Source organism: Coturnix japonica, chromosome 15 (genome assembly GCF_054131305.1).
Source record: "Coturnix japonica strain WE chromosome 15, WE-NBRP24, whole genome shotgun sequence".
NCBI classification, from domain to species: domain Eukaryota; kingdom Metazoa; phylum Chordata; class Aves; order Galliformes; family Phasianidae; genus Coturnix; species Coturnix japonica.
In genome coordinates, this window is record NC_140677.1 from 318,228 (window position 1) to 811,392 (window position 493,165).

Below are 493,165 nucleotides of genomic sequence, written 5' to 3' on the forward strand. Positions count from 1 at the left end.
GGCCACGGCTGCCAGCGTGCAGCTGGGCTTCCCAGGGCAAACAGCAACACACGGTGCATCCATCAGAAGCTGAAAGAGCCCTCAGGGAAGAGAGGCCAACTCAAGGGGCTGAGCACGGGACACCCTTCTTCCTGCCGGGCTGCTTCCCCTCCTCTGGTTTCTTTCTGTCAGTCCTCAGAGAGCAAGGAGATGCTCACAGCCTGTCACCAGCACTTACGGGTTGGCTGAAAGGCCACAGGTTGGGAAGACCAACAAGGAAACGGCGGAAAACCTGCACTGCACCATGTCAAGGGAGAGACGTGAAGCCGACCGCTTCATCGCCCTGCGATTGCCAGCCCGAGCGAGGGACGTTCTGACCAGCTACTGAAAGAGGCAGCACCAGGTTTAGAAAGTTCGCTTCAATTTTATTGCGTACAAGAAGATTTGGCTTCTATTTATTGCCCCGCCCACACCCCAAAATGAAACCCCAGTGCCCAGGATTGCCGCTTAGCAATCAGTCACTCAGCCTCCAGTCAGACCCAAGGAGAAGCCAAACCCCGGGGCTACGTCACCTCCTCCCTCTCCAGTCCCAGCCAGCCCTATTTCAACCTAACCCTACACCAGGCCTGGACCTCAAGAGACACACCCTGAAGGAACGCAGCGTCTCCAGCTCTTGCCATACACCAAGTCCTGCCTATGTGAAGCCCTCATTGCTTCTAACGCAGCACAAGTCCTTCCTGTCCAGTTCACTTCCATCATCTCCACCGTCCATGACAGGGAAAGCACGGCTGTGCCAGTAAACTGGGCTGTTGAGTCAGCAGCTCTTGGTGCCACCTCCGAGGAAGCGTTGCAGGTGGTTCTGCTGTCCTTTGTAGCTTCTTGCTCAAGCCCTCATCGTTGCTTTCTGCTTTCCTTCTCGGCTTTCTTCCTCAGCTGAGTAGCGCTTGCCTTGCCTCGGCAAGCTTGCTGCAAGAGGGAAAAAAGAGGCACTATTTCACTCACGCACGCTGCCAGCACAGTCTGACTTAGAGAGCTGCTCGCAAGATATCCCTGGGCTACAAACCCAAGAACAAGGAAGGACACAAAAGTCACATCTGCATTGTCTGTTACCGCATGCCAAGGAAGAGTCCTCACACTCGAGCACTGCCCCACTTGCAGCTGAGGGGAGGAGGAGCTGGAAAGGACAGGTGGACAGAAAAGAAGGGAAAAGCTGAAGAGGCGAGAATCAACTTCTCCCCGAGGCAGATCACACCTTTGTGGCCACTCTTTTAGGAATGCTCACCATTCCTAATCCTAGCGTTAGCAAGATGAAAATTCACCACCTACCTTTCCACGCTCCTCGCGTACGCACTGAGGGCCGTGCCGTGGCTGTGCTGCACAACACCAGCGACTGAAAGAAAGCACGCAGAGAGCGGATCTGTTGCAGACAGTGCCAGGAGCTGTGCTTGAACAACGCTTTCGGTAAGGCACTCCTACCTTGCAATGGCCACACTTTGGGAGCTCTGGGACACAGCCACGTGTTGCTCTCCTGAGTCCCAGCTCCATTTCTCAGCCCACTCACGCTCTGCTCCTCCATGTTCTGCAAAGGAAAAGTCCCAAGAGGGAAATTCAGTTCATCGCAGATGTCATCAAACTGTCAGGGCAGTCGCACTCATTGCTCGGGGTGAGCAACCAGCTGCATGCTTACCCAAGGAGCAGCGGTTACTTTTACTTGAGTGTAACAGCCAATGCCTGACTGCAAGTACGAACACTAACCTATGCCTAACTCTAAAATAACAACAGAAACCTATACCTAACTCTAAAATAACAACAAAAACCTATACCTAACTCTAAAATAACAACAAAAACCTATACCTAACCCTAAAGAACAAACAGGAACCTATGCCTAACTCTAAAAAACGAACAGGAACCTATCCCTAACACTAAAACTAAACTGAACACTAACACTAACTTAACACTACCATCAACAAAAAAGAACATAACAAACACCTAACCTAACAGGGGGAAGATGGAACTGGGGGCCCACAGAACCAGAGGAGCAACAAGGTGGAGGAGCAGAAGATGTTAAATAATGCCACCCAGCTAATGCTGGGGGCAGGGGCCGCGCAGCAGGAAAGGAGCCGAGTGCCTGGACCAGCGATGGTGAAGCTGTGACCATGCCAACGCGGGGCCTGGCACGGTGGTGTGGTGCCAGGCCAGCTATGCCGCGGGCGGATCCACGTCCATGGGCTCCTCTGGAGGGGGATCCACCTCCATCGGTTCCTCCGGAGGGGGATCCACCTCCATCGGCTCCACATGGGTGGTGGTCACAGGGCTGGTCCAGGCATGATGGATAATGGCTCTCTTACCCCTCCTCTGCCTGATGGTCATGGCGGGCCCCCTCCTCCTTCTGACTCCTAGGGCCCCCAGCTCCATCCTCCCACCAGAAACTTCAACCCTCGCCCTCTTTGCAGCAGGCATGGCTGTTAACTGCCACAACTGTCAGAGGCATGCGGCAACGGTGACCATGGTGACATGGAGAGGGTTCTAAAATGGCGGCCGCACTGCTGGCACTGGAGTTCCACATAGGATGAGGAGGGGGCTGGAGGGCAGGGCATGGTACGGGAGCTACAAGGTGCTCCCTGTGCCCAGCGGGCAGCCCTTCTCTCTGGCCAGCAAGAGGGCACAGACGAGCCGGCCCCAAGTAAAGGGCCCTCGGCCTCCTTCACCCTCCTTCACCTTCCTTCACCCTCCCCCTTCTTCCACAAGGGAATCTTTTTGGGCTGCCATACTGTTGTGGTTTTGTATTTTTTTCTATTGGTATTTCACATCATAACATCATCTGGAGATCATAGATTGATCAGTCAATCATATTGATCTAGATAAGTCCGTGACACAGACGCAGCACGCAGCAGCTCCTGATGGGGCTCCTGAGCTGAGCACCAACAACGGCAGGCTCCAAAGGGGACCTGACTACGCCTGCCTCCTGGGACACACAAGCTCTGCTTTCCATAGTCGCACCCAGCGCCTCTCCTTGTGCGGCACCTCGGCGGATTCAACCCTTACCTACAATTAAGACCTCTGACTGAATTGGAATTCCAGTCACTCTGATTACACCCCACATCCCTGCTGCAGGCCCTCCCACATGCCCACGTGCTGCACCCAGCCACACCGGCTGCCACAGCCCCGCAGCCAGGCGGGGGTTGGTGCTTCATGATCCTTGAGGTCCCTTCCAACCCGGGTCATTCTGTGATTCTGTGATCGGGTTGAAGGGGCTGGCACTGCCCTGAAGGTGAGCGAGAGAAGTTGGCAAAGGAAGGGTGAGTGGCGGGATCCGAGGAGGGCGTTTTGTGTTTGTGTGCGTGTCTGTTGTTTGCCTGATGTGTTTGTGTGCGTTGTTGTTTCAGGTGTCTGAGTGAGGACTCCCTGTGGGAACTGGCAGCAAGCAAAGGAATGGATCGACGGGCCTGGGCGCCGTGTTGGACTGCGGCTGTGGAGCCAACGAAGGTGTGTCCAGTGTCCTTCCTTACATCATTGACTATGTATGAGGTGTACCTATATCTGTGTAACCATTTTACAAGTCAGGGTGCAGGTTTTTGGTGGGGTCCTGACAGTTCCTCAGCTAGAACCCTCTTACCCCTTTGAGACAGGCCGCTTCCGTCTGTAGCTGTCATGCCAGGAGCCAAATAAATTGCCCCATGGTGAAAAACACCAAGACTCCTATGTCTGCACCGACTCTTTAACCATTTGTTTAAGAGGTGGGTTTTTAGGTCCAACTCAGTATCCCTCCCTGCCACTGAAAGTACAGATGCAATAACCACCCGCACACCTGTTCCTTCGATTACCCGCCCCAGTCCCCTGAAATCATCTTTGATAGCCTTCAGGCTTTTTTTACTAACTTCTTCACTGCCAGCCTGAACTATCAGCAGGGGATAGTAGACAGAAGGGCAGATCAGACTGGGAAGTCTCCCAGCAATGTCCCTGACCCGTGCCCAGGGGAGGGAGCACACCTCCCTGCGGGTAGGGTCGGGCCAGCATATAGGGCCTTCCATTCCTCGCCAGTAGGGTGTTGCGCCCATGATGGCAGTAATGAACAAACTGCTGCATCACAAAGATCTTGGCCTGATTAGAAATCTTTGAGTAATGCTGTTACAGCAGACAGAATGTGCTAAGCGCAAGTAGTCTCCTGCACTTCGCATCCTTGCTACTTTGTTCTGGGTGTTGTCACTGAGCAGCGTCTAACACAAATTCTGCCCCGGTCAGCTGGCTGCCTGAGCTTGAGCCCTGATGGCAACACTGTGTGCTTACCCAGGAGCAGCGGTTACTTTTACTTGAGTGTAGCAGCCAATGCCTGACTGTAAGTACGAACACTAACCTACGCCTAACTCTAAAATAACAACAGAAACCTATGCCTAACCCTAAAGAACAAACAGGAACCTATGCCTAACTCTAAAGAACAAACAGGAACCTATCCCTAACGCTAAAACTAAACTGAACACTAACACTAACCTAACACAACCATCAAAACAAAGAACAGAGCAAACACCTAACTACAACAGGGGGAAGAAGGAACTGGGGGCCCACAGAACCGGAGGAGCAACGAGGTGGAGGAGAAGAAGATGTTAAATAATGCCACCCAGCTCATGCTGGGGGCAGGGGCCGCGCAGCAGGAAAGGAGCCGAGTGCCTGGACCAGCGATGGTGAAGCTGTGACCATGCCAACGCGGGGCCTGGCACGGTGGTGTGGTGCCAGGCCAGCTATGCTGCGGGCGGATCCACGTCCATGGGCTCCTCTGGAGGGGGATCCACCTCCATCGGTTCCTCCGGAGGGGGATCCACCTCCATCGGTTCCTCCGGAGGGGGATCCACCTCCATCGGTTCCTCCGGAGGGGGATCCACCTCCATCGGTTCCTCCGGAGGGGGATCCACCTCCATCGGCTCCACATGGGTGGTGGTCACAGGGCTGGTCCAGGCATGATGGAAACGGGCTCCTTTCCCCCTCCTCCATTTGATGGTTATGGCGGGCACCCTCCTCCTCTTCGGTTCTGGGGCCCCCAGCTCCTTCTCCCCACTTAAATCCTCACTACATTCCTCTCGCCCTCGCTTCGTGCTGGACATGGCTGCTACCTGCCCAGCACTCTCAGAGGTGAGTGAGTCGGGTGGAGCCGCAGCAACCAAGGTGACAGCTGTGACATGGGGAAGATTCCAAAATGGCACCTGTGCTGCTGGGAGTGGTGTTCCGCATAGGATGAGGAGGGGGCTGGAGGGCAGGGCACGGCACGGGAGCTACAAGGCACTCCCTGTGTCCAGCGGGCAGCCCTTCTCTCCGGCCAGCAAGAGGGCACAGAGAGCTGGCCCCGAGAAAAGGGCCCTCGGCCTCCTTCACCCTCCCCCTCCTTTCATAAGGGAATCCCCACGTTGGGCTGGGCACCCACATGGAATCATTGAAACTACAACCTACTACTTTGCTTCTACAGCAAGACTATTGTACTGAAATACTACTGTACTTAAAAGCACCTGCAATCACACTACACTCGTTTTTAATATTAAACTCTCAAACTTTCATAGCAAATAATAACATCCGCTCACAAAGAAAATGTGGAGAGGCCACAAAAGAGAAATACCACTCATGAAAACATTTGTATTTAGACATTCAAACTAACAACGTACTTTGTCTTTACCTAACCGTACCATTCTGTGCTAGAAATACGATGTTTTGCTGTAGAGTATAACTTGGAGAACCCAAAAGCAGCTAAAACCTGCTCCACTCAGTAATTTGACCATCCGCTGATATTTGGTTCTTTGCTCCCTTGCTTTCTAGTTGCTCACTCTTTAGACACACGCAAATCACATTGTCAAGGACTACAAAAACACTGTTAGCCAAAAAATTTATGCTGGCAGAATCTTAACGTTAGAAACGTGTAAATTGGTTGCAAAGAAGAAAGTGAAGACCAACACAGTAACCAAATACTAACTGATACATAAGGCTTCTCTCACACATCCTGAAAACAGAACCGCCAGCCTTAATGAACTTTGCTCTTCAGACACTGACTGAAATGCAAGTATTACCTTGTCATGGTTTAATAATTTTGTAATTTTGCTATCAGTATTCCACATCATAACATCATATAAAGCATGAATAGTTTTACTGAATCTGCAACTTACAGAAGAAGACTACATCTCCCAGAGAACAACACGAGGTCACGGGACCTGGACACTATATTAACTCTGTCGCAGGCTAGACTGACGTCTTTCGAGTTCTGGCGTTCAGGGGAGTGTGTGGGAGCCTTCACCGTTTCGCCTAGATTTACAGTAGGCCTCTCGGTTTCGGGACTCATTCTCTCTCCTATTTTGCTTGATTCGTTAGCTCAATTTTCAATTATATTGTATTATACTGTGTTATCCTGTATTTCGATATAGTAATTTAGTAAATAAGTGTGCCTCCTTAGATTGTTGCTGCTGTTTTCTTTTCCTAATTAACTTTTTTTCCTTTCGGCCTAGGGCCCCTGCTGGGCCCACAGTCCCTGTCACGGACGCAGGTGGATTTTTAGTTTAAACCGTGACATACCTGTAGCAGCCTGGATCTGGCAATAGTCAAAGAATCCTTTACGTCCAGCTCCTTAGCATCAAAAGACCACAGATACTGCTGGGGCAGAATTTCATTGAAGCCTTCAAAAGAAGCTTGTGTCTGTTCCTCAGTGCCTCGGGAAAGTCTCCATTCTGCTACCAGCCTGGAAAAGACACAGAAGGATCATTTAAAACAGGCTACGCTAACCCAAGTTCATCTTTGTTAGTTTGTTTTGAAATGAACCGTAAGCTGTGTTAAGAAAAATGATGGAAAGTGCTGGGGATAGAGCACTGTGTAACTGTATTCTAATTGTATTCCCAACCTTCACCCTGCGCAAACAATTTTAAGTTAAAACCCTATGTTTCCAACCACTCAACTGCAGAAAGCATTTTAGGCTCCAGCAGAAGGCAGCATCTACTCACTGATGATATTAATGAGAGCACAGGAGTCCCTTGCTGTTCGGAGGAAGAAAAAAATGCAGAGCTGTGTTCATCTAATATGTTCCATATTTGTTTCTGTCAATCACGAAACTTTGCTCTGTGGTAGAAACTCCACTCTCCATTAAGAAAAGGGAGAAAAGCAGGCAGGAGACCCAAAGAACCTGAACCCAGGGAGAAGCAGATATTATGCTGAATTCAAGCCTAACCTGTCAGGAGAACTGGAATCGAAAGGAGAGAACGCAACACAGGACACAGAGTGTGACAAAAGAACATTGCTTAAGCTGCAATCTGAGCTCTGCCCGGCTTCCTCAAAACCAGAAGAGAACGGTCTTCTGCAGGTACTCCCTCCTCTCCATCCCAGTGAGTATTTGGCACAACTGCCAATGCCAATACGTTCCTTCTGCAAATGTCACCGTTTCTGTGAAACCTTTCCAGATGACTCGTGACTAAAGCAATTTCTACTCCCTCATTCCTCAAAACCTTCCCACACAAAAGCCTTCACAGATCAGATGGTAAGAAAGAGGGAATTCTACGGCCACAGCAATAAAGCGCGCAGAAAGCCCATCTGTTGCAGACAGAGGAGTGAGCCGTGCTTAACCAACACTGCTTCAGCGCACGCTTACAGTAAGGCACACCTACCTTGCGCTGGCCACGCACGAAGCTCGTGACGCAGCTCCAGGCGGCTCTCCTGGGGCCCAGCTTCATTTCACGGCCACTCACGCTCTGCTGCTGGACATTCTGCAACGGAAAAGCCACCGGATGCAAATCCCATCCCTCGCAGATGGCATCAGACCTCCGCTCTCATGGCAGTCACCACCGCCCTGCCCTGGGCAGCGCTTCCACTGCCCTTGCTCCTGCCACAAGACACCAACGTCTGCTTCTGACGCGGCTCCACCATGGGATCCTGTATGCAATAGAGAAACACACGGAGGCTGCCAGCCACTGCAACACGCGCGCTGTGAAACCCCTGGCACTGCTGAGTCCCAAGAGCAGAGGAGAGAAGCGTTTGCCTGCCATGGACGGGCTGCGGCGGGATTGAATCCTGCCTTCGAATCGGGACACCCCCAGGGAGAGCCTCCCTGGGGACCCAAAGACTGAAATGGAGGCAAGGTAACACTCTGCTATAGAAAGGGAAAGGGGAACTTCACAGAATCCGAGACAAAGGGTAACTGCAGATAGTTTACATTTAAAAGTGCAGGGATAGGGGGAATTACAGACACTTAGTCAAAATAAAACCAGAGAAGAGGGCAATAAAGATAAGAAGAAATTGTCCGGAGACCTCTGACAAGAAGAAGGATTAGATACCCCCGGGCAAGATGATGCTGACATGGGAGAACGATACCAGCAGATAACACCAAGAAGAAAACAGAAGAAGAATTTCACCCCAAAACAACGGCAAGGGTCGCGGGGAACGGGGTCCTAGGGAATGTAATGAATATGTAATCAAACTGAGGAGGAGACTATTGATTACGTATTAGCTTAACCTATATCTGTAACACACTTTTCTCCTTACGGTGTGCAAGTTTGGTGGAGCTCTCCCGCTTGCACCCGGCGCTGCGCAACGCTGGAATAAACATACCTGCTTTAGAACCCATCTTTGGGTTATAGAGTTTGATTCCGCAAGTCATCTTCCTGCCGCACAGCCCAGCACGGCCGGAGCCGCACCACACGATCCGGGCCGGGGCCGGCTCAGGCTCTGCCTCCAGGCTTTTGGGGCCGGCCGGGTGACTCCGCAGCACAGCGAGACCGTGGAGCCGCCCGGGAGCCGCCTCTGGGTGCCGGCAGCGCCGCGAGCTCCTCCCCCGACAGCCCCTCCGTGCCCCCGCCCCGAGGCCCGACCCCGTTCGCAGCACAGAGCCCGCTCCTCCCGGCCCCGCTCATGGCCGCCATGCCGCCATGGCCCGGAAGTGCTCTCCGCCGCCTGCAGGAAGCACTTCCTGTCACTGGCACTGGCACTGTCACGTGGCTCAGGCCGGGCTGGGGCCTGTTGGGGGGGGGCGGCTGCCGGAAAAGGACCCAAAATTCACGTCTCATTTCGTGTCTTTCCTCTCGCTTTCCTTCCTTTACCTTCCCCTTCCCTTCCTTCCTTCCTCGCCCTCGTCCCCTTCCCTTCACCACCTCCCTGTGTCCATTCCAGTGCCTGGCCACCCTTTCTGAGCAGTAATACCTCGTAGTGTCCAGCCTGAATCTCCCCTGTCGCAGCTTGAAGCCATTCCCTCTGGTCCTCTCATTAATGACACGAGAGAAGAGGCCGAGCCCCAGCTCACTACAGCCTCCCTTCAGGAAGTTAGAGAGAGCAATGAGGTCTCCCCTGAGCCTCCTCTTCTCCAGGCTGAACAATCCCAGCTCCCTCAGCCGCTCCTCATACGGCCTGTGCTCCAGACCCCTCACCAGCTTTGTTGCCCTCCTCTGAACGCGTTCCAGGGCCTCGATGTCTTTCTTGCACTGAGGGGCCCAAAACTGAACACAGCACTCGAGCTGCGGCCTCATCAGTGCTGAGAACAGGGGGACAATCACCTCTCTGCTCCTGCTGGCAACACTGTTTCCCATGCAGGCCAGGATGCCCTCGGCCTTCTTATTATACAGCAAAGGAATCCCCTGAAAAGGAAACCACAATATCTGGCAACATGAAACAAAGTTCTGATTCGTAAAAGACTGGCAGCAAGGCCTGAATCTCTTGTGTCATCTGCTCTTGATGTATCACATTAGCACTAGGTGGAATGCAGAAGCTTCCTGAGACGTGATAATCAAAACCTAGTCCAATGCCTTTAAAAAAGCCTTTAAGAGATTACTCCTCCTTGTCTGTTTAAAATAAACTTAGGTAATACAAAAGGTTGGAAAATTTTTGGACAACTCCCCAGGGCCGGGCTTTGGAAGGCCGTATTGACGAGAGTCAATCAAGCTCCGGCTGCAGGCGTATATGTGTGTGCCAGTTCTTTAACACAGTAGAAATCACAACTTGCTGCATGATCAAAATTCTACATGTGCTACTCCTGAACCCCAATGACTTCCAACGGTGTTAAATTACCCCTTGATCTCAAAGCAGAACAAAACAACAAAATGCCACACCAATAGTGAATACATAAAAACAAACAACTCCTTGGGCCTCAAGGGGAGGCTGATGCACAGGCCACGGCTGCCAGCGTGCAGCTGGGCTTCCCAGGGCAAACAGCAACACACGGTGCATCCATCAGAAGCTGAAAGAGCCCTCAGGGAAGAGAGGCCAACTCAAGGGGCTGAGCACGGGACACCCTTCTTCCTGCCGGGCTGCTTCCCCTCCTCTGGTTTCTTTCTGTCAGTCCTCAGAGAGCAAGGAAATGCTCACAGCCTGTCACCAGCACTTACGGGTTGGCTGAAAGGCCACAGGTTGGGAAGACCAACAAGGAAACGGCGGAAAACCTGCACTGCACCATGTCAAGGGAGAGACGTGAAGCCGACCGCTTCATCGCCCTGCGATTGCCAGCCCGAGCGAGGGACGTTCTGACCAGCTACTGAAAGAGGCAGCACCAGGTTTACAAAGTTTGCTTCAATTTTATTGCGTACAAGAAGATTTGGCTTCTATTTATTGCCCCGCCCACACCCCAAAATGAAACCCCAGTGCCCAGGATTGCCGCTTAGCAATCAGTCACTCAGCCTCCAGTCAGACCCAAGGAGAAGCCAAACCCCGGGGCTACGTCACCTCCTCCCTCTCCAGTCCCAGCCAGCCCTATTTCAACCTAACCCTACACCAGGCCTGGACCTCAAGAGACACACCCTGAAGGAACGCAGCGTCTCCAGCTCTTGCCATACACCAAGTCCTGCCTATGTGAAGCCCTCATTGCTTCTAACGCAGCACAAGTCCTTCCTGTCCAGTTCACTTCCATCATCTCCACCGTCCATGACAGGGAAAGCACGGCTGTGCCAGTAAACTGGGCTGTTGAGTCAGCAGCTCTTGGTGCCACCTCCGAGGAAGCGTTGCAGGTGGTTCTGCTGTCCTTTGTAGCTTCTTGCTCAAGCCCTCATCGTTGCTTTCTGCTTTCCTTCTCGGCTTTCTTCCTCAGCTGAGTAGCGCTTGCCTTGCCTCGGCAAGCTTGCTGCAAGAGGGAAAAAAGAGGCACTATTTCACTCACGCACGCTGCCAGCACAGTCTGACTTAGAGAGCTGCTCGCAAGATATCCCTGGGCTACGGACCCAAGAACAAGGAAGGACACAAAAGTCACATCTGCATTGTCTGTTACCGCATGCCAAGGAAGAGTCCTCACACTCGAGCACTGCCCCACTTGCAGCTGAGGGGAGGAGGAGCTGGAAAGGACAGGTGGACAGAAAAGAAGGGAAAAGCTGAAGAGGCGAGAATCAACTTCTCCCCGAGGCAGATCACACCTTTGTGGCCACTCTTTTAGGAATGCTCACCATTCCTAATCCTAGCGTTAGCAAGATGAAAATTCACCACCTACCTTTTCACGCTCCTCGCGTACGCACTGAGGGCCGTGCCGTGGCTGTGCTGCACAACACCAGCGTCTGAAAGAAAGCACGCAGAGAGCGGATCTGTTGCAGACAGTGCCAGGAGCTGTGCTTGAACAACGCTTACGGTAAGGCACGCCTACCTTGCAATGGCCACACTTTGGGAGCTCTAGGACACAGACACGTGTTGCTCTCCTGAGTCCCAGCTCCATTTCTCAGCCACTCATGCTCTACTCCTCCATGTTCTGCAAAGGAAAAGTCCCAAGAGGGAAATTCAGTTCATCGCAGATGTCATCAAACTGTCAGGGCAGTCGCACTCGTTGCTCGGGGTGAGCAACCAGCTGCATGCTTACCCAAGGAGCAGCGGTTACTTTTACTTGAGTGTAACAGCCAATGCCTGACTGTAAGTACGAACACTAACCTATGCCTAACTCTAAAATAACAACAGAAACCTATACCTAACTCTAAAATAACAACAAAAACCTATACCTAAGCCTAAACAACAAACAGGAACCTATACCTAACTCTAAAGAACGAACAGGAACCTATACCTAACACTAAAACTAAACTGAACACTAACACTAACCTAACACTACCATCAAAACAAAGAACAAACACCTAACCTAACAGGGGGAAGATGGAACTGGGGGCCCACAGAACCAGAGGAGCAACAAGGTGGAGGAGTAGAAGATGTTAAATAATGCCACCCAGCTAACGCTGGGGGCAGGGGCTGCGCAGCAGGAAAGGAGCCGAGTGCCTGGACCAGTGATGGTGAAGCTGTGACCATGCCAACGCGGGGCCTGGCACGGTGGTGTGGTGCCAGGCCAGCTATGCCGCGGGCGGATCCACGTCCATGGGCTCCTCTGGAGGGGGATCCACCTCCATCGGTTCCTCCGGAGGGGGATCCACCTCCATCGGTTCCTCTGGAGGGGGATCCACCTCCATCGGTTCCTCCGGAGGGGGATCCACCTCCATCGGCTCCACATGGGTGGTGGTCACAGGGCTGGTCCAGGCATGATGGAAAATGGCTCTCTTACCCCTCCTCTGCCTGATGGTCATGGCGGGCCCCCTCCTCCTTCTGACTCCTAGGGCCCCCAGCTCCATCCTCCCACCAGAAACTTCTACCCTGGCCCTCTTCGCAGCTGGCATGGCTGTTAACTGCCACAACTGTCAGAGGCATGCGGCAACGGTGACCATGGTGACATGGAGAGGGTTCTAAAATGGCGGCCGCACTGCTGGCACTGGAGTTCCACATAGGATGAGGAGGGGGCTGGAGGGCAGTGCATGGTACGGGAGCTACAAGGTGCTCCCTGTGCCCAGCGGGCAGCCCTTCTCTCTGGCCAGCAAGAGGGCACAGACGAGCCGGCCCCAAGTAAAGGGCCCTCGGCCTCCTTCACCCTCCTTCACCTTCCTTCACCCTCCCCCTTCTTCCACAAGGGAATCTTTTTGGGCTGCCATACTGTTGTGGTTTTGTATTTTTTTCTATTGGTATTTCACATCATAACATCATCTGGAGATCATAGATTGATCAGTCAATCATATTGATCTAGATAAGTCCGTGACACAGACGCAGCACGCAGCAGCTCCTGATGGGGCTCCTGAGCTGAGCACCAACAACGGCAGGCTCCAAAGGGGACCTGACTACGCCTGCCTCCTGGGACACACAAGCTCTGCTTTCCATAGTCGCACCCAGCGCCTCTCCTTGTGCGGCACCTTGGCGGATTCAACCCTTACCTACAATTAAGACCTCTGACTGAATTGGAATTCCAGTCACTCTGATTACACCCCACATCCCTGCTGCAGGCCCTCCCACATGCCCACGTGCTGCACCCAGCCACACCGGCTGCCACAGCCCCACAGCCAGGCGGGGGGTTGGTGCTTCATGATCCTTGAGGTCCCTTCCAACCCGGGTCATTCTGTGATTCTGTGATCGGGTTGAAGGGGCTGGCACTGCCCTGAAGGTGAGCGAGAGAAGTTGGCAAAGGAAGGGTGAGTGGCGGGATCCGAGGAGGGCGTTTTGTGTTTGTGTGCGTGTCTGTTGTTTGCCTGATGTGTTTGTGTGCGTTGTTGTTTCAGGTGTCTGAATGAGGACTCCCTGTGGGAACTGGCAGCAAGCAAAGGAATGGATCGACGGGCCTGGGCGCCGTGTTGGACTGCGGCTGTGGAGCCAACGAAGGTGTGTCCAGTGTCCTTCCTTACATCATTGACTATGTATGAGGTGTACCTATATCTGTGTAACCATTTTACAAGTCAGGGTGCAGGTTTTTGGTGGGGTCCTGACAGTTCCTCAGCTAGAACCCTCTTACCCCTTTGAGACAGGCCGCTTCCGTCTGTAGCTGTCATGCCAGGAGCCAAATAAATTGCCCCATGGTGAAAAACACCAAGACTCCTATGTCTGCACCGACTCTTTAACCATTTGTTTAAGAGGTGGGTTTTTAGGTCCAACTCAGTATCCCTCCCTGCCACTGAAGGTACAGATGCAATAACCACCCGCACACCTGTTCCTTCGATTACCCGCCCCAGTCCCCTGAAATCATCTTTGATAGCCTTCAGGCTTTTTTTACTAACTTCTTCACTGCCAGCCTGAACTATCAGCAGGGGATAGTAGACAGAAGGGCAGATCAGACTGGGAAGTCTCCCAGCAATGTCCCTGACCTGTGCCCAGGGGAGGGAGCACACCTCCCTGCAGGTAGGGTCGGGCCAGCATATAGGGCCTTCCATTCCTCGCCAGTAGGGTTGTGCGCCCATGATGGCAGTAATGAACAAACTGCTGCATCACAAAGATCTTGGCCTGATTAGAAATCTTTGAGTAATGCTGTTACAGCAGACAGAATGTGATAAGCGCAAGTAGTCTCCTGCGCTTCACATCCTTGCTACTTTGTTCTGGGTGTTGTCACTGAGCAGCGTCTAACACAAATTCTGCCCCGGTCAGCTGGCTGCCTGAGCTTGAGCCCTGATGGCAACACTGTGTGCTTACCCAGGAGCAGCGGTTACTTTTACTTGAGTGTAGCAGCCAATGCCTGACTGTAAGTACGAACACTAACCTACGCCTAACTCTAAAATAACAACAGAAACCTATACCTAACCCTAAAGAACAAACAGGAACCTATGCCTAACTCTAAAGAACAAACAGGAACCTATCCCTAACGCTAAAACTAAACTGAACACTAACACTAACCTAACACTACCATCAAAACAAAGAACAGAGCAAACACCTAACTACAACAGGGGGAAGAAGAAACTGGGGGCCCACAGAACCGGAGGAGCAACGAGGTGGAGGAGAAGAAGATGTTAAATAATGCCACCCAGCTCATGCTGGGGGCAGGGGCCGCGCAGCAGGAAAGGAGCCGAGTGCCTGGACCAGCGATGGTGAAGCTGTGACCATGCCAACGCGGGGCCTGGCACGGTGGTGTGGTGCCAGGCCAGCTATGCCGCGGGCGGATCCACGTCCATGGGCTCCTCTGGAGGGGGATCCACCTCCATCGGTTCCTCCGGAGGGGGATCCACCTCCATCGGCTCCACATGGGTGGTGGTCACAGGGCTGGTCCAGGCATGATGGAAACGGGCTCCTTTCCCCCTCCTCCATTTGATGGTTATGGCGGGCACCCTCCTCCTCTTCGGTTCTGGGGCCCCCAGCTCCTTCTCCCCACTTAAATCCTCACTACATTCCTCTCGCCCTCGCTTCGTGCTGGACATGGCTGCTACCTGCCCAGCACTCTCAGAGGTGAGTGAGTCGGGTGGAGCCGCAGCAACCAAGGTGACAGCTGTGACATGGGGAAGATTCCAAAATGGCACCTGTGCTGCTGGGAGTGGTGTTCCGCATAGGATGAGGAGGGGGCTGGAGGGCAGGGCACGGCACGGGAGCTACAAGGCACTCCCTGTGTCCAGCGGGCAGCCCTTCTCTCCGGCCAGCAAGAGGGCACAAAGAGCTGGCCCCGAGAAAAGGGCCCTCGGCCTCCTTCACCCTCCCCCTCCTTTCATAAGGGAATCCCCACGTTGGGCTGGGCACCCACATGGAATCATTGAAACTACAACCTACTACTTTGCTTCTACAGCAAGACTATTGTACTGAAATACTACTGTACTTAAAAGCACCTGCAATCACACTACACTCGTTTTTAATATTAAACTCTCAAACTTTCATAGCAAATAATAACATCCGCTCACAAAGAAAATGTGGAGAGGCCACAAAAGAGAAATACCACTCATGAAAACATTTGTATTTAGACATTCAAACTAACAGCGTACTTTGTCTTTACCTAACCATACCATTCTGTGCTAGAAATACGATGTTCTGCTGTAGAGTATAACTTGGAGAACCCAAAAGCAGCTAAAACCTGCTCCACTCAGTAATTTGACCATCCGCTGATATTTGGTTCTTTGCTCCCTTGCTTTCTAGTTGCTCACTCTTTAGACACACGCAAATCACATTGTCAAGGACTACAAAAACACTGTTAGCCAAAAAATTTATGCTGGCAGAATCTTAACGTTAGAAACGTGTAAATTGGTTGCAAAGAAGAAAGTGAAGACCAACACAGTAACCAAATACTAACTGATACATAAGGCTTCTCTCACACATCCTGAAAACAGAACCGCCAGCCTTAATGAACTTTGCTCTTCAGACACTGACTGAAATGCAAGTATTACCTTGTCATGGTTTAATAATTTTGTAATTTTGCTATCAGTATTCCACATCATAACATCATATAAAGCATGAATAATTTTACTGAATCTGCAACTTACAGAAGAAGACTACATCTCCCAGAGAACAACACGAGGTCACGGGACCTGGACACTATATTAACTCTGTCGCAGGCTAGACTGACGTCTTTCGAGTTCTGGCGTTCAGGGGAGTGTGTGGGAGCCTTCACCGTTTCGCCTAGATTTACAGTAGGCCTCTCGGTTTCGGGACTCATTCTCTCTCCTATTTTGCTTGATTCGTTAGCTCAATTTTCAATTATATTGTATTATACTGTGTTATCCTGTATTTTGATATGGTAATTTAGTAAATAAGTGTGCCTCCTTAGATTGTTGCTGCTGTTTTCTTTTCCTAATTAACTTTTTTTCCTTTCGGCCTAGGGTCCCTGCTGGGCCCACAGTCCCTGTCACGGACGCAGGTGGATTTTTAGTTTAAACCGTGACATACCTGTAGCAGCCTGGATCTGGCAATAGTCAAAGAATCCTTTACGTCCAGCTCCTTAGCATCAAAAGACCACAGATACTGCTGGGGCAGAATTTCATTGAAGCCTTCAAAAGAAGCTTGTGTCTGTTCCTCAGTGCCTCGGGAAAGTCTCCATTCTGCTACCAGCCTGGAAAAGACACAGAAGGATCATTTAAAAGAGGCTACGTTAACCCAAGTTCATCTTTGTTAGTTTGTTTTGAAATGAACCGTAAGCTGTGTTAAGAAAAATGATGGAAAGTTCTGGGGATAGAGCACTGTGTAACTGTATTCTAATTGTATTCCCAACCTTCACCCTGCGCAAACAATTTTAAGTTAAAACCCTATGTTTCCAACCACTCAACTGCAGAAAGCATTTTAGGCTCCAGCAGAAGGCAGCATCTACTCACTGATGATATTAATGAGAGCACAGGAGTCCCTTGCTGTTCGGAGGAAGAAAAAAATGCAGAGCTGTGTTCATCTAATATGTTCCATATTTGTTTCTGTCAATCACGAAACTTTGCTCTGTGGTAGAAACTCCACTCTCCATTAAGAAAAGGGAGAAAAGCAGGCAGGAGACCCAAAGAACCTGAACCCAGGGAGAAGCAGATATTATGCTGAATTCAAGCCTAACCTGTCAGGAGAACTGGAATCGAAAGGAGAGAACGCAACACAGGACACAGAGTGTGACAAAAGAACATTGCTTAAGCTGCAATCTGAGCTCTGCCCGGCTTCCTCAAAACCAGAAGAGAACGGTCTTCTGCAGGTACTCCCTCCTCTCCATCCCAGTGAGTATTTGGCACAACTGCCAATGCCAATACGTTCCTTCTGCAAATGTCACCGTTTCTGTGAAACCTTTCCAGATGACTCGTGACTAAAGCAATTTCTACTCCCTCATTCCTCAAAACCTTCCCACACAAAAGCCTTCACAGATCAGATGGTAAGAAAGAGGGAATTCTACGGCCACAGCAATAAAGCGCGCAGAAAGCCCATCTGTTGCAGACAGAGGAGTGAGCCGTGCTTAACCAACACTGCTTCAGCGCACGCTTACAGTAAGGCACACCTACCTTGCGCTGGCCACGCACGAAGCTCGTGATGCAGCTCCAGGCGGCTCTCCTGGGGCCCAGCTTCATTTCACGGCCACTCACGCTCTGCTGCTGGACATTCTGCAACGGAAAAGCCACCGGATGCAAATCCCATCCCTCGCAGATGGCATCAGACCTCCGCTCTCATGGCAGTCACCACCGCCCTGCCCTGGGCAGCGCTTCCACTGCCCTTGCTCCTGCCACAAGACACCAACGTCTGCTTCTGACGCGGCTCCACCATGGGATCCTGTATGCAATAGAAAAACACACGGAGGCTGCCAGCCACTGCAACACCCGCACTGTGAAACACTGGCACTGCTGAGTCCCAAGAGCAGAGGAGAGAAGCATTTGCCTGCCATGGACGGGCTGCGGCGGGACTGAATCCTGCCTTCGAATCGGGACACCCCCAGGGAGAGCCTCCCTGGGGACCCAAAGACTGAAATGGAGGCAAGGTAACACTTTGCTATAGAAAGGGAAAGGGGAACTTCACAGAAACCGAGACAAAGGGTAACTGCAGATAGTTTACATTTAAAAGTGCAGGGATAGGGGGAATTACAGACACTTAGTCAAAATAAAGCCAGAGAAGAGGGCAATAAAGATAAGAAGAAATTGTCCGGAGACCTCTGACAAGAAGAAGGATTAGATACCCCCGGGCAAGATGATGCTGACATGGGAGAACGATACCAGCAGATAACACCAAGAAGAAAACAGAAGAAGAATTTCACCCCAAAACAACGGCAAGGGTCGCGGGGAATGGGGTCCTAGGGAATGTAATGAATATGTAATCAAACTGAGGAGGAGACTATTGATTATGTATTAGCTTAACCTATATCTGTAACACACTTTTCTCCTTACGGTGTGCAAGTTTGGTGGAGCTCTCCCGCTTGCACCCGGTGCTGCGCAACGCTGGAATAAACATACCTGCTTTAGAACCCATCTTTGGATTATAGAGTTTGATTCCGCAAGTCATCTTCCTGCCGCACAGCCCAGCACGGCCGGAGCCGCACCACACGATCCGGGCCGGGGCCGGCTCAGGCTCTGCCTCCAGGCTTTTGGGGCCGGCCGGGTGACTCCGCAGCACAGCGAGACCGTGGAGCTGCCCGGGAGCCGCCTCTGGATTGAAAAGGGCTGCCAGCTTTTGTAGGAGAATAGCATGGGAGACAGTTGTGAAGGCTTTGCTGAAGTCCAAGTAGAGCACATCAACAGCCTTTCTTTCCTTCATCCATCAGATGGGTCACAGGATCGTAGAAGGAGATCAGATTGGTCAAGCAGGAGCTGCCCTTCACGAACCCATGCTGGCTAGGTCTGATCTCCTGCTCATCCCACACCTGCCGCATCTGTCATCTCCCTCAAGACAATTCGTTCCATTCCCTTCCCTGGCACCGAGGTCAGGCTAACAGGCCTGGAGTTGCCCGGATCCTCCTGACAACCTTGCTTGGAAATGGGAGTCACGTTGGCAAGCCTCCAGTCTTCTGGGACCTCACCCGGTAACAGGGAGCTCGGAAAGATAATGGAAAGCGGCTCGAGTGAGGGTCAGCCCTTAAATGAGGTCTCAGAGGAGGTGGAGTCGAGCTCCAGCCCTCCCGGGAGCACAGCTCCATTACTCTCACCTGTTCTCCCGCAGCTGACCCCACACTTGCCTCAGCTGATTAATCAGAGGTTCAGGCTGTGATTACCAATCTCCCGCACAGCCCCTATGGGTCCCAATGTTTCCCTATGGGTCTCTAGCTGTCCCTATAGGTCTCTATGGGGTTATTATGCCTCCCAGTTGGTCCCTATGTGACTCTATGTCTCTCTATGGGGTCCCAATGTGTCCCAATGTCCTCCTATAGATCTCTATGTCCCCATATGGGTCCTATTGTCTCCCTATAGGTCACTATGTGTCCCTATGTCTCCCAGTGTCCCCCGTATGGGTTGCTATGTGCCTCTGTGGGGTCTCTTCTGTGTATCTCTGTGCCCAAATGACTTCCTATGGTTATCTATGGGTTTCAGTGTGGTCCCTATGTGCCTCTTATGGTTATGTGCCTATGGTCCCTATGTGCCCTATGTGCCTCTATGGGGTCTCTTATGGTTATATCTGGGCCCAAATGTCTTCCTATGGGTATCTATGGGTTTCAATGAGGTCCCTATGTGCCTCTATGGGGTCTCTTAAGGGTATCAGTGGAGCCCATACGTGTCTCTATGGGTCTCACTGTCCCCCACTGTAGTCCATGGGGTCCCTATGTGTCCCAATGTCCCCCTATGGGTCACTATGTGTCCCTCTGTGTCCCAATGTCCCCAGTATGGGTTGCTATGTGCCTCTATGGGGTCTCGTATTTGTATCTCTGGACCCAAATGTCTTCCTATGTGTATCTATGGGTTTCAATGAGGTCCCCATGTGCCTCTATGGGGTCTCTTATGGGTATCAGTGGAGCCCCTATGTGTCTCTACGGGTTTCCCTGTCCCCCACTGTAATCCATGGGGTCCCTATGTGTACCAATGTCCTCCTATGGGTCCCAATGTATCCGTATGGGTCACTATGTGTCCCTATGTGTCCCAATTTTCCCCATATGGGTTGCTATGTGCCTCTATGGGATCTCTTATGGGTATCTCTGGGCCCGAATGTCTTCCTATGGGTATCTATGGGTTTCAATGTGGTCCTTATGTGCCTCTATGGGGTCTCGTATGGGTCTCTATAGGTCTCTATGTGTATCTATGGGTTTCACTGTCCCTTACTGCAATCCATGGGGTCCCTATGTGTCGCATTGTCCCCCTATGGGTCCCAGTGTCTCCCTATGGGTCACGATGTGTCCCTATGTGTCACAATGTCCCCCCTATGGGTTGTTATGTGCCTCTATGGGGTCTCTTATGGGTATCTATGGGCTTAAATGTCTTCCTATGGGTATCTATGGGTTACAATGTGGTACCTATGTGCCTCTATGTGGTCTCTAATGAATCTCAGCGGGGTCCCTATTTGTCTCCATGGGTCTCACTATCCCCCACTGTAATACATGGGGTCCCTATGTGTCCCAATGTCCCCCTTTGTGTCCCAGTGTCTCCCTATGGGTCACTATGTGTCCCTATGTGACCCAATGTCCCCCCTTAGGGGTCTCTATGGGGTCTCTTATGGGTATCTCTAGGACCAAATGTCTTCCTTTGGGTATCTATGGGTTTCAATGTGGTCCCTATGTGCCTCTATAGGGTCTCTTATGGGTCTCAGCGGGGTCTCTATGTGTCTCTATGGGCCTCACTGTCCCTCACTCCGTGTCTATACATAAACAGATACAAACGCTGCACGCATTAACTAACCGTTTGCAGGTGCAATCTGGTTTTGGTCTTGATGACTGCCTTAGAAGTTTAGGTTTAGGCCCCTGGCTTACTTCTCTGCTACAGCATTTGATCACAATTGGTCTGGTACTGATAGCTATCATATTAATAGTTCCTTGCCTCTTTAAATGCTTGCAAAATGCGCTTATGAGAATGGTCGACTCAAAATACAATGTTTCCTTAGTTGTCCAAAAAGAAAACGGGGGAAATGTGGAGAATGTTTATGCAGAATGGCTTCATGAGAAAGGACATGAAGAGATTCCACTAGTTAAATTGTAAAAGAATGAACGTGATTAAAGACAAAGACGGTCTATCCTAGGGCCGATCACAGGCTAGGCAGCTGAGAAGAAATCAGGATGTGAAAAGACAGGGTATGTAGCTAAAGACAGAATATGTATCTAGAGGCAAGGACGGCCTGAGGGAAAAGCAAGATGTGTAGCAAGGTGTAGACAGAGCTGCAAAGAAAAAGTATCTATAAGACTAACTACAAAGGTCAGATGAAGTAATGTCTAATTCACCAATCCTGAGCTTTACTTTTGCAATATGCATGAACTTATTACTGATTGTATAAATAAGATGCTGTAACACCTAATAAACGAGGCTTGTTGACCATGATAGCATGAGACTTGTCTCCCGCGGTTACTTCCAACAGCACAATTTAATGGAATAGCATGTCAAATAGAACCAATTTTAGAGGACAAATGTACTAGAGTATCACTAGGGGCATTAATACTTATTGACCCTTGAGAAACAGCAAGCCATGTTGGTGGTGGATGTGACAGGTAGTGCCAGCAGGGCGTCCCCTGCTTCAAGGTGCACATTTCCTCTCTCATCCATCACAGATTCTCTCCTGCATTCAGGGTCTGAAGGATTTCTTCCAGTTGTGCACCACATCCGCATGGCCAGTGCGTGATATAGAGCCCAAGCGGAACACCTGCTTTGAAAACAAAATAAACTATCAAATTTAGTTCTATTAGCGTGCACTTTTGTCTAAAATGATGCATGTGCATATTTCAAAAATCCCAATTAGTTGGATGTAAGAGAGGTATCTATTCTATGATACAGGGTCAAGAGCTCGTAGAATTTGTAGACGATGTCGACCTCGCTGTATTAGCATAGCAAACATTTCCACTTGTGATGTAATAGTTTTTGAAAATGTATGAAGTAAAAATACCCATTTGAGGATAACGAGAGGATCCTTTCTTGAGGTATCCCATTGACATAACAAGCTATATGGCTGATATAAGTTGGATATCATTATGAGATGTACTGGAAGTGATAAACAAACACGATGGCTATATCGATTTTGTACTGATGTTATTACACAGTCTAAGCATTGTTGTGCTTGTGGTGTTAATTGTCTTTTAGAAGTTAGATCTGGGTCTCCTTTCAGTAGTTTGAATAAAGGATGCAGCTCTTGAGTAGTAATTCCCAAAAGTGGCCGCAACCAATTGATGGTTCCTAATAACTTTTGCAGATCGTTTAATGTCCGTACGTGAGGTACTATTTTGAGGATTTGTGCCTGGATAGTGTGAGATGCAATTTTCCATATTGCTTCTTTTCTGCACTGCTCTAAGACATCACAGTACGCTGTTGTATTGGCAGTGTATTGGCAGTAACTATACCAGTACTAACAAGAATGGCAATTACAAGGAAAATGATGGAAATACAGAAGGTATAAGGAAAAGGGAACTCATCAGAGCTGAGGCGATCCTCCCTGGCAAGCGATCTCCAAGAGATGCTGCCTCAGTGAGGGTCAGCCCTTAAATGAGGTCTCAGAGGAGGTGGAGTTGAACTCCACCCCTCCAGGGAGCACAGATACATAACTTTCACCTGTGCTCCCACAGCTGACCCCACACTTGCCTCAGCTGATTGGGCTGACCATCAATTTTTGAAAACTGAACGCCTGCCCGGAGCAGATCATTAAACATTTGTTTCCGGGATACTCTAATAGGTCCTGCCCGAGAGGTTCGCGGGGCCGATCTTCTGGCTCGCACTATTGGAAAAGCCTCGGCATCCTTAATCACCCTGATATTGCGCTTAGTTCGTAAACGCTCAGTTTCTCCGAGGTCTGCCACCAATTGGGCAGCTTGTTGGACTACTGCCTCTGCGGATACTGCTGGATTAAGTATGGAAACCAAGGTTCCATACATATGAGAGGGAGCTTGCTGTAAAATTAGGTCCCTCATTCCCGCAGAAAATTTAACCATATCAGGGCTATCGAATGTGTCTTCGTAGATAGCCTCTCTCATACCTAATTCACGTATATAATTTTGAAGGTCTTCCATAGAAGACCACATCCCTGTGTTTACTGGCATGTCAGTTTTATTTGTCCACACCATGCGGCAAGCAGCCATTATCCATTCTACAATTGAATGATTTTCTTCAGGGAACTGAGTCCCAGCATACAGTCTCTGCCGAAGAGCAGGATGTATTGTTATTGTGGCCAACTTAGATACTTCGGGGCCACTAACCAGTACACTATCTGCCCCTGAATCCCATAACCGTAATAACCAAGCCGGAACACTTTCCCTTGGCCTTTGCCTAAATTGTTGCACTAGGTCCATGAGTTGTTCAGTAGGCGTATATGGACGGGCTGTTACATGTAAATAAGATTCAGCGGGGGGGCATTGATCAGGAGGCACCCCTGCTGGTCAATCTTGAATTTTCTTTGTTTTTTGAGTTATTACTGGACGGACTTCTAGTGAGTCCGTCTCAGATGGCTCCTCTAGATCAGATTTAGTGATCTTATTTCGATTCATTTCTTCAGGATCCTGATCGTCATTAAATGAAATGTATCTAATTTGAGGGTTGGAAAAAGAAAATGACGGTTTTTTTCCCATCAATAGATTGATCTCACCCTCCAATTTTTCAATACGGGCCTTTAACAATTCATTTTCATGTGCAATGTTGTTTGATTTTATCTCTGCCCGATTTAAGGCATTTAGTAATGGCCAGGCTGCCATAGATGCAGCCATTCGCTTTTCTTTTGTAATTAAGATATCTTTTTGTAATCCTAGAAAGTAATCAGTTAGACAATAGGCGTCCATGTTATTTGGTACTCTTAAAGGGCCCCATTGTTCAATAATTGTCGCTAATTGGTAATATGGGGACGCCTCAAAACCTGGAATTTGTCCAGGGAGGCATGTCCCTAAGGGGGTGGCCTTCTCCCCCTTGTACCAATTAAAGATTTTCCACACAAAGGACATTTTTTTCCCTTATATTTCTAGATGCCAAGTCAGTGGCTCCTGGCTGGCTCACCAAATGTATTGGCAGTAACTATACCAGTACTAACAAGAATGGCAATTACAAGGAAAATGATGGAAATACAGAAGGTATAAGGAAAAGGGAACTCACCAGAGCTGAGGTGATCCTCCCTGGCAAGCGATCTCCAAGAGATGCTGCCTCAGTGAGGGTCAGCCCTTAAATGAGGTCTCAGAGGAGGTGGAGTCGAACTCCACCCCTCCAGGGAGCACAGATACATAACTTTCACCTGTGCTCCCACAGCTGACCCCACACTTGCCTCAGCTGATTAATCAGTGGTTCACACTGTGATCTCCCATACAGCTGTAGAGAAATTTGTCGTTCCTGCTCCCTTCAAATAATCATCAGGAGGAAATGCACCCAATTCGCCTTCCGGATCTACTGGACCAGGGTCACAACGATCCCCTGGTTTCGATCCGTCCGTGTCTTTAACCACGTTACACGCCGGCTGCACAGACGCAGCAGCGCACGACGTGGGCGGAGCGGGGGGCGGAAGCGGCGCGACGAGCGTCGTAGGCGGAGCGAAGGGCGAGGGCGCGGCGAACGTCGGGGGAGGAGCGAACGGCGGGAGCGCGAAGGGGGGCGGCCGCGGCCCCTCGTCTCCCCGAATCGGGGAGGGGTCGGAGCCGCCAGTGAGATGCGGGCACGGGCCGCTTCCCGCAGCGAGAGGCAGCGGCGGGGGTGCTTTCTTTCCCGTCGTGATTGCTGAATCCCTTCCATTATCCGGCTCCAAACGGGCAACAGCTTAGCAGCCGTTCTGTCTTTAGCGAGAGAAGCCTTTTATAGCTTTGAGCCGATTTTGTCCCAAAGTTCTCTATCGAAAGAGAACTCAGTTTTCGGAAATTCAGGGATATTTTTGCTTATCCATTTAAGAAGAGTAGCTAATGCTGAAGTAGACACAGTCTTATCCTGATACGGTAACACTGACCGCAATACTTCGAGATTTACTTTCTGCTCCTTCGTTAGTGAGCTCCCCATAGTTCCCGACTGCTCACCTTCTGTCCTGCAGAACGGGGCGGGTGCGCGCGAAACAGTCTCTCCGAAGTTCAGTCGGGCGACGCTGCCGGACCGGGCTCGCTCAGCCGCGGGTTGATTTGCTCCACGTTGTGGGCGCCATTTGCAGCGACTCGGCACGGACTCAGATGTGAACGATCCAAGTCGTTTATTACAAGTTCTCACATCCCTTATATACCTTCACAGGTTGTTATTTTCTAGCTTTCCCATCCGCCCTTACAACTTTCCCAAACACCTTACATGTCAACAAAGCATTCTACAAAACACTTTTCAACTGTCCATGCAGGCACATAACCAATCAGAGCTGTGAGACTCTTCTTCTCCTTGCAGAGGTGTTCTTGGTTCTCATGCTGTTTATCTTGCTCCACAGCTGCTGCTCTGAACAGCTTTTCTTGTATTCCCACCGCTGACATTGCTATTTAGTAGTTAATAAGTTAAAATGTATAGTTTAACCATAAGACAGATGGAATGGACTGGTCTAGCTCGGATGGCTCGGACGAAAGAAGAAAATGAATTTTTGGACAAGTTCAAAAGAGCAGTAACACGTGAAGCATGAAGCCTGGGCCTAGGATGAAACTCAGCGGGAAAGAAGGACTGAAGATATATTGATTAATCATGAGAATGAATAACATAAATGATGTAATGTTTACCTAATCATATAAATATTGGTCCTCTGTAAAGCTTGACTGTCATTCACTAGGAGTGACCCAAGCTCTGTCTGCATGTTGCACTGAGCACTGAACTTGTTAATAAAATCAACCCTGGAGTACCCACAAGTTCGAGTCTTGACCTGGTTCCTTTCTGCAACATAAAGGGACAGCCAGCGTGGCATATGGCATTCTTGAGAAAGCACTACACATGCACCAGGCTTGACACATCATTAATGCATGAGCTAGGCCAGGCACAGCAATATGCATGTGCCATTCTTGTCGCAGAAATACATACACCAGTCTTGACAAAGAGCTAGGCATGCGTGGGTCTCTAGAAAGTACTGTGCACGTGCCAGTTTCAATAAAGATATGCACGCACCACTCGAAAAATGATTACGCATGCTCCATGATGCTCCACCCCTTCCCCCCACGCAGCGCTATGCGTACGCAATCTCGAGGAAGATTTGCCAGCCGTGACGGAATAGTACGCATGCGCCAGACTCGGGAGAGCGCTTGGCATGCTCAAGTTTCGATATCTTATCGCACTTGCGCCTTGTACCGCGCAACACTGTGCGCGCAGTCTGAGTCAGCTGCACGCCTGCGCCTCTCTCGATTCATTATTACGCATGCACCAGACCCTGCACTGCATCTCGCATGCGTCCGCCTTTATGTAGGGTTACGCATGTGCAGTGGAGCAAAACGCGCCTGCGCAATGCTACGGACTGCGCTCCGCCCGTACTACCAACATACAGCTTTACTAAGCTGTTGTATTTACATTCGTATGGGCGCATGCGCACTACTGCGCGGAGCAATAAGAACACGCATAAGCCCTTTCTGCGTGCCTGGTCCTTCTGTCTCGGCACCAAACCGAGCTGGATGCAGTTTTGCAGGTTGGCCGCGCGGTGGCAGCAGAGACAGCGGAAAGGGCTTCGCTGATGGGGCCGAGGGGGGCAGCGCTGCTTCGGACGTTCGGTTCTTCTTTCGATTTCAGATTAACACAAAGGCGGAAGAGTGAAGGGAAGAAAAAAAAAAAAAAAAAAAGAGGTGGAAAAGAAACGTTAAAGTTTCTGAAGGCAGGTGTATGGGAACTGCTGAGTCACAGCTTGAACCACTGATTAATCACCTAGGGAAAGTGCCCAGTCAGCCCTGAGGGAACAGGTAAAGGCATTTCACCTGCATGACACGATGGGGTGGAGCCTGGCTGCACCTCTCTTAGATCTTATTTAAGGACTGATTGCCACTATAGAGGGATCTCTGTCTGGAGATCTCTCTTTGGTGAAGCTTTCCACTGTGAATCTGGAATCTTCTGATACTAGTGAGCAATCTTCTTTCTTTATAGCACCTTTCTATTGTAGTCCTCCTGTTTCAATACCTTTGTTGTAATGCTTTTCCCATTGTATTGACCTGCCCAGTTGTTACACCAGGAAAATTTGTTAGTTGCTTATGAATATCTGCTTATGAATACTTAATAACTGAAGTGTTTTTCTTTATAAGTGTCTGCGACATTTACTTAAATATTCATGTAATAAGGTCAAATTACTAGACAAATTTGATTATAATGAAAATATATTAGCAGAAAGCACAGGACAGTTCTGGTACTTTATCAACCTTTGGATTGCTTATATTTTCATTTATTTATTTATTTATTTTTACAAGTACCCTTATTGCATTTTTTTAAAATGCCAAAAATGACTGGGATTGCTGAAAATGTATTTGGTAGTTCTATTGATATATTTATTTATAGGCTGCATTGGCCTGGGCCCAAAGAAGCCTCTTAGTTACCCTGGAGCATGTAGTCAAGCTCAGGTGCCCTAGAACATTCCCCTAGGACTCAGTGCCCTCTAATATGCCCCAGAGGTCTTGCAGGGCCCCACAGTCAGCTCTATACAAACCTAAACATATCCCCAAGATACTGAGCAGGCTTTAGGGATGCATCCTAGACACATCCTAGCACACGTTAGAGCCCTCACAGCTCCTTGGTGTGCTGTAGGGTTCTTTACTGGTTTCCCAATGTGTCCTACTGAACTCTAAGGACTTCCCAGTGTATTTGGCACCATTGTAATGTGCTTACTGAGCCCCCAGGATTGTGCTAGAGGATTCATTATTTACACCAGAGACCTCCCTGAGCCATCCAATGTACTTTAGGGAACACTAATGGTCTCCCAGAGTTCCCACTGTGTCCTAGACACTTCCAAGGATGTCAGAGTGGCATATGGAGCTCCCCCAATATTCTCTGGATCCACGGTGTGCTCTAGAGTGCACTATGCGTTTTCCAGTGTACCTTACTGTAGTCCAAGCACACCCCAGTGTGCCACATTAGGCTGCTCCTTGGGAGACTGTAGGGCATCCTAGGGTGCATTGATAACTCCTGGGTGCCCTCTGTGGTGTCATCACACAAAGTGGGTGTACAAGCAGATATGCATGCTGCCCTTACCTCTCTGGGCACCCAGCAGCTGGTCAGCAAACTTCCAGGGCACAGAGGAAAATGTGGTTTTTTTTCGTTGCTGAGCAGCATGTGGGTAAGTATAGGCATGCAATGAAGTAGGGTTCCTTCCCCCTTGACAGTTGCACAGGCTACGCTTTATACTTTCCGGCCTGTTTCACGTCTTTTCTGCATGTAGAGAGGCACATGCAGTAACGGATCACTCACAAGTGCAGGCAGCACGGCGGGTTGCAATGCTACAGCACATGCATAGATCCGGGGCAGACACCAGTCTGTCCGTTTTGGTCGTGATCCACTGGGGTGCCATACCACGCACAGGGTCAGCAGGAGCCAAAATGGGGTGTTGTTTTGTGGGTGTGCCATAATTGAGAGACAGAAGTCAGTGGGCAGTAGAAGAGGGAATAGCGGTGGGAGTTGTCGGTACGATACAAGAGTCCTCGCTTTGAGCTGAACGGTTGGAGCAGACATTGTTTTTTCCATATTCAGACGCATTCTGCCTGGAGGCCACAGATGCAGCGCAGCACGGTTAGAGAAACAAGGCGCTGCTTCCATGGGACTATTCCCATTCGCACCGCTCTCGTGTCTTTTCCAGACAAAGTTGTTCTTTTCCAAGCAGAGTTGTTCTGCTGCTTCTGTGAAGGAGGTCTGAGGATGTCAAATTATCGCTGCATTTCCTGTACCACGTGTTTCTGGCAGTGAGGCACGAGAGCGAGAGAGTGCATTAGCTTTTGTGTTTTTAATAACCAGGTGGTAGCAGTGAGTCCCTCTGCACTATGCAGTGCCTCTAGTGCTGGTTTAGAGGGTTTTTCCTCTAGCGGGGGCAAAAGCGTTCAGTGAGCTATCACGCCTGCCCCCCTTCCCCCTCCAGAGGAGTTCGGTTCTGTTCAGTGAGAACTCACAGCTGGATTAACAAGTAGTGATGTTTATTGAAGGACCAGATTGCAGATCTTTTGGATTGCTGGTGGTGAACGCACTGTCTGCAGAGCATGTGCAAGTTCCAAAACTGGATAATACAGCTGATTGCAGGCATATTGAGTTAAGGAATAACTGGTGATTCCTGGGGAATAATTTGTTTAATCAAGTGTGCAAATCTGGCCCAGTAGGCATTCTTATGGGGGGAAAGAGAGGATCAGCCCATTTACTGATCTCAGAAGTTAACAGTGTTCTTCCTGACTTGTCTGCAATGGTAGCTTCCCTAAAATTCCTACATTTTTAAGTCATTTTTATACTATTTCCTTACTTTCAGGTGGAGCTTCAGTGACTGCAGTCGCTGTGCTTGTGCTTGTGTTGTGATTGGTGTAAAATTGCCTCACTTTGCTCGTAAAGGTATAGGCTAACATATTCAGAACTTTTGTTTAGTTGGGCAGGGGGCTCCAGTCCTGGAAGCAGTACTCCAGATAGGGCCTTATGAGGCCCACATAAAGAAGGACAATCACCTTCCTTGCCCTGCTGGCCACCCCTCTTTTGATGCAGCCCAGGATGCTGTTGGCTTCCCAGGCTCCAGGAGCACACTGCTGGCTCATTTTAAGTTTTTCATCTACCACGACCCTTAGCTCCTTGCAGGGCTGCTCTCAAGGAGCCCTTCTCCCAGACTGTATACATATCTGGAATTGCTCTGACCCAAGTGCAACACCATGCACTTGACTTCATTGAATCTCACTAGGTTTACATGGGCCCACCTTATATTTTTGTGTATGTCACTTTGGATGGTATTTCTTCCTTCTGCTGCACCAATTGCACCACTCGACATGGTGTCATTTGCAAACTTGCTGAGGATGCATTCAATTCCATCATCTGTGTAGTTTATCAAGGTGTTAAAGAGTACTGGTCCCAAGACAGACCCCTGGGGAACACAATTCACCACTGACCTTGGCCTCCACCCGGACACGGAGCCATTTATCACAACCCTCTGGCTGCAATGTTCCAGCCAATTCCTTATCCATTGAAGCCCACCTGTTGAATCCATCTCTCTTCAATTTATAGATAAGGATGTGAAAAGCTTTGCAGAAGTCCAGGCAGATGACATCAGCTGCCCTCCCTTTGTCCACCAGTGCTGTTACTCCATCACAGAAGGTGGCCAGATGGGTCAGGCATGATCTGCTTTTGGTGAAGCCCTGCTGGCTGTCTCATGCCACCCACTTATACCCCATGTGCCTTAACATTGATTCCAGGAGGGTCCGTTCTATTATCTTCCCAGGCACAGAAGTGGTGCTCACTGGCCTGTAGTTCCTGAGCTCTTCCTTTCTTCCTTTCTTCCTTTCTTAAAAATGAATGATGTTTCCCTTTTTCCAGTCACCAGTGACTTTGCTTGACTGCTGTGACTTTTCAAATGTGACAGAGTGAAATGGTGCTGGGCAGAAATGCTTGGGAATGCATGGGAGTTTCCTGGTTATGCACTGAGTGGAGGGGATAGAGAAAATGATGACACTGTCTCCATAATAGGAAACGATTTAATGAATATATGAGAAGAGGGAGTAGGGAGATCCCAACTGCTTCATAGGAGTTATCAGTAATGAGGTCATGCCTCTCCTTATAAATCAAAACACTGACTGAAAAATTAAATAGCTTCTAATAATGTCACTTGAATAAACAGTGGCCTTTTTCTCTAATTGGATCAAAAGTGGTCTGTGAGATTTCTGACCCAACATTAGAGTTGTCATAAGTACTATTGTTCACTATATACAATTATTGTATCTTATCACTTCAGTCCTATTAATTATTGAGTCATATTAAAATTCCTTCAGCTGGACTTTCCTTTTCTTTATCACTAAAGATGTGAGGCTGGAATTGGCTTGTAGATAAGACAGACTGTAACTTCTGCCATACTATTTCCTTCTATGTCTACTCTGTCACTCAATAATGAATTCAGAATGTTTTTTATTTAACAACCCAGCTGCAAGAAAAAGCTCTAAATCAAGCCTTGCATTATTTCTGACTTAAAAAGCAACCATGATGCAAATTTATGAGAAGCCAAGTTTCGTTAGTTCCTGGGCTCAGATTACCAATAGAATATGAGCAGAACATATTCTTGCTTTACTTTGACAAAAAGTGTTGTACATTTCCTTCTTTATTTTGTGTACAGTTCTTTTCCCCCCAGAAGTGCTAAATATTTTTAAAAGATATTACTGAATTTAAAAGGATTGCATTCATTCAGAAATATTGCTTAGTTGGTAGTTATCTATAGAACAATGAACAAGTGCTCCAAATAAGTGAACTACTCACATTTTCTACAGAAATCCTTGTGAAGTCTGGACCTGGTGCTAAAATTAAGAATTGCAAGAATGAATATGAGTTTGTCTGTTGTGTTTGTTCTTCCCATCTGCCGTTATTGATAAAACCCTTGGGTCTCAACTAGAAGGCAAATTGATCCTATGTCTCCAGTCCTATGTAGACATCCCAAGCTAATCTTGGGCAGTCCCTTCTAATTCACCCTTTGGTTCTCTGTACAATATACCAACTGTTTAGGTGCACCTTTTACAGATGTTTGAGCATGGTGGGATGACAGAATTGAGTCTTTGGAGATCTTTCAAAACTTTGTGTGTGTGTTCCTATGATTACTGGGAACAGCTCCTGAGCTATAATGAGAACACGTTGGATATTCTCATCCTTGAACAGATGAAATGCTTCAGAATTGCTTGCTAGAAGCAAAACTATGCTAGGTAGAATGGAGAGATTTCAGTGCTCATGTTCCCGACAAAACCGTATCTGAGTGTGTTGGCTCCTTAAGGCATTTATACATCCCATATTACTTCCTGGCAAACTATAATCAGTATTGGTGGGGTTTCCTAACATAAAGACCAGTGTTCAAGAACAAGATGAAAAAATCGATTGCCTGGTTCAGTGAGAAGTGAATTAGCATTGTCAGAATTCCTCAGACCCTTCCTCACATGTGCTTCTACTTGATGAATGTTTGAATGCAGCCAGGCTGTGCAATAATAACCCATAAGCTGGGAGTCATTTGGCCTGTTCCAAATGTGGAACAACAACAACAGCAAAGTAGTCTTAGCTGTCTGCAAGAGAGACTAGAGGAACAAGAAGGGGGATGTTCAGTATAAGAGTAAAATGAAATTTTTGGCATTTCAGAATTTATCCATCCCAGTTTTGTCTCCCAGCAAATCTTTCTCCAGAAGGTATATATATATCATAAGGAGTTCATTTTCTAATTTGAGCAGTTGAGAAACATGTTTCTGTAATCTGATCACATAAGTTTTACATTACCTCTCCTCAAGCAGCACAACCTCAACATTTAAGGGAGTGGTTTAGGCCTTTCCCCCAAGAACAAGTCACAGAAACAGTGTTGAACTGGAAGCACTTTAGTAGCAGTCTTGTGTCTCATTATTTTTTTCCTTGTAACTTGTATTTTGCTTAAAACTTACTATTTCATCAATTTATCCAGTAAGGGACTGAGTGTGAACTTGCTTATCTGTTTTATGACCCAGATTGGTCAAATTAACAAGATAAATTGCCTGCCTCAACAGGTATTTTTTATGTATTTTTTATGTATTTTTTATGTTTTTAATGTATTTTTATGTATTTTATATATTTTATGTATTTTTCTGTATTTTTTTTATTTTGTTTGCTTCTGTGCATATGATAATTACAGGAAGTTTAATTAGAAACTCTTCTGCTACAAGGCTTCTCTACCCACTTCTGGCAAAGGCATTAGGATGGCCTAGATTACATCAGACACAAGCTGTACATAAGACAAGTATATAACAGCTTCTCTGTGTGGTCAGCAACGTGGCAGTTCATTGTCCGTACAGACATTTATGAAATAATTAGCCTGGGTTTTGAAGGCAGCCATTCTGGGATGGACAGAATAGCTTGCTGGCAGGAAAACAAGGAATTCTCCCATTCAGCACTCTACTTTCAGTAACCAGTGAGAAAGGAGTTGAGTGCAGAGGAAGTGATAACTTCTGAATATTACTGTATCCTTCTACTTTTTTTTCTTTAACCTTAACAGTGGAAAATAAATACTCAAATATCCAAATGGATCAGTTTTGTGGGTGAAGCAGAGAGGGACATTTCTGTGGCTTTGTGTTTGCTGGGAAAAGGTACCTGGGAGGTAGAATTTGTGTCCAAAGCCAAAAATAAGAACAAGGACTTATCACTGTTTATGATTCTCAGCTATTGCACTTGTTTTTATTCTGAGGTGCATTTTAATCCCATCAGTTACAGAATGACGTGTATGTGCTTTTAAAAGAACCCGCCAGATTTGAACTTTAAAGCTGAATTTGCTGAAGTTAACGTTCATTTCAACAAGGCTTCTCTAGCAACGGTCCGTCATATATGCCAACTCACAAATATAAGTGTGCGTGGTCTTCTCCAGGACTACAAGGGAGAGCATTCAAACTATAAATGATTTTCTGAAATTTCCACATTAGACTTCTCAAGGAGGCCTGATTGTAAGAGCAAAAATACTCAATAAGCAAAGTACAAGATGTTTGGGTTTTGTTTGTTTGTTTGTTTTAAAAAAAGGACTGAATAATGTTAAGATAGACCCTGCATAACACCTGTGGAGGTGACAGTGTTGAAATTCTCAGTCACTCTTCCAAGAAGATGGAAAGTCAGTATCAGAAAATTGTTTCAGAGGCTGCTGACACAGGATCAAAACTTAGTCAGAATGAAAAGTGTGTACAAAAGCTTCCAGTGGATAGGATCATCATCTGCTAATTGACTTCCAGACCAATGAAGCAATGGCATGGGTGTAGGTTTGGTGGGAGCAATGATGTGCAGAGAGGGGTGTTCAAGCCTTCAGGGTAGGGTTATGGCTTGAAGTATGACCTCCCACTGTCATCTGTTATGGCACACCAGTGGTTAATAGGAGCTCTCTTTGTCTGGGGGTTGCTGTGGAAACTGTTCCTGTACCTCAGGAAGCAGGGACAAGAGAAGTTTCCTGTTTTGAAGAAGGTTTAATAACTGTTTTCCTCTAATCAAGGCAACAGATGCCTGGGCAGGAAATGGAGAATGCAGCTGCCAGCCCTGCTTTAGGTCAGTGGCTGCACTAATTAATGCTGGCTGGTTTTTGTAGCAGGACCCAGTGATAAGTGAGCTGTAGATGTGGGGCAGGGGCTTCAGGTAGAAGGGGCCTGGAGCAGGACAGACCTTGGAGCAAGACCAACGCAAATACAAATAAATACTAAGAGGAAATGGGTGTTTGGCCTCATCAGTATATGCATTTCTCACGTGCCACACTGAACCCAGAATACAGCCCTGATAAAATGTGGCATATCATTAATTGTTATGTTTCAGAACAATGTTCTGAGGTAACAGTAGTCATTGCTGCTGTAACTTTTTCTCTTGATGATGCACTGCTGAGGGAGACAAGTGTGCACTGAGGGTGTCAAGTGCATGGTCCCATCAAATGCAGGAAACCGGTCATCATTTCTTCAGCTTTTTTTTTGTTTTGTTTTCCAGATAGATTTTTATGAGAGTGTTTGCTGACCTCTAGGAGTGAAACTCAGTTCTGGCTTCACTGAAGCTAGAACTCCTGTTGACATTGTTTGTGCCAAGACTCAGCCTTTTGGACTCAGTGCCCAACTTTCTTTCAGTGACATCAGTTTTACACCTGCACAACATCTGACTCTTAGTGACACTGCTCCTGACTTGCATGTCGGTCTCGCTCTATTGGGGTCCTTCAGCTCCCATCTCACTATTTGATTCCTTGTGATGTTATTTCCCCTGGTGCTTTATGTAACAGCATCACAGAGGGGCTGAAACAATGGATGTAAACAAGGCTGAATGTAGCAGGTAAATCCATGCAAGGGTTTTTTAATTTTTTTTTTTAATTTTTTTTTTAAATACCCAAATATGGGTACCGTGTGCTTTTGACTGCATGATCAACATGTCTCATTGATTAAAGGTAGGTGTGTTTGGGGACACATCCCTTCTCAAGCGAAATCAAAGGAAGTTTTCCCTAGGTAAAACAAATAAAAATTGAGCAAATATTTGAGAACTCTGTGTCTGGGCAGTTGAGAAGCTCTCTCTACTATCCTTCCCTAAAGCATTATAAAGGGGTATGTATCCGTTATAATGTTATATGTTATATAATATAACATATATAATATGTTATATATATATGTTATATATATATAGGTTATATATGTTATATGTCATAACAAAATATGTTATGACTATGATCTGGGTTTTGTCAGATCATCAATGGTGATGAGCATTGCTGGACTGCCTCTGCCTGTCCCACAGTTTCCCAGATGGCACCATACCTACTAAAATACATGAGGAAATATCAAAATAGAACAAAATCTTGTGATTTCTCAGGCGACTAATACCAGATGAATGTAACGATTTCTAAGGTGATATCTGTTTCTGAACTTGTACCTAGAAGAAAGTCGGAAGCTTAGTTAGGTGCAATTTGCGGGGCAACCCCCCTCCTCCCAGTGCTGCATTCATAGTACGATGCCAGAAGTTTTCTTTTAATAAGGCCACTGTCACCAAAACAATACAGACCCCTATAGAAAAGAGAAAGCAAAGTGAAAGATGATGAAAAATGCTCAGAAATACTGCTTATAATAAAGTTGTAGACTTCATCTTGAGGAACATTCCTATGTAATAACATTAAAAGGCTGAAAAATAATAATTAGGATGTATCCAGAACTTCATTAAGATGGCAAGTAGAGTGCTGGTTTATGTTTCAGTGATTTTAAAAAATAAGATTCTAACATTCTAGATAGCTCTGATATGCTTTAGCACATAAATATATGGAGTAGCACTGCTTAAAATGGATTAACTACTTGCACAGATTTAGGCACATACTTAAATTACCTGCTTGATCGGGACATACAAGCTCATACAGTTCACCTGAGTTTAGAACGTCATCAAAAACTAAATAGATATTTGTATTATATTATGAAGGAAATTCTTTCTGAAGTCATTACTAAAATTCAGAGTCATTTTTTAAAAAGATGTTTCATTTGTTTCACTATTTGAGTAATGGAAATAGATGTGTTGATTTCACTTCTAGTCAATTAAGTCATTATGTAAGTTCCTCTGTGCTGGACCCTGCCTGCTGAAAGGGATATTTTCTGTTGTGTAGCCTCTTCAGTACTCTTCCTTTCAATAGATGCTTGCAAAAGAAGTATTTCTTCCTTGGGCTGCAGAAGTTTAATCTGACCCTTCAGCATCTCCTGGATATATTCACATCCATTCACTTTTCAATTCTTCTACTTTCAATATAGATCATTTCTGTCAAATTTCAAGCAGGTGTTACATGGCAGTTATTTGCATTTAGGTGTAGAGGTTCTAATGCTTTTCATCATGCTAGTACAAGAAATGACACCTCAAATTGTCTTCTAGACTGACAATGAAGAGAACATAAGTCTTTTGCTTAGTAAATGCATTTTAGGTTTCTTTGAAAGATAGTGATCACTGCATAGATGTCTGTTTCTTTATCTCTGTTGCACCCAAATTGTAGCTTAGTTGCCCATCAAGGATGGTGTCCAGAATTACTCTGATCTGCTCAAGGATACATTTCTTGGTGTACAGTGCAGTGTCTCTTAGCAGAGTACGTGTTGCATTTTTAACCAACACAAACCAATTCAAAGTTCAGACGAATCAGGTCTGATTGAGAAAGAGGAGTCAGTGAGTCCGGAAGGTACTCAGGCCCCTGGCCCTTTGTGGAAGAAGTCGGATTTGAGGACAGACAGCAACTTATGAGAAACACTCAGCTCTTCCAAGTGCTGTGTCACAGAACTAACAATTGGCAATGCTTGCTCTCAGCCAGGCTCTGAGCTACTGACATAACACCAGAAGCAGGAGTTGCCACCTTGTTATTAGGTCCCAGCTCAGGAGTGAGGAAAAAAAATGTAATTAATTGCTCCAGGAAGTGGAGAAATGGTAGTTCAGATCACAAACTAAGAAGCGTCTTCGTTCTTTGCCCTATAGCAGACCAGAAAATGATTTTGAGTGAAGTATATTAGAAACAGCACAAGAACTATAAGACCACGTGGTTTATTTGCTTAGTTTATTTTCCTTTTTTTTTCCTCCAAAGGCTCTGTTTTGTTATTAATACCTAACCAACATTTATCCATTATGTATCTAGCTCCAGATATGAGAAAACTATTACTTATACTGTGTTTCTCAGGTTCTCAGGAGAATCCCTAAAATTCTATGGCTCACATTCTTATTTCTTCTATTAAAAACATGTTTTCTTTCCTTCCTGCTGTCCCCTAACCCAAAGCATTATTATTTTCCTCATATATAACTGAGAAGCTGTTCTCCTGGAAAACATACTTTAAGTCAATGTTTTCCAAATCATCTGTACTGTGACTTTTTTTTTTTTTTTTCCTACTTGTGGTTTCTTTTCCATTGTTTCATATAAACTCTCTCCCATACATTGTAACAACATAAAACTGTATTCCTGAAACTGCTTCAGATAATACTTTCTGTTGACATTAGTTACTTGTACTGACTGATACAGGCATCAGTGCTGCAGGTGGCAGGAGTAAATGAGGGACCAATCCATGAAAGTGGGGGAAGGTCATATGACTGTTGTCTATAAGTGGGCCAGGAAAATCCATTTCATTTCACATAAGTGGACGTGCACAAGGTGTGCTACACTATGAAGGCATGAAGACACAGGCAACGTCCATCCTCTTTTCCAGCTCATAGACTAGGGTTCCTACTATGAATTTATGTACATCCCAAACCATACGGGATTTCAAATTCTTGCTCAGAAGTCATAGAATTATAGAGTACCCTGAGTTGGAAGGGATCCATAAGAATCAGAGTCCAACTCCTGACTCCATGTGGGACCACCCAAAAATTAGATCCATATGTCTGAGGTCATTGTCCAGACACTTCTTGAATTCTGGCGAGCTTGGTGTTATGGCCACTTCCATGGGGAGGCTGTTCCAGCACCCAAACACCCTCCTGGTGAAGAACCATTTCCTCATATTCAGCCCAACCCTGTTCTGCCAAGCTCCATGCTGTTCCATCTGGATCTATCAGTGTAAGCAGAGAGAAGAGATCAGTGTCCCCTCTCTGCCTGCCTCTCTGCTCCCTCTCATCAGGAAGCCATAGGCCACCATGAGGTCTCCCTTCAATATCCTCCTCTCTGGGCTGAACAAACAAAGGGACTTCAGCCACTCCTCAAATATCTTCCCCTCTAGACCCTGCACGGTCTTTGTAGCCCTCCTTTGGACACTCTCTAATAACTTTATGTCCTGTTTTTTTTTTGTTTTTTTTTTTAATTGTTGTTGTTTGTTTTGTTTGTTTTTGTTTTTGTTGTTGTTTTGTTTTGTTTTTTTTACTGTGGCACACAAAATGGCGCACAGTGTCTGAGGTGAGGCTGCACCAGTGCTGTGCAGAGCAAGATGCATTCTTCAACCAGCTAACAACGTGCCCCACAATATGGCTGGTCCTCCTGGCTGCCTGGCTATGCTGTTGACTCACATTCAACTTGTTTTTGAGCAAGACCTCCAAATCCCTTTCAGTGAGGCTGCTTTCCAGCATTTAATCCCTCAGACTGTATGTATTTGTAACCAGGGATGCCCCTTCCTGGATGTAGAGTCTGGTGTTTGCTCTTGTTAAACTTCATGCAGTTGGTGATTGCCCAGTTCTTTGTCTAGATTTCTCTGCAAGGCCTTTCTACCTTCAACAGAGACAACAACTCCTTCTAATTTAGTAGTCAGCAAACTGCTTGAAACAGCTTGCTCTCCTATATCCAAGTCATTTATGAAAATGTTAAAGAGAATTGCCCCCAAAATGGATCCCTGGGAAATTCCACTAGTGACTGGTGTAGCATTACAAGCAGGATCCCCTAGACGTCAGAACCAGTCATCCCTGGATACCAGTCACAAGCCTTGGCTATACTATAGAACATCTGTCAGCAGAATGACAATAGTACTTTGCAGAGCTACCATCTACTGCCTGGGGCAGTAGTCCTGATTTTTGTGGAATGCAAGAAGTCAAGGCAGGACCTTTTATAGTTTCATGCACACACTAGCCTGGGCACTCCAGGCAGGCATACTTTGATGGCATACAGGGCTCAGGGATAGCCCCAAGCACCCATTCTGACATGTGGGGGAATGGTTCTTCCCTGAGAAAGGAAGAAAACTCTAGTTTTCCTGGGTTTTCTCTACCAGGGGAGATAAATTTGGGATGTTATACTTTCTTGTGTGAGCAATTACAGCACCAGTAGGAAGGGTAGCAGGGCTATATCAAGCCCTTATTGAGAGCAGAGGAGCAATCCAGCATTTTTGGGGGTTACCACTGCTTACCAGGGAGAAGTGGCCAGGCACAGCACGACTGTTAACTTCACTGAGCCGGAAGCTGTTTTATGGGAGAGGGAAAAATGACAACCGCCTGGTGCCGTCTGAAACTGCTCTGGTGAGTGACGGACAATGGCTCCGCTGCTCCTTCAGCGGCAGGTGCTGCCGGCTCTGCAGGGGTGCTCTTCAGCCCGGATAAAACCTCCGCGCCAAGGCCGGATTGGATAATTTGGGGGCGGCTTCTCCGAGCCTTCTTCCCCCGGTTTTCCGAGGCGGGGACAGTCCTGTCCCATGGGGAACCGAGGGAGGGGAATGGGGGAGTCAGAGGGAAAGTAAAAACAGATGGGAGGAAAAAGCTGACGAAGGGAGGGGGGGAGGGGGATAAGGATGGATGGATGGATGGATGGATGGATGGATGGATGGATGGATGGATGGATGGATGGATGGGAGGAAGGGAGCTAATGGAGAGAGGGAAGTGGGGAGATGGGAGGGTGAGAAGTAAGGGGGGAAAAAAAGGAAGGAGAGTGAAAAAGAGGAGGGAAAATGGACGAAGGGGTGTACAAAGAAGGACTGAGGGAAATGGAAAGGGGTGGGGAACACCAATTTGAGGAGAGGGGAGGGCAAAAGAAGGGGGAGGCGAGAGAAGAGGACAACCCGCTGCGTCTTTGAATTTCTGCGCTCTCCGGCATCAGCTCCGCGTTTCTTGCCCCCGCCCGCACCCCGCGTAATTCAGGGGCTCGTCCCGCCGCAGCGGATGGCCCTGCCCGGCCTACCCCCACGCGCTGCCTGCCGTGCGGGGCGCCGCCGCCGGCCGCCGCCCCTCGAAGGGCCGCGCGCGGGGCAGGGCGGAGGCGCGCCGCGGCGCTGACCGCCCCCGAGCCGGCAGTCCTGCCTGCCCAGCCCGCCGCGCCGGGTCCAGCTGCCCCGCCCGCGCTCCCATGCCCCCAGAGGGGCTCTAGCACCGGGCGCGTTCGGAAGGAGCGAGGGCGGTTGCGGCCCCGGGACCATGTTCTGAGCGCCCGGGGCAGCCAGCGAGGGAAGTTGCGGTGGAAGATGAGCAACACCGGTAAGTGCGCGGCTCTTCAGGCACTGCTCTCCGTGTCCAGGCATCTTTTCCCTGGGGCCGGGCATCCTTCCTGGTACTGGGACCCTCCTTCCTTTGGGCTGTCACGGCCGGCTAGACGGAATTCTTCTTGGGCCCTGCCTCCGGGATGGCACCCCCCGGGCAGGCACCCCGCGTCCGGTGCCGGCCCTCCCCTTCTGGGTTACCCCCTCCTCCGGTTACCCACGAAAGGCGGCGCGCCCCGGGCCGCGGGTGCCCCCTCACCGGCTCCGCCAGAATGGCCACGAGCCGTGGAGGGGCTGAGGGCTCGTGAGGGCTGTGCTTGCTAAGGGAAGTGGCGCTGCACCTCGGACTCGCTCAGTTCTTCACAATGCCTGTAGGAAATTTTCTGCAGCTTTCCTTTGGAAAGTGGATTTTGGGGAGGTATTGGTTGGTTGATTTTTTTTTATTTATTTTTTTACGTTTGTTTGCTTGTTCTGGTGGATTTATTTTTGTACAGTTTTCCCTCTTAGGCAAACCCAGTCCTTTCCACCTTCCTCTTAATTGTCAGGATGGAAATTCCATCATTCCCGGATGGAAACTGGGAGGGTGAGAGACAGGATCAGAAGGGAACTGCTAAATACAAGACCTTCAACAGGTCAACATTAAAATAAATCACTAGAAGACTGGGGCAAGCTTTAAATTCTCCAGTAACTGTTTCTGGTTTTCAGGGATGAGGCGTGTGTGTAAAAAATCTTACAATCTAGGAAACCATTACTGCTAACTCTAGAACTTGTTAGAAAAATCTAACATTGTGTAGAGGTAAAGATGGAAAGAAATAGTCTCTTTTGCTTTAATCCCAAGTTGTTTCACCATGTTTCCTTGTTCCAAGGAGTGAATATTTCTGGGCACTTCACTTGCATAGATATAACCTAAGGTCCAGAGATATCACTGCTAGGTGCTTTACCTTAACAATGTTGTGTGTTGGGAAGCTGTGAATCACTGTTTGCCAAAGCACAGGAATACAGTACTAGAAAGGATCATTTAGGCTCAAATTCAGTCCTCTGCAGTTGTACCAGTATGTCATACTGCTGCTCTGAGTTTATATAGAAAGACTCTTGCTCCTCTTTGAGTGAGGAGTGGGACACCCTCCTATCTGAAAGGTGGTGACTTTTCTGTTGTTTCCTGATCCTGTCTGGACTGAACTCATCCCAGGAAGATGAACTCATTTGTCAGTTAAGTAAGCCAGCCAAAATGGTTTTAGCCATGATGCTCCAACTGCTCTTTCTCCATCTCTCTGTTATATTAAAAAAAGCAGCTCTCATCTAGTCTGATCTCAGTGAGCACGAATGCAAGGAATATCAGATTGTTCAGTTGTAAACTGAAATTTTATTAGCAGTTTTCTTTCTTTGGAGCACAGGGCTGAATGTTATTACCTTCATTACTAAAAGCAATATCTATTGTTACAGATCACAAGGTCACATTATCGTTGTATCGTTGTATCAAATTATGTCTTAAATCATTTTAGGTAGCTTTCCTGCTATTCCTTCAGGAAGCTGAGAACCTCTTATTCTGCCCAGTCGTAGTTTCCTAACCAGATTCATGGCCATTTATTCTTGGGATTACATTGTCCCTTCCCTTAAAATAGTTCTTTTCCTCCTCTGGTGTTTACCTCCAGGTTGTATTTATAGAGAGTGTTCATATCCCTTCTCAGCCTTTGTTTTGTACATTCACACAATGCAAGGAATGTCTCTCCCATCAGTGCAAAGCAGAACTTCCTACTGAATCTGAAGTGTTTATTAACTGGCAGAACTCAGGGATTGGTGCTGGTGAGCTCTGTATTATAGTAACACAGAACACAGAGTAAGCAGAGACATATGTGAGGGCATATAAGGCAGCTTTGATCTCACAGAAGCTGAAATAAAAGTGAACAGAAAACAGGAAGGGAGGCATAGATTACCCCCAGAGATGCAAAACTGATATGAAACGAAAGATGAAGCAATCCAGCAAGGTCACAGGAAATCTGTAGTAACAGAGACAAGAGACAGACCCCCATCTCACAGCCTTGCCTACAGAACTTTCCAGGGTCTCAGTACCAATTTGTTTCCTAGGTGCTGAATAGATGCTGCCCAAAGGAAGAACGTTCAGATGTTTGACTTGAGATTGTTCAGAGGCATGAGCAGGCTAGATATTCTTTCAGCTGCTACTGAAGCTGATATAGGAAAAACTGCTATAGGAAAAACTGCTGTATGTACCCGTAGAAAAAAAATCTTGACTTCTTCTGTTCTCAGGAAGCAGTATATAAAACAAGTGAATATAAGCTGTCTGCTGTAGTATGAGCTTCATACTGTGAAATCACAGCCAACTGGAAACATAACTAATGCTTACACTAAAAAGAAAGATATGCTAGTATCTTAGAATCAAAATAATGTACATGTGGGGTTTTTCACAGACAGCACTCACATCCGAACTAAGACCTGTGTGTACAGTCTGCTTAGAGACAGTGAAAATGCTAGAGAATTTGTGAATTTGCAGGACTGAGAAATTTGGTGCTGAAATTCATCCTTTTGTGATTATATTGTCTTTATATTTTTCCCTTTCTCCAGTAGTTTCTCTGTGTGATGTTATGCTACTGTATTGTATTTACAGATGGCTGTGATAAAATTGTATGGTAAGAAAAAATTTGTAAACTATTGACCTGACATTTCAGTCATAAAGTATTGAATCATAGAGAATGGATTCCAATAACAGTATAGCACAGCATTTTATTTCTGATGGGTGGAATGTGTTCTGACAGGCCAGCTGTTAGTATTTCTGTTAGGATTTGTAAGGAGACAAAATTCCCATGGGATGGTTGTTACTGACTATGAGTCTGACTCCACACTAGTGAAACCTTGATGTGTACAGATCACAAATTTGAAGGATGTACACTGATAAACACTGATAAAACACAGATGTCTTGCAAAAGTGCCAGAACTATGAAGAAGCTGAAATCCCAGTTTCATAAATGACTGAGGCATTTAGGAGCCCTTGACCTGCTGGCTTTGAACAGACATAAGGCCTGAAATGCCTGAAGTCCCAATACTCAAAAAACAGAACTGTTTAGCTCAAGTCAAAGTGAGAGTGGAAGCCTAAATATTGACTGAGGTCCTGAGGACTGAAAGGGAGACTTGCACTCCTCCCTTGTTAGAAAATCCAAGACTAAATATGTTTTCCATTTCAAGTGGCTCCCTTGCAACTGTTTTCATTTCTTATGTAACTGTTGTAATTTTAAACCTTTTATTTTCCTCTGACTGTGTGAAATACATGATGGATTCACATGCTATAAAACAAAGAGAAATATTTTTGCAGTGAAATCTCAGTTATTTACAGTACATCCTGGGGTTCTACCAGTGACAACACTGGTGTTTTATGATTTGGACCCCTCTAGGGGATTATACTTTCCTTTTAAATCATGCTATTTCATCTATTTCATCTCCAAGATACTGAGGCAGCTTATATTGGGTACTTTACACAATTCAAAATGACATTGAAATGGCTTATCAACATCAGCAGTTTAAACACATCCTCTCTGTCTGATTCAAACAGCTGGCAGAATTGTAATTACAGGTTGGAACATACAGCTTCCTATATAGAAATGAAAGAGACACTATGCTTGGCTTGACTTATAGTTCTGACAGAGTTACTGTGGTGGTTCATACCCATGTTCTGCCCAGGTCCAAATCCAGCTCCTCATCTGCAAAGAAGAGCTGTTAGTTTCACTTACAGTGAAACTCCATTTGTTATTTCGATTAATTTATTCTTAGAACAATTCCTTCTCTAAGGAGTAGAGACCATGGTGAATACATAAAACCACACATTAGTCAAACTGAAATAGACACAGGTAAATAATTTCTTCTCTGTCTTGCTTTGCAAGAACATGATTTTGTTTCAGTAGATGATAAATAGAAACTTCTGCCTATGGCTGTACAGACCAGTTTTGTTTCCTTTATCTCCTGGATTTGTGTAGTGCTTGGTGCATGTGGCTTTTGTACATAGTATGAGCTCTTATTAATGCCATTCTCTGATGTGAGAGACTGAATATGATGGCAGCTGGTATAACCTAGGTTTTTTCTTTGTTGTTTCATACCATTGTCTGGTGCACAAAGTAGAGGTGCTACCATGAAAGAACTTGTATTTTTTCTGATCCGAATCAATTTTTATGTCTATAACAGTGCTTTGGCAAGTAACTTGTAAATGAATTCCTGCATTTACTGCTACTCCTAGGTCTGCATATTCTAATTTCCTCAGTAGTGGGACTTCTAGTGAGGAACTTGATCCTCATCTTTGGAAGAAGTTACAGACTCAACAAAGGCAACTGAACTGATGCAAAGACAAACATCGATGCCTGCATAGTATTTTTAGTAGCATACTCAGATTTTAGAGAGAATCATTTCTGTAACAAGAATTCAGTCTGGACTATTTTGACTGAGGAATGACTATCTGGCAGTTGTGAATCTCTGCAGTACTTATCTCTGTATCATTATCAAATGGTGGTGTTTAAAATGCAGGAGCAGGAATGGGCTGATACTGTTCAATATTTTCGTGGTAAGAACGGAAACAGAACAGTATCAGATGATTAAGTTTATGATGCAAAGGTTGGTAAAGGGTAATTAACAATGTAGGCAGAGTGGTTGTATAAACAGATCAAGATCATTAATTTGGATCTGTTCAAACAAATTACACTTAACGCATATTATAAATCAATCAGTTAAGTGACAACAAACAGGGAAAACAATAGCCTTGGGAGCAATTGAGGGGTCATAATGGACAAGCAAGTCAGCCTGATACATTAATAAGCTAACAGAGAACAGTGGGAACTAAGTCTGTACTCACTCTGGAATTCTTCCCACAGGTCTGCGTTGTTTATTTTATAGGGGCTGCTGGAAAATTAGAAAATGTTCAGAAAAAAAAACGAAACGACTTAATGAAAAGAGAAATTATCCAAATGTGAAGATTTAATGTGTTCATCTGTTCAGTTTACCAGAAATAAAATGATTCAAATACATGTAGGAAACTATATATTTCCCCTAGAGAAATACTGAATAAGAGTCTTTTACTCAGTGGAGGAAACAATGATAAATGCTGGAGATAGGAGCTAGAAAGCACTAATGGGGTAATAAGGGCTTTATCTTAAAAATATCCTATTCATTATGGGAATTGGATGAGGAGGATAGGAAGGTATGTAATATTCCACTTCAGGCTAAAGCTTTCTGGAAGACTATTTTAACCTTTATTCTGATATAACTGAATGAAATTATAGAGCTGAATAAGACTTTCCAATTGAATTGTCTGGATATCTTCATCTACCTCCTGTTTCTCAGGCACTTTCCATTTGTAGATTTGAAGCTCTTCATGACAGAAGCAGTGAGAGTCAGAATTTGTGTTGCACTGGCTTCCACTGGAATTCTAGTTTTGGTGCTGTCTCCTGCACACTACTGCAATGTGGTCCATCTGCACAGTCACTTTCATCTAAACACATTTCTGCTTTCTTTTCTCAATATCTCTTCAATTTTGACATAAATCTGAACTGAATTAGTGATGAAGGAGTGAAGAAAGAATAGGTCTACACAAGTTTGTTGGAAAAAGCTAATTTTGGCAGCGTAAGAGATGCCTGAACTCAATTGTGATGCCATTCAAAACTTGAACTGGTATATCTAAATGATGGAGCCCATTTCTTGGGCTACTGTCCAAGACCACTGGCCCAGGACAAATCTGCAGTAGTTCCTGCAATTTAGCATTTTAAGTCTACACCTCAAACAAGCTGCTTAATGGAGTAGGGGTGTAGGTATATATGGTCCCTTATATGCCTAAATTAAATTCTAGGCTAAATGCTAAATCTAGCTTACATCTGATAGTGGGTGGTTATAGTGTTTTAGGCAGTACTCCACCTCAGGTGTCTGTTGTTTCAAATAATCATTTGAACAGTGAAGGCTCTATGGGTTGGTTGCTGTTCCAGGAGAAATGCAAGGTTCACTGCTTAGAAACTCAAATGTGAAGAGGGACATGAGTGGAGAGTAGTTTTATTTGGGCCACGTCAGGAACAAAAGCAAGCTGGAATGTAAGCTTGCCTGAAGGAGAGGAAGCCATCCTTGTCAGTACAAGGAAGCATTGAACAATAAGGGGAGGAGCAGGCTAAAGAAATTCCTATTCCCCAAGAGTTTCCTTGTAAGCAGAAGGTGGGTGTGTCTCCCTCCAATATAAAATGCATCCTAAAATAAACATGCACAATTATTTGTTAACATACAAATTCCTTATGGTGCAGTGTTATTTTTTTGCCCATTTAGAAGTTATAGCCAGGCCCTCTTAAATGGTTCAGACACCGGAGGAAGCAGAAATTGAACCAGAGCACAGAGATGCATTGTGCTTGACAGATTTGCTTTCTTTTCAGTAACTGTTATACAAGTGTTTTTAATAAACGCTTGTATACACACACACACACAAGCACAAAATTGTTTAAGAAGCCTCCATCAAAGGCAAGGTCAACACATTGAGCAGCTAGGAAAAAGTGTCAGAGAAATCCGAAAGGGCCAGTAGTTGGCACAGAGGAAAAGAGTAGGACACCACAGTGCCCACTGTTACACTTTGAACAGGGTCCATTACAGTAACTTCTATTCCCTTTGCAATGTTACTGAAGGTAGCAGGTGGAAAAATTTAAGATTACTTGATTCTGCCAAAAATTTACCACTGGAGGGAAATTGGGTAACTGAATTTAAGCTAGATATATAGATACATAGATATATTGAAAGGATGTGCTAGTGGGTATTTTGCATAGAGAAAATGAGTTCATTGCATTATTTTATGTCAAGTTGGTTTATGAGCCAGTTGTTTCTCAATGCACAGTCATTTACTACAAGAACTTTTAATAAGAACAAGGATGAGAATGAGCAGACTGCTCCAACCTTATCACATTCCAAGAAAAAAGAAGGTCCTACTTTTAGATAGACATTCCTGGGAAAAGCCAGATGCTGAAGAAAATGTTATAATACCTTCAAAGCCATGTTTCTTCCTTGGAATTAGTCCTAAGAAATGCCTCATTAGGGTGTGCAAGGTTTTAGTGCTGATTTCTTGTGAAGACTCTGCCATAGCTGGTACAATCTCACGCTGCCATCTGTTTATAACCAGAAAATTAGTTTAGGATATTCAGTCATTGCAGCAACTAACTTAAAAAGGCCATGTGCAGACCTGGCTGGGGAGAAAGAAGATATTCACATCACCTACCCTGTTTGTAACTGGTAAAAGTTTTCATTACTCTGCAGATTTGAACTACTGCAGATTTAATTATGGTGCAGCAACAGCAATGGTACTTCAGAAACAGTTAAGTGCTTGGTGCATCACATTTCTGAAGTGATCTGGAGAGGGTGGTTATTCTGTGATTTCAATAAGACAGATGCCCTGCATCTCAAAGCAGCGGTAGATACTGTGAAACAAGGGGACACTCTACTGTACTGCAGGCTGGTGAATATGCATTTCTTTCTCCCCTCCCCCAGTAAAGCCACATGCCTCTTATTTCTGCAGGTCAACTTACATACTGATGTTTCTAGGATTCACATCTTTGAGCAGCAGAAATGCAAGAAGTCTCATTTGTGAATCTGTTCACCTATTTTATTTATTTATTTATTTATTTTTAATCCTACGTCATAGTCTGCAGGTTGGCTGCTGCTAGAGTAGCAAAGAAGGAACAGCAGGCCATCCTCTGCTTGCTGAGGGTCTACAGAAATCAATGGCTTTTTAGAGTGCCTGCATTCCTGAAGGGGTCTTGTGCTAAAAAGGATGATTTCTGAAAGTACATACACAGCTATGGGTGTAATCACTACCTGGAACTAGAAAAATTGGATGGCTATTCCCAGAAGATAATTGATAATGTGAAGTTATTTCTTTCCAGATTAAAACTATGACAATGTCTATTTCTAGAGTCCAAACTGATTGATCAACACACAGGTCACAGATGTTCAGGACAAGCTGAATAGGGTGTTGAAGGTGAAGATGGAAGTAACAAAAGCACAGCTGCCTCCTTTTGTGCTTAGCTCAACCTGCATGTTGCTTGTTCTGTATCACAGAATCACAGAATCACACAGAATCACAAAATGACCCGGGTTGGAAGGGACCTCAAGGGTCATGTAGTTCCAACCCCCCTGCCTAGCAGGGCCACCAAACATACACCTTTACTAGATCAGGTTGCCCAGGGCCCTGTCCAACCTGGCCTTGAACACCTCCAAGGACGGGGCATCCACAACCTCCCTGGGCAGCCTGTTCCAGGGCCTAACCACTCTCCTAGTTAAGAACTTCCCCCTAACATCCAACCTAAATCTTCCCTCTTTTAACTTAAAACCATTTCCCCGTGTCCTGCTATTGTCAGCCCTTTCCAAGAGTTTACTCCCCTCCTGGGAGTAAGTTCCCTTCAGGTACTGAAAGGCTGCAATGAGGTCACCCCACAACCTTCTTTTCTCCAGGCTGAACAAACCCAACTCCCTCAGCCTGTCCTCATAGGGGAGGTGCTCCAGCCCCCTGATCATCTTTGTGGCCCTCCTCTGGACCCTTTCCAAAATCTCCATGTCTTTTTTGTACTGAGGGCTCCACACCTGGACACAGTACAACAGATGGGGCCTCACAAGAGCAGAGTAGAGAGGGACAATCACCTCCCTATCCCTGATAGGTTCTTAGCATATATTGAGCACTGGAAAATATAAATGCTTCAGCAAATTTCAACAAAGACATCTCACACTGCCATTTTACCTAATTCCTACATATCAGTTACCTTAGCAGTATTCAAAAACTCTCTGTAAATTCTGTAACTCCTTTGCAACATCTCCAAAGCCAAGATATATTTAATGAATGCAGAGTGTGCTGTAAAATAATTTTCTCTTATGCTGTGAAAAAATTGCTTGCTTTTTTTTTTTTTTTTTTGTATACTCAAGTGCATAACAAAATCAAATTTCTCAGTTGTTTAGCATGCAGTACTGGTACTTTCAGTGCAATTTAACTAGCCAGTATCTTTTAAACTTATTCCTGGTACTTTACTGGTACATTATGGGGTGCTGAATGACCTTCCACCAGCCACAATGATGTTCTCCACCCTTCTCTTACTATATTCCTGGAGATCTTTCCCCTCAGTGGGAGGGGAAGCGAAGAGCGAATGTGAAGAGATGCCTGATGAAACTGGTTGCTGTTCAACTAGCAACACGAGTTTTATTTACCTTGTAGAAAAAGCAGCATACTTTAAAATGACAACATCTTGTGCTTTATGTAAGTAAATGTTTGCATACAAGACTAGAATGCTCTGGAAACATGCTACTAGTCAAAATAAACGATAAATTATATTATTTTCTGTATGCAATCTTCTAGATAGCATTAGTTAACCAGCTTCATAATTTGTATGGTTGTATGTTTAGTAATGGTGCTACTATTCTGTGTTTGTGTTTAGCACAGATGAACCTAGATCAGATACGTTCCCATATGCAGAATAATTCACAGTATCACAGTCTTGTGCGGGTTGGAAGGGACCTTAGAGATGATCGAGTCCAACCCCTGGGATTCGAGCCTCTGTGTAGCAGAGCAGCACTTCTACCACTTGCGCCACAGGGGGATTCGAACCCAGGCCTCCAGTGTTGCAAAGTGGAGTCCTTAACCACTGTGCCATCGGAGGCACACAATTCCAACAGTTTATGTGATAAGGTGTCTGATGAAAGCAGACTTCTCATTCCTTCTGGGCTGATCTGAGATCATTAGATCATTTTTAACTGAAGTCCTTTTTGTGTCTCATCATTCTAGAAAGACTGTTTTCAGAATAAACCAGAATGCCAAATTGTGAATATTGTTGTGAGTTTTGCATGAAATTTCAGCAAGTTTAGAAAGCTCAAGGAAAAAAGAAAAAATCAGATCTGCCAAGATCTAATCAAACATCCACATGGGCCATATCCCAAATGCCATCTCTTGAGTAGAGATCCAGCCCCCTTATTCTTTATGTATAGGACTTGATGATTTTTCACAAAGAACTGTCCCTGTCTCTCTCATGGCAAATTGTCTCTTGTCCTGTGCCTTTCCTTTTAATGGAAATCTTCCCTTTCTCCACCACTGTGTTAATTAAAATAATAAAAAAATTAGAGATTTCTGATTGATTACTCATGTAATTACCAACCAATGGCTGGAAAATATTAGCAAGAATAGAACCCTTCTCTGTATCAGCATTTGTAATCATTTGGTATTTTGGCTTCTTCACACTGCATATTTCATCTCATCTAAAATCTCATAATTGAGAATTGTTATCGTTGCCTATTTATGTGCCTTTTCAGCATTTCATTTAGTTATGTAAAGAATATTAATTTCAAGGCCAAGGCAGCTGGAAATACCTATAGAATATAAAGTGTATTGTGACTACAGTATCCACATATGACTTTTAAGTTTTTCTTAAAAACAGAGAGGGAAAGCTAACTTATTGTCAGTCTTCACAGAATCAAAAAATCATAGGGCTTGGAGTGGACCTCTAGAGATCATCTAGTCCAACTCTTTTGCTAAAACAGGTTTCCTAGAGCAGGTTGCACAGGAAAGTGTCCATGCTACGCATCTTATGTGATATATCTTTGGCTCTGCAGCTCTACGCCTTTTTCTTTGCAGCTACACTTTTGTTTCATTTCAGTTATGACCTTAAACCACATTCCTTGGAATAACTACAGTGCCACATGGAAGCAAAGTACATACACTCTGCTACAGAGTTCTCTTTTTAGAGACACATCTTTTATCCGCTAGACTTGTTGCGCTTTAGAAGTAAATGATATATGCTAAAAGTCTACTGTAGTCTACTCTAGTGGCTTTAATAAGAAACTAAGATGACTAATATGACTTTTCTCTCTTTTCTCCAGAAATCACAAAGCCTCCACTAGCACCGAAACCAAAAATTATTGGTCAACTTTCTCCAGTAGCAATCTCCAAATTCTCTCCTTCATTGCCAAGGTCTGATATTCTTCATAACACAAATTCTATGTCTAGGGGTCCCAAACCACCTATTGCTCCCAAGCCAAAACTCTCTGCTGACACAGAGAGCAGATCCAGTGTTAATACCAACAATTTAAATACATGCTCAAATTGTAAACTTCTCTGTCTTGATGGAGTGTTATATGATGGAAATCAATGCAGTGCTGAGTGCCCAGAATCTGAGGCAGATCATGAGTACATTGTACTTCCTGAAACTCAGCTGACCAATGAAGACTGCAATGACTTGGAACACAAGCATGATCAGAGCCTAGATTCCTTTGCAGAGAATGAAGTCTTGGAAATTCCAGAAGAGGCAGAGAAGAAAGAAGAAAACATTCCTAATTATGAGGGCACTGACAGTCAAGAAATCAAGCACCATAACTTTTCAGATAATGCTGAACCAATAAAACCAGACTTTGTATCATCAATGAGAGACCATGGTGAATCTGAAGCATTTTGTGAAGAGTCCTCCGATGCCACTGGTGGGAATAATGACATATCTAAGGATGTAGATGAAGATGAGGATGTTGCTGGTGTTTGTAGTGAAACCAAAAGCAAAGAGGAAACTTCTAACAATCTCAGACTGGTTAAGAACAGTGATGATATCGAGACTGGTGGTGATAACATTTTGAATAAAGATGAGGGCGATGTCTGTGAAGATATCATTCTAATGCCACTAACTGCAGTTGAATTAATCCCAAGTTTGGAGAAGTCAGGGGAGGAGGAGGAGGAACTACCTGAGATTCTAAGAAAGGGAGATAGATGTTCAGCATATTATGGTGATCACAGTGTGTATGCAGAGCTTAACTTGAACATGGAAGAGGAGTTAGAAAATGATAACTGTACAAGTCCTGACATGCTGCCTGATGAAGCCAGTGAGAAAACAGTTTTGTGCTTAGAATTGACTGAAGGTGAACCCAATGCTGAAAATGGTCTGGAAGATTCCACTCATCAAGCAGTAGCTGAAGAGGAGGAAGCAGGCACAGTCAAGCACAATAATACAAACACAGGAAATGCCAGTGATGACTACCAGATCACTGACCTGAGAGGTGAGGAGACATCAGAGGTAGCCTGTGAAGCAAGCAAAGATGCTGGAAAAGGAGAGGAAGAAACTGTGAACACAGAAAGTATTGATGACGGGTGTCAAATTACTCCTTTTGAGAATGAGGATGGTGAGGAAGTACCCACAGATCTGCAAACAGAAGAGACCTGTCCAGAAGAAGATGGTCGGATCTCAGATAACCTCCTTAGTGGTCCAGGGATGGAGCCAAAGCTTGAAGATATGTCTGCTAAAGAACATAATGAAAGAATTGCAGAAACCTCTAAGTCAGATCAGTTGCAACTTGAAGGAAATGAAGTAGAAACAGACAGTCTCAGCGAAAGTGTCCTAAGTCCAACTCAACTATTCCTACGTAAGGAAGAGATAGAAGTCTGTAAGCATGGTGAAATGAATGTAAAACATGGGACCAAAAATGTCTTGCATGAAAATCTAGCACTCCCTGAAGTAGTTATTGTGCCCGAAGAATCAGAGAGAAGAGAAACTGGCAGTGATTCCCTAGATGACCCTTATGTGCTTCCTGCAGAAAATGAATTCGCTGATAAAGGGCAGACTGATTCAAGAGCTGATCACAGTAGAAGGGATGGATTGAACATGGATAGTGAAAACAGCTTACTGCCCATTGATCGTAAAAGCATTGTCACTAGAACACGGTCACACTCTGGGAAAATGCAAGGCTACGTGCCAGAAACAGTTCCAGAAGAAGGTGGTCCTGAAACTGATTTACCACCTTCCTGCAACAGTTCCAGGACTGAAAACTTAAGCAATAATTCATTTTCAATGGAAGAAAAAACAATGGAAGACAAGAAGGCATTACCATCCAAGCCAAGACACTTTATTTTATATCCTCGGTCTTATTCTGTTGAAGGGAGTGAGATACCTGTCTCCATTTACAAAGAGGGTGATGGCTGTGTACTCAGCGATATTAGAATGAAAAAGACAGAAGACAACTTATCTTTGCCTTGTGTCAATGGTTCCTCACATATCTTTTCACAGGGAAATCTTACATCAGGCGCTGTATCTACTCCATCTTCAGTTGTTGATATACCACCTCCTTTTGAACTTGCCTACATCACCAAAAAGCCAATCACTAAAAGTTCCCCTTCACTTTTGATAGAGAGTGAGTCACCTGATAAGTATTCCAAGAAAAAGAAATCTTCCTTTAAGAGATTCCTCACTCTAAAATTTAAGAAGAAAACTGAAAATAAAATCCATGTAGATGTTAATGTTTCCTCTTCAAGGTCTTCATCGGAGTCCAGTTATCATGGGCCTCCAAGACTAATGGAGCTGGACAGGACTCTAAGTAACTCACCTCAGCTGAAGTCACATGTGGGGAAGCTCCGTGCATCTGAGTCTCCCTCAACTGTTCTTTTCTATAAGGGTGGTAAGAGAAAAGCAACGCCTAAGTCCTTCAGCAGGAGCGTGTCACGGGTGGAATCCTTTGAGGACCGGTCCAGACCTCCTTTCATGCCACTCCCGTTAACAAAGCCAAGATCAATTTCTTTTCCCAATGCTGACACTTCTGAGTATGAAAACATTCCAGCTATGAGCTCTGACTATGAAAATATACAAATACCTCCTCGAAGATCCACCAGAGCAGGAACCTTCACTGAGTTTTTTGAAGATCCCAGCAGGGCCTTATCTGCTGCTAATGAGAATGATGGCTATGTGGATATGAGCAGCTTCACTGGCTTTGAGAACAAGCAGCAAACCACGGACCAGGAAACAGAAAGGTACTGTAATAAATTATTATGTAAGACCTGCTAGTCTTGGCCAAAGAAGCATGGTGTCTCTTGCTGTAAGCAGATCCTCCATGTTGCTTGCCTCTTATTCCTGACAGAAAATGTTGAAAAGAAATATTGGAAGAGAACAAAATAAATCTCTATCAGAGGAAAAAATAGACATCAAATTAACCGTATTCTTTGTTAATGCAAACTAGTAATGCCAGTAAGTCTAAATCCAATTGTTTATAACTATAAGCCAAAGAACTTTTTAAGATATCTGGTTTGTCCAATGACTTTACTTTCTGAGGCTTTCCTGGGTGTGGGAGGGTGGGGTTGAAGCATGCTTTGTTCTTTAGTAAAAAAAACTTCTGACTGCTTAACAGAATGGAAAAAAAGTGCATATTTACCTGAAGGGATCTTGCATATCTTGCATTATTTTATTCTTCAAAGCAACAATATATATGTGATTTTATTTTTAAATATGTAATTCATCTGTCAAGGGGCATCAGTTGAGTATAGACCAGAAAATCCCAAACCATAAAAAAATTAGGCTATACAATTAATTTTATAAGTTACCTTAAAGTCTGTCACTATGGACATCTGATAGAGGTGTTCAGATTTCTGAACAAATTAAATAACTCTTTTTAAAATCATGTGCATTGCTAGCATGAATAACAGTCTCTCATTCCCATGCCATTAGTTTATTTGTAAACAAGAAAATGCTTCAAAACTACTTCTTTTCATAGTTACACAGGGGTAATGCACTCAAGACTGTTAATATTCTGTCGTTATGTTCCTATTGTCTGATTGTAGCATATAATCATCAGAGCTCAGAGATGTAAATAAGAATGCTATTTTCCGTTAAGTTCATGATAACAGATAGAAAACAAGGTGCAGAGCAAATGGATGAAAGGCAAAGACTTGAATGCAGTCACATTTTGATTGTATGTGTGAAGAAGATAAAGATCTTTAAAGATATTTCAGGCTTGAGGAGTGAAAGAACTGTCTTTAAAATGTTTAAATCAGAGTCTTGCAGACTGTTTCTAAGTCAAGAATGATGTACTGCACTTTGTCTTTTTGTGAGGCAAGAATTGGAGGAAGGGAGGAGTAAATGTGCCTGAAAGTGGGGCGTTTGGGATGCAGACCTGTGGTTTAGCTCTTTGGAGATGTGAGTTGCCTCCAGTGCTGGCAATGCCAGTGGTGCTGACACAGGAACATGAAGTACAGAGCAGCTTCACAGCACACTACCACATCCCTACAGTGGGTGCCTGGTAGATGTTGCTTAAGCAGGGTCTGACAGCCCATCAGTCACACTTGGTTAAAGGTTTACATTGAGCCCAGCTCACTAATGTTTTGTCTTGGAAAAACTGGCCAGTTCTTTGTGTCTATGAAACACCGCCCATTTTGGGTAGTTCTTGTAGAACCAAGTTAAAAATATTAAAACTACGTAAATTGCTGTGATTTGAGTCCATTTATGAACTTCCTGTGGAAGCCTGTTGTTTCAAGGGGAGAGCCAATCCAAACTGGTTCAGGAAGTCTCAAGGTTAAAGCATGAACATAGTTTTTCAGGCTGCTGCTCATTGTGCAAGCAGTTTTTTCTGTCACAGAAGAAATGAAGGCTATGTTCTTCTGAACAACACCTTTATCTAGATAACAGGAGTGAAGGGGAGGAGCAGCAGGCAGACAGAAATATTTTTATATTGCTGATGTGACAGCTACTGTTTGCTGTATTTGTCAGGATGTTTTGAACAAAAAAAATGCCTGTAAACATTTGTTGAAAAGCAAATGCATAGCACCCATGTAGTAGTATAGTATACTTGGAGATACAGTGTATGGTCTACTCTTTTAAGAGCAAAATAAATCATACAAGTACCTGTAGATGAATGAACACACACATTTATATATTATGAATGGGCACGTATGTTTTATTTCTTGTTAAAGCAGTCCTCCCAAAAATATCTCTCAGTTGATTCATTCTAATATGATTACTTTTCAAACACAATGTTCCTGCAGCCACTGAGAGATAACAATAACTTCGAGCTCCAGCCTTCTCATATCCTGAGGATTATTTGAGCCATTTGAGAGTACAAGTATGTTGGACTCTCTTGTAATACATGAGAGTTGAGCCTGTAATCATCTGCTTGGTGCATTCACCTGCAGAATACTGATGTTTAGCATCTGCTGGTAACTGATCGAATTGTTACACTTTTGATGAATGACCTGGAACAAATCTTTTATTGTGTTTTAGGGAGCAGAATGTGAGAGTACTATAAAAGATTAAAATAATCCAAGAACCTCCCCTATTGCACTTGGCTGGGGAAGAGGGGATGGGAAGCTTACAGAAAATGACAGATGAGAAGACTGACTGCTTAATTTTATTTTGCTTTTTATTTCTTTTTGCTTAAAAGGAAAGACACTGTGTAGTCAATTTAAACCACTGATTCCTGACTAGAACCAATCAAATTTATTGAGAAAGTCCAATAATGACACCATGCAAAACAGATCTTAACATATAATTACCACTACAAGGATACAGTTGGGAATTTTGCTTCTCAGAGAGAAGTTAACATGTATCCCCAGAATTTAACAAACTGGTATTAACAATTACAGTGATTAAGGTATATGACAATATAGATTTCTGATCAATGAGACATAAAAGTAGAATTTGACAAAATGCCTCTCATCTTTCCTCAGTCCACTTAAAATGAATCAGATTGCTTTCATTTGTTTTCAATAAGTCATTTTCTAGCCTACTACACTTCTAGCCACTAAAAAGTGAAAAGTAACACAAACCGAGCCTTTAGGTTGAAAGGAGAACATAGCTGGGCATGTTATCCCAACTCTTGGATAATACACTCTGACTCACTGGGCTGCCTTGATCCCCAGGCAGCAGCTTTAAATCAAAATAGTCCCTCAATGTAACTGGCTAGATTGTCATCAGATGAAAGTCCATTAGGATTAAAGTATCCTTGGAAATTTCTTAAGGGCTATCTTTGGTAACATAACTCTGGACATTCAGAATATCAGCCATGTTTATGACTCTGTTAAAATCAGGGGGTTGGAAAAGAGAAACCTCTGACACTCATTTCATGGTCTTCCACAGTGACACACTCCTTGCTTTTAAGAGAGTCCTTTACCAAGGGTTAGATATTGTCAGGAACAGAGTCTATACTTTGGAATTATCAAGTTTGGTAAGTCTGAGTCTTAGCAGAAATGCTAAGATCTTCAAAATCCAGAGTTGAAAAAAGACAGAGAGAATAAAGGAATAGAAGGTGGATACTTGCAATTCCACAACTAAGCCTACTGTGATGCTGAGATCCCAGTGTTCTACATTATTACACTAAGGCTTGTAATTCCTAACAACTCTCTAGAATTGCAGACTCACACCTGTGAGCTACTCCCAAGGCTCTGACTTTCTACTACTCTTCAAGAGGCGCCTATCTGATGCCTCACAGCTTTAGTACAAAGACAATCGCTTCCTCTGAAGATGAATTTCATTCCTAAAGGAAAAAGTTGTCTTTAGAAGAAAGCAAGGAAAACTATGTGGTTTATGCGTATCAAGTAAATGAGACCTTTCCTTTAACTTGGACAGTTTGTAGCAGGAATGTACAAGCGCTTAGAAAATGCACTAGTGTTGGAGATGGTGTTTCATGGGCCAGCAGCATCATGTACTTTGTAAGCAGCGCTCTTTTCTATGTAGCCATAGTCAGCCTCTTCTTGGGCTAGGCCTAGGCATGACCATGTTACTGAAGACTGATTCTAAAATGTATACCAGAATCAGATTACCATTACATAACAATAGAACTATTGCCTGCTGTAAAAGTAGGAAAATTAAGCAGGTGGGCAGTCTCTTCCCTCTCCAGTGGCTATTCAGCTGTGCCCTCTACCTCACCACTGGATTCATCATCTATGTTCTCTGAAATTATACTACTAAAGTGATTATATCCACTCTGATCTCTGCAGGTCATCAGTCACTGGTTAGCTCCAAAACTGTACTCAAGGTGGTCTGCATAGAATCATAGAATAGCCTGGGTTGAAAAGGACTATAACAATTATGTAGTTTCAACCCCCCTGCCATATGCAGGGTCACCAACCACCAGACCAGGCTGCCTCTAGGAATGGGGCATCCACAGCCTCCTTGGGCAACCTGTTCCAGTGTGTCACCACCCTCAGAGTAGAAAAACTTCCTCCTAATATTTAACTTAAATTTCCCCTGTCTCAGTTTAAGACCATTCTCCTTTGTCCTATCACCCTCATAAACTGCTGTTCTCCCTCCTGTTTATCTGCTCCCTTCATGTATTGGAAAGCCACAATGAGGTCTTTCTGCAGCCTTCTCCAAGCTAAACAAGCCCAGTTCCCTCAACCTTTCCTCATAGGAGTGGTGACTTCTCTTCCTAAAAATGGTCTAAATACCAGTGCTACTCGAAACATCATATGCTTCTAAGATTAAGGTGAAATTAAAAACATTAGAGCGATTTTTTTTGCAACACAGCAGAGGTTTCTAACCAACAAAATGAGAATGTTTTATCTTTGGCTCTCTCTTCTTCAAATGAGAATCACATTCATTTATATAAGATAAAATCATCAACTCTCAGAGAAGTACAGTATGGTATCTATATACAGCATATGAAGGGTAAGGTGAATGTGTAGAGATCATTATGCAATGGAAGATTTAGTACAAATATTTCATGTATCAAAAAAGCAATGGCCAAGAAAGGGCTTTTCCACATATTTTACTCCACATTAGGAGTGGAAACAATACTCTAGACTAGACCTGAAGACAAGCGAGATAGGCTCTTAAGGCATCTGAACTTAAGCGCAAGGTAGGCCCTGAACAATGGATTCAACCTAGATTTCAGCTAATTGTGTTGGGATAGACATTTCCATCTTTTCTTCTTTTTTGCTTTCCCTGACAAACAAATCATAGCTGCTTAGTCTACTCAGTTCCAAGTTTGTTTCTCCATAAACCCCAGTTCTGTGCCTACAATAAGCTAGCTTGCATTGAATTCTTCTGACTTTGAAGAAGAAATACAATGTTCATAAGCACTGTTTTTTTAGGAGAAACACAGATTATTTTCAAAAACACATATGTACATAAACCTATATATATAGATTTTCTTTATTTCATTGTGGAACTTGTGCTGCACTCTGGATCTTGTATTACTATGAATTTCAAAAAGTGCTAGAGCCCACATTCTTACAAAATACAGCCAGGGAAGCTAATGCAGAACATGCAAAGAACCTGTAAGGCTCCAAAGACCCCACAGACATTCCTTAAGCATGGAAGTATGGAGTTGGGAGTAAGTCCCATTATGGGAGAATCACTGCAGCTCAAACACAGAGAACAGGGAACAGGAACTGAGCCTGAAGGATAGACATCTTCACTTGTAATCTGATGAGCATAATGGAAAATAAAGTCTCAGCAGCTTTTATCCATTGTCACATTCTGCAGCATAAACCTGAAAGTTTATGAAAGGACAAGGACTCCCAGTGCTATACCCCAACGTCTGGCTGTGCATAGTCTATTGAAATTCTTGACAATAGGCACAGCTAGCTCTGACATGAGTCATGTATTTATTTCTGTTTACCTCAGAACTGTCTGAAGTACCACAGGGAATTAGAAGGTGGTAGCAGTTAATGCAGAATTTCCATCTTCTCAGAGACAGTGAACAGTCTGCAGGAGATAACACCTTGGTGCTCCATCTGGGCGTAAGGCACACTTCACCTTCTATTGAATTGGAGGGTTGGAGAATTGTCTTTCAAAGACAGAAAGTTCCTTGATGGCAGAGCTTTTCACACAAGCACCTTTGAAAAGTGTCTCCGGACAGTACTGGTAATGTAATATTGTTAGTGAAGAAGAAGTTTTAGTACATGTCCGGCTTTAGGTGTCAAGCTTACAGTGGCAGCATGACCCCTCTCCTGTTTCCTCTTACCCATGGAACTGTTTGTCTTGGTTTATGTTGGGGATACAGGTGTTTGGGACAGGAAACCAGCTTGCTCTCCTAACACCACTCTGAACTGAATCTCACGATCCTGCACCCAGGATGTGTCGCAGCATACTGGATACAGTCTCAGCTTTGTTGATGAGGAATCGCAGTCCCATATACCTATCAGGAAAGGGTCTCAAGCCTGAATACATGATGATTTTATTAGCGACTTGATTTCATTTTCCTGGCTAGTTTTTTGATCAAATTCCATTGCAGAGAAGGAATATGTACACCTGTGGACTTCTGCATCACAGGGATGTTCTCAGACTTGTCTGTTTTTCCTTCCCTTCCCTTCCCTTCCCTTCCCTTCCCTTCCCTTCCCTTCCCTTCCCTTCCCTTCCCTTCCCTTCCCTTCCCTTCCCTTCCCTTCCCTTCCCTTCCCTTCCCTTCCCTTCCCTTCCCTTCCCTTCCCTTCCCTTCCCTTCCCTTCCCTTCCCTTCCCTTCCCTTCCCTTCCCTTCCCTTCCCTAACCCTAACCCTAACCCTAACCCTAACCCTAACCCTAACCCTTCCCTTCACCCTTCCCCTCACCCTTCCCCTAACCCTTCCCCTAACCCTTCCCTCTTCCCTTCCTCTTCCCTTCCCTCTTCCCTTCCCCTTCCCTTCCTTCACAGAATCACAGAATTATCAAGGTTGGAAAAGACCTAGAAGATCACCTAGCCCAACCATTACCAATACTTCCCAGCTTTCATATTCATCATCATTACCAATACTTCCCAAACTTTCATATTCATCATCACAATATCCAAACGTTTCTTGAACACTCCCATGGTCAGTGACTCCACCACCTCCCTGGGCAGTGCATTCCAATGCCTGACCACCCTTTCCGAGAAGTAATACTTCCTAATGTCCAGCCTGAGTCTCCCCTGGTGCAGCTTAAAACCATTCCTTCTAGTTCTATCACTGGTTACACGAGAGAAGAGGCCAACCCCCAGCTCACTACAACCTCCCTTCAGGAAGTTATAGAGAGCTATGTCCCCCCTGAGCCTCCTCTTCTCCACGCTGAACAATCCCAGCTCCCTCAGCCACTCCTCATAAGGCCTGTGCTCCAGACCCCTCACCAGCTTTGTAGCCCTCCTCTGAACACGTTCCAGAGCCTCAATGTCTTTCTTGCAGTGAGAGGCCCAAAACTGAACACAGCACTCGAGGTGCAGCCCACACCAATGCCGAGTACAGGGAGACAATTACCTCCCTGTTGCTGCTAGTAACACTGTTTTTGATGCAAGCCAGGATGCCATTGGCCTCCTTGGCCACCTGGGCACACTGCTTGCAGAACACATCACAGAGATAAGCCATATAATGCATCTGTGCAACCCAGGAACTTGTTTGACATGATTTAGACAGCTAAATTAGCAAAGCTTATTTGCATTCCTGGTGCTAGACTAGGCTTAGGTTCAGGACCTAGGCCATATACACTAGCTTTACTGGAAAGACGGTAATGGAGGTGTGCCTTGCTCTCTGTACTAAGAGCTTTTCCCCTGGAAACTGAAACAATAAATATGGAACAAATCCTAAATTCTGTAACAGAACACTTTATTATTGAGATACAATCAAGGTTAAGCTGCAGAAAATCCCCTGATGAGTGCCAGCTTTTGTCTTTTATATTTCTGTTTCAAGTTGTCATAGCTGAGCCATTTCACACTGGTCTATTTGCTGAGAAATATTAAACACTGAAAGTCACTAGCCAGTTGCTACTAAAGGCACTCACACTACACACCTAGGCACTCATATGTGAAGCGATGATGTTGTTATTGCTTTGGAAGGAATAGCTTGAAACCACACATTACATATTTCGGCTCTGCTTTGGAAATGACCATTACAAATCACAGGTCCTACTGTTTCCTATACCACTGTTGAAATTCCATTTTCCCCTAAACATAAACAACATCTACTTCATGTATGAATGAAATTGGAATCAGTAATGCTAGAACAGTGCTTAAAGTTAATTCTCTTACTTGCCCTCATTGTCATATGAGGTGCTTGTAGTTTCATGTCTAAGCAAGGCAGAACTTTCAAGAAATTCATGTATTTTGTAACTCTGATATCAGATTCAGACATTAAGAAGATTTAGTGACATGTTACAGCTATTCTTCTTCATCTGGGAATAAAATATGTTCTAAAAGAAAAGGAAAACTGAAAACCATCACTACGTACTCTGGAGGTATTGTTTTCTCTATTATCTAAGTGGTTTTAGGAATACTAATTTCAATTTTTTTTCTGATATAACTGCAGCTTAAAAAATCAAAGAATATTTCCCACCACAAAACCAAGCCCTCTGTCTCCTGCCAGTTCTGCTATCTGTTGGAACTGGGTGCCAAGAATTCAGATTTCTATTAATAAGAAGATCATTAAAAATTCTGGCAGCAGCAAATGATGTTTGATTCAGTTTCAATTCTGTGTTTGCATTCTGCCAATTCTGTTCTCAAACTGCCATCCACCTTTGAATTTTCAGTTCTGTTATCACTTAATGATTATTCTGGGCTGGATTTTCTGGAATGATTATGATGAGTTGAATAAATTCCCTACTGTAATGATCACATCTGCATAATTGACTTCTACTCGCATCTTCATCCAGATTAGATTCGAGGATCAATAGCATAGTCAAAGCAGTATTCTGAGTTTCAGGACTGCATGTGTAAAATTACAGAACAGCTGCTGTGTTGTACAAACCTAAAGATGCCAAAGAATAAACAGGACTTGCAGAGATTATCTTTGTGTAGCCAGTAGCCACACTGTTCACCCACGAAGCAGATCTGGACTCAGATTCTTGCCTATTTAAAACATTAAAGCTCTATATTGTTCTTATAAGACAACAGAACTTAATGTCAAACCTGACAGTCCACAAACACTGAGCATCTCCAGGGAAGCCTACTGTGTGCTACAGACATGTCTTTGTTCTGCTCAGCACTATTTGAAACACTCCCACAAAATGATTTATGTAAAACTTTCTGAAGTGTCTATCTGCTCTTTTTTGGTAAATTGCAGTTTTTGGGGGCAAAAGCACTGCCTAAACTGTTGCTGTTCTTCTTTAGCATGTGTCTTTCTTTGTGCAGAAATCAAGCCAGATGCCTGCCTAACAGCTATTGAGAGTGTAGAATTCAAGAAGCTTCCCTCAGTCTCAAAAGCAGCAACACTAGCAAACATGACTGTTAAATGGTTCTACATAGGTATCCCTATCTATCCTTGGCTGCAAGAATGTAATCATTGCCCTGTGCTGAAAATGCATGATCCTGGTTGCACTTGGCTCTCTCTGACGTAAGGACAGTACTAGAATAGCATAATCTCTTTTGGTTTGCAGTCAGCAGTAGGAATGGAAACTGTGCCTTGAGAGAGGTAGACAGAGCAGTTCTCATTTAAATGCTGGTAAGGATCTCCAGTGTCCAAACTCTTTGGTCTTACCTGTATGTTAAACATGACACTGCTCTGGGGTTAACCACTTTATACCAATGACAGCCAAAACACTGATAACTACCAAGCACTCAGGGCTTCACTCTACCTCTCTTGGTTCAGGTTTTGAAGCATTGCAAGGATTCAGCCTGGCAAAATGTGACCAGGGATGGTGAACAAGGGTGTGGGGGAACAGCAGTGCAAGGGAAATAAGAAAAAGGAAATTGATACCTTAAGGAAAACCTCTACTGGTGCTGTAGGACAGAAAAGTTCTATGCCTGTGAAACTAATGATTTAATGAAAGCAAGAACTCTGTGATGGCTGACATGCAACGTAAATAATGTGCTCAGATATGTCTATAAAGGGCAGAGCTGCTTTTAATAACCTATTATGTATTATCAGCCACCCTATTGTATCTTTTGGCATGGCAGGGAATTGGGCGCGGTGCAGCTGAGCGTCAGCCATCACTAGTTCATTGCCAGGTCATCTCTGGGGAGGAAGTGTTCTCTGTTTACAGGAAATGCAGGACAAGGGCCAGAGGGCCAGGCTGAGCTCTAGCTAAGGCCTCCGCAGCTTACAGCCTCTCTGGTATGGCTGGGAGAACGCAGAGGAGGTGTGCCACTCATCTGAGGCCCAAGGACGCTCTGTTTTGTTTTCAGGCAGTTTTCCTACTGTTTGCTTTGTTTTTCTTAGCATTTTAAAGCCCCAAGATCAGGGAGGTGAATAGTGCTGGCAGATAGCTGTGCACTCTGGCATACCTGTGGCTCAGCCACAAACATGAGACTTGCCACGCAATTTAGTGTGTGCAACTCCAGGTGAGAGCAGCCTGTTGTGCCTATCCATCCCAGTACTGCGCTATGGCTAGTGAAATGTCACTGTTAGGCTTTCTCTTATCCCTTTCCTACTTGTACTGCCCAAGACTGGGACAGAGGGCATTTCCTGAGATGAAGCCTAGACATGCGTGCTCCTCGTTTGCCTGCCCTCTTTTTGTGGTCTACGCCTGCACCAGCTCCACTGTTCCATGAGTGTCTCCGGAAGCATTTGTAGAAAGTGGGAGAGTTTTGTCCTTGACATTGCTCAGAGCAAAGCAAAGGCCTTATGCACCTAGACAAAAATCCACTTCTCTTCCATCCTGGTGCAAGAAAGTGCAAACTTCCAATGGAAAAGGTGCCTTAGATTATGAAATGTGGTTATCCTTGTGTTACCTTGCCTTGTCAGGCTACACTTGGTATTAGCAGACTATTTTTTTTTTCCTGCCCTTTTCAGACTTCATCTGCAATATTTGTCTTGATGGTCTGACATAATAGGACCTGACTGGCTAAACACGTGCTGCACTAATAATATTCCCTTTAAATACATTTGGACTTTGATTGTCTTGCAGTAATGAGCCTTCTTGCAGTAGGTTCTCCAAAAATTACTTATAAATGGGGCAAAACCAAGAGAATAAATAACCGTTTTTAATAAAACAGAACCACTCAGCAGCCCACTGCCTCTCCCAATTACCATCAGTGCATTCAATTTATATCATTTAAATTTTTTCAACAAGGATGTCAGTGTTGGAGAAAGACAGTTTGACCTAATAACTGCCAGACATGTGACTTGAAATAAAGCCAGATATGCAGTATGTAGAAAAGAGCTGAATTAACCGAATGCTGCCACAATGGTTAAAATCTGAGTATACCCTGGACTTTATTTCTGGAAGTCATTAGGCAACCTATCCTTTGGCTGACCTCTGAACATTAGTTACTAGGATCATCCTTTTCACTGTGTATACCTTTTGAAGCAAGTAAGAGGGTTTGTTCAAATATGAAAAAAAGAGAGGTTCCTTAAGTGCTGAATTTGTTCTTCCATGCTTCAGAGCCTTAATGTACTTTGAAACCTACTTCAAAAAGGAACTGAGAAGTCTAACTCATGTTGGCAGGTAGTGGTGTTATACTCTTGCGATTAATGAAAAGACATCCAGTCTCAAGTTTCTCTAGAAGCTGCATTTTGTATTGCTGAAATGGAATTTTAGAAGGACTCTGTCTGTATTTTAATGAAGACAAGAGGTGTGATGAAAGAATCTGGATTTACTCAATGGCCACATCATACTTGCTTTGTCCTTTGTCCAGTCACAGGAGTCTCCCACTATCCTGCTCCTTCTCATATGTCTAACATTGGAGGGATCACTGCTGGGGCTAAAACTACAAAACTTGAACCCTACACCAAAGTTTTCACTTTTTCAGGGAGATTCAGAATCACTGTAGCCTGGCCAACAAATTTATAGCACACTTATGCTGTTGGAGCTAGTTCAGTTACAAGGCAGAAATATTTTGTAAATAAGTCCAAACAGAAAAGATCACACTACAATGGAATTTGAAGGGACATTGCCAGTACATCCTAGTACATCTAACTTAGATGCCTTGCAGATGGTTAAAGAGACATGTGTTGGAAGGGATGCATACTCAACAAGTAACATGAAGTGTAGACATACCTTGCAGCTGAGATTCTTCACTCGTGATTACTACTGATTGATTACTACCATAAAGCAAAAGGCAAGTGGCTCTTGTGAACCTTTCTTTAGGTTGCATCTCTTGATGTATAGATTCATTGAAAGAAACTGCAGGCAACTTGCAGGCAGACCAATCCTTATGGATGCAGAAGACTCTAGATATCAAACATATATAATATTAAATATATAAATATATAATATTATTATATAAGTAAGTGATAGGCTTTAAGCTTAGGTTTTTTTCTGAGGCAGATGGAGATTCTAGAAGAATCAAGGCATCACTGATATGTGTGGTGCAGAGAGTACACAGCCAAGGGTATTTGCACTGTTATGATTAAAAAAAGAAGTGTGATCATCCTAGGGCTTGAACAACTGGCCTTTAGTACAGTAATCGTGGCTGATCGTTTGGTGTTCTTTTGGCCAATGCTTAATCCACCTGTTAAATTTTTAAATCTCACTAATCCTGACTGAATAACTTCTAAACCCCCAAAAGAACTGATTTGCTCATTGCTGAGGAATGGAGTAGATGCAAATTTGATGAAGTAGAATGTAAATCTGTCTGAAAGATGGGTGTAGAGATGAGAAGAATGGAAACTGTTTCTCTGAGAGCTGCACAGTCGAATTGAAAAGATATGGTATGTGTCAGTCTGTGAGTCATTTGCAGTGAGCTCTCATACCTGCTGTGTGTCTCCACTTGTTCCCTCAATTCCTGTGCATACACAGTCTGTGTTCAGACCTGTCTCAGGCTGTGCTATGGAGTGACCACAGATAGTACAGTCTTGTGCCTTGATTAACAAAGGTGCTTGTGCTGTGATAGCCATCAGTTCAGATTCCACTTCCCTGATGGCTTAATCTTACTAAGCCTGCTCAGTCCACAAATCCTTTTCCTTTGATGTAAGATGTCAGTGTTACATTTGGAGCAGGATAGCCAAAGTCTGTAGACTCCAGAAAACCATTTTACAGTTGGACTAAGACCTGTTCACAGGTGAAGGTACGCAAGTAGCTAGGGCACATACAGCTTCTCTCTATTTTGTGTCAGCAGCTCTGCTAGTGATAGTGCAACTGAGGGTAAATAAAATTATTTTTGTTGCACTGCCTTCTCATGCACTTATTCAGTCAGTTTAAAGTTGACTGTCCCACAAAGCCCCAGGCTGGCTGTTAAGAAATGTGTAATCCACGGGCGCTATATGAGAATACATAACAGTCTCAGAAGTGAAGACCTGAGCAATGCTGGATTGGCTGGAGAAAGGCAAGATGGTGACAGTGGCAAAAACACACTATTGCTCATCCTAAGGGCAGAGGAGATCCATAATATTTAGGGATGTGTTTTTAAACAAAAGCCAGTGTTTCTGAAATACATGCATCCTATAAACAAAGCTCATTCAGCAGTTGGGCAATATTGCAAGTTTTGCTACTGTATAAGCTTTTAATAGCACCATTCATAATGATTACTAGACCAATATACTAAGGCATTTTTCCTAAATTATAATGTGTTCTTACACTAACATAATGCAGTCATTTGTCTTCTGAGAGAGAAAAACTTAATTCCATGTCTGCTGAGACAAACAATTACAAATTGCACAAAGGCTGAGTGAGTAAGGATAGAGACTGGCTGAACGATTAATAAGCCTACTGAGCTTTTCCTGTGTCCGCCTTGCTCTTGCTTTCATTTGTGCTGAGTTAGCTTCAGAGCTCAGAGCCATGCTGCACCATAGTGTCTTGCTGCTGCTAGCTCATTCTCTGAAGAATTTTTAATGAGTAATTAAATTCCCATCTGCAAATTAAGGAAAACAAAAGTGTGCTATTTTGTACTTACCTCCCTCCATACTTGGGGAAGTACAATTTTAGAAACAGGAATAGTGTAAAAAAATAAATAAAAATTTGGCAGCTTATAAAATATTTTCCATTAATAAACAGAAGCTGTTTTGCATTAGGGTTCTGCAAAATTACAACCACAAATAGTTGCATTCCCTAATCTGGCTCTTGGTTCAAAAGCATTAAAGAAAGCAGGTTTTCCCAGTTTGATTTTTTCAGCTAGCATGAATGGCTTTCCTGAACACTTTAAGAACGTTTTTCGTCAGCAGACGTTTCAACTTAAAAAAAAACAGTCAACAGTGTGGATGTAAGAAGACAGTGCAGTGTGTCCATCATTTACAAGTGGGATGAGATGAAGAGCAGCTCTCACCATCAGGTCTAAGCAATTTGTTGTCACAGTACCCATGGAATCAGAGAAAATATTTATCATTTGTAGGAGAAAGAGCTCGAACCTATTGTCCATAAAAAATGACCAGCATTAAATATGAATAGTTGCAGAAGGAATGTTTGTATAGTTTGCAACTGTATTGTTTATGTGGCCAGAATATCTACAAAATTCCAAAATCAGTTCATTCACACCTGTCCTTTTATGCTTCTCCAGGAAGAAAGTCTAAATCACTTGTCATTTCAAAAATACATCAGGGAATCGTGAGAAAGGGACTTCATTAATACTTTAAAGATTAGTAGTTATTGTCATTACCCATCCCTTTTAGGAAACATCACATTTTCAGATTTCATGTCACAGAGGTTCTGAATATCATTAATACATTAAGTGGGCAAATTTGAAACTGATTCCAGTATAACAAGTTGGAATTTGAGAGTCTTCTGCAAAGTTTGTTTTTTAATTTGCAGACATTTATAAGCAGAAATGACCAAATCAGTCCAGATAAAACATGAATGCTCACAGAATACTTTTTTTTTTTTTTTTTTTTTCATACTGGTGAGGAGTTGTGGGAAAGAAGAAAAACTGAAAAAGATTATCTTTTCAGCTTTGCTAGGTAGCCTAGATGAGATCAGCAGCCGAAGTGTCCAAATGGTATCACCAGGATACCATCAGTGTGAGCATATGATGCACCTTGGACAGCTGATTTTGTCACCAGAGTCTTCCCAGCTTACAAAACAAGTACTTGATGATGCTCAGGCTATTGCTTGGAGAGGACAAAGAGCCTCTCTAGGGCATGAGCCTTGTAGTAGACAAACTTTTGCAAAAGAAGAAATCATAGGTATCTCTGTAGCACCAGCAACGAATAGTTGTGTGTTTTTGCTTAGTAGTGCAGACAGTTCACGTGTATCCTTGGTGAATTAAATAGGAAAGTACATCTCAGCAGCCATAATGTGAAAGATGTGGGATCAGCAAAAGTCCCAAAGAATACTTTGCCTTTGAGTACATTGCATTCTAGTATACAACATTTTCTTTGATTCATGGTGTCATGCACCAAAGCTGTGGGAAACACCCAGAAAAATACAGCACTTTGTAGGCAGCTTTATTTACTTCTTCATCCTGACACAAGATGAAGTTAATTTTATCAACCATTGCCATAGCTAATGAGAAAAAGTACTATTCAAGAGGCCCTTGGGGCAGGTCAGGACTTGACTCTTGTGTTATATATGGTTTTTTTTCATGGTCAGGTTCCTGCATTTAGTGTAATAAGACCTGGCAGAAGCACGAACAACTATGGGGAAACTCAGCATCCACTGTTCCTGGAATGGTTTCTGTAGGAGTTACAGCACAGATCAGTTCTTTAGTTACTTGTGACTGCCCCTATGGGCTCTGGGGCCCCTAATGCAGAATGTGCCTGAGGATGACAGAATAAACATACCAGTGTGCAAAAGCAGTAGAAACTGTGTATTCAACTGGAGCAGGAGAAGAAACTGCAAAACAGGAGTAGCATGCTGTTTGTTGATGACTCGTGTTAGGGAATAAACTACCTGTGCACTGATATTAAACAAAACACTCAGGCAGTAATTAGATCTGTCACCACTTAGCACAGCTGGCACTCTGTAGCATAATTCTGTGTGTGAAAATGTGTCCTGAGAAGTAGGTGTTCTCACCTCTGTGCAAAGGCAGAGCATGCATTCTCTAAGTCATACATTCGATTTCAAACTATCAGGTACCAGCATTGTTCACTTTTACTTGCTTTACTGACATATTTTATTCTTCAGGTCTTAGAGGGAGCAATATGACAGATTGCATGTTGCAAAGAGATTTCCTTTGGCAGACAGCTACAGTAACTTAAGTAGAAAAAAATTCCACTAGCACTGAGGTATGGAGGATGGACTAGGGGTAGATAAAGAGCAAGGACAAAGCAAAGGGATCAAAAGAACAACTGAGAAGTTTACATGAATTAAAGATAAAAGCAGAACTGAAAAAAGAGTTTGAGATGGCTTGAAGCAAAGCCCAGTGAATCAGTGGTAATGCCTTTTTTTTCTGTCTTGCCTCCTGCCTGATCTATTTCAGGTTAATAATGTCCACTTTTTAGTGAGGGAAAAGGTTATAGGATGATAATCAGAATATTACAAATGCTGCCCTGAACGTGAGGATAGACCTGAATGCAGTTATCAGCTGTGATTAGGAGATACAGCAAAGAACTGCTCCTTAAAGCAAAACAAATTTATCTAAATACACCTTCTGTAACAACTCACCCATCTTCAGTTTCAGCCAAACGTACTATTATTGAAATGAGCAACCCATGATTCTGCACTGTGAGGCTTTAATTTATCACTGCTGGTCAGTGGGACAGGTTGGCTTTAGAGTCACATGTTTGTTAGGATATGGGAGCATTCAAGTCTCCTCTGGGTTCAATAATAAAGCATTTAGCATCAGTAAAAGTGGAGAAATAAGGGGTGGAGCTGATCCACAGTGGCCCCTTTGTTATTGTAGCTAGGCAGTGTTTCGGAAGTGCTATGTTGCCACCCACACTGAAAAACTGCAGACACTACTAATAAACAAAAGAAGACAATGGTGAGGAACAGCGCAGCTGCTGGCAAATGCACAGTGCAGCTGCTGGCAAATGCACAGTGCAGCTGCTGGCAGCTTGCACAAGCTGCTTGCCTCTGTACATAAAGGAAAGGCTGAACCTGCATGGGAAACACAGACCGCTCTACAGTTTGAAAGTGAAGACAGAAATGTCTAGAGTTTCTGAAAGGAAATCAGTCTTGCCAGTGGCCCTGGGAGTCTCCTACTAAATGGTTGTTGATCTAGGAAGCAAAAAGCAAAGTCTGAGAAAACTTGCTTTCCATGGCTAGAAGGTCTGCAGGGATCCCCTGTCCTCTGACTCATTAGTTCTGGGCAGTTGTCATGGGGTTGCCCCTAAAAAGAAGAAAAAGACAAAGGAGCAAAGGAAAGGAAAAAAAGGAAGGAGCTTTGCCGCATGACCCGGCAGGCCCGGGGCCATGCGCTTCGGGAGAGGAGGAAAGGCAGAGAGCCAGTAGATAGTTTTAGCAAAAAGAAAACACAATGGCAACGATCTGAGGGGGAACGGGAATTGACTAAATGTAACAAATCAAACAAAACGAGAGAGACGAGAGTACCCGAAGTAGGTGTCAAACCATGACAGTCTGAGGGCAGCACGTGATTTACTCAGCAGGGAGCTGAGACAGCAGAGAGCGGCTGGGGTCCGCACCGGAGTCCCAACCTGCTTCCTCCTCACGCCAAGTCCTCCGAGGGTGCTGCCCAAAATGCCCCAAATGCCGGTAGCACGGAACCAGAACATACACTCTTTAGCTGCCGCTGTTCTTCATGATGTTCTGATGTGGAATACCGACAACAAAAAGCACAAAACCACAACAGCAGTGTGTGGATTTGTTATGTCTGAGCAATAGCACGTAATGGAATACTGTTGGATAGCCGGTCTGTTCTTTCTCTTTACAGTGCCTACACTGAGCCTTATAAGGTATGCCCGGTCTCTGTGATCCCTGTGGACATCATCACATCAGATGAGGAACAGAAGAGTTCAGAAGATGAGAAAAGCAGTCAAGGTGATCCCAGCTTCATCAGCAAGGTAACATAGCTGCACTAGCAAGTTTACCCCTATAGCATGTTGCTGAGACAAGGAACTGCAGTACTAACACAATGTAGGCAACATGGACAGTAAGAAGGGCCTGTTGTGAATGTTGGGACAAATTTCTCACTCAGCAGAAGGACTGCAGTTCTGAGAATTTATAAGCTACACTGAATAACAAATACATTATATATACATTATACAAGTATTGGTTGGGAGATGGAGCAAATGATTTAACAGGTCTCTGCCATCTGAAAATTCTCTCATCACTGAAAAATATGCTTATGATTAGGTTTATTTTACAGCTTTCTGGTGACTAGAAAAGCTGTTGAACAAAGTACGGAGGAGACTGAAGAAACGTGACCACAGTTTAAGGCCATACAAAGATGTCTAAATCTCCAGTAAACTGACTAACAGTTCAGTTGTTAAAGAAATAGCATCATGTAGTTTTAGGCATAAATTTATCTTTGGTTTTCACAGACCTTTTATTCAGTTCTTAAAATCTAATATAACCCTATCATCAACCTATGTCTCTCTTTAGTAGCAACACCTTCTGTACAGTCCATTTGGTACTTATGTAATAAATGGGTATGCTTTTCTAAAGCCTGACAATTCAATTCCAGGAACTGAGGTTGCATAGGAAAATGGTAAAACTTCAGTTCCTACACTTCTCTCTGCCTCTCACTTTGCCATGGTCTGTTGGTGTCAGCATAGCTACAGGGCTTCCAGCTTATAGACAGTTTGTGTCTGATCATGAGCCTGCAGACAACACCTCCAAAACCAAGTCGATGGCAGAGTAAGGGATAGCTCTGTCAAGGACACATGAAGTGGTATGTATACTGATTCTAAGGAGTCTTAATCACTTCTGGCATTCCCAGATGCTTTGTCTGAGGGCAGGTTTAAAGAGAAGGGAAAAGAATTTTGCCATTATCAGGGTACCAGCTCTTGAGACTAAAAGAGAAACCAGAAGCTGAATGGTAGTGAAGTGCAAAGAAATTGTTGTTGGTTTAATCACTGAAATAGTTTCCTTTGTTTTCCCTGCATGCCGTCTCACTTCTAGATATGTCATGCAGAGTGCTGAGCTGCCAGTGGTAGCGTTTTGAGCAGTTTGCTAACTTGAAACAAATAAAGTGGTTGTAAGCAACCTAATCTCTGAGAATATATTTGAGTTTGAACCTGCATCTCTCTGAGATGCACAATTTTTTTTTGGCTGTTTTCACACTCTTTTGGAAAGGGAAAAGATTTTAAAGCTATGACATATCCTGTTAAATGAAAAATATATTCCTTTCTAGTTCTGTTAGTTAGCTAGCAAGCCATTTGCATCTATAGAGTATACACTAGTGTGTTACCAAATTAGTGAGGTTTCTCAGCATCCCCTAGTTGTGATGTCCGTTCAGAACTGGAATAAAATAGTGACTTGTGTCCAGATGAGAAATGCATGCAGTCACCAAGCACTTGGAAGTAAATTCAATGCTGCTGAAGCAATTTTTTCTTTATTTTTATTTTATTTATCATTTTTGCAAGAATCACAGCACACAGAAGAACTGACTCCCACAAGCTCCTTAGAAACTGTCTTAAAATAGTTGTATTTCAGAGCTGGCTAATGAATTATATCGCAAATGCATTTAGCCTGCCGAAGAAGCAGGCCAGAAAAGTAGACACAGCCTGAGCTTCCTAGTATAGTCATACTGCAGTCTGCTGGGCTGTAGTTACAGAGTCTTAAAAGAGGTTGGAGCAGCAGCAATTTCATCCGTGGCTAAGCGTTTTGCTTAGTATGCCAATTCAGGAGCCTGTGCTTGTATGTAGGATGAGGAAAAGTGAAGTGGCGTGGAGGGTACTTTGAGTTTCTTTGTTCTTGTAGTCTCATGTGGGCCAGACGTACTGCAAGCATCACATTGGACTGACTAGAGGGGTCTTGGGAACCATGCTGTCAAACCCTGTGTGTCCCAGCTGCCTCCAAGACCCAGACTCTTAGAAGGACACAACTGATCCAGGGAGTCAGAGTGAAACTAAGATCAGAACTCTTTCCACCATCTAACAGCTTTGGAACTGCTGCTGCAGACTGTTTGAAGCCATAAACAATGGCCAAGTAAGAGTCAATTAGATAGGGAAAACAGTGCAGAGACCTGAAATAAAGGATACAAATATATTTAACTGTTCTCTTTCTCCTGCCTAGTCACAGAATAACAGTGATACAAGAACCTTTCAAGGTCTGTCAGAAAACAAAAACAAAATAAATAACAAATAACAACAACAACAACAACAAAAGAAACAAACAAACTAAAAAAAGAAACATGGAAAAACCAACCAAGCCAAGGGCTTCTAGCTCAATTACAGTGAGAGCAAATGGGATATTCCATAAATTCCATTTATCCACTGCTCTTGTCTCAGAAAGTGCTGGTTTCCCTCCAGAGGACAGCATCTCCCACTCAGTTGCTTCTGCCTTATTTTGTTGTATTCTCATGCAAATCTTCTAGATGCCAAGGGAACATTAGCTGCCTTGTCAAAGCCTGGCCCTGTAGTGACAAAGTGCAAAGAAGTTGTCCAGCTCCCCAGTGAAGTGATCTATCTTTTGGAGCAAAAGCCACAGAGAGGCTATACAACATGAAAGAGTTCAGAAGCACTGTTACTCAGGAGAACTGGAAAAGACAAGTTGGTCTGGATGCCAAAAACAGTACCGTGGATTTGGAAATGAGCTAATCTTGTTAAAACTGCTGATTTGGTCTTGTCTACTAGGAGCTGAATTTGAATTCATAAAAAACATTTTTGCACACACTAAAAATAAACCTCTGGGGTTTGTCGGTTTGATTTTTTGTTCTCAGGGAAATTTAGTTCAAATAAAGACATGAAATAAACAAGATGGTTCAGATGAGCATAATTTTCTTTTGTATCAAGGTGTTATTCTACTTTCTGCCTTTCCCTGTCAAAAGTAGTGAATTCCTCTACGAAAGGCTGGAAAGCTGCCTGATGGAAAGGGACCTTGGTGTGCTGATGGTCAGCCAGCTGAATATGAGCCAGCAGTGTGCCCAGGTGGCCAAGAGGGCCAATGGCATCCTGGCTTGTATTAGGAATGGTGTGGTGAGCAGGACTAGGGAAGTCATCCTGCCCCTGTACTCGGCATTGGTGAGGCCTCACCTCGAGTTCTGTGTTCAGTTTGGGGCACCTCAGTACAAAAAAGACATGGAGGTACTGGAGCAGGTCCAGAGAAGGGCAACGAGGCTTGTGAAGGGCTTGGAAAATCAGCCCTATGAGGAGAGGCTGAGGGAGCTGGAGCTGTTTAGTCTGGGGAAAAGGAGACTGAGGGGAGACCATATCGCTCTCTTCCAGTATCTGAAAGGTTCTTACAGTGAGAGCAGGGCAAGTCTCTTCTCACTGATGACAAGTGACAGGATGAGGGGAAATAGCCTCAAGTTGCACCAAGGTAAGTTTTGGTTGGATGTTAGGAAAGACTTCTTTACAGAAAGGGTAAACATTGGAATAGGCTCCACAGGGAGGTGGTTGAGTCACCATCCCTGGATATGTTTAAGAGCTGTTTGGATGTGGTGCTCAGAGATATGATTTAGCAGAGGGTTGTCAGAGTTAGGGTACTATGGTTAGGCTGAGGTTGGACTTGATGATCTTTGAGGTCTTTTCCAACCTGGGTAATTTTATGATTCTTTTTTTTCTCACTTTCTTTCTCCTAACCTCCTTGCTGGAGAACCGAAAGATTTCAAGTTTGCAGCCATTGTTTTCTATTTTCTGAGGTTCGTTTTTTTAAATAAAAATAGTTTTAAAAATCAGCTTTATACACACTTTTCCAGGAATTGTGCCAACAGCTGGGTTTCTTTGAATCCCTGCTTGCCTGAGGACTAGATTCACATGAATGTGGAGAAATCTGGGGTGCCTGCTTGAATGCCTGTTCTGTAAACAGTTTTAATCGTAGCCATATGTTGAGGTTTTTTTTGATATCATCAACTTTATTTTAAAATGAAAGCAAAGAACAAAGAGAGTACCTTAGACCTTGAGAAGCTGAGCATTTGTCGTAAGAAATTGTCTGGTGGATTTGATTCTTCTGTGAAAGACTATCTTCTCTTTCTGGTCAAATGAGCTCTTAATTTCTTTCTTTTTAGTCAACTGGCATGCAGTGACAACTCAGAGAACACCCAGGCAGAGAATGCACTGTTTTCTTAACCTTTGTGGTTCCACATAGTTAAATTATAAAAAGTGATACCATTCACTTATGTTACTAATGGAGACTCATACCTTTTTGTCCTTCTGCTATGCTATTTTAAAAGAGTTTCCAGGCCGTCCTTCATTCATTTGACTTTTATATACACTCATTTAATTAAATTCCTTCCAGTTTATCAGAAAGTGACACACAGCTGTTCTGTACTAGGCTCTCAAGGTTATGTGATGGCATTTAAGCTGCCCATGATGAAAAAAATTAAGTATTCTTGTTAGAAACAAACTATTTGTATCAAATGAAATATCTCTCACCTATGCTCAAAAATCAGGATGTAGAACCACAGATTTTTCCTGTTACCACTGAGCTAGATTCACACCAACTCCATGACTGTTTTTTACCACTAAACTGTGAGCTTAATAGATTTAACTAGACATTAGTTCAAACTGAGCTCCCTTTGGTGGAAGTATTTTGTTGTTGTTGTTGTTTTGTTTTTTAGCAGCCTCAGAATTTCCACTTTTAAAAAGAGGGTCAAAAATACCTACAATATAATCTTGATTTTAAGAAACTGAGCTGTAGTTGGACTTGATGATCTTTGAGGTCTTTTCCAACCTGGGTAATTCTATGATTCTATGATAATTTGAAATGGACTAAAATCAACATTTGCTGATAGGTCTCACCTACTGCTAGTTGTGGCCTGAGTTTCTGAATTGCGTTACTAGTTTGAGGAAGATGCCTGGATATGTTGGTACATCAGCTAGCCTACCATTGCTTGCTGTCACTGGACACTGCAGAAGACAGGCAGATTCTTAACAGATCATTGGCAGAATGAGGGCATCCTACAGGGTTGTGTTGGTTATCACTTAAAAAAAAAAAAAAAAACCCAAGGAAAAAAAAAACCAAAAAACCAAAAAACCTGGTTACAGGCTTTTCAGGTAGACCTGAATGAACTTTCCATAGATAACTTCAATGTTTATCAGTGCAGGATGCAATCATATCCTGGACTAAAACTTTACATAAAAGAACACAAGTCACTCTTTTGATTCTTAAAGGAATTAGACAGTGGTGGAGGCATCTCTGGCCTCTGGAGGGATCATAAGTTTTGCCAGACAGCAGAAGCTCTGGTCTAAGTGCCACTTAGGGCTTACTGCTGCCTGATTTTATAGATAGTACATGTTGTGCTGTTAGGCTTCCCTATTCCTGGATGGATGCCACCATCTCTTGGCAACTCAGCCCCCAGGTATTGAAAATGATAATGGGCTTAACCACTTTGTCAGTGGGTGCCCTCTATACCCTGGCACCAGAGAAGGAAAGGGAGAAGGGCGCTGGGATATACATTAGCCATCTATTTACATATTATGGGTATTTGCCTTGCTGCTGATAATGCTAACCCTACTGCCATATGTAAAGAGCCAGCGATACCAGTCACATTTGTGACTACTGTTGTGTTACTGTCTTCAAGCAAGAGTCTCCAGGTAGCTCCTTTCTTCTAGCTACATTTTATGGCTAAATATTCTCCCTAGTTGTTTCCCTTTGTTTATCACTAAGCTCCTACAACCTCCAGTTGTCGTGATACAGAAGAAGCCCAGAGATAACACTTTCCCATCTCCTGTGGACAAAGACAAGGGCCTGGAAAAGAAGAGTGATTTTTATGTGGGATTCTTTGAAAAATGAAAAAAAAATCAGTTTGATGCAGAGTACAGATCAAAGTTGCAATCACGGCAGAAAGCTAGATGCTAGTCTTTAGGTTCATGGTAGGACCACTCAGTCTTTCAAGGGATTCACTCAAATAGTTTTATGAGTGCATATCCCTTTCTACCACCACATTAACCTATATCGGGCAAACCAAGGCTCGGGTAAGGACAAACACCTGCAGGACATACCTCCATAGGGAGTCGTGTGGCATGTTCTTCATGGTGGCATGAAGGTTCTCTGAGAAAACTCATGAAGCACAGGTGTTGGGTTATGTGGAAATGGGAAGGGACAGAAACCCAGCTGCAATTTAAGAATGAATTTCTCAAGTGTCTTGCAGAAGAGCATCCTAGACTGGACGCCTTTGGAAGAAGAAAGCACTTTATGGGAAATTCAAATGTATGCAAATACTCTTTAGTTTCAGCCTAAAAACAACAACATGTTACAGGAACTCTGCCCTGCTGGAAAAAAATGGGAAATTTGTAGTGAGGTGGGTAACATGTAGCCAGAGTAAAACAGCATAAAAGAAAGTGAATTCAGACCAGATGTAGCTGCATTTTATGCCAATGAAAAGACAAAGCATTTCATCTCATCCTTTAGGTCTTTATTGTAGCAAAATCTATCCAGACCGGAAGGGTGCATGTCACTGTAGGCTTGGCTTCTAAGTTTCATTAATCATATGGTTTTGCAAATCTTTATCCTTCACATACATAGCCCAATTACGTGTTGGAAACTGACAGATTCACGTTGCTTTGAGGAAGCACCAAATTTAGACGCCTTTCAAGGAACAGCTCTTGATTTATAGAATTACACAGAATCCCCAGGAGAGCTTCAGTCCAGCTCTTCAAGAAAGTAGCCTGGGAGAAAAGAGATGTGGACTGCATTTCCTCTCACTTATTCACAGGCCCAGCCTGAAGAAGTCACTTATTCTTGTAATGCTTCAGTTTACTGTTGTCAGCACAGCGATATCAATGTGAACTGCTACCATAGTTCACAATAATTACAAAGGGGGCATTAAGAAGTCACTCAGCTCAGAGGCTGAGGCTTGTAAACTGTTGTAAGCCTCTAATAGGAACAGTAGCACTCTTGTGCTATGTACCATCCACCTGCAATGCACTTAACGTAAACATACATCCCTCCTGGATGACATGCTCCTCCTGGAGGATGTGCTTGATCACATGAGGAATGAGCATGTGATCTGAGACAGCCAGCACGGGTTCACCAGGGGAAGGTCATGCATAACCAATCTGCTGGCCTTCTCTCATGGAGTGATGGCACTGGTGGACAAAGGGAAGGAGACCAATGTCATTTACCTGGACTTGAGCAAAGCCTTTGACATGGTCCCCCACCACATCCTTATCTCCAGATTGGAGGGATGTGGATTTGATGGGTGGACCACCTGATTTGTTGAAACAACCACAAACAGAGGGTTGTGATTCATGGTTCTATGTCTAGGTGGATGCTGGTAACAAGAGGTGTCCCGCAGGGGTCTGTCTTGGGACTGGCACTCTTTAACATCTTTATCAATGACACTGATGATGAAATTGAGAGCACCCTCAGCAAGTCTGCTGATGACACTAAGTTGAGTGGTGCAGTTGACATGGTGGAAGGAAGGGATGTCAGTCAGACCACAACAGACTTGAAAGGTGGGCCCGGGTGAACCTAATGAGCTTCAACAGAGCAAAGTGCAAGGGTTTGCACTTGAGCCAGGCATTCATACAGACTGGAAAGAGCAGTCCTTGAGAGTAGCCCTGCAGAGAAGGACCTGGGGGTCCTGGTGGATGAAAAACTTACCATGAGCCAGCAGTGTGCTCTTGCAGCTAGGAAAGCAAATGGTATCCTGGGATGCATCAGAAGAGGGGTGGCCAGCAGGGACGGGGAGGTGATTGTCCCTTTCTACTCTGTTCTCTTGAGGCTCCTCCTGGAGTACTGTGTTCAGGTCTGGGACCCCCAATACAAGAAAGACAGGGAGCTGTTGGGGAGGGTCCAGACGAGGACCACAAAGATGGTCAGGGGGCTGGAGCACCTCCCGTACAAAGACAGGCTGAGGGAGCTGGGCTTGTTCAGCCTGGAGAAAAGAAGGCTGCGAGGTAACGTCATTGCAGACTTTCAGTTCCTAAAGGGAGTTGAGCACAAGGAGTAAGGGCTACCAAAAAGCTGGCAGCTTGGCCATGCTATAATAATCACTTGAGCTTTGATTTAGAAATTTTATGGTTGAGTGACCTGCACTGCCTCTATTCCTTATTCCACGAAGTCTGTCTCCAGACTCTGCTGTTAGTCTCAGAGTTTGTTTCCTAGTTAAACATGCAGCAGTTAATTAACACAAGACAGGCAATACCTCGAGACACTGTCACCAACTTGTCTTAGACAGGCCATGTGACACCGGGGTCCCTGTATTTTGTTTCTTAGCTAAGATGTATAAATCACAAGAGGAATTACAAAGCATGGCAATACATATATGCAAAAGCAGAATGGGCCTGGACCACTGGAGAAACGTACTCTGCTCCTTTGCAGTGTGGAGCCAGGCTTGTTCACAGGGGATGCACTGAGCAGCTAGTACTGGTGAAACACTTTCATTTGCTCTGCTATGCCTGTGTAGAGGAAACGAGAGAGAAGAGAAAACTCCTCCAGCAGTGAGGCACTCTGTGATCTTCAAGAGATATTCGCAAACTGGAGCCTGGAAGACAATGAAATACTTCCAGCAGGAGCAAAAAAGCATTAAGTCTTTCTAGCACATTTTGTTAAATGGTAATACTGTTCTCAAAAAGTGATTCACGGAATGTTCTTTGGCTCTCATCAGCTAGAAGCAGCACAACACTAGGGGACATAAATTTAGACTCCTGATGCTAAAGAAGCGATGCATCAGACATCTAAGAGTAATGAACAGTTCACTATTTCCTTTGTTTCTTGCAGTCTTCAGTTGTTTCTGGGTAAAAGTACACATAAATAAGTTAAAGATGCAAAAGTAAGGTTACAAAATAGTTGAGATCAGCAGGGAATCTCTGGGTCCATCTGAACCATCCCCTGTTCAAGCAGGGACACTCAGAACTTATTGCACAGTCCCATATCCAGGCAGCTTCTGAAGATATCCAAGGAGGGAGACTCCATTTCCTCTCTGGTCAGCTTGTGCCAGTGCTATGTCATTTGCACAGTCCAAAACTGTTTCTTGCTGTTTAGACAGAACTTCTTGTTTTCCAGTTTGTGCCCATTGCCTCTTGTCCTGGTAAAGGGTGCTGCTAAAAAGAGTCACTGTGTTTATTTTTTGTCATTCATCTAACCCATTATCAATGAGTTCAAGGACTTTTTCCCTCATATTCACTTTGATAACGACATAATCATCCTTGGAGTCTGTCATCTCCAGAGTGAAAACCCATGGAGGATATACCCACTAAGCACCCACTAGGGACCCAGGGTTCCTTAGTCTCCTCACAAAAGCAGAAGCATTTTCTTTGCTTACATGTGCAGTCATACATTATTTGCAGCATAATTTGAATGGCCCTTTGTTCTTCTGAAATAGGCAGAGATGAATTTGCTTGTTGGTTGAGCATCAGGTTTGAATTCCTTGCTTTTGTAATCAATACCTATTTTATGGTTATTAAAACTGAAAGAGTCATAAAAATATAACTTCTCTTCCATCATATATTCCTCTGTTAATTTATGGATGTTGGGTGGTGAAATCACATTGATTATGTTTTGGTTTGCCTTGCCAGTGGATTTTTATGTTCCAGGTATCCACATGGCAATACTTAAGATTCCAGCATTTCAGGAAATGTTTCATTCTTCCTCATGATGTTTTCAGTTCACTGCAGGCAGAATGAATGAGAAACTTTGTGAGGGAAGAGAATGGAATGGGACACCTAACAACTCAGACACTGTGTTATCACAATGGATACCTGCATCCAAAGGGATTGCTAATGGGGAAAAGGGACAGAGAGGAGAAAGTATATATTTATGATCCACTGGCTTAGACATTTTTTACTGCTCAAATCTGAAATTACAGTGTAAATCCTAATTGTTTCTCTAAATTATCCAACTGGATTTGGAAAGTCAGCATTTGTACTACTTTCTGAGGAGTCTTGATTAAGCTTAGTGTTCCCTGACATCTACCTGCCCTCTCATATAGAATCAGTGGAGAAGGTGCAACCACAAACTTCCCACCTGACTGTTGTGCTAAGGGACTGCATTACATCTCCACAAGTTCCATTCTCTCCTGAGTATGCTTTCAGAAGCAGGATCTGTAACCAATGGGTTTCCAGAATAGCTGACTTGGCATACAATGTCATTAAGTCTTTCTACTAAACACATTTCCCCTGGGCCCACTTTAGATCACTGAAGGCTACTTTCCTACGTCTAAACTACTGTTTTAGTTTCCTATTTCAACACTGCTGAATAAGTCACACTTTCCTTAGTAGATTCACCATCAGTGAATACTTCAGTGCTTTGTTCACTAGGGTGAGTCATGACATAGGACCCAAATACCCTAATTAGTGATTTTTACCTTACAGCTATACATTTTTCTTCTTTCTAAGGTTTTTAGATCTGAGATGTTTGCCACTGAGATTTGAGACAGTATTCTCTGTGGGAGCAATGGACTGTTTGTTTTCTAAAGATGTTTATGGCCATTTTATTTAGGACACAGTAAAGCTGTTTGCCTTCTTTGCTTCTGTAGTTTTTACAGCAGTCAGAACACTTTGGAATATGACCATTTTGATAAAGAATCCCCATTTCCACATTTCCATTTAATTGGGAGTACTAAATCCATGTTACAAGCCTCAGCAGCCATGAAGCAATAGCTTAATCAAAGTGAATCACTTTCCACTTCTCTGACAAATTCTGTACCTGTAAAAATCAACAGATATTTTCTGGATTTTTTTCATAAGAAGACAGTTTTTTTGAAGTTGGCCTCTCCCTTACCGGCTGTTACATCGTACTATGCTATTAGTGTATGAATAGCAGAAATACCTTGTCACGGAGAGGACTTCAGGATGAATAAGAAAGAATAAAAACATGGTCCCTGACTTTATTGAAGAAATGCATCAGTTGAAATTGCTCTCTTAGTCTGTTTCCCATCTTGGCATGACACATCTCTTAACTGTCTCTGGGTTTTGCTTTTTACAGAAAGAAGGCCAACCCAGAGCTTCCCTCATTGCCCAGGAGCTGATGTCTTCAGAAAAAGCGTGAGTTTATTTTTACAGCCTGTCTGTTGCTCTCCTAAAACTGAAGCTATGCAGTCTACCCTTATTTATTCAGCATTGGTTTGATGGCAATTAATAAAAGTTTGTTTCTGTTTCCAGATACGTGGAGATGCTCCAGCTGTTATGTATGGTAAGTAAATCATTTTAATCATTCAAAACTAATTGCCATCTAAGAATCACGGAACCATATCTTACTTAGCTGTAATTTAGGAGACATAAAAGCATTGAAGGGACTGAGATGAATTTGAGGAAGAATGGTTTACACCTGAATAATGTTTTTTGAAGCATTGTAAAGGAGTATACCACTAATCTCTTCTTGCTACAGGTTCCTCTTGTTAGCATTTCTCATTCACAGGGGAAAGGGTTGGCCAGCAGCAGCCAACTTCTAGGCTCAGAAGTTCACAAGGCAATACATATCTATCAGGAATTGCTTGCAATACCTCAGGAAGTTCCTGTATAATATAAACCCGCTAGTGGCTTTGTTGCAGAAGATTTTCTGTCCCTGTAGCAGATCTGCCACTGCCTAGGTAACAGAGAACACCTTGGATCTAAGTTATGAGACAATAGGGAATGACCCCAGGTTATCCTTGTGACTCTCAAGTAGAAAAAAGTAACGAAATCAGCACTGCACTGTTACTTGTTCATTGTACCTCACCTATAAGCCGCAAAAGCTGAAGAGCCTTCACAGACATTAGCAGCAGAGAGATGAAGGAGAGTGACCTTAAATGTGTCAAATATATTGCAGACAACTGTATTTCAGCAAACCAGAAACTGCCCAACTAGAAACCATACTTTCTAACTGCTAAGTTGGAGTCCATCATTGTTTTGATAAATTGGTGGTAAATTGCCTATTTGCCTTAGCTATCCCCATTTTATCTGACTTCTACATAGCCAAGCACATTATTTGACACTGCTGAAATATATTTGCACACAGTTTCCATGTTTCCACAGCATACTGGTTAGAGATATCAGTTCTTCAACATGATCTACAGAGCTGTTTTCAGGCAGCTGAGCAATCAAGACATAGCATAGGGGGTATAGTGAAACGGCTGAGCATGGCCTGAAACAGTGATTAAGTACCTGGTGGAAAGGCAGGGCCAACCCAGGGAAGCTCACATGCATGCAATGTACCTGAGTGACTGGAAGGGTGGAGCCCGGATCCATCCCTTGCCAGACATTATTTAAGGGTTGGCAGTGGAGGTGTTGGCATTTTGCTAGAGATTCCTGTGTACCTATCATCTTCCTCCTATTTTTCCTCCTTTTGTTTTTGTATTTATGGCTGTTGCATTTGGGCTTGTCTTTGTTTGCTGTATATAAAGGCTTTGCTACTGTGCTATTATTGCTATACTTTCCAACATGTAACAGTATTATAGGGACTTAATTTATCAGTGGGTGTGCCTTTATTTTCCCGAGGAGCTTGATCAAGTTTAGACTATTGCTTGCAATGTTGGAGATGATGAAGGTACTTTCAGCTCCACTGTGCACTTCTTTTAAGCCCTGTGTTTCACTACTTGCTCTGCTTGGTATATTATAGAGAACACGTACAGTACACTATACTTGAGCATCTAGGAGAGACCAGATCTTTGCAGTATACTGGAAAGAAAAACTGGGTCCCTAACATGTCTTGAATATTCTTCTTTGTAGAGATGTAAATCTTGTGGTGTGCATCATTGCAATTATCCATGCTGTTAATAGCTGCGATAATGCTGTTACTGTTAGGATAGCTTCCTTGCCTATGCTGCAACAGTTCCATGAAAGGGATGCTCCAAGGTTTTCCCAGTCCCTTCAGGAATTTGCCCTCTTCTACTCCTTCTGCGGAGTACAGTGAATTTGGTTTTGAAGTATGTGTTTAAGCAAAGTAGCTTAGGCATTTTAATAGCAATCCTATTTTCTGACTGTAGAAATTACTTGGAAGTAATAAGAAACATCATTTTTGCTCTTCCAAGGCTTGCAACTTCAGCATGGGGTAGGTGTTCTATTTTATGTCTTTCCTAAAAGTTTTTAGTTTAAAGACACTTATAGATGCAAGTTCCTGCTGTTCCCCACTCTAGGATCTGTTCCTTCTGGTCACTCAGGTGCACTGTAGCACATGAGTTCCTGAGGTCACCCACATCTTCTCACCTGCTGCTCAACCACTGGTTCAGGGGCTGACCTGGCAATTCATATGCAGGCATCAGGGGGATTGTCACTGTTTTATTGATGCTTAATCATTAAGTTAAGATACCGGTAACTGTTAAGTTATGACTGTGAAAGTTCTTCTATTTGATTTGATAATCATTTTTATTTGGAAAATCTTGTTTGGGTTCTAAATATTTTATAGTCCTGTATATATTGTTCAGATTATTATACTGAAACCTGTCTTTTTGGAATTTTGTTGCTCTGTCTACCAGTCCCACTGGAATACAAAGGTTTCCTCAGTGTTCTGCTCATTATTTCGTTAGTTATAAAAAGTAGAGGACCAAAAGGGGATAAAATACAAGATGGGCCTGAAACAAACTCTTGAAGGAATGCAGTAATTTGTGAAATTAAGCCACTCAGGAGTTGAGAAGTGTCAATTTCTCTGTCTCATTTTCTGTTCTCTCAAGTTAGAAAGTTCTGAAAGATCAGTCTCTTCCAAAATGAGCTTTTGAGTACAAATTTTTGGTTAACCCTTTTTTTCCTCCATCACCAAATACATGTGTTCACTTAGAGGCTACTAAATATTTTCTGATGGATTCACCAAGAAAAAATCTGGTAAGATTTGATTGTCTCTGAGTTTCTTAATTGTGAGGGAATGGCACCTTGATTAGAGACTGAGGGAGAAGAATGTTTTCATTTATTACCAGCCATATGTTGGTAATAAAGACAAGGAACTAAACTACACTCTAGCTGCTTTCAGAAAGGAAAAAATAAGGCTTCTCAAGCATGCTATAGGAGTGGTTCCCAGGCCTGTCTGGAGGAGATATTCATCCAGAATAACAGAATCTTTTGGCCTTTCAGTGGTGACTTTTACTGCCAAAATAATGCTATTTCCATGCATTTACTCTGCTACTGAACTAGAAGAGTGGAAATATTGTGTTGTCTCACAAATTTGGTATCTGCTGTTGTGGTAGTAGTGATAACCATATGTTATTTGCCCCACTTAAAGGTAGTGTAGTTCCTTCAGGGAACTCAGCTGAAAGTTAAGGATTCATTCTGGAATGGGCAGATGGGACTGGTGGGTCCTGGCAGTGCAAAGAAGTCCCTGTTCTCTTGTTACCAGGTTGATTAGCCTTTGCCCGTCGTATCTTGTTTTTTAGGTTTTCTTTTGTCCCAATAATGTAGACTGCACTTGCTAACTTTTTTTTTTTTTCCAGTGCTTGGTTCTAAACAAAGTTCTTGCAGATTGCTTTCTAATATTTCACCCATCAAATCAGAAGAATCTGGGTTATTTGATTTCCTTCAGCTAGTTTATTTTTGATTACTTTATTTTAAGTCTACTGGTCAAAGTTAGTGTGACCTTGATTTATTCAAACTAAAGTGGACTATTTAATGTTAAATATGGATCCTCAGTGAACCATAGTCTGTGAGCTACTTATGGCTAAACATTGCCAGGTTTTGTTCTTCCATCCATCATTATTCTATGTACTTTTAAACTTCTTAATTGACAAGAGTCAGACTCATGAGAAGTACTGTGGTAAGTCCCAGTGCAGCCTAGGAAGATCATAAGTTTGTCTCTAAATGTTCAGAGAACAGATTTTGATTTTTTGGAGATAAGATTTATGATTGTTATATCCTGATGGAGGAAGGCATTCAACCTGTCTCACTCTATTTCAGGGCCAGGTTACAAGCAGCTTGGCACCTTTCAACCTTAGAAGTTTCTTTTTATCAAGCCCCCAGTTACTTTCACAGCACATTTGGAAATACCATATGTAATGCAGTGGGGTAGGAGGCCAGGAAATGGTCTCTGAGTGGAAAAATCCAAATTGCTTTTTCTAGGAAAACTCAACCAGCAGAATTAAACTTTCAGCAGTTTTTAAAGCAAATAGATTTATTTTTTTTTTAAAATTTTTAAAACATTTTTGGAAAAACTTTAGATTCAGTAACTCGCTGTTTACAGAGTAGCATGGTGGGGAAAAAAGAAAAAAAATGCATTCACAGCATGAATCTCCAGCCTGGTTGGGCACAGCAGTTTTCCTTCACATTAGATTTTGCACTGAAGCTGTGAAGAGGCAACAAAATAAAATCTTTGTTCCAACCTAAACAATTCTATAATTTCTGGTATGATGGCTTCATCCTGAGCAGGGCTCTGACACTAGCTCTGCTGTGACTAGATGCTTTATATGTGGTTATGAGGTATCTGACTCTTCAGGAGATCACCAAAAGCCCTTTTAGGGACGTTTTTTTTCCTAAGGAAGCGCTGTTAGTGTATCCGTAACAGAGACCATCTCTATAATTGCAGTTGTTTTCCTAACAAAGCTATATTCTGTAAATCTTGTGGTCTTAACTATAGACCAGATCAGTCTTAGATCACGTGTTATCAGTATACTCCCTCCTGACTTCATAGTCAGTGGACATATGTACATTCAGCCAAGCCTCTACTGATGTTGAACTTTCAAAAAGAATTGGCTAAGATTTTTTTTTTCCCTCCTTATGACTTTTGGAACACTTGTCCTTCTTGAAACACAGTTGTACAGCAGTTCTCAAGTAATCATATTAAGAAACAACAACCAAAACCTGCTTCAAATAAACTGTCTATTCCAACTGCAGTTACAGAATAAGCATTCACTTTGAAAGACTGACTTATACAAGCTTGATCTTCATTTGTCATTGTGGGTCAGAAAAGCACACATGTATAGCAGTGATGTTAGAGTGCATCTTCCTTGGGCTTCATAGCCTATGTTTTGAACTTGCACATCTGAGCATTTGATTAAAATCTTACAGCCTTGGTGGATCACTACCATATCAAAAAAAAAAAAAAAGTAACCTGCTAGTGGTATGTTCACTGCACAGAAGTTTAACACATGTTGGAGCTGGCAGACAATCTCTTCAGCACTCATCATAGACCATGGCTGTAGCCAGAAGTTTCTGGATGTCTCAGGAGGGTTTTGGATGAAGCGTACAGTGACAGATCTGGTGCTTTGGACGCAATGCTATTAGTGCTATTCTGACCTGATGGGAGGTAGGGCTTTCTGCATATGGTGTGCAGTTGTACTGACTCTTCTGGCTGAAGATTCTGTTTAGACCCCTCTATCTGCTTTACTCAGAGCTGTCTGAAGAGTGCCTTGTGGTATGATGAACAGCTGCTGAGATGTGGCTGTAGCTTGTACAGTCAATGTAATGATCTAAGGCAAAAAAAAAAAAACAAAACCAAAAAACAAAAAACAAACAAAACATCACAGTAGTCAACACCATCAGGCTAACATCAGTGGAAAGATACTATCATAGCTTTCCTTCTTGGCCCCAAGACTGACCCAATTTGAGATACTTACAAGAAGAACAAGCTTGTGTAGGCTGGTAGAATGCTACAGTCCCTTAGACTTACTTTCACACAAACACAAAAGTCAGATAAGTACAGATGGTATTTTTATAAGACAGGAAGCTTTGCAACCTGCTAGTCTGCAGCTGCTGTGCAAAAACAAGTAACCAAAAGCCTTCAATTCTCATAGTTAATGTGGCCTTTCTACTGAAGTTCTGATTGTTTAATCACTTTTTCATTCTCATTTCAATCCTGTTTTTCCTCACCTCATGCAAAAAATCCAGGCACTTTGTGGCTTATTGGGATTTAGAAATAATTGGAAAATGCACTCACAAAACAGGTTTCTGAGTCATTCTATATGACTGCTCAGTTCCTGCTCTTATCACGAAGTGGGATGCACTTAGGTTTCTAATTATTCACTTATTTTCATAGTAAATCTGAGATAGAGATATTTTACTCATGATGACCTGACTACCAGGACTGGGGAAATGAACTCAACCCAGCTGACACTGTCGGTGAGACACACACCTGTCTGGCTCAGTTTCAACTCCTTATAGGGAATACAAAGCATAACTAAGCCTGTAATAGTGCTGCAGGACCATCCTCAGACAAGCGCAGGATATGCGAATGCTATTAATTAAGCTGCACCTTACAGAAACGCTAAAGAATCAGGTGCTGGATTTCTAATTTTTTTGAATGAAAGTTCCTGTTTTGGGTTGCCAGGTAGGACTGTGAAGATAAACAATCTGTTTACAGTTGTTCTAAGTAATGGGAAAGGTGGCCAGAATCCACAGCAAGAAGTTAGGCCTCTGCATAGCACTGGCATTCCTGCATTGCTGTGTTGTGCGTGTACTGCCTTAAACCCTGTTGCCACTGTTTTCTTTCAGACCTCCATAAAGCCTGGCAGATCTGAATGCCTAAGTTCATCTTGCCACTATTTGTAAAGAGAGGATCTGTCTGGCAGCAGGAGACAGGGGAAACATCAGTTTCTAGAAGGAACCTAGAAACAGGCAGGGCAGAATCACAGCAGCCAAAGTTTCCTGAAGTATATCCAGGTGCCAGTCAGTGCTCCTTCACAAGTCTGAAACAGAGAAGATGGGTTCTACAGGAATTGGGATTTGACCTGAAAAGTTTTCAGCATCCAGAACTCTGGATGAAGGAGATTTTAAGTAATGTTTTGGGGAAAAACAACTGCTGTTTGCTTTTGGAATTATTTTCTAATGCCTGGAGATATAATACAAACTGTGCCAGCAGTTTCTGATGGGTGCCTTATTCCTAATTTCCAGGTCTAAGCTGGGAAAACATTTTACTATGCAATGTTAATCAAGTACTCTATTATATACCAGAATAGAATAGAGTAGAATAGTTCCACTGAAAGCAATCTTCAAACGCCAACTAGTCCAACTGTCTGACCACTTCAGGCTAATTGAAAGTTAAAGCTCATTAATAAGGGCATTATGTAAAATGCCTCTTGAACATGGAGCCATCAACCGCCTTGCTAGAAAGCCTGTTCCAGGCTTATTTTTTTCCTAATATCCAGTCTGAACCTTGCCTAGTACATCTTTGTGCCATTCCTGCATGTCCTGCTAATCTGTTCCATGGAGAAGAGACCACCACCTCCCTTCTCTGCTTCCTTCCTCAGGAAGCTACAGAGAGCCAAGAGGTCGCCTCTTGGCCTCCTTTTCTCCAGACCAGACAGCCCACGTGTCCTCAGCCTCTTCTTGTAGGATGTGCTTTTTAGCTATTTTACCAGCACTGTTGCTCTTGTCTGGATGCTTTCAAGAATCTTAAAATCCTTATTAGATTGTGGAGACCAGAACTGCTTACGGTATTTCAGTATTTCAGGTGAGGCTGCACCAATGCTAAATATGGCAAGAGAATTGCTTCTTTTGACCTTCTGGCTGTTCTGTGTTTAATGCATGCCAAAATGCAGTTTACCCTCTTGGTTTCCAGGGCACTCTACTGGTTCATGTGGAGTTTGCTGTCAACCACCACCCCCAGCTCCCTTTCCAGAAGTGTATACATTTTAATATTGAGGAAATTACATAATTTATTAACCACTTCAGGATAAAATAGGTGTTTCAGATGATGAGAGAAGTCCCAGTTAAGTTTTATATGGAAAATTACTTGTTCCATAGCTTAAATGTACAGCATCTTTTCTCTCTTCAGGTTTGGATCTGGAGGCAAATGGTGTAATTTATAGTACAAGATATGTAGAAGTGTTCTTTCTTTTATACCGTGAGTCTGTGAATTGATGGGAGATTCTCATCTTTTTTTATTTTTTTTAAACTATATTTCTGGTTAAGAAACTGTAAAAATGAGATCAACTACACCCAGAAAAGCAGGAAAAATTAGGGAAGTAAATAAGGTAAACACACACAAGGGTCTGATGACTTTACTGGGTGAAATGTTCAATTTTGAATTGACAGTGTTGTAGAATTTACCTGCAAATGCATATAAACAATGGATGCAAGAAAATGTGATCTCCTTGCTCTACTGCAAATGATTTAACACTATTGATAGTGTATCTTAGAATTCCTAAAAAGTGTAGTTTGGGAGTCAGAAAATAGTAATGATAATTAAAATCTCTGATGGCTCTAGTCTCTATGTTGTTGCTTGCAGGATTTATATGAAGGTATCTTGAAAGCACTTGGAGAAGAAGATGAACAGGAAGTAGTTGAGCTCAAGCAGGGCTTAAGTGTACTCCCTGAAATGTATGAATTGCACCTAGAGATCCTGGGAGAACTGGAAGAAAGAGTCCTTAAATGGTAAGTAATGAAATGGCATCGTTTGTTCAGCCTGGAAAACAGAAGGCTGTGGGGGTAACTCATTGCTGCCTTCCACTTCCTAAAGGGAGCCTACAAACAGGAGGGGAGTCAACTCTGTACAATGATAGATAACAGAATCACAGAATCACAGAATTACCCGGGTTGGAAGGGACCTCAAGGATCATGTAGTTCCAACCCCCCTGCCTAGCAGGGCCACCAAACATACACATTTACTAGATCAGGTTGCCCAGGGCCCCGTCCAACCTGGCCTTGAACACCTCCAAGGACGGGGCATCAACAACCTCACTGGGCAGCCTGTTCCAGGACCTAACCACTCTTCTAGTAAAGAACTTTCCCCTAACATCCAACCTAAATCTTCCCTCCTTCAACTTAAAACCATTTCCCCTAGTCCTGCTATTATCAGCCCTTTCGAAGAGTTTACTCCCTTCCTGGGAGTAAGTTCCCTTCAGGTATTGAAAGGCTGCAATGAGGTCACCCCGCAACCTTCTCTTCTCCAGGCTGAACAAACCCAACTCCCTCAGCCTGTCCTCATAGGGGAGGTGCTCCAGCCCCCTGATCATCTTTGTGGCCCTCCTCTGGACCCTTTCCAAAATCTCCATGTCTTTTTTGTACTGAGGGCTCCACACCTGGACACAGTACTCCAGATGGGGCCTCACAAGAGCAGAGTAGAGAGGGACGATCACCTCCTTATCCCTGCTGACCACCCCTCTCCTGATGGAGCCCAGGATCCCATTTGCTTTCCGGGCTGCCAGAGCGCACTGCTGGCTCATGTTAAGTTTCTCATCTATCAGGACCCCTAGGTCTTTTTCAGCCGAGCTGCTCTCAAGGACAACTCCTCCCAGCCTGTACAGGTGCCTGGGGTTCTTCCGGCCCAAGTGCAAAACCTTGCACTTTGCCGTGTTGAACCTCATTAGGTTCACCCGAGCCCAGCTTTCCAGCCTGTCAAGGTCCCTCTGAATGGCATCCGTTCCCTCCACCGTATCAACTGCACCACTCAGCTTGGTGTCGTCAGCAAACTTGCTGAGGGTGCATTCCATTCCCTCATCGATGTCATTAATAAAGATGTTAAAGAGCACCGGTCCCAAGACAGACCCTTGAGGGACGCCGCTCGTTACCGGCCTCCACCTGGACATAGAGCCATTGACCACCACCCTCTGTCTGCGGCCTTTCAACCAATTGCTTATCCATCTAGTTGTCCACCCATCAAATCCACCTCCCTCCAATTTGGAGATGAGGATGTGATGGGGGACCATGTCAAAGGCCTTGCTCAGGTCCAGGTAAATGACATCGGTCGCCTTCCCTTCATCCACCAATGCCGTCACTCCATCATAGAAGGCCACAAGATTAGTTAAGCATGACCTTCCCCTGGTGAAGCCATGCTGGCTGTCTCGGATCACATGCTCGTTCTTTATGTGATCAAGCATGTTGTCCAGGAGGATCTGTTCCATAATCTTCCCAGGTACAGAGGTGAGACTCACCGGCCTGTAGTTCCCCGGGTCCTCAGTTGGAGGGAAGATGTAGGTTGGATATCGGGGGAAGTTCTGTACCAAGAGAGTGATAAAGTGCTGGAACAGGCTGCCCAGAGAGATTATGGATGCCCCATCCCTGGAGGTGTTCAAGGCCAGGCTGGATGGGGCCCTGGGAAACCTGGTATGGTATTAGATATGGAAGTTGGTGGCCCTCCATGCAGCAGGAAGGTTGGAGCCTGATGATCCTTGAGGTCTCTTCCAATCCAAGCCAGTCTGAGACAGCCTTGACATGCCCTCCACAGCCCATTGTTTTCTTGGCCCCTTCAAGCAATGAGGCTGGGATAATAGCAGTAATGAGAAGCTCTGGCAGATCTCACATACAGGAAGAAAGTAAACATACAGACTGTCAGTCTGAGAATCTAAATACTGAAACACTTGTACAACCCACATTTAAGTGGCCTCATCAGTCAGTGTAAGGACAGCCTGCTTCATATGCATTATCCTCTTGCCTTTGCCTTGCTTATTCAGTCAAGTCAGTTCACAGTCTTCACCAAGAAGCTTCATACACATAGTTGTGGAAGGCAGGAACAGCTTCAAAAACTTGAACTGACTCTAAAGAAGATTTCTCCACTTGCAGAAATCTACACAGCAAGTATATAGCTCTCAGACAGGGAGCATACCTTACTCCCAACACCAACATAGGACTGTGCACAGATTCAGCTTCTAAGCCAAGCAGACACTGCTTGTCTGCTGAGGGATTCTAGCTAAACCAAACACCCTTACAGTACAGAACAAAGACTTTCCATTTTTCAAGCAGTCTTGGTTAACTAGGGTGGTCTTGATTGACCACTTGATTGATTGGAGTCTAGTGAATGTGATACCCATCTGCAAGATGGGCAGGAAGGGAACCTGTCTTTCCTGGTATTGAGGTCAGACAGGTTATGGAACAGATAAGGTCATCAGGCAGTACACAGTGGACAACTGACTGATCATATGCACCCAAACATTAGATTAATGAATGGCAGGTTCAGCCTTAACTTCATCTCCCTCTATGCGAAGATGACCCACTTAGTCTATGAGGGAAAGGCTGTATATGTTTTTTTCCTTTCTTTTAGTGAAAGTATTGTCCAAATCATTCTCCTGAATATACTGGCTGCTCATGGCTTGGTCAGGCTGTATAGTTCACTGGATGAAGATCTGGCTGGATATCTAGGCTCAGAGGGTCACAGTGAATGAGGCTGAATCCAGTTGGTGGCCAGTCATCAACAATGGTGTTCCCCAGGGATCAGTATTGAAGCCAGTTTTGTTTAACATTTTTATCAAGTATCTGGATAACAGTTGTTTATCACAGATAATGATAGGGGGGAATAGTCCTAAATTGAGACAGGGGAGGTTTAGGTTGGATATCAGGAGGAAGTTTTTCACTCAGAGGGTGGTGATGCACTGGAACAGGTTGCCCAAGGAGGCTGTGGATGCCCCATCCCAGCAGGCATTCAAGGCCAGGCTGGATGTGCCTCTGGGCAGCTTGGTCTGGTGCTTGGTGACCCTGCACATAGCAGGGGGGTTGAAACTGGATGATCATTGTGGTCCTTTTCAACCTAGGCTATTCTATGATTGTATGGATGAAGGGATCTGATGTATCCTCAGGAAGTTTGGAGATGACATTGATTTAGGTAGGACTGTTTTTGTGCTTAGGGGTAGGAAGGCTCTGTGAAGGGATCTGGATAGGCAGGATTGATGGGCTGTATCCAGTTCTATGGCATTTATCAGTCCTGTACTCGAATTTTAACATCTTCATACAGCAATACAGGCTTAAGAAAGAATGGCTGAAAGGTTACCCAGCAGAAAAGGACATGGAGATATTGGTTGACAGTCAACTTGACATGAGCCAGCTGTGTGCCCAAGTGGCCAGAAAGGCCAATGGCATCCTGGTCTGCATCAGAATTAGTGTGGCGAGAAGGACAAGAAAAGTGATTGCCCCTCTACTCTGCACTGGTGACACTGTACTTCAGATACTGTGTTCAGTTTTAGGTGTATCACTGTCACTACAAGGAGAATATTGAGTTGCTCGGGCATATGCAAAGAAAAGCAGCTAAGCTGGCAAAGAGACTAGAAAACGAGACTGAGGAGTAGTGGAAGGAACTGGATTTATTTAGTCTGGAGAAAAGGCCGAAGAGAGTCCTCACTGTACTCTACAACCACCTGGATTACCATTGTAGCAAGAAAGGTGCTAGACTTTTTTCTGAGGTGATTGCAAGTAGGACATAAGGAAATGGTCTCAAGTTGTGCCAGGGGAGGTTTATGTTGGACAGGAGGAAGAATTTCTCCATGAGAAGGGGAGTCAAGCATTGGAAAGGGTTGCCCATAGAAGTAGTTCAGTCCATGTCCCTGAAGGTATTTAACAGATGTGTGGACATGGTGCTAAGATACATGATTTACTGATGGGATTCAGTAGGACAGGTTGATTTTTGGACTTAGTGATCTTGAAGGTCTTTTCCAAACTAGGTGATTCTGTAAGAGAATAAGAACCTGCCTAGAACAGACAAGACTCCAATTATCATTCAATTGAAGGAACATCTTACTTAGTCTTGGATGCCAAGCTCCAGTCTGTCGAACTCTCAGAATAATGTTATTTAAGAAAATTGCCACTGCAGTCCCAAGCTGACTAAATCTACAGCAGCCAGCACAGTCCCTGTCTGATCTCCTCTATAACAGATCATGCAGCCCCAAGCTATCATGCTAGGCTCTAGCAGGCAGTGGTCACTGTTAGTGGCTGATCACCAACCCTGTGCTGCCATGGAGGAGTTAATGAAGTCAGCTGTATCCAGAGAATTTTTCAGTAATGATCCTAAATGCAGGGCATGGGTCTCTTTATTAACTTTACAGTTTCAATTTGAATCACACAGTGAGGAAAGAGTAGGCTGCAGAGAGCTGTGTAGTGGTTCGTGTCCAGCGTGGGACTGCTAAGAATGGTGGAAAGACTTAAAAAAAAAAAAAAAAAATAAATTTAAAAAATATCAGTGATGTGTAGAATCATAACAAATAGAGATGCTTCCAGCTGGGATCTAAAATGACTTGTGCCCTGTGGAAGTCATACCGCTACTCTAGCAGCATGCTGACTATTCCTTAAGGCAGAAGGAACACAGATAAAATGCCCTAAGCTCCTCTACAGTACATAGCTACAGAGTCCCACAGCCGCTGTGGTATGGGAGAAAAAAGTGGGTCATGCTGCATCAAACCAATAGAATCACACATGGCATAGGGCTGCACTCATACAGGTTCCCAGGCCACCACCACCCCTACAGTAAATCATTCCTTTTGCCTGCACTCCCATTGACATTCTGTTGCCCTGATATCCCCAGGGACTCACATTTGTCTCTTAACTATGATTACTCATGTGAAATCAGATTTTTATCCTCTCTTTTCCTTCATAAATAACTTAGTATTGTGCTACTGGGTACTGAGGCAGCTAATGGTGTGGCAGTACTGAGCAGTGGGCATTGAGGGAGAATTAAAGATGTGGTACTACAACTGAAGACACGTTATTCCCCACAACCAGTTCTCAAAGCCCTGCAGCAGCTGAAAGGTCTCCTAAAAGGTGAAGAAGCTGTGTCCTGAAAAGAGACATCCTGCCTGTTACAGACATATAGTGTTGCAATGGCACCAGTACCGCCAGAGAATTGACAGCCTTTCACCAATCTCTTGTTGTGCCTGATCTACAGCAGATCAGTTCACTATCTAGTATGTTTGTGAAGTATTTCATCTTTCCTGCCATTTAAGCTAGTCTTTAGTTGCCACTATGGGTCTGATGAATAGCACCTCAGCAGTGACAGAGTTTCTGTTTACCTTTTATTCTTTCTGTGGCCTTAGGGAGGAACACCAGAAAGTTGCTGATGTTTTTCTCTCCAGAAAATCAAGACTGAATCACCACACAGCATACATTATGCAGTTTGACAAGAATTTGGCTCTGCTAGATGAAACCTGCCTTAAATATTCCCAGCTGGCTACTGTCATTCAGGAGTTTGAGGTAAGGTCCCCTTGTTTTTCACTTGTGTTGACACATGACTGTGCCACAGGATTCACTTGAGGTAATTTTTCAATGCAACTCCAACAGTGTTCACAGAGCGTAGAATGGGAGAAGGCTTCTCCTCCTGATAATAAAACTGATGTTCATATCTGCATCATTCATATGCATATCATTCTGTGTCTGCATCTGTTGCCCACACATTCTTCTGTGTATACAGAATATATGTTTGTGATTCTACAGACCTATGAATACATATTGCTGAAATATATTCTGGTAGTAGAATAGTTTCTCATTTATATATTAACATAGAAATCCCAGTGAGGCTGCGTTCAAATTAATAATTATTATTGTTATTATCTCTTCTTTCACTGCACTTTGCATCGTTTTTGTTCTGGGCCTAACCAAAATGAAGTTCAGGTTAGCCTGCATGAGTGCTTAGCTCTTAGCTGGAGTCAGTCCACAACATCTTTAGAATTGCATTTCTCTGCATTTTTAAATGTCTGTTAATGTTTCCTCTGCTTACAGAGGATCTGGCGAAGGCCAACTGAACTGCAAAGAAAGACACTACCTCCTCTGGCCAAATACAGGGTTCTGTTAATCCAGACTCCTTGAATGATTTATAAGCTTTGGGACTGCATCAGTAAGCAAGAAGCATATTTTCCAGCTGTCTTAACTCAGTTTGTTCCTGTTGAGTGACTCAAAAACACTATTAAGATACAGCTGACAAAAACTGGGGCCACAATTCTTGATTATATTTTGAAGTACTTGCAGTGTAGGCAGTTCATATAATTTCAAAAGTACAAAATTCCTTGTGGATGGAAAAGTTTAATTGGATTATACTAACTCTATTGAGATGAAATAGTCCAAGTCATGGTGTTTTAATATGTATCTAGAATCCGTGTTTCTTTTTATTTTTATCTGGTAAGAGGAGTAACAGTGATTACTTGGGTGGAAGAGATCCTGTAAAGATAAATTAGCGATTGGACCTTAAAGGTTATTTAGCCTGCAGTATATGTGAAATATTAAAAATAACAATTCATTGCAGAAGACATTTGGAAGTCAGCATTTATAAACAGATACCTTGCAGTTGCCACAATTATTTCCTGTAAGCAGGTGACAGGAGCTCTGATGGCTCACATTGCTCTGAACTTGAATCTAGAAAATGCAGGTTTTCTACTGATAGCCTGTATTCCTACCATCCTTCCTGACCACTTGGCTATGAATTCCTGTCTTAACTATTAATCCTGGAGACTGGCTCTTATTTCTTAGAAAGTAGATGGAACTTCTCCAAGGAAGAGAATAGCAAGATTCCACTTTAGCTTTGTTACTTCGTAACCACTTGCATGTGTGCATGCACACAAATGTGGGAGAGGTATCTATCAGACCTTTCCTATCGCATTTTTTAAAAAAACTTGACAACATTTAGCTTTCTAGCCTAACCACAATGAATTTGGGTCTTCATGTTGTTTCTCTCACCTATGACTTGAGCAGTTAGGGTAATGCAATAACATTAAATGTCTCTTCCCAGTCCTTAAACAGTTAAGTTTCCTATTCTCCCTTTTGCCCTGTCCACTTTCCCACATGGCAAACGCTGCAGAAACATTAGTCAATGAACACTGAAATACCCTGAAACTTAATGGGCTTTTGGACTCAGTTCTCATAAAGAACCACCTGGGTTTTGTGCCATTCCCTCAGGGTCCTGCAAACTTTGTTTCATGGTTCCTTTGGAGATGTGGAGACTTTAGAGAACTGAGTTTTGTGGATTGCTGTTGGTTTTGCAGCAGCATTGAGACACTTCACAGATAAAATGGCAAGTTTCCTATTTCAGCTTGGTATAGATTGAATCTGTTGTATTTTGCTTAGTACCTTATTTCGAGACATGCAATTAAGAAGGTGGAGGCAGAAGAATTTTTCAGTTAAAAAACAAACAACACCTTGTTGATATCTGATACTCTGACTCTTCATATGCCATCTTTAAAGCCTTTATCTTCTAAACAGTTATTACTTTCCTCCCTTTTCTCTCTGAGACCAGACAATTTTTGAGTGATGCCATAGGAAATAAACTGTTAAAAGTACTACCTTATAGCTATAAAATACCCCTTAGCACTTGGTAAACTGGGAATGGTTCAATAGAATTTTTGCATTCAACTGTTTACTGTTAGTAAAATTTCAGGGTACACATCAGGTGGAGGAGATGACAGCTTGCTGCTGAGCTTACATCCTTGATCTGTTTCCTTTCCCTCCCCTTGAGGATAGAAGAGCTCTGGTGGAAGCCCACAGAATGTGAAACACCAGCTTTTGAAAGTGGTGCAGCGTGTCTTCCAGTATCGTGTGATGCTCACAGGTCAGTAAAACTAATTCATTCTCAGAGGTATTCAATGCACTACAAACGGGTGCCATGACAACTAAATTAGGGCTGGAGAGCTTCAATGTACTCGGTACTGGATTCAGGAAATATCAGGGAGCCTGAGAAGGAGCAGGCACTTCCTCAATGCAACCATGCTAAAAAGTATATGTCCGTTTTTTCAGCCATTCTTTTCTGCCTTTTGCCTTCCCTGAGTCAGGAGAGGCAGAGTTCAGGAATCTCACTGCCAGCAGACAGGTTTGATTTAATTTAGGTCAGTGGCACTTGTCAGAGATAATTGGGCACAGTAGTCACTGGCAAGGGAAGGCACTCTACAGTGCATGCTGTATGACAGTGGCAAGCACTTCTGCTCAATAAACAAAGCAGTACTGCATCCTGAGCCCCATGTACAGTAGACCTAAAGCTAGTGCTACATTTAAGTCATAAGTCAAAATCCCAGTCAGTTTCTCCGCTTTCTAGGAGGCAGAAATCCAGATTTACATCAACAGTGTATCAAAAAGTATCAATGAATCTCAGCCTTGCTAAGTTTATCAAATTAAAAAAATATATATCCATTCACAAAAATGGAGAAACATCTTAATATGTGTATGTGTGGGTGGAAAGGGTACTTGTGGGACAGTAGAAAAGAAGCTATAAATCTTACTACTGGAACAGTACAGTCCTTCGTGTCCTCTAGGCAGTGGGGGGTGGGAGAAGGGAAAAAAAAAAGCAGGTTTGTATGTGTTCATAACTGTCTGTATCAGATAGGGAAGAGCGTGTCATCTGGCAATCAATATCCTGTTACTGTACTTGAGCCAGAGAGAGCTCAAGTAAATGTTTATAGCCAAGGACAGAGCTTGCAGCTGTAAAAATGAACATTAAATATTGTCCGATTACACCACACAGCCCCTTCCTGCATGACTGAGTGCTGGCAGAAGCTTTCCTGAACTCATGAGAAAGCTAGACAGTTATTAGAGCAGCAGGGAGAGGATAGCTCCCAGAAAGAGGAATGCATATGGACAGGATATTCAAGAGAACAGATATTTGTGAGCAAGGCCTTTCCCAGTACATAGGCCTTTTTCTTGGTTTTAGAATTTAAGAGCTTGGTTTAATCAGAGATGAACGAAACATGTCATGGTTATGCTATATTTAAAAAAAGAAAAGAAAAAAATGCTAGCACTCCATACTACAGCTATAGGAGGCATAAAGACTCAGGCAAAGAATTTTATATGAAGTAGACTGAAGAAAGATGACAAGTAGAAGTTTGTAGATGATACAAACATAGTTCCTGCAAAAAGTCCTATTGTCTGTAGTTTACAGAATTTATTTTCAGATTGTGATATGGAGTTCATTAGTAATCAGTCTCTGCATGTACAGAAACAGTTTCTTTCCTGTATCTACAGGCCAACACCATTTTTTTTCAGAGGGGAAAACAGAATTCATGAGAAGAATAATAATTTGAATTATTAGTCAAATGGCGCTATTCAGCAATTATCTTAGCTGAGAAACAAGCGAATACTATTGTCATTCTCTGTTGGTTTATGCCGAGTTTTGTGGTGAGTCCCAAGTCTGAATCAGTACTTCTACATGCTATCAGAGATGTTTCACTTTGGAAGGAGATAACATAAATTTAATTATTTGGGAATAAAGTGATATAGGACAGTAATAAAAAAACACATTTTATATTTTTGTTAATCCTACTACAGATCATATGGATCTGAATTTTGATTTGTTTCATTATTTTCTACAGATTACTTGAATAATCTTTGCCCTGATTCTACGGAGTATGAAGACACACAAGGTAAAATAAAATGGGTAGAACAAAAATCCTGTTTCACTAAATCTGTTCCTAAAGAGGTGCCAGGTCTATATTGGAAACATATAGAAGGGGATTATTTTTAAAATTTATATTAATGGGTTAGATGTGAGGTCTACAGTAATTCATTACTAATTTAAATGAATTATTAGGGGCAAGAATCCATTTTTTTTTCAGTGAAATAAGTGTACTTCCAGTAGTTTTGATGGGATGAACTTAAAGAAGAAATGGTCACATATACAGATATGGTGCTGACATTTTACTTTAGCCTCCATCCTATGAAGGACTCTAGTCCTTTTTGAATCTGTCCATATTTGGCCTGGTCATTTTAAATCCAGCTGTGATTTGTCCACCTACTTGTTTGTATACCATTATCTTGAGCATGCCTACTCTTCTCTTAGAACTTTGGAGACACACATATTTGAATTATATATCCGTATCCTGTATTATTTAAGTCCAAGCAAACTTGACGTATGGTGCATAAAAATCTGCTCTGCTCAATCAAGAACAAATCCTGATGTGCAGTTGCTAACACTACCCTTTCCAACAAATCTGATGGATAAACCAGAAGTCTCCTACTTCCACTGAAGTCAAAGGGAGGTTTAGCCTACATATGAGTGGTAGTAGCTTCCAGACTGAAGTAAGAAGGTTAACACTGTGTTGATGAAACCAGTTTACCTTTCTTATAGTGAGTGTGAATTCGAAGCAACCAACCCACAGCAAAAAGATCTGTGACTGAAGGTCAGTCTGTTATGACCAAGAGTAGAGTCTCACAAAATGTAGGACTCTTGTCACTGACAATGGTATGCTGGCTTTAGCAGCAATTTAAATAGATGTTCAGGCTCTGTAGCTACATTTGCCTACCTTGTTTGTGCTTAGTGCATGCTTGTCACATTTCTGGCCAGTAATGGCTCAGATGCTCCCAGATTAGGCCTGAAAATAGGTAGGATGCCCAGTTCCACAGGAGAAGAGATTTGAAATAAAGATGTACGCTATGTTAAACTGTTGCCCTTGGGCTGGCTAATCATAGTATCATAGTATCATAGTCTCATGTGGGTTGGAAGGGACCTTAGAGATCATCGAGTCCAACCCCCAGGATTCGAGCCTCTGTGCTGCAGAGCGGCACTTCTACCACTTGCACCACAGGGGGGATTCGAACCCCGGGCCCTGGTGTTGCAAGGCGGCATCCTTAACCACTGCGCCACCGGGGCACACCAATGTGCATGGACATGGGCTTTTTACCTGTGGAGAATCCAGATATTAATTCGTGTCACCACTTCATAAACACTTGTCAAAAAAGCATGATCTATGCTCTCCCTTGGCAGTAAAGGAAATTAAGTCACCTGGACTGCCATAATTTTAGATGATGGAAGCTGGATTCCATGAATCTATCCCTACCACAAACTTCTACTTTCATAAGTCTGTAACTAGAGAATATCACTATAAAATGTTTTTTGCTCTGTATCAACACAAACACAATGCAGAGTTTTGATCAACAGAAGGTTGTCTCTTCTGGGTCCTAAATTTGTTGGGCAGTTGCATCTTGATGATGCCAGATTTACAGTGCTGCTGCTAAGGGTTGTTTTTTGTTTTGTTTTGTTTTGTTTTTTTTAATTAAGGATAAACTTGTAAACAGAAAGGATTTGAGTTTTCTTCCTCTCACATGATTTGTGGTCTTTGTTTTACTTCATTCTTCAGCTGCCTTATTCATTATTTCTGAAATTGCGGATCGAGCCAATGAGAGCATGCTCCAAGGGGTGAGTCCTACCCTGATACCCTCCTGATCAGCAGATTCTTCTCTGTACATCTGATGAAGTGATTTTATATCTGTTAAATTCTGAAGTCTCCTCCAGGGTGAAGCTCAGGAGTTTATACAGAACTGGTTTAGACCAATACAGATATGGAATAGGTAGTATAGCTGTGCAAAATGTAAGTCACTGTAGCAAGCAGCACAAAGTGGGTTTTTTTTTTCCTCTTGGGATTGCTGAAATGGGATGTGACACAAGGAAGTGGAAGATGGGAATTTTCATACTTATGTTGTTAGTCTAGGATGGTTTCAGATATTAAATGCTGAAGATGTTAGATATGTGCTGTCAAAAATATAGTCTGAACTCATGTATGTATGTTTTCCTCTATTCTGGAATTCCATTTCACCAAAGAATTCATCCTGGTTTACAATCTTGTAAATGTTCAAACAGCCAACTGGCCATGATTTTCCTAGGCTGTAGATCATGGCTAAATTGAGTTTTATGTATCTAAATAAGTTACGTAGTTCTCTGAAGTAATGAACATTTATTATTAAGTCACTACGACATTTTTCATTAGAGTCCTAATTTACTGTCAAAGATAGCTGAAGAATAACTGGTCTTATGACAACTCGTTTCCAAGGATCTAGATCTGTCATATTAGATAAAAATCAGGAATTTTGCTGCTGACATCAGTAAGACGTTGGCTGGGAGGCAGTAGAAAGGGACAGACATGGGGATGCAGCAGGTTCCGGAGAAATTCAAGTTGGTGGACCTCCAAGTGGTATCATAACTACAGGAAGTATCTGTTTCTGCCATATTAGCCACTCACGCCTTCAGCTAAAGTCTTTACCTTCTTTTCTGAGGCTCACTTATGTAGAACCATGTTTTTGTCTGCACAGATGTAGCCATCCAGTGGAAGTAGTTGGTGAGAATCACAGAATGCCAGGGACTGGAAGCGACCTTGAAATATCATCTAGTCCAACATTCCTGCTGGAGTAGGAGCACCTAGATTAGGTCACACAGGAATGTGTCTAGGCAAGTTTTGAATCCAGACTAGGATACCCCACAACCTCCCTGAACAGCCTGTTCCAGAGTTCTGTTACCCTTGATGTGAATAAGTATTTTTTCCTCATATTTATGTGGAACCTCCTATATTCCAGGTTGCACCCATTGCCCCTTGTCCTGATGTCACTGAGAAGAGCCTGGCTCCTCCTTCCTGACAGTCACCCTTTACATATTTATAAACATTAATGAGGTCACCTCTTAGTCTCTCAGAATCACAGAATCACGGAATTGTAGGGGTTGAAAGGGACCTCTAAAGATTGAGTCCAACCCCCCTCCCGAAGCTGGTTTCCTACACCACGTCGCACAGTTAGGCGTCCAAGTGGGACTTGAATATCTCCAGAGAAGGAGACTCCACCACCTCCCTGGGCAGCCTGTTCCAGTGCTCCATCACCCTCACCGTAAAGAAGTTCTTGCGCACATTTGTGTGGAACTTCCTATGCTCCAGCTTATCTCCATTTCCCCCCCTTGTCCTGTCTCCACGTACCACTGAAAAGAGACTGGCCTCGCCACTATGACCCCCACACCTCAGATATTTATAAACCTGGATTAGATCGCCTCTCAGTCGTCTTTTCTCAAGGCTAAGCATACCCAGTTCAGTTAGCTTTTCTTCATAGGGGAGATGCTCCAGGCCCTTCACCATCTTTGTGGTCCTCCGCCAGACTCTTTCCAAGAGATCCCTGTCTTTTTTGTACCGGGGAGCCCAGAACTGGACACAGTACTCCAGATGAGGCCTCACCAGGGCAGAGTAAAGGGGGAGGATCACCTCCATCAACTTGCTGGACATGCTCTTTTTAATGCACCCCAGAATGCCATTGGCCTTTTTGGCCACGAGGGCACACTGCTGGCTCATGGCCAACCTGTAGTCCACCAGGATGCCCAGGTCCCTCTCAGCAGAGTTCCTCTCCAGCAGCTCATCCCCCAGCCTGTACTGGTGCATGCAGTTCTTCCTCCCTAAATGTAAGACTCTACACTTGCTGTTATTAAACCTCATCCGGTTTCTTACCGCCCAGCTCTCCAGCCCGTCCAGGTCTCACTGAATGGCAGCACAGCCTTCAGGTGTGTCAGCCAATCCTCCCAACTTCATATCATCAACAAACTTGCTGGGGGTGTCCACTATTCCCTCATCAAGGTCATTGATGAAGATGTTGAACAAGACCGGACTCAGCACAGACCCGTGGGGGGCTCCACTGGTTACTGGTCTCCAGCCAGTTTCTGCACCACCAACGATGACCCTCTGCGCTCTGCCAGTCAGCCAGTTCTCAACCCACCTCACTATCCACTTGTCTATCCCACATTTCCTTAGCTCTGTTATAAGGATGTTGCAGGAGACAGTATCAAATGTCTTACTGAAATCAAGGTAGACTACATCTACCACTCTCCCCTCATCCACCCAGGACACAACAACATCATAGAAGGCCACAAGGTTAGTCAAGCATGACCTCCCCTTGGTGAACCCATGTTGACTACTCCTTATAACCTCCTTTTCTCCCAGTTGTCTAGAGATGGCATCCAGCACAAGCTGTTCCAACACTTTTCCAGGTATAGAGGTGTAGCTGACTGGCCTATAATTACCCGGGTCTTCCTTCTTGCCCTTCTTGAAGACTGGAGTGACATTGGCTATCCTCCAGTCTTCAGGCATCTCCCTCATTCTCCAAGACCTCTCAAAGATGATGGAGAGTGGTTCAGCAATCACCTCCGCCAGCTCCCTCAGCACCTGTGGATGCACCCCATCAGGTCCCATGGATTTATGGACCTTAGTGCTGCCTAGGTGCTCGCGGACCACCTCTTCCCTGACTAAAGAGAAGTCCCTCAATCCCCACACCGTCTCACTAACCTCCAGGGTCTGGGGAAACCTGAGGGAGAGTCTTTTCACCAAAGACAGAAGTAAAGAAGGCATTCAGTATCTCTGCCTTCTCAGCATCCCCTGTTACCAGAGCACCCCCCTCACTTAGTAAGGGGCCTACATTCTCTCTAGTTTTCCTTTTGCTGTTGTCATACTTAAAAAAGCTTCTTCTATTATCCTTTATCACTTTAGCTAGATTCAATTCCAGGTGGGCTTTAGCCTTTCTCGTCATGTCCCTGCAGGCCCTGACTACATTCTTATATTCTTCCCAAGTGGTCAGACCCTTTTTCCGCATTTCATGGACCTTCTTCTTTCCTTGGAGCTTGCACGTGAGCTCCTTGCTGATCCACACAGGTCTCCTGTGGTTTTCATAGTCTTGTGCTTGTGAAACATTTAGAAACAGTCATAGAGACCAAAAGTTCAAACTGGCTATTTTTAAGCACTTCTTTTCAAGGCATTTGGATTACAAAGGAGTATGTACAGTTGCTGTGGAAAACATCAACCATTATGTCGTTTGTGTTCAACTGCATGCAGATTAGAAAACAAAGCACTTAATTCCAAGCATCCTGCATTTCATCCAATAACTAGTGATTGCTCTAAAGTATTTCTTTCTCAAAAGGTGACTTGTCTCAAGTTTTCTGTTGTAACGTTGAATCACAGTAATTCCAAGTGATGGCGAATGCATCATATATCTTGGGAAGCTGTTCATGTTTTAATTCTTACTTGGATATTGTGGATTTTACCATTTTGCCTTGGGGATTTGCTGTGCCTTTGCTAAATTAAAGATCTCTTTTGCAGAGCAAACATCCTTCCACACAGTTAATTACAGCTGGCAGTCAAGTTGCTTCTTCATTATTTCATCTGCTTAGCAGAAGATGGTTATTAACAATTACTCAGGCATCACAACATGAAATCCAAGGGACAAAAAGGAGAAAGCTAACCATCAAGGGGAGAAATGAAGTTTCAGCTCATCTTAGTAAGAGTTTGTTTTCAAACAGGATTTTAAAGTTGAAAGAAAAAGGAATTTATCAGGAAAGACGTGCTGGGGACTATTACAGACACAAACCAGCACAGCTGGCTCAGCATATTTCCTTTAATTCCTTTGTTTTCTGGCTGCAGGGTGACTAAAGCAAATGAACCCAAGAATCTCAGCTTCTGCTCACATCTGAAAATCCCTGCTGCTCAGATTTAAGAGCAGTGTCTCTAATAAGTGTGTCAAAATCATAAATGCAGCCCATGTGTTCACGGGCTGTTTCAGAGGACCACATTCAGTGATTATCTCCTTATGGCCAGAGACAGAGAAGAGTTGAATCTGGTAATATTTGTGTTGGAAAGACATAAGTTGTAGTTAAAAGTACTTGCAGTTTTGTGAATAGGAAAACCTGGCTTTGTGAATCTGATACCTATACCTTCCAATATCTAGAAACTGAGACTAAGGCTCTGAGCATGCTTTTCCTGAAGTCAGTGGCAAAATTACTGCAGATCAACATGAAGCACAAGTAGTACATTTCTGGTTTTGCGTGGAGACATCTCAAGCCATGAGAACAGATCAAAACTTTGAGCATCCTGAAGTTTAAGGGTTTTAATGCCAAAACTCAATGTGTGGAACTGTGTTATCACAGTGAAAACTTCAAAAAAAGCTTGGGCCTATTGTTTTGTGTCTTTTTCTACTTTTCGGTGTCAAGCTTCTCAACTCCCTGCTGCACCACCCCATCTAGCTTGGAAAAATTAACATAGTAATATCAGTGCAACTGCTATGTTGATATGGTTCCATGACAACCCAAAACCTTCCAAACCTTCATTTTAAGAACAGCATTTCTTTTACATCTCCTGATTACTGTGGGAAACACTGTCTTTTTAACAGTCACCACCATCAGCAATGAACAAGAGTCTGCACACCATGCTGGTACAGTTCTTCACCAGAAGATGTGACTCACTGTTACCACTGCTGAAATGCACCACCCCACCCCTCACTGTGCCACATACACTGCTGGGCCTACATAAGTATTCATTAAGCATCAGTCAGTGTCAGCGGATGTCACTTCTTCCACATGGAGGAGTTCAGTTCCATACTTTCGCTTTCTGACTTCCGTGTTGCATGCATGACACCAAGTTGAGAGGTGGTGTTGATCAACCTGAGGGTAGGGAGGCCCTCCAGAGGGATCTGGATAGGCTGAATCGCTGGGCTGAGGGTAATGGGATGAGGTTCAACAAGGCCAAGTGCCAGGTCCTGCACTTCGGCCACAATAACCCCTTGCAGCGCTATAGGCTTGGTGGCTGGATGACTGTGAAGAGGAAAGGGACCTGGTGGTGTTAGCTGATGCTCGGCTGAACATGAGCCGACAGTGTGCCCAGGTGGCCAAGAAGGCCAACAGCATCTTGGCCTGTATAAGAAATAGTGTGGCCAGCAGGAGCAGAGAGGTGATCATCCATCTGTACTCAGCTCTGGTGAGGCCACATCTCGAGTACAAATCTTATGAGGAGTGGCTGAGGGAGCTGGGATTGTTTAGCCTGGAGAAGAGGAGCTCAGGGGAGACCTCATTGCACTCTACAACTTCCTGAAGGGAGGCTGTGATGAGGAGGGGCTTGGCCTCTTCTGCCAGGCAACAAACAGGACCTGAGGAAATGGCCACAAGTTGTATCAGATGAGGTTTAGACTGGACATAACAAGGAACTTTTTCTCTCAGAGAGTGGTCAGGCACTGGAATGGCTGCCCAAGGAGGTGGTGGAGTTGCTGTCCCTGGCAGTGTTCAAGAGGCATCTGGTTAGAGAGCCAGGAGATATGGATTAATGGTTTTTCTGTAGGTATGGTAAAGGGAGGACGATTGGACTAGATAATTTTGTAGGTCCTTTCCAACCTTGTGATTCTATGATTTTATGATTCTATAACCAAGACCTCAGGTTTCCACCATAATCTCATGGGTTTAGGGATACCCATATTAGAGGTTGAGAACTGCAGGAGCTCATTTTCTATCAGAGCAAGGTCACACATCTTTTTTTGTATGAATACTTCTCTGAAGTGGAAAATACACACAAGTGGACAGAATTAGATTTTCATTCACACGGCAGTGGAGTCAGTGGAGTTATATTACTGGCGAAAATAGTCATCAAAGTTCAAATCCTGTTTTTTGTACCATGTTTTTGTTTATATAATCCAAATAACTCAATTCTGGATTTTACTCATGAGGAAACTCATGCGGAAACATTTGGAACCTCCAAGAAAATATCAACAGAGGGCATCAATTTGGGGCTGGAAGAAATTTCATTAAGACTTGTGTTGGTTTGCTAAAAGTGCTTACAAATCTTTCAGCTGACTCATTTTGACAACAGCTGAGTTTTGTGTGGCTTAGATTGGTTCTGCAGGAAGCCACACCACGCAGGAAGGAAATCTGGTAGTAGGCAACAGTTGTCAAAACATCAAATAGTGATTCTGTGATGCTTATAGTTAAGGAATAAGCAACTTCCTTTGAAGTGGTAGCGATTTGCTTGTAGCTTTTTCATACTTTTTATGAAAGATTTATATTTATTGTGGTACATTGCTGTGAAATGATTTTTATCTCCACTAATCCATGCTTTAATTTGAAGAACATCATCAGACCCTCTGCGTTTTACAGATGAAATAGGCTGTATAATATTTACTTTTAATGTCTGTTTGGGAACAATTTCATCACACATTCCACGCTGACTTTTACACTTCTTTTTTTTTTTTTTTTTTTTTTAATCATATCATCAGAGTGCATCTGCCCTTTTTGAAGGTATGGACTGGAAGAGATGAAATAAAGTTTCCTTCCTTTCTGTCTGTGTGAACACTGTGGGTTTTGTGAAGATTCTCATGTTCATGAGGATCAAAGTTCAACATTCTGTGATATCAAAGGCTGTCCTCCTAATTAATATCCCAACCAAGAAGATTCTTTCTCTCAGATTTTCAAAAATGCAAAGAATTTTACAAGTGTCTTTAATTACAGTGCGATCTGAACAACGTAACTTAATATTAATAACTTGACATGCACTCAGCGGAAGTTCTTGCCATAATTTAGGTTTGGCACATATCTGGAAAGAGGAAATATTCTGCTGCCATTTATAGATTCATCAAACTACACTCAGACAGGAATACTGAATTATGATCTACATCTTCTGCAGGATATCAAAAGCCAATTGTTATTGGCTTTTTTGTTTTATTATAACAACCCTTCAGCACATTTCCCCTGGGAACAATTTGCCCAGGACTTTCAGACATATTAGCATATTAACTATCTGCATAGCATTTTTGTCAAGTATAAAAATATTATTGGAAGTTTACAGATGTGCAAGTAGAGGCAGAAGCTGTGCTATCACCAGATAGCATTGAGTCTATCTGTAACTCTAGGAGACATCCACTACTTGAACCGAGCAGGGTTTGCATTGCTTTCTGAACTTCTACAATCTTTTGGAGGCCTTGAGATGCTAAACAAGTAATAAATTATTGTAGCTGGTAGCAGCTGGTGAATTCCTGAGGAGGCAGTACTCCTTTACAGATGCAATGAAAATGTTGCTTGCCATACAGCAGCTGCAGTTCATTGCTAACCTCTCCAGCGAAGGATTTTAGCCACTCCATACCTGTCATACTAACGGGGTGGAGCTTTGTTTTAATTTTGAGTTTCCAGCTTAAGAAGGGTTGTTTTAGGGAACTTTAAGGAAATTATACCCTCCTAAGCTGCCCACATTTCCAGATAAAGCACAGTACTTCACATACTATATCTGTTTGACTTTCTACAGGAAATGAGTTTGATACAGCTTTGTCCATTTTCTGGTGAACATATGTCCATATTGCAAAAGTCAGCATTACAACAGGCATGTCTACAAGCAGTGCTAAGAAAAGCTGAAGTGTATCTGACATGCAGCAACTGAATTCTTCTCTCATGCTTGTAGAAATCCCAGTGTGTAGCACTAGCACTTGCCAAGAGTGTGCTCACAAGAAGGCAGTGTCATTTCTACAGATGAAGAATGGGCTTTCATTCTGGAAGATGTTAATTTGACGAGTTTTCCTAGGGCTAGAATACCTTTTAGTGATGGGGAAGTCCTCTGCAAATGTATTTTTCAAATGTTAGCTGTTGCATTATAGCTGATGATTCCTGTGCTAATTGTTTAAATATTGTTTCAATTTTGTTAGGCTGTAGTATTTTAGAAGTTACCTGAAAAAATCCATTTGTTGGTTCCTTCATTGCAAAAGATATACCTGACAGCTGAAAGTGTTGAAAATATGTCAATTGCCAGTTATGTTGTGTGGCCACAATGCATGCAGCCTTGTGCTAGTCAAGGCTTGTAGGTAACCTGATGTGATTGGTATATGGTTATTGATTTAGAAGCAATTCTTTCTAGATAAGTGTAATTTTTCACCAGAGCAGTAACATACAGACATATTTCAGGTTTATCTCAGAAAGCAAGTTGAGATAGCTACATTAATTGTTATCTAAAATTTGACATAAATTAGCCTGAAAGAACAATATGCTGACATCAATATGCTCCTTTTGGTATCTGTGATGGCTTTCTTAATTAGCTGATTCAGTAGATATCACTGACTTGTGTATCTCAGATATATTCTTGATTATATTGTACAATCTAATAGAATCTAACTAGGCCCGGAGCTAGCTTAAAGTCAGTCAGTGTAGCAAAGGTGAACATGTCATTGTCTGCCATAGCAGAAAGCAGTAGATAAAGGTTTCCATATCATGAAGCTATGTCAGTTATGATAGTTAGTCAGTAGCTTTTCTGTGTCTGTAAGCAGGGAGTTAGAACACAATGGCTAACTTGGACAAGGCAGTCCTAACTTTTGGACGCATTCTAGTGATATCTCATTGCTGTTGTGCAGCCCACTTCAGTGCTTAGACCAGATAAAACTACAGATGAAACCTCTGTACAGGCCTGGGTTTTAGCAGCAGCATCTGCTACATGGAAAAAGATTTGAAAAGAATTTAGTAGTATTGCTCAGAAGCACCCCCTCCCTCCCCTTCTTCATATTCCATCCAATACAATATTTGTTCTAATGACTGTAGAGACTTAATTAGATTAATTTAATTTACCATCTTCATAGATAAATTAATGCTGTGTGCCGGAGCCTGTCTGTGCTCTCAAGTCAAGCAGGCAGTTGCATGAGAATTGCTAAGTCACAGTCTGAACTGATAACTTAGCACCTGGTGAAGGGACACAGCCAGCCCTGGGAGCACAGGTGAAAGCAATTCAGCTGTGTGCCTGGAAGGGGTGGAACCTAGCTCCACCACTCCCTAAGCATTATTTAAGGGCTGATTGCCCTAGGGAAGAATCTCTTTTTAGAGATTTCTCCTTTTGGAGTATTTGGTAAGTCCTGATCCAAGGGATGGGTAAGCAAATCTATCTTTCTTTAACTGGATTGTGGCTATTGCTTTTCTGGGGGGTGATTTAGAACTAGTTACCTGCCATTACCTTTCTCTGCAGCAGTTAATAGTATCAGAGTCTGATAATGAGCTTCTCGATCTTTGCAAATGGTAAAGAGAAATGCTATGGTAATGCTTCCTTACTAGTTAAGCTTCTGAGTTCCTTGGTTCAAAGCCACTAATCTGCTAGTGCAGAATATAAACCTCCAAATATGTTTGGCAATAGCCTTATTGTATCAAAGTATGCTTTGAATTATCAATGTTTACTACTAATAAGCAAGTCCTTGGAGTATTTATTGTGTTTAGTCCCTGCTTCTAGTTTCTTGGTTCTCAGACCAAGAAAGTCAGCAAAGATGCCAATGTTTAAACTCTGCGTGGAGTGAGCAGGCTCTTTTGAGCCTGAAGGTGAACTAAAGTACAGAGGAAGATGTTAAAGGTGTCAGGAGTGTATAGTGTCACAGCAGATGTGAATGCAGGTGTTGAAGCTTTATAAAACCTATGCAGCTGGAAGAAGACTTATGAACTTTAAAGACTATGGGCTCAGTTCTCTCTGAAACCTAATTCTCTAATATCACTTTGCTGTTATAAAGAAATAAAATGGGATGAGTTTGCCTGTTTTGCTAAAGAGCAATTACCATCTGGTCATCTAAATGTTGTTTCTCTCCTTCAGGAAAACCTGCAGAAGCTGGTACACGTTGAGCATAGTGTGAGAGGGCAAAGCAGTCTCTTCCAGCCAGGAAGGGTGAGTGCTGCAGACAGACTTATGCTGATAAGGACATTGTTTCTGGCCAGCTTTCTTCTCACTATCTGTGTGGATAGCAAGATTTCAGACACCTACAGGTGCTGTTTTTTGCCCCACTGTGATAAGAGTTGTAGCACTGGTTTATGTAAGCAGCCATCACTCTGGCAGTGCTCCATGATTTCACACAGTGTGGCCATTATACTTTTTGCTTCTACTCTCTTAAGTCCTGTCATGGGTAGTGTATTCTGGGGGAGAAGCTATTTTCCTTCATATATATTCTTGTTGGAAGGCTTGAAACATTATCAGAAACTGCTTGCAGCCTATGAAGGCTTAGATAGAACTTTATTTGACTAGGTAAGATTCCTCTAATCAGGGGAATTGCATACTTCCAAATTTTCACTTACTGTTCTCTAGTGTGCTTTTAATGTAAGACATCACTTTTAAGCAACGTTTGTAATGAAAATACAACTCGCAGCTTGAAACAGTGATTGAGCACCTGGTAGGAAGGCAGGACCAGTCCAGGGGAGCTCAGGTGCGTGCAGAGTACCTGAGTGGCTAGAAAGGGTGGATCTTGTCTTCATCCCTTGCCAGACCTCATTTAAGGGCTGACAGTGGAGGCAAGGGTATCTCACTGGAGATCTCTTCATGCCTGAGGTCTTCCAAAGGTAAGTAGCTTCTTTCCTTTACTCCTGTGTCCATGGCTGCTGTGTATGAGCAAATCATCTCTTGTTGCAGTCTAGGACCTTGTTGCTCTGCTGTCGTTGCTGCACTTTCTGTTGCATTACAAATATATGAACAGAAACACAGGAAAGAGCAAAACTGAAGCACCAAATATAAATTTTTCCTCTTCTGTTTCCAGTCTTGCCAGTTTTCTTAGGTCCAAACTGTTCTAAACTTTAGAAGATTGAGATATTCAACCCGAAATTTGCTTTCAGTCCGTGTAGTATGTGTTTTAGCTGGTTACATATACATTCCTATTTACACACATAATAATACGGACAAAGTATTGTACATGTTTCCAAGCACATGTATGCATGCAGGCTTAGTTATGTGGATAGATCTCAATATTTTATTTCATTTAATTTTCTTAATTAGGGAATGCATTCTTCTTTTGAAGCCCATTAAATTTTAGCTGTGCAGAGCAGCTTGCGAGGACAGGGGAATTTCTAAATTAATTATTGTTGATACAAATGCAAGCCATAAAGAGCGTCAGGGCTAGGCTAAGGCAAATCATGAGGAGGGCTTGAGGCATGTGTTGACATATCCATTCCTTACTGTGCTGATGGAAGCAGTTGAGTACCATTTTCTCTTGGAAGTATGTTTCTTTTTTTCCTCAATAAGCTTCAGAATGCAGTCTCAGGATCAGATCTTCTTTTTCCTTCTAGGTCTTTGTGAAAGAGGGAACGCTGATGAAAGTCTCTGGGAAAAGCAGGCACCCTCGGCACTTGTTCTTGGTAGGATTTTTCTGTTTTTACTGTCTCTTTCATATCTTCTCCAGCTCTAAATCATTTAATTACCAACTGTGATGTGTTGAGTGGGCTTCGGTTGCTATCAGGATGTAAAAGTCTGCAGGCCTTTCACATATCCCGGTTGGCCCTGCAAAGGAATAAGGGCCGTGCAGCCTTCTGTTTTTGCCACAACTCTGTACAGCTTTGACTGGGCCACAATTCTGCGAAGGAATGTGGGTTTCCAATGTGCGCAGCAAAATGGAAGCACCAAGGTCCGTGCTTTCAGTGGCTGAGCCTTATACTTGAAAATTCTCCTCTGAGGCCTTAGGAAATCTGATTAGAAGCAACAGAACAAACCCTTCTAGTAATGTTTATGAAGGCAGTCTTTGGGCTTACTTGGACAGGATTTCTATCCTTGAAGGTCAGGAGCTGGGTTTTAGTTCCTGATGTCCATTTCTCTGTAAATCAGCTGATAACTTTGTGCACTACCTTGTGGCAGTCCCTCTGAAAGCATGCCTTCAGCTCTCTGCTGATTGAAGCAGCAGTTTTCAGCGAGGGCCTGCAAAATTTCAAGACAGTTATGAGAAATTAACTTGTAATCAATTGGCTGCAAAGCCCTTCACATGGATCCAAACTCTACTGGAAAAATGTAAGCATTCTCAAATCAAAGCATGAAAAACCACTTTTGCAGGTACAAAATTAGCACTGATGCTTTCTGCTTCGCGTTATACACAACACTGCAAAGTTACAGGGATCTGAGACTCCAGGTTCATGAGTGCTGTTCTCAAATTTACAGGTAGCTCACTGTGTAACCACAGTTATATTTGTGCTTTCATTTGTATGAAGGGGAAGATACTTGACTGTCATATGAGACTTTTGTGATGCTTACCTGTTTGCAAAATTGAAAAGCACTGTAAAGTATTAAGCATTCCTGTGGATACTAACATTAAAGTATTGTTTGAAGACTACATTTTAAAATGAATATATTACATGCCTGGATTATATACTTACTATGGCCTCTGTAAGTGCTGACAGCTTTTTCCCCAAGACTATCATGAGGAGAGATGGCGTATCATGGGAAACATAGTCTTTGCCATTCTTCTTTTTTGTCCTTATTAATAAATTTCTACTTCTACATAAGTAGAATACACAAGCTTCTCTGCCAATTTGCTCATGTACTGCTGTCATAATCAAAGGTCAGATGAGATAGGGCATAGTGCTGGCATTTTTCTGGTAGCTTCGTTGGTTTGTTTAGAAGTGAATAAATTCATGTAAATTGTAAAAAAAAAAAAAAAAAAATAGTAAAACAACATAAAAAACATGACTTTCTTGCAGCCACAAGTGCAAACTATGATTAAGAGTGCTGTCATGCAAAGTATATAGTGGAATAAACCATTGTGGTTACTCTGAAAAATCAAAAGATGCATAGAGGTTTCATTTCTCCGCAAACACATAACTTGAAACCACTTTAGGCTTCTTGTACTGTTTCCTTAGAGAGGGGGCAATTGGAACTTGGAGACAGTTTAGAAGTTGTTGGCCAAGACCTTTCCTTGAATTCAGTGTTGCTGCCTGCCTGCTGCCCCCTCTCCCCTCCCCCCCCCCCACCCCCCCAGTTGTCTTCTCTGCAAGTTTCTTAGACTGCAGACCCATGCCACCTATGGTGAAAATGCAGGAAAGAAAATCAGTGTGAAATGCTGAAATTTCTCCACTGACATCTGAATGCTTTTGTATTATCTGCTCACACTGCTGATGTTTCTGTAATGCATCACCATTCAAGTGATGTTTAATGGACTATTCAGTCTTAAAACAACTACTGCATAACTCTACCAACAGACTTCCATCTTTGAATGTAGGAGCTTTTCAACAGAAGTCTTAAGGGCCTACCACCCATCCCTACCTCCATCCCTACCTATGTCTTTTTGTAACTATGTGCTATCTTGATTCTGACATCCAGGGGTGATAAAAACAAACAGCTCCAAGAATAAAATCTTCTAAATACTGACTCTTAAAATGTAAATTGATTTAAATCCCTCTGTATCTAAATATTTTGTAGCTACTGGCAAAATTCAGGTAGAACAAGAACTTGCCCTGTGATATTTATCAGAAAACTTACAAAACTGTATGCTCCTTTTGCCACACATAAGATTATTAGACATGAGTATGTACAAGTGTAATTTAGCTTTGTTCTGGGTGAAATTGTTTACCTTAGCTACTCAAAACAGATCTATTTATGAGCACTATTTTTCTAAAGTTCTTTGTATTGAACTTATGCTGACTATAGCTGAGTTAACATGGAGAAAATTTCAGCGGAAGATTTAAATTCTCATCATGGGAGATGAGCTCATCAAACTGAAGTTGTAGTTAGTACATACCAGAAGAATTAGGTGTGATCCAAAATTGTATTTGGCCTGTTCATTCAGCCTGTGCTTTGATGGTGTGTGCACATGCCCTGAATATATGCCCCTAAGGGGCGATCCATCTGTTCACAGCTCATATGGATGTAAATGCAAGTCACATGCATTCAAGCATTTTTAGCGTGCGTATTTTTTGTGGGTGTGCATGTGATACGTATCATGAGTTTACTTGAGCTGGTGGTTTTGGGCGGGCTGATGATATTGTTGGATGTGGTGCTTCCTGGCAGGATGTTTAGTGAGGTTTGCTGGATGCCTGTTTCCTGAATCCAGTCTGTTTACAGGGATGTTGGGGCCTCTCTGCAGTTCACTATGGGGCTGCTGATGCTGGCAGGCCCCCTGACTGTCCCACAATTGTAGAACTTTGCAATTCATACATTGTCTCTTATCTCACCCTTCCAAGAATTTCTCTACAAAGGCTGCTTGTATTGCAAGTGGGGTGTAGGAAGCTGCTATCAAATAAGAGATTGTTTAATGCTCTAGCCAGCAGGACTGGAGCATAGGAAATTTCTGAGTCACAGCCTGGAAAATGTAGCCCCAGCACACATTCAGGCTGCTTTGCTGACACTCAGATGTTTAAAACTGACTTGAATAGAACTACATAAGGTTCATAAAGAGCTATCTTTCAAAGACATTCAGAAAAAAAAGCATATGGTTGGAGCTTTTTAGGCAGGGAGTTCACTATGGTACTATATGGGTGCCAGCTGTTCAGCAGAGCACAGATAAGCTTGTCTCTGCTGCAGACTCAGTGCTGCGACATATCTGGGTGAATTCTACTAGCAAGGAAGTCCAGTTCCTCTTCTCACATACCCAAACCATTCCTTGCTAAATCATTCTTACAAGCCGTGACACCATACTTCCACTTCCTTCTTGCCTAGAAAACAGAAGTCCATGAAACCCATCTCTAGTTCTGGCCTTGTCACAGCTTTATAGTCATCGGTCTAAGAGAGTCAGAGCTGCAGAATCCTGGGCAGTTAGTTGGTATTACTGTGTAATAAGTGCATAACCTGAGTTCCTGTCTTGGACATAGCATTGCCCCTGAAACAAGCAGCTATTTCACCAAAGCTGAATAAAAGGGAGATGATTATCTACTTGCTTAGCTGTTAGCAAAAGTCAGAAATGGGAAGGAATCAAAATTCTGAATCTAGATTTCACAGAGCTCTCTGGGAATGTAGGTCTTTGTCTAAGTTGTGTAACTTGGGCCTGCCTTTCGCAACAGTCCTCGCAGTTCAAGTTACTGCTTGTTTTAGGAATCCCCCACTGGGAGTAACGGTCAGACTTGTAGATCTTATTGCAAATGGTTGATTTTTGTCTTTTTCTTTATACAGATGAATGATGTCCTTCTGTACACATATCCCCAGAAGGATGGCAAATACCAACTGAAAAATATGTTGGTTGTGTCAGATATGAAGGTAATGCCTTATGTGTATCATAGGCTGAAGTTAAAATTGTAGAGTGGGCAGTTAGTTCTTTTCTGGTTTATGTCTTATTTCTGGCTGATGTTAAGGAGATAGAGGGGGTGGACCAGGAGTTGGAAGGAAAAATAAAGTTTAGTAATTATATAACAGATTATCTGTAAGGTTGTGACTTGATATGACAGTCTTATTCAGGCTGGTAATGAATAATGCAGGTCAAAATCAGATTTACCATCTGATCATGAAATTCAAGACAGAAAAAGTTTATTATACCATTTCATCCCTTCCCCTTTCTGTGTCTTTATCCATATTCACTGGGCTCTAGGTTGCCAGCCAGCCTTAAACACTTGCCGCTTACAATTTACATAAGCTTTCATTTACCTGTTTTCAATATCTCTATTGACTGTTTTAATCAGAAATGTTAATGGAGTCTAAAACTTCATAGGGAAATGGTGTATTGGGTCATACTACAATTGCAGAAACTGGATACCAATTATCCTGTTCTTATGGTCTTCCCATGAGCATCCGCTGACACTGGTTCCTGTTCAACAGGAAATACTGGGCAGGAATGGTCTTTACTTCTGACCTAGGTGGCCAAGATCTTTCATAGCTATTCTGTGGCTGATATGCCAAGTTGTACTTTTCTGAAATAAGACTTGAAGTAGCAAGTCAGGAGGCTGGGGCTGAAGAAAACATACAAGACATGAGTTACTAATAATTAATTTCATCAAAATGACACAAGGTGCGTTTGAGTTTTCTGAGAACATGGAAAGCTATAACCCCAAAGCCCTCGTGGTCTAAAAAGAACTTTAGGTCCCTTGTGAAAGTAGGAATCACCAAACTGTTCTGCTTCGAAGTAGAAAGGATTTGAGGAACAGGTACTTATTGTAGTACATTTGAAATACAGAGCTGTTGGTTTAATAGAAGCCTGTTAATAATATCACATAAAAACCGTGTAGCTGTGTTTCCTCTAAGTAGCATTTGCTATTAGTAGACAAAAGAAAAAGTTTCAGCTGAGCTATGTCTTAGGTGCTTTTGGCTCTTACAGAGCCTGGCTGCAGACAGGCATTCACTGATCTGAAGCATTTCACAATGCATAGTCTACATGAAGAAAACTGCTTCCATTCTTTGCAGGATTCTAACTGACGTAGTCTGACTAAATATCTCCTAAGCTTGTCATATGAAATTTCAGCTCTGACTGACAGCTTATTGCTACCACTGTAGTTGGGTTAAATTATTTGTTTTCCCTTTAGAACCAACATCATATCGAAATAGAGAACATACTTTGCTAAATTAGCAATAGAATAGGCAGAAAACCTCACCTGCCTATCTCTTCACATTTAAATATGAAAGAGGTCTGGGATGTCAGAGATCCCTTTTATCATAGTTTCATAGTCTCGTGCGGGTTGGAAGGGACCTTAGAGATCATCGAGTCCAACCTCCGGGATTCGAGCCTCCTGTGTAGCAGAGCGGCACTTCTACCACTTGCGCCACAGGGGGATTCGAACCCGGGCCCCGGTGTTGCAAAGCGGCATTCCTACCACTCCGCCACCAGGGCACACATAGATATCTGTACAGTTTAACTCATATCTACCTTTATGTTCATGGTATTTGTTTCTAGGTGAGCCGCCCAGTGACAGAAAAAGCCCCAAATGTCCTGAAGATTGAATGTGATGAATATTGCCTGACACTGTCAGCAAGGTACTGTCTCCAAACTATCACAGCAGAAGCTACATTCTAGCTATATCTCTAGATCAGTCTAACCAATATCCAAGTCTTAACTAGTGTTTAATTCTTTTAAAACTTGGTTTTTGTCCATGCAATTGTGATAGACAGAGTCTGAGTGCTTGAGTAAGCAATTACAATATTAATTATAAATGCAAAGCTCATAAACTGTAACTATTTCAATTCATTTAACAAGTAAAGATTAGAACTCAGCTCCTGACAACATTTTCAAGAGAGGGAAGAAGAAAATGTCTTTTTAAGACAACCGAGTTCTGTCAGTTGATCTTCCGTACTCTTTTCTTGTAATGCCAGGAGTATGTTACATCTGCCTTTCACAATTACATTTTTTAGCTCATACCACTAGTGTTACAAAATTTGCTAGAGAAAACAAAGTAGGTGATATCGTGCAATAGATATAAAAGCACTTAATAATGTGTAAATAACAAAGCCAAAATTAAACTTCATTGGCAACTTCATAGGTCTTTCTGTTAAAAAGATCTTCACTATTGTATTTGTATAGTGCTAGTACTGATTGCAACTGAGAGTCAGTATCTCTACTCTGGGATTATAAACTAATGGCAGAAGTAGATTATAGGTCAGTGTTTGACCACAAGATAGCAGTGAGTGACTGTATTTTTTTTTCCATGCTTCTAGTCCAAAACTGTCTTGTGAGTTTACCTAGATCTACAGCAGAAAGGTGGATGGATTGGTTGTCAGATATAGCTCACTGTAAAGGACATTTCCTAGCAGCAATCATATTAAAATTAACTCCTTAAATAAAAAAGTCTTCAAAGCCTTAAGTACTTTTTTCACTGTAAGTCTCTAACTACACAGGAGTCATAGCAGACTTCCCTTAACTACACAGTGTAGTAAGAAGACAGGGAGTGCGCTTTCTTAGTTGGAATCAGAATTTGGAACACTTAGGAAGAGTCTGAGGAAGAACCCTAAGAACATTTGCAGTCTGTGGGCAGTACTCAGATACCTGTCAAAGCTATTTTGTCCATTTCCTTTTATAACCAGCAAATAAGAAAGTGTTTGAGATTTCCTTAGATGTGCATATTTATCACAACCTTCAAAATATGCACACAATACTTCTACCTGTTGACAGTTACAAAAGCAAGTGGAAAGTTCCCCCTCTTCATCATAGATGGGAAGTAGCTGCTGCATGCCCCCTTTATACTGGGTGACTGAAGTTAGCATTTCTAGGAAGATGCTTGCGATGTTTTGCTTTTGTGCTCATGTCAAGTCTGCTTAGTTAGTCTAAACTAAATGTGTGTGATCATTGGAAGCTATGTTACTTTGCTATTAAACAGAATAAGGGCTGGTAACAGCTGGATTGAAATTGACTCTTACCGGAACACTGGGATAGAGACCCTGTATTTTCCTTGTGCTGCTCATTCTGGGACCAATCTTCCCTAAGAGCACAGGTATTTCCTCCTCTCCCTTTCTGTGCTGGCTGGCAGAGCTGGTGAGACACCAGTGGGACAGCATGCTATTCTCACCACAGTACTGTATTCACCAAAAGGAGCACCAAAGACAGAAAAGAACTAGAAGGCTTCAAGCATCCTTGAAGACTGCATCTTTTATCATTTGCACTGCAGTGCTCCTTGCCTGTGCAGAAGGCCAGTTGTTGATGATCACAACCCAAGTCTCTATTTTTTAACACCTGCAAAAGACAAGGTGAATGCGCACTGTAGAAAGGCAGTAAAATTTTGACCAAAGCTCAAAAGTTGGCATAGGTATATCAGAAGGTGGCACTGCAAAGCCTTTGTGTCTCCATTGAAAAGCTATGTTCTTACCTTGTGTTAAACTGACAATAGATCTGACCACAGAGCCTTTATGGAGAAGGCTGATACTGTTGTTACACCGTTATTTACATGCCAAAATATGCTTGGACACAGGAGTAACCGCTTAGAGCCCTTCTGAAATACTGGAGCACTGGGAGAAAGCAGTCAGTATCTCCTTGCTCAGGGACTAACATAGAGCGATAATGACAAAAATCCCATTCCGATTCACTTTTTTGTGTTCTCTGGCTGTCCCCTGCTGGACAGGAGAGTGCAGTGACAGTGCGACCCTCTATTTTCCTAAGGAAGAGTACATGAGGCAACACAGGGATAACTGAGTTTAGCACAAGGGTGCAGTCATACTCAGGCTGAAACGTAGCAATGGTGAATCAAAGTCGGAGGTTCTGAGCCTCAAAAAATATATCTGAGCTTTTGTATGACCAGTGAAATATATAATTGAGAGGCCCAGTGACTTAATTTATCTTACTCATCAGCAGAGAGATGTTATTCCCATATTTATTAGGTTAATAATCTGTGATTATTGACTGGAGATGTTTAGTGGAACAAGGGAGAGGTTAGCATTGGCTAACAGGCTTTTAGTAGCAGGTTTCCCTCTTGTCTGTCTTTATCTATTCACTAGAGGATTTAATCTACATCAGTGTAGGATTTCTCTTTACTTGTTTATTTTGCACTGGAAGGGGCTTATTTTATTCTTCAAATCAGATCTTAATTCTCAAGAACTAGGAATTCTCAAAGAATTCCCAAGAATGATAAAGGTTGAAGCCAGGACTGCCTCTGTTAGCACTTTGCTGGCTGGGAACGTGTTTCATTTTGAAAATACAGGAATCTCCTTCAGATTTCCTAGAAAGCATAATTAGAGTTCTGATAGTAATAGGGACTGACCAGTAGTGTGATTCTTGTCAGAGATTATCTCCTGTATCATAGGCTCTTAGTATGCAGAGTATAGCGAATATGATTTACTCTTCTAGGAATCCCAAGCTTGTTGAATTTTACAGAAGCTTTATGTTTAGAGTGCAGAGGAATGCCAAGTCAGGGATGCTTGATCAAATCTACCATTTCCTAGCTCTCATTTATTTATTTTTATTATTGTTATTATTAATGATAATAATGAATTGCTGAACAGCAATTAGCAGTGATTCCACTACTAACTTTTAAAAGCAACTTTAGTGGGTAGCTTTCATGAAAGTGGCAGCTATAGCTCAGAGGTGAGAACACACTGAGATATATCTGCACCACTGACTGATGCTGGCAACAGCCAGGGCTGTGCAGTTTTCAAATAAACAGTAAGCACAGTTTAAAGTCACAGCATGAAAACCATCTGACATGCAGCAAGCCTAATGGTTCTAAAAGAGAAAATGCATTTGATAAGGCATTTGATTAGACTCTGCTGCTTTTCTAGGATGGCTGGATTATCAGAGAAGCTGAGTGCTTCAATATTTCATCTAGTGCAAAGAGGGCACCTTTGGGCCAGACTGGAGAACGACTAGCCTCCCTGTATAACTGCTACTCAAGGGAATGTAGAACTTGCTTTCCAAATTGCCATCCTGGTATTCTGCCAGGAGCATGGAGCTTGTCTGTGATTGAGCTAGAGAAAAATGAAAGCATTTACAACTTTACCAAAAATGTCAGACTTCTACATTTCCTAATGTATAGATCATCTAAGCATCTTGTGTTATGTGCCCTAGATAGCATAATAACTAGAATGAACGCAAAAGAAGAAACATTTTATCTCCGGTGTTATCTAGGATTGACCAATTCATAGCAAAGTCAGAGACTACTTTGGGGGAAAAAAAAGGGAATGCAGTGCCTTCTCAGTCACAGTAATAACCAGAGAGCTACACTAATCCAGCTGAATAAGAGCAACAGTAAGTTTTGTGCCTGGCTTTCAAATTACTGATTCAATGCACGAGAGGGTACAAACAGAAGTTCAGAATGTGAAGCTTTTCTCCTGTGATCCAAAAACAACTTGTTTCGGTCCCTGATGTACATTGTGTTAACTGCTGTATTTCATTCCACAGCTCTTGCTTGGAAAGGGATGACTGGTACAACTGCATCAGCAGACACATCCCAGATGACTACAAAGCTCAAAGTACTTCCACCTTCCACAGCAGTGTGGAGGTAAGAGGAAGCTGAATCTTTCAATGCTTGAAGGGGAAAGAGAGATGATGTTGAAATGGGAAGGGAAAGAGTCATAAAATGTTAAAATGCAGAGTTTCTTGGGCAAGATATCCTTAGTACTTCCAGTAAGATCAGAATGCCAAGCCTAAATGACAAAGCTCATTACAATCCATGGCTTTAGAGACCACCTCTGTGTTCTGTGGTCTTTGCTTAAATACAAATTCACATGGAGGAAGACTAGCAAAATTTGTTCCCAAATAGAAACTATCTTGAATTATCTAAAAATAGGTACAAGTTCTTATCCTGGTTTTAGATGGAATGGAGTTGATTTTCTTCATAGTAGCTGGTATAATGCTACATTTTGGCTTTTATAGAAAAATAATGGTGATAACACAGCCTATATTAGTTGTTGCTGAGATCATGAGGTCATTTCAGCTTCTCCTACTGTACTGTCAGAGGGAACTGGAGTTGCACAAGAAGATGGGAGAGGACAGAACAAGGACAGCTGACCTTAACCAACCATACTGTATGACATAATGTGGAAAAAGCTAGGAAACTGGGGGAATTTGCTGGGGAGAAGAGAGCCATGGCATGGGAACTAGCTGGGCATTGTTCAGCAGGTGTGAGCAATTGTGTTGTGTATCACTTGTTTTATGCACACTCACACACAAACACATACATAGAGAAAACTGGGATCAGTTTCACATTGACCATGGCTTCATAGGCTTGAAGAACAGACACCTGCACAGCTGCAGCCTTGTGCATTTCAAGAAACAGGAATAATAACTACATTTACTACAGTTGTTCCATATATCCAGATCAGCCATGGAAAGTATGGATTAGGTTTGGATTCTGTGGGGATAAATTCCACTTTGTGCACATCATGGTTTGCACTGGAAAATAAACAAGTTTGTACTGTTTTTTGGTACTTTCTCTTCTGTGTTTACAAAACTACCCCAAGGTGTAGTGAAATAATGAACTTGGCTTCTTTGCTGTTGAAAACTATAGAGCTAGAGTTTTTTAGGGTTAGTATTTCAGAAATCGACAAGAAAAAATGGCTTTAACTCATGACTTTACCTGCAAATTGTATATGCAATGAATGAGATCCTTGCCTCACGTGAAAGATTGTTAGTGACTGACCAATAACTGATCTACATTCATTGTTATCTGTTTTGACTCTGGCTTTCACAGCACCATATATCAATGGCCATAGACTTTCTGTGCTGAAGCACTTAGAATCTGTATATTACTGCACTAAGAATTGGAAAACTGGGTATTTTAGCAGGTGAGCTGTAATGAAAGAATTGTAGTACGAGGGGGACTGAATGGGTGCACGTTGAGAGTATGGATGCTTCTTGATTTATTCTTCTTTGATTTTAAGTTACGGGAAAGGCTTGGAATACCATTGGGTGAGAGGCCTCCTACTTTGGTACCTGTATCCCATGTTATGATGTGCATGAACTGTGGCTGTGACTTTACCCTCACTTTGAGGCGACATCACTGCCACGCCTGTGGGAAGGTAAGAGCTGTACAAGCTTATCAGGGAGCCTTTATTTACACTAAGATGCTAGCTGCCACCGCTCTAATTTTTGCAAGTTTGTTGCAGTATCAAGACCAGAATCTGACTTCCCACAGAACCTGTTAATGCACTATGTTAGGTAGTTGGGTTTCTAATTACCAGTGTGCAAGTAAATTGTGTGTGATTTTCACTGGCTGTAAATCTGTGTAAATCTACAGTAATTATAGTTCAATCAGTAGATTTACCCTCACTGACACAGGTGTAGCAAAGTTATATCTGCTTGGCTATCCATCATTCTCTCATAAACAACTTGGAGCATTTGTTTTCTATGTGCATAAGTATCAATTAAAACTATATTTACATGCAAATCTCCTTTCTGGAGCAGATTGTATGTCGGAACTGTTCAAGAAACAAGTATCCTATGAAGTACCTCAGAGATCAAGCAGCCAAAGTCTGTGACAGCTGCTATGTGGAACTGAAGAAAAGAGGTAAAGTTCCTCCATTCTTGGCAAAATTGACAGATCTACTGTCTATTTGTATAATGGAGATGCTTTTAGGACCCGCCTACTACACTGATCTTTGTGACAGGATTTCTCATTTCAACCACAATTCACATGTGCTGAGGTCCCAAATGTCCCAGACTGTAAGGCAGCTAAAATTGTTTTAGGAAGCCAATTCCTGAGGGTTTCTCTGGCCTTTCGATATGCCAGAATCACAGCAAGAAGTGTGAGATGTAAAAGATGTAAACATTGGAGCTGATAGCTGTTCACTGTCATTTCTAGTGAAATCCATTAAAGGAACACAGTGGCTTTACTGTTCCTCATTCTGTCCATATTCCTTGCTGTAGAAACAAGAAGGAATGCTGAGGTAAAGTGCAGAGCCACTAAGCTTTTCCACATAGGAGGTTAATCTGGAAACAGATGGAAGCAGAAATTCTTAACAGTAGAGCTGCTGCCTAACTAGAAGTCACTGTGTTACTATATGAGTCTGTGTTCTAATCTGAACAGACATCCAAAACAAAGACAAATTGTGGGGTGAGGGATTTATATATGTAATTGTGGGAAATGGCTCTATACCCAGCTGGAGGCCAGTGACAAGTAGTTTTCTCCAGGAGTCTGTCTTGGGAATGGTGCACTTCAACATCTTTATCATTGTGACTGGGATAGTGAAGGTTTACTGATGACACCATGCTGAGTGGTGCAGTTAATACAATAGAAGGAAGGGATGCCATCCAAAGGGACCTGGACAAGCTGTTCTCTTGCTTTGCCAAATTTTCTTTCAGTCTACTTTCGAGAAGCTGTAGGTTATTACCAGTACTTGAGGATGCTGTGAAGTCTAGCCAGCTAACCAAATTGAACAGTAATTTGAAGGAAAAGCTGAAACAAAAACCAGCTATAGAGGAGGCATTATGTTTTCCATAGTTGTTTGCATTAGCATAGTGTGTATCTATTACCCCTTGTATGACATACAGCAATTCATCCATTTCTTCCTTCTCTTCTGAATTTTCTTAATCTTACAGAGCGGCCACTAAGTGTGAGCTTCCCTCCAACTTCATCCAGGTGTTCAAGCAGTGCCTTCTCTTCTGTCTTCCACAATATCCATTACTCATCTTTCAAGAAACAGAAAAAGATCCCATCAGCTCTTACAGAGGTAGGACCAAGCTGGCAAGAAAGGCAAGGAACTTCTGAGAACTGCACGCTGAGATTTTAGCAGCTGTGTTTAATGTGTTCTGCAAGCAACGGGCTCATCCCATGCTCTAGCTGTCATCATGCAATTATTTTTTTCTGTTTTTCACACTAATATTTCAAACATAATGTATTCTGAGCTCTGGAGGCAGCACAGAAACTTCTTCAGCCCACTGAAAAATCCAAATTATAGCAGCTTACTTACATTTCCTCATCAACCTATACTGTCTTCAGAAAACTAAGACCACCAGCTGGTACAAGGAGGCAGGCTGCAGCCTTCACAATTTCCTCATTGACTAGTTACTTTTTATGAAATTGATGAGAACCTTATGTCTCACAATAGCATTAATTTGTAACTTTCTCATTTGCTTTAGCCAGGACATGGAATGCTTTTGTTCTGCTACAAAACACTGATGTGATACTGCTCAGTCTTCTATCTTGTCGGAAAGGCTGGTTTTGAGTCTCTGAATTTTTTTCTAATTTGGTATCCTTGTAGTTTGCTATTGTAATTAATGATGCATACTACATTGTGTGTGTGTGTAGTTTCTCTGTGCAAAATATGGATCTTTAAGGTCATTAATGAATTAGATCTCAGAACAGGTCTGTGAGAGGGGTGACTTTCCTCAGAAATATTTCTCTAATGAAATCAAGTAATAATAAAGTTACTAACATAAGTTAACATAAAAATATTGCAAAGTCCAAAATATAACCATATCTTAAAGGTGTTCAAAGGATTGTCCTCCCTTTCTGGAAGCATGATTTTTTAATGTACCACCTCGCCCAACAAAAAGAGCAGGGAGGAGGGGCAAGTTAAGTTTCTCAGAATACAATTGTAAATTTGTTGTTTCCAGTAACTATTCAATTGCACTTTTCCATGTGGTACCAAGAACAGAGTTTAAGATCTTCAAACAGTGGAGGAAAAAAAAAAAAAAAAAGCAGACATAACATAAACATGATATTACTTTATCCATGTAAACATGCATTTCAGGAGGGAAAAGGTGACTCAGTCATAAATCCCAATTTCTTCTTCAGGTGGCAGCCTCAGAAGAGGGAGCTGCCATCAGTGGTTACCTCGCCAGATGTAAGAGAGGCAAAAGACACTGGAAGAAACGCTGGTTTGTTATCAAAGGCAAAGTCCTCTACACCTACACAGCAAATGAGGTACTGTGCAATCTAACTTAAAGTAGTTTCCTTATTTTTATCCTTTACGCTCTGCAGACAGCAGAAGTAAATGTGGAAGGTATAAGTGGTGGCTGTCACAGCCAACTGCCTCTGAGAACTGGTTCTATCGGACTAGGTCCCTAAGCAGTAACTTTTAGCTGGAGAGCTCAACCACATCACTGGGTGGATCTCAGCAATGTCTTTACAAACTGCCCTTTGCTATTTGATTTTTATTTATTTATTTATTTTGCTCTTCATGTTGTCCTATGCTGTCAACCTGAGCCAAGGTATTTACATATAAAGACTTCAAGGTAATTGCCAGATTCTTTTTAATTATTATTATTATTATTTTTTATTTTTTTTTAAGATATATGGTGCTATGATCCATTTCTGCTAGGGAAAAGAGTCTTGTATGTGTAAATAAGAGATACTATTATGCTAGTATCGACGGAGAGAGATAGGAAATTCTGCAGAGGTGAAAATACTGCTTACTATATTGACCTGTAAGCTCCTTCTCATAACTGAGGAGGCTGGCTTTCCAACGGACTATTTTTTAGGTATTTTTTCTCATCCCAGTCCCTTTTCTCATTTTTATTTTTTTCTCCAATTGAGTAGTTCCAGTGCCAGTAAACTTGAAGTAAATACAGTACAAGGAGTGGTTGTAACTGACAGATTTTGTAAGCAGAAACATAAAAAATTATTTTGCTAGAACTGTAGTAACAGCAATATTTCATATTTTAAGTCTTCAGAATACTCTGCAAGTATCAATCGCATAAACTCAGCAGTGTGAGGAATGAAGCATTATTAATAATCCCTCTAAAACAGATGAGGAGATTGAGACACAAAAGTGTTCACGATTTAGCCATCGTTGAAAACTTAACAGCTTTCTTCAGTAGTGCTGCTGTGTAGTTTTTCTACCTCCTTTGTTTACACTTGGACCACATAATCCTGAATGACTTCTTTTTACAAGGCCCTGCAGTCTCTCCGCAATTCAGACTGTTAGCGTCCAGTTTTGTATTCAATACACTTAGATCATAATAATAATCTTAGAAGTGATCACTTTGGTTTGGTGATAGGGGAAGAGCAATGGATGGCTAGTCACATTTTTTTATTCCCAGCTTACAACTGAGCTTCTAAGAGCAGAAGGCAACATACCCATAAGGAAAACATTACTTATAGAGACCAGAATTGCAGCTCTCAGTGACAGCTAAAATTCAGTTGGGTTAATATTTATTGTTTCTTTAACTTATATAAAGCAGAATTTGGCAAAGAAAAACCACAGCTGTTTGTTGGAAATAAATTAACACTGAACTGTGTTACCATTTCTGAGATTTTGAAGGAGTGTTGTTCAAAGTGAGCATGCTACCTGATGTGCAGATTGTTAAAACAAAGCTGAGACGGAGTCCAAATTCAAGCTTTCAGAAGTGCTGCTGTACTCTCCCACTTTGCCAGTAACCTCATAGGTTGCTTCCTGGACCATAATGTCAAAGTAGTCATTAAAGTAATACCCGTTTTGACCTTATGGGTGGCCACAAATAACTGTTCATTTAGAGGTGCTGCTAAGGTTCAAGACTATATGAACATGTGTGTTGCTCCTGTTGAATGTCACCAGTTCATCAAAAGATTCCCATTACTGCTTTTGCAGCCCAGACAGTGTTTGTATCATGATTGTTTTTCACAGTCACAGTCTGGTGCGGGTTGGAAGGGACCTTAGAGATTATCGAGTCCAACCCCTGGGATTCGAGCCTCCTGTGTAGCATAGCGGCACTTCTACCACTTGCGCCACAGGGGGAATTCGAACCCGCGTCTCTGGTGTTGCAAGCAGCATTCCTACCACTGCACCACCGGAGGCACCCAAAAGAAAGAGCCATCAAAGCTGCAGGCTTCTCTCTAATTTTTGGCTCTCTTCTTTGCTTTCAGGACAAAGTTGCCACCGAAAGTTTGCCTTTGTTGGGTTTCACTGTTGCCCCAGAAAAGGAGGAAGGATGCACTGATACAGTTTTCCATCTCTATCACAAGCAAACTCTGTTTTATAGCTTCCGAGCAGATGATAACTATTCAGCACAGAGGTAAGAGAATAGATGTCCATGCTAGTGTGCATGTAGGTCCAAAAGGAGAGGGGTTTTCCTCTCCTACCCTACCCTAACAGAGGAAAACAAATGGCTTTCAGAGCATTGACTAAGTCCAATTGCGTGCAACTGCCCTTAGTGATGAAAAATACTTTTTTTTTCACTCCTTTGTTTAGGTAGGAAGAAGGCTGAGCCTCAAGTCTTCCAGTCAAATGTGACTTTTGTATGGGATCTTCCTCAATTTGTGTTTTATTTATCCACCTCTTAGTTTGCTCATCAACAAATAATTGTTCAGATTGTGCAGTTTATTCCTACTCTACTACTTCTACATAATAAAATAATCATGAAATTTGTAATAAAAATGCCAGTGCCTCAAGGCATATAGGAAGAAAACTTGGTTTTATGGGAGGTTTTGTTTCTTTTAAACATAATTCAGTCATTTTATATTTCCTATTCTAATCACAAAGCCGTACCTACAGTCCTCTTCAGGCTTTTTATATTCTTAAAATGCATGTTTTCGAAAGAAACTGTTTCTCATGTACCATTCTTTCTTTCCTGCCCTTCTTAGGTGGATGGAAGCCATGGAAGAAGCATCCGTACTATAGCAGCTATCACTCAATGGACTTAGAAACCTGAGAATTAATATTCTATACAATCCAAGCAATCCTTTTATGTCTTACAAAACTGAATGGTGTATTTCAGGCAGACTGGCTACAAACACTGGATATGAACTGTATGTTTCCTTCCTTTCCTTCCTCTTACTTTTCCCCCACCCCAAAAGCAAACTTTAAAATAGGGCATGTTTGAGGTGACCTGTCCTAGTCCAACCTGTGCTATAAGCTTCTCCTATGATCCCACAGTAAGCTAAATTTAACACTAAGGAAAGAGAAAGCCATGGAAGTACTGACTACAGTAAGCAGCAGGGTCATTTTTACTTACTGTAGAGCACTGTCATATTTCACTCGGTTGGTTTTGGTGTCTACCATGGAATTTGAAACAATGTAGTAAACAACAAATACTCATTTACAGCACTTTATTATTTTCATTCAACTGCAGTTTAATCTCTTCATATTTCCATGGAGTTTGGTGGACTGATTCATCCGTTAACAAATGCCAGCATGAAATTATGCCCTGCATATGCTGAGTTGTTCCTACAGAAAAGTAATGAACAGAAACACTCCATTTACCCAGTCTACAAACACGGCACTAGCGATGATCCAGGATAATTAGTTACTATCTACTTATAATTTGACACAAAACACTGTGTAACTTATTTTTAAGTGTTTACTTTCATATTGCTACAGTATTTTGAAATGCACTATAGTTGCTCTGCAGTCCAGATGTTGAATAGTATTGTCACCCTGAATACCGTGTCAGATTCAAACCCAAAGGATATTTTTAATTTATTATAAACCCACAGACAGCTTTTATTTAACACTAATCTACCTAGCAGTGTTAAGATTTGTATCATTTATTTAAATATTCTGTCTTTATTTTCAGTCCTCCTGATGTTTCTGTTGTTGTTGCTATGAAAAAATGTCATCAAAACTTTAATCCATATAACAAGTGAATCATTTGAAATATGCTGGTGGGTTGAAACCTTCTCTTGTAAGAGTGCTTTGGAGCTCCTGTGGCTAAATGTACTTACTACACCTCCAGGGCTGCAGTTCTAGCAGCCAAAGTGGCAGTATGGCTTCATGTGCGTGCTGCGTTTACACCAGCTGAAGATGTCAAACTTTGGAGTTTTGGTTTCTGTTTCTTTTTTTTGGTTGGTTGGTTGGCTGTTGTTTAATGAAGGTTGAAAAGTGATGTTATAATCATTGCAATAAGATGATTTTGTGTTCTATGTTTGTCATAAAATCTGACTGCAAATAGAATTGCAATTATGATTAAAATATATCTTTCTACAAAAAATGAAATGCTCAAGAATTTTCTTACACTGTGGGGCAGGGAGAGGGGAAGAAACTTTACAACTTCCATTTTTTTAAGGAAGTCTTACTCAATCTCTGCATTGTCATGACTTTCTATTTTGTCTCAGAAACCTTGAAACTGTTCTGCATCTTCATTAGTATGAAATTGATCGCTGCTCAGCCATGTATGTGCCTCCCCTTTTTAAATACAGTTTAAAATACAGGTCAGTTCACTTGTACTTTCAGAAGGCTGTAGCACCATATCAAATAAAAAGACAACAGTTGCATAAAGGCATAACTGTGCAGGCAGGATTAATTGAGTTAATTGAGCAATGACTTCAGTAGCATAAAGAGGGCCACCAGACAAGTTGGAACACAAGGCAAAGGAATCAGCTGAGCTCTGATATAATGAATTAAATAGTGGAAAACAGCAGAAGTACTCAAGCTCCTGAAAAATAAGCAGATCTGGTGGGAATATAAACATGGCATTTCAGCACAGAGGGAAGTCATTGTGTTCTCCTGCATTCTCAGTGTCCATCTAGAGCACCCTCTCTGTGCTTCTGCCATTTTAAACTAAATTTCTTTGCTCTCATGCTCACATAATCACCAGAGAACAGCTGAATGGCAAATACCTAAAAAAATAAAAATACCTAAGCAACACTGCAGGACACTGAAAAGTTCATAGATGTATATTCAGGAGGGAAACAGCTGTTTATGAGGGTGGATAGTGATAGGGCAAGGGGGAATGGTCTTAAAATGAGACAGTGGAGGTTTAGGTTGGATCTTAGGAGGAAGTTTGTCCACCCAGAGGGTGGTGACACAGTGGAACAGGTTGCCCAAGGAGGCTGTGGATGCCCCATGCAGGCATTCAAGGCCAGGCTGGATGTGGCTCTGGGCAGCCTGGTCTGGCGGTTGGTGACCCTGCACACAGCAGGTGGGTTGAAACTGGATGACCACTCTGAGCCTTTTCAACCCAGGCCATTCTACGATTTCCCTCACACTCCTGGAAAGGAAAAAAAGAAGAAAAAAAAAAGAAAAAAAAAAAGAAAAAAAAAAAAGCATCTACACTTTATATTTTATGAAGAAAAATGTATGCAAATATGTTTTGAAACGTCTTCTTTTGGAGGAATCCACATTCTTACATTCAAGAATTATTATCATTTCTCATCTTCCAGCTTTGCTGTCTGACCATTCCTTAACAAGAAATAAACTTACTAGAAGTACTAAAACTAAGCTAGGTAATTGTGATGAGCATAGGTTTAAAAAATGCTACAAACATGACAGAGCTGGGCCCACGAGTTCACGTTCAGTGACCACAGAGATGACAAGCCCCTAACAGCAGTGAACTCCTAAAGCACCTCAGCTGTTTACAGCAAAGATGCCAGACAACACCTGCAGTCATACATTCCGAAGTGGAACAATCTTCACGGCCTAGTTCCACTAGGCGAGCCCTAATCAGTGAGAACAACCAGATAAAATCAAACAAAAACTCAACACTATGTAAAAGTAGCCTTAAAGTACCAAACCTTTTGTGACTTAGCACCTCAGTACAACGCACCGGCACTCCCAGGGACGAGCGCCACCTGCCGCGCAGGTGCTGGGTCTGCTCGTCCTGCCGCCACCGCGCGGGCTGCGGCCTGGCTCTGCTCGGCGGAGCGCTGGCTCGCAGGGGCTCAGGTAGCCCCGCCCCTCCCCGCCGCCATCCTCGGCCCCGCCCCGCGATGGGATGGAGGGGCCCGAGGGCGGCATGGTGCCGGGAAGAGGAAGCGTCGGGACGCACTCGGTCGGTGGCGGCGGTCGGGGTCACGAACTCTGACCTTTCACAAGGCCCTGAAAAACAACACAGAACCCCTTTCCCTCCCCCACACGCGCACACGCTCCCCCCGCCCCATAACACAGTTCCACCCCCTGTATCCCTCCGTGGACCCCGTTAAGCTCCCACTGCCACCGCCCCTCGTAGGGGGGGTTTGGGCCGCCTTTGGGCACCGCCACCAACGCCGGCCCGCCCGGGCCCGGGTCAGGGGCGCCGCCGGGCCACGTTTGGCGTCAATTCCTGAGGTAAAAATCGTTTTGTCTTTTTTTTTTTTTTTTTTTTTTTTTTTTTTTTTCTGAGATGGAGACGGCCGTCTCGGCTTCTTCGTCGCGGCGGGGACTAGGGAGGGGGCATCGGAATCCCGTTCGGGAACACCTCCGCGAGCGGCAAAGGGGAAAGGTAACGCTCGGTTCTGGGGACGTGGGGGCACTGGAACACCGTCCGTCGCTGCGCAGAGGCAGCCGGCGGTGCCGCAGGCCCGGCCCGTGGCTCCCGAAGAGAGGGGCAGATCGTCGTGGCGCTGGGATGATCCGGTACGGTATCCCGGTACGAAGACGCCGTGCTGGGATACGGGCCTCGTGAGGCCGGAGCCGGTCCGGTCTCGGTGAGAGCCGTCCGCCGTCTGGGGGCCGCCGGGACCGCGGTCGTGGAGATGCTGAGCGCGGGACGCGGACAGAGAGGGAAGATGGAGTCTGAGCGGGCGGAGGCGGCGGCGTGAACCCGACCCTTTTACCTTTGCCACCGGGAGGGCGGAGGGGAGGGGGCGGTGGGTACTTTGCATACGGGGCTGAGGCCGCCGCCATCTTACCGGCTGCCACCCCAGCGTCGCGCGCGGTACCCCCAGCTCGACATGAGGGGATACCAGAGGGGAGGGGGGCTAATGGCGGAGGCGGCCGCTGCCCCGCCTGGGACTTGGCTGCCTGCCAGCGCGGCCATCTTGTGCGCGCTCGCGTCCCTCGGGTGTTTTCCTCCGTCCTCGAGGGGCGGTGCCGGCGGTGTGACAGGCGGCCCTCGTGGCCAATGGGCAGCGCGGGTGGGTGTGCCGCATCTCCGATGAGGTCATTGGCTGTGGTGGGCGGCGGGAAGGAGGAGCGTGGCCGCGGGCGCCGCGTCCCCAGGGAAGCTCCGTGATGGGCTGCGGGGGAAAGGGGATGGGCCGCGAGCAGCGCTGCTAGTGGGTGGTGGGGCGGCTGTCCCGGTCTGGGTGTCTTTCTGGAGGTGCTGGGGCTGCTCCTGTGCGGGTCGTTGACTTTGTTCTTTTTCGTTGTAAGAGTTTCTGCTGCCTTCTTACCACCGCTCGTAGCGTAACGCGGGTCCTCAGCAGAGCCGCTCTTGCCGACCCCTGTTTCCCGTTCTGTACTCCAGGCTCCCGCTGGGGCGATGCTGAGCTGCTGCTGGTCGGTACGCAGTGTGCAGAAAGCAGCCCCACTGATCAGTAGGAGGAGGTTTCAGTACAGCTGAACTCGGCTTTGCTTTGTGTCAAACTTGTAGGACTGTTCCCATAAAACACTGAACAGAGTGTGAGGAGTTCTTTGTTACAGGACAGGAGATGAACGTGTGTTCAGTTGGCTGCTGTCCTGTTGTGTTGGGATTGTTTTCCTGGTGCTCCAGGTCATTTTTTTCCTTTTTTTTCCTGTTTTTGTGTTCTGCCTTTTTTGTTGGTTGACTTGGATACTTTTTTTTCCCTCTCTTTTTCTTTTTGAGGGGTTTTGCTAGGCAGCAGAATCTGCTTTTTGTGTTGCTTTCTGTTGAAAGAGTAAAGGATTTTGGTGGATAACAACTCACAACAAGTTTGTTAAGTGACTTACCACAGGAAAACTTGATTGAGTCTTAAAGAGGTGTTCTTAGGAACAAAATCTCATTTTCAATGCTTCCTTCATCCTAAAGTGCTGAGAAAACATGAGCATGTCATGGTTTTTGGTTTTTTTAATGGACTTTAAGAAAATGTCTTCCACTGATATATATGATCATTTACACAACTAGTTTACCACAGTAGGATTTAACTATGAATGAACTGTAACATTTTAAACAGCACTAGCTTTGTAAAAGTTGAGTTTGGAGGGAGGGTGTTGTGCTGGAGACACGAATGTATTTTTCTGTTAAGTGTTGTTAGTAGGTGGTTTGCTATGTTTGTTTTTCCTTTTTAACTTTATGTGGAATGATTGCTTTGCAAGTATCAGCAGAAGGCTGTCAGTGAAACGTCAAATATGCTGCTATTCAGGAATGCAGTTTCATTACCTACACCTGGGTGGTCTTATGATTTCTGACTTTGTAAGAAGAAAGTCAGTGCAGGAATTTGAAACCTTAGTAAAATTTAACTTTGAGGAAACACAGCCCTTATGAGAATCATTAATAAGATACAGAAAATATTTGTTCTTTTTTCTTCTGCATAAAGCTCAAGGTACAGATACCCACAACAGTATAAAGCAGTTCTGTAGTACTCTCATGTCAGACTGACTGTACTACCGCATTATAATTAAAATGTATTTTCTGTTATCCAAAATGGTTTCTAGATGTAATCTAGAACTTTACCTGTACTGTGGTAGATTACTGTATGGGTGATCATGGCAGTTTGTTGGAATGACTCAATAGAAGTTTACTGAAACACTGATTGCAAATTGCTGTTTCCTTGTCCAGGGCATAATCAGGAGCAGTTTATCTGAAGTTTCCCATCCCTTGAGTTCAGGAGAGCACTTACAAGATCTGTGAATTCCACAGATTGCACTAATAATTGATGCTTAAATCAGTTCTTTCTGTTTTATAAAATTAGCATCTTATTCTTGCTGCTTAAATAACAGAGTAAAAAACTTGTATGATAAACTTTATAAAGTAAAAGAATAACTGCCTCTAATAGCAGAATTCAGCTTGCTTTTTGAATACTGTATTTCCTGTATGCACATATTGCATGTATACATGTATATACACTCACGTATCCACACCATATCTTATTTTTTAGATAGATGAAATAGTGTTGTAAATTCTTAAGTAATATCAGAGACTTGTTTAACAGTGAGGAAAAGGAAAAAAACCAACACTTTTGTGCCTGATGAAAGTTGCTGGCATCTTTTTCAAACAGGTTTTCTAATGATCTTGCTTCGCCATGGCAACCAACGTGGAGGTGCTGGCTCAGCAGGTAGTGGAGACTCAGCAGGTGGCTGAGGTGAGTGAAGAAGATACCAAAGCTATTGGCATATGAGCTTCTGAGAGGAAAACTACTTAACGTTTTCTTTGCTGTTTCCAATTTGTAATAGACAGAGCAGATCCTTGTAGAACAGTGCTTCTTTATGCCTGTGGTCAGACAAACCAGTGCGAGCGATGATAAACGCTCTGTTTCGTTCTAGTGACCTCTCCCTATCAGGAATGCAAAAGTGGGAAATTCACCATTAACTGCAGAGATGCTTGTCTGTATTACGGATTGTTTAGAAGAATAATATAAAAAAATCTTGTGATTTGATGATTAATTTATTTTGATCATGAAAAGTTTCTGCTCTTCTCTTGAGTTGTCATCTGAATCTCAAATGTTTGAGTTTACCTGTTTTAATTATGTACTGTATTGAATTTACAATAGGATGGTTGATTTAAATCAAGCTTTATATTTCATATCTCTATATATGAGATGACACTTTGAGTAGATTTTTGTGCTTGCTATGAAGTTATGCCTTTAAATTCAATGTAGTTCAGATATTAAACAGGTAGAATGTCGAAAATAGACCATAAACATGCAAACTGTATGTATTCATGTCCATAGAAGAGAAGTAATCTGTCTCTTTCAGTTTGCTAACTTTAGCTTAAAAAACAAACAAAAAAGACAAAAAAAAATCTTTATTAAAATTTAGTTTAATATCTTTTGAAGCTGTTTAATCATGTGATTTTAAAATTGAGTTTTTATAAATAATGAGGAGCAAATATGCTCAAAGACTTCTGTAGACAAGACCACTTTTCAGACATTGGTTTTGTTTCATGGTTTTTGTTTTGACCTACTGAACTAAGATTATACTTTGGTATTAAAAAGTAAATAAGCTACATAAGGTAAATATACATCACGTTTTCAGAAATGGATCGGAAATTCTTTACGGTGTTATTTTTCTTAACAATTTTGTTTCTCTTAATGTCCATAATAACAATAATTATACTACATAATCTATAATATACTACATAATCTATAATCTAGCAGTGAAAACTGACAAGTTATTGTTACTCAGATTTTCTGTATCAGATACCAATATGGCAAGCGCTTTTTTTTTTTTTTTTTTTTTTTTTTAAGGAAAAATACTCTTCCAAAACAACTTGGGAATAAAAACCTGTAGTGGAAATACTGCATATCTTAAACTGTTCTGGTAGAGCTTGAGATCTTTAATCACATCTTAGACACATAAAATATGTGACATTTGTAATTCCTCGTGCAGGAAATGCACCGTGGTAACATAGTGTGATGGTTGTATCTTGCCACTGGAGAGATCGCTTCTACCCAAGAATTTGTGAAGCTCTGTGATTTCTTCCTAGCCGGTGGGTAAATAGAGGGCTTCATCTCTTCAATTCCTTCTTAAATTATACACCTGTTTTGTGCATAACCCCATGAAATTTTTTTTCATGGAAAAGTAGTCGCAAGCAGCATTGTATCACTAAGAGTTAATTGATGTTACCTATACGTTTTGATTTTTTTTTTTTTTTTTTTTTTTGTATGAATGACTGGGTGTCTTTAGTTTGATGCAGTTTTTAATACAATAAAATACATTACTGGTATAATAAAATACATTACTGGTAGTACTAGTGTACTATATCCGTGCTCACTGATTACAGTAGAAAACATAGCATATAACTTGACATTAACCTTAAGTGGGAGACTTTTTGGAATATCATAAAATTAAAGGAAAGGAAAAAAGTCATTAACCATGTACAGAATTTTGAGAATGTTCAGGGGCAAGTTGCAAACAGGATAATTTAATACATGTTCAGCTATATCTGCAGCAGGTTTTCAGTATAGTTGTACATTGTGCATGTCTTTTTTTGAAAACTACAACACTAGGCACGAGATCACATTGCTGTGCAAGTAGGCTATATGTTGCTTTTCCTTCTTGAGCAACAGGTAGTCATCTTTGCTTTTTATTATTCTGTGGCTGCATCACAGGAGTTACTGAGCAGTCCCCATTGTATTTTTGCACTAATTGTGTTTTTAAGGGCTTTATAAAATTGTCCTTTCGATGGTTTCAAATGTTTCCACTGCTTTTAATTTCTCCGTAGCAGTGTTGCTTCCTGTGAATGTGTTGCATTCCAGCTGAATGTTTCTGAAGAGATTGTGTGAGGGAGTTCCATTTGTGTGTGTGTGTGTGTGTGTGTGTGTGTGTGCAGTTGATAGCAGAGTATAGAGCACCTTGGTGATTCAGAAGGAATTTTAGGAATTCATCCTCAGTCAATTTTGAAAAGCAGAGAAAATGCTTTAGCCTTAATGCAGAAGTAATGCTGCTTTTCTTAAGTGTTTATGTTACTGTTACCATGCAATGTATCAGTGGCCCAAGTTCAGTCTCTGCATCAGCTTGTGTATCATTAAAATGTATTTTGTTATGCGTGTGTATTGTATGCACAGTGCCTTAGTTTTCAACATACAGTTTTTAAACAGAGCTGTCTCTGTAGAGCAGGAGTGAGGGCTATTACCTCCTTCCAAAACTGGATCTAAAATGACCACGAAGGACCTTCAAGTCACAAAGAACTCACAGAATCACAGAATTATCAAGGTTGGAAAAGACCTAGAAGATCATCCAGTCCAACCATCACTAATACTTCCCAGCTAAATCATATCCCTCAACACAACATCCAAACGTTTCTTGAACACTCCCATGGTCGGTGACTCCACCACTTCCCTGGGCAATGCATTCCACTGCCTGACCACCCTTTCCGAGAAGTAATATTTCCTAATGTCCAGCCTGAATCTCCCCTGGCACAGATTGAAACCATTGCTTCTAGTTCTATCACTGATTACATGAGAGAAGAGGCCAACCCCCAGCTCACTACAACCTCCCTTCAGGAAGTTATAGAGAGCTATGTCCCCCCTGAGCCTCCTCTTCTCCACGCTGAACAATCCCAGCTCCCTCAGCCACTCCTCATACGGCCTGTGCTCCAGACCCCTCACCAGCTTTGTAGCCCTCCTCTGAACACGTTCCAGTGCCTCAGTGTCTTTCTTGCAGTGAGGGGCCCAAAACTGAACACAGTACTCGAGGTGCAGCTGCACCAATGCCGAGTACAGGGGGACAATTACCTCCCTGTTGCTGCTAGTAACACTGTTTCTGATGCAAGCCAGGATGCCATTGGCCTTCTTGGCCACCCGGACACACACTGTTGGCTCACGTTCAGCCGAGCATCAATCAGTACCCCCAGGTCTGTTTCCTCCACACAGTCCTCCAGCCACTCTGCCCCAAGCCTATAGCACCGCCTGGGGTTGTTGTGGCCAAAGTGCAGGACCCAGCATTTGGTCTTGTTGAACGTCATCCCATTGGCTTCAGCCCAGCTCTCCAGCCTGTCCAGATCCCTCTGTAGGGCCTCGCTACCCTCAGGCAGATTGACACTCCCCGCCAATTTGGTGTCATCTGCAAACTTACTGAGGGCGCACTCGATGCCCTCATCCAGGCCATCAATAAAGATGTTGAAGAGGGCAGGCCCCAGCACTGACCCCTGGGGGAACACCACTCGTGACCGATCTCCAACTGGATCTAATTCCATTTACCACCACTCTCTGGGCCCGGCCCTCCAGCCAGCTCCTTACCCAACCAAGAGTATACCCATCCAAGCCACGGGCTGACAGCTTTTGCAAGAGAATAGCATGGGAGACAGTGTCAAAGGCTTTGCTGAAGTCTAAGTAGACCACATCAACAGCTTTTTCCTTCATACACCAGAAGGGTCACAGAATCATAGAAGGAGATCAGGTTGGTCAAGCAGGACATGCACTTCACGAACCCATGCTGGCTAGGTCTGATCCTCCGGTCATCCCACACCTGCTGCATGATCTCAAGACAATCTGCTCCATAACCTTCCCTGGCACCGAGGTCAGGCTAACAGGTCTGTAGTTCCCCAGATCCTCCTTACAACCTTTCTTGTAAATGGGAGTCACATTGGCAAGCCTCCAGTCTTCTGGGACCTCACCTGTTAACAGGGAGCACTGATAGATAATGGAAAGCGGCTCAGCGATCACCTCCGCCAGTTCCCTCAGCACTCTCGGGTGAATCTCATCTGGACCCATGGTCTTGTGACAGTCCAGTTGGAGTAATAATTCCCTGACCACTTCTTCCAGAATCACAGGGGGTTCAGTCTTCTCCCCAGCCGAGACTACCAGGTCAGAGTGTGGGGAGCCCTGAGGATAACTGAGCTGACTTTTAAAGACAGACATAAAAAAGGCATTCAGAACCTCTGCCTTTTCCTTATCCTCTGTGATCACATTCCCAGCCTCATCCAGTAAAGAATGGAGATTCTCCTTTGTTCTCCTCTTACAGTTGATGTATTTGTAAAAGAGTGTCTTGCTGGTTTTTACCCCAGCAGCCAGCTTAAATTCAAGCTGGGCTTTTACCTCTCTTATTTTTCCTCTACACATCTTAACAACCTCTTTGTAGTCGTTCCAAGTCACTCTTCCCTCCTTCCACAGGCAGTAGATTCTCTTTTTCTCCCGCAACCTTAAGAACAGTTCTCTATTCATCCATGCCGGTCTTCTTCCCCACTGGCTCATTTTGCGGCTCAGGGGGACCACCTGCTCCTGCGCCTTTAAGACTTCCTTCTTGAAGAGAAACCAGCCATCTTGGACCCCTTTGTTCGCTAAGACTGAATGCCAGGGGACTGCCCCTACTAGTCTTCTGAACAAGTCAAAGTCTGCTCTCCGGAAGTCTAAGGTAGCAGTTTTGCTATTCTCCCTCCAGGCTCCACCTAGAATTGATAACTCTACCATTTCATGGTCACTCTGTCCAAGACAGCCCCCAACCTCCACATCTCCCACCTCATGGGATCTCTGACTAGCTGTATCAGGAGGGCATCCTCTATGCACTCCAGAAACCTCCTAGACTGCTTCTTCTGTGCTGTGCTGTACTCCCAGCATATGTCAGGGAAGTTGATGTCCCCAGTGAGGACAAGGGCTGATGACCGTGCAGCTCATGCCAGCTGCTTGTAGAATAGCTCATCTGTCTCCTCATCCTGGTTTGGTGGTCTATAACAGACGCCCACCAGGATGTCTGCCTTATCAGCTCTTCCTCTGATCTTTACCCATAGGGATTCAATGTTATCATCCCCAGTCACAGTCTCAGTAGCATAAATGCATTCCCTAACGTAGAGAGCCATACCATTCCCTAACGTAGAGAGCATACAAGAGTTTATAGCCATCCATTGCAACGCTCCAGTCATGGGAGCAATCCCACCACGTTTCCATAAACTCCCAATGCATCCTTCTTTTTCTCCTTCAGAGGCTATGGGGAGAGTCCCAGCAGCTGCATGTCTTGAGCTCTGTGCTTACTGGGCTGTTTATGCCAGCTGCATTGTTTGAGGATTTCGATTGCATTCAGTTCTCCCCAGTGACCCCAGAACCTTGTGCCTTTCTGAAAATACCTTTTGCAATGAAATTTAAAACATTGTGGTGGTCTTGTCACATACTGTATTTTCTTTATCCTCCTTAGGTGTCTCTGATATATCATTGGTAGTTCAGCAATTTAGGTTTTGAGATTAAGTGAAGTACAGTGTGCTGAAGAGCTACAGTAGAGATACTGCTGATCTGTTTGAATAAGGTTTCACTATGTTGTAAGAGTTAATAAAGCATGAAGTAAGCCCATTTATGTTCATTATTTTATTGTTGGTAGTGGCCTTTTTCTCATTTTGGATGATTCTCAAAGTGAAGTTTTGATGCAAGTCTTCTCAAATGATTCTTTGTTCAAATGCAGCTGTTCTTAAGCACTTCTGAAGTGCCTAAGACCTAGCCATACCAAGTCAGCCTGAAAGGTTGTCCTCTCTGTCCACAAAGTGCACATTGGAGAAATGAGATCTTACATGCCTTACACAGTTTTGAAGTCTCTGGATTCAAGATATTTCTGGATGTGACAATCCCTTATGTAATACATGTCAGCCAAAGGGGTTAATGTCAGACTTAGTCTGAGACTCTATGATGCAGATGGTCTGAAAACTGCAGCTTCTCTGGTGACTTTTGATTTCATATGCCTCATACAAGGTATCACAGCAGAATCATTTAGGGGAATAAAACTGCAAATGATGGTTTGAATTTTGTCATTCTGCAAAGGGCACAAGTGGTTGTGACAGGACATTCCAAAGTGTAACACTGAAGCTGCTGTAAGATATGAATACGTTAATTTCATGTACATGTTTCAGAAAGATCCGTTACTAACTTAATAACTATAAACATTAATTAGGAAGAAGGTCTGTAAAAATAAATATATATCTAACTTGAGATGAAGCATCTTTTATGCTGTAAAAATTGGATACTGTATTTTCAATTGAAATTCTTTTTAACTTCGATTAGATAAAACTTGTAAGAAGTTTCTTGGTGCATTTGAACTTATTGGGTTTGTAATTGTTTTAACTAGGCCTTATTTTAATTTCTGTTATCTTTTCTATAATATTGAGACCTGACAGGACATTCAAGCAATACTCAGAGTTCCAGTGGTGTCCATCTTAAGCTGGAGAAATCTAGAGCCTTGAGTGAAAGAATGAATTAAAAATTTCTTCTACTGTGTGGCCTACTGATTCCCTTGATGCATTTGTCTGGCAGTTTTTTTTAAATTAAGGTAGTAGTATGGGAATAAGCTATAGAAAGTACTCAAAATTTGATTAGTAAATACAGAACTATGTCTACATATGTTCATACAAACATACACTTAAAACTGTAAATGCATATGTAAATTAAACACCGGGCACATCAGTTTGATAAATTGTTGAGCAACTTGACAGCAAGGCTGTGAAGAAATCCTCATTATTTAAAAGGTTGTAACGATCATAAAAAGGCCGGAGACACCTTGTTTCAAACTACTGAAAATGCAAGCAAACATCAAAAATTTAATATGACTGCAACTAAAATGTTGAATGTGAACTAGTTTTTTGGGGGAAAATAAATGAAGATATAAATACGAGTGTATTTTATATATTTTGATATATGCAATGTGTATACATAAAATGGCAACAGATAAATGGAAGAGAAGAAGCCAGATTTAATCATGCCATTTGCAGAAATGTCAAATACTATCATTTTAGGTTAGCGATGCAAAATGCCAATAAGTAAATATGTATGTTTCTACGTTTTCTATTTATTTTATTTTTTTTTATATTATTTTATTATTATTATTATATCTATTTTTTTTTATTTTCTGAGGTTTGTGCAGATTCTTTGTGGCACATTTAATGCATGCCATTATTAATGAATTTATAAGCAGACTTTTGATAGTGACACTCATTACTTTGAGAGTTAAATGAATGAAGTACCATACCGAATTGGCCAAAGTAGACAGTTCTCCATGCCTTGCCACTTTTCTTCAGCTTCAGCTCCGTCTTCCAGTGTTATACACTTGGCATCCTTCATAGAATTGTTTTCTTCTCCCGGTTTGCCTTCTTGTGTGTAGTGTTTGCAGTATGAGTACTGAAGTGGAAAGTCAGTTGTATTCTTACAAACTTTTAAGGGAGTCACATAAATCCTGAGATGTTATTAATCAAAAGCAGATAGACTTGAGCTCTAACCAATTCTAAAGACTACCCTTGAGAGATGTTGAGGTTTCTGGGGCTTTGGGGTTTTTTTTGTTTGTTTTTTGTTTTTGTTTTTTTAACTCATACGTTTACGATTAATATTGATGGCTTCTTTTCCCCCGTTCTTCAAGCTGATACAGGTCAAATTTTGTAGTAAAAGAATTGTAGAGGTTGGAGGGGACTACTGGAGATCATTAGGAGTCCAACCCCCTGTTAAAGCTGGTTCCCTACATCAGGCTGCACAGGTAGGTATCCAGACAGGCCTTGAATATCTCCAGAGAAGGAGACTCCACAACCTCTCTGGGCAGCCTGTTCCAGTGCTCTGTCACTTGGATGATAAACTTTCTTGCATTAGTATAGAACTTTGTGTGTTCCTGTGTCTGTCTGTTGCCTCTTGTTCTGTTGTTCCTTGACATCAAAGAAGAGTCTGTCCCCATTATCTTGACTCCTGCACTTGTCTGTAAACAGTGATAAGATCATTTCTCAGTCTTCTCTTCTCTGGACTGAAGAGTCTCAGCCTTTTGTGACGTATATAGTTTATGTGTATGGTACAAGATAGTCTTCTTCAGGCACATGCCAGAGATGTCATCATAAGAATGTGTGTAATGTTTCCAGTAAGTGAAATACAATGAAAAATAGATTTTTAAGCAGAATGGTAGATACCTGAAACCATTTCTGGGCAGTGTTTTTCTGTGAAAATTTTTATTTACAGTAATTTCAGCATCTTCTTCTTGATTTAAGTCTTGCTATTATATAAAATGTAATATGGTTAATCTTAAACATAATCCAGTACTTAAACAGCAGCTACAGAGGGCATGGAGGCCATCTCATTACAAGGAGCTGCATGGAGAAGACTCATAGAAATGGGTATAAGCTGCACCAGATGAGGTTTTGTCTTGACAGAAGAAATATAGTGCAATGAGAATAATTGAACACTTGAACATCCTCCCCAGGGTTGTGGTAGAATCCCCATCACTGGAGGTTTTCCAGATGCAGTTAATCAGGCTGCTGAATAATATAATCTAATCTCTTTTTTTCCTATGGACATGATGAACTTTTGGAGGTCCCTTCCAACCAGGGGTGTTTTATAGTTTCATGACTATATATACTCTTGTAACATTATTCTCTAATAATGCTTCCACTTACATAGGGAAATAGAAGATATAAATTACTAATTCTGCTTCACTGGATGTTTATTGCAGTAGAATATATAATGTAAAAATATAAAAATAAGAGTGAAGATGTTTGTACTGTGTCTGTGCAGCATAAAGTTCCATCAAAGATATAATTCAGTGGCCTAAAAATAGAAGTTTTATCCTAGTTAAAGATGCATTTTACATGTTTCTTGCTCAAATCCTTGAAATTTACAAGTTAGGCAGCTATACACACATAAAGCTGCTAACTGCTACAGGACATTATATAGATGGTTGATTTTGTATTTTATTTCAAGTTTCAATCACTCTACCTTATCTTTCAATTTTAAAAAAAGAAGCAACTTTTTTTTCCCCCTTTTATTTCCCCTACTGTGTGTTTTATGTCTTGCAAGAATTCCACCGTTCAGGTGCAATTATTCTGAAGTCTGAGGTGAGAAGTATACTTCTGAGCAGAGGGTTATGTAGTGATTGAGGATTACTGTATTTCAGATTCCGTTCTTCTGTGTAAGACAAATGCAGATTAGATATGATAAGTCTCTTTCTTGAATGACCAATTAAAGCTGGTGACATGTTAAGTAATAATAGTTTCTTCACACTAAATAAATATCAGGTCACCTAATTGTTACACTGTACCTGTGCTATAGATACAATCTATTAGTTATAGTAATTATTCATTAGTGTTTTGTATCAAGTGAAGTGCCTGATTTCAATCAATAGTGAGCACATTTTAGTGGTTAGGCTGAGGGTCCTTGAAGTTGAAATAAAATACTGTAGCTACTTAAATAAACCTAAGTCATGCATTTGTTGCATAAGGCTTTCTAAAGGTAATTCACTGCATTCGTGCTTATTTTCATAGAAGTGTTCAAGTTCATGGTCACTTTTCCAGAAGTTCAGGTAATGTAATTTAAACATTTCCCTTAGAATTTTCTTTTCATTTTTTGGTCAACCTTCGTTGCAGCTTCATACACATGGAACTTAAGCCACCCAATTGTTACAAACTGACTACATTCATTCTTACATATAAGAAAGAATAGTGATTTGTGTTATTTGCAAGGCCTGGGCAAGTTGAGAGAGGAGTATATTCTTTTAGATATATTTAGTTAATGAACATTAAGTTCAGAGATGCACCACAAGAGATATGGTGGATTTTCTTTTTCAATTAATTGGTTTGAAAATACTTCAAGCTACAAGCAAACATTTTTGTCAAATTTCACTTTGCTGTTTCATAGTTCACAGAAAGCATGTTAAGGGGCTTAAGAACAGAGAGGCCAGTGGGATGGGTAAACTTGACAACATGGGAATATCTCCCATGGATGAAATTAATTTTACCATTAGACAAACTCCTTCAGCATCTGGCAAAGCAGTAGGAACACATCGATTCTGCTTCCTTGGTTACAGGCAGTGATAGTGTACTTGACCTTCAGAGGAGAAGGGTTGCAGAAAATCTGTTTTATAACAATTCTGGTTGCTTTCTGTGATTGGAATCCTCATGAATGGACACTGGATGTAAATATCTTTGATCTGACTAGAAGTGAGTTCAACATTTTTTTTTTCAGATTGATTTGGCCTCAGAGATTTGCTGAGGAAAAATGTAAATAACGCTACAGGAAGGATTTGGCTCTGTACGTACTGGAGTCAGTACAGCGTACAGCTAGGGAGCTCCAGAAATCAAACAGTACTACATAAATTAGAACATATTATTTTTCCCATTTCATAAAGTAGATGTATTTGATGTGTCTTCTGTAGGAGAATTAGGGGGTTTTTAAATAACTTTTACATCACATTCATGATTTTTAACTCTCTAAATCACAATATAAGGGTGTTTTTTGTTGTTGTTGTTGTTTGTTTGTTTGTTTTTGTTTTTTGTTTTTTTAAGGCCTTTGAATTAAACCTGTGTAAAATACGGTGCACTGAAGTTCTGTGATATAAGGCTGATTTATGCCTTTCATCTTCTCTGGAAAGCTTCATATCTCAAAGAAATTGGAGCGCATTTAATTTTTAAAAATATAATTTAGAATTACAAAAGTGTCCCATCACTGAAGAACTAAGACTTTGTATATACAGCTTCCATAGTGGTTGCTTTAAGCATTATACAGATTTTTTTCTTGGAGTGATGTTTGTTTTGAACAGTATGTTAATATAGTGAACAGGAAGTGTAATCCTGAAAACGGACCTAATGTAATGCTTAACTGTTATCCTCCTGAAATGAGTATTTACAACCAGTTTGCCTTCAGAATACTTTTACTTGATTTATGCTGTCTTTAATTAGAATTCCAGTTTTTTCTTATAGCATTTATGTAAGGTTTCTGAAGGCAGCCTGGTAAATCTCTGACAGTCTAAAGAATTTTGCATATTCTTGGACTGCTGGGTTTTCTTCATTTTCTACTTAAGAAGTCAAAGTTGTTACAATTGAATGAATATAATAATAAATAAATCATCAGAATTGTATCCGTTCTTATTCATTGTAGGTGTGTGAAAATATTCAAGGTAGAAATTTAGCTGACAAATAATATTACAGAAAGGTTTTTTTTCCTCTCTTGTTAACCATTCCATTTTTGCATTCAGCTTTCTACCCTGGTTCTTACTTTGCTGTCAACCAATGGCATGTGTATTCAGCCTGGAAAATAAACCTCATATTTTCAGTAGCCCTTGAATTTAAATCTAAATAAGGAAGCTGATGTTCAAATGTGTCCACTGGGAGTCTCTTGATTATAGGTGTCTGTATGTTTATTGTTTGGTTTTTTTTTCTTGCCTAGATGTTTTTCTCTACTGCTGGAAGCCTCTTGTCAGATATTAATGAGAATATACTACATGTGTATCTACCTGTACATTTACCTCATTTGTCATTCAACTTCTGTGCCCTTTGTTTCAAATATAGATTTAGATTTTACTTCTACAATATATGGGACTACTTAGGATATGGGCAATAGGAGGGTAACACAGTCTATCCAAACTGTTCTTTCTTTCCTTACATCACAAATTAACTTTTTTGTTTAAAAAAAGGAGGCAATTAAATTGACACTAACATGTTGTCCACTTATACCAGTACTGATGAGTAAATAATTCTGAAGTTATTTGAAAAAGAAGGATTTAATAAAAACAACTTGTGAGTCTTCTCAGGTTTGGTCACCTGTCACTGCAGATACTGGACTATTTTGATACTCTAATTCCTACTTAGAATGTTATAACCATTCATATTTTGCTGTATACAACCACCTGAAAAGAGGTTGTGGTGAGGTGTTGATTGGCCTCTACTCCCACATAATTAGTGACAGGATTAGAGGAAATGGATTCAGGTTGCACCAGGGCAAGTTCAGGTTGGGTATTAGTAAAAATTTCTTCTCTGAAAGGCACTGGAATGGGCTGCCCAGGTTGGTATTTGAGACACTGTCCCTGGAGGGATTCAATAAACGTTTAGAGGTGGTACTAAGGAATGTGGTTTAGTGGGGAAATGGTGGTGGTAGGTGGATGGTTGAGCTGATGATCTTGGAGGTCTTTTCCAACCTTGGTGATTCTCTGTGTTAAACAGAGCTCTATAGATATTGTGAAACAGCATAAACTTGTATTTGAGTGGTTTTTATGAAAACACAAATTGTTTTCAATTAAATACTTATAGTAACTAACAAAATGTAAAATCTGTTAAACAGAAAGTAAGGTTTCTTTAGCATTTGGCAGATGTATGTAATAATCCAGGCATATAATTTGCTGGGATTTTAAAAAGTTCTTCCAGATAATAGAATTCTGGCCTGTTCACCTGGTTTTCAGTAAGTAGTTATGGCTTAAACTGGGTGTAGAAGAAACCAGACTACAATATTCTGTTCTTTTTTTATTTAGTACATCACTGTAGTATTTTATTCCCACTGGCATGGAGTATCTATTTAAGTGTGTACCACATCATAACAATTCATAATACTTTGTTTTCAGACATTCGGAATGTGTAGTTTGCAGTCAGCAGTCTTCCGAAGTATGCTTGTTTTTCTATCATTTTGTATAATAATTTTAAAAAAGAATGTGACTAAAAAGTATCCATGCCATGCTGTTGCATGTGAACAGTAGTGTCACCTCTGGCTTTGCTGCAGTGTTATTATGGTAAATATTTATTTACTGTTTAGAGTTATGTCACTTTCTGTATCCTGCAACAAAATGTCTTACATATACTATTATCCAAATATTTTTGTATCTTGTCTGAAAACATTGGTGAGCATGTGCAGTATATGGCTTTAGAAAAAAAAATTTGCTTTCGTTTGAATTTTCTCACAAGTGTTAAACTATCAATTCAAGTCATAGAATACTGACTTGGAAAATGCACCTGGAAAGCAGAGCTTTTGTACCATCATGCTAGTGATCTCCTCAGTAGAATAACAGAAGTTACCCACATGTACCTGAATACATGCTGAGTGTACTGGTATCTGTAGAAGTATATGTTCAAGAAATAACTTGCAGTACTGTGAAATAGAACAGATGGAAAAAAAGAAGATGGGAGGGAGACAAAGAGCACACAAAAACAAAGATATCCAGATTACTAGCTTTATTAAATTTTACTTTTTACCTCTAAATATATTTGCACTGTTAAGATTTTCCTTACTTTCACTTGGAGAGTGAAATTACCATTTTGTTCAGTTGAGCTGTAAAGGCACCACACATTCAGAAAACTTCATGGATAAGATCAGAAGCAAAAATGAAGTGTCAGTTCATTCAGACAGAAGGTCTGTGTACTCTTCCAACAAATTCTGTGCATCTCTCGTCCCACCGATGGACCCAGGTCTGAGGACATTTTTATTTTAAATTTTTAAAAGAAAGAAATATGTAACATGACACATTGTAAAAACAAAATACACAAAAGGAAAAAAGGGATGAATGTGAAATTGTAAGCTGAGAGAAGTGCATTTCTGCATTTAACTAAACCGGAGACTCACACAATTTAAATATGTTTCCTTTGGTTGTGAAAAGTTATGATTATTCTGTGATTCTAAATATATCTTGATTTGGTTTTGTGTTTTTTCTGTCATCAATCAGGTTCATTCTTTTTCCCCAAGAAAACAATATACCTGTAATTCATTGAAAAATAATCCAGGTTGGTTTAATGGCTGTAACCTTTCCAATAAATGTAGGTTGCATGCTAAAGCCATCTTTAGAAAACATCTGTATTTTAAAATGTGTAAATCAGAATTCTGTGCGTTATTTTACAGGTACAGACTATTCAGAATTCACTATCTGATTCTCCAGTGATGACCAGCCCTTCCCAGCGTATCCAGATTATTTCCACAGATTCCTCTGTAGGCTCACCACAGCGCGTTCAGGTAAAATCATATTGATTTGGTAGTAAACTGCTGTATCTTTTTTTTTCCTCCTCCTGCTCTCATTTTATATAAAATAGCGCTAAAATCTGTTGAAGGCTTCTTCAGAACTCTTTCTCTCAGAAGATACAATTGGTCATAGCTAGTTGGCTGTATATAACAATGATATTGGTGTAGTGGAGTGAGGAATAATTTCAGGTGTTAAACAGCCTACGTATAAAAGTTGCATGAGCTTTAACCATGCCAAATGGGCAGACGCTGTCAACAAACAGTTCAGAACACTTAAAATCATCTCTCCTTTCCTCCCTCTCTTCCTCCATCCCTCTCCCTGTCATGTTTAGAAAGAACCAGTGGCAGACTTACCTGTGAAGGCTGAAGTTAGCCCCTGGGTGGTGGATTGTTGTTACGCATGGATAATATAAAGATAGCATTAACATATCAGAATTCTAAATGTATGCAGTGCCGAATAATATGAAATTAGCATTAGCATTACTAGAATGTTGCAGTACTTCTTTAGCTGTCCTTGACCTTGTTTGTGCCAGTACAGTACTCTGTTGTACTTTTGTCAGAGGTGGTGCAGGAGAAGAGGGTCTTCTGTTCTGGGGCATTTGAAATGGTCCTGGACATACAACCTCCACCACAAGATGAACTCTTCATTTGTTTCACGAGTCTATCTAGTATTTCTTTTCTGTATGGTAGGTATGAAGATACAGAAATATTCTAAACAATTTGTTTTGATTATATTGTTTTGCACTTATAACTTTGCACCATTCTAACAGATGGCAAAATAATTAGTAACAAGGGCTTTTATGAAACAGTATTTTATAATTCTGAGACAGAAACATACCATTCTTCAATGTGTTTTATAGATTGTGACCGATCAGCAGACAGGTCAAAAAATCCAGATAGTGACAGCAGTGGACTCATCTGTGTCTCCAAAGCAACAGTTTATTTTAGCCAGTCCAGATGGAACTGGTGCAGGAAAGGTGATTTTGGCAGCACCTGAAACATCTAATGCCAAACAACTTATCTTTACCACCGCAGACAACATTGTGCCAGGCAGAATTCAGGTAAATATGGTAAATAAGATTAACCACAGATTTTTCTATTTCAGTTTTTGACTTTTCAGTACTTTAAATGTAGGATTCTTTTAAGACATCAGGAATTACGATAATTTTGTAACATGGATTAGATGATAACAATTGTAGGTTATGATAGCCAGTCCTAAATCACACTGTCTTCATGTTCCTTATGCATTCAGTTGCATTCATTACCTCTCACTGAAGTTCCAATTATGAGAAGGCATACACAAATAATTAAGCTAGTGCTTGTGAGGCGTGCCAAGATTTCATATCTAGTAAAGATTTACAGATGTGCAGTGATAGAGCTTACCTGGGCAAACATAGGTTCACAATGCAGTGTCACAGTATTGATATTGATGTCCTTCAGTGCGGAAGCTGTCACAAAATCACAGAATTGTAGGGGTTAGAAAAAGCCTCTAGAGTCCATCTAGTCTGTGAGAAATGCTTGTGTTCAATATTCCAGACTCAGGCAGAATTTGCTTTGAATCACAAATTATTTCATGCTTTTGCAATAGCAAATGACTAAGAATAAAAGGGTGCAAGGAGCGAAGAGAGGGGACAGTTTATATTTCGTACTTCCTGGTGCAAATTCCCTCCTGTGTTTCCTTGTTGGTTGAGGACTCCAGGGTTTACAGCCTATCTGATGCTTCTAATTGCTTAAGCGGTGTCCAGTCCCTGTTTACTTTACTGCTTGGGTAACTTCTCCATATTCTCCTCCCTTTCTTGTTTGGTTTTTACCTATTCTGGTATGCTGTGATAAGCTCTCATTGTTAACCTTCCCCTCTGGCTATCATTCATAGCACAGAACCGGTTTGTACTGGTACATCTCCTTACATTACTCAAAAATTCAAGGTCTTCATTTCTGCAAGCACTTTTTTTATGCAAAAACAACATTTCTTTCACTGTAAGTCCCACCTTCCTGCTAAAGAAAGTTCTCCAGAGCACGTTGCAAAAGAAAGTATCCAGGTGAATTTTGAATATCTCCAGTGAAAGAGATGCCTTTACCTTTGTGGACAGCTTGTTCCAGTGCTCTGTCATTCTCCTGCACATATGCAACCTCCTGCGTTTCAGCTGATACCCAGAGCCCCTTGCTGTGCACCACTCAAAAGAGCCACTTGACCTCCCATCCTTTAAATATTTATAAGCATGATAAGGTCCTCTCTCAACTTTCTCTGTTCCAAGCTGAACAAGTCCCAGGCTTCTCAGCCTTTCCTCATAAGGGAGATGTTCCAGGCCCCTCATAATCTTTGTAACCCTCCACTGTACTTTCTCCAGCAGTTCTCTATCTGTCTTGAACTGGGGAGCCCAGAAGTGGAAATAGTACTCCAGATATGGCCTCACCAGGGCAAAATAGGGGGGGAGGATCACATCCTTCACCCAGTTTGACCACACTCTTTAATGCATCCTAGGATACTATTTGCCTTCGTGGCCGCAGGGGCGTTCTGCTGGCTCACAGCCTCTGTTATGTTTGTGGGCCTTGAACGTGGTCCATATCAATGGGAACTTTGCAAAACAAATTATATAAACAATAATTTCCAGTGAAATTTGAATTTTTCTCCTAACTGCCTTTAAAAATGAATAAATAAAAGCTGGTGCCTTGTCCCTATTTCTACTATTAGAATAGGGAGAATTTTACAGGGAGTGGTATCTCTTTGTTAAACTTCTTTTTTTTTTTCTTTTTTTTTTTTTAACAAATTGTGTCAGCAGTCCTTGAAAATTTACTTTATAATGCTACAACTGTTGTTACAAAGTGGGTTTTGTTTTGTTCTGTTCTAATTTCATTGTGATGAGTTTCATGTTTTCAGCTGAAGTTTTGGGATCCAAGGCCTTCAGAAGCCAAACTGTTTTCTATAATTAATCTCTGTTTCAGGCTGTCTCCTCTAAACTATATATACATACTAGCTAAATGCCTGGGAGGAATGTGTGGAGTACAACCATCTTTGACTAAAATACAGCAGTTGTTTGACAGTAATTGCAAGAAAAGAAGCATGCTGCTGACTGCACAAGTGAGGGAACTTCTGTTGAACAAAGCTAGGTGTTCAGTTTGGGATTCATGTTTTGCTTTGACTGCTCTAATAGTCTTGCTGTTGACATTAAAAATGCTAATTAACTTTTATACTGCTTAATTTCATTCCACATCTGTCACACTTGTCTTCACATTTGTCTGCCTCTTGTCTATTGATACACCAACCCTAGGCAAAGCTCCTTGCTTTCATCAGAAAATACTGGCTAGTTACCTCTTTTTGTTTTGGAATTTTCACTCAGATAGTGACAGACTCTGCTTCGGTGGAACGTTTGCTGGGAAAAGCTGATGTTCAGCGGGCCCAGGTAGTAGAATATTGCGTGGTCTGTGGTGATAAAGCATCAGGTAAGGAAGCATAGAAAGCAACATTCAGGAAACTGACTGGAAAGATTACTAGGGTGAAGGAAGGGAGGAGGTTTCATGTGGTTTTAAATGATTATAACCATGCTGATGGCAAAAGCAATTGAATCTGTAGTGGAAAGAGATGTTATACATTTATATGCACAGAGTAGGACAGCTCTGCTCAGAAGAATATTAATTTGTACTCCAAGTGGAGTAAATGATAAATTGGCATGTGCTGAAAGAGAAAATAAGGATTCCATAGTTCCTACTAACTGAAACCATTTCAAGAGCTGTGGGCAGCCTTGCAGTGTTGCCTAGAAAACTCTACGTGCTTCAAGGAGAAAATGCTTCTCAGAGATCACTGACAAACATAGGACTACTTGATAGATTTTGGTTATTTACTGTTACAAAAAGAGGCAAGTAGAGGCCAAGCGTTTCAGATCCATTTAGTAGCAAGCAATCTACCAGAAAAAATTTAAACATTAACGAAGGAAGCTTTCATACTACAAAGAGAACAGCTCTCTCTTCTTTTTATTCTTTTCCATTTTATAAAAGTGCTTATATAATTAAAACAATATCAGAATTAATGCGCACAGGAGTTTTGACTAAACACTGAATTTTGGAATTTATTCTGAAATTACTTATCTTCATTTAATTAAATGATTAGCATGCATTCTTGTTAAATCTAACTTCAGGCACAGGCTCCTATGCTATAACAGCAGATGGAATGGGAACTACTACTTCAGAGGCATCTTATTCAAATTAAGGCTTAGCCTTCTTCTCTCCACTTTCCCACCTAAAAGTCCTAGCAAGAGATTAAAAAAAAAAAAAAAAGGAACATCCTGTAAGGCTTTACTTCTGCAGTCTAAAATGATAACAAGAACACAAATTAAGGAATTAAGGGTGACTCTTACAGTGTTTTACTTGCCTAAGATAATTATTTGTATGTTAAAATGGGAGTTATTTCCTTCTGATAACAGTATGTTTCCTAGGTCGTCACTATGGTGCTGTCAGTTGTGAGGGATGCAAAGGTTTCTTTAAAAGGAGCGTGAGGAAGAATCTCACCTACAGCTGTCGTAGCAACCAAGACTGTATCATCAATAAACACCATCGGAATCGCTGCCAGTTTTGTAGGCTTAAGAAATGTCTAGAGATGGGCATGAAAATGGAATGTGAGTGTTAACTACCTAATGTGAGAATGTGCCTATCAACTAAAAAATATGCGGACTGCTATTGGTTTTTAATGTCTTCTCTGTTTCAGTCTATGTTGATTGAAGAAAATACCTTTTTGATATCCATCTACCTCAACTTTCTTTTGTTGCTGTTTATGTTTAATGTGCAATAGTTGTTTTTATACATATCTCAGCTTCCTTGCGGTCCTAGAGCAATCTAGTTAGGGCCTCTTAGTATGTGTGTTACAAATGCAGTGGCTGTGTATAGTACAAAATACTTTAACAAAGATGGACATAAATCTGAGTCAGAGGTTGCATGTACAGAATGTTTGTTTGTTTGTTTGTTTTTGCAGGTTTATCTTTCTCTTTTTTCCCAGAGATGGGAAGTGTTTATCTTATTTATGTTAGTTTGGTCATTTTTAAGGAATATTATAATATAATTCATTTTATATAAATGATCATGTTCTGAACAATTTATTTTCCTGTTTGTATGCAATACTTAACTACAGTTCCAGTGCTAGAATCCAAATAACTCTTTCAATGCATTTTAATTCCAATTTATAGCACCCTCTGCCTCTACAGTCCAGCACTTCATGAAGCCTGTTAACTTGCTGTTCTCTGATAAATTTAAGGAGAATTTAAGGTGAAGCAATAAATGCTTAATTCTTCTTTCTACTCTAATCTAGGCAAGATAAATTCCAGCTGCTGAGTTAAAAAGGAGGCTGAATTTCAGTTTGTAAATGAAGAGATCTTTGCTGTATTTACATTTTAGAAATCCAGAAGGGTAGTGATGGTTCCTGTGCTATGCACACACTGTGCTGAATATGAGGTGTGACACCCATGGTGAAGAAACTGCTGCATTTCCAAAAGCAAAACCCTTCCTAGCCCAGTGTTGTTAGGATTTATGCTTAGTGATTTTACTCTGCACTGGTTCAGGTTTCTGATCAATACCTATGTATCCACAAAGCCTAGAAAGTAGATACATCTACTTACTAAGCCCCTAAATTTTCTGGACACTAACAGTATTAGTAAAAACAAGATGAACAAATAAATAGCTTGCTGCTTACAAAGATAGAAAGAAACATACCACATAGTTTAGTGTTACATTGAAAAAGGCTATATAGTAGGACTGAATTGTTTCTGTTTGTAATGTTAGATCTTTTAGAGCAATAACTGCTGTATGATTGATTTGTACAATGAATACATAGTAATATTGTTTCCACTTAAGTTATGCCCTGCATTTGCAAAATATTTTGAGAATTAGTATTAATACAACACATTTACAAGATCTTTGTATTAGTGCCATATTATTTTATTAGTATTATTATCTATATCTTCAGGTGAAAAATTGATGCAGTAAAATGTCATGCCAAACTATAGATGAATTTGTAAAGATTAGTGACTTAGATTCCAGATAAGTTTCTGTAATCTACTTAATAATAATACTTTGTATTATAAAGCATCATTTTTCACTTCCATTTTTCTATTAAAAGATTTAACGTTCTTGTTTGGCACATTGGAGACTAACCTTATTTTCTTCCAGTTTTCAACTGGAAACATTTCTGAATTCTGAAAAGTTTAGTTTTAGAATGCTGCTCCCTAACTGGCTGGAATGAACAAATGAGTGAATTGCGTGTCATGCAGAGAGACTTCCTCCAGGGAATTAAGCTGCATGTCTTGTATGATATAATAATAATAATTCTGGAACTAGCTTGTATTGTTTCTACTCATCCAGAGTAAGAATGAGTCTTATATTTGTGTATAGCTTTACCTGGAAAAATAAGAATCCATCCCCTCACACACCCCACCCCCCATTTTTTTTTCCCAATTTATATTGCAGAATGTTTTGTCTTCTAAATCATAGAATCATAGAATTACTCAGGTTGGAAAAGACCTCAAAGATCATCAAGTCCAACCACAGCCTAACCATAGTACCCTAACTCTGACAACCCTCTGCTAAATCATATCTCTGAGCACCACATCTCAACCACCTCCCTGGGGAGCCTATTCCAGTGGTACTGAGCTTTCTGTAAAGAAGTGTTTCCTAACATCCAACCTAAACTTACCTTGGTGCAACTTGAGGCCATTTCCCCTCATCCTTTCAATTGTTACCATTGAGAAGAGACTTGCCCCGCTCTCACTGTAAGCACCTTCCAGATACTGGAAGAGAGCAATAAGGTCTCCCCTCAGTCTCCTTTTCCCCAGACTAAACAGCCCCAGCCTTCTCAGTCTCTCCTTGTAAGGCTGATTCTCCAGGCCCTTCACAAGCCTTGTTGCCCTTCTCTGGACCTGCTCCAGTACCTCTGTGTCCTTTTTGTACTGAGGTACCCCAAAGTGAACACAGTACTTGAGGTGAGGCCTCACCAATGTCGAGTACAGGGGCAGGATGACTTCCTCAGTCCTGCTCACCACACCATTCCTGATACAATCCATTGGCCTTCTTGACCACCTGGGCACACTGCTGGCTCATATTCAGCTGGCTGTCTATCAACACACCAAGGTCCCTTTCCATCAGGCAGCTTTCCAGCCACACCTCCCCAAGCCGTAGAGTTACCTGGGGTTGTGACCAAAATGCAGTACCAAAAATACCTGTGAAAAGTCAAGCTTTGCCTCTAGTTCAGGAAACTTAAATGATCAGTTGGTGCCCTTGTCAATTAAAATTTACTTAGATGCAAGTATAGCAAAATTGGAAGTGTTTCTTCAGTCTTTATATTTTAAATTTCAATTTAAATTTAAATTTAAAATATATATTTTAAATTTCAGTTTCATGCTGAACTAACTCACCACTGTAGTTATTTAATCAGAAATCCTACTATTTGAGTTTTACTTTTTTAGTAATAATCAATTCAATGATTTTCTTTCAAATCTGCATGTTTATTTCTTCATATAGCGGTTCAAAGTGAAAGAAAGCCTTTTGATGTGCAGCGTGAAAAACCAACCAACTGCGCAGCTTCCACTGAAAAAATATATATCAGAAAAGACCTACGAAGCCCTCTAATAGCAACTCCAACATTTGTTGCAGATAAAGATGGGGCACGGTAAGTAAGTCAGTATAGATCATAGATCATAGAATTACCCATGTTGGAAAAGACCTCGAAGATCATCAAGTCCAACCACAGCTTAACCATAGTAGCCTAACTCTTAACAACTCTCTGCTAAATCATATCCCTGACCATCACATCCAAATGGCTCTTAAATGCATCCAGGGACAGTGACTTAACCACCTCCCTGGGGAGCATATTCCAGTGCTGAACTACTCTTTCTGTAAAGGAAGTGTTTGCTAACATCCAACCTAAACTTACCTTGGTGCAACTTGAGGCCATAAAACATGTCTTGTTTAAGACTATTTGTGCATTGCAGGCATAGCTATGGTCTTTTTTTCCCCTACACTCTAAACCGTTAGCCAAAAAATGCGTTCCGGTTTTGGTTTTCTATTATCAAGATCAGCCTAGTATCTTCTGTTTACCATCAGTGCCTTTGAGTACAGTTAGATGATTTTAAGTTACGGGCTGTAGCTCATGTCAAAGCTCAAGCAGGACATATATGTGAATTGCAAGTAAAAAACATGGAGACTTACCAGTGTAGTGGATTCAAGTGCGCACTTTTCTGAAGTCAGATCCACAAATAGCATACTTCAGTCTTCCCCTTCCTGAAGATGGTAGTAAAGAGCCTACAGTGACAGATGATTCAGATCCCTAAAGATGGTAAACAGTCTGTAAACACACTGTAAACCTGCAGTTTCCTTTTGCTGTGATGAGGATTTAGATTGGATATATGGAAGAAGGTTTTTACGGAAGAAGGGTGGTGAGGCATTAGAATAGGTTGACTGAAGAGGTGGTGGATGCCAAGTCATATGTGACATTCAAGATCAGCCTGAACCAGGTTCTAAGCAATTTGATATAGCTGTAAATGTTCCTGTTCATTGTGAGGGAGTTGGTTGGACTTTATGACCTGTAACGATCCCTTCAGACTCTTAATGATTCTGTGATTCTGTGAACTTTCCACTATACTATGATATTCCTATACAGTTTTTATATTCTCAATTTTCTCCATAGGGAGTCAGTGAAAATACATGAGTATGATATAATATCATAGTAAATAGAGACAGATATTTTTTTTCCTGAATAAAATAGAGCTGAGTATAAGATACCACATTTTGAAAGTTATTGCTCCAGTTAGCATGTGTGTATATTTATGTATATCTACATATGTAGATATACATATGCAAATATGCATTTATATATATATCTCAAATCTCAAAATTCAGTGTGTGTGTATGTACATGCATGAGTTATACTTAAGCCACAAATTCCCTAAATTGTTTTGAACTGTTTCTCATTTGCCGGTCATTTTGTACAAAAATACCACTTGTAGACACATTTACTACCTCAAGATTTCCTTGTGCTGCAGATGCTTTACCCTCCAATATTAAATTCAGTGTGTGACTCTGTATTATTTATGTAGGACTCAGATTAGCAGAAGGCATTATAATTTGCTTCCTGTGGTAGTTCACAATGTTAGTGTCAGACTCTTTAAGCTATCAGTTCAACAACGCTTGACCCTGCCATGCATCACCGATTTATATTGGGTTATGCAGGCCAGGAGTGTTGTGGCTGTAAATTATAGTTACTGGCTACAGAAGCTTTACTCTGTGTCCTTTAAAAAGAATAGGGGGAAAGGATGCATGAACAAAAAGTAGCAGAAGAGAGCACAGATTTTAAATAAACCTTGATTACACAGTTTTGCAATGTGAAATAAATTTCATTGACTCAACTTTACTTACTTTTTTACTATTTTTACATTATTTACTGCTGTCCATTATCTTACTTGGAATGCACAATTATGCCTTACAAACTCTAAGTCTTTACTCTTTATAGCTTTCATAAAATAATAATAAATTATTGTTTATATTATAAATATTATAAATATTTATATATTATAAATTATATATATTATAAATTATTTATATTATTTGTATATATTATAAGTTATTTATATTAAATTATATAAGAATAAACCAATTTCAAAAAGAAATGAGGAGGATACCTGATTAGGAAATTGTCACTGCTTTTGCACAGGAAAGGAAAACGTGTTTCAAGCTGCTTTTTGGAAAATATTTCAGAAACACTGATGTCCTGGTGAATAAATTGTTAGCTTTTAAATTTACAATTTCATGAAACTGGTACTGTTATTCTGACATGCTGTTACACATTCTTCCTATGGATTGTAGGTACCATTAACTGTCATATGACTTACGATTTTCAACAGGTCTGCGGGTCTTCTTGATCCAGGAATGCTTGTGAATATTCAGCAGCCTTTGATCAGGGACGATGGTACCATCCTCCTAGCTGCTGACTCTAAGGTATGAATTCTTTCAGTTAACTGAAATTATTATTAATTATTAATTATTAACTGTTCTCGCTAATGTACAGTTATACAATTGTACAGTTATACAGTCAGTAGGTAAACAGAGGTTATAGAGGTGTTTCGTATGAAAGATTATCGTGATAGAAAGAGAAAGGGAAAATGCTCACTGATGTTGAAGATAGGAGCTATCTCCAGAGAAGGAGATCCTGCCTTAGTGGTAGTCAGCCTTTAAATGAGATCTGGGAGAGGTGGAACCAAGCTCCACCCCTTCTGGTAGCACAGCTGAATTACCTTCGCCTATGCTCCCGCAGCTGACTCATTGCTTGCCTCAGGTGGTTAATCAGAGGTTTAGGCCATGATCAACTGTTTCCCATACAACTATTTACATAAACATAATTCATTTTTGCACTTGAGAGGAAAAGGTTGGTGTAAGTCTGAAAATCTGTAGAAATGCAGGTAAAATAAGTTCATCAACAGAGATATAATTTCTTTTCATGCTTACTTTCACACCATGGCTAGTTCCCTGTACAATATGTCAACAGAGGTTGTGATATAGGGTTTAAAGGTCATTGTCAATCACATGTGAGCCACTGTAGGTGATAAAGAAATGGAAAAGTACATAAGAGTAAAAAGAACACAAAGATTAAAAATGTCAAATAAAAAAAAAAAAAAAAAGTATGTTGTAGCACCTATAATTCTGATGCACTAATATGATTCTTCCTTTTATAGGCTGAGACAAGCCAGGGTGCTTTAGGAACACTAGCAAATGTTGTAACATCTCTTGCTAATCTCAGTGACTCACTAAATAATGGTGATACTTCTGAAATTCAACAAGAGCAATCCGCCAGTGAGATTTCACGGTATGTATCTTAATTTAGGATTTTGTATTTTGCATAGTGCATACTTGCATTCATTCATTAAAGTAATTTGGTGTTGTGATACCAAACACAGTAGAGATTACCCAGTACTGTGAAACACAAAAAACAATTATTTGGAAATTCGGACTTGGCTGTTGTCTCAGCCTGTAGTCCTCTTGTGAAGAACTGTGTCATGTTATAATGATAGTGGTCTAAGGCAAAAGCAGATTTCATACTAAGAAAAATAAGAATAGAATAATAGAATTATAGTATGGAAAAGCCCTTCAACTTCAGTGAGTCCATCCATCAATCCCACCTACCCAAAGTCCCTTCACTAAGCTATGTCCTTTAGTGCGGCATCAATATATCTCTTAAATATCTCAAGGAATGAGGATTCTACCACTTCTCTGTGCAGCCACTTTCAGTGCTTGAATAAGTGACTGGCTTGTGGCCTTATGAAACACTGAGAATAGTAATACTTTGATACTGCTTTATTTGATAGGCTTGTTATATGGAAGCTTCTCCCCTGAAGTGCTTGTTGTCCTTAACTGTTTTCCTTGGGACCTGTATGATTTTTCTGTGATATCATACTGCCAAAAAACCCATTGGTTACAATAGGATAATTGTGGTTAAAGTAAGATGAAAAAACTTTTTTTTAATGTAATCTTCAGAAAAAAATTGAAGACTTCATTAGATGAGGAAAAACAACAGAACCTTGAGATTGTAGGGAGAGGGTAATAGTGTTTTTGTTGGGGGAGTATTGCTTTTTGGTTTTTGTTTGTTTGGGGTTTTTTTATTCTTATTTGTTGTTGTTCTTGAAGGAAAACGCAAGTTGACAATACAGTGAAATAAGAAAATTACTTGGGCTCAAAACTGTCCAGTATTTCTCAAGTCGATTTTTAAGAGGTACTTTAGGCTCTTAAGTCTGTTATTAACTGATACTTTAAAATACTTGTCACTGCAGCTTCTGATTTTTTATTTTTTTTTAAACTTGTAGTCATCTTTTTCCGCTTAGAAAACAACAATCCCTCAACATCTCAATAAAAATAGTGGCAGAACAACGCTATCAAATACCATTATACTATCCCTTATTATTCACTTGAAGCATAAAATTCTGAATCTAAACCTAAGCTCAGTCGTCATAGAAAGGGAATTTATACAGCCTTATTTCTGCAATGGCCTAGCAGCAGTTTGAGTACAAAGTATGGGATCTAGTCTGTGTTATATTACTGTCATAAGGTTTCTAAGGCACTGTCCTCAGGAGGAGAAAACTGACGAATGTTTTCAAGGAGGGAATCACATATTCACTGTTTCAAGAAATTTGGTTAGTAATGACAGGGTCTACAGGATATTCTGCAAACTGCATGTGGTCTTTGTGAGGATTCACATAATCTATTTTGAACCTCCATGGTGAAAACAAGTAGGTATTGAATGGTAAGTGGAAAAATCCTATTTACTAGTACAAGCACTAGTTTAAAGCAACTAAAGCATGATTCACACTATAGTGAAAAGTTCCTTTCCTTACAGGAAGATTTTTTAATTGGTTGTATATCGGGCATTCCCATTGTAGTGTCCGAACAGTACAAAAGAACCAGGCTGTAATGAAAAATATGGTCTCGTGTCTTAGGGTGAACAGTTCCCATTTATGTTAAGTTCTGAGTGGGAATGCCTCGTGTTATTTAACAGCTTCTTTGAAAACTTTTGAGAGTGTGTGGAAACACTCTGTCACTCTTTATTGCAGGGCATTTGATACTTTGGCCAAAGCACTCAGTACCACAGATGGTACAGCAGCTCCTAACTTGGCAGATGGGATGGATCCTACAGGAGGAGGGAATATTCATGTAATCAGTAGAGATCAGTCAACACCAATTATTGAAGTGGAAGGACCCTTACTTACAGATACACATGTTATGTTTAAGGTATGTTTCTTGTCATATCTTACTAAACCATTAAAAACCATTTAAAACCATTAAAAACATAATTGAAAATACGAGTTTTCTTTAGCAAAATTAAATGTAGCAATCTAGTATGACAACTGGTGTTTGAAAGAATCTTGTACCGTTTTCACTCTTGCTTAATCCATTTAAAATGTATAAATGTTTTTTTCATGAGAAATTTATTTCACTTTCCATTACGGTTGATAATCACTTTCCCTATCATCCATATAATACTGTCTTGCTTAGTTATTTTATAGTTCTAGGTAATGTAGAATTTTAAAAAATATTTCTGTGTGTAACGAGAGGTTACAGTGCCTTTTTAGATTGCTTCAATTACAATAATCAATCAAGAACATATTGATGAAAATTGTGGGAGAAACAATTACAATCATTGTTATCAGATTGCACTGTTTAAAGAGTTACAAAGATCATTACTGAAATTATAGTACCTAATGTAGTCAAAGTTTAATCATAAACCACTATTAACAGTGTTTTGTGTTTGTAGATTCGTACTCTACAGTTTTCCTATATTAGGTTTTATTTTACTTCTTAAAAGTTTTAGAGAACAGTTTCCTAGTACCACAGTGTTAGTCAATAATGCAGCAAGCTATGAAATACAAGTATACAGATGTGTTCCATTCTGAATTGTTTTAATTTTCATGTAATAACATTTCAGCTCTCTCTCACATTATTTCTATTTTCCTTCCCTATTTTGCATTCCTTGCAAGTAGTAATGACTTACCTTACTTTGACAGTATCTTGTCACTCAATTGCTTATGGCAGACAATGAGAGTAGCTTGAATGTTTTCAGTGATTACTTCATTGTTACTAAAAATTATTTTTATATCTTAACTGTACATACTGTACTCTGCATTTTGCAGCTGACAATGCCCAGTCCAATGCCAGAGTATCTTAATGTACACTACATCTGTGAGTCAGCATCACGGCTACTTTTCTTGTCTATGCACTGGGCTAGATCCATACCTGCATTTCAAGCACTTGGGTAAATAGACATTTTATTGTTTGTTTTCTAATTAATTAACAATTTTGAACAATTTTGAATTCTTAAATGAGTATATTGTTGAATTGTTATTGAATTCTTTAAAATATGTGAAGGCTATGCAGTATTTTCCTTTTAAAAATAGTAAATAGTAAAATAGGTGATGACAGAGGAAGGGATAACTATGATATCTGATGTTACTGCTTTTACGGAAACTAAAGCTGAATCGAAAGCAAGGATTTAATTTGTAGAAATAAATCTTGGTAGACAATCGGTGAGCACCATTTTACAGATAACCTGTATGGTTTCATGTAGTTGATCTACTATTTCTTTTTGCTTTTTGGAATACATGTAATATGCTAACACAAGCTGTTTTAGTAAGATGGTTGGAATACACTAACCCTTGTTACTGATTGTTATAATTGATCTGTTATAAAGAGGGAGTAATACCAACCTGATATGAAAACTAGCTTCTGCTAATTTTGTGTTGTTCATAGCCAGGAGTGTAATACAAGCCTTGTGCGTGCCTGCTGGAATGAGCTGTTTACCTTAGGCCTGGCGCAGTGTGCACAAGTGATGAGTCTGTCAACTATCCTGGCAGCTATTGTCAACCATCTTCAGAACAGCATACAGGAAGGTACGTGTTCACTGTCTGATTTTTATGCATGTTTATATAGAGTTGCAAAGTGAACTTTGAATAACATTTCTCACACAGCCTTTTCTAGTTTTTGGCAGATTTTTCCCCCGGGATCCAGGGGAAAAAGCCATCCTTACATATTAAGTGATTTTAAAATACCAGATGTGTAGGGGAACAGTTAGGTCTGGGCTTGAACTGGTGATTGAGCATGTGGTGAAAGAGTGCAGCTGGCCCACAGAGCACAGGCAAAGTGGTGCATCTGTGCTCTCCACGTGACCAGAAGGGGTGTACCCAGAATGGAGCCACACTGGGCTCTTACGAAGGCCAGCCACCAAAGGGAAAACATCTCTTGGACCTAGGCTGCTTCCTGAGAAGGAATGCTGCATAGCCAGAGATCCCCTTCACCAGTTGGGTGAGTTCAGCTCTTCTTCCTGTATTTGACTATTGGCCTACCTGTAAATACTTTCCCTGGTAGTGCCAAGAACCTGTCAGAAGCAGTTTTACTTCTTTGCGAGTGGAACAAAATGACACAAAATACTTTAACGTGTCACTTGTTTCATAAAAAGAATGCTATTTAATATATCAAATGCACTTGAGCTCACATGAAAAAAACATTATCTTATTGCAGATAAGCTTTCTGGAGACAGAATAAAGCAAGTCATGGAACACATCTGGAAACTTCAGGAGTTTTGTAACAGTATGGCCAAGATAGATATTGATGGATATGAATATGCATACCTTAAAGCTATAGTCCTCTTTAGCCCCGGTAAGGAATTTACTAACAGTATTTGTTTAAATAATAACCATTAATATGTTAATGTTGTAGCAATGTTTTATGAGGCTAACATCTTGAGATAAGACTATTCTGTTAAGCTGTGGATAAAATGAGTGGTCGATAATTATTTATCACAAATTATATATATAATTATAATTATATATATATATATACATATATATATATATATATATAATTTTTTTAAAAAAGTAATTCTGGACCAACAAATCTGTGTTATTTACAGATCCAGTCTATCAAGTATTTCTTGTAAACACAGTTTAGGAGACCAGACTATCAATTATCTTCAGCTGATAGGTAATAAGTTATCAAGCAATATTAGTGAAGCAAATGTCAGGAAGGATTAGAAGTAAATACATTCTGAAAATGACAAGAAATTGACTTCAGCATTAATATTTCTAAGGCACTTGTAAGAGTAGTGGTGTAATATGAGCACTGCTGTATTTTTTATGTGGAGCTTCTACCAAATCTCCAGAATTAAATGCAAGCCAGCCGTCTTCTGTCTGTTACCAAAATGACAGCAGATATATAAAGCACGATCAATAGTATTTATGAGGTGAGGATTTCCTTAAAGAAGATCCTACAGATGTTTTGGAATTGCAAGGTAGGATATTAAAGAAAGGGGAGTTGACAGTTTCTTCAGCACAAGGAGGGAAGTGTTCCTAGGATGCTGGAAGGTTAATTTAAAACTGCTTCACAGACTGAGTGAAAGAGAAGGTCTGGCCCTGAAACATCTTAAATTTAAGTAAATAATTGACCACTTTTGAGTTTAACAAAGTACCAAGAAAAGGTACTTATTATCAAGCTGGGTTTTTTTGTGTGTGTGTTTTTTTGTTGTTGTTGTTGCTGTTTTTGTTTGATGGTTGTTTTTTTTTTTTTTGCTTTGATATTGTTTTTCTCTTTGTAATAAAAATTCAATTTAATTAGAATATACTGGTGTCCTGAAATTGCTTTTGGAAATTTTCTGTAGATTGTATTATTAGATTTAAGTTTATTATGGCTTTTATGCAAGTCTGAAGAGCAAGAAACTTTCCAAACTCAATATGGTTCTGTCCTATTTCTTTGCACACAATAGTGAAAATATTGGGGCACAGTCAAATCTCTGATATTTTCAGTGTTTCTGATCATGTGACCCTCTTTGAGGTACAGAGCCAAGTGGAATTAAAACATGATACAATTTCAAGATCAAGAAGTCAACCTGTCAAGAAAAAAAATAGATATTATTCAATCTGCTTAGATAATTAAAATTACAGAGAAAAATACGTTTTAAAAAGCAGAGTTAGAAACAAAAAATGGGAATGTCATTGCCTGGTGTATACCTATGAGATGAATTTTTTTCTGCTTTCTTGTGGATACAGCCTGCGATGGAAAGAAAAGTGAGTAAGTAAATGTAAAGTGAGGAAGTAAATGTTCAACTGAATGGTTTAAATTTATTTAACTATCATGATAAATATCACAATACAATGTTTAAATCATGTAAGTACGTGTACTTTGCAATGTAGAGGAAAACAAACAACATACAGAAATGTTTTGTTTCTTTAGATCACCCTGGTCTGAACAGTTCAACCCAAATAGAAAAATTCCAGGAGAAGGCACAGATGGAATTGCAGGACTATGTACAAAAAACCTATCCAGAAGATACTTATAGGTATTTACTGTCTATAGTACCCAAAACAATGTTGTGAGCTGTAGCTGGCAAAAGTACAATATAGCATCATGATGTTGTAACTTCCTTTTTGATACCTGTTCTTCTTGACTATTGAAGTGAAACAGATAGAACAGTGGCCAGTGGTAATGCCTGAGGCCAGGGTATCCCAGCCTCTTGGCCCAATTTCACAAAAGCAAGATGAATTATTTAAAGATAGAAAAAACAAAAAAAGGATTTTGCTTCATTCTAAGTGAGGTTTGGGTTTTGTGTGGGTTTTTTTGTTTGTTTGTTTGTTTGTTTCTCCTTTGTTTGCATGGTGGTTTTTTGTTGTTGTTTTTGTTGAGGTTTTTTGTTGTTTTTAATCATGGAATGGGTGAATTGGAAGGGACTGTAAAGACCATTTAGTTCCAATTTCCTTCTCACTCCCTCTAGATCAGGTTGCCCAAAGACCCATCCAAAGACACTTCCAGCACTGAGGCATCCACAGCTTCTCTGGACAGCCTGTGCTAGTGTTTCACCACCCTCATAGTGGGGGAAAAAAATCTTTAAACCTACTGTTTTTTCAGTTTGAAATCATTACCTCTTGTCCTGTTCCTTGTTGGTTTTTTGAGTATTTGATTTTTGTACTTAGAAGAGTAGACAGACTTATTGTCTTATGTTAGAAGTCTCAAGTTCTTTAAGTCAGACTGCCTCCTTTTTCAAGCTAATCGTCAAAGAAGCTTTGAGATAACAAAAGGTGATTATCGTCCTTTAGCTATTTGTCAAGATACATGTGCAGAAAAATATTTATTTAGTTTAGAGATCTTGAAAAATTAAGGTTTATATGTGGAAAACAGTAAACAACTCTTATTGTTCTATCATAAGAAATTCTCACTGCCTGCTTCTTTTCACCTTTGTTTATTTTTGTTTTACTTCCAAGGACTTGTCTTTGAAAGTGCCTCATTTGTTTTTGTCAGCTCTCAGCTGTTTCTGTTTGTTACTTACCCAGGAGTAAATAATTTCCAGTTATCTCCATTACAGTTGTTTTATTATTGAATTTCACTAACAAGATCTTTCCCAGTACTACAAGGGGAGTTCCAACTTCTGTCTAGTACAGTCATGGAATGGCTTGGGTTGGGAGAGACTTTAAAAGACTATTAGTTCCAACCACCTGCTGTGGACTGGTTGCCCCCTACCAGCTCAGGCTGACCAGAGTCCTATCCAGGGACAGGGCAACCACTGCTACTCTGGACAGTAGCGCCAGGGCCTCCCTGCTCTCTGAGTGAAGAGTCTTCCCCTAACATCTGACCTAAATTTCCCCTTTTACTTTAAAACCATACCCCTTTCACGGCCAGATCATGGGAAAAGTCTGTATCCCTCCTGATTTTTAAGCTGCTTTTTAGTACTGGAAGAACTGTGTTAGAACTTTATTTTACTGTGAGAGTCATTTCCATGTTAAAAATATACATATAGTCACATGATCACTTATATTTAAGCAAGTTCTGAGGTTTGTATAATTTGGAGGAGGGGAGGGGGTGAAACTCTAAAAGAGCTTCTCCCATCTCAGAAACTGGCATCTGCACTGATTCTATAGAAATAAGCGCTGTGTGAGGCATTAGGACTCCCAGTTAAATGCAATGGAAATGGAATTTCTGCTTCAAAAATATCCTCAGATCCAACATTGTTCTTCCACATACAGTTCAGTTATTCTGATTTTTTTGAATGAGAGGTGGACTTCTGTCATAAGAAAAAATACAGAATTTGCTCTATATACTTAATTTTCTTAGTAGTAGGCTCCAGAGTGAAGAACAGATTTGCATTTCCAATACCCGATTTTGTATTTTATATCATTTAGATTTAACTGTGTGAATATGGAGTTACAGAGTACAAATCTGATTACTTCTGACTAACTGAATGCTAGCACAAATTGAAATAGAAGCATAGGTGCCATCATTTTCACAAAATAGCACTGTCTTGAATATTTTTGCAGTTTTCCTCTAAAGTTTACAAGATGTGGTCTATCATTTACATTTTCTTTACATATTCTCTTTGTAGACAATCTAGCAGGTGAACGGTGTGTTTATACATACACATTTACATCTACAAAGGGCAATAATAGGTTCTGTTCACCAAAGAACCACTGGAAAAGATGGACAGTTTCCATTTCACTTGCAGGATAGAAGAGTAACAGTTCTTTTTGTGGTAGCTGAACTAGTTTTAACTGCTTCTTCATTCATCAGTTCTGATAATAAAAATAGTAGATCCAGCTTTTTAGCCACACAGTATTTTTAACTTGAAATTTGTGTATTTATAATTTGCTGAACTTCTTTTTCAGGCTAACCCGGATTCTAGTTCGGCTGCCAGCACTTAGGCTGATGAGCTCTAGCATTACTGAGGAACTATTTTTTACTGGTCTCATTGGAAATGTTCCAATTGACAGCATAATCCCCTACATTCTCAAAATGGAAACAGCAGAATATAATGGTCAAATAACTGGCACGTCCGCATAGTGGGAACAACACAATTTGAAGGATCAAAGTAATTTTCACAAAAACATACAATTAATAAGTTAAAAGAATAGCATTTTGGTATGTACGAATATTTCCAACTTCTTGTTACTGTTTCCTACCAGATTTCTCTTTGTCTGTTTGCTAATACTGACAAGATTGAAGCAGCTATTAAAAGAGCTGCTGTGGGACCTTCTCTGCCATAAGGAGTATTTTTGTGCCTTTCATTCAAAAGGCTGTAGGTTACTGAACTTTTCATGTGCTTTGTATTTAGAAATTATCAGTGGTTAAAAATAGAGTTTTATAATATTGGAGATGAGTAATAAGATTATTTTAAAAGTAAAAATTAACAGAATAGGTAGGTTTTAAAATATCCTTGGAATTAATATCTAATAATTGCCGGGGTATAATACTAGCACTTTGTAAGCACTTCTTATCAAAGCGGTATTATCAACATCCTGCTTATGACTAGGAAGGATGAGAAAATTGCATATGTCCTTAGTAAAAATGCTAATGATTTCTGTGAAAATGTAGAATGCTACAGGAGACAATCATTTATTCCACAAAAAGTCACTTGCTTTTATCTTATACATTAAACAATAATGTGGATTTTTGGATATCCATGTTGTAAGGAACTATGCTGTTAAATTAGTGCAGTTGTTATTAACGGCATGAATTGATCATAGTGACTTCTGCATACTACAGAAGTTACCAAAACTAGGAGAAAACAAAATGTTTGTATCTACAGTAATGGTGAATTATTCAGGTTCCTTAAAGTTTCTGCTCAGCTCAACGTTTTTGATAAATGTTATTCCAATAGGAAGCCTTTTGATTGTAGAGAATAATCAGTCATTAACTGGAAGAGCAGTTGTTTTCAAATTGAGATACTCTTTTAAAAGGTCTGAATATCTACAAATTTGCTCCTTCTGTCTGTACTCCTGCACACTCCCTCATCTGGGAAATCCTGGAAAACTGAGAACCTCTGGCTGTCAACAAGAGTATGTCATACAGCTCTCATAATTTTTTCTGCCCCTGTATTAGACAGAGCACTCCCAGTTTTGCAGTGCTTTCAACCTTCTTATTGCTCAGTTTGAAAATGAAGTATAGTTGGGATTTACAATTTTATGTATGATTGCAGTTAATGACTGATACAAAGTAATAAAATGAACAACTTATGTAATAGCCCATCTTTTTAAATAGAGTGATGAGCCATCAACATGCTTTCTTGTACTTACTGGTCATTATCTGCTAGCACTGCTTTTAGTTTAGCATAATTTATTATTATCAAAATTGAGTATTTTAAACAAAGTGATTTCTTTATTTGTTTGTTTGTTTTTTTGTTGTTGGGTTTTTTTGTGGTTTTTTTTTTTTTCTTCCTTAAATCATGGTGGTGAAGACCTTCATGTGATACTGGCATATTAGATGCATCAATTAGTTATTTGTGTAACAGAGATGTCCTCTATTTGCATAATTTTATGTAACAAAAATCTAATGAGAAATTCAGCACCTTTTTTTTTTCTAGTAGTGACGCTTATTTAGGAACACCAACCAGGTTGGTGCTTGGGTCTTTTTTAAGTCTGAATTTAGCGAAGACCTGAAGCAGGTCTGCATAAAGCTTCTGATGTAATAAAAAGTTCTGACCTTGTATACTTTATTCTCGTTATGAGACTCACATTTGTACAACTCATTATGACATGAGTGTTACATGACTACAAAGGCTATGTAATTTTAGCTTCTGGATGCATTAAGATCTTGTACAGTCACCATTGTTAGAACATTCATGTTCTCTAAAGGGTGTAACAAGTCCAGTATACATGCAGAGATCTGTAATATTGCACTCTTAGCTTTTGCTGTAAGGAATGAAATTGTACTTTTAATGTAGTGGAAGGCCTGCATTCTGAACCTCAAGTCAACTGGAATGCAAGACTTTGTACTAGTTGTTGCAATGTAGTATGACTTAGTGTGATTATGTCAGTGCACCCAGTGCAGAGTCCCTGTTCTAAAGGCACAAGAACTAAAAATAGGAGCCTTATCAACAACAAAAGTAGCACCTACCTTGGAAAACTTTGTGGCTGGCTTTGTTAAAATTGTAAATTTTATGGCATTATGGCACTGTTCTAAAGGTGGTGTTTGTTCAACTTGTGATGGTTTTCACTGCAGGAAAAAAAAATATTTTCCAATATTTTGTAAAATTTATTTAAGCAACTAAGTAGGCATTGTTGAAGAGAAATGACGTATTCCTGAGCACAACAGCTAGACACAGGATTTTCTTTTTCAAATTTGAATACACACCTGAAAGCTTTTCATGGCAAGAATCATTTTCACTTCATTTTTCAAGTAAAAGAGTCCTATTTTCAGTGCAGTAATTTGTTTTCCTCATTTCTCCTACTCATGCTGTGACCGTATTTGTTCAGGGAACAAAATAAAGCCCACTGTAGGTTTTTGGGGAGGTACAGGATGGTCATATAAAGTAAAACCTAGTGTATGCATTTGTAAATCAAAATAATAAATACCATGCAGCTCTGTTTACAAATAAACTGCAGTACCTGAAAACGCAAGGCCACATAATATCTTCAATGCATCTCCATTATTGTCTTACTTTGCAAGTAATAATTGGACTTTTAACAATATTATACCTAGGATAAAATACTAATATGTGTAAATGAAGTTATCACAGCGCAACCCATATCTAGGGCTTATATAATGAAGCAGTTCCATAGTTGAGATTATATCAGAATCTTAAAAGCCTCCTTTATTTACCATCATCAGCATGACTGGCCGTATTGCATTAGTTGGAACCAATTTATATCAATCCTTTTGCTATTAATGAAAATGTACTTTTCTCGAACTATACACTAACGTGATTCTGAGCCTAACAGGTGTCATTGTGAAAATCTGGACAGCAGGTAGATCCTGCAGCTTAAATATTCAGAGTCTAAACTGTTTTGCGTATTTGAGTGCTAACTGTAAATACTAAAGTAGTTGTGATAAATAACCTGTATGCTTCTTTCCCTCATGCTGCTGAAGGACTGTCACAAAAACGAGTCAAAGGTTTGGCATGTGAAATCCACTGAAAGCAATTGCTGCCATTTGAAACCATATTCTCCAGTGGGAATAGGACTCCTTTGCACTAAATTTCAAACATTATCTGGCAGCAAAGCTATTTTAGTTCATTCAAAGAAATGTTCTTTCCTTTACCTGTCCACAAATATAATATGGTAGATGTTCGAAAGATGCAGAACTGACAGAGAGATTCTGCCAACAGTGAAGGTGTTTTTTGCTAGCATTGGCAGGAGACCCAAGGTATAAAGAAAATAGAGCAGGTACAATTTTTATGAGATCAAAGTTCATCATTTTTCACCTTACAGCAATTGAGTTTTCAGGCCAATCTAACATAATGAAGGCAGAACAGCAGACGTTACAGCTGCAAGCTCAGGAGAATTTTCAACTCGTTACCTAGTTTGCAGTTAAGCTGCATCATAAATTCTGATCCCTTATAATCCACCTATGATTTTTTTCCACATTAGGAAAAAGAAAATTGGTACTGCAAAAAATACTACAAGGCTAATATAGCGAGTGTTATTTCTAAGTGGATAGCATTTCCATTGAGTGGAAAGCAGTCACAGACTAATCTCATTAACTTGTCTTTTAAATGTGTTTCACTTTGTTTCTTTTCTGCAAGTGCAGCCTTTTGCTTGCGAATACAGAGCAGGATTTTTTCACATTATTGTAAAATTCCTGAAAAATTATTTCTTGACTTTTAAGTATGGAAATAACTTGCTTTCATGCAGGTCTAATAAAGGCCAAACTTGTGTTTACAGAACTAGACTCAAAAAGGATCACAGTCCAAAAGTGGTTCTAAGAAAAGTGTCATCTCACTGAAGCTCTACTTAGTGCCTAAAGTATACCTTCAAAATCTTCCAGGTCCTGCTTCTGCTGCTCGTGAAATGAAAATAATGTAACTTGGTGGAAAAATAGCACTGAAGTATCTGATTAGATGGAACAGAACTTGTTTATGTGTATATATTGGTAATAATTCATTCAGAAAATTGTTATAATTCTGTACTGACCAAAAGTGCTGTGTAATGAATGATGATAAGGCAGTAACGTCTATGGTCTGCGCACTTTGTTTCCTAGTTCTTGAGAAGGAATGGATTTGGATCTTGTAGATGAAAAAGAACAATGATAGATGACAGTGTAGGAGTATTTTGGGTTAGCTTTGACATCATTGTTTTTATTGCATTTGTGAGAAAGACAGAAAGGTATACTAGTTTACTTACATTGGATTAATACGATGCAGGACAAGGCCACCTGCAAAAGTCACTTTTATCTGCCTATTTACACTTCTTAGAAATGAAATACAATGCTTTTGATGCAAGTGGAGATATTCTGTGAAACAGGTTAAAAATAAATAAATTTTAAAAAAATAATAATCAGCAGGAATTTTAAGTGAGATCCTTGGAAGCCTACAAGACTCTATTTTAGCTGCCTCAAGGCAGCTTACTGAGTCACACATTTACAGGGAGCGGGAAGGGGCCTCTGAAGATGATGTAGTTCAAATCCCAGCTAAAGCAGGTACCCCAGAGCAGATTACAAAATATTAGTTTAGAAGGCTCAGATTTCATAGCACTCTGAGACATGGAAGTATTGTTTGTCTCTGTTGATTACTTGGTATCATTTACAAAGCGTTTTTTTAATTTAAACCATAATTTGAAGCACTTGGCCCTCAGGGCAGCAATAATGTAAATAGCACCGACTCAAGGTACTGAAAACAGCTGTCACTGCATTCTCTTTATGCCTTCAGCAGAAGGGCATATTCTGCAGTGTGATTGGGAAAATAAGCCAGGACCAATACTTCCAGGTCAAACCAGTCTCCTGAGTTTATCTTCTTTGATAGTGACTACAAAACACCTTAGTATTTTCATTGTAATATAAAATACACGGGATTTTTCACTGGTTTCTGAATTTCATTGAAGGTGGTGGAGATGCCAGTGTTTCCCCAGCCATTAAAATTAAGAGGTAGCCAGGAAAGGGGAACTTAGCAGTTCTACCTAAGAAGCAGTGATCAAAGCTGCTTTCTGCAATAATAGTACCAATGAAGGAGACCTATTTGAGCTGGGTGATGGGAGTAGTAGAACTGGAGGGTCAATCTAACATACACTTCTAGCAAGTGTTTTAACCAACTAAACTCTGTGAGTTATGATAGTATAATTGTCCAGTTCTACAGCATTTAAGGGGCTTACAAAGTGAAAGTGAAACTCAGTGTGTAGCTTCTAAACAACGTGAGTGCCCAGCTATCAGTTCTATGAACGGTGCTTAGTGAGGAGAGGAAAGGTGCACCAGTAAATATCTGTAAGATCACATTACCCAGGGGAAATATATATATATGTATGTATAATATGTATATTGTGCTATATGAAACCTTTTTCCTCTCCTTCACTTATGTTTTCGATCACAAAAACAGGGTAGGTGGGTTCTTTTCAACTCTGCTGTTGCCACCTAAGTAAAGAGCAGAAATAACATATGAACAAGTTCCTGCCTGTCCCAATTGTATGGCAAGAGTGGCAAACAACAGATGTGGTGACAGTTTGCCCTGATGACAAATATGGGCCTGTTGTGGCAGCAGCACACACCATCTTTAAACCCAATACCTCAGTTCATCCAGGTAAAATTAGCAGTGTGAAGCCATGTTCACCCCAAATGAGAAAAAGGACGCAGAAAGGTCAGATTGTCAGCATCTGCTGCATCTTGAGTGTCAAAAATAGTATTCAGAATGGCTTTGTATGAAAATTACTGAGAAGGCATCATAAAGGGGCAGTGTAAGTGGAAAACACTTCTTGTGCTTTTTGGTTCTGAAGTTGCTGAGTTATTTTATCAAAGTCTCCTGAACTAAACTCAGGCTTATTGTTTGACTGAAAATGCTATAAGCCTTCTTGTTTGATAATGATACAATCCAATTAAAATTATTAACATTATATAGGAAATTGTGTGCAAAAATATTGTGTATACCAAAGGTGCAAGTTAGAGCATTTATCTTTTAAGAAGGGTTTTACTTTGTCTAAATATTAGACTAGAAAAACATCCAACCCCTAAATTGCCTTCTTACTGAGTTGGTTTTTTTTGTGTGAAATCGTAAGTTCACAAATAATGTTGTCATAACTTTCCATAATTCCCATAGCCCTTTCTATTTTTTGAGATGCATGAATGCTTTGAAAATAGGAAAATGGCTTATTCTTGAATTCATGCTGTTCTTCCTCCCCCCACCCCCTTTTTTTCTTTTAAAGGAATTTGAATATCTTTACTTCGTGCCTCCCACCGCTGTATGTTTCTGCATGTCCAATACTAAAACTCACTCAAACAGCTAATGCCTATGTACACAGTGTATGTGTATGAATGTATATGTTTTTATAAGTCTAAATATATTATGTACAGTGTATATAAAGTGTGTAGTGTATGTAAATATGTATATATATGTAGCCAAATAATCCTGATGTTTGTTAAAACTTTGCATTCATTTTCTAATTCAGAGCTACTTAATTTTCATTTCTTAGCCCAAACTAAGCCTGGCTTAAAGTAGGTGAACACCCATGAATTTCAGAGCTTTGCCCCTTTTTCTAACCTAGCTTGAGTTTGCTATTTTCTCTTCAGTACTCACAAATACATTCAGTGCAGCTTTTAGCTTTTTCATTATTCCCGTCACCTTCTCTCATTTGATGGGTGAAGTGAGCCAGTAAAGAGTTGGTAGAACCTGAAACAGTTGTTAAAAATAAATGTATTTAAAAAACCAAACACTATATATAAATACTTCCATATTTTCAGTATATGCTTATTCTTTTTCAACCTTCTGAGAAGTGCTTTTTGTAAAATTTTATTCCACAGTGAAACATTGTAAGAGGGTTTTAAGTCTTCAGCTGTAGTTAACTGGCAGAGAACAGTGTTTTCCTGCATCACTGAGCAGTAGCCCCCTGAACAGCATGCAGCCAATGCCATGTACAAATGTAATAACAAACTAAACAAAGTTTGTTGTTTATTTATAACCAAAGCTGTTTTCTGTCCTCAAGTTCTGCCATTTTCTGAAACTGCAGCCTGTGCAGGACTTGCAGAGTGTGCGAAGTCTCCATTAAGCCTGCAGAAATACTGATAATAACTAACTTTTTTTTAAGGCATTTTTACAGACTGTCTAGGGGAGTAGTTTAAGCATGTATTTTGTATTCAAGGTGAAGTGGAATTTTCTGGGCATTTACCTTGTAGACTCAGTGTTGTAAGGACTTGCGTGCATTTTACTTTGAGCAGACATGCAGACACCAAAACTGAGTTTCATGCATGCTTAAAGTAAAGCACAAGCCTCTATCAGAGTCAGGCTGTGTGTGTAAAATCTTTGCTATGAAGAATGCTAGGAATGATCACTTGTATTTTGCTATATTGCTTAGTAAGCATTTGTTTGTAAGCTCTTGTTTTAAATATAGAACTTGTAAAGCATCTATCTTTGATGTTTCAAGTCTTGTTTGTGAGACCTTCAGCAGGAAAATTATTTAAATTCATGGCAGGAATTCCTGTGACAGATGGTCCTTCACTGGTGTCAAGACAATCAGTATGGTCTGTATAATGCTTCCTTTACTCTCTAAAGGCTAAATGGAAACCTGAATGTCTCTGAATTAATGTCATTGTAAAGTTTTAAAGATTAGGAAATGGACAGCTGAGGTATCGACTTGAACTGAGTCTGTTAAAACATTCAATTGCGAATTTGTTTCAGATACATTTTTGAATTGTTTTTATTCCAAAGAACAAAATGTGCTCAAATTTAAATGACAGTAAAGCAGATATTTTAATATTCTACAGGAACTGTGGGACGTGTCATTGGCTTTCTGTATTTATCACAGAACACACAAATCTAAGCAGCACACGTTGCCGGGTATCCAGCACTCCTGAACGATTGGCTTCTTGTACATTTCTTAATGATCTGAGGTAAACAGTAATAAAACACAGGTTCATTTTAGGCTATTTTCTACAACTGTGGATTAAAAGTAGTTTAATTCATGAATTAAGAGAGTATCTTTCAGAAAAAAATGTTGTTTACACAGCCTGTGCTGCAGCATAGGTGAAGTTAAGGTAAAAACCTAGGAATGTTCTTTAATTAATCTATGCTCCAAAACACATTTGCAACCGCTGTTCAAACAGATGATGTAACTGAGGACCTGCACATCGCCTCTATGCTGTGTGCATTTGGCCCAGCGGGCAGCACTGAGCTCCTACCAGAACAGCTCGTTTTGATAAAGGGAATGATCCACTTTGAATTCTTGGTGATACTGTCTGGAAATGGGCTTTCTGCCCTTTAGAAAAATATCGTTTGTGCTCTTGGATTTCAATTTCAGGTTCACATGTTACAGGCGTTTCTCATTTCTCACAGCTTCTTATGTGAAATCAATATTGAATGTGTGTATACAAATAGCATGGTCTTTTTTTAATATGAATTTTATACCTAATCAGCGCCTTTAGTTGATGAAGAGGAATTTGCATTGTTGTGTTTTATATCCAGTATTGCAGTGCATGGTTTAGCATTTTATGAAATACTGTTTAAGTGTGGCTTTATATCATTGTGACTTAATACTACTACCTGAGTGAGGTTTATACTATTAAAGTGAATTACAAATAGAAACATATGCTTGATATTTTTTTTCAATATTTAGGTTTCCTGAATTTCTCACATGTTCTGTCTGAGCCCAGTGCGTTACAGACATGAACATTCCCCACTACAGCAATTGTTAGAAATTTGCCTGGCCATAATATATAATAAAAATCCCCGTGAACCTTAGTGCCGGGGGGCTACAGCTCTAACAAGCTGAGAGACTTATTTGCCTAAAAGTCTTAATGTATCTTCTTTAGACTTACGCATTTCTCCTGAAGGTCCCGGAGGAGGCAGTACCGGCTCCTGCTGCCTTTCTGCTCCCGGGTTTTAAGTAGTGTTGGATTCCAGTTCCCTTCGCCCCCCGCTTTCTACTAAATATAATGAAATTGGACCCATTCTTATAGCGGATACTGATTAATGTTTTGCCGATGCAACTGGAGGCTGCTCTGCGACTTCGAGCTCCGAGTTTCACTGCACGGAAATAAGGCTGATGAGTGTCGGTTTGGGTTATCGAACCTCCGCGCCTCCAAGAACATCCCCGACAAGCGCTCACTGTCCCTGAGAGGCGCGGTGCGGTTCGGGGTCGGCGCGTGGTCCGAGCGGGGCACCCTCCGGCTGACGGCGCAGCTCCGAGCGGCTGGTGAACCACCACCAACTGCGGGCTCACGGCACCTGCCCGGCCCGCCGCCCGGCCGCACCGCGCCTCTGCACAGTCTGTGTTCCCGCACAGCTGCCCCACAGCGACAGCGGCGCAGCCGCCCCCGGCCGAACCAACCGCGCGCGCGCCGACAGCGCCGCTCCCGGCCCGGCCTCGTGGTTCGGCGGAGCGGGGCGGCGCTTCGGCGCACTTCCGGCGGGCGGGGCGGGCAGCGCGGGGCCGTCGCCATGCCCATGAAGGGTCGGTTCCCGGTACGGCGCACGCTGCAGTACCTCAGCCAGGGCGACGTGGTTTTCAAGAGCTCCGTGAAGGTCATGACCGTCAACTACAACACGGCGGGGGAGCCGAGCGAGGGGGCGAGGTGAGCGCGGGGCGGACGCCGGGGGTCCCTCCTCGGAGCGCGGCCGCCCAACTCGTACCTGCTGTTCTTTCTCTTCCTCCTAGAAAGTTTGTGTTTTTCAACATCCCCCAGATCCAGTACAAGAACCCGTGGGTGCAGATCATGCTCTTCAGGAACATGACGCCTTCGCCCTTCCTCCGTTTTTACCTCGGTAGGTGCAGCGGGGCGGCTCGGAGCAGCGGCCGGCGCCGTTCTACCCTCCTGTTGGCTGCGGCTCGTGGCGGCTCCGCCTTCCCAGCTGCAAAGCGCAGCAGCTGTAGCAGAGCAGGAGCTGTTCTGTTCTGTTCTTTCTTCGAAGCTCTTTTTGCGGCTGCTGTGAAGGTACGCACTGCTACACTGCTGTGCATTCTTTAACAGATAGTGGAGAACAAGTTTTGGTTGATGTGGAAGATAAAACCAACAAGGAGATAACTGAGCACATTAAAAAAATCCTGGGCAAAAGCAAGTAAGTACTTCGTACTGTAAGCTCATGTTCATTCCTGCTGGCTGACATCTCACTACAGCCCCTAGAAACTGATAGGGTGCACAAAATTAGCCAGGGAAATCCAGCCTGCTGGTTCATTGCAGCCTGGGAAGAGATGGGAAAGGCCATTCGGGCTCCTACAGGGAACAAACAGGTCTCTTTTCTTCTAGAGAAACACTTGAGAAAGAGGAAAGAGAGAGAGGAAAACTGTCACATCCTGCAACATTTGGGCCCAAGAAGTATCACCTGAGAGAGTGCATGTGTGAAATTGAAGGCCAGGTTCCTTGCCCTGCCTTTGTGCCGCTGCCCAAGGAGATGAGAGGAAAATATAAAGCTTCTCTGAAAAACCCAACATCTGCCTGACATCGGGTCATACAGCTGTGTGTCCTCAGGGCTGGATCATCGCGGTGGTTCTTCAGAGACGAGCGTTAACAGGTCCTGGAAGTGGGAGCAAGTTGATGTGATACTGACATGCCTGTCTCATCCTTAATGCTACAACTAGAATAATTATTGTGAAAAATGTTATCAAATAAATATAAGTTAAAGGAGCTTTCGTTGTGCCAGTTTGCAGTCAAAGCTGTGTGAAAGCAACAGAAAAAGGCATGACCAGAACCCTATTTCCTGTTCATGCCTGCAGGTATATGGTCATAGCAAGAACAGGATGGCTGATGTTGTAAGGGACCTCTGGAGGGCATCCTGCCCAGCACTGTTCCAATTGCTTTAAAGATCTGAGAGAGCACCACCACTGGAGTCCAGTACTGCTGGACATCTTCTACTTCTGATGCTACTGGCCCCTGCCACAGTTTTAGATCATAGTAGTTTCTGCTTTGAATGGTTTACCCTATACCCGTAACAGTATATAAATACGCAATAGCACTACACTGCTTTTAATTATTTAATTGCATTAAATCAGGCTCGTATGTGCAAATTGCTGTAGAAATAATTATCAGCATTTCTGAGCTAATGGTTGAATACAACATTTCACACCCATTTTTAAGGAATGCTTGAATTATCAAGGGCCAATACAGCACGAAATAGATGTTATTTTATCTCTCGTTTACCACATTTCTATACAGAGTACTGCATGCAATTGTACCATCTCAGCGCTAGTTACTTACTAGTTCTATAGCTGTCTTCATTTTGTTGTGCCTTGGGAGCCTCACAGCAGCCCAAATACCAGCACATGGTCTTCGCATTGGAGAGAACTTCAGTATCAGAGGCTGATGTACCGCAGTTAATGCTGTCAGCGATCGTGATGCTACTTGTACAAGTACAGTCACATGTACAGAAGGATTTTATTAATTAGGCTGAATGTACAAGTAGTGCAGGATGGTTACAACAAGGAAAACAAGCTTTTTAAATGCAAGTGCTGAAGCCACTGAAATATTCTTTTCATCTCAATACCACGAAGAGCTTTGGGTTATAATGCAAGAAGCACTCCTCTTGAGCAGCCATAGTCTGCCTTGAAAAACTGACTTGGACTATTCACTTTGAAGTGAGCAATTCTTGGGATAAATTTCATCTCAGTCATTTCTGCTGCCTTTGTACACCTGGTGCCACAGCACAGAACTATGTTTAGTTTACGGCCTTTCAGAACTCTGCTGCAGATGCTCGGCCCACTTCACAGTAACGCCTGGAGATACAGCCAACATTAACAACATGCACTGGTATAAAAAACTGAAGTCCTTGAGAAAACCCATTCTGTGCACCTTTCAACTTCAAACTGCAGTGAGAAGTACAGCTGTCCTGAAGCTGCTGTACTGAGTTATTCTGATCAGTTATTAGTCTTACTGCGGGTACATCTGTTGGTTTTGTTTGCCTTAAACAGAAGTACAGTCCTTCAGTGTATTTAAAAGAAATCTACAGCTCCTGCTGCTTAGGTAGCGTGATAATTTGTGTTTCTGAAATACTAAGTAGTGCCCCAGTTACAGCTACGCTATTCATGTGTTATTGGATACATAGTTAAGAGATGTCCCACTCCACAAAACTCTACTTCTCAGTAAGCCCACTACTATTAGAGCAAGAGAGTATGATCTGCCCAATATCCTCCTTTTCAGCTTTAATTAGATACACCTTTCTAACTAACTTCTCCCAACCACCGTTTCAAACACTTATGTCTAAAGATGGACCTCTGCCTCTCAAAGGGAGGGAATGTGGGGAAAGCAGCAAAACACACTAACTTAACACTGAACAATCCTAACTTTTATAGTACCAATCTCCAGAAGCCCTCCTGCACCACAGGAGATGGCCTTTACCCAGTCACTGCCATGGGTGGAGGCCCAAACCAAGACTCCCATCTGGACCTGCTTACTGAAGACTCGCATGCCTGGTTCTTTTAACTTCTGATGAGAATCAAATATAAAATAGGAACTTACATTTGGCACAATCACAGCCCAGCTCTCACAGAATTCCAGTTCAGTGGCACTTCAGCTCTCCAGGATTTCTGTTCTTAAAGTGCTACAATAAGGATTCAAGTCTCAGGTAAACAAATATGATCATTCTTCAACCCAGAGAGTATAAAGGAAAGTGCACATTCCAGAATATAATCAGGAATTTCAAGGTCACCCTTAATACTAGCCTGATGTTCTGGAAATGAGCATCTACATATTCATTCCTACACACGTAGCTTTGAAGCCAACGTGGCTCTCTATTACACTGCAATTTGTGCCTAGAGGGACTGGGAAACTAAAAGTAACAAGGTGGCACCTCAGTTAGAAATTGTTATAAGCACACTTTAAATGCTACTCATATTAAAATCAGTGAAGTCTCTACTAGTTTTTAAATCCATTTCATGTACTATTGCACAAAACTGACCTATGGCCTGTATATCCTGCATCTCAAAGAATCATAGCAGCCTTTCAACAGCACTTCCTTGTAACTCTCTTAGGACAGTCAGACTGGCCTGTACCTGACACTGTGCCATTAGCAGAAGATGCAGAAATTTTAGAAACACTTTTGTCTTTTCGGTCAAAGCTCCATTTGAAAAGCCAGTAGCTCAGCTGCTGTAACAACACAGTGCAAACAAGGAGGAAAGATGACAAACCAACCATAAAACAAAGTGACAGTTCCCTATTACTGCTTAAGCCTTTTGACCAAATTAAACACACAGTAAGACGAATTAGCATTAAGATGGTTGTAACAACTTATGATAAGTTTTTTTAGTATAAGTGTTCAAGACTAGCAGCGTTCCTCTTCTTTCTTCAAGGCTGAGTAGTGTTGGGAATATATAAATGAAAGCATATAAAATATAACATTCTCCCACTTCCTTCTTGTAATCTGTACTGCTGTTTATAACTGCTCCATCTTCCCATCTCTTAGCAGCGGACTTGAGGTAACTCTTACAAGGTGTGATTGCTGCTTCAACAGTTGGATTTCTCCTTTTGTTTTGCTAAAGTGTACTTCAGTTCCTTTAAGTTCTCCGTCAGTAGTTCCACCTCATCCATTCGTCCGCTATGCTTGGCATCAAATATGTAGGCTTTGATATTATCTATCTGTTGGAGAAGCAGTTCCTCGTCTATAGCCTCCTCTCTTAAGATCTCAGTTACATCTTCCACCTCAAAGGGATTGGTAGAAGATCCTTCTTCAAATGGATTTCCAGAATTCCAATTGTTCCCAGACTTCTGAAATGGATTTTCATCCTCTTCAAAGGGATTTGAAGTACTGACAGATGCTCCACTGGTCTGTTCACCTTCCTCCCCATTTTCAAATGGGTTATATTCTTTTCTGTCACTTTGCAGAGCTGTGTTAGAGAAAGAAACCGGTTGAGACACATCTTCAGCAAATGGGTTAGTGGGATCTTCCTCTGAGAGAGGGGTATCTGCTTCATCTTCAAAGGGGTTTAGACAGGTTGCCTGATTTTGGTCTTTGCCACACTGTGGAGTATTCTGGTGTCTAACTGGGACGATTACGTACTCTTTGGCTGGAATCTGCTGAACAGCAGTAGTTTCAGAACTTCGGTTCCCTTTCACTTGAGTAATATCTAAATCCAATCTATGTGCTAACAAGTTCTGATTCTCTTTTGCAGCTTCATACTGATGCTGCTTGCCTTCTCTGAAATCTAAGGAGCCTGTCATTGAATGCTGAGACATGGATTTGTGGTGTTCTCTTTCCCACTCTTTTTCACAAAGGAACTGAAGTTCTTCCCTCTGCTTCTCTTCCTCTTCTGCCTGTTTTTTAGAAAGCTCAATGGCTTTCAGAGTTTGCTGTTGATCATATTCATCCTGAAGTTGCCTCAGGTTTTCTTGCAACATACGGACCTCATCCAGCCTATTAGCTGCCTTTGCTTGCTCAATGAAGGATGTGATGTTGTCAATCTGCTGAAGAAGTGGGTCTGCCACCTCACTCTGTCGAGATATGCTCGATGTAGGCAGCCAGCCTTCAGATTTCCTGACTGCTCCTTTTTTAAGGAGAGTTGCATCACCATTAACTGCACCTGCAGATCTGCATGTCAAGTCTTTCTGCTTCTCCTCTTGTTTTCTGTGTGTTTCAAGAGCTGCCTAAAACAAAAATATATGGAGAACGTGAGCTTGAAAAATTCCATTTTTAACTTTTGTATTCACAGAAAATAGTTGTCTACCTTAGATACTGCTGTCACAAACATCAACTCAGTCTTTAGTTTCTCTGAAAAAACTGTTCATTTTTGTAATACTACCTATTATTTATGAAGACACTTAATGAAATCTATTCACGTCTGCCTGTACAAACTTGAGAGCAAAAGATACCTAAATCCAGCTGTCCAAAGAGATGGCTCAAGCAGATTGGGCAGCAACCATATTACATCCACCTACAGCAGATATTTCTATAACAGGGCATCAGAGTAAATATCAATTATATTATTAGCCTTTGGAATGCAATTATTTATATTTCTTAATTTCTACTTCAACATGAAGCTGGTTTATTTCTGTGTTGGTGATGTCCCGCCTCCCAAGAAAACCCTCTCCTGAAGCTGCATCCATGTCTCCATTTATTTTATCTTTTTTTAAACCACCTGGAGAAGTCTTCAAATTCTACTTGTACAAATGACTTAGTTTAACAGGCACAGAAGCACCCACAAACAAGCCACTGCTGCTTTCTGGATGCATCCAGCTTTCAGTACACATCTCTCTGTTCTGGGAAGAACTACAATGAGTGTTACACAAGTCCCTGAACACAGGCATGGGATGATCTGCAGCGAAAATGAAAAAAGAATCAAGAACTCCAGTCTTAAGGACAGCTGTTCATACACAGGTAGCTACTAACACATCCAGATGAACTATGAATAGTAAATAATTGTGTGTCTGTTTAAGTCCCTGAAGCAGGCCCTCATGCAAATACAGACCTGAACCAGTCTTACCATATGCAGTCTTCTCTTCTTCAGTTCTTCATACTGACTTTTGGTTGGCAGGGACATGAGGCCAAACAGTTTTTCCTGCCAAATATTGAAATAATTACAGTGAATGCTTGCAGGCATTCAGACAAGTTTTCAAGTACTCAAAGGAAACAACAACAAATGCTCCACAGACAAATAGCAGGTATTCCTCCACTGCAGACACTGCTCCACATTGGAACACATCATGGCTGCTGTAACTATACTGCCGGGTAGGGTGGGCCTCTGCCACAGACAAAGCCAAGACTTACAGATGCTGCTCTGACTGTGCTATCCACATTCAGTGACTTCAGAACATCTATAGATGTAAACGTTCTGTCAAAAGAAGTTTTAAGCCAGACATATGGGCAACAAAGAACAGAACACCACAGAAAATTTAGCTCATAATTATATGCTCTATTTACCTGAACAAAAAGAGTAGCTGAGTATCTTATCATTCTCTGAAGCTGCAGTGTTTTAGGATGAGGCTGGGGCTCTTCGTTCAAGCCTAGACTCACAATCTTCTTACTGAATAAAAGTAAACATAAGCTCATCCATTCAACCACAGGGGCCAAGGAAAATACAACAGGAAGAGAAGAAGACAATACGAAATGAACGTTCTCATGTGTTCTTTTAGGTAAGCCACTCTAAATATTACAAGCAGTAATGCTTCATTAAAAAAAAAACAAAAAAACCTATGCCTCTACTTGTTTCCTCTGTGCATGGTTAGAAAAGGAAATAGAGATTGATGGTGCACAGGAACAGCATCTATTTTTCAACGTTCTCTTTACAATGGAGTAGGCAAGTTGACTGTGTGAATAAACATAGGCCCCAACAGTTGTGGATAAGGTTGAGTTAGTACAAGCTGTAATGGAAGAAGGGAAAAACATAATGCAGTTTATGCATATAGCAAGAGAGAGCACACACACTTCCTTTACCTGAGGGCATCTATAAATTCGTACGCTTTTTGAATCTCCACCCTCAAGTCATTAGCACGTTCAAGACTGTAGGTTGTCTCCCCAGCACTACAAAATAAAGACAACTTTATCGTAAGTCATACTTCCAGTGAATGATACATACAGCACTAAAAGCTATCCCAAGAAGATGTCAACAAATGTAAGGATAAATCATCTATTAGAATGCTTTTATTTCAAGATCACTGTATACAGAAACCATTTCTTGCTGACAGAAGTGGAAAATATCAACCTGTAAACATGAATATTTACAATTACAGGAAAAATTAATTTTAGTATAAGAAGAATCCCACTATCAGTAATACTTAAAATATACACAACCAATGCATCTATTCTGCATTTTTTCCAGAAAACTCCTCACTGATCAAATAAGCAACTATGCCATTAAAACAAGTTGTGTACTTATGTCTGTCGTAAAGCAGAAGTCTACAAGCCCATGTGGGCATAATGTTTAAGATTCTAGCAACTAAGTCCATGTGGAGACACGATGACTAGATTCGCATATTTATTGAAGAAAACAAATTAGTATTTTATATGGAAGCTTCTTCACCATTTTTAAGCTTGCCCTTCCTCTTGTACCTGAAATACACAAAAGCATCTCCAAAGCTACAGAACCTGTAAGATCCTCTATAGGCCTGCCCAGTCACCAATCACATGTTAGTATTTGATTACGTGCCTCTATAAGAATCAAAACAGTGACACAGTTATGCAGTTAGACTAAGTGAAATCTGAATAAAGGAAGGAACCTCTCTATTATCTCAAGAGAAAAATTCAGGAAGTAGGGAAAATAAAACCACTTGCATTTTTTTGTAAGGCTGCAAAGAAATGCTGTTACAGTTCACAAGGAGATCAAACACTGCAAGATGGGGAGGAATGAAAGTGAGTCAGCACAGCAACCACCAATATATACATTTGTACTTACTCTGAAGTTTTCAAGATATTATGAAAAACGTATTTAAAGTAGTAAAAATTCAAATAAAAACTCACAGTAGCCTAATTGACATCTCCCTTGGGGCAATTCCTTCAGATCTGTGTGCTGTACAGCCTCCTTCTTTGCCTTTGGGAATTCCTCAAAATTTATTGATTTCAGCAGTACCGCAAATGCCAGATGTAACTATTTTTTTCAATAGCCAAGTAACGTACTGCTGTTCCTTCCAGCCTTCACTACTCCACAGCGTTTCATATACTGAACACACAGTGCAGGCCTAGATCCCATTTACCCCATATGACAAGTCTTTCAGCAGGTCATTGCAACATCTACATTAAGGCTTATATATAATTACATTAAGTAATACAGGTCTGTAATATAAAATTCTGAGCACACAAATCAAAAGCTGCTTACAACTGGTAAAACTAAAATTTCTTTAATTCTAAAAATAAAAGTATAATCCTAGAACTTTTTAAAAACAGATTTTGGCAAGAAATATTAATTCAGGCATCCAATTCATGCACCAAAATGTTGTGGTTAATACTAAATCATAAGGTAAGTTATCCCAGGGATGACACTCATCAGATTTAAGACTTGTAATCTAGTTTGTGAATTAACTTGAGCTTTTTGGATGTGGTGTTGAGGAATATGATTTAGCCAGGAAGTATTGGTAATGGTTGAATAGATGATCTTCTAGGTCTTTTCCAACCTTGATAATTCTGTAATTCTGTGAGCTCTGGATAGTTATTTATCTAGATTAAAATAAAGAAAAGCCTAACACTTTTTCCATGACCCACCAACACCCATAGCCTTACCGCACCAATTCTTTACCTACTTTGCAGACTTACAGGGGAAGAAATATACATACATTCATGAACAAAATCAGTAAGTGAAACTTACTTCAGAGATTCTGCCATTCTTACATATTCAGGTGCCTTCTGGTCAACCTTCTCCATGCAGAGTCGGAGTTTCTTAATTAACAATGCACATAAAAGCAGAACTTGTATTAGAACATTAGTAGAAGCACCTACTGACATAAACCTTTCAATGTGACTGTGCACATTCAAAGCTAATAGCTATGAAAGCCATCGAACTGCTCAGGATCACAAGGTCCCCCAGCTGTCCTGAGAACACAGATCAACAACAGAGAAAGAATCTCTACACCCCTGCAAGGTAAACTTTGAGTTCAGAAACTATTTCGATGGGCAACTTCTAGTCATACTCTCTTCACAGAAAAGCATCAACAGAAATCCCCATTATTATTAAAGTTGGGGCTGGGAGAGGGAATTCCTTATCAGGAAGATACCCAACGAATATCAGTACATGCTATTAAAGCATATTTGAACAAAGAATTCTGGCCACACACTGTTGTTCAATTTAGATGGCTGCCACCAGTGAGGGAACAAACAGTTCTTACAACTTAGTTCTATAGTTCTAGCAGAGCCCACCATTAGCACAAGCACATCACTGGTTTAAAAAGAACTGTTCTGACAAATCCCAGCTGACATTACGCACAATTTTTAAGGGACATTTCAAAATCACTAGTTCCAGATGAGAACAAAACTGTACATTAAAATAAGGTCTTAAGCTACCATGGGATGTAAATAACATAAGGCCTCTGAATGTTTACTTTCAGATTCATCTTTGTATTTATCTTTCGTATTTATCTTTTTATTAGAATATTAAGCCATAAAGAACTTGGACATGAGAACAAGCAAGGAAGTTGATTTACCTCATAGAGTTTCACAATCTCTGGAGTGTATTCCTTCTCATCAATCTGTTGTTCTCTTTTCAGCAGAGTATCTTTGCAGTGCTGACAACAACGGATTTGGTCATCATCCTTCTCGTCCAGAACTGAGCTCACACTGCTTATGCTGCTAATGCTGCCTCGTCGAGAGCCATGTACGCTATTGGGTGAGGCGTTGGGGCTAGTATGAGAACTCAAGTCCTCTTTACTGGCACTGGTGAGTTTGCCTAAAAATTATGCATGGGTAATTTTACAGTGTGTCAGAAGCCAACAGATTTCACCAACACAAATCATGCGTTTTAACAAAAGCCAGCATTACCCAAAATACTAAAAGAACAGCTTGAAACAGTCTGCTGAAAGACATGCAAGGAACACGTAACAGCCAAAACTACAAATCCAAAGTTGGGTCTTCACTGCAAGATCCTGCTTCGCTCTAAAAGCAGCGAGAACACACTACTGGGAACCACTTACTTTGTTTATGCTTAGCAGCATTCTCACATTGGATCTTGCGGTTACAAAAAAGCACATGGAAAAGTGTATATGTTAATACTGTCCTTAATTTGTGCTGGATCTCTCTGCAGAACTCAGTTAACATCATTTATTTCCACAGAAAAATAGTCTCCTCTCCAGCACACTAGATAAGGAAAGTAAAGCTGGAAGGGCTTCTTAAAGGCTTGTGGATTCAGTCTTGGTTGCAGCATTCAGACAGCCATGGACAAGGATCAACATTTAAAACCAGTACAGATATTTCAATGATCTTGGCAGTTATGACTCCACAAAATAATACTTTCATACTTACAATACTCAGGATTTTGGAATACACTACTTATAGTATTAGACTGTACTAGTATACTTCAGCGTTTTGTTGAAGATAATCTAAAATTTCTGAAGCTAAAGAAGGAACACAGATAAAGAAGAGAGAAAGCATTCTTATTCTGTTTTACATACAAGTGCCTGCATGGAACTGATCAACACATTCAATCAGTTTTCCATTTCCATTTGTACAGGCAGAATATATTAAGCTTGTTTTCTTGCTGCAAAAAACCAGGATGCATTCAGCACTCTGAGTGAGATAATGACAGGAAGAATTAACACCACCCACCACACTTACTTGCCAAGGGAAGACTGATAAGTTCCATGCACTTCTTGCACATAATAGAGCCACAAAGCCGGCAGTGGTGACGCCTGTTTCGCATGCTGAACTTATTGCCACAGTCTGGGCAGAATGGAACGTCCTGGTCATTGACCCAAGGCACAACAGACTTCTCTATAGCTATGATCAGGTGGAAGAGGAGGCAATACACACAGTATAAGAGATTAGTTCAATTTATTCCTTTGCTGGTAAACTACAGAGGCATATAGTCTAAGGTAAGCTCTTACCAACCTCGTATTTTGGCTGACTCGGTGTTGGCTCTGTCAAAGGATGTCAGCTAGTAGAAGATAAACAACACATTCAAAAAACAAAAACACGACCCCACAACTTTTCCTCCTTACTGAAGAAGGAAGACAAACAACCCACAACACCCTCCCATGCCCAACATGTTAAAAAAAAAAAAAAAGCATGCCATTTTAAAAAGATAAATAGGAAGATGTTTGAATCTGGCAATAAGATTCAGACAAGTAGCGCTAAACAATTACTGCCAAAATTACAAAAGTCAGAATATTTTGACATAGTTCTTGTATCATTCAATATTATTGTGTCTGACTGAAAATGTAAGTTGGCTATCAGTGGGGGATTTTACAGAACAAATAGGAGTAATCCTAGGAAGTAAAATATGAAGAAAGCACACAGAGCACGTGATGTAGCATCTTGTGCTTGAAAATACTGTACAGAAACAGAAACCATACCCACAGTGCAGAGCACGACCAAACACACTACACAAGGATAAAAAAGGGAGGACAGTAACATGTGAAGGCTACCATTTACCAATTGCATTACTACATAAGTGGGCATCCTTTGCAATAAAATAGTATTGGATATTTAAGAAACATTTAAATGGCTGGAATACTAAGTAGTAGCAAAATTACCTTTTCTAACCTGATTAACAATTTATTGACTTCAACTACATAGTGATCAATCCTGGCTGCTCGGTATTTCTTGAAACTGGAAAGATGGCTTCTCATAGCACCTTAGGGGGAGAGGAGAACTCAGAGTCACCTGGGTGTTCTACATGAGTTTAAACGCCTTTCAAAAGGCAGCTCTCCTTTTTTTTCATCAATTATTTTTCAAGTCCAAATAAAATTTTAAAGACACATTAGAATTCCAAGTCTTCGTGGTACTGGCCTGAATGAAGCGTGCAGGCTATAGCCTCCAAGCTAGCAATAAGCAGTGCTTTATTTCTACTAAAGGAAAGCAAAGAAGACATTAAAGAAAACATTTGCAACAGATTTTTTTTCATATTTATCTCTCAGTTACATTCCATGTTACCAGCCTGTATGGTAGTCAAGACCTGCTCCTGTTATTTCCTTACTACATCTAGAACAAACGCAAGATGCAAGTCCCATGATTATCTGAGGTTTATGCAATAACAGCTTCTTCCAGATTGCCATCATCCTTCTCACATCCAGGGGTCTGAACCAAGTCCTTGATCACAGCGCAGATTTACAGAAACCTCATAAACAAGTATACGAAAGAACACAGCATCTACTTAAATATATAATTCATTCTCAATAAATCTGGGTAATAGATTTTCATCTTTTTCATTAGCCAGATATTTAAAAAAAAAAAAAAAAAAAAAATCAGAGTTACAGTCATAATACAAAAATTATTCATTTTCTGATTAGTAGAACATAAAAGCAGATGTTGCTCTTTGACAGTAACTGTACAAAGTCACTTCCTCATTCTAATGAAATACACAGAAAACCCTCTGTAGCCAAATTCATAGGAATGGGAAAGCCCCTCTAGGTCAGTAGATTCAACTTCTGCAGTGACAATCTCTTCATTACAGAAACCCCCAGCAAATCATGTAAAAATCTGTAAGATTCAGCTTCTCCACTCTGGTTTAAAAAAAAAAAAAAGACAGTTATCTCCAAAGCTTGGATTCTGCCATCCCAAAGGACTCAATTCCTCATCTGTCAGCAGCACAGGAAAACATACAGGACCCACCAGAGACAGTGCTGCCTCCTCCCCCTGAAAATAACCATAGGCAACTTCCAGTAACAGTATTTGTAAGTACAGGCTTAGTCAACATATTTGTTAACATCTGCAACGCCTGAACCTGCAGCCAGAGTTTGGCTGCTTATTTTTTGAAGTGAAACTACTTAATGACAGATTACCTATACCTGAAATCCAAGAAATAGCTGGAAGAGAGTTCAAACTAAGGGACAACTGTTAGTTTAAATGTCTGGCAAAACATCTACTTAAGAGTAACCAAAAAGCCATAGATTTAATATGGCTGTAGCAATATTAAATAGTAGTAGTGGATTATCATCTGTTTTGTAAAAAGCCATATGACAGTAGTTGCAGAACCCTTAGTAAAGCTAGATGCACAGAGCTAAATATGTACCAAAGAGAACTCAATAGCTCAGACACAATGAAATGACAACTATCCAGCTTTTGAGGCTAGTTTACATCCTGGCTCTATAGATCTTCCCTCCCCACCCCTGATCTTCACTTTCTCACTTTTGTCCTATACAATGCGTGCAGGCTGCAGAGAAACAGTATGGAAGTCACAACTCAATGCTACAATAAGTCACATACAGTACAGACAATTCCACAGTTTCAGCAATTAAACTTAAACCCAAATAAAATTAAAAGTTATCTCTACCATGCATCACTTTCAAGCTCACCTACCTACTTCCTGGGGCTCCCACATGTACGGATCTATGCCACCATAGCTGAATGACTCGTATCGTTCCTGAGATCCAGAATCAGTTCTGTCATCTTCTCGTTTCAGTAATTTCTTCTTTGCTCTCTTGGCCTTCTGGACAAGACCTGAAAAAAGATAAACCCACATATAAAAGAGCAGTTTGCCTCTCAGTATTTACCATGTTAAACGAGTACAGTATGCTCCTTATCATTCAGAACAAATCTTTTGCCTTCACAACAAGTCAATATGCTCTGTTTAGAACCAACATATTGTACAGAGTCTCCAAAAGCAGGAAATGCTTTTTTGTTATCTGTTATAGTGCTACAGTCCTAATGATAAACAGGTAGTTTTAGACACTCCATTCAGGGACATCACTATGAAAGAGTGAACTGTATTAAACTGTGGGACCCTATTTCATAGAACACTGGGACATTATATATGCACTCTCTTAATTCCTAATGATTTTCTTTGGATTCAAGGATGTTCAATTCTTCATACTTTTGCAAAGAAGTACAAGCTAAGAGCGTCATTGCACCTGTGCACCTCAGTAACTTCAAAAGAATTTAAAGATCACCACATTATCTTATTCAAAAGCTAGTGAGAGGAGGGCAGTTTCCTGGAAAACTTTAAACTCCAGCATTTTTATGGTAACAGAAGTTAAGGATGCCACTTCCCCCCCACCCCCCAATATATTCTAGAATTAATTCCCTTATACACCTGCTGAAAATTGTGAGTTGCAAGTGTAATGCTATAATGAGATGGGAAGAACAGCAACAGTAGCACAGGAGCAAAGACCCGGGCTGGTACATGGCAGGAAGCTGAGGTTCCCTCATTCTGTAAGGCCTCTGACTAACGTCTGGGAACTTATATGCATTACAGAATGAACCGGAGCACTCTCGTGTTAAAAACACAGCCAGAAAACAAACAAAAGCCAGTAACGACCCGCAGCACAAAGCACCGCACCCAAACAGCACAGAGGCCTACAGAGGCCTACACAACGCCCACTTACAGGCGACGCATCCCTCGCGTCAGGAAATAAGCAACACACTTTGCCTGGGCCTACGTCCTGCACACAGAAACGGGGCCCCACGCCTCACTTGTAGCGTATTTCTGTCAGCGTTCCAGTACTGACAGACACCCAGAGCTCTGGCAGCTTCTCTTATATGGGATTTAACACAACAGATGGGAGAACACCGAGAAACCGCCGCGGCCCTTACTTCGGAGCTGGCCTCTGACGTCTCTGTCTTCGCCCGAGTGCTCCTCCTCGTAGTGCGCCCGCAGCTGCTGGAACGCCTGCAGGTCCTTCAGGCACAGCGGGCATAGGAATCCCTCCCGCATCTCCGCCGCGTCCCCGAACGGCGGCGCGCAGCCGGCTGCCATGGCGCTGCGGGCTCAGAGCTGCGGCATCGCCCGCGCCATCCTGAAAGACATCGGGACGGCCTCTCCTCCAGGCGGCCCGCCTCTGCGCCTGCCAAGGCCAAGGAGCCCACTCGAGGGCCGTACCCACACCCTCGCTGTACAGGAAAGAGGCGAGAAGTGGCGGAGGGCGGGTGAGACGACCCCCGGACTCAGGAGGAGCCCGGGAACCGGACCAGGCCCAGCGCCGCGCGGAGGATGGGGCGGGGCTTCACCTCACGCTGAGGGGCGCCCGGCCCGGCCCGGCTTCGCCGCTATCCCCGAGACGCGGCCCCGCGCTCCCCGTCCCGTCACCTCGGCTCGGTCCCAGGCAGGAGCTGCGCGGCCGCGTCTCTGCCGTGTCTGTGCCGTTCGCACCCGCTCGGTGAATCCCGAGAGCCCCGAAGCAGCAGAGCCAGGCGGTGGGCGGGGCCAGAGCCGAGGTACCGAAGGGCGGGAGGGACGGGCACGAGACGGGCTCCGCGGGGAGGCGGGACTCGGGGCTCGGGGCCCGGCCCAGTGGAGCTCCGGCTGCGGCGGGCGGTGCTATGGACGCAGCCCGTGAGGCGGGCGCCCGCGGAGCTGATTTCCGGCGGGATGGGCGAGCGGGATGAGCGGCGCTGAAATGTATTCCGAGGCCGCGAGGACGAAGAGGGTTCGGCTGTCGAAGAAGTTGGAAAAGTTCTTTAAGATCACTGGGTCTGACCCGCACCCACCGCGCCCACCGACCGCATCCCTCAGGGCCGCATCTCCGCGCTTCTGGAGCGCCCGCGCGGCGGTGCCCTCATCTCTCCCTGGGCAGCCCATGCCGGCACCTGAGCGCTCTTCGGACGGCGTATCTCTGCTGATACCAGCCCGACTCTCCTCTGGTGCCATTGCAGGCTGTTACACGGTCACTTTCAGCATCTTGTCGCATCGCCATTGAATCTGACCCATTTTATATTTGTAATTCCACCATCCTGCCAAACCGTAATGGGAAATCAACGTCAAAATTGAACTGATTTCACCGTAGGAGTAGTTGAATACTATAAACAGCCACACTCTTTGAATTTTTATATATGCAGTTTCCTGTTGGGAGCCGTCATGCTCTCAAAACAGCTGTAGAAATAATGTAGAAGCATGATCACAACCAGGTTCCCATCGAGCATGCAAACTTTTTTTTTTTTTTTTTTTATGCGGACTTAATTTATCTTTATTTTAAAATCTCAGAATCTTATCTTGCTGTGGAAGCTGCACTGGTCAGGTACTCCACTGGTCAGGTACTCCTCTAGAAGTGTATTCTTTCTTTCTTTCTAGAAGGCCTGATATATTGATTATTTATGTTTGTTTGTTTGTTTGTTTTTCATGACGGGGCTTTATTAACCCCATGGGCTGAAAAGTTTTAAAATATTCTTAAATGTTTTCAGTTGCACTTTAAAACTTGAAAAATCCTCACCCTACAGGCACTAGAAATAAAATCATCAATGTATGTAAAGAAGGAAGGTACTTAAAAGAGAGAAATAAGGAGAACTGATTGGCTGGCTTTTCATACTGCTGTTATGTAAGAAATACATTTCTGGACTCTCCCAGACTTGTCTGGAAGGATTTTAAGCGCAGATGGAACAGACCTGCCAGGATGTGCTCAATAGTCTGGATCTGAAAAATCCTTTTCCCGTAAGCATCTCGCAAAGCTCCTAGGTTTTCTCATTCTCATTGCATAGTGTGTGGAATTAAGTTAGTACAATGCTTGAGGACAATGAACCTCGAGCAACTCAGGGCGCTGTTTTTCCTTGTGTTCCTCTCTTTGGAGAAAGGGAGCAGGAACCAACCTGAAGCTTCGTGCATCCCAGGGCTCACTTGCTGTGGCATGATCTCTCTGGGTTTTATGCAGCTGAACTGTTTCCTAGAGAAATGTCTTACTAGAGAAACTGGCAGCCTTTGGCTTGGTAAAGAGCTGGGTGGAGGGCTGGGCCCAAAGTTATGGAGTTAAATGGAGTTAAATCCAGCTGGTGACCAGTCATGAGTGGTGCTCCCCCAGGGACTGGTACTGGGGCCTGTCCTGTTTATATATTTATTGATGACCTGGACAGTGGGATTGAGTGGAACCTCAGTAAGTTTGAAGATGAAACCAAGTTGGGAGGAAGTGTTGATCTGCCTGGGGGTAGGGAGGCTCTTCAGAGGGACTGGGACAGGCTGGGTAGCTGGGCTGAGGCCAATAGGATGAAGTTCAGCAACACCAACTGCCAGGTCCTTCACCTTGGCCACAACAACCCCATGCAGCGCTACAGGTTTGGGGCAGAGTGGCTGGAAACAGTGTGGAAGAAATGGACCTGGGGGTGTTGGCTGACACTCGGCTAAACATGAGCCAGTAGTGCGCTCAGGTGGCCAAGAAGGCCAATGACATCCCAGCTTGTAGAAGAAATAGTGTTGTCAGCAGGATCAGGGAGGTGATCATCCCCCTGTGCTCAGCTCTTGTGAGGCTGCACCTTAAGTACTGTGTTCCATTTTGTGCCCTTCGCTACTATAAGAGCAGCGAGGCCCTGGAGTGTGTCTGGAGAGGGACAATGAAACTGTGAGGGTTGAGGAGCAGCTGAGGAAGCTGGGATTTTTCAGTATGGAGAGGAGGAGGCACAGGGGAGACCTTGCAGCTCTCTACAACACCCTGAGAGGAGGTGGTGGCGAGGTGTTGGTTGTCCTCTTCTCCCATGTAAATAAGGTTAGGACTTGGGGGAATGGCTTCAAGTTGCACCAGGGAACATTCAGGTTGGATATTAGGAAAAAATTCCTTCTCCAAATTGGTGTTTAGGTGCTAAAATGGGCTACCCAGGATGTTGGTTGATTCACTGTCCCTGGGAGTTGTTCAGGGAAGGCAGAGATTTGGCAATGAGGGAGATGATCAGTGGGCATGGTTGGACTACATGATCTTGAAGGTCTTTTCCATCCTTTGGTGGATGCTATGATTCTATGATTATAGCACTGAGACGAATTCATGCCTTGTGCAAATTCAGGTAGAACCAACTACCTGTCTCTTTGTTGTTACCTGCTCCTTTTGTTTGGGCCTCTGCTGGGGCCAGTGCTCTGTAACACACTGAGCCAGTGAAGGAATCCTCCATATCTACAGGTGCCTCTGGGAAGCTGGCAGGAGCTGAAGAGATAGAGAAGGGCAGTAAGATCTGAGCTTGGATGGGAGGAAGTATGTAGGGAAGAGTGATCGTGGAAATAAGTGAAAAAGGCAAAATTAGGTGCAGGACTTGTGATGGTTTGGCTGTAGGCATTTCGGTTTTCTTGTTCCTGTTGTGCATGTGTGTGTTCTGTTCGTCTAATCAGAAGTATGGCTTGCTAATATGGGAGTAAGAAAGGAGCAGGAAAAGAGATGTGCAGAATGAAAGAAACATCTTTTCACTAGATGGCACAACAAGCATGTCTGAGAACAACCGAGGGCTTGCTGGGGCTCTTTGCAGTGGATTTCACAGCACACAGCGCTGCTAAATTTCTTTGTTTTTTCCTTTTTTCCTTTCCTCCTTCCTTTTTCTTCTTCTTTTTTTAATATGCTTTTCCCCATAGCTTCAGTGACTGCTCATTTTCAGTAGGACAATTTTAAAAGCTTATTAAAGTGGTAAATTACTGTCTAGTAGTTTAATGTTGAATTCAAACAGCACAGCAACAAGGGTTGCAACTACAGTGAGTTGTGATGAGTAAGGTAATGTGCTGGGATGTTCATTGCAAATCAAACATTTCACAGAGTCTTTAGTTTGTTAATTGTGTTCTTTTGCATGTTATGCCTTTGACTAGAGATTAAATTTCACTAAATGAATTGTTTCGAATAACAGATAAAACACCGTGTTGTGTCAGTCATTCTTGAGAAGGGGAATTTCATTCAACACTTTGAAACGTAAATGCTATTTGCATATTTATGCGTATAAATTATTTTTAGCACTTTCTGAGGAACTCGCTCCCCTTTAAGTGATTGCATCTGTCTAATAGGATTTGGATCTTTATGGGAGAATGAGACACCTCTAGAGAAAGTATCATAGGATGTCCCTTAGTGTTAAAGAAGTAATGTAGAAGGTTAGCACAACAGGTGTAGTGATATGTTGAGTAGTATCCATTCCCAAAGCAAAATTTGGGTTCGCATATCCTTATGAAACTGGTAGGGAATAATATAGGTTTGTGTTGGCATAAATGAGCTGTTGTAGTACATACAATGGTGAATGTTAGGATGTGGTCTGGTGCTAACTTGGCCATTGTTATTAATGTCCAAGAGGAGAGTGAAAAGATGGAAACTGTCAGCCCTATAGCTGAAGAGCAGTCCTGTCAGAAATGCATTCTAGTTGGGTTCTCATATGTTCTGTGACTTCTTGTAATAACCTGAGTGGAATTTGGAATGTAAAATGATAGAATCTGATCACAGCACAAGAGAGGTAAGTGTAGACCAGGAGTAATTCTTTATAATGCCTGTCTGCTTCTCAAGAAATGCAGTGGAGCATTTTTTTGCATAAATATGGCTTACTCAGGAAAAAAAAAAAAAAAAAAAGTTTACCCTATCTGAAAATTAATGGTGTTGAGTTCAATATGGCCTTTGAGACAGAAGCAAAGAGTAGAAAAACAAAATCTTCTACCCAAGAATTCCCTGAATGAAACAATTACTCAGTCTAAATGGAAGCTGTGTTTTGAAATTAGCCTAAATTCAATTTTTTTATTTAATGATTAATTGGAAAAAAAATTAAAGTAAAGCTTCTAAAATTGAAATGAGTAATACAAAGAATTTGCAGAAATGCAAAATTATTTGATATATTTAAATTTTTTGGTTGGTTGGTTTTGATCGGATGGATGTAAACTAAAGGTTTGTTGTTATTGTTGAGAGAAGTAAAAAGATAGCAAATCTCTGATAATTTTAATAAACCTCGTATATTCAGTATACTCAGTTTGCCTTACAGTATCTTTTAGATCCAAAGAGTAATTGTTTAATTAGCCTGCAAAGAGATGATAGGAGCAGTTATGTTTTTGTGCCAAAACTATGATTTTCCTTTGTTTACAGACTCATCAGTCAAAACTGACAGAGTGATGATTTCTGAGAGCTGCAGCTGACTAATTGTTGAGCCCCATTTACTTGATGTGCCTTTAAACAGCTTCAGTACCGGCAGACCTGCTGTCCATACAAATTTGTCTGCTCCCTTGACACGGCAGAAGATTCTGGCCTATTGGTATTGAGTGTTGTGGAATGGCATCATTTTAAATAGGGCAGCTACATTATGAAGAGGAACAGAAATATCAGAATGCCCTTGTGCTTACATTTTATTTAATGTTGTGACTGTAGGTTCTGTACACCACCATGATTATGTTGGGGATTCATTTCACATTCCAAGGAGGCCCATACTGGGCTGCCTCTCTTCTGTTTTTCCTACACAGTTGTGTAGAAACCAATTCCCATTTGAGCAGCATGTCTGAAATCAGTACATGGAATACTTTCTCACTGCTACCTGGTTGCTTCACAAAAGGGAGAGGCTGCTTAACAATGAATGATCTGTGGTTCTTTAGCAAGACTGCTGTAGCTGTCCTCTTCAACACAACCTGCTTGTTCAGAGAACTTCTCCTAGTGGTGCGCTTGTTTTTTGTTTTGACTGCTTTATCTCAGAACATTTTGTACACTATGATTGTATTTTTTGTCATCTTTTTTCTTCTGTCCTCCTCCTTCTCTCCCCCTTCTCTTTTTACAATAGGTTCTTTAGGCATCTCATACATCAGTAGCAGTTTCAGAGTTAAAAGGGAACTGATGCCAAAAGAATATGTTTCTCTGTGAAAAATTTCTTTAAAATAATCATATTTCAGATATCATTTTCAAAGCAGGTCACTTTCCATTGTTTTGCTTTGAAAATGATTTTACATTTTCCATATATTTCTCATCTGTTAAAGTGTTTATTCTGAATCATACTCATTTACATTGAGGTAGGATATCCATTACTGATGGCAGTAAATTCCACTGCTATGACAAATTGATACCTCCATCCCATTTTGCAGGAGTATTTGTGTTTTCCTGTTTTGCCCCTTTTTCAGACCAGATTGCCCTCTTTTCTGTTTGTATTAATATGATGAAGGCATAGTGTTTTGTTACCTGTGACTAGCAGAGGAAGGTGCTACTCATGTCTCTAAGTGCTTATTGTGCCAGCTTTCTTGTCTGGCTCACTGGTGTCAGTTCAAATGAGGGTGGCTGCAATGAACTCAAGAGCTGTCTTAGCCTTCTGGCTAAGATCAGTGCATCATATCAGCATCTGACATGCTTTCTCTCAGTGAGAGAGCTGTATTATGCTCCACCATGCCAGTGTAATCTGTGATCTAATAAGATTTCATTTCTAATTTACCCTCTCTCAGCCTTCTGTAAGCAGAGAAAGTGAGCTGGCAGATAAATGACTGCATGGGAACTGTTGAGTCATGACCTGACCCACTGATTGATCGCCCCGGGAAAGGACCTGGTCAGCCCTGGGAGCACAGGTGAAGGCAATTCAGCAGTGTGACCAGAAGATGTGGAGTCTGGCTGCACTTCTCTTAGACCTCATTTAGGTCTAAAAGAAGGCTGCACTTCTCTTAGACTGCTATGGGGAAGGATCTCTGATTGGAGATCCCTCCATGGTGAAGCTTTCCTCTGTGAACCTAGAATCTTGATACAGGTAAGCAATCTTCTTCCCTTCCCTTATAGCACCACTCTGTTGTGCTAGTCCTCTCATCATTACACCCTTGCTGTAGCACCTTTCTTATTGCACTGATCTGTTCAATTGCTACAGCTGCCTTTGTTCATAGTTTTTATTCATAGCAGTGTCCTGACAAGTACCTTGAAACTGTAGTTGGCAGATTAGTGTTAGTTGAATTACCATGCAAGTAGTGACTTAAAGCTACGTTGTTAAGATTGTTCTTAAACTTACTCCAAGTAAGAGTCATTTAAAGTAGTAATAAAATAGTAATAAAGGGTGAGTTCCCTTGGAAACACTGAGCACAAGCTATTTATGATGGTTTAGCAAAAGAGGTCAAAGCTGCTAACTGTGGGCAGGGGAATAGAACAGTAATGGTCAGAGGAGTTAAAAATGAAGGAAATGTTAATTGTACAGTTTGTTCGCTTCAGCTTTCCCTTCCTCTTGAAAACAAAGCTCCTTCTGAAGACACCTTTTACTGTTCTTTAGTAATCAAACTGCTTAGAGTCTCAGTTGCTGGGTTGGGGATTATTCACATATGCCCTGGAATCTCTAGGAGTGTTTCTGTCATTTTCTAAAGATCTTTTGCTATAGTAATTAAATTTTAGGAAAGTAGCTGAAATAGGTCAGAGCTCTCTTAGTATCTGTCTGCTTACATTATGCTGCTTCCAGCCAATCAAGCAGCTCCAAGTAAAGGGAGATTTTAAGAATTGCAGGCTTAATGATAATTATGATTCTGTGAAGTAATGATAAATCTGACTCACTAGAAAATGCTATAAGCTTAGGTTTTGCTTTTGGGGAAAAACAAAAATGCTCACAACCAATAAAATCAATTCCTTCAAAACTGTCATAGTGGCAGCTTTTGAACAGATGATGGTCCTCTGGCCTAACCTGGCAGTTCTGTGTACAGTGAAGCACTTGGAGATAGACTTTCATAAAATCAGCTGTACTAGCCTTCACTAACCACACTGAGAGAACGTGCTTTCCTTCTTAATAAATTATTTATTTATTTGTAATAAGCTCCATCTGTGATTTGCTCAGGATGGCAGATTTTGTCAGCAAAACCAAGAAGGATAAACCAGCTTTTTGCAGATGTACTGTAACAACTTTGACCTCAGGCAGTCCCCTTTCTCTCCCTTCCTCAGCCATGGCTTCTATGTAGCCATTCCATAGTATCCTTGTCTTGCAAGCACAGTCTTTGTACTGTTATGTATTTTTGCGATTGCCCTTTTGCCCACTTGGTAATTATTTCTCTTCTGTTTTGTTTTTTTTTCCCCCTTATTTTTGGTATTTTTTAGCAAGTATTGGTGGTATTGTGTGGTACTCCCATGTTTTTTCTGATGTTTAAGAAGCATTTGTTCCTTGCAGGAAATTGTACATTAAATATGTCGCCTCCCGATCTGACGACAACTCAAGGCTGCCTAGTGACTGCACCGTGCCTCTGCACACGGGGAACAGATGGGACTCACACACAGTGCGTAACGCTGAAAATACAAGTTTAATGCCTCACAACAAACCCTATATAGTGGTACAGGTGACCACCCCTGGAAGACTCTCGTGACCTCCCTGACTCCTCCCCAGGTGCACGCAGGCACCACCTACCCAATATGCAACATCTCCCCCCTCTATCATCTGCAAGCCCCTGTAAAGTTTCCCCCACGTACTCCCTGTTACCCCAAAGGTGATTCATATTTAAGGCTATTCCGCAAACGAATCAAACATTAAACATATGCAAAAAACAATTAAGCTGTCATAATAATAACATGCCAAAGAGATGTAGCTGCAGTGCCTACAAACCTGAAAACACACAACAACAGCTATCTGCCTAGCAATTTTTGAAATGCTGTATGGCAACACTTAGTCAACTTGAAAGGAACTGTGCATTCAAGTTCAAGATAACAGCACAGTACAAAATGGAGTTACAATTTTTCCAAGTTCAATGTAACACTATTGTACAGAATCTTCATGGCATTCCAGTTCAGTCCAGTGTGCATTATAAATGTCACACTCTGTAACCAAATAACAAAACAAAAACATATTGGTTGTGCAGAATCGTTCCAAATGTCCATCGCTGGGAGATTATCCAGGAACAAGGTCTCCCCAGCTCATGAACTATCAGTCCGGCATGAAGGCTGGATTCCCAGTTCATACCTTCAGGCACATTGGGAGCAACGCTGTCTCATGTGCCGTTACCAGCAGCCGCTGCCCAGTGCTGACGTCAAATCACTGGCTGCACTGGAGACATTAACCAAGGAGACGTTGACCAAAACCGGTGCTGTAATGTTCTGATCCTCACAGTGAGCAGGATGGCTCCTCATTTGGTGCCTGCTTAACCCAATGTGCTGGCAGCCAGCGGGGCCCACTTGGGGTCCCAACACAGGTGTATCCCCTGCCCATGATGAGGAGTGGCATAGGATCTGGGAGCCATGACCCTCCGTCAGGTCTGATCAGGACCTGACCTATTGGAGTCCATTCAATCAGATGATGGTCTCCCATCCGATTCTCTAGATGATTTAAACTAAACAGTTTGCACAGGAGGAGAGTGTGTGGGCACAGCTCAGGCCCCTCCAGCCCTCCCTCCTCTTTCAGTGCACAAAGACACCCCTTCAAGGTCTGATGTGCACACTCCAAAATAGCCTGGCTGGTGCTGTTGCCAGGAATATCAAAAGTATGTTTAATGCCCCAAGCTGTAAACCAGCATCCAAAACATGCACTTCTGTATCCTGGGCTATTGTCAGTCTTTAACTCCTGGGGTGCACCCATGACAACTCAAAACTCTGGGGTTCACCCCTGCAGGAAGCATGTTAGCTGAATGGCAACTTGGGCAAGACACTGGTGACCCCCCTGACTCCACCCCAGGTGCACACAGGCACCACCTACCCAATATGCAACAAAATAGTATTTAGATAAATCTTTCCTTCACCCTCCTTCCCTTCCCTCCCCCCCCCCCCCCCCCCCCCAAATTTGAAATGAAACCTGAACATTTTAAAAAGCATCGTACAGTGAAAATATGCTGAAGAAATTCAGGCTGTGCAGTATGCTCCCATCTAACACCTCTGAAAATTTTTTTTGTGTTAGAAAGTTCCTGTCAACAGAGGAGGTCTGCCAGTTGCCATATATCAAACAATGCATTATGTCTGGAGTTACAAATTGTTTGATAGACTGTGCTGGGCATTGATCAGCCTGAGAGCATTTAACTTCAGTCAAACCTGCTGATATGGTTAATTATTTTTCTCCAAGGCAGCTAAGCCCACTGGCATCACCAATTTCTGTAGCTAAGGAAGTGCTCTGAGGCAGGTAGTGGGGAAGGAATCAGTTTTAGAGAGAACATTCAAGGTATTTCATGTGCTTTGATGATGCTGAGGGAGATGAATGTGAACATACACGTTCTTTAAAAAATAACATTCTAGTGAAATCCTGTCATGAAATAATGCATTGAAATTATTGAAAATAACATGAATAACTCTTAATTCACAATAAATATGTATTAGTTGCAAAAATCAGTAAATCTTGTGTTTAGATGTGTGAACAGGAAAACAGACTTTGTTCTCTCTACTGCTACTGCAGCACATGAAGTATATACATCACATACTGATATCTTTTTAAAACAGGAACCTTGAACAAAACACAGAAGATGAGCATTTGCAGACCATGCGAACACATATAGAGGTATTTTAATTTCAAATAAATGATTGTTTATACAATTCTAAGAGATATGTGTATGCATAGTAATGAATTACATCTAGGAAAGCTCAGCTACAGCAAAGTCATCTACCAGGCATATGGCACAAGGCGAATGAATTCTCATTTTTCTCTTCTGTGACTTGCATGCTCCCATGACTTGCTGTATAACTAAGTTGCAAAAGGATATGGAACTCAGAAAGGTTTGAGCAGCATCAGTCACTCAAGCTTTCTAATTTTGTTTAAAACAAGTCTGCTTCTTACCAATTTTGCCTGCCAAGATCAGATTCAAACAACTGAAGTTCCTTGTGAACTGGGTGACAAAGTGCCTCTGGGTTTAACCCAGGTGCCTGTGTGTCATACAGATAGTGGATTTTAAAAGGGAATGCATCTGTTTGATGCTGCACTAGCAAACCAGTTTTACAAATCAACAAGGGCTGACCAGCATGCAAGAAGCTTCCACCTAGAAAAGTATCTCCTTTATTTATTTTGACTTAGCTTGGATTGTTTGTTTTTTTTTCTCTCTATTACAGTATGTTTGCACAACCAGTAAGGGCACAGAGTTTACTTTTTATGTTTACTGAATCATTCATATCAAATAAACACTTTTGTGAGTCTCATCACAGAAGCGAAAACATTCCTTTGAGAGGGGAGAAATCAGAAATCCTATCACAAGAAAGGATTTTCTTTTTGTTTCTGTTTTACATGTCTAAGGAGAAGGCATATTTCAAGGAAAATGACTGAAATGTTAACACCTCAGAATGGAGGCTCTAAGGTGAGATGTAAACAAACAAGGTCACAAATGGGAGGTTGAATTGCTCTGGGATGCATTAAATGTTTGCGCTTTGCAACTTTTATATGAGATTTTCATTTTTCAGTTCCAACTCAAAGTATGAAGCCAGTCATCTGATCTGTTGCAGTTGGAGCAGTCTCCCTGTCTATTCACTTCTTATTATTTGGATAGATTGTTGTGCAAAAGGTCTCATTAACGTATTGTTTAGAATTGAAAACCTGCTCAGTTTCATTTTTAAATCATTTGCGTATGTTCTTATTTTTCCCAATAATGTACTGATTTCACTGACACAAGAAGAAATGATGTAGTTGCTGAAGTAAGATCAGAATAGATATTAAAGAGCCCGTGCTAGTTCACACATAACATGAATATTCTGGGCTCTAGGCCCATAAAGGAACTGACTACTCTTCAACTCCTTCACTCTGTGAAATAAAAACTCACTACTTGCCTAGGCCATTCAGCTGGGTGCTCCCTGATTCCTTTACTTTAGGTGTGTGACAAAGCCATTAGTTTAAATGAGGACACTCACTGAAAGATAGGTTTGGAGGTCAGCAGCAGGAAGCCAGAAGGGAGTAAACAGAATTTTTTAGTGTTCTGTTGTTTTACTTCACCATATTCAAGTGATTAACGATTACTACCTCATTCCTCTGTTTCATTCTCCCATGCTGATCTCCTTCCTGGGTGCTGACGTTTTTCTTCTACCCTCTCTTTGCTAAATTTTTCTGGTAAGTCAAGCAACAAGCTGCCTTTGTTACAGGGAGCAAACTGCTGAGGGTCACAGGGACCTGTATCATCTGGGCTGTCAGAATCCCTACCCCTTTTTCCAAAGTGCTGGTGTTTCTCCCAGTTTTGATCACTTAGGTCTAGCTCATTATTCCAGCCTCTCTTGCTAGGGTGCTGGTGTTCATACATCAGATATCTTCTGCCTGGATGCTGTCTTTTGGATAACACATTTAAGTAAGTTAGCTGTGAACTAGAGAGATCAGTGGACTGGTCCTGCAGTGACCTTCTGCCAGGATGCTGTCGCTTTTTCAGCTCCAGGTAGTTGCCAAGGTAGCCTTCTACTTCTGTTTTCCCTAAACGCTGTCTCTTCTGAATGTTTCCAAAAGATGCTTCTTCCTCAGCATCTCTTTTTCCACAGTGCTGTCTCTTCTCCAGGTCACTTACGTATCTTTTTCCAGGATGTTGTCTTTTGGAAATCCATTGTGGCAGAGGCATGTTTAATTCTGTCCAAGGAAAAGAATAATGTTAATATAACCCCTGTAAATCCTCACTGAAGGACTTGAAATATGAGATCATAATTTGTTGTTAATTATATGCATTTAATTGCACTGTTAACAGTGGTCTTGAAATTGATCACTCTGGATGGCTTCTGTCAAAACAATTCTGACACATTTTTACCCAGGGCTGACTGATATCTTAGGAACTATCTGCAAACAAAGTGGGAAGGCATGCAATAACAAAGCTTGGCGTGTTGATTTGAAAGAGGGTGAGCTTAGGATGCTGGGCAGCTAGTTGAGATCAGCTGCATAGCTGAGTACCCAGGAGAAGCTAGACATCAGCATGAGATAGAGAAAAGGTAGGGCTGAGGTGCAAGTAGAAGAGGGAATGTGTACATTTGAATGTAAAGTCAGTATTTCCAACTACCCTAACTCTAACTAACCCTATCTCTTACTGTGTGCTGTTGCTTGCAGTCACTAAGCCTGATTTACTTACCAGTGCTGTGACTGGTGAGAGCAGGGCATCAGCAAGCTGTCAGGTGTGGGCTGACACTAGCACAGCCTCTACATTCCCAGCCATAGTAAAGCCCATCTTTGTTGGAATGTGGAAGCTTGAAGGTTGAAGTAATAGGTGAATGGGAGCACTCCTACCTCCCCGTTAGCATTAGGTACAGGGTCTAAAAGTGGGGAATGCCAGATAGTAGAGGCTTGTCACAGATTATCTGCCTTTTTTTTCCCCCTCCTATATAGCAGATTACTCACTAATAGTGTAGCACTGCTTAAGCTTGGAGATCTTGAAGAAGAAAACTTCTTTTGAGAACTGTGTCAGTGTATTACAACAGACTGTCTGTCCTTTTCCTTCCCTTAATTAGAATAATAAATATGTACAATGAGCAACTGGGAAATAAATACACTGACTAATACCCTCAGCCAAGGAGTACACAAGTATTTTTAGAGGGATGTCCCCAGTGTTATATATACCTTTATTCATCTCTTCTTTCTTTTCAACTTTCTTGAGGACAGATTGAAGCATGCGGCTTTCAGATCTCTGCAGGGTGTCATCTAGGGAACTTCTTCCTATGTTTTCACTTACTTCTGGAGGGGACTGCCTGCCATTGAGGCAAACACCAGACAAGGTCAGGCAAAGGAGTAGCACTGGCAGCTGGATAGATGGCATTGTGATTTCCTGCAACTTCCATGGGAGAGAGAACAATGGGAGAGGAGGATGGAGTTAAATAAATCTAACAATAATGGCCATGACTCCAGACACTGAAAATGTATTTGTCCCTGATCCATGGACTGAAGTCTCTCATGAAGATCCCTTCTGTTTTCTGTTATATTCCTCCAAGAATATGTAAATTCCTCATAATTGAAACCAGACACTTGTTCATTTGTTTTTTTCTTATATGTATAAATATGAGCATTTTAAACATATTACTTCATGATGTATGGATGATTTGAAAGCAAGGCATTGTTTTTTCTTTTGTCAAGAGGCAAAAATAATTTCCCTCTTAAACACTGTATTAACTGTTGTCTGCATGAGGTGCATAGATGTATACTTGTACTAACAGTGCCCACCAGACAATTCCTTTATGATGGGTTCTTTTTAAAATGTTGTGACTTACAGCACTTCCATTTTGCATTCAGATAAAGCCTAGCTTCAATTGCCTGTTAGTTCTTAAATATTTCTTTCAATGCATTTGAAGTAGCTGCTTGTAGGTTTTGGTTTTTTATTTTCCCCTCGCTTAAAAAGGTAGCTGTGCTGTGTTAGCTAGAGAGATTTCTTTCATTGGGAAACCATCACACACATTTTTCAGAGGCACATAATAATCACCATATTCTCTATTACTGTTTGTCCAGATAACAAGTGTTTTTCTGTTTGTTCTGGCTAACACTGGAATTCCTAAGGCACCACTGATTTATTTTCCAGTAAGTAGAGTTCATCCAACAGAATGGAATGCATCTTCTATATCATCATACAAATCATTTAGCTTAACATAAAACATAAAGAACATAAATGCACAATGTTGTGAAGTTCTGTGTGTTCTTAAAATAGATTATTACAACCCTGAGATTATTACATAGACTATTTGTCTCAGAGCAATCTTTAAAAGGAAAGTTAGAATCAGCTAAAAAAGGAAATGATTACCTGGTTCGTAGTTTTAGACTTTTGCAGTATGCATCTGCCTTCAAAGCTGTTTGCACATCTGAGCTTCAAAGTTGCTCTTCTGCTACAGAAACAGGCAGTATCCAATAGAACCGTTGCTAAGTTCTCTTTTGATAGCTTGTGACTCTGTACTTATACAGTACTGCCTCTGGACCCGTATGCAAATAGCTGTGAGGTAATGTAGGTGATGTGGCTTGTTGTTTGTTTAATTTTTTTTCCTCTTATGTTTTCTTTTTTCAAAATTGATGTCAGAGATCTGCGTTTTCCATGCACTTTAAAACTGATGATTATTTGCTGACCTTCTTATATCCATACTGGGCTCACAGAACTTAATGTTTTTCCATTCTGTAAAGAGGTTGTGTTGAATTTTATGTAAACTATCATAGAGAGTGGGAGACTTTTTGTCTTGTTTTTGTCTTGACTTTTGTTTTGTTTTTCTCTTTATGGAAAGCTTAGATGCATATCCTATAAGGTGAGCATTGCAGAGTAAATGCAAAGAGATATTTTATTCTTCAGCTTAATACATGATGGATTATATTTAAATTTATACCATGGGTTCTTATTCAGAAAGGAACTGAACAGTTTCTGTCTTACAATTAATTTTTTCTCGGCATAGGTTTCCATAACCAGCCTACTAAAACATGGAGTATGTAGCAGTAGATATTAAAGCATAGCTATGTTGCTGCTGTGTGTTTCAAAAAGTATTATGCTGTTGTAACTGCAAATAAGACTTCTTCTCTAACTTGTATTTTTAGGATACTCTTCTACACAGTACTACTAAAAACATGCTAGAGATGCAGATACAGGTCTAGTGATTCCTTGGAATATCACATTCTTGGTGATGACAATATTTATGACTAAAACTGAAATAAAGATTGCTCATATATGGAAGTAATGCAGGTTTCAGCTCACTTGTGAACTCTTGCTGGCTTGTGGAGCAGACTTGTGCATGCCATCTTCTGTAATGCATGAAAGGAGTGAAAATCTCCATAATGAGATCTTTCCCTCACCACAGGTTTGTAGCTCTTTCACAATTCCAGCAATGGTTTGGTAACAAATGCAGAGTGTACGCAAAGAAAGACATCATTTTGCATCTGTGCAGACAATGGTAACACCCCATAATAAGATTAAAAAGGAGTGGAGTTAGTTGTTCTGTTTTCAAGGTGACTCATTACCCATACGAATTTAACAGAAAATGGTCATCTTACAGACCTTTTCCCTTTACCCCATTCAACTTAAAGTGACATAACAGAAAATACACAATAAGAGCCTTGTTTTCAGTTCTTTGGGGTTTTTTGGAGTGGCTTTGGGGAAGCTGTTACTTCAGCTTTCTTCCATGAGAATGTCTTCTCTTGAATTTTGTCTTACTTTTTCTCTAAGATATTATCAGAAATTGTATATACATGTATTTTTTAATATCAATTTTTAATATCAATTAAAACATTGTATTTTGAGAATAGTTATGACTATGTACTTGTTCCATATTTGCACTGGGGCTAGAGATCTGAGCTGTATTTTTAACAATTATACTAGAAATGGAATGTATTTTCCTTCTCGTTTGGATTTCTATGGGTGCTTGAGACATCGCGTGACTCATGTGCAGAGCACATGAGCTGATCAGTAGGCAGTGACTGGATAACTGATAGTCCTTAATTCAAGGCAAAGATCCCTGTATGTCTCTGGTGGCGCAGTGATTAAGGACGCCACTTTGCAGCATTGGGGGCCCGGCTTCGAATCCCCCCTGTGGGAAGTGCTGCTCTGCTACACAGGAGGCTCAAATCTTGGGGGTTGGACTCGATGATCTCTAAGGTCCCTTTCAACCCGCACAAGACTGTGAGGCTGTGTGAGACAATGCCTGTGTGGTTTTAGTTTTAGGCAGTGAATTAGGACTTTCCAGGAATCTGAAGAATACTGGAAAGTACTTTAAATATCTTAATACCAGATTTGCATGTTTAACAAACCAATAGCTGCCTTAGCCCCTGATTTGTCCTAACAAAATGCTTAATTCAGAGTCCGCTGAAAGCAACCATGCTTTTCCTTTAATTTAACTAGGTCTAGCCTTCGAATTTTATTTCCCTGTGATTAAAGGATCTATATGCTAAATTGAGTTTGAAAGAAATCTTCTTGTCCTTTGAAGCATGGCTCTTGAAAAAGATAAATGGGGAAAAAGAGAAGTTTACAGAGCTGACATACTTTCATATACAGAAAGTCATATAAGCAAATTAACTCAAGGAAAGCTAAGAATCTGATATTAAAAAATAACCTCCTGCATGAGTGTTTTTCATCTTTGCTGAGTGAATGAGTCAGATTTCACTTGTGATACATCAGTTGACTTATTGAGTTTCTTGGCTAGTGAGAAATAGTAGGATAGCTAAGATTTATGCCTGGAAACTTTGAGTACAAATTAATAAGTCTTCATCTGATGCAATGTGAAATCATCACAATCTGTAAAAATGAGTTGGGAATAATTCTTATCATGCTGTTCTCTAGTCTGAAATAATCTGGATAGTGTGTAGGTTTGTGTATGTAGCTGCTTCTTGCAAAAGCCTCTTACTGAGTCTTTCAGTGCACGTGCAACGATGTTGTAATGCATGAGACTGTGTAGTCATTGCCCAGTCTGCCATCTTGTCTGCCTTGTTTGCTTTCTCTCTACCCATCAAAAAACAATCTGACTCCTGAATTTCTCTGGGCTGGCTGTTGGGGCTTGTTCTCCATTACAATATTCAACATAGTCAAATACTAATGCCATAGAATTTTGGAACTGCTGTTGTATCACAGTGAACCTCATTCATTTACCCTAACTGCTTTGCATTCTGGGTGTAATAACTCCTTAAGCACTCCTTTGGTACCACACCCAAGCTTAAAAAATGAATGTACTGAGCTATAAATTAAAGTAGGCATTGTTTGAAGGCTTCAGTAATTCTGAAATTAAGTAGTTCCTTTATCTCACTTTGTTACAGGTTTGTTGTTTTGTTTGTTTTTTTTAGAATTCATTTAATCACATTTTCTCAATTCTTTTTAGTGTAAAAGATTTGGAACAAATTTAAACACTGTGGCTAGCATCTGTTATGTAGAGTTCATTCTCTGTTGCTTCCCTAAGACAAGAAGTGCATGAGGTAAGAACAACTCCCTTGTTCAATTGCTGTATTGAACTTGTATATCTGTACTGAACTTGTATATCAGCGCTGCTGGTGAAGTTCCTTGTTTTATAAACCTTCTCTTGCAAAATGTTTGTTTGGGGTATTTTTACATCTTTCTTGGAACACCTTGCTCTGGTCACAGTTGGAGATAGAATAATGTGCTTCAGTTACCTTCTTTAATACAGCCATTCCTCTAGGGATCCTGAAATCTTGAAGTTGCTATGGAGACAGCTCATCTTTTATTGAACTATAGGATAAAGAGATAATTGTTGTGTGAAAGTGATGTACCAGTTACCAGTGCATGTGTTACCAGTTTTGCTGAGAGGTGCTGAATGCTTAAGTGGTTTGCTCTAGGTCACACGCTTGCTAAAACATTCCCTTACTAAAACAGATATATATAACGGGAGGCATTACTTTAAGAGCAGCCCTTATAAATTTCAGAAATGCAGCCCAGTCTAGTCAGAGCCAGCACTAGTCTAAATATACTCCTTTGTGTTCGACTAGATGAGCTTCATGATAATCAACAGCAGAGAATGTCGCATCCCAGATGGCTTTGTTGTAGATTATCAAAACACACAAATAATGAAGATTAATAACACTTTTTCTGTTTATTTCAGTACTTGGGAAGATAAAATCTAAGAGAGGGAAATGAAGGCAACTCTTATACCATGGACTCTACTTCTTCCTGTATTGAGTGCCAGCCTTGGTCCTGTTGCTGCTGCTTACTGCAATCCTTGGTGGTACTTGATCAAAGGACTTTTTTGAGGGAGCTTTTACTTAAAACCAGTTAACTGAACAGGCCTAGAAAATTGCTGAAATCGTTAGAAGCTTTACTGGCTAATCCTAAATGTCATTTGAAGTGTGACCTGAAAATGGAGAGGAACAAAAGTTAAGGGCCTCCTTTGAAAGCTGTGATATTTTCAAATGTTTTTTAAAAATTAAAAAAAAAAGAAAAAAAAAAAAAAAAAAGGCAAAACCTTCTCATTCTAACTTTACGACCAAGGTTTTTGTAGTTTTGCAAACATAGAAGTGTTGAAGTTTAGTCTCCTGAATTCCTTGAAATAAACATTAAATCCTTTGAGGAAACTTAATATAGGCAGAGATTAGGTATTCTGTTTTAAGTAATGAATAGGATGAATACTGAATGAGATGAGAACATTAATTTCTGTGAAGGGAAGCTCTTAATAGAATTACTGAGCAAATTCCACATGGAATGAACAGAGTTCCACTCACCAGTTGAAATCTATAAGGCAAGGGAAAGCTGTTATATTGGAGGGAAGGAGAATTATCCTGCCTAGCATTAAACCTTTTGCTAAAAGGACTATAAATATCATGTTGCTTATATCAGCTAAACTGTTGTATAGTTTCATGAGGAATCAAAACCAAATCACTATGACATTAATCCTGCGTACTGACTTACTGATAGATGTTCAATACTAAACAGCATATTATGGAATCAGAACTTGACTGTCTTAATTGTATACTTAAGAGTCAGTCTAACTCACAATTTGTTCCTTCTGGGATGGAGGCAGTTTGGAATTAAAGATCTCAATGGATTCACTGTAATGTTATAATTATTTTGTAATTAACTCAGCTGTGTTTATGCATGGTCATTTCTATAGTTTTCTCATTGAGAGAGAGCCCTGTGATTTGGGAAGAAAGTGGAAATCTTTAGAAAGAATATCACTGTGCCATGTCTCTTGTTCAAGACACAGTCCAAGATGTCTCAAACCAAATAATGTCATTTAATTAAACAAGCAGGACCACACCACTAGATACCCAAACCAGCAGCTTCCCAGTCCACTTTATTTTCATAGCTGCTAATTGCAGCACTCAAGAGGTCCTTGTTTTGTTCCAAGTGGGGAATTGATTCTTGGACAAAACAGCCGCTTGGTATACCTTGACAAAATTTTGCTTTCCAGTTTGGGACAACTTAACATATAGAAATAAGAGATTGCATGGTATTTGATGTGCTATGACAGAAACGGTGGTTCACAGAATCACAGAATCACAGAATGACCCGGGTTGGAAGGGACCTCAAGGATCATGTAGTTCCAACCCCCTGCCTAGCAGGGCCACCAAACATACACATTTACTAGATCAGGTTGCCCAGGGCCCCATCCAACCTGGTCTTGAACACCTCCAAGGATGGGGCATCCACAACCTCACTGGGCAGCCTGTTCCAGGGCCTAACCACTCTCCTAGTGAAGAACTTGCCCCTAACATCCAACCTATATCTTCCCTTTTTTAACTTAAAACCATTTCCCCTAGTCCTACCATTGTCAGCCCTTTCGAAGAGTTTACTCCCCTCCTGGGAGTAAGTTCCCTTCAGGTATTGAAAGGCTGCAATGAGGTCACCCCGCAACCTTCTCTTCTCCAGGCTGAACAAACCCAACTCCCTCAGCCTGTCCTCACAGGGGAGGTGCTCCAGCCCCCTGATCATCTTCGTGGCCCTCCTCTGGACCCTTTCCAAAATCTCCATGTCTTTTTTGTACTGAGGGCTCCACACCTGGACAAATCTGGTTGTCCAGATTCCTTTTAAGAAGCAAGCCTGATTGGTGTTGTCAGATAAGTTGTAAAGTCAGTTGAGGGGCTGTGGAAAAGGTCACTGGTCCCCACTGCATTTAAGGGAGTCATGTACTTGTTTCTTCTGTGCTGTTCCTTTACAGTTTCTGCTAACACAGTCCTAATTACGACAGAGAAACCATGATTACCCAATTATGAAAAGGTAAATTTGGGAGCAAGAGAAAACACAGTGAGAGATTTAGCCTTTGACATGAAATATTTGGAAATGGTGGTTGAATGTTTCCAATTCTTAGCTTCATCTACACAGTCCTTCTGTCAGTTTCACTGGGAGTTACCAACACAGAGCATATGTAAAAATTCCACATGTTAGTCCCTGCTTGTTCAGATAGTGAAGATACAGGGCTCAGAAGCTCCTGAAGATTTCACATACAGAGTGCAAGCCCAGTGGTTAAAGATCAGAGGCCACAGCAGGAGCATGAATAAGGAGACTGAGTAAAAGCAGTATTGAGAGTTCCAGAACTTGCCCTTGTGGCTGATGGTAGAACATCTTCCTCTTGAAATCTGGATGTTTATGTTGTGGCTTTAAAATTAAATTCTCCTTGTTTCTTGCTGTTGCTGTAGGAGGCAGCTATTCACTGGTGAGAATTATTCAACGAAGCAATCTTGAGACTTGTTTTAAGGATTCAACATGAATTTGATTGCCTTCAGGCTCTCTTTGTTGGTCTTAGGAGAAAGAGAAATGTCGCCAGTGGCAGGGTCCCATCAACAAGCCAGCTGCCTTTCTGCCTGCCTGTATGCAGCACCCGAGAGCAGCTATTCTTATAGGAAATGCAAATTGAAATCAGATGTATTTTGAGTCTGATGTTACTAAAATCCGACAATTTCAGAAGCCTGTCATAGGAGCTGAGGTGGCTGAATTGGATAATGGTTTGTTCAAGTATTACACCCTTCCTTTCTGTTGTTTCTGTGTGTCTGTACGTGTTCACATTCATTATATATGGGTTTGTTACTAATGAATTGCTCCTGATTTGTCTCTGTTTTCTTGGTAGTTACTAAGTTATTTTGTCTGCTCATTTTCTGAAAGCTTAAATTGGTTCACTGTATTTTACAGCTCCTATGGTAAGACTGGTCATTTTATCTTCCAGGTTACATGTCATTAAGTGTCCTGTGGTGCTGCAACAATGAAGATCAGAATCCTATTATGGTACGTGCTATACAGAATTAAAACTGAGACTGTCCATCCCCTGAGAACTGCAATGATGCTTTACAAGTGTATGAATACAATAACTGGACATAATTGCAGAGAATGGTTTAGGTTGGCATGGACCTTAAACTTACTGCCACTCCCTGCTGTGGGCACCTCCAGGGCTGGGGCAACCACAGCTTCTCTGGACAGTCTGTGCCAAGGCCTTATAGCCCTCTGAGTAAAATTTCCCTCTGTTGTCTGACCTTAATCTCCCCCTGTTCAGTTTAAAACCATTCACATTTGTCCTGTCACTACAGACTGTGTAAAAAGTCACTCTCTCTTCTGTTTGTAAGTTTCCTTTAAGTACTGGAAGGCCACAGTGAGGTCTCCCCAGAACCTTCTAGGCTGAACAACTCCAACTCTCAGTCTGTCTTTACTGGAGCGGTCCTTCATTGCTCTGATCATTCTCATGGCACTCCTTTGGACCTGCTCCAACAGTTCCACATCTTTCCTTTACTGGAGGCCCAAGCCTGGACACATTACTCCAGATGAGGCCTCACAAGGGCAGACCAGAGGGGTACAACCCCCTCCCTGTCCTGCTGCCACTCCTCTGTTGATGCGGCCCAGAGTACTGCTGGCCTTCCAGCCTATAAGCACGCACTAAATATATTATTTTGAGGGTTTGGGTAATCAGGGCTAGGAACAAGCAAAACTTAAAAATTGATTCAGTGTTTAAAAAGGATTTGGAAGAAGGAAGAGGGTAGTTCTATAGATTCTGTCAATGAGGTCTTCCTGCTTGCAAGGGCAAGTGTTTAAGAAAGTTGGTTTCTTGGCCTTACCTGCACTATGAAGACAACAGGAACCCTTCCAGAATGATTTTTCTATGGGAGGATCTAAGCAAGCAGCATGTGATATAGTTTCTGTTAGCCCCTCTCCCTCACCCTGTCTTCAAAGCCTGCAAGCAAACAGCATAGTAGCTTTTTAATTCTATCAGTTTTAGCCATCACAAATGACAACAGGTAAATAGGAAGTTGTTACTTAAAATGCAGGCTGTTATTGTGTTGAGGGTATGGATTGGTGGACAGAAATCTAGCAGGAATGTCTGTGTCTTGTACTTAGTTAACCACAGAAGCCACTAAAGATGTAGCACAACTCAGAGATGTGTATGTTCCAAATATGTGTTTAAAGACTGTGCAGAGTATAGTAGGTCATTGAGTCCCTTCTTATGAGGGCAAGAGAATTGCCTGTGAGAGGGTAAGGGAAGTTCATAGAGTACTCATTTTAGAACTGTTCCCTGTCCATCATTCCAAGTAATTTAGATGAAGGTTAGGTCACAGCAAAGAAACTTAGGGGTAGAAGTAGAAAAGAAAGATCCTTACAATTAGTTGCTCAAGTTAGATGGTTTTCATATTATACTAGTTATGAAATAGCAGACTTTTATGAAGTTCGCATCTTTATAATAACTTTTATAGTCATTGTAATAACAATAGACTTCTACACCAGTGCTTAATGGGTTTGTTTGCAAACAAACAGTGCAAAGTGAGGTTCATTGGGTGTTCAGCTGCTTTTTGGGAATAGAGATAATAATTAATGCTGTAGGCCAAATAATAGGTGTCAAGCTTCATGAGACAGTAAAGGTACAGATGTCAGTGAGGTATGTGCTGAGGCCAGAAATAGTACAGGCTTTAGGAATCTTTGATCTCATCTTGGTTTCCTCTTCACTTTTCCCCAGCTTGCACACTGTGTCAAGGCAAGTGGAGTGAGTGAACTCAAAGCACACAACAGAAGTTCCTTAAATCATTTCATACCTACTTCTGCTGAGAAGCCTCTGAAACATGAAGTCCGTGTGCTTCTAAACTCTTCTGTCAATATGTGCCTTGTGACTGCACCTGCCTCTGAACAAAGATATATTTACATCCAGTTAAAGAATGTCTTGAAGATGAAAACTACAGCAGCTAGTGTATTTTTATAAGCACCAAGATGGGAGTCTGTATGGACATTTGGTTGGAAGGGAGTTTGGGAACTGGGACAGCTGTATTCTATTTCTCTCTCCTGTTCTCTTGCTCTGTGACTATTAGGGATGCATCAAGACAGAAATCCAGCTATAGCTAAAGTCGTAGTCAGACTATTTATAGGCGAAATAAAGTAGAACCTTAAATACCTGAATTTTGTATTTCTTGGCTACAAACAAGGATTAGTGATGCAAGGCACAACTCCTAATTTTTATGCAGTGCTTTGAAACTCTCAGATGGTGAGAAAATAAAAGCATAGTTAATCTTTAGGAAGCGAGTTGAATTCACAAGGCCCAGTAGGTCTGATATGCAAGTTTATGTTAAGAACATGGTAAATAGAAAAGGTGTATTTGAGTGGACAAGCACGAAGCTTTGGTGTGACAGTTTGTGATATGAATGCTTTCTTGGCTTAAGAACAATGTTGTAAGAACCTGCTGGTGAGCAGTTTCCCAGGATTCTTTCTACAAACCACTGATGACTTCCATAAACAGTTTTCTCCTCCTTCAGATACTAATACTTGTCTCTTTCTTTCCTTGCTTATAGCTGCTATCCGATTCAAATTGTTTCATGTTGGCATCTAAAGCGTGGTATGACAGAATTCTAGAAATGCATTCCTGAAATGGCTGGTGATGGTCTTCATATCCTTTGGTGTAGAGATAGCTGTATTGCATCAGTGGTTTTCAGCTTGTAGTATGAGACAATGCAGCGTTTGGAATGACTTCAAAAGGACGAGTGAAAGGTCATTAATAAAATCTGTCCTTTTATTAAATTTGCTCTGTAATAATCTGTATCGTCCCTGGAAAATACTTACAGACCTACAACTGGAAGAAGTATGAAAAATATCTTAGGAATCCATTTTAGATCTTCATTTCAGTAACAGTTTGATTCAGAGAACTGTCTTGGAAGTTGCAGAGTTAAAATTTTAATAACTCTGATGTTTTTGTTGCTACTGATGAAAAATATGACTCAATATTTTGGCATTTTGGGAAGAAGTGGTTCATTGGGGACAAGAAGACTGGTTTTGAAATATGTTTTAGAAGACTTCATCAATAATCTGTGGTTATTTCTGAGCCTTCCTTGCTCACACTATGTAAGAAAAGCTTAAAGCATGGGAAAATTATGGAAATGCCAAGGGTTACCTGGTAAACAAGTGGTGTAATTGATCATTCTCTCTGCTTTATAAATACAGGATCTTTTTGTCATTTCAATAACAGATGATCTCTAGGCTTATCCTGGAGTAAATCATATTGACCTTTTACTTATGCTTTTATTGAAAAAACAGTAACTTCATCTTCATTAAAATCACTTTTTGATCTGTATGGGGCTGGGTAGAGCCTCTATGGGGCAGAGTAATTCCATAAACACATACTGTCACCAGAAGAAAGAAGGCATGTAGCATTTTTGTTTGTTTGTTGTTTTTTGTTTTTTTTTTTTTTACTTGAAGGTACATAGCATTAATCAATGCAGACTGTAGTGGGGAGTTAAGAAACACTGCTATGTAGGTGTCTGACCTGCGTACATCTGTGTGTCACATAGCTTAACTGCAGCTAGCTTATATTAAGTGTTTCACATCTCCAGCTGAAGTTTTCTTCTATCTGTGGTGGTTCAGCTCTGCTCTTTAACGTGATACTTTGGAAAGAATTTGGGGGCCTCAGCCAAACATACTGCCCTTGGCCTCAATGATGCATATATTTGTCATTTTTCTGTTGGACAGCAGTAATTCTGATCTCACTATGAGATACTTAGAGAATTCTGTAGAATGAAGAATTCCGTATATCCATCCTTCCCATGAGCACAGGACCCCAGGCCCAGGGTCTGTCAGGTCTTCCAACAGAGAAAAGGGAAATATTGGTAAAACATTGTAGATATAAGAACAGAGATGATCCTGCAGTGACCTGCTGCTTAAGAGCCTCTTATATTTTGCATTTCTGTCACTGTGAAGGGGTGTCTGATTTAATAAAAAATGAGATCAGGAGTCACAAGAATCAGAATCATTGAGTTGGAGGAGCAAAGCATGTGGCCTAAGTACAAGAGGTGGCTCTCAAACTCTCAAAATACAGCCAAATTTTATTCTGCTATATAAGCACTCTTGAATATTTCTGACTTTTCAGAAAATGTAAGAATGAAATCAGAATGCATAAAATTTGGGCTGAATGCTGGTGGAGAAATCAAGTAATAGAAGTCCTCCTAGTGCAGTAAAGTGAATTGTAATTGACTTGATTACTCTGAGAACAGTAAAGTATCCAATGCATTTATGTTATTCTTTTCATAATGCTAGAGATAAACTAAACCCATGACACTGAGCATATACTTGCTGGTATGTTGTATCCTGAAGTGCTAGATAAGGTGGAGCTAAGCACAGGTGGACAGATGACATAGAGTGTCTCTGCTCCAACAAATTAGTTCATGTCACTGAGTGTAATGGTTTCGTGATTTCAGTTATTGGTATTCCACATCATAACATCATGCAGGACACTGGGAGTTAAAGTGTTAATGCTCCAGTTCTGGGTACCTGTCCCGAAGAGAAGAACTACATTCCCTGGGGGGCTTTGCAGTCAGAGAGGAGACAGAACTCCTGGCAAGGTCACCTGATCTTCTCTCTTCTTCGCCTCTGCTTGCTGCTGCCCTTCCCGACTGTGCACATAACTTCAGTATTAGTGTAAGGCCTCCGGCTTTTCGGACAGTCATTAATAATCAAATAGATTTATTTGCTTCAGTTCTAATTATGTTGTATTATAGTGTGTTATCTTGCATTCTGATACCATATTTAGTGAATTAGTTTGTTTCTCCTCAGATCATTGCAGCTGTTTTAAGTTATGTTTGGGTCCCGTTTCCCTTTTTTGGAGGCATGGATTTTGAGAGATCCCTCCTCCCCCACTAGTCATGGAACCCGGCCGAACCAGCCCATAAACCACTGGCACTGAGTGAGTGCACTTTTGAGGAAAAATTTCCAATCATCTGCATTAACTGGATCTGCATTGGATCACGTCACAAAGCATCTTTGCTTCCCACTTCCTCATAACTTTGAATTCTGATTATCAAATCTTACACTGTCACAGGAATCCTGCAAATGTGCAGCTCCTGGGAAGTGTCAATGCAGAAAGATTTTTTTTCTGGATTGATTTTTTCTTTTATATGCTTCTAAGCAAGCAGAGCGACTGCAGTTGAACTTCTTCATCTTGACTCTGGCAATTGTTGTGGTTCTCAGAAGTGTGAGAGTTTAGGCTTGTCTTGTTCAAGCACAGTTTTTATTCCAGAAATACTGACACATTCTCTAGCCTGTCTGGCAACAAGGACAGAGCACGAATAATTAGCAGTTTCTGCTTTAGAGACTCATACATCCAGCTAAGGAAAAACAATCAATGAACATTTGGATGTTTCTGACTGAACAAAATGTCTTTAAATTAAGTGTCTCTACTTCTCAGATGAGATTAGATAATAAGAACACTCCACCTTCCTATTTTAGCTACTAGGCAGACAGCAGGGACAGTAGTTTTATTGGGTTGTTTGGCTGGGTGGCAAGCCTTAAACTGCTACGAGTGCTCTTAGGGAAGTCTTTTTCCTTAGGGTGTCTATCACATTTTAGAAGCTCCCTTTAGGGGAGACTAAAGACCAATGAGAATGCTAAAACACTTGATTGCTGTCCTAATTGTTAGGCTAAGTTGTAGCAACTGCTGGACTCCAGTGGATTCAGTTCAGCATAGTGATCAGGTGAGTCAAGAGGAGTCAGGACTCTTTGGCGTGGAACTTTAGACAGTCCCGGGACTAAGACTGACATTTTTACTCCGTGTTCATCCTAGTGTATTAACACCTGTTTATATGGTGAAGTTATTTCTAGGATGGCAACAAATTGTGCTTTGTTCTTTGCTTGTTTTCTTAAGGGTAGGGATTGTTGTTATCTACTCATTTAGAAAAAAAAGATCCCAAAAGCTTATTTAATTACTCCTTGCCAGAGAGAATTGCAGGACCACTGGGTCTGTTCTGTGACTGTTCTTCACGGTATGCTTCCATGTAGAACTGGAACACAACTCAATTACATTTAACTATAGAGAGGCAGTGAAGCATGTAGTAAATATTATTGTTTCATTAGCATTTAATTTAGATAAGTTTCTCCACAAATGGGATATTGGGGCACTTTTTCATGATACTGTTAGCCCTAGTAATAATTGTGGTTTGTACCTCAAGCCAGATGCTCTGAGTGAGGATCCCACGCTGCAGAGCAGTCCATCACTGGGTAAGGGAAGAGTAAAAAAAACAGCAGCATTGGAAGTTCACCTCAGACACCCCATAGTTGTTTACAGGCAGAAGAAAACATCTTTTCTGGTTCTCCTCTTGATGGGGGTCATGGCACCTGCAAGGAGTTCATATCCTGGCCTTTCTTCCTCATCACAAACAATACAGTGACCAAGAAAGCAGTTACTCATGTTGGAAGGAGACAGTTTTCAGACTGCAGTGCCTGTGCTTTCTTTTGCCCTTAGATTGTTCAAAGTTGCCTCTTAAGAGCTGATAAACTCCCTCTCAGAGCTTATTTTATTAGACACTTGAAAACAACATGCCAATTATCTGAGTGGCTGTTGGGCAATCATTTTTTAGCAGTCTTTCTTTTATGAGAAGATCTAAATTCTCTTTGTGCACTCTGTTTGCTTTGATAAAATTGCTTTTGCAATTTGAGGATAGTAGAAATAAATTCTGAGTGTAGATTTTTGGGGGGAAAAAAACAAAAAGAAGCAGTGCTCGCTAGAGTAGATTGCAGTGATGTGAAATGGAGCTATACGCTACTTGCTTCTGTTGTGTCGCTCACCTTTTCAGCAGGGCTTAATCCAGTCTTTGGTTGGGTATCTCATTATAACTACTTGTTTTTACTTGAAATAAACCAAAAGCACTAGTATTGGGAATGAAAAGCTTTAAAAAAACGTTGCCACTCATTTCAACTACAAAAGGGGAGCTGCCAAATTGCAAATTGCAATAAATGTCAACTAGTTGAATCTAGTATGGAAATAAGAACTTGAGTGATTAAGAATTGATTTGCAAAGCAAGGACTGTAAACTTGTTTGTTCTCCCACACCTGCGCTCCACTTCAGAAGTACAATGAAGTAAGACATATCTAATTCACCTTCCCCCTAATTGGGTAATGCACTCAAAGGAATACAATCAGCAGAGGCTTTTGAGATCACACTACAATTTGCCCAATTATCATACCTAATGACAACACGTTGTTCCTGCAAAATGTGTCTTTATTCCCAGTAAGTTGCATTTCCTTTCAGCCTTCCACCTATTGATTCAGCAGCCCTTCATGTGGAACAAATTTCTTTGCTGGCAAGTCTTGATTACAACACCAGAAAAATATTTTATGTCCTGAATATCTATCTGACCAGGTACATAAGAGAAAGTCAGTTTAACATCCATGGACACAGGTTCAGTGCTAAGATATCAGACCAGCATAAAGAGCTGATAGGAAAAAAAAGGCAATTAAATTGACTGAGTGATATTTTGTTAAAAGACAATTCATGACCTCCAGTACAAATAGAAAGTACAGATTTTATTGCTTCTTTTGGCTTTTATCACTGTGTTTTCACATTTCTTGCTACATATGTGGATTTAGAACAGAAGATCTAATGGGTTAAAGTTCTTAGGATATGGCCATTATATAGGCAGTTTTAACTCAAGTTAGTCATTAAAATTTGCAACCTCATGATTATTGCTCTCTGTCTTCCCAGTATTTCTCATGAAGTACTCCCTTTACAGTTGGTTGCTTCCTATAAGAATACTGTTTCATTCTCACAGAGGTTCTTGCCAGTAAATTGAATTATTGTGCATACACAGGCCTTGCATTTTTCTTGTGAAGCCTAAAAGCACTGAACCCTGGGAAACATAACTGAGTATGCTGTGTCCCCTTGCTGTCCTTCACAGACTTCATCATCTGCATTCATCCTCAATAAGGTGGCAGACCTACTTACTTTTAAAGTTTACTTACACTAAAAAATGTAAATGTGTTTTTTCTCTCGAAGTATGTAAGAACTGGGAGTTGTTCAGTACTTATTGTCATAAAGAGAAAAACTTATCGTACCACCGGATCATTGCTTCCACGCTGTCATATTGAGTATCGATCCCTTGTTCCTGAGCAAATAAGCCCTGTGGTTGATCATCACCATTCTAGGACATCTCATTCTAGCGAATGGATCAATAATGTCTTCAGTGGCCTGCATCTGTGTGTTCCCCTCTGCCAAGGAACAGTGAGGCCAGTTGCTCACCAAGAGGTGGAGAGCTAGGAGCTGCATGTGGCAGGGCTGACTTAAAGCTGCATTTGCAAAACAGAGTGCTGCACTTTCACTAACTTACCTCAGAGTGTTAAACGGTGCTAGCCTCATTCTGAGTCTTTCTAATAGATGACATTAGTTCCATATTCGTTAGTCACAAAGCTCAGTAATTCTAAAGTTGCAGAACAAGGGTGTGTGTTTTGTTTGAGGCTTCTTCATTTTGTCAGGGTTGTGGTTTCCTGATTTATTCTCATACTAACATGGTGTGATAACAGAGAAAACAACGGCATTTGCTGTAAATTAGTGTTAGATCTGTATAACTGTGTCTGTGTGAAAGTTTATAGATAACTGCTAATCCTTTCCATCAGCTTAAATCCTTTTGGTGCATTTACACATTTGGAGTCTAAGAAATATTTACATCTGCCCTGGAAATATAAATGTGTAGGTCTGTAATGATAGTACAGGAAAAAAAAATCACAAAAATTGCTATAAGTAAAAAAATGCATCTTCCTAGTTATCACCATGTAGAAGAAAACTGGATTTTAATCCATAACTGAAAGGAAGAGGAGGCTAGAAAAAGATTTTACTCTGAGAGAATTGATGTTTGGTAGAAAATGGATCTGGCAACACTTTGTCTGATCATATATATGCACCAGTGGATAAGAAGCCTGTGCCCTGGAATTTCTGTCTGCATTGGTGTAGAGCATATGGGATTTTGGCATCATTCAGAAAGAGGCCCTGCAGTTTTTTGGTGTCTGCCCTTTTGCCTTAACACAGCTGTCCCCAGCTGCTTCTGTAATTCTCTGGGGGGAGAGTGAAGTTCAACTTAAGAGGCTTGAAATAACAGTGAGACTTGATCTAACACTGCACAGTGTTGTTTTAAATATGATTCCACTGCAATCAGAGCTGCTTTCAAAGCATCTATTAATGTTTCTTGTTAACGTGGATTGGACTATGGCAGACAAGATATCAGCATCACCTTATTATAGACAGCATTCTACCTGCTGTGGTCCACCCAGGAACTCAGGGTAGACTTCAGGAAGCAGGCTCTTGCCCAGTAATCCTGTCTGCAGAGCCAGCACTCAGACTGCAAGCATGCTCATTATGATCACTGCTCTGGCTGATTTCTATGAGAAATGAAGCAATAAGGGCTGAGGCCTGTGTTTCTTCTCCTCTGAAAAGAACTGCTAATGCCATCTCCTCGGTGATCATCTTGCTATGGACAGTATCCGTTTGCACACAGCTCTTGCAGGGACAGTGAAAAAATTAGGCAGGAGTCAACCAGCTGTCAAAGACCAACAGAGTTTGCCATATAACAACAGAGAGCTTACCTGACAGCACCTCTTACTTTCCTGTGGCTTAGATATAACTACAGGACTCAGGCTGTTGAATCTTTGTCAGATGCCCCCTCAGTATCACACTCCAACTTCCCCGTATTTTCTTTTGAATTAAGTAAAGCTAGACAGTGTCACTACAGTAGTACTGGAAATGTTCTTTAATATTTCTATGTGAAGTTGGTGCATGTGTTCTCTGTACTGTGTTCCTTTTCCCATTACTTGCATGTCCTGCAGGGCAAATACAGGCTTCCATCACAGAGTGATAGGTCTCCTTTTCAGTTCACTGCTGTCTGACTCACTCACTGCTCCCCACACAGCACAGCTGGGTTGGCCCCACAGGGTTGATCTCCCTTCCACCTACTTCAGGGTGGCAGCTGCATGTTTAGCTTTGCTGGACTTGCATTCAAACACTGAGGTGGGAAGCAGATTCTGAGGCAGTGCCTATGTGATGGACTTTGGGGTACATGTCTCCCACATAATGGAATGACTATAGTAAAAGTCATGGCTTAATTCTCATCTTCCAAACATGCAGCATGAGTGTTGCAACACTGTAAATTAAACTGATCAATATCATTTGGTAAGGGAGGTACACATGTCTGAAAACAGATAAATGCAAACTCTGCATCTCAGAACCAAGACTGGGCTTTATTTAAAGGATGCTGCTAAATTTTTTGTATGGGACAGGTAGCCAAGGAAATAATACCAGGGCAGGCACTAGGTAAGGGAACTCAAATGAGCCTTGAATGCAGAAGGTTTCATCAAGCAGATGAATATAGTGTATTTTGTACATTATCACTGAAAGCTTGACTGTTTTTAGTACACCCACCAAATCTGAAGAAGATGAAAAAGGAGCTGTGGAATGGAATAGATGTCCAGGAAGCACATCTCGCAGTGCGTCAGTGGATTCAGTACTTGTAATTTGGTCAGAAAAATAATTCTATAGACGTAACTAACCAGATAGCCACTAGGTACAAGAGGCACTTAGACATCTAGATTATACACTGTAGTGTATTTCAGACATCTGATGTTAGATATCTGTATCTGGAGTCAAATCCCAACAAACTATTTTCTGCTACTTTGCCACTCACATCTCTGAATTATTATAGGCACTGTGCTTTGATTAATTATCCTGGCATCCTACTCTAGTTTTGACCTTGGCTGAGTGTCTCAGATGTTTCAGTGATGAGCAGTCACTGTGGATTTGTAGTTAATCAATCCAGAAATTGTAATCACTTATATTTTGAGGCATACTTGGAAAAAGTTATAAGTGGATCTTTGTTACATGACTTATCAGTGTTGGAGAATTTTTATTGTAATGCAGCAAGTAAAATACACATTTGTGCTTAAATACAAAAAGATTTAATGAGCAATGCGTGGGACAGAGTTCAATGGCCATAGTCAGATCTACAAGGAGTATACTAAGACATGACACAAGCTGATTCTTCTTGTATGCTTGTGCCAGTTCCAATCATGTCAATCATGCCAACTTAACCTGGTTGTTTTGGTTCATCTCTCCAGATTCAGTTCTGTTCTCCAAATCCTGTTTACCAAAAGTGGCCTCTGAGCACCTGCATTCCATGATTGTTATAAGACTGCAACTTTTCTTACCTCTTCAGAAAGAAACCTTTCCTATTTTACATCAAGTTATTCTGTCCATGGCATTCCTGCTTTCAGCCAGTTTAGGTCTTCTCATCCCCCATTAGCCCATTCCAGTGTCACAAGATGCTGGATTTGAATTCACACTTGACCTGTGAGTTGAGAATTGGATTGGACACACTGTGTTGTTACCATCCTCTGTTCATGTGACATAAGTTTGCTGCAAGCTGAGTTTCACAGTGTTAAAATATTTTGAGTATGTTAAAGGTAAATGTAGGTTAATGCACTGGGATTCAACGATGTAATACTACACAGCCTTCACATAGCAGTCTGTAGTAGTAATTTTCAAGGGCTCTAAGCCTTGGTGTTCCCAGATGCTCTAAACTGAGCAGCGTTGCAATGGGTGACTAGCTTTGAAAAAGAGGATAATGAATGCTTCATTATTTAGCCTAGAAACATAACCAACAGTTCTTTTTTATGCTGTTTGAACAACTGTTTGTGCTTCTCTAAAATCCTTACGGAAGGATTTAATCTTTCACAAGAGCAAATATTGCTGCCATTACATGGGAACATAGAAGACTGAGGTACAACAAGGTACAGTTCCATTCCCTCATTCCCATCTGTAGACTGTAATTATAATTCCCAATTCAAGTATTTCAAACCCCAAATGTTTCCTTCCTTCCTTCCTTCCTTCCTTCCTTCCTTCCTTCCTTCCTTCCTTCCTTCCTTCCTTCCTTCCTTCCTTCCTTCCTTCCTTCCTTCCTTCCTTCCTTCCTTCCTTCCTTCCTTCCTTCCTTCCTTCCTTCCTTCCTTCCTTCCTTCCTTCCTTCCTTCCTTCCTTCCTTCCTTCCTTCCTTCCTTCCTTCCTTCCTTCCTTCCTTCCTTCCTTCCTTCCTTCCTTCCTTCCTTCTTTCTCTTCCTTTCTTCCTTTCTTCCTTTCTTTCCCTTTCTTCCTTTCTTCCTTTCTTCCTTTCTTTCTTTCTTCTGGACAGATCAAGAATGTCCAGCTCACATGGCACAGCCAAAGCACAGCCCATGCCCTACCAGTCTTTTGCAGACAAAGAGAATGTACTCTATGTACTCCATACATGTTTGTACTGTAAACACAGTCTGTTTCCCAACCAGCTCATGTGGGCTGATGCATTCAGTGACTACTTCCACACTTCAGCTGTGTCCTGGTGGCAGCTGCATTTCAGAGGATGAAAAAAGTTCGCAGGTATTTCAGCTGAAGTTTGCAAAGAACTTTGTGTGGGAAAATGAGATGGAGAAATGTGTTCATGAATCAGTAATAGACAGGTTTTTTTATGAGTTCCCAACTGACCTGCATCCCTCCATGGTTCCTGAATCCATTTTAGCATTAATTGGTTTGAGGAAGACCTTGTTTTTACTAATATCTTTCCCTGTCTGCACTTCAGGGCTGCAAACCCAGCTTCATGCATAGCCGTAAAGTGAACTGTGCAAGAGGTGTGAGGCAGGAAAACAATATTGTTTCGATAGCAAGGGCTGCTGATGCTGCAGACAGCCCCCATTTAAGTGTTTGCTCTTCCTGGAAGTTCTCAGTATGCGCAGTGCTCTTCTGAATGCATTTTACTTTTTGCCCTCATAGCAGACCTGGTGCACAATAAAAGTGTGTCTGCACTGCATCTGGTCATGCCAGAAAGAGCTGTGGAGTCACCTGTCTGTTCCCTGAAGTCTGCAGTGCAAATGTGTTCTATCAGTCAAAAAAAGGTTCCACATTGCAGTCAGAAGATGGAAGCTCTCAGCTAACAGGAGATAGAGACATCCCTCCCTGGCAGGGCTTGGGATGTCAGAGCCATCCCTGAAGATCCTCTTCTGCCTGGAAAGAGTCTGTCCAGAAGTGACGCAGAGATGTTTGGTGGAAGAAATCTCTGGATTTTCAGTACTTGTAGGCGCTGTGTTTGATCACTCCAGAACTGCAGGGAATTTCCCACCGACTCTTCACATTACTGAGGGGTTAAGGTCGGCAGTGCCATGCAGCTGGTCGCGCTCTGTCAGCGAGTGGTGGCTGTTTTGTTTCCAGCAACTCTGGTCTCCGTGTTCCTGGGCACTGGGCGCTCTGCGGGGCACCGGGCGGAGCGGACATTTCATCCCGCTTCGAGCACCGCACGCCTCCCGGACTCGTGCAGCGGAAGGCGGCCGTGGGTCACGCACTGCGCGCTGCGGGGCCGTTACCGCCCGTGGTGAAGGCGAATTGCGGGGTCTGAAATGCTGAAGGGGCTCTGGTTCGTTGAAACTTCAGGAGATCACCGCATTCCTTCTGCGACACGGCATCGTGCAGCGAGGGGCCGGGAGCAGGAGGTGGCACTGCTGGATTAAGTAAAAAAAAAAGGATGTTTGAAAGAATGTACTGGCACCCCCTTGTGCTCATCCTGCAGCATCTGCGCCTCTCCACGGGAAGTAAAAGGCTCCGGCGCTTTATCCTGGTTCTCTGAGGAGCTCTGGGGCCCATCAGCAACGTGCTTAGCAGTGCAAGGACACGTATGGATGCACAGCGAGGTACAGTCAGATGTGTTCTGGGCCTGCCACGTTCCTGTGGGAGCTGTGATGCTGAGGGTGTGCTGGACTGGGCCCTGTTTTCAGGGCTTTGAATTGCCCGTCCCTGGAAACAGGAAACACTCTCCCCCACCAATGGCAGCTGTCATGCAGTTCAGTAAATAGTGGATCCATCTACGTCAACAAGGCTCTCTTAGCCTTTGCTCATGTGACAGGTGCTCCAGTCCCTTAATCATCATTGTGGCCCTTCAGTGGACTCTCTCTTTTGTCCTTAAGTACCTAAAACTGGGCACAAAAAATGCTCCAACTTCATGGCTCCCCTTGGCTTTTGGCTACCAGGACTGTAGGGAACATGTTCCCTGGAAGTGGGCAAGAGCAGTACATTCCAGGCTCTGTGTTCATCTTCATTGCTTTTTATGACTGCGTGTTAATCCTTTCAGAGCTTCCCTTCCTTGTTATTAAACCATCACGTCAACTTTTCTCATCAGTGTCCCCTTAATAGTATCTACAAACTCTAGAACCATTACCTTCTTCCAGATGTGTTTTGCTGCTCCCCTTCTTTCCCCATTCCTTGAAATATGCCAACCCTGTCATATGCTGCCTCAGCAATACTTGTGACAGTGACTTGGGATATTTGCCTTTGGCTTGTGAACTTCTCACTCACGTATTTCTAGTTTATATTTGCTTGTCAGTATCTGTGGGAGTCTGGCCTTTGCTTTCCCTAAATACTGAATCTAGAGATGGCCCCAGACATCTTTTGAGGCAGAAAAGGGACTTTTTTTTTCCTTAACTGCTCAATGGTTTGTAAGTTTGCCCTTCCAGCATCAGTAAGTTAGTACTGCTGGTGACTTCACTTGCAGCAGCTACATTGTTTGAAGAGCCTCCGAGAGTGGATCTGTATTTCTAATCATTGCTATTAGTGATGTTACTTTCAGCTTAGGAACTTTAGTGTAGGTCCTGCTTCCTTACAGGAGGCAAAACTGTTTGAAAATTGAAGTCAATTGCTTGTCATTATATTGCTGCATTACGGCATTATCTAGAGAATGAAGTTGAGCCATTCAGGAAACTATCTGTATAGGTCGTGGTCTAACAAAGTTTGCCAGGGTTCTACCAGCGCTGACAAAAGGGGATATGTGCACGTATTAGGAAAAAGATTCCTTCTTCTACTCATTTTTCTCATGCCTCATGCTCTGGAAATGAATATAACCATGCAGAAGTGAACTGTCCTTCTCATTCTGTGGCCCACAGTGGTTTTAGCCTAGTAGTCCCTTAATCTATGGTTTTAACTCTACTGAAACCAAAAAGATACTTTACTGAATGTTTCCACGGGCTTTCTTGGGTTCTTAGTTGGTTATCTCCTGTCCTTCCACAAGCATCAGTCTGAGAAAACCTCAGCTAACATGTATTCTACAGAATCACAGAATCATAGGGGTTGGAAGGGACCTCCAGAGCTCATCCAGTCCAACCCCCTGCCAAAGCAGGTTCCCTACATCAGGTCACACAGCTCAGCGTTCAGGCAGGTCTTGAATATCTTCAGAGAAGGAGACTCCACAACTCCCTGTGCAGCCTGTTCCAGTGCTCCGTCACCCTCACCGTAAAGAAGTTGTTGCGCACATTTGTGCAGAACTTCCTATGCTTTAGTTTCTGGCCATTTCCCCTTGTCCTGTCTCCACACACTGCTGAAAAGAGTCTGGCCTCACCACTATGCCCCCCACACCTCAGATATTTATAGACCTCTGCTGGACTCTTTCTAAGAGATCCCTGTCTTTTTTGTACTGGGGAGCCCAGAACTGGACACAGTACTCCAGATGAGGCCTTAGCAGGACAGAGTAGAGGGGGAGGATCACCTCCCTTGACCTGCTGGACATGCTCTTTTTAATGCACCCCAGAATGCCATTGGTCTTTTTGGCAATGAGGACACACTGCTGGCGCACGGACAACCTGTCGTCTACCAGGACACCCTCACTGTCCACTCATCTATCCCACGCTTCCTCAGCTTTATTATAAGGGGAGACAGTATCAAATGCCTTGCTGAAATCAAGGTAGACTACAACCACCACCTTCCCCCCATCCACCCAGTCAGTGGCAACATCATAGAAGGCCGCAAGGTTAATCGAGCACGACCGCCCCTTGGTGAACCCACACTGACTACTCCTGATAACCTCCTTTTCTTCCAATTGCCTGGAGATGGCATCCAGCACAAGCTGTTCCATCATCTTTCCAGGGACAGAGGTGAGGCTGACTGGTCTGTAGTTACCCGGATCTTCCTTCTTGCCCTTTTTGAAGACCAGAGTGACATTGGCTGTCCTCCAGTCTTCAGGCACCTCCCCCATTCTACAAGGCTTCTCAAAGATGATAGAGAGCATTTCAGCAATCACCTCCGCCAGCTCCCTCAGCACCTGTGGATGCACCCCTCCGGGCCCCATGGATTTATGAACACTGGTGTTGCTTAGTCGCTCACAGACCACCTCTTCCCTGACTGAAGGGAAGTCTTCCATTCCTCAGAGGCTCTCACTAACCTCCAGGGTCTGGGATTCCTGAGGGAGAACTTTTCCATTGAAGACAGAAGCAAAGAAGCATTCTAGTACAGCATCTAATCTGCAGACAGGGTTGATCATATATGTTTGTAGCACTGACATGAAGCTTACTTGTTTGGAAATGCCAGATGGAAAAGGTTGCACTTTTATTACTGTAAGTATTAATTGCTTTTGTTTTATTAACTTCCTAGGCTGGATTAGAGCACTCACAATGGACAGAGTGCTTTGCAAATGAAAGTGGATAATTTTTCCTTGTATTATTGCATTACACCATTGTCTAGAGAGTAAAATGCTCCTTTCAAGTTGTAACAAGCTGTAATTTCGTTGAAGATTCTCTAGTATTCTTGCACAAGAGCACAGTTGCAACAGTTTATTCACAGGAGCCAGAAGGTCAACTTACAGACCCCCTAATATCCAGCTGGAGATGTATTATAGCTCTGATGTATCTCAACTGGGAGCGTGCTTGGTGTGCTGAAACTGGATGGGTTGTACCCTGTGAAGACATTCTAAGCTGCTGTAGCTATTTGGAGTGTTACGGGCCCTCTAATATCCAACTGGAGATATTAAGCACTTTACTGCCTGTTGATTCTCGGCCCTAAAATCCTGCTTGCATTTTGTGATTTAACTATTTTAATTAAAACGATTCCATAGATTTTAAAGGGAAATTATTCTCATTTCAATAACTGACTTCTGAGGAAAACAAGGCTTAAATTTTACCCTCCTCAAATTGCTCCAAGCAGTGGCTGTTTTATCAGGGCACTTTCTGTTGTGCCTTCCATCGCTATTACGTCAGCTCACAAGAGAGCGCTCCAGCTTCTCGTGCAGAGCAGGATCACACCGGGCAGCATCGGTGCTGACGGCGGGGCAGCCGAAGGGAGATGCGGGGCAGCCGAAGGGAGATGCGGGGCAGCCGAAGGGAGATGCGGGCCGGCAGGGCAGCGCTGCAGATCGGATCGGATCGGATCGGATCGGGCCGCGCCAAAAGCGCGTGACGGAGCACGTGACACGCGCGGCACCTCGGGGGCGTGTCCTCACGGTGGGGCGGGTTCGACGCGTGCGGGTGGTTCCGCCTCCAACGGCGGCGGCGCTGCGCGGTGACGTCGCGCGGCCTGGGCGAACGTTGCGGCGCTGCGTGGGGATGGAGCGGCCGTCGGTGGCGCCGCGCTCGGCGGTGGGTGACCCGCGGGCGGTGCCGCGAGCGCGGCGGGGCTGATGGTCGCGGGTCGGGTCGGGCCGGGCCGGGCCGGGCCGGGCGCCGAGGACTCCTTCGGCTCGGCCGTCCTAACGCGTCGCCGTCCGCCCCCCGGCTGGCCGGGTCCTCCGGACGCGGGGCCGCCCTCCGCCGTTGCCCGGCTCCTGCCCGCGGCGCGGCTGGAGGGGGCGGTGCGGAGCGGAGGGGCCCCCGCCCGGAGCGTCGCGCGTCGCTCCCGGCCTCGCCGTGCGCGTCGGCGGCCGAAGGCGCGGGGCCGAGCGGAGACCGCGCGTGGGGGCGTAGCGCTGCGGAGGCGCACGGAGCGGAGGGGCAGCACGAAGCTCTCGGCTCCGCTCCTTCGCTCCGAGTCCCGCGCTGCTCTGCGCTGTGGGGGTCGGGGAGGGTCAGGGAGGTTCGGGCTGGCGCGCGGTGTATCGCGATGCGGGGAAGCGCTCCGTGCGTGGGGGAACGTGCGCGGTGTGCGGTAAGACACGTGTCGTGTCCTGCAGCCGCCGTGCTGATCGAAGGAAATGAACAACAACAAACCGAAAGTTTCCCAAAGGCAGCACATAATCCGGGCACACCCGTGGCTTTGTCGCTCCTTCCCTCCGCGGGTGTTGCTGCCTCTGCCCTCCTCTCCTGGTCGGCAGCGTGGGATTTGTGCGTGGGATGTGCTGAGCAGGGTGGTGGGAATGGCACGGATGGGGCGGGATTCGCTGCCTGAGGATTTCCTTTTATCTATAGCAAACAGTGGGAATTATGGATTCTTATTGCATCTCGGTACCATTTTTTTAAAGAACGTCCATTAGAACAACCATTCTAACTCCTGACGTGTTCCTGCATGAAGATATGCAGAGAACACCGAGACCTCTATTAAGCTGCAGTGTGATGTTATGCTGTGTGCTCCCTTATGGTCAGACTTAACCCAAGTGCTCCAAGATTTTTCTCTTTTATTAGGGTGAGCAACTCTGAATAGGAGATAATACCAGAAGCTGGTGGAAACCCACTGCTTCATGTCAGAGTAGGTTCTTCCTCCTGAAGGAGATGGATCTGCGGTGATGTTTTGTTGCTGATCAGATGTCAATGCTTTTTTCTTACTGTGCTTATTAATTCTGGCAGGTCTTCATCCTTTATGAAGAAGTTTTGTTGCCAAGACTTGCTGTGAAGATGACCCACGCTACTGAATGCAATTGTCTGCAAATGTAGGAGCCAACAAATGTGATGTCCTGCCCTCCCTTGACTTTCCTCTTTCTCACGGAGTTTATATTTCTAAAGTATTTCTAGATCTTTATTGAAGACATTTGGATTCCAGCTATGAGCATATCTATGCAAGGAGATGAGCAAGCCTGAGCAATGCTGAGGTGTGTATACCTTCTGTATTTCATAACACATGGGTAATCAAAGTTTGTTATTGAAATCAATAATAGATATGTTTGGGGAATGAACCTTTGCTAAGTGCCCAAGAGCGACAATGAACAAGAGCTGTAAAATGTGCTGTCTGGGCAGAACACAAGTCATTGGATCTTGGGCTCCCTCCATGCTATAGGTGGCCAATGTCTGTTATGTGTTGGAGGAAGAGGGACAGTGGAAATGTATAAGGAGAAAACCATCTTTTATTAGGGGGCCAAGAATTGAAGCATGTTACTTCTCATTTGGTAATACTAGTCTGAAAGGTGAATTAGTTTACACTGGTTGCTCTGTGTTGCTCTAATCCTGTTCTGAAGGGTAACTAAGACTTCAGAAAATGTTAAAGGGCACTGAGATACAGAGCTGGGTGATGGTGTCATTAGTCCAACTTAGGAGATGGGCTGTGATGGGAATTCTGCAGACACCTACACTTCTTCAGAAAGAAATTTGGCAGATTTCAGTATTTCTCAGAGTTGCTTGTGCTCCCTCAGTCAATCCCTTGTTGGCCCAGTTTTTCATCCTGGAGCTGTTGGCTGAGATTTTCCTGAAGGTTAGTTGCCATGGTAATTATTCTGTTAGCAAATAAATGTGCTTTTTATAATCTCTGGGTATGGTAATGGGGAGCAGAAAGACTGTTAGCCTTCCAATTGAGACTGCAGACCCAAGGAGGCTTAATGTTAGTAAATCACAACCAGTAGGAGAGAGCTGAACTGATTGTGGTTGGGTGGTGGTGGTGATGAATATTGTTTGGTCCCCGAGAAAAGAACAGTGGTAGAGTACCTTACAGTGAGTCTGAGTAATGGTTAAGATTGGACAAATGGAGAAGGAGCAGCTTCTGTTTCAGAGTGTTATGGTGGAACCTACTGATTCAGGTCTACAGTGATTTACCGACTCAGTGAAGTGAAAGCATTCTTGATGAAAAAGAACCTTTCTGGGGGGTGTGGTATTGTGATCCTCTGTGGTGTGAGATTTGGGTTGAGATAACCTCTAGTTTCAGTCTTGAGCTGGTCCAGCAGCAGGGTTGTGGTGGGAAAGCTGAAAGCAGAAAGGACTGTTCACTGGCAGAGGAGGAGCAGGTTAGGAAACATAAGCAAGTTATTGAGATGCACCCATGAGTGGTAAGAGAAGTGGCTGATACCATTGCAAAGCCACTGTTGGTTGTCCTGGGAAGGCTGTGCTGATCCAGGAGGGTCCCTAAGGACTCAAGGAAAGCAAGTTCCACCCGTGTTCCAGAAGGAATCTTATGGAAAAAAAAAAAAAAAAAAAAAAGAGGATCAAGAGAACCGTGAGTGGGTCAGTCAGCTCACCTCTGTTCTGGGGATGGTAATCGAATGAATAGTGCTAGAAACAGTTTCTAAGCATCTTAAAAAATGAGGTGATTGGAATAAGGTGTTATGCCTAACCACCTTGATAGCTGTCTACAAAGAGATGACTGACTTGGTGGATTTGATTGCTTCAACTTCGGTAGAGCTTTCAGTGGTCAACCTTCACTTTCCCATAGGTAAACTGAGGAGATACAAAGTAGATATGCGGATACTGAGTTGGATGGGAAGTGGTTGAGCTAGTTTGCTGTCCTACTTGTTGTCTGTGTGTCTCATTGCTGCTCTGTTTGTGAGAATTGTGGTCAGTGGCAGGAAGGCCCAGCTGGAGGCCTGTTGCTAGTGGAGTTCCCCAGGGTCTGGCACTGTGTTCAATCCTGTTTAACTTCTTCATTAATGACCTAGGTGCTGAGGTTTGAGTGATAAAGCACTGTATGCTACCCAGTCTGACTTTAAAGAAAAGCTAAAACATAGCAAAGTTGCTGCTTTTTAACTCAGTTGGTGCTAAATGTCAGTGAAAAACTTTCACATAAAAAAAGCAGCTGATTCAGTGGGAAAAGCATTGTGATTGTGATGCACCAAATGACTTGCTGGTGTTAGAGAACAGAAGTTTTCAGGTCCCTGCTGCTCAAAGATCAGAGGAGGAATACTGGTTTTGAGTCGCTGGGGGGGATATCTAATCAGTCTGCACCAGATTAGGTCAGCTATTGTCTCCCACAAGTCAGTGTGAATGTGATGCTTTCCTAAACATGGAGATAAGGACGCATGTTAAAATCACATGTAGCCTGGGTGACTGGTAGATCTCTTTCTTTACAAGCCTACTGATATAATGTGTATTAACTCTTTTATAACTCCAAGCCTGTAATAAAGTTTTGTTTATAAACTAGAGGTGTTAAATGTTGTCCTCTGCATTGTCACAGATGGATGTGCTGGGAGCTGCAAGGAGGAGCTGTCATTTTCTGACCAGTTCTTTTGACTCAGTGTCTGTAGTGCCCAAAATAGCTGTGGTGTAACTTTTTATCTCCTCTTGGAAAGTGGGATGAAAATAGCTGTTTTTCCATTCTTTGTGGTTCACTTGTTCCTGACATTTGAGTCAGCTTTGACACATAGTGGCAGCATCTCCTGGCAGGATGAAGGAGCATCTCTGAACTTTCTCTACCACACCTCCTTTCTGTGTTGGAGAGTTATTGCCAAAATGCTTGGCATGGCCTACTAACGTATTTTTCCAGAGTCTGGAACATCTTATTGAGATAGTGACAATGGCAGGAGTGGATAATAGGAGTGTAGCTGGCCTCAGATGGAAATACTTAAAGGAATGAAATCAGTTCCAGTGAATGGGCTTTTTGACAAGAGGGAAGCTAAAACAATCTGGATTAGTCCTTTTCAAATCATTCCTGTATGTAATTTGTTATTTGTTGGGAGGCTCTCAGGTGTGCTTCAGTGTTGGAAATTCCGGACATAGATGGTCTCAACCTCACCAATGCAACAGTTGCCTCTGCCACAGTGAAACTTGAACTTTTCTTTACCACTATGTGTCCCTGCAACATTGAAAAGTGATTAAAACAGCTTAAAGCAGTTCCTTTGGGTGCTGAACTGTGGCATGTTTTGACAAGTGGTGCTTAAAACTGAACTTTAAATGAAACATATATTTACAAGAGTATGTTACTGTAGCAGATTTTTATTGTCATGGTCCTTAATTTGGAGCTCTCACCATTTCTGAGTTGAGAAGAGAGCAGAATATCAGTGCAAACTGCAGTTTTCTCTCTTTTTTTATGCATTTTCCTAAAGCTTTGTGCTTTACCTCCTGTTCTTCAGCTTATCTGGGGGTTCCACCAGAGCTGAGTGCTCCTCTGGCCGGGCTGTGCACCTCGCATCGCTGTCCTCCTTGTCTCTTCCTTGCTGGAATGCTGAGTTAAGATGTTGTTGCTTGTGGGCTATTTCATTAATATGTTTTTTAATATGCAGATCCTCACTGTTCTTTTAATCTCTGTTTTCAGATTGTGAGTATGTGCAGATATCTAATGGAAAAAAATGACTGGTATTAGCCAGTTCCTCTCTTTAGTAATCTGGTTTATTTGTTCTTTGTTTCCATATCCCAAGCTCCTTTATTTTTGGAAAACCCACCACTTTAAGTATTTTCTTAGTATTTCTTTACTCTTTCTCAAAGAAGAGAATAATAGTTTCTTTGTTTACAAAATGCAGTATTTGAATAGCAGAAAAGAAATTCTGGTGAGTCCTTGGTGAAGTTGATGATCCCATGTCTCCACCTGCTCTGGCTTTAACTGCAAATATAAGTCTTTTTGTAATGCTACTTAGGAGTAATCATGATGTGTTTCTGCACTGCTTCCCTTCGTTACAGCCAGCAATGTGGTCAGTTTTCCCCCAGCCGAGTGTTACCCAGATTTGAATTAATGTTCTTGTTTTGGTTTACATCACAGCACTGTAGACAGCTGTCCATACAGCGAGTGTAGTGGTGGGATGTCAGCATGGGGCTGGGAAATAGCTGCAGGAGGCAGAAGAAGCGGTGGGTTCTTTAAGTTGCTCTCTGTTGTACTAGTGGTGCTGTGGAAGCCCAGCCTCACATCCCTGCCTGCCCTCCCATCAAGCACGGAGTTCAGAACATGCAGCTGAGCTACTTGCGGAACATTGATTGTAACTTTTCTGTTGTTTAGCAGCAAGCAGAGACATTTGCAAGAAAGTGCTGCATTTTGGCATTTATTTACATCTGTTTTTGAAGGAAGGATGTGGATTTCCTGAAACATTGCTAAGTGAAGGTGGAAGTGTCAGCTCTCAGCCTCATCTTGGCCAACTCCACAGCTGTGAACTGCAGCCTTCTGCTGCACGCTGTGGTGGGCACAATGTGAAGCTGCTAATTTTTAGTCTTTGCTCTGAAGAAATACTTGCTATGAGGCAGGTTTTCTTGTGAAACAGGTTGGCTTTTAAAGAATCTTTACATATGCCCAGATCCGTAAAGATCTTTTTTTTTTGCTTGCAAAAAACCTGCAGGCTGTATTTTCAGTGTTGTTTCTGAGCTTTTAAATCTCTACACATTTTATATACTCTTATTTTTTTCTTTTTTGTGTGTGACTGATGTATATAGTTGGGAACACTGGGAAAACAGAATACTCTAGTTAAGTCTTTCTTTAACCTTGATTTAACTTTCTCAAGACATTGATTTTACTAAATCCAGTGGAAAATAGCCTTGCAGTGGCTGTGGTAGGCTCCAGGTAAATACTAAATGCTACGTGCTTGTAAACAAATTGGAAGGTGGCAGCAGTGAGAGATGATGTAGATGTGGTAATCTTAAGGGTAAAGCTGGTTTGATGCTCTGCTCCAAAGGTCTTATGTAACCTTAAGGCAGCTGCGTGACCTTTGTGGTTTTTTTATCTGAAAACTAGGGAAGTAGTAGTAATGCAGTATAATGTAGTAGCATTCTAAGGGTATGTACATAAACCACTCACTTGTTATGGTAACTTAAACCTGTAAGTTTTATGCAGTGAAGTTTCATGGGGATGCTTTAAAGAAAGCTAGGCTTTTTCTAGAAGGAAGAGCAATGAACTACTGGACAACAGAAGCAGTGCCATTGCCATACGGTCTGATCATTACGGAGTGCTAGCTCTGGAAGTAGCAGTGTGCTCTTGGAAATCCTCTAGTAGCTGTACAAGCTGCAGGCTGTAGACTGCAATATTTGCTTTGTTGGTTTTTTGTGTGTGTGTGAAGTGCGTAGCATATGCAAAAATCAGATGTAAGTGCACTAGCACTTCTGCACAGTTCTTATTTTTGGAGGAGTCCTGACCTCTGCTTTGTAGCTTTAAGACATTGCCGGAGCTCAATGACTGGAACATTCCAAGTGGTGGAAGAGATTCCGGTACCAACTGGTAATGCTGCAAAGCAGTGGAAACGTTCCTGAAAAAGTTGCTGCTTTGAGCCAATGCAGCTTCCTTGTAAATGAGAAAAATGCCCTGCTCTGTGACTTTTAATGTATTTTACTTTCATGTGTAATGTCCTTACTGTAAAGTTCTAAACTTGTGGAACAGCCGTTGTCTTCACATAAGCAGCAGCCAATGAGCAGTACTGCTTTCAGGACAGCAGTCATTTGGAGAGTGTGCAGGGGTCGTGCTGAACATGACTCCAGCATGTGTGTGTTCAGGAAGATGTTTTCTAATTAACTGGAAGGAGCAAAAGGTATCTATCACTTGTTGGGGGTGTTTGGTGTCTGTTAAAATTGCATTTGGGTTACACAGATTCTCTTATGTAAAGAATTAATTTTTGTTCTTTGAGGAACAGAAAACTGCGTGAGCTTTGCTGAGCAGTTTCATCAGGCTGTGTATCTGAGAAGAGCATGGTGCTGATAAACCTTCTGGTGGGTCTGTGGCCATGTTACCCTTGTGCAGCAGAAGCATTTGAAAAATTGATGAGTGCAGAAGCAGTGAATATGTTGGGATGTGCTGAAGCATCTTCTGATGAATCCCCTGAAATGAACGCTGTTAATGTGCTAATTCTTGACACTTCCTCTCCAGAGGAGAACAGCTTTTAGTTTCTCCTGTGAGAGCTCAGGGAGGTCCTTGCCATTGGTTGCCCTTAACAAACCAGGGGTTGACTGTCCATCTGGTTTAGGCCTGTGAGGACCCAAGGAGAAGGACTGCTTGTCACATGTTTTCTGTGGACTCAGATGTAATGCCATATTTGTTCCTGAATATCTTAATATATTGCTCCATGGATGTAACCCACACACAGACTTAGTTAGCATCTCTTCTGTTTTGGTAATGGTGTGCTGGAGTGAGTTTGTGATGTTTGTTACTCATACCAGTAACAGGTGATTCACTGTGTAAGCTGTGGCTCTACTGATCAATAATTTGATTTATAGCTCATGTGTTAGTTGACTTCAGTTATTCTTACTGTAGGCATACAGAAGTGCACAGCTCATTGTTCATAAAATTCAGTGCCTTGGCATTCTGAGTTATTCAGGAGTGAGATCTGTCGTATTCATTACTTTCACAAGAATCTAAGTATTTTTCTCTATTTAAAATACTTAAAAGGCACTAAAAATACCTTCACTGGTATCACCCTCAGTGTTCTCTCTCTCCTTCAGGTTGCTGGAAGGCTCGTGTTTTGCATATAGGAAAACATTAGGGACAGACTGACGTGCTCAAAGCCTCATAACAGGACTGACAGCCACTTTAATCCAAGATGCCTGTGGCTGAGGCTGTGTAGCCACCGGACTGCATTCCTACTGCATCTGTGATGTGAGAAGAGAAAGCAAGGGCAGCAGAATCTGCGTTGTTCAGCTGAGTTCCTTGCTGACATCTGGATTCTGGCTGGGAATAGGTTACAAGGTTTAGGGAAGTCATTAAACACAAATCAGTAAAACCTCTTGCTATCCTACTCTGCTAGTTTTGCCCTGTAGTACAATTGGCTTAAAAAGTGGGCAATAGTTCTCTTGTTGTACCCTGCATCCCCTGCTTCTATTGCAGTGGCAGTTTCTCTTCACCCAGTGCCTCCCATCTCTGTTTGGCTCCTTATCCAAAGCTCTTGAATTAATTCAGTCAGTTCCTTGGGGCATGCTGCCTACCTCTGTGCGCCATTTGCACAAATGTAGCTGGCTTTGGGCTGTTGCCCTTTTCTGAAGTCTCAGGCGCAGAGCCTCAACAGAGATTTGGCTTATATTACATGCTCTGAGCAGTTTTTCCTTGTCTTCCAGCTGGGCTACTTACTATGCTGATCATCCTGTTGACTTTCAATTTGCTCTTTCAACCACGCTCCATTTACTTTCCTACACAGAGAACCTTCAGTATCAGGATTTGGGCCAGTTGAGGGGCAGCCCTATAGCTGTAAGTTTTTTGGGCTTTACTAGAATTCCAGGAGATCCTTTTTAGCATGAACTTTGGAGGAGGAACTGTCTTGAAAACTATTGATGTTCTTTCCAATAAAAACAACAGGTTTTTTGTCCCTTAAGTTTTCCTGCTGTCATCTTTGCTGTAATTTTGAATTTAATTTCTACTTTTATTTTCTTGCACCTTTCTCTCAATTCTTCATTCTCAAATTTTAAAAATTATTCTGTCATATCATAATATCTGAATAAATAAATGAAACTGGTTTCTCTGTGTGCTGGGTTGTCCTGTTGTTATCCAGCTGCCCTTTTTGTTCAAATTATTACTCTGTTGCTGTTGTCTTCCTCTTCAAATGTTGGCCAACCCTCAGCCCCAGGATATTACACCCATTCTGGTTTCTCCTAAGTTCCTCTTGCTGACAGAGTTACTTTTGAACACTCAGAGCTCTGTCTTTACTCTGCTGCTTGTTACTGCTGAACAATGATACTTCTAAGATACATTAACCTTTCCATGGATATAAATCATTTGCTGTGGCTCCCAGTTATCATTATGTAACTATTGCCCCATCAGCCTTTCTGGTGAAACTGTTTGCCTTGATACAGAATCTATTTAAGGATGAGTTTGGCAAAGCAGAGTGAGATTTCTCAAATTCAGCTTGGCTGTTTCTTCCTAAAAGTCATTCTTTCCTGTAAGCAGCAGCAGAATACTTTTCTTTCTCCAAATAGGAGAGATGGTAAGAATCTGCTATGTAAGATCCCTGCCAGCTGTGGACTACAGCTGTGTAATGAGATATGAACCTGACCTTTTTATGGAATAAAATAAATGTGAAAATTCTTTAGCTAGTTGTAGTTGAATATCAGTGTTCAGAACTAGGGATGTTTAAATATTGTACTAATAGTAGATTTTGGAAGACAGAATATTTTCTATTCCCAGAGTACTCCGTGGTTTTCTCCCAGTTTCTCTGTAGGCTTTGTACATTCATATGCCTATAGAGAAATATTCCTTAACACACAAAAAATTGTGCTCATCTTCTGGTGATTTTATGAGGACCAAGGATGCCAGCACCAGCCCAGGAGGAGCCCTGGTTAGTGCTGTGAGTTGTGATGCTCTTGGCAATGACTGGTTGAGTAACTAATTTCCTTTAGAAAATGAGGGCAAATCAGCTGTGTTAATAGTGTGGCTCTCCAGAAATCTGGTTGCAGAAATGGAGCCGTGTGTCTGCTCCTGTGTTCCTCCAGCCTGCATCCATCCTGACTGTAGGCTTGTTGCAGGAACAATAAGTGGGTTGAAGTGGCCCTGGGAATACTTTGCTCCCTTCTCTGGGACAGGACAACTAAGTTAGGGTGGTGCCTGTGGGAGTGGACTTCTAAATCCTTTCCTGCATTCATGCTCAGTGTGTTGACGAGACTCTTTATTATACCTGTACAAGGAGTTATGTTTGCCAGAACAACATGGCTTCCAGTGGTCTGTTCTGAAGGAATGGTGCACAGGTGCTGCTGCAGTGGGTGCTGCTTGGTGTTTGCCTCCTAGCAGATTGCTGTGAGGCACAGCAGCAGTTCAGCCTGGGTTACAGAGCACTTGCACAAGGTTCCTTGTGCAGCACATGAAATGCACTTGTGTTTCAAAGTGCTCTCAGCTCTGTGTCCTGCTGGCTGAACTCAAAATAAACAAGAGCAACCTTTCTGACCTGTGCCCAGAGCATCTGGGTGACTTAAAAGGAGGGGAAAGTGAAATGGGTGCAGATGAGTCTTGGAGGCTTTGCCCTGAAGTCCAGCTGCTTCCTGCCCTGACTGCTGGCCAAAAATTCCCAGGGAAAATATGCCTTCCCAAGAATCTCTCAGTTATCCTGTAAGATCTGGTTTTAACTTCGGTTATTCTGGTATCCTTTCAGTTAGTTGAAATTTGAGTTTTAAAAAGCTCAGCTTCCAAACAGAGTTACATTTAAATTAAATATATATATATATAAATGAAAGTTGGAACCATGCTTACTTTGTGTACATCTTTCCTCCCATTTTCAAGAATTGCATCTCATATCCAATTTCTTTTTGCAGTTTTGTTCAGTGGAGGGACTGCTGTATGTCAGCCATGCTAAAGGGCAAGTGATGGAGGCAAGTATTAGTTTATATATTCATAGTTATCTCATATTTTTTTTACCAGTTTCGCCTTTTCAACTGCTTTGTTTCTCACTGCTGCTGTGAAATAACTGCACAAATGAGAGACTGTACAGCCATGTTCTGGGAGGGAATCATGTTATATGATCTGCTCGGTGTGACTGTGAATATAGAACCACTAACTTTGTCCCTGGTGTACTGTATTCTTATACAGATGAGAAATGTGTTCCTGAGCCTTCAGCCTGAAGGCACTGCTTTTCCTCCCTCAAATAGAGAGCATAAGGATTGTTACGAGTCGAAAGCAAGCATAAAACTTGAATGTTATGGCAAATAGACATGCTAATTTATTCTGCTGACTCACAGTTCTTCTCATTTATGAGTAAAACAAATGTTTTTCTCTGCAAAGTTAGATACTAGTACAGATAAGTAGATCTAAGGATCTTCGTACCAGAAATGCTGTTTGAAAAACTCTGTTCAGACTCACAATGGATTTGCCATACAGAAATGTGAGCAGATGACCATGAAGCTTCTATAGGAGCATTTTGGATTATAAGTCAGTGTAAAGTCAGCAGTCGTTCACAGAACACACAGGCATGACAGTGACATGTTTGTGAACTAACTGGGCTCATTTGTTTCAGATGAGTTTGTAAATTGAAACAGGGATAATTGGAGCAGTTGATGGTTTCTAGCAGCTGATGAATGCATGGAACTTCAGTTAGATGGAGGTGATACTGTTTTAGATCAACACTATTGCCAGTGGTAATGTGCATAGAAAGCATGTTGTAGACAGTAAAAATGATGGGTGAGGAATATATTGGACTTTTCTGTTCCGACCTATAGCTCTTCCATGAGACCAAACTGAAAAATGAATGCCAAGGGAGTTAGCTAAAATGGAAAAGGCAGTTATAGGTCAGCTGTCAAGGCTGCATTTCATACAGCAAGTAATTCTGGGACTCGTGTTTTTTAGCCATTGAGTTTTGTTCACTTAACTGTTCTGTCTGCTGGGTAATGAGAAAAATCAGTTTTGCCATTTTTTCTCAAAATAAATTAATAGGGACGTGTCATCCAACTTCATGAGAAACAGTTACATTAGGAAAAAAAAGTAGAGGTAATGTTAAGAAAGAGCTTAAAAATCCATCTATGATACTAACCACTTACAGCATTATGTATGTAAAAGTAGAAGATTGGTTGTCATATCTTTTGTTTCTGCCACGATTCCTCTCTGAACATGGGTAAATATTTTTATTTTTTTCTGAGGTGACACATTGCTTTGCCTTTAAATGGGTTATTGATTAAAATGATAATATATTTTAACTTGGTGCTTTTAACATGGTTATGAAATACTCAGCTAAAATACTGCAAGATTCCAGTGGTTTGCTTCCATGAGTACTGAATTTCATCTCACCTCCAGCTTAATGCAGTGATGTTTAGGGGAAAAAAGAAAAAAGAAAAGAAAAAAAACCAAAACAAAACAGAAGGGAGTTGGATGTTTTTGGATGCCAGTTTAGAAAGCAGCTGGGAACATCTGTTCTAAGCCACTGTGTCGGGTTTCAGAAGTACAAAATTGAGGGCTCTGCAGTTGTAATCTCAATGCAGTGTATTTCTGCAGCTGCTTCAGAATACAAACGGATATTCTCAAATCCCAAACATACACTGCATTTCAAATGAAATGTTTTTTAAAGCACAGGCTGCCTACTGCCAAGATTGAGATAGACTTCTGTGATCTGGTTTCTATATTTATATAGAAGTCTAATCAAAGTGTTTTCCTGCAAGAAAACAATGATCAGCTTCTTAGCATGTGATCTCATAGTGCTAATGTGAAACTCAGATATTGTATCCCTTCCTTCCTCATTCCTTGCTGTACTTTTCCAACAGTGTGTTACACAAGTTCTCAGTTGCACAGTAGTGTAACCAACTGTTTTCTGAGCTCTGCTGATATGAGGAGGAGAGGTTGATATCTTCTGCAGAAAACCTGTGTGTTTTCCCTGTGGTAGAGGCTGGGCTACATGCCGTGCTGCTTCTCTCTCTGCCTGTTCAGACGGGTTCTATCATCTTCTTTTAAAAAGGAGTTTCTGTTTTCTCTGATAATTATGGACAAGACTATGCCGATTTCACTTGCCTGTCCTTGCTTGACTTTCCTGTCTAGTTTCCAGTGTAATCAATAGATGCTGGCAGTAATAAGGCATTTCTTACTGCTTGGAAATAAATGGTTAACTGATTTGGAAATGCTCTGCCTTCTTGCGTTTATCAAATACTGTGGAGTTAAGCATTCTGCAGGAAAATCAAGTAGGCAGGACAGGTGTTGTGATTGAAGCATGTTTCTTTGGTAAGGAACAAAATTAATTCTGCCAAAAAGTTTAACATGTTCTATAGAAGTGTAACTGTTAGATGCTACTGTGGGCAAAAGAAACAACTTGTTTTTCCCTTTCTTCTTCCCCACTTTTGTAGACATTTTTTTCTTTTTTTTCTTTTTTTTTCTTTTTCTTTTTCTTTTTTTTTTTTTTTCTTGTTTGAAAGAAAAAAGCCTTTATTGCTTCACTTTGTGCTATGCTTCTCCCCCTGGGCAATAAATGAGTTGTCTCATACAACCTTTGGTTTCTGCGCACAGCCTTAGATGCAACTAATGCCAGGATTGAGGGATGCTTGGAAAACTGATAAATTTGTTTTGTTAATGGCATGTTTTGTACATTGTGTTGTTGTTTTTTTTTTAACCTACTAGTTTCTGCATGGATGTGTAATAATGGCTCTTTTGTTTAACATTAGATAAGCATGAGATCACCGTGGCACAGCTGCATGTGTAGTCACTCTTGAAGCAATTGCACACCTAATTGGCTGACAATCTTGGCATTTTTAAAACAAACACAAGTCTTTTAAAGACAGGGGACATGTTTATATACGAATAGTCAAATTAACCCGTTGGTTGTCATCAATGGAGCCCTCTGGCAGTGAACAGTTGTGCGATGACCCTGATCCTGGAGGCAAATCCCAAGATCAAGAGACCAAAAAACAACACGAATCAGAGCAAAAATTATCCAAAATAACCCATAATGCTTTGGAGAACATTAATGTGATTGGTCAAGGTTTGAAGCACCTTTTCCAGCATCAGCGCAGGAGGTCATCAGTTTCTCCACATGATATTCAGCAAGTTCAGGCTGATCTGGAGTCTGACGTGGATTTGGAAAGCCAAAGCACCTGTGCTGAAATTGATGGTGTCTCCACCCACCCTACAGCTCTGAACCGAGTGCTTCAGCAGATCAGAGTGCCACCTAAAATGAAGAGAGGGACAAGCCTGCACAGCAGGCGGGGCAAGATGGATCCTCCCAAAGGAAGTCCGCAGATCAACAGGAGATCTGCCCAAGATATGCAATCAGGTCGTCCCAGATCATCATCCACTACAGATGCTCCCATGAACTTGTCCGTGACTGAGAGTGCTTCTTCTGTCTGTGTAGGTGGAGAGGAGGCCACAGCAGCAGTAAGTTACTCAGATTTATCTTTGGTATTTATCATCTCCTTGTGTGTTTTCTTAAGACTTTTGAATCTTGTTTTTAAAAGCAAATTTCTTTCAGCAAATAATAACGCTACTGTGTTATTTTTATTTTTTATTTTTTGTACTATGAAACAAAGAGCTTAAAGGATGCAGGCATTAGTCATTTTCTCACATGGCAGGTGGCTTATTTGATTGCTGAAATGAAGACTACTTCTGTAGCGTGTTAAGTTGGTCAGATGGTGCATCACAGACGAGCAAGGAATGATGGGAAGAACAGCAGCCAGAGTAGTCCTTGTTTGCAGCTATTTCCTGTAATAAAGAATTCCAGTTTGTTGAGAGGCTCTGGGAGTGGTGGCTGCAGTAGGTAACCAAGCTGCAATGCCAGGTTGGCCAAATCTGATTTCAGTTGGCCCTACTACTGTGCTGAAATGGGCCTTTGCCAAAATGACAGCCTCTGTTCTGTGACTTGTTCTTGCACAGTTATGTGTATCAGTTTACTGATGATATCAAGAAATAGTATTTGTCTTCGTGTTTCTTCTTTCCCGGATCTGTGTAACTGAAGTGCTTTCAAAATCTTCAATTGTGGTTTATCGTTGTGATCTATTAGTTGCGTAAAAATTCCTCTTGGAAGGAGCATTGAGAGTCTACCTTTATTTGAGATGTCTGTTCTGATAGCAATTAAAAGAATAGAACTAGTAATGTATTTGGGAAAAGTGGATGCTCTTCTAGAACTGGTTAACTTTGCAGCTGAACCGTGTGAAAAAGAACTAGTTGTACTAGTTTCAGGTTTATTTGCTTGCAAGCTCTTTTTCATTGTGATTGGACTCATGACCTTTGTTTCAGGTGACCTTTGAGGAGAGCCAATAATTTTTCAAGTTTGTATCCTGTCACGGAGTTCTCTCTAGAGCTCACTCCGGGACAGTGGGCACAAACCCGGGGCAGCAGGAACAAAAGCCCCCCCCCCTTTTCTCTAGCGGCACAGCGCGGCCTGGCCTGGCCACGTGCGTTTAGGGAGTGGGGAAGGGAAGGGAGATTGCGATTAGGTCTAACAAAAAATGAAGGAGGAAAAAAGGTGATCTGAGAACGAACGGCAGTTTAATAACCTAATAATGCTAAACAACAACAAGAGAGTTTCAACAAAGAGAGTACCAAGTCCCCAATCTCACCGATGGAGCTGTGGAAGGCAGGAAGCTCCGACCGCGTTGTCTCCTCGCAGGGAGCCGGGCCAGCAACCCCGTCCCCTTCCTCACTTCCCTTCCGGTGCCCCTCCCCACATGCCCATTTCAGGCAGTCCACAGAAAAAAAAACTTGTCCCCTTTTCTCCCATTATTAGGCATGGTGTTCTGATGTGGAATACCAACACCAACCAAATTGCAAAACTAGAACATATCCAAATCCAGCAACTTGAGTTATGAAGCATGGCAGCCTGACTTTGGTTTGTCTGGTTAAAACCTTGGCTCAGTTAGATCTGATATACTTGATTTTAAATATAGCTTGCTTACTTACAAAGCATTATTGCAAGAAAGTGACAGCTGTGATGTCCTCTGCATACACGCAGGAGATAGTGGCTGTTCTGAAAGTACTCACATTTTCCTTTTGTAGTGGCACTTGCAATCTCTGTGATATCTGTGTGCAGTGTGAGAAACTTTTGCCATGAGGCTGTGGAAGGCCATGGATATGAAGTTGATGCACTTTAACATAGCCCCTGTTTATCTCATCGTCCAAAGTTTATCTACTGCTTTCAGACTTCCTACCTCACCCTCTGCCCTTAACCTGAGACGACCTCTCCCACTCCTCTTATTTGGGATTACTGCCTAACACTCATCCTGAAAAATAGAAGTGAACTTTAAGATAAAATCGTAACAAACCCTTCAGGAGCGCCAGCAGCATTTGTTGATATGTCGCTGAGTTTTGATGTTTTAGTAATTTTAGTGTCTGTGTAGGCCCATGTAGAGTTGGGAAAGAAAAGAGTGAGCAAGAACAAAAAGAAAAAGACTTAAAATGAGAGCAAGAAACTTTTTTTAACAGAACCAGCTACAAGCCATAGCCAAAGCAATGTCATTGCTTGGTCATGAGCTTTTCCTAGGTAAGCTAACAGTAAAGACTTCTAGTCATACAGGATTCAGTTTACTTCAGAGATTTGGCATGCTTGAACATAGACTCAAGCTGAGACAGTGTGCGTTCTGGTTTTGCACTTAGGCACGTAAAACTGCAAGGTAAATATCAGTCTTCAACATCTGGCTATTTAACAGTATTCAGTTTGAAATGCAACCAGGTTACCCAGTGCTCACCCTATGTGGCATTCTGCAATTGCGCTTCTGTGCAGTGCAGTTTTTTTAAATAAAAGGCTCTGGGGGGAATCATCCCAAATACATCATTTCCTTAGTCCTGAAATTCTTATAACTTTATTAAAGATAGATGTGTGCGTAAGTTGTCATTGTCAATCTACGTTTAACCAGCTTAAGTTATGACCAAAGTTGAGTATTGTCTAAAGAAACATCTGGTTCTTGCCTAAGGATGATGATGGGAACAGATGCTCTAAAGATAGTAATAGAATAAAAAGAAACCAACAAAACAAAACAATTGCTGTGGATCCCAAACAGTGGCTTTCTGCGGTGTGGAAAATACCAAAACAAGCAAGAACTGGTGAAAATTGTTTTTACTTACTTACTGTCTGTAAATGACCAAGGAAACCATACTGGCAGTGTGGAGCTGTGTCTGTGGTTCCTATCTCAGGCACTGATGCCATACAGCATCTGATATCTTAGAAAAATGCTGTAGTAAAAGCCATGCCTGTTGGAGCCTGTGAGCAGCGTAGACCTTCAGAGTTGCTCGGTTTTATTTTCCATGGATGTCCATCATGAGCGTCCATGGCAGTAGAAATTTTCAAGCTGGGAGACCATCTGCTGAGTGATGTTGTTGTTCAGTTTGTGGGCTTATTACGTCTTTATCAATAAGTAAAATCAGTGAATTATCTAAGTGTCAGCTGCCTAGCCGTGACATGCATGGTTTTATCAGTTTTTGGTATCATAGAATGGCTTGGGTTGGAGGGGTCCCTAAAGGTCATCTAGTACTCCAGATAGTGCCTCAAAGTTAGGAAAGACCAGAAGGGAGTGAAAATAAACGACTGGAAAAGTTTTATGATAGACAAAATAGAGCTGTGATAGGCAAACTGCAGAAATGACTGTGAGACTCCAAGTGTTAAGCAGCCCCAGAGTGTTGGTCATGCTGAAGCTGAGGTGTGCATGTGTCAGCCCTTCACATACCCCGACCTTCACTTCAGCTGGCTGCACTTAGGACTCTTCTGAAGAAAGCCAGGTGTTGGCTCAGCAAGGGCCTGTGGCTCCTGCCTCAGGAACTGTTTTTAAGCTCTTTCTCTTGGTTGATCTGAGCTCAGATCTATTAATTGACAAGCCAAACTGACCTATTGTTAATGCAATATCTGGTATGTCTCAGACTAGAATTACTGAAATCTTAGCATGTGACCATGGGTATTAGGCAGGAAGTGTGCTGATTCTGCTTGAAGTTACAGATTAATGGTAGGTAACTCACAGGTTAAGTGCAGATCATGCACTACTTTAAATAATATATGAAAGCTTTTGCTAACATTGCAGTATAAAGTGGTAAAAAATTTTAAAAATCAACCCCATGTAGCTTTAAAATCACTGTTATGGTTTCTCATTTTATGATTCACTGAAATCAGGAGAGCGTAGCTCAGCCAATCAATCTTATAGGAGGCATCGGTGTGTTTGGCATTTGAGAAGCTAACATAGCATTCAGTTAATAACTTTTTGTTTAGCAACTTGTATTGCAAAAGTAGTTACCACACAGTTCAAATGATGTGGTTGATAAGGGGTGTTTAGCGACTTGCATTGCAAAAGCAGTTACAGTTCATATGGGGTCAGTAAAGGGCTAGGTAATATCTGGAACTGTTGCAGTGAACTTAAATGGAGCACAAGTTGTGTTAAGCATGAACTCAGCCCTTAAACACTGTCTTTAAGTTAGGAAAGATGAAGTTTTAACACTGTTACATCAGGGAAATGGTGAAAGTATTTAATCCATTTGAACCTGCATTATTTCACAAAGCTTTTGAAATACGAGTAAGTTCTTTAAAATGCTTGTTAAATAATTCTTGGTGTTAGTGGGGAGGATGCTCTGTACCAGTGGGTTCTGCTCTTGCCTGTATTGATTGTGTAAGCAGCAAATCTGTCTTTGCTCTCATTTCATATTAACTTTCTCATGACAGTGCCAAGTCACCTTCTTTGTGATCTCGATCTTACAAAAAAATCTTTAAAAAATAAGGCACCACCAATTTTTCTTTCTTGATGTTCGTATTTGCTGGGTGACAGTGAAGGTATGTGAATGTCAGCAGCTGACATTCCTTGCTTTGAAATTCTTTAAAATTTTATAAATCCAAGTGTAATCTTAAAAATACCGAATTTCAGCATCCATCTGTTGTGAATGTATCAGTTCTGCAGGGACTGTACAACTCACAAGGACAAAGAAGCAATATATGCAGTGAAAATACTGTGATTTAATAGTGACAAAAATGTGCAATGTGAGAATTGCAATCAAGCAATGTTATTCCCTTTCTTTTTCTGCTGAATGCCTTCTGTCCTCAGCTGAACTGCCAGCACCCACTCACTGCCTGTTGTGCTCTGCAGCCAGTGGCTGCCGTTTGTTGTGGAGCTCTTCTGCCCCCGTCAGATGCACGGTGGCTGCTCTGAGCCCTGCCTCCTCCTGCTGCCCGAGCACTCATCCCTGCACCTTGCTTGGTGCTGCTTCTCTAGCAGAAATTCCTGCTGTGCTTTCCCTTCTCTTTTTCTTTTCTTCCCAATGTTCAGATCCTGTCATCTAGAAGAGCTAATGGTCATTTTATTCTCTTGTAGTGGTTTCATTATTGTGGTGTTACAAACTGCAATTTGAAATAAGGGGCAATGCATTCTTTCACTGCAGTATTCTGTAGCAACTAAGTAATGCTGCATAGTGTCTAGTTATGAAGCCTAAAATTTGCCTATGACTGCAAAGGATTTTGGTATACATGAAGACAGAAGGTCAGTGGACATGGCTTGCTGAGAAACTGGCTTTCAATTATATTTTGTTAGGTGTGTGTAAAAGCTTTTGCAAGCTGCTCTGAATTTGTCGGTGCTCATTCACATGGCAGGAGCCTTACCTGTTGCAAATATATTTGTGAAGCATAGATGGACAGCAGCCCAAGTGCTTCTGCCTGGAGTTTACTGCTGCAGCTGAAGAGCTGTTATGCACATTCAGACTATTTCTGTACCTTCCATACTTGCAGAGTCATCCCAACGCTTCACACTTTGTCCTTCTGTGTGAAGTTACACTGCGCCGTGGTTTAAGTATGTGCTCTGCTCTGCCTACAGAAACGGCGTTCTAAGCATAATGTTTGTGATTCATTTTGTTGTGCAGTTGGGCCTACTGTTATACTGAATTTTTAACACTGGGTGCTGTACCAGCAATAATATCAGACGTGGCAGTATTTTCTGCTCTCAGCTGTGTTCCCCTAATCACTGCCTTTCGCAGTTGATATTTCTGTTACCATGTTCCTCATCTCCACATTTTCCTCTTGAACTCTTTGTTATAACTGTATGAGCTGGTCTTTGTTCTTATACTGGAAACTATTTTATAGTTTTTGTGTCTACAGTTTAAGTCCTGTGTATCACTCCAGATCCAGAGTACCAAAGACTTGTTAGGCCTCATTCTTCCTTTTTTGTTGTTGTTGTTGCTCTGTATTATTTATTTCCCCATGCTTCATATGTGGATACTGCAAAGTTTTGGAGAGAATAATCTTTATTTCTTGTTTGTTTTGCTAATCCCCTGAGAACTGTCAGGGCTTCTATTGATGTTATGAACTCACATTTGTCTGGTACTCGAGAATAATGAATACTGGGGTGTGTGGCCCAGTTTTTTGGTAAAAGCAGTCCACTAAGCTGTGAAATCAGTGACTTTGGTGGCTTAGAAATGGTGGCATGAGACTGCCTGGGTTTCACTGAGCTTTTTGTGGGGCAAGGAGTTACAGGACAAGAACAAACAAAACAGTGCTACAGTTCCAGAGCTAAAAAAGTAGCAGCTGGACTTTGGTGGGAGGTTGTTCTCTGTGTTGGAACCTTACAAGCATTGGTTCCCAAAAGTGGGCTGCAGAGAGCACGTAGCCAGGCTATTCTGTCGTGCCTAGCAGCAAGTATAGATGGCAGTGGGCAGATAAAGGCCACTAACAGTAACCTGCTTTTCTTAGGTACTTTCTAATGACCTTTTTCCAAACAGGCTCTTTGGTTGCATATTAATGACTCCTGGAACAGTCACCTGTAATGATGCAGCACCTTTGTGTATCCTTAATATCACATGGAAGCATTACTTGGGCTGTCTGTAAAAGATTGCTTTAGGCTGTCACACATCTCAGAAAATAATAAGCAGTATTCTTTGCAGCACATGGTAATGTTTGCTCTCCCATTCAGTCCCCATATATGGTAAATGTTTTTGGAATTTTACCATAATGGATTCTGAATAAAACATCTTGTAGTTTTACCCCCAAAGCACCACTTTTATGTTAAAAATAATTTTTGTCGTATAAGAAGATGAGGTTAGTCATGAGCCCTTCTGGAAATAATTTATTGATATTAACTTGCAGTACCTGCAGCCAAATCAAAACAGCACAGATCATGTGGAGTTGGCTTGGATTAATAATGAGGAGGAGGACCTTTTCTTCACTGTGAATAGGAGCATATGCATAGTCAGCAGAGATGAACCACAGAAATCTGGGTGGGTCAGTGTGTGAGGGGCATCAGGCTCATTTCAGCCTCAGGAAATCATTCTCAAAGATAATGCTGCAAATAGCTGGAGCTACTGATCTGAACTTCCAAAAGATGCAGTTCAGTAGCTGTGTGTAGCATGTGCTAATGCAGCTTGAGCCCTTGCCAGTGACCACTGCTCTCCTGCTCCAGCAGAAGGGCCACAACACAGTGTTGTTGCTTTGTGCAGGGATAGTGTTGCATTGTTTGCATCTTGCAGCAAGATAAGATAACAGCAGATTGTGTAGTGGTGTAATGGCAGAGTGATAGGTCAAGAATAAGCTGAGGGTTGTTTTACAGGCACAGAAATTGATTTTCAGTTGCTTAATTGCTTTGAATGACCATGTTGTGCCAGGCACTGCCTTTCTCTGCCTGGTGGCCTTCACCTTTGTGAAGCACTGCTTGTGCTCAAAGTCTTCTGTATGGACAAAGTAGAAGGACACTAAGATACAGGAGAGCCAGGAAATTAGTTTTAGTATAATTGACATCTGAAGAGTCTAATTGTCATTGGTCCAGATTTGTTACAGAAAACAAAAGTGAGTAATACCAGTAAAGCTATTATATGCACGGTTAGTAGCTTCTGACCCTTTTCCTCAGCCTGTGCTGATCAGCCAGGAGCATCCTGCATGCAGTTATTGACACTGAGCATATATGGGGAGCAAGCAGTGGCTGTGAGCACAGTGAGGGGTGGGTGCTGCAATTCAGCAGTGCCAGCAGTGCCAGCAGTCATATGTGGCATGCAACCTCTTGTTCATCATGAATAAAAAACGCACAACTAGTGGTGGTATTTGTATTGGAAAATAGCATTCTATATCTGAGCATGTGCTCTATCCAACAGTGCTGTTGTGCTCTCTGTAGCTGCTGTAGTTTCTGTGGAAATAAGTATAGATGTTACTTCTGGAGTGCCCCAATTTCTATCAGCACTGAAGGTGTGCAGGACAGAGGCCCTTAGCAGAGCAGAATGACATCCAATGAGGTAGGCAAGGAGGTCTGAATTAGCAGTGTTTGTGAGTGAAGCAAAGAAATATTAATTGAAGAAGCTGCATCCATTGATCTGGAATGCCACAACAGTGAGAAAAGCGGAGCAGGTTCCTATTTTCTGCTCAGTTGTTTACTTTTTCTGTATTCTTTGTTATTTCTTTGTTGCTATTTGAGGTTTTTTTATATGGGGATGTCAATCTTTATGTCAGTTTTTTTTAGTGATCTTCATATGTGGAAAGCTTTAACAGGAAACAGTACTTCAAATGGTTTGGTACAGTTGCAGATAAGTAATTGCTGACAGTGCCTCCGTATCTTTTCCTGTGTGCAGGACAAATGTCCTTCCTGCAGTCTCAGTCGATAGAGGGAGCTCTGGCTTTTCAGAACATCCGTATACAAACGGTTTTTCATGCCGTCCATCCTGAAATGAATTGGTTCATGCTATGGAATTGGCTTTCTGAAAAAGGGAATACTGTGCTCACAGAGACTGAGAAAATCATGCAGCGCTGAAACTGAGTATTTGCTGCAAAATGCAAAAAAGAAGCTTCAATTAAAAAATACATTTAAGCACCTTTCTTGAATCCATTATTACTTCTTTTTTTCTGAAGCAGTTCATGCACTGTTGTGTGCAGAAAACCAGAGACTGAGACAAATGTAGAATGCATCAGTGTCTTTAAAATTATTTAGAAATATTTATAACCAGAAAGGGATGATCTGGAGAATGTGTTCTTCTAAATAGGTGACATTCCTACCTTCCAAATGTTCTGGGTCCTCCAGCAGGTCCTTCCTTACAATCTGTCAGTCAGGAGCCTTCCTCCTTGCTTTGTTAATGAAGTACTGGTTTTATTTCTATCTATAACGTTTCTGCTGACCCTACAGAATGTAAAAAAAAATTAAAGAGAACACATGGAAAACCATTAATTTGATGATATGGAAGTAAAATGGAGGGGATCTCAGTGAGAGTTGTACTATAAACAATCATGTTGGTAAATGACATTGGAGATTTGTATACATAGCGTAAATATAACATCATGCCTGACTTTTTCCACTTTCCAAGTACTAAGTGTATCTTTAAGCACAGATAAAAAACTTCAACCATGGGAGAATGGTGTTGTCATAGGAATGCTGGAAAGCGGAATCGAGCAGACCTGATTTCCACCAATAAGCGTGTGTCAGGCTTCTTGACACAGACACTGCTCAGTTACGAATGTCCTGTGCTAAGAATTAAATGATGTGCAGCTGGCTTCTGTATGTAGTCAAACAGCAGAACGAGGTCAGCACAGGTCGGTGTGAAGTGATGCAGCTGTGGGTGTGGGATGCCCGTGGTGCTGCTCTGTGCTCCTCTGGCATGAGGAGGTTCCTGGTGTTCCATTCCTGGCAGCATTTGCTGTCAGCATTATGAGATTGTAATAAAATCAGGGCCTGTAACTGGGTGATAGACTGTATTTCCAGGAAGAGAGAACATTCCAAAAAGGACCTGATGTTGTGGGAGGGAACTCTTTGTCAGTACAGAACACATTTCTCCATTGAGAAACCTCCAAGTTAGTAATGACAGGGCAGAGTGCAACCAAATCATGCTCTGATACAACAGCTGGGGTTCTCAGTGCTCAGGTACACATCTTTAGATGTTAATTCTGGATGTCAGTTATAAAGTAAGCACCTTTTTCTAATCCTCCCTTTGAGTTCTATATAGAGAACCATGCTGACCCTCCTCATAACCCTTCATGGGACTCTCCTCTGTCTCTATCTTTAAGGCCAGCTGTTGACATTTTTCCTTAATAAGGCAAATGTGCTGACCTAAATCACCCCTGTTCTTCTGTGCAGCTATGCAGCAATGCATGAGAGCAAAGTGTCTTTTACCAGTATGTACTGTGGAGAGTAATTTAGTGTGAACTCTGTGTGCAGCTTCCTCCAGCTGACAGGCATGGTGCAGGGTCCTGGTCCCTTGATCCAGCGTAGCTGAAGCATGGCATGGGATCCTTGTGGTTTCCTTCCTGTTGAGGGTAGGGTCTGAGGAGAGTGCTGGATGATTCCTCTCTACCTAACAGCCCAAACTCAGTTGGGATGTGCTCTCACCCCAGGTATTGGAGCCATTTCTGAACACCAGTAGTTCTGATTGTGGTCTAGAGTTAATCAGAAGATAACTTTGTGCAATTCTACACAATGAAGGTATTGATGCTATAGCCATTTAAATGTAATGATAAAAGGAGCCCTCCCTTCTGGGATCATGGAGCAATTATGTGTCTATATTTGAGTTACAGTGGAAAAACACGTATCTGATATGTAAGTTCTCAGAGGGAACACCAAGGATATGGTTAGACATGTTACTTAATAGTGGAGAGCAGGTTAGCAGAAAGGAAACAAGGATGCAGCTCTAAAGGGGCTCTAGCTGAGATCACATGGATCATCCTTCAAAGCAGTTTCTTCTGGTGTGGTAGCATTCATACACTAGTAGTGTTTAAGTTGTACATGATGAAAAGGAATGTATTTTGTAAGCTTCTTAAATATGTTTAATGTATATAAGAAGTAGGATAGCATTCCTGTTAGCTTCTCTAATGTAAAGTTTTCAGATCTCTTCAAAGTATCATCATTTTTCTGTTCAGACCTTCTTGGTGCTTTTCCTTTAAATATTACCTTTTTGCTTTAGTGGGTCATTGTGCAAAAGTTGTGTCGTGGGTGCTCCATGTGGGAGTGTCACAGGGGATCTCCTGACATCCAGAGCAGAGTACACAGCAGCTGAAGGAACAGGAGAAAATGAGAGCAAAATTGCAGGTAGAAGGCAATTCCAGAAAGGTTTGGAAATAAAATCCTACCCAGCCTGAACTGAAAGTGCTGACATGGGGCTATGTAAGAACTTGACTCATTTCCAGACATTTTGAGGCCTTCATTGTGTTTGTGCCTTTAGTTTCCCTCTGCTCCTTCCCAGAATGGTCTGCTGGCTGTGCAGCCCTGCAGACAGGGGGGACAGAGCCCTGTAATCCTTTCTTCTGCTGGAAGATCGTGCTACGTCCTTCATTCAGAATACTGGAAGGGGAAAATGAGCAAGTTAAGGATGCAGAACCCATTCTTACCGAGATGTCTGGACAAATACCTGGGTTCATATTTGAGGTGCGAACAGAGAAGTGGTGTTCGGTGGTGATTGCAGCAACGTCCTGTGTGTGCATTTACATGGGAGAATTAAACCTCACGCGCTGGAATGTGCGGAGGGAAGGACGGGCGTGCGAGGCGGTGGTGGAACCGGGCCCGGTCAGCGGCGTTCCACTCGAGACTCCTGGAGCCCGCGTTAGCGTCGGGCCGGAGCTTTGTCCTCCCGCAACCCCGAGCAGTTCGGGCCGCGTCCCACGCGCAGCAGAGCACCGCCACGCGGCCGTGACTGCGCAGCCGCGCCCGTACCGCTCCGCTCTCGGCTCGGGGAACGCGGGGCCGCCCGTCCGTTGCGGGACAGCGCTGCGGGGCCGCGGCCGGCACAGCCCCTCGGTCGGGCCCGGTGCGGAGCTCGGGGTGACCGCGCCGCGCGAGGCCGCTCCTGCGGACGGGCTCGGCGTGTCCGCGTTGGTGCCGCGGGCTGCCGGCGATCGGGCGGGGCGGGGCCGGAGCGCGTGGGCGGGGCCGGCTCCAGTGCAGGCGCGGAGCGGAGCGAGCTTGTCCCGCCCCGCCCTCCTCGGGGGCTGCCGGCGATGGAGCGCCCCGAGCGCTGAGGGCGGGGGTGCCCGGCTCGGCCTCCTGGGGCTGCGGGCGCTGCCCTCCCGCTGCGCCCCCTGAGGAGCGGCCCAGCCCGGCCCGGACCATGGTGCAGCGGTTCAGCCTCCGGCGGCAGCTCTCCAAGGTGGGTCCCGGCCGCTCTCGCGAGTCAACCTCCGCGGGGGGTGGGGGCACCGCTGCCTTTTGTTCCCCGCACGCAGACACAAAGGCTGGGTGGGACCTCGGGCGGGGCTGGCGGGTGCGGTGCCGCAGGGCTCGGGGGAGGCTGCGGCTTCCTTGGCGATATCGTCTGAGCGCTGAATAAAGGCGGTGTACGATAAGGCAGCGCTTAGTTAACAGCTGTGCCGGCGTGCGGTGTACGACAGCTGCTGGGGCCGGACGCTGCCGGCAGCGCGGGGTGAAGGGCCGTCCCGGGGCTACACCTGCGGGAGCGGGGCGGGGCGGAGCGGCTCCGCTGCGCTGCTGGGCAGCGCCGAGAACAAAGGCGGCGCTCCGAGCGGCTCGTAAGGCAGTTACCGCGTGCAGCTGTGCGGCTCTATCCCCGGATCGGCCCCGGCGTTTAGTTGGAAGAACGTCTGGGAAAAGCTGTCAGTCAGTGAATGAAACGAGGCTGTGCACGGTCCCGGGAAGGTCCCGCCCTGCAGAGCCCCCGGCACGGCCCTGCTCCCAGCCCCGCGCTGTGTGCACAGCGGTGCTGGCTGCGCCCCGAAGTGCCGGGCCGCTCTGATGTGATGCTGGAACTTTGTTTCCCACACAATACGCGTTTTAAAATGTGTTTGTCAAAATACAAAATTGTATACGTTTTTCACTAAGCTGATTTTCTTCTGGATGTTTGAACTGAGTTTATGGAGGTAATATAATGCAAATAAAGCTTCTTCAAATACCGTTCAGTCTTCTAAGTTAAAATGTTTACTCTTACTTTTAGAGGCCTGCTTTCACAGGAAAGCTTTGAGGGTGAGCCAGATACTCCATGCAGATGTGGACAGCCCTGGCACAGACCAGGCTTGATGGAAAGAAAGAGAAAAAAATATATAGGTAGTTTTTGTGAGCTGCAATGAGTTTGCATTCATATTAATTCATTTAACTCGCATGATAATGTTGTTTAAAAGCTGTAGACAGAACTCTTTTGCTCTTAGTAAACGGGCTTATTGCATATACTGCCTGTACTGTGTTTGCACTGTGCAGATTGAGTTTGTTTATGGGAGAGGAACTTCAATGGATTGTGCCAGAGTAGGTGTGGATACTCTTACTTGAGCAGCAGGATGTTCACTTGAATCCCTGAAGGAAGTCCCGTCAGTTTCTCCAAAGGCTGAAGTGTTTGAGTTGGCAGTTCTCTGGTGTGCTGCAAGTCTGTCCCCAATGTACTGCATCATAAGTGCTGTGAGCACTGCCCTGTGCCTGGCAGGGGATTTGCTTCTCGTCGTAAGTGCTGGGACAGGTGTTCAGAAATTTCCTGATGCTCCCAGCAGAAAGGCTGGTTGAGTTGTGCTGGTTGAGTTGTGCTGGCTGTTCTGCCTTCCCTTGTGTAGACAGGCCAGTTGGAGGATGGCAGTGCATTACTCAGCCCATTATTTAGCTTTGAATCTGCTCCCACACAGGTGCTCCTCAAGGTTTACTGGACAGAACGCTTGGCTGAACACAGCTGAAAGACGTGGGATATAAATACATCTCCAAGCGCTGCTGGCTGTGAGGGTGTGGAAAGAGTACTGGCAACAAGAAGAAATAGCCATGAACTTTTCTGGGTGAAATGGGGCCCTCAAGAAGAGAATGAGCTTCCACTGCATCATTTTGCTCCTAGAAATGTGTGGGGAGATGTTGCAAAGATTACTTGCATCAGAAAAGGAAAATGAGCTTCTGGCCTTCTGATTAAGGAAGCAGGGGTAACAGATTCCGTGAGGTGGTTGTCCAGGCTCAGTATGATGGCCTTGTGGATGCTACAGCAGTGTAAAAATAAACCAGACTTGAAGTGTCTTCCCACATCCTGATGTTGGTAATTAATAGGGGTTGTAAGCCTGTATCTGCAGAGATGTTAGAGGTGGGAATGGAGTTTTCTCTTCATGAAAGAGGTATTAAGATAATCCGAAGAATTACCAACATACATGCCAAGTGTGTCAGATAAATTGCATGTGATGGCTTATTACCAAATATGCTTACAGTGTTAAAGGATGTAAATGCAGCCTGTAGATGGCTTGCAGCTTACTTAAATGCATAGTTCCTTTTAATAATGAAATTCCACAGCTCTTGGCTGTCTGCTTTGCATGAATAGAATCGTATTTTTTAATGGGTGCTTGCTTGGAGGTGGGTAGCCATAAAAATTGGAATTTCCTAGCAGCAGTGGTCAAAGGAAGCATTAAAGGTGTTGGCATCTTTGTTCTGAACAAGTTACCATTAGGGGTTTTCAGGAGCTCTGAAAGCTGTCCCTCCTGAGTTTCCTGTGTTAAGGCATTTGACTGCTTACTCAGAGTTTCTTCAGAGGCAGAGAATTTGCTCTTGTTTTGTAGGTCTTTCCATTTTGTCTCCATTTGCAGGCAATGATAAAAGTCCATAGAATGGTCCTTTTCAGAAAAGATGGAAAAACTTCTGTCACTGGAAGGTCTTAGACACTGGGGCTAAGTGTAATAGCAGGAGCATGGTCTGACTGGAGCAAGGCTGCCATGTGCACTGCACCTCGCTGGGCAGGGGGCTGCTGGCAATTGTCAGTACTTGTGTGTGTGGGTAGGGCAGGTGAGATGTGCCTGGCTTGTGTCACACCATGGGCTTGGTGATGCTGTGCACCAGGGCCTGTGCCTGGCCTGGTCCATGCTGCACTGCGGGACATGCAGGACACAATGAGGCCGGTCTGCTAAATATGATTGCTGGCAGGCTGTCATGGTTTTGTAATTTTGTAATTTTGCTATCAGTATTCCACATCGTAACATCAAGTAAAGCATGGATGATTTTGCCGAATGTGCAGCTTACAGAAGGAGACTACATATCCCAGAGAACATCATGGTCAGGGATAAGTCACGGGACCAGGACACTATATAATCTTGTTCCCAGGCTGGAGTTTACTCTCTCTCGAACTTATTGGGGAGAGGGAAGCGTTCCAGCCGTGTCGCCTAGAGTTCACGTAGGCCTCTCAGTTTTAGAGGACTCTCTCTCTGTTTCATTTGATTTATTAGCCTCAATTATATTATATTATATCGTGTTATCTTGTATTCCAATATCATATTTAGTAAAATAAGTTTTCCTCCTTAGATTGCTGCTGTTTTTATCCCATTCCCCATTTTTCCCTTCCTTTCCTGGCCGGGGGGGGACACACCCTACGGGGTGGCTTCCCCCTGTCACGGGCATAGGTAAATCTAGGTAACCCGTGACACAGGCCAACTCTGCAAGGCACAGCTACAAGCAAACATGGTCTTTCCCCTGCCTCTGCACAGAGAGAAAGCAGACAGCCCATGCTTGCTATTCTGCGCAGGAAGGAAAATTCAGGGAGGGTGTACAAGAAAATGGCATGGTAAAGAAGCCAGAAGTGGCCTAGCAGAAACATGGTGTGGATAGTCATTATGTAGTCACATGTACTGTCTGCCAACAGAAATTAACTGTTACCGCCTTCTGAGCATACTGGACCTGCCATGGGGTTGTTGGAGTAGGTCAGTGGTTAGCTGGAAAATAGATTTGGCTGAACCTATAAACTGAAACTGCAGCTAGCAGGTTCAGTACCTCATGATCTTGAGCAAACAGCTGTAATTTGCAGTGCTTTGTTTTGCTACCTTAAAGACCAGCCCAACTCCTCCCTCCTTCTGCTTTTCTTCCAAATGGTGTCCAGCTAAGAAGCTCCATATTGTCTGTAACTTGTTTTCATGCTCCCATGGAACCACAAGTGAATATGACTATGACTCAGATATAGTCTGATGGAGGTTTTGTATTCATAACATCTAGACAAATCTAGCCCCTCTCCAATTCCAAGGGTGGAGAGAAATGTAATAAATTTCATTTTGTGTTACAATGCCTTTGCTCAGCAATGCCTTGACTGTTACACATGAGTTCTCCAGTGTTCTTTGCCTGTACCCTCTTTGCCATGTGGCTTCTGAAGAAGTCTTCTCTTTGAAGGCAGTATGTATGTTAAGTGACTTTTGAATGACTGTAATCCAGGAACAGGCAAATCCACTTCAGTACCACAGTTAATGTTAATGCAGCCAATGGAAACAGTCTGGAGCTTTGAAACAGAAGGGTCTTACATGGGTCATACATGATCCTTATCTGCAGTGTGGGAGTACAGTAACATTCAGATACAGGATTTTTTAAAATTCTTTTTAGATTTTAGCCTATAAATAATGCAAAGGAATTTTTTAGCAGGGGAATATAAGGCTGTGACACCCACCTGTACATTGATAGCTGTACTTTGTGTTTGACCTTCAGGAAAATGTAGTGTTAATGTATCTTGTTGCCAGGTAAGGCTGGCAGTTTTCTTCCTGCTTTGTGGTATGTCCCATTCACTGTTTTTCCATCCCTGTCCCTCTGTCTCTCTGTTGAAAGTGATTGAACATGTCTTGTTTAAAAATAAAAAAATAAAAATAAAAAAAAGAACCATAACTGGAAGGGGAAGAATAATAATGGGCTTAAGAGTTTAAACTGTATTGATTTTTTAGCAACCAAATTAACCAAATACATGCTTGAGTCCATTTTTAATCGATCTTGACACTCAGAATAGCAAAATATAAATTTTAAGGAGCATCCACTTCAAGTTTTGGTATTGCAACCCTTTGGTTGTTGGAAGCAATATGGGACCATGGCTCTGAGATGAGCTGTTGTAATTTGAAAGGAACAAATAGGTATATTTAGTATTGCTATCAAAATTCTCTGAAGTTTTCTGCCTGCCAAAAAGAAGATAGGATATTAAACAGGCTAGCATGTAACAAGCAAAAAGACACACAAAAAATATGGCCTTCAAGATTCTACAGTGTTAGATTAGCCAAACCCAGCAAGAGCACAGCCACTGCCCTAAAATGGTAAATGATGCAAAGTGATTGTGTGCGTAGGAGATTGTCTTTCACGTGTCTGAAACATTCAACCTAAGATTACAGGCGTTTAGAGATTCTCATTCCCTCAGTGGGCATGGAACGCAGTGCTGCTGCTCAGACATGTAGAGAGGGGAGCTTACTCCAGATGTCACTGGAGAGCCTTTAATTAAACTGAAGTTGTGCTATTTCAGGATCTTTTTGCCTGACAAAATAAATATACCTTGAGTAAGTAAAAAATATATTCAAATTGATGGAATTGTTGTAGATTCATAGTATGAGTGTGAAAGCCAAGGGACAGCTGTTTGCAGGCAGCCCGGCCCTGTCTTTCTCCTGTGATAGGATTATACTACAAATAGTTTTCTGCAGCATTTGGTTCTCCTTGTTATCTTAAGAAACGCTCTCAGCCACCATGAATTTGCACCTGAAGAACACGCTCTAAATGTCATGAAGTTGCTGTTTGTGATTGTTTTCTTGGAATGGGTCAACTGCTGCTCATGCTGCTGCTGTCCTGCACTTCAGTTCCTCTACTGACTGCAGAGAGAGGTGTGGCAGTTTCCTCATCAGCTGAGTCTTATGTCCTGCTTCACTCACAAACTAATTGGATGTTCCCATTGGATGAATGGGTGAAGAGAGACTAAATAAGAATTCTTAACTATCCACCATGGTAGCACACTGTCATAACTTTTGCATAGCCTCCTTCCCTTCTCTGGCTGTGTTTTTCTCTGTGGCTGTTGATTGCAGCTGCCTTCCAGAGGAGCAGTAACCAATTAGCATTGTAATTTGTTTTAGAGAGATTTATTTCCTTACTTTCCATTGTTGTCTCCATCCCAGGAACTCACTGTGCCTTGTCTGTCCCATAGCAGTATTTTATGGCACTGTTACTTTTGTGGTGCTGTTTGGTTACGTATTCCAGCTAGTATTTAACAGAGCCTCATGTCACTCAGGTATTTCATCTTCCAATTCTGTTGTTTTCCTATTTGTCAGTAATAAATCTTATCTAAAATGTTTAAAGAGAGAGATTTTACATTTAGAAACTTTATAATTAGAATCACTAACAATATGAGATTGTTACATTCTTCTATGAAAATTTGACTTTAAAGTAATTTATTCTTTATTCTGCTGTGTTTACATGGTAGTCCTTAGGATTAGACATGCTGCCCGCTGTTCTCCTGAGCAGAGCTCTGCCATTGCTCAGCTGATGGCTGAACTGCCAGCTTGTAGGCTGCTTGGTTGGTTTTGCTTTTAAACTTTATGTGTGATCTAGGTTAAAATGTGTATGTAGGTGAAAACAGAGTAATGGGGTATGTTTTAATGCTGCTCTAAATGGTTTTAATTAAAGAAGCTTTCACTCTGTGACTGAGTGGACAGTTTGTAAGTCCTCTTTCGCTGACATTGACTGTGTGTCCGTGTTGTTGCTGCATTGCTGGTATAACTCACTGCAGTCTGGATGCTCTGGAGCTGGGATCAGGTTCTTGCTGACAGCTGTTTGGTGTTGGGTTACCACAGGGCCCTGGCTGTGGGGAGGCTCTCTGTGCTGGCACTGTGGGCCCCAGCTGGTGCTTGGGTGCAGAGCCCCGGCTGCTTGCTTTGTTGAGGAATAGCCCTCCTGTTGCACAGAAAATGCATGGTTAAGGAGCCTGGGGGAAACTTAAGGGGAAGACATGCCCGAGGTGCCAGCTGAGTCGCGCTCCCACAGTCTGGGGTGGAAGCCAGTCAGGCACGTGGTGAACAATTGGTGAAATTTGTACAGCTTTGCAGTACTTGGACTTTACTTAGCATGGCTTTATTTTGCTGGCTTGGGTGTGGTAAGCCTGACTGTTCAACCTGTTTCCACGTTCCCTCCGTTCTTGTTATATTTCAACTGGTGCAGTTCTGGTGGTGCACATTGCTCTAGAGCCATCCAGCTCTTACCTGCTTGTGGTAGTGTTATTTTCATGATTTTTTGTTGATCTGGCCTTCTAAAATCTGACTTTTGTTTTCTTGAATTGTTTATTAGTGTTCTGTAATTAATGTTTTTAGCAAATTAAAGGGGAATTTTATGAGGGCTGCTCCAAAAATAATGCCTCCTATGTTTTGATGTTGGCCCACAGAGTAAGAGGCAGTTGGTGGTAGGATGGCAATAGAGGTCAAACTTTTCTCCAGTGTTCTGTTGTTTTGTTGCCATGTTATACATTGCAGCGGAGGGGTACTCTAATGGAATGGCAGACCAGCAGCAGCCAGCTGTGATTCTGCTATTCCCACCTGAGCAGTCATTTAATGTCTCCTCCAGAGACAAGGTAGCAATGCAGATGAGATAGTATCTGTTCTCTACAACTGAAGTGTTGCTGCACAATTGAATGTCATAAGCTGCTCCACAAGGAGCTGATTCATACTGCCCTCTAATCTGATGCCGGTTTACAGCATTTGCTTCAGTTTGGTAAGACTGCTTCTTTCACAGTAAATAATATTACATTGGCATTATTTTTGCAAGGTCAGTATAATTCCTCCTTGATAAATGATGATTTGATGTTGAGTTTCAATAGGACCAAGTGTCGGGTCCTGCATTTTGGTCACAACAACCCCAGGCAGCCCTACAGGCTTGGGGAGGTGTGGCTGGAAAGCTGCCTGATGGAAAGGGACATTGGTGTGCTGATGGACAGTTGGCTGAATATGAGCCAGCAGTGTGCCCATGCAGCCAAGAGGGCCAATGGCATCCTGGCTTGTATCAGGAATGGTGTGGTGAGCAGGACTAGGGAAGTCATCCTGCCCCTGTACTCGGCATTGGTGAGGCCTCACCTCGAGTTCTGTGTTCAGTTTGGGGCTTTCATAACTCCACATCCGCAGTTGACAGCTTTGGCGCAGATAAGTCTTTTAAGATACTTGTTCTCATTTCAGGACTTAAACTTTGTTTGAAAATTGCAGTTGATTCAATGCTGTGGCTCTCAGATCTTACTGAACTGAGAGAATTTGAGGAAGAAAGGTCTGATTATGGATGGGTTTAAGGAAGATGCAGAGCCCTTCATTCCCTCATATACTGAAAAACGTGACTGGAATAGGAGGGAGTAGGAGCTAATGTTTGCAGTGCAGCAGTGCATGTCTGTTTGTAGTGTTCTCTGTAGAAATCTGCAGTGTAAGAAAACACCTGCTCAGTATTTCACGTATGTTCTGGTTAGTTTTCCACCATTTGCCTCAATAGTGATTAAATGTTAAGAAGATTTGAGAAGAAAAACTTGATTCTCAAAAAGAGAAATAGCATGCACAATGTGTAGGGTCTGTGTGGCTGCAGATAATGCCTTTTGCAGGTAGCTCTTAACTGTGGGTGTGCTTTTCTTTCATCAGGCACCATCTCCTCCGTGTTGCTCTGGTCATGTTTCAGGTTATTGAGGATTGCCTCTAGAATTTCTTGTGCTTCCTTCAGAGTCAGCCTGATCTCTAGATGAAAGCACTGCTCTGTTCCAGGAGATAATTACCTGAGTGATTAAGTAGTTAGTGTGTAGTGGATGATGGTGACACCTGGGCAGCCTCGGTAGCATTTCAACTGGAGGCTTGCTGTGCTGTAAACTTCACTGATTTCATTGCTACAAAATTAGGGAACAGTTTTTATGGCACATTGTGTAGAAAGGATGTTACACTGCAGTAGATCCTTTTTATGACGTGGAGAAGCACCTATTAGTTATTCAAGCTCAGGAGATATTTTAACCAAAATTGTTTCTGCTGGTGCAGAACTTGTTTGCATTTATAACATGAGGTGTTCTTCTGTAGTTATTGAGCAGAGTTGCTTCTGAGAGGGTATTTCATGCACGGCTTTTGACTATCTTCTGCATGTGCGCCTTGTTGTCTTATAGCAAAGCTGAGCTGTCTTCAGCTAATCAATGATGGTCTCATTAAAAATGTGCAGAGAAACTCTGCCAAAGAAGGAAAGAACAACTCAGTGCTTTCAGGAAGGTCATATTGTCCCCTTGGAGGCCAGGTTTCTGAAGAAGAGAGAGGGCAGGACTTGGGGCCGTGCCGTGGTGTCTTTGTTGCATGCTGCTGTGTGTCCATTCGTGGCTTCCTGTTGTAAATGGGTGCCTGAGCTTACACAGCTGGAAAAGGAGATAGTGCCGGTGGTGGAATTTGCTGTTTGATTTCAGCTGTCCTCTTGTAACTCTTAAATGTCAGTCAAATTAATCTGGGTCAGTGCAAAACGCTCTGCTTTAACCACTGAGTTAACTGGGCACGTTCTACCAAAAAAACAGTGACGAAATGTGGAAACAATTTTGAGCAAAATGAAATAATTCCTGTAGTTGCAAATTTTGCTTAAGCACCAGCTCAGCGCTTTTGGTCATTTGTTTGGGGCTTTTTGGGTGGTGCTGAGTGGGTTTGTTTGTTTGTTTGTTTTTCCTTTTTTTTTTTTTTTTTTTTTTTTGGATGTTTGTTTTGCTTTTCCCTTCTCTCTTTTATAGCAACGCCATACATCCACAAAGTGTTTTGGAGCAGCATGTGCTGAGAGAAAGCGTGTGTGTGCTTGCACGCATGCAGCAGCCACAGCCACCAAGCGGATCTGAGCCACAATCCTGCAGGCAGTGCTGGGTCAGGGTGCTCCTCCTGGCTCAGCTGGCTGCCAGAGAGGTGCCCAAGCTTGTGTGGGTTACTGGGAGCCAGGGGATGTTACCTCCACCAGCTGGAGTCATCATTACCAAGAGCTAGCTGAGGCCTGCACGGTGCAATGGGAGTAAGAGTAAACTCAAGTCATTGGGATCTCTGTGTTACTCACTACCACGAGCCCTAAAAATATGCTAACCTGAGCTAGACAGGGGCTTCCTTAATTCATTGCTATGAAGTTTTATAATGTGCTCTGAATTTACCCAGTCTGAGGCACCTGGAGTGTTGATTGTTTTTTTTAATGCTTTTATTTTATTTTTTCTGAAGGAGGCACAAAAAAGACTTCCTTTCCAAATCTTCAACTAAGGAAAAACTCAAACTGATGTGAGCAAAAGGACTAACTTGGTAATTGTGGAATGTTGTGGAATTATCATCAGTCTGACTGCAGTGGCTTCTGCAAAGCTTCACATTCTCAGTATGAATTTAGAGCATGCTGAACCAAAACCACCTATGTACTCACTGAGCAGGAAGGTGGGACAAGATTTCCTTTTGAAATCGGTGATAATTACTGATCTGCTGACAGGTCCTGCCCTAAGAACAGAAGGTGTGCTTACTGGCCAAGCTTGAAATGCATTTATTTATCAAAACTGTAAGCCCAGGTGAGGCATCCATTAAGCTAAAAGCTTGTATTTAGACACTGAGCAGAGTAGAAGGAGAAATACTTCCTTCCCATCTTTTAAGCCTAGATCTTGTTGTTACCACGTTTCAGAAATATTTGTGCATTTCTTACACCTTTTTACATTTTTCTTCCTTAAAACAAGGACTTTTGTTCGTGCTGTCATTTAACCAAGCTGCTCAGCAAGGCAGAAGTTGGATTGGTGGGAATAGCTGGCAGTTGGGTCTGCATCTGAATCCTGATGGGCTGTTCTCAGGGCAGTTTGTAATACAGCAGATTTCCCACTAAAATAGGGGCATCATAAACTTCCCTGGCTACTGCTAGGGCAATAACTTTTACAAGTCCAGAGAATATCATAATTTAGAGTATCTGTGTTTGTGACCTGAAGAATGACAAGGGGAGTACACAATGTGATTGCCTCTTAGGTTTAATATCCACCTCTGCTTGTATGAATGAACGATGTTTGGAAAATGAAAGTGATTAGCAGCCAACAGGGTATAAATCATGTGAAAACATGTCTGATGTACAGTCAACATTTCTTAAAAGCAGCTTTCTTCTTAAGGCGACTAAGCATTGCTGCTGTACTGCAGAGCAGTGGGGTAAGGAGGAGCTTCTCTCACTTCTCCTTCCCCAGAAGGACATATTGTATTGCTGCCCAACAGCTTCCCAAGATATACAGGGCAAGCACACTGTGCTTCTGCCAGCCATAAAATAGACTCGTTTTGACCAGATTTCCCCCAAGGGCTGATCTTTGTTCCTTGGGATCTGTCCTGCCCTGGGACAGTACATGGTTGTGGAGGACAGGAGGGCTCCTGTGTGCTCCCTGGAGCACTTTGCTGCGGCACTGCAGGGCAGGGCCAGCTGTGTGACCTGTGTTTGAAGCAGCTGGACAGTTCTCAGTTCCTTCAATTCTCTGGTCACCCTAAGTGTAATAGGGGCACTGTGCAGATTGCATCACTGAGCTGATAGGTGTTTCATTGGCCTCATGTGAGAGCAGGAACTAAGGAGGCTTCACTGCCATCGGGCCTGTAGGTTTTGAATGGGTTTGCAGTAAGCACATTGTAACAGTGGTCTGAACAACTTTATGATTCAGGTTGAAGATTTTTAGATTGCAGTTTCCCTATAGTTCTAGAGGAAATCCAAATTCATCCAACTCAACAGTCTTACTGTTTGGAGAAAACGAGGCAGTTTTCTGTTAATCATTTTATATATATATATATACACATACATACATATATATATAATTATTTTATTTTATTTTTTTAAATGAACTTCCAATGCCATTGTCAGTAGATGTATTTTCCTTTTGGGTCCTGCTGTTTTCCAGAGAAGTCACTTCGGAGGCGTTCCTGATGGGGTCAGTGCTGAGGTATTTTTAGCAGGCTCAGTAATTCTTCTGCAGTGCATTCATGCCTTTCTTGCCTGCAGTTACTGATGCTTTCTCAAACATGCATTCAGGCTCCTGCCAGCACACCCAGGGTAGTTCTGCTTCATGTTACAAGATCCTGCCTTGTCAGGGCAGGGCCCACAGCCTGGCGGGGCTGGGGCCATCTCTGCAGCATAGCAGGGCACGCAGTGTGCTCAGTGCTGGGCTGGCACTACATGCTCCCCCGCCTTGCGCCCAGCATGGAGGGCTCACTGCCTGCTTCCGAACAAGTATGTCCTGCGGCTTCCTCCTCCCTTGGGTGTCAGTGATACTGCTGTGAATATTGCTGGGTTGCTGGGTAGAGACTGGGGTCATGTGTGGGAGGCTGGGATTGGTGCTTTGTTACTGCTGCTAGAGTTTGCTTTTTGAAGTTCAGTTCTCAAGCTGCTGCTGAGGGAAACAGCAGAGGAATAAAATTAAAGGTCTTTTGTCCCTTTAATTTTTAAAATTTTTTTTTCCTCTGCTGTTGTTCTGTAGTTAGCAATGTTTGTTTCCTAGCATAGGTTCAATACTATTCTTAAGGAGACTGCAGTTTGCACTACTGACATATTGTTAAATATTTGTTCTTACTGTGTGGGTAAAGATTTCATGTTGGGACAGAGCTTCCCCAGGAAGCTGCAGTTTGCATGGTTCTGTGTGTGGCTGAGGCCAGAGCTTGTCTGCTTCTGGTGATGTCCTGCAGGGAGCTGTGAGGCTGGGGTCCATCGTGGCACAGCACGGAGCACAGCATAACACACAGTCAGCTGTTCAGTGTGTTTGGTGAGTGCTGTGAGTGGCAGAGGGAACACTTGGCTAAGGTCAGCTTTTAACATGGCTTAAAATGTCCTTCATGTATAATGATTGTGCTTTATCAGAATATTCAGCTCCTTGAAATGCTATGTTCTTCAAAACAGAAATGTACTTTTTTGGAAAGTCTACCCACATATTCTGGTTTCACAAGAGATATTTTGGTTGACTTCACAATCATGCATTTCAAGTCAGTTCTTCATTAGAAAAACGGTGGCAATTCCCATAGTGCTTTCCTTCTCTCAGACAACAGGAACTTCATAAATTCCCAGGTTGCGTCTAGCATTAGCTGTGATTTTTTGCCTGCCCATCCATGCTGTGCTGCTGCACTTGGTTCATGTTCTCTTTTCTGCACACTCTGCCCAATGAGGGCTCCGTTGGTGCCAGGGCCGTGCTGGGCTGGCTGCAGTGTGGGCGTGGGGCTGGGCAGCTTGAAGGGATGGCCAGGGGAGAATGACATCTGCGTTGGGTGCACGCTGCTCCCGGAGGACAGAGCTGCATTGTTGGCATAAAGAGAAGTGAAAATGCTAGAAGCGTTTCAGTTATTTTGTTTGTATTGTGGAATAGTTTTTTATCTGTTCTGCTCTGTTGGTAGCCCTGAATGTAGAGCTGCTTCCAGAAATTTTTAAGTGAGCTGAAAGTGGAAAGAGTTTGTGTCATTTTTGTTGTTTGGAACACACAGGAAAGGAGCTTTAACTTTATATTAGGCATTATCAAAGCTGGGCTAAGGTGCCTGGAGACCAGGTACAAAAGTTAAGTGACAACTGAGCTATTGTGAAAAGGAGACATTATTTTTAGTCTATATACTTTCAACTTCTTATTTGTATATTTATTTGGGGGGGTGAGGAACATACTCAGCTTTGATAACTAATAATTTTAAACATTTAGCTTTATTTTGTCATCAGTTTAGCTTCACCTATCTGGATCTGCTTCAACAAAGCTGGGAAAGATCAGAATTTCCACTATTCCTATTGCTCCAGCATAAGGAAATGTGGGGTAAAGGAAAGAGTTTATGTAGCAGAAAAGGACGCGTTATGTGTGTGGTTTTATAAACTGTAAGTGGGGAAAAAATAGCACAGGGTTGCATGTTTAAAAAAAACCTTTTTGTAGGTCGTCTGCAAGGAAGAATTACCTCGTGGCTGTCAAAAGCAACACTGAGTTGCGGGGTTTTCTTTTTTGTAAAACAAAACATTGGGATCTGCTTTTATTTTCAGTACTGTTTTGACGTTACACTTTCACCAAGGCCACCAAGAAGAATCAGCCCTGAACAGTGCCTTATTGTTCATGATTTGTCATTGCTATTTGCAGCTTCCTCACATTAACCAGGCTATTAAAGCAGCTGGTTGTTTTTGATAGGAAGCTTTGACATTATCCAGGGATGATAGCTGTTAAAATAGGGCGAAAAGAAGCCATAGATCTGTAAGAACTGAACAGTGTCATTGCTAGACAGATTTTCTTTCCTGTGTGACAGTCTTAAGGCCATAACCCAAATGGGAATTAAATCTTTTTCTTAAAAACACAAGCAAACAAAAAAGAACCACCCTAACCATTTTTAAACAATGGGAGGGCAGCAGTTCCAGAAAGGAAAGTTCCAGAGCAATAGAAATACCCTAATAAATCAGTACGTCCTCACAATGGGAGGCTGAAACTTGAGGAAAAAAAGAGTGGAAATTAATCCACAGCATCTGGAGACTGTAGCTGGAGCATTGGGGGGCAGAACAGGATGCTCACTGGAGAAGGGTCAGTGGGCAGTAGGGTTCAGGAATGGTGAGCCAGCGTTCCTAGGGAACTCTCATCTGCTCTTCTTCCTTGAGGCTGGTTGGCAGACCTAGGATACATTCTCATACTCCAAGCTGGTATTTAATAAACAAGCAGAAGTGCAGAGGTTCTGAGGAGAAGCAGAGCACAGTTCGAGCTTTCCTGGTGGGCACAGCCAAACTTAGGGTTAAGATTTGCAGTGAAAAAGCGGTTCAGTAGGTTCAGGGGATGTTCCTTGTGACTTCTGACTAAGAGTGAACGTAGGGTGCTCTTGATAAGAATGTCTGGAAGAAGTCTGCTGTCTAATAGGGCAGACCTATAAATGATATATTTCTGAGGCATCTGTATACAAAAAGCATCACTAAGTCGGTACTAGCAGTAGGAGCAACATGGAGTTCAGACCAATGAAAAGAGATTAAACAGTAATATCTTGCTGAGTAGCTCATAGTATTGAAAGGTTTTAAATAACTTTTTCTCTTTAATTTAATGCTTCAATCTGTATCAAGAACTCAGTTCCAAAAATCCCATTAATTTGGCAGTTTCTTCTCCATTGGTAACATATCAGTTTGGATTTAAGGTCATATATGCTCTAAGACATAGACCAGTGTTTATTTGGGAGAAGTAAAGGGATGCTAATTTGGGGAAGGCTGATGGAGAACACAAAAATAACCTGAAAATAATCAAATACAGATGTTAGTTTTTGTGATAGCCAATTGCTTTTGTACTCTGTGGGAAGGGATAGAATTGCTTATTTTCTGTCACTGAATTAAGCTTGAACATATCCATGTAGTTTCATAAACTTCTGGATAGAATTACCATGAGCGAAGTTAATCAGAACTCGTGACTCCGGGATCAATCAATGAAATCATTCAAATTATTATTTTGTTTTTTAAATTAAGAAATAAATAGCAATTGTTGTGTGTCAGTTGCTGACATTAGCAGCTTCTTGCACATTATGAACCCAGAGCATGGGCAGTCCATACAGTCTACATTTTATTCGATACTCTCTCTGAAACCTGCAAGAGCAACAACATTTTCTTTTGTTTCAATTAATCCATGCAATCAGTGACCCTGTTCACAGTTTGCATTCATGCCTTGGATCTGTGTTCTGGGATAAAGGAGCTTTCTGTTCAATGTATTTGCATCTTATTTATGGCTTATGGGAATCTGCTTTGCTCACACTCAGTATGTTGCAATATTCCTTCCAACTGTGTAACTCGTCAAGAGTTTATGCACTGCACTATGCAGATCTAAAAGGCAGACTTGCTGATTTTGTCTGCTGAATTTTGCTGGCCTTTCTGTCGTTAGGATTTTGTAGAGGTTTTGCAAATTTCAAATGTCTCCGCATCTTCATATTTTCCCTTGTACTTTGGTCTGCTGTCATGACACAAGAGCATTCAGAAATAAACCAAGACCACCAAGAACAAATAGACTGCTGCTTTCCTGAGGAAATATAGTTGTAAAGGGCTCTGGAAAACGAAGCTCCTTTAGGAGCTGTGAAATGCACTGTGATGTTTTTTCACTTTTGAACTGAGAGGAGAACTATCAAATTAAACATATCCAAAACATTGTAATGAATGTAGGCCTTGAGTTAACAATTTATCCCGTGTTAGGTAAGATGTAGTACCCATCATGTCCTGTGCTTATGTGTAGTTCATTGCAAACTGAGAAAAACATGCATCATCCTGAATATCAATCTGCTGACTTCAGGGTCTTCTGCATGCATCTTGCCTTGCCATTGAAGTGACTGAAACAACTCATGGTTTCAAATACTGCAACTAACATGCAGCAGTTAAATGGGTCAGCTGGGTTCTTTGTTGACACTCTGGGGGAAGTCAGGCCTTGAATGCTAAAAGCTAAACCAGCAAATTCTTAGCGAACGCTGAGAAGGTGTTTTTGATTATTTGTTTGTTTCTTAATCTTTTATTAAGAAGTTATGAAAAAGAAATTTTTTGACTTTCAAAACTTGTTAACAGTATGATAACCAGAAATAATCATTTTAGTGCATAGATACCCAACATAGCTGAGATCTACAATGTGGTTAAAAGGTAATTAAAGCCATTTGAACTACAGCTGCCTGCCTTTCCATGTTGTTATTGGGGAAAGCATAGCAGAAAGGGAGTATGTGGGTTCTGTATTAGTTAGGATGACATTAGACTCTATGTTGATATATGTGCCAGCAGTACTGAAAAATGAAACACCAAGCCTGCTTGGAAATTTTCCATTTTTAGGTTGCAGGTTTACTGGTAAACTTAATCTTTTACACAGAGTGGGCGTTTTGCCTTGACTGTGGTTTCTGCTGAACCATAGTGGTGTTACGTAGTGTGCTGACAGTGTTTAGTTTGCTTTGTGCCATGTTGGGAAAAGAGCATTCTGTGGACTTTAAATAAATAAATAGCACTTAAGAGCTGTGAGAGAGGATCTGATATTATATGCGCATTCAGACCTGCAGCCCACTGCACAGCATTAGCCAAGCTCTTGTGGGGAGAGGGGGGGCTCAGTTTCTTCCCTGGACAGACTGGGCTTTAACCGGCACTGCAGATTCTCGGCTGCCTTCCTCTGTACTCCAGGCTCATTCTTTGGGCAGAGGGGGAGTGTTCTCTGGCATCTGCAGAGCTAGATGCTCTTCAGATCTGATTCAAGACCCCTGTTGTGAACCTGGGGCTATTTGTGCCTTGACTTTCTGTCCCTCCTTCCCACCTTCCTTCTCTTCAAGGCAGAGGAGCAATTCACAGTGTTGGTGTTTTTAAACTCTGGATCAGAGCTAAGATAGCATATTATGCTGAAAAATTACAGTGGATGCCAGCAATTGCCTGTCTGATTTGTTAGCTCTTGAGAGCCAACTGGAGACAGTAGGTCTGCTTAAATAGTATTTCAGGAGTTCAGTGCATCTTCCCACTTTCCCTTTGTGTTCACCAGCATGGACAGGAAGTGCCCCAAAGTTTGGAACTGATTGCAGGTGAGTATCTGTACGTACTCAGCGCTACTCCATTGGCAGTGTCCGCCTGCAAGGACAGTGGGAGCTGAGGGCAGTGCGCATTGTGCTCAGGGGATCATGGCGCCCAGCAGGCAGCCAGGGCTTACAACAGTTCTAGAAATGCCCATTGTGCTGTTACTCATCTGTAGGTTACGGACTTCTTACTAGGAGGTTCTCTGCTTTCAGGTGAGCAAAGAAGCAGCAAGTGGGCTGGTGATGCTGAGGTGGATGTGCTGGCAGCCACCTGGGGGTTTTCAACCTGACAGGGTCATCTGAGCTGTCCTTGGGCCATGCTCCAGAAGGTTCACATCACCCCCAACCCAAGGCAGTCGGGATGGTATGTGGGGTCAAGGACTGCCTCAGATTGCTCAGGGCATCACCACATGCACCACTTTGCTGCAGAGCAACCTGAGGTAACATGAGGGTCTTCCTGCTGGGACCTCAGGAGCAGGCTGTGAACACCACACTGACAGCTGACCAGGGAGGGGTGGTTAGCTGTTACAACCATAATATCACAGCAGAAAAACACAGTAGTAGCTGAGAAACCTACAGTGTCAGAACACTGTGAGATGTGCTCATTTGGATCTTACAGCTGTGTCTGAGATGAGCTGGGCCCTTCTCACCCAGAGCCATGTCCACTCTGCAGGCCCGCAGCATGGCCCCTTTCACTACAGACCACAGGCTTGCTGGGCCAGGACTTTGCTTCTCACCATGAGGGAAAGCAAAGCGCATCCCAGGTGTCTGCAAGGTAACCACAGCCTGTGAATCATCTGCCTATTACTTCTGGGTTTGTGTGCAGACAGCAGTCTTGGATTTCTTCTTTGTAAGTGCATGTGCAAATCTGGTCTGGTAGCAATGCAGCAGACAGCAATGTGAGTTCTGCCATCGTTACTGTGGGGAAAGTTCATCTGATGCAGCAGTAATCAGTATTACTTGTAAAATGCCTGTAGTGTTGCCAGCTTCCTAAAGGATGAAGTGCATCCGCATGTGCCAATTTAAGCCCTAAACCAGTTATTGGAGCCATCTGCTGGCTAATAGCAACACTAGCTGCAGGTTGTGGTTGGGCACAACTTCAGTTGTCAGTGGCATCAGAACAGCTTGTCCTGGACTCCTGGAGATTGTCTGGTATGCTGTGCTGAAATAGTTACAGTATAATAACCTAAACTATTGCACTTCACACCAGTGCTGCTGATGCGGTACCAATCTTCTGCCTTCCTTCTTAAATTTTCTTATTAGTGCTTGTAGAAACATTGCAGTGCCTTTTGGGAGAGTGTGTGAGGAAGTGATGGACTGTCTATCTTAAGGCAATTAAAACTGAAACAGGAAGCAGCAAATAGTAAGAAGAAAAGCAAGTTCTACAGACCACAGTATGAATGAAATAAGTGGATAGAAGGCAGAGAAGGTCAGTACTAACTTTTGTCTCAGTTGGTATTTTCAGAGGAGGGGATCAGCAGTTCTGTGCAGTGACTTTGTAGCCTAGGAATGGAAATTAAAAGGTTAAATAATCCATTGTCTTAAAGTGCTTCTGATACAGGTGGAACCTGATGCCATCAGATGACTGTTGCTTTTAAAATTGCACATGACTTTGCAGATTTGTACATGCTAACTGTAAGTGTGGCAAGGTGACGTCAGCCCTTGTGCCTTGGGCAGTGAGCACACAGCAAGCTTTCAGTTCTGGGGTTGTTGTGGATCACCTCGTAGTTAGCCAGAAAGCCTTACACAACGTTTTTCATATCACTGAGATTGTTAATTCTGGAGTAGTGTTTGTTGTTAGTTCTTTACTGTCTATAAAAAGCTCTAGACAGCAAAGGCAAATCTTGTGGCATTGTTTACATAATATGTACCATATACATGCAATGCAACATATATGTATGTATTGTGTATAAAATAAACTTGCAAACTCTGAGACAGATTTTTCTCTTAAACTTGCCCACAATACTGTGGGCATAAGATCTCTTGCAGTACTGCTCAGCACCACTGATGATGCATCTGCTGTTCTTGGCCTCAGCTGTGAGCAGGTCAGTTCTGTCTTTCCCCTCCCCTGACAGTTTCTGGGTATCTGTGGCCTGCAGCAGCAGTGTTGGTGCAGCCCTGGAAAGACATACCAGATAAGGAGCCTCACTGGCTGCGCTCGGTGCTGTGCCCCAGGAACCCGACATGGCTTTTCAGTGAGACCATTGTGAGGCCCCTGCTCCTGGTGTCTGCTGAGCACCTGGAGCCAAATTAAGGATGTCTCGCTATGGTGCTGGCCTAGTTTCTTTCTGGTAATTGTGTTCTGCCTCTGTAGACTCTGCTGCTGGTTCAAGGTTTTTTGTTCCCTACAACTGTTGCTTGTGACCTCATTATCTCTATCCCACTGATGTAGCTCTTAAATTTTTGTTGTGAGGAACTTGCTGAGGCTGTCAGTGTGATGGGATTCATAGATTCATAGATACTCACATGCTCGAGGTACTCTGGGCTGGTGGGAAGCAGACGTCACATTTTCTTCTCAGTCTGAGCACTGGCACAGGGGACAGCACATGAATGTTATGATTGCAAGTCAACTTTCACATTTTCCTGTTTTCTTGCTCTCTTACTTGATGTTTTGCATTGTTTGATGTTTGGCAAAATTTGTGTTTTACCAGATATATGGATCTATGTTATTTTTTTCCTAAAATTCTCTGTTTCGACCTTGGTAAGAGCTCTCATCTTGTTACAAGGGTCATATGAGCATCTCATCTCCAAACATTTTTAAGTCAGCACCTCAAAGCTGACGTTTCTCTCCCCCATCCCTCTAGGTGATGCTCAACCTGGTGGCTTGATTTTATGTTTTTTGTGTTTATTGCTCTGTAAAACTTGCAAGGGCTTGTCCAATCATAGTAAATAAAATAATGAGCCCATTTACATATGTTTTCTTCAGTTTGTATGTTGCTTTAAATCATGAAATGATCTGTCTAAATAGTAGTGGAATTCCTGTGAATTAAGTAGATTTTAGCCAACATAAATTGCTTCCTAGGCTGATGATGTTCTTTGTGCACAGTGTTCCACTTCTCTTCCCTTTCACATCTCTTAGATGGGATCCACTATTATTAATATGTAAAAGAAATCTGAAGGTTACTCAGTACAGATGTTCATCTGGAGAGTGAACATGAAACAGTCCCTTAAAAAAGGGACTCTACCCAACACACAGTCGTGCTGAACGGGACATGGCTTTGGGGCAGCACGTGTGGTAGCAATGTATTGCAGAATGGGGTCAAGAGGAGGCATTTACTGATGCAGCAGTGCTGATACTTGTTGCTGCCTGTTCACCTTTGGCAAAATGATTGTAAACTGCTGCAGAACACAAACCTATACCAGAGACCCATTCCACGTGTTACAGTTTGGTGGCTCTGTGTGCAGCCTGGTCACAAAATTCGCTGTGTCCGTGTTGGTTGCCAGCTTCCTTTTTCCTTTTCCTCTGCCTTTCACTTGTCATGTCTTTTTCTCTAACCTGACAGAAATCTCCACAGAATGCTTTCGTGTAAATAACTTCTGGTACCTCCACACCTGTGTGCTTTACCTTCTGTCATAGATCAGATATTGCTCTTGTTCCATCTGATGTTTTTATTTACCATTTGTGTTTAAATACCCTTTAAAATATACTTGCTTTTCCTGAAATGCCATCTGAGATACCAGTATAGTTCAAGAGCATGTTTTTTTGGGTTTTTTTTTGCTGTTTTTCCTCTAGTTCTGGCCTGAATAAAAACTGAATTGTACTTCTTGCGTTTTGAGTCAGTCAGAAGTTTGGTCCTTGTTTATACTGCTGATACGAATTCATACCCTGTGAATTAACATTTCAGTGCAGAATTTGGTCACATCAGGAGGGACTGGACTTTAGAAGCCAGTATGGGGTCATACTTGCGTATTACCCACATTGCTGCAAGTTAAAAAAAAAAAAACAAAACAACCCAAACCCAACCACCACAGCAACTTCTATAGGCCCATTTGCATTCTGGTTTTGTTGGTTCCTGCAACCCTGAAAGCACGCTGCATAGGTACTCCGGATTAATAGTTCTGAAGATGTCAAATTGAGATTACATATAGCTTACCTTTGAGGTCATCCATCTCTGTCCTGGGTGAGTAGCAATATTTTCTACAAACAGAAAATGTAAATGAGACAGCAGTGAAGAGCGAGGAGAGGAGAAACCATCAGGTGAGAGTGGTTTTCCGAAAGTGAGTCTGAAGGAGCAGGGCTTAGTGGCAGCTGCTGGTGAGGGTCAGAGCTCAGGTGGTTACAGACAGGTGATGTCTTTGCTTTACAGCTTCTGTTTTGTACTCAGTCCCTTATATGACAACTGCTTTCTTAGTAGAGTTCCTGCCTCTCAGAAGATAACAAAAATCTTTCAAAATTTTTATGTAGTGATTTTTAAATAGCAGTGTTTCTGTGGTGGTACAAATAGAACATACCATTTATAGCTGGATTTGTGTCCTCCCGTGCATCTTTGTCTTTAATTCTGGTTAAATCTTGCTAAGTGAACTGCTTTGTGTGTGCTAAGAAATGCATCATCCTGATTCTGTTGATTTGCTGCTTATTTGTCTGTCTGTCATGCTGTCCAATTTATAGACTCAAATGTGCAGTTTTAAGATAGTGCCATGTGTAGAACATGGAATAGAGAACCCTGTAGCTTTAAATCCAGCAGGCCCGGCCCTTCTGTACATCTGAAGCAAATAGTTGGGCAGAAGAGGCTCACAGCTTGAGCGTGACAGTTTGCTGCAACAGCGCAGGGGCTCGGCAGGCAGTGATGTCTGCTGTGGGGAGATGCCCGGAGCTCTCCCAGCCCTGCAGGCGCATGGAGCAGGGTGGGCAGCGGCTGGGTGGCAGGGGGGCATGCAGGGATGTTGATGTGGTGCTGCTGCACTTCCGTGTGCTGCCAGAAAGACTTCTGTGAGCCGGCAAAGGTAAGAGGAGCACGGGGCATCCTTGGAATGGTGTCAGTCATCTTATTCGGCTGCTCTGTTAGGATCACCAGAAGAGCTTGACCTCGTTTTGTGGGATTAGCCTTGGAAATGCTGCATTTTCGTCTGTTGTTAAATATACTGTGGTTGTTTTTATATAACTTCACTTCAGAAGCTGGGAAGTGTGAAGAAGGCTTCTGTCTGAGTGAGTGCTGCAGTCTATGAAGATCAAATATGGTGCTGCTCCTTGGAGTGCTCTGGGTTTTCTTGTTCTGGGGTTTGGTGTGTGTAATGCAGTGAATGATGAAGGATGAGGCTGGTGCATGCAACCTGGTATCAGGGGGGATGTTGAACTGGCAGTTTTTAAAATATCATATTTTGCTGTTCTGACTGTGCAAAATGTATTGTCAGGAAGCAGTAAACAAACTGCAGATAGAGATTTTACTTCAGGTGAACAAACAAGAACAAACAGCTTCCCATGGAGTCAGTGACCTTCAGAAAGGAATAAGTAGTGTTCTTTGGTCTGGGTTAGCCCTGTAGCCAGATGCAGCTGTGACACAAGCCTGAGTTAACAGTGAGTTAGTTGTATTTGCCTCACATTTGTTAAATACTGAAGAGGAAACAGTAAGGACTTTAAGACTGATCTCTGGTGCAAATAGAAGATAATTCTTTTCAAGTCGCTGCAATTAGCTTCCCCTTGCATTGTGAATCCAGCATGTGGAAAAAAACAACAAAACAAAAAACCAGAAATGCAGGATGCTGATGCTATGCTTTTGCCATAGATGGATGTTGACCTGAGACTTGTTATTTGCTGAAGGCCTTGACAAATTGTATTGTGTTGAGGTTGTGCTGGAAGCACATATGTCTAATTCCATTTGTTTAACATGCTCGCTATATTCCTCTGGGAAGACCTGGATTTCCTATGCTGGGACGTGTACTTACTGCATTAATCAGTGTCCATAATACAAGCAATGCACAGGTGGCTCTTGGGCACAACGATGTTGGAAATGCAGAAATGAGTGCTTCAGACAACAGTGAAGACAGAGGACAGTAAAAAAGAATGTTTTTTTATTTACATTCCAAATTTCATTTTGATAGATCTGTGTACTTTGCATCTTGGCATCTGTAACATCAGGCTTATACATCACCTCTTGAGACCTAGAGAGAGAAGGAATTAGAATAGGGTACCATGTTCTTGCCTTCTACATCAGATCTGGGCAGTTTGCTGTCACTGTAGTTAGGAGAGGATTTTGATGTTGGGTAATGGAGATGCTGCCAGCAATGTGTGTGCTCCCCATCAGTGCGAGGTGTCACTAGGTGGAGTTCCAAATTAGGAATCATAGTTTTACTATTGGAAATACTGAAAGAAGCGTGCTGACTTCAGTATTTACTTAATACTGTGTTTGGTATGGAGCAGGACTCTGCTGCCATGTTCTGCTGTGTACCTGCCATGTCCTCCCTTCAGTGCAGCCATCTCGATATAGTCACACACCATGTGCGCTTTCCTTTCAGATGCCACAGGGCATGTGCCACATGCTGGTCCATTCCCTGTGCTGCACACTGCCCTTCCTACGTTGCTGCATCTCGTGTGTTAAGTTTACTGCTTTGAGCAACCATATGGGTTAAGGGTAGGAGCCCCTTTTGCAGCACTAAAAGCTGAGCAACAGGCTCAGAACAGAAAAGGAATCTCTGGGGCCAACTTTTTTGCATAGCTCTCTAGCAAGTGTACTATTAGCTGTGTGTATGTTACATTAGAAAGGCTTAAATAAGGGAACAGTATGTCAAGGGATTATATGTAGGAATGACAGAAATGTGTTCACAGGAAACATGGATCCTGCTGTTGTGAAATATTTATCTTTTACTATAAAATGTTTTTTGAATCAAATTTGAATTATTACTTACGGTCACACTCTGTGTTGTATCTTCAGAAAATACAACTGAAAAGTAAAAAGGAGCAACGGTTGTGCTCCAGTACACAGGCCTGTTAGACCAAGTATGTGGTGCTGACTTGCATGTTAGCTTATAATGGAGGAAATCCCCTTGAGAAGGGATGAGTCCTGCTCTCAGTGCTGCAGTTTTGTGCAGAGTGGTCATGGAGAGATGTTTGTTCTCCCACACTGCAGATGTGGGGTTGCTCAGTTGCTTTAAATGTCAAATTTAATTTGCAATCTGAACAGTCAACTCTTTATTAATGAATACGTAGGATGCAGTAATAATCTGTATTTATTAGTTGGCTGCTTCAAGCATGAGAAGAGTAAGTGGTACTCTCTGGGAAGTGCTAACAGTAGTTTTTTCGTTATTTGTAAGTTAATGAGATGAGATTTGAACATCCTGGGGAAACCAAAGTATGATTTTAAAGGGAAGGGGAAAGAAAAATCATTTTACATAGTTATTTTCAGATAAAAGTTTGTGTAAACTTGTTTCTAAATCTATCCTCTCCTCCCAGACCCTACACTTAACTTTTTTGTTCAGCTTTACATCATTTCCTATTTATTATTTTAACTTCTGGCCTGATTGGCAATCTGCACTTGATTAAAAGTCTGCAGCTGCTAAAATAGACATCCATTAGTGTTATTCTGGCCATATTTTTATCGTGTTGTCCTCTTTCACCTCAAAAATCGAGTTCCTGCAAGTCCCTGCATATAGTTCAGTTCCTTCCTATTTTTCTGTTTGGATTGTGTTATTCATTCCTGTTGACTGGCCTTGCCCATAATACTGTCATTGTCGTCCTGTTTATTTAGTAGGAACTGCTCATTTTCTTACTGACTAATCTGTCGCTTTGGGAAACCATTACTGAATTGGGCCACCAGGACCACCACTCTTCCTGCATTCAAAAATTTACTTCCTAAAAAATGTTGTAAATTCAAGGTGAAGAAGGAGAGCTCTTTGACAGCAAGTGTGTTTTACAATCAGCAGAAGGCGGCATAGGAGTATTATAAAATGTTGTTCTGCTGAGGTTGGTGGCTCACCCTCCAGCCCCTTCCTGGTGATCTGCGTCTCCTCCCCTTCCTGCAGCATGCAGATATACTGGCCGTGCAGGAATGCTGAGAGCCACACGTGTTGATCCGGGTTGGCAGAGGTAACGTGAGTGCAAATGTTTTAGTAATCATCACTTGCCATTGTTTAACTGCTATGAGTTAGGTGTAAAGCCCTTTCCTCTTGGTGTTACCTGTGCTGGTTCCTTGCTCCAGTTGTTATCTTGTGTGGGCAAAGAGGTTGTATTTCCTTATTGTATTTTTTCAGGGCTGTTTTTCATTTGTGCTTTCTCCTTGCATTTTTTTTCCCATAGCAAGGATGCTCTTCTCGCCATCTTGAGGATTAATTGCCTGCAAGCAAAGACTGTTTATGTCTTTCAGAAATCCTAATTATGATCTAGCCGTTGAGCTGCAGGAAAATGCACAGCAAGACTTCCTTGAGCTATCCATCTGTTCTTGTGCTTTCCTTAGCCAGTTCTGAGTGTGTTTGGATTTAGGCACTGCTCAAAACAGTTTCTGACAACGATGACTAGCAGTTTTTTGTGGATGAGTAAAATGAAAAGCTGCTTTAGTTTCTGAAGATTTGGTCAGCCTATAAAATCATGCAGGATGACTGCACAGTGTGTCATAAGGAATCATGCTGGACTTGTTCTTCATCGTTTTTCCTTTGTATTCTTGTTGGCAGCAAAGCCAAGGCAGAAGGTGTTTTACATAGCACAGGAACGTGTGTGTGTACTGGGCACTTACTGAGGGAGGTGACAGGCTGTAGTTCTCTCTTCTTTGAGTCCACACATGAGTGTGTTTGTAGTCTGTTGTGTTTGTAGAGATTGCTCAGTGCAGCAGTGTTTGTTTGCCTCTTCTGTTGGTCTTCAGTCTACAGGTGAATGAACAGAAATCTCTCCCTTACACCTGCTATTACATCTAGATCATGAGGCAGCCTAGACACAGGATTTGCTATGATATAAGCATACAGTTTGCTATGAAGAGTGAACCAAAGAGTTAGTAGTGTCAAATGTGCAGCAATTTTGCAGCAGGTTGATAAAAAGGGATATAGGCCCAAACTTTTACTACCTTCCTAGACACATCAGAAGGTGCAATGTGGTTGTGAAGTCTCCATCCTGGGAAATGCTCAGAAACCACCAAGCAGTCTGTATTAGGTGGAAATTTGGACAACCTCAGACTGTGAATTTGTAATATCTTGTAAGAAGCAAAGTGTTAGAAAAAAATGCCTTAACCATAGGTCATAAATGACTTATTACACTACCAGGGTAACTACTAGGGTGTTGTTGTTATTTTCTTTCTATATTTCACAACCCACAATAGATTTTGCAGTATTCTTTGTCTTATGGTGTTCCTACAAGATCCAGTGCACTGTCTACTCTGCAGACAGTAAGGCTGATAGCACCTTGACTCAGACACTTTCTGAAGAATCATGTGCTGCATGTTACATGCATGGGAGGTGACATATGATGATTGACTGCCAATTACATTTAGTTTAATACGTTGAATATGCCTCAGTAATTCATAATGTTTATATGCATCTCTACTATACCTCACAGGAATCCTATGCGTGGCTTCATAGTAACAAGTATATTTAAGTGTTATAATGCAGATGTAAAATCATATAGTGGACTAATGGAGGTCACTTTTTGCACTGTGAAAATACTGAAGTAGAGGAAAGTGAGGGAAATCATGGGGCAAAATGAGTGTAATTATGAGAAACTGGGGTTAACACCTCTGTTTTTGTATTGAGAGTTGTGGTTTTTTTATAGCTGTTTCTTGACAGTTTCATGCCTTTTGAAGACACAGCTCTCTATGAAGTGCAGGACTCCTGGAATGAATTTGAATTTTGGGTTTGTTCCTAATGCAGCAGAAACTACAGCAGCGTCCAGAATATTGATTCTACTCCATGTGACATGTGGTTAGTTGAACAGATGTTGGTCTTATGCTTTTTTGACTTCTCAAAATAAGAGATGTTACCACAAACATACCAGGCTGAAAACAAGAAGAAAAAATAAATTTAAAAAATAATTTGTTTTAAGTAATCTCTCACCCCTTTGGTGCAGATATCTTCCTGCTCATAGATTTCTTTGAATCTCAAGGGGCTTATCCTGAACTTTATCAAGATAAGTGTATAAGTCCATGGGACCAGATGATATTCATCCAAGGGTTCAGAAAGTGATGGCTGATGTGGTTGCTGAGCCACTTTCCATCATATTTGAAAAATCCTGGCAGTCTGGTGAAGTCCCCCGAGACCGGAAAAAGGGAAATATTACTCCCATTTTTAAGAAGGGGATAAAGGAAGACCCGGGGAACTACAGGCCGGTGAACCTCGCCTCTGTGCCTGGGAAGATCATGGAGCAGATCGTCCTAGAAACTATGCTAAGGCACATACAAGACAAAGAGGTGATTCAAGACAGCCAGCATGGCTTCACCAAGGGTAGATCTTGCCTGACCAATCTGCTGCCTTCTATGATGGAGTGATGGCTTCGGTGGATGGGAGAAGGGAGATGGATGTCATCTACCTGGACTTTTGCAAAGCCTTTGACATGGTGCCTCACCACATCCCTCTCTCTAAATTGGAGAGGTGTAGATTTGAAGGATGGACTGTACAGTGGATTAGGAATTGGCTGTCTGGATGCAGCCGAAGGGTTGTGATTAATGGTTCTTTGTCAGGGTGGAGGCTGGTCACGAGCTATGTCCCTCAGGGGTCAGTCCTGGGACCGGTGCTCTCCAACATCTTCATCAATGACAGACGATGGCATCACGTGCAACCTCAGCAAGTCTGAGATGACACCGAGCTGAATGGTGTGTCAATACATTGGAAGAAAGGGTGCTGCACTTCGGTCAGGGCAACCCCAGGTATTTATACAAACTGGGGGAAGGTCTCCTTGCACGCTGCGGAGTGGGATCTGGTGTAGGGTCCTGGTGAATGAGAAGCTGGATATAAGCCGGCAGTGTGTGCTTGCAGCCCAGAAGGCCAACTGTGTTTTGAGCTGCATTGAAAAGGGGGTGGCAAGCAGGGAGAGGGAGGTGATTGTCCTCCTCTACTCAGCACTTGTGAGACCCCATCTGCAGTACTGCATCCAGGCCTGGGGCCCCCAGTATAGGAAAGATGTGGGGCTCTTGGAGCGGGTCCAGAGGAGGCCACTAAAGATGGTCAGAGGGCTGGAGTACCTCTACTATGAGGAAAGGTTGAGGGAACTGGGCTTGTTTAGCTTAGAGAAGAGAAGGCTCCAGTGAGACCTCATTGCAGTCTTCCAGTACTTGAAGGGAGCATATAAACAGGAGGGGGAATGCCTGTTTATGAGGGTGTACAGTGACAGGACAAGGGAGAATGGTTTTAAACTAAGACAGGTTAGAGATTAGAAGAAAGCTTTTCACACAGAGGGTGGTGATGCACTGGAGCAGGTTGCCCAGGGTGGCTGTGGATTCCCCATCCCTGGAGGCACTCAAGGCCAGACTGGATGTGGCTCTGACAGCCTGGTCTGGTGGTTGGTGGCCCTGTATGTGGCGGGGGACTGAAACTGGATGATCATTATGGTCCTTTTCATCTCAGGCCATTCTATGATTCTATACATTTATTCTATATCTACTTAGTGCAATTTCCCAACAGTTTGGATTTAGAAAGAAAAATACAGTATCCCACATTGACATATGCGGGAATAAGCTCATTGGAATTGTGAGAATTTAGTAAGGTTCATTCACCAGCTATGGTTTACAGCAAAGTAGGAAGGAGGAAAAACCAACAAACTCTTCTGACATTTGGTTTCTCCATCAGAAGCAAATAACAAACAAACTTTGTGCAGAATGGAACATAACACTGCAGAGGTGCCTCTGATCCTGTTGCTCCAAACATAAGAGAAAATGTACTCTTCCAAGTAACAGGAATTCTAATTTGCCTCAGCAGATGTGACTGACCCCTTCATGCGGGGCCACGGGGCACATGGCTGCCATGGGATCACTGGCTTGTGACATTTTGGAAAAGTTATGTATTAAGAGGTAGGAACTCCCAGCCTTTCATTCCTTTTACTGCAGCTAAAAATCAATCATCAGTGCTTCTTGTTTACAATATTACTCTAAAAGGACAGCGAAATGGCTTACACAGTTGGACATCAGCTGCTGGAGATCAGTTTCACTGATTTGTATCTGCTATCAAACTATTTTTGGAACTACATCTTGGCTTTCCTGTGAGTCGTTCTTCCAGGCTCACAAGAGTGGAATCACAAAATATCTGTTCCCTTTATTGAAGTGTTTTAAAAAATTTATTAGAGTCAGGAACACTGAAAAGTGAAGTCTTCTGGTACAGAACCTCTTGTAAGGGACATCTGAGATAATTCTTTGTAAAACATGACTGTGTTTGCATGGGATCAGTTTCAATGTTTGAGTATGATTTTTCCAGAAGTATTTTGATCCTGTTTTGTAGTAGTGCTCTCCAGTTCCAAGATCCACTATTTTTATAATCTTTGTTTGGATTTCCAGAGATCTCAAGAGCTGTTGTGTTTGTCTGCATCCTCTTGTGAGTATTCTTTTTTCCCTTAAAGCTTACCTTTTTGGCACAGGAAATATAATTTTAAAAGTGCCTTGAAACAATCTTTGAATTTGACGTTCAGAGCCACTACTGAGAGTGTCAGAGTAGGAAGTACTACTGAAAATATAAGGAGACTCAGGAGAGGTCAAAAGTGATTACCTACGCCAAGCACGTAGTTAATAGCTTTAATAAACACCAAGCACGTTGTGGGAGTTCAGAGGACAAGCAGTGGGGCCTCACTTGCTGCCTCTGCTCAGGGCAGCAGCTCCGTGCCTTGCTATGGTTGTGCTGCAGGCTCAGGCCTAGCAGACACTAAAATCTGAAAGACGTGGACAACATGAAAGGCTGTCTTTCTTTTTTCTCCACTCTGATCTTTATTCCCATGACGTGTTTTAATTACAGGACTATTTAGTAAGAAGCCTTGTGTTCATCACTGTGTATGGCTGTCCCCACGCTGATGCCTGAGGCAGGAGGTTTCTGTCCCCTGCTGTGACTTTCCTGCAGCACCCACAGCACACCTGTGCCAACCCTGTGCCTGCGCTCTGTCACATCCCCAGACAGGGAATCCAAGGTGTACAGCTTTCTGATGGTGTTACTTGCACTGCTTTAACTACAGCAGGGTGGGACAAATGCCCACATTTTTTGGCAATTAGTTTATACTACTGTGCAGTGCTTAGTCACTGGGAGATGACTAATGACACCTCCAGAGCTGCCCAGCACCCTGCTAGGGCTGCTCTCAGCTCTTACAGTCCCCACTCCCTTCCTCACCTTCCCTATGTACTTCTATACCAAGTAGCACAGTGCTTTGCAGTCACGCTTTTAAAGCTCTTACATGAGGGTAGAGGATGCAGGAGCAGAGTGTCTCCCCGAAGCAGACCTGTTTGGAATGCTGCTTTTTACTTCAGCCAGCTGCCCAGTTTATTCTCAAAAGAACAAAAAATGAACAGAGAAAAACTTTGTGAAATTCTGAAGTGGTTTCTGCAGAAGGGTGACACATCTGAAATGAACACTTGTGTCTAATCTTTAGCAAAGCCAAAAGGCAAAACCATAGGTTCTGTATGGGCAGTGATTGTGAAATAGACATATAGGAACACTTACACAGGAGGGAAGATCCGATGGGGAGGAAGAGAAAGCAGCGGGTCCTCTGTGACTCTGTCTGCTGGGCAGCTCAGTGCCAGAGCAACCCTCCAGTTCCTGCTGGTGAGAGTAAGCCTGCCTGTTTGTACTGAATCAGGTTACTACCAAGCTGTACTGCAAGGGAGAATTTCTGGTTGGACTGTAATGCCTACTTATATACAAACATTGACCATTACAGTATTTTGTTTACCAGCACACTTCAGGACAGACTGCCAGTCATCCTCGGTCGATAACGCATCACAGCACTTCCTGATGTGCTGAGGGACCTGACTGTGCTGAGTCCTCCCTTCCAAAGCCCCCAGAACAGAGCTCCATACAGCCCTTTGCTTTTCAATTGGAAAAAGCTGCACTTGTTCATGCAGAGTAATGTCCACAAAGCTGATAATTCTGAAGTAATTAACCCAAGATGTTTTATTCTACCATAGCTCTTCTGGTTTATTTTCTGTAGGTGAGCTCCCAAGTGCTGTGGTTGATGGTACTGGGCATGGGATGAGGCACTCATCTGCCACCACGATCAAAAGTGTTTCTGTGTGGAATGAGCTACTTCAAATTACTTCTAAAAAAAAAAAAAAAAAAGGCATAAAATGGATGGTTCCGTTTCTTTTTTCTGCTTTAGATGCTAACATTTACTTCTTGAGTAGATACAGATCTTCACAAATAAGTTGGTAGCTTTCTTTTTGAGAAGACAACTCTTTTTCTGAGGCAATTAAGAGGAATAATAAGATTGCAGTGGTTTACTGAATATTACTGAATAAAGAAGTGTACAGTGTGCTGCTTTGCAACTTATGGCAAGCTGGGAAAGCAGAAAATGGAGCAGGGTGCTACAGCACATATGGCTCTGCTGACAGGGAGCTAAGTGCTGCCATGTGGAATTGGTGGACACCATCTAGATCACACATGCCTGATGCATGCAGATCTTTGTTTCCTTCCGGACCATAGGAAGGCACTGGAACAGTGACAAGCTGAACTCCTCTAGAAGATAAGGCAGCTGAGTGTTCCATGTGTCCAAGTGGTTCCTCTTGGTGAGGCAGCAGATAGTCCCAGTGCCAAGATGCTGGGAAGGACCTTAGCTGCGCACTGCATGCAGTGCTGCAGGGAATGGTGAACATAGAATGTTGGAACTGAAAAGAAGGATGCAATGAATTCTGATAGTTGTTATTTTGTAAAGCATATATTCACCAAACAGATCCGGTAAGGTGTTCTGCATTTGGGGGTGAGTTCTGACCTGTCTGGTCGTTGTGTAAGTAAAGTAGTCAGGACGCTGATCAGGCTGCTGGCTCCTTGGAGGCAAATGCGTAGCACTAGCAGTTGTTTGCTGGACACATAGGGAGGGCATGGATCAGTCTGCTCATCCAGCACGCGACAGAGCCCCTTGCTGCAGTTGTGAAAGCCAAAACGTGTTGTTGTTTTGTTTTGTTTGTTTGTTTTCATGGTTAAATAGAGGTGCTACGTTCGAGGCATCATGTTAAGAGTCCACTTTTCAGAACACCGCTAAGCACAGCAGTCCCGTAGATGAGCAAGAGATGGAAACGTGACCCGGAACCGAAAGCGAAATTGTTTTTAGCTGGCCAAGTCTTAAGAATAAATAAGGAGAGGGAGTCGCGTCCTCCTCCTGCCCCGCTGTGTGTCCTGCGGGGCCGCTCGCGGTTTGTTTCCCCGGCGCTGGGGCTGCGCGGCCGGCAGGCGCTGCTGCTGCTGCTCGATTCCGTGCGGCCGAGCGCTGCCGGCCGATTCTCGCAGCCGGGTTTCCGCTGCCCGCCCGGGGCTGCGCGGCCGCCGGGCCGGACGAGCCGCCGCCTCCGCAGCGGGGCGGGCGCTGCAGCCGGGCGGGGCGGGCCGGGGCCCGGTGGGGCGCCGCGGCGGCGGCGGCGGCGGAGTCATGTGGGTGCGCGGCGGGAGCCATGCAATGGGAGCGGGCGCTGCTGCTCCGCCCGGCCAAGGTACCGGGCTGCGGGGCGGGATGCGCTGCGTTGGGGCTCGGCGGAGCCGCGCTCTGCGGTGTCGAATGGAGCGCGTTGGAGAAGGGAAAGTGTCGCGACTCGGCTTAAGTGCCGGGCTGCCTCTTTAAATCCTACCCGAGGGAAAAACTTCAGTGCTTATTCTGGTTACTTTGTACGGCTCCTTTGTGGTGAACAGTTCCGCTCATCCTAGAAATAATTCTTTGGAACCTGTTGCCTGCTCTCTTCATGCTTGTAGATGCCCGCTTGCTCCTGCTGTTGCTGGCTGCACACAGCGATCTGTGTGATCGCTGACCTGAGATCCCAAGTTTGCTCTAAGCACCAACCTTTGTAGATCTCTTGCTTTTCTGATAACTCTTGTTACTGTCTTGATTTCTGGTAAATAGATGAAGTGCTGAGGATAATTTGGACGCACTCTATACTCGGCTGCATGGTTTTTCTCTTTCACAGTTGCCTGCTGTTCTGTGGCTGTGGCTACATACCAATACTCTGTAGGTACCAGTCTGCAAACCTGGATTCTGTCTTGCTTTGTGCTCGACTCTTTGGCTGCTCAGGGCTTTCAAACTAACTGAAGTATTTGAGAGTTTGCCCTTTTTCTCATCTTTTGCCGGATGTCTGTAAAAAGCATTAAGCTTATGTGTTACTTGTAGAAGATCAGTTTATTGATGCTGTATTTTAGCCAGCTGAACAAAGGTGCATTTTTGCAGAATTGTGTCCTTGTCAGTTTGGTGCAAAAAAGGACAGGTTTTTGCATTAGCAAAGCTGACTGTAGTGCTCATGCTTATGTTTCTCCTTGTGTAGATTGAACGACTGGAAGTCAGCAGTCTAGCACAGACCTCCAGCGCAGTGGCCTCAAGCACTGATGGCAGCATCAATGCAGACTCCGTTGATGGCACCCCAGATCCTCAGCGTACAAAAGCAGCCATCACACACCTGCAGCAGAAGATACTGAAACTGACTGAGCAGATCAAAATCGAACAAACAGCCCGTGATGACAATGTGGCAGAGTACCTGAAGCTGGCCAACAATGCAGACAAGCAGCAGAGCGCCCGCATTAAGCAAGTGTTTGAGAAGAAGAATCAGAAGTCTGCCCAGACGATCCTGCAGCTGCAGAAGAAGCTAGAACATTACCATCGAAAGCTGCGGGAAATTGAACAAAATGGAATCCCTCGGCAGCCAAAGGATGTCTTCAGGGATATGCACCAGGGATTGAAAGATGTTGGAGCAAAAGTCACTGGCTTCAGTGAGGGAGTAGTAGACAGTGTTAAAGGTGGGCTTTCCAGTTTCTCCCAAGCCACGCATTCAGCAGCAGGAGCTGTGGTTTCCAAACCCCGGGAGATTGCCTCTCTCATCAGGAACAAGTTTGGAAGTGCAGACAATATTGCTAATCTGAAAGACTCCTTAGAAGAAGGCCAGGAAGATGGAACGGGAGGCAAGGCTCTAGGTGTTATCCAGAACTTTCAGTCAAGCCCAAAATATGGCAGTGAAGAGGACTGCTCCAGTGCTACATCAGGCTCAGTGGGAGCCAACAGCACAACAGGGGGCCCTGTGGGAGCTTCCAGCTCCAAAACAAACACTCTGGATATGCAGAGCTCAGGGTTTGATGCAATACTACATGAGATTCAAGAAATTCGAGAGACGCAGGCAAGACTGGAAGAGTCATTTGAGGACCTTAAGGTTCGCTATCAGAGGGATTACTCATTAATAATGCAGACTTTGCAGGAGGAGCGGTACAGGTAAGTACTTTTTTATTAGTTTCCATATGAAGTACTGTGGGTGTCAATCGTGACAGTCCTAGAGAGTAGTGCTCAGCAGCCTGGTTCAGGTGGGATGCACTGCTGTCAGTCTGGGATTTTGCTTTCCTAGTATTGTCTTTTGTAAATATCCTTATTCCACTGCTCATTTACCTCTCTCCACAAGAAAGGAGTAGCAAGAATAAAGGTCATTTCATATTTTTTTCATTATAAAAAGTCAAGCCAAATAAGTTTAGAAAGGTGTCCCCAGGAAACAGGAGTACATTGATTACTGTTAGCCAGGCAGTACTTTGCTGATGATAAAGCCTGTGAAGGTCTGGGGAAAGGCAGGGATCAAGAAGATTCAACTGAATGTTATCCTGACCCTGACTCTTCCAGTGCTCAGAGCTGTGAATCTACAAGGGAAAAGTATATCCAGCTTTCTTAGTCTCTATAAAAAGGCATGCTTTTCCCTTATACCAAAACTAGAGTTTACATTCTTGTCTCTGCTCCACAAGGGCAAAGTTCAAATAAATAAAGGTAAAAGAAGTGTTAGTTAATGGCAGCGTTCTTGTCATGGAGGTAACATGGCACTGGAGGTGGACCAGCCCCATGCTTTGGTCACTCTTTGCCTTGCTGGAAGGGCTGGGGAAGCAGAGCGGCTGCTGCCACACTACTTGTCTCTAGGGCTGCAGAGTAAACAGAGTCCCCCTCATTGGAGCTGAGGCTGCTCTCCAGCTCCGCAGAGGCAGGAGAAGGGGACAGCTTGAGGCTGCCTCTCTGCTGCCTCAACCCCCCAGGACACCACACCCTAAAGTCATAGTGAGTCTTCTACTGCACTTTAATAACATTAAATGAAAAGTGTAAGGGACCCAGCTCCTCATTCTGATAGAGGACAGCAGACTTTTGTGCAAAGCTTGTTTGTGGCCTTCGTCACTTAGACCAGGCTGCAAAGCACAGCCGATGAGGCTCAGCACACCTGTTGGGTTTGAGGATAGGTTCTCTGAAAGACTCTGTGCCATTTGCTCCGAGTTTGGTTTGCTCTGTGCTGCATATTCACTCTACAGCTTTTCAGGCATGCTGGTGCCAGATCATTGGAAAAACATTTGAAAAGGCTTTTCCTGGTGGGATGTAGTAGTGACAGCAAGCTTTCTGTGTCTGTCGCAAAGCTTGGCTAGACAAAGCCAAACCATCATCACTTTCTAATCCCACATTGCCACAGTCAGCGATTTGACTGAAACCAGAGCCCAGCACAGCAGCTTTGGTCCCTAGTGCCTCACTCTCATCAGGTCACATTGTGAAGCAAAGGGGAGTCAGATCTTCTGCTTCACAGCAGAGAGGGGCCCTGTTGTTTGGTGCTGTGTGGGTTGTTGTTTTGCACATACAGCAGCAGGCATTCATAGTGGAACACTACATGCAAGCACTATGTAGCTGAAGGAGTGGCTGAAGCTACAACAAAAGACCTTGGTTGGGGACTAATGTATGTTGGCAGCTAAATGTACTAGTTATTCCCTGACATCATTCAGCAAGGTTCACGTAGGTCCTTCTGTGAGTCCAGCACAAAGCAATGCCATGAGGGTAAGCCTACCACCTACCCACTAAGGCAGCCTGGAGTGAAGAGCTTTCATGAAAGTCTATATTTGATTTATACAGACATAAAAATATAGTGGCTCAGACTTGCTATTTGGAAAGCTGATGCACATTGGTCAAAGGTGTGACCTCCAGAAAGGACTGGCTGAACTAAGTGCCCTTGCCTCTGCAGGCTTTCAGAAATGAGCAGATAACACAAGGAGCTCATGGATAAATCACATTGAGAGAAACTGTCCGAGTCCAGGTTCTTGTTTGACAGCCTCCATCCTCTAAAATATCAGCAAGATAAAAGCCAGGAGGGCAGTGTGATATGTGACAGCAGAAAAGATGCTCCTGCCATGTGTGAGAAGGCTGGCACTTGTTCCTTTGGCTGCTAACTCTTCCTTTGCTTCAGAAAAAAAAGGAAAGGAGGAAATGGAAGCTGATGTTCTGTGCTGTGATGTGCTGTATTTCTGGATGCTTTCAGAAACAAGCACTGAGTTCTAGTTTGAGTTTTTAAAAAATATGTATTTTAGGGAAGCCTTTACTTGTAGGGCTGTGTGGAATATTTGCATCGTCTATGGAAACTGGAAGAAACAAAGCAGATGTTGTGATGTTTTCTCATCCAGTCTTGGTCCATTTCCTTGTTCTTAGATGTTTTGCTTTTCTGCAGGCTCTAGTCTATTTTATCTGCATGCTCATTTTGTTTCTGCTTATCAGCCAGGGCCTGACTCACAGATGTTCCTTGACTTGCTCCATCTGCGTCCTGTCCTCACTTCAGCTCTCTCTGCCAGCACAGCTGCTCTGTCAGCCATTTCTGCAGGCCCTGTTGGCGCAATTACTCCAGCCCAGGGGATGCTGGACCAGCTTGGCAGCACCCAGGGGCATGTGTTGGCAAAATATGGTCCCACAGGTCATGGAGGCAGGAGGACTCTGGCCTGCACCTTGGCGCTCACTGTGTTGCCTCCATGCTGGGAACAGGCCCTGGAGTGGCCTGCCACTTATCTCAGCTGTGGGAAGGTAGCAGTTGTTTACTGATATGAGCAGGGGCTTTCTGTGCTGTTGAGACTGACATGAAGATCCCGCTGAGTGTTTTAATCTTTCTTGTCCCTTCAGAAACCTGTCTGTACACAGTGAAATCTCATGTGATTGGAGTGTGGCCGGGCTGAGGTTTTGGGCTCCTTCCCAGCTCAGCATCCTTGGAAAGTGTGTTCTGATCCCCCCATGCTTCTGTCAGAGAATCCCACCAGACAAAACACTGGGAGCTCACACTGTCCTTCTTGGCGTCATTTAATTGTTGGGCTTCAGTGCGTTCTCATTTATTTTAAAATTGGTCAGGTTCTCGTTTATTTTAAAACTGATCAGGTTCTCATTTATTTTAAAATTGATCAGGTGTGCTGAAATTCTGGGACTGGAGGACTGAACAGTTTATATGCCCTTATGTCAGGGCAGCAAATGCTGTGTGCTCAGCATAGAAGGTTCTTTACCCAGGTATGAAGCACTGAGATGTTCTCACAAAGCTATTGTCTCTCACCAGAAGAGGTGTTGGAGCTGGAAGCACAGCATGAATAGTGATACAGAGAGTGATACAGAGAGCAGCTCTGCCCCTTGAGTATTGCTTAGATTAAGTCTTGGAAAATACTGCTAATAGGTAGTGTTTTTAGCTATGTTGCTCTGCTGTTGGAAGCAGTGTGTTCAGCAGCATGAAGAACATATTTGAGAAATAAAAGTTGGGTGCTATTCTGTAGGACAGCCCCTCCCTCCTCAAAAAGAGTATCCTGAGAGATGTTTGAAGAGAGAGGTATTAAACTCTCTGTTTCTCTGTGTGTGCTGTAAAGATCTTTTAGCATTTGTTCAGCCAGTTTCTTCACTTGCCGGAGCACTCACTGAGCATAAGTAAAATGTCTTCATCGTGGCTCTCTGATGCATATGGTGCACTAGCTGTGTATTTTGCAGCTATTAAAATGCTTTAAATGCCTCAAAGCTCTTCAAAAATGAGATAGCTGTAATTCTGTTCCATAGTATGTTTCAAGTCAGTTCCCTGATTTCCAAACAACAAGCCTCAGAAAGTATGTGCAAATCTGACCTGGCTGTTCCCTGTGAAGTGTTTACATGTGCCTTTCTTCACCTGAGCACCCCATCAGTATCCCACTGCCTTCCGTACAAGTGTCTTTGATGATGAAATAAATGCAAAATTGTCACTTGTCTGTTATGTAGAAAAGTGTCTGTGCTTGTCAATGTAGACTCCAGTAATTTTAAGGGGAGATTTCACACTTTAGCTGCTGATAAATTAATTCTTAGACTCTAACAAGGAATTTTCAGTACTGGAACAGAGTGTGATTTGACCAGCTGGGGTATTGCTGTTTTCACAGACAAACTTAGGGTGTCTTGCACAGACACTGGTGTTTGTATAATGGGAAGTTCTTGGCAGGTGTCAGGTAATACCTCTGAATTAAATCTGAACCATCTTTTAACAGGAGAACTGTATCTTCAGGCCCTTGGAGTCAAGTGAAGCCCTCTTAGCTTCTCAGACTTCAACAGCAGTGTAGAACAACATGGGAAAAATAAAACAAACCACATTTTCTAAATTGTAGATGGTGAGACAAGGAATTAAAAGGAGATGAATGGAGGAATTTCAAAAATAAGTTTTTATTATTAACCCCGTTCTGCCAGTTTCCTAACACGTGGTTTCCATCTATGAAAAAGCTCGGGTGGTTCTGGGGTGCAAACTTGGAGTCAGGCCACTGAGACCCAAGAGCAAGGCAGCAGTCTGCTCTGTGCAGTGGGTTGTGCTTTATGCCAATCATGTTTAACTCCTGACTATGCAGCCTTGGAGGGTTCCCTTATGTTTCCTGTAGACAGGTTGTTTTGAACTTGGTAAAATATGGTTGTTTCTTTTTAAAGAAACAATTTAAGCTGCCTGGCAACAGCTGTTTTGTGAAGGTGCTTATGTGGGAGGTTAAAACATATAATCATGATGCTTTCAGAAATAGTTTAGTTCCTTTTCGTTTTAAAACCCACTGGAAGACTTTAAAATACATTAACAGGTGATTTGTGCTGCCTTTAGGACTCCTGAGTGGGCTTAGTTGTGCTTTTTTGGTTGATGTAAAGTTTTGTTGTTTTTTTTTTAAATGAGGTGGAAACAAATGGCAACATTAATTATCTGGATTCCTTCCTCATTAGCCGGTCTTCACGTGGCTGCTATCCTGCTTGAGCTTGTAGTTCCTTGGAAACCAGTTCCCTCATGTGCCCTGCTGCAGTGGCACAGCAGCACTGGTACCTCCAGGGTCAGCTGGGGGCTGTCTGGGGCTCCCTGCGGGCTCAAACACTTGTTGGAAGATGTTCTGCTATGTCCAACTCCTCCATTTTACTTTCAGTGGTTATTGCACCAAGAATGTGAATGGAAATTCTCTTTGGACTTTTTAGTTTAAAGTAAAAACCTGAAAGCATGGTTCAGTACTAGCTTATGCCAATGGATTTTGAATATGTAGCTCATGAAGCACTAAAAACCTTTTGGGGAGGGGTGTGGTGGGAGGAAGTGAATTTTTTTGTTTAGTTTCAGAGCTTAAATTCTCATTTATGGAGAAGTAGTGCTTGTTTGTTTTATGCATGTATGTATGTACATCATTTAAAACAGGAGGTAGTCAGATGGGGACAGAAATTAAGGAATTATCTGCATTGAATTCCATACAGATTTCTCTATTAGTAGTAATCAAGAGCAGATGATAAGAGCTGTACTTTAAACTCTTTCCAAGCTGTTACAGTGAACACATTAAGTGGAAATCAGAGTGGGAATAGCACAGTGGCTACAATATAGTTGTACCCATGCCTTCCTTGCATCAGAGCATTGCTGATAACGGGCCAGGAATAAGGAAGCAGTGGAGAGTGCAGGGAAGAAGGCTGGTGTGTTGTTTTGGCTGTTCTCACCCCTGGTCTGAGCTCTCTCCATGTTTACCTTCTGGAAACAAGACAAATACTTGCCTGATTTTTTAAAAGATATTGAAACATGAGTTGCTTGTAAAGGGCTTGAAATTCCAAGGGTGAAGTGCTGCATACAAATACAAAGTATCCGTAATGTATTTTGAAGGTTCTGAAATAACATGAAGCTATTGTTGAAGTCTGTTTAAAAACTCTTCAGTGAGAAACAAAGCTTTCTCAGAGATGTCATAACTCCTGTTTTGTGCAGTCCTCTTCTGCTAAACCACTCTCAGACTGCTCACCATAGCAAACTGGAAAATAAGCCTTCAGTTCAGTGGTTCATGTGTCCTTCTTGTAAGTAATGCGGTGTTCTTTGCTAGTTAAGCTGAATCATTCACAAGAGATTAGAAGTACATCAATAAGTTAGACCACTGTGCAGTCTCATATGTAAAGGCTAGAATATGCCAGCATGTTCTCCAGGGCATGTTACTGCATACTATTTTGTTGTCATTTTTACTGAAATTACTCGTCTAAAATACACGAGAGTTTATAGTATTAGAAGGTAACTTATTTGGCTTAAAACAAAAGTTTTAAGAATAAGTATGCTAATTCTGCACTTGATTTCTTTCATCTCTTGACAGTTGTCATTTCTCCTCTTTGCTTGTTTTTTCCCTGGCTTGAAACAAGACCAATGTTATCTTACCTGATAGAAGAGCTTTCTTGAATTCCCAGTGGGAGGGTCTCACATTGTTCATAAAACAAAGTTCTGTAGGTGCAGTCATTGTTTAATAACAAGTCTGTGGTATTCACTGCTCAGTTGTAACTGGTCTAACAGTTGCCTCCCTCTTTTCAATAAAGCTGCTGTACCATGTCATCTCATTTCTAGATGTGAAAGACTGGAAGAGCAGCTAAATGACCTGACTGAGCTCCATCAGAATGAGATCCTGAATCTGAAACAGGAGCTGGCCAGCATGGAGGAGAAAATTGCCTATCAGTCTTATGAGCGAGCCCGGGACATCCAGGTGGGTGACAAAAATAGGAGCACTGAAATCTGGTCTTCCACATGCTCCCTCAGTAACTGTTTTTGAAATACTACTTTGATTCAGTATTTGTTGTAAATCACCGTAGGTTTATTGCTAAACTTTATATTAAAGATTTCTGATCTTTATTCAGTCTCTGACCCTCAGGTATCTCCCCAAATAATTATTTTGTAATGAAGGGCTGTGCACATTCAGTGAGCAAATTGAGAGGACCTCCACTTATTCAGAGAAGGGTTTTGAAATGAGTGATAACACAGTAGAAGCCTGCACCCACTTTTTCTACTGGCTCTATTTGCAGGGGTTTGTTTGGGTATTGGAAACTAATGGGCTCTGACCTGAAGCTTTTTTTTTTTTTTTTTTTTGCAGTAGTGTTTGCAGTGAACTCATCTAGGATGCATTTCTGTGTAATGAATTTTAGAGACCAAAGATGTCTCAGGAAAAATACAGTCGGCTTTGCGTATCCACTGCATTTCTGAACAGCTATTTCTGTTGGCTTGCCGAAATACAGAGATAGTTTTAAAAGAAAGGTTCCTTCAGTGTTTTAAGGACCAAACCAAAGCAAACAGAGTCTGTGTTGTGGGAGGGCCTTCCACAGACCCAAGCAGGCACATAGCAAAAACCTGGGCAATGATCTGAGCAGCAGCTAGACCTTGTCAAGGCCCATTCAGAAACAAATCTCTCATCTATTTTAAATTTGTGTTGTGTTTGCTTTAGCAGGCATCCCAACGTAGATAACTGACATGAGATATTTATAATGTGAGTGGAGAACTGTAGGTCAAAGATCTCTCTTTCCTCCTCTGAAGGAGTCCCAGCCAGGTGAACGCCTTTGCAGGCAAGGCACACCTGGCTCATGGCACACTACTAGGCCCAGCTGCAGGGCGAGTTGAGTCAATGTCCTTTTGGGTTCCTTGCTTCTTGCAGGTGTTGTTCAGTATTACCCATTACCTTCAGGTGGCATAACTGAAGAGAAGCCCTTGCGCTTCATGACTTATACAGATGTTACACGAAGACAGAAAAGTAACAGATAGCAATGACCTTTAAGTTAAGTTTAACATAAATCAATGTCAGTGGCCTCTGACAGTAAACAGCAGTCTCTCCCTTTAGGGAATGTTGCAATATTCACATTTTATTCTCCTTTCTAGTTTAATTCAGCGGGAAGAATTGAGGTTGGAAACTTCAACTGAAGTGGGATATTCTGAATAGCTGCTTCTATTCTTCATTTCCTGGTTCATTACTTTTAGTGTAAACTTTAGTACAAATAGGGACTGGCTATTCCTCAGCATTGCTGGGGAAAAGATAAATGTTCAGTCTTCTTGTGTGAAGGAACAGTCAAGGACATGTGCTGGTGCTGCAGAGGAGCAGTGACAGAGCTTGGTCTGCAGGCACAGGTCCTGGTTCTGATTTGATCACCATTCTGAGTGATGTCACTGCTCTATTCAGACTTCTGACTCTTACCAATGTCATCATTCAGGTGCTGGGAAAAGCAGTCCGGAGGGAGCGTTGAGGGCAGAATTATAACTTCATATCTCTGTGAGCAAGGTGCCTTAAAATCCCCAGCTTATCTCCGACCCACCCACTGCCTGTTGGTGGTAGGTGTGCTGGTCAGGTCTAGCAGTGTTCCACAGCTACTCCTCCTGGTTGCCAACTGGGCAGACCCAGCCCTGCATCCTCTGAGCTTTTTTGGTTAGTTATTGCTGTTGACTTAGTATTGTGCCAGGTTGAAAGGGGGTCAGATGAGCACAAATCAGAGGAAGAAAATGATGGAATGGTGAGGCTCTGGGAACACACAGAATGAGTGAGGAAGAGGAATACTGGCAGAACACAGAGCCTTCATCCCCTCAGTGATCTCTTGAAACAAACTGAGGTGGGCAGCTCTTCTTTCAAGTAGGTGAAGGCTGTCTGCTTGCTGAGGGCTCTGTGTCCTCCTTCCTATGGATCCAACCACAAAACAGGAAGGATGGTAAGGCCCCTGCCATGTTCAAGGGCAGACAGCTTATGTGTAAAGTCCTGTAATGAAGCCTGGCTTCTGCCAAAGCTGTCAGCTTATTCCTTCAAGACATTCTCAAGGAAGTGAGGTCACACAGTGCCTTATGCACTGCTGCACTTAGTTGATGAGGACTCCTCAATTACATGCAGTGGCACAGCCTCTTCTCCTGCAGCAGAATATGAAGTCAGCATCATGACTTACATCCTGCAGAAGGTGTATGAGGAAGGTGGCCTTGCTGTGGTCTGGTTGCTACGGTGAGAGCCTTTGGCTGCTGCAGCATCAGCCCATGACGCACTGGAACCAAGCGGTGTGTTCTTGTCTACAGGAGGCCCTGGAAGCATGCCAGACCCGCATCTCCAAGATGGAGCTACAGCAGCAGCAGCAGCAGGTGGTGCAGCTGGAGGGTCTGGAGAATGCCACAGCCAGGAACCTGCTGGGGAAGTTCATCAATATCCTCCTGGCTGTCATGGCCGTCCTCCTTGTCTTCGTCTCCACTGTGGCCAACTGCGTCGTGCCCCTCATGAAAACTCGCAATAGGACGTTCAGCACTTTATTCATAGTGGTTTTCATTGCCTTTTTGTGGAAGCACTGGGATGCCATCTCTGGCTACTTGGAACGGTTCTTGTCTCCCCCCAGATGATGCCATGAGGAATCGGCTGCATTGCCCCCTCCCAGCACACTCGGTGAGCAAGCGTGGCAAAGATTAGTTGGCAACTACTCCGCTGAAGTTTTGAAGTGTCTGAGTGAATTTGTTTACATTTAGAATAACGTTTTTTCTCTGCAAGATGCATTGCAATAGTATTTTTTAGATTTTATTCAAGAACTCTTTTTGGTGAGAATCCTGGATAATTTTTATGTAGCACGGTTCTCTTTGGATGCAAATCTTAAGATTCTTTAAAGTGTACAAAATAAATAAATAAAATACAGAAATTTGGAGCATACCAATGGGCAACTTAAACTGTGGTTTGAACTACTGTACTAAACCTGTCAGGAAGAAGAAAATGTGATTAACTTAAGATGAGCAAAACTAAAGGTAGTGCACACAGCCTTGAGGGATGGTAACACAGCAAACCTGTAACTAAACTTTTACTGTGAAGTCTGCACACATTCCATGTCCAAATGTATGGGTTCGGAGTGGTTTCTTAACAAGAAAACATCGTGTGGATCTTTCCCGACTCAGCGTCTGGGTTCACCATTTGTGCTAACCTGACTGAACAGTGACTTTCTGTAAGGCTGGTTAACTTTGCTAAGCCTATGAAGTGGAAGCCTCATGCCATATACAGTAACTGCACAGTTGTGCTGCAGTATTTTGAAGTAGTCCTTGAAACACTTACCTTTAAGCAAAGCCCTTGGTCGCACTTTTAAGTTGTTTTTTTTTAATGTATGTATATTCACAGATTAAAAAAAAAAATCCAAACAGCATACTTGAAGAGTATTATACTCAAACTCTCAGTGCTTCCTTATTGTTTCTAATAGGATTTATTATTATTATTATTATTATTATTCGGTTGTTGATTTTTTGTTGGTTGGTTTGTTGTTTTGCTTGTGGTTTTTTTGGTTTTTTTTTGTTTGTTTTTTGAAGGGGTCAGGTGGGTCATTGCTTTTTTTTTTTTTTTCCTTATAAATAAAGAAGTGATGTTTTTAAATGAAGAAATGCGTGAATAATTATGAGCTGTCTTGTCCTGAAGCAGTTTTGTGGAAGGCAGACGGTAGTTTCTAGTGCCAGCCTGTCTGGAACACAGTGCTGTTCATACGCCATTTCTGTCCTGTGCACACAGATGCAGCATCAGGAAGAACATCATCCTCTCCACACATTCTTGTCAGGCAGGTGTTTTGTTGGTTTTTTTTTTCCTTTTTCCAAATGTGAAAAAGAATATATTTGTATTTCTCTCTTCAGCATCATCTCTCATTCCTGGCCTCGGGTTAAGAATAGGGAATTTCTTTGCATACCTTCTTAGGCAACAGGTTCTTTTAAGGAAAGAAATGCTGAATCGAGTTTGCTTACAGGAATGATTGCCTCAGAAATATCCCTGATTCCGTTTTTAAATAAACTTAAGATTGAAACCAAAGTTTTCCTGTCCACAGATCAGATCATCTGTGTAGAGATTTTGTAAACTGTATCTGTGTAGTGTGCCATAGTTAGCATCCTCTGTGAGGGCGAGCACTCATAGTACCTTTTCAAATCCCTAAAGGAAATGTTGGCTTCAGCCATAATTGGTGCAGGCTGCTGTTGCTGATGGATGTTGGTACCGGCAGGCAAGGCTGCGTGTCCAAGGAATGTGGATTCACTCAGTTTTTTTAAAGTTTGGTGCCCCTTTCATTGTAACAGTGTCAAGATACAGCTTCCATCTCCATGAAATGTTAACAGACTCTGGGAGTCTTTCAGCACCATTTGTGGTGTTTATTCAGATGATGCTATTCTTCTTCCTTCTGGGTTTATATTCTCTGTAGGAACTAAATGTTGCTCAGGTGACCTAGACCAGTTGAGATCATACATATTCATACACGAAACATATGCATTATATATACAATATGTGTGTATGTGTATATGTATATATGTATACATATGTGTATACACATATACACACACATAAATGTAAAATATACGCCATGATGCAAATTCTGGACTCTTTAGAAATCCCCCTGAACTAGGTTAACTGATGGCTGGCTGATAAAAGCCCTCCGCAGCTCACCCATTCTTCAGAGATTCTTTGTATTTTTTCCATACTCACAGAAATCTCAGGTACCCTGCAGGGATCCCAGCACACCTGCCTTTGTCACCGTATGCACTAATCTGTTCCTGTCGTACTTCAAATGCAAATTGCCAATTGCAACTTCCTCAAGCCAAAAAGAATAGTTCTTCTCACACGAGTTGCAGACAGAGCAAAGGTTGCATAATTGTTTCCTCTCTGGACAGTTCTTGTAGCTCAAGTGAAGCTGCATTCTGTATACAGTCCTTATCTGGCTGGTACAGATTATGCAGATAATCATCTTCTCCTTTTTAGGTTTTGTCAGAAACAACAGCGTGGATAACAGTAAGAAATAATTTGGTACATAGCTGAAAAGTGTTGTTGCCTTTATTTGTGGCTCCTAGCCTCTGCACCTCCGTTCTCCTCAGTTTTGGTCACTCTACAAGAGCTCGTGGTAGGTTTTCCTGTGGTCAAATCAGGAAGGAATTGGAAGCCAATGAATTTGGAGGCTCAGTGCCACTCATCTGTAGTATGTGAAGGCAGTGATTGCCTCTCTTCTTTATACCCTAACTTCATTTAGCATCTCAAGTGTGTCACTGTCAGTAAATGCCATTTGCTAATTTGCCAGGTGTAGGCTTGATAGAAACTTATCACCTCAAAACTGTTTGGCAAAGGCCATGTATATATGGCTCCAGACAATGTCTGTCTGTCTGTCTCTTTCTCTCTCGACACTTTTTTCCATTCCAGAGAGTCATCTGCAGTAATGCCACATATGATGCTGCATCCACTTTTCTTATCCCAACAGAGCTGCCATGTGTTTTGCCTTTTGCATTAGCAGAATGTTTTGGGGTTTTCCTCCCTCTTCAATTTGAAGGTCTGTGATGATTTCTGATAGGTTAACAATGATTATATTGTTGGACATGTGATTCTAGCTTTAAGGCTCCCTTTCCCTGTCAGTGGTTGTGTTTGCTTTCTTGATGAAGCATTTCTGGATGATGTGTAGAAGAGTCCCTGGTGTGGCTGTGCACGTGTGAGTACCTTTTGTGGACCTTCCTTTTGGATGTATGCTGTTCTAGTGACCATCTCTGAGTTGCAGAATGTTTCCCTCAACATTTCATATTTGGAGCTGGAATTCTGGAATTATTTGGGTATGTTTAGTGCATATCAACTTGGGATGTGAAAAGGGAAGAATGTCACGGACTGTGCTAGTTGGGAAAGCACCGACTCTTCAGAGAAATTCTGGGGTTCAAGTGAAATTCATCTTTTTTTCCCTATTTGTTTTCTCAGTGTAAAAAAAAAAAGAAAAAAGAAAAGAAAAGAAACAAAACAAAAAAGTCATCTTGATGCAAAAAAATGACTGTCTTTGATTTGATGAATTTCCCTTTCCTCTCAGCTTCATTAGTTTACATTAATGATACCAAGCATGCTCACAGCAATGATTTCCTTGGATTATTCCAGTCCTGTGAGCTTTTAGGGTCTGATCAGATTAATTGAGTTCTGTACGTGTTGCACTGGGACAGAGAAGCACTGTCTTTCAGCTTTGACAATTACGCATTTTTTAAATTAAACAAAAAGGCAGCATTACAGCAGAATACACCGAGCTACAAAGGGGTCCAAGATTGGGTAGTTCTGACAGTTTTAAAGTGAATTCTGAATGTGGCTAAAGAGTTAAAACCCTGTGTGTCTGTGTTGTGTGTGCCGGGTGGTATAGTGGTAGGCAATTGACTTAGCTGTAAGTGTGTTTTAAAAGTGTAAAAAATAAACTGAAAAACTCACTTGCACGGATTGAAGAGTACAGAAATGACACTTGTGAAAGTAACACTGTAGTTTGTAGATCTTAAGCTGCTAATTGTTGAGAGAGATTTACATTTGTCTTGTCTGATTGTTGCAGATTTATCTGTGACACTTTTACTGTATATAAAAAATAAATAAAGACCTCAGCTATTAACACTGGATTAATTGGAATGTTTGCACGGGGCGGTGGGAGGGGAGTCAAGAAAAATAGGGGGATATGGAGAGGGTGGAAAGTGTGATGAGTCCTAATAGCTCAGGTTTGATCACACTCTCCCCTCCCCTAAGAGTTTGAAGTTTGATCGAGTACTCCATAAATCTTTTTATTGAGCTTCCATCCTATGGTGAGCCAGACCCCACCTGCCGTGGTGAGAATGAGTGGCTGTGTGCTCCGTCCTGCAAGACAGCACATGGTCCGTGAACCTCTGGGTGTTTGTGTGCACTCCTGGCCTGCAGGGCTGGAGGCTCAGCTTGGAGGTGGGTGCTAAGCAGTGACTCACCCAAGACATGCTGCCTATTTCAGAGAGCCATGTGGGTCCTGGCTGTGGGGCAGACTGTGCCAGTAGGGAGGGGCTGGGTCTCACACGTTTGGTTCTTTTCTGTATGGGTTGACAGGATGAGCTCAGTGCTAACCTGCATGTGCAAAAAGTAGGGAGGAGGAGGGGGGGTACATGTGTGGCCACAGCTGTGCTCCATGTGGAACTTGTGAGGGAGCAGGTCCTGGCTGCATCTCAGCTTTAAAGAGATAAAAAAAACAGCTGGTAGGACCGTGTGCACTGAGCAGAGCTCATTCCCTCTGCCTCCAAGGAAAGGTGAGAGCCTGTACGATGTGGGCTGGGCTGCCACAAGGAGTGTAAAAAGCCTGTCTACCAATTTTCATACCATTTTTCAGTTCTTCGGTATTTGTACAAGGTGGGAGTGGGCGCATCTCTCTCTGAGGGAGAAAATGCTCCATCCTGTTAGGTTTGGTGAGCTGCTCAGGAGCACGAAACCCAGGGAATGGCAACAATATTAGGGGGAGTCTTCTGTTTTCACGTATGCACACAGGTTATAGAACCAGCAAAGGATGAAAAAGCAGAAATGGCCATTATTTCTCCCCACAGGCAAATTCCGGCAGCTCATGGATGGAGCAAGTACTTGGAGCCGCTTTTGCTGGAACTTTCTGACTCAAGGTAGGATGGAGATGTTGCCGGTGAGGTTCAAAGTTTCTGCATTCTTCTGGGGGTCATCTGACAGGCTGGTTGTGGTACCTGTGGCTGTCGCACATGGCTCAAGACAAACAGGAGGGCATAAAGACTAAGGATGAAAATAGTGGTTTTCTACCCCCAAGTCAACAGTTTCATCCTGTCGTTCAGAGGGCTGGGAGCCATCACTCACTCCTTGTTAGTCTGTGGGAAGTAGTTTAACAGCTCCAGTCAGGACAAGCAGTAGCACAGAGCCGAGAAGCGCCTGACCTTTCTCCCTGCAGAATGCGCTCCTTCGGGTCAAATGGAAATTCAGGCCCAGCGGTGCCACGGCGGTTGATGCCGGGACAGCCGGCGGCACAGGGCAGTTTCCCCAGCCACAGCCCACGGGAACGCGCAGTCCGGGTCCGCCGGCTCCCAGCGACACTGAAGTTCGGGTTAAAGCGCCACGTGGGGCCCCGCTGGCACGGAGGGGCCAAAGGTGAGAACCCGCAGCGACCTGCGCTACTGCGGACCGACCGCCCCGAGCCCGTGGGACGGTGTCACGGGAGGATGCGCGGCTCGGGCGGGCAGCGCCGCCCGGCGGTCACCCCGCGCCGTCACACCGCCATTACAGCGCCATGACAACGCCATTACACCGCCACGCGGCTCCGAGGCGCCGAACGGGCGCGGTGGGGGCCGGCAGGAGGACCCTCCTGGCTGCGGGGCCCGGGCGGCCCAACAGCGCTTCTGCCGAGGCAGCCGGGACCAGAGTGCCCGAGACTCGAGCGGGGATGTGAACCGCTCTCACTTCCATTGTTCTAATAGACTGTAATCGTTCTAATCTGATCTACTTTCAGCTGAGACAATCCCGAGCGCAAAGCCGCCATGGAGCCCCTCCCGCAGCTGCTGCCGCCGCCGGGGCGGGCCGAGGAGCGCAGGTTGCGGGGCGCAGGTTGCGGGGCGCAGGTTGCGGGACTCGAGCCGCCCGCGACGCCGCTGCCCGTTCGCAGTCGCCGCCCCGGTCTCTGGCGCCACCCAGCGGCCGCAGGTCGGTACCGCGCCTCGTCCCGCGCTGCCCGGCCTGACCCCACCGCTGCCGCTCGGACCTACGGCCGTGTGCACGGGACGCAGTGCGGGCCCCGGTGCAGCCCCGCGGGGGCCCTGCTGCGCGTGGCATCTGAAACAGTGTTACTAGCAGCAACAGGGAGGTAATTGTCCCCCTGTACTCGGCATTGGTGCGGCCGCAGCTCGAGTACTGTGTTCAGTTTTGGGCCCCTCACTGCAAGAAAGACACTGAGGCCCTGGAACGTGTTCAGAGGAGGGCTACAAAGCTGGTGAGGGGTCTGGAGCACAGGCCGTATGAGGAGCGGCTGAGGGAGCTGGGATTGTTCAGCCTGGAGAAGAGGAGGCTCAGGGGAGACCTCATTGCTCTCTATAACTTCCTGAAGGGAGGTTGTGAGCTGGGGGTTGGCCTCTTCTCTCGTGTAATCAGTGATAGAACTAGAGGGAATGGTTTTAAGCTGTGTCAGGGGAGATTCAGGCTGGACATTAGGAAGTATTACTTTTCGGAAAGAGTAGTCAGGCACTGGAATGCATTGCCCAGGGAGGTGGTGGAGTCACCGACCATGGGAGTGTTCAAGAAACGTTTGGATGTTGTGTTGAGGAATATGATTTAGCCTGGAAGTATTGGTAATGGTTGGACTAGATGATCTTCTAGGTCTTTTCCTACCTTGATAATTCTGTGATTCTGTGATTCTGTGGCAGTGTCCACACTCGGCTCTCGCAGCGCTGTACAGCACGGCCCTGCTGTGGCTGCAGTCAGAGTCGTTTGCCCCATTCCGAGCGTTCCCCTCGTCTTCTCACGGTGTGCCTCGGCTCCCCTGAGAAGTCTCTCTGCCCCTACATCTGCTCCCTGCCCCGGGGCTGCCGTGTGCTGCCGGGTAGGGTGCACATAAAGGCGCCTTTGCTGCTGTGCAGGACAGGATCCGAATAAAAAAAAGGATGAAATCGTGAGACTGGGAGGTTCTCTGGATACAGGATGGAGAACGCAAAGAACAACGGCCGCATTGATAGAGCCTCATGTCTTGCTGTGGCTGAGGAGGAAGGACCCTCCCTGCCGTACTGGAGCTCGAGGCGGCAGTGAATATGTGGAGCTGTAAGAACGCTGTAAGGATGAGCAGCCCTGGGATGCTCGCTCCTGTCAGCAGAAATGCCCCTCAACTCCCCGCCACATCCCTCACCCCAGGTGCTGCTCACTGCCAGCGCCTTCTGCCAGTGCTTGCAGTGTCACTCATTAACGGGGCCTGGTGGTAGACAAAGCCTGCACTGAGATGGCACTGCCTCCAGGGCAAGGATGGGGCTCAGCTGAGGCTGCAGAATTGGCAGCCTGTGTCTTTGACAGAGAGTGGGGAAAAACCTCATAACAAGACGCATCCCTCTGAACTCATGGTGTAGTGCAAAGACCAGAGAGCCCCGGTCCCAGTGGCAGCATCAGAGCAGCCCTGGTTGTGCTGCAGGAGGCTCCCCAGGTAGCACCTCACCTCTTGGGCTCACAGGCAGAGCTGCTCTTTTTTGCCAAACTTTCAATTTCTGCTACTTGTGGCTATCCCCGCAGGCCAAAGGCAGCTGCAGCTTCTAACGATGCTGTTCTCACTTTACCTCCAGCAGCTCTGACTCACTTCCTTTCCCACCACACTCCATTTTGGCTGGTGCTAGATGAAATCCCACTGTAAGCAGCCACAGGCACGCTCTGCTCCTCCAGCAGGAACACATCACATAGCACTGCATCACACAAACAACTGAAGCTCAGGCTCTGCTGTGCCCCTGTAAACCCTGTCCCTGCCCACTGCCACTTCATCATAAGACCAAGCCCACATGGATCAGTTCTTGTATTTGCTTCCTCTTATTGCTGGCATTCAGCCTACCTGCCCTGACTTGGTGTCATGGTTTTGTGATTTGTGCTGTTGGTATTCCACATCATAACATCATGTGCTGAGTACAGGGAGACAATCACTGCCCTGTTCCTGCTGGCAGTGCTGTTTCTGATGCAAGCCAGGATGCCGTTGGCCTTCTTGGCCACCCGGGCACAGTGTCGGCTCATGTTCAGCCGAGCATCAATCAGTACCCCCAGGTCTGTTTCCTCTACACAGCCTTCCAGCCACTCCGCCCCAATCCTATAGCACCGCCTGGGGTTGTTGTGGCCAAAGTGCAGGATGCAGCATTTGCTCTTGTTGAACCTCATCCCACTGGCTTCAGCCCAGCTCTCCAGCCTATCCAGATCCCTCTGTAGGGTCTCACTACCCCCAGGCAGATCCACACTGCCCACCAATTTGGTGTCATCTGCGAACTTACTGAGGGTGCACTCAATGCCCTCATCCAGATCATCAATAAAGATATTGAAGAGGACAGGCCCCAGCACTGACCCCTGGGGAACAGGATGCAATAATGAATCCTCAGGGCCTCCTGCCCAGTGGTCTGGAAGAGCAGCTCTCCCTCAGCCCAACACAGAGCTGGAGTAGCAAATGTGAGGGGACAGACTGTTGCAGTGGGAAGTGGGCCCTAAACCATTTGGGCCACAGGCCAGGAGCTGGGCTTCCCCTGTGTGAGGGCAGCAGCATTGCCCAGGTGCAGGGCAGGCTCAGGCTGCCTGTGTTGGTGCCCCTGTGGCACAGCAGGGGGGTCCGCACTGCTCCCAGGAGCCACAGTGTGGCAGTGGCTCCTAGACACGCACTGCTCAGTGCACTCCTGTCCTTCAGGCTGGGACATGGAAAGGATCTTGTCATGCATAGAAAGGATCCCATGAAATCTGGTTGATTTTTCACCCTGATTTATCTTTCACAAGCTCCATCTTTTGGCTCCTCTGGTACTGCCAGCCATGGCTACTGCCGTTGATTCAATAATGTATCTAATCTGGCTTTCTTGAGAACAGCCATAACTCAGAGCTGCTGTTCTCCTGCTGGAGCCATCTTCCTTCCTCACGCTCTTTCTCTCTTTCCCAGCTGAGGCTGATCTGTCTGGGAAACTGTCCAATTTGCTTCCATCTGATGGGAACGGATCCCAGCTCCATCCCTTCATCTGCATTGGAGTTAAAATCAGCCAAGGTCATTACTCTGAAATCACTCATTTTCCTCTGCATCTTTGCTGCCATTTTTCCCCCCTGTGCTGGGCCACGCTGGGTGCCCCAGTCTGTAGCCTGTCATGGTTTTGTACTTTTTGCTATTGGTATTCCACATCATGACATCATGTGGAGCACAGAGAATAACTACACATCCCAGAGGACCTCACAGAGAGAGAGGAAAATACGTCACAGAAGTGATGCTGGCTCTCTTGCTCTCTCACTGCCTGGCAGCAGGTGTGGGTGTGCTTCCAAGCTGTACACCTTCCATTGCAAAGTAGGCTTCTTGGTCTTTATAAAACTCTCTCATTTTACTTGATTTATTAGGCTCAACCTAGACCAACATGCTTGGGGTCACTGGGGGCTGCTCTGCCCAGTGCGAGGCTCACACCTTGATGGCCCTGAATCCCCACTCCACCTCAGAGCTCGTTTTAGCTCAGGGCTTAAACACAGGAGAGAGGGGCTGTCCACAGAGCATAGGGCTGCATGGTGCTCAGACCTGCATCTGCTGTGAGCTGCCCCATACACTGCTGTTGGCTGGAGCTGCATGCATATATCTGAGGTTAAACACTCAGAGCCCAGCTGCCAGTACCAGGAAGTACCTTCAGATGTGAACACAAGAAGCTGCTTCCACCTGACTCCAAAGCATGACTGAGCTGAGGGGTGTGCAGCTCCTTGGGCAGGGAGTCCTGCACCAGGGGCATCCTGCAGTGCTGCAGGTGTGCAGAGAGCTGCGGGGGTGCCCTCCTCCCAGTGCTGGGGGGCTTTAAGCTGTAAACTTGTAAGCAGAGTGCTCTGTGTTTGTAAACAATGAATGTAGATTGTGGCAGAGCCCAGTGCTCCTGAAGGAGGGCAGTAGCTGTGTGTACGGTGAGGAAGGCAGGGTGCAGTGCATGGGTACCTGCACACCCTGGAGTGCTGAGGGACTCCGTGCTGGAGGAATCACTTGCAAAATGGTCACTGATGCTCTTGTGATGTGATGGTGGTGAAAAGAGAATCGCTGCTGAGCTGTGTCATTTACAGAGCCCCAACATTAATTAACTGTGACTGATAATCCATTGCCAGAATGAACAATGCTGTGGACTTATCCATATAATTCCCATTTGTGTGTTTAAAGACTGATAGGAGAGAGAGAAAAAAAAAATCCAGATGAAAAGATAAGGCTGAAGATAGAAGATACATGGTGATGTCTTGGAAATCTAATTTAATGTAGAAAATATCCTTTTAAAAAACACACTATTAGCTGCTGTCAAGTGACAGCCATTTGGCCCTCACATGCTCCAAATGAATGAAGCCAAGTTGTGTCCGAGCTCTTCTGAGAGCACCGCCTGTAATGCTCACCAGGCTTCTTCCTGGAGCACACTGGATGCATGAAATCTGCATGAAGGCTTTGAGATGGGGCTTGTCAACAAAGCCCACAGCTGAGTTATGAATCACTTCAGCTTGTCACACGAGCTGGTTTCATACCAATATCTCCAGAGGAAAAGTGCTGGAGGATTGGAGGAGGTAGGAGTGGGGACATCAGATGTGATCCCCCTGCCCTGGTTCCTGATGGAAATGTTTCACCACCACAACCAGATAATGACTGGTTCTAATGTAATAGAATGGCCGACATAAAGTGCACATATTCTGTTTTCGCATCTGAGCCTAACATGTCCACGAGTCATAGTCTGAAATGATTGGGGGTGTTACCAATCACACAGTCTGACATTTTGCCAAACGGTCTCTTCTGTCTCTTCTCTGAAGTGTGGAAATGAAGGATGTTATTTCTTGTGTTCTGTAACAAAAAACAGGGCTGCTGTGGCTTAAGGAGCCATTAGATGAGGGAAACTGAAGAAGGAAGGAGATGAAGGAGGAGGATGAGAACACCACCACCCAACGACAGAATCCAGAGTCCTGATAACCACACAAATATTGGACCATTAGTGATGCTTAACAGGATACATCATAGGGAGTACCTGAAAAAATGCTGTGGAAATTTCCCAGCCCAGGCACCACATCGTATCACCTCTTGCATCCTTTCCCAGGGTGATCTTGAAAACTGTTTGATTTTGCTTGGTTTTATATTTGTTTATTCGGTCGTCATTAATAACAATGAAAATGGAACTGCCCGCCCCTGCCCAATTTCACTTGGTGCACAGTTAAAGTGCACAATTATGTAAACCAGGCAGACTCCCACTGCACGTTATCCCGGCAGCGAAACACAAACCAGACATCAGAGACAAGTTACTCACCCACCGGAAGAATTACTCACTGAGAACAAGGAGACTTTTACAAGGTTGATTTAAGTGTGCAGATGAGTGTAACAGTTGGTGAGAGTTCATCAGCCAATGAATGTACAGCAGAGGAAAAACTAAAGAAGAAATAAGGAGATGCAGATTTGTTTTTGAGTGGCAGAGGTCCTGAACTGCTGGGATGAAGTGCCCCATCCTTTGCCTTTCTCAGATCAGGAAGGCATCTGATCATATGTCAGACTTTAAGCTCTCTATTATCCTTAACAAAAGTAACTGTCTTACATACAGTCACATTGGTGGGTATCTTGCAAAGAAAGCTCTGATTCCTAAGAGAGAAGCAAAGAGTGAAAACGTGTAACACCAACACTGAAAAAACAGAAAAATGACACTCTCTTGTGTGCTCCCTTTCTTTCTGTGCTACACACAGAGCTGGGGAGATCAATATCCATCTGGTTGTTTTGTGGCTGCTGACATTGGCCAGCACTAGGGATGGTTAACGCGCTCTCAAACATCCATTTCTCGTGCTGAGCAGCCACTCCAGCCTTTCAGCTTCTCCTTGCACGTCACAGCTCTGGCCTTATGACAAGCAGCTCCCCACAGCAATGCTGGTGAACAGCATATGTGGCGATGTGCTGCTGTAAAGGTGTCCGATGCTTTTGCATCACTGCTCCTTCTGCACAGATGTGCTGCAGAGTAAAGCCCACCTGTTGGCAGCAGAAATGTGGAGGCTGACCCTGCATCTGTGCACGTGTGGCGGCTGCAGAGCACCACAGTCCTCCGGCCGAGGTCCTTCGTTTCCCACAGGAGCAGAGCACAAATAGGCACCCAACTGTGTGCACAGAGCTGTGCCCTGCAAGCGGCCCTTCCCCCGAGTGCCGCATGGGTGCAGTGTTAACCCAAACCGCGGCAGGACGGCTTCCTCCGCTCCTTTCCTAAACCTCTTTGTTCTGCAATTGCCCCCTGGGATGCTTTTTCTTCCCCTTCTATCTGTGTCCGCGCTGAGCGCTTGAGCAGGGCGAAGAGCTGGACACTCCCGGCATTACGCACTGGCTTATTTGGTTTGGGAAGAACTGCTTTCAGTTGTTGGGATTCAGCCTCAGTGTGAAACAGATGCTGAGTTTCATGCAGTGAATGGATTGGCATAGGAGAGCAATTGTACTGCTCCCTTTCCTCATCTGTTGTGTGGGATCAGAGCTGTTAGATCTGCAGCTGGTTAAGTGTGAGACCCCAGCATGGGAACAGAAGTGCTGGCTGCTGGTTCTCAGTGATTGCTGGGGGGTGGGATGCAGTGCTCCCCTGAAGCACAGCCACACACACACTCCTGCCTTTCTTCCTCCCCCAGCTCTCCAGAGTAGAGAGAAGGAAAGAAAATAGTTTTGCTAATAATGCCAATCTAGAGACATTTACATTCCAGCCCTGGCATGAATGTCTACCTGCAGAAGTCCCAAGCAAGGCAACAGCCAGCAACTGAAAGGAGCCATTTGCAGCCATTTTTCTGCCTTGTTTTCATTGAAGTAATTCAGACAAGGACAACTGTGTTACTTGGATTCTCTAAGGTGTAATTTAGGCATGAGATGTTTACAATCAATTCTCATTTGCATCAGCCAGGAGAAAAGCATGGCTTCTGTTAGATACTCCATCGGATGGGTTAATGACTACTTTAACTGCTAATATTTGTTCAACCTTCTGCATCTGGGCTCTGACTCTCGTGCCTCTGCGCTTACTATGCAGATTTCGTGCAAGCAGCAGCACTGTGTGGCAGGGCACTGCAAGTGTGGTTTCTATTTTACTGAGCAGAATTAGTGCCTGAGATGGGTTGTTTGACTGAAGGCCCTATGAGCTGGGAACAACACACACTTCCTTTCTGCAGTCCTGAGAATAACCTCAAATTAAAATTCTGTTTGCTATGGTCCATCCTGCTACCCCTGCTATTGAGCAGCTCAGTGAATAGACAGCATGATGGAATCACTGGGATCACCTGCAGGACAAGAAACATCAATGAGCTTGGGGTCTCTTTCAGGGTATGTCTGGATCCAAGACAGAATGTCTCAGAAGCAGAGAGAGGCAAGAAACTGTTAACTCAGAGTAGCACAGAGGGTTACAAGGTTTATTACACACACACAGAGCCCTCCACTTAGATAACCCTAGTAAGTTACAAGCAGAAATTCCATAAGCAAGTGCACTATTACTTACTGACCCTCAAGAGGTGGTGAAACACTGAGCAGGAGCAGGACAAGGATCATGTTGGCAGTGGATTCAATAGGCAGTGCCAGCAGGGCATCCTCTGCTTCACAGGGCACTTTTCCTCTCTTTCCACTGCAGCCTCTCTCCTGCTTTGATTCTCCCCAGGGTATGCAGGGTTTGTTCTATTGCACACTGTACCCACATTGCCAGTGCATGATACAGAGCCCAAGTGAAACACCTGCTTGTAAAACAAGTTCTTGCAGAACAAGATAAACTACCAGTGTCAGCTCTCTCTACAAAAGAAGATATTTGTAGCTACAGCCACAAACACTTCCCTTAACACCATCAAATCATAGAATCATGGCTTGGGTTGGAAGGGACCTCAGGGATCATATATCCCCAGCCCTCCCAGCAGAGGCAGGGCCACCAACCTCCACAGTTAATACCAGCCCAGGCTGCCCACAGCCCCATCCAGCCTGGCCCTGAACACCTCCAGGGATGGATGGAGCTTTCACAGCCTCTCTGGGCAGCTGTTCCAGCAACTCAGCACTCTCTGTAAAGAACTTTCCCCTGACATCAAACCTAAATCTTCCTTCCTTCAACTTAAAGCCATTTCCCCTTTTCCTGCTGTTATCTACCCTCTCAAAGAGTTGATTCCCCTCCTGTTTACAGGCTCCCTTTGGGTGCTGAAAGGCTGAATACTTTGTTCCATCCCAGGATCACTCTTTGGTCAGGGGTCTGGAGGTCCCCAACATGAGGTCTGGCCCCCAGACTCCTTCCTTGAATGCTGTGCAGAGGCCAAATGCTCCTTTGCAAGGCTGGTCAGAATGGGGCAATTGATTGACAGCTTTGATTGAAACCAGAAGCAAGTTTTGCTTTTTTTTTTTTCTTTTAAACCCAGGATTAAACAGACAACGCTGATCGAAAGATAAACCCAATGCTCAAAAAGACCCTGAAGGTGAAAAGTACTATTAAGTGGGTTAAAGGAGCCTGCCCTCTGTGTTAAACCATTCTCTGTGAGGACAGAGAGCACCAAGAGGGAGATAAGAAGATTATGAGATTGGATTTCAGGTTATGGAGACCTCAGTACTTCGCTTCATCCTGAGCACCTCTGTGGGTTATGAGTGGGAGCCTAACGTGTGCCATCTGCAGTGGTTACCACTCATACAACTCTGGGAACCGGCCCAGTGCTATGCAGCTGGCTGTGCTGCAGCACCACAGGGGGATGCAGAAGCTGCCAGACCCCAAACCTGGCCCCACAACATCAGAAAAATGGGTCTGTGCTGGTCCCCCAGATCAAAGATCCGTACCATCCGTACCACCCACACCAGGTGCTGCCACCTCCAGCACAGAGCCAGCACCTACAGCTCATTAGTAATGATGAGCACCCAATAACAAGGGCAATCACTCTAGGTGAACTCCATGACGTTAAGGGTTGTTGCCATTTCAGTAACCCTCCTGGGGTAGGCAGGCTGAAATGTAATAAAGCCACTGCTCTACACCCCAATGTAAGCAACTGTATTGCTTGCACTAAGCTCAGGTAGGATGGCAGTGTTTTTTGTGTGATTCATTCTGTTCTCCTGGGGGTAGAAATACTGAGAAAAGGGTGTCCCATGGCAATCACAGCCCCTGAAATATGCCGGTGTACAATGGGATATGAGGATGTGAAAGTAGCAAAAAAAATCACTGTTTAGCTGGAGAGATAGAGGAGCTGACATTCAGGTGACAGAAATACTCCGATTTCTATCTGCGTGCTGTTTACATTTTAAAGAAGAGTGAGTTGTGAAAGGTGATTTTAATTATTTAGGCTGTGTGTTTGCCTTTCATTTTCCATTTCCCAGCTGTACCAGCAGGTTGCCCCATCTCTTTGCTGTACCATTCCTTCTGTGCAGGCTCGGGGCTGCAGTCACTGGTGGGTAAAGCAGTAAGGGGCCCATTCTGCCAGGCTACCCCAGTAAGCCACAAACAAAGCTGTTTTCATTATTACATAGAGTTGTGTGGATGTTTCCATTGCTACTCCATTTTCAAATGTTCATATTTTACAAGGTTGATTTTTGTAGTGGGTTCACACACAAATTCATGTCTGTGCATATGGGCGTGCAAACTAGACACTGCCTCCCTGCAGCCTGAAACCTCTGAGAGCTCTTTATCTTAGAGCTTTTCTGCTACAAAGTCCAAAATGCTACACCTGACCCAACACAGGACTCCCCGACACTTTAAATGTCTATTTGCATGTCTTTTGTTGTTGTTATTGTTTTTTAAGGTGTACGTTATGTACATGTGACACTTTTACATTTCAGCTTATCTTTAAGATTAATGGATGTGTTGATTGCATGTAAGAAATGTGTCAGCCTCTGAGACTGCTGGGGCCACCCAGGAAACTTCAAGAATGGTGTTGCACTGTTTCCATTATGTCAAAAAATATACACCGCCAGATGACACCCCACTGGTGGCACCGTAATGACAGACAGCTGTCAGTGTCACTGGAAAACACACGCTGCTGGTGTCCACATGCCACGCATTTATCTCAGAGTTGCAGAATAGGCCTCTGCAAGATACAGGTGATTTAGGTTCCCTAGTAAAAAGTAGTAGATGAGTGATTTGTAACTATGTTTGTTAATGAGATACCCCATGTCTCTATTCCAGCATCAGGCCATGGTGAGAGGACTGCAGGACCTGATCAGCCCCATGGGAGAACAAAGAGGACCTTTTCCAACATCTCGGTGTTGTTTGCCCTCATACAGTGTGGCCTGGGAACCTTCTGGGGAGAGTTTGGGTCCAAGCAGTGTGTAGGGCAGGGTCTGGCAGGTGGTGATTGGCTGGTGAGAATCTCAGGCATGGTGCTGGGTGAAGGTTGGTGTACTGGAGGTTGTGACCAAGGTTGGAGGTAATGCCAGCTGGGCCTTGGCAGGATCGGGGTTAGAGGTGATGATGAGCCCAGTTTACATCAAACTGTGATATTCACTGAAGGGGTGAGTTACTTAGGTGTTGCTATCAAGTGATCTGAATAGGGCTCCCAGCTGGAGCTGGCTGATGAGAGGGGGCTGGGGACCAGGCTAGCAGAGCAGTGAGCAGTGTTACAGCTGGGTGCAGGACCTATGGGACTGTGCCTGGGGCTGGACAGGCAAGGGCTGGGGGCCTAACCCACAGCTAGAACAACTTATAAGCTGGAGCTGAACGCACAGGAGTGCTTGGATTCACAGAGTCCTGGGTCCTGCAGCAGCTGCTGGGCAGTGGTGCAGCGATGGCTGTGCTGAGCTCAGTGCAGGGCCTGCTGCAGTTGCACGGTGCCACTGGAGGGTGGGCTCTGCTTCTGGCCGTGCTGCAGGGCCAAATGGGGCTCTCTGGGATCTGTTCTATGATGCGCAGTGGAGAGCAGAGATGTGGGGAGTGGGGCACAGCAAATGGAGTCAACTCAGAGCTCAGTGATGTGGTTCATCCCTTAAAGCAATGTGAGATTTTAATTAAAATGCCTGGGTTTGTACTGAGGTGTGCGAAGCAAATTGTATTTGTTCAGTTAAACACTTTTTCAGTCCTTTAGTTTAAAAGCATGTAATGAGCATCAAACACTGCATCCTGAGCAAGAGCTGCAAGCATGGGAGAGAACAGCACTGAAGTTACTAAGGTAAGTCAGATTTCTTTGAATTAACAAAGGGGAGTGCAGACTGCAATAATGAATTTACAGCCTCATAGTTATACTGTGAGAAAGAGGGGAAGGACTTAAATCCCTGTTAAGTTTAAGGTGCATTGTAGTGCAACTGGCCCTTCGGTAGAACACGGTGAGAAATGCAGTCTGTCAAATCCCGCTGACATATTTTGGCAATAGATATTTCCTCTAATTGAAAGCAATTGTTGTGTTGTAAGCCTTCCTCCCTTCCCTTTTGTTTTCGTTAGCGGGGAGCAGTGGCCTGGCTGCCTGAGCGCGTATTGAGCAACTTCTCGCTGCAAAGTGAGCCGCGAGCAGTGCGGCACGATCCTCTGCCTTCAGAAGGAAAAGCTTCCTGCGGGCTCTGGCTGGGGCTGCTGGGCAGAGCGGGCAGGGCCGGCACCGCGAACCCCGCGTACAAACGAAGCCCGATCCCGGCTGTGCCGCGCTTTTTTTGGAGCAGCCAGCCCAGCCCTCACCGCGCATCCCACGCGGGGGTGCTCTGCTTTACGCTGCGCTCGCTTTCTCTGCTGAGAGCGAAGCGCGGCATCCCACGCTGCTGGAACTCGGTCAGAAGCAGCAGGGCTGGGCTGGCGGTCCGGCTCTGCCGCGGCACCGGGCTGCCAACACCGGGGCTGCCCCCGGCCAATCTGAGCCGAGCAGCGCCCGTGCCCCGGGCCGGATCCGTCGGCAGCAGCCCGCAGCGCCGCGGGGCGGACAGGGGGTCCGGCTGAGGCCGGAGGGGCGTCACCGCTGCCAGACACCGAGAAACCCCTCGCGCAGCGCAGCCGGAAATGCGTCTGGCCCCGTTTCTCCAGCCAAAGTGGGTGCGAACTGCAGGCGGCGAGCACAGATCTGAGCCTTCAGACAAATGACAGAAGGCATACAGCAAATTACAGGTGGGGCTGCAGAAGGGAGGAGCATGGGACTCCTGCATCCTAACTAACAGCCCCACCTGTACAACCAAAACTCTGTTCCACTCACGATGTGTCAATGCCCAACACAACTTTCAGAAAACAGATTTATTTATTTTTATTGCCTTTTGACAAACCTCTTTGTCTGGAGGATCCCGTCATTATGTGTGTGTGAACTTTCACCAGCGCCAAATCCATCACTCACCCGGGGGGACCTCCCTGTGCTCCCGGCTCTGTGCCCAGCCATCTCTGGAGGCAATGCCTCATGATGTCTGCCATCTGCCGTGCTGCCGACAAGGTTACGGCTGCATTACGTACTCAGCTCTATATTACTCTGGGAAAAGTTCGTCTTTGAAAACCAAGAGGGTTGAGGAAAAAAGCCCGATTCTGCTCAGAAGGCACAGTGCGTCCCATAAATCTCTCCTGCCCTTACTCAGACTAGTGGCTACGGTGGCAGCAGAGCACACAAGTGCCATTCCTACTGCAGCCATCTGCAGCGGAGCCTCAGCCCTCAGCTCTGCTTGTGCCGAATGGATGTTTGGGAAAGGACCATGCCTGAATCTTTCTGCTGAGCACCAAGCAGAACCCCCATATGCCGAATCAGTAGCAATAACTGCCTGACCTCCATGAGCTTCAATACGGTGCCTGCAATATAGATCAGTAACAATGAAACAGGGGCTCGGTCCAGACTCATCCAAAAACATATTAAGCATTTCCAGACAGTTTGTTTCCACACTCGTTGTTTCTGAGTGCCCTGGGGTGTGTCTGAGCATTCTGCTGCTGCGTTCAGCTCAGTGCCAGAAGGCAGTAACACCAGGCTGGTAAGGGAGGCAGGGCTGGTGAGCACCAGGTGATTAGGGCTGTTCTAGTGCACGCAGTGAGTTCTATGTCTAAGTGCATCTCTGATCCCCTTTGGTTCCCTTGGTGCATGTCACCAGTGTAGCCCTATCTTGCCCACAGCCACCAGCCTCACCTCAGCTCCTCCTGCAGCCTTTAGGGTGAGAGCAGTGCATATGCTGTGCCCCTGTTGTGACCCAGCACATCTATCCAATGGTAGTTTTCCATCATTATGTATTTAAAAAGCTAAGGGTAGAGTGGAAATGCTAAGACATGGTCTGAAGCAGTGATGGAGCACCTGGTGGAAGGCAGGGCCAGCCCAGGGGAGCTCAGGTGCATGCAGTGTACCCGAGTGATGGAAGGGATGGAACCAGGATCCACTCCTTCCCAGCTCTCATTTAAGGGTTGGTAGTGGAGGTGGACCATTGGAGATCCCTGCATGTCTGAGGCCTTCTAAAGGAAAGCAGTTTTTTTGTTTGTTTGATTGATTCATTGATTGTTTGTTTTTAATATCAATATGGTGATAGTATTTAAGCTTGTTCTCATTTGCTGCAGCCTAGGATTGTATGACTGCTATTTCTGCTGTACTTTCCATCACATTATAGCATTACAACCATTACACAAAGCAAGTGACCAAAAGGGACTCAAAACGAATGTCTGCTGAATGTTGGTGAATCCTGCCTGCCATCATTTTGAAAATGAACCAAAGCCCCATTCAGAGGCACAGCAGAAGGGAGCTCAGAAGAACCAGACGCTGACTGACCCAGAGTGGTGTATATCCCGACCCAAGCAGTCCCCACGTGCTGGGGTCAGCTCTCAGTCACTGCATCTGACCCTGCTCATCACATGCAGCCCTCCTCCAGATCCATGGGCAGCTACCCTGCAGGAAAACTCCATCACGTACATAGGTATTTATTGTCAGTGTTAAAGTGCTCAGATTCCGTTTTTGTCAGCGCTGAGTCAATAGAACCTGAGTAATTGCATGAGTACCTCGTGTTTCCCCTAAAGGGAAACTGTTCTGGTGTAAATATATTTATTAATTATTAAAGTGTTTTTGAGTTCTGATGCATGCAGGCCCTCCCTCCCGCAGAGACAGCTGAAAGCTGTTATCTTTGGACCTGCACAGGGGTGGCATGGGAGGGGATTGGGGGGTCACGGTCTACTGCAGGCAGCAGAGGTTCAGTTGTGACATTTTTCTTTCCCTTCCTGAACAATAACAACAAAAATAACAGTGAGAAGTGTGTGTGAGAGATTCAAATCCTTTACTGCTCCATTAGGAGCATTGCCCTGAAATACTCCTAACTAACAGCCCAGATAATAGGGTGGAAAATCATTTCTTGAAAATATTCCTCTCAAAGCATCTTACCAGAGGATTGTTTCCTAACAGCACAGAAATCTTTGTTAAACAATCCTTCAATAGCACAAATATTTGGGCTTCAATTGTATCAGTGTAGATAACAGCTCAGCAGAGGAAATGGGCACCAGGACTCCTGAGGGATTTCTCTCTGACAAAGGCAGGGCTGGATATCTTGGGCAAGTCACACATTTCTCTGTGCTCTTTGGCCTACATATATGTGTGTGTGTGTGTGTGTGATTAGTGACTGTAATGTGGAACGTAATTTGATGTGCTTTAAAAGGCCAATTTCTCATGGAAGATGCTCTACTATCAGGATAAGCAGCCATAAGGAATCCTAAAATAGGCAGATTAAGGTTTTGGGATCATGGAGGTTTATTTCTATGTAATTAAAGACACAATCACATTTAAATACTGTTAACTTGTAGTTTTAAAGAGACCAAACAAGCAGGAGCCCCACATTCACAACTAGCTAATAATGCTACTAATTAATGACATGATCAGCAGAGACAATGAGTTAGATAGGGTGAAAGCACAGCATTTAATTTAATGCACATTTTTGGTGGACACGGCATAGCTGAGGCAGCTGTGTATTAATGAGTGCTCTGACGAGGGCAAGGAGGACAGGAAGGGGGTGAGGGAAACTGGCAGGTGTAGAAATGAGATTAGACAACAACAGAGGATTTTCCTCTCCAGAACAGAAGTAGTGCAGAATTCCCATCAGCTTTGCTAACGTGTTTTGTATAAATGGAAATAAGCACCATGAGGACGGGCAGGATGGAGATTGCTCCTCGCCAAACGGAGCTTCAGTTTGCCAGCCCTGCGTTAAACGCTGCCGGCTGTTTGTGGGCGGAGAGAAGCCCCTGCTGCAGGGTTACCTGTGCCATAACAGCGGTACAGCTGTCGCCATATGGCAAAAACAAAACCACAGCATTCCCCTTGGTGTTCCTTTGGTCCGCATTCCGCGGGCGCTGCGATCGGACGAGGATTCGTACTCGCAGCTATTACTGATCCCAGCGCCCGCGGGGTGCGGCGACCCACGTCGGGGTACGGCGGCACCAACCTGTGGCCTCCCCCTCCCCCCTAGCCGTCTGTGACACCCCACGAGCCGCGGTCCCTCCGTGTGGTGCCCCGCTCGTTTCCGACCTACAAGGAGACGAGCACCCCGGGCAGCAGCCTGCCAAGGCCCCCGGTCCTCCCGCCCCGACGTCTCTCTGCCGAGCCCCTCCGGCTCCGAGCATCCCAGCCTGGGACAGAATCGCGGAGATGCAGCTTTAGGCCTTCAGCCGCCCGAGCAGAGCGTTCCCACGGCGATAAGGAAGGGTGGGTCAGAGGCTGCGTTATCTCGGAGCCGTTTCTCCCGCTATGGGTTTTCAGTGGGTGGAATTTAGGAATATTAAAGCTTCTTTCTTCCTCTCTCTTCCCACAGTTGAAATGCCCGATGGAGGGCAGAGGAGATGCACGGTCCTATTCTGAACTCTCGTGTTTGGCAACGCGCGGGCAAAACTTCCCCCGGGGGTGGGGCGGCTCTCCCCGCGGTGGCTGCCGGCTCCCGGCAAGACCGAACCGAACGGGGGCAGCGGCGGCTTAACGGGGCCCCGCTTCCCTACTGGGCTCCCCTGCCCCCAAGCAGCCCGGATGGGACGGGACCGACAGCCCCCGGCTGCCTCTTCCCGCTCGACGCGCCGCTAGGAATAGGGGCTGCCTCCCATCGCCCCTCCAAAGCCTTCCGCCCATCCAACGCGAAAACGGATGGAAAAAGGTGCGCAGGGCAGAGAAGAGCCGCGCCCGAGGCGGAGGGTCACCGCGTCTGCGCCCCTACCCGGTGCGGAGACGACCCGCGGCGCGGGGAAAACATCCGCAACTTAATCACGTTCACATGACGAACCCCAAATAAGAAAGGAGCGAGGAACGCCAAGAAGGGCGGAGACGGGGGCGGGCGGAGGGAGGGAGGTGCGGCCGTGAGCGCGCCCCGCCGCGCACCACCGCGGCCGCCACTTCCCGCGGGCGTCGCTCGGCGGCGGGCGTGCTGCCCCCGCAGGAAGCGGCCCGGCCCCTCCCGCCGCTCGCCGCGGGCTCATGCAGTGTGCGGCGCGGCGGGATGGGCGCGGGGACGGGGATGGATCCGGCGGCGAGCGCTGAGCCACGGCCCCTCGCGCTGCTGCCGCTGCTGCTGCTGCCGCTGCTGCTGCCCGGTGGCGCCGCCGGCCTGGAGGTGCAGCGCAAATTCGTCTCGCCCACGCCCACCAACAACTTCGCGCTGGACGGCCCCGGCTCTCGCGTCTACCTGGCGGCGGTCAACCGCCTTTTCCAGCTGTCGGGGGGCGAGCTGGCGCTGCAGGCGGAGGCGGCCGTGGGGCCGGTGCTGGACAGCCCGCTGTGCCACGCGCCGCAGCTGCCGCAGGCCTCCTGCGAGCACCCCAAGGTGCTCACCAACAACTACAACAAGATCCTGCAGCCCGATCCCGAGCAGGGCGTGCTCGTCGTCTGCGGCTCCATCTACCAGGGCCTCTGCCAGCTCCGCAGCATGGCCAACATCTCGGCCGTGGCCGTGCGCTTCCCGCCGGGCGGAAGCGACCCTCTGGCCGTGTTCCCCAGCATGTTGAACGTGGCCGCCAACCACCCCAACGCCTCCACCGTGGGGCTGCTGCTGCGGCGGGGCAGCGGCGGCGGGGGGGGCGCGCGCTTGCTGGTGGCCGCCACCTACACGGGCTTCGGCAGCCCCTTCTTCCCCCGCAACAGCAGCCTGGAGGATCACCGCTTCGAGAACACGCCGGAGATCGCCATCCGCGCCCTCAACGCGCGCGGCGACCTGGCCAAGCTCTTCACCTTCGACATCAACCCCTCCGACGACAACATCTTCAAGATCAAGCAGGGAGCCAAGGCTCGCCACAAGCTTAGCTTCGTCCGCGCCTTCCTGCAGCGCTCCCGCCGCCCCTACGCCTACCTGGCGCTCAACAGCGAGGCCAACGCGGTCGACAAGGAGAGCCCTTCGCACAGCCTGCTGGCCCGCATCTGCCTGGGCGACGCGGCGGAGGCCACGCTCAACGGCAGCGGCGAGCCCAAGAAGCTGACCGAGTCCTACATCCAGCTGGGGCTGCGCTGCGGCGGCGCCGCCGACGCCTTCACGCGCCTCGTGTCGGTGTTCCCGGCGCGGGCCGCCTGGGGGGCTCCCGCCGAGGAGGAGCTGCTCTTCGGCGTCTTCGAGCGCGTCGGGGCGGGCGGCGGGCGGCCGCACTCCGCTCTCTGCGTCTTCCGCTTCGCCGAGATTGAGGAGACGATCCGCGCCGCCCGCAACTCCTGCTTCGTGAGCCCGGCCGCGGGGATGGTGGCGGTGCTGGACAGCGTGGTGCAGGGCACCGGGCCCGCCTGCGAGAAGAGGAACATCCAGGTGGGGCTGCGCGGGCACCTGCCGGCACCGGGCGGGCTGCGGGACGGGGCGGGCTGAGGCGGGCCGGGCCGCGAGGCGCCGCGTGCTTCTCTGCCGCTGTCGGTCCGCCTGCAACTCGGGGGCAGCGGCCCCACCAGTCCTGTCGGCCGCCCCGGTGGCCGCGACCGAGCCGGGAGGGCTCCTTCCTCCCGTAACCGAGTTCGCGCTGAAGAGAAGAGTGTGCGCGGCGCGGCTGTGGCCGCTGAGCCGGGGGAAGGTCGATTCCCACGGTCCTCGTCCCCAGCGGACGGACTCGTGGTGACTCACGGCTCCGCGCGCTCCCGGCGCTGGGGATGCGGATCGCGGAGCGCCGCCAGCAGCAGCCGCTCCTTTCCCACGGGACGGCCGCGCGCACCCACCGCCGTGCTGCGGCTGGGGTAAAAGTTTGCTGTTGCCACGATCTGTTACCGAGTGAACGAAAACGTTAAGGCCGGATAACGATGTCTGTTTGCCCTTTCACTAAGGACGTATCGTGTTTTGGAAGGGGGGCGTGGGGAAGAGAGGAAAAAAGCTGTTTTAACACTGCATTTTTCCCGCCCTCTGGGAAGGATGCATAAATCAGCTCCATCAAAGATCTTAAAAACATCTGTTTGATTTCAAAAGCAAGATCGAGTGTTTGGGCTGAGGCTTCCTCGAGCAACGCTAGTGGCAAAGAGAAAGGTTTTCCATGGTAACCAAAGTGTTTAGTGTGGCATCTCCATGCCGTGTTAAAATACGTGATCTTTAATGCACTGGTTCGTGGACCTGCTCTGGCAAAGTTGGGTAGTTTTTCCCCGGTGGCAAACTACGAGCTGCCTGACAGCCAAGGAGTCCGGGAGCTGTCCTGTCTTCTGAGTTCCTACCGCTGGGACTTAGGCTCCAAGTCCTGGCATGGTCACGGCTCTCCAAGGAGCCACAGGCAGTCAGGAATCCCATTCATAGATCAGGAGACACTCACGGGTCTTGCTGGCCGTGACTGAAGCTCAGAGCCTGCAGCGTGAGCTCAGCACCATGCCTGGCTGTGGTGGTTCCATCAGCTGAAAGGAGGTGGGAACTCTGCGGAGGTAGTGGCTTAGTTTTAACTGAACCTCAGTGGCAGAGACACAGAGACACCCAGTTCCCCAGAGCTTCCTCTGCACTCGTGCATGGTCAGGAAACAAAAGTATTTTTCTAAACTTTGTTTAGTGTGGAAAATAACTCCAACATACAACATTTATGATACCAAGTGAGGTATTCAAACAGCTCATTCCAAAGAGATTCAGCAATGAAATGAGGATTTTCTCCATCCTTGGGACTGTCCCGTGCTGCTGTCCTGAGCTGTGCTTGTGGTTGCTTTCCACCGAGCTCCCTGTGGGCTGAGGATGACCTGGAGGACAGAGGCAGCGTGCTGGTGAGGTCTGTGCTGGGAGGGCTGGCAGTCAGGTGTGCGCAGGCTGGAGGAGCATGCTGGAAAGTGCTGAGCCTCCAGCCCTCTAGAAGCCAGCAAAAATCTGCTCGCTGCAGCTCTGCAATAAGGTCAAGCTGCAAAGAAGTTTGTTTACGTGGAGACAACAGCTGAGCTGTTGGGCAGGGAAGGTAGGCTCTGGTCCGTACTGGCACTAGTGTGGCACTGCTGTCCCTGAGCAGTCATGTCACCATATGCTCGTGTCTCCTGATTTGTGGCACACTCCTGTATTTGTTCCTCTTATTCATAAGCCTGACTCACATAGAATGGAGCATTACATTTGTAAAGCTACTTTGAGAGCCTTTGAAGTCAAGTATGGCAAGGTATAAGTGAGGCGTACTATTAATATTTGTTCACACTTAACATTTCTATGCTTTCTTTGAAGCATATTCCTCTAAAATTGCTGACTAAACCTTCTTACCAAGCACAGGGACTACCTTTCACTTGTTTTGCCTTTTTTCTTCTCTTGCCTTTTCCTTACTCATTAGAATTGCCATCATTTAACAAGCTTTTTTTGTTTTTGTTTTCAGGCCCTAGAGTGGCAGTGTCCAGAGTTGTAGTGTTTCTTTGTGGTGCAAAAATGTAACATTTCTGCCTTGAAAACAAGGAGGTACTTTTTGTGTTCCAGCCCTGGTAATGCAGCAGGGCAATGTTCTAAAGCCTATTGGTTCAGTGGTGCAGAGGCATATCCTGCCTCAGTGAAGGTTGTTTTCCCGCTGCAGTGAGTGGATGAGCTCTGGGGTTGCTTTCTCACAACAGAAATAACTCTCTGTGATGAAGTGTGTATCAAAGTGTGCTAGTCTCTAACATGTGGCTACATGGACCCCTGTGTGAAATGATACGAGTAAAGCTGCTGCACAGCTGGGGCCTGGGTCAGGCCGCCTGAGCCTTGGGAGGGAGGAGGAACATGGATGCCCATCAGCACCTGTCCACAACCCTGCAGCAGTTGCTGACTGCACCCTGTGCGTTGGGCCTGGCCTGCTGCACCCCCATAACTCCCTGAGCCCTCTGAGAGGCAGTGAGAGGAGGCAGAGTGGTGCTCTTTGGGGTTAGATGGGGTTAGATGGGGATCTCTTGGGAAATGTTTTGGACTCTGCAACACCAAAAAAAGCTGAAAATGCTGTTTGTTTTCTATGCTGAAGAACTTGGGCATGGCAGCATGAGATAACAGTATGTTTCGGTGCTAATTCTTGAGTTTCTGGCTCTGTGGCTTTGTGTCAGATCCTGCCTGCTCATAAAGCACAGTGTTCTGTGGTGTGCTGATGAGATACCACCAGTGAGCTTTGCTGGGAGGGGTGGTTAAATAAAACTATCTCCTTGGCAAGCTCCTTGGCCTGCCCAAGCACCCAGTGCCTGTGAGCTCTGGCAGACTGAAGGCAGTACAGAAATGTTCTCAAAGAAAAAGATCAGATCCACATGGGAATATGACAAAACATCCACCGTGTCCAAACACTGCAGCGCCTCTGTGGGACTGGGCTTTATAGGAGCTGAGCCACTTTGAAGTGCTGGTTTATACTAATTTAGAGATTCCAAGCATGAAAATAATTGTGATCTAACCTTCCGTCTACTCACAGAAATCTGGGGGATTACCCACAGAGAGGAAGCTGGAAATTTGCACTTAATTTGTGCATTAGGAATAAAGAGGAGCTCCTGCAGCACTGTGGGTCACTGCTGTTGGCAGAAGGTGCTGCGTGTGGAGGTGCTGTACAGAGCGTGGTGTCGCACAGCACTGCAACGCGATGCTGGGCTGTGATCTCTGCTGCTGGTGCCTTACAAGCAGTCATTTCCCACCCATCCCTATTTCCATCACAGCCTCCTTGGCTTGGGCAGCTGCAGCCAAAGGGACCTCCGTGCACCTGTGGAGGTTTGGGCCAGAGCAGAACCTTATGGAGCTTTGTATGGCTTTATGGGATGTCAGGCTCAGACCTGGGCTGGGGGGATGAGTGGGGCTGAGGGCAGAGGTGAGTGTGGCACCTGTAGGTGTGGATGGCACTAATAGCCCTGCCTCCTAGCTCCTGGTGGGCATCTATTTAGACCTGTAGCAACAGCAAACTTGTGACATTTCAGTCTGATGGCCTCTTCCAGCAAGTCACTTGAAGTATAATAAGGCTGAGCCCCTGGCTGAGGTCGTTTATTACAAACACAGGGCAGGCTGGAACCTGTAGTGGTTGGAAGAAATCAATTAGAAGCTCCTGAGTACTGCCTCATGCTGCCTACAGCAGTGCAGCCTGGTCCTGTGGGCTTGCACTTGTGGCTGCCCAGCAGGAGGGCTGTGGGTGCATGGCTGGCCCTTGGCACATGCTCACAGCACTGAGGTGATGGATAGCATCAAAACTCATAGCTGCTGTCTTCAGGATAGGGTGTGATGGGGGATGACCTGGCCCAGGGCTTTGCTTATAGTTTTATTTTTTTTGCTGGATTGATAAAGAAAAAGTTGCTGTCCTTTCAATAGGAATGTAACATCTTGCAGCAGGTGGGGGAGGTGGCAGACTCTCAGCAGCGACCTCCCACTTCAGAGAGAGTGGCAGAATTTATTTCTGAGTGGAGGAGTCTTGTTGTTGGGTCACACACCTGGGCAGCAGCTCTGCTGGATGCTGTGTGCTGAGTGTGCCTGAATTAAACCAAACTGGGAAGAGCCTATGCAGAAATGCTGGGCTGGTATGACCTGTGGGTCCCAAAGCTGTGGTGGCTGTGACTCAGGGCCTGCTGAGCATCAGCAGGGCTCATCCACTTGGGCAGCACATGGAGACTCCAGTAGAGACCTGTGCTGGGGGCTGAAACTGTGGTGCCCCACTTTGTCCTTCCTTCACAGCATGACCTTGACCAGCGGTAGCCTCGTGGGGCTGGGCTGCTGCTGGAGCTGGGCTGCCCCAGCTGAGGGTCACTGCTCTCACAAGTGTTATTAGTAGTGCTGGAGCATTGGTATTTTAGTTCTAACCCAGAAGCAACATTGCCTCAAAGTCTGGGTTCTGCTTATATGTGCCTGACTGCTATTTGAAGGACATTTAGAATTTGTGTTCCTCCTTTTACTTCATCTCTATTTAAATAATTATGTTGTATCATATCTCTTATTTCTGGAGGAAAACCCCTCCAGCCCTCAGGTTTTCATCCCACTATTTGCTGGCCGCTGCCAGCATTTAATGGGCTGAGAGGACATGAGCCACCTCTGGATATCCCAGCAACAGTGAGCTGCTGAAACACGGAGTGTGCTAAAGCTGTTGCTTTAGAAGGGAGCTGAGGAAAGTTTATAGCACAGTGAGAGTTATGCAACTTGTTACTTGGATTGCCTTAGTCCAGAAATGCAGGCAGGAGTGTAAAGGCATGTTTGGGAGCAGCACGTGTCCCTTATGGCATGGCTGTTCTGAGTGGGGGCAACGCTGAGTATGAGAGAATTCAGGTTTTACTGAAGATGTGTAAAAGAAAAATGAAGTTCTGCTCATTATCTCAGTGCTTAATTGATTTGGCAGAACTAATTAGAATACAGAAAAACATTTACTATAAGCTATTGCTGACTGAAATAGATTTGAACTGGCACATGAAAAGGCTGATGATGTTAGGTAGAAGTTGTTACCCTAATGGATGCGTTTTTCAGCACAGCTGTGCAGAGCACTAGAGGTGTGAAGTGCTGAGTGTGAGCAGCAGCTATAAGGAAAAGTAGCCTCTGATGATAGAGCAGCCGAAGTGCTCACTCCAGACTCCTTCCTGTAGAAAGGAGCTTTTGAAATTGGTTCCTGAAGACAAAGCCAAGCATACATGAGAAATACAGCTTGAGTAGTGGAAGAGATTCTCTCCCAAGGAAAGAGTTCCTCACAACATGCAGTCTGAATAAAGCAAATATCTCATTCCCAGTAATTTAGCAAAGACTTTCACCTGTGCTCAGCAGCCGGACACCCTGTGGTGGAGGCAGTAGGTGGTGGTTTCTGCTCTGTGTCCCTGCAGAACAGGGCAGAGGAGCAGCACTCCCAATGAGGGAATCTGATGGCCACGCGACCTCTGTCTGCTCTGGCATTCACTGTTCTGTGACAGCCCCCCTGGAGCCTGTTGTTCATTAGTCCTGCTGCCTGCCCCTTCTGTGGGGATGTGGCTGTTTAATCTGAAGCACTGTATTTAATGCAGGACAAGGACCAGCACCATAAACGTGACTGATCTTCCTGGTAGCAGCAAGGAGGTGCAGTTTGCAGCCTTTGTTTCTCTGCTTCTTGCAGTGTATGGGGTTATGGTGGTGTCCTGGGGTGGGTGTGCAGTGAACTCTAGACAGAGCTGGTCTTGGTGGGCTGCTGGGGACCTTCGTTTGGCTCTCCTCCTGAAACCAGGGAGAGGCAGCACTGGTGACACTGGCACCTCTTTCTTCTGCTTATAACAAATAATGACTGATTCTTGTGCAGCTGCAGAGCATATGTAAAGGGATGAGAAGTCCCAGGAGAATGCTTGTCCATGGTGCTTGTTGCAGCCTGCCTTTCCCATGACGTTTGTCACTGTGCCCACCTGGTTTCACTCATTGTTTGCTCTGCTTCCTTAAGCTGGGGACACTACTCTGAACTCTGTAGTTGTTTCCATCAGGTGAACTCCCTGAGTGACACTGAGGATGTCAGGAGCTGGCAGGAAGCAGTCAGGAGTGAGGAGAGGGGAGAACTAGGAAAACAAAAGTAATCTGGTAAATGAAAAATGAAGGGAAGAGGCTAAAAAACTGCCAGGCATCAGGAGCTGTGCAGGAGCCAAAGGGACGCTGTTTGGTGTGGGGGTGACATTTGTCTGCTGCAGAGGGCAGGAACTGGGGAACTGATACAGTCATTTGTCTGTGCAGCAAATTCTACATCTATTCTGCTGGCTGCCGCTGGCTTTGGTACAGTGAATGCTCGTTTGTCAAGGGAATGGTGATTCATGGGGGTTTGACAGAGGGAATCTGTTGATAGCGTTTCATAAGCAATTACTGCAATTCAAGAAGCCGTTAACTTTCCCAAGTTATGGCTGGAAAGCTCCTGCTGAGGAGGAGCAGCCTGGGCTGTGAGCAGAGCTGGTGGTGTGAGTGTTACACACTGCACAGATGCAGCAGCGTGAGGGATGTTCCCCACAAAATATGGGCAAAGTCATCACCAAGCATGGCTGGTGCTGGGGGCTGTGGACCCACAGCAGTGCTTTGAGGGCTGTCAGCCCTGTGCCAGGGCACAAACAGGCAGAGGTGTTCCAAGAGCTGCATGTGATCTCTTGCACGCTTCAGACCCTTGGGGATAACAGCTGGGCAGACGTTACCTGCTGGCAGTGGTGCTGTGCCAGGTATGGCACTGTGGGGTGGGTGGCATTGTGCAGAGTGCAGCATTGATGCTTCCTTGCTCACAAGACTTGCAGCCTGTGTGAACAACAAAACCAGGTGCAAATATCATCTTAAGCCTTCTTTAAGGACATCTGTGGTGCTGTGGGGATGCTGATTGCATGGTGTGTGTGATTAATTTTATGGGTGGAGCTCAGCCTAAGAGCCTCCACTGGTCAAAAGTGCACAGGTTTGCCTTATTGCCTTAAAACCAGGGTGGTCACAGGAGCTGATAATGGTCACCTTTGCAGCAGCAGTACAATTAGAGACTGCTTACATTTCAAGTGCCTGAACAGCGGAGTCCTCTTTGGAGGATGACATTTTCCTCCAGGCATCCTGCAAGCCTGTATTTGACAGCTCTGGTTGCAACACTCAGACAGATAAATGCGTGATTGTGTGTACAAACTGCTGTCAGAGCTGAGAGGGCTCTGCAGTGAATAGCTGTGCCTGGGGAGGGGCTCTGGCTAAGCCCAGTGCTGCTGGACACAGAGCAGCATTTGAGCTTTCTGTCCTTGCAATGCAACTGAGAGCTGCACTGCTTCTGACACCGCCTGTTCTATGGTCGTGTCTATGCAGTATCTCCACATTTCTCTCCCTGTTCAACTCTGAATCCATGCCCTTCTATGCTATTCTCTCCGGACATATCTGAATTATTTTTGGTGTTCTGTCTGCAATGAGAGATTTCCCTGACTCATATCTACATGTTCATAAGAGTCCAGTGGTTTATGTTGAGGAATACAGGAGATAAGGCTTGAGCCCTTTTATCACAGAATGTAATGGCCTGAAAATGTCAGTTGTGTGGAAGCAGCTGCCAAATTTTGAGCCTATAAAGACGGTTCTAAGTCCCACAAATCAACAAGTTTGGAGCGGATTATCGGATGCTGGCTGTGTCATTTTCCCAGGACTCTTGGCATGTTGGGAGCCAATGCTTTAATCCACTCTGATGCTCGGAGGGGTGGGCATGCTGCTGCTGCTTCACTGGAAACAGTTTTGTGGCTCTGAGGTGTGGCAAGGAAGGGTTTTCTGCTGAAAGCAGAAGCTGCAGGGCTTTTTTTCTGGTTTTGGTTAAGAAATAAACTACATCTTTGCTTAAGAACTATTTTTAAGGTCACAAAGACAGGATGCAGAAATCAGTAAGTTCCATAGATTTCCTGAGCGCTGCCTCACCACTCCTCTTCCTCCTTCTGTTTCCAGCAGACTTCCTTCCGAAACTGACATCCTTTGAGCCTGCCTCTGGGGTGCAGCACAGGGCTGGGGCCTGCTGATGGAATAGCCTGGCACATCGCTGCTTTGGTTGGTGCTGGTTTAGGCCTGGGATAAAAGGTCTGAACTTGCACCATGAACACAGTTTAGTGCCTGAGCTCTGATGTGATTGAAGAGCTTTCATCTCTGCCCTGCTTTGACTTTCTGGTCACACTTGGGTTAATCCAGCAACTGTCGTCCTAGTTGATGCTCCTTGGATTACATTAATTTGCAGCAGATTTGCAGTGTTATAGGAATTACACACGTGCCCTGCTTGGCATGGCTCAGCCTGGGCTGGCTGAGGGCTGGCAGTAGCTCACACCCATATGGATCCTGCAGGGCACAAGAATGGCATGGCCAATGGCTGGAGTGCAGAGGGAGCTGAGTCTTACCTCCCCCAAGTACTTCTGTTGGTTGCTGAGGATATCTGTAGATTGTAGTGGAAATGCAGTAAATACTCATGGAGTAATTTGGAGATGCAGATGACAGAAAGGTACTGACTTGGGGAGAAAACTTCTGTTCCTGCTTTCCTTGCTGCAGGGTAGGTCAGGTTGGTTTAAGATGGAGCAAAATTGTACTCATTCTGTATCAAGAATCCTTTCCAGCACAACTTTTAAGTGAAATTTCCCAAGCTGCAGTGTGATCATCTGGTGCCTGTGTGAGGATGTGACTTGGTCATATCCTGTTTACTCTAAAATGACAGAGCTAAAATATCTCCTTGGTGCCGCAGTTTACAGATAGAAGTGGCATATTGTGTCACCCCACCCGGGATCCCAAGTGAGGGAAACACCATCTGTCTCCTCCTGTCCTTCAGAAGAGCTGATGTCATCAACAGAAAGGTGTTTTAGAGGAAGGATGTCTGTGACCAAAATAATGCTTGGCCTGCTTTACAATAGTTACATCCTGTTTACCACAAAAAACACTTTGCGTTTATATTGGGTCTGTAAACATGATTTATAAACAGATGGAGATGACAGATAAGGAACTTCCATTGGATTCAGCCATCTGCATGCAGAGCAGTTCCATTGTGCCCCACGAAGCTGCTGTGGTGGCATGACCCAGCAGAAGGAGCCCACAGGTCTTTGGTTCACAGGTGTTGGTAACGAGTAGTGAAGAGAAGCTGGGAATGTGTCCCCAGGATAAATTAGTAAAACCAAGTGCCTTTCTAAAGGTTTGGCTGTGAGTGAAAGAGACCATTAAATCAGAAAAATGAATGGCTTGCCATACTCTGCGCAGAGCAGGAAGAGATTGTGTTGCCCAGTTACAGAGGGAAACATATACACTTGAGAATTTGGGCTGCAGTTTTATTTTTTAATGGAATGAAGTGCCATAAAGCTACAAAACACATTTAGCAGTTGCTTGTGTCTGCCACTTGGGCCTTCCGTCTTGCTCCCATTTGTGCCAGGCAGCAGCTTTGGGCCCATCCATCCCTGTGGGGCTGAGCAGGGCTGTGCTTGCTGTGCCCCCCAGACCTGCGGCTGTGAGCTGATCCAGGCTGGGGGCTCTGAGGGGAGAGCTGCAGGCAGTGTGATTTGATCAGGAATTCAGGTACAGGACTGGTGAGCTCAGCCCAGGAAGGGATGTGGTGAACAGGGCACTCATCAGCTTCTGCCTGATAGAAGCATGCAGTCCAGTATCCCTGCATTTGTTCTGCCTCAGTGATGCTCCTGGTTACTGCTCTGGGTGGGATATCCACAGTGTGGCTGATTTCAGCAGGGCATAAAATGTGATTGGCACTGGGCTGCAGGCTGAGCTCCATCAGCGCTGCCTGGTGTGGTGTGTGTGCCTCTCTCAGACAGGGTTGTGGTTGCTGCTGCTCCTCAGCTAGCACCAGCCTGCACATTCCCACCCTTGTTGGCCTGTAGCTGTGTGCCAGTGCCTGCAAGAGTGACAGCTCGATTGCAGCTTTCGAGATGCGACTGCTGCAGCTGATGTGGTAATGGTCCTCTCCATGCCCATCACTGAGCAGTGCTGGCTGTCCCCGCAGCTGCTGTGGGAGTGACAGCAGGTAGATGGTCGGCAGCCAGACTGCTGTGGTATTCAGGCACTGCTGAATTCATTCATGTCATCTGAGTAGAAATCATAAGGAGAACCTCAGAGGACTCAGGGTGAGAGCAGTCATAAATCCTGGGTACATCTTGAAGGGGAAGGAGAAATATGAAGCGTCAGTCTGGTTGGTTGGTCAGTCTAAATGCTGCTGTCATGCAATAGTGGCACTAATTAATTAGTGCAGGGTGGTCAGGTCAGCTGTATGCTGTGGACTATGGACACCTAATGTTCACTCACAGACTGCATTCATAGATAAGGACTCCTTATAATTTCTCCTCTGCTGTTGCTCTTTCACACCTGATGTGGTTGCAGAGCTGCCATACCTACCTAGTGTCTCCCCCTGGCAGAGCCAGGCACTCAGCGCCATGGGAGGGCTTTCTGCCAGGATTGCAGCTCCTGGCCCCAAAATACCTTCAGTTCAGCCAGGGTAATGCAACCAGCTGACAAAAGAAGCTAGATGCAGATAATGAACATCTTGTGAATGGCTGCAGCCCTGCGTTTCCCTGCTTGGTGGCAAGGTGTTTTCTGTGGGCCTGGAGATTCATCCCTAGTGAGCAGGAACTGCTGTGCTGAACCACTGACGTGTGCATATCCCTGCAGCTGCAGCCGGAGCAGCTGGACTGTGGAGCAGCGCACCTGCAGCATCCGCTGGCCATCGTGAACCCCATCACTGCCACCCCCATCTTCACCTACAACGGCCTCACTGCTGTGGCAGTCGCCAGCGTCAACAACTACACTGTGGTGTTCCTGGGCACTGCCAGCGGAGGACTCCTGAAGGCAAGTGTGGGAGTGGGGGTAGGGGATGGGGGTACAGGGTGGCCACTGTCAGTGTGGCGGGCCCATGATGGGAAGCATGTGTTATGGGTTTGTCTTAGCACCTGCTTTCATTTGGCAATAAAGAGGTAATTGGATGCTGCTGTGCTCTGTGCAGTGACGTGCACTGCCTGGTGACTGGTGGATGTTAATTACTGCTCAAGGCTGCCACTCGAGCAGGATGTACTTGATGAGACCTGTGCTGAAAATGTTATTGTGCAGCATTTAATTATTAACGGCTCTTCTAATAAACTTTCCCTGTGAGCTGAGGGCCTTGGAGGACTCCATATGGGTAGGGGAATGCCAGGCAGTACCTTGCTGAGTCCTGCACAGATGTGGATCCAGAGCCAAGTTGTTGATTTTCTGCTGTGTTCCAAAGGCAGCACGGAGCAGCACAGTGCCTGGAGCCAAGAGGCGAGCTGGGGTTTCGGTAACTTCAGGACTTGAAGTTTGCCAAGAGAAGTTTTGATTCCAGCCATACACAACAGTTTAGTGTGTTCTTAGCATCAAAAGTCCATAGAGGAGGAGGGGGAAGACCAGGAGGAGAAGCATGGCTGACAGATAGCTGCTGTGTGTCAGCCTGCAGTGAGCAGTGCTTTATGTGGAATACAGGATCAGAATGCTTGCAAAGAAGAAAACGGATCCCATCTCTTCCCTTGTTTCCATTGCTTCTGGCAGAAGTGTGGGAGAGATCAGAGGGTGATGGTGGCTGTTCTGACTCCTGCCTGCGGGCAGTTGGAGCAGGCACACCTTCAGGTGCTGCGCTGGGGGTGTGCGTGCCACACACAGCACAGTGTGTCCATGCAGCGCTGACAGCTCTCCTTCCACTGCCATTGCAGAGCAAGCAGTCTTATCTACCGAGCCTCCATTAGGGAGAGGCTCCTGGCTCCCCTTTGCTGGGATAATTTACTCATATAGCTCTAATCTAATTCTGCAACACAGCTGCATAACCAGAAGCCCTTTTACCTTCGGGGTCCTTGCTGTTTGGCATGGGATACAAGATACTTTGCGTGAGTTATCACTTAGATTTGCTGCCTGAGAAAAGACAGCAAAGGGGCAGAAGTAGTGCTCGGCCAGCTCCTGCCAGCAGCAATTATGGCTGCCAGGGAGTGGGGAATTAATCAGATAGTCTGCAGGCGGGCATCTCATGGGGCCATTTTCTGTGCTATTGCCAGCAAAGTCATTAAAGGAGCAGCACCTCCGTGTTGTGCTGGGGAGGGTCCAGGCAGAACAAATGTGGGTTCACTGTGCTCACAGGGAGGGACCTGGGGCAGCAGCTGGGAGCAGTGGACACCAGAGGAGAGCTTGGCAAGGAGGGAAAGAGTAGCATAGAGCTGAGGTGGGCACCAGGGCTTGGTTTCTGTGCACTGTGGGTGATTGCAGGCTAATTATTTGGCTCTGGATAGCCAAGTTTTAAGAGTGCCAATGATAGCTGCCTTCTTTCTCCATAGCTGCCTGCATGGGAAGCATTGTGTGTTCAGCCTGCGTTAGCTATCTGACCAGGATGTGTCAGTGCAGCTCTAGTGCAAGAACTAATTAATCTTATGTTAATTAATTAATTCAGACTTTAGAGAGAGCAGGCTTGCTTGGTCCCTACAATTGTTGCCTCCCTAGCAAGGAGGTAGGAATTTTCCTCACTCCCTTTCAGTTTTAAGATGAAAAGTGACTGTCATGTGAAATTGTGTAGCCCCATTGTTATTTCTTCTCGGCAATGCCACATTTAATTTGCTGAGCTCTCAAGTCAAATGCCAACACATTCTGGGTTCTGAAAAGCGGGCTGACACTGTACAGCCTTTTCCATGACTGCTGGTGGCTCATGGGTGGTTAGTGAGGCAAGGTGGGTGCAGCTCTCCTGCTACAGCTGCTTTGGTCCCCGGGAGCCAGCAGGGATAAAAGCTTCAGGCCATGAGTGACACACTTATTTTCAGATAATCAGGGAGGAGGAAAGCCATGTTACATGTCTGCATTGCCGATTGCTGCTGTTTTTCATTAAGCCTTAGAAGTGAAATGTTCTTTGTAAAAAAAAAAACACACATATGTATGTAGTGAGGGCTGAAGGCTAAAGCCATTTACATCAGGGTTGCAGTGAGAGCAGCACTTGACACGTGCCGTTGTGGTGCTGAGATGGGAACGGCATTGTGGCCGTGTAGGTGGGCAGTGCTGCATCAGGACCTGAGGCTGTAAGGATTCCAGGTGGGCCGTTGCTTCAGATAGAGGGACTGGGAGGCCAGAGATGTGTTCAGTAGGAGGCATTTCTCCTGGTGGAGTGGCATCCCTGTGCCACAGAGCTGGCTTTGCCATAAAGCTCTATGTCTGCAAGTTGTAAAACAGTTGAAGGTCTGCAGCACTTGAAAATATGGAATGATTTTAGATACATTCTTGATTCTTGTTAATAACTGAGGAAAAATAATCTTCTCTTCATAGTGTTTGAGAAATAGTCTCAGTGAGTGGCTTTTTCTCACTACAGATTAACCTGGACAGTGCCATGAGGGTTGTTAGCCGGAGGTCCATCTCAGTGGCTTACGGAGAGCCTGTCCACCCCATCATGCAGTTTGACCCCTCTGATCCCACCTACCTCTATCTGATGACGTCCTATCAGGTGAGCTCTGCATTCACTTCCCATTGAGCAGCATGGTTTACCTTGCCTTGAGCACTGAGTTCAGTGCAAGCAGGAACATTACAACGTGCCGCAATGCCAGTGGGCAGAGCAGAATCCGGGGGCTTTGGTTGCTGTCGTAGCACCCCTCTGCACTTCCTAATGCAGTGCCTATGCCCGCCGTGCTGCTGGCAGAAGTCCTGCAGTGGATGGGATCACCCGCCCCATTTCCTCCATGCCTCCACCCCGAGCAGCACAGTGACACTGGGGCCAGTGCAGTGGGATGTGGATGGTGGGAAGTGGGCTATGGAGTTTTCCCTGCTGCTGTGCCCAGTTGCAGTGAGGTGTCGGCTGGGTCTCTGCACCTTCTGGCTGTGCATTAGGATTTGCTGGATGTATTTCTGGAGCAGTGTGACTTCAAACACATACAAGACTTTTTCCTGCCTTGTGATGATTCGCTGTTGTCTGGGGCAGGGAATATTCCCGTTATTCACATTGGCTTTCCTGTCTTTGCAGTAGTGAGATGAAAGGAAGAGTGAAAGATATCTAAACTGATCCCACTTGTGGGAGTGTGGAGATAAGCTGAGGCTGTTGCTTTATAGAAAACAGAGAATTATGGCATGCGGTCTGTGAGGAGGCTTTGGGGAGCCCCAGCAGAAAGGCTGCCTGCCAGGAGGGCTCTGCAGGGGCAGCTCCTGCACAGCCGCCAGTGGAGCGGGGATGGGGCTGTGTGAGCCTGCAGCAGGTAGGAACAGACGGGCTCATCTCCCTCAAGTGAGCAGGGGAGGAAGATGAGAGCTGAGTACTCTGGGCTCTGGTGGTTTGTCCTGAATTACATTTTAATCTGTCGAAACAGATGCACAACCACAATCGTTACATGTTGCATTTGTATTTCTAAGCCCTGATTCCCCACAGATTGGTCATTATCATTTCACAGAACACTCCCAGGATGCCTCTCCAGCTGATATTTCTGACTTTCTCCTCTCAGCTCTCAGGCTATGCTGAGGACCTTATTCCTGGCTGAGTAAGGTTCTGAGAGCAGCCCCTGCGCTGCTCTTGTCTGCTTATTCCTTTCCCATCAAACCAGACTGTTAATGTGCCACCAATACCTGGGGAGGCTCCCAGGGAGCAGAGTACGGCCAGGGCACTCCTGTTGTTGGCCTCTGAGTTACCAGACTCGGTTATTCCTCCCAAGTGTTCAGAAATTGAAGGAGGAAAAAGCAGAAAATGATGTACACTTTCCGTTCCTGCATGTCTGCAGAGCAGTCCTGCAGCACTACTGTTATTTTTTTAGAAACTAAGGTTTTCAAAATAGTGTGGCTTTCTGATCTGTTTGTAAATAACCAAACACCATTTGGTTAAGAAAGGAGATTCTGCAAGCCTGAGGAGCTTTTCAAAAACGAGGAGAAGCTGTGAAACCAGCCCCAGCCATCTCCTCTGAGGCAGTGGAGAGGTGTCGTGTCACTCCCCATCATTTTCCAATTACACACTGATGCTGAAGGTGCTGGCTGAGGAGGAGCAACCCAGCTCTGTGCAGCTGCAGCACTAGGCCAGTCCAGTCACACTGACTGCAGTGCTCGCTCTGTGCTGGTGGCTGCAGCAGTGCTGGGCTCTGCACCTTGCTGCCAGCTGCTCCACCACAGCCAGGTGCAGCATTTCTGTGGCACTATGAAACATTTGGATGCAACCATGTTGTTGTTGTGCAGATGACCCGAGTGAAGGTGGCTGCCTGTGAGCAGTATTCGACGTGTGCAGAGTGCCTGGCTGCAGCAGATGCATACTGCGGGTGGTGCACCATGGAGACCAGGTAGGACCTACTGTGTCCGATGTGGGATGGCAACAGCTTTGGCCCTTGAGGCCACAGACAGGCATTCTTGGCAGCTTTGTATTTCCACCAGTCTTCGTTCTGTCATCACAAAATAAACACTTTTAAAAACACTCACGCATGTTCTCCTATGAGATGCACTTTTGAGCCAGCATATAACAGTAGCTGCTACACTGCAGGTAGCTGCCAGTGCAAGGAACATCTTGGAGGCATCCAGCCATGGGACTGCTAACCCCAGCACCCTGTTAGAGAATGTCTATAACCCTTGCAGTTATTAGTTATGGGTAGGAGACAACATTCAAATGGAAGTTACAAATGTAGACTGAGTATTTACAGACTGAAGTCAGGCAAAATTTCACCTTCCCTTCCCTGTTCTCGGCTGAGCGTGGCCTGCTCAGTTCCCAAGTTGCAGTGTTGGTGTTCTGAGGCAGGCAGAGACCACACCAAGGGGTTGTTGAATATTACAATGGAAGGGATCTCCAGGTAGAGATTTCCCTAAAACCCAGTAGTGCTGATGGCTGCAGTGGCTCTTATCATGGCACCAGGTGCTCAAATGTGGCGGCTTTCTCCTTAACTGCACGGATGGAGGCAAAAGGTCTCAGGCTCTTCACAGGGGTGTCAGTGTATTTATCAACTGTTTTGTGAATAATCAAGCACTGGTTGTTCCCTTTGTCCTGCAGGTGTTCTCTGCAGCATGAGTGCATGAACTTCACAGAAGCCAATTTCTGGGCAAGCGCAAGTGAAGGAGTGCAGCAGTGCCCTTCAATGACCATTTTGGAGCCTGAGATTAATACTGACAAAGAGAACCCGGTAGGATTGATTGTTTTCCACTCAGGGTGGTGACACACTGGAACATGTTGCCCAAGGAGGTTGTGGATGCTCCATCCCTGCAGGCATTCAAGGCCAGGCTGGATGTGGGTCTGGGCAGCCTGGTCTGGTGGTTGGCAGCCCTGCATGTAGCAGGGTTGTTGAAAGTACTGATCATTTTGGTCCTTTTCAACCCAGGCCATTCTATCATTTTTCTATGATTCTATAGTTCTGTTGTTCTAACCATGTGCACATCCCATGGGGACTGTGCAGGGGCTAGGCAGGCAGGTGCTGTGGGCACTTTGTGTGTCAGCTGATAATGCACCAGTTAGAGTGTTTTTAGAGTTCAGAATGCACAAAATGAGGGCATGCAGCTGGCTGTGTGCTTGTTTTGGAGTTCCCAGCCTATGAAACACTTCTGAAGCATGCTAAATATGAATGCTAAATAACTTCTAAGCAAATAACTGATTTTTTTATTCCCTCAATTGTAGGTCCTGATAATACAAATAAATGGAACTATCCCGAACCTAAACGGAACAAACATTTCATGCGATTATGGAAATAATATCCGCACTGTAGCCAGAGTTGCTGGAGATTATGCAAACCAATTTATTTACTGCAGTTTACTTCCACGTCAGAAATACCCTGCATTTCCAAAAGACCAAGGTATGGGAAGGAATATAAGCTCAACTCATTCTCACCACTGCTATGGAAATAGTTTTTCATAGGCCTTTTTATGCCTACTTGTATGTGCAGATAATGCATATGGAGAAAAAAGACCCAAACTGTTCCTATTTCATAGGGCATACGACTTTAAAGTGTGGACGTTCCACCATCTTCACATGGATTGGCAGTATTTCAAACCTGCTAGATTTTGTTCTAAAGAGCAGGATGTAAAAGTTCATTCCCATGCTTACTGTACTGAGATTTATCTGGTTAAAGTTTCTGCATTAGGTCAGTAAGTACTAAAACAAAACCGGTTTAGCCCAATGTGTTGCTACCTCTGTTGATACTTCCAATTGCTTTTGCTTAAGCTCCATTTGAAATATGCAGTGCTTTTCAGGAATTCAGGAAGAAGAGCAAATGTGTACCTAAAGAGAAACTCTAACCTTGTTTGTGCAACCAAAAGCCAGTCTGACACCTTCCAGTTTTCCCTGTTTTCAGAACTGGCCATTATCTCATGCCCGTGCTGCAGCAGCTGGCAGCACAGTGAGCACCCTCAGCCCTGCCTGTTTGCAGCCCAGCTTTGCACCCGAGTTGCCCAGAGCTGAGTGCTCAGGGACAGAGTCAGCGCTGCTTCCTTGCTCCTCTGGGCAGTGTGGTGCTTCCTTCCAGAACAGATGTTAAATTTTTATCTTTCAAGCTTAGAGTGAATGCCCTATTGAAGATGACTGACTTCAGTAGGGGAAGCATTAGCCAGTCCTTTTGAAAACTCTACTTTTCATAAGCAAGTTTATAAGGCTGCATTGTTTTTCTCCCTAGCAATCCAAAGAATGGAAGATTATTAACTGTTTTGTATTGTTAGTTACAGCAATGTCCAGATGAATTTCAGGAATCCAGTGCGCTGATTTATTGTACATATTCTGAAAGAGGCATTGTTTCTTGTCCCTCTGCTTATATGGCAAAATTGTGGGGGGAAAAAAAACAGAAGCGATTTTTGTATGTGGGGGAATCAAGCATAGCAGCACGATGCAGCCAAAAAAGGGATCTCCACTCTTTCTCTGGGTTTGTTGTCATGGGGAAAGTGAATGGAGGTTTAAGACATGTTAACCAACAAGTTTTAATTACCACATTTTTTTTGAAGATATCATTTAGCACCCACTGTATGCAAAGACAACCGTTAACTCCCTACTTAACACTCACACAAAGCACTGGAATTTTCTGCTGAAATTTGCAATGTTCTTTTGGCAAGGGTGTTGTAAAGTGTTAATTTAAGAGGGAAGAGTTTGAAGTCAGAGGGCACAAGATGAATGGTCCAAGCTCTAAAATGCAGCTTAGAGGAAGCCCTAGAGAAAACAAATCAGATTTAGCTGCTGTTTTCCCAAGGGTCTCTCTTGTCTTCTAAGAGTGAGCTCCAAGGAGCGCGGCTCTTGCAACCCAGTGTTCTTTGGCTTCATTCTCTCAGACCACGTGACAGTCAAAACAGCTCTCCGGGTCAACGGCAAAAATATTATCCAGGCCAATTTCACCATCTACGATTGCAAAAGAACTGGAAACATTTACCCAAAAAGAGCGTGAGTGATCCGTATTTGCATGTGGAACTGCTGCCTGGGGCTGTGCTGTGGCAGGGCAGGATGCTGGTGGCTCTGATGCCTGCAACTCCTGCTGCCATGCACTGGGGAAATGGGGACAAATCCAGCAATTTGAGGCCAGAAGCGTGTGCCTGGGTGGTGAAGACCTCCAGTCTGGGGTTAATTGGGCGAGTGCAGTGCCTGCCAGCCCGACGCTGGGGGGGGGTCTGGGCAGGATTTGGCAGGAAGGTGGCTGCTGTGCTGCCAGAGACTTACAAAGGAGGGTCCTGGTGGCATCTCAAGCCATCTGGACGTGCTGGCTTTTTTAAACAAGAATAATATTTCTGTATGAGACATGTTCTGTTAACCCTCAGGCAGCCAAGCCAGCCTCCCTCACAGCACATTGGGGCGGGTGGCTCTGTGCGTATTCCCAGCCTGCTCAGGTGGAAGGAGAGAAAATGTCAGTGCTGGTGGTGGGAGGGTTTTTTCCTGGGCACATTAAAGATTGAACACAATCTGTGAAGATTCACTGTGTGACTCAGCTCTGCTGAGCACCTCCAAATCTGCTTGTCACTCCTCACCTTTGGCATTGCAGGTGCACCAGGTGCCTCTCGACCAAGTGGAAGTGTTACTGGTGCCCCTCCAGGTACATGTGTGTCTCCAACCACTCATGGTGTGAGGATGCGCTGCAGATGAGGGTAAGACCTGGCACCACTGGCAGTACTCATGTGGAGGAGAAAATCACCCCTCTCCAAATTAAAGCTTTTGCTAACCTGGAGCCTCAATGTGTTCCCACTTCTGAAATTTACATGGAAGTTAATTTAAATAAAATTGGCTTTTTAGTGATCATTCTGCCATAGATGTGAGCCAAGCTTTCACACTGGTCTTTTGGCAGTGGTGTTCTGAGCCCCATCTCGGCTCTTCCAGAGCTCTTTGTGCTTGCTGCCCTGGTTGTTCAGCCCTGTCAGACCCAGTGGGGTGCTCCAAGAGCCTGAGTGGAACATGTACAGCATATGGCTACCCCTCACAGTCCTGTCTGGTAGCAGAACATTATGGAATGTTTCCTGCCACCGCTGGGTCACAGCTGGTGGATTGTTCCTTGGGAATGCAGGACGTATTTCTTCTGCTTTGTGAATTGTTTCTGAATGGATTGTGCTTTTCTGTGAATGCCTTGGCTATTTATAATTAGCAGTTTAGGAAAGCGCCCTTTGCTTAGCAAATGTCCTGTTTCACAACATACCTGGTGTTTTATCTTGCTGTCTGGATCGGGACTAAGTAGCAAGCCACAGTCAGACCAGGCACAGTGCTGGTTTGGGCACAGTCCCATTCTGTCTGTGGCCTTTCCAAGCACTCTCCCAGGGAACAGCTTGCAGGGGAAGGTGCTCTGTAGCCCTGGAAACGTGGCTCCTCATGCTGCATTCTGAGCTGTCAGTAAATAAACCATTGCTGGTGTGGCTGCACCTGCAAAGAGATCTGCTGGGATGCCAGCATCACACTGGCTTTGTCCACGGCATCTTAAATACTCAGACCTTTCACCCTCCTCCAGACATGAACAATATACTCAGCTGGAAGGCTGTTTCTACCTTCTGATGAACAGCGGAAGAAAGGACTGCAAGGCAACGAGTTAATCAGCCCTATAAAGTGTATTTATCTAGCCAGCCATGCCAGCTGCTGTGACATGCAAAGGCACACCAGGCCATAGACGCATTGGAATGAATTTTCAGCTGCAGCCCCACTGCTTTTATTTTAACTCTTTTGGTTCAGCTCAAAGAAGCCTGGGACTGAAGTGTCTTTCAACAGCTTTGCTCTGTTGTTCTAATTCTCCTAGCATGGGCATCTCTGTTATTTCGTTTCCTTGTTTAGGCAGCCCCGAGTGTGCCTGATGAAGGCAAGCTGTTCTTCCTGCAGCCACATGGCCCTCACACAGCTCCCTGCTCTCTCCCACCTGTCTTGGGGAGGACAGGCTGCCCTACTCCATTGTGCCCCTTGGAGCAAAGCAGGAGCAGCAGCGTGATCAGCAGTGGGCTCAGTGCAAGAGGGCAAGAAATGCTGTCTGCTGAAAATTATTCTGCATAATGGCCCAAATATTTTGTTGTCTTTTACCCCAGTGGCTCCACTGTCAAAGGCATTAATCTGGATATACCGTGGGGCAGTGCAATTTACATCTTGTGAGAGAACAGGATGGGCCTGTCATACAGATTTTAATTCTGAATCAGCCCCAATATCCGAGCCATCAATTTAAGTGAGAACAAAAGTGAGGGACAGATGACCTTTTAAAATCATTTTTCAGCTTCATTTAGGCCTTTCATTGCAGCTGTCCTCCTGCTGCAGTCCCCTTCCTGAAGCCCCCTGCAGCCCATTATATCCATGCCTCTATATGCACACACAAGCCTGCACGCTTCTGAAATAACAACACGCAGGAGAGAGACTGCAGAAATGAAATCCCTGCAGGGGCTGCAGAAACACGCAGACGAGACATCAGCTCCCAGCCAGCAGGATGGTCATGCCTGCAGAGCTGCCTTGTGGGCTGCACCCCTCCAGTGTCACTCCAGCCCTCAGTCCTACCACTAGGGTATGTGCAATGAATGAGCTGCCCAGACCGGCAGTGGTGAAGTGCATGCAAAGTTGTGCTTTGGCAAGGAGAACATCTGTCCTGATGCAGAAGGATGGGAAGTCTAGAATCACTGCAGATGCTCACAATACACCCTCTAACCTCTCTCTTTTTTTTTTTTTTTCCCTTCCTTTATCTGTGGCAGAATAAAATAGACTGCCCACAGATTGTACCAGCCCCGCTGGACCCAATGCCCACAGGAATGTCACGAGACATCACCATCACACTGGCCAATGCAATCTTCTCTGAGGTAGGTGAGATTCTAGAAGGAAAGGAAAGCCAACCTGGCTATGTAATCTGGGGTGGGCTCAACTGCAGGGTGTCTGAGTGCAGTCTGGGTTCTGCCTTAGGGTGGGCGATGGCACCAGGCCCACTTGTTATTTTCTGGCAGTCACACCAGAGCCATTTTTTGTGTGTGAAAACATCCTTTCTGTAAAGTTTTCTGGTGTGCAAATTGTAGCAGGGCAAAAAATGGGAGCGGACATCCAGTGCTGCTTTCTGAAATGTTCATACCACAAGGATTCAGAGGAATTTGGGCGAGAAAAGCTGAGCACTGGGGGAAAAAAGCTTGTGACTGAGCTCTGGTATTTGTAGAAGAGTGCTCTGTCGTTTTGGGTCAAGTCTTCAATAGGGCCCCTGGGGCTGGTTTGCAGCATGCACATGGAGGGTGCTCACATACCAGGCATCCAGGGGACTCCTCTTCCTTGAGAAGAAACCCTTTGAGAAGGGGTTTGGAAGGAGGGAAGGAGCTGTGTGACCCCACGAGCTCCCCTGGCCCAGCCCGCACTGCTGCTTCCTGTGTGAGGTCTGGCCTTTGTGAGCACGGATGTGCTCCTCTGCAATCAGCAAAAAAGGGCAAGAAATCCTTCTTCCTCTGTGGATACTGGAGGTGGCTGGAGAGGAAGCCATGCCACATGTAACGTGATAGGAAATGAAGTCATCAGGAAAGGAGCTGAGGCTCCTCCATCCCCAGGGGTGCTGCTTCCTTTTGCCACCATCTGAGGGGCCATCCTGGGGCACCACCAGGATCCCTCCCTGCCTGAGTGGGCTGGATATGCTGCACAGTGAGGTTCCCCTTCCCCTCCATGCCAGGAGGCTGCTGATTTATTTCATCTCTATTATCGGATCTGTCCATTTTAAAGAGCAGTTGGGCCTCAGTAGAAGCAGAGCAGCAGCCTGTTTGGAGATAGGAGTTCTACCTGATGGATTGGGCACTACAGTAACTCGAAGTTGGCAATCATCCCTCATGTTATCAGTACAGAAGCATCGAAAATCTGCCTTTGAACATCCTCCCAGCTCGATCCTCATTTGAATTAGAGGTCTACGTGGTGCAGCTGCTGGGAGCTGAAGAAAGGTGGCTTTGAGCCCAGGTCCCTTCCAGTGTCAGGTGTGCCTGCAGGGGACGCACTGACCCTCGGTGTGTGACAGGCCAAGCTCTGAGCCGTGTGGCAGGGCTGCCCCATGCCAGTGTGCTTGCAATAGCACACAGGGCACACAAGAGCCAGGCAGTCTGTCAGCACACAAACAGAGCGGGATTAACCAGCAGCAGAGCTCAGCCCTGCTGACAGTGTTGGCCTATAACTTCTCTGACCCTTGTGCAGCCCAGGCACTCGTGTCAGAAGCTGAGGAAGTCATAGCACTTGTTGCATCCATTGATGGTGGTGCAGAACTGCAGAACGCACTTGCTGTAGTCCTTCAGTTGTTGTCTTCCCTTCCCCAGGAGACAACCCTGGAGTGCCACTTTGGGATGGAGAGGACGTTTGAAGCCCGCTGGGTGAACTCCTCTGCTGTGGAATGTGTCCATGTGTTGGTGAGTTGGGGTGAGGCCATGAGTCCCCAGTGCTGTAGGGCAGGGCCAGAGCTGGGAGATCATCCCCTGATCTCTCATAGGGCGATTGAAACCTTCTCCCCTCCTCCAGCTCCGCACTGTCAGCTGCAGCATGAAGCAGTTTAGTGCCCCAGGCCTGGGCTTGCTGCATGCTGCTGTCACAGCCCTGCTCAGCTGGGGCTTTGGGAAGGAGCTGGCTGGTTCATCTTGTTAAATGGAAAAGCTCAGCAACACAGACAAAATTCTGGCCATCTTCCAGTGCTGCTAATTCTGACTCTTTACTTTTGAAATAGGATTTGGACTAAGAAAATACTCAGAATCACACCAAAGAGTGGTGTGCAGTTTCTACAGGACAAAGTGCTTTTCTGAAACGCAGCAAATATTTGGGCTCCTGCCGGTGGGAATGCTAAGAGGCCAGAGAGGAGCACTTTCCCTTCCCATCACCTGCAAACCCCGTATCACGGCCCAGCACTGAACATGTGCGGACTGGCCAGGCTTTTAATCGTCCTGTCTGTTTCTACTGACAGTGCCATCAAAGCAGAGCTCAGCTCTCATCACAGTGTGTGCTGTGCTTGTTTGCCTTTTGTTGAGACCAACAAAACCACTGAAAGAGAAAATACCCTTCCCCTTCTTTCCTTCTGCTACCAATGAGATCATGCTGTTCTGAGAAGCGGTGCTAACTGAGCAGTGTTAGTCAGTGCAGTGTGCACAAGTAACCTTGTGTTTTACTGAATGTCCTTAGCTTTTGTTCATTGGTGTTCTCCTGCAGCTCCACACGTCAGAAAAAAGCCATCTCTTCCCAATAAACCTTCAGCTGAAGGACAGACCCGACAGATTTATCGACAGTCCAGAGATGATGACAGGTTTGAGTTGAAAATATCTTTGTTCTGTTCCTGTCTGGTCAGTGTGAATGATCCTAAAATCCCAAAAAAGTTTATGGGCTCAGGAGAGATATGGCTCAGATGGACACAATCCTTCTCTTTCTTTCCAGAGCATGCACAAGGCGTATTTACCCTCACTTGTTTGTCTGCAGATGTGTGCACAGAAACCAGAACACTCACTTTACACCCAGGCAAATCCAATGCCTGTCCTTGAGTGTGTTGATGGCCTCCCGCAGTGTGTGGGATGGAGCGTGTGGGGGCTCAGATGCAGGGCCACGGGAGTCCCGGGTCAGCAGAGGAATGTGTCGTGAGCAGATAAGGGATGGGGAAGGGCCCCATCATTGCCCAGGGCCGCGGCATCAAAGATCAGCAAGCTGTAAAAATTGAGCCTTTTTTCTTCTCCTGTGCTGACAAAGAATGAAATGTGTGGATGGATTTCACTCATCCTGCTCTCTGTCTCTGGGAAGAATGCTTGGATTCCTAAAAAAGCCCTTGCTATATCAGCAACTGGAAGGCAAAAAGTCAGATGAGAAATGCACCCAAAACAATGCATTTACATAGGATGAGCCCAGCCCAGCCAGCAGCGACAGAGCTTGCGCAACAGCCTCTGCTCCCTGTCTGGCCAGAGCCCCACGGCTACACCCAGCTGTATGCTACTGCTGTGTGCAGAATCTTTGGGACCCTTTCCATCTCACTAGTGTTAGCAGTTCCATACAAGGTATTGATCTGTACTAGATGTAAAGGAGAACTAGGTCCTTAAATATGAGATTGTCTTTGGAGGGTGGCTGTAGTATGTCAAGAGACATTGGCACTATCAGTCAGTGACCACAGATAAAAAGGTTTCCCTGTAGTAAATCCCAGTGTATAAAGGAGATGTATCTTCCAAAGGTTTTAAATTATCCACATAAGCATGAGCCATGTTTTCCTAGCAGAAAGAAGATAGTGTCATTTTAAAATTCTTTTTATTTTTATTTTTATTTTGAGATACAGAGGGGTAAGAGATTTGATACGGAGAAGAAGGATGTTTGAGCTAAGATCATTTTGATTTGCAGAGGAGGATTGTTAATTCCATGTGTGTTGGAATCAGGAAGGCAGTGCAGAGAGCGGAATCCACATCTCTTCCTGCAGAAGGGGTTGGTTTTGTGGCCTGTGCTGACATCAGTTTGAATTTGCCAGAGTATTTGGAGTCCCATGGGACTGCTGTAGTTTCCTGGCTCCTCGCCTTGAGCAGACTGATGCAGCTGAATTGGCGGACACTTGCAAACAGAGAAGAAGACTTATAAGTGTGTCTTTTATACTGAATTTAATTGAGTTTTACTGTTGTTTTCTGGTGTTTCCTGATATTTATTAGCCTTTATTGTAAGCTGTGTTTTGGTAGCTCACTGAAAGAATTCCAGCTGGCTGCTGTTGGGTGGAAGACCAACCAGTGTAACTCACTGGTAGGCACAAACCGAAAGGAGATAAGCTCAGCTTTTTATGGAGAATGGGAGATCCTTGGTGCCAGTGGTGTTTCACTGGGATAAGCAGCGGCAGACTGATGAGGGCTGAGAGACTCATTAGTTGTTTATGAAGCACTCTGAGATCTTCCTGTGAGTGTGAGTTTCACACATGAGTGCTGCTTTATTTTATGTTTTCCTGCAAACTTTCCTCTGGGAAAAAGGGTGTGAAAGCATCGTTTCCTGAATGTTTCTGGCTGCTTATCTCAGCGGATGCCCACAATCCAGTGGTAGAAGGCTTTGGGCTGGAAAGGAAACGTAACCTATGGCACTAACTAATGAAGAGGTGAAAGTCATGTAGGAAAACGATTTGAAAGCTGAGCAGATCTGAAGGGAGAAATTGGTGAAAGGAATCTGTGATCACTGAGCAGAAAGTGAATGTAAACATTGTACAAAGCATTATAGCAATCACATTTTTGTCCCCGAGTGTGGAAGCAATGTGATTGCTGTGCTAAATGATGGGGCCAGCCTTACCAACCAGCTTCCCATGTGGATGCGGAGAATTAGAAACGTGTAGCATAAACTGACAAAAGGTTCCAAGTCTGAGTGTTTGTTTTTCATAGGGAGGAGAACAGGAAAAGAAAGTGCTAAATTATATTGCAGTGATAACAACCAGCCAGTCCTTCTGGGAATTCTGCAGGTTGGCAGCCAAACACCACTTTGTCTTTGCTGTGTCTACAGGCACTTCTGCTGTTCAGCTTAATAAAGCTGTGGGGGCTTTTGTTACTGCCTAAAGCTAAGCTAAGCTATGAAATCCTCGGGGCCAGAAGCTCACGTTTTCTGTTGTCTCTTGTGGTGTAGTGGAGGTGTACAACTGCGCAACAGGAAGTGCTGACTGCTCCCAGTGCCTTGGCAGGGAGGACCTGGGACATCGGTGTGTCTGGAGCGAGAGCAGCTCCAGCTGCAGGCTGAGCACTGAGTCTCCCCTGCCCTCAGACGTGTGTCCAGCTCCTGAGATTAAGAAGGTGAGACTGGGTGGCAGTGCAGAGGGTGTACGGGGCAGGGAAGGTGCTGGCTGTGCTGTCCCTGGCTGGGGTCTGTGCTGTAGACCTGATATAAGGCAGGGTCAAGACAAGTGCTGAATTATTAACTGAGCTTTTATGTTGTCAAGTCACCTGAAAATAGAAAACCACATTCCAAAATCATCTTGCTAGTAACAAGATTCAGCCTTCTTCACAATAGCAGGAAAAACGGAAGCACCATCAAAATGTACTAGGGATGGGTGCTGGGGTTGGTAAAGCAAGAAGGATTTGGAGGATCAGCTGAAGGATTCTTATCAGAAATGGCATTTAATGGAGCACAGCTGAAAATGAATGTGAGCTCTATCTCCAGATACATGCTCTGCAGTTTTGCTGGGATTAATAGTGGTGGAGAGGCCTTTGGCATTGTGCATTTTGAAACAGATTTTATTTAAACTCCAGTTGAATTATTGTTTGGGAAGGTATTTGGATAGGGGGTTCTGCTTAGAGAGATGGTGTGAGCTAAAAAAAATTCTCCCTGATGAGTAGAAAAGAAACTAAAGGGAGCAGATCTTAAAACAAGCTCACTAGGAAAGGAGAGGAGGCTTGAGAGGGAAAACAGCTAATGTGGCCATTGTAATACAAGGTTTCTGTTCTTGGGAGGCATGTGGTGATAGCTGCTCAACTTCCATGTGCCATAATGCTGCACAGAGGGACTGCAGGGACCCCCACTGTCTACATCTTCCCTCTTGTCACCATGGGAGAGAGCTGCTCCTCCATGAGCAACTCCTTCTCTAATGCACATCGAGCATTATCAGCACCTTGCCAGGAAATAATGGAAGGAAACTACAGTTCAGGTTGTAAAGCGCCATGGAATTCTGTTGCTATTTCCTTAGTAGATGGTAAATCCAAATTCTCTGGAGTCGCACAAGCAAACAAGGCCTTGCAGAGACCTCCTGCAGGCATGGAGCATTGTGGTAGGTGAGGGAGGGTACTAAGGCTGGCAGTAGGTGATGGTCAGCCCTGAGTGGGGAAGGAGCTGTGACATGTGGCTGATACTGGGATGTGTTGACAGAAGCCTCAGCTCATGGCCTCACCAAATGCACTCTGGTACTGGTTGGTGTCACCAGGCAGTTTACAATTGCACTGTCATTGCATTTGCAAAGGGAAAAGAGACCTGTCAGAATTGGAGAGATTTATCTAACCCATTTGATGGGGAAATAATACTGGCTGTTTCCTCCATTATCTCCCTTGGTGCTGCAGATCGAGCCACTGCGTGGGCCACTGGAGGGGGGCACTCTGCTGACCATCCAAGGGAGGAACCTGGGCCGCCGCTTCAGTGACATCCAAGGGGCCATCAGGATAGGGAGCGTGCCCTGTGTGCCACTACCAGACAGATACATTGTCTCCGAGACGTGAGTGCCAGGGAGGGGATGAGGTGGGATGGCTGTGATGGGTGGTTTGGCCTCAGTGACCCTTGGGGTGGCTGGGGAGTGGGATGGCTGGGCTGGGAGCAGTGCCCAGCACTGCAGGAGGAGCCACGGCTCTGCCCGGTGCTGCACAAACCTTCTGGCCTGCAGGATCGTGTGCCAGACCGGGATGGCTCAGGAGGTGTTTGCTGATGTGGTAACAGTTAATGTCAGCCGGGAAGGGAAGTCTCGGGAGCGGTACTCCTATGTGGTAAGTAACTGCCTTGTGGAGGCTTCTTTGGTGACCCTCACGCTTACGTTCCTCATACCCCTTAAAACAAACCTTGACCTTTCAATCCCCCAGCTGCCTGTGTTCTATGGCAAAACTTGACAGAGACCATGAAGAGCAGCCGACGTGTTTTCTTTTCTATAGTTACCCAAACAACATCAGCAAACCCAGGCTTGAGAGTGAGAAGCAGGACTGCTGCCAAGGTGTCAGTTTTGCATCAAGAGATCAGGCTTCCATTCTCAACTCTTGAGATGGTTCCTCACTTGCCCTACTTGTATCTGTGTTTCTTCAGCTATATAAGAGGAGTTCATTTTTCTTCCTTTTCTTTTACGAAAGTGCCTTTGCAACCTGCAAGACTTTATATGAATTGCAAAGTCTCTTGCTATGTAAGCTAGGTACCATGAATTGCTTAGAACTGATGTTTTTTGTTGCAGAGATTGTCTTAGTTTTTATGTGAGAATCCTGTATAGGGATTAGACTGGAGCTAACCCTGTGTCATTATGAAAAGCCCTTTATGGATTTGTACAGTGCCGTTGCACAGAGATGACTGTCATCTCTATAAACCTAAAATAAATCCATGCTGCTCTTCTCTTTCTTACAAGCACCCTCATCTCTGGCTAGATGCTATTCATGGGTAGCCCCATGCATCCAGGGCAAACACAACAGGATGGGTGCCAGGGGTGTGCTGCTTACTTGGAATCTGTGCTTATGCTTGTTGTTTTTGCTGGGGAAGAACAGACTATACTGCAGTCTAGTGGCTCGAGGGAAGACCTGAACCCCAGGAAATAGCATTTGATTATTGGTAGCTCTCGTGAGGAATTTAGGACAGGATTGTGGAACACCATCCCTCAAGCTTATAACTGGTGATGTGTTTGGTGCTCAGGTTGGCACAGACAGCCATGGCTGGCAGCAGCCATCAGGGAGAGTGCTTGGGAGGGGAAGGCGCAGCCAGAGCTGGCTCAGTGCTTGTTTATGGAAGGCAACTGCTGTGGGACCCATTCCCACAGTTTCCAGAAATTCCTGCTCACATCCATATCTAAGAGATCGTACAGCACCCCCCTGTAAGTAACCTGTAGCCTTGCGGTTCCAGGGGCCTGAGTCATCAGGATGTGTGTGCTGCCTCTAGGAAAGGCATCCCATCACCTGCTACAGCACTATTTGTTTTGATGACAAAGAATGCAGAACTTAAAGAGTGGAAAAAGCTCAGCAGCTTCTTAGTGTGCAAGGAAAAGCTCTCAGGAAACATCTGTGAAAGCACCGAATAAAGTAAGAAAAGCAACAGCCAGTCTGTGAACTTGAGCCCAGTCAGATCCCAGCAGGCTGGTAGTGAAGTCTGCTTCTCCTGGGGAGCAGGGACAGGAGGTGTCTTTGCAACACGGTGCAGCAGAAGCTGTCCTATGTCTGTGTGCCTTAGCCTGGTCAGCCTTTTTCTCAGAGAAGTTTGGACAACAGATGAGATGATGCCCTGCTCTGTGTGCATATGGACTGCACCATGCGAAGCTGTGGCCACTAAGATCTGAGCCTGAGCAGTAATATCAGTTTACCTAAAAAAGACTGCAGGACTGCTACAACAGCTTTTCCAAAGAAGCACCGGTCCTTCGTAAAATACCAGATACTCTTTGACCTTGGTATTGATGCTGTGTCTGTCCTTCAGAGTCACTGTTAAGATGTGTCTAGGAGAGCCAGAGTTTGGCTGTAACTCTGATGAGGAGGAGGGAGAAATGTGTTCCAGACTTTTCCAGGGCATTCTAGTGGGCTCTGGATTACCTGAATTTACCCAATGAGCTGAATTTGGAAAGGTTGCAATGGAAGCAAGTGGTGCTGGCGGCATATCAGGAGCAGCAGCCATTGGCTGTTGCTGAGGAAAAGAACCGGAGGGCTTTGGGGAGCAGGAATAATCCTCTCAGTTGTAGCCGCACATTTGAGTGCATAGGTTTGGGGCCAAGGGCAGGAGGCAGCTGCCTACAGACACTCAGATTTATTAACAAAATGAGTCTCATGGAAGTGGGAATGAGAATGATCAGAAACAACAGAGGAAACAGCTGGAGAGGGATAGAAGCAGAGTGAGAGTAGGACAAGGGCAAGGATAGCTATTAATAATCGTGTTTGTGCAGCTGAGACTGATGGGGAAGGAGATGAGCGCCGGGCAGCCGCAGCCGCTCACCCACGTGTGCTGCGACCGCCTCCGGGTGGGCGAGGTGAGGTGGAGCGGTGAGCGCTGCACTGCGCTGAGCTCCGGTGCCGATGGGGTCTGGGGGTGTTTGGCCGTGGATTAGCAGGACGTTTGTGCAGGGTTCTTGAAGTAATTACTTGCTGTGCCCTCGGTGTCCTATCCGAGCCCCAGCAGGAAGGTTGCACAGATGACTCTCCTGGGGCAGTGCGGTGACATGCAGGCTCAGTGCTGCATTAGTCATCAGAGCCTCAGGCTCCTGAGTCGCAGGGAGATTTCCAGGAGCTGCTAATGCAGATAACAAACATGGTGATTTCTGCTGAATATGGTGAGAGGCAAAGTAACTTCCCCCTTAGTTTCTGTAGCCTCAAGAGACTGGGATTTGAAGCTTCCTTAAGAGAAGATTTGATATTCAGTTATCCTGAATCACGTGGCTGTTTTCACACTTTCTCAAGGCCATGGTCCAGCAGGCCTTTAACATTGGCTTTGCACTGAGAAACGGATCTGAAGGGCAGAAATGGTGGGAGTTGCAATGAATGAGAAGTTTTTTTTCCTGAAGGATCATGAGTTGCCTTCCAGCTCTGGATCCTGCGTTGAAATTCACAAGAGAGTGGTGGCATCCTGGGCTCCAGTTTGAACTCATGTCATTTATTCCAGGAGCCTTGGGACTGTTGATTTTGTTCGGTCTTGCTCCTCAGTGCTTATACCTCTCTCCTTGTTCTGAAACCAAGACTGCTAAAGCTTTTACTGTGCTGCTGTTTGAGAGCCTGGCAATGCTGGATACTTAAATTTACTGCAGCAGTTCCCACGTGCACTTTGCAGTGTCTAATTTACCAGGCTAGATGACTATTAAGAACTGTCTCCTCTGTTTCTAGCTTCCCATGGTGCAGTCCATAGCTCCCCAGAACGGCCCGAAGGCTGGAGGGACCAGAGTGACCATCAGAGGCAGCTGGCTGGATGTGGGCTCTGAGCTCCGCGTCCTTGTCAACAGCTCCAAGCAATGCACGGACCTCAGGTGGGAATGGGTCTGCCTGGTGCTGAACTGGTGACAGGAACTGAGGTGCTGGAAAAATGGTATCATCCCCAGCAGGTCAGGAAGACCTCGATTTTTGGGAACGGGGCTCTGCATGATGCTGCTAGCATAGGATCCCTGCTCAGCCAAGGTCCTGTAGTTGCTGCAGCCCACTGATTCCTGTATTGTCACTGGGAAGAAGTGTGGGCCTGCCCTTTTGCTGTTGACTATATGGGAAAGTAGTCTGGCAGCCTGGGATAGTGTATGCTCAGAATGGCGTATGTGGGTAATGTAGTTAATAAGTGTGCGACTTGAAACTCTTTCTTGCATGTCTCTTCTTTGGGGAGCTCAGCGCCCTGGTGCCCTGCCCCTGGCTCTTTGCAGCTCACCCTACCTCTCCCTGTGCAGCCGCAATGACAGCACCATCACCTGCAGTATGCCGTCTGCAGAGCTCACCACAGCCGTGCGCATCTGTGTCCAGTTCGAGAGCAGGTCTTGTGCCAGCCACAGCATCACGTTCAAGTACGAGAAGAACCCGATAGTAACAGACATCAACCCAAAAAAGAGCCAAATTAGGTGAGATCCCCCTCTAACAGAAACTGCCGATTCTGACAGGATTTGTCCTTCCTTTTGTGGCTTTTGTTGAAATTTTTGCAGAATGCATATGTGAATGTTACTCCCTCATCACAGAACTAATTGGAATATCCTAGTGTAGCCACTTGCAGACAGTGTGAGCCCTCTGCTCTGAGCCATCCAAGCACAGAGCAGCTCCCAGGCACATTGCATGCCCAGAGCACCAGCAGTATCAAAACACAACCAGGAGGTAGCATATGTTATCTGGGCCCTGCAGTGTGCTGCAGCAGCAGCATGACTTCCATTTCAGAGCAGGCTCATGATGTCTGCATCTGCCTGCAAAGGAGGGGGTTGGCCCCAGGCTGGGAGGAGAGGATCCAGCAGGGAGGAAGGGCTTTCTGCTGGGTCTGGCCCATTGCCTTGCAGGCATGTACAGAATAGGCATCACGGGGCACTGTCTGGGTGATGCAGGGCAACCCTGCTCTGGAGCAGAAGACGTCTCACACTAGGACTGGCTGTAGTTCCTCTCTGTAGTTTCCCACTGGACTTTGGAAAAGGTCAGCTGTGGTGTTTGTACTGTCTACACCTGGTATGTACTGCAGGGAGTTTCAGATGGAGGGATCAGTGAGACCCAAATATTTTTCTTGTCAATTAAACTTCTGGAGTATTCTGTAGTAGAGTAGTCTGTAATTTGTTATTTCAGTATTCAGTGTACCCCAAGGCCACTATATTTCATTTTTAAAGTGTGTTGCTTTTAATTTCACATCTGTTCGTGGAGCTCTCTGGCATCTGTTCCTTTGGTGAAATCCACCTTCCTCAGCTGACAAGGACATCTGAGGAACAGCCAGTGCCCCCAGGGCAGCAGTGAAAGCAGCACGCTCAGGGCATGCAGCAGGCTCTGACGCTGCTCCCCTTGGAGCAGAGCTGTGTCTCTGTGTTCCCAAACACAGAGCCAAAGATGCCGCCTGTGGGAAAACTAATAACAAGGCACAGCAGTGACTCAGCCAACCTCAGCTCCCAGCCAGCTTGTGAACTATGCTGAGTGGCAAGAGCAGTATCTAAACACAGAGACAGTGAAAGAATGTCACTGCCCATAGTCACAAGGGAAACCACCAGGGTATTTCTCCATCACCTTAGTCTGCTTTCTCAATATGCACATCAGTCTCCACATTTCAGACCACTGAGAGACAGCAGCCTCTCCTCAGACTGCTTGGTCACTTGTATATTCTGACTGCTGTGGTGTTGGTGGGGTGTTGGCCATGAAGTGTCAGTAAGCTGTGCAGAGATTCAGCTGGGTCTGATTTATCTTGGAGCATTGCTGAAATGATTAGTGTAAGTAAAGTTTAAAGCAGAATGGGAGTTGTGAACTAGTTTGCAGCCATGACAGGCACTTAGAGACTTGGATTTACAGCATTGTACCTACAGCACTGTAAAAGATTTCTTAAGGCCCTGGACCCAAACTCACTGAACATATTGTGGTCTTGAGATAATAGGGTTTGTGAATCCTGGCTGTTCCCTGATGGATACTCCAAACTTTGGGCATGATATGGAGGAAGGGAAAAATAAATTCAGGGGATAACTTCTGCTGTCCAGAGCAGAAGAGCTGATGCACATTCTCCAGCTCTTGTTTTGCCCAGGAGTCTTGTGTACATCAGGGCCCTTTTGTTACTGTCACTAATTAGCTACACATTGAGGCCCAAATTTCACATTCCACAGGCAGCAGAGCTGAAACACAAAACAATTTTGAAGTTTTGATCTAAATCTGAAGAGGATGGGAGATGCAGGGTCCATGTCAGCCTCACAAGGAGTGTCTTCACTACCCAGGAGGAGATCTCTGTGGGGCAGGAAAAGAGAATATCCACTTGTCCCTGCTTTGAGTGGTCAGGTTAACCTTATTTGACACTGGTGGCCTGGGCAATGTGCTCTGTACCCCGAGCATGCAGAGGGAGGCTGCTCCTCTGGGCACTAGGAGCAGGGAACACTCTGCTGCTGCTGGAAGAGGCCTCATACCGCAGTAGCAGTGTGGATGCTTGTGGCAAGTAAAAGAAGATCTTTGGCTTTTAGGTTACATTTTCTGCTCAGACAACAGGGAAAAATCCCTGGGAAAATGACAGGAGGTGAGACCCAACTGTTGCACCTCCATGCTTCATGTTGTCAAGGTCACCTCTTTAGCAATCATCCTCTCTTTCTTCCCATCTCTTCAAAGCGGGGGCAGGATCATCACCGTGGAAGGAAGAGGCTTTGAGCTGATCCAGAATGCCTCCATGGTGGTCCGTGGCATTGGCAGAGAGCAAACGGTGGGTGCCTCCTGGATGTCACCTGGTAACGTTGAGCAGGGATTCTGGGTGAGAACACTGAATGCCTTTTCTGACACACATGTTCTCCTGCTTCCAGAGCTGTAAGGTTCACACCGACACTGTGATCACCTGCCCTTCTCCAGCTGCCTCCAACATCACTGCTGGGAGCAAGCCTGCTTCCGTCGACTTCTACCTCAATGGCCGCCTCTACACAGATGATCACCCAGTTCTGGATGAGGAGATGTACCCGGAGGAGGCCCTGCACATCAGCAAGTTCAGCCTGGAGTACTACGCTGACCCCCAGTTCTTCACAGCCAAGAAGGAGAAGTGGATCAAGCACCACCCCGGCGAGCCCTTGACCCTGGTTATACACGTAAGAGAGCAGTATTTACAGCTCTGCTTCTTTGGGGAATTACCTGCTTCTCACTGGGAAGCTCCACAGTCCTAAGGAGCAATGTAGGGTGAGTCTGCAGATGCAGTAGGGAGAAAGGAGGTGGGTGAGGAAGGGAGCAGCAGGAGTCATGCTCAGGCAGGTCACACGTCCTGCTGCCTCTGTGTGCTGCTCACCAGGGGCTACAACCAGTCAGTCCTTAAGGTGCCCGCTAAGGCATGAGCACAGAGAGCTGCATCTCAGGGATGTCATAGCAAGGAGCTAAATAAAATGCTGGATGAATGGAAAAAAGCAGCAGTACGCTGGCATAAAGTCAGGCAGGTACTCCAGAAGGCCCTGACAATAGACATTTGTTCTGTAAAAACAAGTCATGCATTCTTCACTTTTGGCTGCTGATTTCAGTTCAGTTAACAAGGAAGTTGGGAAGGGCAGTTCAGAGGGGCTTAGACAATGTACAGCACTAATTGAAAGGCCGTTGTTCCCTGCAGGATATCCTTACTGCTTGCAACGTGCTCCACAGGCACTGTCCCCATCTGAGACCCCGCAGCCACATTCCCCCACTGTCTCCTCTGCTGTAAATCCTTCCCCCTTATGAGGTGGGCGTTCAGATCCTTATCTGTGGTGCTGAGACAGAGCAAATCAAAAGCAGATCTTAGCAGATTCCACAAGGGTCTTGTTCATCCCACATCCCATGTTGAGTGAGGAATGGGGAAGAGGAAAAATGGGAATGGTCCAATTCTGGCTTTCCTTTGGGGTGCTTGAAGAATGTTCTTGGAGAGGGAGAGTGCTCTCAGGTCTGAAAAGCCAGCAGGGAATAAGGAAAATACAGCAGGAAGAGCTACTGCTGCTCCCGCTGCCACTCAGGAGACTGACATCCTGGTTTTATTTTTGTCTTTAGAAAGAGCCTGACAACCTGGGCCTGGAGAGCAGCGAGTACCAGGTGAAAATTGGTCTTATCTCCTGTGAGATCCAGATTGTTTCAGACAAAGTCATCCACTGCTCTGTCAATGAGTCACTGAGCACTTCGGAAAGACAGCTGCCTGTGACGGTGAGTGCCAGCAGCCCCCACAGTCTGTGCTTGCTGGGCAGCAGGGCTCTGTGCTGCAAACCCAGTGTGCTGGAGAGCTGTGCACACAGGCAGGGCTGCGGCATCACGGCTGCCCAGGACCACTGACAGCAACCTGCTGGGTAGCTGTGTGGGCAGAAGGATGGGCAGTGAGCAATGCCTGCAGCATCTCAGGGCTTCCCATGCCAGGGGGCAGGTACTGAGGCTGCCTGGTGTAATGAGTGCTGAGGGTCTGTCATGTGCCCAGCTGTCAGGCTCAGAGCTGTGACTTGTGAGCAGGGATTCTGTCAGTTCTTGTGAGGCACTGTGAACTCCCAGGACGGTGGTGTATTTTGCAACTTGCAGTCATCTTTTTTCTGGCCCCTGTGAAATGAGTTTGGGGATTTCCACACAGCTGTCAGTTATCTGGCTTCTTATGGCCAGCAGAAGAGCTACTTGTGGAGATGATGACCCAAACCTCACTGCAGTGCAACAAGCTGAAGAGATGAAGGGCTATTTGGGCCTGGGGGGCTTGAGTTGCTTCTCAGGGTCACACTGCCCTGAGGCTCAGCACAGCAATGTGCCACCAGCCTGCTGGAGGGTTTTCCAGAGTCCTGACTGTGGTTCATTGTGTGTGAAATTCAGTTGCAAACCAAAAACATGGAAATGCAGAAGTAAGAGAATTTCCTAAGTCATCTGAATGGAAATTTTAAATAGGGCAATTTTGTTTTTTAATGAGAACTGAGAAACAGGGAAATTCCTTTGGGAATAGAAGGGAATTTTTGAGTTTCCAAGTTTGGGTTTGATGTAAGCCATTTAGGGTAAGTCCTTCAGGAAGCAGGGGAATGATACCCAGCGCTACAGTATTTCATAGCTATTGAGCATGCCAGCAGCTAAACAACCAGCTTGTGTTCATCTCTGTGCCCTTACCAAACCTTCATATGTGTCTGGAGTTACCACTTGCTGGATTTTTGTAAGTCACAGCTGCCTTTAAAACACACTTCTAATAGCTTTGGTAGCACAGGGCCAGACTCGTGCGGTGTCCCCACCTGATTTGCACCACTGATGGTTGTCAGGACCTGCAGAAGTCCCACTGGCTCGCTGGCTGATGAATATCCTTCTGACGAGCTGATACGCCTGCTGTAACAGCCAGGATTCTGTTATTTGCTGCTGGAGCTCCACAGTGATGGGAGTAGGCTGCAGCAGCATGTCTTGCTGCTGGTATGTGTCCTGGTTGGGGGTCTGATGGTACCCAGGTCCTGCCTGACTCTGACCATCCCCACTGGAACTCTTCACTAACCCACAGCCTCATTAATTCCTCTTACCAAAATTATATTGAGTTGACTGTTGAAATAAATGAGAGAAAACCACTGGGGGCTTCAAGTCTGCTTTTGTCCATGACCACACAATTTAGACACAAAGGTGAGCAGTGGATGTGGGACTGCTGCTCTGATAGACATGAGCCAGCGGCAGCACCTGCGCCCAGATGCACTGCAGTGTGCCACAGCGTGCACCTTTCCTGGAGGCGCTCCATGACACAGATGTAATCAAAAGACCCTTCCATCTCTTCTCCACCTTTTTTACAGTTTTTGCTCAAGTTTCTCTCACTTCCTATTCCTGTAGGGAAGTGAAACTCATTTCCAGAAGTGAAAGACTGTAGTGTCATGAGTTTTCCTTATCAGATGGTGCTGTTAAACTCTTTCATCCCAGAGGCGTGGAGGACCTTTTTTAAGCTGTGCTGAGTAGACTTGCCAGCTGCCCATAACCCCTTCCCTTATGGCAACAGGAGACCGAGGCCCTGGACTTGGCTGGTTTGTGCTCTCACTTCTTCCTCTTTCTCCCTCTGCAGATCCAAGTTGGAAAGTTCAACTATACAATTGCAATGCTGCACCTTGGCGGAGGAGAGACTGCCATCATCGTCTCCATCGTCATCTGCAGCATCCTGCTGGTCCTCTCTGTTGTAGGTAAGGGAACGGGACAGTGAGTTTCCAGGCCATGTCAAGGTTTTTTGTATTGAATGTGGAGGAGTGGTCATGGCTCACTCATGTGCTGGGAAACCTCAGTGCTGCAGTTCTGATCCAGAGGCATCGAATACCCATTCTTCATGTAGGACCACACCAGCACCCCAGATAGAAACTTACTACAGCGTGGAGATTTTTGTTGACTGAATCCACAGTTTATCTGTTGTTTGAGGTTTATCTGTTGTAATGTTTATAACTGACATCACTCTTTTTCCCCATATGCTTCTTTATAGTACTAAGTAGGTCTATCTGACCCAGCAGTCACAGGCAGCAGCAGGTGCCTGCTGGAGTGCCTTAGCTGGAGAGCTGGAGTAGGCACAATTTGCTAAGCTCACTGGAAGCTGCATGGTGCACCTGTATGCTCTGTTTGGCATCTATTTTTACGTGCTCAGAACAACCATACAGCAAGAAACTCATTACTTCCCAACAAATGAGGTGTTTCTAACAGGTATTTCATTTATTTTTAATAAAGGTTATAAAGCACACTGTTTTATAGATGTACCACTAGTCATTAGAAATATATTTCTGGAGGCATGGGAAGAATGTCAAACATGAACACGATAAGAGGTTTAGTACCTGTAGTACAATCTGTAATCATTAATCAGCTGGGATTCACTAATATAACAGTTTATCTAAATATAGACAGCCCAGACATAAACTGAAAACGACAGCAAAAACCTGATCATTAAATTCCAGCTGTTTTTACTGATTTACAGATAAGAGCCAGCTGCCCAATCAGTGCCAGTTTTGTTGTAGGTGTTAAGGCTGAAGTTATCAGTCATGTTAACATGCACTCATGTTAACAGGGGACCGCTCAGCTGCTCATTGTGTCCCAGTCCAAAAGGTTTATTCCCTTTCTCTCCTCCAGCACTCTTTGTGTTTTGCACAAAGAGCCGCAGAGCAGAGCGCTACTGGCAGAAAACCCTGCTGCAGATGGAGGAGATGGAGTCGCAAATCCGAGAGGAAATCCGCAAAGGTACGTCGCTGGTAGTGGGCAGTGAGCAGGAGCCCAGACTGGGAGGGAGCTGTCAGAAGAGCAGAGTTGAAGCCTTTCACCTCCTCCTTTGTAGAACTTTATGGAATTACTTATAGAAAGCTTTCTGTCATTGCTGTTCTTCTTCATCAGGATGTGTGTGTGAATGGAAGTGTGGCTCTGCCCTTGTCTTGCTGCCTGACTTAAGCAAGACACTTAGCTTCTGTGACACCGATGTCCACATCTCAGGGCTAATGGCCCTTTGCCAATGGAGGGCTGCTCGAGGGTCACACTAGTCTTTAAGGTTTAACAAAAATTGCAGCACACCTGCTGGAGCAGTGGGAGAAGCAAGCTAAGTGTCTGCATTTGCTGTCTGCCAAGTACATCATTGTGCCACGGGTGCAGAGATCTGCTTGCAGATCCAGACCTCAGGGCTGGTGTCCAGGAGGGTGGAGAAAGTTTTCTCTGTATGTGCTGCAAAAGGTGATGTGTAGTGCTGACAGGTAAACTCTGAAGTAGGCTGCTCCGCCAGAAAACCCTGCTTCAGCTCTCTCAAGGGAGAAGGCTCAAGAAGACAGAGGAGACATGCAGTATGTTTCAGTACTGGCCTCAGCTGGTAGATTATAAGAGCACTTACCATCTGTGGATCTCTTTACCTAAGGTTTTGCAGAGCTGCAGACAGACATGACAGATCTGACCAAGGAGCTGAACCGCAGCCAAGGGATCCCATTCCTGGAGTACAAGCACTTTGTGACCCGGACGTTCTTCCCCAAAGTAAGGCCATTCTGCACTTCATGGGGACCTAATCACTGCAATTCCTTCCTAACCAGATCTGGGCTCTACTCTCCCTCTGCCAAGGGGTTATTACAGTGTAACAAAATCATTCCTCTGTTATATATTTAGATGTCATATATTTCAGCCTTAATTATCATCAACACTGGAGCCACAGCTCCTGGGGTGTGAAGTGAGGTCAGGATGCTCAGTATGGCTGGAACCTGGCAGAGCTGAGAGGCAGACAAGGCACAGCTCTGGGAGCTGTGTTAGCTCACCAGCCTGGTGCTGCTGGACATCCTCCTCTGGAAGCTGTCTCTCACATGAGGAGAACTTGCTGGGGGCACTCCATTCTCCCCAAAGGCTTCAGCTGCAACCTGCTGCCTGCTGGGAGAAAGCTGACTTTGAAGGGCATCTCTCATCAGTGCTCGGGGGAAGGTGGCTTTATGTTCCATGTAGCTTGCCACTAAGGATTTTCATCTGCACTGCCACTTTTCAGAGCTCATTAGATGTCTCTGTCTTTCCCTTTGTGTTCCCTCTCCCAGTGGCTGGGCATGCTGTGCCTGTGGCACTATGCCCCTCCGGTGTGAGGTCTGGGCCTGCAGTACCAGATGTGTTGGTGCTGTGATTTGCTTCACCAGCTGCTGTGCTGTGTTGCTGTGTGCTGCTAACTGTGGCCGTATTTCACCCCTGAGGCTGTTGCGTTTTGGTGGTGAGGAATGAGAGGATGATTTATGACTGCAGGGTGTTTCATTACAAGTTACTACTCAGGTTTTTAAGTCACCCGATCTCTGTATATCTACACACTAGGCTCTTTAAGATTCAGGCTGCTATATGAATGTTAGAGATTTAAACATTTTTCCCATCTGTTTCCGAAGTTACATACATTAAGGCACCCAGTACTTCTCTGTTTTGACTTACTCTTCTATAATGCTTTCTCTTCTGGGGTTTTCTAGCTGTCAAATTACTCTATTTGCAGCCTCCCCACCCTAACAGCCTCGTGTCTGGCTCAGACATCTGCCTCCCCTTATTCTTGTGGTGTTTGCTCATTCAAGACACTCTTGGAAAGTGTGTGAAGGCTTTATAAATTATTCCAGTGCATTTCTTTGTATTGGGTGGTCTCCAGTCCCGAAGACATTTCTCTCTCTTGTTCCCTTGTGGTGTGTGGCATATGAGGAGAGCTCTGGCCCTCTGCTGATGGCTGTGTTTGGTTGTGTTGCAGTGTTCCTCGCTCTATGAGGAGTGCTACATTCTGCCTTCCCAGCAGCTCAGCTCCCAGGTGGGCTCCCAGGTCCAGGAAACCCATCCGCTCCTGGTGGGGGAATGGAAAGTGAGTAACCCACTAACAAAACAAATGTTCTTCAGTGTTTGCTAACCATACTTGTGTGTGTTGACAGTGCCATGCATTTTCTTGTGGCATGTGGGGAATGCTTGATTACTCAAAGCAATTAACACATACAGTGTTGTGTCAGCTTTTACTGGTTGGAGAAGAGAGATCTGTGAAATTCTGCTCTCACATGAAGGAGCTCTGTTCCGAGACCCTCCCAGCTTCACTCTGGTCTTTCTTCCTAGGTGTACCATAGTGTATGTCACCTTAGTTCAATACACTGTTCTTCAAAAATGAGATTAATTACAAGTGGGGACTCACTATAAGCTGTTGCCCCAAAGCTGGGTTTTGGATGCACAGGAATTTAGGAAGTGAAGAATCAGCACGTCATTTAGGTTGAAGGGAGATCTGCTTACAGCAACTCTGACTAGATCAGGTTGCTGAGCGCCTTGTCCAGCTGTGTGTGGAGATGTCTTCAAGAATGGAAATCCCACAGCCTTTTTCTAGTGCTTGATGACCATGAAGGTGGAAACTTCCTTCCCTATTTTTAATTAGTGTCCCATGCTCCAGCTGGGGTCCCTTGCCTCTTATTCTGTCACTGTAGCCCTGGAGAAGAGCCTTGCTCTGTCTTCTCTACCCTGCCACAGTGCAGCTGAAGACTGCAGGATGTTATCCCCTCCGTAGGCCCAAATAAGCACCAGCTCTCTCTGCCTCTCCTTGTACAAAACTGTCTCCTAATTGGAACGCTCTGCTGAGCTTGCTCTAATTTGTAAGCATCCACCTGGCAGTGGGGAGCCCAGAACTGGGTACATGACTCCAGTTGGTCTCACAAGTGCTTAATAGAGAGGGGCAGTGTCCTGGTGGCTGTGCTGCTTCTGATGCAGCCCAGAATGCTATCACAACTTCAACAGGAAAGCAGTCTGGCTAATGCCAAACAGAGAGCGTGGAGGCCTCAGCACAGCGCTGTGTCCTTAACAGGGTCATCACTGCAGTCAGGTAGGATAAAATTTGGGGTGGGGAGAAACAAACAGTGTTTTTCTCATTCTGCTGTCTAATTTTATCTCTAGATCCCTGAGAGCTGCAGACCCAATATGGAAGAAGGAATCTCACTGTTCTCTACCTTGCTCAACAACAAGCACTTTCTCATAGTTTTTGTCCATGCTCTTGAACAACAGAAGGACTTTGCTGTGAGGGACAGGTATGAGCTCCAGCAGACTGAGGAGCCACACTGACAGCCAGCTCATGTGAGAGGGGTTCTATGTGCCCCACAGGAAGCTCTGTGGTGTGACTGCTGCCTCACAGTCTCTGCTGTGAAGGGTGGCTCTGTGGCTCCTGTCTGGTCCCATGAGGCAGTTGAGTTAGTCTGTTGTCCTACATGGACATTTTCCATAGGCCTGTGGTTTTCAGGCACTGATCATCTATGCTAAATTTCAACCAAAGACCTGGCAGCAGGACAAGACTGATTTATTCCTAAACTTATTCCTAAACTCTAAGTGATCCAGAGTCGTGCATTGTAGCTGAAGGTTACAACTAGCCTCCCAGTTTTCTTTTACAAATGAACAGCCAAAAACTTTTCCCATTTTCATGCGAAGCACCAAAAGGTGCAGTGCATGACCTGCTCTTGCAGTGTTTGTATTCCTGAACACATATGTTTTACCAGTAAGAGAGAGTTGACCTGAGGTCTGACAGCACAGAAAGAGCCTGTGGAGTTTAGACGCATTGAGAGAGCCTGCAGAAACTGTCACGAATGCTGCCTTCATGTTTTTTTATGCTAGTTAACAGTCTGCCTCAGTGCTTTAGTCTGTCTTACACAGTTCTGTTTTTTCAGGTGTAACCTGGCCTCTCTGCTTACTATTGCATTGCATGGGAAACTGGAATATTACACTAGCATCATGAAGGACCTCCTGGTGGATCTAATAGATGCTTCAGCTTCCAAAAACCCCAAGCTGATGCTGAGGAGAACTGAATCTGTAGTAGAGAAGATGCTCACCAACTGGATGTCCATCTGCATGTACAGCTATCTCAGAGTAAGAGAACCAGATAAGTGTACTGTAGGTGCATTACACGCAGGGATAACAAGGGACATGTGAATCATCTGAGGACCTAAATACTTGCCAGTTGTGCCAGTTGCATTGTCACTAATGATTGACAAACTCCAACAGATTGAATGTTCAAGCGTAAAAAAGCAACTGGAAGTTTGGTTGCTTCTGGTGACTTGATGGGATTAAGCTTCACAGCAGGCTTCCTAGTGTGGCCTGCTTTCTGTAAGGCCAGGGCACTAACTGGTATCTGTTAACCTGATTGAGAAAGAGAACCATAGGGAATTGGAAAATAACCACAATAGCTTGAGGGTTGGAGAATAGTTCCAGCTACTTGTTGTTTTCTCTGACCAGCGTAGATAGCCTTTACTGATGGTTTCCAGCTAGTTTAGCATTTGCTTGAGCACAGGACCCCAGGAGGGGTTCGTGGTATGAGGCAGAAAGGCTCCTGGGCTGTCAGTGCTTGTTTGGGCTGGGGCTCCTCGTGCTGGGCACGTCCTCACAGTACTACGCTGCCCAGGTGGTCTTAGCAGGAGAGGGGGATGTCCAGAAGCCTGACTGTCTTCCTGCATAACATAAAAGGAATATATTTGGCATCTCAGAGCATCTCCATCTGCTCAGTGCTTTATCTCCAATGCTTGCCAGCCCTGGTTGGAATTTCTCAGAAATGTTGAGCAATAACATAATTGACTCCACTGCAGCTAATTGGAGGACACTCCATTATACCCACAGGGGAAAGCCTGGAAAAGGCCTTTAGAAAAATCTCTTTTTCAAAGTGTTTGCTGTAGTCACGGAAGCTGTACTGCATTGTCTTCATACATAGCATAATGTCTTCTGAACACAGCTGAAGATCGCTTTTTGTTCTAAAGCTTGTAACTTTACAGTTCTTAATCTTTCATTTTAGCTCACATAATTATGAACTATAATGGAAGAAAAGTCACAGGAACAAGCAGGGTTGCCTGTGCCAATGGAGCATGGCTTTCCAGCCTGCCAGAGAAAAAAGAGTGAATTAGTGATTTTATTTTGGTAGTTTTTCAGTTTTGTGCCTGCAGATTAACCACTGCAGAGAGAAAGTGCTGATCTCTTCTCTTGAAAAGCAGAGCCCTCACATGAGGCATCTGATCCAACTCTGGTTCTGCTAAAAATGGACATTGGTCAAAAAGACTTTCTCAGGAGAAAAAAGAGGAAAGAAATGTAATTGTTATCACACAGGCTGAGAACATGGGCACGTGGCACAGCTAATTATTGGTTACACAGCCCCTGAGCACCTGTATCACCTCTCCTACGTCCACGGCAGTCCGTGTGGCCATGCAGAGCTGGGGTCAGGACCAGGGCTGGTGCTGCCTATGATGAGCAGGGCTAGTGCCAGCTGTGAGCTGAAGCCATGTGGAAATCAGGATGGCACTGTCAGGGAGATGGTGAAATAAGGTCCCAGCCAGGCTAGAATCACAGAAGATCCTGAGTTAGAAGGAGCCTGCAGGGATCAAGTCCAGCTCCTGCCTCCACACAGCACCACCCAAACCCAATGTTTGGAGCAGTGTCCAAATACTCCCTAAGCTTTGCTAGTGTGGGGCTGCCCTGGGGACTCTGCTCTGTGCCCACTGCCTTCTGGTGCTGAGCCTTTTCCCAACACCCAGCCTGACCCTTGGTGCAGCTTCATGCTCTCTTGGCATGAACAGTAAATGTCTGTTGTAACAAAATGCAGTGAAGATTTTATTTCCAAGGACACATCACATAATAGGGTGGAGGTAGGGGCCCTCACTGGAGTAGAAGCTGCTACCTGCTGACATGGGGAGGAAGAAGCTCAGGCTGTCCCTGCAGGAGGGGGCTCCAAACAAGTGCAGGCTGCTGTGTGCAGGGACTGAGGGCTCTCAGCAGTCTGAGCAGAACCAGTACCTTCCTCACTGCAAAAGCCAAACACAAAGTCACTGAAGCACTCCTACCCACAGACTGCTTCTAGCTCAGAGCAACAGCTTAAATATTAGCGACAGTCAGGCACCTCCCATGTGCCTTGCATCTCTCTGTTGCCCTTAGAGAGGCATTCCTTGGTTAAAAAGTCTCCTGCCTGCCTGCAGCACTATGCTGTCAGATGTGTGACAATGGGTCTGGTTCTCATTCCTGAATGATCTCCCTTAATCACAACATCTATTTGAAACAGCTGCTGCAAATGTCCCTGCCATTGTTCAGTGGAAAAATTCCAAGAGCTTGTATTTTCCCTTGTAAGTCAACGCTACATGCTCAACACATTTGTTTCATATTAATGCTGTGACTAGCAGTCCATCCGCTTATGTTTTGGGCAAAAATGATTTAAAGGTGATGTCTTCAGCTGGGAAGAAGAGGCAGGCCACAGCTACTCACAGCTGCACGTGTAGAGGTCACCTGAAAGCAGAGGTTTTGTCCCTCTGAAAGGTGACAGCATTCAGGAGCTGTCAGAGGAGGCAGCAGGAAACTTGCTTCTTGGGGCTGGAATCAGAGAGGACTGGAAAACTTGCAGTGTTTGCACAGTTGATGCAGATCCTGGTTGCAAAACTGTGTGAGAATCACCAATAATGTGGTCTGCGTCTACACTTTATGCTACTACTTCAGTGGAAAATACTGAGAACTGCCTCCCCTCAGTGCCATTCTGCCCCATGCCTGATGGGATACTGATGGCTGAGTGAAAGCCAAGGTCCTGGGATACAGCACTCAGACCTGGGTCCAAGCTTCCCAAAGTTTTGCCTGGGGGATGGAGTTGGGATTGTATTTGTCACATTACACAAATAGATAATTATCCCCAAATTACCTGGCACCTGCGAGAAGCAGCTCCTTTCTATATTTCCCTCATACAAGCCTCACAAGGACTCATTTGAAATAACTATAGAGTGTTCCTGGAGGACATCTCTGATGCCTTGTTGGCCTTGTTAATGGAACAGTGATACTGAAGCCTGTCTGTGCTCTGAACCCTTTTCCCAAGAGCATAAAACCTTCGCTCTCTGTGCACAAAGCAGCCCAAGTAGTGCCAGCTAGAGCTGTGCGCTTCATTACTGCAAGCTTATTGCAGTGCCCCGGATAGTTTTAAGAGCCTGTGATATTTCAGTCAAAAATGAAAATGAAGTCTCATTAAAATACATTCACAATAGGAGAGGAAAAAAAGGCCCCAGAGTGTGGTTTTTGAAATAATTTTTGTCCTGAATCAGCACTGATCTCTTCTGGTTAGACTTCCTTTCTCCCAAGTAGCTCCGGAGACACTGCTGGTTTGTTTCCAGATGCATTCTCTGAACAATGTTTGAGGTTTCCAGGCCTGCCGTTTTATCTGCAGCTGCTGCTGCCAGCCCTTCTTTCCCTTCTTTGAAACGTGCAGTCTGATTAGCGCTTTCGCAGATCTCCATAGCGTCCCACAGTTCTGTGTCTGAAAGCCAAGAAGACAAACAGAAATAGCATCTCGCAGGCTGAGCTGCTATTTGGTTCCTATGCAGCATGTCCTGAGGACAGAGCTGGTTCATTCATACAGCACAGGGTCTGAGCATACACTGCATGGGCTGCTCCTCTGCACTCTGCATTGGCAGCACAGTGCCATGTGGTCAGCATGACCTAGAGAGCACTGCTGGCTCCAGGCAGCGAGGAGCCGCAGTACCCATGGGACTTGTTGATCTCTCTGCTGTGGTCTTCAGCCTCCTCCCTTCCCACTGTGGTCAGAGCTGTGTCCAGAAGCAGTTTCCCTAGCGGTACAGAGCAGGCTCCAGACCTGGTGCTGAATCTCAGGGCAGTCCCCCTGCACATCTGAGCGCTGTGACACAGGCACTGTGCCTACTCAGGGTTGTTGCTGCAGGATGCCAGCACCCCTTGCATTGGGCTGGCACAGCAGCACTCCTGTTCACACTGTGCAAGTGGTGAAAGCAAGCAGTGAGGCCTGCGCACGTCTGTATCAGCATAACCCCTGCCTGCTGGCTCACCATGCCAACTCTCCTTCTTCCATCCCGACAGGAAACCCATGGACCTGCCCCAAGTTCATACCAGCCCTGCCCTGGAAAAATAAAGCATGTGCACCATTGCACAGATGCTGTGTACCCACAGCCCTAACGCTGAAGGCAGCTGAATCAAAATTGACATCGAGCTAATTGCTTCAGCAATTATAAGGCAATTAGAATAAAAGAATCACTGAGTCTTAATTAAGAAGCAGATTGAACAGGATTTAGCAGCTCCTAGCTGAGAAGTACCAAAACCATCCAATATCTGTTGTCTTCAGCAGGATCTCAGATGGCAGCAATGGCTGCACAGGGGTGTGCTGGTTGGAAAGTACAGGAATGCGCAGTAATTTGCATTTGCCTCATCTGAAGGAAATAGCACATGAACATTAGGGAGAATGGGATGTACTCCAGTACTGAAGTGTTTTGAAGAAAATAACTTGTGTTTTCTTTGCACATTGGCGTAACAGACATAAGTGGATCAGAAATCTGGCATTACACCATGTTGCTGAACCATGTCACAGATCACTGGTCCCTGTTAGGCTCCTTGTTCTTGTTGCAGCACTGTCACAATTCATGGCTCTCCCATAAGATGAAGTTTGGTAAATGTAACAAGTTAACTGCCCTGTTTGCTCGTTGTCACATGGGAGCAGCATGGTTGACTCTGATCTTTCTCTTGCTGCAATCAGGCCTCCTCTGTGCTATGAGAAGTATGAGTGCTACTTCCCAGAGCCACAGGCTACACAGTGGCCTCAGTCCCACAATCTCAATGGCAAACCAGGCAGCACAAAGAGGACTTTCAAAAGTTGGTACCCCTGAGTCTCTCTAGACCTAGGTTACTCTGCAGAGCCTGCCCTGGATGCACCACCAGGCCCGTTGCTGACATGGACTTCTCTCCCTTTCCCCAGGAGACAGTTGGAGAGCCATTCTTCCTGCTGATCTGTGCCATCAAGCAGCAGATTAACAAAGGCTCCATTGATGCCATCACAGGGAAGGCCAGATACACCCTCAACGAGGAGTGGCTCCTGAGGGAGAACATCGAGGCAAAGCCAAGGGTGAGTACTTGAGGTGGGGTGGACCAGAGGCAACTTGTTCCTCAGTGAGAGTTAGTGCTCGTTGCACCTTGCTGCCACAGGGCTCCCACTGCAGAATGAGACTTGTGGTAGCTGCTGGTTTGCATGTCTGGCCTTTGTGGCCACCAGTGTAGCTCTGGTTAGAGGTGGTTTGTTCTGCCATGTTCAGAGAGGTAAAGCAAATCAGCATCTGTGCTAGCAGTGAGAAGATTCTGGCTCAGTTGTAATGCTATAATGGGAAGGAAACTAGCACAGTAATAACAGGGTGGCAATGTCTTTGGCTGCAGCAAATGAGAATGAGCCCAAGCACAGCAGCCACAGAAATGAAGGAAAAGAGCTACTTACCTTCAGCAGACCTCAAGCATGCAAGGATCCCCATCAAGATATGCCCTCACCTCCACTGCCAACCCTTAAATGAGGTCTGGCAAGGGATGGATCTGGGCTCTACCCTTCCAGTCACTCAGGTACACTGCATGCACCTGATGTTCCCTGGGTTGGTCCTGCCTTCCTACCAGGTGCTCAGTCAGTGTTTAAAGCTGTGACTTAGCATTTCTGCTACAGCGGTGATCGCAAGGAGCCTGTGGGCTGTGAGAATCCCAGATGTTGGGCTCACATTGATGGGTGTCCTTCCCATGCTCACAGCAGCACTGCTCCTGGGCTCGGCACAGCATCCTGACCACAGCTTGCAGATCAAGTAGCTGGCTGGCTTCAGGACTGCTCTCAAAGCAGAATGGAGGCACAGAGGCCCCTGGTTTCTGTACATCAAGGAGAGCAGGGTGGAGGCAGGGCAGGGGCTGCCTTGGGTCAGCTCTGTGGCATTGGGCCAGGTGGAGCATGTGCAGGGAGGAGGTGCCTGCACCACATTACTCCTTGTGTGGCAGAACTGGCAGAAGCCAGGTGTTCCCAAGGAGTGAGTGGTGTCTGTGGCAGCCCAAAGCCCCTTACAGCTGGCGCAGGTTCCTTCTTTGGCGGGGTACTGGATGCTGGTGGAGGTCAATGCCCACACTTGCTCTTTAGTGGACTCAAAGCTTGTTTACACCGGAGCACTCAGCCCATTGCGTCCGGCAGAGGAGGGCAGTGAGCCCTGGTGGCCCCATCAGCGACTGGTCAGAGCTGAGAAACTGAGGATGTGGTGGCAGTGGGGGCAGACCTGCACTCCTTCCTGCCACAGAGGTGGTCTGTGTGTCAGGGCCCAGGCCCATTAGCAGGGCAGCAGGAGAGCAGGGCACAGCCTTACACCCTCAGGGCTCCATCAATAAATTGAATCTTTCCGTTGCCAAGGAGCATAAATCAGCACTTTTGCTATCAGTAAACTGTAGATGACAGCCTTTGTTCAGCCTGACTTCAGCCCCAGAGCTCTGTGCATCCCTGCCCAACCTTAAAATGGCCTCTGCCCACAGAACCTCAACGTCTCCTTCCAAGGCTGCGGGATGGACTCCCTGAGTGTCAGGGCTATGGACACAGACACACTCAGCCAAGTGAAGGAGAAGATCCTGGAGGCCTTCTGCAAGAATATCCCTTACTCTCAGTGGCCAAGAGTGGAAGACGTCGACCTGGGTAAGGGTGTGCCAGACTGTACCTCTAGATGAGGGAGCTGATGTTGCACACCAGCCCCTGGGGTCTCCTGGAGGGTGCTGGGTGAAGGAGCACTGTTGAGAGGGCAGGATGGAGACAAACTCCTGAGGGTGGTCTTTGGGATTAAGGGATAGGACTGGACCCTGCCGGACAGGAGGGAGATGTCATTAGAAAGAAGCTTTACAAAAGCCTGAGCTGAGCAGAAGGGTGCTTGGATTTTCTCTTTTTGAAGCCTACTGTTAATCCCTGGAGTGGATGTACCCTCTAAAACTATCTTAGGCCTGCACATGGCTTGTTAATGTACCTCTCCATGAGCAGCTATAAATGAACCCATGGACCTCTGTCTAGCCGTGTGGTTTGGTTGTGTCACTTATCTACCCTGTGGCCAACCCCTTTTTGTAGAATTTAAGGATCCAAGCCTGGTGCTGCAAGGAGGAAACCACACTGGCCTCATGTCTGCGTGCCAAGCAGGGCTGATGCTCAGTGCCAGAGGGTGTCCTCATGGAGGGACTGCTAGGCTGGGGCAGCATCATGGCCCCCCTTCTCTCCCTGGTGCCTAGGGCACAACCCCCTGTCCCCAGGCTCTACCCCTCAGGAGCGACCACTGTCCCTTGGTGGCCCCATGTGCAGCCCCACAGTGCCTTGGCTATGGGGTGCTTCCAGAAGCAGCTGCCTGGCTGCCTGCTCACCTCTGCCCTCCCCACACAGAGTGGTTTGCTACCAGCACTGACAGCTACATCCTGCGGGACCTCGATGACACCTCGGTGGTGGAGGACGGCAGGAAGAAGCTCAACACATTGGCACATTACAAGGTAGATCCGTGGGTGCTGCAGACAAGCTCTGCTTCCTCAGAGCCTGCATGGACCCAGGTGTAAGTGGCGGTTCCCCCTCCAAAAACAGGATTACTGGGGCCAAGCAGGAAGGTTGCCATAGCTCCGCAAGAGCTTCTGGGGAATAGACATCTGCCCTGGCGAGGAGCTTTTTAATATTGCAACACACTGAAACTAATTAAACACTCTTCATGCAAAACAAGTTATTACTGACAACAGAAAGAACAGGGGAAAAAAAAAAAAAAGCCTTCAATTTCCAATGGCCTCAGCTGAGCTGATCAGCATCACTGAGCTGTCAGGCCGTGCCCTGCTGCCACTGGAGCTGCTGCTCTCTGCCCTTAGAGTGGGGCTAGGGATGCCACTGGGGATGGAGGCCAAACATGTGGGGCAATGTGGTGAACCAAATTGTTCTCCTGACCAGTTTTCCTTTTAAAACTAAATGAAAGCAGAAAGTTTATTTGGTTTCCCCAGTCTGCCTGGAAGCACAATCCTCACCAGTGTGCAGCAGCGCATGGAAAATCAGAGCTGCGTGCTGATTAGCATTATTATTTGTGCAGCAGTGCCGCTGCTGGCGCCGTGCCCGCTGTGCTGGAGCCCAGCGCAGAACGAAGAGCAGCCCCTGTCCTGCGGGCTCCTGCTCCCCCCTGGGAGAGGCCAAGCAGCGCCTGCACCACTCAGTGCTCCTTCTTCTTCAAGTTACCTGCTGTAGATGTGCCAAAGCTTTATCTTGGATACATGTACTTGCCCAATTCCCATTGGAGTTGAGGGCATCACTGGCGTGTATTTGCACTTTAAAAAAGCCTCTCCCAGCAGGGCAGGGTGCTGCTGCCAGTTCCCATGCTGGGGAGCAGGGGCAGGCTGGTGGCAGGGTGACCGTGGCTGGTATTGGATCGCCAGGGCCAGGAGCTGCCAGGCACTCACTGGTGGCTGCGCTTCCCTCTGCAGATCCCCGAGGGGGCATCCCTGGCCATGAGCCTGTCAGACAAGAAGGACGGCACACTGAACAGAGGTAAGGCCCTTTCCCTGCAGCAGTAGCACCTGCATGTTTCAAGGGTGGCTCTGAGGTGATGCTGAGAATTGGCAGCCATATTCCCCAGGCCCTGCAGTGTGGTGTGATCCCATGCTGAGAAAGGTGCCGAGATCACTGGGAGCAGAAATCAAAGCTGGGCACTAGTGCTTCTTTGGGATAGCAAACACGCATCCTCATGTAGGTGCTTAGACTGAGCTGTTGTATCTCTCTTGTTCTTCACAGTGAAGGATTTGGACACCGAGAAGTACTTCCACTTGGTGAGTACCGTGCTCATCGTGTGGCTGTGGGCATGGCTGTGCTGCATTGTGTGGCGATGGGGCAGTGTCTGGCCACATGCTGCTCCTGGCAGCAGCATGGGGCAACCAGGTGCTTACCTTAGTCTGGTTGTTGTCTCTGTTACAATGCTTGCCCTTACAAAGACTGCCCATTAACAGAGAGAGGGGGCTGCGGCTGTCACTTTGGCACAGGCTGTCCAGAGCTGTGGGTGCACCATCCCTGGAGTTGCCCAAGGTCATGGATAAGGTCATGAGCAGCCTGAGCTGGTAGGGGGCAACCAGAACATGGCAGGGGTGAGGCTGGGGGGGGGCTTAAGATCCCTTACCACCAATCCATTCTTTGATTCTATGGTGCTGAACACAGGGGTCACAGCAAAGAGGAGCTGCCCTGCAGGCAGGTCCATGATGCAGCAGTTGTTGTGACTGGAGATGTCTGAGACCCAGCAGGGCTGGGGCCCACACTCACCTTGGTGGCAGGACCTGACCTGAGTACTGCTGGGGTGAAGGTGGTCGGTGGGGCTGTGTGTGTGTGTGGTGATCTTTCTTCTCACCTGCAGAGAAGTTTCTGAGCTCCCACTTTTTTCAGTGTTTGTACAAAAGAAAAGAAAATCTTTTCATCCTCACTGATGCTGACTTAATTCATCTCCATGGGCCGAAGCATCGGATGTGATGAACAGGCTGGATCAGCAGTTCCCTTCACAAAGGCCCTAATTGGAGCAGAAGGGTTATCTGTAGAAAAGCTTTAGCTCTGTGGAACATAATAAAAAATTAGCAAGACAGGCCAGTAATTGCTGCGGCCCAATCCAGCCATCAGCAGCCAGAGTTCAGCACCATGATCTGAGCGTGGAGCAGCATTGCCAGCAGCATCCCGCGGCCTTGGAGGGATCTCCTCGCAGGAGTTGCTGGCACTCTGCCCCTTCCCAGGGCCAGCAAGATTTATGAGTTCCTGCTTGTGCACTGCTCCAGATTGACAAAGTGCTAAACACTGTTAAAAGCTGTTATGAGAAGAAGTGTTATGGACAACAACAGTATTTTATAGCTTGAGCATTTTTCTCTGCTGAATTTTCCATGCTCAGATGGAGTACACACAATGCACGCACACATATACACAGGGCGAGGAGGGAGAGAGAACAGGAAACCGAATGCTCACATCTGAAACAATGCCAAGATATACTTACATGGCTTGCTAGGTCATCAGTAATTAACTGACCAGCAGAATATTTATTTTTGCTTTTCAAAAGGCCATAGTACGAGCACTGGCTGGTTGTACTTGCATTTTTTCCAAACCTAAGAAAAGCTGCTTTCCACGGAAACCTCCTGCTTTGTTTCTGGGAACCTCAACTGCAGCCACACAGGAGCACTTCACAGAGGCCAGAAAGGCAAACAGGCATCATCTCAGCGAGGCCGATTGTTCCATTCCTTTGTCTAGACTGAGAGACAATGGAGACACCAAAAGAGACAAATATCAGCAGAACTGACCATTAGGAATTACTTTTTAAAGACATGTAAGGCTGAATTTATAACACAGTAAATGGTTTTCAATTGGATTCTATATGCAGCTGAAATTCTATAGTTAAGGAGAGTTCAGTGTGACGCATCCAGGGAGGAGTGTTCTGAACTTGTGTTATGTGTTGCACCAGGTTCTCCCAACTGACGAATCAGTGGAGCATAAGAAGTCCCACAGACAGAGCCATAGGAAGAAAGTCCTGCCAGAGATCTACCTGACCAGGCTGCTCTCTACAAAGGTAGGAGCTGAGGGCACTTTTGCTTACAGCAGGTGGGATTGTTGCTTGCAGTCTGTAGCAAGAAACCTGGTTTAAGGCAGGACTGCTGCAAGGCCAGTCACTCCCAAAGGGCTTTAAGAACCATCTGTCATGAATGTTTGGAGAGGCTCCAGTGGGGCTGCTGGGCTCTGCTGCCTCCTTCATTCCTCTGCTTCCCAGCTCCCCCTGAGGGCAGCACTGCTGCGGGAGCCCCACATGATCTCCCTGAGTGCAGGTCTGGCATCTCCAGCCATGGAAGGATGCTGACCGCCTCAGGGCTCACTGTGCAGATTTAGACCTGAGCCCATCTCCAACAGAGGGATCCTGCTGGGAAGATGAATGGAAGAGGGATGTCTGTGTGGCCTTAATTCAGATTTGAACTTCCCCACTCACTGTGAGTGCTCAGCTCCAGCAGTTGGGCTCCCAGACCATCTTTAGTCCCAGCATGATGCTTCACTGGAGCAGAGATCACAAGCATGGCCAGCAGTCTCCAGGCTTTTTTGTATTTACTGTGCAGAACAATCACAGATGCGAGATCCCAGCAGTACGAAAGAAAATCTCAATGCCAAAAGAAATTAAACCCAAATGCGAGCTAATTATATCACTATGCACAAACAAACCTTTCCCTCCTTGCTCCAGCACCCCCTCCCTCTCGTGGCGTATCCAGCTGGCAGCCAAGTACTTCCCCTGGTGCACATGGTCACAGCCCCTCACGCTGGTTTTCAGGGCTCAGGTGCTGCTGCTTTCTGCAGCCCCCACTGTGTGTGCTTGTCCCACAGGGCACGCTGCAGAAGTTCCTGGATGACTTGTTCAAAGCCATTCTGAGCATCCAAGATGACAAGCCGCCTGTGGCCGTCAAGTATTTCTTTGACTTCCTAGAGGAGCAAGCAGAGAAAAGAGGGATCACAGACCCTGACACCATGCACATCTGGAAGACCAACAGGTTTGGAAGAGTCCTCTTCTTTCCTTCCTTTTTTCGGAAAGGAGCAGCAGCTGCAGAGCCTCGGTGTCCTGCATTAAGCACCAGGCTGCTAAAAGCAGAACCAGTGAGGGCCATGAAAAACAGGGAGGGGTTGAAAGATGAGAGAAAATGTGGGCTGGAGGGCTCTGAACAAGCACAGAGCTAGAAGAGCAGGCACAGGCAAATAAAGGGTGGAAGGAATGGGCACAGTAATACACATAATTAAGGAGAAACAGGAGAGGGAATGGATGGCAGGAGGCAGCAAAAATGTAAGCTGCAAGCACTGAAGAATTTGACGTAGATTCCAAAAGTCGCATCAGATCTTAAAAGCCACACAGACGTTAAAATCCACACCTGGCTCCTTTTCATTTGATTTCCATCTTTCCAGCCCCTGGGTACCCTTCTCCTCACTTCTCTCTGACACCAAGCTGAGGCTGGAGGGTGCTCAGCACCCCAGGAGCTGCTGCTGTGGCAGCATTCTGCCTGGGGTACACAGCACCAGGGGCTGCTGGCAGTGATGCTGAGGGATGTGCTGAGGAATGGCATGGAAGAGCCAGAGTGAGGGGGGACAGAGCAAGGAAGAGAGCAAGGGACTTAAAGCAGAGCAAGGAGGCTGATGGCATCACTGCACTTGTGAGGCTGCAAGGGCAGTAACTCCAGCACAATGTGAAAAGCAAAATCTGATTTGTCTGGGACAGCAGGTGTGCACTGACGTGTGGACTGCAGATCTGCCCAGCCCTCATTACCTTAATTGCCAGTAGAGCAAAGACCTCTACAGATTTTCCTCCCCAGCTGCTGAAGAATGCCAGTAGCCAGGGCAAGCAATGTACCATGTTGCACTGAAGAAACTGGAGAAGTAAATGATGAGAGCAGGAAAAATATATATAACATGTATTTCATGGGGCTAGCCTTACCAAGAAAACCAGAGGATAGGTAGTGTCAGGGAAAACAGAAAAGGAGCTGACACTGTCACTACAAAACTCCATGAGTAAGCTGGATTGGAGAGCCCTCAGAGCAGAAGTGCTCGAGCCCCTCCAGCAGCACGCCCAGCCCACAGCTGCTGGGGGAGTGAGGCAAACTACCCTACTCACCTGGGTAGGGCTGTATGTGGGGCCTGAGCAGGTGCTTGCCCCTCTAGGTAGGCAGGGGAACATGCAGTGCCAGGAGGTGATTAAAGAACAGAACTTTGCTCCTCATCTTTTTTTCCTCTCTTTGATTCACATTCTATCATCACCTTTCTGCATCCCCTCTCTCCCCTGGAAATTCACCCAGTGTTTGTTTCTGGCCTGTTTCCCCGCAGCCTGCCATTGAGGTTTTGGGTCAACATCCTGAAGAACCCCCAGTTCGTCTTTGACATTGACAAGACTGACCACATCGACGCCTGTCTCTCTGTGATCGCCCAGGCCTTCATTGACGCCTGCTCACTGTCCGACCTGCAGCTGGGCAAGGTATGGTCCAGAGGGGACATCGCACCATGGCTCTGGCCAGCGAGACACAAAGCAGCATGTGGGGCTGGGAAGGGGCTGTCAGAGGTTGCCCTAATCCCCTGCAGTGGGCTGTGAGCCATGTGCCTGGTTTCATGCCATTGAGGTCTGAATGTATCTAAGGATGAGTTATCCCTGCTTACTCCTGCTTCGGGCACACACTTGCTGCTTTACCTTGGTTGCTGGCATTTGAAACTTCCTGACAACAGCAGCTTTATAGCAAATGCTGAAAACTGCCCCTCTCCCAGAGCTGGGTGTGTGACGTAAGGGCCCTTGTGGCAAAGGAGGGACACTGCTCAGCACGTCCCCAGGAAGCCCGTCCTGGGAGAGATTAACTCCGGAGGAAGATGTAATGAGCACTGGATTTTTGTTTGTTTGGGTTTGGGACATTTTTTTCAAGAGTTACGAAACACCTCCACTCTGTCCTTGTGGAGCTGCCGGTGAGGGGAAGAGGGGTCAGCAGGAGTCAGACAGCAGATGGAAACATTTTGCAGGAATACAATAGCGTAAGTGAAGGAACCGTTGAGTAATGCAGGGAGAATAAATCCTCAGCAGGAAAGTCAGCCTACATACAAATACTCTAGACCAGGGGATTGTCCAGGCTCTTCCTCTGGATACAGGGTGTCAGCTTCTGATACTGCCAATGTGAGAGCAGATTCACTCTGCACACCTGCAGTGTACAACCAGTTAGTAAAACATTCATCTCTTCCTAATAGAGGGAGGACAAACCAGACACAAATTTGAAAAACAACAGAAAGGAGGCAGCATGGCTTTCCAGCATGGATTTCCAGCATGGGCTTCTGTTGTGTTTCCAAGGGAAAGAAAAAAAAGAAAAAAAGAAATGTTGTAAGCAGGCTCTGTAACTTGGCTCTATTCCTGCAGTGCCTTGTCATTGTGTTTGAAAGTAAACCGCTTTGGGGCTCAGTGCCTATTTCCCCTGCAGCCTTCCCACATATTGCTACAGCAGCTTGCAGTTACCTCTGGCTTCCTTATTTACTGCTTGTGCAGCAGGAGATGCCATATCCACAGCCAGAACCCTGCTGGGCTTGTTTTGTCTGCAGAGCCTTCCTCCCCCACTTCACCTGCCAGCACCAGGGAGCATGTCAGGGCAAGGGGACACATTGATCTCACTCCCCTCCTGTCCCAGAAACTGGGGTTCTTTTCCCTCTTGGTTACAGCACTGGAGTCAGCCAGGTTCATTCCTGGGGTAATGATGTCAGCAGGACAGCACTGCCTCAAGGTTAGAATCATTCATGCTTGTGTTAGCAAAGAGCACAAGTGGGGTTTATGCCTGTGCTGGTACCATGTGGCCAAAAGGTTAAGATTGCTTTGTCCATGCCTACATTAATCAAAAGAAAACTCGCTGTATTTTCTGTTAATTACTTTCCATGCACTCAATATAGGTCAGACAGGCTGAGTTAGCCAATGCAGAATAAATCAAAGCTACATTAAAAATCCAAGAGCAACATATCAACTGACAAAGTTCAGCTTTGTTCTTTGATTTAAATCAAGCTGGCTGCTCAAGAGACCAGAGTGACACATTCAGCAGCCTATCCCTCATTACCACTATCCACACATGGTGCCACAGAGCAGAAGTGGATTATCTAACACAGCAGTGGTACATGCATTTGCAGTGCATTGCCTGCAGCAAACCACCCCCATAACCACACACACTTTTCAGCCTGTCCTTGCTGCAATTATAATGCACTCAGTGAGACCACCATCACTGGCATAGAAGCCAGGCAGGGATTATTACAGGCAGGAGGTGATAACCTGCAGCACCTGACGTGCTCTACATGCACCGCTGCCCCCAGCCATTTGCACCTTGGTGCCATCATACCACACTCCTGTCTGCATAAAGCCAGGCCCACACCTGGTTCCTGAGCCCAGCTGTAGCTGAATGCCCTGTCTGATGGCCAGTGCTTCAGCCAGTCAGAATAAGAGGTTTTCAGTTAGAAATGATAAGACATCTGATCTCGGTATTCTGCCCTCACTCCAGGACTCTCCAACCAATAAACTGCTGTACGCCAAGGAGATCCCAGAGTACAGGAAGATTGTGCAGAGATACTACAAGCAGATCCATGACATGCCACCACTCAGCGAGCAGGAGATGAACGCACACCTGGCCGAGGAGTCACGGGTGAGGCACTGAGCAGTGCTGGGATCAGGGCTGTGCTGGGACGTGGGGCTGTGCTGCTGGGGCAATGGGGCAAGCAGGCTGCATTCATCTCCTGCTTGGATAGGCACTGGAGGGAGCAAACAAGAGAAAGGATATTTTGCCTCAAACTTCTAGACACAAAATTCATCTGACCTAATTCCAAGCATCTTTAATGACTGCCAGAGCTGCAGTAAACATCCACAAATTTGCTTGAAACTAACTAGGCTTTGGCACCACTGGGGAGTTTTAAACAGAATGAAGTGCCAAAGAGCCAGGAATTTGGAAGAGGCTCTGCTGGCCCCTGTGGCCAGATAGCCCCTGTGCTGCCAGCTTTCAGTGCTGGCCCTGAGTCCCAGGCAGCCTGCTGGCAGCGCTCCCTGCCAGCCTGGTACCAGCTCAGGAGCTGGCAGCTGCACTCCGGATCCCAGCCTTGCCAGCAGCGCACAGCAGCTCCCTCACAACAGTCATCTCACTGCAGCAGTTCAGCCTCAGCTGTGGAGTGGGCATGTCCCTGGGTGTTCCTCTGCCCAGCTCTGGTGCTGCCCCATCCTTCACAATGCCTTTGAGCACCGAAGGCTGATCAGGGCTATCAGCTGCAGCCGCTTAAGGCTGACTTTATAAAAACTCAGACTGTTTCTCATGTAACCATATGCAGCTTCCTTAACGAATAAGGCAAAACCCAGCTGCATCAATTCAACAGGAATAAAAATAGCCAGTCTAAATCTTTTAATCTTGCTAATGCCTGCAGATTGGACTTGAACTTGCTTGCTGCATCAGGTTAATGCATCTCCCCTATTTGTTCTGTCTTTTCAAAGAAATACCGGAACGAGTTCAATACAAATGTCGCCATGGCTGAGATATACAAATATGCCAAGAGATATCGCTCCCAGGTAAGCAAGTCTGGCTGTGTTCAGGCCTTGGACTACCTGCAGAGGGAATAGCTGGAGGTGTTTTGTAACCAAGCAATTTGATGCCTTGCAGAAAAGGGATTATTTTTTCTTTGTGTAATCTGCCCATGCACATATGTAATACATGCACACAGGTGCATCCGCTCTCCCATCCCTTGGTTAATAACTTTGTAGAAGCAAAGGCCAGCTCTTCCCAGATGTTTTTAGCAGTGCTTGACTGGGCAAGATTGGAGCAGGGTTGGCCAATGCATAAGACGGCTCCAATCCTCTGATGCTCACAGGAAGCAGAGCACAAGAATGCAGTCCCCAGTAACTTACCATCACTGTGGCCCTGGCTGTGACCCAGCACCCAGCCCACCATGCCCTGTCCCACAGGGACAGCTCTATGCTAGGAAGTTCCCTGCAGGGTTTTCTGTTGTATTTTCTCCCTCTGCCTCAATGTGAGAGAATGGACTCAGCCAAGCCCTGCTGCACCTGGAGGGTGCGGGGCCATGTCCCAGTGCTAGGCTCTCCATCCTGGCTCCAGCCGGGATTGAGGCATCATGAGGCAGGTGGGGGAGCAGGGCTGGCAGACATCCCCATGCTGCCTGCCCCTCACATGCCACCTCTCCTGCAGATCATGGCCGCCCTGGACTCCAACCCCACGACAAAGCGCACCCAGCTCCAGCACAAATTTGAGCAAGTGATTGCACTCATGGAAGACAACATCTACGAGTGCTGCAGCGAAGCCTAGGCTGACTGCAGCCTGGAAAGTGAAACCTAGAGTACACTGATGTAGGGATCCTGCCTTGATCACGGGGACACCTTGGTCCATGTCCATGAGGGTCATTCTCAAACCAGCCTTGTGGCAGTGGTGGGTCTTACCTGCAGCCAGAGAGCTCCCTCACATATCAAGAAGCAACAAGACACCCTTTGTGCAGCTAGAAAACCATCTGGTCAACACTGTGGCACCCATGACTTACTGCTGCAAGCCAGAAATGGAGGTGTGATACCTGTGGCGAGCTCGGTTCATCACCTCTCAGTAATTTGTTCCTGAGCAGCTGGCTCCCCACATCCCTGTCTGCATTCCTCATGGACAAGACCAGGCTGCAAAAGCCATAACAAAAGGGTGGCCTCAGGGAGTAACAAGCAGAGATGGCATCAGAGCAATGGCAGAGTGCTCTCCATTCCACATCACCCCTCTGACATCTGCATTTCTCTGACATCATGGACAATCAGCTGTTCACTATCTGCTGCATTCTGTGTATTTCTGTGCCTTTTAATTTTTGTATTGTATGTGCAAACATAACCACTCCTTCATTTGAGATTTGGGCAACCCAGGAAACTGGGGTGAGTTAAAGCAGTTGTTTCCTATGTAGCTGGGGAATGCTGAAAGCACTTTATCCCCTAACAGTAACAGCTGCTAGCTGGCTGGAAGGAGTGCATTGCACGTTGGTGTGGGAAAGACTGTTCTGCCTTCCCCCAGTTCTCCAGCCTTCATGCAGTGAGCTGCAGTATGCAGTAGGGTAGGCAGATATCCCCTAACAACCCACCGTCCAGCCAGCTGGGCACAGGCATCACATCCACCCGCAAGCAGTGAGCTGCCTCTCACTCCTCTCCCCCATCGTACTGGCTGCATACACAGCTATGGTTCTGCCTTGAGCTCACCTCACCAGAACAGTCCTCTGACAGAGCCACTTGCAGGGCAGAACATCCAGGCACCATCCTTCCTTCCTCTGTCCCACACACTGGTATCTCACCATGATCATCACCTAAAGCAGGTGCTGCAGAGGGCTGTTCCTAAAGCAGCTTGCTTTTCTTGCCTTGAAGCCAGTACACCATGGTTACCACCCAAGAGCAACAAGAGCTTTTATGACATGTTCAGTTTGTCAGTCCTTAAAGGCAAGCAACACATCCTTGCCCCTGTGCCAGCAAGATGCTCTCACTCAGACCAGCCAGCAGAGCAGGTCAGACATCACAAAGTGCAAACAGAGGTAAGAAGCATCACACTCCACACAGCGATGCCAACAGAGTCCCACTGCAGAGACAAAAAAGACTTGTCTAAGACCCAGGAACTCCACTGCTGTCCTGCAGCATCTGCTGGGGCCCATCCCAGTCTGGCATCCACTTCTTCTCTGCTAACAGCTCCTGTTCCACAGCCAGAGCAGCCATGACTGCTCCAGTCTTCTCCAGCATCACTCAGGCCCCTCTTCAGGGGCTGGACCACATGTCTGAAGTCAGCATTCCCATGCAGACAAAGGCAGCCTGTCTGTGAAAGCTAAACCCAGCTGTAGGCACATTTCCAAACTGCCAAATATATATTAAAAAAAAAAAAAAAAGTGACTACCTCACTCCAGGCAATGTCTCAAGGTGAGCCTCCATTACTCATCCAGCTGGCAAGGATGCAATCTGGTCCACCAGACTCCTCCTGGGTGACTTATGCCACAGGCAGGGAGTTACACCCCATTGTTACCAGTAACATCACATCTATCAGAGGATAGAAAACCCAAGTTGTGTATGTGTATATAGATATCTATTTTAAAGCAAATGATAGACTTTATCCAGTATGTTAAAGGGGGTGTGGAGGGGAGGGAAAGAAAAGAGGATTTGTTTGGAGTTTTGGGTTGTTTTTTTTGTTTTATAAGAAAACTATAGGAAAAGTACATACACTGTAGAAGTTTTAATGTCTTTGCTGAGGATGTGGTTTCAGGATAGAAACTAATAATGTAGCTGGGCTACATTTTTATTTTGAAAGTGATTTCACACAAAAAAAAATCTGAATTTTTTTTCTTTAGAAACTGTGAATAGTTGCCATAGATATAGATAGGCCCAGCACAGGGAAGGTGACAGTGAGAAGGACCAGGATAGTAGAGAATGTTGAGCTTGGCTGGAGATGAGGAAAGGGCCATGGAGCAACAGCCCCATGTCATGACAGGAAAAGGGCACGGGTGAGCCACTAGTGAGTGTGGTTTGACTGCAGGTGATGTGACTGGGCCATGTATCGGGGTCTATTGCTTTCTTATTTAATTCTTTTCCAAAGCAGAAAAAAAAAAAGAAACGCTGCAACCATTCTAAAGAGGTAATTTTAAAAGAGCAGAAGCTTGAGGGTTTGTAGTGCTGCCTTGAACCCCTGAGCCCTTTGTAATGTTTTTAAACTTTGGCATGTGTTGTGGGTATAGCGCCCTTACCTGCTGTGTAGTGGAAGTGGCAGACTCTTGGAGAAACCTATCTTTATAATAAAACAAGGTGCTGAAACCCTGTGTAGTGAACTTCCTGCTCCTGGTACACACAGAGCCTGACACTGACAGGTATCTCTTGCCTGAGACATCTTCCTCTCACAGACCGTGCAAATCGCTGCACTCCTCCAGCTTAGGAACGGGGGAGGTGGGCAGCTGTCAGCTCCAGCACACAGCACCACAGCGCTCAAGGCTGGCAGCTCAGCAAGAACCTCCTTCTTCCCCAGTGGGAAAGGTCTTATCCTCTTAAGGCTGCAGCACTTCACCACTCCTGCCTCACACGGCAGGAAGGTCCTACCAGGATCTGACATAAAAGGCAGAACAGCACATGAGGACCTGAACAAACCACAGCCACACCAGCATCACCATGGACCAGCATCACCATGCCAACCCACAGGGCCAGACACCCCTGCACTGCCAGGAGCAGTCTTGGGGGCCAACTATGCCTTCACCCATCAATAGGGCACCCAGTGCCTGCTCTGTGCTGCCACAGCCCTTAAGGCTTCTGGCCTCTGCAGCATGACACCATCCCCAGCCTACAGGGTTCGATAACCACGGCATAGCTGAAATCCTCTCATTTCCACCATCTTCCAGTAAAAGCTGCTCTTCCTGGACACCACAGGGATTTTCCTGCATTAATGCTGATTCTTTATAAAGCTAAATCCAGTCACTTGATAATATGGCCCCTTAAGGAGCCTTATGCTTTAAATTTAGTGCCTGGTGAGAGGACAGCTTCTGCCCTGTTCCACTGCAGGACACTGTGTTGGCAAGCAGACATTTGTGAGTTTGACCGCTGCAGAAGGTGCAGCTGAGCTCTGCCAGGTTCTTGCTGCACTACCGCTGACCCTGGGGAACATGAGTTCAGATTTATTAAAGATGCATCAACGTGGCCAAGGCTGAAGTTTAAAAGTAGTTTGCTCAGCTCTTGCTTAAGCTGCACAGCAAGGCCAGAAGCCTTGGAGGGCATTGGCAAAGCCAGCTGAAGATTAGTTAAATCCTCTTTAGGAAGAGAGTTTTACTTCCACTTACTTTCTCCCACCCAGGAGGACTGACAACCTTTGCATTATCAGACTGACCTTCAGAAGTGCTCTGTTCTGCACAGAGTGGGAGAAATTCAGGCACTTAAAACTATCATGTGAAAGCTTTCATACACTGACCAACACGAGCTAGCAATATAGGCTCTGTGGCGGGTACTGCACACAAACAGATAACAAGAGCACCAACAATCCTACTGTCTGCTGCAAACACCCCAAACTTTTTTTTTCTTTTTTTTTTTTTTTTCCCCTCCCTAAAGCGCTTCTTTCTTCCTCTTTAATATGGATGGAGCATAGGCAGCTCCAGCCACTGCTGTGGACCATGAATGCACCCATCCTTACTGCCCCAGCAATGCTGTAATCTGAGCTCAGCCAGGCATTAGCACAAGGGCAGCATGGAGGGCATGAGGCCAGGCTCATACCCTGCACCAAGGCTGTAGGACTCACAGCCCCATTCTCACAGGACTAGTCAAGTCCGAGCTTCCCAGGGCATGTCACCATCTCGAGTCCCACCGCAGCCCAGAGCCCCCCCAGGCATCACCTTGCACTGGGGCTCCTCACCAGCCTGCATACATGGGGACCCTCAGAGTCACCTCAGCACTGCCTGCAGCAGCCAACAGCTCACTGCCACTCCACAAGTCTGTGTGCCACCCCATCCTACACAGGGCAAGGCTACAGATTCACCCCAGGATCAGGGATGTTGGCATTCAGGGCAGAAGCTGTGCTATTCAGTGAATCATACAGCCTTTATTAGTAGTGGACAAACAGAGTTAACACCTGGGAATTAAAACCAGCTCCTACCCTAAAGCCCAGGCTCAGCTAGGGACAGTGCTGTGCTGCCAAACTCCTGGTCCCCTATGACACCTTCCTGCCAGAAGTTGCCTCCTGTACTTTGACCTTTTTCCCCTGGCCAGCACCCGGAGCTGCCTGAGGCTTCCTTGCCTGGCCTTTAGCGCCCTTCTTCTTCAAGGCAGCTTCCTGGGCCGCCTCAGGCACCTTCCCTTTGCTCTTGGCTGCTGGGGTCTTTTTGGGCCTCTTTGCCCCAGCTCCTGCAGGGCGGTCACCACTGTCCTCTCGCACACCCTTGGCAGCAGGAGCTGCAGGGGGCTGTGACTGTGCTTTGCCTGGGGCCCGGCGGGCCTTCACTCCATCGCTCCTGGGCTTCCTCACCGCTGGTTGGGCCTGGAAGGGACAGGGCATTTCAGGCTGCTGCCATGCCACATCCCACAGCTTGGGTGCAGCGCTGGCATCCCCCGGCCTCCTCAACCAGTTATACTCACATCTGCAGGCTTTGCCCTCGGCTTCTTCACTGCTTTTGGCTTCTCCTTGACAGCCCCTGCAGAAGAGAAGCAGCAGATGAGCACAGGCAGAGCACCTCCCGGTGGTGCACCTCAGCCCTTCCCCCATTACCTTGCCCTCCATCACTCCGCACCGCCGCAGAGGCCCCGGCAGCCCCTTTGAGTCCCATCTTCGGGGCGGTTCCCTCGCCGGGATCCTCCTGGCCCGGCGTCTGCTTCTGCTTCAGCCTCTTGGGAGCGAGCTGGGAGCAGGGCATGGGAGCAGGGCTGTGAGCAGCCGGCAGCGCTCAGCCCCAACCCCGCTCCAGCCGCCCCACTCACCTTGAAGCGCCCCGTGGCCCCCAGTGCGGAGGAGTTCTGGGGTCTCACCAGGACGCCGCGGCTCAGCCCGGTGGCCAGCGCCCGCTTCAGCAGGTACTTGATGCGCACCGGGTCCACCGCGGGGTACTTGGTCAAGATGAAGCGCTTAATGGCGACCACCGAGGCGCCCTTCTTCCCATCCTGCGCCTGCAGCGCCTCGAGCACCATGTGCAGCGTGGAGGGATGGCGGTTCCGCCGGCTCCGGGCGAGCGGGCTGGAGAGTCGGTCAGCTCCGGCGGCTTCAGCTGCGAGATACAGAAGGGGAAGAGTGAGAAGGCGCTCCCAGCCCAAAGGCTGCAGCCCTCAATATCCGAGCAGCGTCACCGCGCTCCTTCCCAGCAAAGGTAACCGCGGTGCCCATGCCCGCATCCTGCAGCCCCGACCTGGTTGGGGCTCCATGGCAGCACAGCTCGCAGACACCAACCAGGCACAGCAGCCCTGGGCTCACCTCAGCTATTTATCTGATTCCGCACGGTAACGGCGAGGGCCGGTTGGGCAGATGCTGATTGCCGGGTCCCCGCCGCAGCGGATACAGGTGAGTCCGAGCGCTCCTGCCCAATTGTTTGCGAGGGGCTGAAAGGAGAAGGAGCGCTCTGAGCAGGTGGTTGGAAGAGGGGCGGAGGCAGAGCGGCAGCCCCAGGCACGTGCTGTGACCACTCTGAGCGCCGCTCCGCTCGTGCACTGTGCTCGGGAGGAGCCCCTGCAGCAGCCCCAGGTGTGCTCACACCTTGCCGTGCTCGAGGGGCAGCGCTCCCAGCCACACGTGTGTGCGGCCATGTGCGCCTCTGCAGGGCCAGCACTGCGGCATTGGTGCCGTAGGGCTCAGCGCGGATGGCGGAGCCGCATCGCCGAGCGGTCACTGAGCACCGTGCGGCTCTGCGGGGCAGCAACAAACACCCAACCTTCCTCCTCTTCCCTCCAAAAGCAGCCCTAGGATTTGAAGTACATGAATCAGACATCAGCCTAAACACTGAATTATTCATAAGCCGCTAATCTTCAGATTTCACTGAATATGCAGAAGTATTGATAAAAAAAATAATGAGAGAATTGTACTTGCAAATTGCTCTTTATTAAAGATTTAACTTGCATGGGTTCTGTATGTTCCTTATTAGACCTCGCAAAGCTGCATAGGATTAGAAATCAGAGAGGATAATAATGTACAAAAATAGTTTCAAATGTTGATAACTCCGAAGAGCAAGAAAAACATCTTATTTGTATAACCGAGCTAAAAATAAAATTGAAGAACACTGCTACAATTGCAATATGCCATCTTGTAGTGCCTGGAACATATGCTGGTGTCTCTGCACCATATGCTCCCATGTCTTGCCTGCTCTAACACAGAGGAAGCTCAGCAATGCACAAATTTGTCCTCAAAAGCGTGAGCACCGGCCAAAGCTTCCTACGTGGGCTGACACTGAGCTGGGCTGCAGCTGACAGGGAGGGTCTGCGGATGGCTGGGAGGTAAGGGGCTGCATCCTGGTGGGGGCAGCGAGTGGGGCTGCTGAGGGGCCGACGCCGGGAGCACAGTGTGGTGCTGGATGGATGGAGAGCACGCCTTGCTCTTCCCAAGCACACCCAGCCATAGCAGAGCACAGCTGTGCCATGCTGTGCCGCCTGCTCACGACTGGGATCTGCATCATCAGCTCTGCAGCACAGAGGGCACATGTGTGCCAAAACCCACCCGTTATCCCAGAGCTGTTGTGGTGCCCTTCTGAGGTGCTGGGGCAGGGCCAAGCACGGGGCTCTGAGCAGCGGGCATCTGGTGGTGCTCAGTCTGTCCCAGCACAACCCCCTGCCCTGGCCCAGCAGCTGCTGATGGCTGCCAGCCTCTGTCTGCAGCAGTGGAGCCGTGAGGGGCCCAGCCTCTGCCCCACTGAGGCCCTCAGGTTGGGGTGAGGGAGGTGGCAATGGCTCCGCTGTGCCCAGGCTTTGCAGGGCCTGCGTGGTGCAACAGGTCTGAGCTCTCAGTGAATCAACAGAGAGAAGCACGGAGTTATGCCAGCGGAAGAGCTAAGCTTTAGCATTTTAATTACAAAACGTGTACATTTTCACAGCCTTGTTCCCAGGGTTCCTATGGTTGGGAGAGCAGCCCACCCCGCAGGGCTGTGCTGAAGCGGGCAGGCGCTGGCAGTGGGCAGGTTGGTGCTGCTGGGCCTACGCAGGGGACACCTGGCTGGTGGAGACGGAGGAGGTCTCTGTCTTTCCAGCAGATGTGTCGTCATCGCCCAGCGGGTTCTTGCCGCAGCAGAGGGTTGTGATCATGCAGTTACGGAACTGGAAGAGAGGAAAAGCAGCGTGGTGAGGGCAGGGGGCTGCTGAGGGGCTGCCTTCATGCTGGGTGTGGTGAGCAGTGAGCCCAGCAGTGTCATGGGCACATGAACCACCACAGCAGGAGCAAACACAGGTACAGATCCCATGTGCTGCAGTGGGAACTGCATGGGAACAGCATGTCTGCACCAGGGGTGTGTGCTGATGAAGTCTCCCTCCCAGTGCTCAGGGTTGGGGGACACAGCCCCAGCTGCTCTCCTGGCCAGCGTGCACATTGCTCACGTGGGTGTCTGCATCAACGAGAGCTGCACGGTGTGAAGGAGTGAGCTGCACTTCACTCTCCTGCACACCAGCATGCAGTACCTGCAATCCCCTCGTGGCTCACAGTGTGCTGGAGGTGTGAGAGCACCCCGCAGCTGTTCTAAAGAGAAATGCTACAGAGGGAGTCAACTGGCAGTTACCTGTTTGTTCATGACGATGTAGATCACAGGATTGTAGATGGCAGAGCTCTTGGCAAAGAATGCCGGGATGGTCATGAAGATGGGCCCAAAGTCTGAGCCCTGGTTGGTGAAGATGTAGAAAGCGACACTGGCATAAGGAACCCAGCAGATGAGGAAGGCGATGACCATGATGATCACCATGCGGGTCACTTCCTTCTCTGCCTTCTGGGTGGTGGCAGACTCCTGCTGCTGGGCGGCAGCCTGCGGGCAGAGCAGGGGTGATAGGATTGAGGGGGCTTGGTCTGTGTGGGGTGCAGGGCCGGGGGGTACCGCTTCTTTATGTCACTGTGTGGAGCCTGGAAAAGCCCCCACCCCCAGGCAGCACCCACCTCCTTCACAGTGCAGACCAGGTTCCCATAGCAGAAGAAGATGACGGTCAGTGGGATCATGAAGTGGACCACGAACATGTAGATGACGAAGGATTCATTGTTGATCTCTGGTTTCAGCGTGTAGTAGTCAATCCCACACGAGCACTGCATGCCCTCAGGGATGTACCTGCAAACAGTGGGGTGGTCAGCGCCAGGCAGAGCGCAGCTGCCTACACCTGGTGCTCCATGCCCAGGCTCCTCCCTACCGTGACCAGCCAAACAGTGGGGGGGCTGCACAGGCCAGGGCCATGATCCAGGAGAACGCGACCCCCATGATGGCGTGGTTCTCCCCGAAGCGGAAGTTGCTCATGGGCTTACAGACCACCACGTATCGTTCCACGGCCAGCACGACAAGTGACCAGAGGGCAATTTCACCTGCACCAGGAAGAAAGGGATAGAGATAAGGGAACTCAGTAATGAGAGGACAAAGGCATGACATCACTGGCACGAGGAAGACCCTTATCTGTGCTCAGAAACTGAATGGATCTGAGGATGAGTACCAGTGCCAGTGAAGACCCCCAGCGGTAACCGCTGTTCTGCTGTGCTCTGTGATCCACTGCTGGATCATGCCCACCTCCCGCACAGCACTGCACCCACGTGCCCATGGCCCCACTCTGAACTGCAGCACTGCTCCCAGGTTCTGCTCAGACCATCTGTGCCTTGGGGGCCCGGCCCTGCCAACAGCTGCCCACAGTATGGCTGAGATGAGCTGGCCGGAGGAGGCCATTCTCAGACACATGGCCCTTATTTAACGCTGTTTATCATTGGCTGGATAGTGCAGTGGAGGTGGCTCTGCTGGGCTGCTCTGCACTGCACTGCGCTGCACTGCACTGCACGCTGCCTCACAGCAGTAATGCTCAGCTCTGCAGTGCCAGAACAAGCTGTCACCTCTCCCGTCACAGAGCATGCCAAAAAGGATGTGTCCATCCAGCAGCTGCACAATCACAATCTGCTGCTGGTTACTTTCCATGGCTATGCTGTTGTTCGCAGGAGATGGAACAGGTGGATACCAAAATTCCACAAAGAACTGCCATTTGCCACTTCCTTCACCTCCCACCCTGATGCGCTGCAGACGCCACAGCCCATAGCAGCAGCAGGGCCTGGTACACACCACCCAGCTTCCCAGGAGCAGCCGCACGTTATCCCCCCCCCTAAAACCTGGGGAAATTTCTGTCAGATTTTTGAAAATATAGAGAACTCACCGCCCAGCGTAGCAAAGAAGCCCTCAATGTAGCACCCTGTTACTCCAAAGACAAAGTACCCGTTCATCGAGGTGTACATGGTGGTCGTGAAGCCTCCAAAGACCATGAAGAGGTCGGCGACCGCCAGGTTCAGGAGGATGTAGTTTAGAGGCGTCCGGAGTTTCTTGTGCTGGATGGTGACGTACAGTGTGAGGAAGTTGACAGGGAACCCAAGCAGGATCAGCATGAACATGTAGGCAGCCAGTGCCGAGAACTTCCAGGGCTCAGCCAGGTAGTACTGGGGGTACTCAAAGGGGCTCCGCACCACCCCGGTCTTGTTGGACATGGGCACGTAGAAGTCTTGGCCTTCCGTCCCATTCATGGCTGCGGTTTGTGGGGCGCCTCTCAGTCAGACTCAGCGTCAGTTTCTTGTGTGTGGGGAATCACCCCTGCAGTTGGGCTCCCACTGCTGCTCAGCCTTCGCCGTCTCCCTGCAGAGAAGCAGCTGTAGGGCGTCACTTATAAAGTGCCCCCTGCAGTAAGCTCCAGGCGTCAGTGTCAGCACGATTAGGACTTAGAGAGTTATTAATCATAATCATCCAGGGGTAATTGGCTTTTCTGGGTGGGTATTAAGGTGACACCTGTTTCTGGCCCATGCTGTCATTGTTGGAGACCATGGTTCATGGTCATACATAGACAGGTAGCTCTGCACTGCTTGTGTGGGAGCCTAAACCAGAGGGCAGCCCCACCTGCAAGCATCGCTCCCCAGTGTTCTGTGCCACTGCCTGAAGGCTCAGTGCCTGCTGCTTGGGCCCAGCGCACTCACTGCATGCTGCGGTCTGGGCTGGACGCCTGCTGCCCATACTGCCCGTGCCCCACAGAGTGCCCCATCAGCACATCACAGGCTGCAGCGCCCATCAGTTCAAAATGCCTCAGTTTACCCACACAGGGATATGGGAAGTGGGACATGTTACCACCAGGCCCACAGGCAGAGAGTGCCAGAGAAAGACAAAGCACACAAGATCCTTCTTGTGGTTGCACTCAACCAAAGTAAGCAGGAGTGAATTTTGTGTTTTAGGCACTGCAGCGGCCGCTGGGCTGGATGTGCTTGGTGCATTCCTTCCATAGCAGGGGCCTGTTCTTCCAGCAGGACTGCAGCGCTGTGACAGCAGCCTGGTCCGTCACAGCTGCCATTCGCAGGGTAGGCTGATGAAATAAACTTCTTCGATGTGCTCTCTGCCACCTGCTTTTTGTGCTGCAAAATTTGTCTGGAAAGGTTTGAACAACACAGTGAAGCACTGATCCTGCTAGCAGATTTCCACTCGCATCACCTTCTCTGTTCTTGGCTTTATACACATGTTGCATCATGGCAGCTACATCGGCAGCACATAAAAAATAACCTCATCCACCTGTCCTGGACAGATATTGTGCTGCCTTGATCCATAGAAGGGCTGTGGACAAGGCACAAGTTCTGAGCTGAAGCCAACATTTGACCTCTTATTCTGGTGACAGACATCTTTAGTGTCCTTGAAACCTTCTGAAAGTGATGAATTCCATGTAAATGGGCATTAGAGCTGCAGGAGAAGCTGCTGTTGGATCTGTCTTCCTACCTGATGTGCCCAGTGTTGCTTGGAACATTCTTTGTGCCAGTCAGCAACTGTTAGATGTTATCTGTTCTTGACTTTTCAGAAACAATGGGACAGCATGTGCAGCAAGGGGAACAAAGTGGAGCCTTCCACAATCTCTTTGCTGAACAAGGTTATTCTTTGTAGTTCACACCATTGTGATTAGTCTTTGAGCTTCCAAAGCTATTTTGCCCCCATCTCTTCCCTTTTTTGCATCCTCCGTTTATCACTTTTCTATGTCAATGCAGCCAAGAGCAGAGGAGAGGTACCTGAGTGCTCCATACAGTGCAGGGGGGAATGCACCAGGCCTGGAGCTCACAGGTGAGAGATGGGCAAGGGCTTGTGTCACTTTGGCCTTAATAAGCCAGCTTCAATTCTTGCCATGTTTTTACCAGTGTTCCCTGCAAGTTAGTTCAGTGCATGCAAAACAGTTCAAAGGGAGAACGCAGAAAGCTTTGTGTTCTCTTCAAACAGAAGACCAAGCAGAGAAACTCGTCCTCTGTGTGGGGAACATCTGACAGAAGCATTACTACCACTGAAAGCCTGGCTTCCCATAACTAAAGGTGGGCCTTGATTGCCCCAAAGTCCTCCTGCTGTCAGTGTGCAAATGCCACCTTCCCACACATCCTCTTCTGGAACTAAGTCCCTCCCAGTTAACTTTTCATGTGTTGCCAAGGCCGGAGAAGTGCCTCTAGCTAATTGCAGATGAAGCTATTCGTATCTGTACCTGGGCACATCAGATTACGGGTTTATCTTCCCAATACACAAATATGCCACGTAAAGCTCTGATGCAATAAGCCCCTGCTGAGGTTAGCAGCTGCTGTTCTAAGCTTAGGACTGACATGCGTCACCGCAGGGGTCCAGCAGTGGGAAAGGCAGGTAGTGAGTGGTGCCAAGGCAGAAGTGCAGGGCAAATGGAAGAGAACAGTTGGTGAACCGCCCACAAAAGCTTCAGAACAAGGCTTCGTGGTGGGACTTCTGCACATGCAGGGCCTTCTCATCACGAAGTCAGCAGGGAGCTCCAGTGGTACGAGGCATCCTGGAGCTGAACATCTTTCCAATATACGAGATGTGTGGAGCACAGCTCTGCCTGGAAAAGCCCAGCACTTCTTTCAGACCCAGACCATATTCACAAAAAAAATATAAATAAATAAATAAGTGAAGCTCCCCCATTTGATCCATTTTGTCTCTGAGTAATTACAAGCCTTGTCTATTTATTTCTATAATTTTTCATTCCTGATAGCTCTGCAAAGCCAGCTCATTTCAGGGAGAATGAGCTGAATTCCATTCTGGCTCACATATCAAAGAGTGTTGTTTATCAATGTCAGTTGCAACGTCTTTATTGCAAACAGTGATGTATGAGTCAGAAAGCAGACAAGCACTAATTAGAACAGAATGTTTTTAAAGTGGTAAATTAAGCAAATTTAGTCAGGAACCGTTGAGAGACTCAGAAACCCTGCAGTGCCATTGGATAGAATCACAGCACGGTTGGGTCAGAAGGGACCTCACAGCCCCCAGCCCCACCCCACCATGGGCTGCCCCTCCAGCTTGGACTACCCAGGGCCCACCAGGGATGGGCAGCACTGCCGAGGCCTCACTACCCCAACAGTAAAAAACATCTTCCCAGAAGCTAATCTAAGACCACCATCTTTTACATTAGAGCCTTTTTACCCCTTGTCCTATCGCTACACTCCCTGATAGAGCCCCTCCCCAGCTCTCCTGTAGGTCTCTTTTAGGTACTGGGAGGCCACAGTCCCCAGAGTCTCCTCCAGCCCTAACAGCTCCAGCTCTCAGCCTGGCTCCACAGCAGAGGTGCTCCAGCCCCTGAGCATCCTCCCAGCTCCTCTGGCCCCACTCCAACAGCTCCGTGTCCTTCTGACATTGGGGGCTGATTGCAGCACTGCAGGTGGGGCCTCACAGGAGCACAGATTTCAAAGCTTTACTTTCCAGGGGAACTCAGGCATACACTGCCATCACATCAAAGTGCTGCTGTTCACACGGTAGCTGTTTTACCAGCAGCTGCCAATCTCAGCTAATAGTTTAATACAATAAAGTAAAATATAATTTCCCAACCGAAACAAAGAAAGACTTATGGCAGAGAAAATGTCATAACAAAATTTATGCTAAGGAGGGCACAATTCAAACTGGATTTACAGTTACTGGATTTTACAGACAATTTAAAGTCAAGAAACCTATCACTTCTCCATTCAAACCCAGCCCAGCTGGTTGCCCACACAAATTCTCAAGCTCTTGCAGAACGACTCAGTGAACACTCTCTAGAGATTCAATTATACAGGAATATTTCTGTGTACTGAGACTGGCTGGAATAGAGTTAATGTTCTTCAGAGCAGCCCATGTGGAGCTGTGCGCTGGATTTGCAACTAAAAACAGTCTTGACAAAACATCAGTGCTTTAACTATTGTTGAGAACTGCTGGCAGTGTTTAAGGTTTTTGTTGATCCCCACTTTGCTGCCCAGCAATGGGCCAGAGGTGGACAAGGAGCTGGGAGAGTTCACAACCAGGACTGCTGAGCCAAAGGGTGTTCCATGCCCAGTGACATCATGCTCATCTTCCCATGTTAACATTACTCACATTGAGGCCATGCTTTCCAGGAAGTGTTGGACATCTGCCTGTCACGGGGAAGTAATGAATAAATTTGTCATTGTTTTGCTTGTAAACATAGCTTTGCTTACGAAACTACCTTTATGTTGACCCACAAGCTTTTCCACTTTGGCTCTTTTGATTCTCTCCTGCTCTATCAAGGTGGGTGGGAAGTGAGCATACAACTGCATGGGGTTTATCTGCTGCCTGGGATGGAACTACTACATTTGGTTAAACAGCCAGGTCCTTAAAATCCCCTCAATCTCAGCACTTAGTTGGCAACAGAAAAAATAAAAATTGGAAGGTGGGTCCATCTCCTCCCAGCTCCTTACTTTGCTTCCTGTGGTTCTGGTGTGAAGAAACACTGGGAAAATGCTGATCAGAAATGCTCCTTTTCAGCCCATCACCTCTGCCAGCTGCCATGATGGTCAATGGAGCTGTGCTAGCTCAGACAGGCACAAAGGTGGGCTCAGATCACACCACAAAGATGCTGGTATTCCTGGGAGCTGTCCCATGATTTTATTAACACAATGAGCTGCATCACTTACAAGTTGCTTCTCAGCAGACAAAGAACTTTCCTGTCCTTAGAGCATAGAGGAGGAACTGCAGGAAAGCACTGGCTATCTACAAGCCCTCAACTTGCTTTGATATTCTTGCCTGGCAACCTAATACTTTTAAGCAAGCAAATATACTCACTTTAGCCCATTAGGTCAGTGGCTGTTCTTTCATCAATGGTATACACACTGATGTTACTAGAATCAGCAGTGTGTTAATAGACAGATAAGGAACTTATGTCTGGTTATCTCATAGAAATAGATATTTCTATGCTTAACCTGTTATTTGGATTTTAACAAGCAAGAGCTCTGCACAGGTTAAAAGGAAATTCTGCCACAAACAGTACTGAAAAATAGTCCCATTTATTTGAAGTTCTGTCAATAACAGGTACATATTAAGACAAATTTTTAAGTTCTAACACAAGTTGGAGTAAAAATGATTACGTGGGTTAATTTGACCCTAGAAACATTCCTGTACAAATCTGTGGCACTTCAGCTGCTTATCTGCAAAATAAAAGAACATTCACCAAAACAGACATTTCCTTTTAAAAAAATAAAGTTACATTTCCTTCAACTCAGTTTCACTCATATCCAAAATAGACCAAGATAACAATTAAGTTGTTAGGAAACCTAAGAATGCAAAAGGTGCCTTGCCAAGTCAATGGCGAAAGCTCTCAGCTGAGGTGTAATATCAGTCCTCTTCACTGGTTTGACTCATCTATTCTCCTTCGGCAGAATGGACAGCAGTTATGCTGGAGTACAAGAAGCTCATAGTCTTCTGTGTGAAACATCTATGAATGAGAAGCAGATTGAGGGACAAGTTAGCCTGTGACCAGCTCAAAGAAAATGGAATTTCAAGGGGGTTTCTGACACCTTCTAAAGCTACTATTACACAATAATTGTCTTTCTTGCTTCCAGTTGCTTGTCAAAGCTATAACCCAGAATATAGAAACAAATCACAGAATCACAGGGGTTGGAAGGGATCTCCAGAGCTCATCGAGTCCATCAATGTCTTGTTGAAATCAATGTAGACTACATCCACCACCCTCCTCCCATCCACCCAGCCAGTGTCAACATCATAGAAGGCCACCAGGTTGGTCGAGCATGACCTCCCCTTGGTGAAGCCATGCTGAGTACTCCTGATAACCTCCTTTTCTTTCAAATATTGCACAGTCTGCTGTCAATGTAGTTGAAGATGCACAAACCAATCAATTACTTTTGCAGAGGGAAGGATGAAAATTGGAAAGCATGTAACCAAGTGAGACTGTACTGTATTTCAGAAAGCCATTCTTGCGGAGGAAGAGTTCCTAGAGGGACTGAACAAAAGGACAACTGAGTTTATGGGGTAACTCCCTGCTAGACCAGATTGAATGTCAGAGAGGCATAGCAAAAGGAGTAAATACAAATCCGCTGCCTTCTGTCTCTACATCACTTGTTAATTTACTAAATGTATTTCAAAGTGTGGCATATCGACTATTTCAATTTCTGGCTGATTTCTCAGGTGCTGTGGGCTTTGGGGTTTTTTAATCCTCAACAAAAAGTACCTGAAAACACGAGGGGCACATGGTGATGGAGGCGTCAGGCAGCAGGGAACGGTAGTACTGCCACCGCAGCGGCTTGGGCCAGCGTTTAATCAGGACATCCCTCCGACTCATTGACTGTAGAACAGCACGATTCACAATCACAGGAACGAACTCTGAGCCGCCCTGCTGCAGGTAAGGAGGTTTAGAAAAAACTACTGTTACCAACTGCAAAGTCCTTTAAGGATTAGTGAGATCCTGTGAAATGCAAAGTACAATTCGGTAGAAGAAGCTAATACAGAACTGGCCTGAGCCTGGTTCTAACCTCACTGCCAGCTGTTTTAACAACACATTCGCACAAGAAGAGCAGCATGCACTAAGGCAAAATCTCCTCCGGATTCCTACTGGTAGCAAGAAATACACGGCTGCAAGATGCATACACAGCTCTTACCTCAAAGCTCAGTTTTGCAGTAAAGGGATCATCGTCTTCAATAATAACCGTGCTGTCGTTAAGCCTCAGACTTTGTGCATCTAGGTATATTTCTTAAGGAAGAACTACAGTTCCTCTAAGATCAGCTGTGAGCTCTATCTCACAGAATAAACAGAACATCAGTCCAGCAGGACTGGGACCTTTGTTGCTCCAGAGGTCAAAGTATTCCCAAACTGCTACATTGCCCAGACTGTTATAGAACATACTGGAGAAGGGCTTGCTCTGATTACACTAACTGCAGAATTTCATCACTGCAACTGTTGCAGAGCAGCAAAATTTACTATAACCAAAAATGACACCAGCTCTGCCTTATTTCCTGTCTGTCTGCTTCTGACATTGCAGAAAGCACACAAAGAACTTCTTTAAGTTACATTTCAAGTCATTTTAGTTAGAGACTGTGTTTTCTTGTGTGCTGCTCTGCACCCGGTGCTATGCAGCCCCACAGAAACAGGGGCTCTGGGTACCAAAACATTACAAAACAGGTGGTTATGAAATAAGTCAACGCTGGTTTCCCTTGTGAAGGAGAAAGCAGCCTCTGAACCAAGCTGTTACTGGGAGGAAATAACACACTCTCCACAGAATAGGTGCAGCGTGGCATCGCACTGCTAAAAAGATCAACTCCACATGATTAGAACTGTTTTTGTGATGAACAAGCTTTACAAAAATATCTGGGTAAAAGAGCACTCTGGTTGTTACACCAATGTAAAAAGGAAACACAACATGTTTTTTGTCATATGATAGAAAAAAGCTTCTCCCCCCAACCTTCACTCCCCCAAAAAAACAAAACAAACAAAAAAAACCAAATTGTTGTTTCCCTTTTTTCCTAAGAAAGCAACTGGAAGCGGTTTTTAATTAGCAGGATACCACCACTCATCATCTCTTGCCATTTATTCCTGCTTTTATTCAATCTCGGAGCTTCAAGATCAATGAGAGACACAGCTTCTTCATCCGTGATACCATCTTCCAAATAGAACTCAACCAGATGCAGTACTTCTAAAGGGTGTGAAAACAGGGAGCATTGGATGGGCACGATGACAGAACCACCTCCCAGAAAACACTGTGCCCTTTAACAAATGTAACATCCTTCACTTTCTGTAATGGTGTTTTCCCCCACATGTTCTCATGATGAAAAAAACCAAAACCAACCGCCCCACAGACCCAAACTGTGCTCTAAACTCTTTATACATTCAGGTTTCCAAAACGCAGCAATGCTTTGTTGCTGTGAAATGCAGCTATCCCTGGTAGAAGAAGCATTCGCTCAGTCCAATCTAACGTCCAAAGGAAGGCTTTGTTTGTCCAAACAACACTGCATCAGGAACAAATTGAGTACAAACTGACCCTGCTCACTTTAACATTTACCTACTTGAAAAGCACAACAAAAAGTGATACTCCAACGCACCGTAGGAAGAAGCGGAGAAGACGAAAGGCTGCCTGCAATTAACGCAGACATTCCCTAAGTTATTGAGCAAAGGGTTGTTGGTAGAGCACCTATAGCACAAGGGCACAAGCTCCTGCAAAGACACACACATAGCACAGTGATTGCAAACAGGTCAGCACAGTCAGTACTCTCGGTTTCAACTAAACACAAGTTCCTTAGGTTTACACCACTGATATTACATCAGCCTATAACCTGAAGAAATGCTGCTGTGAAATCAAATCCTTTAACATCTGGACATAGCTGTCTTTGCTGCTCTAACAATGAAATTTCTCCTTGTCTTTGTGGTAAGGAGCAGAATTTTGTATCAAACACACAGTACTAAAAGAAGTTGAACAGAAGGTTACTGAAGCCATTTTTTTCGTCTCCTTCACAGCTTTGGTCAAATTCAAGTTCTCCAGTCAATTAATCTCTTGTTTTCAAGAGCACAGTTATTTTAGGCCATTCTTAAGACTCTGTTTCTATTATTTCAGTTGGCCAGGTACACGTTCACTTGTACAATACAATTTATTTTTAGCGAGTACTCCATGAGACATGGCTTTACAGAGCACTGCAGAAATTCAGACTTCAGTTAAAGAAGAAAAGGTGATAAAATAAGACTTGAGGAAGGAAGGTCACCCAAGGGATAGGGGGAGGAGGGAAGGAGTGCTAGGAGTTGGGACAAATGAAAGTGACCTCCAGCTGCAGAAACACACAAAGACCATGCAGAAAAAGGCTTGACAGAGTTAACAGGCAGAGAGGAAGGTAGATAAAAGAAAGGAGAGGGAGGAGAGAAGCTGCCATAAAGAAAGAACTGGTTTTAGTTTGCTCTCAGGAACAAAAGGAAGCCTGCCCTGAAGGATAACAATAAAAGGACTGTTTCCAGCAGAAATGTAATTCTAAAACAGACCTACGCATTAATATGTTTCAGACTTTGTGTATATGATAACTCAGATTCTTGAATTAGACTTGTATATTAATGATTAGCATGAAGCTACTTACTTCACTGTCATGGAATGGCTTGGATCGGATTGTCAGGCTGCCCAGCTCTACGGATTTCTGGAACCTAGCTGGGATCTGCAGTCCCTGTAACTTGTCGTAAGCATGACGTGCCAGTTTATATGCACCCAGAGCTTTACTCTGCTTTGCCAAGGCAAATAATGTATTACTGTAACTAAATTAAGGAATAAAAATATGTATTTAGGAAAAAATACAATGTTCTTTCTAATGATATGAATGTTCTTTATAATGTATGAAGAGGCATATTCCACACTGATACTTTAAACTGCCCTTAACAAAATAAATGTGCATACAAAATTCCATTTAAACAAGCAAATGTGAAAGGCCTATCAAAATGTCTGGGGGTGATTATAACTGAAGTACGGAACTGACCCTGCATTAATACTACCTGGTTAAATAATCTGACCTCCACGCTGAAGTTTGTTTAGGTTGAATGGATTTTACCCAGACCAAAAAAAAATAACAGCAACAAAACCAAAAACGTTACTGGAACACCATCAGTGCACTGACACCCGTTAAGCACACACTGCCTAGTAAGAAGAATGCAGCACCAGCTCCATGTCAGTGACCAAGGGCTGTCTCTTTCATTAGCATGTAACAGTAACTGCTGTTCTGAACGCTACCAATCACAACCCTAACAACACACGTTAGGAAAGACATTTTGGAAGTATATGTAAGTGAGGAAGTTACTAATAGGAAAGCAAACATCCCATCCAGAGCCGTAACGGAAGAAAAACTGCCTTCCCTTTGTCAGTCAGTGACCCTTTCTGTTGTCTTTTATGGACAGATGCATTTCTGCAGCGTTCGCACAGGCCTTGTATGAGGTAACCTGATCTAGATGTGGTGTCCCTCTTCATTACAAGGGAGTTGAACTGGATGGCCTTCAGAGATCCTTTCCAACTCTAAGGATTCTTTGATTCTACTTCCAAAAGATGCAACATGCACTCACAAAGTTGTGCAAATGGTAGGTTGAGAGACACTGCACAGCTATAACAGCCTCAGATGGAGCAAAAGTGGCTGTTTTTTCCCCCTGCTCCCATCTGAGCTCAAGGTTGTCAAGATTCAGATCCAGCATCCTGTTGGGATGACTAATACTCCTTGACAAAGTCACACATCATGCTGGGTGGGTGGCTGAGAATTACATGTTGATTTGTTCAGCTCTCCAAGACGATAAGGAAAAAAAAAAAGAAGACAGTGCAGTTAAAAACAATGGTTTGAAGGTGCTGATTATTTCCCTAGGGGCATAAATCGAATTCAATTAGCTACAACCCACAGCTGAAACTGAACATAACCCAAAGTAGATCTCTGCACTGTGGCTCAACATCAATTACTCTTTTAGTGTACCTCAGCCTCTAGATTCTGTGCAGTGTTGGAAGGATACACTTTTGAGATCCCCAAGGGAGTCTCCTTTGTTAAGCTGTGAAGCAGAAACCTGGAAATATTGAAGAGTGTTTCAGGCAAGTGGAAACTGAAAGGTTCCTCCTGTGGAATTAAAAATAGAGACATTTCTAAGACAATTCACATCACTACACATCACAATACCAGGCATCCCAAGTATTGTCATGCAGTTCATGCAGTTGCTAAAAGAGCAGATGCTGACAGAACACACCAAGCGGATTTCACATGTTAAACACCAAAGTTCATGCCTGTTACACACAGAAAAAGACAGAAAGGGATCCACACAGCTAAAATAGAATCCTTACCAGGCTATATAAAAGCAAGGCATGAACAGTGGGCAGCCTCCACGACTGAAAGGTCTGACATAGCCTGACTAGCAGAGACCTTGGTTGCACAGAGTCGTCTTTTGGGCAAGGGCATAGATTAGAGGCTTCTCATATGTTCCACAGAAGATATTTTCACCAACAGTTGTAGGAACATTACTATAATTGCTGGGAGCAGCAGGAGCTCTCCTCTCAAGACTGCACATCTTTTGGAGAAGTTTACATATATCACCACTGATAAGAGGTAACATGCTGTGGGAATCTCTGAATGAGGGTGTCTTCTGTATAAACCTGCTTTCCCCAATTAAAGGAAGAACCCACTGCAACCTGTAAAGGACCTGAGATCCGGGGTGCTGGAACCAATCAACACAGCCAGCAAAGAAAGTACTGGGGGTGGAGAGTCAGCCATGCTCATATTCTCTATGTACACAGTGAGACAAACACACATCTGCTAAAATGGCACGGCACTTTTTAAGAACTACGACAAGAGAAGTTCTTCTGCAGTACAACAGAAAGCAGAGAAATGTTGCTATACAGTATCACTAATCTACACTCTATTTAATTGTGTGAAGTCATTAAATGTTTCTTTATCTCTGGACTTCTGAAAGAAAAACATTCAGGAATACACACACAACTTCTAAAGTAAATATCTTACAGTGTATCTTTGAATATAGTGATAGACATGGTAGATTTCTGCCAATTGCTGGAAGTGATGAAACTTCTGCAACATTTCAGTCTGCTGTTCTTCATTCTCTGCGGAGAGAAAGGCATTAGTGTAAGCCCCCCCAGGTAAACCTTTGAGACTCAGTGTGAAGAAAACAACATACAGTGATACTCCCAAATGAAGTACACACCAGCCCAAGTGTCCCCCATCTACCTGTGCAAAACACAGGTTATACAGTCTTGCTACTTCTGGGAGCAAGTTTCTACTTCAAAAAAAAGCATGCTCAAATATGAGTGGTAATGGCTTTAATATAGCTAGAGGCTACAGGTTAGGTAAAGGGAGAAAAGAGCAGCTGTGCATCTCTGTAAAGCTCATTCATACCTTCAGAATTTACAAATAAAATGAGTTTTGAAAAATTTCATGGATATTAAACACACTACTAAAAAAACTGGAACAGTTTGCATCTCCACACAATACCTCAGAGGCAACATATCAGCACTCTCAGGTGAACTAATAAAAAGGCACTTAAAGCACTGAGCAAAACACAGTACTATCAACCCTGGTATTCATTGGCAAATTAGTTCTCCTAAGCACTAGCTCTACCTCTCTTCCAGAGAAATACACTCAGAAGACAAGATGATAGCTCACAGTTTTGTATTTGTTGGCAGAAACAATTTGTAAAGTACCTCCCCTACCTACATTCAAGTACTAAGCAGATCTTATGCTCCAGAACCACCTTGCAGATACCAGTACGTGGACCCCTCAGTCACTGCTCTACCTGCAGCGTGTTGAGGGAAGCTACACAAGGACACAGGCTCCCAAGGATGCACTATTTTGATTCCAGCCAGATTTCAAAACAAGGCCTACGCACACTGCTGTTGTTGTTTTGCTCATCTGTTTTACATAAGAGCATGGGAAAACCAGTAGACAAAAATAGCGTATGCCAAAACTATGCACAGTATAAAAGAAAAAAAATAGTGAAGGAGCTGCAGCAATGCTATCACAGTTTAGCAATTGTCTGCCTACATGCACAAGAAGGTAAAAATATAAGCCTTTCAGTTACTTACCTTGGGCTATATCTAAACACTGCATGGAAAGCATCCAATAATAATAGGCTGCGTCGTTAAATCGGCTTTCAACCACAGCATTGTGTGTTAGCTGCTCCAGCACTCTCACAGCTTCTCTCTGCCTGCCAGCCTTGTGGAATGCTACAAAGACAAAACAAAGAGGATTTTACAGGGCAATTATATCAATTAGCCGAAATTAATGTTTTTAAATTAAGAGCAGTCTATTCAGACAATATCAAATCATCTATCCAGGGCAGGATGAAGGGATTATACACTGGTATTTTCTACTTGAAAGCAGCAACACTAATGGAACATGAGATGCAGCTGTAGGTGTTTTGTGGCTTTTGCACTGTCTTGGGGGCTCTTGAGCTGCTATGTCTTGTACACCTCCGGTGTTTTTGTTGTTCTTTAATATAGGAAAGAGCAAAAGCACAACAATCATTAGATCTGTATTCAAGCAATTGCAATCTCTAAACACTGCAGATTGCACCTGCATTTAAAACTACAGTAAGTTCAAATTAGTTCTAGTCAGTAATGTTGAATGTTTTAGAAGATTATATTATTTATTATATCCTTGTAGCACTCATTAACAGCTTCTCTTTCAGTGAACTTCAGAAGCCAGTGTAAAGTTAGATTCTGACTTCTCACTTGGCATAAACACAATAAAGGAATGAAATAAAGTGCAATAAAGATAACAATTGCCTCCTGATTTAAATCAACTCCATTAAAACCACATTCTCCCAGACCCACACAGAGATCTCCTGCTCACCCAGTTTTGTGGAATTTGTATTAGCCAAGACAGAACAGCACGGAGCTTTGAGGAATAAGCTAGGAACAACACACATATATTCACAGATCTGTATGTGCAAACCACTCAGCTGCTCAAAGGTTTAGTGCCAAGATGTGCAGCCTAGTGCTGCATAGAGACAGCTCACGGCTGGCATAGCGCTAGCTTGGCCTTGTAAGCAAATGCGGTTACACTTTTAGATCCCAGCTGGCTGTGGAAACAGCAGATGCAGAAGTCACATGGAGCTGCACCTGAGTAAAGCAGCTACTGAAAACATGCCGGCTCCACACAGATCTTGCTTCAACTTCTCCTTATCCCTGGCACAGTTTATAAGTAAAATTCTGAAGCCCATCCACACGGTAGAAGCTTGACCATTCTCTTTATGTAATTTTATAAGCCTAATAATATCCATGAAAACTCTTAAAGATGAAAATGTTACTTGCACAAAGTGAAATTTACCTAGATAAAAGGAAAAATTGTTATTTCCACTCCAGCTTGTGAGGTACCTGCTACATTTTGAATCTTACTGGGATAAAAGTATTAACAAAACACAGTTCAGCTTTTAAGCCAAAAGTTGTGCTCAATTACGTCATGACATCGAAAATCTGAAGCTATATTTGGATGTCACTATTTCTGGTTGGTCTGTCATACTTAGCAGTTAAATAAAGGAGACCTCCCGCTACTTTACTTTTAAGACAGGCATGAAGATACTGATTGTACTTGTTTTTGAAACGACCAATACGAAATTCTCCAGGGCAAAGTCAGCATATTCTGCATAGGAAAAGTACAGAGAACATTTTGAGTGCTACATTAGAAAGTCTTACCTTTTTGGGCTTCTTCAAATCTATCATTCTCTGCTAGCCACTGAGCATAAGGGACATAGACTTCATCTTTGAATTCAGGATGCTTTTCACTCACAGCAAATGCCTGAGGTACATAACAAAGTCATTTCTAGAATGCTGCTTAGTTTAAACAATTAAAGGGTTTAGAATATTTCAATTCTTCCTTAAGAACCTACACCTATCAAAACTTAATTTGAAGAAATAAGAGCAGAATTGATGGTGACCCCAACTTTGAAGTACATGATGGTGACAGGATCATGTTTTCCACAGAAATCCCAGAGAAGTCTGCAAAATTTCACCCAACAGTAAAACCAGTTCATAAAGTGGTGTCCACACTAACAGAGCATATATTGACCAGGTCTAAGTTACACCTATGATATGCTCACTCACACACGTCCAAGTCGGAAAAATACTTCAGTTCAAAACAGAACTTCCCACAGTACAGTTACTATTCATTCCTTCTAATAGATGAGAAGCATTCTGTGGATTTGCAAAGGAAATGAGCAACTACCCACAGGTAGGCACAACTAGGTACTGGGAAGCAAGGCCAAGAAGCATTCAGCCAAAAAAAAAAAAAAAAGAAAACCAACTGAGTAAAACAAACAAAACAAAATCACTCGTTAAACTCAGAAAACAAGCAAACAATAAGCACACAAAATTAACTCTGCACTCTGAACCACAGTCTCCAGAAGCCTGCCTCCTCCTTGCCTCTCCCTTCACTGCAGTGGATGAAGCCATGCAGTCAGCAACAACAGCAGTAGCTTTAAACAGAAACCAGAAGGAGTGCTTACTTCTTCCCAGCGGTGTGTCTCCACGTGGAGAGAGACCAAGGCTTTCAGGTCACCAACCTTCATGTAGGTTTCTGCTGCATAGCCAGGGTTATTGAGTTTCTTAAAATAGAAGGCACATTTTGACAGAGGCTCACGCTCAGCTTTATCCAGTTTCCGAGCAATTTCTATTAACCTAGATGCGGTAAAAAAAAAAGCCGTGTGTTTCAGGTCTAGCCTTACCACTTTACCTTTTGCTTAACATTGTAATAACCTCATTTTTAATCAGGGATTGTTTAATACCGTAGTAGCAGTACCACACAACATGCTGCTGAAACAGCTGTCAGCAAATATTCAACATTAATCTTTTCTTTTACAAACTTAAAACCTGTTTCTACAATCCCTACTCGTGGTTGCATTTCCATACTGCAGCAAACCGTCTTCAATGAGTGTGCTCAGCCATAGAGACAGAGAGAAGCAGTGGATCCCACATGACTCAGTTGCACAGGACACACTTCCCTAGCCCTGACCTAAAAAAAGAGCCATAATAAACATTACTCCACTTGCCACCCAGGAAAAATGAGGCAAGGGAATGCTGAGTCACCTGCCTAAGTTTTTATTTTAACTCAGCAGAAGACACAAAGCATGAGCTGCTGTAAACCAAGGAGAATTTGTCCAGGATCAGAGTAGCCCAAGAATTTACTTCCTGGAATCCTGCACTCCAGCTGTCTTCCCTACCCGCTAGTTTGTTATTCCTTGCAGTTTAAAACAACAGAAATAGGCTACCATACACAAGCACTGCTGTGATGAGTGCTGTGAAAACCTTAAGGTATGCATATCTCAGAAGACAGTCGCATAATACAGATTAACCCATTCATATTTCTTACTGTTGTAATTCCTCCACACTCTAAACATACGCATCTTTAAAAATAAAAATCATAGGGGTGCTTCAAATACAGCTTTACTCTATTGCATAAAAACAAAGGTTTTGTCTACTTGAAAAGTTACGCAGAATTCAATTGCACTGAACTGTAAGATTTATTATATTGAGACGAAGCTATAACCCACATATCAACCCAGCCGTGGTCCCCACTGATTTCTATGGCCTTCATGTGCTCGCCTGCAGAAAGGTACATCTCCACAGCTGCTTTTGGCTCGTTGATATTCTTGGCCCAATCTGCTTGTTTTTTAATTAGCATCTTTGTGTCTTTGGGGTCTCCGGATCGGAGAAAATCCTGAAATAGCACAATACAAAAACACTGGCATTATTTTCTGGTCACAAACATCTTTACATTTCAAATTCTAAAATACATCAGGGTTTTTCTAATGAACATCCAACAGCCAAGAAGGTGCTGTTTGTTTCGTTCTCAAAGATCACCCTACTCTGTGCCTAGATAAGAACAGTACCTCCACCTAATCACATAAGCATCCGCACACTCACCAAGCTACAAATTAATAAAGGACAAAATCCCATTTTCTTCAAGTACTCTTGATAATAAGATAGCACTAATCAAATAAGTTACTTTATAACGAGGAATGGCAGCTGCTCTAAAGAGTGATTCTGAGCTTGGAATTCTGCACAGTGATGCAGACTGTGGTTCTGGATGCTGTGAAAATGACCATTTTGGAAGTGCTTTTGCCCATATGTCATACAGCAGGAAAAAAACAACTGCACTTCAAAACTTGAAGATCAATTAAAGGCAGTTCTGGCTGTTAAGAAGCAGGCTACCATCCTTTAAAACAGCCTTTTTACCAAGTGAAAAATTAGAACAGAGACAGAATTGAAAGGTGGAAAGAAAAATATCCGTAATGTTTCTGTTAGATTCTGATTGAGATTTAAGAAAATAAAATGTAAAAAATATCAGAAAAACCAGACTAACAGCACAGTTCCACTGCCATCATTCACCACTTTCCCAGATGCAGCCAGTCAGCAGGTACAGAACTACAACCAAATCAGATCTTAAATGATCTCCATGCAGGATTTATTTCCAGTGTTGCCTCCTGCAGCACAGCCTTGATTCAAATGAGTAATGATTCAATGTAGTGATCATCACTGAATACAAAAAGCTAAAGCCAAAGAATCACGCCAAACAACCTGTGACAAAGCCTGTTTTCCTGCTTATGTCCTAAAGCTAAGTTCAACATCCAAAGCTCATCTTCATGGAGTATAAGGAGGTTTCCTGTGAGTTTCTGATGCTGTGATAATGAGTCAATGCACCAAAAGGCTTCCTTGCTTCTGCCTCTGGTCTGGGCTCTCTAGGTGGAACTGATCAAGGTCAACCTCAAACAAAAATCAGATTCTGAAGGGGCTCCTTTGCTTAATTTTGGCAGCACTGGCCCCCACTTCCCTCCACTTCACACACATCTATCTTTTCTTGGAAAAAATACCCAGCAAACACAAGAGGTTCTCATGTTCTTCCATGTACTGCGCAATCCCTGCACACAAATCTTCCTTCACATGCTAATTAACATCTTCAGTTTCCTCTGCAAGTTACTCGCAAAGACAGGAGGTACAAGACCTTTCTCTGTCTACTAAAGATAGACACGACTACTGCCAAGAATTAAAAGATATTTACGAAGACTTGTGGGGAAAATTTAATCCATGAATTACTTTATGTATTTATTTTAGAAGCCAAAACTCTGAAGCTAACAAGGACTCATCAGCCAAAAATAGAGAAAATCAATCTTATATTAGCAAAATCCCAAATTTACACATCAGACTCTTGGAAGAAAATGATCTCTGCAGCACTATTCGTGGAATCTATGCTAGAACAGTTTATACGCATGTCACAGTGAAGTCCTTGTCCTGTATTGGCCAGAGTAAGGCTCTGACAAGTGACAGACAGCACTGAGCACTGCATGCAGCCTCAGGGATCCTCACAAGAAAACACCATAGAGGATCTGAAAGCTAAATGACACTTTTATATCACTCTATAAAAAGCATTACATGTTAAAAGAGTATTCAATTTATTTCTTCATGTGAACAGAAAACTGCCGAGACAGATCGAATATTCAGAAGCAAATTCTCTAATGTGGCAGGTTAATATATTAGATGCTATGAAAAATACTTCAATACAGAACTCAAACAGTTGTTTAAATTCAAATTATGAAAGAAAAAAAATTTTTGTCATCATACAGAAGTGAATGAAACACCTGGTGCATTCACTTCCACTTCAGGAGACAACAAAGGGATTCTTCTGTAAGATGGTGGGAAAGAAACTGTCGTGGAAACCTAAAAATCTATCTTTTTAGAAAGAAAAATGACTATGGATGACACTATTCACAATCAAAAAGTCATCCCTGGTGGTGTCTAAGAAAAACTGCACTCAAAAGCCACGAGCTACTTGCAGGTATTTCTGCATGTAATATTCAGTTGCAAACTATTACCTTGGCATAGTCAAACATGCGTAAATCAGAGTACATGTCCAGAGCCACACTTTCATGCCCACTCTTTTTGTACAGCTTTGCTGCCTCATGGAACTTTCCCTGGTAGGCATAAACATCTGCCAGGAACAACTCGTTGAGGTTCTCTCCGTGCTTCTTCCGCTCCTGGGGAGAAACAGAAAGGGGGGAGAACATATTCTAGATGAGCGGTGAGAAATGGCCATTGGAGCTGAATTTCAAGCTCAGATTTTAGCTGTTACTGAAACCTGGGTATGGTAATGATGCTGCTCCCATGTTTCTAGTGAATTTATAATTAAAGGATTAAATCTTCTAATTAAAATTAGGAAGAGCAAAATTAAATGTCACAACACAAACCAAACTGACGAAAAATCATTGCTCTCAATTTCACACAGGAAAATGAACACACACTGCCATTATGCTGTGTTATTAAAAATAAAAAATAATAATATTTTTTTAAAAAAGGCTTCTGATAGGTTCGTTATTTTCTCTTACAGAAACTCACTAGCATAAAATTTGGCTAAACTAACAGTATGTGCGGGTGGGGGGAAAAACAAACATAGAAATAACTGCTAGCAACCAACACATTCACAAAGTATGTTAACATGCCTCTGGATCAGAATTAGAGCCACCACCACCATCTCCACATGCAGGAGCTCATGCTTTGAACAGTCACAGCACAGCACCTGCACAGAGCAGTGTCACACAGAAACCCTTGGCAGTGATCACACAGGGGAGCAATGCTGTATATACATGTGTGTTTGTTCTACCCTCTGTTGTAGAAATGCATTACTGCCCTGATTTGTACAAAGGTATTATTCTTAGTAGTCTTTTCTATAGGAAAACATATAGCTATGAACTACATTCAAAGAAAACTGCACTTAAGAGGCTAAAACATTCCTCGTCTAGGCAAACTCAGATCTCTACTGCCAAAGGAGACTCAGCCATTGCAGCTTCTGGTCACACCTAATGACTGGGCTGCTGTTGAAAGGTTCCCTTTAAAAACTTTGTTAAAATAATTATCAGAGCAATTGCTGCACCATTTTTGAATGGGTTCACAGAATCTCGTCAGGTACGGAGGTCTGGCAGGTAGGTTTCCTGCTGTCATCCTTTAGAAAGAAATGCATCATTACAAAGAGAAAACCACCAGAACTACCACTTACACCCTTACACCCTTAGAGGCTTTAAAGGGAACCCAATATCTGACAAACAAGATAAGCAGTGATGGAGAACTCTCTTCAGAAGAAGTATTTTCAGGTCTACAAGGAGAATCTTAAACAGACTATAACATGGCAGCTTCACAATATACTCAACGGATGCAGATCTGGAGAAGCATGTGTAGAAAAGGAACTTTATTACTAATGAGAGAATGCTCTCATATATTTATCTACCCCCCCAAAAAAGGAAATAAAAGGTAGCCAGGGGCATTCCTAACACAGAACTTTGTCATGCGTTCAACCCCAAGAGAAGTTCAGTGCAGTCAGCAGAGAGCTGACATTCCGACAGAACCAGGACAGCTCTGCAGACATGTAAGGCAAGGAATGGACTCCTTCATAGAAGGTGTAAATCTAATTACCAAGAGAAAGAGGAATTCTCTTTATACCATCTCGATGTAGATCTTTGACCTGACCATCATCAAGAGGTCTTTGCAAAAGGACAAGAAGTGATGGCACATCCTTCCATGTGCTCATAACAGATCACTACTGTCTAGTGAGATTCTATCAAGAAGTGTGAAAAGAACAAGAAGTCCCGATTAGAGCACAGCAGAGAAGTAAGGGATCCTAAATTCTATTTCCAGTTGTCACAGACTTGTCATGAGAACTTGAGCTTGTCATTTTATTTCTCTGGGCCTGTTTCTGGCTCTGCAAGGAGGAGATAATAGTAATTACCTACCTCCAGGGGGTAAGGAAGAGCTTAATTAACTCATGTTTATGAAGTATTCCATACTAAGCTCCATTAGCATAGTAGCATTTTACCAATTTTTAATAGAATACTGAATTCTTTTCTAGTTTTCCAGAAAGTTTTTAAGTTCTCCCACCATGCAGTGCCCCACATCTACATGTTCTGCAGTAAGCTGCAGCCACGTGCAGAACTCAGGCTCCCTGCTCACTGGGACTTTTCACTCCAAGCACACCCAGCAGTCAGAAGTGCTGAAGGAACAGACGTCTCTTCAGAACAGAGAGTACTGTTTTCAGCACAGTGCATCTTCGCACACTACCCCTTAATATTCTCTTACCTCAATGCTGCTGATCAACTCTAAATATCTAAGGTCTCGTATTCTGGTAAATGCCTGTGGAAAAAAAAAGGAATCAACTAACTTGAAAAGCCAGGAAATCAACAGAAGGTGGTAACACATGCATAAAGCTGTTTTCACGCAAGTAGAACAGGCAGAAATCTGCTGCTTTTTGCATTGGTGCAGTCCCTGACCTGATGGGCTTTTACTGCAATGGGGGCCCCTCAGGAGTTACAATAAACAAGATGAAGGTTAGACCTAAATGGCTGATCACCAAAACCAAACAGCAGTGCTGGGCACCAGCAGGTACACACATCAGTCCCCAGGAAAAGCAAAATGCCTTTTCCAGCACCACATAATGCTATTCTGGCTATTTTACAGCTTTTCTAATTCAGTGTGAGGCACGACACACACACACACACACATTTAAAGAGGCTGTTAACGAGGCATAGCAGATAACCGCACGGACTGCTGAAGCAGACTGAGTATGATTCTAGTTTTTATACCACTCTGAAAATTCAGTCTAGAAGCAGCCAAGGGAGAAGAAAGCAAATCAAAAGATGATACTGTGAGACGGTGTAATGTCTTTTGCAAATGGAGATAAATGTGCAGCCCAAAGTCCCAGGCGGCAAAGTCACGTGTGAGTTACAGCAGCTTAGCACTTTTCCTTGTCAGGCATAAAAAAAAATAGAAATTTAACTCTTCAGACTGTGTGGTTTAGACTCATAACTAAATTTGTGCTTAAGAGGGCACAGAATATTCTGCTTACACCAGATCAGACTAGAAACTGTGAGAGCCTTTAATGTCAAGAAGCTGCTTTTGTTCATATTAATCCGCTCTAATTCTAAGAGGGCACTGCTTTAAAATTCCAAGGAGGCACTGAAAACTTCTTTTTAAGGCCATCTATTGGCATAAAATCATCTATGAAAATGAAATTATTGGCAGTTTCCTTGCCTCCACTTTGGAAAAAAATAATTAGGTATTTCATGCCCTAAAAAAATTTATGTTATTAAAAGATGTCCATCATTACAGTCCATTCCCTGCCTATTTTTAGAATGTTTTGTATTTCATACAATATTTACGACATTGAACTCAGTTTGCCCTCTCTTACTTGAGAAAAGATGCTGAAAGAAAATGGGGAAAGTATTTTAAGCCAGAGAAAAATGTGTTCTTCAGTATACACCCACCTATAGACTACTCATAAAAACAAGGGGTTCCAGGTAGAAGGAGATGAAAAAGATACATCATCATTGAGGTCTTCTAAGAAAGCTAATGCATAGGTAACAATCAGTACGAAATCTACACGTTTAAGCTAAGGTTATCTTCAACACTTTGTGGGGGGAAAAACAAAGAATACAGACTTGGAACGGCAGGGAAGGGGAGGGGGAAATTCAGCTCAGAAATTCTTAGCTGCCACCTGGTGGTGAGCAGCACCGCTCACCAGCTCCCACTTCCCTCAAACTGCCCTGCCCATTTTTCAGCAGAAGAAAGAAACCTTTTCCTCATATTGAATTCTGATTTTGAACACGGCATTTACCTAGAAACATAAATTGGGTTTCTGTTTTAAAATGTCATCTCAAGACCTTGTTTAGTGTATCAACGACTGAGATTCTCACACACAACTAAGAGTAACTCAGAGACACCACTCACTACCCCAGCAATTACTGCTTTACCTTTTTAGCTGTTTCAAACTCCAGCCCTTCCAAGGCTTCCATGGCCAGCTCTCTCCAGTCAGCATCAGTTACTCCCAGACATGCAATCTGATATGCTTCCTTGAACATTTTCCGTTCCAGATATTGATACATGGGCGCAGACTGAGGATTTCCATCAGAAAATGTGCGTTAGAAAGCATAACACTGAGTGGCATCTGTGCAGTTCTCTAGATACAGTGAGAAAAAGTTACATCCCAATTGCAACCGGTACAAGCTCCTCAGAGAACAAGCAATTACCACTGCATCTTCAGACCAGTTTGGTTAATTATATTCTAAACTCACCCATCTTGAAATCTGCAGCTCCTAGCATATTAGAAAGCAGTTAATGAATGCTTCTGATTCCTCTGAGTGCTGAACATGCTAGATAAAATGCACGATGAGTTGCTTTTTTAAAACAAATAAACAAACACACAATCAATCTATGAAGTCAGAGTAAAGGCAGAGGTAGTTTGTTCTTAAAGGCTGCAGCAGCAGTCCAGGATGAAGCATCCCTGCAAATACTCCAGCACAACAGCAGAGGTGCCACAAGAAACTGGCAAACTCCAGACAAAGGTATTCTCACAAAAGTGACACTCTGAAGCCCAAAGACACTGCCCACTCTTACTGACCTGCTCTAGCATGGAATTCAGGAGGGAAACCAACTGCTGCAGGCTGGCACAGACAGAACAGGGCTCACAGAAGAGCTTGTGGAAGTTTGGTGGCCCTGCCAGGCAGGGGGGTTGGAACTTCATGATCCTTGAGGTCCCTTCCAACCCAGGTCATTCTGTGATTCTGTGATTCACGGATTGGCAGCTACAGATCAAACCTTTTCGATGAGCAGAGAGCATTTCTGCTTGCTTAATTCTGGGTTTGCAGCCACAAAAAGCATGCAAATTGACCTCTGCTACATTTATCAACTTATCTGAAAGTTGTATATTTTTGGTACTCTCTCCCACCAAAAGCAGAGTTTTGAATAAACTGCCCCTACAACACTGCACAAAAATGTCGAGGCATATTAGTGTCTTGCAGCATGTTAAAGACACATTAAAATAGCACACTGGACTTGGGAGATCTGGCAGCTACCAACCATGCTGGACAGTGCAGATGACAGTGAAGGGATCAGCACAGTTCTGAGGAACAAACATGGGTCTAACAGTGGTATTGTCCATTAATTTAACAGAAGCACAGAGCCCTTTGCCTTCATCAATTCTGAATTTCAAATACTGCCAAACGTTTGTGCAGAAATGTCAGAAGCCAGTTGTTGGGTTTTTTTCCCCCCTTTTTCTTGTTTGTTTGTCTCTTGGACTGCTTTAATCAAACTAAAAGGCACAGCTGAGGTGTTACCTAAACACACCTAGACAGAGCAGGGCTTGGCGTACACATAGAAACATGAAATGAGAACCTGAGGAAAGGTACATGGAGAGCCCACAGTACAAATACAGGAAGAGGTAACACTCACATCATAAACGCAAGAGCCAAAATGGATAGAAGTGCATTTACTATTAGAAAAAGTGAAGTAGAAACAACCACCACCAACAACGAAAAGGAAATTAGATTCATTAGATTGTGCATTACATCTTAAGTGGTGATAAAGAAGGTTCAGAGTGGCGATTATTTTGGTAGTAGAATACTGGAAAATTTCAGAAGAGCTTCTTCACATCTTAAGCATTCACGTTTAAGAAATGTAAAGCAACACACTTAATGAGATTAAAGGCTTACCTGCGGAACTTCAACAGCTGACATAGAAAAAACATGAAGACAGAAGATCTTGGAGCCGTTGTATCCCACAACAAAGCCTTGAAGTTTTTGCTGATGGACAGGGAAGTTACCAGCTTTGATATTGAGGTAACCCCCTCCAGAAAAGCAAAGCATATCCTCACACTGAGTATTCCAAGCCACACTATTAGCATTGGGTTCCTAGTGAGCAAAATAATGGATGATCACAATAGATAAAAACACATACCCTTTTCTAAGAAATATGTATCCTTCAGCTTGAAAATTTGACCTACTGTAGCCATGGAAGATGTGACAAAGAAAGGAGTTTAGGCTTTATGTTAATATCTGTGGTAAAGCCAAAATGCTCCATAACAGTAATACTGCAAAGAGAAGCAGGACAGAGATCTAAATTAACCCAACGAGGTTCAGGTGTCCTTTATTCAGCTGTTGCTTACACATCTCCCATCTTCTACTTCCTTGCCTACCAACTCCAAAACGGAGAAACAGATAAATCCTACAAAACGTGATGAATGGTTTCAATAAGTTCACTGTGTTTCTCTGTGTCAACATTTTGGTGAGTTCTGTGCTCTCGGTCTCTTCCTGTCTGTGTGCCATTGTGTGTCTGTCCTTGGACCACAGACAGAGAGAGACTTAATCTTACCTGGAACAATAGCTCTTTGGTATGAATATCATACACGAGGCAGGTGTCATTTTCATCAACCACTGCCAACTTGTTTCGAGATGCACTCATATCCAGACAGCGCACGGCTGTGGATTGCTTCAACAGGACGATGGCAAAGACATTATCAACAAATATCTTCAGAATCTGGATATATTCAAAACCATAGTCAGTCCAAGTTTTTATTCCTTCAACTAGAAATCACAGTGTGCACAAATGCTAATGCTGCAAAGCATGCAGTGACTGTTCTTCTTTGCAGAAATGGTGCATTACAATTAGAAAAGTGCTCCAAGGTGTCTTGAAACTCAAGACTTGTTTCCACGGCATACCCTAGCTTACAAGGCTATACAAACACAACATACACGTCCTGAATTCTGTAATGCCCCACTCAAACAATTACATGAATATACAGCTATAGGAATTAATATCTGATATGTGAAGGACTTCAAATTCCTTCCCAGTTCCATTCTAAGAATCAATACTTATGAGCTCCACTTTGCTGCTTCCAGTGCACGCACACATATACACCACTACTCCTCCCAAAGAAAAACCTTCCATCAGTTCACTAAGACTTCCATTTTTGTCAGCAATGTATCGTCTTCAAAATCAAACAGGTTTGCATGAATTTTGTAACCAGAGAGAGAGAAATACAGAAGTAATTCATTTTTAGACACAAAATGAGATTCTGTTCAATAAAATATTTCGTTGTGAAGGAATATGCTACTCTTAAAGTCTCCCCCAGAGAAAGAAATAGCATTTATTTGCTGCAGAAAGACACATTTGGCATTACCTGCCCATTCTTCAGCCCAACTAAGAGGCCTTCTCTTCCTGGAGGTCCTCCGATTACTTTGATGTAACGGATAAGAGACTCCATCAGCCACTCTCGTTCTTTAACACCACTAAATGACAGGCACTGCAATCTTTTCTCCTAGATACAATAACATACAAATTGCATGGAGGGAAAGAAAAAACCTTTCTGCCTCCAGTGTTTGTATTTAAATCTATACTACCATGTGTGCCCATTTTACATAAGAGTGTCAGAATGTCAGTCAGTTTAACAGGATGAATTCTTTAAGGCTTTTCAGTACTATGACAAAACAAACAAACAAACAAGCAAAACCAAAAAACCAAGATACCATCCCCTTCTTAACAGCTCTCCCCACCCACACATTCCCCTTGGTGCCTCAGTGCTCCAGAGACTTTCAGTAACACAGAGCTACCTGTGGCACACAGCAGCTATTACTTAGCACAACAGCACTGTGTTACAACAGCACTACATGCAGCACTATCCAGTAGTATAACCCATTGCTGTTTTTCCCCAACTTTTTGTACCAGCTATTTGGACGGCTATCTTCAAGTCTGAATCTACCCATTTTAAGGCATATACCTGGCATAAAATAATGTGATCCGAGCATACAACCAGCAAGTTACATTCAAACTTCTTTACTATCTTTTCCTTCACACGATAATACATGTCTGAGGAATCATCCGAATACAGCTCATAAATCAGGATTTTCTCTGGCATCTGGATGGCTAATCTGTTCTTGTAGATGGCGATTTTCTTCACCAGCTCTCTGCCTTTTATTCTAACTAGAGGGAAAAATAAAACACTGTGTAGGCTATCAGGAAAATAACAGACTAAAAAAAGAGAAACACAGAGCTCAGTTGGAACTGAATCTTTCTGAAGCATTTGAACTTAAGAGCAGATTGCAGCTAGGATACATCAGGTTTTTTTCTGCAACCACGTAATCTTCTACCTATGTCATAATTTATTAACCTCTACTGTTTTTGCAACAGCACATTCCAGAACAGCACCCTGATCCCTTGCCATAAAAAACCACTGAACACAAAGAAATAAAAATCAGTACAATGCACAGAGGCTGCAAGAAGAAAAAAGTTGCCAGATGTAACATACAATTTTTTGGTTTTTTTTCTAATCTTGGTTGCAGAGATTAAAACCTTCCTTAAGAGCCTCCCCCTGCCCAGTGTCCTTTCAAATCCCTCTATCTTTCATTAAGCCTGGCAGTGCTGATTTCACAGATTCCAAGTGTGTATTCTCATCCTGCAAAGATCTTCATTCTTCCTGTGAAGTTACAACAATCTGCCTGGTACATGAAGCATATACTCCAAGCAACCCGATGGATACTTATTTAAAACCAACCAACCAACAAGCCCACAGCAGAATGTCAGTAAAGGTATGACCTCAAAGTTACCTTTTTGCTCTGTGATGAGGTGCTGGACAATAACATCAGTCATGCTGTCTCTGTAAGCATAGCGATCTTTATAAAGGCCATGAACAGTGCTGAAAATCAACTGATAAAACGATATTGTTCCATCCTGGCAGCCCACTGCCTGAACACAAGGAGAAAACTATTTCAGTGAACAGGTACATATAGGTAAGACTTGGCAAAACATGTAGTATTCATATGAGAATTATGTTCCATTTCCTGCATAAGATATAAATATAGACTGAAAGCAACTACAGTTATGTGTATTCAAAAAGCTGCAAAAGTGCTGTTCAACTTTGCAGTACAAAGTGAGGACTGATGCTATCATAGCTTATACATATGCTGTGTGTTGCTTTGGTTTTGTTTTCTTGTGGTGCTTTCCAGTGTATCCACCTCCCACACACACCCTTCCCCCCCCCCCCTTTTTTTTTTTTTAAATCTGCTCTGCATCTCTTAAATTTGTGTATCAGCACAGAGTGCAGCATTTACAGTAATAAATACCCTGTTGGTATTTCCCACAAAGTATAATGCCAGAAGCTCATACAGAAACAGAACTCAAAACTTTCTTCCTCTCATGGAATTCAGTTTCATCAACCTGGAAGTCATTAGCTGTTCTCTGCTGTGTGCTGTTAGTCTATTTATTTTTATTTTTTTAATAAATAAAATTCTTTTTATACCAAAATGCAGCTAATTCCTCACAACCTGAAAGCAGGCATTACACTCATTTACCAACTTCTTGCAATCTTAAGTTTTAATTTTAGAGGCAGCTTTAGAGCTCGCTAAACACTGCTTAGGTTCTGCTGTCTCAGTAGGGATATACAGATTAGGCAAATGAGTTTGAAATGTATGGCCTTAGCTTTCATGGCAAACTGTCTGTGAAAGTGCCAGTAAAATGTACCTACTCACCACATAGTTAGAGTCTGGTTTAGCTTTGCAAGTCCACACCCAGCTGCTTTGCTCTCCTATGGTTCCAAGACGGACACCATCCTTTGTGAAGAGAGAAACTTGTTTATCCGAACCTCCCAGTAAAAGGTACTCTCCCTTAGTAAAATAGCTCACACAGCAAGGGTCAAAATTGAGCATTCTGTCCTTCCCAATCTACAAGGGAAAAAATAAATACATCAGCAGAAGGGAAATTTCATACTTTTCTGAGGCCACTAAAACAGATGAAAATAAACACAAGGATCCTCTTGGTGGGACCTGCTCTCACTGAGAACATTCTCAGCTCTCCAGCCACACACAACTTTTTAATACCCTACATCCATCAAGCTTCCAAAAGGCAGCTCTAAATCAATCCCTCCACTTTCAAATCAGCCCACTCAGGGTGTGAGCAATCAAACAACAACCAACTGGCTGAAAGAAATGCAGAGGTCCTCTAGGAATCAGTCAGCTGTAACACAAAAGGGATCAGAGCTACAAGGTCTTTAATACAAGAACTGGAAGACAGCAGCTGAGTTGTTGCAGGGGAAATGAGCCAGAGGAAAACTTGGTTAAAAAATACTGAGTCATAAAAAGCACTGGAAAATAAAAAACATTTAATGTAGCTAGCAAAGCATGACTATAGGAACACTTTGAATACAGGGCACAGAACCAAAGCAGAAATACCCTGCTATTCCCGACTGCACTTCCCAAAAACATACCTGCTTGCCACTGAGCTGATAAAAGGAAAGCCTCTGACCCCAGTCTGCCACAGCTAAAGTATCGTTGCGTTCATCTCTGACAACAAAAAAGGCGCATGGTCACGGCAGTTTATCCATACGTTTCTCAGGGCAGTAGAATCAAACAGTAAGATAGCAGAACATATTTCAAATTCCTCATAAAAACCTCTACAAAGTGGAAGCACAGCAGAGATGCCCTGACATTTCAGCTGAAGAAAACAGCTTGAGGACACAAAATTAAAATCTGTCAACTTTTCAGGAATAACTGCAAAGTTTGACACAGCACTTGATGCTCAGCATGTAAGAAGTGGGTACAGTGAAGCTGCACCTGTACAGCAGGCACAGATCCTGATCTTAGGGATCTACACAGGAGTACAGAGCCACTGAGGCATCAAAGCCAACACTGCTAAGCAAGATTGGACTGTGACTATCAGAGCACATGGCAGGAGATGAAATGGCTCCTGCAGGACTGGGGCAAGCTGAGGAAAGGCTTCAAACTGGTTAAGTGCAGTGAACCAGAGAAATTTATTACCTAAGAAATGTCGTCATTAATGCATACTAGTGGAATAAATTAAAACAAAAAAGACACTTAATCCAGAATTTGGTAACTTTTGAGTTTTGCACCATGCATAAATACCTTCTGCTTCTGGTCCTTTTAGCAAATAGCTCTTCTACGTTACGCATGTATATATATGTACATAAATGTATATATGTTATCCATTGTAGTCTCACTCACAAGCTGAAATGCATAGCCTCTTCTTTCTCATTGTCTTCTACCTTTTCCTCATTATCCTGCCCACTGCCAGGCTTGGGTTTCAATTCTGGTATCTCCTCTAACTGGCTGTTATCTGACTTCTCTAAATGGCCGTTATCTGAATCTTCTTCATCTGCTCTACTCCAAAATGTCTCCCATCGACTGCAATAGCAATTGTTTATTTACATATGGCACAGTAAGTGCAAACAGCCCACCCTCCTCTCCCCCCAAAAAAGCTGAAATCCAACAATAAAAAAAATCCAAATCCACGTTTCATGATATCTAGGTGGAATTTGTTCCCATTTTCTTTCATGTAATGAACAGCTGACAAAGCCCCAACATGTAACCTCAACAAAAGGTAACATCCCATCACCTGCTGTGAACCTGCTCCAGCAGGGATGCAAGTCAGGCCTTTCTGCTATCAATAAACCAAGGACTAACCAGTCAGTGTGGAAAAGGCTGGGATGATTATTTACCTGGATGGATTCCAACAGATGGACCATATTGGTGATGAGCCAGCCCCGGTACGCTCTATTTTAACTTTCTCATCACCATTTTTATTCCGTATGCTGATGACTCCGTTGAACATCCCCAAAGCAAGGTACTGGCCATCGTTTGTCCAACTGATAAAACACACACGTACTGAAGAGAAAACTACTAAAACCAAGCATCAGGAAGGCAGAATGGTACAGCATAATCAAATAGGCATGGTATATTGAAATACATTGTTAAAGGGAGTTCTGGAATGGAGCCAGTAATCCTTAGAGTTAGTTTGTTTACCAATCTAAATCTGCATTTATGGCAACAGCATGCAATACAGCAAGAGCTTTTTATTACATACATGGATTAAAAAAAGGTGGAAAAAACAACAAAAAAGTTATCATCTGCTTGTGGTGTTTGTATCATGTACTAATTAATAGATGCATTTTGGGGAATGAGAATGTTGGCAGTAGACCAGGCTTTTCAAAGCCACATCTGGAAGACTGAAACTGCATGTGATGGGGACAGGAGACACCTGCTTTCTCTTCTTGTCTCTACTGCAGTTAGCTGGATGACTCCAACAAACCTTGCTTCAGGTTCTGCAGAGGAGTAATAACACCTTCTGCAAATGCCAACAACATAGAAGATGAACAGCTCTATGAGAAAACTATACTCATCTTTCCTCTAACTTCATTTCATTGCTACTGCACAAGTTGGCTAAACAGATGGATACAGACGTTCAGACACTTGCACAAGACCAGAGCATCTCTCTGATACCTTCCAAGGAGTTACATATATATTGTATATATTGAAGAATTATATATATACTGTTGTAAACAGTACCTAATAGAAACCAAAACCCTCTGCTATCTAAAACAAGGACAAAGAAAGAAAGACAGCTCTCTGAGAAGACAACACAGGAATGAACAAATCATTTTTTATAAATATCTGTCTTATTTCTATCTGAGTATTCTTAATACTACTCTAATATTTTAATTATGAGAATGGCAGAGTTGCATGAAATGTGATGCTTCTGAACAGCAGCTTAGGAGAGCCTCTTTCCTGCTGGTTATTCTGTCTCTAGTCTTTAGCTATTTTGCTTGAACTTTTTTTCCATAAGCCTGCATACTATTTTAAACTGCTTGTATTGAAACTAACTTAAAGAACACTTACCTGCAGCAGGTTATCCTACTGCTGGCTTTATGTTTAGAGACTGATTTCTGTTCAGGCGACCATAAGCCTTGATTAAAACAAAGAAAAAGCTGAAGTAAATGACAAGAAAACTTTCACCAGTGTTCAGATTAGAAACTTCAGAAGGAACAAAGTCTCACTGCTGGGACATTTAAATACAGACTACGCAAACAGTATAGAGGAAAAAATAGATCTACCTAATACAGAGAAAGGGTCCCTCTGGAAAAATCACAGTGAGAATGTACATTTTATTCTGGAACAAATCACAGTATAGTCCTTCTCAACTGATTTTTAGTGATACATATGAGCAATTTTGGGCAACATCTTGTCTCTCCCAGATAAAGAGAGCTATGTGAACCTGTTGATAAAGCAACCAAGCTGTAAAACTTGTACAGAATTTACAGGTTTAATGGAAAAGTGAGAAGAAGACATACCAAAATCACTGGAAGAGCAGGATGCCAACTGATGAGTAAGAGGATTGTATGAAACGCACTGTATAGAGTCATTATGCCTAAAATGAAGTTACAATCACATTTCAATAAATCATTCTTAAACGCCTCTTTCTGACTTTCAGCGAAGTAGCTGAAAGCTCTCACCAGATGGCAGAAATAACTTGATCAGCTTCTATTACATTAAATTAATCCAGTTACTGTAAACTAAATCAACAATAAATTCAAAAAAACACTGTCATTAAACAGCAGGATGAGTTAAAGTTCCATCAGGATGAGTTAAATACGTGCATAAATGGTGGTTTGTGAAATGGGACTAACAGTTATACCCGAACTCTAGAATAAGTGTCCTTGTGTCTTCTCCTACCCAGTGCAATGTCCTGTGCAGAGCAACTAGCAACAACTGTGCAAGTGCATTCAGAAACAATTTAAGATGTAGCTGAAAAGCCATGACATAAAAAAAAGCCAAAAGAAAGGTGAAAATATACCGTGTGGAAAAGCTTCAGCTTGGTCTGTGACCTAGATTAATATTACTTTGATTTATTACACAAGAACAGTAATATTCTATTTCATTCCATTTCACCTTACAGAATTCCCCCAGTTCTTTGCCAGCCTTCTAAATACATCAGAGATTTATCTAGACTTCTCACCCTCATTTATGCCTTTAATTGCTTTCCTGCCTCATTCACATATTTCATCCACTCTCTTCTCTCTCATATTACTCACCGGCATTTTCTCTAACCTTAGTTAACCTTCTTCCACCTCTAACATCACTTACTGTCTGAGAGCAGAACTGAATAATGAAGGTTTGCACAGGATTGAAAGGCATCACTTACGTGTATTTCAGAATTCCTTCCAGCTTTGAAGTCCAAATAATCACACTTTTATCAGCTGAGCCAGATGCAAAACGTTTGCCTAGGAATTAAATCCAATTTAAATCCCATACATAAGAATTCCTTACTCACCCAATATTAAACAAAAGAGAGAGCAAGATGTTCTTGAACTTGACACGGCTCAAGCCATAAAGAGCCCAACACTGCAAGTGCCCTGGGGTGTGGCTGCACTTCCCCAGCTACATGAAACCTCAGAGGCTTTTTTTCATGTAGAAGAAGCTCAACCATACAAACAACAAAACCAACACATGCACACAACATTCAAAGTCCCCTTACTAGAACAACCCCGTTTTTTTTTTTATCAATTTGCCATAAGGAATGGAAGATATTACACACTTTACAAACCAGACTAAGAAAGTCCCACAGAAGTGATATTTACCATCTTTAGCATAAGCCACACAGTACACAGTGTCCTTATGTCCCTTCAAAGGTTGAATTAAGGTTCCATCAGAAGTATCATATACCTGTACAAATAACCAGAACAAAAATAAATCACAATGAGGAGTATGACACAAAATTACCGAAGGCCATGATTATACATTTTCTTTGCTCTTTGCTTTGTTACAAGCAACACAATTCATGCAGAACAAGACACCTGAAAGTATAAAAGCAGTTTTCTATAACAAACAACACTGTTCTAACACTTGGCATAGAAGTAGGCCAGCACTAAAAAATTACACACACACATGACATTTCTAAACAGCTCACTGGGCCTCTGCCTTTTAGCTTATCCCTTTCCTTTCTTGTATTAGATGTTTACGTACAATAAACTACTGGAAGGGATCATCATTATATACACCACACTGCCAGCACCAGCAGTGTGAAGGGCTGTGTGCTTCCAGCTCACAACAGCACATGCAGCCATCTGCCACCCAGCCCTGCACTGCCCACAGCCTCACACTGCAAGGGAGGACCAGGGCAGCCCTGGGCTGCTCCTGCTGGAGCTGAGCTCACATTGGCAGCCCTGGAAGCTGATAAGCTGTAATTGAGGCTCAGCTCAAAGCTGTAAGGTGAGTTTCTTTCTCGTCTTCACAGGGATTGTCGTGAAACTGCAAACAACACGCACTTACTGACTTGCGATCAGTGCTACACTAATAGCAGTGTTTGCACGCCGTGCATTGCACCACGCTGAGCACACAGCGCTGCCATGCCGTGCATTGCACCAGGTCGGGGTGAAGGCTGGCAGGCTGCTGGGAGGTGTGAGATGCTGCGGTACCACAAACCCCGCTACACCTGGGAACTGCAGCTCACAACAAGGCCCGGAGCCGCCCGCAGCCCGACCGCACTGCGGGGCAGATGACAGGGGCTGTCCTACCAGGAGCCGGTTGCCGGCGGCGATGATCAGCTGCGTCCCGTCCGGCTTGAACGCGAGGTCGTAGATGCTGGGAAGAGACAGCAAGTTGTTGTCGTTGATGTTTACGGGCTCATCCGATCCCTGGGACCCCCAGAAGCAGCTCCCGCCCCGAGGCCGCCCGAGCCCGGCCCCACATAACGCTGTCAGCCCGGCCCCACATAACGCTGTCAGCCCGGCCCCACATAACGCTGTCAGCCCGGCCCCACATAACGCTGTCAGCCCGGCCCCACATAACGCTGTCAGCCCGGCCCCACATAACGCTGTCAGCCCGGCCCCACATCATAACGCTGTCAGCCCGGCCCCACATAACGCTGTCAGCCCGGCCCCACATAACGCTGTCAGCCCGGCCCCACACAACGCTGTCAGCCCGGCTCTCCCCGCCGTCCCCGCTCACCAGTGCTCGGCCCTGTCCCGCCATGTGAGGGCTGCCCGCATCCCGGGCCCGGACCGCGCTCGGTCGCCGTGTCGGTGGCGCCGCCGGCTCCCCGGGCAACGCGCAGGCGCACTGAGGCCCAGCGGACCGCCGGGGCGGCAAGGGGCGCCCTTCGACCAGGCCGCGAGTGGCGTCACGTGACCGCGGCGTCCGGAAGCGCGCCTTAACTCGGCCGCCGCGCGCGGGAGCGGTTTCCATGGCGACGGGCGGGCGGGTGACGTCACGGCGGGAATGGAGCGGGAGCGCCGGCAGCGCGCGGCGACGGGCGGGTGAGGTCACGTGGGGGCACACGGGCGCGCGGAACGGAGCAGGGCAGCTCTCAGCCGGGACGTGCTGTGCCGTATTGTGCTGTGCCGGGCCGTGTTGTGCCGGGCCGTATTGTGCTGTGCCGTGCAGTGCTGTATTGTGCTGTGCCGGGCCGTATTGTGCTGTGCCGGGCCGTGTTGTGCCGGGCCGTATTGTGCTGTGCCGTGCAGTGCTGTATTGTGCTGTGCCGGGCCGTGCCGTGCTGTGCCGTATTGTGCTGTGCCGTGCAGTGCTGTATTGTGCTGTGCCGGGCCGTATTGTGCTGTGCCGTGCAGTGCTGTATTGTGCTGTGCCGGGCCGTGTCGTGCCGGGCCGTGCCGGGCACCGTGAGCTGCGGAGCCGCTGCAGCCCGGCGCGGTGGCTGCGGGCACGGCGGGAGCTCCGGCAGCACCGTCCGGTAGCGCCTCGCCGGGCGGTGACGGGAGGCGGCCCCCGCTCCGTGCTCTGCCCCCCGCCGTGCCGCCCGGCGCTCCCTATGGGGCGGGCAGGGGAAGGAGCCCCGCTGACATTCCTCTTCTCGGCCCGCAGTGCAGGAATGAAGCTGCGGTCCAAACGGGAGCTCACGGGGAGCTGCCGGGCGGCGGGAGGCGTCGATGGGGCCGCAGCCCTTGACGGGATCTCAGCCCCGGGCGGGACCGCAACGAGTCACGGAGACAACGCGCACCGCAAGAGGCGGAGAACGGCGCGCGGCGGGCGGGGAGCGGAGCGCGACCCGAACGAGACGGCGTGTGCGGAGCCGGCCGCGCGTGTCCCGCCGTGTCGGGCCGAGGCTGATCCGCACACCGCGCACACACGGCGCGTCCCCGGCGGGCAGCGGTCGGACCCGCCGCTGGGAGCGGCCGCCGATCGGCTGCGGGGGGAATGTACGGGGATGGGATCCGGGACTGCAGTGCGAGGAGAGGAAAACGGCGGGTGGAAAACGGGGGAAGAGACGGAGCCGGGGGATACGGGAACCCGGCATTACCGGTCTGAGACAGATGCTGACGTCTTGCAGCCTTCTGACAGCAACAGCTTCACAGCGGGGAGAATAGCACGAGGTCCAGGTGTGTCTTTGAGCAGAACGTTCTAACGGGGGTTGTCCTGAACTATCCAAGTCTGGTTTCAGATCAGGCACCTTCTACGTGTCCCATTCCTGGAGCTCTTTTGGGGGTGGTGTGTAACTCTCAGCTGTCACTGAACCTGTTTTCCAGGCTGTGCTGGAGTCCTGGTTTCTATTCATAATGTTTTTCTCAGGGCTGACAAACACATTTGAGTTGTGCGTTCCTATGTGGAATCCCTGCATTTCCACCACAGATAAAAGAGAAAACAACAAAGAGCCACAACAGCAAACTATGCTGGGTTCTCTGTGTTAACGCTGAGGTGTTATTTCTTTACAGATGAACCAGTCCCACGGACACAAGTGGATAGGAGGAAAACAAGCCCGTATTTCTCAAGCAAATACAGTAAAGAAGGTAGGATTCCTTAGAGGAATAATTGCTGTTTTGCAGGGGGAAGTAATAAGATGAGTCAAGATGAAGTCATGATGCAGGAAGCGCGTGCATGGCTGGCACATACAGGCAGCCTTCAGTGTGTGCTTACAGTGTGACATACACGTGTCCCCTGCAGCTTTGTAAAAGAAAGTGCACAAATGATGCTGCTGTGCCCTCCTGCTGCACCCACAAAGACAAACCTGCTTCAGAAGTTCTTCATTTCATTTTTCCCCCTCTAAATAGGTCACATCCATCCTTTTTTACCCTTTGTATTTCTTCATATTGACTGTGTACAGCTCTCAGCCCTCCGAGGAGGAAGGCCTTCAGAAAATGGACTCCTCCACGCTCCCCTTTTAATTTGGTCCAAGAAACACTTTTCCACGATCCATGGAAACTTCTCATTGCCACCATATTCCTCAATAAGACTTCAGGTAAATGGAGTAATACAGCTTTGTGTTGTGTCAATGTTGGGTGGTGGTAATAGGATTGATAGCAATAATATAGCCATATTGATATAATAGCTGCCAATTTTATAATGCCATTAATGAAAGAATAAATGTTTATGTTTGTGTTGATGTAAAAAATAATCATAATAATTTGTTTCTTCGGCCTTGGCAAAAACTGGGTGCAGTCAGAGCAGCCAAATAACCCGCACAGCTGATGGTGGTTTCTCTGAGCAGGTAAAATGGCCATTCCTGTGCTCTGGGAGTTCCTCAGGAAATACCCTTGCCCTGAAGTAGCCAGAACTGCAGACTGGAAAGAAATGTCAGAGCTGCTCAGACCTCTGGGCCTCTACGCGCTCAGAGCAAAAACTATCATCAAGTTCTCAGGTGAGGTTTTATGGCTGTGTTTGTGCAATGCTGTAAATCTCATTAGCAACAGAACAGCTGTTATTTCACAAACTGCTTTGTGACATCTTGGAGAGTGCTGGTGGTTTGTTTAATGGAGCTTTGGGAGATGCTGGTTTGACACGTGTGGAGCTGTTGATCAGGTTGTCTTAACTTAGGAACTTGTGGTGTCGACTTGTAGTGGTTTGATTTTAAATGGTGCCACGTGCAGCTGTGGGGCAGCGTCCTGTTGTGCTCAGGCCTGGGCCTGCAGGGTGAGGGCTGTGCATGTGTTCCAGATGAGTTCCTGAGCAAGCAGTGGAAGTACCCCATTGAGCTGCACGGGATCGGGAAGTACGGAAATGACTCCTACAGGATCTTCTGCGTTAATGAATGGAAGGAGGTGCGCAGTGCTGCCCTGAGAGGGGCCTCAGAGGGGTCTGAGAGGGGTGTGGGGGCACTGTGCTCTTTATTATCTTTCTTTTATTTTCTTTTCAACGAGTGCAATTCTCAGATGCATCTTTTGCAAGTCTGCCTTAAGTCGGGCCTGGCTGAGCCTGGCTGAGCTCACATGTGGCAGGGGGCTGCTGCTCTGATGGCACTGTGGGGGGATGAGGGCAGGTTTGTGAGCTGGGAGGGGAAGCAGGTTGTGTGCTGCTGTGTGTGTGTGTGTGTGTGTGTGCTGCTGTGTGTGTGTGTGTGCTGTTGTGTGCTGTGCTCCAGCACTGTCAGGTGCAGTGAGATGTGCCAATAAACACGAATTCCTGTTGTTGTAGGTGCAGCCCCAGGACCACAAGTTGAACATTTACCACACGTGGCTCCGGGAGAACCACGAGCAGCTGAGCGTGGACTGAGAGCAGCCACCAACGGGCCGTGCAGCCCCAGCGCCGCACTGAGCGTCGTGTGCTTAGTTTGTGCGTTGTTGTGCCGTCGGACTCAGATAATCGCTGTAATAAAGTGTTCAAATGCTGTGAATGTTTTTAATAAACGGATCTGACTGTTTGTACCATCAGTTCCTGTGAAGCCCCCGTTGTCCCGTCGCACCGCGTGCCGTCCCGCCGCTCTGGGTCCTCCTGCCCGTGCTGTGCCGCCAGGGGGCGCTGTGCCCCGGACGAAGCTTCCTGCTGGGAGCGGCGCCGGGCAGGTCCTGTCAGCTTCGTAGTGAACGCGCAGAGCGGACCGTGAAGGAAGCGCCCATCCGTTCTCCCGAGCCGCCCTCCCGCTCCCGTCCCTCGTTGCTGCTGCTCAGGGCTCAGTGTGACCCCACCGGGACCGGCCGCTCCGTCCCGCCGCTCGCTCCGTGCACACAGCGCACCGCGCTGACCTGTCGGGACCGCCCAGGTGTCCCATAAGGCCCCGCGCGCGGCGCCCCTCCCTCTCTCTGCGGGCCGTGCCGGTCGGTGCCGCCATCGCGCAGCCGGTGAGTGCGATCCGCCGCCATCCGCCGCCATCCGCCCCGGGAGGGCCCGCCCCGGGATCCCTCTGCGCTGTGCCGGGCGCGGGGCTTCCTGCGGCACGGAGCCGCGGCGGGGCGGAGAACGCCGGGCTTGGCCTCAGGCCGCGCGTCCGGCCGCGGGGAGCGGAGCGCGGCCCACAGGCGGGGCGGGGGGTGCCGGGCTGCGGCCGCGCCGGCGGGACCGGAGCTGGAGCTGGAGCTGGAGCTGGAGCTGGAGCTGGTTGGGCGCTCGGCTCGTGCCGGCCCTCGGGACGCTCCGGCTCCGCCCGCCCTGGGGCTGCTCCGCAACCGGGACGGTCCCGAGCTCGGTGTACGGGCCGGGAGCTGAGGGCGGGTCACCTCCCAGGATCGCATCTGGGGAGCGCGCGGTGCTCTGCCAGCTTCGGACACGGGAGGGAGAGCGACTGCAGGGAACACCCATTCCCTCCCTGGCTCCGGCAGTGGCCGGGGGGCGGAAGATAGCCCTGCTACAGCCCTTGTGGTACGGTGACGCGCTGCCGCTGTGCCCGATGCCTTTTCTCAGCCCGCTCCGTTTCCCGCAGCCGCCATGCCTGCCCTGCGGCCTCTCGTGAAGCCTAAAATCGTTAAGAAGAGGACCAAGAAGTTCATCCGCCATCAGTCTGATCGCTATGTCAAGATCAAGGTAAAAAGTTAAGGACGCTTCGTTATAGCAGCGCTTCTGGGGAAGTCCGGTTTATGAGTGCCCCGGGGGCTGGCAGCGAATTGGAGCATAAAGGCCGGGTATTGCAGCCATGGGCTGGGCTGTAGCAGTGCAGCCATGAGCCCCGTGGGTCGTGGTACAGCAGTGTGGCACCATGAACCTTTTTGCAGGTTGGTTTTGGCCATTCTTGGTGCGGCTGTGCTTGTATTGATGTCTGTTTGTAACTGAGTAACAAATGCTTCCCATGTTTCTACAGCGCAACTGGCGGAAACCGAGAGGTATCGATAACAGAGTTCGCAGGAGGTTCAAGGGCCAGATCCTGATGCCCAACATTGGTTATGGGAGCAACAAGAAGACAAAGCACATGCTGCCCACGGGATTCAGGAAGTTTCTGGTCCACAATGTCAAAGAGCTGGAGGTGCTCATGATGAGCAACAAGTAAGTCTCCAGGTTTATTCCTCATCCTTGCCCTGAGTTGTTGCTGCAGTTCTGCAGTCAGTGCTGTGGCTGTGTGCTGCTGTGCTGTCCATTCCATAGAGGTGCTGGGGGCAGGAGAATGCAGGTAGGATGCCTGGGACGTGTGCATCTTCATGGAACACAGGTGCTGTCCTGCTTTACTCAGCACCATGGTGCTGCTCAGGGTGGCAGTGGCAGTGCTGGAAGGTGTATGAAGAGCTCAAGGCTGTCAAACCTCTGTCAGTGGCTCTTTGTGTCTGTTAAAACTCCCATCGACAGGACGGCCTCCCTGCACTGCTGCTGCACATTGGATTGAGGTGAGCTTAAACTGTGTTCTGTTCCCTGCAGGTCGTATTGTGCAGAGATCGCTCACAACGTGTCTTCCAAGAACCGGAAGGTCATTGTGGAGAGAGCAGCTCAGCTCGCCATCAAGATCACCAATCCAAACGCCAGACTGCGCAGTGAGGAAAATGAATAAGGCTGCTATGTCTGGGGTGTGTTTAATAAAGTGTAAAAACAAACTGATCAGGATCGGCCTTTTTCTGAGGGCTTGGCACACAGCACTGTGACTCCACTTTGCACCCACAACTCGTGCTGACAGTGGGATTGCTGCAGTGCACTTAGTGCATCTCTTGCTCTTATCTGGATATTTGCTTCCTTCCAGGTATCTGTGCTTCTGGGGGCCTGGAGCCATCCCATATTTCTGAGCATGTTGCAGGGCAGGGAACTGACATGTTAGTGGAGGCTAAAGAAAGGTTGTGCAAGCAGGTTTTCCCTTGTCCTGTGGGCTCCTGGTAGTGTTAGCGATGTCATATTGCTGTGATAAGTGATGAATTCAAGAATAAACACAGCTCCGTAGGTACATTTTTTATTTTAAGTTACCACTCAAACAGGGTGGATATTCCTTAACACCGCACTATAAATATTATATCAACTGCTGTCAAAAACAAGAAATGAAATATTATTAGAACTGCATGGCTGGAAGAAGTGTTCTATGTATTCTCTAATTTGCTGTTACATTTTCTCTTAAGGCTTTTCTCCCCCTCTGCAAAGCAGTATCAGAACAAAACATCTGCTTTAGAGGTCTTCAAATGGCAGAAGGCACTGGGCTGTATATTTCAGCAGCTCTGGTTACTGAGACCCAGCTGTTATTCTGGTGCACTCAATATGAGCTTCCCTCCAAGTTTGTGCTGCTGTGTAATTGAATGACCACAATTTGGAGCAGATGGGTGCTGTGCTGGTCACTCAATACAAACACTGATCTGCCCCAAGGGGGAAAAAGAGGCCTCTGCTTAATGCAGAGAAAAGCTTAGTAAATTATTTGTATTGCACTACAGCCCCGCAGTGTCCTTTGGAAGGCAGCCTATGGAGGTACTCTGCATGAAAAAGTAGAAAAAAGGTATTGCTAAAACGCTGTGGAAATACCCAACTACCACACTGTGTTAACGCAGCCCTGCGCAGATGGAAGAACAATCCAGCTGCAGTTCGTGCAGCTTTGCTCCTTCCTCTTCCTGACAAAGGTCCTATGCTTACAGTGTACATCAGTATTAAACACGCAGCTTTTAGCCATGTTATTTAGTGAAACTATGCAAATACATTCAGGCAATTTGGAGTAAAAAGTGCATGTGCAGTGGTTAAAAAATACCCAAACTTTTAAACTATTTGTATTTCAGTAGGGAAATAACTGCAGGAAGCGGTTTCCATTTACCATGGCATCATGCTAAATTGATTGACATACCCTGTAAAAGCTTGCTGAAACTTCACATACATATCTACTCTCCTCCCTGCACAGGAGCCATGCTTTCCTTGATCTCAATATCACATTAAAATGCAGCAAGATCCCCAGTGCCCACAGGTGCCCGCAGAAGCAGCTACTGCTGGCACCCACTGACTGCCAAGCAGCTGCTGCACCAGAGCAGCTCGCTGATGGCCTCACTCAGCCCCACCTGTGACATCCGTTGGTTCGTGCATGGTGAGGCAGGCGATGGAGCGCAGGGCAGAGCCTTAGCTCATGTCCATTGATTCTGAAGTGGGCAGAGAAGCAGCGTCTTTCTGGATGCTTTCAAAAAGCGATGCCATTTCAGGGCTGGATCTGATTTGAGAAGAGAATTCAGCCATGGCCGGACTCTTCTCCACTTCAGGGATGGTCAGGAGAGCAGCTACTGTTCTCATTGCTGATCGCTTCAATTCATCCTGCTTTTCAAACTCCTGTTTCACTGAACCAGCTTTTACCTAAAAATCCAAAGCAGAATCTTCAGTTGGGATTAAGAAAAGATGATGCTGGCCCAACAGCGACCACATCAGCAGACACAGGAGTGATCAGATCATTTCTAATCAGAGGAACTTGGGGAGCAGGTTGCTCAGAAGTAGTAACAGGGCTGAGGGCACAGGTGGCAGAACACACCCCCAGCACGTCCCACTCTGATCTCACCTTTGTGGAGCAGGTTGCCCGGAGCGGTTCAATTAGTCGCTCCAGCCTCTGCAGAACTGCATTAGGACAAAGTGTAGACAGCCGAGCCAGTATGATGAAAGTCAGCATCTACACAAAGGAGGAAAGAGAAAATGTGCTGCTTTGCTACACCCTTCAGATCCCTGGCTCCAGCATGGATCCTGTCTGCAGAAAGCTGTGTGCTCATCATAGTACCTGTACCACAGTGGTTTTCTTTGCACTTCTGTAAGGGGTTTTATTAAGAGTCTTAACTAGAAATGCACCTGCTAGCAGCCAACGTACAACAGGTGCCCAGCTGGACTCAGGTCCCAGGTGTCCTGCTCCCAGGTGTCTGTGGGTGCTCAGCTTTTGAGAGAAAGGTCACGTTCACCCCAACAATTGTGCCACTGCTGTACTCCTCTAAGTGGAGGTAGATTGAACAGAATGAAAAGGAACTAGTGCTCCTACTAAGCTATGAGATGTACCCTGGCTCCCTCAGAGCTGAATAACAACTGTTATTTCTCTTGTCCTACAGCAGTTTTGGCAAAGCACCCGCCCACCTGAATATCATAGTGATCCTTCAGTCCATCCTCCACGTGGTTCAGGTACTCATAGATATCCAGTCGGTCGAGACAGCTTTCCAGCAGTGTGTACATGCATTCAAAAGCAGCTTTCCTCACATCAAGGCCATCATCCACAGTGTGTTTGAATGGCCCCATTTCTACCTTAAACAAGAGGAAAAACAGCTGTAACCTCCCAGCAGACAGCGTGACAGCCTCACACACTCGGAGCTGCTGCCGTATCGCACACAGGACAAACTAATGACATACCTCTCGGATGAGTTCTCTTCTGACCTTTGTTTCATTATATAAGCTGGGGAGAACTGCATTTAGCAAGTCCCGGATTAAAGAAGGCTTGTTGTGAGCAGCAGAATTAAACATGGCTAAAGCCACACGTCGAACATTCAGGTCTGAATCCTGAAGGGTTTTTAAGAAGCTCCCTGTGGGTTGAAAACACACCAGGCAGTGTTTTACAAGTCCACCACAAAGCAATTGTAACTGACGTAAGAACACTACAGTGTATTTTTGATGTAACTTGGATATAGTTAATGGCAAAATAACTCCAGGGGCATGGTCTAACAAACATTAGAGATGCTAAATAGAAGAACTGTGACATTTTGCATTTGCAGGCATAAACAACAGGATTCTAGCTACCACAGACCCTCCCTTAAAGTCACATCAGCTGGTTCAGTATTCAAGGATGTTCTTTTTCCTTGTTCAGATCTACTTTGCTTCAGTAAGACTCCTCTGTAACAGAAGGCCTACTTCCATACAACAGATCCGAGATAGAGGCTCCCTAAAAGGTATAAGGCCATTTTAATTTAGCTTGTGTTTCACAAGATCCTGTCTGCATAGCACTTGAATCCTAAGTATGAAAGAGGGAGTTTATGCTTCCTACAAGTCTCTATCACCAATGGAATATGCCCAAGAGCAGAGTATCACATTTAGCAAGCACCCAGTGTGACAGTGCTCCTCCTGAGGAGTCAAAAGGAGAGAAACACAGCAGAAAAATAATTGGATTAGATGAGGTTCACACAGGTGTGAAAAACCCCTGAGCTGTTACTGAAAGCCAGCAGCTGTTCCTGGCTCACCCTGTGACTTTTACTAGCTTACCTATGCAGCCTTTCAGGAGAGCATCAATAGGTAGAGGATGGTCTGCAATTGTGAATTTGACTGCAGTCACCACTGTACTGCGGGCGTGTGGAGAGCCTATGACAAAGATGGGAAGAAGAAAACAGTGACAGATCAAGAGACAAAATCATCACTTTGACTTTGTAGCATCTATTCAGCTTTCAGTTCCGGCAGACATACACTGAAGAGCAGACTCAGGATTTGACTGAACAACCTCTCCCAGCACAATGTTTGTGTTCAGCCCACGCAATGCAGTACTCCTTTGAACCCCTCACAGAGATCCCTTGTCTCTCCTTCTCACCTCCCCAGACTGCCTTCCTCCCTGTGGTACCCACTAGTGGTTTACAAGTGGACCTTCCAGCAAAACAAAGCATGGCTCCATCTCAGCGCTGCGTTTCATATCGTTACCTGATGACAGCTGCTTTTTCAGCCGAGGCAGCAGCTCAGAGGGATTCACCAGAGTCAGCTTCCCCAAGCACTCAGCCACCACATTGCGCGTCCCTTCTTCTGAGCACTCACAGTGTTTAAAAAGCAGAGCCCAAATATCCTCCACGTAAGGCTTGAGGCTGTCAGCTGGGGAAGAGCTGATGACTTCTTTTAAGGAGTGCAGTAGGAGGTACTGTCTCTTGGGCTGGCTTTCAATCTCTTTCAGCATGAAGGGAAGGTACTCCTTAAGATTTCCAACGCTGATGTTCCCCAATGCATATGAAGCAGCTGATTTCACCTCTTCACTGGGGGAAGCGAATGCTTCCAGGATGACAGTTTTGAGTTCCTTCTGAGCACTCACAAGGTTTGTGGTGCGCCCCATCTCTGCCAGCGAAAGGAAGGCCAGAACCTTTACAGCAGAGCCGCATTTGGGGCTTTTTACATCCTGGATAAACTGGTTCACTGTCCCAGGGGCTTCTTTGGGGCAGGCTGAGGAAAGGGCAGCCACGCACTTTGCAGCAGAGTAATACGCCTGTTTGTGTAACACTGCTGATGCCCCAGATGCACCTGAGGAGTAAACAGGTGCGGTCAGCTGCTTCATCAGCTCTGAGTAGCCCACAGTGGCTGCCTTTATCAGAACCAGAGCCTGGAAGAAGTCAATGATAGCGTTCAGAGCCCCTCCTTGAAGCAAAGGTGAGTGGACAAGCTGAAAGATTTCAGCAAGAACTGAACCGGTGATCTTAGAGATGCAGGACGGATAAACCTTAGCTAAAGTGGTAAGGAAGGTGATGGCCACCTGGGAAACGTGCATGTCATTCTCACTGATTAAAGCAGGGAGCTCTGTAAGAACAGACTCTATCATGGCAGGCTTAAGGCTGTCACTGTAGTTCTTCACCAGAATATCTAGAGCAGCCAGAGTGCTCAGTTTCAAGGCACGTTGATTCTTTCTCAAGAAGGAAGCTAGAATGGGGAAACCTTCCCCTAGGATAGGTCGTAAGTCTATTTTAAGTGGAGAACTGGCAATGAATGTTAATGCTTTAACTGCTGTCAATCGGGTGATTTCATTTCTGAGCCTCTCCAGAAATATCTTCAATGTTAGCTGCAGATCAGTGCTTAAATGGTCTCCCAGACTGTAAATGATTTGTCCCATACATGAGATAGCACGCTCTTTTACCTCCTGGTCAATGTCAGCTGCCTTCAATCGTTTCAGAGTACTGGGAAAAAGGTCCTTCACGTACAGCTTGGCATCAAAAGTGCAAGGTTTGTCCAAAGGCCTCATAACCTTCACAAGCTGCTGTGCGACCAGCAGAGCTTCTGAAGTGATCTTATAGAAGGGGTCTCCTATACAGGCCACAACAGGAGGTAACAGGCTTTTGATATGAGGATGAAATGCCTCTGGCTGGTGGTTGCAAAGAAGGACATGAAGAAAGGACAGCGCATCAATTCTCATGTTGGAGGAGTTGGATTTATCAGCCAAGGAGAAAACAATACCTGTGCAGAAGAGACAAGAATGAGTGCTGTCTTATTTCAGCTGGTGATCTTTATTGGGGAAAAAAAGCCACCAAAGCCACCCTCAGAAAATGGGCACAATCTGAATCTGTTTCCTTTCCTCTCCCTACTCAAAATATATTCACTATACTAAAGAACTATTATCTTGGCAGTCTTTCTGCTTTCAGGGAAGAAGCAATTCAGACACAGTCGTGGACAGCTGGCTACAAAAACTTCTTAAAATTTAATAAGAAAAATAACCTGGGCTGAGATAAGGAGGGACTGTTATCAAAATACAAATAAGACTGATAGTGTTAAGATTAGGCTCAGCAGGCACACCACGCAGCTGTAATGTCCCCTTCTGAGTTTTTCCTTTATTCTTTTGTGGGAAGTCTTATGGCTTCTGTGATTATTGCCAGCAACATAACTGTGAATCATTAATAGACTGACTTCCTGCCTAGATGTCACATGCTTCCAAACCCATTTTCTGACTTAAACAGAAACACAGCACTGTTTGCTATCTCTGAAGCTGTGCTTGGCTTTCTATTTACAAGCTTTTGCAACCCACTGATTCCTAAGAAAGACATACGTGGATTGGGCACAGGAACAAGCACAAGAGACATTTTATATATTTACTACATAGTCTCTCCAAAAGCCAAAGCAGACCCTCAGTACTACAAGACTTTCAGCAGTCTGGGATACTTCATGAACTTACAGGCAAGGAAAGCTCTGTGAAAAACATGAAGGAGCACATAAATTTATTGGTAAATGTGAATATATTCATTAATACCACTATGTTTTATAAAAGAAAAAGTCACTTGTTACTGATCTCAGCAGGCTTAGCTAATTCTAGCTACTTTTCAAAGGAAGCTAGAACATGTCCTCCTAAAGACAGCTCCTCCAGGGACTGTGGGAATGAAGCTGGTATTCTTATCCTGGCTGTCAGTGGGAGACAGAACCAATGACTAATCTGAGAACTGCTTAATGCATCAACGTGGAAAAGAACTTGACATTTATGCCTTGAAGCTGAAGAAAGACAATACACAGGAGTAAAACTTGAACACGTGTTGTTATATCAACTAACAGAGCCAACCCACAGACTGTGGACAAGCTTTACCAGGCACTAGTGCAGGGATGTGCTCTGCCAGGCAACCGGGAAGAACATTGGCCAGCTCTGTCAGGAGGCTGAAACAACCCTGTCTGGACTTGATGCTCTTGTCCTTGAGCTGCTTGTGCAAGGCCTTGACAATGTTGGGAACCTGCAATGTGAAAAAACAAACCAGAAAGAAACACATCAGTCACCCCAGCTTCCAGGGCACAGAGCTATGTTACCAAAGCAGCTTGTTCAGCTGAGCCAGAGCACTAACAAGCACTGCAAGAAAACTCAGGATTCAGCAATCAACAGTGGAATTGTTCATTAGAGAACAAGACTAGAAAAAGATTACAAGACAGTACACATGAAGAAAAGAATACACTAACTGATGAGCTGGAGGGAACTTTATTCTTCCATATTCTAAAAACAGAATCCCTAGCGAACTTTTCTGATGTTGGTGTTACCTCCTAACACAGAAGCTTTAAGAAATGCAACAGAATCATTTTAGCCAAAGGCCAGTGTGTCTTGTACAGCCTAAAAACAAGTCAGAGGCTGACCAAGGGGGACAACTGCATACAACTGAGTGCTCTTGCTCTGCCTCAGCTCTCGCTCCTAGGAACAGTAAAAAGGATGAACTGAAAAGAAAGGGTGACCTGTTAATCCTTGGGATCTGATATCCTCTGGTGTCTGCCCAAGGGCTCCTTCAGCTAGCTCTGTTCTCAAGCTTGACTATTAGGCACATTCATCACTGGCACACTATCTACTTCTCTTTATTGCTTTCTGCCATCATCCAGCGCACCATCTCCTCACACACCTGGTTCTGAAGCATTGTCAGGGAAACATCATCTTTGCTGGAGTCATCTGAAGTGTGCAGCCAGCTCTGGATGGGCAGTGTTTGCTTCAGCAAGGAGATATATGCACTAAAGATGTCAGCTTTAACATTCTCCTCTCTCTCCTTAAATCTGCTTATCAAAACTGGAGAAAGGGTTTTGTAGAAGTCGTGAAGGAGATCATGTCTGCTGCTGACAATGGCCTCCAGGCACTTTGCTGCAGCCCTGCGGACTTTCCAACTGATATCATCATCATCACTGTATTCATCATCACTTTCTGGAAGGAAGACAAGGGAAAACAAGGTGCACTGTCAGGTACAAATCAGAAGTAGACGATCAACTGATGCCTCAGAGTTTCCCTCTCTGGCTGACTAAACAAACAGGTGCCAGTAACTCACACATATGTGGGAACACGAAATTATCCAGAATAGCCTGTCCCTACAGATGTCACCAGAGACAACAGTGTGACTCAGGGCTGCTCTGTGCTGATGTGAGTTCAGATTCTTCTGTTTCAAATCAGAGCTGACAGAACAAACCTTAATATTACTCCACTTACCGGGGAAGCCACGTCAGCTTATGCAGCAAGGTTTTTGTTTTGAAGAAAGAATGAGGCTCTCTGATTTTAAAGGCAGAAATATGTAAATATTTGACTTAGCAATCCCTGAATAGCACAAAATAGCAAACAATTTACAATGCTACTGGCAGAACAACTAACATACTCTCCAGGAAGCCTGCTGAGATCTCATTCTGATTAGCATGAAAGTAAACAAACATGCCCTCCTTTCAGGGAACCTGTTCTAGCTTTGCTCTTTGCTGCCACACTTCATGCAGCTATAAATAGAGACATTACAAAATGCTTTCTATAGCTAAAAGGCTTTAAACATACACCTGCTATCTGACCAAGGCTCAATATGCACCTCAAGCTAAACAGATTCAAAAAGCAAACAGAAGATGCCTCTTAAGACAGTATCAGATTGCTTTCATTGGTGACTGAGATGTTTCTAACGGTGGCACTTTCAAGGCTTCAGGACTGTAGCATTGCTTCTTCCTGCTACAAAGCAGTAAAAAATAGCTACCTTATAACAATGGTGTGGCTACAACATCTGTGGGCTGAGTTAGGTTGAACTGAAACCCTGATACTGAAATGGCAGCTTTTCATTCGGAGCAGCAGTTCATAGAATCACAGAATTATAGGGGCTGGAAGAAACCTCCAGAGATCATTTAGTCCAAAAATAATTCTGTGCAGCACCCCAGCAGATGCAGTACGGTAAGTAAGGTAACTGCAGTTTTTAGAACTCCTCATAACATCTTTCTTTTCAACAAACATCATTTTGTTAGGATCCCAGTAAGGAGATGTCTAACTTACATATGTTTGAATCTACTAGAGCTAAATTATCAGGAGAAACAGGAATCTGGGTTACAGCTGATTTAAATGCTTAGTATCACCGGTGGAAGCTCAGACTTCAGAAAGCTCAAAAATGACACCTCCCCTCAACTAACAACCCACACACATCAGATGAGCTGCTGGGAGCCAGAGTCTGAGGTCTGCCTGGCAGGCTGCAAGTAGCACTGGCACTTCTGAGAGCTCAAGGAAGTGCTTCCAACAGTCAAGATGTCAGAGCTATTGCTCCTCAGGATTTCCAAGCGTCATGCTTGGCTGCTCGCTATACATACTCTAAGACATTACTACTAAGTCAGCAGGGACATGAAAGGCAATGCTTCCTCCACCTAGCTCTCTGATAGCTCAGAGTACTAGATTCAGTGTTCTCTCTGTTGCCTAAAGCAGGCAGAGATCTCAGGTACTTGTTATTACCATTGCTAAATTAAAATAACTAATTCAAGAGCACTGACTGTCTTGAGACAGATCTGAAAAGTAACAACCCAGAGGGTGAGAGAGCAGGGAGGGGAGAAACATAAACCAGTGTTCTGCTGAGCACAGTCATCCTCACAAGCACGCACCTTGCTCTTCATCCTCCCCATTTTCAGTTTCCATCCTTTCTTCCTCTTCTTCCTCCTCATTGTCATAGTTGTAGTTGGGGTCAAAGGTGATGTACTTCAAACATAGACTCATCACATTTGGGATGTGAGGGTCAATTTCTTTTTGGCACCTATCATGACAAACAAAAATTCTAAGAGTTAAAAGTTAATAAAATGAATAATAATTTTAAATATTCAACTAACACAATCCATCCAAAAAGGATCCCAAAATGCTTCCCAGACCATTTAAGCATTTTGCTAATACAATAATCCTTCTCCTACTGTGCACTAAGCAATGCCATATCCTCCTGGGGAAGATGCACTGGTTTCTATAAGGGAGAAAATAAAACAAAACCCAAAAATCCTAGCTGTGAGCACCTGTTTCGGTCTGCTCTCCATGGGAGAAAAACTCAGCAGCTTTGCAGGGCTGCTTCCCCAAGGCAAGCCCTGAACTTCTGACCAAACATCAGGAAAGCTGCAGCACAGCAGCTCCTCTATATGACCCCACTTTCTTGCCTCCCACTCCCTCCAAGCACCAGGAACCCTCTTCTTGAGGTATCCTCCAAAGACAAGAAAAACTCCTAGTTCTGCAAAACCAATGCAGAAAATAAACTCTTATATGTTAAAATAAAACATCTCATAAATCATGCCCAAATCTGCATCTGAAGAAGAAATGTTATTTGTGAGTTATCTTTCCCAACAGGAATGCGTGTAGGAAGATACTCAACCCAGGACACCGTAAATATTTACACCAGAAGGACATCAATGCAAAGGATAGCAGTTGTTCACGGGCACACACCTTCTCACAAAAGACTCGAATGCCTGAAAGCAGTACTCTCTCAACTCATCATCATCCACATTACAGTACCGAACAATCAGAGGAATTATCTTCTCCAGATGTTCTCCTGGAAAAGACAAAGTAAGCAGTGGTAAACAATCTCAGCTGCCTGCTACTTCCTTCATGTGCCTGGCACAGCATTACGCACTGAGATCCCTTAGGCAAGGACCCAGCTGCCCACCAACAAGCAGCACTGTGGGATTTTCACTAGATGACTCTGGCACTTTGGTCATAGAAAGAGCTATGCGTACAAGTCTTACAGGACTGAACGTCAGTTCTGGCAGATCTTTCAAACATGCTCTCCTACATTTCTCCTCTTATTTAAAATGAGGTGAATCTGTTGCCATCGTTCACAGAGGCACAGGGGACTAGGGTAGTGATGAACATCTGAAGATGAAATGCGCTACAGAACAGCAGCCAGAGAGTTCATTTGGTGTCTCCTCCCAAGTGTAGATCAATGCCAAATCAGGACCACAGAGAGAATCCCAAAGCACAACCCACTAACACATCAAGAACAGACCAAATGAACTTATTTTACCACTGAGAGCTGTTTTAAAATGCATGCCTGTTTCCAGCATCATTTCAAACCACTTGTCCTACCTATGCGGTGCCCAGCCTGCCTACTGATGCCAGCAATACACTGAATGTATGTCCTGGTAGTTGAGGTAGACTCATTCTTCTTCAGCTCAGCAATAAGATGCTCTGTGAGCTCTGAGAAGATGTTCCCACTGCAAGTCAGGACGAGATGACCCAAAGCAATGATGGCTCTTTTACGTACTGCCAACCTGGGGCTTGTTAGCTGAGGAAGGAGACAGTTCAGGATGGAAGAATGGAAAGAGTAGAGTGTTCCCCCCAGCCTGCAACCAACAGAATAAACAGAATTTGAAAGTCAGCATTGCTGTCAGAGGAAAAGCTCCTGTGCCAGCAAAAAAATGTACAAACTCTTCAGCCATGAAGGGGAAGGGAGAGCAAATGGGTGGTTTTGGAATCCTGGGTTTGAACGCTGGCTTGCACTACACAACATAAGGAGAGGTTTTTTGTCTTCATTATGCAGTAATTTGATTTGATTGTGTCCTTCTAGATGACCTGGGGTTTCGTCAATAATTTCCTGCATGCAGCTGACATATGACACTGTCACTCTGACTTATGTAACAAGAGAAAGAGGCAGCCAGGAAAAAAAATGCATGTGCAATCAGATCAGAGGGCTAAAATAAACTTCCCTGCTTTGCTCTCCCTTGCCTTTATTTATTTATTTTAAACAGAGCCTCTGTGGGATCCATCACTACTGTTACCGCTATTACCCAGCACAGAAGGGCTCAGCGTGCAGCCCGTCACCCCTGCTGGGCAATCTGCTCTGCTGAGATATCCCCCAATGGCAGCCAACCCAAATCCTTCAGTTTTAAGCCCACATAGTAAGATTAGGGAAATGCAGAAATCAAAAGCAAACACACACAGCGCAGCCCCTTGCTGTACCCAGATGCCAAAGGAAATCCTTTGTTACCTGCTCAACATATCTGACAGGATGTCAAGAGCCTCCAGCTGCACAGATACATCCTCCTGCTTGCCAATAGCTCCTGTCAGCTGGGCTGTGATCTTTTTGCATACATTTGCTGTCATTGTGGAACCTGCAAGACAGAGATCTTCCCTATCACTTAAAAGGAGGTCTCAATCCTACATTAAAAATAAGAATTCACCACAGGAAGAGATGAGAAGAGCGACAGTCAGTCAGCTTTTGTTTGAGATGAAGGACAGACATCACCAGCAGCAAGGTGCATCCAGCTGCAGGAGCGGATTTCCCTAAGAACTCAGATACAGTTTCAGGTATAAGTATCCTCCCATTAACCAGCTCAAGAGATTTCATGTAATCTCATCTCCACCCATAGCAGTATTTCAGCTTGAACCATCTTTCCTCCTCCCTTCATTTCTTGTCCCCCAGCTGGTGAATATTTATACTGTTCAGACTCTAACCAACCCATTTTCTTGCTTCCCAAAGGCTATGATTCCCTTCTGCCTCAATCTATCAGACAGGGACAAACATTTTACCTGTAGAAGCTGGCGGCAACTCAGAGATAACTGTTTTCAGTCCAATGCTGGAGATGTCCCGCAGCTGTTCCTTGTCTGACAACATGTTTGTGCATAGTGTATCCACAATGGTTTCCACCTGGTACTCCTTCACTTTGCCAACCAGTGGGCCCAGACTGCAGAAGGAGAACCAAATAAGAATGAACACAAAGAGGACTGCTTTCCCAAGTCATGTTTTGAAACAAAATCATCCGTAAGAAACTGACTTCCTAGAACAAATGCCAAATGATTTTTATACGCTATTAACTATCTATTGTCCTCTGCCACGTGTGTGAGAGCCTCCTCTTGAGCCAAGTCTCAGAACTGCTATGAGAAGTCTGCTCTCTTCACTCCGCACTTTTTATTGTTATTACTAATATTATTATTACCATTATCAAAACTTTTTAAAACCTACGTTTACTGCTTGTGTGTTTGTATTTAAAATTGTGCAAGATGTGTTTGACAGCATTTGTTTGCAATTATTTATTTTAATTCGCACCCATTACAAGCTAAATAGTTTAAAAACATAAAGCAGTAATTGTATATCAGCAATATACATGTCATCAGCTTAATACCATATGTAACAGTGACAAGGCCACTGGGAAATTCTGCACCAGATTTCAAGCCTTTCTAAAGGAGAAGAGCTTGATGTCCCAGAACTTTAAACTGAGCTTCTCTCTAAAGAACTGAAATCTCAGGCATTCTGCCTCACAGCTTGGTAAGAACTCAGTTACTTCTGAAATCACCTACTGCTTGAACAAAGGCATCTGCATGCTCACCCTGCCTGGATGAGGGTGAGGGTTCCCAACAGGAAAAGAAACTCGTGTGCAGCAGGTGAGGGAAAGCTCCCAGGAGGGGAGGCTGGAGCAGGGTGCCAATGCAGCAGAAGCAGCCTCCATTGCAACACCCAGTGGAGTCTGTGACCACTTTGTTATTGCCAACAAACACGGTAATTTCTGACACGGCTCTTACCATTTGACAGCGAGGTTCTGTACCTCCCCATTTTTGTCTTCCAGCAATTTCAAAAGCATCTTCACGACTTTCTTCTCACTGTCTTCATCCAGTTTTATAGAATCTTTTTGTAGTTCCATCATCAGGTCATTGGTGGCCATAAATCTGAAAGAAATGTAGCAGTGGTGGACTGGCTGATACACAGACACAAATGCATCTCCTTCTCTTGACAATCACTCTTTGTACAAAAACAGATTTTCAAAGTAACGTACAATACTTTACACTCTAATGAAAAAGACGGTACATAGAACTGATACTTTTTGGCAAGAAGAAAACTTAGAGCAAGGCAGCTGGTGAAAAGGCTTTGGCTAAAAAGTCTACGAAAACAAGAAATAGAGATTCTCTTCTAAACATACTTGACAGGGATGGGTTATGCTACAACTGAAACAGGCACTGTGGGACCTGTTGTGCATTTTCTCTCAGTGCCCAAATGAGCACGGCTGAGTACGGTAGAAAAAACAGGAGTGGTTTTTCACCAACTGTCAGACTTAGGAAACCAAGCATGGGGTGTGAGAATGCAGCTGGCTGTGTTCCTTCTGACATCGCTGGCAATGACAGCACAGTCCCACACACTGAGAAAGTCTATCAAGCTCAAAAATGGAAAATCAAGTCATGGCTCCATACCAGACCTTTAAACTTCTTCTGTACCTTAAAAAAGTTCCTTTATACCTTATAAAAAGATCTCTACCATAAAAATTCCCCACTTATATTTAGAGCTGCACTGCTCAGCTCAACCTCCCTCCTTCTCACACCCTCCTGCTCCCTGGGGCTGGTACAGGTCCTGGCAGCTGTGTTGGCTGTAACCTGCCCTGTTTCCTCGCTCACACCTCTCGCAGAGCTTTTTTTTCTGTTCTAAAGAAAAGTACAGACATCTACTGCTGCTCTCACACTGCCAGCCCTGAGTGTTCCACATCCTCTTTCTGATGCTACAGTATCCCTTTATTAAGGAACACTCCTCTGCTCTTTATTCCATATCCACCACCAATCAAATTCATTCGCATTTTATTTACAACCTAAGACAGTATATGGCACAACATTTCTCTCCCATGAGCAAAACCAAGCAAGTACTTCTCATCCCAGCTTAGGAGAAAAACAACACCTCTGACTTTTAGCCAGTGTAATTTCCTACAGGCACAACGTCAAAACGCACAATGAGAAATTCTGTAACCCTGTTCTCCTAAGGGCAGAAAATGTACAGGAGCCCGAGGCTCTCAGCAATGCACGTACAGATACCACATCTTAACTGCTGTAATGTGCTCCTCGGACAGGGACGGGTGTCCGAAAGGAGCCGAGGAGGAGCTCCCCCCTCATCGGACGACACCTCCATGTTAAATCCGGCTCTGCTGTAAGTCATTCAGCATTAAGGAAGAAATGCCCCTCCGGGGTTCGGGGCTGTCTCCCACACGCGAACCTTCCCCGGGGCGGCACGAGGGCAGCGGCGGCATCAGGCTGACCAGAAACACACGCAAAACCCAAAACTCAGAACCGCGGCACTTCTGATCCGGAGGGGCCCCGAGCTGCACCAGCGCTGCCTGCACAGCACGAGCATGACCAAGTATGGCCACCGGCCGGCGGGATGAGCGGAGCACGGGGCTGGGGCTGGGGCTGGGGCTGCTGCTGCTGCTGCTGCTGCGGGCTGCATGAGGCGGGTAACGGGCAGGGCGGCACCTCTGGGCTGCCGGTAACAGCTGTCACAGGTGTCGGCCGTAACGGACCGAACGCACCCGCCGCACAGCCGGGGCGCCGAGCCGCCCGTCCCGCACCTACGGAGTTCTTTCTTTCTCTACTGACATCCAGAATGAGACAAAGCGGCCCCTCTCGCCCTACCCCCCCAGTCCCGCGGTCCCGCAGCACGTCTGACAGCTCCCCGCGTGCGGCCATAGCCCGGCGTCGGGCCACGGCTACCGGGCGGCGGGGACGGCCCGCCCAGGGGAAACCAGGAGCTCCGTCCCGCACCTGAAGTCCTTGTCGGTGGAGGTCATCTTCTCCAGCAGGCTGGAGATGTGGTACGACACGCTGGCCATAGCGGCGGGGCGGCACGGCGCCGGGCGCCCGCAGGAAGATGGCGGAGGGCGGCGGGGCCGCGCAGTCCCCGCGGGGCCGCCCCCACGGCGGCGGGACGGGCTGCGGGGCAGCCGCCTGGACGGGACGCAGCCGGAGCCGGGCGGCGGCGTCGGGCCTCGGGCGGCCCCTGCCGGCGGAGCGAGGCGGCGGCGGACAGAGCGAAGGCAGCTACCGGAGAATCGCACCGAGCGGCGGCTGACAGCGACCGCCGGACACGAGAACTGCCGCACCGCGAGGAACGGAGCGGAACGGAGAGAGAGCATCAGCACGGGACAACGGAGAGAGCATCAGCACGGGACAACGGAGAGCATCAGCACGGGACAGAGGAGAACATCAGCACGGGACAACGGAGAGCATCAGCACGGGACAACGGAGAGAGCATCAGCACGGGACAACGGAGAGAGCATCAGCACGGGACAACGGAGAGCATCTGCACGGGACAGCGCCGCCTTCCCCCATCCTGCGCACGGCGCCGGCCGGAACTGGGTGCGGGCGGAACCTCCTGCGCGGGAGGCGTCGCGGCGGGGCTGTTTGTGCGGCGGACCTTCGTGCCACGTCCGAGCCGCTCGGCCGCCTGCGGATCCATCGCTGCCGCCGCTGCACGGCCCGCAGCCGCCGCTATGGTGGGTAGAACCGGGGAGGGCAGCGGGGCCGAGCCCGGGCCCAGCTCCGCGGGGCGGGGAGGTGTCTCGGGGTAGAGCGGGGGGCGGCGGAAGAAGGTGGCGGAGGCAGCACCGCGGCCTGCGGGACCGGGAGAGGCGCTCCGCTCTCCGCAGCGGCCCGTGTGTGTGTGTGCCCGTAGCCGAGCGCTGCTCCCTGACCACAACCCTCCCTCCGCAGGTCTCCGTGATAAACACCGTGGACACCTCTCACGAGGACATGATAGTAAGTGTGTGCCGTGCTGCTGCCTTCAGCCCAATGGGTTGGACCGGGACTGCTGCGTGTTCGTTAGTTGGCGGTCAGAGGGCAGAACGCGAGTATCTGCACGGAAAGGTGACGTGGGACGTGAAATACCGAATCCTGACTGCAGTTCTGATAGTAATCATAATCATAATGGGGAGCATAATCATAATCAGCTATAATCATAATCATAATGGGGAGCGGGAAAATGGGAAGGAGGAAAAGTTTAACGCTCACAGTTTCCGTGCCCAGGGTTGTTTCTATGGAACAAAGACGTGTGCTGAATGGCACAGAGTGTGGGTGGACAGCTCTGCTCTCCTTGATGCTGGTGTTTCTGGGAGCAGCTGTGCAGGCATAGGAGGAGGGGTTACAAAGCAGCTTATGAAAGCAAGGAGTGCTGATAAATGCTGATGTTTCAAGCCCAATAAAAGCTGTTAGTGCAGTTACACTGAACTTACACAGTAAGTATGTAACTTGGTCAAGGCTTTGCGCTCAGTGACACCAAGCTCCTGTCCTGAGGGTGCTGTGCAGCCCCACTCTAAACCCGCACACTGCGCACGTAACAGTCAGAAAATGGCAGGTGGGGAAATGAATGACTGGTGTGGTTTGTCTGGGTTATTTAAGACCTGTTCCCCTCGCCCTGTCCTGCTGCCACTCAGTGACCTGTTTGCAGCTCTTAGAGCTACTTCTGAAATGTAATGATGTGATTTAGAAAGCAGAACTCACACGGGCCAACAGCACCTTGTGCGTTGCCTTGCAGCACGATGCGCAGATGGATTACTATGGCACTCGGCTGGCGACCTGCTCTTCAGACAGATCTGTGAAAATCTTTGATGTTCGGAACGGAGGGCAAATCCTCATTGCAGACCTGAGAGGGTAAATTGTCTGAAAAGATGACGTTCTTTGCAAGTCTTTAATTTTTTGTTGTTTAGCCTTTCAGTGACATAGGATGCGTGGTAAATTCTCCAGGGTGGTTCTTTGTGGCGTGTTGTTCTAAATAATTCTATAGAATTGAACTCAGAGTCTTAATCCAAGGATAAATATTTGGAGTTGTGTTCAATGGTAATGGCTTTATCTGGCAGTCGTGCCCTATTTTTCATCTTGATTTTACTCATATTCTTTATATCATTGTATTAGTGATGTACAGAACAATGGTTTGTGATGTGATGGCTTAAACAGCCACAACCAGAATGCATCTCTATCAGCTCTTCCAGATAATGTTGTTTCTTGCAGGCATGAAGGTCCAGTATGGCAGGTTGCCTGGGCTCATCCTATGTATGGAAACATCTTGGCTTCCTGCTCCTATGACAGGAAGGTTATTATCTGGAAGGAAGAAAATGGCACTTGGGAAAAGACCTACGAGTACACAGGACACGATTCCTCAGGTTTGTGGTGTGTGGAGCTGGGACTGCAATGGGGTTTGGACTGGAATAAATCCGTCATTGTTTAGGCAGAAATCTTCCATCAGATTGTGATAAGTTAATGGAAAGAAGACACTAAGTCTGTTCTGCGCAGGAAGGACATCTGCAGAACAGCATCCTGCTGGAGAACCAGCTGTCTTGGTACATACAGCATTTTCACAGGACAAGTAAATCAGCTTTGGATAAATAAGGTTGTAGGATACTGAAGTCTTGAAATAGTGTTGTATGTATCCACTAAGGAGGAAAGGAAAAAGTGGAATTTTAGTATGCTGTGTTTGGTTTTCCAGTTGAAAGTGTTTTGTTGAGATGATCAGTCCTCCTATAAGCAAAGCTGAAATATTTCTGAAGTGTTCAGCATGCCAAAGCCCATAGAAAGAAATGCTGCTTTGCTGTTCAGTATTGTTCTTTATTCTCAAAGGAATCAACTAGAATATACTCTTGGTCCATGCTCCTGAGACTAAGCCAGTGTTAAAAATGAGTGTATAATGGATGCATACCTTGGTTTTGCTACTGATCTGGACTTTAAATGCTGTTCCAGCTTGTCAGTCTTTGTTCTAGAATCACTGATACCTCTTCGCTGTTGCACAGGACAGTCAAGAGGATTTTATCTCACTGAAAGTGCTGTTCTGGTGGTCTGCTACAACTAGAGGCAGTTTTCCATCATACGATAAACTGTGGTAATTGTCTGCTGAAATTCAGGAATGCAAAGACTCTTCTTAGCTTGCAAAGCTGCTCGCTTTTAGTGACCATTCACTGGTACTAGTCAGTGATTGGGTTAAGCAGTTTTAGCACTGTGTTGTAACCCAGTCTGTCTCATCCCTCACAGTGAATTCTGTCTGCTGGGCACCACATGACTATGGACTGATCTTGGCCTGTGGGAGCTCTGATGGCGCCATTTCATTACTGAGCTACACTGGTGATGGGCAGTGGGAGGTGAAAAAGATCAGCAACGCACACACTGTAAGTTGGAGCCATGGATGAGGATTGAGCTGATGCTTCAGAGTGTGCAGACTAAATAAATACTGAAATACAATTAAATATTGTGAATTGTTCTCCAAAACCGAAAAATAACTTGTTTTAAATAAATCTAAAGTAAGAAAGTATGTTTTATAGTAAGTGAAGTGAAGTAGAAAATAAGAGGTGAAAGCCATTAAAGAGCACTGATAGTACATCTGATCATGACTGTTAAACACAGTGCTGGAAGTGACATAGTGGGAAATGGCTTTGATACTCAGAATACCTCGTACAACCTGGCTGTGAGTAAACTTCAACAAGAAGCTGGAAAAACTGCAGGGAAAAACTCGTGGTTTTCCCACAGCAGTGGGACTTCTTGTTTAAACAAAACTTGACAGCCATCTAAGCAGATAATGATGGTGGCTTGCATTAAAAGAAAACGGAGCTGTGGGCACACAGATTCTTTCTGCATTCCTCACTCTTAGCAACAGCATACATCTTGCACCTCTGCTTTTTTTTTTTTTAATCTATCTCCACTGTATACATTTCCAAAATGATATTTGCCTGTAAGACAGTTACTTGGCTACATAACACTTCCTGAATAAATGTCCAGTCAAGAATAGAACAATGTTTGGAGTTCTTATCCATCCAGCATAGATGTCCTTTGCTCCCTCCACAGCTTTTAGTAATGACCTTATTTTTTCCTTGCATAGATCGGATGTAATGCAGTTAGCTGGGCTCCTGCTGTTGTACCAGGCAGCCTCATAGAGCAACCGTCTGGTCAGAAACCAAACTATATCAAAAGATTTGCATCTGGTGGTTGTGACAACCTTGTCAAGATCTGGAAGTAAGTGCTCTCTTACCAGGCTTAAGAACTTCATTCTTTATGGTTTCTGAATGTCTGTATTAGCACCTTGAATTATACTTCAGGCATCTATATGCTTTCATCTTTAACTATCTTTTACTATTTTAGAAAAGCACTTTAAAAATAGAAACAACTTAATGTCTTAGAAACTCTCATAGCAATTCGTGTGAGATCTGCTTAATCTTATCTGTGTAAATATGTTTTCAGAGAAGAAGATGGTCAGTGGAAAGAAGAGCAGAAGCTGGAGGCACACAGTGACTGGGTCCGAGATGTAGCCTGGGCTCCATCCATAGGCTTGCCAACAAGTACTATTGCTAGCTGTTCACAGGTGAGACTTAGGTAGGAGTGAGCTGTACTTACGCCTTGCTTTTGGCTATAGAAAGGAAAAAGACCGTCATGTACAGTGGATATGCAAATAGACACATTTAGAGTTCATGCCTGTGTAAGTGCAGTCATCATTGGCAATGCAGACAAGCTTGGTTTTTGTATTACTAACTCATGGTAGCCAATTCTGTTTGTTGTTATAGGATGGCAGAGTGTTTATCTGGACGTGTGATGATGCCTCTGGAAATTCATGGTCACCAAAATTGCTGCACAAGTTCAATGATGTTGTTTGGCATGTGAGTTGGTCCATTACTGCAAATATACTCGCAGTGTCTGGAGGAGACAATAAAGTGAGTACTGCAGCCTCAGTTTGCTCTTGCATGTCATATTTTCACTTTTGTTGTTTTGAGTTAAGACTTTTAAAGACTTCCCTTTGATGCAGTGGTGTTTTTTTGTGGTTATTTATTTATTTACCTAAAGGGGAGGAAGACTCCAACCTCTGGCAAACTACATGCACTGCATTCTTAGTCCTGATTGGAAATGTAGGCTTAATTTTATTTTGTAAGGATATTACCATTGGAATTAATTCTTACTCCCTTTATTGCTGGATAATGATTTAGCAAACAGCAATAAATAATTTGATGCTTGAAAGAACTCTGACACACTGCTATACTTATAGACCATTACCATCTTAGTGATGCAATCATTACAAAGAAAATGAGAAACTGAGAATGTGTAAGACTTAACATCTTTTCCTGCTCTGTTTTTGAGGTCACGCTGTGGAAGGAGTCAGTAGATGGGTTGTGGGCATGCATCAGCGATGTCAACAAGGGCCAAGGAGGAGTGTCTGCCATTACAGAAGGGCAGCAGAATGAGCAGTGATGAGGACTGACCAGTCCAGCTGCTGGAAGTGATGGCTATACCTGATTTGCAATGTTTCTTGAATCAGATGAGAACTGGTTTTATCCAAGCTGGACGTGAACATGGGAAATAATTAGCCAATTCTATGAGCAATCTTAAACAATACTGGGGGGCTACATTGTGTAGAAAATCAGCCTTACTTGACATTCCCTTAAATTAAAGATGAAGAGAGGAGCAAAGTATTGTGCCTTGTGCTACTCCCTAACACAGTAAAAACTGTAACCTGCCTTCTAGTTTAGGAGTTAGATTTAATTGGATACACTTCAAGCACTTGAGCAGGAACAGGAGGAGGCAGGCAATGAAAGTGCTCGTGTGTGAAACCATCTGTGTAACCCATCTGGCCACTCAAAGGCCAAAACTACTTCAAGTGATGGAGCAGGCTGGTGGAGTCAGCAGTAGCCAGTGTTCTGGTAGTACTGAAATGGTGTGTGGGTTTCCCTGAAAGTAATATGCTCAGATACATGAAAATCTCAGTGCATTCCCAAAGATGAAAAAGAGTAGCAGAATGCATATCTATTTTGCTTTACGCTAATCTCAAACTTGTTTATTTAAAGAACATCAACAAATGAAAATACAATTTGAAGACTTTTTTTTTTTTAGCCACAATTCTATACTGTACCTCAGGTTTTTGTTTAGACAATAAAATAAAGTCTTATTGGTTAAAGTCTGGTGTGCTGTATTTGGAAATCTTTCACAGGGGGCCTTATTGGGGTTTTCTGTAGTCTACCTTGACAGATGCCTTAGTGTGGCTCTCATGTATGGTATTTAGCTTCGTAAGGGCTAATAAGTGCCAAGTCTAGCCAGAGTCCACAGTATACCATGACAATGCAGGGGACTTCTGTTAGGACCCAGAAGCTCTCCAGTGGTTCTTATTATTATCCACTGCCTACTTTCTTTGTGCTCCTTGGTGTTCTCTACCAGCAGGCTCTCAGACAAAAGTCAAGATGGTGATCTAATTCTACCAGAACTTCTTAACATAGCTCTGTTGCAGAGGGCATTTGTTCTCAGCTGCCCTACGGCCCTCAATCCTACCACTGAAGATTTGTGAGCTGTAGCACAGAAGAAATCCCACAGATCAGCCGCATCATTCAAGTCTAGCTAGAACACAAGTAACAGGTGTAAATTTGTCATCCTTTACTGTATGTTCCCACTTCGTTCCTTCTGTTCCTGAGGGTTTGAAGAATATCCTCACAGGATGCTTTCTAGAGCCCCAGACATCGCTGCAACTATTCACTGACATCTTCAAGGTGCATTATTTCATTTTCAAAGTAACAGAAATGATGTTTCTAGGTAACATCTTTGTTTTCAGTCCTTCAGCAAAGAACAAAATTTGATAGAACAGAACCCAGGAGAGAACGTAGACAAGAGGAAGCACACTTAGGGGCAAACACGAGACACGGCTGTTACTGTAGGCCAGGAATACAGTTCCACTTCTTTTCTGTTACAGCACACCAGATAACAGTGGAAGGGCTCAGGACTTTCAAAAAAATAGCCATTACAGGCACTAGTTTTTAGAAGGAATGATGTTAATGCCACAGCAGAAAAATAAAACAAGAAACACACGATTCCCTGCACAACTTCATTATGCGTAGACAGGAACTCAGCAACAGATGTATGCGGTTTTCACGTTTTTGTCAGCTCTTATCTTACAAGCACACCATGTTTCCAAGGAATCTAAACGCACGTCAGACTGCATTCCCAGAAATATCACAGCACAGAACAAATACCCCACTCTCTATATAGGGTGCTTCAGAAAGCAGCAGTTTGGTGAAGTGACAGAGATAACCTGGTGAAGTTTCAGAGCCCTTCCAAGCTTTCGCCAGTTTTCCTCTGCAATTCCTCTCAGCTAACCAGTCTGCTCCAGTCATTACATCTCAGTTATAGAAGAAAACACAGTAAGTAAGAATCTCTTTTGACAGGGTATATTATTGCATTTTTGCATGCAACAATTGTGCTTTCTGTCTGTATCCGTTTTTAGAAACAACTGCATATCATTCAAATCAGGAGAAACATTTTCACTGGCTTAGGATTCAACGAAATACAGAGATAGAAAATATGTTTAATGTTTACTCTGTGTTTTCAGTTTGGAGCACCACCTAACGAAGACAATCATGTTTCTCAGAGTTACTCTGCTAGGAATTCTCCTTCTCAGCATCCTCGAGACAGAAACTGCACTGGCTGGCTCTAGTTTTTTAAGCCCTGCATATAAAAACATACAGGTAAAAATTCAGCATAATGCTTTTTTGAAATGGTCTTCCTCTATAATTCCTTAAAGCCAAATTCTTTACAGTGCTTAGAGGTTTTGAAAAAAAATATTTCTGGAAGAGGTAGGAGGGATTCCAGAGAATTACTGTAACAGATAATTCACATGAGGAAACGAAACTACTAATCTTAGAAGCAAACCAACCAACTGAATAAAAAACCCCAAACAAATGCAAAGCAGCTGTTTAAATAAGTTGCACTTTGAAAATGAATTGGGAGGTGGCTGTTCCATAATGAACCCTTAAACAAACTGCTGATAAAGTGAATGCATAATAGTAGTGCAGTTATTTTATACCCACACATCCACATAACTTTAAAAGAAGCCATCAATAGCTTTAAGTAATCATAACTTCAAAAGAAGAAGCAGCAGTGGTTCTAACTAATTTACTACATCTGCGTTAATTATGAGTTCTATTTTCCCTGCTACAGACCACTTTGATTACAGGAATTTTACACAGATGCTAATTTGCTTGCTTTCTAGCAACAAAAAAATACAAGAAAACCAGCAGCAAGATTACATCGCCGTGGCACAGAAAGCTTTTGGGATACAGATGAAACAGAGGGAGAAGATGACAATAACAGTGTTGATATCAAGGTGGGTATTTTTCACTCTTGCTCACGTACAAGTTCAAATTATTTTGTTGGAGTAGGAATACAATTTCTGCCACAGGAGGTGTACCAATGAAAGCCACAGTCATCTAACCTGAAGGGCACCAAGAAAGACATGAAAACTGCCAGTGTTGATAGCATGAAGTAACTTAAAAGTGTCTGCACAAAGGCAGATCGTGATTCTTCCCAGGGAGGTGGTTGAATTGCCATCCCTGGATGTGTTTAAGAGTCGTTTGGATGTGGTGCTCAGGGATATGATTTAGCAGAGGGTTGTTAGAGTTAGGGTACTATGGTTAGGCTGTGGTTGGACTTGATGATCTTCACGGTCTTTTCCAACCTGGGTAATTCTATGATTCTATGATCTCCTGTTAAGGATTCACTTACATTTTGGAACTAACTAATAATACAAGTTCCTTGTAGTTCTCTCTCCTCCAGTTTATCGTGCAGTTCAGTGCAGTAGCCATGTGCTACTGCAGATGGTCATGCCATGTCTCAGCACTATTAAACAAATGGATCACGTTTTTCTACCTCTTGTTTATTGTCACTCCTATGAACTAAATTAACCTCTAGTGCCTTGTCCAAAAATCATCTGTTAAACTGCTTTAATGCTTTTACAGTTTAATGTTCCTTTTGAAATTGGTGTCAAGATAACAGAAACAGAGTATCAAGAATATGGACAAGCCCTGGAGAAGATGCTACAGGACATTCTCAAAGAGAATGCTAAAGGTATTTTCAAATAAGCCATAAAAGCAGAAACTTGAAACTAAAAGCAAAAAACACCCCATGGAATGTTGTCTGCCCATTTGTCATGTGAATCAATCAGAACAGCATTTCAGAAATGACTGGCCTAAGTAACTAAGCTGCCACTAAGAGAGCAACTGAAATACCTGATGTTCAGGAAGCGCTGGCTTAACGTCAGAGAATCACAGAAGAGTAAACAAGATTGTTCTACATGACTCACAAGTGAAGTTCTAAGTAGTAACTCCCACCACAAACTGTTGTTTCTTTTTTGTTGTGTTTTTACTTTTACAGCCCTTCACTTTTATTTGTACTCAACTACATTAAGCTGTCCTTTCCAAATCTTTTATGGGTTTTGTCAGGCTTCAACCATCAGGCATTCCAGTCACCTCAGGCTTCTTCTTTCACCCAGCTTTTCAGGATCTCAAGAATTGTTCCAATCTCTTCTCTCTACAATCTGAATTCCTTTTGTAAGGCTGTTTCTATGGCCATTACAGAAATAAGACAGTTTTATGCATGCATTCCCCAACAGAATACAACCATGTGAAAGCTTTATCTATCTTCATTTGGGTGCTTTAGGCACTTATGGACAGACTGGCAAAATGGGATTTTCAGAAAAAAATATGAAGTTTTTCAAAATAACCTGCCTATCTTTTGCCTTTTTAGAAACTCAGACAAAAAACTGAAGCAAGCTGAAGGACAACACAGCACTAGATGGTCTGATTTAAGTTTTACTTTAAAATGAAACTATGACTGAGTCTACATCTCTAAGAAGGGAGGATGTGAACTTGAGTAGTTTGCTCAAAGAAAAAGACAAGAATCTGCAAGCAAAACTTCAAACGGCAATGCGAATCGCAGGCTGACGTGTAGGCTTATCTTATTTCCTTCCTTATTATCTACTGTGTTTATTTTGAATGATGTATTTGAAAGCTATATGAATCCTTTGTGAAACTGATGGAAACTTCATCTTATACTTCTACAGACACCCGTGACAGAGAATAAAGCTTATGCTGAAACTGCAACCATTTCTTTTTTTTATGAGTATCTCAGACTAGATCGTTCACATAATGAACAGTGCAAACTACATGCACATGGAATCAACTTTCAAACACCAGATTTGTTTAATTCTCAAGGGATGTGTTAACATGGATATTATCAAGGAAACCATCCAATATCTCTTCAAGTTAAAATAAAATCGATTTTCCAGTTAACTAACTTGGATTCAGAATTATATCCATCCTAATGCTAGATATCAGAAAAACAAGGTTTAGTTTAATGCTACAAGTGCAAACACCACTGTGCTCCACTGTGACACACGTTCTTTTCTGTGCGTAAGCAATTACACACTTCCAAATGCCCATGTAGAAATGTGTGAATCCTTGAAGATTTTCTGGCCAATGCCTGAAGATATTTTATAAAGTACCCTGGGATCCGCTAACGTGATAAAGATAAATACAGATACAAGGCTCAGGTCTTAGACACATTCTCTTTTCCTGATACAGAATTTATCACCCAGGTGAACTGACTCCTTTGATATCACAGCAGTACCTTGTATTATACCACCAGGAATCAAACAAGATGTACAGGCAAAGGGGGAAACTAATTAAAAGGGAGTAAGTATTTCCAAGACAACTAGAAAACAAATATCCTTAGAATCCTTAGCACCAATTTGAATAGTCATAACATTTTGGTATCAGAAAAAGAAGAAATAGTGTCATGTTTTTTCTGCCCATTATATAACAGATCCCCAGGTACAGATCTTACCAGCGTTTGCTGAACAGCTCCATAAGTCACGCACATGCCTGATGGCTGACCCAAAAAAGAGAGCAAAACATTACTAACTTTTTCCCGATGATCTGAATGTTTTCTATCTTGCAAATATAACATCGACCTCAGGAGGGCAGCAGAGCCCAGTAACGCACGGCTAAAGGAGGTCTGATGCGCTGTGCTACTGCCTAGAGTAAAACACAAGCACCAGATCCTACAGCTGTTCAAAGTGACTTCGTAAAGTCTCACTCTGAGCAGTGAGTTGGCCAACAACAAACGCAAACTTGCTGCAAAAAAGTCAGCAATTCTATCGTAACAAAGTGCTTCCCTATCAGCCTCCCAACTGAGGAGAACCACGGCACTGAGGTAACGGCACAGTGGGCGGGACCTTCGGGCGGGCCGCTGCGCCCATTGGGCGGCCCGGAACCGCTCCCGGCTCCGATTGGCTAAACTCGCTCCGGGAACGGCGGGAAGAGGGAACTCGCCGCGTCACTCGGTGCCTCAGCGATGCGCCGCACGGACGGGGCGGGGAGCGGCGGCACGGCCGGCTCTGGAGTCGGGCGAGCTGTGGGACCGCGGCCGCTACACCGAGCGGTGAGCCGGGCTGCAGAACAGCGGAGGTACGGGACAAACCGAGCGGGGAGCGATGCGGAGGGCCGGGCAGCAGCCCGGGAGGAGGCCGTGAGGCGGGGCAGCGCGCGAAGCGCGAGCGGCGCTTACTGAGCTGTGCCGGGATGCGCCGCTCAGGGGCCGCCGGTACCGGAGAACTGGCAGCTCTTCAGAGAGCTGGAGTAAGGCAATTTTCTGTGCTACAAGTCACGAAAAAGCTGGATATAAAGACAGGGCTTTTGTTGTTTTTTATGCTCAAGTTTATTAATAAAGTGTAAATTTGACAGGTTGAGATTAAAATGTATTATTTTGAATAGCCAAAGGAAGAATACCATTATTGCAAGACTATGCAGAATATTAGCTATGTTACATTACACTTAATAAACATCTGGTAAGGCTCCATACCTCAGAATACGTTTAAGATTAACACAGAACAAAGGTAAGAATAAAACAGCTGGCTTAGTGAGGAGCACAGCTACATGAGCAGGCCCATCTGGCTCTTCTTTGACTGTTCTACCCATTGCCAAAATAAATACAACCTATCGAATTTCAACTGTCTGATGAAGTGTATATGAAATAGATCATTTGGAAACTGAAACCTTCTCCAATCTCTTCAGAGATTTATTTCCTCATATACAGTGCAATGACAATAAAAGGTATTGCAGCCAATTGTGGATTGATGTTTGCTTTGTGATTCTAGGACTGGGGTATTTTAATAAGGCACGTTATCTGCAGATACTTTTGGAAGTACACAAGAAAAGGACCTTAAATCTGTTTACAGTGCAGAGGAGAAGAAAGAAGGCATTTCTGCACCGTGCCTCTGCCTGTTTTAGGAAAGATATTTCCCGTTTCTTCTCAGTGCCACCACTTTTGTTTTCTTCAGAGAAGGGTAACGTTTCTGATCCACATCTGCTACTCGGCCTCACAGCAGAGGTTTACCATCTTTCTAATAAAGAATCAGTCATGATTTCTTCTTATAAATTGGTCAGAGCTTATAAATCCATCCAGTTTAAGAATCAAAAAGTTCAGAACTGCTTAATTTGTCTTCTTCGTACAGCAGAATATTTTCCATTAGCTTCTTTTTTTGGTCATTTATTTTTATATTCCAGGATGCCTCTCTGGCTAATGCTGAAAAACAAAAAATTCCAAATACTGAGGAAAAAAACCAAAAGCATCGTGTCTAAGGCACAAACAAGGATTTTAAAATTAAAAATCTGGTTTAGAAAAGAAACAGACCATTCCGTAGATTTATTGCTATAAGTCATAGAGCAAGGAGTAAGAGCCCAAACTGCTGTAAACACTTGGGTTAGAAGAGAAGCATGGATGCTTCTGCCAAAACACCCAAACCATCACACATGGAACATTCTGCACCCACAGCTTCAGACTTATTGACATTTACCTTGGGATGAACATGTGGAGTCCAGCTCTGCATCTTTTGGTTGGGATGTGCTTTGTGCAGTAGCAGCCATTTCCAAGTTGTCATTGCTTCTGACGCACACTACGTTTCTTTCCCGGAGCACATTTGCTTTTGTTTTCTCCTTTATCCTGCAGTCAGAGCTCGCAATGTTTTCTGAATTGTTGCAGTTGTTGCTGAATAGCTCATCTGTAGATTTTTCTTCATCGGGGTTCCAGATGAAACTCGTCGATTCATCTGATTCACAAGGGACCCGTGACGTCTGTTCGCAGTAAGTGTCAGGTGACACAGCTGCTACTGAAGGTGTGCACTGAGCAGCACTTGCCAGGAGTATCGGCTGGGCACTGTCCTCCTTGTTCTGCCCTGCAGAAGGGGTGTCCATGCTGAGGTTGGTTGTCTCATCATCAGTTTCTTCTGGAGTATTCATAGAAAACCCAGAAGTGCTGCCTCCACAGATGTAGTGCTCTCTCAATTTATTTTCAGCTGTTTCCATAATTTCCAGCACCTGTTTTTAACAAGAAGATCTGTGAATGCAGAATAATCCCTATACCCCTTCTTACACACACTATCAACAGTCCAAAAATGCTGGGGTGCAAATGCTGTATCTTTAGGCCTTGCTATCATGAAGGCTAAGTTCTTGGTCAAATTGTTCAAATATTACCTCTGCTATGTTAGCATTCTTCTTCCTCAGACAAAGGCAGACGGCTGAGGCAAAATGAACAGCAACCTCTTCCAGCAAATGTCCTGCTTTCTTGTCCAGGTATTTACAGCATATTTCCTTGGCAGCCAGCTTTTCCAAATTCTTGACTTTGGAATGTGAGGCTTCTTTTGCTATTTGGATTTCATCAGCAATCATATCTTTCTATTCAAAGGAGAAAGGTACATTAGCGAAGACAAAATTGATACCAATGTTTAATTCCATCTAAATCACTGAGAACAGAAGTCCCCCCCCATGTACTTGTTATTACTGCTCCTTAACGGCTGGTTTACTGATCTAAAAGCTGATTTCCCTTTGTACAAGTCATAGAAATGCTGCTTTCACAGTAGAGAAATGGCCAAAGATTTTCTTTGTGCGTGTCTGATGTCAAAGTGCCTGAAGCAAACCCAGCTGCTCTATGCTTATACCCACCTAAAGGAATGAAAAATCATCAATGCTGTACATAGCATTTTCAATATTTTCAAATACTTATTAAAAGAAATCAGAAACCCAGGACTGTTTGTTTCCTGAAGCTATTTCACAGTATCACACAGTATCACAGTCTCGTGTGGGTTGGAAGGGACCTTAGAGATCACTGAGTCCAACCCCCGGGATTTGAGCCTCATGTGTAGCAGAGCGGCACTTCTACCACTTGCGCCACAGGGTGGATTCGAACACGGGCCTCCAGTGTTGGCATTCCTACCACTGCGCCACCGGGGCACACTATTTGGACGTTGCTGAACTGTTTGGAAATTATATGCATGAAAACCACCATCTTCCTCTTCAGGGTTTCAGCAGCGTGGCAAACCAGAAGGAGTGCATTGCACAGAAAGATTATAGGTGGAGTCTGTTTTGATGAAGATGGTGTTAATGGAATTCAGTGAGCCTGGACAGTTCTGGCTGCTCATGAAAGTAGTTTGTGTAGTTCTAATGACAGCCTGGACAAATTGGCCAGGATACAAATTCCAGACACCAATGTAATACTGATAAACATGGTAATGAGCAACTGCAGGTAGAGCCTACCCAGATTCCTCACTCAGTCTGACTCATAACACATCTTCCTGGTACATAAAAAAGCCTGCAGCAGCATTTCAGCACAAAGTCTGAAAATGAGAATGTGCTTAAAACTGGCTATGCTGCAGCATCTGTTAAGATAAGCAAGGCCAGTGCTCGTGAGTCTGCTGTGTGAAATGGGAATGTATACTCTGCTTGTGACTAAAGGTGATAAACCACTGATGTTAGTGGAACCACAATATAATTTCTAAAAAATCTCTTCTTTAGGATGTGTAAAGCAAACTGCAAATAACAGCATTTCTATAAAATGTACATTCACCTCATGACAGCAACCTCATTCACTCATGCCAGTGTTCATTATTTCTGCTTTTCCTTACCAGATAAATAGGGCTCCTTCCTTCATCCAGTGCCTTCATCCCTGTCAGTATCTCTGCTAAGACCTAGAAAGTTTATTTGACAGATAAACCAATTTGTTCACAATAAACTCTGTTTTTAAATGTCTGTATTTAAAGAAATATTGAACTACTGAACTGCCAGGGCATTTTAGATTTTATTTTTACTCTAACACTTCACACAGTGTAATAATGCCAAATTTGGGTGCTATTTATGACACTTTAGATCTAACCCCAGAGCTCAGTCCAGAATTTTTTAGTTAGGTACCACAGATAATATAAAAAACAAATGAGGTTCAAAGAGAGGACAGTCAATATAAATCTGTGTCAGAAATGACACCAAACAGAGTAACTTCCTGTTACAATGGAAACTTTTGAGACAAGTGACATTTTGAACTCTCATCTCAGCTGAACTTCCAAGCTGACAGATGACGTCTGTAGTGGCGGGTGTTTCCAATCCAGAATAATTGTGAGAGCCTGACAGAAAACTTTCTGCTGATCTTTCTCAAACTACTAACAGTAACACATTTGTTGCAACATCTTGTCATTTTGTTGTTCATAAGACTCACATTACTTTGCCACAAGCTGAAGTAGATTCAGAACATTAAGATAATTAGAAAACAGAATCTCAGCTTGTTATATAGTTATCAGTTGGAAATTAAATTGCAGCAACAAACAACTATGTGGGGAATGTGCTCATACATCCATTTTCCTGTCTACAAACATCAAAAACCACAGATGGAAAAGTCAACTTACCACACCACAGCCAAACACGTCGATTTTTTCTGTTAACTGCCCGTGTCTGACAAAATCTTCTGGCAGATAAGTAAGAGAAGCTTGCAGGACTTTGGTTTTCATCATAGTACATTCGGACTTTTTATCAGCAGAGAACAGTCGCAGACCTGAATGCCCAAGCTTTGGTGTGAAGTTTTCATCCAACAAGACATTAGAGCTGTGAGAGACAAACAACACTGCTCAGAGTCATTACTTTCACTTGATGAGAAAATCTGCACTTTTCAAAGTCCAGGGGGAGAGAAATTCCAGCTTTTGGCCAGCTGTGTAACAGTGAAAGATTAGACAGAGAGGAAGGGAGAGAGGGCTTAAAAATACTCCAAACATTACTAAAGAAGAATATACTTCCATCATTTATAAAGGAGAGACAAGTTAAACGTGATCAGGTGAAGATCCTACATAACAAGAGATAGCAGAACAACACTGCAAATGAATATCAACACTATAAAAGCTTTCAGTTGCTTCTGTTGAAGAAATCCTGGACTTTGTGAGTGCACGGGTAATGCCAAACCCCTCTCACCTCTTGATATTCCCATGAAAAATTCCAAAATTGTGTAAATACTCCACAGCTCGGATGAGTCCCACAGCAATGCTAATCCGTGTCTCCCACGCCAGTGGAGCAGAATCATCCTGCAAGGAAGTAATAGGAAAAAAAAAAAAAAAAAAAAAAAGGTCATTTTATCTTTTAACAATGGAAACTATACAGCAGCAGAACATTTTCATTCTAAAGACTGTTTTGGTCTCACTGCAATCACAAGCAAAATGCCAGCTGGCCTACATCAAAAGTTTTGTCCAACGCGGAGTTTGTGATTTCTAGGCCCAGGAAGGATCTTATTCTTGTGCACCGCGCTGCGTGTTTTGCCTCGTGACAACAGTGAGATAAGGACAAAGCAAAGCTCATGCTTATTCAAAGCATCAATTATATGCCATTGCAGAGGCACTGTACTGGTTGTGATGGATTGCTTTTCTGCTCCTTCTGCCATATGATCTCTGCAAATGCTCTTTCAATACGTGTGAACATCTCAAACTGTTCTCTCTTAAGCCCTTCTAAAACATTGCAGAAGGTGAATGAAAATGATGAGAACCACATTCCCAGCTCCAATGAAATATTATGATACAGACTGATATGTTCTGCAGATTAGTTATTATTTGAAAAATCTGAAGGTTACAAAGCAGAAGCTTTTTATTGACCCAATCTGCTTTGCTGTAGTAAAACTGAAAAAGAGCATAATACCTACAAAGAACTTAGCTGGGCTCTTTTGGTCTGTTTCTTAGAATTATGAGATCTCACTGCTTTTCATACAGTAATGTGACTTGTAGTCACAGATAAATAATGGACTCAGGTTATCTGCTTACTTGATGCTGAAGTTTGTTCTGCAGTGATCCATTAGGCAGGTATGGATATATCAGACAGTGCAACTCAGATTCTACTGTGAATCCCAGCAGCTGCAAAATGTTGACATGACAACACCTGCAGATCAACAATGATTTACAAATTAAATGAGAGCAACGCAGGAAAATGCATTCTAAGGCTGGAATAAATCCCTACATTCAAGACAGTTCAGAATTACATTTTGTCCTGTAGCCACAAACATAGAATGGCCCTAAGTGGGTTCACAGAAGGCTACACTAGCAGCAGAGGAGAGACAAGGCTACAGCATGACACTTTTGAGCAGCCAGAAGGGATACAAAGCCTTCACCATGTCCAGGAGTGGCAAGGGGCTGTGTGTGCTTTGCAGGGAACAGCACAATTCTGGCAGGCAGGTATGCTGCTTCCCAGGGCACCATCCCAGTCCCCATCACAGGCTGGTGCCTGGGGGATACGTGCATCAGTGTGACTGACTGAACAGCCTGGGAACACAGTGCATGCAGGGTACACAGACTGCCTTTGAAAGGCAACCACTCACCGAAAGCAAATCTGTACTTCTGTATGAAAAAATCTCTGGGTGGAATTTGGACTTGTGCATTCAGTCTGAAAGAAAGAAAAAGAAAACATGCAATAGAATCTCAACAGTAATGATTAAGGTGCTGCACTCGTACAGGCCTATTACTCTCTAGATGACAATGTTAGCAAACAGGCTGTTTACACTGATGACCATTTTGTGTCATAGACAACAACTATAAATTCAAACAAAAAGTGATGTGAAGAGATCTCTGATCCTATTATCCCCGCAGGCAGCTACTTCCAGGCTACTCTGACAAATACAATGAATTGAACTTGCCATGTGAGTAAAACCTCACATATGTGTTTCCTGCATCTAGGTTTACTAATGTTATTTCTCTTGTACTTCTCCTTTTTTATAGCAGATCTTGTTCTCTGCCCACAGAATATTAAATGAAAACTGTTTAAGAGATTCTAATAAAATACCTCCTTCAAAGAAAAAGAAGTGGAGCACTTGCCTCTTTCAGTCTTTTGATGACATACACCATGTTGTGCCTCTGACCTTGGTAGACATCTGCAAAAGTGCCTTCACAAATTTTACTCTTGCTACTGAACCCATCTGTGGCATTAGTAACTTCTTTCTGGGTCCACAAAAGACTCCCACTGGGGAGATCAGTCATCGTCTCCTGCTGAGGAGTAGAAGAGCTGCAGGGCTACACATTGCGAGAAGAAAGAAGTTAATCTCGTAAACATTTGTGTGCTTTCTCCATCTCTTTCAAGCTTCACATTTCTTTTCCATGAGCTAAATGAGAGTTGTGATTGTTGAAAGAAATTGTGAAAGGCACTGTGCAATCGCTCGGTATGCTTTCCCTTTGTAATACCTGCGTTGATTTGTCTTGCTGATAGAAATATTTTTCACGGTAGAAGACACCTGAAAACAGCTAATCTATGTTTCCATCTTTCCCAAACAACAGAGTTAGTTTTCTTTAAAAGTCCTTATGTGTATTTGAAGTGACATCAATTTAAGCCACTAAACCCATTTATCTCTATGCCTGAGGCATGTATCATGGTACTGTATCAGAAAGGAGTGGCTCTCATGCTATAATGTTTTTATTTTCCCCTAAGAATTGCACAGCTACTTCTGAAGTGGTTGCAAAATAGTTGCTCACAGTCAGACAAGTCCTAATGCCACTTGTTATTACAATTCCACTGCAGCCTACACATAATCATACAGCTTTCACAACCCTTATTTACTCCAGACCTAAGAAAACAAAACCTTAACTCCCCCCCAGGAATTCTGAAACTACTGTGTTCTTTGTAGCAATCTTCTCCTATTGCTGTCACTCCTGAACCACATCATCCTGGACAAGTCTTAAAGCACAATCTTCTTTAGAAAAAAAAATAACATAAAAGGAAAAAAGAGGTTAATGCAGAACTAGGATGTGCACACATTGACCTGGGAAACACACTCTGGAAAAGTACAGAATGGTTCCATCTAGATGGTCTTGCAGATAAGAGAGCTATAGTGAGGAATAACAGAAAACTATGTTGAAATCACCAGGAGCATGAAAAAAACTGCTCCCAGCAGGATGGCTGAGCCTGGGGATGGGGCTCAGAGGGATGGCAGATCTTCATCCTTGGAGATTTACAGTTTTCAACCAGATAAGGCTCCCAACCTCAGATTGACAATAGCCCAGTTTTCAGCAGGAGCCACATTTTAAATTTAAACTAAAAGCGTGACATTGCACCTAGTCAGTCGTTTATACTCCTACTGTAGTACTGTCATACTGTTCTATGATCCCATTAGAAATGTTGGAGTCTGCTGCAAAATCTATACTGGAAATTCCTTCAAATAATTAATTAAATTAATTGCTATTTGGGCACATTAGCCATGCTGAGCTACATAGTACTGTTAAATATAATCCCTCACTGATTTCTCATTAGCAAAAAAAGAAAATAAAAGGAAAAAAAAATTGAAGCAAAATTTAAGTATTTAGTACCACATTCAGTCTAAACATAAAGTTGAGAAGTAAACTTTAATTGAAAAACACAGCATGCCATCACAAAGCAAATTTTCATTGTTATAATCAGTAAGAATTAAAGGGATTTACCTTCACACTTGATGAGACGGAAGGATTTGACTGTAAGGATTTCAAAAGGTCTCTTGGGGGAGGTGGTGGAGAAGGAAGTGAATACAAGGTTCCTTCAGAAACAGCATCTGAAACTGAATTAGCAGCACTGATAATACACCTCTTTTTCGTGACATTACTGCCACTGACTCATTGTGAGCATCCAAGATGTTTTGCTGAAATGCCTAACCATGTATAACCTATGACAGGCTGTCAAAACATGAAATGCCATATAAAGACATGGAGCTATTGTCTTGGTTCCTCTCTGTGGGACGACTGTGAAGATCATTCCAGCCCTGGCTCAGGGACATGGAGCTTCCAGAGCCTTTGCCTGCACTGCTGCTCACATGCTGTCCTCAGCACACAGTGGTTCTGCTCCCTCTCCCAGCAGAGCCACTTGCTGATGCACAGCTCTCCTCTGGCCCAGACTCATGCTGTATGGAGAGAGGGACTGAGGGCGTGCGGTGAACGACAGATCTAGTGTTAGCATGGAGCTGGTGCTCACACAGACTTGGGAGAAGTACTCCTGAGATCCCACAGCACCTCTGAAAGCCAGGAGAGGCACAGAAAGGAAGAACAGGTGGCTGCATGATCAAGCTAGGAACTAACAGCTTGGGAGACTGCAGTGCTAGGTGAAAGGCAAATATTCATTTAGGACCATCTTGAACAGGAATGCACTCATTTATACCACAGTGAAAGTCAGGGTAAAGCATTCTTGACTATATGGTCATTTCATTGTTACAGAAAATCAGACTCTATTATTTTACTTACTACATGCTGGTGATATTCCTGGCTGTGAAGGCTCTGGTGATGGCAGCAAACTTATCTCATTTTCTCTCTCTTTGTGTTTGTTTTCTGTGGGAGTTAAAGATACGTTCTCCTGTTTAGGTGGCTCTACCAGCTCTTCTTTTTCAGAGGTGATAATGCTAGAGGGTGATATCCCTGCAAAGGAGATCAAAATTAATGTGAGTACCATGCATAAGGAAGCCTGACTAATCAGTTATCAGAAAGTAATCCCTGTTGGGAAAATGGACTATACATTAAAACAACTGTAAAGCATTTCTAGTGTTCATTGTTCAATTGTTTCAGTATTACTGGTATTTAAATTCAGACTTGAAGAGCACATACATCTTGCAAGAAAATATTAAAATCAGAATAGGGCACAGCTGGGACAGGAACAAACTGCAAATAAAAAAACACAAAGATGCTCCACTACACAGAGCTGTCAAAAACCCCCAACAAAGCTGCTGAATTCAGGTCTGTTAGAGGGGAAAACGAGGGGGAGGAGGAGCCTGGAAATGCTGAGTGTGCACCAGAGATGACACAAGAACTTTGTAGTGCCTACTAACCACATTTTCCTGGTTATAATTCTGTACTCTTATTTTCTATCTGGAATCTTTTGTCAGCAATATATGTAACATTGACATAAAAATATAAATCAATCCTTTGATATGAAAGAAAATAAGCACAAGTACCAATACGAGCTTTTTTTGTTGAGCTGTTGTATCAGCTTGTCACCTTCAGTAAAAGCCACAGCACTCTGCATCTGAAATCAGACAATAGCTTTGTATTCTTCTTTGTGCACAAAGAAAGCATTGGGGGTATCTGAAGCCAGAAGGAAGCCAGAGTTTTCATTTAGTCTGTGCTCCTCATAAACCACTTTCAGCAGAAGTGAAGCTCAGAAGGCAAGGCATGACAACTCCCGGTGCACTGCAGCTTGGACCACAGACAAGGGCATGTCTGTGTAGGGCAAGCTTTTTCATTTGACTTCCTTCTGGAGTTTGTGGGATTGTTCTGCAGTGTCACATATGAATGCAGGTTTGAACGAAATAACGTCGAACTGATGCTCCAGAAAAATCAGCTGTTTCTTTGTTAAAGCAGCAGAATGCCATGAGATCACAAACGTCAAAGGTTTGGGAAATCACTGAATTTCAAGCAGTCTGCTGGCCTTCCGTTCCTACTGGCATTCCCTGCATTCTGCAATTGCTGACCTTCCCTGCTGGTACTTTAACTTAGAAGCCTCTACAACTTGGATCACTTCCCTCTTTCAACCTATTTCTCATGGTTTTTTAAGAATTTTGCAACTTCCTGCACATCAGTCAAACAGGTCACACTGACACCGAAGAATGAACACAGGAAAAAGTCTGTTCTTATAGATGTGCCTGCAAGTAACTGCCAGTTAAACAGTCACCTGGTGTCCTGTCTGAGAGTTGTAAGTCAGTCTGAACAGTGTTACGGTGACACAATAGTTGTCAGAAATCAGAACAGCGGCTTTTTGAAGTGCCCAACAGAACTGAAAACCAAACCCACTTCCAGCTCCTTGCACCGCCCTGCACGGAATGCTTTGATTTCCCAGATCCTCCTGTCACAATGGAAACCAGAAACAAAGGGGTGGTTTATTTTTCTCAGAAGGTGAGTGCAGATTTTTTCTGATGAAGCCACAACACGCAGAGTGGAATTACAGAAAGTCACTGAACGCACCGAATTAAGGAACACCCCAAGGTGAGCTGGCTGCAAACAAAGGCGGGACCAAGAGCGCTCGGTCCAGGCAGGAGCAGCGATAGCTGGAGGTGTGGCTGGCTGCAGCATGTCCACAGCAGTGCCCAGGAACTCCCTGTGGACTGTGTGAGATACACAATGGGCACAGAACAAAGTTACTGCAGCGTGGAGGCCACTGGCTACTCCAAAGCATCTGTAAAATTAGCATTATCGAGGAGGCTTATTGTGTTGGAGATCTCTAGATCCAGTTTCTTCAGTGTAAGTAATACACGTTGTTTTCAATCCCGTCCACTCAGGCTGGACCCTCAGGGCCACGGTTCACAACCAGCTCACTACCATTCTCATTACAGATGAAAATTCACTATTCTGTAGCTCTGTCCACTCAGTTGAGGAGTGAGGACAAAGAATTGTTAACATCTCCTGAGTGGAGCGACTGAGTTCAGCCAGAGGGGTTCTGCTGGAAGAAGTGCTATTGCACCCTGAATATCCCTTTTGAATAGACAGAAATTCAGAATAATCCCTTAAAGTTTTGGTTTTTTTTTTTTCTACCCTAAAATGAAGTTCCTAGGTCACACTAACACCAGGAACCCACGAAAAACCCAGCTGTGCTATATAAAGAATTGCAGCAGCAGGCAAACTGTGACACATGGTGGGAATTTCCATGAGCAGCGCCTGTCAGTGCCAGCTGCGTGTGCTGCCAGCCCTGCCCACGGGTGGCTCACAGCAGGACGCGGCCCACAGTGGCCTCCTCCTCCCTGGCTGTGCAGGCAGTGCCCCATACGCCTCCCCCCTCCTGTCACTACACACTTGTCAGCTTTGCCCAGTTCCACATGCACCTGCATTGCACTTCTCCCATCATTTTGAGCCGCACAAATCTAATTTTTCTTTCTAACAACTGCCTGTGGAGAATAGGCAAAAGTCACACAAACACCACCTTCCTAATAAGTGGGTTTGGGTGGGAATACATGAAGAGGGGAGTATAGGCCACTGTCAACTTGCCAGGGCAGCCCAGCACAGGAAAATGAATGTATTGTCCAGGGTTTCACAGCTCCACAACAGAGCTGAGCTGAGGTACCTCTGCTTTATGAACATGGATGGCTGCCGGTTAAACATTGGCTTCAAAAGAGAAACAATGAGATTTATATTTAAAAGTACTGCGACTTCTACAGGGCGATGGTTTGCCTTGATTGGATACAGCATTTTCAGAGCGTCAGCATCCAGCTCAGAAAATAACTGAAATACAGCAAATGGGACAGAGGTGAGAACAATGAACCAAGCACTCCTATGGGAACGTTCTCATGGTGCAGGAAAGCAGCTGCACAAGCAAAGCTGCTATAGGTTCCTCTGCCCTGAGTTTGTTGGCATTTAATGTATAATGGCAACATTTTGGTGGGGAACAGGAATGTATGAGAAATTCACACATTCACAACTCAGCTCCATGGTAAAACAAAGCAGCGTTTCAGAGCCATCCTTCGTGCACAGCACTGCCTCATTCTGGCAGCTCCTGAAGCACCTACGAGACACTATGAGGTGGGATGACGAAGCAGAACAGTGGCCCCTCGTCTACACCAGCTGTCCCTTCCCACCATGAGCAGAAAATAAGGATCAGCAGAGACTGCACAATGTGAGCACAGGGTTCTGAGCAAAGACTTCGTCAGCCTGCGCAATGAACACGGGGATGGCCCGGCACTGAGCCCAGCTGTTCACAGGCGCTACTCACAGTCCAGGATGACCTGAGCCGCCCGGTAGAGCTGCAGCGCCTGCAGCAGGTCCAGCAGCTGCCGCACGGTCGCCAGCCTCACACCCCACCACCACATCAGCTCGCGGGTGATGCTGATCCCGGTCTTCTCCATGCATTTGATCTTCCGCAGCTCCGTCTGGTCAGTGATCACGTAGGAGGCTGCGGGAGATGGGACGGCTCGGTTAGCAATGGGGAGAGAGCGAGGGCAGGGAAAGCACGGCGTGATGCAAACACACAGCGGCTCTTTCCGTTCACACCGTTTTAAAAGCAGGGACTGCCACACGTTAGCCGTGTGGATGTGGAGAAAATCCAGCTCCTGATAGCGGGGATTATTGTTATTCATTCAGATGTTAAGGGGAAAGAAACACAGTAAAAGTTAGTTACGTGGAGTCCAACGCAGAACCCCTCAGGCTGCTCAGCGACTCGTCGCCCTCAGCTCCGCGCTGCGCCCCGCTCGGCTCCGGTTCCGTTCCCGGACGGCAGCCGCTGGACGGAAGGGGCCGCGCGGGCGGCGGGGCGGCTCGCGTTATCGGCGCCGGGCAGAGCGAAGGGGAACCTCGGCGTGAGCGCGTGGAGCGGACTCGGCGGGGACCGAGACGAGGAGGGGAGCGGAGAGCGGGGGGGGAGCGGCTGGGGGAGCGGGGAGCCGCGCTCACCGAAGCGCATCCAGTCGCTGTCGCTGAGGCAGTCCATCTTCTGGCAGAAGTCCTCCAGCACCCATGCCGGCATGCTGTGCACGTACGGCGACGGCGGCGCCATCTCCTCGCGGCGCCCCGACCCGCGGCCCCACGGAGCGCCGGCTGCGGGCAGGCCGGGCGGGAGGGGCACCCCGCGCTTCCTCCTGCCGCGGGGGCGCGGCTTCCTGCGGGGCGGGGCGGATCCCCGCGGCGGGGGCGGCTGCGTGACGGGCTCGGAAATCGCCGACCTTGCGGTGCCACGGACGTGTCCGCTTCACGCCCCGCCAGGAAGCGCTGAAACCGGCGCTGATGGCCGCGGCCGAAAGGTCAACTAAACTAATCCACAGCGCGCTGTTTAAAGAACCTCACTGTAAGGAACGCTCCGCGTCGCTATTGAGGCCGTAGCGACAGCTGCCCTGCCAGCCGCACCTGCCCGCACAGCCAGACCTGCCCCGAGGCAGCCGGGCTGCTCCCCGCACCGGCAACAGAGCAGAACCGGGACCTTCGGAGCCGTTCACCACGAGGAGGGTGAATAAAGATCCGCGACGGGTTCACCGCCGTTTAGAAACGCACCTATCTGCTTTGGTGACTTCGCTTTGGTTTGACTACTGCATGTAGTGAGAGGTTTCACGTGGGAACTGAAAATCACTTCTTCAAACCGAGGCACAAATAATCCCGCACAGCAGCCCTCATTTCAAGCAGTGCCACACGAGCTGTGCTGCCCGCGTCCCGACTCCTGCCGCTGCAGCTCCGCTCAGCGCCCCGCAGCAGCACTCGGTGTGACGTGCGGTTCTGTCCTGCCTGCCCCATTACTGCTCCTGGCGGCTCTCACAGCAACAGCGCCGCGAATCCGATGTGAGCTCAATCCCGCAGCATCCACCTGAATGCCACTGCAGAAACACAAACGCGTGTGCAGTTGCAACCACTGCAAAATCATCAGACAGCACGAGACTCAAAGAGTTAACACGGATTTACATTTTTATGAGGAACAAAAATCAGTTCATACACAAACATTTAAGAAAGAAAAAAGTCCACAAGAAGGGCAGACGTTGCCTACTTCAGAACCTCACACTGCAGAACAGCCTGCTGCTATCTGTTAGCAACCTGCTGCTCTGCAGCCTGGGGAGCAGTTCACATATCTGCTAAAACCAACATTGCTTTGAGTTATGCACAGAGACACACAGACACACATCTGTGTATTTGAGGTATGGGGGAACATGTAGGTCAAGAACCTTTCTTATTTCTAGGAAGCATATAAACAGGAGGCACATCTGTTTACAAGGGTGGATAGTGGCAGGACAAGGGGGAAAGCTTTTAAACTGAGACAGGAGAGGATCAGGTTGGATAATAGGAGGAATTTTTCACCCAGAGGGTGGTGGCGCACTGGAACAGGTTGCCCAAGGAGGCTGTGGATGCCCCATCCCTGCAGGCATTCAAGGCCAGGCTGGATGTGGCTCTGGGCAGCCTGGTCTGCTGGTTGGTTGCACACAGCAGGGGGTTGGAACTGGGTGAGCACTGTGGGCCTTTGCAACCCAGGCCATTCTATGATTTCTCTCTGTGCAGCTGGCCTGCTGAAAAGCACAACTCTGCCTGGGGGAGCCAGGCCTGCAGCTGGGGCAGCTTCTGTGGCTCTGGGGGCACCAGCAGCCTGGGCAGACCAAGACCAACCATGCTCCCCAAGGCCAATCCCTGGGACAAGAAAATGAGGCTCAGAGCACCCACCTTCTGGGAACGCTCCCTTGGTAAACCAGTATGGGAGCTGAGGGTGTGGGCACAGAGGTACAGAGCAGAAAGGGGTCCCAAAACCAAGATGCAGTTCATATGGCTGAAAAGGTGCCCTCACCTAGAGATAAAGCAAGAATTCAGTAATGAAGGACAAATTAAGGCATTCAAGGCATGTTCTGTGTAAAAATTTGTCAGCCTGAGTTGCTGCAGTGAGGGTTTATGAACACATAGGCTAACACAGAAATGCTTAGTCGTCTTTCCGCCAGCACAGAAGTTTTGGGCCAAGCCCTCAGAAGGCAACTGTGGAAGCTCTCACGTGAGCACACCCCACACTTTGTAATTCAAACATAAATCCAGCATGTGAGAGAGCGAATTTCCACCAAAACCGAATTATTCAAGCAAACCTGGTGCTGCTTTGCCACCGATTTTAGAGTCTGGATTAAGTGAACCCTTGGTGTCATTTTCTAACACAGGGAGCTGAGCCACGTGCATTTCCTCCAGGCAGACAACCCCATTTGTGTGACCATGGAATGTTCTGAAATAGTCCAAAGCAAACTCCTCTGGGTCCTGTATGTGCCAGGCCATCAGGGTCACTGCTCAGCAGTGCATGAGAGCAGGAGCAGAGCCCTCACAGAGCAGCACACTCCTGCACACTGTTTGTCTTTGGAAGCTGAGCTGCCAGCACAGCAGATGTTCTACAGTGTGACTGAGTGTGTTCCAGAACTTCAGTGCCGACATTAGCTCCCAGCACACGTCAACTGACGGCCCCTCCTAAACCCAGTGCTTTGCTATGTGTGTGGCTCAGAACACACATCCTTTCAGTCGAGGGTTTCCTCCTGCAGCATTTCGCTCCTCTCCATGGACAGCCGCTGCAGGTCCTTCTTGATGTCGGGGTGGTCCTCCAGCTCCTCGTACAGCGAGCGCACGATGTCCAGCTTCCGATAGTCCCCGGGGCGGACCAGGCTGCGCACCACCTGCAGGCAGCGCTCCTTCAGCGTGAACACTGCGGGGAGACAGAGCGGGCACGAGGGCAGCGGGCGGCTGGGAACCGGCACAACACAGACAGCCCGGCAGCGTTACGGAGCCTACGAGGGGCGCCCGGAAAGTAAAGCGTCCCATCTGTCTGCACGGGAGCTACACCGGACAGGCGGTCACGGTAACACCGGTGCGTAGAGCGGATTCTCAGCTACAAAGCGTTATTATCGGACGCGGCCGCCAGCATCAGCTGCGCGTTGTGTCCGGCGGTGAACGCGCCCCGCCCGCCCCGCAGCGCCCCGCACCTGGCAGCGTGATGTCGGCGTTGCTGACGTCAGGAGCGGCCACGAACAGCTCCTGCCGGTTGACGAGCAGCCCGTCGTGCGAGCCCGCGTCACGGAACAGCCACAGGTGTCCTGCGGGGAGCGGCGCTCACAGCGTGGACACTCACGGCAGCACCGCGCGGCACCGCGCCCCCTCACCGCCCCCTCACCGCCCCCTGCCCGCTCCATGTCCGCTCCGTAACCGCCCCCTGCCCGCTCCCCGCCGCTCACCGCGGTAGCTGTGCATGACCCGCCCGGTGCGCGGCCGCAGCACGGGGTAGTACCGCGGCCGGCCCTCGAAGTCCACCCAGATGGGCAGCACGGCTCGCGGGCTGCGGTTGTTGAACACGACCTCGGACAGCTCGCGCGTGTTGGCGGAGCGCAGGCCCGGCGCGGCGCGGCCCGGCGGCGACATCACTGCGCGAGGCCGGGCACCGCCCAACCGCGCATGCGCAGAAGACGGCAGGGCGACACGCATGCGCAACGAGCCACGGCGGCGCTGACGTAACGCGGGGGCACGGTGACGTCACGGGATGCGCTCGGAGCAGCGGCTGCCCAGAACACGAACACCGAGACCAAGTGCCTTTATGGAGCTAATAAACTTTAATAGGCCTAAATCCAGCTCTGAGAGCGGTACCACGAGCTTGAATACACTTCAATGGAATGACAAGCTGGTAATTAGTGTTTCAGCCTCTGATGAGCAGAGTAATTAGCCTGAGAAACCGCATGATGTTCAGAGAAGGAAACAGACATTCATTGAACAAGAATTGAACAAGACATTCATTGAACATGAATTCCTGTCACTAGGGCAGCATCCCTACAGCAGCTCCTACAAAACCCCTCATCGCTGCCCCTCAGTGCCAGCATCACAACTCCCAGGTAACACCGCTCCCAGGCAGAAACCACAACTGCTCTGCCTCACCCACAGCGGGACCTGCAAACAGCCCGAGGCACCAACAGCACTGAGCTGGTAACAGGTAAGAAACAAACAGCAGCACCTGCACACTGCTAGCATTTCCTCACTGGAGCATCAAACATCTTAATTCACATCTGGGAAACAGTATCAACTTTAAACTTTCAGTTTGGAAAAGTTCTACAGCAAAGAGGTACTACCTCCAAACCCTTTGAGATGACTAACTGGAATACTAAGACTGGCATTTTAAGATAGGATTTCTACAGTTCAGGGGAAAAATAAGCTGCCAATTGGCTCCAAAAACGCCTCAACATGTTTTCTACTATAAGCAGAGGGAACAAACATTTAACTGAGAAATACAACAGATGTGGTAGAAAAGACTCAGGCAAAGGAGAGCATTGCTGACACCACTACTGACTTTCAGTTAAGGTGGCAGAGTGAAAAGCAATAACTTAAGTCAGGTTCAGAGCACACAGTACAACGGGGAGTTCTCAGGTTGGTCCCTGGTTCAGTGCTCAATTTACACAATTCTTATTTATTGCCTTTCGCTCAGGAACTGAGACAAACACTCTCAGCAACCTCCTTTACCAAGCTGCTCATCTGGAAATGATGCAGGTCTCTGCTGTCTTCCTCCACAAGGGCTGTCACCAGAAGGACTTATTTTCTTCCACTCTTTCCCAGGTGCGTTTCAGAAGATACACTGCAGCATGAAGTCCCCCTACATTCACCCACACTGTGTGACTTTTGCGCCAGATGTGTCCCAGTCTCGACAAGGCCTATGACAGAAAAATAGCACACAAAAAAGCTGCAAGAGTGGTGGCAGCTTCTTCAGGATAAGAATATAAGGATAAATTTGCTTTAGATGTTATTCCTGGCTATAGCAAATCACACCTGAATAAGGTCTAAAACCACATGAAAATGCTGCTATTCATCTCTTTAGAAACAGATCACCTGCCATAGTGAAGTCAGCTTAAAGTTTTTCTCCACAATAGATTTTCCTGTGCAAATGGGTTTAATTCTAAGGTTTGACCCAGAACGTACCTTGATGAAGCATTTCTTGTCTTGAGTCAGCAGCACAGCTCTACCTGTGCCTGGTGTGCAGATCCGCCCCATCTCCATGAGGCAGGCTGGATAGAGATCCCAGTTCTTCTTCTTTGACCCTATCCTATAACATAAATCAAGATCTCCTTTGTGACAGTCAAAAAACAGCAACTGCAGTTTTTTTCTCAGACACGGATCGACTCACATATGACCACTGAAACCTTCAGCTTTCACTCTTAACACAGAACACATTAATACTTCTCAATTAGGCCCAGTTAAGTTACAGGAGAACCCTAAACCTGGGCACGCGAGCACACGCGGTGGTGATGGTCACACACAGTAACCTGAATTTGTGGTCGCTCACCTTTTCCCAAAAGGCATGTCGGTCACAATGACATCCACAGAGCCAGTCCGCAAGGGGAGATTGCAAATATCCCACTGAACGATGTCTAAGGGTGCGCCCAGGGAAGCACTGCTAAAAAAGCAAAGATATCTCAGAGGTATGGTTTACTGAAAATATTTCTACACTGAAGAACTCTGTAACAGCAACAAAATAATAGTGAAAAAGTCCAGAAAATCTATGCAAGACAGATCTATTCCTATAAAGCACCATGGGAAAATAAAATCCCCTGTACCGTGTTCTTACCTTTCCTTACTTTCATTTTTCTTTAGCAAAGAGCAGATATTGCTTGCTGCTCTCTTTACAGCTTGTGGGTTGTTATCACCAGCAACGTGGAAGCAACCGGGCCATTCCATCGCTCCCTGGGGGGAAATACTGACAAGCATTAACATGAACATTTCTTGCTTTTTGAGACAAAACCCACCAAAAAAGAAAAAAACAATATTACAAAGCAATCTCAAGTAGATGTCGATGATTTTCAAACTCTTAACAGATATGTCACACATCTTAGGCAACTCAAAAGCTCAAAGTTCTTTTAGATTTTGCTTCTTCCTGTTATAGCTTTTGGAAGGAAACTAAAGGCATTTAGTGAAAGTGTGCCTGTAGCTGTTGAGAAGTTGGCAAGATGCTTCTGTTGGTGTCTATTCAGTTACTGCCATTAAAACTTACATGTTACTCGGTTGCAGATACTGTCTTGAGTTTTACTACGTTAAAAAGAAAGGAAGAGTCACCTCTATTGGTATTGCACCTGTACCGCACATTGGATCAATGATGATATCTGTTGGCTGGGGATCACAGAGTCTGAGGAGCAGGAAAAAAAAAAGGTACTTTGAGAAAAGAACACAAATTTCTATTACTGATGGAAAACTAAACTGTTTTAATCACAGCCACTGAGCCCCTCTAACATAGCATGGGAACATTAATTGCATTTAATAATTAGCATTTATACATGCCAGTCCAGTGAAATTCTCTCAAGAATGTCATCATCCAGCTCTCTGAAAACTGGCTCTTTGCAGCAAGCGTTTACTTTTCTAAGCTGGGAAACATCCAGCATTGCTACATCTTTCTTCCCTTTTAATAGGAATCAACAAAAACGGCTTCTAAGGGAGCAGTGTGGGAGATAACGCAACTAATTTGTGAAGCAGAATGACTTATTAACTTAGAATCATATGAAACTATGCATTGCACTGACCTAAGCATGCCATAAGCAAGAGTTGAGCGAAGGGTTGTGGGTCCAAAATGTGTAATATTTCTTCTGTGGAGACTCTCCTCAGTTAATGCAATGCCCACAACTACTTCATTGTTGTGAATATTCAGGAGTACCTAAAGAAAAACTGGCACTAAATTTCAGGAGTAACACAAGCTTCCCACAGTACATCTGGTAAATGTTTCAATCGGCAGCTGTGAGTTAGATAAAAATCAGGAAATACAAGAGCACCGTCTACTGGCTTTAGTGAGGACAAAGGATACACATCAGGACAGCACAGTTGTTTTTCACATGCACAAAAAGCACACTGTGATGCTTTATACACGCTGGGGAGAAGCAGGGTTAAGTCCTGCAAGTCACAGCGCAGCATCTGCAAAGCGGCAACAGAAACCCCACGCCTGGTCCTATAAGCAACGTGAATTCAGAAGGTGAATATATCTTTACAAGGAAGGGGGTCAGCCCTTAAAAAATTCTGCAAGAAAGTCATTTCATTTTATTGCCTCTCAAAATGAAAACTTTAATGGACCTTATCTGCTGGACCTCCCTTCCCTATGTAAAGGGAAAAAACAGTGGACAACCCTTTTTGTCCCCTGTAACCATATGAGTAAATAATACAGGAGGGGTAAAAGTATAAAACCTTGTGGTGTAGCTGAGAGAGGAGAAAACTTTTCAGCACGACTCAGCTGCTCTGGGGCTTAGTGGTGAGTGAGAGCATTATCATGAGCAAGAGCACGTGCAGAGCAAAGGGCAACATGGAAATGAAGAAATGTGTCCTCACCACAACGCAAAAGAGAATATAGACTATAATGGGCTGATAACAGCAGGACTAGGGGAAATGGTTTTAAGTTAAAAGAGGGAAGATTTAGGTTGGATGTTAGGGGGAAGTTCTCTACTAGGAGAGTGGTTAGGTCCTGGAACAGGCTGCCCAGGGAGGTTGTGGATGCCCCGTCCTTGGAGGTGTTCAAGACCAGGTTGGACGGGGCTCTGGTCAACCTGATCTAGTAAATGTGTATGTTTGGTGGCCCTGCCAGGCAGGGGGGTTGGAACTACATGATCCTTGAGGTCCCTTCCAACCCGGGTCATTCTGTGATTCTGTGACAGACAACCAAAGTGCAATCAAGCAGTGGGGTGTGAGTATATATGTAACATGCCAGGGAAAATAATGCCTCTGAGGAAGCCGGCTTCAGCATTACCGACTTCCAGCTCCAAGATAATTAAAGGTTATTTTGGAGTTTTCTGAGAATCAAACTATTAATTAAGTTTTGAAATAGAATGATTTCCAAGGCACAATGCAATACCTCTACATCAAAGTTGGTCATGTCGGCCTTCCACTGGAAGTGCTCCTGTACAGCTCCTCCGAAGTCTCTTGCAGCCTCATTTGATGTAAAACTGTGCTTGTCTCCAGCTCTATTGCATGTAACGCGAAACTTTAACACCTTCACATCTCCTCCATCTTTCTTATCTTCTCCTGCCTTTGTCTCAGCCCCAGAACTGGCATGCAGTTCATTTTTAGCCTCTGAGAGTTCATTATCATCCTCCTCATTTTGTGAGGCATCTCCTTGCATCTCTTCTCCACTCTGGCCATCTCCTGCCATGTTAGTGGTGCAGTCCTCCTGCCCACCCGCAGCTCTGTGCTCCTTTTCCTCCCCTGTGCCGTCCTGCAGCTCCCCTTTGCTTGCAGTTTGCTGCACATTCTGCTTTTTGCGTTTTGTCTTTTTCTTTTTTAAGCCATTGTTCAGCTCCCAGATTTTCAGAGGATCGTCCCAAGGCAGTTTTTTAACCAAATCTTCCAAATCTTTTAAAGCATCTTCCTTTTAAAGACAAAGAAATGGTCCTTCAGAGTAATTTCCTTCCTTTAAGAACCACCCTCTTTCTAAATCTCTTACATTAGTCTGTACATGCAACTTGCTGCACATCTAATCACAGCTGGCACTTCTTTTGGGCAATTTTTTTCACATCTGGCAAAGACTAAGAAGTGGTATTTTACATCACAGGATCCAGAACAAATAATCAGTTACCATGACTACATTAAGAGATCAAGAGATCTTTTATTGTCCCATGTCCAAGGCTGACATCCATGCACACAGCTGCTCCCTCTCATTTCCCTTGCAGCAAACACAAGAGAAGGAACTGAGGCAGACAACATCACCGCACTTCAGCTGTAAACCCAACAAAGAACCAGGACAGCACTACGAGCATTTCAAAGATCATTGCTCATGAAACACCGAAGGCACTACAATGAAAATAACGCTCCAAACCCCACAAGGGACTGAAAGCAACGAGAGTCACTCACCTTGGTTTCTTTAAACTGATAATCTTTGAACTCCTGAACGACAACAAACAAATTATCCACAGACCTCAGCTGATGGACCTATAGCGAGGGAGAGCAGCAGTGCTCGGTTACCATCGGTTACAAAGCGTCGCCACTTACATCTACATCCGACCTGGCGCTACGTGCAGAGATTGACAGCTGACGAGCAAATCAATGACAGCCGGTTTGGGGTTCTCTGACTCCAGCCCCCTTTGCCGGAGCACAGCAAACCCGACCGAGCCCCCACAACACCGGCCGGGCGGGTCGCTGTGCCCCGGCTGGCATCAAACGCAGCGCGCTGTGCTGCAACACACGACGGGCGCTGCGGGGCAACACGCACCGCGGGTGTTCACCCGAGGGCTCCGGGGACAGGTGCGCTCACCTCGGGCAGGCTGTGGGCCGGCACCTCGAAGTAGATCTTCCCGCGGTCCCTGCTGATCCGGGACGCGGAGCCGAGCTTCTCCTGCACCTCCGCGGCCGCCATCGCCTCGAACCCGGTGGGCACGGTGGCGCCGATAACGGCCAACCGCTCCTCGCCAGCGCCATCCCCGGCCGCATCCGGACCGGCCGCCTCCGCCTCCGCCTCCGCCATGACCAAACGCCGGCACGTGCCGCCCCTGCCCGGCTTCCGCTTCCGGGACGGAGCCGCGCGACAGCGCCCCCTGCGGTCCGGAGGAGCGACCCGCGTGTGCAGCGGGAGGGAGGGGAGCGAGGTGCTGATCGGAGCGGGACGGGAGGAGACTGTGGGGATCCAGAGCGGGTTCAGCACCGCACTGCACAGCACCGCACTGCACTACCTGCACTACACTGCACTGCATAGCACCGCACTGCACAGCACCGCACTGCACTACACTGCACTGCATAGCACCGCACTGCACAGCACCGCACTGCACTACACTGCACTACACTGCACTGCACAGCACCGCACTGCACTACACTGCACTGCACAGCACCGCACTGCACTACCTGCACTACACTGCACAGCACAGCACCGCACTGCACAGCACCGCACTGCACAGCACCGCACTGCACTACACTGCACTACACTGCACTGCACAGCACCGCACTACACTACACTGCACAGCACCGCACTGCACTGCACCGCACTGCACTACACTACACTGCACAGCACCGCACTGCACAGCACTGCTCTGCACTGCACTGCATTACACAGCACAGCACAGCACTGCACTGCATAGCACAGCACAGCCGTGTGCGGCGGTTGCAGCACTGCATGCCCTTTGCTCTCCCCTTTGCTCTCTGCCGTTTGCTGGGTCTGTTGCCACATGCAGCGTCCTGCAGCACCGTGTGCCCTGGGCTCTGTGCGAGGCTGCACTTGGCTGCAGCACGAGCTGTGTGTGCGGGACTGGGAGCAACATCGTCATTCCCTCCATTTATTTGTAGCTCGTGAATCGGGACTGAAAGCTGCGAAGGAAATGAGGGACTTGTGCCATAAGCAGCACGGAGAGTTGGTGTGGGATTGCTGCTGCTGTGGGAGAGTGACACCGGGCTGTGCCGGGCCGGGCTGTGCCGCGTAATCCCACCCAGCGTGTGGTTCTGAATGAGTTAACATTCTCTGAGCAAAGAACTGCGGTTTGTCTCGAAGAAACACCGTCTGCATACAGCTGCACAACTTGTGCCTCCTGAGGTGGAGCCTGGTCTAACTGAGCAGGGAGGTGCAGGTGGGGCTCCTTGGAGCCCTTTCTGGAAGGTAGTTTTGAGGAGCAGTGGGACCTGCGAGTATTCAGGGCCATCATGGAGAACCTGCAGGACGGGAGGATCTGATGTCTGTGATGATATCAGAAGAAATCTCCGTTAAAGAAAACCTTTAAGCTGAGCTGATCTTTTTCAGCATGTCTTCAGACCACCTCAACTTTACTTCAATCTGAAAAACATCACAATTACCAAATGTCTGCATCATAGCAGAGCTGCACGTGAGCTGCTGTTTTTCACTCCTTGTGTGTTGGTCACTCAGTCAGGAGAAAGCCTCCCTGCAGTAATGGTGAGCAGCTTCTGGGATGCCTCTTGCCCAAAGATCTCCTGGGCTTATGTCCAAGCAGCAGCAGGCACTCAGTGACCTTCAGTCCCATCTGTCTGAAATGGTGAAGCTCTGGGGGATTGCATGGTCCAGGCTGAGGTTTGAGTGGAAAAGACGAGCATCCTTAGTGCTGGATTTACCGCACCTGACTGCCCTGGGAAGTGGCCTGATGCTCTCATTCACTCCTGGGGTAGTTTCTGTAAGACTTTATAAATGATGCCTCAGGGCTAACTCAGGTGAGTACCTGAAATATCCTGGAATGGAAAGAAACATTTCAGCCATTATGAAAATGATTCTTTAGCAGAATGGCCAAAAAGAAACCATAGTCGCTATGTAAATTGGGTAGTGGGAATGAAAAACATAAACAGATTTGAAGTACTGACTTGAGTTAGAGTCAGGACGCTCAAAACAGCGCTGTTGTCTGTCTGGAAATGACCAGATAATGGCAGCAGATGTGATTGTGTGTGAGAAAAGCTTGTTAACAGCACAGCTGCCGCTGCCACTGTGCTGTGTAGATCTCACCTGCGTTCAGTGTGATCTGCTCGGCGTGGTTTATTTCCTCTGACTCAGTGCTGCCTTCAGACAAGTCCCAAATACAGACTGTTTCCCCTCTGGCACCATCTTGTACCTGTGTGTCACACTGCAGGCAGAGCCGGATTCTCTCTCGCCTGTGGTGACAAAATGTATCCAGATTGATGAGCAGCAGAAACACAATTTCACATATTTTGTTATGGATACGAAGCAGATCACCCATTTACGTAGGAATGACAGCACTCCTATATTCTGCTTATCTAGCCATAACTTACCTTAAAATACAAGTGTACATACTAGTGGAGTGAATTCATGTTTTGAATACCCTCCTTGGGTTCCTGTACAGCTTTTGAAGCTCATCTCAAGACAGTCCTTTGTTTGCTGTACTGATCACAGTCAGAAGAACCTTCAGAAATCACCTTCTGCTCAGTTCAGGTCTGTTCCTGCATCCACAAAGCTTCCTCCCTCTGCTGAGCTTAGATCTCCATATCACAGATCACGTCAGCTTACAACCAGTGAAAAACAGTGCACCGCAGACCACCATGAAGCGCTCTGTATGGAACCTGCACGTGGGCAGGAAATCACTGCATTGTTTGCATGACTGTTAAGAGAAACGCCAATGAAACGGATGTTCATATGCTGCTAAATGTTACTTGAAGTGTGTTCCCAAGGCATTCAAGAGCTGTACAGATTCTTAGAGACTGTTGCACAATGATGTTCCAATGGCTGTTGGCACCCGACCCATGTGGGAGGTCAGTGGTTGCTCCACTGTGTGCTGCCCATCTCCTCTAGAAACAAACTGGCTGAGGGGCACTGATCCATCTCTGTCATTCTTTGCTGCTCCTGTTCCTCCTGCGGTGGCACCAAAGCTGCCTGGCATCCAGCTCTGTGTAGAACCATAGAGAAGAAAATAGTTTGCTCTTCCAACATAGAAAGCTTTTGAGCAGCATTGGGAGCATTTTGGTGAGCGTGGCGTGTCACATTCTGTGTTCTGTAACCTCTGTGAGAAAGCACAGCTTGCGGAGGGCTTTGGGTGATTACCGCTTCCTCCCCACGGCTGCTCCTGCTGTGCCTTTCGGTTACGTTCTTAGTCCTGCTCTGCTTACTGCTGCAGGTTCCATGGGTTTAAGACAGATATGAGATCGCGCTGGGGGATTTTTGCAGGTGCCTGCTGAGCTGCTTGGGGGAGGAGTGGCTCACATAAGCACATTTATTTCTTGTGTTAGGACACCCTGCAACAGGGTCTCTGAGTAAACAGGGGTGTCCGCATAGCGCCATTCAAACCCCAGGGCATGCTATGCACCACTCAGCCCATCTGCTTTGAGATCATCTTAGTGGCTGTGACGGCTCCCCTGCCTGCAGTGAGATGGAGTATGAGTCCCTCTGCATAAATTATTGCAAAACAAACCCAGGCTGCAGTGCTGTGAGTAGAGGAGGTCGTTAAATTCCGCAGTGAATCTGCTGTGCCGCTGTCAAGGCGTGCCTGTATTTGTGAGATGGTTTTCGCTAATGAGGAAACTTTGTCTCCTGAGGAATTTGTAATTGAAACAGCAAAGCATAGTCTGGTGGCTGCAGAGAGAAGCAGCTGCCAGTTCTGCTGGGTGACCTGCCCTTACATCACTGGGCGCTGCTCCTCCATGGGCACCACACGTAGCTGGGACACGATCTGTTCTGGAGCTCCCTGCCTGCCCGCAGGTGGAGATTTGCTGCCTGCAACCCTGTCTGCAGGCTCAGGTTCATCCAGCACCCTGCCCATCCGCTGTTTCCCACAGCAGGTCTCTGTCGGTACCAGCCCAAGTGCTGCTGGAATTGAGAGAGCAATGTGCAGTGCTGGTGGGTCCCCTTGGGCCCTGCTGGGTGGTCTGTGTGCAGCCAGGGCTCTCTTCACCCAGCCCCATGGAAAGTGTCTACAAAGCATGTGCTGCACAGCTTTCTGCAGCCCACTGCTCCAGGTTGCTCCCAGCCCTAAGGAGATCTCCGAGCAGCACGAAGTGACCCCACACTCATGCTGGATGTGCACCCATTAACATGGCAGGCTGTGGCTGCCCTGCCCCAGATGGCTCCAGCTCCATGGTACTGTGCCTTCAGGCTGCCCCATGGCTGCAGGCCGGGGTTGGGCACTGCTGCTGCTTCCCCAGAGCAGGGCCTGAGCATCCCCAGCTGTGTTCGCTGTGCTGTGGGAGGGCACATGTGCAATGAGATGTTGCCTCCTGCTGTGGGGCCGCCTTGGAGTGGCTTTTCAAGTCCTTCCTGTGGCCGAGGGCTTTTATGTGTGTTTCAGCTTCAGTCAGTGTTTCAAACCACATAGGCTGCATTCATATGTTTTAAATAACATGACTTGATCGGGAGACCACACACAGAAGGAAGGCCGTGGGATGAGACCATTGCCATGGGCCAATGGATAATTGAAGGAAGCAAACCTTGTGCTTCCTCCCTCCTAATTTAGGAGAGTAGTTTAATTGGAGGGAACTGTGGTAATGGGAAGCTCAAATGGAGAAGTGCCTGTCCCACTTACTGCTGTTAAATTGCAGCCTCGGGCTGTTTGATGAGTTCATTGCAGCAGGCTGTGTACATTCCTGAAGCTGATGTCTGTTCAGTTTGTTTGAGGCAAAGTTTGAAGGCAAAACATTGTCAGCTGGTCTAATTGTAGTGATAGTGGGAGGAGAGGAGGAGACAGCGTTTCCCACAGCCTGCTGTGCAGTAACAAGGAGCAGTGCTGGCTGACATCTTTACAGCCACACCTTTACACTTCACTGCCAGATCCCCATGGGTCCCCGAAGCTCCACTGTGGGATTTGTGCTGCTGGGGACCGCAGCTGTCAGAGCCGCCTCCCCCTGTGCCATGTAATGGGGCACTGCAGCGTTCTCCATCCTTTGCCTAATCATCTCTTGACCACAGCTGCATGGTATGTGGCCTCCCACAGTCCTGCCTGTCTGGCTTCCTAGATCTGTTCAATATTTTAATTAATGGTTTGGATGGTAGAACAAAGAAAAGGCTATACTGGGCTTGTGGATAACACGTAGCTTGAAGGGACTCCTCCAGGAGCATTGGAGGAAAGGGCTGGGATTTAACATGAGCTGCAATAGAGGATGCTGGTATGCAATGATGAGCACCAGGCATGCTCTTCTTGAGCAACAAAATGCAGCTGCAGCAGCACGAGATGCCATGGGAAGTGGGCAGAGCTGGGTGTGAGTTCACAGCATCATGTTGGGATGCCCTGCATCACAGAAGGTGTGCGTTGGTGGAGCCTGCCTGCTCCTGGGGGCTCTGTCAGGGCTGTGCTCACTTCTAGGGCTGCAAAGTGCATGACTGGAAAAAGGGAGAGTGCTTAGAAGGTGAAAAGAGCGTGATCTAAAAGGCATGACTTCTAGGAGAAATTGGCCAAAAATCCAACTCTTTTCTTAAAAAAAATAATAATGGGAAAATATACGGGGAGGTAACGCAAGGAACACAATTACCCACCCAGTACGTGCATCATCGCGTTTGCTGTTAGCACCTGACACGTCTGATTAGTTCCTAACTGAGAGCAAAAGGTTACCGAGTGTCAGAGCACACGGCTGCTGTGTGATGCCCTGAATGCTGATGAGCATCTGCGTAGTTTGCATTTGCGTTTCACTGCTACCTTTCATGTGAAGCTTTGTTTTCCTCGCTGCTAATTTATTACAGGTAAATTGCAGCTTGCATATTAAAAGAGCTGCCAAATATCACTTGGGGGCCAGAAGAACTCTTACAGAATTGTAGGCTCTTTTTTATTTTTCCCTTCAGAAAAGCCCTTTTCGGTTATTCTCTCGGATGAACTCTTACAATTGTAATATTGTAACATCAGAAAAGTTGTATTAATTTACCTGCTGCTAAACTCTCTGTGACCCTGCTATGGGGATAGTGAGACTCTGAGCTACCGCTCTGATGTCTGTTATCTTAAACCACGTTTCCCAGAGGCTGTGAGGTGCTCAGCAGTCTTTCTAGCCCACATACTTTGGGCTGAGAAAAATCAGTTTCAGCCACTTTTCTACAGAAGCAGAGTGCTGTATTCCAAGTGGCGGCACGTGTGTGCTTTGACCTCTTTCTTCCTCTGAAGTCACCGTAATAAGCGCCTGACAGTAAAGCTGTCAGGATGTAAAAGCAGTGATTTCTCATCATAATGTTCTGTTGTTTCCAACTCAGTCATTTCTGTGGTACAAAATCAAACTGGTCCCAGGGAGGTCTGAATGGAGCACAGTGCGGCTGTGACTGCAGTGACAGCAGCCCACCTGCACCTCATGGGGCTGTGTAACATGAGGGAACAGATACAACACATGCAGTGTTCCATCAGTTCCAATTCAGCTGTGCCTTTAGTGGGATGTGCTTAGTACTTTGTTTGGTCCATGTTCATTTGCTAACAAAGTTGTTTTCACATCTAGAATGGCTGCCGTGTACAAATCACAAATCAAATATCGAAGGCTGCACTTTGAGAGAAAATATCACCTTGATGGTGAGAGATTTGATGCATGAGGGGTATGAGAGAGGGAATGTAGCCAAAGGGTGGGCAAGGGCTGCGATGAAAGGACGTGCTGAAGAATCACATCACATCCGCGTTAATGTAGAGCCAATGCTCCTTTGTGCTTCCACGTTGCTGGGTGAAAAAATCCTAATTCTTCAGAGTATGTGTACATGAAGAATAGCAAAAGCTACGTTAGGATTGGGGTGGTGCTGCCAGCTGTGTGCTGCTCCGTTGCTTCTTTAAAAGAAATGATGTGGAGAGAATACTCATCTCTTGTGTGGAAGGACCACTGGAAGGGAATAAGAAATCGGTGATGGTTTCATTGCTTCCACCCCTTCAAGGTGAGATGGAAGCAGAAAGACAAGTGGAATTCTAAGGGTGAGAAATGGTGCTAGTATGAAAAAATTCTCTTCTACATCTGGGAAGGATAAAAATAGGAGCTGGGAAGTGATGGGACTCACTTCGTGCTGTTACCAGATGGGAAGAATGCAAATACAGGCGTGCACGGCTTTTGTGTTCGGCTGATTGAATGTGAATGGCTCAGTGGGCAGCGAGCAGTGGGGAGAGCAGGGCTGGGGGTCCGGTTTCGGGAGGGGCTGAGTTCACTTGACAAAGGGTTATAAAACACAATTCAAAACCAAACTCCGCTGACCACCACGTGGAGCAACATGAACAACTCTGAAAACGTCCTGAAGTGTTCAGTACCTTCCATCTCTTCACAGAGGGCAGCTGAAATGAACCTTTTACTCTAATCACGTTGTGATACCTTTCTTGCTTTCTTAGGGAGCAAAAACAAAATAAAAAACCCCAAACTGACCCAAACGTGAATTATGTCACTCTGCTGCACGCATTATGAGTCCGAACATGTCTGCTATGATGGTATTCCTCTTCTCAGCTATTGCTTCTGCAGCAACACGAGGACTGTGCTCTCAGCTTGCATTTTGTATTAACAGCTCTGAGTTCCTGCTGTGTGGATTCTGGCTTCGGCCACTCAAAACCCCAAAGGAAGTGCTCAGGCTTCAGGTTGGGCTCCCCATCCTGCGTGCTGCTCACAGCTGGGCAGTCAGAGCTGCCATAGAGCCCCACTCTGGTTCTGGAGGGAAACTTGTGCCTTTCCCTGGCCATGTTACTGCACACTGTGGCAGTGCTGCAGGCTCTGGCTCAGCTCTGCACGCACTCTCCTCTCCCTCTTCTGGTAACTTCCACATCCATCCTGACCTGCTTGGTGCAGGTCTACATGGATTCTTCACACGTTTAGAAACAAACCTTCTGCGTGTTCTGGTTCACATGGTGCTGAATGCCCTGTTTAAGGAAGTGTCTGTCACTACTTAACAGATTCTACAGCGCTGTGTTTTCTGGGGAGATGCCTTCTGGTATCTTTTGATCTTCTGGTACCATTTGACTCAGTCTGTAAAATTAACCGCGGGGAATCCAGAATTCCCATAAGCCGCAGGTACCTGCCACTGAGCTGTGAAGGTGCTTTAAGTGAAGCTGGGGAAGTTGTGTGATGCCACAGGGAACAGAGTCTGGAGAAAACTTCAGGTTTAAGTGTTCTCACTGCTCCGCCAATGTAATAATTGTTTGTTCTATATCCATGTCTACATGGCTGTTACAAACAGACGTCTTCCATTGAGCACAGCTCATGTAATGCACTGTAGCCATCTCAGTGAGTCTGGGCTGGTTCAGCAGCAACACCTCAGCAGGGTCAGCATCCTCCCAGTGCTGGCCAGCAGCAGCACTTTGCTTGAGGGGACTTTGAGTGCATGATGGCAATTTGTTTGCTGCAAAACACTGAAGCCAGAAATTCAAGCCTTGTAAGTTTGTAATTATGCAACATGACAGATCATCAAACCTGTTTTGTTATGGCCTGAGCTACCCACCCTTTTGGAGTACCAGGTTTGATTTACTGTTGATATGGTCATTTACGTGAATTCCAGTCTGCGAGGCTTTATTTCAGAGGATGTAGAAACCCCAGCCATTACTCACATGTGCTCACTGCTTCTGCAATTCGGCTCATAGAAGCTGTACCTGGTGCTTTGTGGGGGCCTTGCACAGCACATATGCGATGCTGTGGCCATGCACAGTTGCAGAGCAAAGCCCCCCATGTTAGCAGCAGCACAGCTGGCACACTGCCTGCGAGGGAAGTGTTGTTTGCTCAGTTTGTGGGCAGAACAGTTTGGGGAAGTGAGTTCTAGGA

General features: G+C 44.4%; 21 protein-coding genes, 9 long non-coding RNA genes and 1 other non-coding gene across 115 annotated transcripts; 14 read left to right on the top strand and 17 right to left on the bottom strand.

Moving 5' to 3' along the window:
* Positions 1–1,042: 1,042 nt before the first annotated feature.
* On the bottom strand, positions 1,043–8,878 carry LOC146758326 (uncharacterized). The gene is made up of 4 exons (XR_014934750.1): positions 8,545–8,878; positions 7,605–7,703; positions 6,526–6,688; positions 1,043–1,558 (listed from the first exon to the last, which is right to left on the bottom strand). It is a non-coding gene; the product is annotated as an uncharacterized LOC146758326 (long non-coding RNA).
* Positions 8,879–10,481: 1,603 nt separating this feature from the next.
* Positions 10,482–16,714, bottom strand: LOC146758327 (uncharacterized). Its single transcript, XR_014934748.1, has 4 exons — positions 16,552–16,714; positions 11,549–11,650; positions 11,399–11,462; positions 10,482–11,038 (listed from the first exon to the last, which is right to left on the bottom strand). It is a non-coding gene; the product is annotated as an uncharacterized LOC146758327 (long non-coding RNA).
* A 10,163-nt stretch (positions 16,715–26,877) lies between these two features.
* On the top strand, positions 26,878–132,055 carry FGD5 (FYVE, RhoGEF and PH domain containing 5). 6 transcript variants are annotated; one of them, XM_085516642.1, is made up of 21 exons: positions 26,878–27,040; positions 51,494–54,395; positions 71,938–72,067; positions 83,040–83,098; positions 83,216–83,246; positions 91,176–91,321; positions 96,682–96,838; positions 99,095–99,182; positions 100,933–100,983; positions 102,697–102,755; positions 112,714–112,785; positions 114,171–114,239; positions 117,973–118,056; positions 119,681–119,760; positions 123,608–123,707; positions 125,089–125,226; positions 125,612–125,714; positions 126,746–126,876; positions 127,944–128,072; positions 129,993–130,141; positions 130,710–132,055. In XM_085516642.1, exons 2-21 carry the CDS (start codon positions 51,613–51,615, stop codon positions 130,744–130,746), a joined length of 4,596 nt encoding a protein of 1,531 aa, XP_085372768.1. In that variant the 5' UTR covers positions 26,878–27,040; positions 51,494–51,612; the 3' UTR covers positions 130,747–132,055. The 6 variants fall into 6 exon arrangements, 4 of the variants coding, with proteins under 4 accessions (XP_085372768.1, XP_015730763.2, XP_015730765.2 ...); XM_015875277.3 differs by lacking the exon at positions 26,878–27,040 and adding an exon at positions 40,204–40,619; XM_015875279.3 differs by lacking the exons at positions 26,878–27,040; positions 125,089–125,226 and adding an exon at positions 40,204–40,619.
* On the bottom strand, positions 113,109–133,764 carry LOC107319919 (uncharacterized). Of its 3 annotated transcripts, none has more exons than XR_001558001.3 (3): positions 133,578–133,764; positions 126,680–126,835; positions 113,109–114,792 (listed from the first exon to the last, which is right to left on the bottom strand). It is a non-coding gene; the product is annotated as an uncharacterized LOC107319919 (long non-coding RNA). The 3 variants fall into 3 exon arrangements; XR_004308767.2 differs by having other exon boundaries at positions 126,696–126,835; positions 133,578–133,756; XR_004308768.2 differs by having other exon boundaries at positions 133,610–133,749.
* Positions 133,765–179,028, top strand: NR2C2 (nuclear receptor subfamily 2 group C member 2). 23 transcript variants are annotated; one of them, XR_014934745.1, is made up of 18 exons: positions 133,765–134,109; positions 136,941–137,024; positions 138,271–138,370; positions 144,709–144,822; positions 150,921–151,031; positions 151,898–152,098; positions 154,376–154,478; positions 155,468–155,647; positions 158,538–158,685; positions 160,916–161,009; positions 161,744–161,874; positions 163,613–163,790; positions 164,690–164,811; positions 165,306–165,445; positions 166,074–166,211; positions 167,781–167,886; positions 170,201–170,453; positions 178,212–179,028. XR_014934745.1 is itself a non-coding variant. In XM_085516654.1 (17 exons), exons 5-17 carry the CDS (start codon positions 150,960–150,962, stop codon positions 170,373–170,375), a joined length of 1,788 nt encoding a protein of 595 aa, XP_085372780.1. In that variant the 5' UTR covers positions 133,765–134,109; positions 136,941–137,024; positions 138,271–138,370; positions 144,709–144,822; positions 150,921–150,959; the 3' UTR covers positions 170,376–172,026. The 23 variants fall into 23 exon arrangements, 20 of the variants coding, with proteins under 20 accessions (XP_085372780.1, XP_085372783.1, XP_015730350.1 ...); XR_014934743.1 differs by lacking the exon at positions 144,709–144,822; XM_085516654.1 differs by lacking the exon at positions 178,212–179,028 and having other exon boundaries at positions 170,201–172,026.
* Positions 134,120–134,812, bottom strand: LOC146758328 (uncharacterized). Its single transcript, XR_014934749.1, has 2 exons — positions 134,673–134,812; positions 134,120–134,519 (listed from the first exon to the last, which is right to left on the bottom strand). It is a non-coding gene; the product is annotated as an uncharacterized LOC146758328 (long non-coding RNA).
* LOC107319763 (uncharacterized) lies at positions 150,359–159,360 on the bottom strand. Of its 2 annotated transcripts, none has more exons than XR_001557932.3 (3): positions 159,225–159,360; positions 152,421–152,485; positions 150,359–150,495 (listed from the first exon to the last, which is right to left on the bottom strand). It is a non-coding gene; the product is annotated as an uncharacterized LOC107319763 (long non-coding RNA). The 2 variants fall into 2 exon arrangements; XR_014934756.1 differs by lacking the exon at positions 159,225–159,360 and adding an exon at positions 154,348–154,474.
* An 814-nt stretch (positions 179,029–179,842) lies between the features above and the next one.
* On the top strand, positions 179,843–181,067 carry MRPS25 (mitochondrial ribosomal protein S25). Of its 2 annotated transcripts, XM_015874870.2 has the most exons (4): positions 179,843–180,017; positions 180,101–180,207; positions 180,414–180,501; positions 180,690–181,067. In XM_015874870.2, exons 1-4 carry the CDS (start codon positions 179,884–179,886, stop codon positions 180,880–180,882), a joined length of 522 nt encoding a protein of 173 aa, XP_015730356.1. In that variant the 5' UTR covers positions 179,843–179,883; the 3' UTR covers positions 180,883–181,067. The 2 variants fall into 2 exon arrangements, with proteins under 2 accessions (XP_015730356.1, XP_085372792.1); XM_085516666.1 differs by lacking the exon at positions 180,414–180,501.
* Positions 181,068–181,795: 728 nt separating this feature from the next.
* RBSN (rabenosyn, RAB effector) lies at positions 181,796–195,156 on the bottom strand. Of its 8 annotated transcripts, none has more exons than XM_085516645.1 (12): positions 195,032–195,156; positions 194,539–194,789; positions 193,306–193,446; positions 191,541–191,641; positions 190,897–190,942; positions 190,624–190,785; positions 189,498–189,739; positions 188,666–188,736; positions 186,802–186,888; positions 186,289–186,391; positions 185,852–185,926; positions 181,796–185,015 (listed from the first exon to the last, which is right to left on the bottom strand). In XM_085516645.1, the coding sequence occupies exons 2-12, from the start codon at positions 194,699–194,701 to the stop codon at positions 183,879–183,881; spliced, it is 2,328 nt and encodes a 775-aa protein (XP_085372771.1). In that variant the 5' UTR covers positions 194,702–194,789; positions 195,032–195,156; the 3' UTR covers positions 181,796–183,878. The 8 variants fall into 8 exon arrangements, with proteins under 8 accessions (XP_085372771.1, XP_085372769.1, XP_085372770.1 ...); XM_085516643.1 differs by having other exon boundaries at positions 194,539–194,835; XM_085516644.1 differs by having other exon boundaries at positions 194,953–195,156.
* A 6,071-nt stretch (positions 195,157–201,227) lies between these two features.
* On the top strand, positions 201,228–218,872 carry LOC107319760 (uncharacterized). Of its 5 annotated transcripts, XR_014934751.1 has the most exons (8): positions 201,228–201,360; positions 202,747–202,852; positions 204,990–205,047; positions 205,774–205,834; positions 212,262–212,355; positions 212,997–213,119; positions 216,051–216,109; positions 218,647–218,872. It is a non-coding gene; the product is annotated as an uncharacterized LOC107319760 (long non-coding RNA). The 5 variants fall into 5 exon arrangements; XR_014934752.1 differs by lacking the exon at positions 212,997–213,119 and having other exon boundaries at positions 217,824–218,872; XR_014934753.1 differs by lacking the exon at positions 212,997–213,119 and having other exon boundaries at positions 218,647–218,767.
* On the bottom strand, positions 205,020–209,354 carry TRH (thyrotropin releasing hormone). Of its 2 annotated transcripts, none has more exons than XM_015874874.2 (3): positions 209,222–209,354; positions 208,054–208,264; positions 205,020–207,078 (listed from the first exon to the last, which is right to left on the bottom strand). In XM_015874874.2, exons 2-3 carry the CDS (start codon positions 208,247–208,249, stop codon positions 206,492–206,494), a joined length of 783 nt encoding a protein of 260 aa, XP_015730360.2. In that variant the 5' UTR covers positions 208,250–208,264; positions 209,222–209,354; the 3' UTR covers positions 205,020–206,491. The 2 variants fall into 2 exon arrangements, with proteins under 2 accessions (XP_015730360.2, XP_085372793.1); XM_085516667.1 differs by having other exon boundaries at positions 208,054–208,258; positions 209,222–209,344.
* A 9,512-nt stretch (positions 218,873–228,384) lies between the features above and the next one.
* Positions 228,385–240,107, bottom strand: LOC107319764 (uncharacterized). The gene is made up of 5 exons (XM_085516628.1): positions 239,869–240,107; positions 238,704–238,923; positions 237,741–237,800; positions 233,062–234,274; positions 228,385–229,621 (listed from the first exon to the last, which is right to left on the bottom strand). Exons 1-4 carry the CDS (start codon positions 240,105–240,107, stop codon positions 233,177–233,179), a joined length of 1,617 nt encoding a protein of 538 aa, XP_085372754.1. The 3' UTR covers positions 228,385–229,621; positions 233,062–233,176.
* Positions 233,441–319,794, top strand: TMCC1 (transmembrane and coiled-coil domain family 1). Of its 17 annotated transcripts, none has more exons than XM_085516693.1 (8): positions 233,441–233,515; positions 234,656–234,897; positions 244,145–244,201; positions 246,968–247,676; positions 292,686–293,620; positions 299,991–300,126; positions 307,716–307,784; positions 318,957–319,794. In XM_085516693.1, the coding sequence occupies exons 4-7, from the start codon at positions 247,134–247,136 to the stop codon at positions 307,776–307,778; spliced, it is 1,677 nt and encodes a 558-aa protein (XP_085372819.1). In that variant the 5' UTR covers positions 233,441–233,515; positions 234,656–234,897; positions 244,145–244,201; positions 246,968–247,133; the 3' UTR covers positions 307,779–307,784; positions 318,957–319,794. The 17 variants fall into 17 exon arrangements, with proteins under 17 accessions (XP_085372819.1, XP_085372816.1, XP_015730339.2 ...); XM_085516690.1 differs by lacking the exons at positions 307,716–307,784; positions 318,957–319,794 and adding an exon at positions 302,457–306,769 and having other exon boundaries at positions 234,656–234,738; positions 234,812–234,897; XM_015874853.3 differs by lacking the exons at positions 307,716–307,784; positions 318,957–319,794 and adding an exon at positions 302,457–306,769 and having other exon boundaries at positions 234,656–234,738; positions 234,812–234,897; positions 247,435–247,676.
* Positions 247,791–249,407, bottom strand: LOC146758329 (uncharacterized). The gene is made up of 2 exons (XR_014934768.1): positions 249,279–249,407; positions 247,791–248,000 (listed from the first exon to the last, which is right to left on the bottom strand). It is a non-coding gene; the product is annotated as an uncharacterized LOC146758329 (long non-coding RNA).
* On the bottom strand, positions 255,148–258,707 carry LOC116654015 (uncharacterized). Its single transcript, XR_014934767.1, has 4 exons — positions 258,570–258,707; positions 258,113–258,214; positions 256,231–256,351; positions 255,148–256,001 (listed from the first exon to the last, which is right to left on the bottom strand). It is a non-coding gene; the product is annotated as an uncharacterized LOC116654015 (long non-coding RNA).
* LOC146758330 (uncharacterized) lies at positions 258,290–261,159 on the top strand. Its single transcript, XM_085516714.1, has 2 exons — positions 258,290–259,304; positions 260,779–261,159. The coding sequence occupies exon 1, from the start codon at positions 258,554–258,556 to the stop codon at positions 259,238–259,240; it is 687 nt and encodes a 228-aa protein (XP_085372840.1). The 5' UTR covers positions 258,290–258,553; the 3' UTR covers positions 259,241–259,304; positions 260,779–261,159.
* LOC146758331 (uncharacterized) lies at positions 319,788–322,942 on the top strand. Its single transcript, XM_085516716.1, has 2 exons — positions 319,788–319,935; positions 320,205–322,942. The coding sequence occupies exons 1-2, from the start codon at positions 319,906–319,908 to the stop codon at positions 320,688–320,690; spliced, it is 516 nt and encodes a 171-aa protein (XP_085372842.1). The 5' UTR covers positions 319,788–319,905; the 3' UTR covers positions 320,691–322,942.
* A 2,084-nt stretch (positions 322,943–325,026) lies between these two features.
* PLXND1 (plexin D1) lies at positions 325,027–388,112 on the top strand. 3 transcript variants are annotated; one of them, XM_015874847.3, is made up of 36 exons: positions 325,027–326,452; positions 337,114–337,290; positions 339,794–339,925; positions 341,629–341,729; positions 342,428–342,557; positions 343,046–343,220; positions 344,680–344,788; positions 345,381–345,483; positions 347,542–347,646; positions 349,117–349,206; positions 349,994–350,087; positions 352,403–352,566; positions 353,824–353,975; positions 354,141–354,240; positions 357,304–357,443; positions 357,849–358,016; positions 360,220–360,310; positions 360,408–360,683; positions 361,600–361,749; positions 363,596–363,710; positions 364,636–364,743; positions 365,402–365,514; positions 366,734–366,841; positions 367,906–368,036; positions 368,667–368,865; positions 373,730–373,876; positions 375,295–375,451; positions 376,178–376,281; positions 377,245–377,308; positions 377,552–377,586; positions 379,245–379,349; positions 380,147–380,310; positions 381,629–381,776; positions 383,812–383,952; positions 384,786–384,860; positions 385,495–388,112. In XM_015874847.3, exons 1-36 carry the CDS (start codon positions 325,163–325,165, stop codon positions 385,609–385,611), a joined length of 5,778 nt encoding a protein of 1,925 aa, XP_015730333.2. In that variant the 5' UTR covers positions 325,027–325,162; the 3' UTR covers positions 385,612–388,112. The 3 variants fall into 3 exon arrangements, with proteins under 3 accessions (XP_015730333.2, XP_085372794.1, XP_085372795.1); XM_085516668.1 differs by lacking the exons at positions 364,636–364,743; positions 365,402–365,514; positions 366,734–366,841; ... (11 more) ...; positions 384,786–384,860; positions 385,495–388,112 and adding an exon at positions 364,001–364,252 and having other exon boundaries at positions 325,036–326,452; XM_085516669.1 differs by lacking the exons at positions 363,596–363,710; positions 364,636–364,743; positions 365,402–365,514; ... (12 more) ...; positions 384,786–384,860; positions 385,495–388,112 and adding an exon at positions 362,823–363,116 and having other exon boundaries at positions 325,036–326,452.
* Positions 388,113–389,852: 1,740 nt separating this feature from the next.
* H1-8 (H1.8 linker histone) lies at positions 389,853–391,498 on the bottom strand. Of its 2 annotated transcripts, none has more exons than XM_085516713.1 (5): positions 391,234–391,498; positions 390,747–391,030; positions 390,538–390,667; positions 390,408–390,463; positions 389,853–390,309 (listed from the first exon to the last, which is right to left on the bottom strand). In XM_085516713.1, the coding sequence occupies exons 2-5, from the start codon at positions 390,951–390,953 to the stop codon at positions 389,983–389,985; spliced, it is 720 nt and encodes a 239-aa protein (XP_085372839.1). In that variant the 5' UTR covers positions 390,954–391,030; positions 391,234–391,498; the 3' UTR covers positions 389,853–389,982. The 2 variants fall into 2 exon arrangements, with proteins under 2 accessions (XP_085372839.1, XP_015730358.2); XM_015874872.2 differs by having other exon boundaries at positions 391,169–391,258.
* A 1,301-nt stretch (positions 391,499–392,799) lies between these two features.
* RHO (rhodopsin) lies at positions 392,800–395,620 on the bottom strand. The gene is made up of 5 exons (XM_015874845.3): positions 395,124–395,620; positions 394,128–394,296; positions 393,883–394,048; positions 393,515–393,754; positions 392,800–393,059 (listed from the first exon to the last, which is right to left on the bottom strand). The coding sequence occupies exons 1-5, from the start codon at positions 395,482–395,484 to the stop codon at positions 392,940–392,942; spliced, it is 1,056 nt and encodes a 351-aa protein (XP_015730331.1). The 5' UTR covers positions 395,485–395,620; the 3' UTR covers positions 392,800–392,939.
* Positions 395,621–400,226: 4,606 nt separating this feature from the next.
* Positions 400,227–429,409, bottom strand: IFT122 (intraflagellar transport 122). 14 transcript variants are annotated; one of them, XM_015875126.3, is made up of 30 exons: positions 429,297–429,409; positions 428,864–428,930; positions 427,928–428,012; positions 427,492–427,570; positions 426,641–426,717; positions 426,189–426,255; positions 425,012–425,158; positions 424,518–424,697; positions 423,764–423,839; positions 423,030–423,221; positions 422,109–422,247; positions 421,283–421,485; positions 420,686–420,823; positions 419,878–420,042; positions 419,220–419,417; positions 417,483–417,623; positions 415,813–415,866; positions 413,562–413,723; positions 411,243–411,409; positions 410,199–410,370; positions 409,390–409,492; positions 407,779–407,919; positions 406,703–406,800; positions 405,708–405,808; positions 404,309–404,474; positions 403,292–403,403; positions 402,757–402,885; positions 401,854–401,933; positions 401,427–401,588; positions 400,227–400,673 (listed from the first exon to the last, which is right to left on the bottom strand). In XM_015875126.3, exons 1-30 carry the CDS (start codon positions 429,335–429,337, stop codon positions 400,584–400,586), a joined length of 3,732 nt encoding a protein of 1,243 aa, XP_015730612.2. In that variant the 5' UTR covers positions 429,338–429,409; the 3' UTR covers positions 400,227–400,583. The 14 variants fall into 14 exon arrangements, 8 of the variants coding, with proteins under 8 accessions (XP_015730612.2, XP_015730613.2, XP_085372798.1 ...); XM_015875127.3 differs by having other exon boundaries at positions 401,427–401,591; XR_014934758.1 differs by lacking the exon at positions 403,292–403,403 and having other exon boundaries at positions 401,427–401,591.
* A 105-nt stretch (positions 429,410–429,514) lies between these two features.
* Positions 429,515–432,949, top strand: MBD4 (methyl-CpG binding domain 4, DNA glycosylase). Of its 3 annotated transcripts, none has more exons than XM_085516712.1 (7): positions 429,552–429,609; positions 430,170–430,684; positions 431,018–431,092; positions 431,407–431,541; positions 431,791–431,940; positions 432,237–432,340; positions 432,714–432,949. In XM_085516712.1, exons 2-7 carry the CDS (start codon positions 430,177–430,179, stop codon positions 432,789–432,791), a joined length of 1,050 nt encoding a protein of 349 aa, XP_085372838.1. In that variant the 5' UTR covers positions 429,552–429,609; positions 430,170–430,176; the 3' UTR covers positions 432,792–432,949. The 3 variants fall into 3 exon arrangements, with proteins under 3 accessions (XP_015730619.2, XP_085372838.1, XP_015730620.2); XM_015875134.3 differs by having other exon boundaries at positions 429,552–429,604; XM_015875133.3 differs by having other exon boundaries at positions 429,515–430,684.
* A 363-nt stretch (positions 432,950–433,312) lies between these two features.
* Positions 433,313–435,031, top strand: RPL32 (ribosomal protein L32). Its single transcript, XM_015875135.2, has 4 exons — positions 433,313–433,357; positions 433,936–434,036; positions 434,311–434,492; positions 434,859–435,031. The coding sequence occupies exons 2-4, from the start codon at positions 433,941–433,943 to the stop codon at positions 434,986–434,988; spliced, it is 408 nt and encodes a 135-aa protein (XP_015730621.1). The 5' UTR covers positions 433,313–433,357; positions 433,936–433,940; the 3' UTR covers positions 434,989–435,031.
* Positions 433,730–433,868, top strand: LOC116654032 (small nucleolar RNA SNORA7). Its single transcript, XR_004308855.1, has one exon. It is a non-coding gene; the product is annotated as a small nucleolar RNA SNORA7 (small nucleolar RNA).
* A 331-nt stretch (positions 435,032–435,362) lies between the features above and the next one.
* Positions 435,363–450,851, bottom strand: LOC107319865 (cullin-associated NEDD8-dissociated protein 1-like). 4 transcript variants are annotated; one of them, XR_014934757.1, is made up of 15 exons: positions 450,310–450,794; positions 448,315–448,458; positions 447,325–447,479; positions 446,783–446,906; positions 445,882–446,138; positions 445,243–445,348; positions 444,426–444,574; positions 442,451–442,743; positions 441,661–441,802; positions 439,038–440,546; positions 438,612–438,707; positions 437,769–437,938; positions 437,499–437,659; positions 436,942–437,049; positions 435,363–436,742 (listed from the first exon to the last, which is right to left on the bottom strand). XR_014934757.1 is itself a non-coding variant. In XM_015875136.3 (15 exons), the coding sequence occupies exons 1-15, from the start codon at positions 450,678–450,680 to the stop codon at positions 436,515–436,517; spliced, it is 4,017 nt and encodes a 1,338-aa protein (XP_015730622.2). In that variant the 5' UTR covers positions 450,681–450,851; the 3' UTR covers positions 435,363–436,514. The 4 variants fall into 4 exon arrangements, 3 of the variants coding, with proteins under 3 accessions (XP_015730622.2, XP_085372796.1, XP_085372797.1); XM_015875136.3 differs by having other exon boundaries at positions 437,499–437,663; positions 450,310–450,851; XM_085516670.1 differs by lacking the exon at positions 450,310–450,794 and adding an exon at positions 449,581–449,606 and having other exon boundaries at positions 437,499–437,663.
* LOC146758332 (uncharacterized) lies at positions 443,588–446,117 on the top strand. The gene is made up of 2 exons (XR_014934769.1): positions 443,588–443,733; positions 445,147–446,117. It is a non-coding gene; the product is annotated as an uncharacterized LOC146758332 (long non-coding RNA).
* Positions 450,852–450,940: 89 nt separating the features above from the next.
* Positions 450,941–456,466, top strand: SEC13 (SEC13 homolog, nuclear pore and COPII component). The gene is made up of 9 exons (XM_015875132.2): positions 450,941–451,040; positions 451,258–451,410; positions 452,078–452,193; positions 452,551–452,702; positions 453,565–453,698; positions 454,406–454,539; positions 454,765–454,885; positions 455,085–455,231; positions 455,653–456,466. The coding sequence occupies exons 1-9, from the start codon at positions 451,038–451,040 to the stop codon at positions 455,761–455,763; spliced, it is 1,071 nt and encodes a 356-aa protein (XP_015730618.2). The 5' UTR covers positions 450,941–451,037; the 3' UTR covers positions 455,764–456,466.
* Positions 456,467–457,420: 954 nt separating this feature from the next.
* GHRL (ghrelin and obestatin prepropeptide) lies at positions 457,421–460,433 on the top strand. The gene is made up of 5 exons (XM_085516718.1): positions 457,421–457,697; positions 457,886–458,021; positions 458,546–458,659; positions 459,291–459,399; positions 460,078–460,433. Exons 2-5 carry the CDS (start codon positions 457,914–457,916, stop codon positions 460,095–460,097), a joined length of 351 nt encoding a protein of 116 aa, XP_085372844.1. The 5' UTR covers positions 457,421–457,697; positions 457,886–457,913; the 3' UTR covers positions 460,098–460,433.
* A 1,591-nt stretch (positions 460,434–462,024) lies between these two features.
* On the bottom strand, positions 462,025–475,155 carry IRAK2 (interleukin 1 receptor associated kinase 2). Of its 4 annotated transcripts, none has more exons than XM_085516685.1 (13): positions 475,004–475,155; positions 474,327–474,506; positions 470,879–471,049; positions 470,090–470,202; positions 468,497–468,691; positions 468,004–468,068; positions 467,453–467,567; positions 466,617–466,726; positions 466,061–466,256; positions 465,290–465,352; positions 463,863–464,063; positions 463,187–463,706; positions 462,025–462,915 (listed from the first exon to the last, which is right to left on the bottom strand). In XM_085516685.1, the coding sequence occupies exons 1-13, from the start codon at positions 475,104–475,106 to the stop codon at positions 462,797–462,799; spliced, it is 2,151 nt and encodes a 716-aa protein (XP_085372811.1). In that variant the 5' UTR covers positions 475,107–475,155; the 3' UTR covers positions 462,025–462,796. The 4 variants fall into 4 exon arrangements, with proteins under 4 accessions (XP_085372811.1, XP_085372812.1, XP_085372813.1 ...); XM_085516686.1 differs by lacking the exon at positions 475,004–475,155 and adding an exon at positions 474,732–474,816; XM_085516687.1 differs by lacking the exons at positions 474,327–474,506; positions 475,004–475,155 and adding an exon at positions 471,583–471,706.
* An 829-nt stretch (positions 475,156–475,984) lies between these two features.
* Positions 475,985–478,542, bottom strand: VHL (von Hippel-Lindau tumor suppressor). Of its 2 annotated transcripts, XM_032447236.2 has the most exons (3): positions 478,279–478,542; positions 478,030–478,140; positions 475,985–477,752 (listed from the first exon to the last, which is right to left on the bottom strand). In XM_032447236.2, the coding sequence occupies exons 1-3, from the start codon at positions 478,523–478,525 to the stop codon at positions 477,568–477,570; spliced, it is 543 nt and encodes a 180-aa protein (XP_032303127.1). In that variant the 5' UTR covers positions 478,526–478,542; the 3' UTR covers positions 475,985–477,567. The 2 variants fall into 2 exon arrangements, with proteins under 2 accessions (XP_032303127.1, XP_085372841.1); XM_085516715.1 differs by lacking the exon at positions 478,030–478,140 and having other exon boundaries at positions 478,279–478,493.
* An 89-nt stretch (positions 478,543–478,631) lies between these two features.
* THUMPD3 (THUMP domain 3 tRNA guanosine methyltransferase) lies at positions 478,632–484,532 on the bottom strand. The gene is made up of 9 exons (XM_015875292.3): positions 484,302–484,532; positions 483,902–483,979; positions 482,907–483,419; positions 481,594–481,724; positions 481,133–481,202; positions 480,648–480,763; positions 480,366–480,476; positions 480,002–480,125; positions 478,632–479,736 (listed from the first exon to the last, which is right to left on the bottom strand). Exons 1-9 carry the CDS (start codon positions 484,509–484,511, stop codon positions 479,605–479,607), a joined length of 1,485 nt encoding a protein of 494 aa, XP_015730778.2. The 5' UTR covers positions 484,512–484,532; the 3' UTR covers positions 478,632–479,604.
* Between the last annotated feature and the right edge of the window lie 8,633 nt (positions 484,533–493,165).

Coding starts and splice junctions, on each gene's coding strand:
- FGD5 (XM_015875277.3), top strand. Junction 91,322..96,681: donor GAAGAAAGAGTCCTTAAATG/GTAAGTAATGAA, acceptor CTGTGGCCTTAG/GGAGGAACACCAGAAAGTTG. Junction 99,183..100,932: donor GTATCGTGTGATGCTCACAG/GTCAGTAAAACT, acceptor TATTTTCTACAG/ATTACTTGAATAATCTTTGC.
- NR2C2 (XM_015874859.3), top strand. CDS start 136,965: ATGGCAACCAACGTGGAGGTGCTGGCTCAGCAGGTAGTGGAGACTCAG. Junction 154,479..155,467: donor CTGTGGTGATAAAGCATCAG/GTAAGGAAGCAT, acceptor TATGTTTCCTAG/GTCGTCACTATGGTGCTGTC. Junction 164,812..165,305: donor CCTGCATTTCAAGCACTTGG/GTAAATAGACAT, acceptor TGTTGTTCATAG/CCAGGAGTGTAATACAAGCC.
- MRPS25 (XM_015874870.2), top strand. CDS start 179,884: ATGCCCATGAAGGGTCGGTTCCCGGTACGGCGCACGCTGCAGTACCTC. Junction 180,018..180,100: donor GAGCCGAGCGAGGGGGCGAG/GTGAGCGCGGGG, acceptor TCTTCCTCCTAG/AAAGTTTGTGTTTTTCAACA. Junction 180,208..180,413: donor CTTCCTCCGTTTTTACCTCG/GTAGGTGCAGCG, acceptor ATTCTTTAACAG/ATAGTGGAGAACAAGTTTTG.
- RBSN (XM_085516645.1), bottom strand. CDS start 194,701: ATGGCAGCCGGCTGCGCGCCGCCGTTCGGGGACGCGGCGGAGATGCGG. Junction 186,392..186,801: donor GAATTTATAGATGCCCTCAG/GTAAAGGAAGTG, acceptor ACTTTTATTCAG/TAAGAAGATTGTGAGTCTAG. Junction 185,927..186,288: donor CAGCTACTCTTTTTGTTCAG/GTAAATAGAGCA, acceptor AATATTTGGCAG/GAAAAACTGTTTGGCCTCAT.
- TRH (XM_015874874.2), bottom strand. CDS start 208,249: ATGCCATCTATCCAGCTGCCAGTGCTACTCCTTTGCCTGACCTTGTCT. Junction 207,079..208,053: donor GAAAGAAGAGATGAATAAAG/GTATATATAACA, acceptor TTCCTTGGACAG/AATTAAACATGCCTCTGCCA.
- LOC107319764 (XM_085516628.1), bottom strand. CDS start 240,107: ATGTTCCAGTCATTGAGCTCCGGCAATGTCTTAAAGCTACAAAGCAGA. Junction 237,801..238,703: donor TGTATGGACAGCTGTCTACA/GTGCTGTGATGT, acceptor TCAATGTTGCAG/GGACACATAGTGGTAAAGAA. Junction 234,275..237,740: donor CAGAGGCAACTGTTGCATTG/GTGAGGTTGAGA, acceptor TGTTTGCTATAG/ATAAAAGGAAATCCTCAGGC.
- TMCC1 (XM_015874850.3), top strand. CDS start 247,134: ATGGAGCCCTCTGGCAGTGAACAGTTGTGCGATGACCCTGATCCTGGA. Junction 247,677..292,685: donor GAGAGGAGGCCACAGCAGCA/GTAAGTTACTCA, acceptor CTCCTTGTGTAG/ATTGAACGACTGGAAGTCAG. Junction 300,127..302,456: donor AGCGAGCCCGGGACATCCAG/GTGGGTGACAAA, acceptor TCTTGTCTACAG/GAGGCCCTGGAAGCATGCCA.
- LOC146758330 (XM_085516714.1), top strand. CDS start 258,554: ATGTCTGGACAAATACCTGGGTTCATATTTGAGGTGCGAACAGAGAAG.
- LOC146758331 (XM_085516716.1), top strand. CDS start 319,906: ATGGGAGAGAACAGCACTGAAGTTACTAAG. Junction 319,936..320,204: donor ACAGCACTGAAGTTACTAAG/GTAAGTCAGATT, acceptor TGTTTTCGTTAG/CGGGGAGCAGTGGCCTGGCT.
- PLXND1 (XM_015874847.3), top strand. CDS start 325,163: ATGGGCGCGGGGACGGGGATGGATCCGGCGGCGAGCGCTGAGCCACGG. Junction 337,291..339,793: donor CCAGCGGAGGACTCCTGAAG/GCAAGTGTGGGA, acceptor TTCTCACTACAG/ATTAACCTGGACAGTGCCAT. Junction 368,037..368,666: donor GACTTTGCTGTGAGGGACAG/GTATGAGCTCCA, acceptor CTGTTTTTTCAG/GTGTAACCTGGCCTCTCTGC.
- H1-8 (XM_015874872.2), bottom strand. Junction 390,464..390,537: donor GCGGAGTGATGGAGGGCAAG/GTAATGGGGGAA, acceptor TCTCTTCTGCAG/GGGCTGTCAAGGAGAAGCCA. Junction 390,310..390,407: donor CGAGGGCAAAGCCTGCAGAT/GTGAGTATAACT, acceptor TGTCCCTTCCAG/GCCCAACCAGCGGTGAGGAA.
- RHO (XM_015874845.3), bottom strand. CDS start 395,484: ATGAATGGGACGGAAGGCCAAGACTTCTACGTGCCCATGTCCAACAAG. Junction 394,297..395,123: donor CTTCTTTGCTACGCTGGGCG/GTGAGTTCTCTA, acceptor TTCCTGGTGCAG/GTGAAATTGCCCTCTGGTCA. Junction 394,049..394,127: donor CCACTGTTTGGCTGGTCACG/GTAGGGAGGAGC, acceptor CACTGTTTGCAG/GTACATCCCTGAGGGCATGC.
- IFT122 (XM_015875127.3), bottom strand. CDS start 429,337: ATGCGGGCAGCCCTCACATGGCGGGACAGGGCCGAGCACTG. Junction 422,248..423,029: donor AACCAGACTCTAACTATGTG/GTGAGTAGGTAC, acceptor CCTTGTGTTCAG/GCAGTGGGCTGCCAGGATGG. Junction 421,486..422,108: donor CCTCATCACAGAGCAAAAAG/GTAACTTTGAGG, acceptor TTTTCCCTCTAG/TTAGAATAAAAGGCAGAGAG.
- MBD4 (XM_015875133.3), top strand. CDS start 429,532: ATGGCGACGGGCGGGCGGGTGACGTCACGGCGGGAATGGAGCGGGAGC. Junction 430,685..431,017: donor GAGAATAGCACGAGGTCCAG/GTGTGTCTTTGA, acceptor ATTTCTTTACAG/ATGAACCAGTCCCACGGACA. Junction 431,941..432,236: donor AACTATCATCAAGTTCTCAG/GTGAGGTTTTAT, acceptor CATGTGTTCCAG/ATGAGTTCCTGAGCAAGCAG.
- RPL32 (XM_015875135.2), top strand. CDS start 433,941: ATGCCTGCCCTGCGGCCTCTCGTGAAGCCTAAAATCGTTAAGAAGAGG. Junction 434,037..434,310: donor ATCGCTATGTCAAGATCAAG/GTAAAAAGTTAA, acceptor ATGTTTCTACAG/CGCAACTGGCGGAAACCGAG. Junction 434,493..434,858: donor GTGCTCATGATGAGCAACAA/GTAAGTCTCCAG, acceptor TGTTCCCTGCAG/GTCGTATTGTGCAGAGATCG.
- LOC107319865 (XM_015875136.3), bottom strand. CDS start 450,680: ATGCTCTCTCTCCGTTCCGCTCCGTTCCTCGCGGTGCGGCAGTTCTCG. Junction 441,803..442,450: donor TGACAATGCTTCAGAACCAG/GTGTGTGAGGAG, acceptor TTCACATTGCAG/GTTCCCAACATTGTCAAGGC. Junction 437,664..437,768: donor GAAGAGAACTCATCCGAGAG/GTATGTCATTAG, acceptor CTCTTGTTTAAG/GTAGAAATGGGGCCATTCAA.
- SEC13 (XM_015875132.2), top strand. Junction 453,699..454,405: donor AGATCAGCAACGCACACACT/GTAAGTTGGAGC, acceptor TTCCTTGCATAG/ATCGGATGTAATGCAGTTAG. Junction 454,886..455,084: donor CTATTGCTAGCTGTTCACAG/GTGAGACTTAGG, acceptor TTGTTGTTATAG/GATGGCAGAGTGTTTATCTG.
- GHRL (XM_085516718.1), top strand. CDS start 457,914: ATGTTTCTCAGAGTTACTCTGCTAGGAATTCTCCTTCTCAGCATCCTC. Junction 458,660..459,290: donor ATAACAGTGTTGATATCAAG/GTGGGTATTTTT, acceptor ATGCTTTTACAG/TTTAATGTTCCTTTTGAAAT. Junction 459,400..460,077: donor TCTCAAAGAGAATGCTAAAG/GTATTTTCAAAT, acceptor TTGCCTTTTTAG/AAACTCAGACAAAAAACTGA.
- IRAK2 (XM_085516685.1), bottom strand. CDS start 475,106: ATGGCGCCGCCGTCGCCGTACGTGCACAGCATGCCGGCATGGGTGCTG. Junction 463,707..463,862: donor AGAATGCTAACATAGCAGAG/GTAATATTTGAA, acceptor TGTTAAAAACAG/GTGCTGGAAATTATGGAAAC. Junction 462,916..463,186: donor CTCCACATGTTCATCCCAAG/GTAAATGTCAAT, acceptor TTTGTTTTTCAG/CATTAGCCAGAGAGGCATCC.
- VHL (XM_032447236.2), bottom strand. CDS start 478,525: ATGCGTGTCGCCCTGCCGTCTTCTGCGCATGCGCGGTTGGGCGGTGCC. Junction 478,141..478,278: donor GGTCATGCACAGCTACCGCG/GTGAGCGGCGGG, acceptor CGCTCCCCGCAG/GACACCTGTGGCTGTTCCGT. Junction 477,753..478,029: donor CGCCGACATCACGCTGCCAG/GTGCGGGGCGCT, acceptor GTCTCCCCGCAG/TGTTCACGCTGAAGGAGCGC.
- THUMPD3 (XM_015875292.3), bottom strand. CDS start 484,511: ATGGCGGAGGCGGAGGCGGAGGCGGCCGGTCCGGATGCGGCCGGGGAT. Junction 480,764..481,132: donor CAGGTGCAATACCAATAGAG/GTGACTCTTCCT, acceptor ATTTCCCCCCAG/GGAGCGATGGAATGGCCCGG. Junction 479,737..480,001: donor ACAAGAAATGCTTCATCAAG/GTACGTTCTGGG, acceptor TTTCTGTCATAG/GCCTTGTCGAGACTGGGACA.